The sequence below is a fragment of the Chrysemys picta genome, chromosome 2 (genome assembly GCF_011386835.1).
Source record: "Chrysemys picta bellii isolate R12L10 chromosome 2, ASM1138683v2, whole genome shotgun sequence".
NCBI classification, from domain to species: domain Eukaryota; kingdom Metazoa; phylum Chordata; order Testudines; family Emydidae; genus Chrysemys; species Chrysemys picta.
In genome coordinates, this window is record NC_088792.1 from 25,284,603 (window position 1) to 25,861,318 (window position 576,716).

General features: G+C 42.4%; 1 protein-coding gene across 3 annotated transcripts; it reads right to left on the reverse strand.

Moving 5' to 3' along the window:
- Nucleotides 1–46,805: 46,805 nt before the first annotated feature.
- ADARB2 (adenosine deaminase RNA specific B2 (inactive)) lies at nt 46,806–465,952 on the reverse strand. Of its 3 annotated transcripts, XM_065582835.1 has the most exons (10): nt 465,432–465,948; nt 199,972–200,058; nt 190,778–191,685; nt 137,069–137,183; nt 111,252–111,420; nt 103,897–104,048; nt 80,020–80,188; nt 62,910–63,091; nt 54,080–54,258; nt 46,806–50,707 (listed from the first exon to the last, which is right to left on the reverse strand). In XM_065582835.1, the coding sequence occupies exons 1-10, from the start codon at nt 465,529–465,531 to the stop codon at nt 50,531–50,533; spliced, it is 2,238 nt and encodes a 745-aa protein (XP_065438907.1). In that variant the 5' UTR covers nt 465,532–465,948; the 3' UTR covers nt 46,806–50,530. The 3 variants fall into 3 exon arrangements, with proteins under 3 accessions (XP_065438907.1, XP_065438909.1, XP_065438908.1); XM_065582837.1 differs by lacking the exon at nt 54,080–54,258 and having other exon boundaries at nt 465,432–465,952; XM_065582836.1 differs by lacking the exon at nt 199,972–200,058 and having other exon boundaries at nt 465,432–465,950.
- Nucleotides 465,953–576,716: the final 110,764 nt, after the last annotated feature.

The window sequence follows — 576,716 nt, forward strand, 5'->3', positions numbered from 1 at the left end:
GGATCAGGGCCTGGGTGAATATGTTGAGATTTACATGCAATTCCTAACGTGGTCCTGCTTCCTGGCACATGGATGCCACACAGATAATACATTGGATGCCTAGCACAATGCTATCAAGATACTGGCTCAACATTTCCTTTCATCAGTGAAATGCTCTAAATACTTGAGTCTCCTCCTATCCCACCAGTTTTACTCTGGAGTAACTCCATCATCTTTTGAGAGTAAAGTTAGATTCTTTTCCTATTTTATTGGGGAAGTGGACGAAGTTTTCTTCGTCAGGAATTTTCCTTCAGGAAAACAATCTCAGTTCTTGTCCATATACTCTCCAGTCCTTAAAAAGGGGATGGGGGGAGGAATTCACTTCCCCCCCCCCCTTAAGGAATAGAATCTGTTTATGTTTAAAAAAAATTAAATGTGCAAATCCTGATGACACAGCGCTAAGGAGTTGCACCATTCAATAAATGATACTAACTACTTAATTTTGAATTTTTTCTAGACATTATTCCTAGCTAACCAATGTCTGAGAGATTAATCAGCAGCAGGCTTCAGGGAAGCTTCAAGGAGCCTTAAGGAAGAGTGAATTAAGCATTTTGACTTTGTGGGACCCAGGTTTAAGTGTGACTTGTATCAGAATGTGGTGGTCTCAGTCTGCTGCTACTGGGTGCTTATCTCATGACACCAGTGGAGGATTTGGCACAACTAAAAGTCTCCTCTCTGGAATAGCAAGATTGCTGGCAGGCCTGTACTGTGAAGTTTACACAACATCTGCTGCCTGTGCTGTGCTTGTCTGTATAGCCAGTGAACCATCAGGCCCTCACATCTGGGTGTGCTTCTATTAATCTAATTTGCCCCAACCCCCTAAAGAGTTAGATTACAGATTCATTAGAAAATACTAGAGTTGGCCCAAATTGGAACTCCAATTCAGAACACCCTTAAGTCCTGGGGCATTTCATAGATGGACCCTAACTTCATGTCTAGAAAATTCTTTTATCAGCTGTGTGTCATACATGCCTCCATCCCGCAGCTGTGTCATAATAACTGCATTCCACTGCTTGGCTTTTCTGTTTATATTTCATCCTCCTTCTGTTTCTGGAAGGGGCTTGAAAATAGCTGTCACATTGATCAACATGACAATCTCCTTAGTTTTGCTATAGACAGACGTGTTGGTCTCTGCTGTTTTGTGGTATGCTTCCTCAGATCTCGGAGTTCATATGGGTTTTTTCTGGTCTCCAAAAAACCTCTTGTGTCGAATGATAGTGCATTTTGAGGGGAATTTGACTACACAGCAATGTGTTGTTAGTTATAAATACCACTAGAGGGCAGGCCAAGATACATGGAAAAGTGTTTTTATAAAACGATGTACATTTGGTTTATTTGAAGCGCAATCTAAAATATGTTGATCTATAATTTATGTGCCCGGAAGGCATTGTAAGGTAATATAATTGGTCTGCCAAGGCAATGGTGGTGTTTGCTTTGAAATATGCCTACCAACAAACTATCTTAAAATAAGAATGAATGTGCCATATTTTTTGATGCACTGTTTTTTTTTTTTTTTTTTTTAATAATTCTGTGGGCTCACCTGATCCTCTTTCATTAACCTTTTCCATGCAATATTTAGGAAAAAAACAGACTCTAAAAATAACAGTCACTTCTTGTTTTAAAGACATGGTAAGAACTTTTCACTTTGCAAAACGGTCTCATAGAATTAATACCCTTTAAGAAAGTGCCTCAACATTGGAAGAAAAAACATTAGATGTCATTTCTGCTAGAGTCAAAATCTGTAGGTTTCCGTTGTGAGCAGTTTTCTTTTTTAGCATGCTTGTTTAGTCAGGATTGTACACAGCAAATGTGTTCCTGAATGAATGCCCATATGTGAATCCTTCTGGAGAATAAAATGTCTCCTAGATATCCTTTCAGCAGTCAATATCTGCAGTTAAGTGAACAGCAACAATAAATTAGTGCATTTAGTAAGAAGCAGTGGGTTTTAAGTTGCTACAATAAATATTGGATACCCAGACACGCACAGAACTGATCCAAAGTCCATTTAAGTCAATAGACTCCTAGTGACTTCAATGAGCTTTGGCTGAGCCACCATAGAGCAGTGTTTTTAGGGTCATTGTTTCTTGTTGCTGCTTCTGAGTATTAATATGGGTCCTTGTGACTAGACACAAGATCTAAACTTCCTTTTTAAATTATATAAATTATTAGAGAGACAAGGTGGGTGAGGTAATATCTTTTATTGGACCAACTTCTGTGGGTGGAAGGGACAAGCTTTCGAGCTTCACAGGGCTCTCCTTCAGGTCTAGCTAAACAAGGTGGGACAGATTGTTAAGCATAAGGGGTTGTAGGAGACAACTTAACACGAAGTGGGCTGTTAACACCTCTACAGTTGTAGGACAAATGGTAGGCAGCAGGGCATAGGCACTGACTTTTATTTTTCCACGTACGTGTGTGTGTGTGTGTGTGTGTGTGTGTGCGCGCGCTCCATCCATGCTCCACCCTGAGACCCCTGCCCTCACTCCACCTCTTCCTGTCCCTGCTCCGCCCCCTCCTGAGGCCCTGGCCTCACTCCGCCTCTTCCTGACCCCACTCCAACCCCTCCGCCAAGGCCCCTGCCTACCACTCTCCGCCCTCCCCCAAGCACCTCCCCCAGCTGCCGAACAGTTGTGGCTGGTGGATGCAGAGCAGCCACTATATTTTTTCTGTGGGTATTTGAGCACCTGTGGAGTTGGCGCCTAAGCAGCAGGGTGTTACAAGTTGTTGCAGTGGGCCATAAAAGCGGTCTCTCTGCTGGACACTAAAAACCATGGATTTAACAGAATTCTGAATTTAAGTTCTCAGGATCATCTTTTGAAGATGTTGTGCAGGTTTCCTTTGACAACAAGGATTAAGAGGTCAGATATGGAGTGATTGCTTTAAGAAAAGTGTTTGCCCATAGGTGATAAGGTGTTTGCCGTTTATCATTTTTCTGTATGAGCTCATTCAAGAGTGTGGTGATTGTCTGGTTTTACCCCGTTGTTGTGGGGACATTTGCTAACCAGATGAGATATTGTGATGGGCATGGGTAGGACTCATGGATCTTGAAAGGTGTGTTGTGGGGCTACAACAGCACTGCAAACAATTTTTAAATCATTTTAAATTATTGAGACAAGGTAGGTCGGGTAATATCTTTCATTGGATCAGCTTCTGTGGGGGAGAAAGGCAAGCTTTCGAGTTCCTCCACATAGGTCATCTTCAGGTCTGGGAAAGGTAATCAGAGTTTCACAGCTAAAGTCAAGATGGAACAGGTTGTTAAGCATAAGGAGTTAACACATGTTGCAAGAGACCCTTCAAAATAAAGTGGGCAGTTAACACCTCTGCAGTCATAGGACAAAGGAGGGTGAGTGGGTCGTATCCATGGATACAATTCTGCAACCAATATTTTGCAATGCCAACACTGCAAACAATATTTTCAATTACTGTAAGTCAATACTATATTTCCACCCAGCTAGATGTGGTGTTTAATCAAAATTCCACTCCTACTTTATTTGGCCACAGATGAATTGGGGATAATTTTTTTCTCAGGACTGTTAGAAGGTTGTTTTCTGGGAGCTAGTTCCATCATACTTTGTTCCCATTTGACAAAGATGACGACTTTGGCACAGACAGAGGTCAATGACTTGCTCAAGGTCACACAACGAAACAAAGGAAGAGCCTGACTCAGAACTCCTGACTCAATCTCATGCTTAGTCATAGAAGGCTTTGTCAATTTATTAGTTTTTCACCCAGTTAAATATAAAGTACTGTACTTTAAGAAGCCGATACTTTATTTTCCAGTTTAGTTTGGTGTGAAAATGTAACAATGAAATGTGTGTCAATGCAGTTTGAGGTGCTGAAAAGTAGGCAGTGTCATTCCATGAATACAGTGGATTTAGGCTAAATTCTGCCTCCTGATCTGTGAGGTGAATCTTTGATAACCAGCTACTATGAAGTACATGTAGGGCTGAAATATGCAACTGGTGGTCAGTGGAACTCTCCCATTCCAAACCATATTTAATAAGTTAATCTGTCACTTTTCTGCTGTCGGAGTAATTCATCTCCAAAAAAAATTGTGTGGGGTTTGCCAACTGGGTCATGTTTAGCACTACTAACCTTGATTTTTCTGTCTAGACAGAAGACAGGGCTCTCCTAATTCAAATTAATTTTAAATCACTTCTTCCAGGAGGCTCCAGAACAGGTATGATCTTTTATTAAATAAAAACCACAATAGTGTGTTCTCTACCCCTGTATTTCCCAGTGCATCCTGTCTTCTGGCGACCTGATGAAAACCAACTGGACAAAAATGTCCTGACCTGCATAGAGGGGCCTTGCATAAAGCGAGAGGACAGGCTCAGCATGAAGTTCCACAGATGAGTTCCCTGGACCAAGAAGGCCCTAGTCCTGGTCCCATACAGATGGACAGCAAGGACTCACCTGTCAACTGCTTTGAGGAAAACAGTGGCTCAGCTAACTCAGATCTAGATTGTATACTATTAGCAAGCCCATACATGGAGTCTGTTTAATCAGAGACATGGGTTTGAACCAAAATGCCAGATCAAACACGCTTAATCTCTGGGGAAGTGTGGATCCAAATGTGAACTTTGTGTATCAGCCCCAGAAGCTGGCTGGTCCCTCTGTGCAGATGATGCACACAATTCACAGGGCTATGGCTAGAATTGCCAGGATACCCTGGGTCAGAGCAGTTCCAAGGCTATGCCCCTTCCCCTTCTGTAGCAAGAATGAGTTATGTTACCCAAGAGCAAAATTCACCCTGTGCAGCTGGCCCATCCAATGCCTATGCACTGCTGGTATCCCATGTAAACCCTCAAGACAGGGAGCACTTTAACAATGCCTCATCCTTGTATGGGCCCTCTGCAGAGGGTGAATTCACCCTATGAGTACACATTCAGAGTTCCAGTTTTCTCTTACCCTGTTTTGGCAGCTCTCTTGTTCTGTTCGTCTACAGTGAGATTCGCTTCACTGCAGCAGAAGGCCCTTTAAACCAGCGTGGACCTTGCCCGGCGTTGTCTCTTTTTGAAACATGGAGATACTCACAAAAGTGATTGTCAGTCTGATTTCTAAAACTGCACTTGTAAAAGCCATGGGTAGGTGGGGAAACATCACACACTATGTGATGAGAACATATCTTTTAACAGACAATATTACATTTCTTAGCTGATCAGTGTCCCAATAAGGCACCTCCTTCTGAATTAGGAGAAAAGTGTGGCACCTCAAAACCTTGTTTTGGTTAGCTAAAGACTACACACTGTAACTAAAAGAAAGCTGCTGGAACAATACACAAACATGTTTGATACCTAAGGCACTGGTATCCTCAGCTGACTCTAAGAGTTCATTAAACCTTGCCCTGTAAACCTATGGACCAATTTTGTCTCATGCTGTCTACTCTGCCAAGTTTTTACTCTATAATTCCCCAAACAGGATAAGTTCCTAAACATTCAGCCAGAAGCAGTAGCAGCAGCTGAGCATAACCAACAGAGTTTCCACTACTTAACTCATTGCCATGCCCCTAGCATACTCCAAATCCTGATTTTTAAAACCGATCCATTATAATCAATGCAGCAGCATGATGGATGGCGTGTGTCCCTACAAGTGCCTTTTCATTGGACATTTACTCTATGCCGGAGGGCATTCCGGAGGTTAAGCATTCAGATACCCTCAGGTTAGTAGGTCGGTTTTAACAGGCTCATTGCTTGACTAGAGTTTAATCTTGCTTGTTCAGCACTGTCTGTGCATGAAACCCTACATTCTTATCTATACTTATCAGTAATAACTCTATATGCATGAACACCCACGTACACACAGGCACAGATGTGGTTTTATATAAACATACTGTAACTTTAGCGCCCTTGTGGCCAAGATGGAGTCTGCTCTGCAGGCAGCTCTGGCCAAGAGAAGGCACATGCAGGAACGCAGCAAGGAAAGTCCCTTCCACCCCAGGTGCACCTGTTCCAAACCCCCCAGAGTGGACACACACCGGCAGAGTACAACGAATATTTATTCACAGAAATATTTATTCAGAGGAATGAGAGGGGAAAAACAACAGGGGGAAATATAAGGGGTAAAACAGGGTTACATTCAATACAAGGCCCCACAGGCCCAGTGGTACCAGAGTCTAAAAGGGCGGACGCCAAGCAATGTGTCTGTGCTCAGAGTTCAGGAGTCCTGGGCAGAGTTCCAGTCCAGTAGTGAGTCTTGGGTGCTCCTGGTCGTTTTCGGTGCCAGTAAACTTTCCCCAACAAACCCCTCTGGTGCCCTCTTCTGCCGCTCTCTGCAAAGCCACACAGAGTGACCACCTCCCCACTTAACTAGTTGACAGCCTCCCTCCTTATTCCCAACGCAGTCACAAGCCCCAGTACTCGTGGCCCCATGAGCTCTGGTTTGTCCTTCTCTGGTGATTCCTTCCTGGCACAGTGCTCTTCCTGACTCCAGTCCTGGGGTGTCCCCGATTAGTCGCTCTATCCTTCCCAGGCTTCAGGCACGTAGGCCTTGGATCCCTAGCGGGAGACCCAGGGCTCCCATTGGTCAGGAGCATCCCCATCATCCAGCCCACAGGACCCCATGGGGTGGAACAAGTTTCCCATGAGACAACTTGCCCCCCATGGCACCCCAGAGATCTGTAGGTCACTGGGTTCTCCCAAATGATCATACGTCAGCACACACCTGGGCTCCTCTTCCCTGGAGGAACATCTAGGCTGGCTGTCGGGCATTGGCTGAGGTGACACCACAGAACATGGAGGGCGTCTGGGTGTAAAGTGGCTATATTGCAGTACAGGGTTCTCTGCCTGCACTGTATCTTCCTCATCAGTCTCTTGGGGCATCCTCGCAGCTTCAGACAGTGGGGCCTCTGGAATGCTCAGTGTGGGTTCTTCCCCTCCACCATCTCTTTGTGCCATGACAAGAGGATCCATTATGGTCAGAGCCTCCCAAACAGGATGTTTGCCAAACCCCACTTCATCCTCACTGTTCGAGGAGCTGGGCGTTCGCAGAGACTGGGTATATCTCTGTCATTGGGACCATGTCCGACTCGCAGGGCTGGGAGGCTTAGAATCTGTGGAAACATCCTCACAGGGAAACAATACTTGTCCCACAGGCAACAGATAATTCCAGTGAAGAGTTTTGGTGGGGCTGTGACTGCCTTCCAATGTATGCGATATACTGGTAGATCCCCCAGTTCTTTCTCTGTAATGTTGGGGTGTGACTCCCACTGATCGGCAATTCTTTGTTTTCCCTGTAATCCGAGAGTTCAGGCCAAAACTCGATCACCAATCTGAAGGTCCTGTTGCCTCACTCGCCGACCATATCAGTTTTATTCTTTTGATTCTGGTGACCAGCTGCTTGCATCACTATCCGATATGCCTCCTTCAGTTGATCTCTTAGCCGGGTCACATACCCCAAATACGTTTCCGGGAGTGCCCCATCTGAAGACACTATGAAACAGAGATCGATTGGCAACCATGCTTCTTGACCAAACATTAGCATGTATGGTGTATACCCAGTTGCATCATGTTGAGTGTAGTTATAGGCATATACCAAATGCTCCATATGCTGGCTCCAGTATTTCTTCTGCTGAGGCTCCAGGGTTCCCAGCATGGTGAGGAGTTTATGGTTGACTTGCTCTGGCAGTGGATCCCCTTGTGGATAAGGGGTGGTGTGTGATTTTTTTGATCCCCATGATCTTGCAACATTCTTTTATTAACCAACTTTCAAAATCCCGGCCCTGGTCTGAGTGTAGTGTCTCCACCAACCCATAGTGAATGAAGGATCTTGGCAACTGTGGAAGCTTTCTGATCTTTGGTGGGATAAGCCTGGGTGTAACGAGTATGATCAGTGACCACCAAGATATTTGCAGTACCCCGGCAATCAGGCACTAATGACAGAAAGTCCATAAAGACAAGCTCCATGGGTGCCGACTTGTGATGCTGACAAGAGGAGCTGCCTACTTAGGCACAGTCTTTCGTCAGATACATCTGGTGCAGGTGTGAATATGGTGGGCGATGTCACCCCCCATCCAGGGCCAATAGAATCTTGCCTTAATTAGGGCCTTCAATCGCTCTACTTTCAGATGCCCCATTTGATCGCGTCAGGCCTCTAACACACCTTGCCAGTACTTCTGTGGTAGTACCAATTGCTTTGGGTGAGGCCTCTGGGGATGCTTCTGCCCTCGTTAAAGTTGCCCATCCCGAACCAATAGATGGTCCCATTTCTTTAGCAAAAGGGCCTCCTCTGGGTAATTCAGTCAGATAGCCTTGGCGTCCTTTCCCCTTTCCAATGCATAAGGGATGTCTTTCATCTGTGGATCACCTTGTTGGGCATGCTCCACTTCTCAATCTTTTAGTCTGGGTAGCTGAGTGTCCTGTACTCTAGTAAAATTTGAATAGACTATGGGTATTGCTTCTGGTGGTGCCCCCAGACAGTCAATCGCTCGTTCTCCATTGGCTGTCGATTTTTCCTCTACAATGGATACCTGTTAGCATAAAGCTCTCAATTCAGGGGTCCCCATGTTCCGCATGGATGTCTGATAGAAGATGCACTTGTCTAAGGAGAACTTGAGGCCAGCCTCTTCTAAACAATCCAGGACTTTGCACAGCCGAGTATCATGTTCTTCTAAAGTGCGCCCGAACACCACAATGTCATCCAAGTACATCAGACACACTAGCAGGTGCATGTCCCCTACCATCCGCTCTGTGAGTCACTGAAACGTGGCCGGAGCCCAAGACACTCCCTGGGGCATGCGATTAAATTGGTAAAACCCCAAGATGAACGCTGTCTTCTCCCGGTCCTCTGATGCTATAGGTACTTGATAGTATCCACTGCGGAGATCAAGGACAGAGAACCAGGGGCTGCCATTCAGGCTATCCAAGGCATCATCCACCAGGGACATTGTGTATTGGTCAGGGATTGTCCGCCGGTTCAGAGTGCGATAGTTGACACACATGTGCACCTTTCCACTTCTCTTTCGTACTACAATGATTGGTGATGCGTAGGGGCTCCTGGATTCCTCAATGATACCTACTTGATCCGGTTCCTGTAGGTGCTGCCTGACATCTTCGATATCAATGGGTGCTAATCATCTTGACCGCTCTCGAAAAGGCCGACCATCCTGCATTCAGATATGGTGCTCCATATTATGCGTGCACCCAACATCCCACTCGTGCATAGAGAAAACAGCCTTCCTCTTGACTAACTTTTCACACAGGCGGTCCTTCCACTCTGCAGGAAGGGGGGAATCCCCAAACTGGAAACTATCCCTCCCAAAAGGTCTAGCCTTGGTCTCCTCTTGGGATGGGAGGGCCCCTCACTCACTGGTATGCGACTTTACATAAAGTGTGCATTGGCAGCTTCTGCAAATAGTTGTTCCCTGCCATCTCACAGCACTTCTGCACCAATCTCTGGAACAGGTTTGCATTTGTCCCTAGGATTAAAGGTGTATACTTTCTACCCTTTGGATCTGGGCAGACCAGCGCCAATGTTTCTATTTCCTGGGTTACCCCTGAAATGTCTTTTGGAAACTGGACATTCAACAGGATATATCCCCGATAAGGACAGGAGTCACAGCCAATTCCCCAGATTGTCAGGCCGGATAAGGGACGCAAGGGTAAATGCTGCAGGTGTTCTCGGTAGTAAGATTAATAAAGTATGGTGACCTGTGATCTGATGTCCAGCAATGCCTCACACAATCATCCTTCTATACAAATGGGTACTACATGCTGGGGTCCTACCAGCCCATCTGGGTAACCCCGGTTTGTGGTTTTTGCTGAGGAGCCTTGGAACTTCAGGGTCTTGGGTTGCTCCTTCCCCAAGCCCCCTTGGCATTTTTCTGAAGCTCCCTAATGGTTTGCTGCAATCTCTGAGATTCCCTTGCATGGTCTGTCTTGTTTTGGCAGTCCAAGGCATAGTGCCCATCTTTCCCACAGTTGTAACAGAAACCTTCTCACAGGTTATCACCCCTCCTGTTACTCTCCCCTCTTAAGGATGGCACAGTATGTCCCTGAGCCTTCATCATGGCCACTTCTCAAGTCAAATCTCTCAGCGCCGCTGCCACTGATGGGGCCTCTTCCATCTCTCTGAGTACTGTGCTGGTGTGACTTCCTGCCATCTTTGGCTGCACCACTGTATCCACTTGCAACAATCGCTCCTCTTCTTCATGTATTTCTAGAATGAGATTGTGGAATAGGGGTGGGTTTTGGGCCCACTCCCTGAGCTGCAGTCGCCACAACATCAACCCATTTTGTCGGGTGCCCCAAAGGACCTGGTCCAACCTAGCAGAATCAGTATGCTTGGTGGAGATTCCTTCCTTCTGCACTACCTGCTGTTGCAAATCCTCTAGTCTCCTGATGAAATCTGACAACTATTCATGGGGCTCCTGATAGGTATGGCGGAAACGATATTACAGGTCTTCACCACTATCAGTAGCACGATAGACACTCTCAAGAGCGGCTAAATAGTCTTGCACCGTTACAGTTGGTTGTGAGTCTTTCAGGGCTCAGACAATTCGCATGGCAGGTCCCCTCAGACTCTCAAGCTCACATTTCTGCTTTTCAGCATCAGAGCATTCCCACTCTTGGACAAGGGGCACTGCAAAATCCCTCCAGGTCTCATAATCATCCTCCCCTGAGGGTACGGGTGTCACCCCCGAGAAAGAACACAGCTGCTTGTATGGTGCACTTTCATATGCCGGCTTCAATGCATCTTTGAGGGTGTTCCCCAGCTCTTTGGCCCACTCCACCAGGCTGGGTGCTGCAGGTGTTGGAGCTCCTCCTAATGCCAAAATTAATTCTTTTTGTGTCCACTTCTCATCCACAATCAGAGCTTGCAGTTTCTGTGCTAGTGAATCCACCTCCAGTGACGTGGGAACACTAGTAGGGGACTGCTCTGGCCCCAGAATTGTCCAGGGGTACCTCCTACTTGCACCTCTTTGGGCACTTTATCAAGATCTGCTTCCTTGGAGTGAGTACATAGTGCTACCATGCCCTTCACTTCGCAGTTGTAAATATGGGTGTGGACCTTCGCTTTCCCCAGTATTTCCACTGCATCTAGGCTCTCCTCAATTTCATTGGTTCCCTCTCTGCTGGGAACCCCACCACCAGTACAGCTTTGGTTATTGAGATTCTTGCCCCTTGGCACAGGTCTTCTACTTATCACCTCTCCTTTTTTTTTTTTTTTTTTTACTGAGAAGAAAGTCACTCAGGTGTTCCTTTGCTCTGTGAAGGAGCATGCAGGGTGTGTGATGTAGGTGTGTGTGTGTGTGTGTACTGCAAGTCCCTGTATGGGCCACCAAGTGTAACTTTACCACCCTCCTGGCCAAGATGGAGTCTGCTCTGTAGGCAGCTCTGGCCAAGAGAAGGCACATGCAGGAATGCAGCAGGGAAAGTCCCTTCCACCCCCCTGGGGCGAACACACACACCCCGGAAGAGTACAATGACCATAGAAAAGGGAAATATTTATTCACAGAAGGATGAGAGGGGAAAAACAACCGGGGGAACTATAGGAGGAGCAGGGGGAAATATAGGAGGAGCAGTGAAATATTCAACACAAGGCCCCACAGGCCCAATAGTACCACAGTCTGAAAGGGCAGGCACCAAGCAATGTGTCTGCACACAGAGTTCAAGAGTCCTGGGTAAAGTTCCAGTCCAGGGGTGAGTCTTGGGCATAGGCGCTGGAGCACCCATGGAGAAAAATTAGTATGTGCTTAGCACCCACAGCAGCCAAGCTCTTCCCTCTCCCCTCTGCCTTTCAGTGCCTTTCCCCTGCCAGCGGCCCCACTGATCACTCCTCCCCCTCCCTCCCAGCACCTCCCGCCCACCGCAAACAGCTGTTTTGCGGCATGCAGGTTGGCACCGGGAGGGTGGAGGAGGAACAGGGATGCAGCGTGCTCAGGGGCAGTGCAGGGGCGGGGGTTTGGGGGAAGGGTGGAGTGGGGGCGGGGCCTGGGTGGAGGGGTAGGACAAGCACTCCTGGGTAGAGGGGAAGTTGGCGCCTATGGTCTTGGGTGCTCCTGGTTGTCTTTAGCGCCAGTAAACTTTCCCCAACAAACCCCTCCGGTGCCCTCTTCTGCTGCTCTCTGCAAACCACACACACTGACCACCTCCCCACTTAACTAGCTACAGCCTCCCTCCTTATTCCCAATGGAAAGTCACAAATCCCAGTACTCATGACCCCATACAGCGCTGGGCAGCTGTGATACTGGGTTCAGCTCCGGTTTGTGCTTCTCGGGCGATTCCTCCCTGGCACAGTGCTCCTCCTGGCTCCTGTCTTGAGGCGTCCCCCATTGGCTGCTCTGTCTTTCCCAGGCTTCGGGCAGGTTCTTGGCTGCTTCACTCTGGGAGAGCCTGATTGCTGCAGCCCTTCTGGCTGGAGCTCTAGACAAACACCCTGTACCTCTCCCCTCTCTCTTTGCTCCCTCTCCCTCCAACAGCATTTCTTCCTTCTTGAACAATTCACACTTCCCCCTTCAGAAAAAAGATTTAAAGGGCCATGTTCTCTGAACCCCAAGGGGATTACAATACACAGTGTACTTATGTATAAAGTTCTGAGTGGCTTATGCAAGTTAACTCCAATGACTGAGGGGTAACCGGGAAATGCTGATATTTATGAAACTACAAAGCTAAATATAGAGATACCCTTGCTATGTGTTTGAATGAATGTGTGTGTGTGTGAGGGGGGCATGTGCAGGGGTGGATCTATGTATTTTGCCGCCCCAAGCACGGCAGTCAGGCAGCCTTCGGCGGCATGCCTGCGGGAGGTCCGCTGGTAATGCGGATTCAGTGGCATGCCTGCGGGTGGTCTGCCGGTCCTGCGCCTTCGGCGTACCTGCCGCCAAAACCGCGGGACCAGTGGACCTCCCACAGGCATACCGCTGAAGGCAGCCTGACTGCCGCCCTCACGGTGATCGGCACGCCGCCCCAGGCACGTGCTTGCTGCACTGGTGCCTGGAGCCGCCCCTGGGCATGTGCACCCCATATATATATATTAAAATATACACAGATATAAAAATGGTGGCATGGAAACCAATAAAGTAACACGGGTGTTCCCAGCACCTAAGAAAGTAGAGAATCAGGCTCTGAATATATGTTATTTCCCTTTTCCCACCCTTCAGAACCTGCTGTTCTTTTTAGACTGGGAGCTCTTTGGAAACAGGGATTACATCTCCCTCTGTGTTTATGCAGCATTTACCACAGCTGAGCCCCAGTCTGGATGGCAGCCTCTGTACACGACCAGCAATAAATATTCATTAACAGTGTCCCACCCCTTGCCAGCATGTAGTCTAGGTGTGCCTTGACAGAACACTGTTTTCAGAATGTTTGAGAAAGTTTTAAATACATTAATTGAGGCTATGTTTTGTATCCCACCTCCCCCGGCAAGCCAGGGTCCAACTGTGCAAAGCTCCAAGGGCGAGAAAAATTAAAACTAATAAGTGAGAAACAAATGATTGTAAATTGCCCTTCTGTACCTAAAAATGTCACAACTGTAATGTCTGATTGCTTGGGCCCTTGCTGGTCCCCACTGGGAGGCTGTGAATCTTCCTTGCCCACTGGGTTGAAGCTTCTGTTTCTGGCTCTGCTGGGTGCCAAGATGATGGATTTTAAGCTGTGACATGACATGTTTATGTACAGAAAAGCTGTTACTGGAACAGGATGGGATCTTGCTCTTTCTGGGTCTCAGGCAAGGATAATATAGGGTATGGGGGGGGAGCTGTCGCAAGGTGGGTAGCCCTTTAAAGGGAGAAGAGTGCCAGCCCCACCTGTGACAGAGCCACCCCTTTGAGGCTGCAGAGTCACCCCAGGCCATGAGGGGGTGCTCTGATGGGGTGGCCCTTTTACTTTTCTGCCTCGGGTCTCCTTAAAAACTCCACACAGTCCAAAGTATTCAAAAACAAGATTCCCTTCTGGGACCCAATTTATATAGTCCTTATACTGGTCCCAGTGACTCTCCAATTGCCCTCATCTAGTTCCACCTGGGCTGACAACACAGTCTTTCAAAACAAATGGAATTTACAACAACATTTTCTTACTAATCCTTCCTCCAGAGCTTGGAGGCCACGTCACATCATGAGGCAGCTTCCTTCCCCTGCGAGAGTCTCCCGGGCTATCTCAGGGTCTCCTGCAGGGGCCTTCTTGATCTGCACAGCCATCTGCCACCACCTCCTGTTTCTCCCCAGGTCTCTTTCTTATCTACCCCAGAGGCCTGACCAGGTCACATGACCCATCGGGCATAGGACTTTCCTCATTTTCCCCAACCTTAGGAGTAAAGCTGTCACAGGTGTAGCTGAGCCCCATCTCCCTATAAAGGGCCAGCCACGGAATGATAAAGGCAAATTCACATTGAGGGGCAGGAGGAAACATTTCTCTGTCAGGCTGATTTTAAAGATGGGTGGCTGTTTGCAGCTGCCCAAGTTTTGCAATATGTGAGAATCAGTCAAGGGCAGTAGCGTAGCTATGGAGGGAGCGGGGGGAGCAGCCGCTCCCCCACTGAGCACAAGTGGCGCCTTGTCAATTTCCTGGCGCCTTTGTTCTCACCCGTGGGAGCAATTAAAAAAAGTGCTGCGGTGCTTTTATTTTACTCACCCGGCGGCGCTCCAGGTCTTCGGCGGCAATTCAGCGGCGGGACCTTCACTCGCTCCAGGTCTTCGGTGGCATTTCGACGGCCCGCCGCCAAAGACCCAGAGCGCCGCCGCCGGGTGAGTAAAAGCACCACAGCAGGTGGCGCCCTTTTTTTTTTTTTTATTGCTCCCCCTGTTCTCTCCACCTGGCTACGCTACTGGTCAAGGGGCTGTGGTCATGTGGGTGTGATAAATTTCATTATTGCATACATGCCTCATAGCTCTAGAGGTTGTGGCAGATTCTCCATCACTGGCAATTTTAAAATCAAGATTGGATGTGTTTCCAACAGAGATGCTATAATTCAAACAGGAATTAATTTGCAGAAGTCCTATGTCCTGTGTTTATAATGGAAGTCAGACTAGATTATGACAATGGCTTAAGCACACAATTAAGTCTCATTGACTTCAATGGGACTTAAGCACATGCTTACAGTTAAACGTGTTCAAGGTTTTTGAATATGGATGCCTTCCTGAACTGGGAACAAAATGATCACTTGATTCAACTAAGATGACTAGGACAAACACAGATAATTATGGGTTTGATGCTGCTCCCATTCAAGTCAACGCCAAACTCCCACTGATTCAATGGTGCCTTTCTAAATATGCACACAACTTCATATGAATCACTAGACGTGTATGAAACGTCTGCCTGCACCTTCAGTATTGTGTATTCTTCAGTATTTCACAATAGTTACACTCATACTGGTGCATATTTTCAGTGTATTTCAAATAACTGGAATAATTACACACATAATTCTAGTAACTGGTTAATACAGATTAGATGTTTCTAAAAAGTAACAATGATAAGACTTTCAGTAATTATGGGGAATGGAAGTAAAACTTGAAGAAATGTATAGGCATAGTACGTTTATACTGATGATTTTTACTTTTGATTGATAGCAAGAACATGCAGTTATTGCAGATGAGTAATAATATTGAAATATGCAGTGTTCCAGGTAGTATTTTAACCTTTCTATTTTTTTGGTGACAGATCAGACTAAGTTTAATGCAAAGTCTTGATATACATTATAAAAATATTAAAGATGATCTGTAAAGGTTTAGTGTGAATTTCTAGTATTTTTTTCAATATATTTTATTTATTTCAAACTGAATTGCTGCAAAACAGCTCAACTAATGGGACTTGTCACTACAATTATCTGAAAACATTCTTTTTTCACTGTTTAGCTCTCAACCATATAGCTCTGTCTCTGGTATGACGTCCCAGGGAGAGACATGATAAGTATAATGGTACTCTGTAGAGCAGGGGTCCCGAAACTGTGTGGCGTGTCCCCCTACGGGGATGCGAAGGAACGTTCGGTGGAGGGGAGGACTTGCAGCGGGGCCTGGGCCAGTCTCCATGGTGGGGCGGGGAGGGAGAGCCACACAGCCACGCTCTGCCCCCAGCTCTTCTCCGGCCGTGGCCCCGGCTCCCAGTCCAGCTGCGACTCTGCATCCAGCTGCAGCCCTGACTGCCGGCTCTGACTGCAGCCTGTTTATGGTTCCGCTCCTGGCCCCAGCCCCCACACCCTCCAGCCCTCTTGCAAATATTTTCTTTTACAGTAGAACCTCAGAGTTGCGAACACCAGAGTCACTAATCAACCGCACACACTATTTGGAACTGGAAGTATGCAATCAGGCAACAGCAGAGCCCCCCCCCCCAATAAAAAAATAAAGGCAAATACACTATAATACTGTGTTAAACATAAACTACTAAAAAATAAAGGGAAAGTTTAAAAAAAAAGATTTGACAAGGTAAGGAAACTGTTTCTGTGCTTGTTTAATTTAAATTAACCTGCATTTAATAGCAGCATTTTTCTTCTGCATAGTAAAGTTTCAAAGCTGTATTAAGTATCAGGAGGTAGCCGTGTTAGTCTGTATCCACTAAAACAACAAGGAGTCCGGTGGCACCTTAAAGACTAACAGATTTATTTGGGCATAAGCTTTCGTGGATAAAAACCTCACTTCTTCAGATGCTGTATTAAGTCAATGTTTAGTTGTAAACTTTTGAAAGAACAACCATAATGTTTTGTTCAGAGTTATGAACATTTCAGAGTTGCGAACAACCTCCATTCCTGAGGTGTTTGTAACTCCGAGGTTCTACTGTAACTGCTTGGTCAATTCTACCTGGCAGCCAGCATGACCAGACCGTTGAAAATATACACATTGCAATAAGTGATTCACATTATTATTATTATTATTAATAAACATTATTGTGCTAGTACCTAGACGACTTCCTGGTGGCAACAAATGGTATTGTAGCCTGCCATTAAAGAGCCATGGTTCAGAGACTGAACACTACCCAACAGCTCCAAATGACAAACTGCCCTGGTTCCCAGCCAAGGCGGGCTGGGCATAGATCCATATGGGCGCTATCAAATTCTGCTTCGAAATAGTCCAGAGACTAGCTGCTGCTCCTTTTCTTTCCAGGAGCTGAACATCCATTCCTGCATCTTCAGCCCTTCTAGGCCCCATGGGCTTGAGAGGGGGCAAGCAAATAGGTTATTTTACTGAAGTGTCAATAAGAGCTTGCATTAAGGGCTCAAGAACGCAATGCTAGAACATTGGTAAGATCTCCCTGCTGCAGGCATGACTGCTGTCACCTCCTGCACTCTATGCCAAAGTACTGGACAAATGATATTCCAGTTTGTGGTTGTTCTCCTGGTTTTACAGGGGTTTTGTGTTTTTTGGCTTTCTAGGCCCTTTGTTTGTTTCAGTCATCGGTATTTGGATGTTTTAAAATCCTTTTGTGGGCTCATTAGCTTTGCTTTCAGGCGCTGAATTGCTTAAGCAAGCAAAAAACAAAATAAGACTTAAACAGTTTCGGGGAATAGAATTTTACTGTGGCTCATTGGGGCTAGATATATTCTGTGCTTATACTTCCTCCTAAAACCGTTTCCCCTTGTTGTAATTGTCTTTTCCACTGTGAATCCTTCAGGTCACTTGTATGATGCTGGCGAATTCCAAAAGACAATTGCCATTTTCTTGCGTCTGGTGGCTTTTCTGCATTTGAGAGTTTTTGAGAAGGGGGGGGGGATGGGAAATTAGAGGTACGCCCAGGTCTTGAGAAGTGCTCTGATGAAATCATGCTTCTCTCTCATCCCAAGGAATCTCTTTAGTCGTCTTCTTATGGACTGTAATACTGCCATAGCTTTTAGCACTCATTACTCGGCTTCAGAGTCTCAAAACCAGCTGCCTGGGGTACAGCTGTAATTTCACCGCTTATCCCCTCGCTTGGCTGTCTGGAGTGATCTTGCACTGTCATTGCTGCTGGTTTTAATCAGGCTGGAAATCCAAGACATTTAATGGTGAGCCGTGTAAGCGTCTCTAGAGACTCTTTTCTTTTATTAAATACAGCTTTTCTGCACATATAGGGCTGCTGAAAGGAGCTGGCTGAAAGCCCTGGCAAGTCAAGTCCTCTCTTTGCGTTCAGTACAGGCAGTGACAGTGTGGGCTTCACCCTTGATCTATAGGCGTTGCCCTTCCCACACTTGCCTCTTCACCTTCTTCTACACAGTCCCCTAGACCCAGGAAGCCCCTTCCTAGCCCCATCTGTCATAATTAAGTCCCTCTGGAAACTCAGTATTGCAAGGAGGCTTTATAATCTATGGCCATGTGTGATGGTTCTCAGGTCTGAGAGTCACCTTGTTACGGCCTTCAGCAGGAGGGAGTCTTGCTTGTCCTTTCAGCTACTCAAGCACTCTCCTCCAGGCTATGCCTGCCCTGTCTTTGCCTTACAGATTAACAAGAGGTTCTTCCCAGTCCCCAAGTCCTCTTGAAGCATTCCCCTGTAACACCCAGCCCCTGACACTCTCTACTCTCAGAAATCCCACATCCTAGGCTCTGCCCCCGATGGAGCAGTGTGCCTCCATTTTACCTCAAACCACTGCTTCTATATAACATGCAGCACTTGTAATGAAGCAAAAGAAGGTTTATTTAAGAAAGAATGGGGATTCCACTAGAGACAAGAGAGCGCGATGGAAACAAAATACAAGACAAAATCATTAAATGCCCACTTGGGCCTACACTTTATTAATGTTATGTTTTCTAGCTAATAAAGTAGGTTTCCTTCCCAAAGTTCAGTGTTGCAGAGTTGGTTGGCTTCACAGGAACTACTGTTACATGAAAAACACCCCCACGCAACAAGCTGTCTTCTCAGTGACTCTCCCCACTCTGTGTTACATTGAATCTGTCTTTTGTCTTTATTCATAGACTGAGAGTGATCCCCTGTCTGTTAAAATGGTCTTTTATACCTCCAAGTGGTTTTGATTGTTTGTGCTTGTCTGTGATGATTTTCCTTCGACTGCTTTGTGAAGGGCAATGGTAGCCAGTTGAGCCTTGCACCACATCACCGGCTGACCAGGGAGGAGTGGTAACTCCCTCCTGCATGAACAGGTTCTCACCAAGTAATATTAGGGCTTGTCTACATGTACAGTGCTGCAGTGGCACAGCTGCACCACTGCAGCACATCTGGTGAAGACGCTCTGTACTGATGGAAGAAAGCTTTCCCATCGGCATAATAAAACCACCTCCATGAGCAACATAAGCTATGTTGGTAGGCGAAGCTCTCTGGCTGACGTAGCACTGTCTACACCAGCACTCACGTCAGTGTAATTTATGTCGCTCAGGGTGGTGGTTTATTCACAATGGTGAATGACATAAGTTATGTCGACATAAGCTGTAGTGTAGACAGAGCCTTACTCTCTTGTGAATCCTTTTAATCTTAAAACTGTAAGGGCATAAACTTCAATATAATTACATTATTCCTTAAATATCACCCATACACGAATCACGCCGTATTTATGAACATTGATAAGTTGCAAGTTTTCGATCGTGACCTTACATGTTACCCTTTATGGACAAATACCACTAAGCAATGGATTTGATGCAGTGAGTTTGTCAGATGAAAGTTGTTTGTAAAGAACAGGGGACCATTAGCTAAGGGGCCTAAGTGTCACTCCATGTATTAAACACTCTCCACCCATCTGACCCAGCTTAGCCCTCAAAACACATGTATCATGCACCCAAACAATTGTAGCTTCTTGCCTCCACTTCTCCCCCTTTCTGAGCTGTTGCTTCCTCCTTTGTCATCTTGTCTTAACTGAAACAGCATTGCCAACCACAAAAGTCCCAAAATCACAAATCAGCCCACCAAAAAATCAGGAGATTGCCCCCAAAATCATGGAATATATATATATACACTTTTATTTTTTTCTTATTTAAGCTCCCTCTGCCCCTCCCCACAAGGTATGTTTGTGAAGCAATAACAGTCCTGCTACCTCTCCCAAATTTGTAGCAATAAGGTGATTTATCTCTCAGCGGAGGTCCCAATTTAGATCAAATTATAAAGATTTGAATAAAATGTTGCCCTCATGGTGTGGCGCTTCCAGCTTCTTTCCAAACCCCAACATGCCAATTAATTAATTTTGTGTGTCTCCCCTCTCCCAGCTCCACATCTGCCCATCCCCCAGTTCAGGAATTAATTATTGCCCTCCATCAATTCTACTCCCCATGCTCCACATCTGCCCCTTCCCCTCAGTGCACTTCTGCTTCTCCTGCAGCTCCAGGGGCTCTTCACCCCTCCCTCATCCCAGGACTCCTGCTGTAGGGATGGAGGAGTGAGGAGCAGACTGGACTCACTTTTCACATGCCGGGGGGTGGGGGAGAGGTAGCAGAGCTCTGGGCTCTTTCTGCTCCCTTAGGTGAAAATGGTAGTAGCTACTCCCTTTCTCTCCCCTCCCCCATACCCAAAAATTCCTCTGGCTCCTGAGGGGAGGGGAAGAGTTCTGCCTGCTTCCTGCAGAAGTCCTGATTGGCTGCTTTTCCTCATGAGGTGGGAAAGTGGGGGAAGGAAGCCAATCAGAGGGGGATTTCCCATCCAGCCATCCAGATACACCATGGCTGCAGGAGTAAGCACTGGGAGGGGGAGTTCTATATAGGTTCTTATATCTGGCTCATTGCTGTAGTATCTGAGCACCTTCCAATAGTGCCTTAAGCAACTTCACTAACATCTGTCACATGTTTGTTCTCTCATCCTCTCCCCGAGGGAGAAGTGTGTGCCATGGAACGTCTTGTTATGTTTTTTGGTATTTTTATATATATACATTACATTTGTTGCTGAGTATTTACGTTAGAGAAGCCAAGGTCAAAGAAATGCACTTTGCACTTGGAGCTGATAGTTGTTACCAGATTTGCCCAATACTTTGGGGTACACTCATTTATGAGGGTTACTCTTCTGGTGGGGGCAGTTCTGAAATTCTATCAATGTACTGCTTGTGTCACTTGTGTTCTCATGTGGAGCTCTACTTCTCCTTTCTGCAAGTTCCCTCCCAATGGAGCTATGCTGCAGAAGCAGATGAACACACACATTAACAGAGCGCGTCTGAGAGGACAGGGTTAATCAGCACTCCCAAGCTGACCCCAAATATGTCCCTGGACTCAGTAGGCTGGGTCGAGCAGCACTTCCAAGCTGTCACCCTCATATGCCCTAGGTTCAGCATGTCCCTATCCCCACTTTCATGTTACAATTGTTCTGATAGTAACCCACTTGATGAGCAAACCCCACTGGATTTTTGGGCGCTTCAGGGATCTTTAGCTTATGTATGAGGAACGTTGCTGCAGAGTGAATAGGGAAGCCAAAAAACCACCCACGAGGTGCGGTGGGGGGAGGAGAGAGAGAGAAAGAAAAGGAACCAGCTTAACCATGAAAGTTATTTATTGCCAGGTAATAATCATACAAGGGGAGACAAACAAACAAAACAGTCATAATATTAAATCTAACTTAAATTTGATTATAAAAGTCAGGTTTAGAAAACTCTAACTGATCACACAAGTCAGGGCCAGAAGGCTATACCTAGAGAGAGAGAGAGCTGGGTTCTCACCACTCTGTGAAGCTTGAATTGATTGGGGTTCCCAGGTGGTAGTGGTAGCTGAGGGTCCAGAGTGCTGGAGAGAGGCAGAGCCCCCAGCATGATCAGCCAGGAGAAGATGAAGTCCCAATGGAACTGGTGCATATTTTGGATCCAGGAATCAGAGCACTTACTTGAGCATGGGTAGGGTTTTTTGTAGGAAAAGAACAATAGTTCAAGGAAGAACACTAGATTTGTTTATGGGTAAACTGGTGTCTCAAGGAAGTATACCAAAGTTGTTTTGTTCAGGCTAGACAATAGGAACGGATTATTCCTGGCTACGGGTGGTGTTCCTTCGAGGGAGCTCACAATACAATTAGGCAGCTTCAGTATTTTACAAACCAATAAGGATTTATTACTAGAATTGGTCTGATAACTACTGAGCTGGGTGTGTGCAGGCATGGGTTCATTAACATCTGGAGTAGAGATTCCCCATCATGCAGTGCTTCCCTGCTTTTCTGGTCCCAGAATTCAGTGCGGTTCTTGCCTTGGAATCTCTGTTCTCCATTCTGTATGCTAATAGAGATGCCTCCCTGTCCCATCTTTGATGGAAATGAGGCTAGGGGAGTTTCCTTAATCCTGTCACACTTGTCCAGAGGGGTTTAGGTGCATCTCCCACCGCCTTTTCATGGCTTTTTGTAAGTCTTTCTTCTGATCGGCTTTGGTTCAAGCAGAGGTGGGGGTTGGGGAAAGGTCTTTTGTGAGGCAGACAGGCTGGGTACTGCGCCCTGGTTCCCCAAGAACACAGAGCTGATAGGTAACATAGTGGGGAAGTATGTGATGGTCCTTCATCTTGGGACCAGCCCCTGAGAAAGTTCCATCTTCTGCACAGATGAGCATAGGCGCCGACTCCGATGGTGCACCGGGGCTGGAGCACCCATGGGGAAAAATTGCTGGGTGCTTAGCACCCACCGGCAGCTCCCCGCCCCAGCTCACCTCCGCCTCCACTTCCTCTCTATCTCCGCCTCCTCCCCTGGGCAAACCGCGTGCCCGCTTTTCCCCCCTGGCTCCCAGCGCTTGTGCTGCGAAACAGCTGATTTGTGCGGCAAGTGCTGGGAGGGAGGGGGGAGGAGGGGGAACATGGCGTGCTCGGGGAAGAGCTTGGGCTGGGGTGGGGATTTTGGGGAAGGGGTCCAATAGGGGCAGGGAGGGGCGGAGTTGGGGCGGGGACTTTGGGGAAGGGGTTGGAATGAGGGCAGGGCAGGGGCAGGAAAAGGGTGGAGTCGGGGTGGGGCCAGGGGCGCCGGGGAAAGTTGGCGCCTATGCAGATGAGTTCTACTCTTAGGGTAGAGAGTTCCATTGTGTCACAGTGATGTTGTCAGCCACAGTCTTTCCTTGGTGGTGTAGGAAGCCTTTGGATATCCTGAGTTCAAGCCATGCAGTACCATGGAGCATCACTGCCTCCATGAAGCCTTCAGATGGTAACCCACTGAAGCAAATATGGTGCCCCTAAGCATTTAAAATATAAAATAAAACTGAGGCTCTCAGACAGGGCCTTCATCTGGGTCTCCCAGTGCATGCTGGATCTAATTTGTGCTCTCAAGTCTATTTAGTTTATAATTTCCTTGCCCCATAGCTTCTTTTTCCTGTACAGGATCGAATATGCTTTTGTGCTTCATAAACAGTGCATTTGGTACCTGCACTGGTGAGTGTTGGTCACTCCTGCCTAAAGGGGTAACCTGGGCTTGAATTGCTAATGATTTGGGGCAGTCATTCATCCCTTTTGTGCATCACCACTGCTTCATCATAGAATCATAGAATGATTGTGTCTGTTTAGCGGTAGCCTACTCTCTGCAGGCTCAGCCTGGAGAAGCAACAAGAGCTACTCTCTCTGGAGAAAATGCAGACGATCTTTCAGCCATAACCACATGTAGCAATAGTGCTGGTGTTTTAAATTGGGGCGATGATATCTTGACAAGTGGTTTGGAGAAACACAACACAAGCACTAATGGAGGCTTTAATAACATGACAGGATTTCTAGGGAATATCTTTATTTCTTCTGGTTTTATTCTTTCTGAGAATAATCAGACCATGACATAAGACTCAGTTTAAGAACCAAAAAGCTGAGTTGAAGATAAAAAATGGTTTATAGAAAGTGTTTTGAAAGATTGGAGAGCTGCCAGTTCATCTTGATTGGAAATGAGTTATGTACTGTGACGCTGATGTGCCTTAAGTCTTTATTAGCCATGCTACTTTGCACTTAAAGTACTATTTCAATCTGGGATTTCAAAGCACTTTGAGGATAACAGGAAGGGTAAATATTGTTGCCCTTCTGCTGAATGATAGTAGATGTCAGAGGCTTGCAGGTCAGCTTCCCAGTGGAAAAGATATCAGTGATGTGGAGTCTGCGTAGAGTCCAGACGTAACTTGTTTTATTCATCTGTATACAACAGTTCTGGAACAGCAGTGGTCAAACTGAATGCAGGCAATCTGTTTTTTTCTGTATCAGAGGGGTAGCTGTGTTAGTCTGTATCCACAAAAACGAGGAGTCTGGTGCCACCTTAAAGACTAACAGATTTATTTGGGCCTAAGCTTTCGTGGGTAAAAAACCCACTTCTTCACTATAGGTGCCACCGGACTCCTCATTGTTTTTGTTTTTTTCTGGAATCTCAGCCCAGTTCCCAGGGAACAACTCTGCCTCAAAGACTGAACCTAGTCTGAGACCAATACAGAGAACAAATTCTCCTGCTGCTTGCACTGCTCACTGTACTAGAACCTTGCTTAACCAAACTAATGACACCCCACAGCAAATGTCCCCAAGGCTGAACATTTGCTTGTATTCTAAGAAAAAGAACCTAAATGACTATGTGTAGCAGGCTGTCATAACAAAATTATTCTCTTCACTTACAGATGGAGAAATTAAGAGACAAAGAAAGTTAAAGACTTGCCCAAGGTCATACAGCAAGTTAGTGGCAGAGGCGGGTAGTGAATCCAGGACTCTTGGTTCTCAGCCTGGTGACCTGGCCACACTGCCAGTCTCCTTTATATTGCTGAGACCTTGTCTGATGTTGTTAGTTAGGCAAAGCTCCCACTCCTACTAACCTAGGGCAGATCTACACTACTGCTTAAGCCAATCTAATTTACGTGGCTTGGGGTGTGAAAAAGACACCCCTCTGAGCGACACAAATTACAGTGACCTAAACGCTGTCCAAACCACGCTATGTTGGCGGGAGATGCTCTCCCGCTGACATAGCTTCCGCCTCTCACAGAGATGGAGTGATTATGCTGATGGGAGAGCGCTCTCCCGTCAGCATAGAGCGTCTTCACCAGATGATGTAGTGCAGGGATCGGCAACCTTTGGCCCACGGCCTGCCAGGGTAAGCCCCCAGGCGGGCTGGGCCAGTTTGTTTACCTGCCGTGTCCACAGGGTTCGATCGATTGCAGCTCCCACTGGCTGCGATTCACTGTCCCAGGCCAATGGGGGCTGCGGGGAAGTGGCACCAGCACATCCCTTGGCCCGCGTCGCTTCCCGCAGCCCCCATTGGCCTGGAGTGGCGAACCACGGCCAGTGAGAGCTGCGATCGGCCGAACCTGCGGACACGACAGGTAAACAAACCGTCCCAGCCCGCCACGTGCCAAAGGTTGCCAATCCCTGATGTAGCGCTTCTAGTGTAGACCTGCCCTTAATAAAAGCTGCAGTACCGAACCTTAGTGTCCATGTTTTTCTTGTGTTTGGAGTAAAGGCAATAAAGAGCCAGAGGTGAGCTAGGAAAATATCTGCTTTATTAAGATGCTTAATTTTAACTGAGTTTCAATTCAAACTACATGAGTAGCCTGAGGCTGTATTTCACACTGGCTCTGAGAAACGCCAATTCTTCCCCCACAGCACATTCAATAACAAAACGCTTAACAAATGTAACGTCACCAGAACCACTCTCATGGTCTAATCACTGATCCTGAGAATGAGACACTATCACCTAGTAACTTAGGGCTGGTCTACACTGGGGGGGGGGGGGGGGATCGATCTAAGATACACAACTTCAGCTACGTGAATAGCGTAGCTGAAGTCAAAGTATCTTAGTTCGATTTACCTGGGGTCCACACGGCGCGGGATCGATGGCCACGGCTCCCCCATCGACTCCGCTACCGCCGCTCGCTCCGGTGGAGTTTCAGAATCGATGGGCAGTGCGTTCGGGGATCGATATATCGCGTCTTAACGAGACGCCATATATTGATCCCCGATAAATTGATCGCTACCTGCCGATACGGCGGGTAGTCTGGACGTACCCTAAGTTTAGACTAACCCTTTTGTGGTTGCCATAATACTATGTGTATGTGTACCACAGCCCCTCTACATGGTATGATCGGAACTGCTCATGTGTGTGTCATAAGCCCTATACTACTAACAACTAGCAGAGATTCTCCTTTAGCTAAAGTCATAGTGGCCTGTGCTATTGAAGCAGGAGGACCTGGGTTCTTTCAGCTGTTGATGTGACGTGCTGAGTGTCTGTGGTGTGTAGTATAGTAACAATTAAGTTCTAACAAAAACAACGAGGAGTCCTTGTGGCAGCTTAGGGACTAACAAATTTATTTGGGCATAAGCTTTCATGGGCTAAAACCCACTTCATCAGATGCATGGAGTGAAAAATATAGTAGGCAGGTATATATATTACAGCACATGAAAAGATGGGAGTTACCTTACCAAGTGGGGGGTCAGTGCTAACGAGGCCAATTCAAATAGGGTGGATGTAGCCTATTCCCAACAGTTGACAACAAGGGGTGAATATCAACAGAGGGAAAATTACTTTTTGTAGTGACCAAGTTCTCCCAGTCTTTATTCAGGCCCAATTTGATGGTGTCAAGTTTGCAGATTAATTCCAGTTCTGCAGTTTCTCTTTGAAGTCTGTTTTTGAATCTGCCTACTGTATTTTCCACTTTATGCATCGGATGAAGTGGGTTTTAGCCCACGAAAGCTTATGCCCAAATAAATTTGTTAGTCTCTAAGGCCTTGGCTACACTTACCAGCTAGTTCGACGGCTGGAAATCGAAGTTCTGGGTTCGACTTATCGCGTCTAGTCTGGACGCGATAAGTCGAACCCGGAAGTGCTTGCCGTCGACTGCGGTACTCCAGCTCGGCGAGAGGAGTACCGCGGAGTCGACGGGGGAGCCTGCCTGCCGAGTGTGGACCAAGGTAAGTTCGAACTAAGGTACTTCGACTTCAGCTACGTTATTCACGTAGCTGAAGTTGCGTACCTTAGTTCGAATTAGGGGGGTAGTGTAGACCAAGCCTAAGGTGCCACAAGGACTCCTCGTTGTTTTTGCTGATACAGACTAACATGGCTACCCTTCTAAATTAAGTTCTAGGTGATCTTGGACTGGTGCCAGTATACAGTGCACTTTTACACAGTAAAGAATTAAGGTCCCAGACTATATGACACCTCAGTTCCCACCATTAGCGCTAACAACATGCCAGTAGTGCTGTTGATATGGTCAGGCTAAGCCGGGCCACACTGAGGGATTCTTCATTTTGAGACAAGATGAGGCCCTTTGTTGGAGTTCACTGTATCATGTAGTTGCCTTGGATGCGTAGCATTTAGAGACAAAAAGAAGAACAGGAGGACTTGTGGCACCTTAGAGACTAACAAATTTATTAGAGCATAAGCTTTCGTGGACTACAGCCCACTTCTTCGGATGCATATAGAATGGAACATATATTGAGGAGATATATATACACACATACAGAGAGCATAAACAGGTGGGAGTTGTCTTACCACCTCTGAGAGGCCAATTAATTAAGAGAAAAAAAAAAAAAACTTTTGAAGTGATAATCAAGCTAGCCTAGTACAGACAGACAGTTAGATAACAAGTGTGAGAATACTAACAAGGGGAGACAGATTCAATGTCTGTAATGGCTCAGCCATTCCCAGTCCTTATTCAAACCGGAGTTGATTGTGTCTAGTTTGCATATCAATTCTAGCTCAGCAGTTTCTCGTTGGAGTCTGTTTTTGAAGTTTTTCTGTTGTAATATAGCCACCCGCAGGTCTGTCACTGAATGACCAGACAGGTTAAAGTGTTCTCCCACTGGTTTTTGAGTATTTTGATTCCTGATGTCAGATTTGTGTCCATTAATTCTTTTGCGTAGAGACTGTCCGGTTTGGCCAATGTACATGGCAGAGGGGCATTGCTGGCACATGATGGCATATATCACATTGGTAGATGTGCAGGTGAACGAGCCCCTGATGGTATGGCTGATGTGATTAGGTCCTATGATGATGTCACTGGAATAGATATGTGGACAGAGTTGACATCGGGGTTTGTTACAAGGATAGGTTCCTGGGTTAGTGGTTTTGTTCAGTGATGTGTGGTTGCTGGTGAGTATTTGCTTTAGGTTGGGGGGTTGTCTGTAAGCGAGGACAGGTCTGTCTCCCAAGATCTGTGAGAGTAAAGGATCATCTTTCAGGATAGGTTGTAGATCTCTGATGATGCGCTGGAGAGGTTTTAGTTGGGGGCTGAAGGTGACAGCTAGTGGTGTTCTGTTATTTTCTTTGTTGGGCCTGTCTTGTAGGAGGTGACTTCTGGGTAGAGGCTTAACAAAAGTCTGCCTGAGGACAATGAGATTGTGTGCTTCATTACTGTCTTTTGTATTTAAATGGCCAGTGGGGCAATTAACATAGGGCTCATTACACAAGAATTTCAATAGTTTTCTCCGCTTATTCATCATAATATTTCCTCTGAGAATACCAGAAGCTGTGATTAAATACGGGAGTAATTCATGTAGTTTTTCTATTGATGTTTTCATCACCTTTTTTTTGTAGGGGGGTCTAATTGTTTTTGACACTCCCTTTCTGTTGTATTTGTGGCAAATATGCACAGCCCTTTGCATGTGAATGCCTGCTCATTGACTTCTCCTGGCGGTTATTCCCTGCTGGCTCCACAAACAAGCCCCAATCAGAATGATCAGTGCAATAGCATTAATGATCTAGGTGAGCAGAACTGTGTTATAAGATCCACGGTAGGCTCAATGAACTATATGCTACAGTCACCCTGATCCTGCATTGTGTAGTGCGAGGGTAGAGTAAGCCACTGGGCTGCAGCCTGCAGATAGGTGCAGCAGTCTGCCTGTGCACAGTGAGCTGCAGGATTGAGGTCTAAGAAGTCTGTTCATCAGTGAGACCAAGTGGCGGAAGGGCTGGTGAATAATGCAGGAGATCTAGGGTATATCCTCACCTCTGGCACTGATCTGGAAGATTTTGGGTAACTCACTTCGTGTCTCTGTGCCTCATTACCCCCATTTTATAAGTGGGGAAAAATAATACTGACTTCCTTTGCCCTTAAAATCTGTGGATGAAACCTATGCAAACTAGGCATCATTAGTATCCCGCCAGTTTGCAGGAATGTGTGCATATCTTCTGAGTACCACTGTTTGAGTAGACCAGGTAGGGGGAGAAATGTGGTGGTCAAAAAAAGAAAAAGGGGGAAAAAAAAAAGGAAATTTCCACACATTTAAAAAGGCTTTTTGAAAATGCGAGCAGCTTGATGGTCATAAACAGGGGGGGAAGGTAAACAAATGTGTCAAAAATTTTCTTAATATTTTATTTTGAATAATAATTTTAACCTTTTGTTAAAATTTCAAAATTTGACCAGTGCTATGTTTAAGGGACAGGATGAACACGCTGTCCTTTGACCATTCACCCTTGATTTTTAAGAGTCACAATGAGCGTTAGGGTAAAATTTTCAAAAGCTTTGACTTTTAATGGGAGTTAGGAGCCTAACTCAGTTAGAGACTTTTGAAAATGTTAGTCTTTGCTTCCAAGTGCTGAATTCCTGCTTTGAAACTGTACAGGTCACTTGTGCTAAAATTCGGGAAATTATAGGGGTTTACAAACATACCACCCCCCCTCCCAAAACGTCATCTGAGCATTCACAAATGGAACATAGGTGGACTATAAGAATGCCATAAATACCACAGGAGTAAAGTTTGCCCATTTACTGATGAGTACGTTAGCAAATCTGTTTTCTCATGATTTGAGTAGCTCTATTGCTGGTACTTGCTGCTTATTCAAAGAGTAGATGAAGAGAAGGTCTGGACATCCACAGTTCAGACCTGGAGGAGGAACCATTTGAGAAGATAATTTCATCTGTGTTCATTCTATCATATTGCTAGCAGAGGAAGCTAATTCACCTAATTGTGCTAAATGCCTGGTGATTTGGAGATGGGAACCTAATTATCTTCATCAGATTGATTTCATTTTGGTTACTGCACAGCTATTAGTGGAATGACAATAAATTTTGGTCTCTTTGATCAGGACTGAAGTTTAACCAACATTCCTAAAGTCGTTAATGTTTTATGCCTCCCCCAGGCTAATGATTTGATTACAGTGCAAATGTACTGTAGCCAAACACTTCATCTATACATTATAGGTGATGGATAGTGGATGACAAAAAACTGGTTGCAACTAGAGACACTGGTCTGCAATCCTGTGAAATCACAATAGTCCTTGGAATTCAGGGAGAGGACATATATTTAGAGGCTTTATTTTGACTGCACACTGGCCATGTAAGATTAGCAGCATCCAGGCGAGTGAAGTCCAGAAGCTCTATCAGCTTGGTCATTCCTTTCCTTGGCTCACCTGGGAGAGCAGTAGCTTATGGGTGGGGGGTCATGGTTCATGCCATGGATATGATGCACAGTGAGTCTGACTACATGATAGGTTTGGTTTAACCCTGTCCTATCTGATAGCCATGATTTCACAAAGGCACCAACAATCTGTTCAGTGAGTTCTATCATAATGTGACGAGAAGTAACAAAGCATAAAAATTTGTAATGACCAGCATTACAAATGGCTACCGTTGAAATGTTCCTCCATACAATGTCCCATCATTGCCATCCATCTCTGTTAATCAACTTGTTTTTTTTAGTCTCTTGGGTGTTACCTTGGTGGATGATGTTATCAGTGTTTGCCATTTCTTTTCTCCCCAACACTGCACTTCTGGGCAGACCTGCGGTGCTGGAAGACAAGTTCTTGATATCCTGTGGAGTTGTTCTCACAAATTCCATCCTGTAAAAGGAGTAGACGCAGTCTAATGCACCAGAAGAAAATAAGTAGGACCAAGGTCCACAAGTGTGAGCCACCTTTCTTCATAGGTGACTGAAATGTAGGATATTTGTAGCTGATCCCTTTTATTGCTCTGGTACAGTGGTTGTCAACTGCTTTCATACTGTGATCCTGTGTTACAACAGAAACAAGTTTCAAGTCCCTCCCCGCACCTAGCCATAAAGAGAGGGAGTGCTGAAACTTGCTTGTAAGCCCAGGTTGAAAACTGATGCTCTAGAAGAAAGATTAATTCCCCTCCTCCACCCACAAGGCCCCCGCCACTATGGGGAAAATACTTTCCGAACTCCAATGCAATGATCAGTTCAACCGTGTGCATGTGAGCAAGACACATCAACCCTAGTTAGGCATCTAATGCTATTTATTACTTGCAATGCCGGTGATGTCCATGTAATCATGGCTTTTAAAAAAACATAATATGATTGATACGTTTCAGCCTGTACCTCTGGGGAGGAAGAATTCTACATAACGATTACACTCTATAGGGAAGAAAGAGGGTCTAGGTGAATAACAAATGGATATTCTTCAATATTTTTTTGCCCATCACAGTTGTTGGTTGCTGTTACTTGTAATGTTCTTGCTTGCTTGTGTGTCATCTCTTCACCTAAGACATAAACGAGTGAGAGAGGAAGTTTGGTCCAGTTGTTGGCACACACAGAGTTGGGAGACTTGGGATCAATGAACTGCTCTGACGCATACCTCCTGTCTGACTTTTGGTAAGTCACTAAGTGTGAGGGAGCACAGGTCTCAAACCTGGGTCAGCCTGGGTGGTGAGTATATTAGGCCAGGGGAGGCTAAGCCTCCCTAGTCATAGAATCATAGAAGATTAGGTTTGAAGAGATCTCAGGAGGTCATCTAGTCCAACCCCCTGCTCAAAGCAGCACCAACCCCAATTAAGCCAAGCCCTGGAATTGCCCATGCTCTGCCCTCTCCCCCAAGCCAGTGGGAGCTCAGTTCCAGCTGGAGGCCAGCGGTCTGGCACAGGGGCTGATGTAGGGGCCGGTGGCCCATCGGTGAGGCCGGCGCTGGGGGTGGCTGGCGGCCTGGTGCTGGTGCTGGTGCTGAGGGCAGCTGGTGGCCCGGGATGGTTTGGCTGGGGCTCCTCCAGCCATGGGAGGGGGGGCGCTAAGGGTTCCAGTGGATGGGGGCTGGTAGGGGTGGGGCCTTGGGCAGAAGGGGCAGGGCTGCATGGTTAGCCTCCCCATAGGGGGGGCTCACGCATGCCCATTTGCATCAGGAAGTCTCTTGACAGTCCTCTGACCACAGCCACCACTGGGCAAGTTGCTGGTGGACCCTAACCCACCATAGGCACTGCCCACAAATCTCCCAATTGGAGTAGACATCTTGCCTCTTCATTTGGCTCAGACTCACTATTTAAGCCAGAAGAAGGCACAGGACATTGTCTGAGCAAATTAGGGGATTTCTTGGCTGGTTGCTATATCAGACCCCACCTTCTCACCTGACTCTTGAGCCCTGCCTTGCTCCTGATTCCTACCATGGGCAGCGGGGATAATGGGCCTGGGGAGGCTGGACCCCCAGTTGTGGGGTTTTGGGGGGAAGTTTTTGATTTATTATGTCCATGCAGGTTCCGGCATGGCTGAGGAGGCAGTATGTACTATTCAGCTTCCTGGGTTCATCAGTTATCTGCCTGGAGTTCAGGGAGATTACTGAGGAACCCAGGAACCTGAGTAGCAAGTAGCGCCTCCTCAGCCACCCTAGAACCTGCATGGGGCATAGCAAAAGCTTCATCTGGACCAGAGAGATGCTTTTCCATGGGCAACTTTGGGTCCGGGGAGGGGAGGCATGGAGTGGCTGCAGCTGGCCCAGGACTCCTCCGGACAAGTATGTGGGAGGGTGCTCAGGACTGACTATGGGCAGGGGGGGTGGGTCTCAGGGCTCTGGCCATGGGAAGTCATGGGACAGGACTCCGGCTGTGGGAGGTACAGGGGTCTCGGGGCTCTGGCCGTTGGGGGGGGGAGGGGCACAGGCAGAAGGGGCGGAGCCAGAGCTAGCCTCCCCCAAGGGGAGTCCACCCGCCACCCATGATTCCTACTCTCCTGTTCTATTCCTGCCTTGTTCTAGATCCCTGCTGCCATGCCCCACCCCTGGCTACTACTCTGACTCCAACCCATTGGCTTGATCCCTGGCTTTGACTCCAACTCTGACCCCCAACTCTGGTTCCTGTCTCCTGACCATCACTGCTCTGACCACTTGGTCTGACCACCTATGTCCTGGTCTACAACACTAAAGTACAAAGATATTTAAGTGCCTAACTCCCATGGATTTCATAAAATCTAAGTGCCTAAATGCCTTTGAGGAACTGGGCTTAGTCTTTCAGTGCCTCAGTTCAGTGCCATCATGGGGGATGTTATGATGATAAATACATTAGAGACTGTGAAGTGCTCAGATATGATAGTAATGGGGTGATATATTTACTTTTGAGATTAGGACAGGGAGACAGTATTACTGGAGTTAGGACCAGTAACTAAAAAAATTGCATCACAGCTGACAATCAGCATTTTTCAAGAGCTAACTGTTTATACAGTACGCCACATTATTTGTGATAGCACCATCTAGTGACTGAAGGTCCAATACTTTTATTTTATTTTATAGAAGGAGAGGAAGACTGAGAAATGTATGCCCCACCTCTAACATGTTCATCCCTCCCCAGTACAAATATAGTCAGAATATCTGATTTGCAGGAGCTGACACACATCATGGCCCCCAAACTGCCAGTCATTGTGCATGCAGCCAGTGGGGAACTGCATGAGCATAACTTACTGAAGGATCAGGGCCCTTGTGCATGCTTCCCCAAAGGAATACGGATATTTAGAGAACTCTTAGTGTCAGAAAGAAAGACTGAGCAGAATCTGGATCAACTGCTTGAAGTCAAAGGTATGGTAGGCTTCTTGCCACTATAAAAATCCACTTGCTCAGAGGGCTACTTTCTTGACTCTGTCCAGGAAAATTTTTACAGAGCACAAGACATAGCACTGTAGTGAGCAAAAGGTGAGGACCGTGAAGGTGAAGGAGATGATGATGAACTTCCAGGAACAGCTGGCAATTAATTTCAGCAATCAAGATTTTCACATGCTGGCATGTATACACAGATCACATCATCTTGAAGTCTGGGCTCGTCTCTGCACACTGATTGGAATTCCCAGCATTGATGCTTTTAAGTGTGTTAAATTCCATCTGACATTTTCCCTTATTTTGAGACATGATGATGTGGTGCTTTAAAAATAATAATATAAAAAGGGCAGTGTAACTGTTTGCAGCTCAAGCATTTATAACAAATTATGGTTTTCTTAAAATGCTAAAGTGTTCCACGCTCTTCTATGAAAAATGACTATTTAGAGACTAATACAGAAGGATGATCTTAGGAAAGAAGTGTGTAGTCCTAGAAGATAGAAGCAGATAAGCTATCAATTTCAGAGTGAACTTCAGTGATGTAAAACAAATTCACAGAATCATGCAAATAGAGCTGGAAAAAAACGGCTAGATTTTTCTAGAACATAAGATCAGTCTTACTGGGTCAGACCAATGGTCCATCTGGCCCAGTATCCTCTCTTCGGACAATGACCAATGCCAGATACTTCAGAGGGAATGAACAGAACAGGGCAATTATTGAGTGATCTGTCCTCTGTCCATACCCAGCTTCAGGCAGTTAGAGGTTTAGGACTCCCAGAGCATAGGGTTGCATCCCTGACCAGCTTGGCTAATAGCCATTGATGGACCTATCCTCCATGAATTCATCTAATTCTTGTTTGAACCCAGTTATACTTTTGGCCTTCACAACATCCCCTGACAACAAGTTCCACAGCTTCTTGATTGTGTGATGAAGTACTTCCTTTTGTTTTTTTAAACCTGCTGCTTATTTATATCATTGGGTGACCCCTGGTTTTTGTGTTATGTGAAGGGGTAAATAACGCTTCCTTATTTACTTTCTCCACACCAGTCATGGTTGTATAGACCTCTATCATATCCCTCTTTAGTCGTCTCTTTTCCAAGCTGCGTAGTCCCAGTCTTATTAATCTCTCCTCATATGGAAGCAGTTCCATCCGCTAATTGTATTTGTTGAACTTCTCTATACCGTTTACAATTCTGATATATCTTTTTTGTAATGGGGTGACCAGAACTCCATGCAGTATTCAAAGGGTGGGCATACTATGGATTTATATAGCGGCATTATGAGTCTGTTAGCCTTTTTGACTGCCGCTGCACATTGATCGGATGTTTTCAGAGCACTGTCCACAATGACTCCAAGATCTCTTTTATGAGTGATAACAGCTAATTTAAACCCCATCATTTTGTATGCATACTTGGGATTTCGTTTTCCAGTGTGCATTACTTTGCACTTACCAACACTGAATTTCATCTGCCATTTTGTTGCCCACTCACCCAATTTTGTGAGATCCCTTTGTAACTCTTCGCAGGCAGCTTTAGACTTAACTATCTTGAGTAATTTTATATCTTCTGCCAATTTTGCCACCTCACTATTTACCCCTTTTCTATATCATTTATGAATATGTTGAACAGCACTGATCCCAGTACAGAGGCCTGGGAGGAGGATCCCTATTTACCTCTCTTCATTCTGAAAACTGACCATTTATTCCTACCCTTTGTTTTCTGTCTTTTGACTAGTTACTGATCCATAAAAGGACCTTCCCTCTTATCCCATGGCCGCTTACTTTGCTTCAGAGTCTTTGGTGAAGGCCCTTGTCAAAGGCTTTCTGAAAGTCCAAGTACACAGTACCCAGTAGATCACCCTTGTCCACATGTTTGTTGACTCCCCTCAAAGAATTCTAATAGATTATTGAGGCAAAAGCCTTTACAAAAGCCATGTTGACTCTTTCCCAACAAATCATATTCATCTATGTGTCTGATAATTCTGTACTTTACTATAGTTTCAACCAATTTGCCTGGTGCTCGAGTTAGGCTCACTGTCTTGTAATTGCCAGGATGGCTTCTAGAGCCTTTTTAAAAATTTGGTGTCACATTAGCTGTTCTCCAGTCACCTTGCACAGAAACTGATTTAAGCGATAGGTTACATATCACAACTAGTCCTGCAATTTCATATTTGAGTTCCTTCAGAACTCTTGGGTGAATACCAGCTGGAACTGGTGACTTATTACTGTTTAATTTATCAATTTGTTCCAATACCTACTCTATTGAAACCACAATCTGGAACAGTTCCTCAGTTTTGTCACCTAAAAAGAATGGCTCAGGTTTGGGACTCTCCCTCACATCCTACCAATCAAAGAATTCATTTAGCTTTTCCATAATGGCGTTATCTTCTTCGAGTGCTCCTTTAACACCTTGATCATTCAGTGACCCCACTGATTGGTAGGCTTCCTGCTTCTGATGTACTTACATTTTTCTCTACTGTTAGTTTTTGTGCCTTTTGCTAGTTGCTCTTCAAAGTCTTTTTTGGCCTACCTAATTATACTTCTACACTTGACTTGTCAGAGTTTATGATCCTTTCTATTTTCCTCAGTAGGATTTGACTTCCAATTTTTAAAGAGTGCCTTTTTGCCTCCAACTGTTTCTTTTACTCTATTTAGCTATGGGGGCACTTTCTTGGTCCTCTTACTATGTTTTTTTAATTTGGGGTATACATTTAATTTGAGCCTCTTATGATGTTTTTAAAAAGTTTCCATGTAACTTGAAGGCATTTCACTCTTGTGACTGTACCTTTTAATTTCCTTTTAACTAGCTTCCTCATTTTTGTGTAGTTCCTCTTTCTGAAATTAAACGCTGCGGTGGTGGGCTTCTTTGGAATTTTCCCTCCCACAAGGATGTTATATTCACCACTTGGATCAGATCCTGTGCTCCACTTAGGCCTAAATCAAGAATTGTCTCTCCTGTTGTGGGTTCCAGGACTAGCTGCTCCAAGAAGCAGTCATTAATGATGTCTATTTACAGTTAATGGTGTCCATTAACAGATAATACCTAACACATTTAAAAGTTTTCTATCTGTAATTAATCTGGCACTCACAGTACACAGTGTTTGTATCCATTGATGTCAAAGATGGTAAACTTTAGATGGAGGAAAAAAGAGGCTCATACGAATTGCCTGCGGTCATATAAGAAGTGTGTGGAAGTGTCGGATTAGAACACAGGACTCCTGATTCCCTTTCTTTAGTTACAAGACTATCCATCCTTCCTCTCAATTTATATTTAGTTCAGCATAATGAAAAATGGCATGTAGGAAGTAGGCAGCAAACTATGCCAAGAGATCAAAGCCTCATACCAAGCAGAGATATTTCAAACAACCATATTCACAAATAAACCCAATTCTCCTATTGACAGGAACATATTAGATGCAACTGCTTATATCTCAGCACGGATCAGAAGACATCACTGAGCTATAATTCTGCTAAAATAGCCAGATTGAAATCCCATTCTGATACATGAATAAAGGAAACAATTTCTCTCTCTGTTAATGTGCCTGAGATGAATACTTTACAGGCTGCTGATGGGCTGTGACGTGTCGATTTCCAGCTCCTCCTGAGGTGTTAGCATCTCTCATTCTGCAAATGGTCCTCGCTCTCATCACAGGAGGTATTTAGACTTATGAAGAAGATTTTTCAAGTAAGGGAGATCATGCAACAGGGAATAGTGCCGTTATTGAGAGCTATCTGTATGCCTCAGACACATAGTGAGGCGTGAGAAATAAGGAAAGCTCACAATTGCAGGCCCTGTCATGCATTTCCCCAGTTTTATAGGTAGTTTCTTTTCTTATTAATTTGGAGGGTTGAGAGAGCAACATAGTCTGAACACAGACGTCAGTCTCAGGAAGTCTTGGGTTATTATCCTATCTCGGACAATGGTGGCCTTGAACACATCACTGCGCTGCTGTAAAATGGGGGCAGTGAAGCACATGGTTGTTGGTCGTATTAATTAGTTAATGTCCTGGTAAAGTGCTAAGTCCCAGATTCAGTTAAGCATGTTCTTAAGTTCTTTGCTGAAGAGGGATGGGCTGCTCACTGCCTAAAGATACCCACAAATCTATAGTGTAAACCAACTTCCATTTAAAATATTAGTTCATTTAAATCAATTTAAAATAAACAAAACATTGGCTAGCTATGGCTGCAAGGCCTTTGATGTCTTTACTGCTCCAGGGTAAAATTCTGTTCTCAGAGCTGCACACAGAGCTTGACTCTGCTAGTTTGCATCCCCTTCAGGTGCAGAGGACCCAGTGGGCATGTAGGAAGAGCAGGAAATCAGAGTTGTGCTCTGCCCTCCAGATCTCCAGACAGAAATTTGCCCTGAAACCTGCAGCTTTAACACAGCCCCAGCCATTCATTGTCTCCTGAATGCAAAGCCTTTAGAAGTAGCCGCAGCTCAGACTGAACAGCCCAAAGAGAAAGAGGCAGCAATTTGCAACCATCCATTTGTATTCTAGTCACAGATCAGGAGTGTTGCTTGTCAGCTGTATTGGGTTTTAAAAAACCACAACCTTCAGCCTATAATTTCTTTCTGCGGTTCAGGGCAGCTTCAGCTACAGCCATGGCTGTTTTACTGGCTCAGGCCGAGGCTGCCAATTTTAGGGAAGATGTTAAAGGTGGCTGAGGTGGCTAAGGCATGCAGATTTTAAAGACCAATAGGTCTGACCTGCTTTATCCCTTGTAGGAATAATAGCCATACGTTGCCCTGACAGAGTGCCTTTCATCTGAGGCTCTCTAAGAGCTCTACATATATTAACCAAAGACTGACCACATCTCTGTAGGGTATTTATTATGGCAATTTTAAGATAGGTACAATTATACATGAAGGGCCAGCTTAAGGCAGCAGCTATGTAGGCCCATGCTTAGGGCCCTAATTCCTTGAGTCATGTGAATACATCAAACTATTTTTAATTAAAAAACAAACAACATTTGTAGTTCTCATGATCATGAAGAAAAGTTTGAAAGCGCACCTGGAATGTAGCCCGTGCAGTGATAGTAATATGGAGATATACCTATCTCATAGAACTGGAAGGGACCCTGAAAGGTCATTGAGTCCAGCCCCTTGCCTTCACTAGCAGGACCAAGTACTGATTTTGCCCCAGATCCCTAAGTGGCCCCCTCAAGGATTGAACTCACAACCCCTGGGTTTAGCAGGCCAATGCTCAAACTACTGAGCTATCCCTCCCTCAATTCTCTACCTGAATGTGCAGAGAGCCTGAAGCAATAGACCCGAGGGAGAAGAACTGTTCCATGTATCCTGGTGGGGTGTTACTTGTTGTGTCCTAACTGATTAGGAGCTTCTGGAATGAATCATTGTGACACTCTCTTCCTCAGAATAGCACCCTGGAACCCCCATATTCACCACTGTGCTATGATTATGATATGTGTTTGTACAGTGCATGCCTTGTGAGGTATCATTTTAAAAGTCTTGATCTGTTGAACATGAATATCCTATTGCATTGTATGTACCCCTTGCTGCTGCCCCTCTTGACAGGGAGAGGGTGCCACTGCCCCAGCTGGCCTTTCTGGGACAGAATGGGACCTCCTCTGTCACATGTCCTGGTGGGGCCAGGAATATGAGGGTAGGGATCAGGGGGCATGTCATGGCATGCCTAGGGCCCCATATTGTCTTACTCAGGCTTTGGGGACATGATAGTCACATAGTGAGCAAATAACAGCCAAATCAGTCATAGTATCCAAGGGTCTGACTGATCATTGTCCTGGACCTTGTGCACTCACTGGTTCCTGGCAATGTGTGTGCAAAGAGCTGCCATTCTGATTTGGTAGCATTTTACACCCAATGGCTTTGCACTGATGCAAATGACTATGCAACACACAGGGCCATGGTGGATTGAACGCAAGGATTTCTGAGGCCTACTCCCCTGCTCTTGCTACAAGCCAGCACTACCTCTCTGACTGACAGTTGCATAGACTAGAACCTATGTTAGCCATTTCCAGGCAAGTCTAGTTTACAGATTCCCATAACGCCTCATATTCAGTAGGGGTTGAAAGGCAGCTTAATGTGATAGTATTTTATGAGGGTACTGTCTGCTTCACAAGCTAGTGAAGTAATATGTTGTGCCTGGAGTCCAGTCTTGGGGAATGGGTCTGTTTTGGAGCAGAACAAGAACTGGAGATTTTCACTGCAAAGATGTTTCACTACAGTATTTTCATGTTACACCTTCGAACCTAAAGTGATTGTGCAGTGAAGGCTGTACAACCCTATGAGCCTGGTGGTGTCTAAACTGGAACAGCACCCTGGCAGGGTTTAGATGCCTCATTGATAGAAGAAACAGGGAAAGCTTTAGGAACCAGGACTGCTGCCGAACTGCTGAGCTTTACAAGACCAGGGAGCCACCAGGACAAGGGATCCTGGAGTTTTTTATAAGCAGCCCAGGTGTCCCCTCTTCCGTGTCTGAAGCTAAGTCTCCCTCCGGGGAATGACAGCCAACAATGAGTATTGAGAAAAAAATCACTAATACCAAACTAAACGGTGCTGCAGGAGTTCAGGAGCTATTGTAAATCTCCTTGGTAGGAGGTGAGGGGAACTGCTGCATTTTAGCTGTTTTCTGTTTTGGTTTATTGTTCCTCGAGCAATTGTTTTACATTTGTCTATGTTAAGCTGCAGCTATATGCCAATTCCAGCAGAGGATCCTAAAAAGAACCTAATGCTCCAGAGTGTGTGATCAAGCACTATGTCAGCGCTTCTCATTGTGACACTGAAGAGCTCTTGCTGTTGGCCTTAATCTTACAGCTCTCTGCTAGGGAAATTTGGGACAATTTATTGTAAGGGCTGATGTTGGGACGAATGTTTGGATACAGTAGAGATCTTTTAAAATGAGAGGGTGTAGCTCAAACAGAAGGGATGGGTCTGTTGCAGGAATTATGGGGTGAGGTTCATTGGAGTCAGAATAGATTATCATAGGGGTCCCTTCGGGCCCTGACGTGTATGAATCTCTTGCACTGGTAACTGAACAACTCTTATTGCACTAATTTAAAATGGCCAGACGCTAGGACAACAAAAAGTGACTTGAAGTTTGAAGCATGTGTAAATTCTGGCACCGCTGGCCAAATCCCATAAACACCGAAAAGCGTCACCATCCTCATGTTATTTCACAGATTAATCTTTACCCTAGAGATGATATGAGGCTGCTCTGATGCTCAATGGTACAGTTTGAAATCGTGAGACATTCTGTGAAAATGCAAGTATGATGAAGTAAACAATCTTTTTCATGTAGCCTAAACAAACATCATGAGCTGGATTCTGCTTTGTTACAGTTGGGTGACAGCTTTGGAGGGGGTACCCACATAAGGTCAAACTCTGCTCTGTTACCTCGGAGGTTGCACGAGGTAACAGAACAGAGTTTGACCGTATGTGGTTAGTCCCCTTCAGAGCAGTGCGCTGGAACTCTTCTATTTTGCTGCCACACTGGAATATGCAGAGACCTGTTACTATCCCGGAGTAAAGTAGGGGGTGAAAATTTCAGTGTCAGCAATAAGTAGACTATTTAGAAACCCGAAAATAGTTAAATAAATACCTTACTAAAAAGTGTCTGAATTTTTGCAGCATATCCCCAAAGTAACAGTAAAGGGCTCTAATATATTCACTGTTAATAGAGAGTTAAAGAGTTGTTGGTTCAGCTAAGGAAAAAATAGTGCTGACCCACAGTAATCAAATTCAAATGCCAAGGCTAATGTGGTAGATAGTTGTTTTGCCTCTGGCAACACGGACTCCACCTCTATTTTCCTGAGTCAGTGCAGCTGCATCAGGGCCGAGAATTGCTTGTTGTGCAAGAGCTATGGGTTCAACGTGAAATGATGTGTCTCAGTTATAAAGGTGAAAGTGCATCTGTTGAAAGCAGATCAGCTGTGCAGGGTAGAGTCACTAAGGCTGTTGTTATTGTAAGAAAAAAAAAATCCTTGCAGCCATTAGCACTTGAAGCCCTCCTGTCGACGTAGCTTTGTCTACCCCGGGGCCTAGGTAGGTACAACTGCGTCACTCAGGGGTATGGATTTTTCGAATGCCTGAGCGATGTAGTTATACTGGTGTAAGTTTGTAGTGTAGACCTGGCACCCGTTACAGCAGGTAGCACTGGCTGAGTCTCAGGGTACATCTACACTACAGCGGGGAGTCGATTTAAGATACGCAAATTCAGCTACGTGAATAGCGTAGCTGAATTCGACGTATTACAGCCGACTTACCCCGTTGTGAGGACGGCGGCAAAATCGACTTCTGCGGCTTTTTGTCGGCGGCGCTTACTACCACCTCCGCTGGTGGAGTTAGAGCGCCGATTCGGGGATCGATTGTCGCGTCCCGACGGGACGCGATAAATCGATCCCCGAGAGGTCGATCTCTATCCGCCGATTCAGGCGGGTAGTATAGACCAGACCTTAGCTCCAGACATAGGTGCCGACTCTGTGGGTGCTCTCGGGCTGGAGCACCTATGGAAAAAGCCCAGTCACTTACCAATGAGCTGGTCAGCAGAGAGTGGGAGGCACTGGGGAAGGGGGCGGAGCAGGGGCAGGAAGAGGCGGAGCCAGGGTTGGGCACTGGGGAAGGGGGCGGAGCAGGGGCAGGAAGAGGCAGAGTGAGGGGCGGGACCTCGAGGCAGAGCACCCACCCAGAAAAATGAGAGTTGGCACTTGTGGCTCCAGCCCTTCAGTTTTGACCACTATTCATATGATTTATAAGCTTGTATCTCTGTCTGTTTTGGCCACCCTGGGTATAATAAATGTATCTGTCTACTTACGTGGGGCTCCTCACCATAGCGTCCAAGCACCCTTTCTGGGCCAGGGGAGGGGGCAGGGAGGGGTGCTAGATTATTACAGATGCAAAGTACATTTGTTCTGGTGAAAAGGCAAAACTCTAAAGAATGTGACCATTTTCTCATCGGGGATAGGCCAGTTTTAAATGGCCTAATTGAAGTAATTCAGTCTTGAGTTGATAAAATAGAACATAAACTACACCAGCGAGGGATGAAATTACCAGGAAAGCCAGACTGAACAGAGCATTTGAGCAGAATGATTTCACTGACAAAAAGTCAGCGATTATTAATCCTCTTTCTCCAAGGCCACATTATTTAGCTCATAACCCTTGGAGTTGTGTGTGTGCATGTGTGGATTGCAGGTGTTTTGTGGGGTTTCAGCAGAAACACTATTGGCCCTTTAGAGAGCTGACTTTTCCGTAGCTTCAGCTGGCTTTCCAGCCAAACTAGTGTAGCCATGCTCAAGTTGAAACCAACCAAAGTAATCAGGGTTAAGGGCTCCAAAGTAGATACAGAAATAATGAATCAAAAGGTTTAAAAAGCTCTTATGCTGCCATTTTATTCTTCAATGCCCAATCATGCCTATCAAGACTTAACTGCAGCAGAAAGACTTATTTATTTTATTTGAGAAACAGGCACTTCACTGAAGCCCTCTATTAAGACAATATATCAAATTACTCATGTTTTATGTTGTTGTTTTCCCCCAAGATACAGTTGGAAAAAACTTCAGCTGTGCTTGATAACGCTGTGGTGCATGCCTGTAATGTTTTAGCTGCCATTCTACTCTTTCTCCTTTAAACTTAATGAGATTAACCCCAGACTCAGTGATTGCTTTGCAGTTGTTTTCAGCAGCCAAATGCAGGGCCTGAACAGCTACTTTAGCATGGAACCTGCCTAAAATGAACATGGTTGGAGCAAAACTGCTTACGGTGGAATAATGGACCCTGTAGAGTGTTACAATGAGTTGCTGTATGCAGCTTGCAGTTCTGGTTAGAGTGGAGCTATTGTTTAGAAGGCCTGGTCTACACATAGATTTTTGCATCCATTTAACTATTTTGCTTAGGGTGTGTGTGAGGTGTTTTTTTTTTTTTTTAATTGTGACCTAAAAAGCCCTTCAGTGCCAACTGCCAAAGGGGTCACTGTTCTATAACAGCAACTCTCATCAGGCCTGACATATTCACTACACCGCACACATTGCTGTTATACTATTTATTTATAAAGACTGTTGTGTAATATAGCAAATAAAAGCTTACATCATACTGTGCACTGTAAGCAGTGTGAGATGTATGTAGCGGTGTCATGCGAGAAGTAGTGTGTATGTATGAAAGTATGATTAAACTTGGTAACGAGGCAGGACTGATAACCAAGTTTATGTCAGACAAAGGAATGTTGATTTACCTATTTGCCTAGGCCTCTGAGGTAAGTGAAGCAGGGTAAGCCTAAAACAATGGAAATCATAGTTGCCAACTCCGTAGGTGCTCGGGGGCTGGAGCACCCATGGTGAAAAAAATGGTGGATGCTGAACACCCCCGGCAGCCCTCCTATCAGCTCCTCCCCCAATCCTCCCCAGTGCCTCCTGCCCACCCACCAGCGGGCCCCATGGATCAGTACCTCCCCCTCCCTCCCAGCATCTCCTGCCCGCTGCTAACAGCTGTTTCGCAGCGTGCAGAGGGAGGAGTGAGGATGTGGTGTGCTTGGGTAGGGGGGGCCGAACTGGGTGGGAAGAGGCGGGGGTGGGCCTTAAGGGAAGGGGTGGAGTGAGGGTGGGGCCTGGGACAGAGCCAGGGGTTGAACACCCCCTGGTGCTTTGGAAAGTCGGCACCTGGGATGGGAATTACAGTTGCATCTGAGGTAAGCAGGACAAACAAGTTAACAGGAAGATAAGAAAGCAGCTTACTGGAGAACAAGCAGCAGGGGAGAAGACCTTTATCTGGGGGTACATAAGAACGGCCATACTGGGTCAGATTAATGGTCCATCTAGCCAAGTATCCTGTCTTCCAACAGTGGCCAATGCCAGGTGCTTCAGAGGGAATGAACAGAACAGGTAATCATCAAGTGATCCATCCCTTGTCATCCACTCCCAGCTTCTGGCAAACAGAGGATAGGAACACTTCAGAGCATGGTTTTGCATCCCTGCCTATCCTGGCTAATAGGTTCTTAGAGGCCAGGTCCATCAATGGCTATCTAGTTCTTTTAAGAACTCTGTTATAGTCTTGGCTTCACAACATCCTCTGGCAAAGAGTTCCAAAGGTTGACTTAGTGTTGTGTGAAGAAATACTTCCTTTTGTTTGTTTTAAAACTGCTACCCATTAATTTAATTTGGTGACCCCTAGTTCTTGTGTTATGAGGAGTAAATAACACTTCCTTATTTACTTCCTCCACACCAGCCATGATTTTAATAGACCTCTATCCTATCCCCCCTTAGCTGTCTCTTTTCCAAGATGAAAAGCCCCAGTCTTACTAATCTCTTCTCATATAGAACCAGTTCCCTACCACTAATAATTTTTATTGCCCTTTTCTGTACCTTTTCCAATTCCAGTATATCTTTTTTGAGATTGGGATGACCAGACGGATACATTTCAAAGGTTTACTGGACTGTAAGAAGGGGGGAAAAGAACCCTTTGATGGTCCATTAATGAAGGAGCAGAAAGGTCAGCACTTTCATAGAATCATAGTATATCAGGGTTGGAAGGGACCTCAGGAGGTCAGCTAGTCCAACCCCCTACTCAAAGCAGGACCAATCCTTAACTAAATCATCCCAACCAGGACTTTGTCAAGCCTGACCTTAAAAACCTCTAAGGAAGGAGATTCCACCACCACCCTAGGTAACCCATTCCAGTGCTTCACCACCCTCCTAGTGAAAAAGTTTTTCCTAATATCCAACCTAAACCTCCCCCACTGCAACTTGAGACCATTACTCCTTGTTCTGTCTTGTTGCATCAATGAAAGCTGGATCCTGGCCCTGGGAGCTGGTGACACTGAGAGGTTGCTGCAGGAAAGACAAAGATTTTAGCCTGCTAAAGTTATGTTTAGTCTCTTAGCAGCATGTTATATTTTTGTTTTGTTTCCATTGTCCTAGTTTAATATCTTTGTTAATAAATGCCTTTTTCTTTTATCATAAGTAGAGCTCAATACTGTAATATTGAGCAAAGTGTGAATTCTTAGTTAAATCAAACAAGCAGGTGTGTGCACTGTCTCTTTGGAGATAGCAAACTTGGTAATTTCTGTGAGTGACTGGTGACAGTCGCTGGCTGTTCCAGGCAAATGCTCTTCCAGAGTTCACTAGAACTGGGGTACACCAAGTGTTACCTTCCAGGCAAAGTAAAGACTGGCAAAGTACTGAGAAGTTTGTCGGGGTGGCTAACAGACTGGTGTGACAGGGAACTGTCAGCCAATTAGCCCCAGCAAATCTCTCTCTTGCTGAGGCAGCGGAGCTTAGATAGTGACCTATGGTTTTGGACACCCTGAGAAAGTGTCACAACCAACACAACACCTAGTGTGGATGCAGTTATAACTTTATGAAAGGCCGTTTTACCAGCATAGCTTATTCCACTTCCTATATGGGAATAAGCTTTTATCGGTACAAGCACTTTGATACCGGTATAACTGCATGCACAATATGGGTGTGGTAAGCCTTTAACTATACCGGTACAGTTAAAACAGTGCAACTTTTCTATGTAGACAAGACCTGCTAACTACTGAGAAGCTGGACTCTTTCATTACTCAGGTAAAACTCTGACTCCAGTGGGAGTTTTGCCTGAGTTAGGAGTTTGGACTTGACCCTCAGTGACTTGGTACTGTGGAGAAAACCTGACTCTGAAAGTGTTCCACTGTAGCCGTCATTTCTACCTACATGCCCCAAAGCACAGTTATACCACCAGCAAAATCCTGGCTTAAAAAGAAAGATGCTTTTGTGGGAAAGGATGCAAAAGTGTCTGAAATCACTAGCCTCTGGGGAATTTTGTCTTTCTGTGAATCAAAAAATGACCCTCTACCTCCTCCAAGTTTTGCATGAGGGGAAATCACTCCTTGCACTTCTTTATATGTTAGATTTCACGCTTGTACTAAAAGAACAGGATGAAGAACGTCTCTCTGGACAATTTTCACTGTTTCTTACAATCCCATTCAGACCTAGCTACTCTGGCAACGGACAATTTAAACATCTTTATAGGTGAACAAGATAGTTAAGTCTGTGGACAAAGTAAAAATTTTATAATGCAGATACTTAAAACAATAGCCCCAGTTGTAATCTGGAATGGTCAAAATTAGAGATTGGTCCAGTTCATCCTTCTCCCAGTGCAAGACCATTCCCATCACTTTTAGAACAGAATCCAAATACATCCACGATGGATAATCTTCTCTCAATACAACCATTTAGCTCCCATGAAGCACTGTAATTGGGCATGTCAAAGGGAGAATATATTGACTATTGAATAAATAAAGAGAATACGATTTCTAGTCCATAGTGAAAAATAACAAACAAACAATGAAGAAACAATTTTACTCGGTATTTTATTCACTTAACAGAAACATTCACTTATCAGGTATCACTGAAGTGCAATTTACAGAACTTAGCAGCAAATTCACATATGTAAATTCAGATTTATTTTCTTTTGTTGTCTTTTTTTTACAAATATTACAAATTTACATCCATTAGTACAGTATTGCCATTCACTCATGCGTGTTATGTACATAATCGTCACTTAAGAATTACTATTGAGAAAGTTTTCCTTTGCTTCAGGAAATGCTGCATGTTGGTAATTTGTGCTGCTGGGATGTGGTACACACTGTATTGATGCATATAATGAGGAACGGTAGACAGCTTGGGCCAGATTCAACCCTGGCGTAAGCAGCTGCGACTCCACTACCTTCAATGGACCTATCATATGCCTACCTATAACAGGGTTCAAGCTCGGCCCTCACTGCCTCGATTAGGTCTGGCAATCGAATCCAGGATTTTTAAAATTTATTTGTTGAAACAAAGGCTAGATCAGTCCACCCCACCTGTCTTATCATCCTTAAAATAACTAGATCCTTCAGTTTGTGGTCATGTTAGCTCTGACACCAGACCCTGCAGCCCTTATGCATCCATAAGGTTGGAAATGTGCTGGGGCTGAACCCAGGTGGTTTAAGAAGGAGCCTTGATGTCTCTCATGTGGCTAGGTTGGGTTAAGGTAGAGAGACCCAGTAGTTTAAGAAGGAGTTCCCAGTACCCTTCATGAGGAGGGGGTCAGTTTAAATGACAGAGCCCCAGTATTCTTCATGCTGGGGAGGTCAGACTCAACAGAACTGGGCCCTTTCAAATGTTGGTGGCCGGATTTCAACCCTGCTAGTGCACTGACTCCATTGTGCAAATGTGCTAAGCTCAGAGTAAGGATGGGGGGAGCTTGGAGGGCAATTCTGTCTCAGGATGCTAGAATTCTTCCCTGAGCTCCCTGGGCCACCGGGGGCTATATACCTTCAAGGGGTGCTGCATGCTCCCATCTACACACTAGCCCCATGCCATGCTGAGGTAGGGCCATGGCCCCACCCCCATTGGAGTGGATTGGGCCCTTGGGACTAAAGGAGGGAACAGACCCGATGTTTCATCAAGTGCACCCTTTGTTGTCGGGGCGTAGCCCTGGAGGAGCCCATGTATGGGGGCAAGGGGACACCCTTTGCCCACCCTCCCCTCATTCATACCTGCTTACGGAGCAGCCACAAGCTGTGTGTGTAACTCAATACACAGACCTGTACCCTGCTACCTTCACAAAGCGGCTTCCCTCTGCACCAACACAAAGCTGGCAGGCTGTGGGCCTGATCCTGCTCTCCTTGATGTCAATGGGGACATCTTCCATCAACAGCAGCGGGAGCTAGGGCCAAAGCCAGATGGGAAGGTAACACAGGGGAATGTTTGACATTTGGAAGTGCAGATGGAATCTCCAGAAGGAGCTTAACGTTATTTTGAAACGTTAAGGGTAACCCTGGAAGGGGTCATATTAACAAAGTGGTTACCACAAAATATCTTCTTGCCCCTAACTTATCGAAACAACTTCAGGTTATTAAATATATCTACTCTAAGGACTTTTTTGGTAGTTAATATGGAATGTATTATTTTATTGGAAAGGTTTCCATAAGGGGAGAGCTCTGCTTTATCTAATTTAAAAATTCTAATTTATCACAATAATTTTTATACAAGACACTATAGCTACATCTCGTAGTTTATAATGTAAAAATAAGATCTCATCAAAATACTGTAGCTAGTCTATTGTGGGCATCAATAAACAATGTATTTACGGTATATGGCTCTCCAAACATGATAAACGCTATACAAAGAGCATCTACCTTTATTGATAGGAACAGTTTCCTGTGTAAAGGAAATTACATGGAAAAAATATGAGCTATGTGTTTGTTTGAAAAGTAACTCATCTTGACTCTTCTGAGGAAATATCTAGACAATTATCACAAATCAGTAGCAGCATGTTATATACAGATTTAAAGAGAATCAGTGGAATAAAAAGAAACGTTGTTATATACCCGCAAATCCTGTCATTTAAAAAAACAAACAAAAAAAAATACAGTGTGTCTGACAGTTAGTTCTGTCGTTGGACTATGGAAGTTTAGATCTCCTATCCCTTACATTCTGATGAAGTGAAATGATTCATAGATCAATAATAACAGACTCAGTCCTTCCGTTTGAAGATATGATTTAGCAGATAAAAGCTAGTCTTCTTATAATTGAAAACAATCTGCATTTCAGACTGCAAATGAATGTGTGGTCAATTTCATAAGACTATTTAGTACTTACATAGGACCAGAATCTGAAAACCCTTTAGGAGTCTCTAGGAATTAAAGATTAAACTTTAATTAAAGATTATGTCATATGATGAAACCTCCAGGAATACATCAAACCAAAACTGGCAAGCCTATCTTTCTCACATTGCGTAGAGCCTTACTCTGGGAGTAGTCATGTCCGTTGTATGGTTTCAGTGGGACTATCTACAGAGTGAAGTACCACTCAGCATAAGTGTGACAGAGTCTGGCTTATACAGTGATTTACAACCAACCATTAATTAAATAATTTACTATCACAAGCTCCCCATGGGGCAGATAAATATTATTATCCCCATTTGACAGATGGAAAAATTGAGGCAGTGAACGACCAAATTTCAAAAGTGGTCTCTAATTTTGGGTATCTGAGGCTTTTGTGGGTATCCAACATCAGATACTCAATAGTTGATTTTTCAGCGGTACAGAGGACCCTCAGCTCCCATTGACTTCATCTGGAATTGTGGGACTCAGCACCTCTGAAAAATCAGGCCCTAATTCTGTTTAGTTTGTGGCTTCCAAAAGATGAGACACCAAAAACTTAGGACCATGGGTGAAAATTTGGCCCTAAGTGATTTGCCGCAGGACACAAAAGGAGTCAGATTTAGAAATCAGGAAATCCTGGCTCCCAGTCCTATGCTCAGATCTGAAAACAGGAAACACAGTTTAAAAGAATCCGTGTAGTCAAAATTAAGCAGCTGACAGAACAATTTTTGCATAGAGGATACGCAACTCCTTGTGAATGAATATGCTTGTCCTGTGACTCCCTGTCACACTGTGGGTATGAAGGTATTTTCATGTATTCACTAACTAAAGTATCTTCCATCATTCAGCAACATTATTGCTCTGATGGTGTGGGGGGAAGATAAACTCAGTGTTTAATTTGTGCCAGGACTGAGTCCCAGCATCTCTAGGCTTGGCAGTTCATAGCCCCGGCATCGCAGGACTTGCTGGGTCAGTTATGAATGTAAAAATAATTGCTTGAGCCGTGGCACCTAATTGCTTGAGCCCTGGCACCTCTTTCATTACAAATTGAGCCCTGGATAAACTGTATTTTATATCAGACGCATGGCCTGCTCAAGTCTGAAATGCAGCTGCTTCTTGGATAAATAATAATCCTGTGTACTACAAACAATGAACAGCAGCGTCTTTGTGAGAAACATTTTATCATCTGGGCGTGTAGATCCATGTAAGGGGATCAGTATGAAAAAGCAGTTTCCTAAAGTCAAGTTCAGTGTATTAATCAAACACATCTTATGATTATGTATTTCCAATACAGAATTAAAAGAAAATATTCTCATGGAGGTTGTTATTAAATATTGAACTGCATCCATTTTATCAGCCCACACATCCTGCCTATCCTTCTCTCCAGTTGATTTGATCCGGTCATGTAGCAAAGGTGTCGAATGATTTATACAGTTAGTAAAAACTGATCTTGCTCTGGGGGTTTCTTGACCCAGGTGCCCAGACCTGCTTTCTGAAATGCTTTAAACAGCTGCTGCTTGACAGCCTGGTACGTCTGAGCCACCAGTTTAGCTTCACTGTACACTGATGGCATGTCTCCATGGCTTGGCATTCGTGTGCTCAGCTGCAGAACAAAATCAGAGGAGAGGGAAAAAAATAAAGCAAATCAACAAGGTAGCAGAAACAGGCGACTTCAACAGCCATATAATCTTCCCGTCTACATTTCCTAAGCAACAAACTATCTCTGGGCTTTCTCTGTTTGCCTTTGATTTGCAACAACAAAATACTGAAGGTATAAGGCACAAGACATTGTTCCTATCTTGAAAACGTGGAACAAATGCCAAAAAAGGAAAACAGTTTTTGCCTTCCTGAAGTGGGTACAACCAGCAGCAAATATAAACCTGCAAATCACTTGGTGTTTTTGCAAAGAAAAATCTGCTTGTCAGTTAGGGTGCTTAGAAGAGGGTGGAAAAATAACTTTTATGAGACTTCGAAAAGAAGAGGACGTGGTTGATTTCAATAAAGGAAGCAGAGCAGTTCAGAGCTTGAGCCAGTCAAACTAATGCTAAGAGACAATATGAGAAGGCTTCTCCTCCCGTCTTCCTTTAAATGTGTTATAATAAAAGATGTTGTGAAACATGCATAGGATAGGACAGTAATCAAGCTTCGGGGATTTATGCCAGAATGTATAGCTGAGAAGCTGTCTTGTTGAGAGGGAACATGGCTAGTTCAACAAAAGTGAACATTCTGAAGTAAAACCTGAAGCATCTGCCAGAAACTGTCTTAAGAGACAAAGACGCATGTCTGCAGTCCAACAATCACCCCGAGCACACACACAAGAAGAAAGCACCTTTTGTATTTCAGAAGGACTAAATCAATGACCGTCTCTGACCTTCCAAAGTCTTAACACAGTCAAGCCAGTGAGTCTTTGACATTATATGGAAACAATCAAGGTCTGGAAAATGCCTTAGAGCAGGCATACAGGTGAATGTCTAGTGCTTTCTACCAGCGAAATTACATCCTGTAGGAAAAACTCCCCATCAAAGCACAACCTCCAGGAGCAAACATCCCAGAGAGAGACTAAAATGCAGGCTGAAGTGAGTAGGTCGAACTCCTATGGAAATCTCTGGGCCAATGTTACTCATTCAGTTTAGGGGGAGGTTAATGCTTTTATTGGTATATTCAGCCAAATACAGCAAAGGGTCTAAATGCTGGTGCAAGTTACAGGTCAGGTGTGTGTTGGCCAGAAAACAGGCGGAAGTGGCAAAGTAGTGTGCCAAATGGGGGCTCCCTTTGCTATCAGTGGGTTCCAGACTCCTGCTCCTTGCCTTAGTGTGTGGGGCTCCTCCTGCTGCCTTTGGGGAGGTAGGGACTCACCCAGGGGCCGCTGCAGTGCCATTATCAGCACACACACTCAGCTTTATCCACAACAGGCATCTTGCTCATCAACAAACCAATTAAAAGTGCAAACTGCCTGAAAGCTCAGAGTGCTGAGTCTGGGCCCCTGCCACGTATGGCACCTGCTGCTGTAGTCCCGGTGCTGGTCTGGACTTCTCTGCTGGGTCTCAGCTGCCCCCAGATCAGATCCACTGGTCAACCCCTCACCCAGGGGTTCTGGCAGTACTGCTCCCTGCTCACTCTCTCTATTGGCCAGAGCAACATACAGCCTGGGCTGCCCACCTGTGGGAACACAAAGGACACCATGCATCCACCCCACACAGTCCCTCAGTCACTGATCCAGGGCCTCCTTCCCTTTCGGCTTTGGCTGATTCTCATGTGTATCTCAGTGCAGACTCACCAGGAGTCAGGCCGCATACCCAGGCTGCTCTCCGGACCTGTGCCCCAGAGCCTGCTGTGTCCCTGTAGCAGCAGCCATGACAGCCACTGTTCCCGCACTACTGATGCCCCAGCTACCCCTTCATCTTCTTAAGAGCCCTTGCCACAGGAACTTGGTCCAGGATTTCCTTCCATCTCCCTACCCAGCTTCTGTTTGCAATCAGGGCTCCAGAGACCTACACCATTCACAGTACGTCTGCTGTTTTGTGGAGTGGGAATTCACACCCACACAGGGAGGCTTTACACCTTCATATAGTGGGGTGGTTGTGGGGAATTGCATGCAAAATGAGGGTAATTTACAAACCAAAGGGATATAAAGGAAAAGCAACTAAGAAGAGGATATAAGAAAAAGGAACACCACCTCCCCTTCACCACATTTCTTCCAAGTGGGTGTGGCTGGATTAAGTCCTCTCAGAATGCCAATTGACACAAGTAATGCTTTGTCTGCTCAGGAAATGCCCAACTGGTACAAATCAAAATACTTTGCAGATTGTCCCCATCTTCTCCCATCCTGTAGAGAACGTCAGGATGATTCTTGGCAATCAGTGCTATAACGACCAGGAAGCAAGGAGGCAAAGGCTATATAAAGGTAGCATCCCCCTTAAGCCTTTCAGTTTCCTTTGTCTTCTCTCCTGGAAGTGTGGAGCCTAGCTCTCAGCTCTTTGAACCCAGCTCTTCCTCTTCCTCTAGCAACTCCTTAGAAGAGAAGAGCAAGGCTGACTCCAAGAAGAGGGTCAAGATGAGGAAGGAACAAGCAGAAATAACCACAGCTTAGTGCCTATCTGGTGATCCTACACAGATTGTGCAGTTTCCAAGGTACACAAAGTTTCTTGGTGAGCACCCTCCAAGGAAAGGGATAATGCCAGAGAGAGTCATTCAGGGGATCCTTTACCGATTGCGGGCAACCAGGGTATGGCGGCATGGTGGCCATTTTAACTGTGGCTTTAATTCCATTAAATATAACTGCTGTGGAGTTTAGTGGGAGTTCTGGGTGCTCCGAATCTTGCAGGATCAGGTACTTCACTTGTAAGAAGTTGAAATGGCATTAGAGGTATTTACCAATATTAAATAACCGTCATAATCAGAGCCCAATTTTCAAATGTGGGCACTCAGGATGGAACATAGGAAACCAAACAGCCAATTTATGTGCACCCAAATCAGGAATACAGTGTCCTATTTCTGTATTACCAGTTTGAAAATGGAGCGTTCCACTGTCCAGCATGACCAATGTGGGCACTTCCCTTTGAAAACTGCCTGGATTATTGCACTACAACTTGGGGTGCTATTTCAGCTGTTAGGTCTCTCTGTGCTCCTGTCCATTCCAGCTAATGCCATCTCAACTGTCCATGACTCCTGAGGATCTCCATCAGCTTTCAGTCTCTACTAATGAGGAATTCTGGGGCTCCTTTGGAGGCTGTCATCATTACATGTGGACTGTCAAAGAGATTGGCCATAAAGTAGGGGTCAGCCTGTGCTAGGGACAAAGGCACAGTCTCTGTTCACAGACTTTACAGCCCTGGGGACCAAGAAAGCAGAGCTCTTAGTTTTCCCTCACAACAAGGCTGAAATGCTAATATCAGGTCAGATCCACAGTTGGGAAGCTTCCAGCAGTCCCATGGCTGACTGTGAGGCTGTATCCCCGGTAGTTTACAAGGCCTACCTTTCCATAAAGCTTTGCCCACTGAACATAAAACGTGTGCTTGCAGAGCCGCGAAGAGCCCCCACAGGTCCTCTTTCCCGTTGTGGCGTTAATCACTTCGGGGTCCGTGTTACCCACTATCCAGTTCACACTGAAACTGGGAGATTTTCCTGGTTGCCGTACCTCAGCATTACTCACTCCTGTCAAGGGACAAACAGAAGGGCAGAAGAGCATTAATATCAATGGCCCCAAACTTTCACAGCCAGCAAACCTGGGCCTTTGTTGGTTAAAATATGAAATATCTCTGTGCAAACACATACCTACTGTGCACTCTGATATTGTTATTATTCTCTCTTAACTGGCACCTCTTTAGGGCATACGAGGATGGAATAATTCAGCCATTCCTGTAGATACTTTTTCTTAGCAGACAAACCTTATGTTTAGGATGGGGAATGCAATTAAATGGTAATGCATGGCAGCGAGCAGCGTTATAACAGCTGAATGAACGGGGCTTCCTCTAACTGTCTTCAGTGTAAAACCCAATTTTTAAAAAGAACTAACAGGCAGCCCCAATAAACACATCTCTTCCTAAGGTCTCCTCTGGGTGCGGACTGAGTTTGGTCAGTAAGTAGCACATTGAGATCCCAACTGGGGCCTCTGGATGGCAGGCAAAAAAGATGTGACATAGTAACAACAAGATATGTATCTCTCAACTTGGCATTTACCATGGAAAGGAAGAGATCTTCCTTTTGGTACTTAGACCCCAAGTTGATGGGGCCTTCTAAATACCATAGATCATACATAATATGTACAAACACCTTAATAAGAGGCCGTCTAAGGGACAGTCATCACAACCCTTTGCTAGGCTCACAGCACTAACTTTGAATTCACAGGCCTTTGCCCCCCACACATAATGTAGGCAGGGTAACAAAGATCAACACTCCTGTCACTCCACTGACTACTGTTATACCCCCGGCACGGGGAATGGTCACTACTGCAGATACAAGATTTTGCCCTATCCTTGAATGTGTCTCAGGCATTCCAAGTTCTCAGTGGACGCCACATGGCTATTCTGTGGTGAGTGTGCAAGTCATATGGGTTACCATTGTACTTGTCTAGAAGCTACTGCTTCTGTCCTAGACAACTCATCCTTGCCCCACCATGTATGACTACAGGTTTCCTACCAGCATCAGTGCACAGACTCTTGTGGCCACAACATGTCTGGGTGTTTGCTTTATACTGGAGATCTTTGTGACAAAACAACATTAGAGGTGACAAAGTAGGTTAGCTCCCTCCTCAAGGTAACTCCTGCATCTTGTTCTCTTGTGCCTGGAGGCACGAGGAGCTAGGAATAGATCAGCAGCAGAGTCAGCCCAAGGAGATAAGAGGAGTAAGGAAGGTGCTGGGTTTATTTTCCAGCACAAAATAAATGGCATGAAGAGAGCTTTGGACCAGGACGCTCAATAGTGACTTTTAGGTGCAGCGCTCCAACTTCTGGGTCTGATAGTAATACCCCACCTGGAAAAGAGATGGTGGCCTGAAGGATATGTGGAAAATGCAGGGACTTGGCAGTATGTTTGGATTCACTTGTTCTCTTTTTCATTGATCTGCCATAGATACAACTAACCCCACAAACCTGGATAGAGGAGGCCAGCCTGGTGGTTGGGCAGCAGTGGATTGTCCTACTGGGGAGCGGTTACCTTGGCAATAGGCATGGATTGGAGTCCAGGAGTGACTCGCTGTTACCAAACTGAAGCCTGGACTATCAGCCCAACTAACAGACAATCTGCCCTTCCTACATGAGTGTCAGGCTAAAGTAGTGGGTGCACACAATGATGCATTGTTTTTACAGCATTTTGGAAAACTCCATTTATTATTCTTTGATAGATTACAACAATGAATGTCACTGTGATGCATAGCCAGAAAGGGTTAATCATCTTGCAAAATAAATAACCCTCAAAAGACAAGTGGGGACATTATGTTTGTGTTTTTGTGTATTTACATATGTATGAGTAGGGTCGACAATGTAATCAACAGTCCCTGTCTATGCTGTATTCTCATAATTCAGAGATCAAAAGAACATCCTAGCATTTAAATGAATTGTAAACAGGAGATATCTCTGTATTCATCTCTTTTTGAAATGTATAACAAATAATCTGTGAATGGTGGAGGAATAAGCGAATTGCCTTATGTTAATTCTATAGTTAAGTACCAGTGATGGACCTCCTTCAAAGTCATCCCAATTACCGTTTGTTCCCCGAGGAACTCCCAACTTGTCAAAGAGGACATGAAATTGTATAAAAGGTCCTTGGGTCCTGATTCTGTCATCTCAGATCTGCTTAAGCTTCATCGGGGGAAGTTTGAGTCACAAGACTGAGGTCCCAGCTATGCTGGTATGCCCTGAATATGATATTTGGACATTGGACTATAACCTATGAACTATTTCTGAAAGAACACTTTGCAACTACAAAGCTCACCATCTCTGCTATGAATCTGAACTTCAATGAACTGAACTCATGTCTGTATGTATAATGATCTTTTAACCATACTCTCTCTCTCTTGTTTTTGAATAAACATTAGTTTAGTCAATAAGAATTGGCTGTGGCATGCATTTGGGAAAGATCTGAAATTGTCAATAACCTGGTCGGTAATGTGTCCTATTCTTTGGGATTGGTACCTTTTGATGAAATAAGATTTTCAGGAATCTTCATCATATTTGACTTAGGTACCTGGATGGAGTCCTGAGTCTGGATCACTTTAAGTCATAAGGATATGAATCAACAGTGTGCCCTTGTTGCCAAGAAGGCTAACGGCATTTTGGGCTGTATAAGTAGGGGCACTGCCAGCAAATTGAGGGATGTGATCATTCCTCTCTATTTAGCACTGGTGAGGCCTCATCTGGAGTACTGTGTCCAGTTTTGGGCCCCACACTAGAAGAAGGATTTATATCTTAGCACTTGTCAGCCATTGCTCTCAGGGTGCTCTACAAGGGAGGAAAGGAATCACTATCCTCATTTTACAGATGCGGAAGCTGAGGCAGAGAATGATTAAAGCCAATACTTTCAAAACTGTCCACTAATTTCTGGGTTCAGAGCTTAAGACACTGAGGGCCTGCTTTTCAGATATGCTGCACTCCAGGAGCTCCCACTGACTGCAGCTGAGATTGTGGGTGGGCAGTACTTCTAAACAATCAATCCCAAGGTGTCTCAAGTTGGGCCTCCAAAAATGGGGGCACACCAGATAAATGGCCACTTTTGAAAGGCCTCAGTAATGTGCCAAAGGTCATTCAGCAAGCCCGGTGGGGAACAAAATCCACACTGGGATCCTACTCACTGGACCGCATTGCCATCACAGTAATACTGTTGGAGTCCTCCTGCGTGAAAATGCTTCCAGCACTTGTAACATTAGAAGCAGCGCCAGTTCTGCCACTTAAAACAGTTCCCACCTCTCAGCTGTGTGCCTCTCAGCAGGGCATGAATTAATGTCATAGAGAGCTGCTCACTCTCTGCTCCAAATATTGTCCAGCATGGTTCTCTCTACATGGAAAAAAAGTGTCTGCTAGAGTAAAGGGGGACTGAGCATGTAGAGGGAAAGAAATGAGGCCATTAAAAAACAAAATAATACAATGAAAGTGGTCACACTAGATACAGCTATTGGGTATTTATGGCTTCTCGGCATGGATGGTATCAGAGGAATGACCAAGGTGACTGAACTATCCTAGCTACAGGGCAAAGACGGCTTAAGACAAGACTAAAACTGAGTCATAATCACACACTGGGTTCGCAATCACTTTCATGTCACATTAATACCAATTTCAGGTTTTTTTTGAGATAACTGATGAGTTGGCATCTCAAAATCCAATTCTCCTAAGCAGTAGAATAAAAACGTCCTTTTGCTGAAATCCTGAATGTCAGAGAACTCCAAGGTCCTATTCATATACCTCCATACAGAACAAGATGCAAACTGATCAGAATCTGGCATTTGACACTTATGCACCAGTCTCTGTCAAGATATTACCAAAAAGCTTAAAGGACTGAGTACTAAAAATATGGCAGCAAATGCTCAGCCAGCCCCTGTCTAGCAAAAAGCCACAGGTCATAGAATAAACACAGATGCAGCAAAATCAATGACCAGAGAAAACAAAAATTTGATTTGAATTAACAGGAGCTCTGCATACATACATTACAATTAATCCCTTAAACAATAAAAAAAAATACAGGTCAACCCCAGGCAATCTGTGCCAATAGAGAGCGGTCTACAATAGCGGAAGGGATCATAGAAACCCACAGAAGCCGAAACCAAGCTGACATTAAACAATAGTTGAAGCTCTGCAATAACCAGTGCATAAAACAGCATAATTAAAAACAGAAACTCGGGGGGTGGGGGTGGGGGGGAACTGATATTACTGATGAACAGCCCAAAAACCTAAAGGCTGTATGAAGGTAATAGCACATGACAATGCATGTCTGCCAATCATATGGGTGAAATTTAGCCCCCGTGCCCAGATCTAGATATCATCTCTTCACCTGGTCCTGTTACAGTGTCAGGTGGGTAACATGGTGAGGTGATCAGGTGATCTCCAGATCCATGCACAAAGGAATAAATGGCTTAATTTGCCCCCCCTGCATACCCGAGAACATCTACAGTGATTGAGGGACGCAGAGGCCAGAGTGTTCTTTAGCTAATAACTCACAGTTTTTCACAGTGGATAATTTAATCCCACAGAAATGTTTCCTCTCTGCCTGTGGTATACATTATGGGGGAGTGGGAAAAGTTGGGGATCTTATTTGTAGAGAGGGGGGAAAATGACCTCCAGAGGTATTTTTCTGAGCTCCAGCCAGAAGTCCTCTCTGACAGGATAATTCAGCCATATCCAGAGAGAGGGTGAACTTGACCAGAGACATGGAAATCATTCCAATCCTTTTTTTAGGGTTAGATTGAACCATTGCTCAATGCCCAAATGTGGAGGAGCCCCAAGGAGGAATCGTGACTCAGAGAATCACAATTTCTTTCCTGCTCCTCACTTGCTCCTGGGAGGGGATCATTTACTTCAGCCATTTACTGGGTGTAGAATATTCCTTCCTTTGCACCAGCTAGTGTGGGTGAAGCCAAGACTCTCCCTACTCCCTATTCCTCCTGACCTACCTGCTCAGGGGATGAGAGGAATACCAAGCGCACAGCAGGCTTCTGTTCTTTTCCCCCTGCACCTGGGCCCAAGTTCAGGAGAAGGGATGGGGTTGGAGTCTTACTACCCCTTACTCCTCTGTATTACCTTGTTAGAGTCAGGTCCAGGTTGGCCCTTTGATTGATAGTGGCATTTTAACAAGGGGCTCCTGTGGATCCAGGCAGTTCCCTCGAGCTCATTAATATTAAAGTCTTTGAAACAAACTAGGCGAAATTGTGAACCTGAATCACACCCGGTTCTGCCCCACTGGAGTCATAGGAGTTGCAGAAGTGTAGCTGATGGCACAGTGTGGGCCTACACTGTTTTACTTAATGGGATACACAGCATTGCCAACCCCAAGCATTTAAATATCATGAGTTAGGATTCTCCCTCCTCTCCCCTCCCCCAAATCAGTAAGAGAACCTTTTATAACAGGTTAGATTTTAAAAAGAAATAGAAACAAAAAAACCCTTAATGCTAGGCCTAATTCTGTTTTCAGTCACGTGGTGTAAATCAAAAGTAATGCCATTGAAGTCAATGGAATTTCACTTGAGTGGAATTGGTGTGTGAGAAAAATCAAACGGGTGTTTTCTACTGTGGTAGCAAGGAATGATCTCAGCTGTCCTCATCAGGGCCTTAACTCTTTTCTTCACTAACATGGCCTACCTTAAGGTATAAATGAGATAACAAAAATGCTAGGTATCCTCATAAACAAAGGGGACCAATAATTTTTAATCTCTATTAGTTTGAGTTCTAATTGGAATCCAGAGGTAGAAGCTGCCCGGTTTGAGATAGTTATGGGTTCCAATGCATTCCACGTGCCTTTTTCTAGTCACCCATTTCATTAGCCATTAGTTTCACTGAATACTTTGTCCTCGAAACCTCTCATTTGAGGAACTTCTGTGCACCACAGTTTTACAGCTGTGAAGCACATAACATAAATCACAACAACCTACATTTAATATGGATTGACACTGGCTCCGTAGGAGTCATGAGCATGTATGAAACAATGTTTTTCTTAACTAAAGCAATACAGATCAAATCATCTGGAGAGACAGATTCCACCCACTACTGCTCCCAGTCTAAAGGAAATTCACAGACAGCATAAAGGCAAAGAGAAAGCTTTCCCAAACAAAGACAACTCTCAGTGAAAGAAGAAACCAAGTTCTATGAGACAAATACATTGCAAGTGACATCGGTACCCCTTTGATGCAGCTTTACCATCCTGAAAATACGTGACATTGGCTCGCAAACATAAATGTACAGTATAAAGCCAAACCCTTGCCAGTATCATCTGGGCTGGCTGTGGTCATTTCCCTTGTTAGCATCTTATCATTTTTAATCACTTTTCAACCTGCGTGGGGTTTCTTTGTACACAGGAAACTTCCAGTGAGACTTATTAGAAAATGGGCTTGATTCTTATCTCATGTACACTGATGTACTATTATGTAAAACTGATGTAATAACATATGAAATAAGTTCATTATGGTCACAATGTGTGAAATTCACCCCTGTGCAGAGGTCCAGCACAAGACCTATGAACTACATAAGTCCCACTTAAATCCTATTTTGAGGACTTAATTGGCTAAAGTGTGTGATGGCCTTCTGCACAGGGATAAATTTTCCCCACTAAAGGGAGAATGTACTGGTACTTTATATGGAAATCACTTTAGAGGCCAAGTCTCATTCTAGTGTAGTCATTGATAAACAGGATTTATATAGTTATTAATGTAATCTCATACAAAATGATGAAATATGTATGGGGATTCCTTATACATTCGTATTAGACAATCTTCTATAGTTGTCTAACTATACTGAAGATTTATAAAGCAAATGTTCGACAACAGGCTAAGCAGCTACCTCTGACATACTCACCCTGACAACAAACATGTAAGTGGTACCAATCTAATGTGCTAAGCCCACAGTGAAACAGCCAATTTCCCCCTTAGCTAAACTATTACTTCTTCAAGCTTAGCAAAGCTAATTTTTATCTCAAAGACGCATGTGAAACATAAAAACTCAGCAAGAGGAATAAGAAATAGATAAAGGATAAACTATCCAACAGCACTGAAGTGACTTAGGTGCTTTAAGTCACTCCATTGAGGTCAGTGCTGCAATGTCAGCAGAGGCTCCTGGCAAGTCATTTATACATACCACAGTCATCCCCTTGGTATCTCAGTGCACCCTTGTCAACAATCACAGTTCTCCAGTGTTCCAGGAGCCTGACTGAAGGGCCTGATCCTGTGAGGTGCTGAGAACCTTCGACTCTCAGTTACCTCAAACGGACTGGAAGGCACTCAGCAGTCTGCAGGATGTTGTCCACACTTCTCAGGATCAGGCCCTAAGGTAGCTTCAGAATGGTTGGGAATCCTGGCTGCTGGTTAAGGCCAATTAAATCAATGAGAGTTTTTCCATTGACATCACTGGATTTGGATCAGGCCGTGGCTAATAAGATTTATTAGGCTATGGGGGCTGATAGGATTACATCCTACGAATACTATTACTACTGTGTAGTGTGGATGATGTACTGCGGGGTGTTGTACCACCTGCTGCCACAAGGGGACTCCTTATGGTGCCAGAGCTGGACTACACAGACTGCAGGCAGGGGAGGGAACAGGGAATAAAGGCTTGTGTGGGGTTGATTGACAGTACAGGGATCCCTGCATTAAACTCCCTGCAGTCCTTCCCTGATGCTTCTGTTCAGACCCAGCAACAAGGAATGGAGTAGGGGGTCTGGGCGAGGGGGCTCGCAGATGGGAGGAGGCGGGCTACTTCTCCTGGGGTGCGGATGGGGGGCAGCAGGTAGGTGAGGGAAGGGTCCTGAGCCTGAGGATGGGTGTTTTGACTCTGTAGGGCTCTGTGTGTGTGTGTGTGTGTGTGTGTGTGTCCCTGAGCCTGGGAGTGTCAAACAAGAAAGGGCTCTGAGCTGCGGGGACTGGTTCTGAGCTGTGGCGATGTTAGCTAGGAAGTGGAAGGATTTTCAGTCTGGGGAAGATGTTTCTGAGCAAGTGGTAGTTGGGCTGGAGGGAGCTTGAGGAGGCCCTGGGTCAGGAGTGGGCTGTGTTGGGCAGGCAGGGTTGAGTACAAGGGGAATGAAGTCCATTGGGCTGTAAGAGCTAAAGTACTGATGCTACTTTAAGCATTTAAAGCTGTGTAGCATTCATGGCCACCAATGGGCCACAGTAAGAGTTTAGGGCCTGATCCTTCAAGGTGCTGAGCAACTCCTGTGAGGTGCTAAGTGCACTCAACTCCCACTGATTTCAGTGGGAACTGTGGGCATGCTGCACCCTGCTGGATTGGGCCCATTGCAGTCAATTAGAACTTTACTATTGGTTTCAATGGGTGCCAGATCAGACTCTTATGCACATATTCAGGTAACCCACATGGTCACCCCAGCTATGCATCATGGCGGTCCCTATTGACCAGCAGTCCTTCCTACTGATTATCATTAGGAATAAATTGCTTCCCTGGGAGCCTGCTGCGTTAGTTGGATCATTCCTCTCCCAATGTAGCCTGGAGCAGTGTATTGCTATTGCTCAAAGGAGAATGAGAGGAAAACATGCAGCTTGGATGCATGGAGGACACATGGTGTAAACAAATGCTAAGAAGTTAACTTTCCTCTTGACGTCCAGTGCAATTAGTAATGGGAAAGGTGATCATTTGTCTTTCAAGCAGGTGTTTGCTTACCACTGAGGAGCAACTGATTATGCCGGTATGAAGCTGGCAGCTGACCAATGTCTTCTATTCTATGGCTCATTACCCTGGAAAGGTGACCAGTGTGACAGAGGCTTCCCACAATAATGCTGTGCAAGTATGTGGGTTCGATGAAGTAACTGAGGAGAGCACCTTGTAACCCAAGAACGTTCCATCTGGAAAAGAAATACAGCAGTGATAAAACATACTGGTACAGAAACGAACCTGTGAGAGACTGTGAGGGAAAAAAAAATGTCAACACATGGGTGAGGGAGACTTTTCCCATCTTTGGAATTTTGATTCCAGAGATCAACATTTAGGGTCAGACGCTCTACTTGGCTAAGTCACCTTAAACTACCCTAAATATATAGCTGAGGATTCCCTCGGTGTGGAGTGATCTTTGGCTGGCATAAAGCTCCTCCTGCTGTAGCATCAGAGTGTGCCGTCATGTCGGGGCAGAAAGGGGTGGAGCTGGTGGCCCCTGGATTGGAAGCAGAAATGTGGTTTAGAGTTATCCCTCACACCCCGGATCAGTTGTGCCAAGCATAGTGTAGCTGAGGATTTAGCTCATTAGGCCTGAGCCAGCACTGCATTACTTCGGCTTTATGCTAGTACAACCGGACCTATTTCAATGGAGTTGTTCCTGCATAAAGCTGAGCTAGTTAGGAGTGAATCAGGCCCACAGATTTTCTCACACTGGGCAACTAGTGGAAAACACTAGGACTGATTCTCCTCTCACACTGGTATTAGCCTGGTGTAACTCTGCTGATTTAGTGGAGTTACATCTGACTTATAGGCCTCATGTTGGACACAATCCTTGGAATGGCTATTTGATTTGAAGCCCCTTTTGCATTTATTCTTAACACACATTTTTATGGATTTTTAAAATTGTCCTGCATAAAAATATCCATGTTCTTACGTTAGAAATGGGGTTAGAGTGGAAACAAAAGCACTTGTATTCCTTATTCGCTATTGGTCATATGTTATTTGCTATTCTCTTCTTTAAGAAAGTTTTGGTCATCCACTCATGGGGCAGACACGATGCCATGTTTCGTAGGTGACCAATTGCCACACCACATAGTTGTCATGACCAGTTTGCTGCAAACACCTCACAGGCTGACATTTGTTTGCACAGACTGCTTGTCATGCAATTATGAAGAGCAAATACCTTAAAAAAAATCAAAGTCTATTCCTGAACCGAAAAAAGGTCTACATTTGTTAGGTAATTTATTCATAACAAATAATTCGATGAGCTCTGATATAGTCAGACTGAGTGTGCCTTGCCTTGGTGCTCTCAATACAGATATAAAAGAATGACGATGAAAACCTTAGGGCCTTGCAACTGCTAATGATTTTGAGCTCCTTATAACTGCTATTGGATTAGTTGAAAGAGCTGCTCTGCATTTTAATACGTACAATTCTTTTATATAAAGCTAGTTACAAATAAGACTGAATCCAAATTCTAAATTCTCTAGAGGATATATAATTAGATAAAAAGCAGAAAGGAGAAAAAGGGGAAAAAGAGATTTCAAGATACAGTTATCTTCACTTGCAAACCTCAGGTTCTGTCTCGCTCAGTGCCAGTTAAATGAGAAATATTTTTCCTTCCTAAATTAACACAAACATGTTTTCCTGAACTTAAGTGACACTGATAATATAGTTCAAGCTTTTCACCTCGTTTTGGGTAGTACTGAGCTCAAATTAGAAACTCTTTTGAAAAATGTGCTTTTGGGGAGTGCATTTGGGCTTATAAAAGCTGACAACATTTGGACACCCAGAACCGAATGAAAAAGAGTTTCGAGGTGTCTGTTATTTGAGGCAACATCCAGTGGTTACAATGCTAAATAATGTGTTTAAAGCACAATCTCCATCAGCAGCAAGCATTATGTAGCTAATTTCTTACATCATTGTTCTTTTCATTAATTAACATTTCTCAACCGTTAGTGCAATTATTGCGGTGCCTCTGTGCTGTATGTCTCTTTTCATGATTAATAAGGAGTCATTATATTTCCCTTTCCTGAAGCAGTCAATTAACACGGAATACTTTCCATTAATTACGGAATGTTTAAAACCAGCATGCTGTACCTGGAGAGCAATCTGCTCAAGAAACCTGTGACACCAATTGCTTTAAAAAGTTCTCTTTAAATTTTATTCCAAAAACACAAGCAATTTAGCTGGCTATATTAATTTGCCTCAGAAGCAGGGCTGTGAATGAGAAACATCTTTTAATCTCATGCAAGAAAAGGCAGCCATCTGGCTGCTGAGGATTTCAGAGTGAGACTTTCCCTCTCTCCCTCCATAAATGCAGGTCATTAAAGTAATGTGTTCATCTACATAAAACTCAAATGGAATATAAAAGGTAATATTTATATACAAACAATTTAGTCCCACAATTTAAACAGTCATTGGTTTTATGAAACATTTACTTTAGTCTATCAGATTTGCATAACTTCATTTGGGGAAAAAAAGTGTGGTCATTTCTGCAAATAATGTCACTTTTAAAGGAAGGGACTATCTGACTCTTTGAATGCATATCTTATTGCAATGCAAAATTAATAATGCAAGCTTAGGAAATAGAGAGTTCAGTTAACAGCACTGAATTCAGAATTGGCTTCGAAGCAGAGTAAAATATATTAGACAGCAACTCTTCCTTCCAGACTGAAACACTTGCAAGATCCTTTTCCTTCCAGACTGAAACACTTGCAAGATCTCAGTGTTGTTCTCAATATATGACATTTTCTTTTATACCCTCCCTCCAAACCGCCCCTCCCCCCGTATGTTTGTTTGAAAAGGAAAGAGAAAACAGAAAAACAACATATGTTCTGCAAGACTGAAATATCACCAATATGCATATCATAAGTAGATTACCTGGGTCTTATTTACAAAAATAGGTTAGTGAGTTCACATAATAAATAATGAGATAGTAATGATTATTATTTGCATTAAATACCAACCTGTAGCATCTTTATATGGCTAATTCTGATTTCGCTGACACCCTTGTTAGGGATGATTAAGTCTATGAAGTGAGTGGAATTTCATCAATGGAAAACATGGTATAATAATGATCAGATCAGCCCTTTGTGTTCAAAGCATTGTATAAACATTCACTAATTCTCACAATGATCCTGAGAGGTAGATCAATATAATTATCTGCACTGGGAGACTGAGGCAGAAAAGTGAAGTTACTTGATCAAGACCACAGAGTTATTTAAAGGAAGAGCTGGGATTAGAACTCAGGGCTTCCTAAATTCCATTGCTGTGCTTATTCTGCCTGACAAGACTGTCCCTCCGAGCCAGCCAAGGACAGCCCAGCAATAGCATTAGAAAGGCAATAAGATTTGTGGATCACCCAAGGTGGACCTTGACTTTAAGATATTTATATATAACTAAATACACAGAAAGAGAGGAGAAAGCAACTAAAAGAATGAGGGAAAAAATTCAGAGAAGCACCTGTGCCTGAAATGTGAAGACAGAGTATAAATTTATTATCCCAGAACTAAGGTCCTTTCAGAATATCACCTATATCCTGTGCCATGGAGGAGAGAGAGACCAGATAACAGACCTACTCACCTAGCAGGCAAGTTTCAATGGGGAAGGCAGCTCTTGACTGATTTCCAGTGCCAGCCCCCTATGAGAACTATCAAGCTAGTTAGTCCACTCAGTCTTAAAAATGGCTCCCAGACTATCTCATGTTTTGCAGGCTTAGTGTCTCTATGCCAGTCAAACTTGTGGCCTGATTTAGCTTCCATTAGCTTTCCATTCCATTTTATAAGGAGTGGATTGTGTCCTTAAATTGTTCTGACACCTCCCAGTACACATTTGCCTGTCCATGAAAAAAGATGCTTTGCTATTTTCATGTCCTTGAGATAACGGTTCTCCTTGCTAACAAAAGAACGGAAAGCTTGGTGTTTCCTTTTCAAAATACTTGGGAATGGGAACTGGATCGTCATGGGGCTGTAATGTAATCATAATGAGGTAAAGAGCTTTTCTGCTATTGGTCATGGATTCAGATCAATACCTTGATAGCAGCGACCAAATTACCACCTGATGGCTGTTCAGTGACTGATGCTCCTGACCTACTCACAAGTCCACATCACAAAAATCAGCACTAATTTGCACCCTGACTGGCAGTCTCAGCACAGATCCCACAGATGGAAAAAGCAAAGATTGAACTATGCTCTCAAGTCTGGCCCCAGTTCAGCAAAGCATTTAACCGTGTGCTTAAGTCTATTCCTATTCAGCAGAGCACCATTACTATAAGCACCTGCTTAAGTCCCACTGAAGTCAATAGGTACCTAAAGTTGAGTGTTGTTCTGATTAGGGATGGACTTCTGCACTAGGGCCCTGAGCACTCCCATCTCTGTCACAGATCAGAGCAGAGGCACATTGGTTGGAAGTTTGCATTGCTATAACTTGTGCTGCACTCTTCTGTGGCTAAGGAGAGGACCTCATGCTTGAGGGCAGCCAGTCAATTAATTTTCATGAGGACTATATTCAAATGACAAATATTTGGGAGAAGCCTCTTGCTTGTATAATCCCTATTCTGGCTATCACATATTTATAGTACACTTGGTTTTAGTAACCAGCTCAGTTCTCTGGTAATTAAACACCTACAGGATTACTTAAGGCTATGTTTTCACTACCCGCCTGAATCGGCGGGTAGAAATCGATCTCTCGGAGATCGAATTATTGCGTCTCGTCGGGACGTGACAATCGATCCCCGAATTGACGCTTGTACTTCACCAGCGCAGGTAGGAGTAAGCGCCGTCGACGGGGAAGCCACGGAGGTCGATTTGCCGCCGTCCTCACAGTGGGGTAAATTGGCTCGGATACGTCGAATTCAGCTAAGCTATTCGTGTAGTTGAATTTGCGTATCTTAAATTGACACCGCCCCCCCCCCCCCATAGTGAGGACGGGTAGGAAAATTGTGGGAAGTGATTCTGGTCTGAGCGGCAGTAAAAATATCAATAGCAATGTTCATTTCTGAAGGAGCTTTTTCTACGTAATCTACTGTAGGTGCATGAAAGTAGCTGTGTTCCCATCTGTAACAAAGTGCTTGCTTCAAATACAGCTTTTCCAAATAAAATTATTATTCAGCGGAAATGCAGTGTTACATTTCAGGCCCTCCAAATATCAAAGTGACTTTCCTCACTAAGAAGAAATATAGTGGATCATTTTGAGTATTTCTAATTGTGCAAGATTTGTAAAGGCTGTTTTCACGGGCACACTTCTCAGATAATTTATACTCTGTGTGCTTTTTAATAACCTTTCCAATAAGAAAATCATCCCACTTCTCACACAGTCACAGATTTTTAAAAAAATCTTCAGCAAAGAGGATCAATAAAACCAAATGTCCCCTCCCCAAAGCTTAAACTGGGGATTTTTTCTGGTTTAGGACTTTTGCTCAAGTCCTTTTGTTCAAGCCGCTGATATTACTGCAGTGTTCGCAGAGACAAAATTCCATGCCCAGTTTTCAATAATCCCTAAACAAATATATTTTTGCCTGTATGTCAGTCACTGAAATGCCAAAGATGAATTGGAAGGGATCTTGGAGCAGGCAGCTTTTCTTTAATTAGATGACACACTCTCCTTGCTCAGAACAAATCATAACTACATGGCGACTCCGACTACAATCGCAACGGAACTGTTTGCATGTGCTTATGCCAGTCAGTCACTAACAGAGAGATTCTTGAAAATATACTTATAAATAATAATTACATCAGAATCCTCATCACTGTTGTGTTATAACTGACAGCCTGGGACTGGAGTTGGCTGCAGCACCTTCCTGCTGCTGTATATGTGAAGCTGACCCAACTGCGGTAGGTGTAGCTTTACATCCGTTATCTTTCAGTGTACATAATGACAGTGTTTTACATTTATATAGCACCTTTTCTCCCAAAGGATCCCAGTGCACTTCAGGTACACTAGGTATACAGCTTTACCAATGAAATATGGCCAACTTTGGGGTGGTGGGCAGACAACCAGGATATGCTGCACACCAGGAGGGTGACAGTAATTGGTCGAGGAAACGCTCCTGTTCCCCCCTCTCCTTATTGACTGATTGCTTCCCCTACCTAAGTGGTTTTTATTTCATCCTCTGTGATGCTCTGTTCTCTTGGCCCACCCTCCCCATCTACACTCCTCCCTCCACAACTCTGTCCCTTTCTCTTGCTGGTGAAATGAAAAGAAACACATTCTAAGCATGGAACTAATGTTGCTTCAGTTGGTTAATTTACCTTCCTCCCTCTTCTCCCCCTACACTGCTTCAAGCAAATCAGCAGAATGGAGCTGTGTGATGGAGAAAAGAAGCCAAGAAGGTGTGATTGGGTGAATCTGAAGCTATGAAGTAAGAGCATGGTGAAGACTTTGCTACTTTCATAGACCTTCTCTGTTCAACTGGGGGAGCAGAACAGCAGGGGGCACATTTCAGCTGAGAAAAATGTGTTGTCATGTTCTAACTTCTGCTGGTGAGAGAGACAAGATTTCAAGCTTACACAGAGCTCTTCTTCAAGTCTGGGAAAGGTACTCAGAGTGTCACAGCTAAGTATCTTTCCCAGATCTGAAGGAGAGGTGTGTGTAGATGGACCTTTGGTCTGACCCAGTATGACCATTCTTATGTTCTTAAAAGCTTGTCTCTTTCACCAACAGAAGTTGGTCCAATAAAAGATATAACCTCACCCACCTTGTCTCTCTAATAACCTAGGACCAACGCAGCTATAACAACAATACAAACAATTGTCATGTTCTGAAATTGATTGAGCCTGCGTAAACTAACCAAAACCTAATGGGCTTTGAAGGCACTGGTCTGCATTGGGTGGTGGAGTAGCCCCAGAGTGAGTGCTGCTGGATTGCATCTCAGTGCAAGGGTTGCTGTTGTGCCTGGTCTTTGTGTGAAGGTGTGTGTAGGAGGGGAAGGCAGACAGAGGGGTAAGGCTCTTCGTGCCCTACTTCTGCACTCATTCAAGGGCCACGCATGATCCAGTTCTCAACATAGGTTATAAAAATAGAGCATGCTGATGAAGAAGGGACAATAGGCCAAATCCTCAGTGGTGTAAATGGATATAGTTCCCCTGAAGTCAATATTTACTTACCTCTGATGTGCTGTGAAGGCCGAGGGCCAATTCTTATCTCACACTGATGTTACTCCAATGACTTCAATGGAGCTACTCCTGATTCACAGCACGAGGGCAGACTCAAATCCTAAATTTTTCCTAACAACATTATTGTTATTATTGTTAAAGGAAACAGCTAACTCCCCACTCCCCACTGCTCCCAGTGAAATATTAAGAGAAATGTAGATTGAAATTTTCAAAGACACATAAGGGAATTAAGTGCCCAACTCCCATTGAAAGTCAATGGATACTAAGCACCTAATTCCCTTAGGCACCTTTGAAAACCACAACTATAAATAATATCGCTTGTGAATTTGAAAGCTTTCTTTGTTTATTGCTTTTATGGGAGATGCATTTTTTTTGTTCTTATCAACTGTTTTAAGTCTTGTCTGCTTAGTGTACCACTAACCTACTGTACCACAGACATTACTATCAAAGTTTCCTGTTATACTTTTGCACCATATAAATTGTTACTCATGGTGGTCTATATTCAGCAGAGTACTGACCATGTTCCTATTAATATGACTGTTTAGCTACTAGTGGTTTAGGAACTGGAACTAGCGCATTAGTTTTTGATCAGTTTCTTAGCAATGTGTGTGTGTGTGTGTGTGTGTGTATATATAGATATTTTTCTGGAATATCCCTTGTCATGAAAGACTGAAGTTGAATTCTCAGTCACACAGAAAGGGATTAAGAGAGAGAATTACAAATTGACTTTGTTGTGTGCACAAATTGTCTCTAACTGAAGAGCTAGCTGTGTTAATTGATTTTCATTTACATTAATATGCAGCTTTTGAAGTAGCTTTTTTTAAGAGTTACCTTGCCAGGCTCAGTCTTCTGATAATAATGTCTCTGGTCGACCCTAAAATAGATCTAAAAAAGTGAATATCTATCACTGACTAGCAGTTTAGCATTTTTCTATGATACATTTAAACACATCTTAATTTTCCAAATCACTTTGTAAAGTTCTATTTTGGATTCCTATTGCTCGGGTGACCAGACAGCAAATGTGAAAAATCGGGACAGGGAGTGGAGGAAAATAGGATCCTATATAACAAAAAAGACCCCAAAATCAGGACTGTCCCTATAAAATTGGGACATCTGGACACCCTATCTATTGCTAAATCCTTACGCCATTCTTTAACACCACTCTTATCTTACGCTATTATGAATACTTCCCTCAATAGATATTCAGATCTATTCACTAGCGATGGGCGAGAAGGACCTTTGAATCTTAGCCAGGGAACAAGAATAGACTGTTTGACAATGGCGAACATGAAGTTTGGAGGCACTCTGCTGCTATTCATGTCATTGTACGGGTGAGGTATAATTCAGATGTTATAAATCTCACTTAGTCCCTGGGTTTAACTTCGGAGTCTTTTTGAAATAGTAGGTAACTGCTCAGTGCATAATGTGGTGGCACAAAAATGCAGCCTTTTAAAGCTGACCTTTTGAGGAAGCTTTTTAAAATAAAACAATTTTAAAATGGTTTATGATCTAAAGTCAAGAGTGAGTGCAACGTGGGCTGAATTCTGACTGGTGTTTACTCCTAAGCATGTGCCAGGAACACTGTAGCTCAATAGGGAATGTCCCCACAACGTGTGTGGTGAGTATACTTCGCAGACCTTCCACAAGTGCTCTGCCAGGGGATCCTCAAAAGGGTGGTTCTGAATGGGGCCCAGGAGTCAGGGACCATGCATTTAAACATGATTATGTCCTGGCCTGGCCATTGCTCAACATGCCCTCAACCAGGTTATCTCTGCCAGAACTAGAGCCAATCTAATCTGCACTGGGGACGGACTTTGGGCAGCTAGAAGAGGGGTGCACAATTAGTGCTGCTCTGAAATATGATGGTGGAGCTGTTCGGCGTGAAACACAGTATGTTGCAGAATTTGGTCTTGTATGTGTATAGTCAGATTTTCAGAAGATCTCAGCACCCATAGTTGGGGCCAGATGTTCATAAGAGCTTAGCATTAAGCACTAGGGCCAGATTTTTAAAGGTGTGTAGGTGCTTGATGAGATTTTCAAAGGCACGTCGGTGCCAAACACCCATGGAGATGAATGGGAGTTAAGTGTCTAGGTGCTTTTGAAAATCGCATTAGGGGGCCAGTTTTTTAAAAGTATTTAGACACCTGAAGAGCCAGAGAAATATGTGCAAAAAATGTATGACAATGTATCCAAGCCAGACAAAAAAATTGAACGGATCCCTCTACATTGAAGTTATGCAGAAAGGGAGGACTGTGGCATTCAGCTACAGCCCTGCACTGGGGATGGTGCCAAAGTGCACTCCTGAGGCCGCTCTGGCAAGGGCTGCGCCCGAAGCAGGCACAATTCTCCCTGAAGCTCCCAGGAAACTCAGGTCATAATCTGCTCTTCCCTGCACAGCAGGGCCAGAATGGAAGAAGGGTGTTACCACAGCGATACTTCCTCCCCAGCCCCCTAACATCTGCAGCAGCCTTAATCCCGTAGTCACCTTGCATTGGATTTCCTCTGTACTTGGCCTCTGCATGGGAGCAGCAAGGTAAAGAGAGGCTTAATCTGACCCATAATATTAAGTAAGTTTGGAGTTTTCTGTTTTGATGATGAGCCTGAGAAATTACAGTTCTCCCAGAGCCGCAGTGCTGCCCCAAGGTGTCTATACCGAGCCAAAGTCCGTGTTTTGGAGGCTGAGCTTAGCACCAAGTAGAATTGGGTGAAGACTGCAAAAACAGTTTCTTTAAACAACTGCCTGAATTTTTAAATTAATTTGCTTCTGCAATGCCTATGCTCCTTTCATATTCTTTTTTCACAAATCTCTGTGTGTGTGTCTTAGTGACATCAGTGCTGTGGAGAACGAATTTCAGAATCTCGTGTATGTGGGTAAGCAAGGGTGCTTGGGCCAACGGGATGTTTGATTCTACAGCCTACAGATTCAAAAATCTCGAACCTCTAACACTTCAGCATGCATTATGAGACTCATAAAACCTTTAGGTGGCCTGGCCACCTGAGGACAACCAAGGCCAACACAATATTAGTGTGGGTTACGTGAGGAGTCACAGAAACCAAATTTTAAATATACACATATAAGTTAATAGATTTTAAATCCAGAAGGGGCCATTAAACTGCAGCTATTAAAGTCAGACATTTTAAAATGAAAGGTTTGGATAACTTGCAGCCAAGTGTTTTAAAAGAACTGGCTGAGAAGCTTGCTGGACAGTTAATGCTGATTTTCAATACGTCTTGGAACGCTAGGGAAGTTCCATAAGACTGGAAGAAAACACTTATTGTACCAATACTTTAAAGGGTAAACGGGATGACCCAGGTAAATATAGGCCTGTCAGTCTCACCTCAATTATGGGCAAGATAAAGGAGTGGCTGCTATGGGACTTGATTAATAAAGAATTAAAGGAAGGTAATATAATTAATGCCAAGCAAGATGGGTTTATGGAAAACAGACCTTTTTTAGGAGATTACAAGTTTGGTTGATAAACACAATAGTGTCAATGTAATATACTTAGACTTCCCTGAGGTATTTGACTTGGTACCAAATGACATTTTGAAAAATAAAATAAAATAGAATGATCCAAAATTAACGTGGCATGCATTAAAATGGATTAAAAGCTAGCTAACTGATAGGTCACAAAATGTAATTGTAAACAGGGAATCTTCATTGAATAAGTGTGTTTCTAGTGGGGTCCTGCAGGGATGGGTTCTTGGCTCTATACTATTTAACATTTTTATTAATGACCTGGAAGAAAACATAAAATCATCACTCAGAAAGTTTGCAGATAACACAAAAATTGGGGGAGGGGTATTATGAGGAGGACAGGTCACTTGGATCATTTGGTAGGCTCGGCTCAAGCAAACAATATGCATTTTAATACGGCTAAATGTAAATGTATACATTTAAGAAAAAGAATGTAGGCTATGCTTACATGATGGGGGTGGGGTGGGGGTGTCTATCCTGAGAAGCAGTGACTCTGAAAAAGATTCGGGGGTTGTGGTGGATAATCAGCTGAACATGAATAATCACACATTTCCTGGGTGACACTGTGGGCAAAAGGGCTAATGCAATTGTTGTATGAATAAACTGAGGAATCTTGTGTAGGAGTAGAGAGGTCATTTTACCTCTGCATTGTCACTGGTGTGACTGCTGCTGGAATACTATGACCAGTTCTGGTGCCCACAATTCAAGAAAGATGCTGATAAATTGGAGAGGGTTCAGAGAAGAGTCACGAGAATGATTAAAGGATTAGAAAACCTGTCTTATAGTGATAAGCTAAATAAGTTGTGCTACTTGGGTCTAACAAAGAGAAGGTGAAGGGGTGACTTGAAGTACTTACTTGAGGGACAAATATTTAATAATGGGCTTTTCAGTCTAGCAGAGGAAGGTATAACATGGCTGGAAGTTGAAGCTAGACAAATTCAGACTGGAAAGAAGGTATAAATTTTTAACAGTTAGAGTAATTAAGCATTGAAACAGCTTACCAATGGTTGTGGAGGATTCTTTACCATTCACAAATTTTAATCAAGATTGTATGTTTTTCTAAATGATATACTCTAGGACAGGGGTCGGCAACCTTTGGCACATGATCCATCAGGGTAATCCATTGGCAGGCTGCAAGACATTTTGTTTACATTGACCGTCTGCAGGCATGTCCCCCCCCCGCAGCTCCAAGTGGCCACAGTTTGCTGTTCCCAGAACCTCATTCCCAGCCAGCACATCTCTGCGGCCCGCCGCTTCCTGCAGCTCCCATTGGCCAGGAACCGTGAACTGCAGCCACTGGGAGCTGCGGAGGGGATGTGCCTGTGGACAGTTCTGCAGAAAAGGACCTAGGGGTTACAGTGGATGAGAACCTGGATATGAGTCAACAGTGTGCTCTTGTTGCCAAGAAGGCTAACGGCATTTTGGGCTGTATAAGTAGGGGCATTACCAGCAGATCGAGGGACGCGATCATTCCCCTCTATTCGACATTGGTGAGGCCTCATCTGGAGTACTGTGTCCAGTTTTGGGCCCCACACTAGAAGAAGGGTGTGGAAAAATTGGAAAGAGTCCAGCGGAGGGCAACAAAAATGATTAGGGGGCTGGAGCACATGACTTATGAGGAGAGGCTGAGGGAACTGGGATTGTTTAGTCTCCAGAAGAGAGGAATGAGGGGGGATTTGATAGCTGCTTTCAACTACCTGAAAGGGGGTTCCAAAGAGGATGGATCTAAACTGTTCTCAGTGGTACCAGATGACATAACAAGGAGTAATGGTCTCAAGTTGCAGTGGGGGAGGTTTAGATTGGATATCAGGAAAAACGTTTTCACTAGGACGGTGGTGAAGCACTGGAATGGGTTACCTAGGGAAGTGGTGGAATCTCTTTCCTATGAGGTTTTTAAGGTCAGGCTTGACAAAGCCCTGGATGGGATGATTTAGTTGGGAATTGGTCCTGCTTTGAGCAGGGGGTTGGACTAGATCACCTCCTGAGGTCCCTTCCAACCCTGATGTTCTATGATTCTATGACAGTCAACGTAAACAAAATGTTTTGCGGCCTGCCAGCAGATTACCCTGATGGGCTGCATGCCAAAGGTTGCTGACCCCTGCTCTAGGAATTATTTTGGGGAAGTTCTAGGGCTGTGTTATACAGGAGGTTACACTAGCTTATCACAACAGTCTCTTCTGGCCTTGGAATCTATGAATTATTATGATAATATAGCCTGACCTCCTGCATCACACGGGTCAGAGAATTTCGTTCAGTAATTTCCTACATGAACCAAATAACACATGAGGATTCACACCAGAAGTGTTTGTGCATTTACCCAATCAGGGCATAAACATAATACCATACAACTTATTTACCAATCACAGCTAAGCAACAAAGCCCAAATAGCAAATACTAGGTATCTAGCTCTTGCAGAAAATGTTGTGCTTGAACAATAGAATTTTTTAAAATGGTAAAAAAATTTGCTAAATTTTTTGATTAATAAATAAATCGGATTAAACCACGTTCTGCTTGTGGATATCCTGTGAGGAGGAAAGAACATAATTTGTTTCTCAGTAACGCTTTCCATTGCTGGGATCTTTGCTATTCTGGTTGTAAGTTCCTTTGCAGCCAGTGCAAAATGACACATATTTTAGCAGCTACTAGTAAGGTTCTCAATGGGGAACATTCTCTAATAGCCTAATGCTCCTGAGGGCCTTTTCCAAGCAACATAATCAAAGGAGTATAAGGAAGATTTTTGTCAAAAATCTTATTTATACAAACGGGTTCATTTTTGGAAGTTTTTTTTTACTGTAGGGCAAGTCCAGATAATGTGCGAATAGGCCCCTGTGTCACCACAGCCCCTGCAGTCATTGGGGGATTGAGCTGTTTACATTTTATGGTGAATATTTGGAGTCCAAAAGTATTGAATAATAACCTTCTACTGAGCTTCCCTCTAGGAGGGGGACTATAAAGAAGGCATTAAACCAATGTTCTTCTCATTCACTGGATTCCTTTCCCATCTGTAGTTCTTGTATCCTATGTGAAGAATGTAGAAAGCAGCCCTGGGGACTGGAGGAATGCAAAGGTGGGGTAAAGCTATATTTGCCCTGCCCGATCTCAGGTCCTGCACAGGGTGAACAAAACTGATCATGGGTTTGTGTACGCTGTGAACGGAAAGTTGGTATTTAGTTCACGAAGGGTTCACATCCCCCGCCCACCCCTCACTGCTTTCTGCCCAACTCTAGATAAAACTGTCCCAAGGAGCACCCAATACTCAATTGTAACTTGTTCAGTATGGGGGTTGTTGAAGAAAAATCCATTTTGCTGGGGTACTGATGAGGGAACAGTACACTGTCTAAAATGAAAAAGAGCTTTTCTGAGATTATGAGACTTTTCTTGGTACTTGGTGCTTTGTTCTTTCCTTTACCACCATCCCCTCTTCCTTCAAATGTGCCACTGTAATGTCCCACAGCATTATTTTGACTCCTCTTGCCTTTCTTACTAGCATCTCTTTCCCCTCCTTCCATTCACCTCCGTGCTCTCTACTTCATTAACCTCAACGTTCTCTCCACCATGTCTCACTTTGAACCCCTCCGTCTGGCTCCTACCCTCTCTACCCCACTGACGTTACCTTCTCCAAAGCCATCACAGTAAAGCTTCAAAGCCTCTTTTCCATCCCCATCCTTCTTGCCCTGTTCTTTTTCTTTGCTATGGTTGATCACACCCTCCCTTTAGAGGCTCTGACTTTCAGTTGCTCTCTTGATCCTCTTCTCTCTCTATTACCACCACATTGCTCCTCTCAATCCTCCTTGCTTCTTACTTTGGTCATACCCCTGTTTTTATGAGCCATCCAAATTCTGGAAAAATCATACCCTGACTCACCACACCGACATAGCTTCTTTTCATACCCATTGTCACCTCTCTGACACAGCTTCTCTTCATATCCTTTGTCACCACTTTCCCCTTTTTCCGGCTTCTCCTTACCTTCCACATCAAATTCAGTTTTCATGTCCTCATCTTCAAGATCCTTCACAACAGAGCACTAACCTACCTCTGTGCCGTACCCTCTTTTCACTCAGCCCTTGTTCCCTTTGCTTCACCCAAGCCTCATGACTGACTCCCCCCAATGTTTCCTTCTCCCACTCTTGCTCCAGGACTTTCTTCCAAGCAGCCCCCTATGCATTGAAATTCCTTTCCTCACCCCATCTGCCATGCCTCCACCCTTTCCTTTGTCGAGTGCCTCCTTAAAACTCACATGTTCCATGAAACCTGTCCTTCAAAGGTATGGTATCACATGTAAGTCTCACAATTTCCAAAACACTTGCTGTACAGATCACAACAAGTACACAATATTATTGATGTTACCTTTGTTTTCCCTTACCCCTACCTACAGTGTTTGTACTTGTCACTCATCAAGCTATAGTTTCGTTTAGCTCATCAGAGCAGGGAATACTGTATTTTGTCTAAGTGCCATCACATTTATGTGCTGTATAAATAAATAATAATTACAGCAACAATTAGAGCACAGCAAAGGGGGAGGCTGTAAGTTTTCTTTTGATAATGTAAGAATATTACATGGCAATCTGTAGTATTCCTTTACAGGTTTAATGCCATTTAGTTACATGGTAACAATCAGTTTCATGGAGGTATACAAGGATTCAGTGAAAACTCTAAGCAGATATAATACTGGATGAAAGAACACGTATCTGGAGAAAACTCAGCTTCCGAGAGTCTATATTAAAATTGACATTCCCATCAATAACAAATATAATACTGCTTGCAGAGTTGATATTTAATTTACTGTCTATTGACTTTCAAAACCACAGAGACTGCAAAATTTCAATTCAGAAACTTTAACTTGTTTAGTTTTTGTAGTCTGTCTGAGTCTAGATTTAGAAAGCCCAGTTGTATCTGAAAGCAGAGAGAGAGTTCTGCTGAAACTCTGTTTTAAGTTTTCTATTATCTCTGTATGAATACATGAAAATATTATAGAAGAGGATGCCTTTTCTCTGTCATGCAAACAGAAGTTATTTTGTGACTAATCTACCTATTACAGAGCAAGTATTTTGATGCATTGTCATTTGTTCTGTTAGCACTCCCATTTTATGATTGGATGAAACACACACATTCTTGGCCAAATTCTGTTCTCAATTATGCCTGTACAACCCTATTGACTTCAGATGGGTTGCATAGGAAAAGCTCAGAGCAGAATTTGGGCAAGTGCATTAAGCAGTAGTATTTTTCTAGTATTGTGTTCACATTGGCCCTTGATATTTATGGCCAAATTCTCTTCTGATGTAACTCCATTGAAGTTATATACATAAAATGGAAGCAGAGAATTTGACCCATAATATCTACATTTCTTATAGCTGCGATGGAATGTATTTTACAAGTAGAGATGTATGTACATTTAATATACATAACATACATATGTATATGAAATGTACATACATATATATAATTATATATAATTAAAAATGTTTATGTGTATTAAATATATACGCACACAGAGTGGTTGTCATTTAAAATAATCAACATTTGCTAATAGTTAGTACCCTAAACTTAGAATGGGAAATAGCTGTGGTATCGCATGCCACTGTGGAATAATTGTTGGTAAACGTTGACTTTTTAATGGCAACTCTTCTGTATTAATATACATATATATAAGGCCCCACTTGAATTGTGGGATGATTGTCAAAAAATTACAGCTGAGTTGTGACAAGCCATGGAAAATTGCAGAAAAGTAATAATGGACATTATTGTTTGCAGTAATTAAGTCCATTATTTCTTTTCTGTGATTATTACGCTGTTGACCACCCAGCGTTGAGAGTTGGGGCTTATGCTGTTGGCTGCCCGGGGCTCCCACTGTCAGCCCCATGCACAGTGGGGCACCTGTCAAAACTGCAGCAGAAGCCTAATATCGTGGAATCCACCATTTCCGCAATATCACAAGTTAAGTGGGGCCTTAGTAAATATACATTCTATTTACTGAGTATATCTAGCAAACAAACAAAAAACCCATCACAGTCACCTGGGCAAAGAAATCACATTTCATGATTATTTCTTCATCAGAAGGCTTCATATTACGGTGGTGACATCAGAGTTTTGAAATTGCATTTTAGAAACTATAAACATTCTTATCATTTACAGCACTTTATGCAATAGGATGCAAATGAAATAAGTTTATCTGAATCATAATTGGTTTGCCACTTCAGAGGTAAATCATCCAATAAGCACAGAGTTGATTTTGTTTAATTTGCATATAGAAATTTGATTGGTGAAAATGCTGCAAGAGATGTTTTATATTTTTGTCACACTTTAAAGAGCAGCTAATGACCCACAGAGAATTTGGAAAAAAACATTCTATTTACATTTCACCCTATTTATATGCCTTACATTTACATGCAAAGCGGGTCATTGTTTCCTTAGGGGTTATCAGCACCTGGTATTTATTCCCCACCAGTAGTCACAGTCCTCTGTGACATCAACCTCATTTCCACACAGCAACCAGTTTTATAATGTATAAATTAGGTGCTTACATTACCTGGCAATTTTGTCAGTGCAAGACATTGTGACTAGCTGCTCTCCCAACAACACACCGTCCCATGTTTGAACTGCATTATGGCATCGGACAGGGATGGTTCCTTCTCCAGACTCAATCTTCGTTCGTAGATGCCCCCGGTACTTTCTTACTATGTTCTTGGTACTGTTCACTGGGTCAGAAAAAAGTGATGATAGAAAAACAGTAATTAAATGTTTGTACAATTGTCTCCTGAGACGAATAAAAATGCCTGTGACACCTCAGCTTGCATCATGGAACCACACATGGGGTCCTTTAAATCAAAGAGGAAATTGGATAAGGTTGCAGCCCATGAGAGCAGCATAATGGATATTTTCAGTGGTTTGCTCTGTCAGCTTTTCACATAAATCTGTGGTTTTAACACAGCATGAACTGAGATAATTTTCACAGTCACCACCGTATTCGAAAAAATGCAGAGGCTTTTAAAGCAATACTCTGATTTCTTATTCCCTCCAGTATGTTGTGCAGTGCCAGTCTCAGCTCTTGTAAGCTAAGCATGGTCAGGCCAGTTTGATACTTGGCTGGGAAAACTCAGGTGCTTTGAGGAGCAAGTGTGGGTGATGCTTTTCCTCTCTGACTCAGTTCTGAAGCAATGCCCAAGCATAATGTTAGGTACCATGCTAGTGGAAGAAACATCCCGGAAGGAGATGTAAAATTAAAGTCCAGGTTTGAGGTCCCTAAAAATTTCCAACCTGGTGTCTTGACAAAGTAAAGCTTGGGTAATTATATTCTGTTTGCCTAAGATTCACCCTATAATTTCCCTTGGATGAGGCATACTACACTCTTGTGTGGTGTTGATAGGTTCTGTTAAACAGTTGCCATGCTCCACCCCAGCGCTAGCTGCATTTCAGTAATGTGCAAAATGAGACCTGTAGGTGTGTTGTTTGTACAAAAGAGAGTCAAATGTGTAAAACACTTTGGATCAATTAGGATGTAAGGCACTGTATGCATGCAAATTCATTAGCAAAATTACCATTATCACACAGAGGTGGCTGGTTTATCCCTAAGTGGGGGAGGAAGGAAATCAACTTTAATGCATCCTTGGCCTATAGAACTAACATTCCCACCTGTGTGAAAGAGGGTTCACATGCTGCTTATCTCCACAGTGCTGCTCTGGCCATCTCTGGGTCTATAGAGGGGGCTCTGTATATAGATGGAACAAAATGAGGCAGGCCAGGAGGCGGGGGATGTGGGGTGGACTAACATCTCCTCAGCAACCAGAGGTAAATCTGCCCAAATGTTCATGCGTCTTATGGCTGTATTAATTTTTGTGTGGTGCCCATTTCATAAGAACGGCCATACTGGGTCAGACCAAAGGTCCATCTAGCCCAGTATCCTGTCTATTTCACACTGGGAACGTCCCTCAAAAGGATGGAGTGGTTCCTGGTGCATCAAATGTCAGAGGGAGGAGCCAGAGGGGACCCAAAGCTGGTGTGCAGGCATAGGGTCTCTGCACGCATACCTCTGCAACCATGGTCCCATGCCTCTGCCCAGATGTCAGGGGATCTGTGGAATTTGAGTGCTGAACTGATGTTTGCTCCGCAGAGGGTGGGGGAATCCCAACTTCTCCCCACCTCTCTCAGTCAGACCATTCTGAGGAACATTTGTGAGGAGCCCCTCACTCCCCTCAGAAACTCGTCTCACAGTTTTCCTGTGGGAGTGGGGTGACTCCCTCCCAGCTTTGTTATTTTCATGCAGCCCCATTTTTATTCTCTTAGCAGATTTCATGCTACAGGAACAAGACACTATCTCCTCCTGGCATGTTGCTTCTGTGTTCCAGAAGGTTTCTCTAGATGGCACCTTGCCGCCCAGTTGTGGTACATTTGATCTTAATAATGGATGTGAAACCTTGTGCTAAATGTGTTGCTAATGTCAAGATCTGTAAAAATGTACAATGTGCATAGTCTTTTGGAAAAACCCTTGAACAAGTTAGGAGTGGTACATGAGAACACACTCTGTGCTAGAAACCCTTATGGTTATGCTGTTGTATTACATGAGAACACACTTTGTGTTAGAAAGCCTGAGAAGACTGATATTTCACACCTGGCGCCTGTAAACAAACGTAAAACTTTTCACAGCACAAAAGCCATTACAAACCTCATTTGCTGTATGAACAGGGAAACTGAGGCACGCCCCGCACTGCTTTCAGAGCTAAATGCCAAGATACCTACACTATGAAGAACATTAATAACTACATTGAGTTGATGTTAAATGGGTTCCAAACATTTGCCAGAGTTTAGATGGATAAATTAGCTATTTTCATCAGCTCCTGGCGAGTTCACATGAAACATGCAGGGATTATTCTGCAACTCCTGCAAGAGCATGTCCAATCCACTAAAGATCTAACCAAATATTACTGTGGGTTTGTAAAGGGATTCTGTAATATTGTTACTTCCATAATGGACCTTGCAGAGAGAAACCCTCTTTAGTCAGACATAGGGTGACCAGATGTCCTGATTTTATAGGGACAGTCCCAATATTTGGGGCTTTTTTTTATATGGGCTCCTATTACCCCCCACCCCGTTCTGATTTTTCACACTTGCTATCTGGTCACCCTAGCCAGACATGATTTTGATGAACCATTTCTGTTATACACTGATACTTCTAATATTGGGTTAGAAGCTGTAATAATCCAAGACCAAGAATGGCAAGTTTCTAAGATGCATTCTAGACACCCCTTCCTGCATCAGTTTTGCACTGGGGTGTGATGCTGTAAGATTGAATATGACCATTTATATCATTGATGTTACCACCATTATAGAATTGCAACAAATCTTGTACCAAGTATGTCATGTAAGGTGTCAATGGAAAAGTTAGGATTTGCTAAGTAAGATTATCCTGGTTATATGCATGTATATAGCAGGTTTCAGGTCTGTGTGGACCTTGTTCATCACACACAATACAATCAAGGTGTGACAAGTCACTGGGCTGATCATGCCACTGGCAGAGAGCAGCTGGCTTTCTGTTCATTCCCTAGCTGCACCCGGGTCCCTCCTGTCATTTTTCAATGTGCTTGCTTTGTTACAGTGTATCCTGGGCTGCTAGTGCTAGTTGAAGCAATTGATTGACTTTGGCTGGTGCCAATGGATTGTTTACAAAAAAAGCAATGGAAAAATAAATTGCTTCAGAACACTGGGATTAGCAAATGCAGCAAACACATGTAGAACAGCAATGTCAGCTGTGACCTGCCAGCAGCTACATCGGCCAATCCTCCTGTGATCATTCGCTCTTCATTTTCTTGTGTTTTAAAAATATTGTTGTTAATTCAAGAACAGGCTCTGATACATCTCAGCTCTTTAAGGGTCTGTCTATGTTATTTCCACAACTATGTCTGGGAATAGCCAGTAGCAGCATGATTTCTTCCCTGCTCCCCACCAAAAAGCTAACATCTTGTCTTTAGTGTCGTGGGATGCAGTTGTGGATGTTTTTTATGATTTGTGTCTATGGTGCTCATCACAGCACTAACTGAGCACCTCACAAATATTCACCGCCCCATCTTCTGATCCCACCACTTCTCTTTGTTCAAGTTTCTTCCTCCAATAGGGCCCAGTGGGTGTTCCCGTTATAGGGAGCGTAGTCTCAGAACCAGTCCACATGTCTCTTGAGACGGTGAGTGAACTGTCTTTTCTCAACCCCCCTCCCCCCAAAGGGTGAGCATTGGCATTTTTGTCATTAAACAACTGGATCATGGGGCGTATACGATGGGATTTGGGCCAGGCAGGACAAACAATCAGCACCATTGCTCCACAGCAAACACAACCAGAAATAGGACCAAATGATCACAGAGAATTTAGACACAACACTATATGGGGGACTGCACACCCAGAACAGCAAGAAGAGTAGAGTTGTGTCTGGCATGGTCTAGTCATATAAAAATCTATATTGACTCCTGCATTCCCTGTTTACTGGTTCTCTCCTCCTTTCAGAAGTGTTCTCTTTCTTCCCAACCTTTCCCTCCCCATCATCCCCACTGTGCTCCGGATCCTCTTACCCTCACCAATTCCCACAGCACAGCCTCTCTCCCTTGCAGCTATAGTTCTCCTTTCTCACTCTGATAGTCAAGCAGTTGAAAACAGCCACCAAATTGCTATCCCCTTTTTACTCACTCTTGTATGTCAAAGCTGCAAGGTTAGCAACGGTGGATTGAGGGGGGCGGGATGCAGCTGCCTGAAGATTTTAGTGCCTGCATGACAAGGGGAATATCCCCTCATTTACATAATTTTGATTATGCTAAGTAAATGTTACCTAGCCAGGGACAAAGCACCGTAGAAGGAGCTGACAGAGATAATTAAAGAGGAGCGATCCAGTTCAGGGAAAATAAGAACCAGCCCCTCCAATAACCGCTGGTCATTTTTTTAAATTGAAATAAAAACCAACGGTTCTGTGGGTTCCAAAACATTTGGAAAATGTTTTTTTTCCCCATTAAACTTGATGTTTATGCACACTTGTCCCTTCTAGTTCTCTTCAGGACTGGAGCTGGAAGGGCCAAAATACTATGAGAATGGCTGTTTTTATGGCATTTCTGTCCTGGATTGGAAGTACCAGTAATTTAGCAACAGATTTTCACAGATCTCCATAGTTTAGTAAATGTAAGAGATCACACAAAACATCTCACCCTTCAAATGCTTACATGGCCTGGCCCAATCTTCAAACTTTGTTACTTTCTTATACAAATTCTACCTAGGGAGAGGGAGAGCAGACAGAATTAGCTGATAGGATTCATGCAGCCATGGCCTGTGCACACTCACCCTGGGATACATTTCCAAAGAATTGATAAGGGATTTTAGCTGCTCAACGGCTATTAAATTCAGTGGCTGCTGTGTGACTAAACCCTTGTGCACTGCTGCATGTCCCAAGATGTTTGCCTCACCAGAATAAACAAACACACGTTCCAATATGCTGCTCTTTAACATGTATTAAGAAAACAATGTTTTATTAAAAGCCACACCCTGATCTTTGTTAAAGGTTGTATACAGATCTGATCTTTGGAACGCGAGCCCATTTTTAGTTCTTACCATGTCATTAAGCAATGTATGCAAATATAAATATTGAACAAAGACTCCCTTTATTTTACATTAAAGTTTGGGACTGATTTTGGAGTGCACACCGCTTGCTAGACATTAATGTGATGCCACTTGCTGGAACACTCTTTGCCACAGATCACATAAAAAATCTCCGAGATATATTTATTTATGTACCTTGAAGTTACAAACTACTGTCTACTGCTGCTCTCCTGTTCAGTGTGATCAAAGCATCAGTGACTCTGAACATTTCTGAGCTTTGCCATGCTGGTTTTCCAATGGGTTAATCTCAACTAATTGCAGAGGGAGAAGGAAGCTGAGGATGTCACTTCAACCAGAACAAAATGTCAATTCAAACCAGAATTAAAGAGTACAAATTTTAAAATAATTTGGAGTGGATTTATAAGGTATGCTAGACGTAAAATTAGACATAAAAAACAGCCCCTGAGAATTTTGGAAATAAAAAGGTGCTGGAGTATTACTTACAGTATTATAAATTTACAGAGACAACGTACATTTAAAATAGTGCCCTAACTTCCATTTGATTTGGTGTGCACTCCTTGCTCCGGAGCTGTTTTCCAGGGGCATGTGAAAAAATGAGTTGTATACAAAACAAAAAATCCATGTTTATGTATAGCTGAAGTGTACAAAGGAAATGGATGGTGATTAAACAGAATCACACAAGTAAGGCTCTGTCTGAAATTCACATGTGGCTGCCTCCGAGGTGCATTTTCTATTTCCGTGCTTCAGTGGAGGCTGTTCTTTCCTCCAGAAGGGTGGGGGAAAAAGCCTATCTTGCATTTTTGGACGCTGGACTCTCAATTCATCAATATGGTTTATAAAGCTTCATAAAGGCTGTTAGGAACAAAGAGATGGAAAAAGGAGTACTAGCATACGAACCACTTCATAGTTCAATAGTAATTAGAAATGCATACAAGTTCTGCCACCTCTTCTCATTTTGGGTAGCACTTTTCTATGCAACTAGAGCTCAGGATTTCAATGTAAGGATGGCAGAATATGACTTTTCGTGTATGGTAGTAATTTCATCTCTAATTAACACTAATTCATTTTTTGAAAATGCTTTGAACTCTTCAGGTTAAAGATAATGCTGAATATAGATATTATTATATACATGTACAATAGTATTCTGTGCACTTGTATTGGGGTTGGGGTGGGGGTCATAACACATACTGATTGCTATGGATGAATACCTCTGGCTCTTCATTGGCTAGAATGTCAGACATGGTCAGTGTCCTTGGTCATGCCTTGCTTTAGAGACAGGCACATAAGGAGGAAAAAGGCCTACAGTTTCAAAACCAAACAGTGATTTTGGGTGTCCCAATTTTTGGCTGCCCACTTGAGAGACTATTAAGGGCCCTGATTTGCAGATGGTGGGTGCTCAGCATTTCCTGAAAATCAGGCCCCTTTTTGATGTCTCAAGTTGGGCACCCAGGAATTGTGGCACCCAATATCATTAGTCACGTCTGAAATGTAGTCCGAGAGCTTTATCACAACATTATTACAGGTCATGGAGATTTACTAGGAAAAAGAGGCCCATGACTTGATCAGCTAAAGATAAAACCCTTTACCCTCTTCCCACCTCTCTGTCTTTCTTGGCTGAAATCCTGTTTTTGGATGATAATTAGGCATCCCTTGACTTCATTCAGGCTGTTACCTGAGGTATTTTATCTTTCTCTCGCTCTGCACTAATTTTAAAGAGAGCATTCTTGAATTCTTCCATAATCTCTAATCTATCAGTAATTTCAGGCAGGGGCATTGGAACAAGAGGGGAAGCGGGAGCCATGGCCCCATCACTGTAAGGGTGAGCGACAGTGAGGAGGCGGCAAAGAGGAACAAGCAGTGAGGGTCTTGGGGGGGGGGAAGAGGTGGTAGGAGCAGGGCCTCAGGGGAAGAGGTGGTGCAGGGGTGGGAGGTAAGGGGGGACCTCAGGGTGGCAAGGCATGGGGAGCAGGGCCACGGTTTGGGCACCGGTGGCCCCCCACTTTTAGGGAGCTTCCACTGCTCCTGGTTTCAGGTGTGAAATCCTGGTTCCATTGAAGTTCCTGGGAGTTTGCTTATCTGTGAATCCTGGACAAATGGCATTCAATCTACCACATATATAGAAAATCAGTGATGGGAAAGGTTCACGGGAGAGGATCAGCATGAATAAACATCCGAAAGTTTAGAAAAGGAAACTGCTGCGTTATTTCTCCTCATCTGTTTTAAATGGGTTGCTACTGAACTGTGGTTTTTGTCTTATCTTGATAGGGTTACCATATCTAACAAATAAAAAAAGAGGACCACCCACGGGCCCTGGCCCCGCCCATTTCCCCACCCCCAGCCCCGCCCCAGCCCCGCCCATTCCCCGCCCTAACTCTGCCCCCTCCTCCCTCCCACTCCCAGCCACGCAGAAAGGGCTGCCCGAGCGCTACCGGCTTCACGGTTTGCCGGGCAGCCCCCAGACCCTGCGCCCCCGGCCGGCGCTTCCCCAGCGCAGCTGGAGCCCGGGAGGGGAAGCGCCCAGCCGGGAGTGCAGGGTCTGGAGGCTGCCTGGCAAACCGTGAAGCCGGTAGCGCTTGGGCTTCGGGCAGCCCCCTTGCCTCCGGACCCTGCGCCCCCAGCCGGGCACTTCCCCTCCCGGGCTCCGGCGGCACAGGGTCCAGAGGTATGAGGGCTGCCCAAAGCCCGTAGCGCTCGGATCTTAAACAGAGCCGAAGAGTCAGGGGAGGAGCAGAGCCGCCATTTTCCCGGACATGTTCGGCTTTTTGGCAATTCCCCCCGGACGGGGGTTTGAGTGCCGAAAAGCCAGACATGTCCGGGAAAAAGAGGACGTATGGTAACCCTATATCTTGACATGTGTGGTCTGTAAGCGATGTTTAGGACTAATAGCCAGGAATGGCTATTAGTGGTCTGTGGTCTGTTGAAAGGTCTTAATTTAGTTACATCAAACAATGCCTTCACACATAACTATTAGAAGGGTGGGACCTCTGTTCTGTTCCAATGTCTTTTCTCTTCCTTACATTAGTAAAAGCATAGAAACATGTGTGAAATGCTCATCCTAGCTGGAGTTATGTTACAGTGAAGCTAACTGCTAAAGACAGAGCACTTTATACTAACTATTGGGGCCTTTTGTGTCTTTGGAACAACTTCTAAACAAGCTGCTGTCTCACATAGGGCTTTATCCTTATGAGACCAAACGTAATACAGTGGGAAATATCTATCCTAAGAAATGTGTGTCATGTCACATACTCTCCCTCAGGTGCCTCTTAGCTGGTAAATACATGCTACTACTTAATGATCCCTTAAAACAAATTATTGCCATCAAAGCCACAAACAGTTGGCTATTGTGCTTGTAAATTATTTCTGAGGGCTCAGAGGAATGAAAATTATTGTGGTCAGGGTAGGGTTCGTCTCACCTACAATTATTATTTTCCGTGCTGAGAACCCAGCCCGGCTCTGGATGAGAATTGTATTAGCACATCTAAGAAGAAATCGCAAGATTTGTCAGAGGAATTAAGATTCCGTGCATGTGGCTTGGAGATACCAATCAAGGAGAGTGCAACTTGAATGCTTCAAGATTATTATTTTTAATTACTAATTGCTCTTCTCATCTAAAATTAGATGTGCCGCACCATCGCTTTGAAAGCGCAGCAGCCCCCGTGGGGCAAAGTGTGGAGACCCATCAAAATTCTAGCTGCCATTTAGTATTTGTGCCTCAGAAGGAGCGAACTCTCTGTGAGATTAGTTGCTAGTCACAAAGACACATTAGATGGTCGCCACCGATGATCAACTAATCCTTTTACAGCTTTGGCACAGGCAGAGCACACCCAGAATGGGGGGATTTTGTGATGCCAACAAGGCAAAAGTCAACAGGAGCTAGAGGCCCACTAGACTCCTAATCCCAGTACCACAGGATCAGGATGCTGTCTAAAAGTTTTTTCCATCTAAGACACACCTTTTTATAAACAAATGAAACTTTACTGATAAAACTGTCAACATTATGGAAATTTTTTGTGAAAATTTCCACACTATTTTTCATCAGTATTTTTACTAAAATCATGAGAGACATTTTTCATTTACCAAAACCCTAGTTTTTAAACAAGAAAACATGATTTTTTCAATATCTGAAAGCTTTCTGTAGCAAGTCTGGTAAACATATTAATAAAAATATTCTGCAAAATTTCATGAGAAACTTAATTGAGGACTTAAAAACCTCTAATTATGGAGATTCCACCTCCTCCCTAGGTAACCCATTCCAGTGCTTCACCGCCCTCCTAGTGAAAAAGTTTTTCCTAATATCCAACCTAAACCTCCCCCACTGCAACTTGAGACCATTACTCCTTATTCTGTCATCTGGTACCACTGAGAACAGTCTAGATCCATCCTCTTTGGAACCCCCTTTCAGGTAGTTGAAAGCAGCTATCAAATCCCCCCTCATTCTTCTCTTCTGCAGACTAAACAATCTCAGTTCCCTCAGCCTCGCTCATAAGTCACGTACTCCAGCCCCATAATCATTTTTGTTGCCCTTCGCTGGACTCTTTCCAATTTTTCCACATCCTTCTTGTAGTGTGGGGCCCAAAACTGGACATAGTACTCCAGATGAGGCCTCACCAATGTCGAATAGAGGGGAATGATCACGTCCCTCGATCTGCTGGCAATGCCCTTACTTATACAGCACAAAATGCCGTTAGCTTTCTTGGCAACAAGGGCACACTGTTGATTCATATCCAGCTTCTCGTCCACTGTAACCCCTAGGTCCTTTTCTGCAGAATTGCTGCCTAGCCATTCAGTCCCTAGTCTGTAGCAGTGCATGGAATTCTTCCGTCCGAAGTGCAGGACTCTGCACTTACCCTTGTTAACCTCATCAAATTTCTTTTGGCCCAATCCTCTAATTTGCCTACGTCCCTCTGTATCCTATCCCTACCCTCCAGCGTATCTACCCAGTTTAGTGTCATCTGCAAACTTGCTGAGGGTGCAGTCCACGCTATCCTCCAGATCATTAATGAAGATATTGAACAAAACTGGCCCCAGGACTGACCCTTGGGGCACTCCGCTTGATACGGGCTGCCAACTAGACATGAAGCCATTGATCACTACCCGTTGAGCCCGATGATTTAGCCAGCTTTCTATCCACCTTATAGTCCATTCATCCAGCCCATACTTCTTTAACTTGCTGGCAAGAATACTGTGGGAGACCGTATCAAAAGCTTTGCTAAAGTCAAGGAATGACACGTCCACTGCTTTCCCCTCATCCACAGAGCCAGTTATCTCGCCAAGAAGGCAATTAGGTTAGTCAGGCATGACTTGCCCTTGGTGAATCCATGCTGACTGTTCCTGATAACTTTCTTCTCCTCTAAGTGCTTCAGAATTGATTCCTTGAGGACCTGCTCCATGATTTTTCCAGGGACTGAGGTGAGGCTGACTGGCCTGTAGTTCCCCGGATCCTCCTTCTTCCCTTTTTTATTGATCTGTGAGGTAGGTAACTTTCATCACCATTTTACAGATGTGGAAACTGAGGTAACCAGAGCCTAAGTGATTTGCTCAAGACTACAGAGGGAGTCAATATCAGAACTGGGGTTAGACCCCATCAGTTTCTTACTCCCACTCGAAAGCATTAACAATCAGATCAGGTCTGTCTTTTTTTTATAGGACTTAGGTCTCCTTTAGGTGCGCCTAGGCACTTTTGAAAATCCCATCAGGCACCAATCTGCATCTGGCCTCAGCTGCTGAGCTTTAGCTGACTCCCATTGTGACTGCCACCGACTCAGGCCTAGGACTTCCTTTTTTCATCTATGGAATGGGGCTATTTGTGTGATCACATCATTAAGACTACACTGGGTTTTAACCAGTGTGCTAGAAATGTCTTTCTAAACTGGACGAAATGTTGTCCTGGATGATTGACAACAAGCCTCTTACTGCTTACTCCCTGTGGCAAATGACTGGCAAATCCTGAAAGAAGAAACTAACCCCCATATATATATTTTTTAAAGATTGAAATAGAAAGGGATTTTTGAGTTCAGGATGTCCTGGGTTAGACAGTAGCAGACACCCCGATGCCAGGGTGCAGACTAGATGCATTAGAATCGAAGCAAAAAGAATAATGTTTGTCAAGGGACCTTTTGCCCATGAGGAGCTAGCTCTATAAAGGGGACTTCAGCTCAGCATTGCAACAACTAATGTTTAGGCTCCCTGCCGGCTAGTGGAATCCACAGCCCTGTGTTAGGCTCCCAGGCTCCCTACACAATGCATGGGGTGAGATAGGCACCTAAATCCCTTTGTGGATCTAGCAAAGGGCCTGCATTCCACTTTTGTGACTCTAGTAGTATTCCCAAGTCCTGAGGGGATGGGACTGAGCATTCTTTGTCATGAGCTGTTTTGCATATTGTTGATCCACTCTGCAGGAAGCCCCAGATGAGTTCACAAACAACTGTTTCAGGGCCAGCCAAATACTTGGACAAATAGCTTGTCTGTGTGAAAATTCCTCCCACTATTCTGCAGACTCCTCAGCCGTGGCCTTTTTCTGATTAATGTAGCCATTATATTGCATCTGAACATTGCTTCTGAATGTAATGTTTTACAAACCAGCAATACCTAGAAACAAAACAGAATCAATAAATACAGTGCAATTCCCCTTGGTGATTCAAGCATTCTATTAAAATTAGGCTCTGATTATAGCTGTGGAATCCATTTGCCTGGACCCAAACAAATAGATTTTGCTTTACATGAAAGCTTTTCAAGGCTCTGGCCAAATCCTAGGCCATGTCTACATTACAGACTTAAGTCGACTTAAGTTATGTGGATGATCATAAGCCACTTTAATTATATCGGTTGTGCATGTCCACAGAATGCTAGTTTACTGTCTTTAACTAAAGTTTGGGGCTACCCAGAGTTCTCAGGATAGTTGGCAGAATCCCCTACCTTCCCTATCCTCCTCCATACACACACAGACACTCTCTCTCCTAAAAGAAATCTTACTTAACAATATTATTTATAATATTGACAAAAAACCCGCAAACCAAACAGTAGCCAAGAAAGTCACAAGCCAATAAAAAGTAAAATACTAGCTACAGTGACTGGGCTAAGCAAAGATGAGGTAATAGAATAACAGCTAAACTGGCTATCTGATACTGAATGCTTTATACCCATTAGCTCCTTTTGTCAGGAAACACAGGTCTTAAACCCTGGTCCCACAGAACTCTTAGGGGCAAGTAAACTCTAACCTGTCACCCAGAGACCTACTAACAGTTGCTAGGCAGAAGCTGAACCCTGACAGAGGACACCAGTCCTGGACTCTGACTGGCAGAGTGATGGTTTGACACTCTGTACCTCAAAGTCACACCCTGGAACCTCTATACTCACCATGGTGAGATGATTATGGTATGTTCTGTACAAAGTATACCTTGTGAGGTATCATTTTAAAAGTCTTGATCTGTTGAACGTTAATTTCCTGTTGGATTGTATGTACTATCATTGTGAAGTTATGAGGCATTGCTATATGTGTTACTGAAATATGTTGTGAGGTTGGGAACACCCACAACCAGCCTTTCAGATACAACAAAGGAGTATCCATCAATAACCAGACAGCGTTAATGGCTCATCAACACCCATCAAGAAAAGAATCCACTATCCCAGAGACTCTTTAGAGAAGACAGGTAGGCAATGGAGGCTGCTTGACCAATAGGAACTGCCTGATCCCTAAATCACAGCAAAGATCTTTCCAGCAAGCTGGAAGAAAGTATAAAAGAGGGGAAGTGGCTTGGCCTCTCCCCCCAACCCCCATCTCACAGGCGACGACTTTTCAATTTGCTGGGGCACGGTTGACCCCTGGCTCTGCCCCAGGCCCCGCCCCCACTCCACCCCTTCCCCCAAGGCCCCAGCCCACCCTGCCTCTTCCTGCCCCTGCTCCACCCCTGCCCTGCCTCTTCCAGCCCAGTTCCACCCCCTCCCCTAAGTGCTCCACATCCTAGCTTCTCCCCCCTCCCTCCCAGCCTCCTGCACATCATGAAACAGCTGATTGCAGTGGGCGGGAGGCATGGGGAGGGATGGGAGGCATTGATTTGTGGGGCCTGGCAGCAGGCGGGAGGTGCTGGGGGGAGGAGGAGAGAGGAGGGCTGCCGGTAGGTGCTCAGCACCACCATTTTTTCCCCATGGGTGCTGCAGCCCCAGAGCACCCATGGAGTCAGCGCCTATGCCCCATCTCAACACCTGGAAGAATGTCTGAACTGGGGAAAGACTTTGAACTGAGGAACAATGGTCCCAGGCAGGAAGGTAGTCCCAGCTGACGTATTGAATAACCTGCTTGTACCACCTGTCAGGGTGAGATACTGTTTTATTCAACTCTTGCTTATACTACAAGTTTAAGATTTAGAATGCCTGTTTACTTTTCATTTTCTTAATGTAACTATCTCTGACCTTTATGCCTACCACTTAGAATCACTTAAAATCTATCTTTCTGTAGCTCATAAATCTGTTTTATATTTGACCTAAAACAGTGCTGGGAAATATCAGCTCATGTTAAAAACGGTTGTTGCACGTCCACTGCCCTTTTGACGGAGTGGTGAACTAGGTAATGAGCTTACCCTGGCCATGCTTCTGATCAGTGCAAGATGGTCCAGTTCTGGGGTGCAAGGCTGGGGCGCTGGGACAAACTGGCTGGAGCCTCTCTATTGATGATTCATGGGTGATTGAGAAATCATTGGTTTCAGAGTAATTAGCCTCTTAGAGTTGGTAGGACAACTCCCACCTTTTCATGTTCTCTGTATGTGTATATATATCTCCTCACTATATGTTCCATTCTATGCATCCGAAGAAGTGGGCTGTAGCCCACGAAAGCTTATGCTCTAATAAATTTGTTAGTCTCTAAGGTGCCACAAGTACTCCTGTTCTTTTTGAGAAATCATTGATATAACTCAGTTAGATGAGTCCCTCCCTGTGGATGTTAGTGTAAGTGCAGTGCCTGTCAGAGGTTTGTAGCTTGACATCAGCATCACAATGTGAGAGGCAACCCAGGTTGGTAGGTTCGGAAGGCTCAGGGGTCCCACAGTCCAAGTTGCATCCGGGGGACCCTGTCACAGCTGGGGGTCCTTCTATATATACCCAGCACAGGAACAGGGAGTTCCTTGAGCAACTGAGATCCATCCTGCTCCTGCAGACTCTGGCTGTGACCATTAGCTCTGTCTGATCATGACTCTTTGCCAGCTCACAACATGCAATGACAGCAGTCTTCCTCTTTCAGAGCTACCTTGGTTACTCATACAATATCAGGGTTGGAAGGGACCTCAGGAGATCATTTAGTCCAACCCCCTGCTCAAAGCAGGACAAATCCCCAGACGTTTTTTGTTTGTTTGTTTGTTTGAACCCCAGTTCCCTAAATGGCCCCCTCAAGGATTGAACCCACAACCCTTGGTTTAGCAGGCCAATGCTCAAACCACTGAGCTCTCTATGCCAATAATAAAGCCAGCAGGTATTTTACAGTATTGCTTCCCGGTTCTTACTTTTCCTCTGGTAGGCCCAAAGAATTCTGTTAGGACTGGGACTTGCCTGAAGAGTCTCTGCTGTGTACAGAGCTGCTATGCTATGATAGGACTGAAGGCAGGCCTGTACAGAGCTGTTAACTTGCTGCCACGCTCTGCAATGCTGCCATGTCAGCTGTTCTGAGCCAGAAACTAAAGTCATTTCTGCTGCCAGCTGAGAACGACCGGCACAATTTATAGGGAGAGCTAACGACAGGGAATACTACGCTGGCTACATCTTCACTGCAGAGTTAACTCAAGTTACCTACACTTGAAGTGAGGGGGGCTCCAAAGCAGCAGCACCAGTTAACTGAACAGCCCAGCAATCACAGCAAATCACGGAGAAGTGAGAAGTGCCCGTCGCTATTGAGCAGGTGTATAGCTCAGACTAACTAGTGCCCCACCTAAAATGACTGTGTCCCATCTATACATTGATTGCCCTGAGGGTAATCCACAAAGAACCTCTTTTTTTTTTTTTTTACCACTGAACAGTACCTAATCAGTAATCAGAGAGGTGAGCTGCTATTTAGATGTTCTGTCTTGAAATGGGAACCTTTTCCTCCTCACCTCTCAAAGAAATAAACATTTGCTAGCAGAAAATAGCACTACAAATGTGAAAGGTGCCTATTCCGGAGCAGACCATTCAAACGGCAGCTGTGATCAGTAGAGGAGAGGCTGACAATTTTTCTCTTGCATTTCTGAAAACACTGACCAAACTCCAAAAAGTTTGGACACAGGTTGTGGCTCATGTAGCATCGTGTGCTGATGATATTTGCATTTTGATGTCAGCTTAGAAGAGATGGTGTTTGGGGAACTTTTCCCTGGAGAGTAGGTGAACATCTACATGGAGAAGTGATGGGTCATGGAGATCACTGCCTTTTGAGTCCAGTTCACTGGAAGATGGATTGGCTTATATGGCCTCCTGGTAAGGCTGGCCCTTTCCCGCTGCTTTTGTGCTGAGGTTGGGTTCCTGATCTGAGGATCATACTGTGATGCAATGTCTGTTCCTCAGGTGACCAAACCTGAACCCAGAAAAGTTTGGCTTAGTTCTACTAACTGTAGCAGGGCTGGTTTGGTCAGGCTGCCTCCTGCAGAACAGCTCAGTCAATGGGAGGAAACAGAGCTCGGAGCTTGCATTTTCATTGAAGATGGGGTAAAAAGATCAGTAGCTGGAGCCTTGAGTTGTTAAAATCACAACTCCATCTGTGGAGTACATGAATTCAAGGTTCCATGTGAATTGTATCTTTCCATGTGCTCTTCTCTTCCCTTTCCCCATTCCAATTGAAAAATCCAATTCACATCATACCTCTAAATTACCCACAAATTCAATGACCCAGCTCATATGGTTGCATGTGGCTCCAGTTCAGATGGGAGCTCTATTGAATGTGTGTGCATCAGAGTTCCAGCACAGCTGTAGGTTAATAGACAAGCAGGAGGAAGACCCCATGGAGCACATGCAATGGTGTGTTTCAGACCTAAAGGGAGTGTGGGAGAAAACACGAGCTGGGCTATCAAGGAGTCAATGGCACAAGGCATGTTAGCAAGAGATAGCAAAGCAGCCCAGGGGAGGAGAGTGGAGGCAGCCCTCGGGCAGATTCTATCTATCTGTGTCAATCCCTGGAGAGAGAGAGTGCACACTTTGGAAGAAAGATGGCCGGTGAGGCAAAAACTTGCCAGAGGTAGAGAGTTTGGGAAGTTAAGGATTCACTGACTCAGGGTTTTTTTTTTTGAGTGATTCCTTTTACTTCAAAGGAGGCTCATGAAAACAATTAACAAATCAAAGAAGCTGCAAGACACATCAATGACCTGATTATTCTATAGTTTCCCAGGTGGTGAAAGGTGTAATGTATGCACTGTATTCTGTATAAACCAGTGGAGTATGTTGCAAAACATAGTGCTGGGATACTGCCCCTAAGCACAGTCACTAGGTCCAGGGATGATAGCAGCTGTCTGTACAATAGGCACAACTAAAACAAAGTGAGAGGGGGCACTGGAAAAGGAGAGGTGGTCACAAGGTCCTCTGTGTATGTAGAAGGGTCAACATGAGAGTGTGTGAAAAAGTAGTTGGAGGAGGTTGGAAAGATTGCCCACCGGTTAGGGCACAAGCATAGGATTTGGAGACCTACATTCAAGTGCCTGCTCTTGTAGGCCCAAAGAGGAAGCTAGTTGAATAGAAATTAAAAGGTACAGTCACAAAAGTGAAGTGCCTGCATGCAACTTTTAAAAAACACCACAACAGAGGCTCAAATTAAATGTATATCCCCAAATAATAATAATAATAAAAAAAAACATAGTAAGAGAACCAAAAAAAGTGCCACTGTGGCTTAACAACAAAGTAAAAGAAGCAATTAGAGGCAAAAAGGCATCCTTTAAAAAACTGAAAGTTAAATCCTACTGAGGACAATAGAAAGGAGCATAAACTCTGGCAAGCCAGGCGTAAAAGTATAATTAGGCAGACCAAAAAAGAATTGAAAAGCAACTAGCCAAAGATTCAAAAACCAACAGCAATTTTTTTAAAGTATATCAGAAGCAGGAAGCCTGCCAAACAGTCAGTGGGGCCACCTACCTCACAGGGGTGTCACGAGATAAACACATTAAAGGCAGTGGGGCACTCTGATACAATGATAATCAAGGGCCATATAAATAGGTTACATAAATAAGCAACTTTACAATCACACAGCAAGGGTACATTATATAGGAAGCTTTAGCTACTGCAAGCTGCACTGCACTGCTTTCTATCAACCCATATAAAGAAGAACAGGAGTACTTGTGGCACCTTAGAGACTAACAAATTTATTAGAGCATAAGCTTTCGTGGACTACAGCCCACTTCTTCGGATGCATCCGAAGAAGTGGGCTGTAGTCCACGAAAGCTTATGCTCTAATAAATTTGTTAGTCTCTAAGGTGCCACAAGTACTCCTGTTCTTCTTTTTGCGGATACAGACTAACACGGCTGCTACTCTGAAACCTATCAACCCATATGTGTCCTTTTGACAGAGAGATGCTTTGTGCCTATCTGTATTGGGTCAGTTTTCCCTATAGACCTAGTCATCTCTTCTTTATAGCTGAGTGATATGAAGGTTGGAGCCTGGTATCCAAAATATGAAGTACTTGTTTCAAACTGTTTGTGTTTGGGTACTTAGCTAGACAGTATACCTGGTCATCTACCGTCAGATTGCCCCACTGGCTTTTCACAATGTCAAAACCTTTCCTATTGCAAATTCTGAGTCCACCATGGGGATGTGTAGCATACGTATGTTGTGCAGCATTTGGATTTCATTGAATGGTCCACAATGCTATCCAGGACTTTTCCTGGGTGGTTATCATTAATTAGTCAACACTTCCTATGCATCCGAAGAAGTGAGGTTTTAACTCACGAAAGCTTATGCCCAAATAAATCTGTTAGTCTTTAAGGTGCCACCAGACTCCTTGTTGTTTTAGTCAACACTGAATTTCATGTGCCATCGACTTTGTTGGGGCTTTCTGGAGTCCCTCCTAGTCTTCTCTAGTCCTGACTAACCTAAATAATTTTGTGTCACTTGCAAATTATGTCACTGACAGACACAAAAATAGACACTCCTCTTTTTTGGATCACTGACAAATATTGTAAACAACACCAGTTCCAATATGGAACCTAAGGGCACCAACTGCTGCTAACCATTTGTCATGTTGAAAATTGACTACTTATGCTTTGTTTTCTCTTTTAACCAATTTCTAATTCATGACAATTCTTTATTACTAAGTAGTCATGTAGTAATCTGACCAGAAGTAATATCTGGTGATGGACTGTGTCAAAGGCTTTTGGAAAGTCCAAATAAATTAAGTCAACTAATTCTCCTTTGGGACCAGTCCCCACCCGCCCCGCCACACACACTGAAGTCAATGGTCATCTCTCCTTTGACTGCCATTGGCTTTGGATTAGGCTATTGATCACCATTTTGTGTACACACCAAGATTTTTCTTGACGGAAGACATGCTGGTTTGTTCCTATTAAAACATGTTTTTCATAACAGATTTTTATAATATTTTTAAAATTGTTTCAGCAAATTTATCTGGCCCTGAAGTATGACTGGTCTTTAAATACCCAGATCACCCCAGTCCTTTATTTAAATGTAGTGTGGTGCTGGCAGCTGGCTTGCTCAGGTCAAGATTTCAGAGAAGTGTTAAGTGTACCACTTCACTGGTGGGTGAACTTCAAAGGAATGTTAAAATGTCCTATTGTATATCTAGGCACTTCACTTATTAGAATAGATGTTAATTGTATTTGTCTTCATCTACCTACATCCTGTTGAACGTATATTAGTGTAACTCAATTAACCTGTTGTTGCTATATCCTTTTTTATGTCCTGTAACTCTGTAATTACTTTTATACAACTCTACTTAATTAACATTAGGTCAAAAGGCCTGTATTTACATGTTTAGATGTGAAGTTACTTGATGTATAAAATCTAATGAAGAATTGTTCCTGGCTATCACATTATGCTTACATTATCTCTAAATGGCCCATCGACCGGAACTGAAGCCTTAAAACTTTGTATGAGAAGGTTGTTGATTTCTAAGCATGGGTCATTATATGAAGAACAGTGGAAGATCCATAGACTTTGTCTACTTTTAGTCAACAAAGCGATGCCCAGGTGGTGACAAAAACGTTTGCTAAACTATTTTCAGCTATAAAAAGGCACACTGGGAGCGATTCCATCTCTCTGACCCATCTGAACGCTGACAGGGGGGTTCCAGATGCAAGACAGAGGTCCCCAAAAGCCATTTTGGGAAACCCTGAGGAACTTATGGAAAACTAGCAGACATTACATCTCTGCATCATTTGGACTACAAACTCTAATTCACCTGTAATGTATTTTATCTGCTTGAATCTCTCAATGACTCTCATTTCCTTTTCTTACCTAATAAATCTTTAATTTACTAAAGAAATTAGCTGTCAGCGTTGTCTTTGGTGAGAGCTGAAGTACACCTTAACCTGGGGTACGTGATTGGCCCTTTGGGGCTGGATGAACCTAATGTGTGATGAATATTGTTGTTAATAACCTTTCATCATTAAGTCCAGCTTGTCTTAGTGGTAAATCATCTGTAGTGCCTAAAGGGATTGCCTGTGGCTCCATGGTGAGACAGTATTCCAGCGGCGCACATTTGTTACTGGCTTGGTGAAATCTAATTATAGAATATACCACCAGTTTGGGTGTCTGCCCTGTTTTCTGACAGTCTGACCAGAGATTGGCCGCTCAGTTGTGAGCCACATACCAGGCACTGTGACAGATAGGTTAACTTTTATTACCCTCCTAGTCTCTTTTTCTATAGCCCTTGGTATTGCTGCTTATAGCAGCTTTACCTGCCTTTTCATTTGTTCTCTCCAGAGCTGCTTACTCTCCTCAAGTGTCAATACTGGCAGATTGTGGGTATCTTGAGGGAAAGGAAAGTTACTTACTTTATCTGTAACTGGTGACTAAATTAACTGCTTCTCTGAAGATATTATCCTGACAGGATTATCATTCACCCTCAGACTTTGGGGTTTATCTTTATGTACAGCGAATCAGCATTTACACCTTGTATCTTATTTTTGTTGAGGCTCGTTTTTTGGCCATGATTACACTGGTTTATCATTTGGGAGCTTCACCTCCAGAACTGACAGGAATGTCTGGGAGCCAGTATTAACACACATGGCAGGCGGTGGAACATGGTGACTGAGGGGAGAATGGCCTGCACTTTATCCTACCACTGCTGTCCTCAAAGGATCAAAGTTCTGTAAGAGCTGAGAGAGTTCTGCTGGTCTCATGCTAAAGAATCAGGAGTCAGAATCCTGATGGAGTTATATCTTCAGAATTACAAGTAAGTGATTGTCCCTTCTTGGTAGAAGATACATCAACAATCAGAACAATTCAACCCTGATCTAGGAAAAATACTGATGCCATTCTACAGATTTACTCTCTTCTGCTCTGATCACTCATTGTCTTATTTCAGTCATGCTCAAGAGGGATTCGCTTGATCTTTCCTCCTTCAGCTACAGCCTGCATTACAGCCATTAGTTACAAACACCTGGGCTATGTCTCCACTAGAGAGCTTATGCCAACGGGAGAGAGCTGTCCCGTTGACATAATTAATCAACCTTCAATGGGCGGCGCTAGTTATGTTGGTGGTAGTAGTACTGTGCACACTACCAATTATGCTGATGTAACTTATGTTGAGCAGGGGATGGAATATTCACATCCCTGAGCGACATGAATTTTGCAGACATAAGTGGTAGTATAGACATAGCCCCAGCGTCAAACTTTTACATATGTCTTTAATTCTTACCTAGTGCCATCCATTTTAAGAATATGGTTGAGTACATGCAAACTTATCTTTTCTCTTACCATAACAAGGCACATAAGAAGGGGATTTGAGGGTGCTGTGGAAGTCATGGTGGATAATGCAGGAAATTTTTAGGAGATCTGAGGAATGGATTTCACGCACTCCACATATTGATAAAGGCTTATCATATTCCTACTCAAACCATAAAGCGCATGGCGAGACACTGTTTTTAAACATTAATGTATCTTTAGAGAATAATCACTGGTGTTTGAGGGCTTGTGCTAGCTCTTTGTTGTATAAAAAAGAAACAAAATTCATCTTGGTTTTCTTGTCATTACTGGATAAAAGAGGCTATTTCTTTAGTAAAAAAACAGAGGGATCTAAATGATAAACACTATAAAACGCTTGTCTTCCCAGATGTCTTTAGGATAGTGTGAGCTAAGAGGAAATGCTTGTCTAACGTAAGGACAGCTTCTGGCAATCTTTGAGCAATTACATCTCTTCTGTGATGTCAGAAGCTTTTAGAACAGGGAAGAGAGGTAAGTGATCTAGTGCTTAGAGCAGTGGACTGGAAATCAGGACTTGGTTCTATTTTTAACTCTGCTACTGAACCACTCTGTGAACCTCTTTGTGTCTCAGTTTTCCTACCTGGAAAATAATGGGTGCAATAATCTTGCCAAACTAATAGTTGTTTTTGAGTTTTTTTTAAAGGGCACCATCCAAGTGCCAAATATTATACTATCAATACCCCAATTTTTGTAAAGTGAAGCTTCTTGGAAGCACAATTGTTGAAAAGAAAGAGTTTTTATCAGCTGTTGAAGCAATGTGTTTATTGAAGTGATCTATGCACCAAATGGACTTGCACTTCCAAGCCTGAATTTGGCAGCATTTCTATAATCAGTGTTGGAATTCAGCTGTCAAACAATCCTCCTCTCATGTGAGGATGGGGGGAGGTGTTTCTTCTTGATTTACTAGCAGACCCCCCAGAATTCCAACACTGCCTGCATGTCTTCAAGTGGAAACAATGGGGACAAATCAATAGAAAGAGAGGTCATAAAGGGAGAATGTCATTATGGATAACATTGTACAATTTTATTATTGTGCTTTTATCCAAACTTCACCTGCCCATTTGTTGGGGGGTTTGTTTGAGCTGCATTAATGGATGCACCAATGCAAAATTGTATAGTGGAATTTGCAAATGCTTCTGCAAAGATGAAGAGGTCAAAATTTGCCTGAATCTGAATATGTTACCCCAAATTTGACTTGGCTCTGCAAGCAAAGCAATGCTAAGATGGACAAATTAGACTCAAAGCCAAATCCTGTCCTTAGATCTTCATGCCTCATTTTGACAGAAGTCAGGGGAATCCCAACATTCTCAGACATCAGAGGGCAGAATTCAGACCTTCTAATTCTTTTGGTAATTCTTGAGAGCAACCTACATTTTAAAAATCGACTAGTCATTTTTGTGCCTAAATTCTTGGGTGCCCAATTTGAGGCAGCTTTAAGAGGCCTGATTTTCAGAAGACGCTTTCTGAAAATAAGGTCTATTTAAGGGGCTCATGTTGAGCAGCAAAAATGTGAGGCACCAAAATCAATGGTCACTTTTGAAATCATAGGCACTTTCTATTCTTAAATATCTATTTTCTAAGCAAATATTATTCCTCCTGACTTTAGTTACCATGCGCCTCATTACCAGAGACTTGAAATTAGTTTTTTGTTTGACTTTTTGACATTTTCTTTCTCTTCTTTATATTTTCATGACACCACAACAGAATATAGAAATAAATAATAAATTAATACATAGCCCTTTATAGCACTTTTCATCAGTAGGTCTGAAAGTGCTGTACAAAGGAGGCCAGGATCATTATCCCCATTTTACAGATGAGGAAGCTGAGATACAGGGAGTTGAAGTATCTTGCCTAAGGTCCCCAGCAGGCCAGAGCAGAACCAAGAATAGAACTCAGGTCTTCTGAGTCCTAGTCCAGGACATCTTTCCACCTTCTACAAAGTAGGACCAATATTACTACCAATAGGAATGTTTGTTTGTTTTATTTCAGCTCGGTAGGCTTGATGTTCCACACATCATTACAGATGTGAAACTTTCCATTCCCAGGAAAATAATATTTAAAAATGAATACATATGTTTGTAAAGTGGGGTTTGGGAGAAGCACCACTCTCCAGCTATACCACTGACTGGCTGTGTGAGGTTGATCAAGTCTCTCCTCTCTGTGCCTCAGTTTTTTTGCCTGCAACATGGAGATCAAGATACTTTGAACAAGGGTGTCGTGTGACCCAAGGCAGGTCACATCACCTTTCTGTGTTCCTGTTTGCCCTTCCATTCATTTCTGTCTTGTCTGTTCCATAAGCTCTTTCAGGCAGGGACTGTTTGTCACTATGTATATGTGCAGCATTTAGCACAATGGGATGCTGGTCTCAGTTGGGGCCTCTAGAAACTACTGTGCTTTTGAGATCTCTGGAAGAAAATCATCATATAAGAACTAGGTAATAATAATAATAATAATAATAATAATAATACAATTAATAATAACAACAACAAGCTGTTTGCAAAGTGCTTTGGGATCGCTGGATGACAGACGATTTTTGATAATCACGGGGAACTATTATGATTGTACAATCTAAACCCTGAGAAGGAAACGGCCAAACCCAGTCACAGTTGCTGGTGATGCTCCGCTCCACCAGAGGACAACAGCTGGGATGATCTCCCAGATCTTTACATGAAAGATGTTTATTTACTAGGGCCTGTGGGATTTTCTTCCAGCACAGCCACTGAGCTGCAGGCAGGCACGGAAGTCTCATGACGCCTCAACCAGCGTTCATTTCCATCCATACAGTTTCCATCCCAACACATACATACAGAGATCCAGACAGACTCACACCCCTATCATCTGTGCTTTCTAGTCAAATATGTTATCCACAAACAAAGGAACAAAGATCTGTCTTAAAAAAAAGGGGAGGGGTAGGGTTGGGGGAGTAATGGCTCTTACAGTCAGTTGTGATTTCGTAGGGGGAGTTGAGGCGTGCATCTCCGCAGGGTGAAGTGCTCACATACAGATGGAACAGAATGTTTTCTTTCAGCCTGTAGCCTCCCTCTTTTAATCGCACGAAGACTGATCGCTCCCAGTCCTCTCGCCGTTTGCTATGATCACAAAAGAAGTTCCGGGTCATTTGTTACATTCCAAATCAGAAACATTTCTGCTCTCTCAGTGGTGGCTTTGTTTCTCTTTGTTTCCTTTGGGGTTTTTGTTTGTTTGTTTTATTAGCACCTTTCATCATATTTTGGCTAGTGTCAATGGTGGAAAAATAATTAGCTGCTCTAAGTAAATGAGGTGCTCAAAAGGTCCTGGAACTGTCGATGTGTTTCTTGGCTTGCTTAGTTGGAATTTATTCTAATGATAGAGGGTATCTGGACATGCAAATATAGTACATAAATCTCACTGTTACTGATGGGACTAATGTGCACATATCAAAGGAGAACAGCTCCCTTAGGTTTAACAAATTATCCCTATTCATCACACCCCTAAGCATGTGCTCAGATCCCACTGAAAGTCAAGGTGACTTAAGCACATGCTTAAATGCTTTGCAGAATTGAGGTCATACAGCAGTGCCCTGAATTTATGAGCAGAAATCTTGAAAAGAAAATAACAGATTTCAGACATCCAGAAACGGTCTTCTGTTTTCTTCCCTATTCATCCATAGCCAACTGTGAATGCTAAAGGAACCCCCTCTGTAACTGACCTCTGATTCTTGACTGACAGTGGCTCTCTTATCTGTTTTGAAATCTTTGGAAATCACAAGTTACCTGGAGTAATGAAGAAAGAACCTGGGCCCTCTGCACCAAAACCACAGACCTCTACTACTTGAGCTAAAATACTAATTCTTGTTTGAAGTGCTGTTGTAGCTGTGTTGGTCCCAGGGTATGAGAGGGACAAAGTAGGTGAGGTGATATCTTTTATTGGACAAATTTCTGGTGGTGGAAGGTACAAGCTTTTTGAGCTACAGAGCACTTCAGACACTCTGCTTCCTTTCCCAGACCTACCTAAGAGCTCTGTGTAGCTCGAAAGCTTATATCTTCCAGCAACAGAAGTTTTCCAATAAAAGATATCACCTCACCTACTTTGTCTTGCTAACAAAACTAATTCAGTTAGGTAGTAGCAGTAGTAAGCTCTTATCTTCTAAGTGGCTTTGCAGCTAGAAGGGGACACATTACACTTAGCCTACCTGTCGCCAGGGCCGGCTTTAAGCCGATTCGGCCGATTCCCCGGAATGGGGCCCCGTGCCTAAGAGGGCCCTGTAATGTCCAGGGCTGCCAGCAGAGTGGAAAAAAAAAAAAAGCCGTGTCCTGCTTCTCCCCCCTCCCTCCAGTGCTTGCGCCACCATACAGCTGATGGAGGAAGAATGTGGCGTGCTTGGGGAAGAGGCGGGGCCAGGGCGGGGATTTGGGGAGGGATCCAATGGGGCAGTGAGGGGGTGGGGCTGGGGGCGGGGCCAGGGCAGGGATTTGGGGAGGGATCCAATGGGGACAGAGAAGGAGTGGGTTGGGGGCGGGGCCAGTGCAGGGATTTGGGGAGGGATCCAATGGGGCAGGGAGGGGGCGGAGTCGGGGCGGGGTTAGGGTGGGGGGGGCGTGAGACAATTCGCGTTCCGGTGTGGGGCCCCGCACCTGCTAAAGCCGGCTCTGCCTGTCACCCTAGCAAAGGTTGCCAGGGAAGGCAAGTTCCTCTCACTAATGTGGTTTAAAATGAGCAGGTTTTATGGCTGTTTTCCTGTGCAGCATCCCAGGTGATTTCCCTTTGGATTGTCTGAAGGCAGTGATGATTTTTTTGACAGACAGTCGGATCACACACCGTATAGTGATGAGGATTATAATTTTTAGGGTGATAATGTGATTAGTGTAGCTGAGAAATGACAAGCTTCTCACACTGTGATCACACCTCTGCCCTCAAATACACCCAGTGAAGTCAATGGGTAGTATGTATGCATACCCTGAGACCAGAACCGGGTCTGTATGTGGAAGATTCTCCTACATGGAACAAAAAGAAGAACAGGTTAAAGTGTTCTCCCACTGGTTTTTGAGTATTTTGATTCCTGATGTCAGATTTGTGTCCATTAATTCTTTTGCGTAGAGACTGTCCGGTTTGGCCAATGTACATGGCAGAGGGGCATTGCTGGCACATGATGGCATATATCACATTGGTAGATGTGCAGGTGAACGAGCACACATCACTGAACAAAACCACTAACCCAGGAACCTATCCTTGTAACAAACCCCGATGCCAACTCTGTCCACATATCTATTCAAGTGACATCATCATAGGACCTAATCACATCAGCCATACCATCAGGGGCTCGTTCACCTGCACATCAACACTTTAACCTGTCTGGTCATTCAGTGACAGACCTGCGGGTGGCTATATTACAACAGAAAAACTTCAAAAACAGACTCCAACGAGAGACTGCTGAGCTAGAATTGATATGCAAACTAGACACAATCAACTCCGGTTTGAATAAGGACTGGGAATGGCTGAGCCATTACAAACATTGATTCTATCTCCCCTTGTAAGTATGCTCACACTTCTTATCAAACTGTCTGTACTGGGCTATCTTGATTATCACTTCAAAAGTTTTTTTTCTCTTAATTAATTGGCCTCTCAGAGTTGGTAAGACAACTCCCACCTGTTTATGCTCTCTGTATGTGTGTATATATATCTCCTCAATATATGTTCCATTCTATATGCATCCGAAGAAGTGGGCTGTAGTCCACGAAAGCTTATGCTCTAATAAATTTGTTAGTCTCTAAGGTGCCACAAGTACTCCTGTTCTTCTTTTTGCGGATACAGACTAACACGGCTGCTACTCTGAAACCTACATGGAACAGGATTTCTGCCCATCTAATCTGAAATGTGGGCAATCCTTTTGTGCAGGGTAGTTCTGATGCTCTGCCTACGCTTGGTGTAACTGGGATGCCTTTTTTTCCAAGATGGGAACAGGATTGTTCCTTGCTGGGCCTGCTTGTTTTTTCCCAGTGCTCTCTGTGCGCCATTAGAGCTGTTTGGCTGTCACTCTTCCATGGTTTGGTTGTTTTGTCAGTTTTTGAGGCTATGATGCGTTTTCTGTCAGGTGAAATTTACAGGCACATTACCCTGCCTGTAGGAAAAGTGAACCACAAGGTTTCCTGAGGAGAGACCGCCACATGCAGCTCTCTCATTTTTCTTCCTGCTTTGATGGAATTTCCCAACCACACTAATTACATTATTGCCCTGATAGAAACCTCTGAAATAATAAAATACCTATAAGGCCTGCTGCTTGGACTTCAGAGAAATCACTGTTGCCTTTAAATAATTCACTACAAAATCAGCTGAGAGACTGCAGAGCAGCGCAGTCTTAATGCGTGCTATTATTATGTAAAACTCGGGGGGGGGGGGCGGAAGGGGGGGAGAAGAAAGCTTGTGCTACTTAGAAACAGTTGCTAGGTTGCTAGGTAGAGTAGTAGGTATTTTGGAATCGTCCTTTACTGGGCTGGATTAAGTGAGTTCATCATCACCCAGCCTGTTCTATTATTTTTCACTGATTAACCCTATTCCTCTTCCATTCCCTGAGTATCAAAAAGTGTCTATGGCTAATGGGAGATATATAGCTGCTTTAAAAATAGTCAGCAGAGCTGGAGGGCAGTGCAGCCTGGGTCTTGCGCCAGGATTCTGAAAGCATTATTATCTCCAGGCTCCTAACCAGCCCGTGGGGCCGTATTTCTAGGGTTGATCTTGAACTCAGATCTTTCCCTGCATGGTAGGTGAGCATCTCTAATACTGAAACAACTATAATTCTCTTTTTAATGAAAACTGGGAGCAGAATGACTGGGGTGGATTCCCTGGGCACCATGCATACTTGTGCTGGGTCCAGGTGCAGGTTTATCCTTGTGCTCTCAGTGTGCTAGGACTAGGGGATTCCAGAGCCAAAAGTGATGCTCATAAGAATGGGACAGTGGGAGAACACTATACCTTATCAAATGCACTTCTTCTCCCAGAGACATTGGGCCAGATTCCCTATTACCTAGCCCCTGGCATAGTCATTTACACCTGTGTAGTGTGAGTGCACAGAGGGTTTAAAATATTAGAAAGTCAGCATGTGGTTTACAGCTACTTTGCACAGGCACAGATAACTACCCAGTGAAGAATGAAGTCCATTGTATTGGCACAAGCATCATGACTTCAGGATCTGCTATCAGTATAACAGTTCCAGTGCAGGTAGTGGCTAAAAGGTAGACTCTATTCCTATGCATTTCACTGTTATGCACTCTCTTTCATATATGGTATCTGGGATGTGAAGGAAGGCCTGCAGGTGAGCAGAATTGGTAACAGCAAAATAGCAGAAGTTGGGAATTTTGACACACACTTCCTATTTTCATTGTTTAGGCCCTGATTCAAAAGAATGTTCTTAACTTTAAACATGTGCTTAAGCCTGTCCTTATTCAGCAGGACACTTAAGCATGTGCTTAAAGCTGACTTCAAAGGGATTTAAGCATGTGCTTCAGGTTAAGCACATGTTAAGTACTTTGCTGAATCAGGTTCTTACTCTCTGAAAAAATTATAGGAGTTATTTTGGGCAAATAATGCTTGTAAAATGTAGGTAAGGGAAGTCTGTAGACCAATTACAGCACTATAAATGTGTATGGTCTCCCACAGGTACCTTAATAGCAAGCTTAACAGAAAAGCAGTCAAGTCGTTAAGAGACCACTGGGATGAAAACAAGGTATGAGTTAAATTTATGGCTAAGTGGCTGGTTTTATTGCAGCTAATTTCATTTGATTGGATGAAAATTACTACATGCTTCATCATGTATAGCTAAAGTGTAGTTTGGAAGAGGCTGCAATCTGATTGGCTGAAAATGCATTAGCTCCAATGCAGCTTATCTCCCGGGGAACTGCAAAGCCTTTTTACTAGCAAGATCACTATGCCATACCAATATTTTCAACAGGCAGATCATAGTTTTATTAAGGGTGATCTGTAAAGAATGAAAATATAGAGCCTGATTCTCCTTCTCACAAACCAGTGTAAATCAGAAGTAACTTCACTGAAGTCAATGCAGTTCACGGGTATAAAACAGTTTTTGTAGCCTTTCTTCATTCTTTATGATGTATAAAGAAGGCCTCCAAAAAGGTTTTTTTTTGTTGCTTTTTATTTTTACATTGGAAAAGTCTGGTCTTGGTGGGATTGTGACTGTCACAAATACAATAAAATAAATCTGAGCAGCCAAGAATTTTTGTAACATCTATTTAATTCAAACTTCTGACAAACTTTGAGAGAAAAGTTCTGTTTGTGAAAAATTCAACATGCCTAACTCTTCACTTGAGAAATGAGAAAGCTCCCATTCCAGGCCTCTAATCATCAAAAACCTCAACAACAACAAAAGACAACAAACGGAACTGGCATTTCTAATGTCAAAAACAAGAGGAATTAAAAATATGTATTTGTAATTTAAATCATTTTTATAATTTTGTAGTTGTATCAAATATAGAAGATAGTATGGTGTCCTTGTTCACTTATCAATTCCTCTTCCATCCCTATTGTTGCTTCTTCATGCATCCCTGTTCCCGCTTTTTTGAAGCCCATCTATAGACTATTAGACAAAAATCTGAGTCTGCAAAGCACTTAAGCATGTGTTAAAGTCTCATTGAAGTCAATGGAGTTATGTCAATTTACTTCTACTAAGGATCAGGTCCCACTATTAAGAAAACAGAGTACTGTTAAAAACTCATAAAATAAATTCACCAGGGGTGAAGTCCAGCCCTCATAGACAAAATTGAGTAGCTGAGCTGGGTGGTGGACAGACGGGTGATGAAGACTAGGGTAACCACCAAAGCACTAACGTGTCCTTTCCATAGGGAAGGATGGGAGCATTTATGTAGCAGAGAATCATCTGTCTTGTCCCTAGTCTGCCCATGGATGGGGTGCAGGGAATCATTCTTGAGCTGAGCTCTGCAAATGGCATATGTCTTCACTGCGGTGAGTCGACTGCTGCCATTCCCCCGTCGACTCTGCCTGCGCCTCTCGTGGCGGTGGAGTACAGGAGTTGATGGGAGAGCGCTTGGGAGTTGATTTATCGCATCTAGACTAGACGCGATAAATCAACCCCTGCTGGATGGATCGCTGCCCGCCGATCCGGCAGGTAGTGTAGACATACCCTCAGAAATGCTTTAGTCTTCGGGGCCTAATCCAAAGACCTATGAAGTCAATGGGAGTTTTTCCATTGACTTTAATAGGCTTTGGATAAGACCCTGTGAAGACAAAAAATGGAGGGTACAACTTACAACTGAGGGTTTTTGTTGTTGTTTCTTTGGATCTTTCTGATAAAAATAAACGCTACCCACCCACAGCTTCAGCTCCTTATTTGTTAGTTTCTTGTAGGCATCTTGCTAGATACACCCGTGGATAACACTTAGCACAATGGGGCCATGAGCCCTCATTGAGGCTTTTAGGGATTACCAAAATGCAAAAGAGTCTGTCCAGAGCAGAGATCTGCAGAAAGTAGGGTCTTACAGATCAGCTCAGAAAGGGTGATCCAGGCACCCAGGGCAGTGTAGAAGAGATAGACAAGGATGCCATCAAGGCTGAGGCTGGTATTGTTGTGGCAGCAGAAGGGGAACTTGTTAAGAGACAGGAATGGATAATTAATGACTATAAAAATGAATAATCTAAAAACCAACTGCAAGGGCAAGGCTGAAGACACTAGCAACAAAGAGGCACCCACATTAGAATCATTTCCAGTAACTTTGCCTGCTATGACATTTTAAACAAAATAAAGAAGGAGCAATAATATCTACCGGTAGTTCTTTCATAGCAGGTCTGCTATATTGTTAACAGGCAGTGGTTCTCTAGCAAGCCAATGAATGTGTTAATGATCAATGTAGTTCAAGTGTGTGTGTGTGTGTTTGTGTGTGTGTGTGTGTGTGTGAGAGAGAGAGAGAGAGAGAGAGAGAGATGTAAATAACTTTCCTGAGGTAACTCAGTTTCAGCAAGGAAGGAAAATGCCTGTAATAAGAATCTCTGACCAGCGAGGGTTATTATTAGGCCTGTGGTTAAAGAATTTGCAGAAAATCATCAGACTTCATAAAACTTGACTTTATGATTCATATCTAATAGCTGCTGAAGGAAAATCAGCTGGAATGAAAAAGCTCATAACCCAAAACAATAGACTATCTAACTCTGCTTTCCTGGTAGAGTATATTGGCCACTCATCAGCCAAAGACTCATAAACAATGATGTATAGTCAGGCATCTAGAGGACAGATCTGTTCCACAGAAGACCATATAATATTTCCCAGGCATCAACAAAATTCAGTTTACCTTAGGTGTAGCTCCAGCTGAGAATAAAGGAAATGAACAAATGCTCTCCTTGCCAGAATTTCTGCATGGCAGTCGTTGACCACACGCCCTTGATCGTTAATGTATTCTCCGTTTATACATTTGGTACCCGATGACAGCACAATAACCTGAGCCTGCCTGATGTCCAAGCCTGCAGAAAGGAAAACAAAAGAGTTGTAACTTGCCTGAGGGTTAGCGAGACATCGTAATTGTTAAAGTTCCTGCAGCCCCCATTTTGATGTGGCAGCTGAGACAGCCCTAATGGGATACTGATGAAAATGATTATATGGCTTTTGGAATATGCAGTACCCTCACATCTCAGCGCTATTAGAATAATACAGGCTCTATTTCAGTCTGCACTGCTAATTCCTGGATAAAAGCTTGCCACAAAGTTTACTTGTTAAATCAATAACTACATCATAGAAAAGCACATGCTGTAAGTAGGTAATAAAGATCTCCCGCAGTGCTGATAAATGGCTGGGGTTTTATGAGCTGCTGAAGACATTTTCTGATGGGAACACACACTCCCTATAATGTTAGCTTTCATCACTAGTGTACTGGAAGTGCTAAATAAAATGCAAGTAACACTTCTGGAGCTTCTCTTCTTTAAAAATCTCAGAGAACAAAGAGATCCTACTTTTTGTCTGGTTTCCTTCCCTACCCGCCCATGCACCTCTACATCAGTGCTTCCTATATTGAGACCCAGAGGGTTCTGAAATGGACTCTCTGCTCAGACTTAGATGGAACGTTGCTGGCTGGGACCTACTACAGTCTCCCTGGGCTCCTCTCAATATTAAAGGGAAGGAAGCTGTGGTCGCTTCTTTTTTATTCAAAATAGCCACAACCTGTAGATCTATGAGGTGAAATCCTGGCCCCATGGAAGTTGAAGGCAAAACTCCTGTTGACTTCAATGGAGCCAGGTTTCACTCCTAAAATGTTGTTCTCCAGGACAGGAGTGTTATTTTCCAGTACAGCCCTGGGAGAACAGTTTAAAAATGCATTGAACCAAAGCCCACTTAAGTGATTGCAGAGCACTTTACAGAACATGCCCCTTTTTGATTGACAGAGAAAACAAACCAACAAACAAATCTACCCCTAAAGAATGTGTTCTGGTCAAATGAGATACCACCAAGGCTTGATCAAGTATCCCAAGAACTTTAATCCATGTTTGACAGCTGCAAACAGTTATTATATATACACGCAGGGCACAGCAATCCAAAACATTAAGATTTAACAGAGTTGTGATTAAGACAGGGAGCCTCCGGTCAGATATATCCATGCTGTGAATGGAAACAGTCTTACCGCAGGCCAAGTGCTTCTGTCTTTGAAACACTTTGCTGGAGAATGCATACTGTTCTATAGGCACATTTGCTTTGTTCTCCTTTTTGTGACCTTCTTTAGGTGTGATAAGCTTTGAGATTCATCTTATATAGTCAGCTACTTAGTTGTATGCTGAAATCTATTGAGCAGTGAAACAAACAAGAAAATGCAATGATTTTCTGGATTAGAAGCATGCTGCTGAGGGACATGTTCTCCCATAAGATCCCTGGGTTGGATATGAGATAAGCAGCAGTAAGTTGCAGATAAGGTAAAAGAGGAAGGATTGTTTTGTGGTTAAAGCACAGGACTGGGACTCAGGAGATGACCTGGGTTGTAGTTTTGGCTCTGCCACAGACTTCCTGTATAAACTTTACTTCTTTGTTGCTCAGTTTCCCAGTTTGTAAAATGGCAAAACTACTTCCCAAGCTCCAAAGGGTGTTGGGAAGCTTAACTCACTGTGGTTTCTAAAGCACTCTGTGATCCTCAGATGGAAGGTGCTATAGACAATAACTGCAAAGTGCACATCATTGTGGAAGTTGATTTATCTGTATAGTGATTATTAATTAATATTATTATTGTAGTTTCGAGTCTAATGACAACGTGTTTGGAAATATAAGAGACAATTTTTTCACAAGCTAAAAGAGGGAGACACAAGGGAGATGTTGGAAAATGCAGTGAAGAGAAAGAACTAACAAATGTTTGAGTTTGTTTTTATTGTTATTGATAAAAAATTGATATGGAGATGTGGCTTCCATGCTACAAAAAGGGATATTTGCAGTCTGTACATTACAACTTCTTTGACCTCAACTCTCCAAATGGGGGCACTAATGTCACAGTTAAGGAATATAGGAATTGCCCTATTGTTTCAGACCCATGGTCCATCTAGTCCATTGTTCTGTCTCTGACTGTAGCCAGGCAATTTCCTTGAAATTCAAGTCTGCTCCTAACCACTCCCATGGAGCTCTATCTCTGCTCCCTTTTAGGGCAATGCTATCAGTTGCTTTTCTCGCTTTCTCCTGGCTTTCTGCTTCCTTTTACCTTCAGACACAAACAGCTCTACCAAACAATGCCCCAGTCCCTGTGTTTGCAATCAGTCTCAGGGAAACCTTTCTATTCTTCCTTTTTCTTGCTCAGGCCTTCGCATGCGATCCAGTCAAGGCTGGTGCAACCTGTTAGGCGACCTAGGCGGTTGCCTAGGGTACTAGCATTTGGGGGGGGGGCATTTTCTGCGGCGGCGACCGCGGCGGCCGGATCTTCGGCCGCCCGGTTGTCGTCGGCATTTAGGCGGAGGGAGCTGGGGCAGGGCTGCCTGCAGCAAGTAAGGGGGGGGGGGGGTGGCACGCAGGGGAACTCCCCCGCCCCAGCTCACCTCTGCTCCGCCTCCTCCCCTGAGCACCCCGCCCTGCTCTGCTTTTCTCCCTCCCAGGCTTGCAGTGCCAAACAGCTGATTGTGGGAGAAGTGGAGCAGCGACGCGTGCTCGGGGAGGAGGTGGAGCAGAGGTGAACTGGGGTGGGGAGCTGCCGCACGGCTCCCCGGGTGGTGGGGAGAGGGGGAGTGCCACGGGGGCGCACCTCAGGGCTGGGGGGGGAGGGCGCAAGGTGGAAGTTTCGCCTAAGGCACGAAACATCTGTGCACTGGCCCTGGATCCAGTGCCTTAGGCAGGGGCTTCTGTTCTTTTAGCTACCCTACTCCATAAAGGAGTTTAACTGCTTCTTCCATTTAGTCTGAATGAAAAGTGACTGGCGTGTCCATCAGCTTCTATGAGCTCTCTGATGAACATAGATCAGAGACACGCTCACTGGCCACCACCAACACCCTCCCACATAACAATACCTATCTCATAGAACTGGAAGGGACCCCAGAAGGTCATCAAGTCCAGCCCCCTGCCTTCACTAGCAGGACCAAGTACTGATTTTTGCCCCAGATCCTTAAGTGACCCCCTCAAGGATCAAACTCACAACCCTGGGTTTAGCAGACCAATGCTCAAACCACTGCGCTATCCCTCCCCCAGGCCACTATTGATATTAAGGAACCTTTCCCTTCTTGGGTGAATTAGATACTGCTCCCAAGTCTCCACAGATATGGACACACTTGTCCACTCGGTGTGGTGATATGCCTTCACAGACCCACACATATGCCCATGTTGCTGTCAGAAAGTAAACAAATATCAAGTATCACAAGTATCAAGGACATCAAGATGACTGTGGACCCCTCCTAGAGAAGCTGGCTTCCAAGATCCCACAAAATTGGCCTTGTGCATTGTTAGACATGTAGTGATCTTCCAACATGTCTTATTCCCAATGAGTGGAAATAGTACCCATGCTCCTCACTTATGTTGCAGCACTAAGACACCCAGAAAGACAGATGTACATGACTTATGCATTAGCACTGAAATAGCCACACGTCAGTGAGGAGCCAAATGGGGATAGAGCTCTGTGACCAATGTACCACTGCTGAACACCACGTGTGAGGGAATCCGGCATAATGAAAAATACTTTTGACAATCTGACAGGTGCCTGATGCATTCAGGAGCATGTATGCAAATGAATCCTTCTCTTGCATGCTTTATTATGTATATGTATAGAATCAGAAAGTCATTCTCTTTATATAGCCATGAACACAAGGTGAATTTGTTTACAAATACAATATGGGTTGCCCCTTGGTGAAGTCACACTTACATTCTAATGGAGGAAAGACTTGTCACATTATTATTCTGTGTAGTATTTTCAGCTGCTGAACCTAAATTTTTGGTGCCAATGATTGAGACGGGAGAGACACTTCTGTATAGTTTAACCAATATTTGTTGATTTTGCAGAATAGTTAGCTTGAGCCTTGTAGCTAAAATTTTTAGTAAGCAATCAACATTAATTATTAATTGTTATTTACCACCTCTGCATTTGTTCTCGCTTAAATAATACTTGGCATTTCTATAGCGCCTTCTACCTTATAATCTCAAAGTGCTTTCTAAATGTTCATTAATCTAACCCCCAAACATGCAGCAGAACAAAGGGATGTTATTATCCCCATTTTACATATAGGAAAACAGAGGCACTGAGTGTGGTGGAATCCTCAGCTAGCACATCACTGGCTATTTGCCACCACCCCCTGACAGTAGCAGCACAGAGAATGGGTGGGGATTGAAAAGTGGCGGAGCTGATGTGTGGCACAATCTGACGATCCCATGCTGGTGTAATAGCTCTGTAAGGTTCCCTTAGAGCAGGGGTTCTCAAATTTCATTGCACCGGGACTCCTTTCTGACAACAAAAATTACTACATGATCCCAGCGTGGGGATCCACTTGAGCCCCACCACCCTGGACAGGGGGGCCAAAGGAAACCCAAGGGCTTCAGCCCCAGGCAGGGAGCCTATAACCTGGGCCCCATCACCCAGGGCTGAAGCACTGAGGCTTTGGCTTTGGCCCCGGGTGGTGAGGCTCGGGCTTCGGTCCTGAGCCCCTGCAAGTCTAAGCCAGCCCTGGAGACCCTATTAAAATGGAGTCATGAATCACTTTGGGGTCCCAACCCACAGTTTGATAACCGCTGCCTTAGAGGGTAGCCTCAGGCTCTATCCTGCCCCCCCCCGCCAATCACTCCTATGAATGTTTGTGGGAAACCAACCAAAAAGGGTATCAAATATTTTCATAATGAATCTGTGATATTTATTCAAATGACTGTTCCACAAACATTTTCATTAGCATTATTTCTTCAGCTCTGCTTTATTTCTACTTCTCTCAGCTCTGAGAGATGCACACACAGAGCTCTCTGGACAGGAAGATATAGCTCTTGAAAAGAATACACATCTTTGCTGATGGGAACCAAGCTAAGAGAACATCCTCAATTAAAAAACAAGCATGTACACTTTTAGCGGTTGTACACCTAGACCAGGTCCAGATTAAAGATGCCAACCATTGCTAACCCTACAGTCAGATCATTTGAAAAATAAGATGAAATGAACTCCTATGTTATGACCTTGACTCCTGACCCATCAACTGTCAGAGTTCTTCAAGCATTTCTTCCCTTCACAGCCTGGCATGAAATAATGTTTGAGAAGACATTAGGGCAAAAGTAACTAGTGAGCAATTTATAAGAGGCGCCGACACTTAGGTTTCTATTATTTGCCTAAACGCTCCTAATAGTTTTCAATTTAAAAAGGAAATGGAGCAGGGGAAAGGAAATAGGGGAGCTGTGTCAGCATGTGGACTGAAAAATGGATTCAACTCTTTTCACAACGGCTGCTGGGTGAAGAGAGAAAGAATTTGCCAAATGTTTGAGTCAAAATATTATGTGCAAAAATTAGTGGGTAAATTATTGGTCAAATATATTTGCAAATGACTCCCCCAGCTCGAGCACAGGCCCAGCCTAGTAAGGCGATGAGTGGTGCCAGAAACCCACAACTTCAATGGACGCTGTGGTCAGAACTTGGGAGGATCAGGCCATGAGTAAGATCCTGGCCTTGATGGTGTCAATGGGAATTTTGTCTTTGACTTCAGTGAGGCCAGGATTCCACCCCTTATGTGAGTACAATGAACTTCTAACCAGAAAGGGCTCCCTTCTTTTCAGTCACTGTGAAAATTCCTGTTGGATGCCCTAGGCGCGGGATCAGGCCCAGTTTCTCTGAAAGACCCAACCCAGACAGAAGGCCAGCCGACCAACCCAGAGCCCAGGGGGTTTGAGTCTGACATGGAATCATAGGGTAGAAGAGACATCAGGAGATCATCTAGTCCAATCCCCTGCTCAAAGCAGGACCAACACCAACTAAATCATCCCAGTGACAGCTTTGTCAAGCTGGACCTTAAAAACCTCTATGGATGGAGATTCCACCACCTCCCAAGGTAACCCATTCCAGGGCTTCACCACCCTCCTAGTGAAATAGTGTTTCCAACCTTGACTTCCCCCACTGCAACTTGAGACCATTGCTTCTTGTTCTGTCATCTGCCACCAGAGAGAACAGTCTAGTTTAATCCTCTTTGGAACCCCCCCTTTCAGGTATTTTTTTTTCTTTAATATGGAGATATACCTATCTCATAGAACTGGAAGGGACCCCGAAAGGTCATCGAGTCCAGCCCCCTGCCTTCACTAGCAGAACCAAGTACTGATTTTGCCCCAGATCCCTAAGTGGTCCCCTCAAGGACTGAACTCACAATCCTGGGTTTAGCAGGCCAATGCTCAAACCACTGAGCTATCCCTCCTCCCCCCCACAATTGAATGCTGCTGTCAAATCCCCCCTCACTCTTCTCTTCTGCAGACTAAATAACCCCAGTTCCCTCAGCCTCTCCTCGTAAGTCATGTGCCCTGGCCCCCTAATCATTTTAGTTGCCCTCCGCTGGACTCTTTCCAATTTGTCCACATCCTTTCTGTAGTGGGGGGACCAAAACTGGATGCAATACTCCAGGTGTGGCCTCACGGGTGCCAAATAGAGGGGAATAATCACTTCCCTTGATCTGCTGGCAATGCTCCTACTAATGCAGCCCAATATGCCATTGGCCTTCTTGGCAACAAGGGCACACTGCTGACTCCAACTCTTCCCCCTGAACATGAGCTGCTCCCTCCTGCCCCTGGGGCCATCTCTCTCCTCCTGCCTGGGGTTGGTGCAGTGGCAGCTGCATGTGCCAGTGGCTGCAGGTCTTGCTCCTGCCGTCCACCTCTCCATGCTGCATGTGCTGTGGAGTTAGAGGCTCTGCTACTCTGCTCCTCAGCAGGTACGCACACTCCGGACCACAGCATACAGCGCATATGCTGATCCCACAGGCAGGTGGAGAGATGGCCTCCTCACCTAAGCCCAAGAGGGTCTGTTTGTTTTCCCACCTGACCTGACCTGGACCCAACACTTCTAGTTGGGTCCCGTCAGGTTCGACTCGGGTCGCAGGGCTCTGGGTTCTGACACATACATTCTTTGGACTTCACACAGCATGCATTGAAGTCAATGGGAAAACTCCCCCTGATTCCAATAGAGCTGGATTAAGTCCTTATTTACAGATTCTTTATGTGATGGCTGCTTTTTTGGCCAACACAGCAGGGACTGAAGTGGGGACCTCCAGAGCTACAAACATGAGCTACAATAGCTTGTGCTAAAGGACCAATTCTCTGTAACAGACTTCCATGTCAGCAGATCAGGCACAGAAGGTGAACTATAACAGATACTCACCAGTGGGTTATACTTATACGCTGTACCAGGGTGGCAGGATCAGGTGCCTGAATTACTTGGGTTAGTCAGGGCAGTTTTCCTTTTCAATTGTACCTTAAAAGCAATCTTTTCTGTGTGGTTTATGACTAATTTTCTCTGTAAAGCATTTTGCTATTTTGTGCATCAAGTACAGTATAAAAGACTAGGCATTTTTATGTTATATTGTATGCTAAGAGGCCAGGAGTCTATTGACTAATTTATACCTTGTCAAGTGAGATCTTACCTTGCAAGGAATTTCTTCCAAGCAGAGTGTGTGTGTGCTATATCATTTATAGATACACTAAATGCCAGCTCCATTCTTTTAATCTTCCCTCATGCTGTAAATCAATTCGTCCAGTCCCTAAATCATGTCTTTCCCTTCTCTGAATTCTCTCCAATTTGTCGATAAATTATGTTAATTTGAGGATTTTATTCAACCTGTTCTGATTTTCCCATCTTTCCCCAGTGCTCTGCTCACCAGCTTGGGCCTGCACGGCAGCATTATAAAAGTTTCTCCACCCTTTTCTTCCCACTTTGATAAACAGGTTCCATGCTGGAAGTATTACTATGTATGAGAAAATCAGAAACAAGCACCTCAGAGAAAAACACTGAGGTAGGGCATGGGCTTTTTACTAAAGCCTGATATCAATCAATGAAATCTTACAAGTTATAATAAACCAGGTTGTATCCATGGAGAGAAAATAGATTTCCCCACAGGATCTTTATTGTGTATACATATGCAAAATATACATGCTATAAGTGTAATGGGTCGATTTTCTCACACAAAAATACTCCATTAAATAATACAACTTTCTGCTTATATAGTGCCTTCCATCTGAAGATCTCAGTGGCTTTTATGAACATAAATTAAGCCCCATAGCACCCCTGTGAGATTGGTGAGGGATATACCAGGGTCTCTTTAACCATCATTGAAATGCAGCTACCTCTTTGAAGTTGAGCTCAGCAATCCTTTAACAGTGTAAGGAAACACTGTACAAAAGTTTAGGAAGTGAAGAAGAATAATTGTATCCTATTGAAACTACAGAGGGGTTTAGAAGCCAGAAAATAATTACCTCAGGTGGAATAGGGCAATTACACTGCAGTTAGTAAACCTATTCTTAAATCAAAGGGTGTAGGACCTCAGTTTTCTCTGTCCTTCAATAGACAGAGGGCGTCAACAGGAGGGCTTTGGCTTCTTCAACCATGGGAAGCTGCACTGGAAAGAAAGTCTTTTGGGAAGAAATGGGGTCCACCTGACCAAGAAGGGGCAAAGCATCTTCATTCACCAATTTGCCAACCTAGTGAGGAGGGCTTTAAACTAGGTTCGCTGGGGGCAGATGACAAAAACCCACAGGTAAGTATAAAAATAGTGACTTTAACATTGGGAATCTGATCAACATTTTAAATGTCTATACACAAATGCAAGGAGAACTGGAAGTATTGGTACATAAGCTAAACTGTGATTTAATTGGCATCACAGAGACTTGTGGGATAAGGCTCATGACTGGAATAATGGTATAGAGGTGTATATAGCTTGTTCAGAAAGGACAGGCAGGGAAAAAGGGAAGAGGGGTTGCGTTATACATAAAAGATATATACACTTATTCGGAGGTCCAGAAGGAGGTGGGAGGCAGACCTGTTGAGAGTCTCTGTGTTATGTCATGGTGGGAGGTCTACTATAGACCACCAAATCACGAAGAGAAGGTGGATGAGGCATTTCTAAAACAAACAATAGAAATATCCAAAACACAGGACCTGGGAGTAATTGGGGAACTTTCGAAACCCAGGCATCTGTTGGGAAAGTAATATGTCAAAACACAAAATTTCCAGTAAGTTCTTGGAGTGTATTGGTGACAACTTTTTGTTCCGGAAAGTGGAGGAAGTAACCAGGGAGTCAGCCATTTTACACTTGATTCTGACCAACAGAGAGGAATTGGTAGCGAAACTGAAGGTGAAAGGCAATCTGGGTGACAGTGATCATGAAATGAGAGATTTCATGATTCTAAGGAAAGGAAGGAATGAGAGCAGCAGAATAAGGATAATGGATTTCAAAAAAATACACTTTAACAAACTCAGAGAACTGGCAGGTAAGGTTCCAGGGTAAGAAAAATCTAAGGGAAAAAGGAGTTCAGGAGAGCTGGCAGTTCCTCAAGGAGACAATATTAAAGGCACAACTGCAAACTATTCCGGTTCAAAGGAAGGGAAGAATAGCAAGAGGTCAATATGGCTCCATCAGGAGCTCCTTAATGACCTGAAAATCAAAAGGAATCCTACAAGAAAAAGGAAACATGGTCAAATTGATAAGGTGGAGTACAAAAGAACAGCATAAGTATTTAGGAACAAAATCAGAAAGGCTAAGACACAAAATGAGTTACACCTGGTAAGGGACACAAAAGGCAATAAAAAGAGATTCTTTAAATACATTAGGAGCAAGAGAAAGCCAAAGAAAAGTGTGGGTCCTCTACTTAGCGGGGAAGGAGCGCTAATCATTGATAACATCAAAAAAGCTGAGGTGCTTAATGCTTATTTTGCTTCAGTCTTCACTAAAAAGGTTAATGATAACCAGATACTTGACACAATTAGTATTAACAACCAGAGGGAAGGAATGCAAGCCAAAATAGGGAAAGAACAAGTTAAAGAATATTTAGATAAGTTAGACGTATTGAAGTTGGCAGGGCCTGATGAAATTCATCATAAGGCACTTAGAAACTAGCTGAAGCAATCTCAGAGCCATTAGCAATTTCTTTGAGAACTCTTGGAGGACAGGAGAGGTCCCAGAAGACTGGAGAAGAGCAAACATACTACCTATCTTTGAAAAGAGGAACAAGGGGGACCCAGGGAATTATAGACCATTCAGCCTAACTTCAATACCTGGAAAAATACTGGAGCAAATTATTAAACAATCAGTTTGTAAGCACCTGGAGGATAATAGGGTTATAACGAATAGTTGGCATGGATTTGTCAAGAACAAATCATGCCAAACAAACTTCTTTTCCTTATGTGATAGGGTTACTGACCCAGTGGATGAGGGAAGCAGTAAATATGACATACCTTAATTTTAGTAAGGTTTTTGACACCGTTCCACATGATGTTCTCATAAGCAAACTAGGAAAATATGGTCTAGATTAAACTATGATAAGGTGGGTGCACAACAGATTTAAAGACCATACTCAAAGAGTAGTTATCATTGGTTTGCTGTCAAATTGGAAGGATGTATCTCGTGGGGTCCTGCAGAGGCCAGTATTATTCAATATTTTCATTAAAGACTTGGATAATGGAATAGAGAGTATGCCCATAAAATTTGCAGATGACATCAAGCTGGGAGGGGTTGCAAGCACTTTGGAGGACAGGTTTAAAATTCTAAAGGACCTTGACAAATTGGATAGTTGGTCTGAATTCAACAAGATGAAATGTAATAAAGACAAGTGTAAAGTACTTCATTTAGGAAAGAAAAATCAAATGTACAACTACAAAATGGGCAAGAATTGTCTAGATGGTAGTACTGCTGAAAAGGATCTGGAGATTACAGTTAGGGGTCTACTTAAATCACAGAGAAATCACACAGAAATCACTGTGGGTTAGTCACAGCGTAAATAGAAATTTTAATGGATGTGTTCATACCATGCCACCCTTACTTCTGCGCTGCTGCTGCTGCTGGTGCTGCCTGGCCAGCAGATGCCACTCCCCAGCCACCTAACTCTGAATGCAGAATGGAGAGTGGCGGCTGCTGGTCAAGCACCCAGATTTGAAGGCAGCGCCACCGCCAGCAGCAGCAGAAAAGTAAGGCTGACATGGTATGGTATTGCCATGCTTACTTCTGCGTTGCTGCTGGAGGTGGGGCTGCCTTCAGAGCCGGGTGCCTGGTCAGTAGCCACTGCTGTCTGGCCACCCAGTACTGAAGGCAGAGCATAAGTAAGAGTGGCAATACCACGACTCCCCTACAATAGGCTTACCATGCCTTTTTGGGTCAGGAGCCCCAGTCTGAGAAACGCTGTGTAATGTAATGTAAAAGTACACAAAAGACCAGATCATAGTGAATAATCCCAACTCTACATATAAAATGTGGGGTCTAATTTAGCTGTTACCACTCAAGAAAGAGATCTTGGAGTCACTGTGGATAGTTCTCTGAAAACATCCACTCAATGTGCAGTGGCAGTCAAAAAAGTGAACAGAATGTTGGGAATCATTAAGAAAGGGGGTGTTGGATGTCAGACACAGGAGGTAATTGTCCCACTCTACTTGGCAGTGTTGAGGCCCCAACTGGAGAGCTGTGTCCAATTCTGGGCACCAAAAATTTGGAAAGATGTGGACAAACTCGAAAGAGTCCAGAGGAGATCAACAAAAATGATCAAGATTTAGTGAACCTGACCTATGAGGAAAGGTTAAAAAAATGGGCATCGTTTAGTCTTGAGAAAAAAAGACTGAGGGGGAACCTGATAAGTCTTCCACTATGTTAAGGGCTGTTATAAAGAGGACTGTAACAATTGTTCTCCATGTCCACTGAAGGTAAGACAAAAAGTAATAGGCTTAATCTGCAGCAAGGAAGATTTAGGTTAGATATTAGGAAAAACTTTCTAACTATAAAGGAAGTGACGCTCTGGAAAAGGCGCTTAAGAGAGGTTGTGGAGTCCCCATCATTGGAAGCTTTTAAAAACAAGTTGGACAAACACCTGTCAGGAATGGTCTAGGTTTACTTGGTTCTGCCACAGTGCCAGGGGCTGGACTTGATGACTTCTTGAGGTCCCTTCCAGCTCTACATTTCTATGATTCCATGACAGTGCAGTACTACCATTAATCCAACATCAATATCCAATATGCCACTCCCTGAATTACTAACATAACTTCTTACAGCACCTTGGTGTTCTTTAGAGCTCTCCCACCCAAATACTGACCTGGCCTTCTTCTGTTCAGCTTGGGAGAAGGGATGGAATGTCATTCTAAAGGAGAATGTCTGCAGGTTTTATAATGTGCTGTGCTCTGTACTGTCAACCCCAAGTGTTCAAAAATCATGAGCCAGAACCTAAACATCATGAGACTGGCTTAAAAATCATGAGATTTTTTAAAATAATAATAAACGTGGGATCTTTTTATTTGCCTTCTGGTGTTCGAGCCTTTAGGCTTCATGATTTCCAGCCTTTTTCCACAACCATTATGGCGAGAAACTTACTTTAAAAAAAATGAAGGCGGAGACCCTAGGACTTCAGGAACTGGGCCAATATGTAAAACATCAAATACCATGAGACGTGCGATAAAATCGTGAGAGTTGGCCACACTGCCTCCTTACACATATCTCACAACACACAGCAGTTACAACAACAGAAATGTTACAGTAGGATGTCGACAGAGCAGGTGGAGACAGTAAACAAGGAGAGATGCAAGGATTTGGTCAGAGTATGAGTCAGATGTGGGGAACTGATTGACAACTTAGAGTCTACAGGCAGCATAGTTTATGAGTTATGCTTTAAAAAAATTACTACAATAAATGTAAGGTATGTCTATACACAGCTGCCAGGGACAACTCCACCAGTAAAAGCAATGAGCCAGGTCCTCGGCTAGTCTAAATCAGCATAGCTCGAATGACTTCAGTAGCACTACACTGATTTACGCCTGCTGAAGGTCTGGTGCACTGTTGTCACGTAGGGGGTAGCTACCTTCCACAATGAAGAATTTGGGGCCCAGAAAACAACAGCTAAAAAGAAAACTCAAAGTCACAAGGTGTAATTGGGTGCAACAGTCAACAGATCTTGCAATCAAGGTAGTTGCAGCCTATCAAATCTGCACTATTCCAGATCTGAGTTAGATCCCCTGTGTGTATTAGGGAAAGGCAGTGCCTGCTTGTCAGTGATCTGTGTAATATTCAATTGACTAAATTCAGACTGAGGTCAACTGAGTTGCATCTACTCACACTAATTCTGAATTGAGCTCTCTATCTGGATGCCTAATATTTTGCACCCATAATAAAGAAAAGTTACTGTGTAAGCATGCACTTCACTGCACATTTTAGGACCTACTAGCAAGAAAGAAATCTATCTTCCTTTTCAACATGACACTGTAAAGACTGTATTAGGAACTTGTTCGTCTTGAATTTAAAAAAAATCAGACAAATCAGGCTTGATTAATTAAGAAAAAAATCCACCTCTTTTATTAGGTTGGAGACAACTGACACAAACTACTATTCACTAAAACGCAAAGCCAGGAATAATGATAGTGTAAAGTCAGCCCTCGTGAATAATTCATAGGGTACAATTTCATGTTATTTTAAATGGTGCTGCTTCTCTTGCTGATAAGCAATAATTTTGTGTTCTTTCTTTGCTTTTTTTCACAAATCAATCAAAAGGATTCTTTATTGTTTAATGTATTTGGAATCATTTCTGAAACAGCTTAATAGAGCTGTGATCACACACTGATTTATTTTTCATTCTCTATCCACTGTGGAATAGGATGAGGGTTCCATTTCTGGCTTGTTTTTAGGAAATGAATTTTTTTTGAAGCTACTGACGTAGCATCCGACAAATCCTGCATTCCTTTGCGTTATGTTGTTCCTTAGCAACCATATATTATCAGTCAGAATGACCTTAACTTTATAATAAGAGAACATCTAGACAAGAAAGGACAAAATGCTGTATGTCCTCCATGGGACAGCACACCAGGGTCTGATCCTGCAATCTGAACCACACCAGCAAGCCATGTGCCTACTCAGAGTTCCACTGAAGTCATGGAGGCTTTGCACAGACAGAGGGATCTACCCACACAGGGCAGATTGAAAGACTGGGGGTCTGTCTGTGTATCTCCTGTGTAGCAGGTGACATCTGAACACAAAATGGCAGCTGCTTCTGCAGCAGAGAAGGGGAACTTTTCTCTGTCTAAAGAGAAAAACAAATCGTAACAGACACAAACTACATAGACCACACTTTGCCAACCCCATACTCTCATTGCATATTATTGTTTATTATTTATTATTATTATTTTATTTGTATTGTGGTAGCATCTAGGAGCTACACAGAACAAAAAGACCTCCCTCCCCCGCCCAAGAGCTTACAATCTATGCGTAAGACAAGCGACAACAGGTGGATACAGTCAGTCAGATAGGAAAGCATAACTTTTTGCAGCTATCTGGAAGGGGTACACCCAAAGGCTGTGTCTATGCTACCCTTTTTCTCTTTATCCCCACCTTTGCTATCACTATTTCAACTCTACCATTGGAAGTAACAGTGAGACCAGCTGCTGAGGTTCTAATGATCGTGTGATCTAATCCTAGAGCCCTCACGAGGTGTTTAGGTTAACGCTCCTGCGATTGCTGCCACTGGTGGAATTGAACCACTGGCAGCAACGGTGGGATGTTTTAGAAGTAATCCTTAGTGCAGACAAGGCCAAAGGAGGAAAAGGAATGTTAAGAGTGGCTCAAGGAGTTATTGCTAGGTGTGACGGGATGAATCTGAACAAAGGGTGGCTGAACGTCAGGGAAAAAAAGGTCAACAATGAGTTCAATGGCATTTTTGGGTGCACAAAGTAATGGAGACTTGGCCCCACAATGGCTAGTGAACATCAATGATATTTGAAATGCTGTGGCTGCATAGTGATTTCTTCTCCTGATCTCTTCCTGATGTGAGTTATCTGAAAGTGAATATTACATCATATTTCTACTGCGGGTGGGAGCAGGAAGGATCCGCTGGGATCCTCACATGTTCTCCCTGGCTTATTTTCCCTTCTTTCCATGCTCAGGTCATGTGCTCGAGTAGCCCCTCCTTTGCTGTGCAGAGCTGGACTTTATCAGCTCGCTGGAGAGGGCCATCTCGAAGACACGCTCAACCCCCGTCAGAGATGGAACAGGGATTCACTCCTCTCTGTCCTGAACTCAAATCCCAGCATGGCGGTAACAACAGCCGGCTTCTCAGTGTACGAGAACTGATATTGCTAAGACATGTTAAACAGCCCTTGCTACCAAGACATTTCTTTGTGAAATGAGCTCTTCAAATCCAATTCATTTTAAAGCAAAATCCTTTTACGAACTAAGCCCATTCTGACTTGCTGGCTCAGATCCGTGGCTGTCTGAAAAAGAACAGACCTACGGGTACATTTTCTACCTCACTCTATGCATTTCATTTCAGCAAGTGTCATTCTTAATGAGACGCAGCTAGGTCTGGGTCAGGGGTCGGCAACCTTTCAGAAGTGGTGTGCCGAGTCTTCATTTATTCACTCTAATTTAAGGTTTTGCGTGTCAGTAATACATTTTAACATTTTTAGAATGTCACTTTCTATAAGTCTCTAATATGTAACTAAACTATTGTTGTATATAAAGTAAATAAGTTTTTTTAAATGTTTAAGAAGCTTCATTTAAAATTAAATTAAAATGCAGAGCCCCCCAGACCAGTGGCCAGGACCCGGGCAGCATGAGTGCCACTGAAAATCAGCTCGTGTGCTGCCTTCGGCACATGTGCCATAGGTTGCCTACCCCTGGTCTGGGTCATAGAGCACTATAAGACAGAGAATTGGCCAGACAGGGATGTTGACAAACTTGAGGTAGATCAGAAAACAGGAACAAAACTGATTAAAAGACTGTGGAGGAGACTAAATCAGAACAGGTTAAAATAATTAAATATGTATAGCACTGCTAATTGACAACTAAGGGAATAGGATAAATGTCTGCATGTATTTGAAGGGTGCAAACTGAATGGGGGGGTATTATTAGGGTGGTACAAGGAGTGATAACTAAGAGCAATGGGATCAAATCATGGAAAGTAAATGGCAGGCTGAATAACAGGAGAGAATTATTAACAATGAGCTCTATTACATGGGAATGGTCTCCCAGGGATAGTATTGAAAGTAGACTGCTAATTGAGTCATTTCGATCTAGACTGGAAAAAGCATTCAGGAATGTACTACAGGAAACAGTCTTGCACTTGCAGGGGAATAGACTGGATGACTTAGCAGTCTTTTCCAGTTCTAATTTCTATGGTCCATTTCATTCCTCCCTTCTGTGGATGGAAAGGATGAAATCCCAGTGGATTTGCTCCTGGGGAGCGAGGAAAGGGACAATACTACCTCTGTAGCACCATTCTCCCTTTTCCTGCCCCTCTATGGTGTTGAAAATCTACAGGGGGTCAGGCAGACCAGAGCAGGAATAGGTGGTCTGCATACTTGGTCCCCTCACCAAATTCACAGGATTCTTTGCCTAAGTTAATATTGAGAGAGTCAATATTAACATAGGTTTCAGAGTAGCAGCCGTGTTAGTCTGTATCCGCAAAAAGAACAGGAGTACTTGTGGCACCTTATCTCTTCCCCGTCCCTGTCCCCAAACCTTTTGAGACTCGGAACACAATTTTTCTCCTCAGGGATAAAACCAAGCCCCCATTTTACTTTAAAGGTGAACTGAAACATTTTTGCCTGCCGATACCTGAGTTCAGAAATCTGTGTTTCTCCTACAGGAGGAAGCATCACTAACACCTAAGCAGTAAACAAAGCTACATTCTTAGACTTCTTTATGTGATGGTAAGATCATCATCCTTAACCGCAGTAGGGAAAACAGAATCCTTAACTCAAGCTCGCTGTTGAGCACAGGTGGAACGGCTTTTCAAATATTTTTTTTCAAATGTATTTATCATTTTCTTAAGCTTTTGAATATTAAAAGCAACCTTTGTCCTTTATTTGTTTCTATTTGCCCCTGAACATCACTGTTTTCAGAGATGGACCTGAGGTGCAGTGTACGGATGGGGACCTAAACTTTCCCAAGTGTGACCAGTTTGATTACAGTTTGAAGTTTAGATCTGGCCATTAGCTTACACATTTAGGCCCAGCACCAGAGAGTTTATTTATACATTTTTTTTACTATGCCTGTTCTGAAAAATGTTCAACAATATTAGCTAACTAGCGTGGGTCAAAACTGTGGCCGGATCTGCACACAGTTTTTGTAGTGATATAATTATTTTGGTAAGGGGTATGATTTTTAAAATTATATAGTTATACCAGTACACCCCCTATTATGGACACCATTTTACTGAAGTAAATGTGCCTTTTACCAGTACAGTTTATTTCTCTTTATGTATAAGAATAAACTATACTGCCATTAACACCATTATACTGCTATAACTGCATATGCACTGGGGACTTTTGTGTGTAGACAAGGTCTTATTTTTTTCTAGCTTTTTAAATCTTGAGTTTGTGTGGCTTCAGGTTCAAATAAACTCAAAATGCAACTTGGTCAAGCCTGCCACGTTTCCCCTTCTTCCACATTGAAACCCTGGGCCATGGTTGCTGAAAATAGGGCCCAGGTTAACAAACCTGAATGAATTTTTCAATGAGTTTTGGAGTTCAGAAAATCTGAATTCAAGTAAGTTTTGCATGGGCTGGAGTTTCATCACAAAGGTTTCCTTCCGCTTAGGTGCTGATCTTCTGTCTAGCTGGAGGCTTTTCTTATACTTCTGAAAATAAAGCTCTGGTATATGCTGGTTTACATTTCTTAAGCAAGATCATAAAGCTAAAATGTTACTTGATGTCAGGGCCGGCTCCAGGGTTTTGGCCGCCCCAAGCAGCCAAACAACAACAACAAAAAAGCCGCGATCGCGATCTGTGGCGGCAATTCGGCAGGAAGTCCTTCGCTCCGAGCAGGAGTGAGGGACCGTCCGCCGAATTGCGGCCGAACAGCTGGACGTGCCGCCCCTCTCCAAAGTGGCTGCCCCAAGCACCTGCTTGGTAAGCTGGTGCCTGGAGCCAGCCCTGCTTGATGTACATCTTCTTTTTCACACTATTATTGACTGTATCAACTGCCAAATTCTGATCTTAGTTTGAGCCCAGATTTAAAAACTCAATCTAGCGTTTAGGTCTGGGGTTCCTTTTCAGCCCACTATATACTGGAATTGTGAAATTCAGATCTGTGGGATTCAGCCATTCAGTTACAGAGTTTGGAGTACTTACCACTAAGCTGCAGATGAACAGGATAAGGCTCATATCCAAAGGAAAATAGATTTTTTTAAAAACAACGCTAGGCACATGGTTTCTAATCTAATCTATTCCTAGCTGTCTATCTCTAAGTATATCCAGAGAGCCCCATCAGCATAGAGTTTAAGCACTTCTGAAGAGTTGGTAAAATTTTCAAAAGCACCTAACTGACATAGGGCCAGATTTTTTAAAAGATATTTAGGCACCTAAAGATGTAGATAGGAGCCTAGTGGGATTTTCAAAGCACCTAAACAGGTTTGATGCCTAATTCCCCATTCTCATCGAAAGTCAATGGTATGCAGGTTCTTAAGAGCCTAAGTCAGTTCTTGAAAATGGGATGGAGAAGCCTAAGTAACTTGGGGCTTTTGAAAAATTTACCCGGAATCTAATACTTTTCTGGAACATTGTTCATGGGACAGGTTTGTAAAACGTGTGCAGATGGCCTACCCAGTTTTGATGATGCCAGTTTTTGACACGAATCAGCTTTGGGATCCTGCATATTTATAATGTAAATGTTACAAATCTGTCTTCCCTGTTTAAAGTATAGATCAGAAATTAATTGCCCATCAATATTCTTGATTGTAGTTAGAGGGCAGGTTTTTTTTAATCTTAATATGACTGGAAAGATCCATGGAGACATATTGCAAACTTTCCCTTTTTTTCTGTTATTCTGCTTAGCAATTATTAAGATCAATTCCATGAGATAACAGATGATAATGTCCCATCTTTCATCGAAGCATGAAATTGCTGTTTGGGGCGCTTTTGTCCAGTTCATCTTTATTTCATATAGATAACTGAAAAGACCTCCCTATTTGCTTTTAAGATCAAAGTGATTGTCAGCCTCTCTCTCTCTCTCTCTCTCTCTCTCACACACACAAAATTGAATTGAGAAATCAACTTATAGCATTTTCCCATGAATGTCCCCCACTGTGAAGAGCACTGAACTTTCTTAATGCTTCATTTTTAGCAGGAAAGATGACAAAAAGGTTTCTACATGTATTTAAACTGTCAAGGTTTATCAAACACAATGGGAGAATAGTATTTAAATGCCAGTTTCATCTTGTTTGTATTGATTCTAAGGGCTTGTCTACACTTACCAGAGGATCGACATGCGGCGATCGATGCATCGGCAGTCAATTTAGTGGGGCTAATGAAGACCTGTTAAATCGACCGCAGATCGCTCTCCCGGTGACTCCTGTACTCCACCAGATTGAGAAGAGTAAGGGGAGTCAACAGGAGAGCGTCTCCCATCGACATTGTGTAGTGTGGACCATGCGGTAAGTAGATCTAAGCTATGTCGATTTGAGTTACACTATTCACGTAACTCAAATTGCATAGCTTAGATTGACTTTTCCCTGTAGTGTAGACAAGGCCTAAGTTTTTTTTTTCATGAAAGAGGGACTTTGGCAATAACAGATCATCCATGGAGCAAGTGACAGGTATTCTTTATCATGTCCAGTAATTTTAGGTACTGAGCAAGTGTATGTGTAACCCTCTGGAGAGTGTGTGGTTCAGGTTCTGCTCTGTGCTAATCCACACAGGATATGAGTTGTAGCAGCTCACAACTATAAAGCCTTGTCTCTTTAACTCAAGCTGTAGCAGCCTATGCTTTTAGCTCTGAACATTCCTGGTTCACTCCCTAGTGTATAAGCCAAGTGGGTGGCCATCACATGCACGTGTATTTATTAATGTCCACAAAAGAAAACTATCAATGGTTGAATAACAGTGTGGATGTTCTCTGATGCTGTCAGAAGTATTGGGAGCATAAGCTTTCGTGGGTAAGAACCTCACGTCTTCAGATGCAAGAAGTATTGGGAGCATAAGCTTTCGTGGGTAAGAACCTCACGTCTTCAGATGCAAGAAGTGAGGTTCTTACCCACGAAAGCTTATGCTCCCAATACTTCTGTTAGTCTTAAAGGTGCCACAGGACCCTCTGTTGCTTTTTACAGATTCAGACTAACATGGCTACCCCTCTGATACTCTGATGCTGTGTGTCTCATAGCAAATGTTACAAAACTACAAGGCTCTCTTCTCTTGTCCCTTCTGCAGGACACAAAAATATAACAATAGTTTGGTCTTCATAATTGGCAAATTATGCCTAAGAAGCAGAATTGTACAGACCGCACGAAAAGAGGCACACCACCCTTATGGTGCAAAAGGAGGCACTCTGCCTGTGGTATGCCCTAAATGGAAAGGAGGAATATAAATGCACAGAAGCACGCCCATGAGAAGCCAATCAAATCTTGATTGCAGTAAGCCAGAAAGCATCACTTAACAGTAACTTCCTTTTCCCCCTTAATTAAACCACCAACTTCTCAAAAGAAATGGATCTTCTTTTTTCCAAATCTTGATTTGCCATGAACCCCCTTTGGACTGATGTTCTCTGACTGTTGAGAAGTTTGCCCAACAAAGTGGAAAAGTTCCTCCTGTTGGAGTGCTCATTCATCTCCTCCAGGGGATGCTCTATCTATAGGCAAATGAGGCAGCTGGATAGGTTCTGTCTAGGGCAGCAGAGGTGGCTGAGCCAAACCTCATTGGTGCTGCAGTCCCATGCACCAGGCTGCTTTTACCATAAGCACTGAACTATCAGAAGGTTCACAGAACCCCTTTCCCTGCCCCAAGCCTGACACACCCAGAGGGAGAGTTCCCCTGTTATGGGGGGTGGGGGGTGGTGGTGGCACGCTGAAGTGTTGCTTAGGGCTGCAGATTGTCTTGAGTCTCCTTCTCTCTTTTTTTCTTCCTGGGTTGCTTTCCTGCCTCCCTTGCTCTCATACTTCCCAGAGTGGTGCTTCTGGCTTGACAGAGGAGAGACCCAATGAACAGTTACTCCACTGGTCCAGTTTGGCATTATCCTCCCATTTTAACTCTCCACTTGAACAAAACATTCAATTTAGCATTGTTTTACACTTGCCTTTAGAATACGAATATCACTTTATACTCCAAATAAACTAACACTAGTGTTGAAAATGTGGCCTCATTCTTCCTCTACAATAGTGAAAACGTGGAGGTACAGGGGGAAGGGTGGAGAGGAACAAGTCCTGTTGCTCTTTGGCAAAGGTGCCATCTATATTCCCCTTTGCCCTTCCCTCCTAGCACAGTGCAATGTGCAGGTGGTGGATTGCACAGCTCTAGCACAGAGATATAGGACAAGACCAAAACAAATGTCAAAATACCGAAGGGATAAGGATGACATTTTATTGCCATCACAGCTATTTTTATGTGGCCCAGATATGTAGTAAGGGTTGGACAGTAAGGGCTAAAGTGCCAGGAGATTAATCCATCCCCACTCCAGAAGAACTCAACAAGACTGGGGGATGTTGGGCCGGATAGCATGTGCATATGGTTTGTCGAAAGATGAAGCCCAGGGTCGCAGAAAGATTAGTGAACCTGGCCCAAGCTTTCAGTGAGCTTGGGCTCAATTTCAAATTAGTTCTCAACATTAGGGATGTTTCTGAGATGCAAAGCTCACTCTAGATCCAGATCCCAACATTCGCGAAGTGCAAAATGGTTCACATCATCTTATGTCGATGAGCCTGACATGCTGCATTTGGATCAGAGTCTGAACCTCCTGAAAGATGGAGGGCTTTGGGATCTGTTCCAGTTCAGATCCATCTAGATAATGTTTGCACAATGCTAATCTACAGCATAATGTGAATTTGTTCCAGATAATTTAGCCACCCTTTCTTGAATATGCACTTGATACCACCAGCCTCCTCTGAAAAATTGCTCAGCAAGTACTAAACATGTATATTCTGAGTTGACAGTCTGTATTTGATACAGTTCTGTCTTGGTTGTCTTTCTAGTTTTCTGAGTTGAAGTAAAAGTGAGTTGGACAAACCATTTTGTTAAACCAGTGTAAAACTGGTGAGAATAAGGCCCTCACATTAATATTGTGCTACACTAATGAATAAACCTAACAATTTATTTCAGAAGATCCTGGATGGAAAAGGGGTAGATCTTTATTTTCTGTGATTCTCTGAGGATTATATTATCACTAGAGATGACTGATTTTTTTTTCACAAAACAGTTTTCCATTGGAAAATGTGATTTTGTCAAAATCAAAATATTTCATGGGAATGTGCTGATTTCAACAAATTTGACAGTTTCAAAATGATTTCTTTCAATTTTCTTGTTTCATACCAATAATGTTGCCATATTTCACTCCGATAATGTCAAAACATTTTGTTCTAATAGTGTTGAAACATTTTGCTTTGAGTTTATTGTTTCATGTACATTACATTGCAATATTTCAGCATTATGGAAATAAAACCTTTCACAAGGTTATTTTGATGTTTTTGAATCAAAATATTTTGGAATTTCCATTTTGCTAAATATTTCAAGATTTCAACTTTTCATCAAGATTCGAGATGAAAACAAATTTTGAAATGTCAGAATTTCCTGTGGGATGGAAATTTTGTTTTCCTACGAGCAATTTATCACTACTGAAAACTCACAGCCACTCAGTAACATCATTTTCTAATTTTTTTTCCTCTTTCTTCTTCCTTCTAGCTAGGAATTTGCCCTTGGTGCTAAAACATAACTCAGACACAGCACTCAACTGCAATTCTCTTTGGTTTCCCCTGTAATCTGAAAAAGCAGAAAAAAATGCCAGAGTTCAGGAAAAGAGAACCAATTTGCTGCACTTTTGTTTTGTTTGTAGAGCTGCTGTATTATCTCAAGGGCAGTTATCCCACAATCACATTGTGGTTTTTTACAAGTTTTGCCTGAAAACAGCACAAGCATGGAAAATTCTATTTATAAGCCATATGACTTTAAATTGAAATGAGGGGAAAAACAGAATGAGTTTTGGATGCAGGGAGCTATGTAGCTCACCAAATTCAATAAGACATTACTAGAGTTATTTTTATTGCTGTTATTATTATTTATTATTTGCTTAGCTTTTACAATTCTCCACGGTAGCAGCCAGATTCCATGTTAATAACACAAGAGATTTGCACTTATTCATAGGTCTGCTGATAGAGTGAAACCTACCCCTACCACCTTTGAAACCTTATACCTTCATGATCCTTGCTACCTCTGGGAATGATGGCTGGGAAAAGAGCACAACCTTGCAAGTACAGAACAGAATGTAGTTTCACAAATGGCAAATAATCCTCCCTATCCACGGGTTTGCAGATATGCTCATGCAAGAAGGGATTCAAATCTTCATGGGGAATGTGTCCAGATAAGGTTGCTTTTGGCTTGGTATCTTCTCTTGAGCACACCTAAAGCAGTGAGTTCAGTCTGGGGGGCTCCTTAGGACCAGTAAAATCTAATGACAAATTGGAGACAATTTAAACTGAGAGAATTCAGAGGGAAAACAATTAAAATAATGAGGAGTCTGGAGGAATGGACCTATGAGGATAAATTAAATATATTTGTTTCTTGGATTTGTGTTGACTATGGAGAAATGTGAAGTGCAAGAGAATAAAATCCCAGTTAAAGGATTTTACTCGTATGAAATTCAAAAGGAGCTGGAGGAAGGACTCTTCAAACTCCCCACCCTCCCCACACAAGGAAGCAAAGCCACCAATACAACCTGACCATGTCCAGCAACTGTTGGGCCGGAGGGGGCAGTGGATATGTTCCACTACACTACTCCTATGTTTATTTTGGCTATGCATGGACCTAATGGCTTTGTTTACGGTACTTTTGGCTCTACTGTGACTGTTTAAGTGGAGCCAGGATTGGGTCCCAAGGAAGCAGAAGGGTTATTTAGAGTGGCACCATAGGTATGAATGAGATGAAGTTATAAATGGGAAAATGTATGCTGAATATTAGGAAAAGCTTCTTGATGATGAGATTGATTCATTTGTGGACCAGTCTCTCAAAGGAAGTGATTGAAGCCACATTACTCAGGACACCAACAACTAGACATTTTTCAAAGAAACAACTTCATGTTTCTCCTTTGAGGCCCCGCATGCTCAGGAAGAGCTCCCCTAAACACGTGCAAAGCTCCCTCACTATCCTGCTTCAAGGCCCTTACATTTTTTCCTATGCTATGATGCCGACAAAAAAACCTGATATTGGTTAGACAGTTGGTACAGTGAGACCATTGCCTAACGGGCTAACCAGTATTATCTTATTGTTTCCTAGTGATCTCTCATCTGACTGTTGTATCCCCCCTCATCTCTTTTACTTTGACTGTAAGCTCTTTGAGGCAGGGATCATCTTTTTGTTCTATGTTTGTACAGCGCCTAGCACTATGGGGGTCCTGGTCCATGACTGGAGCTCTTAGGTGCTATCACAATACAAACAACAATAATGATAGTAGGTTGGTCAAAGTAGTAGGAAATATAGATGGGGAGCAATGCTACATTGACAAAAGGTGGAAAAGACTATTAGGCCAACTCTGTCTCTAATTTCTGTGATTCTAATGCTGATTTCTCATGCTTTCCCTTTCAATAGGAGGCAACAAGTACGTGAAATTATGTGTTAGTCTATAGGATGTAGAATTTGTAGTTTGAAAGGACCTGGTAGGTAATCTTATCTCCAGCCTGCTGTTCTGCAATACGCACAATTGTGCCTGTTGAATCCGGCTAATGTAATTGCTGAAAGGAACAAGACAGAAAAGCCTGGATTAATTATACATTTCTCTCACCTCCAAGTTTTCCCTCTTATATCTAAAGTCTATCTACTGCTCCACACTTCTGAGTGAGAATGATGTTTAATGCAGTATCTGGGATAGTGACATTCTCATAAATATCATAAGGCGCCCAGAAACGAGGTAATCACTCCTATGCAAACAAACAAAGTAAGACCATTTATGCAATGCTTTTATCCACCTGCTGAACGTGTCTTTGTAGTATATGCTCTCAGGTTGAGTACATCCCCTGTTTAGAGGCTAACAGAACTGAACATCCAAGCGTCTCCTCACTGAATATTTCCTGTGTTTAGATGGGAGCAGAACAGAAAGCCTTAGGTTTCTGGGCTTACTTAGAGTGGAAGAGAAATGGACTGAGATTTGTTTTCACCTGCCAGTCTGAAATTAGACCTACGAGTAAATGGCTCCAGCTCTAAAAATAATAAATAAACAAATAAATAAATAAATAAAAGAGCTAATATTTTTCTTATTGATAATTAAAAAGGAACCCCTATTAGAAGAAATCAAATTAGTCAGATCTGCATTTCCTTCCATGAATAAAGAGAAAATGGTATATTTATAAATTTAGCTGTATTTCTACTGTCAATAAATTTTTTGTGCACCTGCTCGAAGTTTAAATATTTGACGCTTGTTTTCTCTCATTACTGTATATTTTTCTGTGTTGGAGTAAAAGGATTCTTTAATACTGTGGACTGGGTAAATAATACATTCCTTATTCATGAAGAATGCTTCAGGAAAATAAAATAAAATAAAATAATGAAATTAAAGGGCATCTTACCTCTGGTCATCACAATTCCTGCAAGGGTTTTGTGGCGTGCGTGCATGGAGGTGAAATTGTCTGTCAACTCTTGAAACTTCTGTGTAACCATTTGATATATGGAATCAGCAAACTCCTGAAAGACACAATCAGAAGGAATCTTTCACTTTCTTTGATTGAAGCACTTGGGTGTGTCTGGAGATTAATAACCAGCCTTCTGCCTTTGAGATCGCCCTTTTAGAATTAAGCTCCACCTACGTCAGCAAAAAGGTAAAAAGAATGGTCCCCTAGGACAGTGGTTCTCAACCAGGGTCCGGAGCCCTCAAAAAGGCTTCAGGGTGTCCACCAAATAGGGCCAGCATTAGACGTACTGGGGCCCAGGGCAGAAAGCCCAAGCCCCGCCGCCCCACACCCTGCCCCCTGGGGCTGAAGCCCAGCACCCTGAACCTCACAACTTGGGGTTCAAGCCAAAGTCTGACCAATGTAGCTTTGTGGGGGCCCCCTGTGGTGTGGGGCCCCAGGCAACTGCCCTGTTTGCTACCCCCTAATGCTGGCCCTGGCTTTTATATGCAGAAAACCAGTTGTTGTGGCACAGGTGGGCCGTGGAGTTTTTATAACATGTTGAGGGGGCCTCAGAAAGAAAAAGATTGAGAACCCTGCCCTAGGAGACTATCAATATCATAAATTACTACTACTAGCTGCCTCTAAGGCACTGCACTGCAACAAAAGACATATGACATGGCCAAGGCTGGCCCAGGTCAGCTGACTTGGGCTCACAGGGGTCTGGCTAAGGGGTTAAAAATTGCAGTCAGGGCTGGCTCTGTTTTTTTTGCTGCCCCAGGCAAAAAAGCCTCCCGCCGCCCCCGCCCCCCAGCGCGGCAGGGGAGGGTGCCGAGCCCGGCCGCGGGCCACTCTCCCTGACCGGCCGGAGCGCGGGGGGAGGGCTGCGAGCCCGCCGCGGCTACGCTGGCGGCCGGAGCCCTGGGAGGAGGGCGGAGTGCCCGGCCGGGGCTCTGCTCTCCCTGGCGGCCAGAGCCCCTGGGAGGAGGTCGGCGAGCCGGCCGGGGCTCCGCTCTCCCGGTGGCCAGCGTGCTGGGGGGAGGGCGGCGAGCCCAGCTGGGGCTCTGCTCTCCCTGGCGGCCAGAGCGCCAGGGGAGGGCAGCGAGCCCGCTGCGGCTCCGCTCTCCCTGGCTTGGTGGGCTGGTGCCTGGAGCCAGCCCTGATTGCAGTGTAGACGTTTGGGCTCAGGCTGGAGCCTGGACTCTGAAACCCCATGAGGGGAGTGGGCTTTAGAACCTGGGCTTGGGGATGTCTACACTGCTATTTTTAGCTCTGCAGCCTGAGCCGTATGAGCCGAAGTCAATTGACCTGAGCGCAGAGTCTTGGTGCCATGGGTGTTTTTATTGCAGTGTTGACATATCCTGAGAAGGTCAATGTTTGGAGCTGACCCAAAGCCCACTGAATCAATAGGAAGTCTCACTTTGACTAGGCTTTGAATTAAATCCTTAGTGCTCAAGAAAAAGACCTAGAATTTGACATTTTTTTTTCTGGACATTGGCCCAGGGCAAGTTCAAAGAAAAATTTAAATGAAAGCATTTTACTTGTCTGAAAAAGTGTTTCTTTTTCCCGGCAAGTCATTTAATACTGGGCTGAACAGTGGGGGAGTCACCTAATTTTCTAAGTGTTTTTTTTTCAGTATTTTTGTTGTTCATGAATGTTAATTTAGCAAAGCTTTCAAGCGCTTCACGAAACGTAAAGAAAAGTTACTTTGTTCCTTGGCTGGGTCCTAGCCAAGCAAAGTCTGAGACACCCTTTGAGTCCTGCGTTGCATCTGAGATGCCACAAGAAGTTCCTTTTTCCACATTTAAGAAGAGAATTTAATGGCCCAGTGAAACTAAGAGAACAGAAATGATGGACTATCGCCAACTCTTTTAGAAACATATCATAAGATTTCCAATTTCCACATAGACAGCCACCAGAAACAGCCGGAGGGACCTCTTCTTATGTTTCACACAAAGGATGGTACCTGCAAAAGAGCAGTAACCCCTGTCCTGCAGCACTATGTTGGTATGGGCTACACTGGGCAGCAATGGGGCTTGTCCCTGAGATGTGCTAAGCACCACAGCCACATTGAAATCAATAGGAGGTGAGAGGAGGGTGTTCAGCCTTTCTCAGGATCGGGCTCTACTCTGTCCAATGGTCTGAGCCACATTAAGAGTTCCAGTCTGAATAATCTGAGAGAGTTTCGCCCACAACCACAGAGAGGGGTCTATTGAAAATAGATCAGAACCAGTGGTGGGCAACCCGTAGCTGGGAACTGTGAATGACGGCCACTGGGAGTGGCTGGCGGCCGTGCCTGCAGATGGTCAATGGACACAAACTGTCTCATAGCCCGCCAGCAGATTACCCTGATCTTCTTATCTGAAGCACCGTACAGGACAGCCCTATTAATTGGCTGCTCTGATTAAGTGCCTAAGTTTTTCTCAGCAACAAACAACAACAAAAACTCTTTCAATCGACAACTTCTGTGTTACAAGACTCAAGCTTAGAATTGCGCCCTGGCTTCAGATCTCTTGGGGTCTCACTGGCATCGTGCAATCGCTGAGCAATCTGGTCGATTTAGAAGAGTCTTCATTAACACCATCCTGATTAAGCAGCAGTTATTGCCGTTCACTGTTATTGGGCTAAACTGGATCTCTGTGAAAAGTCCAAATAAAACAGACTTTCCGGTCAAAAACCGGGCATCTGGCAACCCTAGTCCCTGATGTGGTTGGCCTCTAGGCGCTACCAAAATATAAATGTTAAACAGTAATAAAAACTATAGATATCATTAATGCAGCTGTGGGTGCTCAGCACATTCAAAGATTTAGTCATGTACCCATATACCTTAGTTAACTAACTAGGGACCTATGTGCCTAATTCACTTGGAATGTGGTCAGCATGTCAGGGTTAACATTCTACACTGCAATAACATAGTGTGATTGCAGTTTGTGTAGACATATCTGAACTCGCTTTATTCGAGCTAGCTTGGGTACTGGAGCAATGAAGCTGTGGTAACACAGGCTTCAGTGCAGCCTGTCCAAGCCCACCTGGAACCTTGTAATTATACACTGGCCTGGCTTGCATTGAAGTCCTTGCTGCTGCAGCTTCACTCCTCTGGTATCCGAGCTAGCAAGTTCAAAGCTAGTTTGGGAATGTCTACACAAACTGCAATCGCAGTGTAGGGATATCTTCAATGGCCCTCATTCTAGTGGGGCATGGGATTGCAAACAGGGGCACTGGAATGGGGGGCCATATGCCCCACCACTTTTTACCGGCTGTAAGGGTGAGCGACTGGGTGGAGGTGGCAGGGTCTTGGGGGGAAGAGGTGGTGTGGGAGCAGGGCCTCAGGGAAGGGGTGGTACAAGGGAGAGGCCACGGGGGGAAGGGGTGGTGTGGGGGCAGGGCTTCAGGGAGAAGGGGTTGTGAGGGTGGGGGCTTGGGAGAAGGGATAATGCCAGGGAGAGGTCTTGGGGGAATGGGTAGCGTGAGGGTGGGGGCTCAGGGAGAAAGGGCAGAGCGGGGACAGAGGCTTGGGGGGCAGGGGTAGCACCTCAGGGGGAAGGGGTGGCATGGGGGGGTGGGGCCACCATTCGGGAGCCGGTGGCCCCCCCCACTTTTTGGGACCTTTCGCCACTCCTGATTGCAGGTGTTCCTGATTTCTACATCCTACTTGCTGTGTAACTCTCATTTGGTTTCTTCTCTTGTCCATCTCTTAATATCCCTGTCTATAAAATGGTTGATAATAATGCTTAATTACCTCAGATGACTGTTGCGAGCGTCAAACGGGTAATATTTGAGAAGTATTTTAAAGGTGATATAAGTGCTAAGAATTGTCTGCAAACATGCCATGGAATGTTTGCAGAGTAATAGGGTCTTGTCACATCCTCAGCTTAATGTTATCCAAAAGATCATCAGTATTTATATATATAAACACACATATATTTAGGCAACTGACACTTCAAACTAGTGACAGGAAATCTGAACCCTGAGCTATTTTAGTTGTGTGAAGAAGTGCTCTATCCATTTAGCAGTGCTACGTGAATGCGTGTTAATAATAAAATAACTCATATTGCTAGTAATAATTCTGGTGCATATGAACACCCTTAAAGTCTGCAAATCTAAGTAGCATCTGCTGAGTAAACTCTTTGGGATGGAACCCAGTGTCACTTGAACAAAAACTAAAAGGCGGTTAGACACTTGACTTCCTTTGAAAGTCAATGGGAGCAGTGAGCCTAACTCACTTTTGTGCTTTGGAAAATCTCTACCATAATAATAATCAGCCTGTCTAGCTTAAAAAAGGAGATTGAGAGCTGACTTGATTACAGTGTATAAGTACCTTCACGAGGAGAAAATAGGGACTAGCAAAGGGCTCTTTAATCGAACAGAGAAAAGCATAACAAGAACCAATGACTGGAAGCTCAAACTAGACCAATTCAAATGAGAAATTAGGTATGAATTTTTAACAGTGAGGGTGATTAACCACTGAACAAACTACCAGGGAAACTGGTGGATTCTCCATCTCATTCTGTATTGAAATCAAGATTGGATGCCTTTCTGGAAGATGTGCTTTAGTCAGACCTGAGTTATTAGGCTCAATACTGGAGTAACTGAGTGAAATGTAACGGCTTGTGATATATAGGAGGTCAGAATAGATGATCTAATGATTTCTTCTGGCCGTAAACACTATAAATCTATGAATTATAATAATACTTGGCACTTATGAATATTAACAACAATAATACATTTATCAAAGTACCCCCGAACACTAAATATCCATAAATGTATTAAGCTTCATTGGAAACCTGTAATATAAATACAATTATAACCATTTTACAGATGGGTGAACTAAGGCACAGAAAGAGTAAATGATAGGCTCAAGACCGTCAGTCGAAGAGCTTGGAAGAGCATCCAGTTGCCCTGAACTCCAGTTCTCTATGGTGACCACTATAACATTGCCCGGCTTTCATGATATAAAACTCTGTTTCTAATCTTGTTTTCCATATTTAAAAAAATAATAAGCCATACAGGAAAATAAAAATATGCACCCAAGATTGCTATGGTTGGGTTCACATAATGTGGACTGCAAATCTGATCAGCTTCATTTATAATTTTTTAAAAAGGGAATGTCTCAATGAAACAATCTGCACCATCATCTTAAAAAGACTCAAATCATCCATTTAATTTCCCACAGTATTACAGACCAATCCTTGCCTGCATTTCCACAGTGGCCTCCATATAAGCATCCCAAGGCATTTTGTGCTCATTAAGAGTTAATTAGCTTAGAGGCACATGCAATTCCTAAAAGACTCATTTTAAAAATGCTAAAAAGAACAAATAACTTTTAACTTTGGATTTAGAAATCCCAGAACTCGGAACGTTCTTTACCTCATTTGGCAGTGGATTCTAAAGCCGGAGAGCAAAGAGATTCAGTAAAGGCAAAAGAATGACATGACTTCATAGAACGTTTAGGGACAATAAGGAATTTAGCATTCACTGATCTCAAAAAGTGACCAGGGACTTTAAAGAATAGGAAATCCATTAAATATGAAGTCTCTTAGCTAAGATAAGTCAGGAGAGTATTTTTGTTTGGGAATAAATTGCTGAACAGGATGCCAGTAAAATTAATGCAATGTAGAAGTGATGGAGTGACATACGCTGGTCCTTGTAAAATACAGAGTCAGAAGCATCAACCAGTAGTGCAAGACCTAATCTAAAAGGCAATCGAAGAGCTACAATATAATGCTAATACTTGTCACTTATATAGAAATTTTCATCTGCAGATCTCAAAAAACTTCACATGGGTGGATAAGCAACATGATCTCTATTTGTGCAGATGGTGAAAATGAGGTATACAGAGATTAAGGGTTCAGTCCTGCGGTGCTGAATGCCCTCCTATTCCTATTTACTCCAATGCGAACTGAGTATGTGTAGTACATTACAAGAGTACTCAGTACCTTGCAGGATTGAACCCAGGTCCACACAGTGACTTGGTAGCAGAGCTGGGAATAGCATACAGTCCTGATTCCCAGTCCTGTCTTATAACTACTAGAATGTGTGGTCTCCCGCTCTTACAAGCTACTGAAACATAAACTACCATAACAGCATCATTGGCCTGATCTATCAAGTCAACAGGAGCCTTTACATTGACTTCAGTGACGTTAGATCAGGCCCCACATTAGGTTTGAATCTTTCCATTAAAACAAAACAAAACAAACAAAAACCAAACCCAAATTGTGGATTTAATAAACAGTGGATGAACATTGTGGAAGTAAGTGCTCTACAGACTTATCCCATCCAGCTCACAGGCATCCGTGGTATTCCAGCCAATAAACTTTCTTGGTCATAGCTTTACAATTAAACAACAGTCCTAAATTACTAAAAGGTATATAGCTAGGTAACTTGCTAATGGGGTAAAAGCCAGGAAATTCTAAGTATCAAAGGATAACATGAGCCTGGCGACAATTCCGTCACCAGGATTCTTAGGAATATTGGCAAGGAAAAGTTGGCTGCCATCAAAAGAGTTTTAAAATCACGCACACCGGGAGGTGGGGACCGGGGGGCAGTCTTTGACATTTCTGCTTTATGAAACGCATCTGTGAGAAACTCTATATTTGGTGACACCCATGGTTACAGTTGCCACGTATCAGGACTGAAAACAAGAGTCCCCTTCTTGATTAAATGAAAGAGCAGAATAGATCTTGGCAATCTCCGTATGACAATCACACAGCTGGTGAATAAGGCAGACCATAAGGAAGCTGCAGAAACTTAAGAAAATAGAAATATTCATTGTGAACTATACAGCCAGCAGGACAGCATATAGTTGAATTAAAAGTGTAACGGCATAAACGGACTGCAAATTTTGGGGGGAATAGGGGACTATTGACATTCAGTGCTTTGAAAATCCACAAGAATGCACAGTTACTGATACAGGGTCCAATTCCTGAAGGGCACTATGTATAGATGCACTTATAGCTAGGAGGTGAGCTTTCCTACAGACTTTGGGCTTGATCCAAAATCCATTGAAGTCAATGGAGATTACACACTTCAGCAGGCTTTACTTTAGGTCCTGTGTGCTAGGATGCAGATTTAGCCAAGTACTTAAGCATGTGCTCAACTTTCAACCTTTGAAGTCAGTGGGATTTAAGCCCAGGCTTTGCTGAATCAGGACTCAGATTCTGCCACATGTACACTGCATAATACCTTACTCACTGAGTAGTCCCACTGAAATCAACAGAGTAAGGTATTACTCCCACTGACTAAGGGTGGCAGAATCTGGCTCTCTAGCAGAATGAACCTTTAATTCGCCAAATTCTTTAAACTCCCATACTAAGTTTCAGAACACGTTTTTTTTTTGGTCTGTCTGCTTTTTAAATCACAGCTTCCATATGTTCCATAGTTTGATTTTTCTACATGAACAGAAAATTTAAGCCAGAAACAAGCTTCAGCATCAAAACCTTGCTTGCATTAGTCAATGAGGTGAGTGATGTGTGTAAGGCAAACCAGATCTGCCAAACTCTGCTGTCAGTTACACTTACCCACCCCCACTGAAATCAATGGAGGTTGCATATGTGTAACTGATGGCAGAAATAAGCCTTCAGTTAGGTGCCTCGTTAAAAAAATAAAGAATACAGATAATTCTGAAGCTGTAGCTGCAAAAGTATACTCTAAAATGGAACACTGGATTTAAAGAGCTCTTTGTTACTGTACATAAATAAGGTGGAAAATAAATGTCACTCCCTTTCAAGCTGCATTGTGTCATCTGTACCCTTCTGCAACTCCTGATTGCAATATCAAATTACCAGCATTCTTCGCAGAGGAAAATCAAACTTTAGATCATAACATTACAAAACCGAAAACTTTTATTCATTTCTCAGCACTAATATTCCAAATGGTATAAATAATTAAATGTGTTCAAGTTTGCAGGGGCAGTCTTCAGGGTAAAACTGACATTCAACAGGAGTGGTAAGGATATTAAAATCAATAGATTATAAAGGAGAAAGCCTTTCGTAAATATTTTCTATTGAAATCCTGTCTTTGGGTTTATAGGGCTGAAATATCAGAAAGGTTAGATTTGCATATGGGTGGGATGAAATATTCTACTAAACAGATATCACAAAGAGCTCTGTTACTCCTGTCTCCCAAGTACTCTATTTTGCAGTAAATTACTGACATTTGGGGGTAAATGTTGAGCATGGGGAATGGGGAATTAGGTTCACAACCTCCTTCACTGATAACAGAAGCTGCAGAAAATGTACCCTCTTTGAAGGTAGGAATCAGTATTTTTTTTCGTGAATCCAAATAGAAGAAAAAACTGGCACAGAGGATTTGAATGATAAAGAGATACCTTTCTAAAGTATCTGACATTAAATCATACGTCTCATCAGCCCTTTGTAGAATAGGGGTAAATGGCAGACAAAGTGGTCAGGGTATGTATCAAATAGCTACCCCCCACACTTTGGTCTGAGCTTGGAAATAACTTTTCCATAGCTGGTTGGAAATTTATCTCCCAACACTGGTATCCTTGAGCCAATTAATTAGTCAGCTTCTTTCCATGGACTATATCATCTGGAAGACACAGGTCTGAGAAGAAAAGATGGTAAAGGGTCATAGGCTGCTTTCCATCCTTGTCTTCTGGCATGAGTGGAAGTTCTATGTGCAGGTGGAAGGGCACTCAGATATTTTGGCGATAGAAACCAAAGAAATAGATAGATAAAAAGACAGCCAGACTAATTAGGAAGGTGGTTTGAGTGGCAGGGCAGTAGACTGAGGACTCAAGAGACTGGGGCTCAATACTGAGCCCAATCACATGTTTCCTTTGTGACACTGATTTAATTTACTGTGTGTCTCAGTTCCCCCTATGTAAAATAGGGATATTTCCCTTGCTTCCCTTCATAACTCAGCCGTTCTTTAACATGCAGAGGCATTTATACAGTACTACTGAAGGGAGAGGACACTGCCAGGGAGCTCACTGTGATTCTTTCCTGGAGATGTGCAATGACTATTTCTGTCTGATCATAACTGCTATACGGTATCAATCATTATGTCTGGCTTTGGCTTATCCCTCAGGGACCAGAGGAGAGGGACTTTGTTTTATCTCACATGGACATTATTTTATTTTGTCTGACTATATATTTTCATTTCAGCTGAACACATCAGTGTATTCCTTGTACATCCCAACTTCAGGAGAGTCTACTTAATCACATTTATTAGAGTGAGCTGTGCACATATGTAACCTGTTACACATCCCTGCATTATACTTCTAACCAAAGCTTTAATAAAAAATAATGTATTTTTAAATTGAGCACCCTCAAGTTTCTCAGACCAAAATTGATAAAAAAGATGAGATGCTCTCATTGATTCGCCCAGAAGAATCCCTACAGCAAGAAAAACTGTTCAGTAGACCTATTATGAATGTTTTAACTATATATGTGTGCAGCTCTCATGGTAAATTCCATATTTCTGCAATCATCAAACAAACTGAACTTGTTCTGCACATGTGGGGGGGCGTCAAGCTATTCATCTGACCTCTGCTGTCTCAGCTAACTGTGCTGGGACTAGGCAAAAAATTCTTGCTTGCAAAGCAGTTCTTATTTCGACAGCCTTTCCTCTCCTGCTAGGGAGCTATTACCCTGCTTGTTCCTCAGTCCCTTCCAGGGCAGAGATATTTCCACATAAGCTAGTCTAGTCTATTTATTTTTATACCATTAGTGATTATTTGTTAAGCATCAACAATGTGTCTGGTGCTGGATGAAACTCTAGGATCAAGAGAGTCCCTGCACTGCAGAGTTTACAGTTAAATACAAGACTGACAAACATTAAACGACCCAGAGGAAGGAGTCACTTCAGTAAATTCCTACTCTGACTATTTTAATTTGGGGGCTTCACAGGAAAAATAGGGCTTTATGGGGGAAGAAGATGGGAAGCTGACTCCCTGCGGTTGGGAGGTCATTCCACACAGGAAGAGATGGATGGAAAAGATACAAAGATGGGAATGGGAGAAGGAAATGAGAGGGGTGTTGAGGACTCTTTTCCTGTGAACCTTTGGAACCTGACTCTTCACCTGGTCCAAACCCCCCTGAAGTCAATGGGAGGCTTTCCACTGAATTCACTGACTCTTGGATGAGGCCCTTTGAATGGGCATATGGCTGGAAACTGTACCTGAAAAAGCAATCTGTCTAACTTCCAACACTTGTTCATATCCACAGTGTGCTTCCTAAAGATCATTAGCGGCCACAGTGAACCTTAAGAATGTGCTGATTCCTGACAAGCCATTCGGTGGTTACTTGTTTGTCCATTTCAAGCTTGGTTCTGTGCACCACGGCTCACTAAAATCCTTTAAAAAACCTCCTTTAAAATCTTGTCTACAAACCTTTTGTTTGCAACTGGTAGAATGTGGCAAAAAGGCACTAGAGAATGTTTGCAGACCCTGTCTTAAAAATGGTTTTCATGAACTTCAAACTGTAGGGAAAATTATCTGCTTGGCAGAGACCACTCATGTCAAATTTGAAGTAGAAATAATTTTTATTGGGGTATCTGGAGTAGGAGGGGAAATTTGGAAACTGAGATTCAGCTGTAACTATGATGAGATTGCTGCTGTAATACATTAGTTTTTAAATTTTATATAAACACACACATATCAGGTGAGTAGAGATATACTTCAGTATATGTGGTTATCCAAACACGCTGTTGATGAACATCTAAAAGGAGACATATACAGCAAGAATGGGAAGTACAAAGATCAAACAGGAATTTAGTTTAAGAGTTCAGTAAATAAACTATGCTATTTCTGAAAAACATTTCCCTGACTACACTACATCAATCAAACTTAATATGTTTCTTTTATTTGTTTCATATACCTCTGGACTGGCTGAAAAAAATGGAACCCATACAAATGAGAATATTAACAAAAAACATTGTCAAATCCAAGGTTCCCACCTCTTCCAAAAACTATGGTTTGCTATTTACTTGTAAAACATTTTGCATCTAGGTTTAATTAGAATCTTTAAATTCACATTAAAGTGTTAATGCTAGGATGCTAACGCGGATGAGCCCCTCCATTTGAGATTGATTCATTACTGTTTGTATTCGGCTTGCTTTCAAAATGAGTACCATTTCAATGAATTTAGAGAAACAAGCTTCTCCACTGAAATAAGCAGTTGTTCTCTAAAGGAGACCATGTTTTGTTTTCCAGCTTCTGCTAGTTCTGAGTACAGTTTTGCATTTATTGCTTAGGTAATGAAGAATGTCCATGCCAAGTTTGCAGAATCATTCTTAAAGTCAATACTGCACCTGCTAACAAATGCCAGAAAGGAAGGGTTGTGGGCTTTTTTTTTTTAACTGAGCCTTAACCCCAAAGCCTTTTTCTACAGGGACATATATAAGATTGGCCGTAAATGCTGAATAATTCAAAACAATGAAGCAGTGTTCACTTCGCAACATTGTGACTGCTTTAGGACAAGCCTCAGGTGTCAAGCTGTTGTATCACTACTGATATTAAATTAGCTCGAATGAGTTTCCTTTAACTAGATAAAAGCTTTATAAAGCTACCAGCATTTGGGAATGGCTAACTCTGTAAAAAGCCTTTTATACTCTATAAAAATTAGATTTTAAATTCATATTACAAGCCCTATCTCTTTAATAAAATCAATGCTTCATCCGAGAAATGTCCTTTCAGTTTTCCATTTCTTTGCTTTGTCTTTCTCACATGCATGAAGGTGAACATCCTTCGGAAATTAATAGTAGCATTATACCCTTGTCACAAACAATACTGTTGACTGTTCAAGGTCCGCTCCAACACTAAAATCAGACTAGTTAGTGGCTCTTGGGTAAATTTCGAAGCAGTGCAAGAACAGTGTATTCTCAAATCCCATGAGGACTACTTTGAAAATCAACCCCAGTGTGTTCATGGTTCTCATTAAAGAGCCGTACTATTAACAGCATTGCACATCACACATATGCTTTGTTACATACGGAAGGATGGCAGTCAGTGTCTAAAACAAATCTCATCTATTCTAAACTGCTGAACCCAGCAAGAGATCACACAATGCACCCTTCATAACTGCTACATAGTGAGACACACAGTCTACTGAAAGGCAGTCATTATAAAGACACTGGATTTCTACGTTTTCTTGTTATTAAGGTGCCTGCTCTCATTTTGCGTAATGATCCTAGAAATCCTGCTCTAGTCTTCTTAATGACCTCTTGCTTGATCTGGAGGGATATTAAGGCAATTTACATTTCATATTACCTCAGCTGCGGGCTTTTCTCCTCACAAACAAGATTATTTGAGGTGGTTTTGTGTTGTGAGCTATGCTAAAATTATACCGTTAGAGTCAGGCCCATTATTTCAACTGGGTCTATACTTGTTTGGCAGAGGAGAAATTCCCAAACACATGGTACCACAATCCTATGGCAACTCATGGAGTGTGAAAGGTGTTTGTTTAAGTCACTAAGGGCTAAGTCCAGGCCTTCATTGATTTTGGGGCACATTAAGGTTCAAATCCTCAGCTAGTATAAATCCACATAGCTCTACTGAAGTTGATGGAACTAAGTCTATTCACCCCAGTGGAAGATCTGGCCCTAAAGCTGAAAAGGCAGCATTAATATGAGTCCATATTCTGATCTGCCTGCCCTCCCATATGGAACTCTCTGCTCAGTTAATTTTGTCAGAAGCAGTCGTAATCTCTTTATGGCAGATAAGGCCAAATCTGGGAGTACCTGCACTAAAATTTGATGATGCCTTCCCCGGCACTAACCCTTGTCTCAGAAAACTGCTTCTGAGCACCAGCTCTGGGAGGTGATTGAGTATGAATTCTGTTGATCCTGGGATAACTCATAATGGGGCATAAAAACTATACCCCACTTGATGACCTTTTCTCATCTGCATACATATATGTGGAAGTGGTGGACTGAATTTGGCTGTTAATAGTGCAATATATACTATAATATCTATCACAGGATTCCTAGTGAAAGTCGGACCAGTTGGATCTACATTAAGAATAGGAGATTGCCATTCTAGCTACTGCAGATACTTGTCATAAGTGATTTAGGTCTGGATCCACAAAGGAACGCAGGTGTTGTGACCAGGTGAGTGCTTGCCCCATGGGACTAAAAGTTACAAGGGAGGCACTACCACCTCTTCTTCTGCCGGTGATTAGATTTTGAATGGACCCAATCCAGGAGGTGACTTCTGAACTCATCTACCAGATCAGGCCCTGCAGGTGAGACAGGTGGACGAACAACTATTTTCCTCTGGTTTATGGATTGCTTTGGAGCGAGGCAGCAGTGCAGATGCCCAGAGGCAAAAACCTAGGCAGCTAGGAAACTTTTACTGCAAAAATGTAAGCACTGGGTGAGTTTAGGCACCTACAACTGAGTGGGAGTTTTGTGGATCACAGTGGAGTCTAAGACTGGGACTTACATGCTTAAGTATGTTATGAGATATGGGCCTTACCCACCGTAGCCACATTTTTGTAGTACAGAATTGAGGAATATAACTTCTTGGGAAGACGAAGACAAATAATAAATGAATGAATAAATAAAGCAATAGTAAACCATAATGCTTTGTATTTATAATGCACCTTTTAACTAAGGCTCTCCAAGTAAATTAATTAAGCCTCAGAAGAGCCCTGTGAGGTGGGTAAATACAATTACAGTATTTCCACATTACCGATGGGTAAACTGAGGCACAGTGTGGTTAAGTAACTTGCCCAAGGTGCAGTAAGTCAGTGACAGAGCTGAAAATAGAACCCAGGAGTCCTGTCTGCTAGTTTTGTGCTCTGATCACTAGATCCTAAGAGTTGATCAAAAAAAATTGGAGGAAGATTTTTTTTTCTTTAGATATTAGTATATAAACTTGGCACCTTTCACCTGAGGATCTCTAATGTCACACTTCTAGGTTCCAATGTGCAGCCATTGTCCCATCAACGTAACAGTCTTGCAAGATTTCAAATGGCAATAGTACGGAGGAAATTGAATTACCAGCAGATGCAGGGCTTAACATCTGGCATTTGGAATACATAAGTTGTGTCATCAGTATGTGTTTTTAAGGCAATTGCTGGATGTTAGCACACTTGCCAACTTGCACATAACCTAAAGGGCATGCCAATAAATTACATCCTGTAACTTGCCATCTCCTGTTCTGCTCACAAGACACCTTGTTAAGGGATTACTTCTGACATACAGCCTTGCTCTACCTTTTCTTCAAACTACAAAACTACCCTGCAAAAAAGCATTTTTACTTTCTTTCTTTCTTTCTTTCTTTTTTTGTAGCAGACGTTGCTAAGCTACGTAACACTTTTGGACTCAAGAGCTGAACTCTCTGGAAAAAGTAGGTAAAATGTGTCATGCTGATCAACCGGGGAAAAAAAAGGCACAGAATTTCAAAGCTCCTGTAGTTTTCTTTCATTGCATATGTGTCTTCTTGTCTCCCCAGCCCCGCTTTTCCTTCCTGAGAGTATACTTTTTTAACCCTCAGTAGCTTTTAGAAAGAAAAAACTCTGTGCTTGTGTTGAATGAATCTGTGTTTAGCTTTTTGGAAATGCTGTCTAGGCAGGTTCTAGAATCTCAGAAAAACTATTATACGAATAGAAGTCTGTCCAGTTTCTGATAAAATCAAAACTAATTTATTTTTTGTTTATACTCCACTACCTTTGACAAAGCTTCCTCTAGAGATTTATATCTCCATCCTTATTGCCTTCCCACTGTTTGTCATTTTTTTGTTGTTTTGCTACTGACAAAATAAAAAAAAATAAAAAATCCGACAGCAACCTTGGAAGATGTACGGTCTGCAGATTTTTTTTCAGATGTGATAAAATCTTGCCTAAATCCATGTCCAACCTTTTCAGCAGAAAGTCCAGATGGCTTTGCAGCCTGTACAGCAGACTTTACTCACTGATGCTTCTCTAAGTGTCAGCAGGACGTTGTCTTTCAGCACGAGTAAATGCACAACAAAAGACTTGGAGGGGAAGAAAAAAATACAAATCAAACCCCCACACCCAAAACAAAGTTAATTTGAAGCTGTCTGTGAAGGAAAATAAATCCTACTGGGTAGAGAGAAATTTTACAATTGTGGAGGTGTAATGGGTGGAGTAACAGTTGCTACAGGAATGGACATGGCTTTTCAGCATTTTGTGGGCAGAGGGTGGTTCTGAGGGCTTAAAATGGACTGAAAAAAGTATGTGTGTGTGTGTGTGGGGGGGTCTATCATATCTGGGAGCAGCGGGTGTGGTAAAACAGTGCTTAAAGTGGACCCCTCAGCAACACAGTTTGATTTTAAATAAATTAAATTAATTTTTTTTGGCCACATCTGCAGCCCCTTGTGAGCCTCCGAAACCCTCACATTAAGCACTGTTGGCACTGAAAAGGTTTCATTTTTTACACCTATGAATAGTACCGTTTCAGCTATTAGTGCAACAGCACTGGTGCAGACATCTTACCAAAGAAAAGGATGTGTGGGATTTGCACATCTGGGTGAACTGATCTGGGAGCAAACGCTGTTCTGTTCAATCAGTGCAAACCCTTGTCTACACTCTTGTTGCACAGACTGTGGAATCAGGCCTATTTCTGAGCATACACAAGGTTTAGGCTAGCCTGCAGTAGTCATAAAAATAATAAATAATATGAGATCAGATGCATGAAAGAGTTAGAATATCTATGGGTCCAGGATTCAGTCCTGCCATTCCTTACTTGTGCGAATCATCCTTATTAGTGAAAGGAGTCCCATGTGAAACAGTGACTTTTGCAGGATCAGGCCCAAGGTGCAGCCTGCTAGAAAGTTTATGAAAAGGAGCGAGAGAGAGAAGGCACAGTACATGTGAGTGTAAGGAGGATGTAAGGTGGGAGGGTTGGAACTTGCTGAAGTATAGTTTTCCAGGTAACTTTCCATTATAGGCTGATCATTTCTATACTTTTAGGAAGGCATTTCCTCCAGATTAGAAGTATGGCCTATATTTCCCCCACCCAGCCTTTTCCCTCTCCTGTCCTAACTAGCTTTTAACTGTCTGTGCTTTTATATGGGACACCAGCTCATCTGATGAGCAAATTGACTCCTGTCTGATTTGAAGTTAGGATGACAGATAGGGACAGAACAGGCAGCACTTACTGTGAATGGCTTGAGAAATGTGTGAAATGCTTGGAATGGAATGTGAAATTAATCAGTTTTTTCTTCATTATGAACTCAAAAATATGTCAGGCTTTTTTTTTTTTAAAGCAAATGTAGGCTAATTTTTCAGTATCAGTTTTTGGTAACAAGGGGTGCTTTCTTGAGCAGAAATGAGTACCAATAGGCCTATCCTTTATCAGCTATGGCCATACCAGTCAAAACATGCCAACATTTGTAGCTCTGCAGGTTTTTTATTCAAGAATAACCATTTCATCTAAATTGTGAATAAAGCCAAATTTGGCAGAGAAGGTGCAAAATTACATCAAATAACAGGATGAAATTTTTTGTGCTGACTTCTAAATGGTGAATTTTGCAGAGTTCCACAGGGCTCCCTCTTATCGTGGGCCTTGAATCTCATTTTCATTCCTTGAGGTGCTGTCTACGTCTCTCCAAGGCCTTACCCACCTTGGGGAATCGCACCTTGTTAGGACACATGTTGATGAACCAATATGATGCTATACATGCAGTGAAGACAAGGACAAGTCATGTTGAATATCGTGTCAGCTGGTCATAGCTAAACTTAGGGTGGACACACAGGAAATCCATGGAGCAACAATAGTTTACCATGGCTAGCTAGCATGATGTTAAACATGACATAGCCTTGTCTCCACTGCATGTTCAACATCATGTCAATTAACATGTGTCCTAATATGATAAGAATTTCTAATGTAGACAAGCCCCCAAACCCAATGTCTCTCTAGGTCCACGTTACGTATGTGCAGGTCCTATTTATTTATTTATTTGAGTTTTTAAAATCTTGTTCATTTAGTCCAGGGATCGGCAACCTTCGGAACGCGGCTCGCCAGGGTAAGCCTCCTGGTGGGCCGAGCCGGTTTGTTTACCTGCCACGTCCATAGGTTTGGCCAATTGCGACTCCCACTGGCCACGGTTCACCATTCCAGGCCAATAGGGGCAGTGGGAAGCGGCAGCCAGCACATCCCTTGGACCGCAACGCTTCCTGCAGCCCCCATTGGCCTGGAACGGCGAACCGTGGCCAGTGGGAGCCGCGATCAGCCAAACCAGCAGACGCGGCAGGTAAACAAACTGGCCCGGCCCGCCAGGGGACTTACCTTGGCGAGCCACATGCCGAAGGTTGCCAGTCCCTGATTTAGTATTTCTGCAAGATGATGTATTGACATCCCTGGTGGGTAATGTCCTCTATTATTGACAGAAAAGGTTCAATACATGAGTGATACTGCACACTCCCATACTCTACTCTGCCCAACCTGGGTGAGACCACCTTTAGGGTTGAGAAAGTTAGATCTGTCTCCATTCCCTTCAATTTTTAGCTTCTCCAATGAGGTTACCAACGTATGAAATAATTTCTATCAATTGTGGAACTGGTTTGTGTGTTGTGGATTGAGACCACCAAACCGATTTTGTGTATTTTTATACAATTTCCAGTGATATTTTTTACTGGAACTGAATGAGCATTAAAAATCTTTCTATCTAACCTTACAGCAGTGGAGAACACTTAGGACTTCTGGATTCAGTTCCTGGGTTTTACCAAAGATGCCCTTTGTGACCTTGGGCAAGTCTCATAATTATTCTGTACCTCAGTTCTCCATCTGTAAAATGGGGATTAAAATAATGAGATGCATTCAAATTGATTAATATATATGAGGGGCTCAAATACTCTGGAGATCCAAGCCACAGAAAATCTTTTAATGAAAATACTATCTGTCCATCATTCTTGGTTCTTATATGATACCCCTCACAATGGTATATGAGTGCATCCCAAAACTATGAACTCATGTACTTATACTATGGGAATACTATGGGAATACTATTCACTTTACATCACTGTTTTTTCAGAGTGTACTGTATACTGTCTGCTCTGTTGTATTTATCTCCATAAAGTTATTTGGGGGGTGGGGGGCGAAAGTGAACACTCTGTTAAAAAATAAACATGCATTTTATTGAGAAACTGACCAGTATGCTTTGTTTGGTTTGCAATATGCTATATTTAAATTTCCTGGAATATCTAATGGAAGAACTGGGCATAAGACTCGAATTTCAGATGCCCTGCACAGAGCAAATTCTGCTCTCAGCTACATCCAGTAACAAGATTGAGGCAAGAAGAGGAGTTCTCATTACACCAACCAATGAGGAAGAGGAGCTGTGAGGGAGGGCTCATCCCCCCAAACCAGGGATGGGAGTGGGAATTGTGCTACACCTGTTCTCTTTTACTTTAACTCCTCTGTGTAACCCCAATGAACCCAATAAGGCTTAACTGGATTTATATAGATGTAACTCGGTGCAGAATTTGATGCTGCAGTGTTTTTATTTTTGGCTGTTCAGCACTTCTATATTTATTAGGGCGTTGCTATTGTTTATGTTATTTCTTCTGTTTCATAACTAAATATCACCATCAGCATTATCATTTGAATTCACTGCAGGAACATAAATGTCAAAACCATATAGTCTCTCCAATAGAGCACACATAACCCAATCAAATTCTTTCTTGTTCTCACCTGTTCACTTCCTAAGCCTCCAGAGACCATTAGCCCAACTGTTTAAATAACAGGAATGCTAATTAGAAGTGCAGAGGAGTATTAGGCCAGTCTGGCTGTGTGTACACTTGCTGGGAAAATGGCCCAATGTTGCTAACACTGATGAGGCTTCACTAGTGATACGAATGGTAGAAGCCCTAGTCATGATGAGGCTCACACTGTTAGTGGCATTTTAACCGTCATCTTAGATAAAGCGTATAGAATAGGTCTGACACAGTGGTTAAAACACTGGCAAGTATGCTTGCCCTCCCGACACTGCTATTATTGGCGGAGTTCCACTCTTGGCAGCAATGTTGTTCTGTGGCTTGTGCCGTGCCTAACACAGCAGGGTCCTTATCCATGACTGGAGCTCCTAGGTGCTACTGCAATACAAATAAATAATAAACAATGGCAAGAGGGGTGATTTTTTTCCCCCAGAAAAAAGCCTGGTGCAGGCAAGGTACTTGAGCAAATCCCTTTTAGAATATTTTCTGTGTTGCTTCTTATTCACACAGCACGCCTCTGGTTCGTGCTGACATCTCAGGTCTAGTCTTTGTCAGATAATTAATCTGGGTAGCACATTTTCACTGGTGAGTAGCAAGTTGGCAAAGGGCCACCAGCAGTGGGTTGTAGTTGGGTTTGGTTTTTTATGCTGTTAGAACAGCTTGGGAAGATGTGTGTATAAAATGTGCTGCTTAGCTTCCTCACGAGCAATTTGTTTGTCTCCTCACTGCAATAGAATGATAGTAGTAGTTACATGCTACAAATGAATGCTGTTCGGTTCTGTAGAGGGGATAGTAAATATAAGGAAAGCTCAGACAAGCATCTAAAACCATCAGACTTACTCTCATAGATTACAGTTGACAAAACATTAAACCTGCTGAGTTCCCTTGCCAAGGTTGAGCATTGCTGGCCTGACTTGCACAATTACTTTTGTGTCTATTCAGAAATGAAACACTATTATAACCTCTGACAGAGAAATGCTGGGTAATCTACTGCATTTAATAAATATTAATAATCATAATTGATAATAATAATACTGTGCCCATACAGCAGTGACAACTAAAAAGAGCACATTTTGTGTTTTGCAATGCAGGCAGCATTCTGTGAGGTCACAGAGCTGGAATATCTGATTCTAGGGTCTTTGTGTGTAAGGACAGAAAGGCTTTTCAAAAAAGCTGTGCTCATTTTAGTTTTCTCTGCCATCCACAGCTGCACTTTCTATTAGATGGTCTCAAAATGCTTCCCAGTTGAGCCTCACAGCCAGGGCTGGCCCAAGGCCAAATGGCACCCCAAGCAAAGAGCATCGTCGGCGCCTCCTTCTCCCAGGTTTTAAACTTTTAAATACCTTATTATTCATTTGTAGCCCATTTCATAACTTCAATACATGAGTTGCATGCATGATTTATCCCTGTCACATAAAATGACAAATTTGCACACTAGGATCGGTAAATCTGTATTTATTCATGTCATATATAAGCAAATAAAATATTTGTTTCCTCTAAGCTTATAGGAAATTTTTAATTTTAAGAATTACTGAAATGTACTAACATCAAGAAATTTAATTGTGCATCAACATTGGGTGGACCAGTATGTTACAGTAGGTGACAGCTTTGGAATGTCAACCCTAGTCCTTTAGTTCAAAAGGTCGCTTTTCTCGCCTTCGCCCTCTCAAACTGAAGCACAGCATCAGAGAGATCCAAAGACTGACCAATGGCATTTTCAAGTGATAAAATAGCAAGTGATGTCAGTCTCTCATCAGTCATCGTCAATCAAAGATATGTTTTAATGAACCTGAGAAAGCAGCGCTCACCACACGCGACTGTGACTGGCAGCATGAGTAGAATCCTCAAAGCGATCCACACATTAGGAAAAGTATCCTTCAGCGCTGCATCACGAATGAATTGGAGAACTTGGAGTAGAGAGTGCTTCCTGTGTTGCAAAATGTGATGGATGTTGTTGAGTTTGACATAGAGGTCCTTATTATTGACTGACCACTCCTCACGTGTCAGCATCTGGTGAAGGGCTGTACAATTGTTCAAGAGTGTTTTCCCATCCACTGGCAGCTTACCCCCCGGCCCAGGTCTTTTTGTGGTGCTTCATTTGTCCGAACAGGGCCAGCTCCAGGCACCAGCGAAGAAAGCAGGTGCTTGGAGCGGCCAATGGAAAGGGGCGGCACGTCCAGGTCTTCGGCGGCAATTCGGCAGCGGGTCCCTCTGTCCCTCTCGGAGGGAAGGACCTGCGGCTGAATTGTCACTGAAGAATGAAATTGCATGGTAGAGCTGCCGCCAAAGTGCCGCCGATCGCGGCTTTATCTTTTTTTTTTTTTTTCCGCTTTGCCGCTTGGGGCGACAAAAAATCTGGAGCCGTCCCTGTGTCCGAACCAGTGTGAACAAGCAAGCAAAAAAACTTCCTCTTGAATTTTTCTTCTGAGCTTCCACCTCTTCTCTATCCTCATAACCAAACTGTCTCTTCTTCCAATGAATATGAGTTTTCTGATGCATCATTGTCTCTACAGTACACACAGGGCTTGCTATTACAACCTCAACTTTTACCTACATTTAACATGCAGTAGTGCAATAGGGTGCTGGGCCTAAAGGCTCTTCTTCCCTTTGTGTATCCAAACGTTGGCCAAGGGATTTCTGTTCTATTCTGTTCTACCTTGCCTTTAAAGTACTTCAGCAGAGAGAACAAGGAAAGCAGAGTAAAGCTCTCACTGAGAAAGTGTAAGGACCTCTTTAAGGGCAGAGCATGATGGGAACCCTCTCCAGGGTATTAAAAAAGGAGATATCAGAAGGAGTTCAGATTGCTGGAGGCCTTCCTTGAGGACAGTACTATGTGAGGTACAATAAAGGGACACAGGGCTGAGTTAAAGGTCCCAGATATGGATGTATGATTTGTGCCTGATTTTTCTTTTCTTTTGTCTTTATATTATTTTTGTGTTGTTATTAATAAACGGGGACTTTTTAATGCCTTAAAAATGGATGCTGATGACCACACCACACCAGTGGTATTTGAGATTATGTTTGTGGCACTGGGGTCTAGAGAAACACACATGAAATTTGAAGAATATGAATAAGTGGGGTTTTTACCCACGAAAGCTTATCTCCAAATAAATCTGTTAGTCTTGAAGGTGCCATTGGATTCCTTGTTGTTTTTGTGGATACAGACTAATATGGCTACCCCTCGGATACATGAAATTTGAAGTCATGAGTGCTAATCACTTGCTTGGAGAAACCATTTAATCTCTCTGCCTCATGTTCCCTAACTATAAAATAGATATGATAATACTTACCTACCTACCTCACAGGAATGTTGTGAGGATCAGCTAGTTAATGCTCATACCACGCCCTCAACACAGAAATCACAGCCTCACTGCAAATTATTACTATTAGCATGTTAGAATATCAATACTACAGGGACAGCATTAGCACCGGGCATCCTCCCCATAGGCTTTGCCAAAGAAACAAAATGAAAACATATTTCTTTTGTAGGATAAATGCAGCTAGAGATAACAATAATCATTTAACAATGAGGGAAGATGAGATCTCAAAACAATATCCCTGTTTGTTTGCTCCTGGATTCAAAATGAGCAGGCTGATGCACTAATCTCAGCTTCCTAGATTGCCCTAACAGTCTGGAAAGAAGTGCTGTGTGTGTCCCGTCCTTTGTCACAGCGGAGATGAAAGCAGCTTTTAACAGTGCTGATCAGAAAGCAGGTGTCTATATTCTTTTACTCCCCAGAAACAAAACAGCAGCTTGAGAAAGCCAAGTAAAGGGACACATCTTTCCCAGCAGAACACCATGATGGACACACGTTTGTATGTCAGCTGCCAAAGGGCAGCTTGTAGATGTGACGAGCAATGTGTCTATGCACAACCTTTGATCATATAGTATCAATGACTTGTTATTCCTGTGGAACGCTGAGGAGACCTAGGGCCTGAGTTATCATTTAATATCAGTGCAAAGAAGGAATAGAATACTTCCTAAATTTACACTGGTATAGATATATAGATTACTCCCCCAACGTACAAATTAATGGAGACTGAGGCCCACACAGCATACCTGATTGACATTATTTTCTCTTTCTAGAAAGATACAATAACATATATAGAAAAATAAAATATCCTAAGAACCTCTTCAGAGATTAGCAAGCACCACAAAACCTTTGGGGAAAGACACGGCAACATGCTATTAGGAGTTAGTTAAAAATAAACAAAAACCAAAAACAAAATAATCACTTAAAAACTGCCATATTTTTCAATGTTATGTCAAACAATGAACTGTCATGAGATAATTAATAATAACATTCATACTACATGTTTTAAGGAAAGAACATTCCATTCATTACTGGACTGTAAATTTCACGATCATTTTGAAAGCTGTAATATATATAGTGGGCTACAGCTGCAGGTGACATAAACTGGCCAAGTTCCATTAACTAAGATACCTTTACATGAGCTGAGGATCTAACCTACTGTATGAGTATTTTTTTTTAATATTCCAAAACACTTTGGAGAAATTAATTTTTAATTCCAGCAAGAATAATAATTGTGGAGAATTTTTCTTCCTCCATTTTTTATCCCCTCCTTTCTGCCAGACTGTAGTAATGTGACATATATATATATATAAAAAATCTAGTATCTGATCAAAAGCCTATTGAAGTCAGTGGAAAGACCCCTCTTGAATTCAGTGGGCTTTGCATCAGGCCCTTAGTGCAATTTAAATGTGAAGCTTCCTTTATTTCACGAGTGAAACTTTTAATGCAAAGCTTTTATATAGATGTGCTTCTGCATTTAATTTCAATATGCGTCTGTGAATATTCAGAATAACTAATGGCTATCAATGATGCCTACCAACACTTTTTTTTCTGGCCAACTGGCATTGATGTACATCCATAACATATCTTTTGCTAACTAGTACGATTTCTAAAACTCTCAATGACTAAAAATCAGTCATTCAGAACATACTGCAGGGCGAATGCAAACATCAACTCTCGATTAAGGGAGGAAGACAGACTGTGAAAAACCACATTAAACAAAGAATGGGATAAATTTAAATAGATTCAATTCAAAAGACGTGAACACTTTACAAATATTTCTGCACAATCCTGCATGAGAAAGGAAGAAAATAAAGTCAGGGACTAGTCCCCCTCTCTCTCCTTCCAGAACATTTCCTATTCTTTCTTTCTCTCTATCTCCCTCTAGTGCTCTACTTTGTTACCTGGGCTGTCTCTCCTTGCTCTCACCTTTATTTTTCCTTGATTAGGCTCCCATTCTTAATCTCCACCCCTAGTCCACTCTCTTTCCCAAGGTTTACTTCTCCATCTTGTTATTTTTTTATTACTCATTTCCCCTTGTACCATTCAGGCCTTTTTTCTTCCTTTCATTGTGGTTCTAGGCTCCTAAGGGCCAAAGTGTCCTCTCTGTTAGCAGAGGGAGACAGAAACCTGAGGGATACATATGCCAGGACACACAGTGGTGGGGAGTGATTCTTCCATGACTTTGTTTTCTGTTCCCCTGTGTGGCAGTGCTGGACCTATGAACAGAGTGAATGTGGGCTGTAGGGCAGGGGTGCTAGGACCCATCTCATTCAGATATTCACAAAATATTCTGTAGCATTTGGCTAATTCACAATAATGGCCAGATTTGTTTCGAATAGCTGAATTTTGGAAAATAGTAAGTGAGGACTTGACCCAAAGCCCATTTTTTCATTGATGTCAATGAACAGAGGATCAGGTCTGAATGGAAAATTAAAAAGGAAGGATAGGTCTATATGCTCCACTTTCCCTCCCCCCTCTCGCACAACTTTAGAGGATATAATATAATCACATGCAATATTGTATATGCTGACACAACTTCACGTCCTCCCCCCTTCTACACACACAATAATTTTTCTGACATGACAGCCTTGAAGTGAGGAGAGATTTTTGATCTTCTGGGTAGACTATAAAGGGTGTGGAGTGATGAAGTACAGATTATACTAGATATGTACTAGATAGAGGGATAGATTGCAGACCTTTGTCACTATGAATGCTGCAGAATGAGCAGGCACACAAGATCTTAGATACTCACACAACATTACTGATTGCACAGTAAATGTCTACAGCTTGCTATGCCCTGTCTCTACCTTGCTCAGAAAAGTGCTAACTTGAATAGGAAGGATCGCAGTATGAACTTCAGGGTGAATAAAGGCACAGCTAATCCACTTTTGAACATGTTAATTGCACAGGCAACAGTGTGTGCATGCAAAGAATATAACATGCTTGTTACTTGATTGTGCTACAGATTCTCTCTCTCTCTTTCTCTGTATGTGTCCAGGGCTTAAATTCAGCCGGAGCTGTTCAGAGTGAAGCTTTGGTAAATAATTTCAACCCCTCTGGAGTTTTTATAGCATGTTGGAAGGGAGGGGAGGTGTGGGGGGCTCTTGGAAATATTCGATAAGAATTTAAGCCCTGTGTATATGTAACCATTCTGCCAGGTGGTGTTGCCAGCAACAAGGGCCAGGTTCAATATCTTAATATTACAAAACAGAACCGACTTGGAACTCCCACCCAGAAATCTGGGAAAACTAAACACCAACTTCAGGTGCTTCTAATAGGAAATACTTCCCCACTCACAAGCACTGAGTCTGTGTAGAACAAAAGAAAACTTTTGATAAAAGAGAAAGGAAATCCAGCATTAATTTGGGAAAGCACCACAATGATTGAAAGGTACGCAAAGTATAAGTACAGGTTTCAGAGTAGCAGCTGTGTTAGTCTGTATCCGCAAAAAGAAGAACAGGAGTACTTGTGGCACCTTAGAGACTAACAAATTTATTAGAGCATAAGCTTTCGTGGACTGCATCCGAAGAAGTGGGCTGTAGTCCATGAAAGCTTATGCTCTAATAAATTTGTTAGTCTCTAAGGTGCCACAAGTACTCCTGTTCTTCTTTTTAAAGTATAAGTAAACACCTCCGCCATGGTATCTTGGGCAGAGTCCTTTACCTCAGTTTCCCACCTTGTGGTGTGAAAGTCTGACAGATGAATGGCCCCTTAACACACCACTCCCCTTTCCCTCCACTGCACTCCCCTCACAGTCAGTTTTCCAAAGTCAGTGAAATCCCAGAATTCAGTGGTGCATTCACATTGGCTCACCTCCCATCCCTGAACGGGGTGGTGAGCAAGACTGCTGCTGCTTTCTCTGCCAACCAATGCCTACCATCTTTGCAGCTGCTCACCACTATCTCTGCCATTACACGCTGCTGCCTCTGTCTCTAGCTGCAATGCCGTGTTCTGAGGTTCCATCACTGAGTCCAGTTCTTACTGATTTCAGCTCTAAGTGATTTCATTGGGTAGTGGGGAACCTCACTGCTGCTTATCCTCTGCATTGTCATTCTCATAGACTCACAGACTTTAAGGTCAGAAGGGACCATTATGATCATCTAGTCTGACCTCCCGCATGATGCAGGCCACAAAAGCTGACCCACCCACTCCTGGAATAATTCTCTCCCTTGACTCAGCTGTTGAAGTCCCCAAATCATGATTTAAAGACTTCAAGTCGCAGAGAATCCTCCAGCAAGCGACCCCTGCCCCATGCTGCGGAGGAAGGCGAAAAACCTCCAGGGCCTCTGCCAATCTACCCTGGAGGAAAATTCCTTCCCGACCCCAAATATGGCGATCAGCTAAACCCCGAGCATGCGGGCAAGATTCTCCAGCCAGACCCTCCGGAAAAAGTTCTCTGTAGTAACTTTTAATATCCCATCATTGACCATTGTTACTAATTACCAGCAATGGCACGTTATTGACCTATTGACTAAAATCACTTTATCCCATCAAACCATCCCCTCCATAAACTTATCAAGCTTAATCTGAAAGCCAGAGAGGTCTTTCGCCCCCACTGTTTCCCTCAGAAGGCTGTTCCAGAACTTCACCCCTCTGATGGTTAAAAACTTTCGTCTAATTTCAAGCCTAAACTTCCCGATGGCCAGTTTATATCCATTTGTTCTCGTGTCCACATTAGTACGGAGCTGAAATAATTCCTCTTCCTCCCTGGTATTTATCCCTCTGATATATTTAAAGAGAGCAATCATATCCCTCCTCAGCCTTCTTTTGGTTAAGGTAAACAAACCGAGCTCCTCGAGTCTCCTTTCATACGACAGATTTTCCATTCCTCGGATCATCCTAGTGGCCCTTCTCTGTACCCGTTACAGTTTGAATTCATCCTTTTTAAACATGGGAGACCAGAACTGCACACAGTACTCCAAATGAGGTCTCACCAGTGCCTTGTATAACAGAACCAGCACCTCCTTATCCCTACTAGAAATACCTCGCCTAATGCATCCCAAGACCGCATTCGCTTTTTTCACGGCCACGTCACATTGCCAACTCATAGTCATCCTGCGATCAATCAGGACTCCGAGGTCCTTCTCCTCTTCCGTTACTTCCAACTGATGCGTCCCCAGCTTATAACTAAAATTCTTGTTAGTCATCACTAAATGCATAACCTTACACTTCTCACTATTAAATTTCATCCTATTACTATTACTCCAGTTTACAAGGTCATCCAAATCTCCCTGCAGGATATCCCGATCCTTCTCCGAATTGGCAATACCTCTCAACTTTGTGTCATCCACAAACTTTATCAGTCCACTTCTACATTTGGTTCCGAGGTCAGTAATAAATAGATTAAATAAAATCGGACCCAAAACCGAACCTTGAGGAACTCCACTAGTAACCTCCCTCCAACCTGACAGTTCATTCACTGCAATGCTGTCCTTATACTAGGTCTAAGGTTTAACCTCCTAGACCTGCTCATCAGTGATTCCAGCTCTTATAATCACTGAGCACAAACAGGGACTCAATTTAGATCAGTTCTGTCTTTAACCACTGAAAAGGGAACACCAACTGATATCTGATCCTCTTTTAATTTAAAAAGCACCTACATCACCACCCCCTCTGACTTTCACTTAGATTTAGAATCACTACCCCCTGCTTAGCAAGTGAGATTCAAGTTAGGATGACCCCTCTCAATGAGGATTTACTAAGTACAGTTCTGCTGCCCTTCAGTTATATAATAAGTATAATAACATTTCATCACCCCTGCATTCAAGACTAAAAGTGAATTTTAACCCCAAATAGCCAAAATTGATCACTCTGGCAAAGCAGGTCTGCTAGCTGATCACCTAGGCAAAGTAGGTGTGTCTATGCAAATACTATGGTCTGGCTCCTGAGGTTTTTTCCCTCCAGTTCATCAATAGATGGCAGGGAGACCTCATTCAGACCCTGACTTACATTATATATAATGGTGTAAGTCTCACCAAATATTCATGATTCACTGACTGCAGCTCCGGGCAGACATCATGGCTGAGTGAGCGCAAAGCATATTGGGTGTCATTTTTGGCATGGTCAATGCTTGTAAAGCCTCCCAGCAAGCCATATAATATGAAATATTGATATGGTTCCACTAGGCTGCCACATCTGACATTTGATTTATAGCTTTAGGTGCTCTTTTTAATTCTAAACAGTCAATAAGGGATCAAAGGAAATGTCACGTTTGCAGCGTGCAGAATGGAGAGTGACACATCCTGAGCCAGTGAGGGAGGAACCACAGGTTGCTGGATTCCAATTGGTTCTTCCCTGGCCTTGGCTGGTTGAGGTTGAAGAGGTCAGATTTTTTGTCATCATATTGTGACTATTTCCATCCCCCTAAAATATTTCAAATATTTTTCATGTAAATATCCAGTTGGATAATATTGCATTTGTTTAAGCCGTTCATATTCCAATGATTTGTTTTATTATTTTCATCGACCAAAATAAATGAAGAAAACGTTTCAGACTACACATGAAAGCATGTACAAATCAATAACAGGATTTTAAAAGATTTAGAATGTCTTGAATACATTCATTTTCACGCATTTTCCCTCTGATCTTTAAATAGCTTTTCTTGGAGCATAACATTTTTTGAAAAGTCAAATACAGAGCATTAAGGGTATAATTATCATTTTAATTATAACTCAATCATCCTATCTACTTTGCATAGAAATTAAAGCTTTTATGTCAGGATTTTGGGTACTCACAAACATTCAGGAGAAATTAATGCTAAAGGTTTTACTTTATTGCCTTTAACTTTCAGCCTTCAGGCTTCATTTAAAAAAAACAAAGAAACCAAAGACAGCCCCTATCACCCCCCCAAAATAAAAAACTCAACAACAAATTTTCCTACTTTAAATTTTGAAGCAAAAATTCCTCCCCCACAAATTATTTGTAAATAGGGTGACCAGACGTCCCGATTTTATCGGGACTGTCCCGATATTTCCTTGTTTGTCCCGCGTCCCGACCGACGTGCGGTCGGGACACTGGACAAACAAGGAAATGCGCTGGAGCCTGGAAGTGCTCGCGCCCCCCCTCCCCGCCCCCACCCCCTCCTCCCCCGATTGGCTCCCTCCCCGAATCCCCGCCTCTTCCCCGGGCTCACCATTCCTCCCCCCTCCGCAAGCGCTGGAGGGAGGCCCGGGAGACTCAGAGGAAGCGCGGGGCCGGGGTGAGTAAGAGTCCGGCCTGGTCCCCAGCAGGCAGGACCCAGTTGGGTGGTTGGGAGAGGAGGGGGGCAGCCCGCGGGGCCAGGCGGCGGCTGTTCTCACCTCCAGGCAGTGGGACTCGGGAGCAGCCGCTGCTGCAGCTCCCACTGCTGCGGGGGGAGGAAGCGGCCATGGCGCTCGGCGGCTGCGGCTCTGGCGCCCCCGAACCGCCAGGGCCTGCTGCAGGGACCCAGCAGCGCGCACGCTGGGCCCAGCCCCTGGCCAGCGTCTGGGCTGCTGCCCAGCTGGTGCTATTGCGCGGCGGCCCCGGGGTGGAGGCATCGGTCGCCCAGCCCCGTTCGTTCCCCTGCGGGAACTCTTTATAGTATAAACTTGTCAGAGTATAACCTGTCTTAGAATATGATACATATAAGGCCTGATCCAAAATCCACTGAAGTCAATGGAAAAACTCCCATCAATAGGTTTTGAGTCAGACCTATAGACCATTTGATAATATTTCATAAGGGGATTTTTGATTCTAATGAAAACAATCAGCAATAAGTTAGTGCTATAAAAGTTTTCACCAACTGCAACATTATTGTCAAAGAAATCTTTCAAATTCTTCGCTTTCCATTCCCCTTCTTAGGTCTGAACTCAATAAAATGACATCTGGCTTCATCCTGATTGAGTTTTCACTCATCTGAGTTTTCAGCAAAATAATTATTTTAAAAGATGGGTTGTCCAAAAACAATAGGGTAGCTGAGGGTAACCCTGGGTAAACAAGTTTACCCACTTCTCATTTGGAGCTTAGCTTAGGTTAAATTTACCCACTTCTGTTTTTACCACTACAACAGTTGCCAAAAGGAATGCCTTGCCTGTTCCTCCTGCCATTGCAAAGGGGGCAGTGTGTGTGTATGTGTATATGTATATATATATATATATATATATATATATATGTGTGTGTGTGTGTGTGTGTGTGTGTGTGTGTAAAAATACAGCAAAGATATTTTTCTCCTTGTTAACACCACAATATAAGATTTATACCATTTCCTCCTATTCTGTCAGTGCTGAAACTGGAAAGAAAATCATTCTTATGAGTATAGCTACCATAGGGAAATAAAATGGTTCTCCATTTAGAACTGGGCACTGTTTCTTATTTTACTGACTTTTTGCCTGTTATAGACTTCACGAAATACCCGACTATTAATTTCTATTGCTCTTCATGTATTTTTGGTTTGCAGCATAATTTGGCTGTGCTTACCTTATTTCCTTCCTCTAACAGCCTGTTAAATCTACGAGCAGATTTTTCAGATAAGACCTTAACAACCAAACCTCTGTTATTGTGTGGATATTAATGATCGTATGGCTATTTTTACATGTTCGTCTTTTTGATTCCAGTATTTTGGCAAAAAAAATTTTCTTTCTACAGTGCTAGAACCTAGTTATTTTGTTACCTTCCACATTCCCACCCCAGAAATGGCTGCATCTCAGTGGTGCTGTAGCATCTGATTCTGCAATCTTTCTATGCATGAAACTCCCATTGACTTCACTGAGCGTCTTGCAATCAAAGCCCATACTGAATCAGGCCCATCGTTTGGGAAGTGCTTTGGGATCCTTGGGGAAAACAGAAAAAACATGACAGTGTGGTGTGGTATAAAGGTTTGATTGGCATGCATTAGGATGGACATATTGTATTAATTAGTTGTAAAGCAATGAATAAGTTATATCCAAAATGTGCCCCAATAAAATATTTATGCCACACCACATTATGTATTCTGTATATATGTATGCATGTAAATACAAATATCTTTTCTCAATTGATGGATGGACAATATTGTTTCATTATACTCATCATCATTGTAAAGGCAGTGCGTGTCCTCAACAAAAGCGCTTGCACCAATTTAACTGTCAGTGTGGGGCATTGTGGGACAGCTTCTGAAAGGCAGCAACAGTCGATATATGTAATGCAGTGTCCACACTGACACTGCGTCGACCTAACTACATTGACCTCAATGCTACGTCTCTCATGGAGATGGAGTTATTAAGTTAGTGTAGTGGGCAAGTTACATTGGTGGGAGTTACATTTTAGTGTAGATACTTAAAGAGTTAGGTCAATGTAAGCTGTCGTATGTTGACCTAACTCTTGAGACCCTAAGACCAGGGCTTAGGGTTGCAAGTCACTTAGGCAGAATGTTACCCCACATATTAAAGCAAATTGTAACAACTGTTTTTTTAAAAAATGGTTGTACGTTTGGGGCAGAGCGGGGGAGGGGAACGTGAATGCATGACTCACAGAGGCAGAAAAAAATACTATTGCCTTCTTCTGTGGGTGCTACTACTGATGATAGCTCTGAGGAACGTTGCTCAGCCGACACACGGGGCACTAAAAAATAGACAAAGTGCTGCAAAATCACCAGAGGGGTAAAACTACTGAATTCCCTCCATTCTACAGCCAGAACATGTAAATCTGTTAGAAACTCCAAATACGCCTGAGCGCCAGGTTATTCGGTTGTATGTCACTCCCCTTTGTTGAACAGTAAGTGAGGACCTGGGTCTAAGCTCTCTTAGGGTATGTCTACTTTGCAGCTGGGAGCACAAGCTAGCCATCCGAGTACAGATCCAAGGGGTCAGGCAGGTTTTTATTTGGGTGGCTATTCCAAGCTGCCCCCGGTGCGACAACTCCACTGCGGTTTTTAGTGCGATAGCTTGAGCCAAACCATGCTCCCAGCCACAGTGTACACACCTCCTTAGAGATTGCTTCCTCTCTCTTCACACCCCAACAGCTGAGAAGTGCCTGGCTCACAGTCCCTAGTGGTGTTTGTGCAGGGTGTGTGGTCAGAGAGCACGCCATGAAGGACTCTTCAGGTTGCTTTGGACAGACCTTATTGTCTTTGAGAATTCAGGGCACACAGCAAAGCCGATCTGTTTAGCTTGGCTGGTCCTTTTCCGATTGGGGATGTGGACTATGTGATGAGATTCTTTATTTCTTTTTAGAGAAGAAAGGGTGTTATCATAGACTACAGGTTAGCTAGTTTTATTGTATGTATTTCTTGTAAATGTAAATTACTGATGCACAACTGGATAGGCACAGGTGTATAAACTGATATATGTGGATTTAAAGAAGCAATCACTAAACCCTTGTGCTAACAAGGCTGTCTTTACACTGGTCCAGAGCTAGTCATATCTGTACTACAGTGATTTTTTTTTGAATGGTCATTATTTTCTTGACCATCAGTAACTATTACTGCATGGATCTCACTTATAAGCAGTTAAAGAAAAAGCAGTTAATAATACATAACCATTCTATACGTTAGAGCATTCATGAGACTCTTTTAGGGATGGATTATTGATGTGAGAAGAATGCAAAGGCTCCAACATATTCATTAAAGACTATGGGGCTCAGCAGACCACTAGGCGTTGGCACTAAGTCTGTGCAGTCAAATTATTACATTTGTTGACCATACGCTGTAGGTGCTTTTCTAAATAAAACAAACCTGTCATTTTAATGTATTGTTTCCAATACATCTAGAGGCATTATTATTTCATATTAGACACCTGCAAAAACTGAGCTTCAAACTCAGACCTGGATTCTGAGTTATAGCACTGACAAAAAAAGCAGCAACAAAAATCACCTGAAATTGCTAATTTTTTAGCTCACCCTAGTGTAAACTTTAAAATGAAGATGCTTGATCCCAAAATTGAAAAAAAAAAAAAAAGATCATTTCTCCCCAGAATAAGAGTGAACTGTATGCCGAGCCCTGACCTTGAGGAATTTTCATGGCCCACCTGGAAAACAGAGCTTATAATGCAAACGCTGAGTGACCATAAATTACAATGACACTAGCGGGCTTGGTTGTGATGTCTAAACCTGGTCTGCTCCCCTTTTACATTTGCTACTTGCAGAAGGCAAAAGAGAGGTGGATATCCTTAACCAAAGAAAAATGACCATGGAGTAGAAGATAATTCTTATATTCCATTTTTGTGATACCTCCAATTTAACAACTGTCTGTGAAAAGGAGTTTTTCACAATGAATTATTTAGTCACTATGCCTTATAGGGCATAACTGTCTGAAGGGAAAATCCATGCTATGATTTGCTGTCAATCTGTTATATATTATAAGTCCATTCATTTTTCCGCCAACAGGTGAAGATAATGCAGTGATACAAAGTAAAAGATAGATGATAACAATTCTTGAAGGGGGGGGAGGGGGAAGGATGAAAGAGGGTTGGCAGGAAAATATGATAAAATGTTCCATTCCCCTTTTTAAAGTACCATAATAAAACATGTTTGAAGTGAAATACAGATGATATAACTAGCAGAATGTGGATCTGCAATCAGAGTGTGATATTGTATATACTGACCAATCAGAACTTGTAACTATGAAGCATTCCATCAACACTTGCACTATCAAGATTGCTTCATTACTAATATGAACGTTTCCAACTGTTAAACATCACAACTAAAGAGACACCATCAAGTTAAAAATCATGTTTCTGTACAAAAATTTATTTTACCTGATACTGAGTAAAGCAACTCACAAGACAGAGATTCAGAGGTTTTAAGGTCAGACGAGACCATTCTGATAATCCCATATGACCTTCTGCATAACACAGGCCCGTACAATTTCACCCAATAATTCCTGCATCTAGCCCATTAACTTGTGCTATAACCAACACAGAATAGAGAAAAAGTATTCTATTTGCGCGCTTTCTGCATTTGACATCAATTTGTGTATGGTCAGTTTCACTCTTTCCCCTCATTAGTTATTCATCTTTCCTTTTTGTTGATCTGGGTCTTTTACACAGCAACAAAGGAGAGAGAAACATTTTTTGAAAAATAGGACAATGTTATGAAATCACAAAATTTGGCAGGGAGATTTGGGGCAGGTGCAGTGCCTGACACTACTTTAAAACTCATTGACTAGATTTCAAGTTGACAATGTCCCTTTAAAAAACAAAAGCAAAATTGTAGCCTGCTACACAGTCAGTTACATTTTTGCCATCGTCTTTTTTGGCCACTCAGAGATATCTGCATTGAGGTTAAAAAACCATTACAAACAATTTAAACCCTGAATTGATCCTGACACATATGTCTATGTCCTCTTCATATGGTCTTTCTATCCACAGAACAAGTATCACCTTATAAATGGAGGAGATGATTATGCTTTATTGATTAGACCCGCAAGCCATGAATGGAAACCAGGCAGCTAATGATGAATAACCATTGATGTTGTTTTTAAATTGCAGTATCTCAATCTTTTAGTTTTTAAGTGTTCACTAAATGCACTCTCGTAAAACTGTCAGGGGAGATAGTGGCTCCATTGAAATCGATGAGAGTTTTGCCATTGACTTCAGATATCAGAGGGCCAAGATTTCACCCGAGGTCTTCTTGAGTACTGTGATTTTATCCTCTTCCTATAACCTTGTTTTGAATGTCACCTTCTTATTCAATTCCCTCATCACACTGCCTCAAAGACACCTACTGAAATATTACACACATGACCCTCAGACATATTGCAATCTGACCTCCCTTTCTAACACATTGAAACACTGTTCTCAGCAGCTCAGTACAAACGTCACCATTTAATTCAGCACCTACATTGATTGGCGTCAGTGGGAATTTTGCCCGAGTAAGAACTTCAGCATTTGCCCCATCACAATCCAACAGATTACAGTTTATAGCAACACCTCGACACCACCAATCAATTGCTCATATTATTTCCCTTAGATTTCCAGCTTCCAGTCTTTATACAGATTGGCCCAGAGGTGCACTCTCTGCATCCACAGGGAAATTTTTAGAATGCACTTCCTGTAATTCAATCATGCTGTGTCCCACTATTTTAATGCCATTTTTTAGCCACATAGTCTGCTCGTTATCATGCTGCACAAGACAAGGGACTACTAGTGGCAATCTCATTAAAAGGAAAACGTTTCAATATTTATAATCAGTACAGTGAAACCCACATACATGCCAGATAGGAGAAGAAATCTATTCCCCTCCTCACCCTGCTAATTCCTATATTCATGGCACACTGGTTCCATAATGCCGATTTACCTGTTATAGTAAAGTACCTTTCTGAGGCCACAAACACAACACTGAGCAAATTGTGAAATGTCAAAATTACCCAGCTTACCCCAAATGAATGCCTAGGGACTGATTCTGGTATCACTCCCACTGCTTTCAGACTTTGGTGCAACTCTGTTGACTTCAATGAAGCTATTCCTGATTGACACTGATGTGAGATCAAAGTCAGGCCTTAGGAGTTCCCTATATATCTGTGTTTTTACATAGCAAAGAATCCCATTTTAAGTGAAAAACAGAGACAAAGCTGCCTCATACACCAAGAGGTATCTCATTGTATTTGCATTGCTTCAGACACATCAAACCAAACCCTATGCCAGTTTAAACCAATGGGGATTACACAGAATTAGGCCAATTGCACAGACTTTTAAATAAGAACTATTTTCATAAATTGTAGCTATATTAAAAAAAATCTTAAAGGTAAAGACACAAATGAAAGTGTTGCTTACTTTGTGCTGAGTTAGATACAAACTGACTGGGCCCGATTCTCCTCCTACTTGCACCAGTCTTACACTGCTGAGAGGGGGAATCAGGCCCAGGCCCACTGTACACAAAAGCAAAACAAGCCTGGAGGCCCTTACAGTTTATGCTCAGCCCTTACTTAGGGAAAACTCCCACTGATGACAACTAAGGACTGAGTGAAAACTGAGCAGAGAGTTCCAGATGTGGCCCCACTACAAATAAAAACAATTGCTGGGGGAAGCGGTGTTTCCACTACACCGTGATACATAGAGATCTGAATGGGTGTGGGGTGGGAAATGGTGTGCTCTTAGATTTAGGATTGGAGAATTAATGTGAGAAAGTAGATACAAAAATCTCTCTCGCAGGAATATTGAGACTGCACGGCAGACTGGACACTTGAGAGAAGACAGACGGATTGGCAAACTCTTCTGATTACTGTATTGGCCCTTCCAGTCTCTGCACTGCGGCTGAAAAAAAGCCTTTCCAAAGAGGACAAAAATGCAAAAACAAACAAACAAAAAAACCCACCGAATGCTCAATACTCAACAATAAAAATAGCCCCCGCCCTACGTTTTATACAATGTATGTGCCTCTGTAAAAAGGAGCTGTGCTTTGGTATCAGAGGCAAATGTTCTGTATATGTACACTCATCAAAAAAAACCCATCAGAAAATAAAAGCCTCCTAATAAAAATGGCAACAATTTGTTACAATAAGAGTTAGCTCTATAACCAAATGCGTGAAAGGTATATGTGATAGACAGGGCATAATTCCGCCTGTGATAAAATAAGAATGACCTTTGTGACTCCGTTTAGGTTCCACCTCTCCTGAGTTATGAGCCATTCTTCACTTGTAAGATATAGCCCATATCTCACTCAAACTCTCAGTGGACCACAAAACTCCCTTCCAGAAAAAATTATACTTCCTCAGTCTACTGAGGATTACCCATGTCAGGTGAAGTTATATTATTGTCTTTAGCGCTGCAAGGAATTACTTTCCGGATGTTTCAGCTCATTACCTCCAGTCTTCATCAGCTATTTTCCAACTGCAGTAACCTTTGTAATACACGTACAGTATATTTCAATACTATTGATTCTGCTTCTGCTGCCACCTGCTATTCATGTAAACAGAGTGAGAGTTATATTGCACTAGATAGAAAGCTCTAAAATAGCAACTGATCTGGCAACTAGAAAAATACAGATAAAACCTTGAAGTAATCAACTGAAATGTCTTAGAACTAATTCCAAGACACAGTGAAGGCAATTGTATGTATTTATATATCTTGTTGTAAAATATGTCAGGTGCCAGATTTAACCCATCAACATTGCTAGGGATAAGTATGACCCCCAAACACCCCTGAGCTAGGCTTTTAAAAATTATTTTATTTTTAATCACTAATATGTTATGTACAGTGAACAGGGATGTACTGCATACTTCCATGTATTTATTTCTATATGCATTTTTGTATCCATAGACATATAAATAAAAACAACAAGGAGTCCTAGTGGCACCTTAGAGACTAACAAATGTATTTGGGCATAAGCGTTCGTGGGCTAAAACCCACTTTATCAGATGCATGGAGTGGAAAATAGAGTAGGAAGGTATATATACACAGTACATGAAAAGATGGGAGTTGCCTTACCAAGTAGGGGGTCAGTTCTAACGAGACAATTCAATTCAAGTGGGCTATTATCAACACGAGGAAAAATCACTTTTGTAGTGGAAATCAGGATGGCCCATTTCAAACAGTTGACAAGAAGGTGTGAGTAACAGTAGGGGGAAATTAGTTTTTAGTTCTTGTAGTGACCCATCCACTCCCAGTCTGTATTCAGGCCTAATTTGATGGTGTCCAATTTGCAAATTAATTCTAATTCTGCAGTTTCTCATGGGAGTCTGTTTTTGAAGATTTTTGTTGACGATTGCCACTTTTAAGTCTGTTATTGAGTATCCAGGGAGATTGAAATGTTCTCCGACTGACCCCCCCACTTAGTAAGGCAACTCCCATCTTCTCATGTACTGTGTATATATATCTTCCTACTATATTTTCCACTCCATGCATCTGATGAAGTGGGTTTTAGCCCACGAAAGCTTATGACGAAATAAATTTGTTAGTCTCTAAGGTGCCACACGTACTCCTCATTGTTTTTGCTGATACAGACTAACACGGCTACCACTCTGAAATCAGACATATAAATGTAACTTTACTCTGCATATACACTATTGTGTTAACACACTACATTGTTTATTACAAGGATGCCAAGCGAACTCCAATTGGATGAGACAGGATTGCGAGATCTAAATAGTTTTGCACAAATGTTCTCACAGCTGCTCTGTAGTTTCTAGAAGCACTTAGTTATTTGCTGTCTAGTCATTGGTTGGGAAAGGAACCAGCAATCTAAAACTATGGTCAGCCTTATGTTGTATAAGGTATCATGGCAAAGCATTCCATCAAAAGCCCTCCCCATCTATAATTTTATCCATGATACATGCGTCCTGCATGTTTCTCTCCCCTGTGTGAGTTTCTGGAACTTCAGTGAAGCCAGCATGCACAGGGACTGGGGAGGCCAGGAGATAGCACCAATTCCTGTTTCAACTTTCTAAGCAGGGACCAAAGGAGGAGAGTAGTGGAAATATATTGGAGTCAAACAGGGCCACAGAAAAGGAATCACGGATGGAGCTCTTTGCAGGATGAAGCTGAGCTTGTGCTGCTGGGCCCTGGAGAGTGAAGCCCTGCTTGGATCTGTGTGGAAGTTGTGTAAGCCTACGGCTGTGTCTACATAGAACAGGGAGGCTCCAGAACAGAGTTACTCTGAAGCCAAAAAAGAAGACAGCTTTTAAAGAGGGGGTAGTTACATAAACAGAGTGTGTAGTTACTTGAAGAGATCTACAATCAAGAGTGGGTGTCCTATCACTCACGCCTGACTGCGCTACCACTGGTGAGTGATGTAGCCTCCTCATCTTGGCCTTGATCCTGCACTCAATTAAATTCAATGGGAAAACTCAGGATTCTCAGTAGAGTTAATGGGAGTCAGAAGTGCATTAAGAGAAGAAGTAATCTGCTCTCCTTCCAGTCTTAATGTTGTTTAGCATTTCGTCACTAAAGCATATACTTTTTTCCAACAGACTTTTATTCTAGTCCAAAACAGAACCTTTTAACATGAGTGGAAGCAAGGTGTGAAGAACTAGTAGAATACAAACGGACCTTATCTGAACTGTATTTAATAGGAACCAGAAGCAATGAACTAGGGATATTCAACTGAAATAGTTCAGTTGGAGATAGCTAGACTTCTTGCTGTGCACATTTAAATATAGAGGGCTGACCTGGAGATTAGGTATTTATCAGCTGCATGACGGAATGAAAAATGGCTGCAACACATTTCAGGGTAAGTTTCATATTTTATTCACTATAAATCCACAGAGCCAAATTCTGCTCTCATTTGCACCCAGGTGAATCTGGAGTAATGGTATTAACTTTAGTGGGGTTTTGTGGATTTATATCAGTGGAGCTGACAGCGGATTTGGCCATGGAATATAGAATTGTTTTAAAATTTGTCCAGTTAATATTCTTAGTTTCATGATAGGAAAACCCCCCCAGATATTTTAAACAAATGCAAAGACAATGTCTATACTTCTAAAGAAATAAAAGCACAGGTTAGGATACTCAGCATGGGAGATAAAATACAGCTGAGTTACGATCATAGCACACCCTCCACCGTATACCCGGCAGAATCCTTTCAAACAAAGCTTAGATTTTGTCCCTGTGCTTCAGTACTCTACTGAACAACTCCCACATTTTCCCCAGTGGGACTCAAGGTTTTTGTAGATGCAGAAGGTGCTGGATTTTCACCTAATATGTCTGATTATCCCCCCATCCCCTCCAAAGTGCTTCCATCTTTTTCAATTCGTTGCATTTTTTTCACCAGAACCCACAGGTTTGCATTCGTATTTGCAGCTGAGAAGGCTGCACTTTCCCATGTGAACTTTAGCCTTTCAGTAAGGGATAAAGCAGCACTGATCTCTCCACACCACCACCATCTTACTTTTCTTTTTTTTTACTGCTGCTAACCACTGTGGTACAAGTGTTTAATTTACTCAGATCAATTTCTGTCAAAGGCAGACCGGAAGCCTCTTCCGTCTTGTCTTTGCAATGCTCCTTTTTTTTCTGCTGATCAAACTGACTTCATTGCTGTTTATCTTGTGACCTGTTGTTACTGCATGCTTGACTAATTGATCCCTTTCATTTGTGCAGGTTAGGGTGACCAGATGTCCTGATTTTATAGGGACAGTCCTGATATTTGGGGATTTTTCTTATATAGGCTCCTATTACCCCCCACCCTCTGTCCCAATTTTTCTCACTTGCTAGCTGGTCACTCTAGTGCAGGTCACTCCTGATAGGCAATATGGCAACTTTGCCTAGATTTATGCTCCTTTTAATAATGAGGCTGTCCAGTAGTTATATGACCCTCTCTTTAAGAACCTCAAGTTTCCACTTTAAAAGAGCTTGTTTTCTTGATTTCTGATACATAGAAGATAGACGTTGGACTTAGTATTTGTTTTTTGGGTCTCTGTTCCTTGTAATTGCATAGAAATATCCAAGAGAAACTCAGGGTTACTATGTATTTTTGTGTGAATGTACATTCTTCTTGGCTCTAGTCTATTCATAGAAGGAAAGATTGCAAAAATATCCACATCAAAGACCAGTAAATCTCAAAGTCATTTTACTGAGCCTCCCTTTTTTTTTTTTTTATGAATACAGAATTTAAAGAGGCAAATTTATACACTCTCGCTTGTCAGGTTTTTGGGGGAACGCAATTCATTTATTCTCTGTCAGTGTTCTACAGCATCTGGTGACAGTAGCATCCACATCCCTGTCCTATTTTAATTTCCCTCAACATCGAGATTTAAAACACAGACCTGAAGGTTTTATCCTGTAAAAGCAGCGGGCACCTCCTATCACAACAATTTCTATCATTATGACCAAAACCACCAAAGCAACTGTATTCCAAAAGTAAAAAACCCATGTCCTTTCTGTTTGGTGTTTCTATGGCAACCTGGAGGCTTGCTGGCTTTGGTGTTCAGAACTTTGGTAAATTTGCAATTCGACTGAGTGTGTTAATTTAGACAAATACATTTTCTAAGGGCTCTAAGTTGTCCTCTGCATTTAAAAACCTGTACATGGGGGAACAAGGGCAATTTGCCACCAGCACAGAGAATAGTAGCACAGAGTGCTAGGATGCTTGCCCTGGGCAATATCTTGCAGACCTTATTCTGGCAAAGCTCCTATAAAAATCAGTGAGAGGGTTGCCTAAGTATTGCTGAATTTGGCACTCCCGAACACAGAGATGTGTGGATAATAGGATGTAAATGAAGTTCAGAGGGTATAGCAGTAAAGAACAACTCATTTTTTGGAAAAGACAGGCACAGTCTGGGCAAAAAACTCTTTTAGCAATTCATGTCACGTTGCTGGTAGCTTGAGAATGACGAACTCTACAGACACAACCCAACCTCATCAACAAGTGCAGCTAAACAGTGTTCCAGAGTGAAGGCAAACTAGTAAAGGTACAGGGGAGACTTTCTCCAAGACAGTGAGATATGGGACTGTTATCAGAAAGCTACAGCAATTCTCTTGTACCAGCTTATAGCAGTGGTTCCCACACTTGTTCCGCCGCTTGTGCAGGGAAAGCCCCTGGAAGGCTGAGCTGGTTTGTTTACCTGCCGTGTCCGCAGGTTCAGTCGATCGTGGCTCCCAGTGGCCGTGGTTCGCTGCTTCAGGCCAATGGGAGCTGCTGGAAGCGGCGCGGGCTGAGGGACGTACTGGCCACCACTTCCAGCAGCTCCTATTGGCCTGGAGCAGCAAACCGCGGTCACTGGAAGCCGTGATCGGCCAAACCTGCGGACACGGCAGGTAAACAAACCAGCCTGGCCTGCCGGGGGCTTTCCCCACACAAGCGACGGAACAAGTTTGGGAACCACTGCCTATAGTAATAAGACAACATTAGTGCCCATTCTAGGAGTAGGGTAAGGACTGTGGTTTGCATGATGACTGGGCAGCAGTTGAACACAGCACATAGAACAACCTTTGCCACTCATGTCAGCAAAATACAGCTGTGTTTTTATGTGCTTCCAACCCTGGTTGGGGATAACAAAAACTTGGGTTTCGGGCTCTGAGGCTACTGACATATGGTACACAAGTCACTACCCGCATGCACCAGATGCATAGCTTTGTCTTGGGTAATAATGGCCCTGGAGATAAGGGTGGCTAGGTATCACCATACGGTGACCTCTCAGGCATGAGTCACACATAGTTCATCTTGCTATAATATTATCACCACCATCATTATTATAACTATCCTTTGTTAGAAGTTGTCATGGGCATTATCTTGCTCTTTGGGTAGTGCATGCTTCATCTGTCAATTTAGCATGGGTTTGATGACATGTACAATGGATGTAGATGGCTTTTGTCTGGGAATTTAAGCCTGCCTGGGAGCTTAAATTCATAACTCTGCTAGACAAAAATCATGGACTGAACAGAGACACTGGATTTATGGCTTATTATAGTGGTGCCCAACCTTATTACATAGAAGGGCCACATACACCTAAGCACAACCTTGTGTGGGCCAAACATATTCTACATATTTTAATAAGATTTAAAGTCACCTGTACTGATTTATATTTTAAGTTCAGCTTGTTTTGTATGTATTTAGATAGGTTGTTTCTATAGACAGCATTATCTATTTAAAAACATATAAAGAAATTAGTGCATAAAACATGTATTAGAGTTATAGAAAACAGGAAAAAAAAGTAAAGAACACAAAATGCTAATCAATTGACCATTAGGATATTGTGTTGAAGCAGGCAGCAGGCCTTATGAAATGCTCTGGTGGGCCATGTACAGCCCCCGGGCAGTAGGTTGGGCACCCCTGCTTTATTACAACAATCTGCAACCCACTAACCCCCTCTTTCTATCCCATGACTGTAGAAGTGTTAATAGGCCACTCTACCTTGAATGGCCCCATAGAGTCTGTGCTAACTACTTATGCTAAACAATCTATTCCACCTTGCATTTAGCTGTGATGCTGGGAGTACCTTTCCCAGACCTGAAGAAGAGGTCTGTGTGGCTCAAAAGCGTGTCTCTCTCACCAACCAAAGTTGATTCAATAAGCTCTCTATGAGCAGTTGATTCGGATAAAAACTAACAAACATGAAATGAGGCCAATGTTGCCGGCTGTAGTCTCCCCACAAGGCCTTTGAGATGCACATTATTCATCATATTTAATCTAATAAAGCAGTGACCAGCGTAGGAAGGGAAGGAGTTGATTATAATTGTTTTCATGAGTAACAGTGCACAGTTCATAAAAGAGCTTCTAATAATAGCAGCTGAACAATGAAGAGCCACATGCACAGAAACTAGAAATTCTGATAATTCTTTGACTGATCTTGTGAACAAACAGGAACTGGCGAGAAACAACAACATCTCACGATTCATTTAACTTAAACATATATATTCCAGCTATACACTCCTTCCACCCTCTTCTCTCTTTTATAAGTCAGGCAGGTGAAAACAATCCTTAGTTTCAAAATGAGAAAAAAAAGAAAAGGATATGGTGAATTTATACCAAGGGATGTATTCTGCTTTCCCCTGGAAGAACTGTAGTTGTGGGTGGCATCTTTGGTTCCTACTTGGCTTTAAGGCAGAATCCCCATATAACAAATAATGACAATGGCTTCTTTTGCTTTCAGCAGAACTGATTACTTGGCTACAGTCTGCAGGGGATCTGATGGGATAAGAGTAATCACCGCAGGCTGCATTCTTACCAGACCCTCTACATGGAATGAGGAGACAGTTGTCTAGGCTCAGCACTTTTTTGCTTTAAGCAAAAACCTAACAAAAGGAAAAAAAACCCCACACTAATTTGGCTCAGAATAATGAGGAGGTGTTTAAGGTGAAGGAAGCAACAGAGGGTCCTGTGGCACCTTTAAGACTAACAGAACTTCTGTTGTCTTAAAGGTGCCACAGGACCCTCTGTTGCTTTTTACAGATTCAGACTAACACGGCTACCCCTCTGACACTTGACATAAGGTGAAGGAGATAACATTGCAGAAGGAACAAAGGTTGATGTATACATTAACGTGTTTCTTTGGCAGAGTTCAAAGAAGTTGACTTGTATCATGTGATAGTGGGGGGTAGCACTGAGAATATTCCTTCTTTTAACTGAATGGTGTAGCATACAAAAAGCATACATATAATCCAACTAAATTCCAATCCCAGTAACAGAATTCTTGCTACACCTGAAAATTAAAGATCATACAAAATTATTTCCCATCTAGCTTTTTCAATAGTTTTGAAAAATATTTTATTTTAATGAATGTTCTCATAAATGAGAAAGAAAAATAACTAGTTATATCTAATTGTGTGTCTCTTGAAACTGTGTGCCCACTCCTAGGTTATCCAAATAAAGAAAGCATTTACTGAACAACAAAAGACTTCACTACCTGACAATACGTCTGTACTTTTGGTTAGCTGGAACAAATGTATCTGCATCTGTGCATATGTACATGCACTGATCACACTGGATACAATATATTTATACACCCCAGGTTCACTTTTAGAGGCCTGAGCACTCTCACCTCCAAAGTTAATTGGGTTTGTTGGCGATCAATCCCTGTAAAAATAAGGAATATAAATATATGCTATAGATGTATAATTTATGGGCTGTATAAACCCAAACGGTGCATCTCTTGATATATCTACAGTATATATTCCTAATTACAGCCCTTTTTATACTGTAATGTTGCATGAATAGTTTGGTTGAGGCCAAAGGTTCGGGGAGCTGTCCAAAATGATGATAGACTGACACCCTAATATCTAAACTATACTGTAAAAGACTGTAAAAGAAAACAATTAAGAAAGTTCCCTAACAGGCTGTAACAATGAACCGGATCCACGATTACTGTTGTGTATGACAACATGTCATCTTAAAAAGTTACTTCAACATTCAGGTGACGGAATGATCTTAGGGGGTGAACATTCCTAGGTGCTTTGTAATTTTGTTTGATCAGTCAGTCTCATTACAAAGCAGCAGAATGCATCGCATACAGTTGGCAGGAGTACCACAAGAGGGAGTCAGTCATCATAAAACAAGAGGTCGCCTGATTCAAATTGCTACTCTGCATTCTGGAAGGAAGAAGCTGTTGGAACAATTAAGGCTTCCGAGAGGTGACTATCAGTGATAAACAGATAAAGAATGTCATTTTGGAATGACTGTAACAGTCCATCTCAAACAGAGAAGGGTCTGTATAGAACCAAGCCAGAGAAAGGCTCACAACAGGCGCTAGTATTACATCTCCCATTTAGGGGAGCAGAATGATCATAGCTTGTGCTAAGTAGATAATAATGAAGGATCATAAACAATGTAAAGGACACAAGTCCAGGAGGAAGCTGGAGTGTTAATGAGGTCCAACTTGCCAGGAGCTTTTTGACGTGTCCCTAGCTTACTTACAGAGCCAGAAAAGCAACTACTTAGATGCTGACAGCTGTAAGAGTGGCTGCTTTTAAAGGAAGTTTTATGCGATGATGATACTGGACTGGGATTCAAGCTTTCATGTAATAACTAGCCCAGCTCATTGCCTGAATCATTCTCAACAAACTCTCTCACCGCAATGCTTCATACAAAGAATAAATCAGGTAATCTCTATCATCAGCTTCCCGGGTAGGAGAGTTTGGTTCGGACTAGTAAATAGTGAAAGTTAGCAGGGTCCATACTGTGTCTTACTATCTTCACTTAATAAATCATCTACATTCTGAGGAGAAGAAAGCAAATGCTGGCTGCTGGGATGGATGGATGGAATAATGATTTAAAAATTACACTACAAAAGCAGCCAGCACCCGGCATTCACTGGCAGACGAGTCATTGGCCAATAATTCTACATATGCTTCCATCACAAAGAGCTTGTCAGTTTAATTATCAAAGAAAAACTGAGCATCCATCATTTTCCCAGTGTATTTTAGAAAGCTCTGGATCTTTTCTGCTAGTTAGTAAGGTAAGATCTTTATAGCTGAGAAAAAAATATTGCTTTAGTTCCTGTACATTTTCCTCTGGAAGATATAAATATGATTTATAAAGAGCCACAAATGCCCATGAACAATTAAATATTTATTATTATTAATTATTATTATTATTACTACAAATCACTAACCCTCTGGCATTAGTTAGGCAAGTGGTACACTTATGCTTCTCTGCTAAATTGTTTGGTTTTGCTATCTCACCCTTCCAAACTAGTCTGTCCCCGTTTGTCGGTTTAATTGCCCTGTGGCATTCTGTCTGACACCTAGATGGTGCTACAGTTGACACAGATGCTTTACTTTAAGCACACTAGCAGCCCAATTAGAATCTTCTCCTGTAGAGGGCACTATGAGCAGGGGAGAGTTTACAGCAACTCTGCTCTACAGAGAGGTAGCCGTGTTAGTCGGGATCTGTGAAAAGCAACAAAGAGTCCTGTGGCACCTTATAGACTAACAGACGTATTGGAGCATAAGCTTTCGTGGGTGAATACGTCTGACCAAGTGGGTATTCACCCACCAAAGCTTATGCTCCAATACGTCTGTTAGTCTATCAGGTGCCACAAGACTCTTTGTTGCTTTCTGCTCTACAGGTTACTGCTGCAGTTCTTCCCTCTCTGTGCAAATAGTGGCAGCAGAGGGCTGGGGGAGAGAACCGTGGCACAGAACATCTGGGGAAGGAGACTGGGGAGATAGGTGGTAGGAAGGAAACATACACCCAGTGGGAGGAAAATGGGAGATGACAGAGTGCCCAAAGCATGAACAGAATGGGCAGTGAGGCAGCTATCCATCAGGGGTGCAGCAAATGGATTCCTGGATCCATAAAACCACGTTGTCTGGGTGATACCTATGGAATGCTATTTTAGATGTCACAAACGGCATGGGCAGGTTCCTTTGACAACCAGACCTCCACGGCCATATTTACCTCTGTTTATGTAGAGTTTTGACATGCTGCTTTGGCTGGACATTCTTGGCCTGGGCGCTTTGTGCACCAGGCTTCTTTAATTCATTCAACAGCTGATGGTTACCTTTTTGCCACTTACAATATAAAACATATGCCCTCCCCCCTAAAATTGACACTGCTACCTGAGCAAGATAATGTGCCATGCCCAGAGATGTCCTCCTTCCCTAGATACCCTTCAGCATTCACTCTTCATCTAATTCTCCTACATTGTTCTCATGTTCCCCCCATCTGTCTGTCTGTATTCACCTGTTGTCTCTTGTCTTTCACTTATAGTGTTTGCAGTGGTGTTTTAGCTGTGTTGGTTCAGGATATTAGAAAGGCAAGGTGGGTGAGGTGATATCTTTTATTGGACCAAAGAAGTTGAGATTACCTAACCCACCTTGCCTCTCACTTAGATTGTAAACTGTTTGGGGCGGGGGCCATCTTTTTGCTTTGTACAGCCCCTAACACAATGGAGTCCTGGTCTATAAGGAGACTCTGAGGGCTGGTCCACGCTAACCCCCCAGTTCGAACTAAGATACGCAACTTCAGCTACGTGAATAACGTAGCTGAAGTCGAAGTACCTTAGTTTGAAATACAAGGTACTTACCGCAGGTCCACACGCGGCAGGCAGGCTCCCCCGTCGATTGCACGTACTCCTCTCGCAGAACAGGAGAACCGGCGTCGACGGCGAGCACTTCCGGGATCGATTTATCGCGTCTAGACAAGACGCGATAAAACGATCTCAGAAGATCGATTGCTTACCCCCGAACCCGGAGGTATCACTGCAATACAAATATACTACTACTAATACCAAGTGCACTACTGCTCTGTCACCAAGTTGACTCCATTTCAGTTGCTTTACATTAAGAAATATAATCCTATAAATATCTCAACTGGCCACGGTTGTGCTTATATAAAAAGCAACTTTCCCCACACAGAGTGTGTGTGCTGATGACAGGCGGAGATGGAAGCTTGAAACTCAAGCAGCATTCTTCCAGTCCTCCCTACCCACTTTGCCTCTCTGTTAGGAGCATCTAAGTCCTTATCTGCTGCCTTTGTTTGTGTAGAACGGGGGTGGAGAAGCTTAAAAAAATCTGCCTGGTCATTTGACTAGACAAAGCTGTTCACCTAAGGCACATTGGAACAGCTTCGGAGAACACATTGCCAGCTACATGCCGTCTCACTTTGCACGAGCATCAAACCTATCCCTGACAACCTGAGCCCTGGTTTAATTGCACCACTGGTGTGAGGGCATGACTGCAAGAAAGCTGGCAGCAAGGATGGTTAGAGAAATAAAGGAGAGGAATAGGGAACAAGTGAGCCAATGTGAAAAAATGAAGTCGGTTTTGCAACTTAGAGAGAAACAGGCCTTTGTCGGGAAATGGCTCAGAGGGAATGAGCAATTGGTCTTTTCCATACACAGTGATTATTCTCCACATGACACTGTGTGCTAAGATGTTACTTAAGTTGACTAATGGGAATCCCTGACCTGCACAGTGTAAAGGATCAGTACAAAGGGGATACTCAGATTGCTCTGGACTGTAAATGAGGCTTTAGCAAGCATGGGATTTAACTGGATTCAAACTGTTAGTCTCATTTGCAGAATGAAAACCAGTCTTCTCTGCTTCTTTGTAATGACACACAGACAATGTACAATCACAGGAGGTTAGGTTTGCACACAAACTAGCAGCTCATCCTTTGGAGTCCACTTGATATAAACCAGCATGAGCAGAGTTAAGCAATTTCAAAGCAGAGTGAATGCGATTTTCACACCTATTCATTTTTAATTTATGTCCATTTGAAATCTGAGCACCTTCTATTACTAATTTGTTATGGCAATATTAATTAATGGTTTTGCTTCTCAGCAGTTGAATGCTGTTTACACTGAGTGAGATAGATTAGGAGGAGTATAAGATTAGAAAAACAATCTGGAAACTGGTCAGGTGCAGTTGGGGGTCACCTTGATGTTTCTGAAAAGAGCACACTGCACTACAAAAGCCTACAAGTATCCCACAGTTTCTCGACGGAATATACTGGGTTCTCACTAGTGCTGACTTGGTAAGGCTGTGTCAGCATTTTTCACTATTTTGGAGTAGGAATAACAGTTTTTAAGGAAAAAAAAAAAAACTCAGGCTCCCATAAAAGTTGATAGTCCAAGGTGTGATCTTCATTTATGGGCCAAATAGACCAAGCGCAATAGTAAACAAGGGGCAACATTCAATGATTGAGAGAAAGGAAATAATTTTTTCATGAAATGTTTCCATTCTCATCCTACTTTGACTCTGCTGGGTGATTCAGTGGATCCTCTCTGGTTGCTTGGACACCATAACCAACATATTCCATAAAAGTAGCAAAAAGTCCTGTGGCACCTTATAGATTAACAGACGTATTGGAGCATGAGCTTTCGTGGGTGAATACCCACTTCGTTGGATGCATCCGACGAAGTGGGTATTCACCCACGAAAGCTCATGCTCCAATACGTCTGTTAATCTATAAGGTGCCACAGGACTCTTTGCTACTTTTACGGATCCAGACTAACACAGCTACCCCTCTGATACTTAACGTATTCCATGTAGATTCAGACCACTGATTGCTTTTATGTCCTACCCTTAGGTGGAGTGGCAACATATTTAGCTTTGGCCCAGGTTAACAGATAAGATTTAAGCCATCGCTGAGAACAGAGGCACATTTCAGTCTCTGTAGATACTTAGTAGGACAGGCAGCTGCTGAGGCAAGTCAGGTCATGACTGCTCCTGAGGATTTCTGCTGCCCTAATTTCTTTATTCTAGCACTTAATTGTTTTGCCTGAGAACGGGCTGATCAAGAACAGCAGAACTAGACTTCAGTGCTGTGACTAGGGAATTTGATCCTGACAGAGCATAAATCCCCACAACTCTGGTGGCGTCAATAGGCATCCGGTACATGCAGCACCTATCAGGATCAGGCCTTGAGGAAGGAGGATAGTACAGATTGAAGAATGTGGCTCCAGGAGCTGTCCCCTAAGAGACCCCTTTTACATTGAAGTGCCTTTGCTCATTTGTTCAGTGAGTTGCCAGAGAATGGCACAAACCTCAAAAGATTCTGAGATTCCATTCACCTAAGCGCCTGGAAAGCTCTGATGCTTCTCTCCAAACACTGATAAAATATTGCAAACACTAGGGAGGTGGTGCCCAAACTTCTCCTGTTGCACCCTCCCCGTTACCAGTAATGGAAACGTCTGTGCTCCCCCTCAATTACGGCACAGTTGGCTCAGCAGAGGAGCTTGGGCTTAAAGGCACAGTTGAGGACAGAACTGGGGATGGAGGACGAGCTGGGGCTAGAGGCAGAGCTGGCCTGGGGGTGAAGAAGGAATGAGGACAGAGCTGCATCTGGGGCTGGAGCTGGTCTGGGGGTGGAGCAGAGCAGAGTGGTGCTCTCTCCCCACCCCCGGTGCGGGCTGTCCAGAACCTGCTGTGCAACCCCCAAAACCTTCCTCTGCACCCCTCTAGGGCTGTATGCGCCACAGTTTGGGGACCACTGCACTAGGTGCGGCAGAATTGGGCTAGAAATAGCACAAGTACAGACTCACATGATGTCCGGCACTTCCTGCTTCCAGACAGGCTGCAGACACGAAGGGCTCAAAAATCAAGGTCGCAGAGAAGTCAACAGCAGAATTTTGCTTGTAGTGCAAAGACATGCAAAAACGGAATGCAGTGGGGAGCCATTTATATTTGAATTTCACAAAATATATGATTTTTTTGGTGACTGCTGTAGCTGATTCTCATTATATCTGATCTGGTTTGCCCATCCCAAGGATCAAGGAGTCAGTTTTCTGATCTCCATACAAAAAAAGATAAAGCACAGAAAAAGAGAGATTGGTGAGTTAGGGGAATAGCTGGCGCTGGGAGTTGCCTTACCAAGTGGGGGGTCAGTGCTAACGAGGGCAATTCAATTAGGGTGGATGTGGCCCATTTCCAACAGTTGACAAGAAGGGGTGAATATCAACAGAGGGAAAATTACCTTTTGTAGGGCTAATGAGGCCAATCTACCATGATTGAATTGGCCTCATTAGCACTGACCCTCCCCACTTGGTAAGGCAACTCCCATCTTTTCATGTGCTGTATATTTATACCTGCCTACTGTATTTTCCACTCCATGCATCTGATGAAGTAGGTTATAGCCCATGAAAGCTTATGCCCAAATAAAGTTGTTAGTTTCTAAGGTGCCACAAGGACTCCTTGTTGTTTTTGTTTCTATTAACTTCAGTGGGATTTGGATCAGGCCCTTAGTGAACAGTATGAGTCACTGCTGGTAGACATGATTAGTGGGATGTCAGAAAAATTCACAGTGTACTAATGGTACCTTGAGCTGACATGTTGAATGCTGGCATTAAAAGTGCCAGACTAGTCTATTGGTGGCACAATATATAACAATCCAAAAGAAAGTTGGACAGAGAGTTCACGGACATCTTTTCATTACCATGGTCCCTTCCAGAAGCACAGGAAGATTAAGCTGGGGGGTGGAGTGGGTCTAAGGAAAGAAGAAAAGACAGAAGAGGAAGATATACAATTCCTGAGCCATGCAAGATGTACAATCCAGGTGGAAGCAGTGGCGACATATTCGTCCTAAAAGTGTGTGTGTGGGGGGGACAGGAGGCCCTGCCCCCTCTGTGGTCCCACCCTGCCCCTCCTCTTCCCCTTGAGGCCCCACCCCCTGGCCAAGCCAGAGGTTGGAGATCCTGGGCCCCTCCACTTGCCCAGGGTGGGGGGAGGGCTGGAGAGCAGCCCCTGGCCACTGTTCCTGCCCCCTCCCTGCCCAAATCCTCCACCCAGAGCAGGTGGAGGGTCCGTGGCTCCCCACAGGGCTCTTACACTGACCTGGCTCTGACTTCCAGCCTGGCCAGACGGTAGGCCTCAGGGTCCGAAGGGCTACAGCCAGGCAATGGGCTCCCCAGGCTGCTTTTACCTGGGCTGGCCGGGGGTGGGGTCTTGGGGGAAAGAGGAGAGGCAGGGGGCAGGCCCATGGCAAAAAGTCCACTTTCAAAAGTGAGAGGGCCATGGCCCCTTGGCCTACACCCATTCTGGCGCCCATGGCTGGAAGATGCTCATGGGACCAGCTACTTAGGGAATGGTACACCCTGTCGTATAGGCAGGTAATGATGTAGGCTGGTGTCATTTCTGAACATGACAAATCAACTTCCTACCGCCAACGGAGTTGTTAGTACACAGCAGATATCTGATAGTCCAGCAAAATTCTCTATGGATTGCAAAGTAATCTATCACCAGAAGCACAAAGGCATCTGGGATTATTCTTCACATTCTATTGACGAGAAGGAAACATCCTTGAAAAAGTATGGATGGGCCCTGGGTTGATGCCTCAGAAAAGTAAACATTACTATACACGTGATCAAAGATGGTTAGTGTAGGAAACTGTGTAGGGGAGATTTGCTATGCATGTGAAGAATTGTAATCCTCCCAGTGACTTCAAATGGACGCAGAGTTAGACCAACACTGAGTGAGTCTGAAAACATACCCTAGGAGTCCATGCTGATGCTAGTCTTATCACTGGCTGCACCTGTGTGCAGAAGAGCCCCATGCCACTAGCCTGAGCACTGGAATCTGAGCAGCACAAAAGTATAGACTCTTCCTAATAAGAAGAGTGCTGTGAGGAAGATCCCATAGCAAATGTGTGCCAGGCATTTTGAAAAGGACATAAAGCACTGTGTAAGCCCAATTATTTATAATGCTTGTGATGGTGGTGTTGTTTTTTGTATTTATATTGCTGAAATAAAGTGATTCTTTCACAAGGAGTGCAGTGTGCTGGTATAAATTAGAAGGTATACTGGCCTGGAAATCATGGTCTATTTTGGAAAGCCCTTCTCATTTACTAATGCTAATGATAACAACTACTACTAATTTTCATTTACGTAGCTCTTGAGATTCTTAAAGAATTCTGCAAAGTAACATCCCCATTTGACAGATGGGGAAACTGGCATTAAGTGGTAAACCAGCAGGAGATTGGGGAATGAAACTCGGGTCTCCTGATTCCCAAGCGTCTGTTTTAACCTCTGGGGTTAAACAACTCCCTTTATAATGCAGACAGTTTCATGTAGCACAACACAGCATTCTCCAAAGCATTAGTGAATGCAGGCAGCGGAATCTAGCCCTGGTACAGTAAAACTATTGGTACAATTCTAAGCAATCACTCGGACCTCTGTAGGGCTCCTCCATGTGCAGAAAACATCAGTTTCTTTGAATCCAGCAAAATCATACAAGTATGAGAATATAGCACCATGGTGGTCTTCAGCATGTGACAAACCATCACAGTTTGATTCACAAGACATAGGCCTCTGATCTATATATTGCCCATCTATCTCTATACTACCTCCAAAAAAAAAAACCACCTTATGAATCTTTGCAATCCTCTCTCTGTTAGAAGCTTGACAAACACAGCTGCTATCTATCTCTATATCGATATATATGCACATTATCTATCTATCAGCTTTGCAAGTGGCAGAACTGTCTAAAGATCAGGCTTGAGAAAAGGCACATTCCTCGTCACCAGCAACTCTGCAGAATGGTATTCCTCTCCGGAAAGTGTAACTTTATAGAAAAGAAACAAGATATCCCATTAGCTTTTACTTATGGTTTCCTTTCTTACAAGAATGTTGCATCATTACAAAAAGTACCTTCATTACGTGTATCAATACAATAATTATCTCTGGTAAGCTGAAATGTTGACATGCCCTCTATCTGCTGTATGTTCGTCCATCCATTCTATGGAAAAGCCTGTAAATTTCTCCTAATGATTTTCAGGTAAGCACATATAAAGGCCTTTGTGCGTGGCCTAAGGCTGTTTCTGTGAAGAAAGGGGTTTGCTGTAATATGGTACTTTCTATAACTGGGAAGAATGGTACATACGATCATTCATGAACTACAGCGAGAACATTAACAATCACATTAATCTTAAGAATTCCTCCCATTTAGTAGCAGCTACCTGAGAACTCTCACCTGTGGCAAATGGTTACATTTACTCCTGCTGGGAATGTGACTGGGCAGCCGAATGTTAAAGAGGGCCTGCAGCGCAGCTTGTGCTGCTTGGCCTTTTGCCAGCTTCTTGCTACGTCCTGAGCCTTCAAATGTTCTCCCATCCACTCTCACTGCCATCACAAAACTCTTGATATGCTGCTTCTCCACAGTCTCCGAAAGGCAGACGTACCTCAGCCCCGATCGCAGCTCATTTAGCAACACCACTGGGTTCTTTTCGCTCTCAGCTGTGGATGCCATCTTGTGCTTGTTTTGCTTAGCGTGGCCCATTAAATCCAATGTGTGGCAGAGTAACCTCCCATGCCGATAAGCAGTAGAAAGCAATTCATTATTAACCGGGTTATAGACCGAAAAGTCCTCGCTGTGTGCAGACGGTTCAAACTCCTTGAACAGAGTATCTGGAAAGTCTGCCTGGTCAGATGTAAAGTCAGTGGATGGGTTAAAACAGTTCCCCATGGCAAAGTGAGCTTGACATGCATTTGGGAACTGAACAAAAGATTTCAGCGCTAGTTCTGCAGCTCGCATTTTGGCCTTCTTTTTCGTGGGTCCTGTACCTTCAAATGTAAGCCCATTTACTTCTACAGCAACAGCAAAGACTGGAGCATGCACTGGGCCCGTCTGGGAAACCATTTTGTATTGTAAACCTGGTTTAAGTTCATGTAGCTGGACCAGGGCATTCTTTGGTGTCACTGACCACGAGACTTTCTTCCAGATGAGTTGGAGTTTGCAGAAATGGCCATTATTGCCTTCCTCTAAAGGTCTTTTCCTTTTAATGCTAGGTGTGCCCACTCTTGACCTGTCACTAGGGGATATCGGATGATCCTCCAGGTTGCCAACATTTCGGTTTTCCTTTACTTCTGCACTGCTGGTACCTGTCAGTAAACAAACAGAAAACCCCACATTACTGTTGCCATCAAGAAATCTAATGTCAAGCTAGAGCTGGCATAATAGCATGAAAAGAGATTCACAGATATTTTCATGAATAAGCATGGCCCATTCACTGGGCTGATATTTGTAGGGTCACATTAATAGTTCTTCGTGAGTATTTGGATAGTGACTGGTTTATCTATTACAATACTGATGAATTCCTAGAATGTCATGAGTGATTATTGGTCCAATAACTCCTTCCTGACATGTATTAATCATAGCCACCTGTTTAAAAAGTTTCTGTTATCCAATGAGGGAGCACAAATGCTGCCATGTTACTTAAATGAACACTCAAAATGGATAATTAATAGTAAAAGTGAATAGCTTGTAAAGAGCCCCTGTGCTGAAATCTGTTCAAATTAGCCACGTACGCCAATGCTTACGAACAGCAAACATGTTGCTACAAATCAGAATTGATTCACACATGATTCACAAACAGAAAAACGGGCAAATTCATTGAATAATTTATTTTCAGTGAATAAACTGACCAGCTCTAGCCACAACACAGACCTTTGTATTACTTACATCACAAACCCAGCCTAAGAGATGATCAAACGTCCTTTTCCAGTACTTGAGACTATAATTTGTTCTAGTCTATTCTCCAGGGCTAAGATCCTTGTTTGAATAAGTGAGATTTTTCCTGTCAAGTTCAATCGCAGGTACTCTGCTACTGCAATAGCAATAACTAATAATGCAAAAATATTAGATCAGTGCAAATCAGGCTTGGAGAAACCAGAGCTGCACGATGGCAGTAATTACTGATGTAAAGGATGAGCTATGTCAAAGAAAATCAATAGGAAAGAGCACCTACAATGAGGCAATGTTGGTGGTGGGGCAGGGGGAAGATAAGAGGGAGCATTTTCTAAGTGCAGAGCTAACGAACCACATTCAGCTCTCAGTTATGCTCATGCATCGCCGCTGACCTCAATGCAGTAGTACAGTAACTGAGAACCAAGTTTGACCCAATCAAGTTTAAGCATCCTTGGGGCTTGGTCAGTAGCAAACAGAAAAAACGAGCAACAATGAAAAACATATTGCTCTGTCACAAAGTGATTCACTGTACTGCTGCCATCTCTGACTAGTACATTTAAATTTATTTCCTTCTTATTCCTCTAGGAGTCAAAACATAGTGGGCCATATTCCCTGGTCCAATCGAAGTTTGCTTGGTGTGGGACCAGATTGAGGGGCTGTCCAGCTGCCAGTCTGATCCCTGACACAAAACAGAGCATGTCTATTCCTGGCTGCCCATATTTCATCAGCTGTGCCTCATGGGAAATCTGCATAAGGACCAGGCTCAGTTACAGTCCCTGTGTTCAGGGGAGCGCAGAGACTGCTCCCTCCTGATTCCCCTAGGACAACCCCAAAGGGGTGTGGCTACGATGCTGCCTCCCCTAAACTCTGGACGACAGAGCTGTGAGGCTGTGCAGGGGCGCGGGAAGCTAGCTGTTTGCTAAGGATGGGAGGAGCTTCTGCTGGAGCATTGCAACTTTGCACCGCTCCCAGCTCTGGCTGTGCCTTACAGACACATATGAGCCCTCAGAGTCTGCTTCGTATTCCAAACAGCAATGGGTCAAATCCTGGTGTTTTGATTAAACACTAAACAACAACTTCCATCAAAACAATAAGGTCCCGATCCTGCAGGTTGTTCTGTGAGGGTGGATGCCTGTGTGGAACCCCACTGGGTATGCCTACAGCGCAGTTACACACCCACGACCGTCCTGTGTCAGCTGACTCAGGCTTGCGGGGCTCGGGCTCATCGGGCTGTTTATTTGCGTTGTAGGCATTTGGGCTCAGGCTGGAGCCTGGGCTCTGGGACCCTTCCCCCTTGTGGGGTCCCTGAGCCCATATGTCTACACCACAATTAAACAGCCACTTAGCCCAAGCCCTGAAAGCCTGAGTCAGCTGACATGGGCCAGCCATGGGTTTTTAAATTGCAGTATAGACATACCCACTGAGGCCAACGGGACTTACTCTGCGTGCAGGGGTCCTTATGTGCACAACGTCTTGCAACGCCGCGATTGCAACTCAGCAAAGCACTTCAGCACGTGCTAAACTCAAGCCTATGTTTAAGTGTCATCACGGTGCTTAAGTGCATTGCTTAGTAGGGATGGGCATGGGCTGCTAAATCAGGGCCTTAGTGATTAGCTCCTTTTTACTTTCTAAAGTGAAAAAAAAAAAGTCAAATTAGAAAAAGAAAAATCTTGCCATATAAAGTTCAGCCATATAAAATATGATGGCTATAAAAACAGCCTCACTGGAAACGAGCCACTGAAAAGGTCATGTTAATAAGAGGTGATCTGAGATAACTTGGTCTCTTCTCCTAGGGTTCAAACCCATTTATGGAAGCTCTGAATTGGGGAGGGGGAACAAGTCAGCCTTAACTGTGTCTTATTTTCCTGGGCCATTGAAATAGCTAACCATTTTCCACCATGGTTGGTTTTCCGTAGATAGCATCACCTTCCTAAGGCTGAGCTATCCTTCTTTGAAGATCCCTTTTTATTTAAAAGCTGTGAAACATTTTGCCTCAGATACGCTTTTCTAAGGGAAGTAGGGTTGGTTCTGTATTTAACACCTCTTCTCTCTCTTTTCCTAATAGGGTTTTGACAGACCCAATTATTGTACATAATGATATTGAAACCAGGAGGCATGAAAAGAAAGATAGCGTTTGTTTCACACTATATACAGATTTGAAAGGACTCTGTATTGATTATGCACCACTGAATAGGAAAATTCAGAGGGTTATTTATATTTATAATTCATATTATCTTTTTCCTTTTTTTTTAATTTTATAATCCTTGTTCCATGGGTTTGTGAACAGACACAGTTTGTCCTTCACTTTCACAAACACAATGAACCAAAAATAAACATTCTCTGCTTGCCCTAAAAGTTTTGTCTCTGGCCCTATCTATCCTGGGTTGTGGGTTGGTTGTGGAGTAGTGGGCTATGATTTTTTTCCCCACCAATGCAACTAGACAAATGCAACGATGCCAGTGCAAACCCTCAGTGTAGTTGGGTGACAGCAGTGTGACATAGCGCTGGCAACAAAAATTACTGGAGTGATTTATATTAGCACAGTCCACAGACCTTGTTTAGCACTGGTGCAGTATGTCTACCTTATGGGCTAACACTGAGGTAGCTGGTGATGCAAATTATTTTAGGCCAGACAAAGCTTAAATCATATAGAGGGCCTGATCCTGAAATTCCAGTTAATAGCTAAATTCCCCATTGCTTTCAAAGAGAGCAGAATCAGGCCAGTTGTCATTCATGTCATATAAATTAGTGGCCACCTAAATTCAATCAGAAAGTTCCTTTATTTCTCAAAGGAGTAAAGCTTCTAAGAAAGACCATATGCCTGATGGACTTGCATGACATCCAACAATAGTTGGATAAAGCTAAATTACTTTATACTTTCAGGTACCTTTGAAATAGGAGATCTTTGAAATGTGGCTTTCATGAGACCTCTGTGCAGCAGACACAAGATTACATCTCTAATGGTGGCACATGTACGTCTCTCGTGAAAATCAGACAAAGCAGGCAAATGACACCAAACTACATTAGATAAATACTGCAAGCAGCCATAATAGAACAATCACAAGCAATTTTGGATACGAAGAGCTCTAAAAGGAAAGGGGCAAGTCAGAGGTTACACATGGGGAAAAATGCAAAACGGTGGATCATTTTCATCCTTGTTATCTCTCAGAATGACTTGGCTCTTGAGTCTCCAAAATACATTATCTATATTTGATAAAAAAATTTAAAATCAAATATAGTGCTCCTAAGTTGAAAGGTTTGCAGCATAATGAAATTATAGGCTTTTGTAAAAGGAGAAACAAAAAAATACAGATTTATAGTAATAATTTTTACTTTATTCTGAAAGATAAAAAAAAATCTGTTTGCCTTGTAAGATCCCCTCAGATAACTTTACTCATCCTTCTTTTTCAGACTGCACAAGCAAGTGAAGGCCTTTATCCTTTATATTGCAATCTTATTTTTGCTTCAACAATTGAATGGGAGAAAAGAGGGCACTTATCAAATGTATTTATTTGTGCATTTTCCCCTCACTCTTCTGTATCTGGTTTAATTTCTCTCTCCTTTCTGGTCATTATGCACAGCAGAGTTAACCTGGAGAGCCTGCATCATCAAGAGCTTTTCAGAACTATAATGCATCACTAATAATGACACTGCCTATGTCTCTGGGTCATAAGGGCTCTGAAGAACTAGCCATCCGATACTCCACGCTACATTTGAAGAGATAATATTGTTCCTGTTGAAGGTTATTCTGCTGCCAAACTTTTTGGGTGGGGGGGGCGCAGAGGGAGAGGAAATGTGGCAGCTTCACTATGGCAAACATCTTTTAAAAACAAATCACAATAAGTAAACATCTGAGATAATTGCAAGGTATCTATTATATCAAGATCTAAGGAATAAGGAATGTTTGCGTAGGTACAAGAGGGTCATAAGGCAATATGATCTTTAGAAATGTTTAGAAATCCCAAGATTGCTACTGTTGCATTTTGAACAGTGAAGGTTAGGTGTATTTTAATTTTCTGTTGTCTGCATTTTAATATCTGCCCCCCATTTGACCTCCTCACACAGCGCATGTAATTTGCTGTCCATCTCCATTGTATTGACCACAGACAGAGCTTAAAGGGATTCACCTCCATCATTTCTGACATACTTGAAAATGAGGCATTTCACAGCAAAACAATAGGTACGATCTGGAGGTCAAACTCTGGAGACCTGTGTTCCAGTCAACTAGTATATCAGCAACACTATACGGCAATCTACCCCAGCCAACCAAACAACCTTTTCATAAACTACCAAATCTCAAAAAAAGAAACAGGAATTCTTTTTCTGGAGATTTGCAGAAATCAATTATATTCAGATCCATATTCTTGAAGTTGGTATAATAAACTTGTAGCTAACTGTAGAAATCAAAACTACACACACTTTTAGCTACCAGTGTAGATGTATATATGATGAATTATGCTTAAGAGGAAAAAAACATTTCATATTCTCTTTGTTGATGATGAAATCCTTTCTGTTAACTTGCAAGGTGTAGGTGGTTTAAAACCATATTATAATTCACCCCAAAGGATATTATAACAATATGCTGTAGAATGGCTGCATTTACAGTTTTTAAAAATCCTTTTAAAAGGTCCCCTATTGTTTCCTGGACAACTATGCCAGTTTTTGCTTAAAATTAAAGCTGAGAATTTATTGAGGAACTTGTGAAAGGTGAATGTTGTTTCCTCCATACTGAAAATTTTCCTACCACTGAGTCATCTATTGTCTGTAATAACTACAACATGCCTAAGCACTAGTACAGTGCTTACCAATTGGGGAATTTATTTACATAAGTTTTGGCCCTGATCCAGTGCAGCATTTAGGCTGTGACTCAGGAAAGCATCCCTGTTCAGAATAGCACATAAGCACATGCATGAAGTTAAAAATGCTGTTCTGAATAGAGCTTGGCATAGGTCACTGCTTAAGTGCTTTCATGAATCAGGGCCTAAATACATACTCAGCTTTAAGCTCATGAGAAAGGCTATTGAAGTCAATGGCTAAAATTTTCAAAAGTGACCACTTGATTCTTCCACATGGTTCCTCCATGTTGGGCTGCTTGAGATGCTTTAAAGGGGCCTGATTTTCAAAGGGTGGTGCTCAGCATTTTCTGGAGATCAGATTCCCTTAAGGTGTCTCAAATTGGGCATCCAAAAAATGGAGAGACCCCAAATCACTAGACACTTGAGAATCTTGGCCAATATTCTCATAGTTAAATATGTGCTTCAGTGTCCTTCGGAACTCTAGTGCCAGCACAATCACCAAAAATATATGTGTATCATGGTCTGATAGGGCCTGATCCAACGGGAAATGTATCCATTGCTGCTTGCACAGAGAAGGTCTGTGCATCTCTATGACAAAAACCAAAAAGCTAGCTCCCTGATCCAGGGTAATGGCATTATGTTGGCATAGCCATTGAAGGCTTCCCTTTTCCCAGAGGCAGGATCACACTGTGTGGAGCCTGGATACCACAGATGACATTGGCATCTGGCTTATGGGAATGATGTTGTAGGATGGACTTTTGCCATAAGGTTTCAGATGAATTCTTCCTTTGGGACTGACATTCAGTCCAGCAGAGATGGCATTTTAAAGGAGCCAAGTGGCCTGAAGATGTTTTTCTGTCTATCAGGTTATTTCACCACTTGAACCTAAATATGAGTATTTATACACAGACTTGCACCAGTTTAAAGACATCTTTAGTTAAACTGGTGCAAGTTTGTGTGTAAACAAGGCCCACATGGATGTGGAATATTCTTTTTAGATCTGATGCAATTCCTGTTGAAGCCAATGGGAATCTTTCCACTGACTGCAACAGTAGCTGGATTGGATTGAGCAGTTTGATACGGCCCATGGATATTAGGGTTGAAAGAGCCATAATGGGCAAGCCAGACCACCACCGTACATCATTGCAAGATAGATTTATTTCTTCCTAAAGCATCTTCCCCTCTCCCCCCAGCCATTTAGTGAAAGTACTGGCACAATATAAAACCTCCTATTCAGAACTAAAGTCACTAAATTCATTTGGTGGCTCTTTGATTGGGGTAGGTGGCATTTTTTCCCTAGCAGTAAATGGTGTGTAATTCATATGAATACACAAAATTGTTGTCATTGCCAATGTCATTATCGGATATTGGAACCAGGAGAGGACTAGTGTGTGTTGCCCACTAACAAGATGAAATTTGCTATTTCTCTGTGAGGAAGCAAAGCTTATGTTGTCCATAATATTAGCTTTAAAGCCAGTGCAACTGCAAGCAGGCCTGGGTACTGCTCCAGGAATAAGAAAATGGGGTTTCAGTGTTTGGCTTGTACAAATTTACTACGTTATTCAAAAATAACTGAGTAGCACATTTAGGAAACGTTCCACAGGAGATCCCTGCAGCAGCTCATCGTGTGCATAGTATGTTTTCTGTGTGCACTCCTCATACAGCGTTGCAGAAATGTAGCCTCCTTGGGACCAGGATTTAAAGGCTTTTCTAGACTTTTTGGCCTTTGCTAGTTTATGTTATACCTGCCAGTCAAGGTGCTAACAACAGTCAGCAAGCACAATATGATGTACACGTGTTACTCAGCAGTGCGCAATAAAGGGTCATATTCCTTCAGTAAATATGCCAGCCTATGCCGCCTCATGTCCAAAGCAAGGCAGATTAGCTACAATACAGAGAATCATCCATTTTTTCCACCCACTGGTTATAATAGGGCAACTCTTCATTGTTTCTGGCTGGAAGAGGTACCCATCTGGTAGGGGATTCTAAAAGGCCAAGAGGTGTTCATTTGGTTTGGAAAGCTTCTCTCTCTGTTTTATGTGCCTCGAACAACGAGACGGCTGAAGGATGTGTGGTAATCCCCGCTAGGTGTTAAATGCAAAGAGCGGGTTAAGGTTGTTCAGTTCTAACCACACACATTCCCCCCCGCCTCATTCACATTTTAATTACTTCACTTCCCCTTCAGTACATAGTGGCTGCTGACATTCTTATATCCAAACAGTCCTTGGTACAGCATATACACCACCAAGCAGGAGCAAGAGTAGCTCTTGGAGAACCACGTAACCAGCACTTCAGCCACGTAACCAGCACTTCAGCCACGTAACCAGCACTTTAACCCGAATCTAGCGAATGATCCCCATTCAATTAGACTTGGATTGTTTTCTTTTTCAGGTAATACTAACAAAGAGAAAAGGAGAGGGCAAGGTTTCAAACAAAGGCCCTGATCCTGAAGACCTTACTCATGCACAACTCCCATTGAAATTCCTGAGAGTGCAAGGCAGTGAGAGGAAACAGAGTCAGTCAATGAAGTTTTTTCCCTTTGGGGATAATGCATATAAGAATAAAGCAAAGTAAATTAATATAAATAGAAAAAACAAAGGAACTCCCCAGTCCTATGACCCAGCACTTCCTTCCCATAGGAATTTTCTCCCATCTCTACACACCCAATATATATCCCTTCCCTCAGCATCTGTGCAAGAAGTGGGAAGCTGAGCTGAGGTTAACCCCATGTTCATTGGGGACCACGTCATGCCCTATGCACCAGGGAAGTTTGCACTGAACTGAGGATTGGTCTCAGCAGTTGCATATTTGCTAAATCACCTCACTCCCAAAATTACCCGCAATCTAATGTTCTTTCAATTCACTTTATCATTCATCTCTATATGAAGAATAGAGGCTGCTTACTTAAATTGTCTTCATCTTCCATATTGGCCGCACCAGGACTTAAATACTTGAAGGGCGTGATGAAGGTTGACAATATGCTTACTTTTTCTGGAACAAAAGAAAAAAAAAGGAAATATACTTATAAAATCAGGGTTTCACCAAAGCCCATAACATTCAGATTTTCATCATACTCTTTTCCTCATATTAGGCAGTTCGGCAAGTCTATTTTCATAGAATTATAGAGCTGTAGGACTGGAAGGGACCTCGAGAAGTTTTCTAGTCCAGTCCCCTGCACTCAAGACAGGACTAAGTATTATCTAGATCATTCCTGACAGGTGTTTGTCTAATCTGCTCTTAAAAATCTCCAGTGGTAGAGATTCCACAACTTTCTTAGGTAATTTATTCCAGTGCTTAACTACCCTGACAGTTAGGAAGTTCTTCCCAATGTCCAACCTAAACCCCCCTTGCTGCAGTTTAAGCTCATTGCTTCTTGTCCTATCCTCAGAAGTTGAAGCCCAGTAAAGTCAGTGTTGTTTTGTGAGCAGAGTCAGTGAGTTTGCTCTTCCTCTGGGAGTATTTGACTGAGGTTCTACTATAATCGGATCTTTATTCAAATTTGTCAGCAGTGTAACTCTCCAAAAAGGATTGTCTGAGGTAGCGCTTGCCTCATGTGTCGTTATAATGCTGCTAGAGAGTATTGTGAAACAGTTTTCATTGTAAAAAGCAACAGAGAGTCCTGTGGCACCTTTAAGACTAACAGAAAGTCTTAAAGGTGCCACAGGACTCTGTTGCTTTTTACAGATCCAGACTAACAGGGCTACCCCTCTGATAGTTTTCATTATGACTTTCACCATTCTATGCTGATTAAAGGAGATTGGGAATTGGGACAGAGGGCTGCTATTATTTCTCCCTGGAGAAAACAAAACAGTTAATGGGAGTCAATTGCAGGAATAGGATTATAGGAATTGCCATAATTGGATCAGACCATTCGTTCATCTAGTCTAGTTTCCCATTTCTGACACTGGCTAATAGCAGCTGCTTCAGAGGAGGTAGGTTTCACGAGTCTGCTAAAGGAAGTTATAGAATGCCCTACCTACAGGGAAATTTTCTTACTGAGAGGTTGACTCATGCATGAGGGTTTATATTTCTTCCCTAAATCATGTTTTTATTTTTGTAATCCTTCCTGTTGTGATTCTGGATGTTCTTGTTATCCAAACAAACATCCAGTCCTTGTCTGAATCCTGCTAATCCCCATAGTCTCATTTATACTGACTGCTATCACTGGCAACCTCGTCATATAATCCCATTCATAAATGTATCAAGCTCCATCTTAAAACTATGACTACCGGGCACTTTCAATAAAAACAGCATTGCTATGCTGAGAATCTCTCTCTAGATCTGTATATTGGAAAAGAACTTTTAGTAATAGAGACACATTAAGCTTGATTAGATTGCAGATGTGTATGCTAGTTAGTCAAACATGTATCAAAGCTCATTATTCACTGAAGCATCTACAGTATTATAATCAATGTTGCTGTATACCATATTGGGCTGTTTTACTTATATCTTGTACCATATTATTTTGAAATTCACCAAAAACTGAATAATGAATTACTTGGTCTAAGTAGGCCTGAAAAATAGTTTTGAATGTGAACTTCTCTTTTGAGAGGAAACATTTCCTAAACTTTTATTTTTCTTAGTATAAGTTTCCTTGAAAATATGGCTAATAATTTTAGATATGATTCCTTGTTTAGCTACCATTCTATAGTGTATTCTGACATACAAGTCTGTTTAAACTCGTTCTGTTTCAATAGTGTATCTGTTGGCTTGTCAGCCTTGTTTTGCCTGGGTTTGCAAACAAACTTGTCTCATATTAAAGGGTGTGATCAGACTCCAAAATAGACATTTGTAACCAGCAAAGCTGCTCAACTCAGCTACAAGTACAAGATGACTGTTCTTTCTTGCATTAAGTGCACTAAACGGTCTCTCCACGTAAGAATTTTTAGTCCATGAACCTTTTAGCCTATTTATAATGAAACATCCAGCTTGAATTGTAATTTCATTAAGGGATTGCAGTGATGTGATGAAGTGAGAGAGTAAAGTTCACATGCTTTAGCCAAGAAACTTCCCCCAATGAAATAACGTGTGCTGAGGTGTTACTCTGCTTTGTGATATCAGGGAGAAATGTGATATTTCTGAAACACACTCGCTTACTGTGTGTGATCCTGTCCCTCTTTCTGCTCCCTGGCCCTGGTGAAGCTAAAACCTGCTGGCATTCAACCCTAAGTCGAGTGAGTAACTTCTTTAGCTCAAGAGGTGCTTTCTACAGCTGATCCAAAGCACATTTGCGTTGAATTCTCTGATTTGATCTCCATCAATGAGTGTGGTGCTGTATATATGAAGATACGGTTCATTGTAAAACGCATCCCTGCTGGGACTTAACTCTAGTGGACTTCAGACATTCAGGACAAGCTTGCCTAATAGAAAGGATGGCACACACTAAATCAAAGTGACCTCACTGAGAATAAAGGCTGCTTCTTACTCACAGCTAATGGAGTTATTCCTTTAGCTCAGGTAGTAAGGGAATGTGACATTGGGGGAGGGATAGCTCAGTGGTTTGAGCATTGGCCTGCTAAACCCAGGGTTATGAGTTCAATCCTTGAGGGGGCCACTTGGGGATCTGGGACAAAATCAGTACTTGGTCCTGCTAGTGAAGGCAGGGGGCTGGACTTGATGACCTTTCAAGGTCCCTTCCAGTTCTAGGAGATGGGATATCTCCATTCTAGGTTTTATCCTTACTGGTGACAATCATGCCAAATTATATGTCCCATGTCCATTCTAGAATGCTATCTTTCTGTGATGCTGCATTCCTGAAGCTGCAGCCCCTTTAGCCTATAACTTTGAATCTCTGCTTCATTATTATTTGTATTGCAATAGCACTTAGGGGCTCCAGTCATAGAGCAGGACCCCACTGTCCTAGGCCCCATCCAATTGCACTGACTAATTAATTCATTGCATTTATGTAAGGGCTAAGTATAGTTTTCTAATGCATTATTATTACATGAGACAGCATTCTGCGACACCTCTTTTGCCCAAGCATTTGTTTGGCTGATAGGCCTGATTTGTAATATGACTTGAAATTCCACATTTTATTTTAATGGACCCCTAGGCCATCTCGGGTTTCTAATATTTTTTCCCCCAAAGATCTTCCTTGTTTCTTCACTTTTGCATGGCTGAGAACAGAGCCTTACTGCAGTGGTTTGTGACAATCCCACCAATCTTAGAACTGCAGATCAGAATGGAAGAATTAATTATATCACAGATACAACTTGGCCCCAATTTACACAAGAATATGACTCAATCAATAAAGATGATAAAGATTAGAATGTAGGATTTAAACCCATTGGCTGAGGAATGGAAGATTTACTATGTGTCTGAAAAGGCAGAAGGGGAGGTTTCTTGAATGAAAGATGTAAGAAGGGAAGGGTTGCTATGTGCAGCTAATGCAGACAAATTACTCAGTCTGTGGAGGAGGAGAAGACGGATGTCAGGATAATTAAATTGAGGTGCTTACAGGGAAATAATCTGTTTGGAGATATATCTAAAGGTATGATCATGCACTTCCATCTCTTGTAAGTTATTGTCTATTACCTTATATGTGCCAACTAACACTAATTTAGGTTTATCGTCAATGGCTAAATTCAGTATTATTCTTGTTTACTGTTTCTAAACAAGATTAGGGGAATTGGGCATTCACACTTTAAAGTCCTCATATTTTAATGTCCATCACAATTAGTCTTATCTCTGGCAGTTTGAAGAAATCTCATGAATAAGAATAAAGGAGGCTGCTGGATCTGAAAAAGTATCTTGGCTCCCCAGAGAAATACCATTAAAGCTTCCTATCTTTCTTTCTGCTCTTACACATCCTTTCAAAGGGAGACTCAAGATCTGCAAGCACAAAATTTGAGCTACTATTTTTACTTTAAGTTTGTCTGTAAAGCTGATGTAATTCTTTAGTTTTGAAAGAAAAAAAAAGAAAACTGTAACTTTCCTTTCCTCAAAGAACAAAAACAGAATGCAGCACCAGCAACTGAACGTTCATGAGAGTCCATAAAATAAGCTATTATTTACTTACATTAGAATAAGGCCTAGAAGAACCTTGTTATGAGTTGGGTGAAACCTTGTTATGGGTTGAGTCAAAACCTTATTGAGATTGATAGGTGTGACCTCACCCTTCAATTAACTAACATAACTTTAAGGATAAATAGCCATGTAGACATATCCAATGTGACCTTGGGGAAAGCTAGGGAGAGAACTTTTGGGTCTGTTGGCTAAAGAGGCTTGGGGCTTTAAGCTTTTGTTCTTGATTCCTCCTGCATTTGAAAAAGCAGGACTCTGTACATGGCATGCCTTATAAATAAACAAGGTTCCATCAAAGAGATTACTAGACTCCATCAATTTTTACTTCCAAATGGAACATCCCTACGGCCCCAGGCTTTGACTGGCTGCTCGGGTCAAACAGGGGCAACCCCAGAAATGAAATCAGGGTCCCATTGTACTAGGGACTGGGCAGACACAGTAAGATACAGTCCCTGCCCCAAAGCATTTACAATGGAAATAGACAAGAGACACAAAAGGTGGGAGGAGAAATGCAGACACAGAGGTAATAGGACTTGCCTCATGTCACACAGGAAGTCTGTGGCAGAGCCAGGAACAGAACTGCATCTGCCAAGACCCAGTCTGCTGCCTGACCCAGAAACCATCCTTCCACACAAAGCCAAATGACTTAAGCTCTTGTCCAGTACCTTAACCACACAACCATCTGTCCTCTCAATATAAATCCCATGTGCATGGCAAGATGGAAGAAAAACCAAAAAACTAACAAACCAAACCAAAAAAACTATTTGGGAAAGGAAGCAGATTTCAATTTCTTCAGATTTCTTGAGAGATATTTCCCAACAGCAGCAATTATTAAAAAAAAAAAAAAAAAAAAATCACGCAAACTGTTTTGACAATATCCTTTTAAATTACAAAAACAAACCAAAAACTATGAGCCAACATTTTTTTTTGCTTGTTTGAAAAAGAACAGCATTTAATCCAAACATTTAATCAGATCTTAATGTATCACAAAGGGCTGCCAAACTTCTGCTAGATTCTGCCCTTTTGCAATGTGGCTTTTGCCCTCTGGTTTGTCGATCCACACTTCATAAATACAGGCTTAGTGCTGAGCCATTAAGATGGGGGTTAGAGTTATATACAGCTGCAAAGAATGTTATCATTTAAAGGGACATTGTCAACCTGAATGGTTTCACAGTTAGCTAATTTAAAATAATTCAATGTGTTGACAACTCTGCCTTTAAACAGAGTGATCTGATATTTTTTAAAGTCATATCTTTAAAAAAATGTATACGGATTTTGGTGTTTCCCTGATCATCTTTAGAAGTATCTTGCTGGGGGGCCTAGGACTGAACAAATCAAACATGCCCCAAAGACATCAGTCCTTATTGACCCTTCCTTCCTTTCCTCTATGCACATGCCTGTCTGCGATCACTTCAGTTTCAGCCCTGTTGTTGCCATTGTCTAGACCTATTCTAAGAAAGGTTGGATAACACAAAGGATAAGGCACAGTTGGCTGGTCTGCACTAGAGCTTCCATCTTTGCTAGCACTGGTTGGAAGTTTTAGGGAAATATTGTAGTGTAGATACAGCCAGAGATGTATAATAGGTTGTGCTTTAGTGACTCAACCCACATTTGGTCAGATTCCATTCAAACTATATGCAATGATGTGTGGACCTCAAGATCTTTTTTTTCCTGTATGATGTCATTGTTCCAGTTGAGCAAAATGTTGGTTTCAGGGCAGCATTCACACTCTTAACACAGCCCCACTTTTAGAGGGCATCACACAATATGGCATGTGTGATGCTGGCAGACCAAGTGCCAGCTCTTGCCAAGGTTGTAGGCACCAGCTGAGCACTGAGAAATTCATAGCTGGAAGCCAGACCAGCTCGCCTGTTCAAGACAGGTGTTGGACTTGTAAAGATATGTTAAAGCATTTTGTAGAGTCTAAATGCTAAAGTTGCTGCATGCATTAAGCTTATTTGTAATGTCTGTAATCCCGCTATAAGGTACTATGAAAGTTTTGCTTTACTGTAATTGTAAAAATGCCTGCTCTGAACTTGTGAACCTCGGCAGGAAGAGTGGTTCCCCTGCCCATCAATAAGGACTATCAAGACTAAATGGGCCATTGTAGGACAAAATCTGTTGATTGTCCCATCCCCTCCAGGGCCGCCCAGAGGATTTAGGGGGCCTGGGGCAAAGCGGGGGAGCGGACATACTCACCAGGCAGCTCTGAGTCGGCGGCGGGTCCTTCAGTCACTCCGCATCTTTGGCAGCACTGAAGGACCCACCGCTGAAATGCCGCCGAAGACCTGGAACGACTGAAGGGCGCCCCACCGCCGAAATGCTGCTGAAAACCCAGACCACCGCCGGGTAAGTAAAAAGGTGCCTCTAGCTAGGAAAGGGATTCTTGGCCAGGGCTTGTGGGGCCCGGGGCAAATTGCCCTACTTGCCCCCCTGTCTGGGCGGCCCTGATCCCCTCATGAAGAAGTTATGTGCAAGACTCCCATCGGTTAGGGCTCAGAAGAAGAAATGGTTCTCTTTGCTGTTTGGACTCTCACAATGCCTGGAGCCAAGAAACAAAAGAAGAGATCCCCAGGGTCAACCAAAGTTAGCCCTAAAAGACATTCAGTGAACAGATTAGTACATCTCTGTCACCTTTTGGAACCATAGACTGTAACTCATCTGTGCTTATATGTTGCCTGATTTAATCTGTAAATAATTCTCTCATTTCTTTTTCCAAGTTAATAAATCCTTAGTTTACTATAGGGTTGGCGTTGGCTTTGGTGTGAAATCTATACATTGATGTGGGATAGGTAACTGGTCTCTTGGGACTGGGAGTAACCTGAATAAGTTGTGATTTTTGGTGTAAGTGACCATTTATCACTACAGCCAGCCTGCCTGGGTGGCAAGACAGCCTGCAGTGTGCAAGGGGACCGTCTGTGACTCCATGGTAAGACTGTTACAGTGATCCAGGAGTTCACTGGGCTGGTGAAATCTAATTATAGAACATATCACTTGTTTGGGGTGTCTGCTCTCTCTTTTGAGAGTCTGCCCTGAGGTTGGCACTGATCATTGTGAACCACACCAAGACAGTGTGATCTTCAGAACTACTGTGACCCCCTCACAGGGGTGCAAGTAAGCCAGTACGGGCCGGTATGGGGTACTGATAAGAAGTGGCCGCCAGTACCAGCCTGTATGCAGCCAACTTTAACGTCGCTGCCCCTTTTGTCCTCCCCCCGCCCACTGGCAGGGCCGCCGATGAGGGGTGTGGGGGCAGCTGCCCCAGCGCTGGTGATTTAAAAGGGCCTGGGGCTCCCAGTCGCTGCTGCTGCTACTGCGGCAGCGGCTGGAACCCCGGGCCCTTTAAATCACCGCTGGAGCCCTGGGCAGTGCGGTCCGGGCAGTGCAGATGGGCTGGCTGGGGGATGCTGACCCCCAGCCCCACCCTTTCTGCCCGAGGCCCTGCCCCTTCCGGGGGCCCGGAGGCGGGCCCCCATATCGGTAAGTGCTTAATGTTACTTTCACCCCTGCCCCCTCAGGCAGTAGAATGAAGGTCATGGGAGCTGTGTGTGTGGCGGGGGGGAGGGCTTCTAAAAAAATCAGGCCTTATTTACCTAAGCAGAGAGAGACCTGCTCTTGCCTTGAGGCAATAAGGGAGGAGTGGAAACACACTGCAAGTTTTACTCCAAATCTCCTTAAGTATTTGGGAGCTAATCTCCAAATGGAAATTTGCAGTGTGCTCTTTTGCTTGGCAGTTAATGACCACTATTAATAATTGTGTTTTAAAAAGCGACTTTTGAATACACAACAAGGATTAGACAGATGGCTACCAGTAGTTTGCTAGTTCAGCATGCTTTACAGAATTAGTTCCATTTTCATATTCTAATTGATTATCATAAGCTACTTTGAATGTTGGAGATTTCTTAAATGGGATTCTTTTAAAAAACACAATTTGGACATTAAAAACCATGCCTTAATGCATTCGATTCACACTGAGTATAAGATTAGTGGGGATGGGTCAACTTTGATACAATAAAGTGAACTCAGCTGTAAAACCCCCTGAAGACAGCTGATACTTTTTGCTCTTAACTTGCACATGTAGCAATGTGAATATTTGATTTGCTGCATTCATGTTAATCTAGACTTATTTCTGAAAATAAAATAAAATAAAATAAAATAAAATAAAATAAACCCACACACCAGGAGATGATTTTGTTCCTCTTTTCTGATGTGTTCAGTCAGTTCAGACTTGGATGAGCTAACAGTGATTGACAGAAAGAGGTGAGTCCTTACCCAAAAGGATAAAAACCAAGAGGAAACTTTGCAGGAGAAATAGCAATCCCTTTAAACTTACACTGCTTACTACAGGAGGCTCACAGCTTTCTAAATTGCAACTTGCACAACCACCAGAATGCATCTCTTATTACAACGGGAACTTCACTCTGTTTTCTAGGTAGGGACTGGCATCACTTGGCATCGATCTCAACCTTTACATTTGAATTCAGAACCCCACTGTTGAGCTGCGAGTTGTTCTGTATGCATTGCCAGACGGTGCCCGCGGATTGCTGCAGTAGAATCACCCAGGTACCATTGTCTCACAGACACTACATGTAGGAACTCACCACGTTATCCTCTTTTAAATACATCTTTAGAACTCCCCTTTACTACACTGCCTCCAAATCACTGCCCTCTAGTACCAGTCAGACTGCTGACTATCTGTTACCACTGAGACTACTACTGTATGCACACCTCTCTTCACTGTTGCCTGGTCCTTCCCTCTGCTTGTCTGCTTATTCACCGGTTGCACATTGTCTAAATCCTAGATTGGGATCTCTCCGAGACAAGGACTGTTATTTGTTTGTACAATTCCTAGCACAGTGAGTCCCTAAATCCCTCTTTGCAGTCCCTAAGTGCTAGTGTAATACACATCATTAATGACCATAATCATATGACCAACAGGTTCACAGTGAAGCTCATAGAAGCTGAGAGAGAGACAAGTAGTTTACTCTGCTGTTCCATACACCAAGTGGGCAGAGAGACATCGTGGAATTTAGCAGCAGCTGAGAAAGAAACGGATTAACCCTTTGAGCGCTACATCTGGCACACGTACAGGAAATGGGGACACAAAAATTTGGGTTCCGTACAAAAATTTCACAGACTTTAGAGATACCAATTAAATTAATGACCATGACATTCAGAACAAATAGAAGGAAAAACCTCCCCTCACAAAGCTAGATTCTGAGATGCCTCATACCACTGTGCAAGGCCAAAATACGCATACTGTGCCTGGACCACCGGGGGAGATTGGTCACAGCATGTGACAACAATAAGAGCCACAAGCCAGTTTTGTGTCTGTTGCTTGGCTCTGGCCTCACAAGGGATTGTGGGTCAAAGCCAGGGCAACATCAGGAGTGTTCTGCCCAGAGATCATGTGTGCATGTGATGCAGCCAGATAACATTTGGGCTACAAGCTGAAATAATGCACCCTTCACCGTACGAGGATTGTCTGTGTCTCTGCTGCCCTAATGTACCAGCCAGTGAAGATGGGAAACATCATCATCATTGGGCCAGTCATGACTGAAGACCAACAGCAAAGGAGTGTGTGTGGGGGGGACAGAGGTACACAGCTGGATTTTACAGGGGCTCATACAGCTGCTGGACCCTATGCCTCTGAAACACGTGCACACCTCTGAAACTGGCAAATATGGTTCGTGGCTAATCCTGTCCTATGACTGACTTATGTTTTCTGGCACTTATGTGCTGGAATGAGAGCACATTAATATAGGAGCAACTGAATAATTTCCAGGGATTCTGCCAGTATTCAATTATATGCACTTTTTGGTATACAAAAGTGGGGTTGGCCCATAATGTATAGATAACCTGTTGAATTCACTGCTGCAGGAAATCTCTGAATTAGGTATTGAGTCTAGATCCTTGTAGCAGCTCCTTCTCAGCCAGTACACAGGGTATGACTGGGGAAAGATGGCATGCCTAGGACATCCATGCTCCCCTGGTAATCCCTGACTGACATGATGCCTTGGGGATACTGGCAGCCAACGCTTATTCTGCTCTAACTGGGGCTGATGGACCAACCCAATGAAAAATAGCCTCTGAACTGGATGGGTACAAAGGTGGCTAGAAGCCAGTTTGCTATCCCTACCCTCAGATACACTGAAAGCTAATTGGCAACAGCTGAGACGTTGGCCCTCTGTGCATAAATTTGCTCGAGATCTGCTTTTAATCATTAGTTTTGAAATCTAGTGCATTTGCACTGATTTCTCACATTTGCTGGAGAGATGTGAGAACTGGTGGGAAATCTTTTCCAGGAGGTGGTAAAAGAATACAAAGCATGTTAACACTGGATCTGGAAGGGAAATTTCCAGCTCAAATAGATATACCCAGGCTAGCGCCGATTGAGCCAGTGAGCTAAAAAGAGCCATGCAGCCATGGTTCTTACCCACGAAAGCTTATGCTCCCAATACTTCTGTCAGTCTTAAAGGTGCCACAGGACCCTCTGTTGCTTTTTACAGATTCAGACTAACACGGCTACCCCTCTGATACTTGACACCCTGAGCATGTACCTAGGGTTTCAGATTGGACTGTTCTGTCTTGCCACCTATCCAACAGCAACACTGCTATTTTTAGCATGCTAGCTTGATCAGAAAGAGAGTGGCTATGTTGACCCAAGCTGGAAATTACACCTCCAGGTCCAATGTAGACAAACCCTCAGTGACATATACTCTGCTGCCCTTTGCCTGGGACATTTTTCTCTGGAAGGAAACCAAGGAATTTTATGAATTAGGAACGGAACTTTGTAAGAGATAAAATTCATCAGCTGTGATGTGTTTCCCCCTCCGCTTCAGCAGTGATATGAAATTAAGACATAAAACAGCAGAACACATTTTTGTCTCATCTGGTAATCAAAGAGAAGACAAACCTGTGGCACATTTTGATATTCAGCATTTCAGGGAAGGTTTTTGACTGCACTAGGAGGGCTCCCTTTCAAGTCAGAAGTTAGAGGAGCGAATGCCAAAGCTGTGAAGGTTTCCTATGAAGTAGGGCTAGAAGCTGTTCAATATGCATCACAGTGCATAAAAGGGTCTATCCCACTGCCTCAGCTGGAATTCCACTTTGGTCTATTGCATACAGCAGTTTGGTGTAAATAAAAGAAACTGTTGCTTTTTTATTGATGTATTTGGTTCTTTGGGGAAGGGCCTATCTTTTTGTTCTGTGTTTGTACAGTGCTTAGCACCGTGGGGTCCTGGCCCATGACTGGGGCAGGTAGGAGTTACTGCAGTACAGATAAGCAACAATTTGTTGTATGACAGTACTGTTAAGAACATTAAATGTGTAACTTCAGGTGGCTCAGGGAACAGGTAAAGGAACAAAGCTTTTTACCTCTGGGCTTCCAGTCCTATCCAATTAATGATGCTGCGCTTGGCTGCTGATAATCATGCGGCCAATGTCTTCAAATGGGGTTTCTCTAATGACCCATGATGTAGATGTGGTCAACTTCGGACTATGTCGCATATCCTTGATGAGTGCCGGCTGAGTTACTTTGATGGCAGGCTACTGGCTCTTCACCTGGCTGATAACGATGCTATCAAATGGCTGGGCACACTGTGTATACGCAGAGAAAGAGCCAGATTTTTAAAAGTATTTAGGCACCTAAAGAAGCAGTCAAGCACCTAGTGGGATTTTCAAAAGCACCTAGACACCTAAAGCCCATGGGAGCTTTGGAAAATCCAGTTAGGTGCCTATCTACATCTTTAGGCACTTAAACACCTTTAATAATCTGGCCCTACAAGGCCAAAAGTTGTTACCATCTGAATAAGCTGTTGGGTAATCTATGGGAAAATCCAGCTCGTAGTAGACAAGAGCTGGCTCCTGCCCTATACTCTGGCTGGTCTTCAGCTGGCTCAGATGGTCACTGGAGGGTTCCTTTTCACTTAGAGGAATCCTCAAGTGGCAGAGACATGCCAAACCCTCCTGAGGCAGGGAGTGGGGCTGGGGAACAAGCGGAGCGGCTAGAGTGTTGCGGCACATCCCGGTGCCAGAACAGTCAGCGGCACCTAGATTAGCTGCCAGACAGTCTCAGGAGTGAGGGGCACAAAAGGAAACCTTTGCATCCCTCGACTTTCTTTCACTGACTGCTACTTGCCTGCAATTGAGGCTCTGGCCCCGGTGTCTGCATGACAGGAAACCCACTACTGACACCTTGGCCTCAGCTTCGGGCCATGGACCAATGCTCATTCACTGTGTGTTCACGAAAGCAACCAAAGAGGATGGAGCTAGGCTGTTTTCAGTGGTGGCAGATGACAGAACAAGAAGGAATGGTCTCAAGTGGCAGAGGTTTAGGTTGGATATTAGGAAACACTATTTTACTAGGAGGGTGGTGAAGCACTGGAATGGGTTACCTAGGGAGGTGGTGGAATCTCCATCCTTAGAGGTTTTTAAGGTCCAGCTTGACAAAGCCCTGGCTGGGATGATTTAGTTAGTGTTGGTCCTGCTTTGTGCAGGGGGTTGGACTAGATGACCTCCTGAGGTCCCTTCCAACCCTGATATTCTATGATTTTATGCTTCTAATTAGGAGTTAGATATTCAGGAAGTGGAGACGCACCACAACCAAACCCTGCAAATGATCCGTGAGGATCTGGAAAATGGAATGTACAAATATGATTCAAAGTGTAGAATAACTTCAACTGGGATATGATTTACCGATTAAACCCCTTCACAGAATGGGCCCCTAGCCAGTGATTCGAGAAGACTAGCCAAACCAAATACCAACCACAATAAGAAAACCATTAACTATTCAGCATTTGGAATAGTATTTCTTTTTATGATGGCCTGTCCTGCAGTTCTTATCATTTCACAGAATGACAAAGGTAGTTTTTAGCAGCAGTTTCACCATATGAATATTAATAGGCATTTGAGTAGACAAATCTCAGTGGCTATACTTCAGCCTTCCATAACAGCCATTCCAAACTCCTTTAAAATGAAAGCCATTTACAGAATGAAACACATTGCATTGTGAAATATTAGTTTCTTATACTTCCAGTAAACAGCAAAATAAGTAAAAAGCACAATGTGGTAGATGGATTTTCTATCAGAGTGTGCTGTTCTCTATTAAATTCTACAGAAATCAATCTGAAATCTAGTTCAGTCTAGTAAAATTAGATCTAAAACTATTTAATTTTGTTTCCAGAGTGTTTTTCTCTTCTGATGCCTAGCCTGGGGACACACAGAGATAAAATACCTTGCATTACTATCAGTGTATGTGTACCTCTGTCTGCATGAGGATTACACAGTATTAGGTATTTTCTAAGCGATCTGACTCTGGCTAGAAAGTGGCAGTTTACAAATAACATGTTTTTTGCACACTTCTTACCTTATTTGAGCATTCTTTTTAAAATATTTTCATTTTGCATTCTGTGCAGTTTGGGAATAACATATGACAAGTGAGAATTTTTTTCCTTTTCTTTTTGGGGGGCAGACCCTTTCTAAAGCAGACAGAGCACATGAGCAAACAATTGTTAAAAAGCCATTGCTGCTCCAACCTCCGCAAGTAACAGCTGTGCCATAAACAGCAAAAAAGGGACAGTAGCTTTATTAAGCACATAACAAAGGGGCCTAATTAACACTACTTAATATCATTTGATTGTGAGCCAGTTGAATATGAATCAGTGTTAGGGAAGGGCATCTGTATATAGAGAGCAGGCAAATAACTACATAATTATCCTACCTGCGGTAACTACTTTGATCAATGTTAGGGTTGACCAGGCTAATCTTGGAATCTCTTATCCACATGGTTGTGTTGTCATACGAATTTGCACTGTCTGCATTAAACTGCTTTAGTTAAACTGGTTCAACCTCCTGTGTGGACAATCTTAATTTGGTTTAAGGCTCCAGCGAAGGAAGCAGGTGGCTGGGGCGGCCAATAGAAAGGGGCGGCACGTCCGGATCGGCGGCGGCACTTCGATGGCAGCTCAGTCGGGCTGCTCTAGATCGGTGGCAGCAGGTCTTTCACTCACTGTCTTCCACTTCGGCAGCAGCTCGATTGGGTTTGTCTTTTTTTTTTTTTCGCCGCTTGGGGCGGCAAAAAAGCTGGAGCCGGCACTGAGTGTGGCTTATTTCAGGTTAGTTTAAACCTGTTCCTAATCAAATTAAACGAATGTGAAATAAGGCTGCCTTAAACTGAAATGAGTGTCCACACAAGCTTTTAATATCAATTTAACTAAATTGGTTTAAAAACACATCTTAAGCTCAACCAATGCAACTCTGTGTTTAAACAAAGGCCATGTCTACACTATGGGGACTAGATCATCAGAGCTATGGTGCTGTCGCTATGCTGGCAAAACCCCCCAGTGTAGCAACAGAAGGGGTTTTTCCATTGCTGTAGGAACACCATCTCTCCATGTGATGGTAGCTAGGTCAATGGAAGCAGTCTTCTGCCTATATAGCTATGTCTATGCTAGGGGTTAGGTTGCATAGCTCTACTCCCAAACCTGCCTTCCTGGAACAATAGGACAGTTAAACAACAAATTGATTCCACAGGCAATGAAACCCATTCAGAAGGCATTGCTCCAATTTGCAAGGGCCACCACCACTCAGTCGTTCCCCCAGGATAGCCATACTAGTTCAATTCTAGACTTCCTGTCAGTCTGTGTGAATGACATTGTCTATGTCTCATTGTAAACTTTTTGAAGTAGGGACCACTTCTCTCTTTATGTGTATAAAGCCTACACTAATAACACTCAAATAATGATACACGTAAAGAATAATAATAAATGGGGAAACAAGAAAACACTCCTAGATAAATGGTGAGGGATCAGATGGGATGCATTTGGAGGGAGAAGAGGCACCAATTACTCCATGTGATGGGGTTTACGGATCCCTCACTAAGTTTAAAGGAATTATGGAGCAGCACTGGGCCAAGAAGGCCTCACCCCTCAGCAACTGTACAGCATGCTCCAAATGGAGGACCTGCTTAAAATGTAACTCTGGCAATCAAGTGGGAGAGAGTGAAAGAGAGATTGTCTACAGGAAGGAAGCCAGTTAGTACCTTCTGGGAATTCACAGAGGAAGGACCTGGACTATGGGTAAGGTTCAACCAAGCATCCAGGGCCTGATCCCAGTTTTTTCTTTCCCCTTCTCCCTGACAAGGGGGAAATCATTGAACACCCCCAAAAGGAGCTGGGAAGCCCCAACTGACTATCTGAATCACTGAGACTTCTTGAACAACAAATAGAAGTTTGGAGCATGGTCACAACCCAAGAGAGCACTAATGGGTGAGAGGGGAGGGTAGAAAGTGGTCATGGGGAAGCTGGTCTGAGGTATCAACTAGAGGGGACAGAAACACCCCCCACCCCTTCTCTCTTGGGCCATGGGCCAGAACCTGATGGAGAGGTAGGGCCCAGGGCCCCCTACCCTTCCCTATCTCTCTAGTCCAACTGGGGGGGAAGGAGGGGGAGGGATCTGGAAAAGAACAGACTGGCCACCAGGGCCTCAGATTGCAAACAAGGCCCCCTAGGACTTTGGAAACTGTTGAACCATGGCCTGACGGCCCCTAAGTGAACCCCACTACACTCCTAATGAATGGACAAGTATTTGTTTCACTCTTTAAAAGGCCACTGTTCTCATTGTTTAGAATGTAACTTGACTGACACAGGCATTATGCTGTAAGAGACTGGAGGGTATCAGCTGGATAAAAGTCGCCTTTGCTTGTCTAGTTTCCCAAAGGTATTATTTACTAACTTGTAAAATAGACTTTTAGCATTGTATTTTCCAAGCTACCTAAGGGACTTGGATGTCCAATTCATACTGTTAAATGATTAGGCTACCCGTGAGAAATGGCACCTTTCCACTACTTGCCAATAGACCCAGTTGTGGGCAGATGACTCCCTGCCATTGCATTTGCAGATCATTTCCACTCTGATTGGTATAGTTTTCATGCAAGAAATTGCTAGTTACTATTTGTGTGCTATGTAATGATTGTATTGCTTCAGAAAGGAACAGTAAGCGATTAGTGATTAAAGGCTCTCAGTTTAATCCCCTATCTACTACAAACCAGGAAGGTATGACCTCTCTCTCTCGTGTATTTTTGCAATAATGCATATTTAACCCTAATCCAGTCTTGTCATGACCTTTTCTTTAAGATGAGAGAATCTTCTGCTGCTCGTTCTTTTAAGGGACGGAATGTTAATGGTTTTACTGCTAAATTCTAGACATATTTTTAACATAGAATGTAAAACTGTTAAGAGCAAACAATTACTTTACAGGTGTCGGAAGAACATGAAGCTATAACTTTGTTGGACTATTCTAGGCTAGATGATTGGCCAGATCCTCAGATAGCGTAAACCTGACTTCAAAAGAGCTGTGCTGATTTATTCCAGCTGAAGATCTGGTTCTTAATAGTTATCAATGCTCTTGTCCCAGGTTGCATAGTCTATGGAAGTTTTAGGTTCTTTACCTTTTGATTATGAGAGTCTACTAACTGGTTGGATTTATTTTTGCAAATCACACTGCTTCTATCTTTACTCATCATATCATCAGATGGCTGCAAATCTGTTAATGAACAGAAGCAACAAGAGAAAGGTTTGCAAAGCTTTACAAAGAGAGTTAAATTTTCAGAGCGATGCATAGGAAGTTTGACACCTTACTCCCATTAACAATAATAATGGAGGCTGTACATCTAACTCCTTCTGCACAGTGCTGACAACATACCCTTGAAAGTTAGAACCGTCTAATAATTCTCCAAAGATCAGGTAGTTTAATTTCTGTGCCACTGCTTCTATGCTGGCATTTTTATGGGGTTCCCAGAAGTACTGCATGTCAGAGTTCGCACCTTCAAGGATGGCAGTGCTTTGGAGTGATTTGAGATTGACGTAAATAAAGAGGAGGAACTCCACTGCTTGCCCATATGTATTTTACATAAAGTTTTTCAGTGCAAGGCTACAGTTTAAATGACAACGTTGGGTTGGGCTGGTAGCTACAGTTAGTTGACAGTGTCATGTGCATCAGTGCATTGCTCCTGAGTGTGAATTGCAGGGATCCCAGGTTCTTACTTCCTAAGCTGGTGGAGGGCTGAGAAGGCTGAAAAAGTGAGGTGTGCAGTGAAAAAGAAGTGTGACGAATAGCAACCACCTAATATGTAATCTGAAAACATCACCGATAAACTCCCTGGGGGAGTCCTCCTTCCTGGAGGACTGTCATAACGATGGATAACAGAAAATTTAGGGATAGGAGAGACTAAGTTATCTTGTCCAACCCCTTGTGAATGTAGGACTGTAACACTGATGGACCCTAGTGGACAGGATTGGACATTACTCTTTCTCTGGTCTTGGAACCACTAGATGGGACAGGAGGTGTGTGGGTTACATGCTTCCCCTATCTGAGGAAGTGCATCCCGAGCTTCAGAGACTTCCCAGTTTAAACCCCAGATGAGCCCCCACTTGTAACACTGACAGACCTTGGTCATTGGTGGGCAGGATCGAACCTGGGACCTCTGGAACTAAAGGCATAAGCCTCTACTGCATGAGCTAAAACCCTGTTAGCTAAGGGGGCAGAGCAAACACATTTCTCTCTCTCTCTCTAAGTGGTCTCGATGCTACTAGATGGGAAGAACACCACATCCAGTTGGTGTGTGGGTTACATGTGCTCTCAGTATGAGCATGATTAGTCATATTGCTCAAGAATAAATATACTAGAAGGAATATAGAGGGGAAAAATCTAATGAACATCTTAGATATGTATATATTGTGGCAGAGCCTTGTATACCTTGTCCCCATGGGTCCTGCGCTTCTAGGCGGTTTATGCTAGCCTCAGTGGCTCACTGCGACCCTCCACATAGCCCTTCTCTCTCTAGGGCCAGGGTTACAGTCTACTGAGCCCTTTTCATCATAAGTCAGCAAGGAGGTTGGTGAGAGAATTCCCACCGTCTCTGTTGTCTCTAGGGCTTATTTCAGAACAGTTTAGCCTCCTGTCCTGACAGGGGCCTGTCTTCCCTTCCCAGGAGGTGTTTCTGTAGTGGCAGGTTGGGGGGAACCCAGGCCTGCCCTCTACTCTGGGTTCTGGCCCAGGGACCCTAATGGTAGCAGCTGTTGGCAGCCAACCTTTCACTGCCAGAGTTGCTACATTTCCCTGGCCCAATTCCCCACTGCTCTCCTGCTTCTCCCTTACCTTAGGGCTCCCTTACTGATGGTTTGAGGGTATCTTCATTAACCAGCCCTTCAGCCACACTTTCTCTACTCTGGCTCTCCCCAGCCTGACTGGAGTGAGCCCTTTTATAGTATCAAAAGGGCCTTAACTAGAGTCAGGTGTTCACATTACCTTAATGGCCTCACCTGACTCTTTGCAGGTTAATTGGAGTCAGGTGTTCTCATTAGTCTAGAGCAGCCCCTGCTCTGGTCAGGCAGGGAACAGAAAACTGCTAATCCACTGGCCAGTATATCTGCCTTCTACTACTTTGTTGTACCCAACTGGCCTGGGTCTATCACAATACTAATGCAAGAAGTGTGGGGACTAAATAAGGAGGACTGGAAATATTAGTGCATAACCACAATTATGACATAATTGGCATCCCAGAGACTCGGTGGGATAATTCACATGGCTGGAATATTGGTATGGAAGGGTGCAGCTCATTCAGGAAGGACAGGCAGGGAAAAAGGCATTGCCTGGTATATCAAAGATGTATACATTTGCACTGGAGTTGAGACAGAAGTGGAAGGCAGACCTGCTGAAAGTTTCTAGGTAAGGATAAAAGAGGTAAAAAAACATGGGTGATGTCATGGTAGGGGGTCTACTACAGACCACCTAACCAGGAAGACAAGGTGGATGAGGCATTTTACAAATAACTAAAAAAATCATCCAAAGAACAGTGATGGGAGACTTCAACTACCCAGATACCTGTTGGGAAATAATAGGGCAGAGCACAGATTATCCAGCAAGCTCTTGGAAGGCACTGGAGACAACTTTTTTATTGCAGAAGATGGAGCAAGTGACTAGGGAAGAGGCTCAGTTGTATCTTTTCAGTGCTAGTTACACTCCTTTGGGCAACTCTGAACAATTCCTCTCCTTTGATGTTTATACACTTCAGACATAGTATATGTAGATAATTACTGCCTTCAAGGAGGGGGAAATTTCATAGGCCAGGTACTATCTGACTTCATGGAGCCCAAAGTCCTGTCCATTGTTTTCCAGATTAGTGCATTCAAGAAGGACCCCTCAGAAGGAGTAGCCACAAATAAAAGGCAATAGAACTAGGAAGATATCATGTTTGATAGTACTGGAGATGAGCAAAATCCCAAATTAACCCCTGAACAGCCACTTTTTAAGTTTGTCTCCTTTAAGAGAGTAATTTCCTGACATCACCCAGTGGGAAAATATGAGCCTGAGCCACAACACTAGAATTTAATTATTTTTGGACTGAGTCCTGTTTTTCATGGTTTTGCTGTACAGTGTATGTTAAAAGGAGGAATGTAAAACAGAGGGAAGTCCCTAGTTATCATAATGGTTCTGCCACTGATTCCCTATAGGGCCTTGAGCAAGTCACTTTGCTTCTCTAGCCCAGATGCAAAATAGGGATAGTACTAACTAATTATTTAACTCACAATGGAATGTGAATTAGTACGGTACCATGATCTGAACAAGTTCAAAACTATATAATATGCCATGCATTTAATTATTATTCTTATAATTCTTATAATTCTTATTCTTGAGAACATGACCTATGAAGGAAGGTTGAAGGAATTGGATTTGTTTAGTTTGGAAAAGAGAAGACCGAGAGGGGACATGATAGCAGTTTTCAGGTATCTAAAAGGGTGTCATAAGGGGGAGGGAGAAAACTTGTTCACCTTAGCCTCTAAGGATAGAACAAGAAGCAATGGGCTTAAACTGCATCAAGGGAGGTTTAGGTTGGACATTAGGAAAAAGTTCCTAACTGTCAGGGTGGTTAAACACTGGAATAAATTGCCTAGGGAGGTTGTGGAATCTCCATCTCTGGAGATATTTAAGAGTAGGTTAGATAAATGTCTATCAGGGATGGTCTAGACAGTATTTGGTCCTGCCATGCGGGCAGGGGACTGGACTCGATGACCTCTCGAGGTCCCTTCCAGTCCTAGAATCTATGGATCTATTAATCTATAAATGAGTACAATGTTTGCTCCTTCTCAAACAGGCTGTGGTACAGTTCAGGGAAAAGTGGCCACAACAAATGAATTACAAACGGAAAATCCCCCCCAAAGTTCTTTAATGTTGCAGTTTGATAAGGACATTCTAAGATTCGACAAGAGTTGAATAGCTCTTTGAGCTGACAAAGGGGATAGCCCATTCTTGGCTTCCCTGCTGCAATGTCCATAAAGCTCAATTATATTTATAACTTCACATTAAATTAAATGTTATTTTACACAAGCACTTAAAAGTCTACTAAATATCCAATAACAGTTTTCTTTATTCCCTCGTTAGCAGCTGTCACTGTAACAGTACTCACACGAGCACCAAGTTGATTTAGTGCATTGATTTGCAGCTGGCATAGCCCTCCCTTCTTGAAAAGAACTGATTAGCTTAGCAGGAAAGCACCACTTACTTTTTATTGTTTTCTTTTCATCTCCCTACAAGAACAGCATAACAGTGACCTCCGGATTGGGTTGCCTATTTTGTTCAAACCCAGATTCTGCATTTTAGAGGACTAAGAGCATGTGATGAGAATCCCAACTAAAATAGATTTTTTTCCCCCACCACTTACAGTAGCAGCTGATAGGAAACTAGGACCTCATGGCTAGCTCGAAAGCTCCCTCCAGAGCATGTCACTGCTGCTTCATGCATTGACTCATGGGCAAACCTACAGTTACGGAGCGCTTGCCATACAGTGTATTGAATAAATTTCTCCTGCACCTCGAATATTCTGTGTACAGAGGCTGCTTGGAAACTCTTGATTCAGCAGTTAAACCAATGATTAGTTGGAGCACAGTATTGCTAGCATCTGAAGTAAAAGCAGTGGGAGCTATTGAATTAGTAATTATTTTTCCTAGAAGTCTGGTTCACAGTAGGAGAACTTAAAATGATTTGGAGTTCAATTTGGCTTGGATAAGCCTCTGGAATTTCATGGGCCAGACCCTCAGCTGGTGTGAAACTGTGTAAATCCACTGAAGTCAATGGGCCTATGTAGATTCATACCAGCTGAGATCAGTGGCAATATATTGATTTACATGAGTTAATCCTATGATCCTATAAACTTAGACTATTCACACTTCTTAGTTCTTCAAGATTATGATGAGAACTGGTCAAGAATGCCATAAGAACAAACCTTTTAGTGGGATTTTGACATTTCCAATCCCATTTCCACCTAGAAACAAGAAGTGAAAACAAATTGGGGGTAGATGAAGGAGGAAGAAGCTCAGAAATACAGATCAGGGCCATTTCTGGAAAGGGGGAGGAGGAAGGGGATAATTATTTCCTGCCCACCTCCATCCTCCCCAAAACCATTTCATCCACTGCTAATTATATGAGTCTTTTGGACTCCTCATACATAACAGAGATGAAGAACCTCAACCCAGACTTTGCTTCATTAGAGGCTCCATTAGTTCAACTAATAGCTGGGGCAGCACCAGTACATATTTATCACTTCTCTTTTGAACTTAGCTAGAGATTGAAAGACAGCTCCCAAGTTCTGTTCTTTCATTTGAAAGCACCAAAAATATCTCAAGCATCTTTCCCTCAGGCACAGAAAATACCCCTGAGTACGGAAAATGTATAATTTATAGTCTTCAAACATATTTAGTTGTATGAATCATATACTGAATATATATGTCTTCTCTTACTAGCCAACTTAACTCCTGCCATGACAACAAAGCAAATCTTCTTTTCCAGTGAGGCAGAAGAGACTTCACTATGATCTACACAGACACAAAACTGGATTATTGGTAGCAAATGCAACCCTAGTCAGTGAGGAGTCTACATCTGACATGTGGACTGGATGTACTGTACGACAGCTCTCTCCTGAGCCAGAATAAACATGTTTCACATCACACAAGCACCTCCTTGTGAAAAATGGACTTGTTGCGGCTCCATCAAATTCAGGCTTCTAATGCTCTCACCTTCAAGACCTTTCACAACTCTGCCCCCCACCCTATTGTCATATCTCGTTTACTTTGCCAATGGTGGCAACCTTTCATACCCATTGTCTGCTCCTCCCACAAGCCTCTCCATACTTTCGTCCATGAAATGCCCGCCCTGAATTAATCTGGAAGGCCACTACCCCTTCCTCCTTCATGTCTATCTGTTTTAGGGTTTTCTACAGTACTTGTTACCATAGAATCAAAGTGCTTAGCCCTCCTATATATGGAGCTATAAGGGTATAGGAATCACCCCTCCCCTAGCACTGAAATGCAGCCACCTCTGGAAAGCAGCAGATAGTTACCAGTTCACTATAACAATACAAGCAGTTTAGAACAGTAAGTGAGAATACTGAATCTGTCTTAAACACAAGGGGAAATACAGGGAGGCGGACTGTAATTAGACAGGTTGGAATTTATCTGAGTGGGTAACATGAAGGGTAGCAACCCTACTCTTGCTAAATATACCATGGGCTTTTAAAATGATCACAAGTGGTCAGAACCTCAGCTTTGCATTGACTTCAAAAGATGGAACCTTCTATGCATTTAATGTCCACAGGCTAATGGCAACACAGCAGATTTTGTAATACTTGGGATGCAGTTTAGCCACTTGAAGATCCAGTTGCTTTTCTATCTAAATTCTAGCCTCTAAATTATAACTGCGAACCATCCGTGTAAGTGAAACAGTAACAAACAACAGCAACGCTGGTCCTCCAGGCTGCGACCAATAAAAGCCTGTACTAATCCACTTAAAGTGCCAATCATTACTTTATATTTTGTACTATCCTGGGCTATATATCTAGTCATCGTATTCACAAAGGCATAGTTTGGCCTCCAAGTGTATTGATTAAAATACGTCAGATCCTTATACTTGGTAAAGATATTGTAAACTGACACTAAACTAAACGTCTTTCTTGAACCATCTCTCCTGACTAAAGAATGTCAGTCTTCACGGGGAACACCCTACCAGTGCCAATGAGTACATCTGAGCTCATGTAGAGTTGTATCTCAGTCACAGGGCTAGCTCCTCAGCTGCTGTACATCGGTATAGGTCCATGAACATCAGTAGTGCTAGACTGACTTACACCAGCTGCTGAATATCTTGTTCATACAATCTATAAGCTGAGATGGTCCCAAATGCTTCCCACTGTCAGAATGGTGTAAAGGGACCATAAGCTGTACATAGAGGTGATTTTTTTGATTCAGTGGCAGTTCTGTAAAATCACGATAAATAAATAAATAAATACATTCTGTTTGGGTTGAACCAAACCTGAACTTTTAATTTTTTTTTGGCAAATTGAAAAAAAAAGTCCATTGTGGTTCTGTTCTAGAGTGGGGATTTGAATCTGGGTCATTGGGTCCTAAATCACCAGGCTAACGCTTAGAGATGTGTGTAGAGGGGGAGCAACACCACCACTGCTGCCAACTCCTCCGCCGCATTTGGTGAATGGCCACAACAATTTGTGTCAAATCCATGAACAGTTTTTGGTTGCTCAAAACTGCATTTTTTTGTTGAATAAAATATTTATCTGGAAAATGTCACCCAGTTCTAGGCATAAGCTTTCTGGGGCCGGGACCGTTATTTACTATACGTTTGAACAGTACTTAGCACAATGAGGCCTCAGTCTGATTGATGCCTCTGGCCACTGCCACAATGTAAATGTTAAATAACTGACGATTACTATCATTTTTATTACTTAGAACAGGGAATAGGAGCTATGTTTGTTTTATAGCATGCTAGTTTGAATTTAGAATCCCAGGCACTGCAATCTACTTAGAGTTATGGGATCATAGCTATAGTGCCATGGGAAGCACTATGTTTATTGACCTTTCCATGGCATTTGATACTTCAGAACATTCAAAACCCCAAGGAAACTGAAACCCTTTTGCCTTGGCTGACACTTAATGGATAGATTTGCTTTTTATTTATTAATTTAAATAAATGAAACATAAAAAGATGGCAATTTGTCTCCAGAAGTAGATGTACAGTAAATCTCAAGTGAGCAAAGGTTGAGGGGAAGGGTTCTTTCAGGGATCTCTTTCAGGCTCTAGTGTGTTTTCAGTCTCTATAAATGGTTTACAAGCTATATGCAGTTGTGTCTAGCACTGATGATTTATATGCAAACAGTCTCATTGCTTGTTCCTAATGCAGTAGGTGACAAAATTTACAAGCTGCAATCTGATTTCAGCAACATCTCTAAGTGACTTATTAGCAAGAATATATTTCTTTAATAAAACCCTCCTCAACTCCTCTAGTAGAAGCAATAAACTCAAAGCCCTACTCTCTGTGGCCCCAATCCTGCAAACCGATGCACATGGCTGGACTTGTATACGTTTTTAAAATGTCTAGAGCTATGGAACTGCATGTCTTGTGGCTGGAACTGGGAGAATTACTTGTTGCTAAAGATTTGTTCAGTGGCATACTTTTTTTTTCTGTTTGCAATTTTTCTGCAAACAGACTTTCATTTTTCCAAATGTATTTGTCATATGAAATTGTTCAAATGTGCTAGGCAAACATATTTTACCATATGCAAACTAATTGCTTTAACTGTTCACTACCTATGCTGTGTAACTGGTCACCTAAGTCATACAGTATTTTTTTTCATCCCTGGCTAGATGACTGATACATTGAAATAAACAAGAAGAGGAAAGCTTCCATGATATTCTTCACAAAAACACACATTCACATAACTGAATATTCTTTCAAACAAAAACAAACAAAAAATAAAATAAAAAGCTCACGTGAATATATACTTACAGAGTTTTTTGTTATTGGTTGCAAGAATATTCTTGGAAAGTGAGTTTTACAATTATGTGAATATGTGTTTGTGTTAGCTAACAACACACTCTTTTTTTCCTGAGTGAAGACAAGGCCAGAGAGTTGAAGGAGCAAATGAGCACTGAAACAGAACTATCCTCTGATCCTGAAAAGTGTTCCCTCCAAATCAAATTTGAGGCACCTCTGAGGAACAATGTGTCATGACCCACAGGTCTCAAACTGAGGTCTTCAGGGGGATCATGATGCTCTAATCCTCCACTCAACAGCTTGTTGGCTTTAGTTAGAACTGGGACTCCTTGAAGCCCAGCTCAGATAGGCAGCTCTACCTCTGGTCCTCAATTGGTGGAACACTGGAGCTCCTAATTAGCCTCTTCCCCCTATGTAAGCCAGAAGGAGGAACAAGATGTTGTTTGTATAGCTGGGCTCTGCCCTGCTTCAAACTACTCACCCAGCGCTACCTATACTTATCTGGTAGCATAAAGCACAATTAACTGTGGCTACATCATGAAATATGGGGATGTATTTGTCAGTATAGCTTCTGAGAATGACCTTCCAGGAGTAATGTCACAGTATCAATGAATTAACTGGCCAAAGCCACAAGAGCCTTTGAAGAAATAGTGATCCTGAACAGTGGTGTAGTCGAACCAAAATGCTGTTCCAGTGCTACTGCAGCAGCCCTTCTCAGTCTCTGACTCCCCACCCGGCTGCACGCCCTGATGCTGCTCCTCTCAGTCTTTCTGCTGCCTGGCTGCAGCTTGGACACTCCCAGGGGTGGGGGGCTGCTGTGCACGGAAGCCCTAGGCAGCAGAATCCCTGGGCATGGTGCTTCTTCAAGCCTATGGCTAGGATGCTTGGTGGCAGCCCCATCTCCCAGCTGCTCCTCCTGGCTCCAGCTGTGAAGATATAGATGGAGGAGCCACCATGCTGACTGGGCTGCTCTGGGCCCTGAAGCCACTGCTGACATCCAGGGATCTCCCCATTTCAGGACTGGGTCGTGGATGGCCTGTGGGCATGGAATGAGGAACCTAGTTTCGGGGTCAAACGTCAGAGATCAGTGTGGGACCAGGGCAGGTCAAAACTGCAAAGTCAGAGTCCACTATCAAATTAAGAGTGTGAGGTGAGACTCGGGGGTGGGCTGGTGTCTTTTACCGGGGGTCAGCAAAAGTCTTAAGCCAGAGAGAGTGGATCAGGCTCAGAAGTCAAGCCTAGGTTGAGAGCATGGAGTCTGGGATCAAGGCAAGTCACAGCAAGAAGCGGCAAGCAGTGTTTAAGGCAGAAGCACTCCAGAGATCTTCATTGCTCAGACAACTCTCAGAAATGGCTTCTTGGTTTATATGGAGAGTGCCAGCCAATCAGGGAATCACAGAGGGCTGTCGCTCATGCCCCTTAGGGTGGGACTTCCTGCAGGGCTTAGCTTCTCAGTTCTCCTTGGTGGTTCCCCTGCATGGGCCCCTGGTGGTGAAGATGAAGCAGCACCTATCTCGAACCCCACAGACCCCAGTTCTAGGTCCATGGTTTCTTACCCCTCCTGGCCAGGGCAGGGACCCTAGACATGTGGCATCTACAGTATGCGTCTGAGTGGTGGCAAAGCCAACACAAGCTGTTGCATTGGTGAGTGAGCACCCCACTGAGCCCCAACCCTTCAGTGACAGGTAAAGGGAAGGTAGCTGAGGTGTCTTTGAAATTTAAGCCAGGAGCTGGAGGCATCACTTTGCAGGAGTAAATGGGAGAAACATTCCTGGGACTCCAGGTCCTGCTGGATTAATTGTCTGGGGAAATGTGACCTGGACAATAGTTGTACTCCCCTGGCCCTTACACCCTCCATCACCCTCTGCACTGGACACTGCTAGTCTGAGCCCCTAAGCAGCCTCCATGATTTGCCCTAAAACCCCCTCTGCCATCCCCCAGCCTCATTCCGCTGCTCTCTGCCCTTTTTAGTCAGTGGCTTTCCAGTACCTTCAGATTTAGGACTACACCACTGTTCCTGAACTAACCCGGGTTGACACATTTGTAACACTGACATCCTTGTAAGCAACATTGTGTTATTTATTATTAAAGATTTATACTGTGATAGTGGAACCACGCTGTCCTCGGCACTGTATGAACATATAGTAAATGGCAATTTTGACTCAAAAAGCATATGCCTTAAAATATTCTATTATGATACAGTAGCTGTAATAAAATCATCATCATTATTAGATAGATTATAACAAATAAGATAGTTTTTATATGCTAATATGAAGCAGCACTCCTTTTTAAGTGCAGAGGGAGGTCATTTTGCAACTTTTCCATTGAGGACTATGCTGACAGCAGCTTTTCTGTAACATTTTAATCTGAATGATACTATCTATAACCCTTTGTGTAGATGTGTCCTTTCAATGTACACCATTGTCAACAGCAAGATGCAGTAGGCTGGTTCCTCTAATAAAAGAGTGACTCACAGAAGAGCTAGCCTGAGTTGAAGTTTTCAAAGCCAACCAAGGGGTTTAGCCACAGATCTTCTATTCATTTTAGTGGAATAAATATGTCTGAAATCCCTTGCACTGTTTTAAAACATCTCAACCATAATCTGGTTCCAGTCACCCCATAAGAATAAAGCTGACAAGGTTACCAAAAGTTATTTCTCTGTCACATGAAAGGGCTGCTATCTGCTGACCTTAGTGGATATGTTTACAGTTCTGATTCAAATGAGGACTATGACAGAGGTATGTGTATTTTGTATAATTAATATTTTTACAGCTGTAGGTGCAGATTTCAAACACTAACACCCAAATCGTGCATCTGGCTTCTGGAATGGCCCTTATTGATATTTGGGTTTATAACAGGTCCCCATACACGATACAGGCCGTTCACAATTGTTTTCAATAAGTAAAATGTCAGAGCAAAAGCATTTTACCTTAGCTTTCGATCTTACAATAAACTTAAAACACTCCTTAGGTTAACATCAGGACCTAACTCCTGCCAAATTAGCTAATAGTAACAGTACTGTGAATTGACAACCTAAATATTATTGGTTTCATTGTCTTGTACACTCCATTAGCCAGTGCTGGGTCTGCTGTGAAGGCAGTATGTTCACCCCCTAGAGTATAGGATGCAGAAGTGCTTTGTGTCACCCTTGAATGGCTAAGTAGTAAAAGCCACTGACGGTGTATCAATCAGTCCTCCTCATCCAGAAGGATGGTAGGTGTAGAATTGTGCCTAGAAGGGCAGGAGGCATAAATGGTACATGAGTAGGGGGAATTCACAGATTTCTAACGCAAGGAGGTACCACTATGATCCTCTCATCTGACCTCCTGTATAACAAAGGCCACAGAATTTTACCCAATAATTCCTTCATCCAGCTCAGTAATTTATGGATGAACTAGAACATCTCTTTCAGAATGACAACTCATTTTGATCGTATAGACTTAAAATGATGGAACCTCCACCATCAGGAGGATTTAGTCAGTGGCATTCCACTGATTAAATTGGATTTAGTACATCTTCTTTTCTTGGTTGCTCTCAAGGTAAAGTAACAATCTTACCGCTTTCCCATCGAACTATTTAGAAGCTTGAAACTGAAAGGTTTCTTTATCTACACTTGCTTTCCCTTTATTGTGCTTACACACAGACTAGTTATTTTAGGGTGCTCATGAGGGCTGCTGGAATTTATTGTTCTGTTTTGTAGCAAAGAAGAAGGGAAAGAAAAAGCAGCGATGCATTAAAAGTACCTCACATAAATAATTACATGGGTCTTGCAATCAGCAGCATAAAAAGGTAGGTCAAACATTGAATCTATTCACCTTGCCTGTGTCCCTTTAAGAATAAAGCAACTTCACCTCAAATCTGGGGTGTCCGACAAGATAGAACACTCACAGGTCTCAGCATTTAACATGCATTTATGGAAGTACCTAAATACAGTGGTTTGGTGTGGGGTTTTTTCCCGTCATGTTGTCATTTAACTGAATGTTTGTCATTTATATGCACTGCATTCATTGTGTTATTACTCGATGCCTCTTTCTGTTCCTGCACCTGCATGCCTTGGGAAATGCGATGATTCATCTCAATCGCATGATTCTTGGCAAAATTATTGAGACAAGCAAACATATTTTAGAAATCCAATGGTTTAAGCAAAAACAAAATTAATGTTTATTTTCAATGTAAACAAACTGCAAGATTTGTTGTTGTTGTTGTTCCATGAACAGCTATAGACCAAGATTTTCAAAAGTGACTGTTGATTTTGGTTGCTGGAATTTTGGGGTTCCAAACTTGACACACCTTAGAAAGGCTTGATTTTAAGAGGGTGGTTCACAGCTTTCTGAAAATCAGGCTACTTCATGGTGCAGCAAATTGGATACCCCAGAATAGAGGCACTCAAACGTTACCTGGGAAAATTTTGGCTATATATCAGCGGTCGGCAACCTTTCAGAAGTGGTGTGCCGAGACTTCATTTATTCACTCTAATTTAAGGTTTTGAGTGCCAGTAATACATTTTAATGTTTTTAGAAGCTCTCTTTCTCTAAGTCTATAATATATAACTAAACTATTGTTGTATGTAAAGTAAATAAGGTTTTTAAAATGTTTAAGAAGCTTCATTTAAAATTAAATTAAAATGCAGAGCTCCCCAGACCGGTGGCCAGGACCCGGGCAGTGTGAGTGCCACTGAAAATCAGCTCGCATGCCGCCTTCGGCATGCATGCCATAGGTTGCCTACCCCTGCTATATATTTTTAAAAACTTAAATCTGGATCCAAACACCCCAAATTCTAGTGAAGTGATCAAAATTTTGGCCCCATTTATGACACTGAATGGTCTTATCCATTTAATGGCCAATCCAAGCACTCCAGATATGACCATCCTCAAAGTATGGGTCTTGATCTGGATTCAAAATTTGTAGCTTGGGCCCATCTTTAATTTAAACACGTGAGATTTATTTAACTGACTGTACATTTTAAAATGTATGCAACTCCAACAGGTGTCAGTTAAGAAGACTCCAATCCATAGTTGAAATGCATATGTATTTGGCATTGGTACTGTTAAATTAATAGTGATGTATATGTGTTTGTAGGCACAGTGACCTTTATTAGCTTCTCATTATGTTCCAAAATAGTTCTTGTTATCTGCCTTGATGAATTATGTTTTGCAGCATTATGGCTTGGTTAACCTATTGAAACTAGTTTTTTTTATTTTTTATCATATGCTTCTAAATGTTAAAACTAACAAGCAGTTAGTTAAGCATTACACTGGAGATTATCATTATGTCCTACATCTTTGGAACACACACTTTAAAAAGTCCTTAGATTAAAGATGAATCAAAGTGCTTCAGCTCCAGGTTTAGGACTGGAGGTGCACGTCCCTACAGACCTAGCTGGAGTGTAAAATCCAACACAAATTGCTTTTAAAATTTAATAATTCACAAAATCTACAGGTTAAGCACAGTCTGGCTGGGGTAGATAAGTAAAATAAATACTGCAAAGTCAATTTTTAATAATCTCTGGCATGAAATTTAAGCACAAGAGAAAACATTTCACAATCAAGTCAGAAGCTTTTTGTCAATGATCAAATGAGAATTAAAAAAACCCCTTACCTCCTTCTGGAAAATACTTTTAATTTATCCCTTAGTCCATACAGCATCATTCTAGATTTTCTTTGTTTAAGTAGTTTTTACTTCTAATGGAGCTGTTGTTATAAATCATTTTACATCTACAGTTATCTACAACAATGGGAGAATGACATAGATACTGACGCATGTTATTTGATGAGGGATGTTCATACCACATGGAAAATATAATTAGTTCCTATGTTATTCTGGTAACACAAGTGGTCTGGTGTATTGATCTAATTACTGAGACGGTACACTTACAACTGAGGGGATTTCAATATAAGAGGTTTATAAAATTCTATTTTAGGCTGCTCTTCAGTCTCTTAATGCCAAGTAGAAACTGGCCTTCAAGCAACATTTTTACATGATGAAGAATAAAATCCCAGATGGATTATGACAAGTCCTTGTTCTCCTAAAAGGGGAATCAAAATGAAAAGCAGGGAAAATTAAATGGCAAGGATAATATTACACACACACACACGCCCAAACCCACACTCATGTATAAAGAGAGAGAGAATGCAAAGATGTCTATATATTTTATGCATCTGGAATCAGCATGCTAACATACTGTCTGTGCTAAGAGGTGCACCATCTGCAAGGAATAAAGAAAAGGGAGTGATTATACTATATTATAGGAGAATTACAATTTGACTTTATTACTACAGTTGTGGTTATTTCATGAACTGGAGGTGGATTCGCAATTGTTTAATCGATGCCCTTCAAAAAGGGATAAGAAAAAAAAATCTTGTAGACAAATGGGTTATTGTCTCTCAGAAGATCTGTGGAAACAGAAGGGAGATGGAGAAGAGCAGTGCGGACAAAAAGAACCATGAAGGGAAAGAGGTCTCTCTTGGTGCTGAGGGACTGCAAGTGGCGATGGGTGGAATGAAGTGAGAGCAACAGCCAATGGCAATACAGCCAATGATAAATGATATTTAGGGCTAAATTCTTCAGTGCTCTGTGGTTGATGCAAAGAAATTGCAACTCATCCAAAAGTCTTCTCCTTTCTCCCTCAAGGAGTCCCCAGTGCTGAAGGCACATTGAGGTAGGCAGGGTAAGCCAGGGCATTCCTGTGTCCCAGCTATTTCCCAACTGTCACAATGCCCAAAAGAGATATTGCAATCAAGGAAAAGGTTAGTGCAATCCAAGGAATCAGGCAGGCACATTGCTTCCTCATGCTCCCTGTGCTAGGCTTAACTCCAGCACAGAGATGAACCAGGACCTAAGAGTCCAAGCGCCAGAGCTGAGTGAACGATGATGTCAGGATGCTGGAAAAGCTCTTCCAACAATTACAATGTGTCTTCTTAATTTTAAATATTTTAAAAATAAGAAACTATTTTTGGGGGTGGGGTGAGGATATGTAATATTTTTATTTCAGCATAAATAGTGGGTGAAATTCACCCCGTACAGAACACAAGACCTAGGCACCTCCATCATATACATATATACTGTTTTATTGTGGATATTTGGAGCCAATCCTGCCCTATATTACACATCTCCAATCCCAATGCATGTGACCCTTTATGGCATGATGCCCAACAGAAAGTGCATTTTTACGAGAGGATATTGGTTTCATTTACAGTAGAGATAGCAATGTATATGCTATTGTGCCCAGTGTCCTTTAAACACCAAGACCCCTCGCTCCCATCATGTCTATTATAATGCTGTTAATACGGCTTCAGTTGTAGCCCTTCTCAATTAAATCTAGGTTAATAGTCTGAGGAGAGAAGTCTGGGAGACTAAATGATGTAAATCTAAATAGCAGTTCTTTAAGTTAGAGCTTTTTAAGCATGTTGTTCAGATACAAAACACAATTTTGTAGTCTTTAACTGATTTACATAAACCTTTGTTTGTTATTGGTATAATTTTTCAACTAATTGCAGCCAATGGACAGTTCCCTAACTACTGAATAGAACTCCTGGGCATGTAAGGTATTCTTGCAAATACAAAAGTTTTAAACATTGATGATGAGGCCAAGACCTGCATTTGTCCCTTTATTTCATGTGTAAAACACAGACAAACTGTTTACGGTGCCTTATATTCCACAACTAGTGCATCGGTGATTACTAAAAAAAGCACAGATGGGACATAGACAGTTTTTCACTGCTTGTTCCATATGATAGAACTCAACACATCTGGTATGCTATGAAAAGCATCTTTGCACTAATTTGTTTGTCAGTATCTATTGAGAGGACTATCTGTCATCCTGTCACATTTTGGTTGCCCTGAGATGTTTGAAGACAAGGCTAGTCACAAATTGTGACTGCTGGCCACTTGGGAGTAACTGGTGGAAACCACCAGCTGTTCTCAAGTATCATCAACAGTGGATTGATTGATTTTTTTTTTACAAGCTGAAATTTCAGTGTAATCTCCCCTCAGACATTTTGTGTTTGCAAGAAGAAACCAAATCACCTGAGCAGGAGGCACTCTGTTTATCTTCACTCTGCATGCATGTGTACCCAACTGTCATTACATTCAGGTGACTATTCTTTGAAATGGTAGACCATAGAGCTAGGAGTCAAAAGACAGGAAATGAACTTGTTCTGCTTCTTTGTATTTTAAAATTGACACAAGTATGTTTGGTCTGTTATAACAGGAGCCATAACATAACTAGATGAGCTTGTCAGAAAAAAGTAATAAGCTTAAAGGAAGCACAAAGTTTAATAGTATTTGATCAATACATTAAAAATGTTAAACTGCTAGATGTGTTTTTCTATAGTTCCTTGTGCCAGTGTTCTGTTTAAAAGTCAAGTTTGTAACTTATGCTTTGTTAAGTTCATTTTACCTTGACTTCCTTTTCAATGAATCAAAATGTTTGATGTCATGTTTTCCCACTCTGATTTTATTTATTTTTTATCATACAGGATTTACAGTGTTAGCTCTCAATTTTGCATCTTGTCTCTCCGCAATCTATCCTATTTTTTCTGACTACTTTGAATGTTATTTTACATTCTGAATCAGATCTTGATTGGAGTCATCATTTTTTCTTTATCTCTTAAAAAAATGGGACAGACTTCTCAAACATATTCTGTTCGGGGTATTTTAAAGCCTTTAATCTATTACAGTTGAATACTTCTAATGTGATTTATTGAACTAGTTACTATAGCAAATGTGTATTCAAAAGGCAATAAAGCAGACAGTTCAGAAAAGCTTTTTAAAGAGTTGAGCTGGGTCATCACGACTTGATCTTCTGAAATAATCCAATACAGTGGGGAAGCTGAGTTTAAGCTATTCTAAATAAGCAGGTACATACTAAACAGTTCCTAGTTTGCAGTAATTTAATCATGTTAACTAGGTTTACATTAATGTGAACTGGGAACCTTTTTGTTCATGCCTGCAGCGTCCACACGGGGAAGTTACAGCCCATCAGTTTGGTGTGCACTGCTATTCACACCCCCATATTCCGAACTGCGGGACAGTGTAGAGAAGCCCTCTGTATTCACTCTAGCTTATCACCTTAATAACTGAAAAAAGACTTTGAAAAAGCCTACCAGGTTTTTGGGTCTCTGGAAAGAAAACTGATTGCCATTCTGGGGAAGATTCTCAGCTAGTGTAAATCAATATATGCTGATTTACACCAGGTAGGGATTTGGCCCTCTGAGTTCCTCTGGGAATTTCCCCATTCTCAGTCCTCTGTTCTATCCAATAGATGACAGCAAACTATAGTATTTGAAATAAGAGTTATTTAAAGTTGAGATTTTCAAAGCTACCTCATCAATGTGGAGTCACCCAGTTACCACAGTGGCTTTGAAAACCTCAGTTTAAAGAATCCAGAGGCAAGTTAGAAAAGTAACGACTGATTTTTATTAAGAATTAAATTAAGCTCAACTTAATCGAAACTACACAAGGAAGCGAGTGAGGAAAAGAGCAAAATCTAGTTCGGACTGATTTCCGAGACCCACTCTCACACAGCTTTGTCAACAAGATATTGAGCAACAGCCAACAGAATTCTAGGCGGCAGCATGACATCAGATGATACTACTTGCAAGAATCAGTGCAGTTTTCTGTGAATAAGGGTTGCAGAATCAAGCCAATAATTTGCAATCAAAAGGTAGCTATGGAAAAACATTTTCTTCAGTACTGCCAATACATAAATTAGAACATACATGCATGTTACCAATGTGCCGTCCATTCCTATACCCATTTCTTGTCTACTGTCTACATTGATGTTGCATATTGTAGACAAGTCTATTATTCTGTTTACAAAAAAAAAATCAAGCTGCATAATAAGCCGACAGCAGATCTGCTGAAAGAAGCGTTAAGAATGAGGACACCCTTCTACAACTGCAAAGCACATTTTGCGCTGAATGGTTTGGGGATTAGACAGGCCGTAATGTGGCTCATTTCACAGAAGGCCTAATTTGATAATGAGCTGTTCTCACACAATTCAGACTTTTCAGACTGCTGCTAAACACATAGCCTTGATGTGTGCTAAATGATATCATGTTCCAGAAAACAGTTTTAGTGGACACTCATAGCTGTTGCAGGGAACAGAAGTGTTGTGCAGGACACTGGTTTCCTACAAAAATGCTACTATTCCAACTTTTTAAAAAAGACACCTTCCCTCCTCCCCCCGCAAAAGATTAACACTGAATCTTTGACTTCTTGACCTTGGTTTGAAAATTATTATAAGTGTATAAAAGGAGCCCATCCCCATAGTTTTGGGGCACAATCCAGGTCAGGACTGACAGATTGACATTACTGTCTGATAGTTTAACAGTGACCCACATGCAATAAGCTGGTACTTCATCAATGTCCAGGGGACATATAGTCATACAACAGAAATCAAGGCACCAATTGTTACCCTTGATAACTGGGCAGAATGACAGGGATTCTGTTGGCAAAGAGACTGGACTATGCTCTCTAAATCCTCATCCTGATAGTCATCTTGAATAATCAATAATTTTTGCAAAAACAAAACTTGTCAGGAACCTAATGAGAATAGACTTGGCCATGAGATTTCCTGTCAGTTAGACAGAAAATCAGACTCAATTGGGCAGAATTTTATCAGTTCTGCTTCCAGACCTAGAAAGTTTGATCAAGGTATTTGAGAAGCCAACCAAGTTTAGCATCATTTGATTTAAACTTTATAGACCATCACAACCCTGGACACATTTTTTTTCATGTCATACAGAAACTTCATCAGGGTCAACCAAATAAAACTTCATCTGAAAATTCCTTACTTGTCCACTGGTGTTTGCATTAGTGCAAAATTGATGTGACAGATTTTTTTTTTTGCAAACCTTTTATTTCTTCAGGGATTACTTCTGGTGGCAATCAGTATGTTAAGGGTTTTTTTATAAATCTCTGCTTGCTGCAAAAAATAAGACCACAGCATGTATGGAAATTATCTATTTTGCTTCTGTAGTTGCCATTAGAGCTCCATAAAAAACGAAAGAAAGATAAAAGTACAGCAAGCTGAAGTTGGTGCATGATGGGAGAACTGAGTTATGTGTGGGTTTTTGTTTTTTTTTTGAGTTTCTGAGCTTTCTTCTTCTGTGCCATCTTAATTCTTTAAAATCTAGCCAAAGTCTGAAGGACAAATGGAAAGCACACAATGAAGAGAGTCAATCTGTGACTTTTGAGTCTGACCTATGAAGGGTTATATTTTCAATGTCATTTTCAGCTGCACTCTGAAGCAAAATTTGAATTTATGTACACACAGACACAGACACACAGACACACACGAAACAGTTTGCTCTGCCTGATAGAATGGGTAACTTTCACAGTAGCTTAGAAATGCTCTCTATGTTATTTTGTTAAATTTTGATTGCTGAGTTCACTTTTTTGCTTGGTTATATATGTCCTATTAACCAAGTAAATGTTAGCTGAATTGGCTAGAATGATTTATCAACTAGGAAAAAGGCAGGAAGATATTTTAGGTTCATTGCACCAATCATAAGCCTTTGTAATGTAACATCTTTTTATGATGGAAATAAATCTTTAAAAATTCTCAGCATTTTTTATGAACAGAATGAATACTTTTATGCAAATACAAGCAGCTCTTCAGAAGCCACTTACATTTATGAACTGTCCATAAATTTACTGAATATTTGCAACACTAGGGAACAATAGTAAGCAACCTGCAATTTTCCAGTAGCACTCTTCATTATTTTTTGAGATTAGTCTAAAACCAATTTTTTGAAGGAACTTTACTACTGATTGTAGGTGAAGGTATTTATTTCTGCTTCAAAATCACACAAGAGGTGGGTAAAATCAGTCGCTGAAATGGCAGTTGTCATTCAGCAAGGATAACATTCGGCTGCGTGCTATTCTAAGATTTGGCTGGTTTTAATCAGCAGTCTAACATTGATCCCAATCTTGGGCTAAGGGCATTTGGTATTTACTGACTGACCACTTGGTTCTGTTAACAGGGCAGCCTCAGATTTTGTGAAGCCCTAAGTGAAATAAAACACGTGGGCACCTATCCAGCTCCTTCTCTACTTATGACTAGCCTTCCGCTTTGGCATGCCCAGCAGATGTCCACTCTTTCAGGTCAGGAGGACAGCCATAGGGCCATTAAGTGCCAGAGCCATTATGAAAGTTCATAGGCCCAAGGCTGCTATTGAGCGAGATGCTGGCCTCATTGAAGTCAATGGGAGTTTTGCCATTCACATCAATGGAATCAGGATTTCACTCCAACTCTTTAGGATAAATATGGTAATAGGACCTCATGCTTAATTTTGGCTTCCCAAAGAATATCTTAAATTGGAACAGCTTTGAGGGGTAAAAAATCAGTATTAGTTCTCTTCATGCAGCCAGGTACATCTAAATTTCCCCAGGGGATGGGATGTGCCTTAACTGTCATTTCAAGTTTTACATTCTTCCTTTAAATCAGCAATTTCATCTAAGTGAAAAGATCTTATTTTCTGTGATGAAAATACAGCTGCTTCATGTAACCCTGCAGCACATTGATTTATTATTGACTATATACTGGAGAAGGATCTCTTAGAAGATGTTCTACACCAAGCCTTATATTTCTTGCTGCATGACACTTTGTAGTAATCTCACCATATCTGTGTTGGTGCAGTTTGGAAAATGTGGTCATTACATATTTGGATAAATACATCAGCAGGATTGACTGGTCTTGGTTTATTCGAATAAACAACTGTATTGTCTGCTATTAGAGATGTTAAGGGAAAAGTTATCAAAAGAGCATCTCGCTTCCCATAAATTGAGAAATAAAGGAATTTTCAAGCTTCATTTTATATTTTTCCTAAGCTATAACTCACTGCCAATGCAACTAAGTTTAGAAGGCGCCTTTTAAAAAAAGGCACCAGTCTTTAGAAAGAAGGAAAAAAACAACCTCTTTTGCTAAGAGCCTTGACATTTGCTTCTTAGGAAAGTAAAAGCTTTCTATCCACAGTTTTTATATTAGATTTAAAAATGAATACTGTAATATTCTATGCCCTCTTATGAATGTGGTTTAAAAAGATTACTGTGCAGTAAAGCTGGATGAACCCTCCCAATAGTGCTTTGCACAGCATTTTGCCAAATGTAACGTCAGTTCGGTTCATATGTGACTTGCACATCGTAAATTCATACAGTGTTCACACACATGGGAAAGCCCATCTTTGTATCTATGCAAGCATGGTCGCCATGGTTGTGTCTCATTTTAAACATGCAGATATCAACTACTCTATTGCTAATGTACAGCCAAAGCATTTCTGCACTGACCTGTGTGCTAGGGATGAAATTCACTCTCATTGTGGCCAGCTGACATGAGGCCCACCACACCAGTTAAGGGGCCTGCTAGGGACTGTGCAAGAATATCAGCTGGTTTAATGGTCACAGAGTGTGCTTGGCAATTGGTTTCTGTTCCAACCTTTATAGGAAGGCTACTTAGGGGGGTGGGCCAGAGGAAGAGCAGCAGATCCACTTGGAAAACAAATGTACAGTATGTAATCTCGTGCCTCTTGGTGAGTTGTCGTTAGGGATGGAGTCTGGGACCTCTGGATTTCAGACCATGAGTCCCCAGTGCCTCAGCTAAAAGATTGAGATCTGTCAAAAAGGCTGTACAGACTCATAAACCTCCATGTGGGCCAGCCACTAAAGGTAGACAGACAACCACACTGTGTAAGCATGAGTTAGATTCTATTAGGGCGCTTTGTTGGAAATGTTTATACTTTAAAGGTAGGGTGAACCTTGTTATGAGCAGGAAAATCACCTCAGCCCTCCCTTCAGGTCAGTAGTAAAATTTCAACAAGGGGCACTTGGGGAACCCCAGCCAGCCACCTCCAGAGTAGGACAGGTGTCTTGGAATAACACACTGACCCTTAGTTTGCTGGAGATTCGGATATCTGGGACACAGAAGAAATGCCAGGCTGTGTGATATTACTCAACAAAACTGGCTTGGAATTGGTACCTCGCAGCAGCCGCAAAGAGCGTAGATAAGGTGAAATTTCAGAACAGTCAGGCTCGTGCAACTGATGTGCACAAAGCAAATGGGGAGAGACCTCCAGAATAGGGATCATGTCCTCATCTGTGTTTGCACAATGCTTAGGAATGACGGTGTCTGGTTCTGAAATGGTTCTACTGTACCAATTACCACCCAGGGCCAAGGGGCTGCAACACTGTCCCTCTGTGCCTGCTACTACATCTTAGAGGCTGGAATAGTGGCTGTAAGACTCCCTGCACCACTTACACCTAATGTTAGGGACACTGGATCTGCCCAGACTGCTGATCCATTAGCCCCTTCTCAAACAGCACCCTCTTTACCAGCCTCTTTGGGTGGAAGCAGAGCCCATCCCACTCTGTGCACAAGGAATGCAGAGAAATGGACCCTGAGTGGGCTGCCTGAGGTCTCTCCCCCAGAGCAAATGTAGGACTTGGGTGCTGGGGAGGGCCTTATATAGACCCTTGTGAGAGGGAAAATTTGAACTGTTAAACAAAAGGGTTCATTGGAAACTTGACAAGCACATTTTCAATTTCCAACAAAGCTAACTGTGAGTGTAACAGGGCTAGGCAACCAGCAAGCCCAACCGTAACTTAGCAGCTTCAGAGCACAAGGACATCAAACCGTATGCTCCCTAACTGGACAATGGGCTTACTCTTGCACCTGCAGAGACCCATCTCTGCCCCCTATGTGTTTGTACAGCACCTAGCACAACAGGGTCCAGTCAAGACTGGTACCTTTGGGAGCAACCATAACACAAATAGACAACAAGATTTCTTTATGCTATATGAGTAGGTAGGCCCCAATTTTGCATGGATCTGTATAAATTATAGTGGTCAGGGATTTACTATTTATTATTGCAGGATCAGAACCAACCTTTCAAAAATATTTTCTGTTTATATTAACATGTAGGGTGTTTTTTTCTTCTGCCCTATAAAGGCCTGATTTTTTAAAAACTAAAATCAAATCAAATCAAAACAAACAAAAAAACCTCTCAGAAAGCATATCTTTAAATTATAGGCAGTTCCTTAAATAATAAATTGCAGCAACCTTTTAAAAATAACAACATCACTAAATTAGTAATGGAACATTTTTGGTGTTTGCATGTGAAGGCTAGCATCTAAATATATCAGGAAAGTTTCCCTGAGAATGCATGTAATTTAAACACAGACCATTTTGAGGCAAAGCACTGTTGTATCAATGGATTTAAGTCATTGCACCAATTTCCATTTCTTCTTATTTTTATAACATTTGAGTTATTACCACAGAAACGTGTATCTAATCTAGCATCACCATAATATAATATGTCCTACCTCAGCATATATTGAATCATGGTGTTTAAGGATAAATGCAAACATTTTGTAATATTGTGTTAATAAAATGATGCAATACTATAAAAAGGTATTTTACTACTGTGACCACAAGCCAAATGCTGTCAGTCAGGCAATGCTGAAGAGGGCAGACTGGTTACAAATGCTCCTTCTGTACAGATCTTTAATGATTAAAACTTCTCCCTACATTGTGTGACAGCCTAGTTTCTAAGCTCACTTGGTAGTGTCAGTGGAAGCACTCTGCTAAGTACAAACTGTCAAGTCTATCAGACAATCATTTGAATCTGTGCAGTTGTTACCTGGTTTCATTTGGTATAGACTAGTTAGTAATCTCAGCCCCATATATCACTTTCCAGTTAAGGGAATCCATATATTTGTGGAAATTCCAAAGAAGAGTGAAAAACCACATACATTTCTCTTCCCCCTCCCCACCATGCAGCTTATTTTATTTCCTCTACAAAAAATGGATCATCTTGTTTTTCTTACAATGAACTACTTAATGTATTTTTTCCAGTTACTTAAAAGAGTGTCTGCAAAGATAGTTAGAGCTTTTGTGCCATTGGATGGGTGATTTTAGAGGCTGCTTTTTGTAATTTATTGTTATACAATTCTTATTTTTAGGAGACTCCTCAGATAATAAATCCTCATTTAAATTCATGTCCTGTTTTGAAGAAGCCTCTCAATCTCAATAGTAGTTTAGCTGATGACTAGTATGCACCCTGGAATTCTAAGCTGTCCCCTCTCCTCCTCAAGTCTGATGATTCTAATTTTGCTGTAGTTGAGAGAGGTGCTTTGACATGATCTCTCCCATTACTAAATAGGTTGGGTGGCAGGAGACATTCATCGGGTTACATGTCACAGGTCAGCTATGTCACTAATAGGACTGCTTAACGTACTCCTGCACAACCCACATAACCAGAAATACGCTTCAAAATGCACTGAATTTCTGATGCTTGCACATTGTGTATAAAAGCAAGTTATTATGATTAAATCTAGAAATGTAAATTACAAATTATGTGGTAGCTTAGACACAGAGGGCCAGATTCAGTAAAGAATTCATTTGACTTCCAGATCAGACAAAGAGAGTTTCTGTTGACCCGTGTGGTTTGGAAGCTGGATTGGCTATTAATTAATTGGGTACTTATATTGGGCCAGAGTCAACAAGGCCTCATCATGCAGATCCCTCACTGACTTCCATAGGACTTCTACATACAGAGATCATGCAGGCCTATTTGATTTCTCTTAGTTCTGTTCTTCAAAAACAAAATTCTAATAACTTAAGAGCCTGACTTAAATATGCTAACACCAGTTATTTCTACACACCAAACTGTTCCACATACTTGCCCTTTGGAGCAAATTTCAGTCATATCCTTATGATCCATATGAGTCACTCCCATTCATAACAACTCACTATTACAGGGTGTTGTGTTTGGATCACAGAGATGGACCCGATGACTTTTCCCATGTTACTATGATCCCACATGGCCCTTGAAATTTTTGCAGTTATTTGTGGGCATAATTTCACCTGTCTCAATAGCTACATACCTGATTAAAGGTGCACAGTTAGATAAGTGGGCATCTACCTTCCACTTGCAATTATTTTCACCCATTCACTTTTGTTTTTACAACAATCAAGCTGCAGCACATTGACACCAACAATTTATAGACCTCTGTAAACAGGTTTTTATCATGAAAGCTCTCAAACACCCTTACCTACAGCACTGCTCACTGGTAGACCCACAATAAGATTATGTGTAGTAAGTAGGGCTAGTTCTGAATAGCCTCAACTGAATCTAGAATCAGACCTAAAGGTGAAAGGATATAACAGCTACTAAGCTACAAGCAACAATTATATTAGCATATTGTCAAGTTAGGTGGCTGATTATTACCAAAATTGGCATACAAGTGACTTGTAGTGAACAAGAGCTTGAAAAGGGTTATGAATTCTTTTGAAAGAGTTGAAATTACATGCACTGATCCCATTATCTGTGTGAACACCGGAGGCATAAAAATAAGAATACAAGGATACCAGACCTATAAATCATAAATAGGACAATCCTGCTTAAAAGAAGCTCCACAATCTTCCCTTGAGGTAAATGCCTGCTAATCATAAAGAGTTGTGAAATATTTTGTTCGTCTCTTCATCTCTATTTCCATACTTTCTAAAGTGGACAGTCTTAAAACGAAGAATATTTATCAGGCTAATCAAAGAACAGATTGATATTCTATTTTAAAGGTAAAATAATATCAAGACCATGATATCGTATAAGAAAATAGTGCTAGAATAACTGTCTAAGATGTTGACATATTATCGGAGGTGAGTTAAGAATAGAAGAATGGGTCTGACCAATGGTCCATCCAGTATACTGCTTTCTGACAGTGGCTGAACAGAGAAACGTATCAAGTGATCCAACCCCCTTCATCCAGTCCCAGCTTCTAGCAGTCAGAGGGTTAAGGATGCCCAGAGCACAGGGTTACATCCCTGACCATCTTGGCTAATAACCTCCATGATCTTATCTAATTCTTTTTTGGACCCAGTTATACTTTTGGCCTTCATAACATCCTCTGGCAATGAGTTCCACAGATTGACTGTGCTTTGTGTGAAGAAGTACTTCCGTACGTTTATTTTAAACCTACTGCCTGTTAATTTTGTTGGCTGACCTCTGTTTCTTGTGATATGTGAAGGAGTAAATAACACTTCCTTATTCACTTTCTCCACACCATTCAAGATTGTATAGACCTCTATCACATCTCCCCTTAGTTGTCTCCTCTCAAAGCTGAACAATCTCAATCTTTTTAATCTCTCCTCATATAAAACCTGTTCTAAACCTCTAATACTCTGTACTTTTTCCAATGCTAACATATATTTTTGACATGGGGTGACCAGGACTGCATGAAGTATTCAAGGTGTGGACATACCATGGATTTACATGGTGGTATTATGATATTTTCTGTCTTATTATCCATCCTTTTCCTAATGGGTCCTAACATTCTCTTAGCTTTTTTTTGACTGCTGCTGCATACTAAGCATATGTTTTCAGAGAACTCTCTCTTTGGTGAGTGGTAACAGCTAATTTAGACCCCATCATTTTGTATGTATACTTGGGATTATGTTTTCCAATGTGCATTACTTTGCATTTATCAACAATGAATTTCATCTGCCATTTTGTTGCCCACTCACCCAGTTTTGTGAGATCCCTTTGTAACTCTTTACAGTCAGCTTTGGACTTAACTAGCTTGAGTAATTTTGTATCACCTGAAAACTTTGCCACCTCAGTGTTTACCCCTTTTTCCAGATCATTTCTGAATATGTTGAACAGCACTGGTGCCAGTACAGATCCTTGGGGCACTCTGCTATTTACCTCTTTCCACTGTGAAAACCGACCATTTATTCCTATGCTTTGTTTCCTTCTTTTAACTAGTTACTGATCCATGAGAGGACTTCCCCTTTTATCTCATGACTGCTTATTTTGGTTCAGAGCCTTCGGTGAGGGACCCTTGTCAAAGGATTTCTGAAAGTCCAAGTACACAATATTCACAGGATCACCCTTGTCCACATGTTTGTTGACCCCTCCAAAAATTATAATAGACTTTAAAAAAGCTGCATTGACTCTTCCCCAACATATTGTGTTTACCTAAGTGTCTGATTATTCTGCTCTTTACTAAAATTTCAACCAATTTGCCTGGTACTGAAGTTAGACTTACTGGCCAGTAATTGCCAGGTTTACCTCTGGAGCTTTTTTAAATTTCAGCATCACATTAGCTATCCTCCAGACATCAAGTACAAGAACTGATTTAAGTGATAGGTTACATATCACAGTCAGGGCCGGCTCTAGGCACCAGCAAAACAAGCTGGTGCTTGGGGCGGCACATTTTTAGGGGCGGCATGGCCGGCGCCAGAATGCCGCCCCTAAAAATGTGCCCCGGCTGCCCTAGCTCACCTCCGCTGCTGCTGCCACGGTGCGCAAAACAGCTGATTCGCGCGCTGCTGCTCGCCCTCCCTCCCAGGCTCTCAAGCCTGGGAGGGAGGGGGAGCAGCAGTGCGCGAATCAGCTGTTTTGTGCGCCGCGGTGGCTCGGGGTCTCCCCCTCCCTCCCAGGCTCTCAAACCTGGGAGGGAGGGGGAGATCCCAAGCGGCCGTTTCGTGCGCCGCTGCTCCCCCTCCCTCCCAGACTTGAGAACCTGGGAGGGAGCGGGAGAAGCGGCGCCCGCGCCGCGGCCACTCGGAGTCTCCCCCTCCTCCCAGGCTCTCAAACCTGGGAGGGGGGGGAGACTCCGAGTGGCCGCGGCACGGGCGCTGCTTCTCCCCCTCCCTCTCTCCTTCCTAGGCTTGAGAGCCTGGGGGGAGGAGGCAGGGCTGGGGATTTGGGGAAGGGGCGGAGTTGAGGCGGGGCTGGGGGTGGGGTAATTAAAGAACGGGGGGGGGGGGGGAGAGGCGGCCAAAATTGTTTTTGCTTTGGGCAGCAAAAATCCTAGAGCCGGCCCTGATCACAGTAAGTAGTTCTGCAATTTCATGTTCCTTCAAAACTCTTGGGTGAATACCAGCTAGTCCTGTTGACTAATTACTATTTAATTTACAAATTCGTTCCAAAACCTCCTCTATTTACACCTCAACCTGGGACAGTTCCTCAGATTTGTCACCTAAACTCCCTCACATCTTGTGCAGTGAAGACTGATTCAAAGAATTCATTTAGCTTCTCCATAACGGCCTTATCTTCCTTGACTGCTCCTTTAGCACCTTGATCGCCAAGTGGCCCCAGTGATTTTTTGGCAGGCTTCTTGCTTCTGATGTAGTAACATTTTTTTGCCAATAGTTTTTGTGTCCTTTGCTAGTTGCTTTTCAAATTTTTTTTGGCCTGCCTAATTATACTTTTACATTTGACTTGCCAGAATCTATGCTCTTTTTTATTTTGCTCAGTAAAATTTAACTTCCAATTTTTCAAAGATGTCTTTTTGTCTCTGACCACCTCTTTTACTCTATTGTTTAGCCATGGTGGCATTTTTTGTGTGTGGCCCTCTTACTGTTTTTTTCATTTGGGGCAAACATTTAGTTTGAGCGTCTGTTATGGTGTTTTTTAAAAAATTTCCACACAGCGTGCAGGCATGATATTCTTGTGACTGTTCCTTTTAATTTCCATTTGACTATCTTCCTCATTTTTGTGTCGTTCCATTTTTTGAAGTTAAATGCTACGGTGGTGGGTTTCTTTGGTATTTTATCCCCTACAATGATGTTAAATTTAATTACACTATAGTCACTATTACTGAGCCATATTCTGCTATATTTACCAGATCCTGTGCACCACTTGGGATTAAATCAAGAATTGCATCTCCCTTTGTGGTTTCCAGGACTAGCTGCTCCAAGAAACAGTCATTAATGGTATCTAGAAATTTTATCTCTCCATCCCATCCTAAAATGACATATTCCCAGTCAATATAGGGATCATTGAAACCCCCCCATTATTATTGAATTTTCTATTTTTGTAGCCTCTCTAATCTCTTTAAGCATTTCACAGTCACTGTCACTATCCTGGTCAGATGGTTGGTAGTATATTCCTACCGGTGTATTCTTATTATTCAAGCATGGAATTTCTATCCGTAGAGATTCTATAGTACTGTTTGATTCATTTAAGATTTTTACTTGATGTAAAATGGTATAACATGTTTGAAATCAACAGAGCCATGCTAGATTACTTTAGCTGAGAATTTGACTCATGACCATCTAAGTTACCATGAACAAGTGGATATAGTTCAGATGAGGTAGAAATGTTATCTCCTCAGGCTGGCACTGTGGAAAGTGAGATCATGTTTCTAACTGAGATGTAAAACTCTAAATCTGAACAGAAAGCCTAAGATGGCTTCAGCAATTTGCTTCTCACAAACTGAAAGCACTGGGACAAGAAAATGAGAACTAGAGCTGTCACCTGCCTCTGAGGATTCCTACTGATAAGAGATGAGATCCAGCAACTTGCTCACTCACTCTCATTTAAATCTCTACGGGAAAACCACAGCAATGATGACCAAAACTTGTAATGCCACCTTTACCCCATGCTACTTTGAACTGAAGTTCCTACTTGTCTCGAGAGACCAGCCATTTCAAAGGGTCAAACTGAGCTGGCAAATTTTATCTATACCAGTTCCAGCTGATGAGTAACAAAGACTCTCATATTCGTATTTCCTTTCATACATGGAATGACTTGGTTACTCTAAGTCAGTGATTTTCAACCTTTTTTCATGTGCAGACCCTAAAAATTTCAAGTGGAGGTGTGAACCCCTTTGGAAATCTTAGATGTAGTCTGCAGACCTCAGGTTGAAAATTACACCCCGAGAGTTAAAATACCTCCCAGAAAATTAAAAAGCCTGTAAAGGTTTTAATTGTATAACCATGTACTTATGTTTCACACAGAAGCCTGGAAAACCTTTGAGTCAATACGTGGTTAAGAATGATGAGAGTGGAAATTTCATTGCCCTAGATCAGCAAAGCACTCCTTCTAACAAAAGATAAAATCAAAGTTGTCTGAAAGAAAGCATGCGTGCCCAAATTGATTACAGCCTAGAGATTTAGCACAAAACAGTGCATCAGAAGAAAGAGATAATTAACATCTATAAATAGACTATTACTACTACTTTATGCTTTCATAATACCTTTAATCCAAAGGTGTCAAAAGTATGATGTGTGAAATCTTGGCCCCACTGAAGTTAATGGCAAAACTCCCTTTGACTTCAATGTCTTAGAATGCCCCTATGAAGTAGGTCATAATATATCCATACTACTGATGAGGAAACCAACTCCCAGAGAGGTTAAGTGACTTGTCAAAGGTCACTCACTGAATCAGTGGCTAAGTTAAGAATTAGATCCAGGGAGCCCTCACTCCTAGTTCTCTGTTGTAACTTGCAGACACATTCACCCAGTCAGGTAACAACATCCCCAAATCCTCAACCACACCTTTTAGTATTCACTCTGCATTCCCCCACACAGGTTGAGACTTTATTTTGCAAACTAAAAATACCATTCCCAGCAACTCAAACTCAAATTATTTCATCACTGATGTGCAAGCTCAATTAGTTTTTAGGCAGTCATTGGTTCAATTTTAGACGGATCAAATCTATGGGATTTAAAGCAGCCTAAATAGACCCTGAATCACATTTTGAAATGTTGGTGACCTTGGTATGTGCCTTGAGACAGTGTTGAGGAAAAGACAGCCCATCCTGGAGATATGTGCTCTTTTCAACAAAACAAAAAGCAAATGCTAACAAACAGGAGCGGCTAACGGGAGTTTTGCGAGGGAGTTTACGGGGGGATTGTGACGGGGGGCTACATACACTTAACATTCCTTAAACTTCTTTAAACTTAAGCCAAAAAACACCCCCTGATAAAAACAAAACAACAACAAAGGAACAAGCTTCAGGAATAAAAAGAATGCAAGCAGAAGTCCAGAACATAGTGGGGTCTACCCAGTTTATTGCACCAAATGCAGCATGTATGATTACCTGCCCTATGGGCAGGTGGCGTATGTGTGCATTTGGTGCAAGAAGCTCCTGGCCTTCAGAGACCATTTATGGGCTTTGGAGACCAGGGTGGCTGAACTGGAGGAGCTAAGGGAGACAGAGAGGTACATAGTTGTGATTTTCTGGGACACAGTAGAACAGTCCCACACCCAGTCAGACAACCTCTATGCTGTTGAGGAGGATGAAAGTCTCAGGGAAGGAGAACATCTAACTGGAGCGGAGGGAAATCACCCCATACTTGGGACTCTCCTTCAAGATGATGTCATGGTATCCTCTCTCACTGAGGATACCTCTCTGGGGGAGGGATCTCCAGTTATTAAGAAGAGACAGGTAATAGTAATGGGCGATTCGATGATTAGAAACATAGATAGCTGGGTTTCTGATGACCAGGAGAACCGCATGGTGACTTGCCTGCCTGGTGCGAAGGTTGCAGATCTCTCGAGACATCTAGATAGACTTATGTGTAGTGCTAGGGAGGAGCCGATGGTCGTGACACATGTAGGTACCAATGACATAAGGAGGGATAGCAGAGAGGTCCTGGAAGCCAAATTTAGGCTGCTAGGTAAGAGATTGAAGTCCAGGACCTCCATGGTAGCATTCTCTGACCTCCATGGTTAGCTTCCAGTTCCACACGCAGCACCAGTTGGACAGGCAGAACTGCAGGGTCTCAATGCGTGGATGAGATGACGGTGTAGGGAGAAGGGGTTTAGATTTATTAGGAACTGGGGAAACTTTTGGGACAGGTTGAGCCTATACAGGAAGGATGGGCTCCACCTAAACCAAAATGGAACCAGATTGCTGGCACTTAAAATTAAAAAGGTCCTAGAGCAATTTTTAAGCTAAGGGCTGGAAAGCCGACAGGTGCAGAGGAGCACGTGGTTTGGACAGAGACATCCCTTAGGGGAGGATCTACTAATGGAGATTCTCTATGTCCTAGTAAGGAGGAAAGTATGGAAGATGATAAAATACAGATAGGATCTGATGAGAAACAGTCACATGAAAAAAGTTTCATTCAATTACATCATGTAATGGGAGACAGATAAAAAATGACAAGTTTTTAAAGTGCTTATATACCAATACTAGAAGTCTAAATAATAAGATGGGTGAACTAGAGTGCCTCGTATTAAATGATATAATAGGCATCACAGAAACTTGATGAAATAAGGATAATCAATGGAAAACAGTAATACCAAGGTACAAAATATATTGGAAGGACAGAACAGGTCGTGCGGGGGTGGGGAGAGGAGTGGCACTATATGTGAAAGAAAGCATAGAATCAAATGAAATAAAAATCTGAAATGAACCAAACTGTACCATAGAATCTCTATGGATAGCAATTCCATGCTCGAATAATAAGAATATAGCAATAGAGATAAAGAATATAGCAATAGGAATATATTACCAACCACCTGACCAAGATGGTGATAATGACTGTGAAACGCTCAGGGAGATTAGAGAGGCTATTGAAATAAAAAACTCAATAATAATGGGGGATTTCAACTATCCCCATATTGACTGGGTACATGTCACCTCAGGACAGGATGCAGAGATTAAGTTTCTTGACACCTAAAATGACTGCTTCTTGGAGCAGCTATTCCTGGAACCCACAAGAGGAGGCAATTCTTGATTTAGTCCTAAGTGGAGCACAGGATCAGATCCAAGAAGTGAATATAGCTGGACTGCTTGGTAACAGTGACCATAATATAATTAAATTTAACATCCCAGTGGTGGGGAAAACACCACAGTGGTCCAACACTGTAGGATTTAATTTCAGAAAGGGGAACTACACAAAAATGAGGAGGTTAGTGAAACAGAAATTAAAAGGTACAGCACCAAAAGTAAAATCCCTGAAAGCTGCGTGGAAACTTTTTAAAGACGCCATAATAGAGACTCAACTTAAATGTATACCCCAAATTAAAAAACATAGTAAGAGAACCCAAAAAGAGCCACAGTGGCTAAACAACAAAGTAAGAAAAGCAATGAGAAGCAAAAAGGCATCCTTTAAAAAGTGGAAGTTAAATCCTAGCGAGGAAAATAGAAAAGAGCATACACTCTGGCAAATCAAGTACAAAAATATAATTAGCCAAAAAAGTATTTGAAGAACAGCTAGACTCAAAAAGTAATATCAATTTTTTTAAGTACATCAGAAGCAGGAAGCCTGCTAAACAACCAGTGGGGCCAGTGGACGATCGAGATGCTAAAGGAACACTCAAGGATGATAAGGCCATTTTGGAGAAACTAAATGAATTCTTTGCATCGGTCTTCATGTTTGAGGATATGGGGGAGATTCCCAAACCTGAGCCATTCTTTTTAGGTGACGAATCTGAGGAACTGTCCCAGATTGATGTGTCATTAGAGGAGGTTTTGGAACAAATTGATAAAATAAACAGTAATAAGTCACCAGTACCAGATGGTATTCACCCACGAGTTCTGAAGGAACTCAACTGTGAAACTGCAGGACTACCAAATGACTGGATGATAGCTAATGTGACGCCAATTTTAAAAAAGGGCTCCAGAGATGACCCCAGCAATTACAGGCCAGTAAGCCTGACTTCAGTAACAGGCAAATTAGTTGAAACTATAGTAAAGAATACAATTATCAGACATATAGATGAACATAATTTGTGGGGGAATAGTTAACTTGGTTTTTGTAAAGGGAAATCATGCCTCACCAATCTACTAGAATTCTTTGAGGAGGTCAACAAGCATGTGGTCAAGGGGGATCCAGTGGAAATAGTGTATTTAGATTTTCAGAAAGGTCCCTCTCCAAAGGCTCGTAAGCAAAGTAAACAGTCATAGGATAAGAGGGACGGTCATCTCATGGATTAGTTACTGGTTAAAAGATAGGAAACAAAAGGTAGGAATAAATGGTCGGTTTTCACAATGGAGAGAGGTAAATAGTGGTGTCCCCCAGGGGTCTGTACTGGGACCAGTCATATTCATAAATGATCTGGAAAAAAGGGTAAACAGTGAGGTGGCAAAATTTGCAGATGATACAAAACTACTCAAGATAGTTAAGTCGCAGGCAGACTCTGAAGAGCTACAAAAGGATCTCTCAAAACTGTGTGACTGGGCAACAGAATGGCAGATGAAATTCAATGTTGATAAATGAAAAGTAATGCACATTGGAAAACATAATCCCAACTATACATATAAAATGATGGGGTCTAAATGAGCTGTTACCACTCAAGAAAGAGATCTTGGAGTCATTGTAGATAGTTCTTGAAAACATCCACTCAGTGTGCAGCAGCAAAAAGCGAACAGAATTTTGGGAATCATTAAGAAAGGGATAGATAATAAGACAGAAAATATCATATTACCTCTCTATAAATCCATGGTACGCCCACATCTTGAATACTGTGTGCAGATATGGTCGCCCCATCTCAAAAAAGATATATTGGAACTGGAAAAGTTCCAGAAAAGGGCAACAGAAATGATTAGGAGTATGGAACGGCTACCATATGAGCAGAGATTAATAAGACTGGGACTTTACAGTTTGGAAAAAGGACGACTAAGGGGGAATATGATAAAGGTCTAATAAAATAATGACTGGTGTGGAGAAAGTAAATAAGGAAGTGTTATTTACTCCTTCTCATAACACAAGAACTAGGGGTCACAAATAAAATTAATAGGCAGCAGGTTTAAAACAAACAAAAGGAAGTATTTTTTCATACAACGCACAGTCAACCTGTGGAACTCCTTGCAGAGGATGTTGTGAAGGCCAAGACTATAACAGGCTTCAAAAAAGAACTAGATAAATTCATGGAGTGTAGGTCTGTCAATGGCTATCAGCCAGGATGGGTAGGGATGGAGTCCCTAGCCTCCATTTGCCAGAAGCTGGGAATAGGCAGCAGGGGATGGATCACTTGATGATTACCTGTTCTGTTCATTCTCTCTGGGGCACCTGGCATTGGCCATTGTTGGAAGACAGCATACTGGACTAGATGGACCTTTGGCCTGACCCACTACTGCCATTCTTATGTCCTTATGTTCTTAAACAAAAAAGAAGTTACTTTTGCATTTAAAATAATCTATTTATTTAAAGTAACCTTAAAGGCTTAGTATGTACTTTTGTTTTAATATAATTTAGCATGGGGAAGAAAGTTTTGCTGGTAATGAGAATGGTTAGATTTTTATCTGTTTTGTTTCTATTTATTCGTTTAAATATTTGTAGTATTGTATGTTTTGTAGACCAGCAGCCTGAGTTCAACTTTTACATGCCATGAAGACAAGAGCACGCTGGCCATATCATCAAGGAAAAAGACAGGAAAGGATATACCGCATTTCTGAACCCAAATATATCTTTTGTCAATTTCATTGACAGAGTTTATCTGTGCTGAGCCGAACTGATAACACAAATCTACCCCCCACAAACTGCTTTAATAAAACAATGACTGAATGAAACGGTTTCCCATTCAGCTGACTATAAGCAGCTTAATCTGATGCTAGACATTAGTGATGATGCCATGTTATAGAAGCCCACATGGGACTGTTCTGGTTATTTTTGCTGGGTTTGTGTTTACTTAAGTACAAATGGAAGTGTCATGCACTGAAGATGAAAGCTCCCACTGGAGCAGCACATGGCCTCATATTAGAAGCCTGCTGCCCTGGTTTCTAAGCACTGCTCTGTTTCCAGGGCGTCTAGAATAAAAATGCAGCAATGAGGAGAGTTCAGGGGAAGTGGGTTGAATGAGATGGATGGTCAACTCTGGGACACTGGAGTCACATGCACTGGTGTTAGGGATTGCAAGAGGCATTTTCTTCACTCCCTTGTTCCTTGGGGGTATGTGGTGTGTGCTAAGCATTCTGTCAAGTCTTCTCTATTCTATTCAGGGTAGTAGCTGAGTACCTAGCTCCTCCGCACCCGTGACACAAAGTTGACAAGGACCCAATTCCTTCCCTCTGCAAGGAAAATAAAACATGGGGGCAACTGGAAATGTTTCAATCTTTAGGGTGAAAACGTGGCCCCATTGAGGTCCAGGGCAAAATTCCCATTGACTTCCGTGAGGTTAGGATATCATCCCGGTGTTCCCAAGTTGTCATACTGATTGGGGGAGGGACTGCATAAGGATGGCTTCCAAAGGCCATCGGAGAGATGGGGGAGCACCTCACTCCTTAGGCTCCAGGGAATGGAGGAACGGACGAAGCACAGGGGTACTCCCCGAACTCCTTGATTAAATAACTCCCTTTGGGAGGTGTGATGTCCTGGGACCTTGGCCTGCAGCCATAGCTGGACCCTCCGCTTCTAATACCTTCCAGCCGGGGAAGATAGTGCTGACCGCATCAGACTAGGCACTCAGGTACCATGGTGAAGGATTTAGTATAAATACCCTGGGCAAAGATGGGGAAAACCACAGATGGATGACCGCCCACTGGACCTGCCTCTCACCCCAGGCTCTGACTGAACTCAAGGATCTGTAAATGTGCCGTGGGAGCATCCACAGATTTCAAGCGGGGGAAAAAGGGGGAAGGAATGGATAGTACTTCATTACATTTCCTCCCCTTTGCTTTTGCCTATTGCATGTGGGGTTTCGGGCCCCTCCACATGCAGACATTATCCCCCAGGGGTTGCAAGTTCACATGTGTGAGTGCAGGCTCAGGAGTAAGACCAAACAAACCTATTCATAGACGTGCTGGATCTCTATGCAGGGCTGAATTTCACCTGTTTGCGTATAACTTTAATTACACTTATGAACACGTTGAAAGCAACCCCCCTGCTCCCGTTGTTTCCCCTACTCGCAGTCATGCTTTGCATGCATTTTCTGATGCTCACTACTGCCAAAACATTTTTAAAACAAAAGGTGTTGTTAGTTTAACCCAGAAACGGTAGCAGAAGTTTTAAATGAGGGCTGTCATTTGCTGCTTGTAAAAGAGAGGCTTGAAGAAACGCCGTAAAGGTTTTTTTTCCCCGGGCTCTCTGTGGAGAGGATCCCTACACTGTCGATTTTCACAGGTACAATTTATTTATAAGCAAAATCCAAATCCTGGTTACACATGCAGCCAGCCGACAGATGCTTGTTAGTAAGGACGTGCAGGTGAAAAGGCGGCTACTTGTTAAGGAGCAGATGCTTCCATACTCTTTTGCCAGATGCATATCAAGCACCACCTGGAAGGAATTTAATCTTTAGATATTCCTTTAAAAATAGTAATGCTTTGTATTTAAAATGTTAATTTATAATGTTTTAAAGAGCAGGTAATAGATTAGAAAATACAATGGCTAATTTACTGTGACCGGTATTGCCAGCGGTTACAATATTTGACTAGTTTTATACATTTGTAAAGTAAACAGCTACTGTCATCCTGAGCTGATAAAAACAAATCCAATTCATATTTGCTGGTAAATAAAAGACATGGTAACAGAGATGGAGCTGAATTTTGGCTCTATATGGAAAGTTAAGCTCTGGTTAATAGCTTCAGAAAGCACTGGGCTTCTTTGTGCTAAAATTTTATCTCACCATAATGTGACATTTTAAATATCTCTGATGGGAATTATTCATAATGCCTGCATTTTACCTTACTGGGTGCTCTTTTTAATGAGGCTATTTGTCCTTTCCCCAGTTTATTATAACTACAGAAGAAGGTTATTGTGATAGGGAATTTGTAAATCTCTAGGCATGGCACAACAATTCCGAACCATACAACCCATCTTGGAGATTTATACAACATAGAACATTTGATTTTAAATGGAATATACTGTGTATATAAAGAAAAGGATGCCCATTTTAGTACTGAAGGCAATTAAAACTGCTCTTTTTATTAAGGCATTTGAATTGCAATAAAATAACGCACTTTACTTATGGTGAAATTTTCTTGTCCTCTTAAAAAATATGACAGTCACATCTTCCTAGACGAGTGTTGTGAATCCATGTATCGATAACAGTAAAACACTAGAATGTCCAGGAACAGAATACATTTATAATACGGAAATTCAGTTCCCAGAGAGCATAATTCAGTTCTGATTATTATATTAATGTGCCTCTTCTTGGATAATTAATAGATGGGATAACCTCAAATATATAATTACAAGTAGACCAAGAGAGTTTCATTCTAATTTATTGACTTAGTACTTTATGAACGGAAAGTTCATTCTAATAAAGAGAGATTTTTGTTTTTGAGCCTCTCTCTCATTGTCTAATTGACACTCTGTAGACATTGTCATGCCCGTTTATTATCTAGCTATGTCATATGTGCCCTGTGGAAGTGTTTAAAGTCACACAGCTTTTTTTTTATTTTATTTTCACTTCTTTAACAAGACATGGTAGCAGGGATGGCAGCTTGGGTGACCTCAGGCTCCCAACTCACAACAAATTTAAATGTAAAGGTCCTCTCTCCTTCCTCTTTGCCTTGGCCCTTCTAGATGACTGCCACTTCTGAAACAACACCTCCTGTTTATTGCTTAAGAGATGTAGCTTTGGAAGTGCCCTTGCACTGTGCTACGGGGACACTCAGACCTTCAGGATGTAAAATCAGAGTGAGGATGGAGGAAAAGGAAAAAGAAAAAAGGTCAGTCATGGGTTTTATTTCTAGGCTCAGCTTTTCTATATTGAGCTTTCCTAAATGCAAAGGAGAAATTGCTGCTCCACACTAAAGAAGATAGGGCCGTGTCTCTTATAAGTCCTGGGATTCTGGGACTCAGTAAAGGGCTAGATACTTTTCATGGAAACTATCATCCTTAAGGGTTTTCCTGGAATTGCATCTCTGGACATGACTGATTGAAAGATTCTTGTGATCCTACAAAGAAAGTAAGTAAAAGTCTTAGCAGGAGCCTGAGAACACTAACAGGGGCATCAACCAGTGATGAAAGGTGAGGATGTGAAAAGCTAAAGTTGCAATGCTGAAGTGCTCATAAAGCTGCTCCTACAGTGTTTCTGAGTTAGCTATGAAGAGCAGACATAGCTTCAGGCCCATTTTTTAGGTCAGTTTTTTTTTTAATGCCACTATAAGAAACCTCAACTGGCTGCAGAATAGAAGGCACACTTCATTAACGTACATACACAAAAACATATAACTGCCTTGCAAGATTCTCTGTTACGTCCCTGATAGATATATATGCATCTTTGCAAGTCTCCATAGCAAGAACAGAATGTGCCTATACTCAGATTTCTCCCAAATAAATCCAATGTACAAATTGCAATGTACAATAGAACTTTGTACTAACCTCCTGCTCAATATAAATCTGCTAGCAACAATGAACTGTAAGCATATTAGTTAAAGTCCCACAGAAGTGCCAAATTTATACAAGTTCAAATAGTTTTACCTAGCTCCTGATTTACAGTTTCACAGATAACCAAGCTTTGTTGTGTTTGCAGGTGTTTTCTCTAAACTGGGACAAAAATAGATTTGAAACATGTAAGCAGACATGATTAATAGAGAGAATAATTAACATTTTCTTCTTAAAGTTTGACAGTCTGATAAAATTTTGGGTGTGTTAAGATTTAGAAACATGTATCTTTTAGATAGATAGATAGATTAGATTATGGAGAGTCCTCCATAATCACCATCTCTTAGGTGTAAAATACTTTTATGGGGTCAATCCCTTTCTTATTGAAGTCACTTACAAAATTCTCATTGACCTTAGTGGGAGAAGGCTCTAATCGTTATAGGAAATAATAGATGGGATGGACGATACATTAAGCTAATACAAGGAAGTTATTTCATTAAACTTTTTAGACACATCACAAACGACAAGACATTTTTGTGTGGTTTGTGATGTCTTCAAAATGTTGAAATGAAGTGTACCTGGATATTTCCTGATGTTCATTTTTTGTGACTTTTAAATATAGATATCCAATTAGATAAAATGAAAGTCAAATCTGAACAATGATAATAAGAGATCAAGTTACTTTCTCTAAAATGAAAGGAGTCAGATTAAGAGGAGTGCTATTTTTCCAACATTTACATCATAAAGCTTAAAAAATTACTAGACACCTGCTTAGCTAGAGGTCAATCCAAAATAATGGGTTGTGGAAGGGCCACTGGTAAACCTTATGGGCAGCAGCTTCAGTGCCAAGGCCAATGACACTGCCAACTTTCATGCTGCCCACAGGGTTTTGAATATCAATAGTGAAACTGACCAGTGTCTAGTCAGTTTCATGCTATTATTGCCTGTGAAAGCTATTCAGTAGCAGCAGATACAGGCACTGCTTATCTGCAAGCTTAGGAAGGCACCATAACATCACCACTTTCCACCCCATACATGCTTGGAAGGCTATCTTGAATAGGTCCTTTCACTCACCAGGGAAAGCTTCCCATTCACTGTCAGGGAGACTGAAACCTATGAAAATGTTCCTGACATATGAAACCAGTGGTGGGCTGTAAAAATAATCTAGAAATTCCTTTTTCCAAACACAGTGCATAGAAGAGATGGATCCTAAGCAACACGCTTTATCCAAATATCCAGACCTGTGGGGAGAGTCAAAATATGAAACCAGACGTGGACACAAATTTTTCAAATAGCCCACATAGTGCAGGAAAACAGCAACCCAGATCTGAACAGCTTCAAATTTTGGTTTGTTCACATTTTGTGACTTGGGCTTATCTTGGTTACAGGAATTTGTGTATGAGAATTCCTTAATGCGCAAGAGATGCAAAAGTCCGAATGGACTCATAAAGATAAAGAACTTTCAAGCATTTGGGAGCTCTACTGTTTTTCAACAAGAATTCAACCTTAGAGCTGTGTGACACTATTCATTTTTGCTTCTTAGCAGCAAAACTGGCAACTTTTTCACCAGGTGAAAAGCCATTCATTTCATTGTCAGATTTTGTCCTTTTCATCCCCTTCACTAATCCTATAAAAATTGCAGACAAATGGATTTTATGCCAGTAATAAAAAAAAGAAAAGAAAAGAAAAGAAAAAGAAAAAAGAGAAACAAACAACAACAGAAAAATAAACTGGAAACCAAAAGGTTGGGTGGGAAAGAGTTTTGACCTTGAAAAATTTGATTATTCAATTGTTTTAGAGTGTGTGTGTGTGTATGTATGTATGTGCGATGTTCTCCTCACAGCTTTATTCAAAATATCAGTGAAAAGAAAAATGCCAGTATGAAGCTTAAGCAAATTCCACTTGTGATTTCGAAGTTTCATTAAATCACTACAAATTGCTCAGCAGTATCCTAAGCTCTCATTTAAATGGGCACAAATGCATGCCTGTTTCACTTTACATGTGCACTACCAGATGTGTATGTACAAATGCCTAATTTAGGTACAAAACCAGCGAGATGAATGTGTAGTGAAGTGTGGGCAAATAGAGACGCACCTGCAAAGCAAACGCACATTTGCATACACATCGGACTGGTGAATATCAGGCTTCTGTGATTTCTATCACTTGATTTCATAAAAGCAGATTTTATGCTCCAGAAAGGAAGCATCAACACAACATTAGTTGAAGGAATAATTCAAGACTAATTTTTCCCTTAGCTCCAGGTACTTCTGGTTTTCTGGAAATTCTAAGAAGTTTTTCTCTGAATTCTTAAATGCCCAGGTTGCTGAGTTACTGAACATTTAGACACCTTCTTTTAGAAAACAGATTTTCAGCTGTGATGATCTTGGAAAACGTGAAGGGCCATTAAAATGTTACTGGTGGAGGAGAGGATTAGTTTACATTTTAAAACTCCGAGCATTTTAAAATATAAAATGTTAAATGTAAATAAAAAAGCCTCTCAGGTGCTTTTTAAATATGTACCAGCTGCTTTCCAATATATTAATACAGGCTTTGGGGCTTATCTCTTGTTGTTAGATTGGGCTCATATATGCAGTGTGTGCTTCCCTTTGTCTTTTAAATCTGGCTCTCCTGGTAGCACACATTTTTATAGCAAAAGAGAAAAATGCTGCCACATTAAATAGCCAAAGTAAAATGTTTACAAAAGAAGACATTGCTTCTTTTTAGGTCAGCCTGACATGTGTTTGGGCCTTATACCTCACACACACATCAGGTAGTGCACATGTAAAGTAAAGCAGGCATGCACTTGTGCATATCTAAATAGGTGCCTAGAATACTGCTGAAAATCAGGTCTCAAATGTGAGTGTGGCTAGTTGTAGTGGGTAGTGAGGAATGTATGCCAAGTTATTCCATATAGGAGTTATGCTTCTAGGATCAGAATCCATGCATGGGATCTTTGTGCGACAATTTGGCGACAATTTGGCCATCACAATCCTATAAACTTTCTGTGAAAAAGAGGGGTGTTTCCCTATGGAAAAAGGCTGCATCCAACTATTTATAGTGTTGCCTTCAAAATCTAGAAGATTTCAAAAGTAAGGGGTTTTCTCCCATTCCCCATATTTGTGTCCTGCATCATTTTTGTGTGCATATATATATTTAAAAAAAAAACCCCCGAAACACACTGATAAAAGATCCAGGTTAATAAGTAATTTGGCACTGTGACTCTTAGATATTCTACATAAGATTCGTATTAACACAGATTATTGGGAAAATCTTAAAGGCATCCTGGAAAGTGTGTGCTTATTTATTTATATTATTTTTTATATATTTGTGTGTCCTCAGCGAAGCTTTTGTTTAAATCTAATTAAGTGCTGCTCATTCACAAAGTAGAAGTCTCACCATTGGGATGACAAGGTAAGATTTTCAAATGTGCCTAAATTACAGAGAAGCCGAAGTCCTATTTCTGAATGTGATTTAGGGCCAGATTTCAAACATGTATTTAGGTGCCTAATCTCCATTGAAATCAGGGGGAGTTAAGTACATAAATGTCTTTAAAAATCTGCACCTTAGTCTTATTGAAAAAAATCAATAGGACTGGCTCCTAAGTCACTTCTGAAAATAATATGCAGACTCCTAATTCAGTTAGGCCTTGCAACACAGAGTGGAGCAGTGCCTAAACACCTGTAAAAATCTGGGCCTTAGGCACTTTTGAAAATGCTTCCCACAATCTGAAGGGCTAGAATGAAGTCACTGTTTTTTTATTTTATACATTTGAAGCAAATGTAATAAAAAGCTGTACTGTGTCAGCCCCTCTTTATACACGTGATAAATACAACATAGTCAGGGATAGTGGAATTTTCCCCATGGAGCTGTGCCAATGTGTCACAGCCTTGACCTAGATGTTTGAGAAAGTAATTTGGTCTCCGTTCTCATTTAATCCTTGGCCTCTCTGCTGAAACTGAACAACAATAGTGACAAGGTGTGACTAACTTTTTCACAAACATACCCTGAGTGCTGTTGCCTTCCACATTCATTTCAAAACTGCTTGTTCTCTAAGGGTCCAATAATAGATTTATTCCTGGCTGACACAAGTGCAGTTGATCACCTATCTAAACACACTCCAAAAGAATTTTCAAACCTACTCAGGTTCCTATATCCAAATTTAGGCACCTACATTTTTCTGGCTGGATTTTAAAAGTGCTGAAGACCTGCAGCTCCCAGTGGGCTGTGTGGCTGTTCAGCATTTCTTAAAATCAAACCACTTTTATGGCACTTCTCTAGCACCCACTTGAAAGATTCCCATTGACTTCACCGGGCCTTGGATCGGGTCCTTATTTAGATGCTTATCTATGAATTTAGCACAGCTTGAGGCATCCAGGTTTGAAAATGTTGGCCTATGAGCCAAATTCTGTCATGGTAAAAATGGGTGCAATTCCTTTGAAGTCACTTGCTTATATAGTTCTTAAGTTTGGCCCTACAAGAAAAAAATAAATCAGTATTTTATTCAGAAATCTATTGCTTTGAAATTGTGATTCTGACACATAAGACTGATATCTGTTTATATGGTGTTGTCAACCTTTAAGGGACAATCATTTGTTGTTAGATGAAAACTGACATCCATTCTTGCTCCATTGCTCAGATTACAGCTAGAAAGAATTAGAAACGATTGTTGCAATTTTCTGTTTGGTAGTCCCCAACAACATAACCACTGGTAGGAGGAGCTTTCGAGACTAGTCTCTATCGACAGGTACAAAAGGCATCATACTACCTTTATGTGAGACTTAAACCCATTACTGAAACAGCGTCCAGTGAAACTAATGAAACCTGGCTATTAGCTGATAGGCTTTGTTCCTAAGGAAGTGTGAAGCAAAAAGCCATATAAATAGTGTAAGCATTGTTGAGGCAACACGAGCACTGCATGTTTATGAAAATAAAAATAAGTGTTTATGCTGGCAAACTGTAAGATTTTCTACTACTTCCTTTACTTCATCTGATACTTTTAAATAGAACACATTAAGCTCACCGGGGGAATCTGGCTCTGACACAGCGCTGAGTTCCTCTTCATGAACTGAAAGCAATCTGTCTGACTGGGACATTGAGGACCAGTAATTTACTATCTCAGCTGTAATTTTAAATGCTCACCCACTGCAGGGATTGAAGCTTTCATTCTATAATTATAGAGGAATCAAAAGACTAGCACACTAATGTATTGTGCTACAATGCCAGCTATTTATAATAGTCACTTCTCAGCCAATATGTTTTTAATATGTCAGCATAGTATGGCTGTCAGAAACAATTCCCCCCCCCCCCCCCACCGCCCCCACAGTCTCCCTATAATGGTTTGTGACTGGAAAATGTAAATATTTTTTAAAGCTTAGAGTTTTACAGTAAAAAAAAAGATGCTGTGAAATGGACTAACTGCTCACTAAGCATTAGTGTTGGTCCCTGTTTTACTGTAAGGGTATGGGGTAACATCAGGATAGCCAACGTACATCAGCAACAATGGACAATCGTGTAGTGTGGTAAGGCTAAGTATCAGGTTTTCTTGATGTACTGTGGGCCCATTGAAGACACTAGGCCAAAGGAGAAGCTCTTTAGATCACTTAAGCAGCACAGCTACCTAATTCTGAGCCACGGTTTGACATGTGCTGTTTCTCTAATAAAATGATTTTGTTAGTTTTACAATAATAATTGAATGACTAATCTTGACCCATACAGCTAGGTTTATTCCACCATTTGGCCTTCTGCTAGCGCCAATCAGATTAGTCCATGCTATAGCTAATCAAAATATTCACTGCACATATTTGTTTTGCAGTTAGGTCCTTTGCTGATTACTGAATCACTCCTGAAAATACTACTTCCTTTCACCCCATTCTATATAGACTGCAAGCTTTGTGGGGCACACAGTGTCTCTTACTACATATTTGTACAGTGCATAGCACAATGGGGCCTTGCTCTCATTTGGGGCTTTTAGTTGCTACCACAATACAAATAAACAGTAATAACAATGGAAAACAGCTTGAAAATCCCCACAATTAACCCCTTGAGAAGCTGGAGTGTCTGACTTGGAGAAATCCTGTCAATGAATGAAGTAGATCAAAATTCAGTTGATACAGTTTTCGCTAAAAGCTCTCTGCAATGCTTCCAAGGCCCGGTTCCTACTGAGCTCAATCCTAATTCAACAGACAAAAGGTTTTACTGCAGTGCTGTGGTTCAGTGATCTGATGGCACCCCATTAACTAGTTCCCTTGTATCGAAGATTGACTCAGCGGAGCATTTTCAGAGAGAACACCAACACAAAGAGAAGGTTCTCTCAGGCAGACTGACAACATATCCTCACAATCCATCATTCTTAAAGGGAAACACATACGGTTGCTGCTTGTCCACAGTCTGCCAACAGACATTTATAGACTGAGCCACGGTTGTTGTCTGTGACTGTGTCCATATATTCCTGCCCTTGTTAGTGTACTGAGCTTGGACAAGGCACAAAGAAAGTCTCAACCCTTCAATTTAGCATAACTGGACTGATTTTCCTGTCAGAATAGACATGCCAATGAACAATGCTTCATTGTTTAGCACTGACTATGCGTTTGGTGCTGTATGGTAAACACTAGCACAGTCCCTACCCTAAAGAATTTACAATCAGGAAGACACACAGATAGATGGTACCAGCCTGTTGTTGGCTGCTTGTTGTTATGCTCCACGGTTCCCTAGGCTGGTTGCAAAGTTAAGGAAATTATAGGGCTGAGACTTGAGCACTGTTATATTCATTCCTTTTGCCCTGTTCGCTCATTTTGAGCTCTACTGCTATTGACTGCCATGGAATTGTCTCCACATTGAGTGCTAACAGCCTGGCTACTTTTTGACACTCTAGGTCAACTTAATTGGTTTCTCATACACTAACTGTAGTAGAGGTCACATTGGTTCAGACTAATGGTCCATATAGCCCAGTATCCTGTCTTCCAACAGTGGCCGGTGCCAGCTGCTTCAGAGAAAATGAACAGAACGTGGAAATTATCAAGTGATCCATCCCCTGTCATCCAGTCACAGCTTCTGGCAGTCAGAGGCTTAGGGACACCCAGAGCATGGGGTTGCATCCCTAACCATCTTGGCTAATAGCCATTGATGGACCTATCCTCCATGAACATAGGTTTGTTGAACCCAGTTATACTTTTGGCCTTCACAACATCCCCTGGCAATGAGTTCCACAGGTTGGCTCTGCTGTGTGTGAAGAAGTACACCCTTATATTTGTTTTAAAACTACTACCTATTAATTTCATCTGGTGACCCCTGGTTTTTGTGTTATGTGAAGGAGTAAATAACACTTCCTTATTCACTTTCTCCACACCATTCATGATTTTATAGATCTCTATCATATCCCCCCATAGTCATCTCTTTTCTAATATGAACAGTATCAGTTATATTAATCTCTCCTCATATGGAAGCTTTTCCATACCTGTAATAATTTTTGTTACCTCCTCTGCACTTTTCTCATTTCGAATATATCTTTTTCTTGGGGAGGAGGGAAGGAGAGAGGGGATGACCAGAACTGCATGCAGTATTAAAGGTGTGGGCCTACCATAGATTTACATAGTGGTATTATGATATTTTCTGGTTTATTATCTATCCCTTTTCTAATGGTTTGTAACATTTTGTTAGCTTTTTGACTGCTGCTGCACACGAAGCAGATGTTTTCAGTGAATTATCCACAATGATTGCAAGATCTCTTTCTTGAGTGGTAACAGCTAATTTAGACCTCAGCCATGATTACTATGTTAATGAGGCCAACCAACAACTCTCCGACACCACCTACTATAAAGAACTCAAAGAAGACCCTACATCACAATTTTCCCAGGAATTTAAGGCTATCATCAGATCCTTCCTCATACAACTCCAAGAGAAACTCTACACACTCATCCCCCACAAACCCACACAGACCTTCGACATGCTTCCCAAGATACACTAACAAGGGAACCCAGGCATACCCATCATATGTGGCCAGGCACTCTTATTTAAAGAATATTGGAATTCACAGAAACCATCCTCAAACCGCTCAACACAGAAAGGGCCATATTCCTCCAGGACACAAATGACTTCTCCCAAAAACGCCACAACATTAATAATCTCCCTTAGACCACCATCCTTGCCACCATGGCATGGTATCCTCCCTATTTACCAACATCCCTCACAATGACGGCATTGCTGCCTGCCTCAAATATTTACAAAACTATGGACAACTCTCAGAAATACACCCCAAACACATCACCAGACTCATCCATTTCATCCTCACCCATAACAATTTTACATTAAAAAACAAACACTTTGTCCAAACCATGGGAATAGCTATGGGTACTAGCATAGCTCTTCAATATGTCAATCTCTTCATGGGCCACCATGAAGAAGTAGTTTTGGACAAATGTACCACGTGAGATATCTAAATGCTATTTTCATCCTCTGGACAGATGACTTAATTTCCCTCATAGATTTCCACCACAACTTCATCAACCATTACTTTTCCATTAAACTCTCTCTGGAACAGTCCCACACCAGCATCAAGTTTCTGGACACTACAATCAGCTTCAATAATGGAACCATACAGACAACTATATACAAGAAACCCATGGATAACCACACCTACCTTCATAGATCCAGTAAGTACCCCAAGCACAGCAAGAAATCTGTCATCTATAGCCAAACACTCAGATACCATAGAATATGTTCCAAGGAGAAAGTCCACGATACATTCCATAACACATTCAAAACCGCCTTCAGCAAGCAAGGTCAGTCCACCAGATAATAGACTGCATCATGAAACAGGCCACCCAGATACACTTTACAGAAAAATAAAACCCCCTCCAACTGCACACCCCTAGCTGTCACCTACCACCACACTAGATCCCCTATGGGGTATCATCAAACAACTACAATCCATACTCATTGGGGACCCCATCCTGGAAGAAATCTTTCCTGAACCTCCTCTTCTGGCCTTCAGACAACCCCCCACAACTTCTCCAAGCTCATCATCAGAAAAAAGCACGCCACAGACCAGGACAAAACAACTCGAAGTGGCACCAGACCCTGCCAAAACAACAAATGCAAAACCTGCAGACATATCTCCACTGCTACAATGATCAACGCCCCCATAAAATATGGGTTTTACACATGCCTATCACGACATGTTGTGCATCTCATTCAATGGATTAAATGCCCAGAGAGCAACTATATAGGTGAAACCAGATAATCACTTATCATAGGGGTAGCCGTGTTAGTCTGAATCTGTAAAAAGCAACAGAGGGTCCTGTGGCACCTTTAAGACTAACAGAAGTATTGGGAGCATAAGCTTTCATGGGTAAGAACCTCACTTCTTCAGATGCATGAAAGCTTATGCTTCCAATACTTCTGTTAGGCTTAAAGGTGCCACAGGACCCTCTGTTGCTTTTTACAGATAATCACTACACTCTTGAATGAACTCACATAGGAAAATGATAAAAGACAAAAACACCACTTCACCTGTGGGTGAACACTTTTAACAAAGCGATTACTCTATATCTGATTTATCAGTCCTCATCATCAAAGGAAACCTGCATAACACTTTCAAAAGATGAGCCTGGGAGCTTAAATTCATAACTTTGCTAGACATTAAAAATCATGGACTGCATAGAGATAAGCCATAAATCCAACCTATAATCCACTTACAACCCTCCCCTTAGCTGCTCCTCCCACCTTCTTTCCTCCCTGTAACTGGAGAGGTGTTAATGGACCACTTCTCCTTAAATGGTCCCTTGAAATATATGTTAACTACTTATGCTAGAAGATAATAAGGTGATATATAACAGTCAGCATGGATTTGTCAAAATCTGTTAGTTTTCTTTGACAGGGTAACAAGCCTTGTTGATAGTGGGGAAGCGGTAGACGTGGTATATCTTGATTTTAGTAAAGCTTTTGATACTGTCCCGCATGACCGTCTCATAAATAAACGAGGGAAATGCAACCTAGATGGAGCTACTATAAGGTGGGTGTAAAACTGGTTGGAAAACCATTCCCAGAGAATAGTTATGAATGGCTCAGGGTCATGCTGGATGGGCATAATGAGTGGGGTCCCGCAGGGATCAGTTCTGGGTCTGGTTCTGTTCATCAGTGATTTAGATAATGGCATACAGAGTCCATTTATAAAGTTTGCAGATGATACCAAGCTGGGAGGGGTTTCAATTGCTTGTAGGATTAAAATTCAAAATGATCTGGACAAACTGGAGAAATGGTCTGAAGCAAATAGGGTGAAATTCAATAAGGACAAATGCAAAGTACTCCACTTAGGAAGGCACAATCAGTTGCATACATACAAAATGGGAAATGACTGCCAAGGAAGGAGTACTGCGGAAAGGGATCTGGGGATCACAGTGGACCATAAGCTAAATATGAGTCAACAGTGTAACGCCGTTGAATAAAAAGCAAACATCATTGTGGGATATATTAGCAGGAGTGTTGTAAGCAAGACACAAGAAGTAATTCTTCCGCTCTACTCCGCTCTGATTAGGCCTCAACTGGAGTATTGTGTCCAGTTCTGGGTGCCACATTTCAGGAAAGATGTGGACAAATTGGAGAGAATCCAGAAAACAGTAACAAAAATGATTAAAGGTCTAGACAACATGACCTATAAGGGAAGATTGAAAACATTAGGTTTGTTTAGTCTGGAAAAGAGAAGACTCAGAGGGGACATGATAACAATTTTCAAGTATGTAAAAGGTTGTTACAAGGAGGAGGAAGAAATTTTGTTTTTCTTAAACTCTGAGGATAGGACAAGAAGCAATGGGTTAAAATTGCAGCAAGGGAGGTTTAGGTTGGACATTAGGAAAAACTTCTTAACTGTCAGGGTAGTTAAGCCCTGGAATAAATTGCCGAGGGAGGTTGTGGAATCTCCATCATTGGAGATTTTTAAGAGCAGGTTAGACAAACACCTGTCAGGGATGATCTAGATAATACTTAGTCCTGCCTTGAGTGCAGGGAGCTGGACTAGAAGACCCCTCGAGGTCCCTTCCAGTTCTACAGCTCTATAATTCTATGAAAATAGACTTGCCAAACTGCCTAATATGAGGAAAAGAGTATGATTAAAACTCCCAATCTCCTTTAATCAGCATAGAATGGTGAAAGTCAGAATGAAAACTGTTTCACAATACTCTCTAGCAGCATTATATCGACACATGAGGCAAGCACTACCTCAGCCAATACTGTGTGGACAGTTACATTGCTGACAAATTTGAATAAAGATCCTATTACAATAGAATCTCAATCAAATACTCCCAGAGGAAGAGCAAACTCACTGACTTTGCCCACAAAACAACACTGACTTTACTGGGCTTCAAATTCTGAGGATAGGACAAGAAGCAATGAGCTTAAGCTGCAGCAAGGGAGGTTTAGGTTGGACATTAGGAAAAACTTCCTAACTGTCAGGGTAGTTAAGCACTGGAATAAATTGCCTAAGGAAGTTGTGAAATCTCCACCATTGGAAATTTTTAAGAGCAGGTTAGACAAAAACCTAGATAATTAGTCCTGCCTTGAGTGCAGGGGACTGGACTAGATGACCTCTTGAGGTCCCTTCCAATTCTATGATTCTATGCTAAACAATCTGTTCCACTTTTTATTAGCAGAGACACTGAGGGTATGTCTACACTATGAAATTAGGTCGAATTTATAGAAGCCGGTTTTATAGAAATCGGTTGTATACAGCCGATTGTGTGTGTCCCCACATAAAATGCTCTAAGTGCATTAAGTCAGCGGACCGCGTCCACGGTACCGAGGCTAGCGTCGACTTCCGGAGCATTGCACTGTGGGTAGCTATCCCACAGTTCCCGCAGTCTCCGCCGGCCATTGGAATTCTGGGTTGAGATCCCAATGCCTGAATGATGCAAAACAGTGTCGCGGAGGGTTCTGGGTACATGTCGTCAGGCACCTCCCCCTCCGTCAGAGCAACGGCAGACAATCGATTCACGTCTTTTTACCTGGGTTACCTGTGCAGACAACATACTACTCCAAGCATGGAGCCCACTCAGCTCAGCTCAGCTCACCGTCACCATATGTCATCTGGTTGCCAGCAGACGTGGTACTGCATTGCTACACAGCAGCAGCTAATTGCCTTTTGGCAGTAGACGGTGCAGTATGACTGGTAGCCTTCATCGGTGATCTGGGTGCTGGCAGACGTGGGGCTGCATTGCACACAGCAGCAGCCCCTTGCCTTTTGGTAGAAGATGGTATATTACGACTGATATCCGTCATCGTCGTACTGCAGTGGCTGTCAATCATGGGCACCTGGGCAGTCTCGACGATGATGGCTATCAGTCGTAGTATGCTATTTTCTGCCAAATGCCCAGTATTTTCTGCTAAGCACCCAGAAGATGCCGAGGGCTATCAGTCATGCTGCACTGTCGTCTGCCAGCTTAAGATGTAAAAAATAGATTTGTTCTGTATTCATTTGCTTCCTCCTCCCTCCGTGAAATCAATGACCTGCTAAACCCAGGGTTTTGAGTTCAATCTTTGGGGGGGGCATTCTGTGTGACAGTTGTTTGTGTTTCTCCCTGATGCACAGCTACCTTTGTTGATTTTAATTCCCTGTACCTGTATGCCATGTCGTCACTCGCCCCTCCCTCTCTCCCTCCGTCCGTCAGATACTAGTTTCGCGCCTTTTTTCAGACCAGACGCCATAGCACTGGGATCATGGAGCCCGCTCAGATCACCGCGGCAATTATGAGCACTATGAACACCACGCACATTGTCCTGGAGTATATGCAGAGCCAGGACATGCCAAAGCAAAACGAGGACCAGCCGAGGAGGCGATTGCAGCGCAGCGACGAGAGTGATGAGGAAATTGACATGGACATAGACCTCTCACAAGGCACAGGCCCCAGCAATGTGCAAATCATGGTGTTACTGGGGCAGGTTCATGCCGTGGAACGCCGATTCTGGGCCCGGGAAACAAGCACAGACTGGTGGGACCGCATCGTGCTGCAGGTGTGGGACGATTCCCAGTGGCTGCGAAACTTTCGCATGCGTAAGGGCACTTTCATGGAACTTTGTGACTTGCTTTCCCCTGCCCTGAAGCACCAGAATACCAGGATGAGAGCAGCCCTCACAGTTGAGAAGCGAGTGGCGATAGCCCTGTGGAAGCTTGCAACGCTAGACAGCTACCGGTCAGTCGGGAATCAATTTGGAGTGGTCAAATCTACTGTGGGGGCTGCTGTGATCCAAGTTGCCAGGGCAATCAAAGACCTGGTGATATCAAGGGTAGTGACTCTCGGAAACGAGCAGGCCATAGTGGATGGCTTTGCTGCAATGGGATTCCCAAACTGTGGTGTGGCGATAGACGGAACCCATATCCCTATCTTGGCACCGGAGCACCAAGCCACCGAGTACATAAACCGCAAGGGGTACTTTTCAATGCTGCTGCAAGCCCTGGTGGATCACAAGGGACGTTTTACCAACATCAACGTGGGATGGCCAGGAAAGCTCGCGTCTTCAGGCACTCTGGTCTGTTTCGAAAGTTGGAGGAAGGGACTTTCTTCCCGGACCAGAAAGTAACTGTTGGGGATGTTGAAATGCCTATCATGATCCTTGGGGACCCAGCCTACCCCTTAATGCCATGGCTCATGAAGCCGTACACAGGCAGCCTGGACTGTAGTCAGGACCTGTTCAACTACAGGCTGAGCAAGTGCCGAATGGTGGTGGAATGTGCATTTGGACCTTTAAAAGCACACTGGCGCAGCTTACTGACTCACTCAGCGAAAAGAATATCCCCATTGTTATTGCTGCTTGCTGTGCGCTCCACAATATCTGTGAGAGCAAGGGGGAGACATTTATGGCGGGGTGGGAGGTTGAGGCACATTGCCTGGCCGCTGATTACGCGCAGCCAGACACCAGGGCGGTTAGAAGAGCACAGCAGGGCGCGGTGCGCATCAGAGAAGCTTTGAAAACGAGTTTTGTGACTGGCCAGGCTACGGTGTGAAACTTCTGTTTGTTTCTCATTGATGAACCATCCGCCCCACCCCCCCACCCGGTTCACTCTACTTCCCTGTAAATCAACCACCCCACCCTCCCCTCCCCCTTCGAGCACTGCTTGCAGAGGCAATAAAGTCATTTTTCAGAGTAGCAGCCGTGTTAGTCTGTATCCGCAATAAATTTGTTAGTCTCTAAGGTGCCACAAGTACTCCTGTTCTTTTAATAAAGTCATTGTTACTTCACATTCATGCATTCTTTATTAATTCAATCACACAACTAGGGGGATAATTGCCAAGGTAGCCCGGGATGGGTGGGGGAGGAGGGAAGGAAAAGGACCCACTGCAGTTTAAAACTTTAATTCTTATTGAAGGCCAGCCTTCTGATGCTCGGGCAATCATCTGGGGTGGAGTGACTGGGTGGCCATTTAATATGGGTTTGCAATGTAAAAGGAGGGGCTGCGGTTTCTGGGTTAACATGCAGCACAAACGCAACTAACCCCCCTCTCCTCCCCCCCAATTATCGGGGATGATCACTTCACCCCTCCCCCGCACCGCATGGCTAACAGCGGGGAACATTTCTGTTCAGCAGAGCAGGAAGGGGCACCTCTGAATGTCCCCTTAATAAAATCGCCCCATTTCAACCAGGTGACCGTGAATGATATCACTCTTCTGAGGATAACAAAGAGCGATAAGGAATGGATATTGTCTGCATGCCAGCAAACACCGGGACCATACGCTGCCATGCTTTGTTATGCAATGATTCCAGACTAAGTGCTACTGGCCTGATGTGGTAAAGTGTCCTACCATGGTGGACGGGATAAGGCAGCCCTCCCCAGAAACCTTTTGCAAAGGCTTTGGGAGTACATGAAGGAGAGCTTTCTGGAGATGTCCCTGGAGGATTTCCGCTCCATCCCCATACACGTTAACAGACTTTTCCAGTAGCTGTACTGGCCATGATTGCCAGGGCAAATTAATCATTAATCATTAAACACGCTTGCTTTTAAACCATGTGTAATATTTACAAAGGTACACTCACCAGAGGTCCCCTGTGTGCCCTCAGGGTCTGGGAGCACGCCTTGGGTGAGTTCGGGGGTTACTGGCTCCAGGTCCAGGGTGATAAACATATCCTGGCTGTTGGAGAAACCGGTTTCTCCGCTTCCTTGCTGCTGTGAGCTATCTACATTATCTTCATCCTCATCTTCCTCGTACCCCGAACCCGCTTCCCTGTGTGTTTCTCCAGTGACGGATTCATAGCACACGGTTGGGGTAGTGGTGGCTGCACCCCCTACCATGGCATGCAGCTCCGCGTAGAAGCGGCATGTTTGAGGCTCTGCCCCGGACCTTCTGTTTGCCTCTCTGGCTTTGTGGTAGGCTTGCCTTAGCTCCTTAATTTTCACGCGGCACTACTGTGCGTCCCTGTTATGGCCTCTGTCCTTCATGGCGTTGGAGACCTTTTCTAATATTTTGCTATTTTGTTTACTGCTACGGAGTTCAGCTAGCACTGATTCATCTCCCCATATGGCGAGCAGATCCCGTACCTCCTGTTCGGTCCATGCTGGAGCTCTTTTGCGATCCTGGGACTCCATCATGGTTACCTGTGCTGATGAGCTCTGCGTGGTCACCTGTGCTCTCCACGCTGGGCAAACAGGAAATGAAATTCAAACATTCGCAGGGCTTTTCCTGTCTACCTGGTCAGTGCATCTGAGTTGAGAGTGCTGTCCAGAGCGGTCACAATGAAGCACTGTGGGATAGCTCCCAGAGGCCAATAACATCGAATTCCGTCCACACTACCCCAATTCCGACCCGCTAAGGCCGATTTTATCGCTAATCCCCTCGTCGGAGGTGGAGTAAAGAAACCGGTTTAAAGGGCCCTTTAAGTCGAAAGAAAGGGCTTCGTCATGTGAACGTGTCCAGGCTTAATTCGATTTAACACTGCTAAAGTCGACCTAAACTCGTAGTGTAGACCAGGCCTGAGACAGTTTCTCAACGCAAGGCAGCTTATGTTCACCTAACTCTGTAAGCATCTAAACTAAAATGTTGCTCCACTGATGTAACTTGTGTGCTATGCTGACTTAACTCCACCTCTGTGAGAGCCGTATTGCTTAGGATGACACAGTTGTGTTGATGCAGTGTCAATGTAGACACTGAATTTCATACATCAACTGTTGCTGGCTTTCAGAAAAAGAATGGCTCATGTGTGAGAATTTCCTTCACATCCTGTGCAGTGAAGACCGATGCAAAGAATTCATTTAGCTTCTCTGCAAGGCCTTTTCTTCCTTGACCTGCCTAATTATCCTTTTACACTTGACTTGCAGAATTGATGATCCTTTCTATTTTCCTCAATAGGATTTGACTTCAAATTTTAAAGGATGTCTTCTTGTCTCTAATAGCCTCATTTACTCTGTTGTTTAGCCATGGTGGAAATTTTTGGTTGTCTTACTGTTTTGTTTTGTTTTTATTTGGGGGAATACATTTAGTTTGAGCCTCTATTATGGTGATTCAAAATTTTTCATGTAGCTTGCAGGCATTTCACTATTGTGACTGTTCCTTTTAATTTCAATTTAACTAGCTTCCTCATTTGTGTGTCATTCCATTTTTTGAAGTTAATTGCTACTGTGGTGGGATTCTTTGGCATTTTCCTGCCTACAAGGCTGTTAAGTGGCATCATATCAGGGGAGATAAAGATTTTTAAAAACACTGTGTTTGTAATAACTCTCCCTGACCTTATCTCCTGTTATCTGACCTCCGTTTTGAAGGAATAAGGATGAGAAAAGCCTCCAGCAGTTAGAAGTCTCACTCAAGGGTTACACCTATAGAGTGAAGCAGTGAGAACTTTAGTCCTTTCCTAGTCCACACACCCCAAGAGGCTTTAAGTACCATTTTATATTATGCTGTACATGTTCTCGAACTAAGGGGACGGCACATTCTTAATGCACAGCAGCTGAAATAACTCATACTAGTTTACAACAGACAATACAAACAGGCCTCACCTTTCAATGGTGTCTTGGGATTAGGGGCCTGTTTCTCAGAGGAAGAGTGTTCCACTACTTTCTGTAAATCAGGCTCCTTTAAGGTGGTTCATGCTCGACACTCAAATATGCAGGCCCCAAAAAACCCTAGTCATTTTTGAGAATCTTGGCCTAATTCTACACTACAATATAGTTTAGGCCCCAGTCCTGCAAGCTGTTGTGTGTGGGCAGAGCTTTGTTTCTAGGCGTAGCAGTTTGTCTTTAATTAGGAGCCACACTGCTCACTCTGCTGCTGGACAAGCTGACAAAATCCCTGGATTGCTGGTGCTCATAGGGTACGTGATATAGGAGGTGGCGGTGGAAGTCTCTCACTGTGCTATGGCAGTAATGACTAAGTTTAATGCCCTATCAATAGTGTGTATCACACCCAGCGAGTGAACACTAACGTGGCGCCATCAAAATTGACAAAAAATGACCTCATTGCCCATCAAAATCCAAGCCGCTGCTGTATAAATGGCACATACAAGTGGCTGACTCTGGATATATCATTTACTCCCACTGGTTATTGATGACCCTTCACAGCTCACTTTTGGCTCTGCTTCACTGCGATCATCCATTTATTGTGCAATGATGTCGCAGAGTCAGACCTATCTGTAGTCTCTCTCTTCCATGCGCCGAGGTTTCCTGTGTCTAAAGGTAGACATTGTTTTAAGTTTAATTGCATCGTATCATATAGACATTACCACTTAACCACGCTTTACAGCTATTTACCTATAATTATGTCATCAAAAGGGTGTTTACAAATTAACACCGCTGGAATAATGTATATAGGCAGCATGAGATACTGAACATAAATAACTTGGAGACTACAATAGGTTTTTGTTTCGTTATGAAATAGGGGGCTATTCACCAGAATGAAGGGAGTCAGCAATGTGGCATCTGGACTATTAACAATGCAGATACACATCAAGCCTATTATAGAATCTGACTTTCCCAGTTTATTTTGCCTTCCTATTTTTTAACACCCTATATTTCTTGTTTAACAAATTGTTCTCAATATGACGTATTCACAATAAGCCCATAAGCACAAACTGAAACACAATTTCCTGCTAGCTTCAGTAGAAATACATTAATCCACTGGATATTTCCCAGGACAATATTATCTCTCATGTGCAGGCTATATTTCTCTCATTTGGCTGTAAAGGGAGGGGGAAAAATAAAACCCTAGAAAATTTGTTTGAAAAGTGACACAAGAAAGTCATAGGTAAACTGCCTCCTGCTCATGTGAAGACTTTATATGTTTCTGTTTTTTGCAATACATCATTATAGTTAAAAAATATCCTGAACACATCACAGTGGAATAAAAATAAAGAAAGAAAAGCAGGCAAGTTAGCCTGGTGCACTCCTGATTGCTTTGAAATGCCACCATCGTCTGTTACTGTCATGTAACATAGGGAAGGGGAAGGATACCTTCCTTATAGGGAGTGGAAGGATACCTCGAAACACAGACCAGAAGGCATGTATATTTTAAAGGCCCACTGCCATTTTTCACTCATGGACTTGCAAGGCCATATATGCTGTCACGCTATATAAAAGCATGATATTAAATGATACCGAGTCTCTTATTAGTGGCAGTTGATTACTGGCCTCCGATGAGCCACAAGGCTAAAACACTAACTTGTTCTTTGCTGTACTGTCAGCTTGTAATGAAAAATGCTTTGGTCTCAAATAAAATACAAAAATAAAACCTCTTCACAATCAGCAGTAGATTTTTTTTTAAAAAAGAACTAGTTAATGTAAAAATGAGGTGGATTTTTTTTTGGTGGAAGGCAGTATCCCTATCAAATGTATGTGTTCGGCAGCTGGGCAAGCACTGATCTTTGAGATTAAGGCAATGGACAGTGATCTGGTTGTGGAGAGCAGCAGTCAGACTTCATTTGGATAGAAATATGGACCTTCCCTTCCTGTACACCCTCAGCGCTACCACTATGTTGCAGCAATATGAAATGTTTTAGGAGCCCTGTAACAATTTTCTCTTTTTTTGAACCTCTAGAGTGCAATGCTCCTGGCATGCCCAAGGCCACAGCGAATAGGGTGGGATCCATGATTTTCACAGGAGTGATGGAAGCAGTAAGATTCAGCTGTACAGCCAACCACCAAATGGATATACCTTGTATAGATTTCTAGGGATATTCTGAGGAAGTGCAGCATGATTTGTCTTGTAGCAGCCGCCTCTCTATATTTATGGATATTGTGGTGGAAAGACAGAGAAAAAACCATTGCAGTGGGATGGTGACAGGAAAAAGGGTGCAAGAGGCTGAAAACATTGGGATGGGAGTCTCATGACTGAACAGACTCTTGGGGATAGGTTCTGCTTCTAGTTAGGGAGGAAATGCAGCAAGAAGAGGCTCTCTCCCTCAATCCTTCAGCACGCCTGCTTTGGCCCCAGCTGTGCTGAGGTGGCAAATGAAATAAGAGATGGGGAGGGCGGAACAGATAACTGAACCCTTCGTGCCTACAAGAAGGTTTGGTTTCTTTTCATTGGGCCAGACGGGAGATAATTCATACACAGGCCCAAGTTGGGTGCAGTGTGGGGAGTCACATCACTCCAGAACAAGCATGTGGTAGCACGAAGCCTCCTGGAGCTACTCAGTATTCACACTCAGGAGGATACCACCATGCTCCCTTCTTTGTGCCCCAGGCCATGTGTGGGATGGGTGGGGACGGGGTCTTGACTCTGAGACTGATTGTGCCTGGCCCACGAGTGGCTACATCTGCACTTGGAGCTAGGAGTGCAATTCCAACACACTTGTACTAGTGCGCATTGACCTACCATGCTAAACCCAGTAGTATTGCAGCAGTAGCATGAGCATAGGCGAACAGTGGTATAGGGTGGCTGCCCAGAGTACACACCTGCCTGAACCCCATGGGTACGTATATCTGTGTGAGCTGGGAATCATGCCCCTAGCTCTAAGAGCAGATGTAGCCATACATGGGGCAGTGTCAATGTAGCCTGAGGATGCGGGGAGGGAGGAAGAGGAAGGCGAGGGGGCACAGAAAATGTAGAAGAAGGAAAGCACCCTTTTGTCCCCTATGCACCTGGCTCAATGGCCAAGTGCAAGCTAACCCTTTGGTTTTCAGGTGGAAGGCGTAGTCCATATGTTACTCAAATGCACAGACCCATCCTCATTAATATGCACCCCCCTTCTGCTTCTATTTTAGCATGATTAAAATTTCTCAAGCAAAAAGCATGATCCCTGGCTACTGATAAGTGCACTAATATTTTCAAACTTATCCTCCCAGGTATGTTATCTGAGTAGTAAATCCCTTATCCACTAGATATTGAAATATCCCAAGTAAGTTCTCTTGCCATTGCTACCATGAAAAGTAAAAACCTCTAATTTCACAGAAGATCCACAGCTAGAAATATCTCAGCTGAGATATTCTTTTTTTTTAAAAGAAGAGGTCAGAGCAGTCACTAAATATGGCCCTGATCCGGCAATGACTTCTGTGTGGATGGATCCCTGCACCAGTGTGGATCCCCACTGACTTCGGTGGGGCTCTGCGTCGGCACAGAGGTCTGCCCACTCGCGGGCACTCGCAGGATCAGGGCCTAAAGCAGGTGGAGACAAACACCTACAAACTAATGGTCTGATTTTCAGAGGTGCTGAGCCCTCCGCCATCAGTAGGAGTTAGGGATGCTCAGCACCTCTGAAAATCAGGCTCCAAATTTGTAAGTCCTGATTTGGAATCACATCAGTCACGAATGCCCAGGGCTGGCAGGTAAAGAGGATCTGTCCTTGGACTAGGAAGAGCAGACCTTGGCGGTCCAGAGGGAAGGAAGAGTAAAACAGATGGAAGGAAAGTAATTAAATAAAAACAGATTAGACCTTTTAAACAGTATTGTTTTTAATATTTATGATGAAAAAAAGCCTTGCTGTCCCCAGCCAGCTATACATACACGTCTACGTTTGACCTTCCCTGCATAAACTGAGCAATGTATTTGGCCTGAAATAAAGATTCTTCTGTCTTTTCATAGACGTTTTAAGAAAACTAAGACACTGCATTTTTAATCGCATTGTAAAATGATCCTCAACTATATGAAAATGGTAATATTTGTTCATAGCACATGACTGGATCAGGGTAGCCAATGATCTGTATCTGGGTTGCTACAGCATGATATATTATAGTTCCCATAATTTGCTGCAGGCAGAAATCTTAATTAAGGCCTTTCCTAAAGAGTGACCTTCAGGGATTGCATTACAGAATTGGTGTAAAAATAGACAAATGCCTAACAGCATTAGTAGAGCTGTGGAACGGTGTGAATTATATGTTTTCTCCCAAAGATTATTATTTGCTGCTAATATCCAGTGAGTTGCAGGGTACCTTCAGAGCATATAGAGGTAGATTTTCAGCACAATGCACAGGACTTAGACACCCAGCTCCCATTAAAATTTTAATGCAAGATGCGCGTCCAATTTGAAGCATTGAAAATATACTCCCTGCTGCTCTATTCATCAGTTTTATCCATGCCCACGTATCTTCATTGTTTTGGGCTCTCTCTAATTATCCAGCCACATGTGGTGTCTGCCCCGCATTCATCAATAATCCTCATACACAGAGCACAGTGGCATCTGGGCGTGTTTGGCTAGGCAAAAAAGGAATTTGTGAGTGAATTTAAAAATAATGAAAGTAAAGGGCTAATAGCCCTGGCTAGAACCAGGCATAGTGTTGGCAGATGGTATACAAGCATCTCCATTCAGCTTTGCCAATGCACCTCACTCCTCAGCTGCAACACCCCATGATGTCAGACTTGGGCCTTTTTTCTCCCCCACCAGAAACTGCCAGTATGTTTGATGGATCTGTGCTGTGAGTACACAGGGAGGGCTTAAGTTGAGGCCAAAAACCTCATTTTTCCCTGGTGATCTGCCATGATGTCTACAGAAAGCAGAAAAGGGCACAGAGTCATTGCATCGCCTTGCCCCAAAGTGGCTCCTCTTTGGTGCTTCACAGCACATTTCCAACATAGGCCTCAGAGCTGTCTGATGAGGTTGACACTTCTGATGCTCTAAAACTGCTAGCTCATCATCCTCAGCGAAGCACTCTTTCGTACCAGGCCAAGGGGCACTTACATACCCAGATAAGGAAAGCCCATTTCAGTTACCACTAATTAGATAAGCCACTTACATTTTGAAGATGAAAAATACTTTAAAAATAACTTTTTAAAAGCTTTAGACACGAGTTCTCCCCACCCAGCTCCACACTATTGTTTTTCTTCATGGACAGAGACAAACTGAAATAGCTGCCAGAGCTCAGAGAGAGCTCTGCTTATAGACAGTGCTTTTGTCTGCTTTTCTGACAGGCAGAAAAGCCTGGGCTTTTAAAAAGCTGAACCCTACTGTGAGAGCTACAAACCAGATCCTCAGCTGGACTAAAGTGGCATGTTTTCATTGAAGTCAACAGCACGCGGCCCATTTACACCAGCGAAGGATCTGACCTGTATCTGTAGAGCAATATGGCATCAATTCAGCAGGGTACTTAAACACTAACTTTAAGCATGTAAGTGCACATATGGTATTGGGCCCATAACACTCAATGGGTGTTTTGGACATAGTATTTTGAATGCCCCTCTGTTCATAGCTCTAAACATAGTACTTCTTAGTATAGAAATTGCTTGTTGGAGTATACTGCCCTAATCCTCAGCATTCAGGGTGTCTGAAGTGGTTGGGGCTATCTCTGTGTTAACATCACATGGCATGTAATGTAACTCAGTCATGGAGGCAGCTGGTTAGTGGTTAGAGCAGGGTGACAAGCTGATTCCTGGTTTCTATTCCCAGCTTTTTCAGTGACCTACTGTGCGACCTTAGAAAAGTTACCTCATCTCTCTGCAGCCCAGTTTCCCAATCTATAAAACAAGGTTAATATTGCTCCTCTCCACCAAAGTGGTGGTGCAAGGCTTGGTTCTTAAGGGTTGCCAAGAGCTTTAAGATGCTCAGATGAAAGATGCTATAGAATTGCAAAGCACTGAGTCATCAGACCACTACATATACACTTCTACCCCGATATAACAAGACCCGATATAACATGGTAAAGCAGTGCTCCGGGGGGAGGGAGAGGGGGCAGGGCTGCGCACTCTGGCAGATCAAAGCAAGTTTGATATAACGCGGTTTCACCTATAATGCAGTAAGATTTTTTGGCTCCTGGGGACAGCGTTATATCGGGGTAGAGGTGTAGTTCAGTAAATGGCATGAGGGAAAACCAAGCTCCAGGCATACCAGTTCACAACCCAGTTCATTTACCCCTGAATCCATTTCTCCCTCTTTGCAGAGCTGCTGTTTTCATGTTAAGTGGAGAACACAAGTATGACCACGTCATGTTACCAGATCAGCCACTCTCACCTGACCCAGAACTACATCTGAGCCTCCCTATCTTTAGCATTCGATCAGTTAAATCCTCTTGGGAAAAACAGCAACAACAAACAGGGGAGCCAGCTCACACATAGCCTTACACTTATCTGGTGTGAGCAGCATCCAGTATATGTAATGATCTGTATTGAATCATTTGCCATGCTAGCATCAGAATTACTCAGCTTCACTCAGTGGTTGTCTCACCAGTGGTTCTCTCACCAGAGCTATGACCCTGTTAATACAGTGGCACCAGCAGAAGCTGCTACAATTCAGAGTCTGGCAGAGATGCCTTTGTACCAACCAGTAGCTTTTCAAGGATTTGTAGTTCGGATTCGATTTCTTTATTAGTGCTAGGACATCTCTCATTGCACAAACAATAGGTTATGGGACCTGAGTTCCTCAGCCACAGAAATCAGCTTGGGACACAAGGCTGAAGGCTGGCATTGAATTTTATTGTTGAGAAAAAAAATATTTGGATGGTTAGTCCACTCAGAACCACTCTCAAAGGCTCACAATATTTAAAAACCCCACCTAAGCAAAAAAATCCAGCCCTTTCTGTCTGAGTGACAAGAAACTTGGGGATTCAAAGGCTCCTTAGAAAGGAAGGATGGTCTGTGGTTAAACCAGTGGACTGAGATTCAGAAGTGAGTTCTGGCTCTGCCACAAACTCCCAAGGACCTTCAGCACGTCCCTTAGGGTAACATTTTCAAAAACGCCAAAGTGATTTAAAAGCATAAATCTCATTTTCAGAAGTGCCTAAGTCATTCTGGAGCCTAGGCCCTATTGACTTTCAATGACACGTAGGCTAATAATTGCCTATGACAGTTCTGAAAATGAGTCTAGGCATTTTGAAATTGTTACCCCTTATTTCTCTGAGCCTCAGTTCCCCATGTGTAAAAGGGGGATAATAGTACTACTGCCCTTCTCCCAACCTTTTAATGTCTTGTCCATTTAGATTGTAAACTCTATGGCAGGGACTATCACTTACTATATGTTTGTACAGTGCCTAACACAACAGCCCCCAATCCCAAGGCCTCAAGGTGCTTTCAGATACAAGTGAGAATGAGGACAACTAACCAGCATTACCTGCATCACCTCAGGAGCAGAAATCACCTCACGGTTGAAGGCAGAAATGACTCCTGGGGACAGTCTAATTTTAGAAGTTTCTCTCTCCATATCTGCATATCTTGTGCCTATGAAGCATAATAGAGACACTGGAGGCTCCCCATTGCTAACACCAGAGGACATTGTTCTGGAGTCAAAACTTTAAGTGTCCTATTGGACCATCTGTCTGTCTATCACAGTGTGAAAGGAATTGCTCATCCATCCATCCATCCTGCATGGAGCCAGTGAGCAGAAAAATAAAATTTCTCTCTTCTGGATGCCATTGTGCACTCCATTAATTAGAGCGAGACAAGTGGAGGTGAGTAGCAGGTTATTTTTTGTAGCTGCCTATCTCTAAGGTATGAAACAGTATATTTAGTATTATAGACCATCTTCAGATTAGGCTTCAAAAGGGAAACAGGATGAGATTTAATTTTGATTTTAATTATTGTTTTACTTCAAACATGTATTTTCCCCCCAGTACAAGCAGACCTGAGAAATCTTGCAGAGATCAACAGAACCATATACAAATGGCAAGCATGTGTCTCTTGGTTGGGCTCAGCTTTGTGGGTATTGAATCTGCTACCTTTGATGGAAATAGCATTCTAATCCCTATAGTCCGTTTATTTTTAAATTAACAAATATTTACTGCACACTGCATGTTTAAAGGATACAATTATTAGTGCACCTTTGTTTGTTTACCAATGACATAGTAATAATACTATGAGCTGCTGAATTGTAAGTGAAAATAACCCTTTGTTCTCATTTTTTCTTATCAGCAGACTCTAACAGCACTCATGGGGACAATAACCTATGAAATGGATTAAAAGCCTGTTAAATGCTCTTTTCAGTTTGGCAGATCACCAAACCCTATCTTACCCTTAAGCTCTGTTTCCTTTTAAATATAGCAAATTTACTGTAACCATGTGACAACAGTAGTGTGCAATTTTAGAGTGATTAAATAATGACACAAACACTATGTTATTAGCTTTATAAACTTATCTGTGTTCTCCCCTAGGTGAGAAATATTGCGCACTATCGAAGATGCCAAGAGGTATGGGTCTAGTTTATAGAGATTGTCCCTTTCTTGCTGGTATAGACTTTAAAGAAACAAAATATGTGCTAGCATTTTTCTGCCTGGGTAGATGTGTTCACCCATCATTTTATCATCAGTGGATTCTGATTAGCAGTAAAATAATTGTTTCATTTAAGCCATCTTATATCTTATGGCTGGTCTGGACAATTGCTCTTTTGCACAAGTGTTAGAAATGGACAATCTGAATTCAGTGGAACCTGTCCACAGGACTGCATTGTGAAATTGCATTTGCACAGTTATGAGCTGCAATGTATGTTTGAATACCAGCCGGACAGTGACCAGTTGGAAGGATGAAGCCTGTGGTCAAGCCTTAATACACTAACCTGTCATTCTTGGATGTGACATGACGAAGGGCCAACTCATACCCTCTAACAGAAAAATCCATGGACAGAGGGGGCAGAGGAGTCAGCAGACTCAACCTACAGGAGTTTCCTAACTATTGTGATTTCAGGATGGGGGCTTTTGTTGGAAGAATGGGATAGGAGGCAGAGATAGAACACAGCTTCTCAACCCCACAGCCTAGGAAACTATGAGAAAAGGAAGCCCGAGTTCCATGGAGACAGAGTCAGTGATGTGGGAAGGGGCAGAGAGGTGGGGGACTCTCCATGCTGCTCTGCTGGCTCCACTCCCAACTGGCCCCAGAGGGAGATACAATACCAATGGCTGTGTCCTCCCAAAGTTGATAGCAGCAGCTGCCTGGGTAACCCAGCAGGAATTAATGGTGCCTGACGTACTGTTAAATCCCAATGCGGTTTCCAAAGGGAAATATGGGGAGCAGCAGGGGACAGTGCTATGCACAGCAGCTGGTCCCCTGCTCCAGATCCTGCAATCACCAGCCTCGCTCCCAAAATTCATAAGTCCAGACTCGGTCAGGCTCTAGTGGAGGTTTATTTATGTATTTTTTAAATTAGAAAAACAATTGGTCCACATCTTTTGACAAACCAAAAAAAAATGCAGACCAGCTTTAGAACTGATTGACGATACTAAAAGAAGCCAATTTATTTTCAAGACTTTTCTTATTGAAAATAAAAATTTCACAGAAAAACCAGAAGTGGAAAATTGCAACCAGTTCTAGTTTGGAGGAACAGTTGCCATAGAATCAGCACTCCCCTGCTTGGCACAGGTAAGGCCCATTGCCCATCCACTCATGGTAGCAGAAAGGATAGCTGGGGCCCAACAAGACACACTAAGAAATAATGTCCCCTCCCCCCACATGTTAGAAGGCTGTGTGTGGTGGAAACTCCCGCCTTTTTGCTAGCTTATTCCAAACTCCTACAAATTTTGGAGTCAGCACAGTCAGAACCCCAGTGTCACTGAAAAGAATAATTATATAAACCCAAGGGGCTTAAAGGAACTCTCTCCTCATCAGTAATAGTCTCTTCTTCCCCACCAGCCTTGGCCCCTTAGTCCCAGGCACCTTTTTCAAGTGCTTTGACCATGACAGTTGAACTCTTATATTAGAATCCTTGACTTATTTTAATAATTTGGTGTTATGCTATTTAACAAAATAGTTTAAAAAGATCCAAAAAGCTCAACTTTGTATTCCTCCTGGCATCCCACTGAGCTGTGAAACTCCCCCCGCCACACACACACTTTTGGTTCTCCTCTCCCTTTATCTCCACATTTATATTCAAAGTATGTGCTATGATTTTTGTATCATGCACATTGACGATTCTCTGATACACCTTTCCAGTGTTAACTCTTAACATGATGTACTAAAGAAATAAACACAAGGCTTTAAAATCTGTACATTATTTATACTGTTACTTCAAGCCACCTTTTGAGGAGACTGCATATATTGTTATATTGTATTGCCTGCTGCAACTAGTTCTATTGCACATAGGCTTTAAAATGTAACAGAAATTGAGAAGGAAGGAGAGAGAGTTCCACATCCACGCCACTGCCCTCTACAGGATGGGAGTGGATGTGAAACTACCCACATCAGTGATGCGAAGCTAAATTAATGGATGATTGTAAAGCATACTGCAAAGCTCAGCTAGGGGCAGTATACAAACGCAAAAACGTTTATCAGAAGCAACTAAGTCCTGGCCTCTGAAAGGAGGAAAGTGATTTTTGTTTGTAACACTCATCAGCTTTCTTCATTCACCACTGGAGGGAGGACTTGGAGTCAATTCTATGGGGAAGGTGCCTTAGACCTGCTTTGGAGCCATGTTTTTTCTGGTTTTGTTCACCATCCCACAAGAAGCGATTTTGGTCAAACTTATTTTTGAGGGGTGGCCCCTCATAATTAGCGTTTCTTGCCAATACAAATGAAGGATTTGGTCTGCACCAGCACAATGAATGAATGAGTTTTAACCAGCTACCAAAATCTACCTATTAATCCATCCAAGCAACTGAATGTACTTCATCTTCCTCAAAACTAACTTTGGGCAAAATGTATTAGTAGTGCCAGTGTGTTTACGTTCAAAGAATAACCATATTTTCCCTACATTCGTCATTTGGAAAATATATTTATTCTTTTAATATAAACACATTGGCAGGAATAAGACTGAATTATTTTAAGTGGCGTTCATTTACATTTAAATAGTTAGAAAATTAGCACAGAAAAACTGGCTTTTATTCCTTGCGGCCATTTATTGCTCTTCAAAAGAAAAAGAAAGTTGTAGCCTGAAAAATATGACTGCACTGCAACCCATGCAAACAAACAGACAAGTATAATAGAAGAATAAAATACAATACAAATTATCTAAGAAAAGCAGCCCAGTGAGTTCTCTGAGAAGAAAAAGCACTCCTGTTTTATAAGCACTTCTCAAAACTACATTTCCCATCCATTTTGAAATCATTGTCAGAGAATGGTCCTGGTTCTTAACTTTTTTGAAAAGCACAGGTATGGTAGCATCAATGTAGATTGTCACTAGAATGGAAACAGGATGACAGTAATTTTAAGCTTCCATTAAAGGTCAACAGACCTGATCTAAAGCCTTTTGGAGTCAACAAAGGGACCCCCTTCTTCAGTTGAGTGCCCTCACCAGTCAGCTAGATCGCATGATCAAACCCCACAGAAAAGATGGGGGAAGTAAGGTACTCCCCTGAAGGTATCAACTGTTTTATCAGATGTTTAGAAATTGGCTTAATGGATGGGTTACCCAAAGAACAGTTATTTAATAGAAAATCCCAATAGCGACAAGTTCACAACTTCAATTCCTGTGGAAAGCCAAGATTTTCTTGTTTATGAGACAGATGGCAACACTATAATGTTGACAATGTAAGTTGCCTCAGAGCAGATCTCTCTGTACTGTAACCATTGTTACAGCGGCATATGTTGGGTTGATGCAAGCTGGTTATCCTGAACTCAGCACTTTGATACTCCAGTGATGGGTACCTTAGAATCCATACCTCTGATATTTTCCCTCTTTACAGGGGACACTTTGCTTCAACGGAACTCTCCATACAATAAATAGTGTGTATATTTTTATTAATATTTATTCACTTCTGGCCATCAGCATTTTTAGAAGGAAACTTGATCTATGTCTAACAACAAAGGAAATAAAATGCCAAACTGGAAGGGGAGCTTTTATAAAACTGTGTTTTTCCCTGAGCCCCCATGAGCTGAAATCAAACTGAGCAACACTAATTTAGCCTTAATATCAGTACCAATCTACAGATGCTAAAAAAAGTCATTTGTTGTTAGAAATCTATGACCACTTAGAGGCTTCAGAGTTATCACAGCATTGTAGGCCATGGCATTGTAGGTCCATGTAGGCATCCAAAAGCCTAGGACCTTACTACATGAGCTAAGGCAAGCCTCTAGCAGTAGAAGGTCTATGACACACAGCTGAGCAGTTCTAACTACAAAGGTGAGCACTCCAAATAGAACAACTAGCCTCTAGCAACTATTATTCAATCTTGGAGAATGACAGAAGGAATCCTCAGCAAACTGCAACTGTTGCACTGGGTATTGGTCATGCAACAGCTATTCCGTGCTTCATAGCTAGTGCACTGGGGTAATGTGCTTGTGTTGGCCTACTCTGCCTAAAAAAGATAACTTGCATTGTGCATTCCAAGTGGCCATCAAGGGCAAATGCTTGACAGAATGCATTGCTGTAATCTAGCTTGGAGGTGACAAAAGCTACCCTAACTGTGGGAACGTCCAAATCTTGAAAGGAAATTCTGCAACCTCTCAGCCAGCCTTTGAGGAAAATAGTCCCTAATATTGTGCATCCTTTCAATGACCTACCTTGTGGATGCTAATTTCTCTCCCCATGACAGGAAAGTAAAGGCCCAGCACCTCTAGCTGACAGATGACCTTTAGCTGACAAAAGCTATGGTAGGTTTATTTCTGAGCTGAAGAAAACAAAACTAGGCTTATGATTTGTAAAGGCCACAAACATACTGTCCTGGGGACTTTCAGTGAGGGGTTGGTTTACTCACATACTGTAGCAAAAGCCAGACTTGTAATACTCTTGGAAAAACAGAGAAATAAATTGGTGTCATTTCAGTGGATTAGCACTGCCACATCAGTTATGGCAGCTTTCCACTGTCTCATCAACTTTGCTGCTGCCATTCCCATTCCCCATTGCATTGCAACTGTTACAGGCATTCTACTTAACAACAAACAACAAAATCAAAGACAATGCAAGATTGTTTCTAATGGATCTTGAAAAATGAGGGGGGAAATGTTGATTCAAAAACACACAAGAGGAAGGACGATCTGTCAGTGAACATTGCTGACAGCATCTCAGCTTCTTTGTGTAGCATCAACACCATATGGTGCAGCAATAGTTTCCCTTAAACACATTATCCCACTGATGTTTTTATTTGCACTGAAGCAGATTACAGGTGGATCCCAACTATTATGTTTTCTGAAATACAATGATGTAGCTTAACTGAAATCAAAGCAGTTCTGCCAAGTAACCCCTGATGAGGATCTAGCCCATGGTTTTTTATGTGAGACACATGATCTAGTGACTAATGCCTATGACTGGCATATTTTAGCCCTGATTCTCCCATGGGTTACCTAGGGAGGTGGCGGAATCTCCTTCCTTAGAGGTTTTTAAGGTGAGGCTTGACAAAGCTCTGGCTGGGATGATTTACTTGGGAATTGGTCTTGCTTTGAGCACGGGGTTGGACTAGATGACCTCCTGAGGTCCCTTCCAACCCTGATATTCTATGATTCTATGACTCATTTGATAAGTTACTTAAGGCTTGATTTTCAGAAGGTGCTATTGACTTAAGTAGGCGCTCCAGGTGCTCAGGAACGCTAACAATCAGATACCAAAGCTCTCGATATTGGAAATAAGGAGTCTGGTGGCACCTTAAAGACTAACAGATTGTTTTTGTAGATACAGACTAACACGGCTACCCCTTGATACTTGATATTGGAAATAGTAATTATAGAATCATAGAATATCGGGGTTGGAAGGGACCTCAGGAGGTCATCTAGTCCAACCCCCTGCTCAAAGCAGGACCAATCCCCAACTAAATCATTCTAGCCAGGGCTTCGTCAAGCCTGACCTTAAAAACCTCCAAGGAAGAAGATTTCACCACCTTCCTAAGTAACCCATTCCAGTGCTTCATCGCCCTCCTGTGAAAAAGTTTTTCCTAATATCCAACCTAAACCTCCCCCACTGCAACTTGAGACCATTACTCCTTATTCTGTCATCTAGTACCACTGAGAACAGTCTAGATCCATCCTCTTTGGAATCCCCCTTCAGGTAGATGAAAGCAGCTATCAAATCCTTCCTCAGTCTTCTCTTCTGCAGACTAAACAATCCCAGTTCCCCCAGCTTCTCCGCATAAGTCATGTGCTCCAGCCCCCTAATCATTTTTGTTGCCCTCCACTGGACTCTTTCCAATTTTTCTACATCCTTCTTGTAGTGTGGGGCCCAAAACTGGACACAGTACTCCAGATGAGGCACCACCAATGTTGAATAGAGGGGAATGATCATGTCCCTTGATCTGCTGGCAATTCCCCTACTTATACAGCCCAAAATGCCATTAGCCTTCTTGGCAACAAGGGCACACTGTTGACTCATATCCAGCTTCTCGTCCACTGTAACCCCTAGGTCCTTTTCTGCAGAACTGCTGCCTAGCCACTCGGTCCCTAGTCTGTAGCAGTGCATGGGATTCTTCCGTCCTAAGTGCAGGACTCTGCATTTGTCCTTGCTGAACCTCATCAGATTTCTTTTGGCCCAAACCTCTAATTTGTGTAGGTCCCTCTGTATCCTATCCCTACCCTCCAGCATATCTACCACTCCTCCCAGTTTAGTATCATCTGCAAACTTGCGGAGGGTGCATTCCAGGACATCCTCCAGATTATTAATGAAGATATTGAACAAAAGCGGCCCCAGGACTGACTCTTGGGGCACTCCGCTTGATACCGGCTGCCAAGTAGACATGGAACCATTGATCACTACACGCTGAGCCCGACGATCTAGCCAGCTTTCTATCCAACTTATAGTCCATTCATCCAGCCCATACTTCTTTAACTTGCCAGCAAGAATACTGTGGGAGACCGTATCAAAAGCTTTGCTAAAGTCAAGGAATAACACTTATACTTATCCACCTTTTAAAAAACACTTAAGATCCTTGAATAAGAGGCACTAAAGATATGCACAGTATTATTATTACTGCACAATGTCAGATGGTGAGAGAGAGATTGAAACATGAGATATGACTATATATTTTTTTAAATTCCATTTCAGCAAATATACAACCCAGAACTGTAAAGAGGCAAGAAAAGTCTTTTGATCTAGAGGCAAAAAATAAGCTCAGTGGGGACAGAATCCCAGGCCCTTGCATTCTGAAATGAGCTAAAATATGCAAGAGTCTATTATGTGATCTTATCCTTAAGTATAGAAGAAAGAGTTCAATAGATTCATGGATTCCAAAGACAGAAGGGACCATTGTGATCATCTACTCTGACCTCCTGTATAACACAGGCCAAAAAAAACCTCCCGCAAAATAATTCCTAGACCATCTCTCTTTTAGAAAAACATCCACTCTTGATTAAAAATGTCAATGATGGCAAGTCCACCACAATTCTTGGTAAGTTGTTCCAATGGTTAATTATTCTCACTGTTAAAAATGTATGCCTTATTTCCAGTCTGAATTTGTCCAGCTTCAACTTCCAGCCATTGAATCGTGTTACTCCTTTCTGTGATAGACTGAAGAGTCCATTATTACATTGTTTTTTCTCCATGTAGGTGCTTATAGAATGCAATGCAGTGGTGGCCTGCCACTTCTCGTAGCTCCCATTGGCTGGGAACGGTGAACAGGGGTCATTGGGAGCTGCGGGGGGCCGTGCCTGTGGACAGTCAATATCCGCAAAATGGCTCGCGGCCTGCAATCAGCTTACCCTGATGGGCTGCATGCAGCCTGCGGGCCACAGGTTGCCCACCACTGCTGTAATCTAAATAAGGCCTGACCCAACAAAATGTCAGGGCTTCTTAAAGACAATCATGCTTCCCTCTTGACCTTCCTCCTCAGATGTCCAAATTTATCTCTCCATTCCAGTTCCTCTCCCTTCAGAGTCTTCATCTCTATCCCCTGATTCTCACTGGTTTTCTTTATCTCCCCTTTCTTGTCCCTAGAGGACACACCCTTGTTTTTTCATTCACTGAAAAGTCAGGTCCACACATTTCCCAAGGAACCTGTTCCTGCTTGGACTGTCAGAGACATAAGGATGTTAAGTGACTTTTCCAAGGGCAAACACAAAACATATGTAGTGGTTCATCCTGAATTACAACCAGGACTGGGATTTTCAGAGAGTCCTGAAGTGCCCGGGCATCCAAATCCACTGAGATTAATTTGGAGTTGGGCATCTAACTCCTTTAGGTTATTTTGAAAACTCCAGTTTAGACATTTTCTAGCTTTGCATTGTGTCAGCTATTAGATCTGAGCGTCAGTTTGGATTAAAGAGAGAACTGTAGAATCTTACTGAGTTCTCTCTCTAATTTCTGGTCACCTTCTTCTGGGAAATGGGAGGAGTGAGGAATTTAATGCCTGATTTGTTGACTTGGAGTCTTAAATAGAGTTCCTGATTTGCCTTTATCCATCCCTTGCTGCCTTCTTTGGGCTGAACAAGTTCCAGCTAAATGATTCATTTATTTTCTGATTCCAATACTGCTTAAAAAAATAATCTGAAAATCATTCCGCATTGGGAAAGCCAGTGTTTTCTGCCACTTAGATCAGTTATAAATCTAATGTGTAAGCCACATTGACCCTTCTCTGCAAAGCAATAAGAAGTGTATAAATAGGTAGGGTGGTTAAAAAGGGATCTTTGCAGTAGAAACCTAAAACCACAGACAGGAAAGGATCTGAATTCCAGCACCTGAATAAAGTAGGACCAATATTATTGTCAGGCAGACACTAAATGAAGCTTTTGCATTCATTGTGAAAAATTGTCTCTGATCGTGACACTTGTCTGATCTAGCAAACCTCTCCTCCCCCTTATAAGGGTGAAATGCTTTTACAAAGTGCCACACTTTTCTACAGCAGTGGAAGTGTTAAAGCAGAAGCCTTATAGAAGCATGGTGGAAATTTATATTTAGAAACACGTCTCTTTCTCTACCTTTGTTCTTTAGTAGGATGTCTGAGCCAAATTCTCCCCTACTCCAGATATTGTTACTAAGGTGGAGTTTCCTTTAATTTTTCCCAGTATGGATTGAATTTGCACCTTGCTCCCACAGTATCTCTCTGGATATTTATTATGCACCAATTATAGGGGTAACTGATCACAACCAGTGTATCAAAACATTTAAGCAGCCAGAAGTAATGCTTTCTCCTCCTAAAGATCCTTTTGATGGCTACTTGAATTTTGTTTGTTTTCCTCTACCCTCCTTCACTCATGTCTTCTTCTTTCCTCCTCCCCACACAGAGTTATTCTTGGAAGTGTTATTACAGGAAAGGTGGTTGAAAAACATGGCCTTTACCTCTCCCTGTGGGACACTGAACTCTTTGGTCAAAAGCACCCATACTTGGGCCAACCATTGATAAGGCCCTGTCTCCATCTACTTGAATCTTGGTCTTGCAACTGCTAACTCTGTTATCTCTGGTGACTGCAATTAATTTGACAGATTGATGGCTATTAGCCAGGATGGGTAAGGAATGGTGTCCCTAGCCTCTGTTTGTCAGAGGGTGGAGATGGATGGCAGGAGAGAGATCACTTGATCATTGCCTGGTAGGTTCACTCCTTCTGGGGCACCTGAGATTGGCCACTGTCGGCAGACAGCATGCTGGGCTGGATGGACCCTTGGTATGACCCAGTATGGCCTTCTTATGTTCTTATGTTCAGATAACTTTCCGGGACAGAGATGGGAGTCTCTGCAATAGCCAAGACCCAATATATTGAGAGTCCTAAAGATCAGGATGTTAACCCATAGGATGTAAACCTAGACATAGTAGCAAACAGGGAGTTAAGGATGGCATGTGATGCACTGGGTTGATATGGTCTTATCATTCTCTGTGCCTGAGGTGATAACCCACCATGTATTAAACCATTGGGAGCTTTTTCCCCCCCATCATGTTTTCTGTAATATCCAGGTTTGGTGTTGTGCCATAATTGAGCCTAGAGGTAACAAATATATGACTTGCTGACCCTCAGATGACAGGAAGAAATAGTATCACCTCCTGGTTGGTTAGCCAAAGATGGCAGCAGGCATTTTTGGCTACTGACACCATTTTGGTGTCCAGGAGCAGCAAAGCATCCAGGAACCCTTTGAATCCCAAACCATCTTAATGTTCAGACAGCAGATACCTCACCTTGAGGGAGATGTTTTGGTCTTGATAGTTTCTTCAGAGCATTTTTTCCCTCCATCAGCATCACCACTGTCTGGTTTGGGATTACTTTCTTCCAGGAGCTTATTATAGTCTGGCGCTGAGATTGCTGGACAATGATTTTGAGATGAGCATGATGTAGAGCTAAGTGCCATTTACATACTACTAACAATGAGGATGGGAGTTCCATGTTCTAAACAATGCATCCTGAGTTGCATTTGGATCTCAGGAAGACCTGCTGGAGGCAAGGGGCTTCCAAGCAGGGAGCAAGAAGAAAGGGAATTTTGTCTCTCTGTTTATGCCACTGTGGATTGTGACTTCAGGTCGGGTATCAGTGGCATGAGAGGATGAAATCAAAAACATCCCAAGATTTTGTTTTGACTTCAGCAATCCTGAAGAAAACAAGTCGTGATATGGTCTCATGGATACAGTGCAGGACTGAGCATCAGGAAACTTTGGTTCTGCTCTTGGCTTTGCCTCTGCTCTATTATATGACCTTGGACCAGTCACTTCTCCTCTTTGTGGCTCTGTTTCCCTTCCGACCCTTTGTGTGTCTTGTCTCTTTAGAGTGGAAGCTCTTTGGGGGAAAAGACTGTGTCTGGATGGTGCCTAGCACAATGGTGCCCTGAATCTTGGTTGTGGCCTTTCAGCCCTACTATAATACAAATAGAATACTATTAATAAATGTGAGAAATATAGGTGACTGTGTGATCTAGTCCAGTCTGCAAGCAGAATGGGTTCAAGTCTCCTGGAAGGAGTGAGTAGGACTTGATAATTCTATCCTGTTTCACACATTTATTTTTCACCATACATTAGCAGACCAATGTGCTTTTGTGACTAACAGTAACGGTACGTAGAACTAAAATGCCACTTCACAGATAGAATGATCAATCTCTTTGACTTCACCGGTAAACATGTTTCATCAGGGGGTCACTAATATGCTTTTATTGCCTCGCTGTCAGAGATGATGCCATTACCAAGCCTGATAACGTATTCTATAGAGGATTCCTTTTAATTTTATTTTTTATGCGATCATGAGAGACCGTAACCGATAAATTTAGTTCAATGCTTTCTCACTATTAACTAATTCTGAGTAAATCCACTGAGGCTGCCTGGGTACAAACACTTCAAAGAAATTTAACAGGATATTGAAAGTGATATTCACCCTGGGACAGAGGTTTAAGTACTGAGCTGCTACTGTTTTCTTTGCCATTAGAGCTACAACACTGCTAAATGTCATTTAGTCAAAACACTGTACTCTGAAGGATTTCTAGCACTTGATGACTATTTGCCTTTAATAAATTTGTTGCATCACGGTGGATATGTTAGATTATTTCTGGGGAGTTTGGGGAAAAGTGAATCATACCAAGCTATTGTTACTCAGTCTCATATCAGGGGACTGCTCCTTTTCCCACTGAAGTCAATGCAAGTTTCTCTATTGACGTCTGTGGGGGCAGGATCAGGCCCTAGATCTCTGCAGTCTTTGAAGTGCTCAAATCCAAATTAAACTCAAGAGGTTTTCAGCTGTAGCAGCTGAAAAAGGGAAAAGAGAAGTGAAATAAAGGCCTTTTGGTGGAGGGGTTTTTTCTGGACTGCTTTCACACATGATACGGCGCCCTAAAAATTCATGCACATGATGTGAAACCATGGAAACAACTGGATGCCACAGGGTTTATGAACTACTTTTGTCAAGGTTTGGAATTTGTTTTTTCCCCCCTTCCCAGTTTAAATGATTTTTCCCCCCTACTGAAACCTGTAATAAGTTGAACTTGTTAAAACTGATGTTAGAGGCCACAGACTAAATTTAATTTGTAGTGTTTCTTTTCATCCTAAATGTACGACTGGCTTTGTTTTAGAAGCAGATCGTCAGCTGTGTTGTAGATCAGCTCAGCTTCAGTGGAGCTATGTCAGTTTGCACCAACTGCAGTTTCAGGCCTCTGAGATTAAAGTCAAATGTAAAATCTTGGCAAGCAAAGAAAAAAAAGGGTGAACTTCCTGGGGTGTTATTTTAATGAGGCTGGCCGTGGCCAAATGAAGTTAAGCATCATTGCAAAAAGACAATACTTTTTGCATTTCTATACTCCTTCTCTCTGCCCCCCCACCTCCTGAAGGAGATCAAAACATTTCATGAATAGCAGTTAAGCCTCATAATGGTCCTGTGAGGTAGGTATTAATATTTACCCATTTTAAAAAAGAGGCAAACTGATGCTCTGAGAGGTCATAGCCCTTGATCCTACAGAGACTTATGTACCTGTTTAACTTGACATACTGTAGTGTAGACATTGATTTTAAAGGGATAGTGGATAGAGTGAAGCATGTGCATAAATCCTTACGGAATGAAGGGACTAAGTAACACGCTAAAGCTCACAAAGACTTCATATCTGTGCCAAGAGCACCAGCACAAGGCTAATGGAATGTAAGGGGAGCATAGAACCTTTCTACATAAGGTTAAATTTCACTCACAGCAAATGCAGTAACAGTAACTGTTATGAGGTTCATTTCTTGTCTCAGTTGAGGATGCAGGGAAGCAGGTACATAAGAACGGCTATACTGGGTCAGACCAATGGTCCATCTAGCCCAGTATCCTTTCTTGCGACAGTGGCCAGTGCCAGGTGCTTCAGAGGGAATGAACAGAACAGGTAATTGTCAAGTGATCCATCCCATGTTGGCTAGTCCCAGCTCCTGGCAAACAGAGGCTAGGGATACTTCGGAGCATGGTTTTGCATCACTGTCCATCTTAGCTAATAGCCATTGGTGGACCTATCCTTCAAGAACTTATCTAGTTCTTTTTTGAACCCTGTTCTTGGCCTTCACAGCATCCTCTGGCAAAGAGTTCCACCGGCTGATTGTGCATTGTGTGAAAAAAATACTTCCTTTTGTTTATTTTAAACCTGCGACCTATTAATTTAATTTGGTGACTCCTAGTTCTTGGATTATGAGAAGGAGCAAGTGACATTTGCTTATTTACTTTCTCCACACCAATCATATTTTATAGATCTCCATCATATCCCCCTTAGTCATCTCTGTTCCAAGCTGAAAAGTACCAGTCTTATTAATCTCTCCTCATGTGGAAACTGCTCCATACACCTAATCATTTTTGTTGCCCTTTTCTGTACATTTTCCAATTCCAAGATATCTTTTTTTGAGATGGGCCAAACAGAACTACATGCAGTATTCAAGGTGAACCAATTTCAATAAAGGAAACCCAAGAAAAACATGTGCATGACACTCAGTTTGGTCAAAACATTTTTAGATTGGGATTTGGTAAAATTAGTTGCATAACACTGTACTTCCTGAATCCAGATGGGAGGGAATGAACTGCCAAAAATGCCAAGCAAAATGCTATTCTCCCAGTATTTCCAGTTCCATCTGAACCTGTTATTTATGGCAATCTCACAGGGAAGCCTGGTCTCATGAGAATTCTAGAGCAATTTAGCAGACACAAAAGGTACAGAGAAGCATTTTAACCAAAAGTAAAATGAGCCTGCTAACCTTTTGGGATTCACCCATCACTAGTGAATGCTCAAGTTAGTGGAAATGTTCAGCAAATGAATGACTACGACATTCATTAACATTCAGTAATGAGAAATCTGTGGCTGCAGGAAGGTGGACTAAATAGCCTACTGGGTCTTTTCCACCTCTGAGATCTATGATCTGAACATATCAGCATCCAATCATCAATTCACCCTATTCTTACTATAGACCTTAAACAAAAGTATAATAATTTTTTTACTGACAGTGTGGCACTGTATCCATTATTCCCTTATGTCTATTAACTGAAAAATCTTTTAAGCTAAGCACCAGCTTCAGTGGATCACCTCTTGCCAGCAGAGACAGTAATGGGTAATAATGATCACCTGGAACTTAGAAATCCATGGGTTTGGCATTTCTTCTCTGTACTCTGTCTCTTGGCACATTTCATGCTGTGAGGACAGGTCTTTGATGATGCAAGCCGAGCTACGGTGGTGCCACAGAAAACCAATTTGTCATGTCAACGGTGCCATTAACTACTCAAGAGCAATGGGGATATTGGAAGTGTATTGCGAATCAGCTTTCATGCTGAAAGGAAACATGAGTGGGAATAAGACTGGCTGTGATTCAGCTGTAGAACAGGATAAATGAAGATAGGGGAGTAAGTAATGAAGGGAAACCAGAAGAGATGATAAATGAATATGGGGGAGATTCTGTGGCCTGCAAATGTGCCGGGAGTCAGTTTAGAAGACAATGATGGTCCCTTCTGGCCTTAAAGTCTATGAGTCTATCAAATCCAGAAAGTATGCACATTAACTAGTTCATCAAAAGTTTGTCAGTCAGCTTCTCTTTCACCCTTATGTTGATCCTGATCCAACATCTGTTTAAACCAAGAGGAGTTTTTTTCCATTGACTTAAATGGGCTTTGGCTCAGGCCCCCAACAAAGAAGATGGCAACCACAAGAACGTTTGAAAGATGAGGTTTCGTCTTTGCTACAAAATGGCAGCACTGTAACTGGGATCTCTTTCAGTCATCGTTATAGAGTGGACAGAGCCGTAAAAAGGCAAACACAAACTGGAGCTAAAAGGAGTTGGGGAAGAATCTGGGTCTGATAACTCTCACATTGAAGTCAAAAGGAGTTTTGCCCTGTGTGTCTGACACCTTCCCCAAGCAGAGTGTGAGAAATATTTTCCTTATAATAAAAATATTCTCACAGCCTTTTGTAGTGTGAACAGTCAAAACATTTGATGGTTGAAACTTGGCCTGGAAAATAGCCTTCTTTGTGATGAAACACTATTAAGTATTTAGCAAATGCTGGTTTGCATTTGACAGATTTTCAACCTGTTGAAAATTGCTGTTCAACACAAGCACAGTACATGTTGTACAGCTTATAAAATTCACAGCTAAGGCAGCCTGCTCTACAGAGATCTGACCTTCAAAGTCAGAAGGGTTGGAATCAATGATTATAGTTTAAAACCATCTCCAGTAACATTAACATCTCTGGAGTTCAGCAGCAAAAAATTCCTTCCATAGACATTCCACTTTCTCAATTGTGATATAACAAATACATGTTAAATGGTGTGAATTTTAATAAAAGAGATGATAGAAGAACTTATATTAAATTCAAATTCATAGGAGTTTGTATTAAAATCTCATTATATGGTACCTAAATACTGCATCTGAGAATGCTTCTGTAAAACGTTTGTCCAGCTGACCTGTTTATATTGGCTGAGTTTTTGGACAGTCAGTATTAATTTACAATGGTAAGTAAAACCAGCAATTGGAGGTTTATACTTCTCTCCCCTTTACATCTCAAGGCCCACTCTGTGCAAGAGTGAAAAGTTGAATCTGATGATTCAAGCTGTCAGCTCCCTATCTCACTCGAGGAAGATTTTCTATCTCCAAATTTTAAATTCAAAGTTTGAATCATCCACACAGAGTGCACGAGAAATCCTGTCACTCACAGCTATGGCCTGAAAAAATGTGTGAGATAAGAAGCAACAGGCTAACTTTAAAAATAGAAACAGAATCACTTCAGAAATTAAATAATTTCACTTAAAAATTGATCTGTTTCAGAAGGATAAAATTGTGCCATTTTTCTGCCACTTATATAGCTCCTTATTTTCATTACCAAAAAAACCCTACATTTTTCCTTCTACAGATTTTATTTAAGCAAAATCTTCGTGAAGCCCTGTAGAGAGCATCAAAACTCTTATTTTTAAAGGACAAATGTAATACAGAATAGCCTGATAGTCTCTAAAGAACTAAATTTTAGTTATGCCAAAGTCAGCAACAATTTAAACATTTATTTGGCTACTTAGTTACTATTTCTGATCAGACTTGAAAAGTCTTCTTCAAGCCTTGAGCCTGCTGTCATTGCAGTCAGTCAGTAGAAACACTCCCGTTGATTCCAATGACAGTTGGATAAGGCCTTTACTTTATACAAGTAGGTGCAATTCCGTAGTCCCACTGAATTGCAGTGGAGATGTAGTCTGATTTCATGAAGCATTAGCAGCCATCCCAAACCATCATAAAACTCTGGGTTCAGATAATCTGAGGTTTCAGTTCTGTGGTGCTCCTACATCCCATAGAACTGACACTAAGATCTGAAGGACTAAAGTCTGGGCTCCATTTCTGCACAACTTAGGGCCGCTGAATTATTATTATTATTGACTGGGGCTAGACCTAAAAGACCACTTGAACTAGTTCAAAATGTGATGACCTATTGTGTTTCATGGGGCACATCACTCCTGTGCCTCAGTCCATGTTGGTTTCCAGGTCGTGTCCAGTTGCAATTCTGTGACAGTTTTTTTTTTTTAAACTTATTAAGTCATATCTAGTTTGGGGTCAAATCATGCCCCAGCCTACGTGACTATGTATAGGAGAGTAAGAGCCCTCCATGCCTCTGTGTGGCCTCTTTTCCAATTCTACTGCATGTGTTGAGCCATTAAATAGGAGCTAGGTGCCTGATACTCCTACAGGGAGGGGCGAGGAACAGCCGGAACCTTGTGTCCTGCTCCCGCACCAATGTGCCAGTTAGTGCAGCTGAGCAAGTGCAGGGGGATAATAATTTCCTACCAATATGGGTTAATTACAGACTACCATACTCAGAAAGAAGGGTGGGAAGCAGAGCGGGATTCATGCTCTGATTTCTTCCCTGGGAGCCCCAGTGGTGGTCCCCATTACATAGGGACGCTGCAAAACACAATCCAGTCAGAGGCTGCCATTCTTCTCCTCTTTTATCCCAACAGTTGTAACCAGTTGGAACATTTAAAACTGAAGTGTCAGAGTTTAAACATAGTGGCTGGAAGCAGGGTGTTAGCAGTGAAGGATCCTTGACTCTGGAAGCCACTTCACTCATTGGCTGGACAGACATCAGTTTTAGTGACTTTGGGACCACTTGCCAAGGACCTGTGTGTTCTTGCAAGCTTGGTTTAGAGGGGTTTGAGGTTCTCTGTTTTGGTAGGGTAGGGAACAGTGGTGGAAGTTCTTTATACTGACACCAATTCAAATTGTTTAATGTACTTCTCATTTCAGACAACTATTTAGTGTGCATGATAGGCTTATGTTAGACAATACAATATAAATAATGCTTTTACATTGTTCACCCATGAGAAAATTGCCAAGAAAGTGCATGGGAGAGAGAGGGGAGAATTCTCTTTTATTGCTCTAATTTTTTAACCTAACTCTCAGCCACATCTCTCAGAAAAAGGCTTTTTTAAAAAAACCTTTTCTTGAGAGTACCTGCTATTTTCATTACTTTTATATCTCTCAAAGGCATTTCTTTCAGACAGAACAGACACGATCAGACCTGGTAAGAATCTGGTCTGTCCCCCACCCCCAGAAAAGCAGACATCACATTTCTAACCTTTATGCTTCATATTGAGATTTTTTTGGGCTGGGGGTGGGGAATATAGGGAGGCCTCTGTAATCTAAATACCTCTTTATTTCCTAAAGGATGGCTGTTTCCTAGGGGATGACACACTGTCTAGCCATGACAAAAGCTGTTCCACAAAAGGAAACCCTCTGAAATGTTCAACACTTGGATGTACTTTCCATTTAGTCTTTGGTGCAGTAGATTTGCCAGCATATGCTCTCACCTGCATTATATCCTCAGTTCTGGCATTTCTAGGTCCTTGCTCACCTGACAGCAGGTATTAATTTGTTAGGTAGAGTCCTTAGCACGCAGATTTATTAATGATGTAATAAATGCTTAATGAAGTTAAGCCTGCCCTCCATTGCACCAGCACAATGCCCTTGACTTCTTGGAGCACACCACTCTAAGCTAAAGCAGATTTTTGGCTCTGATAGAACCCTGCATCCTTAAGGATCCTAAAGCACTTCACAAAGTACTGTAAAGACAGACCACAGCACTGAACTGCAACCAATCCCAGAGTGCAAGGAAGCTGCTAAGTGGACAACGTCTGCACAAAAGAAAGGAAGGACACAGCAATATTATCTGTCAATAGTTCAGAGTTGATCCAGTAGGAGACAGTTAAGAAGGAATTATAAGAAAATGTCAGTCCAGCCTTTGTAATGGCATATAGTCAGCTGGGTATAGGTTCGCACCTCCACTCCGGACTATTAACCGGCAAACACATTGTCACTAGGCCAGAACAAAGAGCAGGACTCGGGGTAGGGTGGGGTGAACACTTGAATAAGATGTGAAGGTGGGGCTTGGAAACAGCTTGTGTGTGTATTACCACTTAAAAAAATGTAAGGTCTATAGCTTATTCCCTTGTACTGCCATGAATGGCATCTACCTATTTAAATAGAGTTTTGCGGAGTGAAAGAGTAGAGAGGTTATGCAGAACTCACCTCTCTCTTTAATTTCAGTGAGCTCATGTGAGGCTAGAGATGGTTGAAATGTTCAGATGACATTGTTCAACATTTTTGAAAAAAACTGACATGATTTCCCCCCACAATCTCCTGTTTTTCAACCATTAGATCAGGGGAGGGCAAACTACAGCCCGCGGGCTGGATCTGGCCCATCAGGGCTTTCAATCCAGCCCGCAGGATTGCCAGCCCCAAGGCGCAGTGGGGCTAAGGCAGACTCCCTGCTTACCCTGGCCCTGCGCCGCTCCCGGAAGTGGCCAGCACCACGTCCCTGCAGTTCCTTGAGAGGGATGCGGGGGGGGGGGGGGGAGTGAGGGGCAGAGGGCTCCATGAGTTGCCCTTGCCTGCAGGCACCGCCCCCCACAGCTCCCATTGGCCGGGAATGGGGAACCGTGGCCAATGGGAACTTCACGGGTGGTACCCACAGGCGAGGACAGCATGTGGCAAAGCTGCCTGCCTCACCCCACCCCACCCCCAGGAACCACTGCCGGACATGCTGGCCACTTCTGGGAGCAGCGCGGGCCAGGGCAGGCAGGAAGCCTGACTTAGCCCCGCTGCACGCTGTCACCCCGGAGCCGATCGAGGTAAGCAGCTCCGGGCCGGAGCCCACACCCTGAATCCCTCCTGCACCCTGCACTTCAATCCCCTTCCCTGAGCCCGCTAACCCCCTGCCTTGAGCCCCTTGGTGCACCCCTCCTGCACCCCAAACCCCTGAGCCCCCTTCACACCCCCTCCTGATCCCAACCCCCTACCCTGAGCCCCCAATCCCCTATGCTGAGCCCCCTGCTACACCCAGCACCCCTCCTGAACCCCAACCACCTGCCATGAGCCCCCTCCTGCACTGCATCCCCTTGCCCTGAGCCTCTTCCTGCACACCACACCCCCTCCCACACCCCGCACTCCCTTCTGCACCCCAACCCCCTGCCCCAGACCTACATTCATGACCCTAAATACAATTTCCCCACCCAGATGTGGCCCTCGGGCCAAAAAGTTTGCCCACCCCTGCATTAGATATTAGAATGCACTGCTGTATTTTCTGGAAGAGAACACAACATTCTGATGCTGATCTTCCTACTGAGTTGGAGTAGCTCCTCATTTCTAGAGCAGGTCAGTGGAAACAGTGGGGCTGCCTGTGGATTAGGGTGCTATTCAACAAGTTATCAGATTTTGGTCCTTAGTAAGATGGATAGACAAAAATGATACCTACCTTACAGCACACAATCCAGGGTCAATAAGTACACAAGTAAAACCAAACCACACACAAGTAGCAAGAACAGGGAAAGCTTAGGTCATGAGAAGACATTTTTTGGCAACAAGAATAAACCAGGATTGTTGGGTTTCTTGTATTTTAAAATACCATGGACTTAAGTTTCTACACAGATCAGCCAAGATCTCTGTTATTTTCAAGGTATCATCTGTAAGAGATCCTCACACTAAACTGCCCAGTACTCAATTTATTTCCTTCAAAAGAAATGCTTTTGAGTTGACCCCAGCTGGGATTTAAACCTGTGGTTCCAGGAATTCTTGGTATTTCAGATCAGATGCTTAAACCACCAAGACATCCCATAGAATCAAATACTTGAGTTTTGCCTTGTTAGTGTCTGTTGGCTGAAACTTGTGAGCTTGGTGGGGTTCTGTGGCTATATCCAAGTTGATTAGCACAGCAAATAACCCAGTAAAAAATGCACAGCCTGTCATGTTCTCTCTCTCTCTGTGCAGTGGGCAAGGATTTCTCATTTCATACATCAGTTACAATGTGCTTCAGTGATTCCACAAAGTTAATACAAATCCCTAACACACAAAGGGGAAAAAAAGGCCTCTCTCCCCCTGCCACTACCTCACTCCTCTTCCCCCTTCTTTCTAGGCAGATAAGCCGCCATGTGACATATATCCATGGTACATATATACACATATTTTTCTGAAAGCTAGACTCAGCCCATTTCTGATTGCACCGCTGATGCTAAAGGAAATTGCATCTTGGTGGATCCTGTATAAATGAAGTTCTCACTAGAGCTGGCAAAGTGCTTTCAGTGCAAGGGTGACTTTGCCTAAATTCGAGATGGCATAACTGACTCAAGCTCCTATTCAGGAAAACTCTTAAACATGGGCTTAACTTTAAGCGATGGGCTTAACTCCAGCTCTGCATACACCAGTGCAGAGGGAGATGGGGGCAGGATCATAGAGGTGAAGTAGTCACTACATCCAAATTAATGCAGTCCCAGAGACCCCAATCCTGCCCCCACAGTGGTGCACAGAGACTTGGGGCCTTATTCCAGCCGAGGAGGTGCCTGTCCTCTTGCCTGGGATTTTGGGGAATGGATTCACAATCCCATTCCCCTGAAACTTCTATGTAGTTACTTTACACAAAGATATTTACTTGGGAGCTGGGGTGGGGGACGGGAGTTTTATCTCCTGTACAGGTTTTATGAATGTGAAAGACAGCTGTGAGCATGAGCTGAAAGTACAGCTTGCTGTAGCTAGAAATTCTTTATTTTCCTTTGGATTACAAAAAGAATGAATCAACATCAATATTTAGAAATGTTTTAAATCGAGGTTCTTTTTAAAACCCAAATCTGGAAAACGTTTCGCTTGGCAACTTTTTCAAAGCAGGTTTCATCTACTACAATTACATTTTTCAGTATTTATTGATCATAGTCATAATAAAGACATCTGGGTTGTGTAATTAGCAAGACTCAAGATCATATTGACATTCCTGAAAGACAGCACTGTTTGATCAACAATAATATGTGTTGTGTCACCACAGAATTATAGCAAAACAGAACTACTCTGTGAGGGTCTTAACTGAGATGTGATAAAAGTCACTGGATTAAAAGATATAAAAGAGCACAAAAGAACATAAAAACATAGCAAATCCTACATGGAATCAGATCACTGATCCATCTAGTCCAGGATCCTATCTCAGCAAAGATGCTTCAGAGCAAGGTGCTGGAAGCCCGGAAAGTAGAAAGATATGGTATATTTCTGACCAGGGAAGATTTCTTCCTAACCTCCACTAGAGGTTGAATTATGCTGTAAAGTATGAGGGTTTGTATTACTTGCAAAACTCTTCTTTTTTTAAAATAAAATCATAGCTAGAATAACTCTGGTTACTCTGATTATCCACAGAAATATCAAATCCTATATATTGGCCTTAATTATATCTTGTGGCAATGAACTTCATGGGCTAACATTGCATTGTGTGGAAGTGGTATTTCCTTTAATCCATTTTGAACTTGCTGCCTTAGCACCTATATGTATTATGAGACAGCATGAACAGAAGTGATCTACACACAGAAATAAGGTCAAAGGGAGGGATATTCAAACATGCTCCTAAGTCACTTAGGTGGTTTTGAAAATCCAAACCTAAAACTTTACTTATTTGCAAACACTTTTTCAGCCAGTTACAAGCAGTTACTGTGGCTACATATGTAAATTATACCCATATTTCTAATTTTCTAAGAATTCCTCTCACTAAAGAACCACACACAAACATGCGAAATCTACTCAAAATGCTTCACTTCCTTCTAACCTCTTTGCATAAGCTTTTAACTATCTAGTGATTGGGTCAAGGGCTCAATCTTGCACCCACAGAAGTGTTGCCATCCAAGTCAATGGGCAAAAGGTTAGATTTCTAATCCTCAAGAGGTTCTGAAATCCACCAAAGGTGGGATCAGATCTCTCTTCTTATGCCTATCTATGGTACTTACATGGCCTCATTCTGCATAGTATCTGAGCACCTCAGAGTCTTTAATGCATTTTTCCTCATAACACCCCCGTGCAGTAGGGAAGTGCAATTGCTCATATTTTACAGCTGGAGAACTGAAGCACAAAGAGACTGATCCCAAGGTCACACAGGGAATCTGCAGTGGAGCATCTTAAGTCCTTGAGTAGCACCCTAGCCACTGGAGCACCCTGCCTCTTGAACAGAATCTCTGGCCTGTTCTTCCGCCAATCTGAATTTATACATTTTAATCCAAAATACCTTTTTTGGAAGTTTTTTTTTCAAATCTACTCATTACTGTCTCATGACTCACAATCTATTTTTTCCCTTCTGTAGTCCTTGTCAAATCAGCAATTCTTTTTCTGCAGTTGGGTCCACTCATTTTTTATGCTCTGGATTACCTGAGAATGTTGCTTTATGATTAAACCACAAGGGATTCAGATTCTCCAAATAGTTCCCCCTCCGTCAGAAATGGAGAAATTATTCTTGAGCAGCCTCTTGTATCTTTAGAGTTTAGCCAGAATGGATTAAGCAGGAAATCACATGGTATAAAATGCATCTGTCCTACTGCAGTTTTACATTACTAGAGTGAAATGCTTTTGGGATCTCTCTTCAGTCACCTTTGCCGGCTGGGTGCCATCCTCGGAAAAACCTTCACCTCTGTCATAATAATGGGATCTTATTCTGCAGTCCCAAGGTACCATTTGCCAGTCTTCAGCTGCTGTCAGTTTCAGGGCTGGACTGAAAGAGTAATCTGTAGCAGCCTCTTATGTTAACTCATCCAGTGCAATAACATCATCTAAATGGCCATCTAAAACGTGACAGATATGTGCAATGGAGATGTAGACCATTCAAATATTTCCTTTTTACTGCAACATACTGAGATACAATTCCCACGATAAGGCAATATATTGCAAAGTAGATTATATTGTTTAGCTGTCAGGTGGCTGCGAGGAAATGAGAAACTTCTGAATGGTCTCCAGTGTATTGTACCTCATCCTCTGTTACACTGAAGAACAAGGTAGCTGACGTGTTTACATTATTTGTGGGTAAAGTGTCATTGTCTGCACTGTTTGACTGTTAAGTTGATCTTTGGCTGTAACAGATTGTGTGTTATATGATACACCCATTGGGCTATTTATACTGATTTCTAATCCAACCCAAAAGAATGAAAAAGAGCTCCTCAACAGCTCCCATATACAGACTCCCACTGGGCTCAGACTGGTCACCACTTCCATGCAATGTCTATGTAGCACCATTGGGGAATGTTGTGAAATTACACTGTCCCTTCTGGCCTCAAGTTCTATGAACTTAGACTTTGCTTTCTAGTTTTGATATAGAAAAGCCTGTCATATCACACACAGCCTTGTTCTGTGTGTCTTTTCCCATTCATGTACCAGTCTTGGGAGGATTTGTATTTACCAATTTCTTCGGCTTGCTCAGCTGCAACTGCGAGCCCTGTATCCTTTCCAAAGTATTTTCTGCTTTCATCATTGTTCTTGAGATGTTGGCTCTTGTAATTAATTGTTCCAAAATCATTTGTTCTCAATACAGTCATATGTACAGCAGCCTTAATCTTCTAGAGCTCAGAAATGTGGGCTGTAATTATTTATCCTTCTCCATTATTCCCCTTGAGAAAAATTGCTTCTCTCTTTGGCTTTTTCCCCCCTTATACTGGAATTGTAAATTTAATCCATACATAACCTCAGCAATGCATCCATTTCCGCATAGAAGGCAGGACAAAATATATGCAGTAAATCTTTTTGGCCAAACAGGATAGTGACTGAGGCGTGCAAGTTCTGAAATTCTACCTGTCCTAGGGTTTTGTAATGTCCATCACCATTGTGCCCAAGTGCCTTCCATGTAAAACTGACAGCAATAGTGAAGTCCCTACAGGTGTTCTTAAAACCTGTTTTACTGCCTCAGGGTTAAATAGACATTTAGGCCCAGATCCTCGAAGTTATTTAGGCTCCTAAATTCTGCTACAATAGGAGCCTAAATAACGTTGAGAATTTGGGCCTCTCTTACTTTTTAGGGAACATCTGGTCTCTTAGAATTAGATTGGTACAATGCGAGAAAAAAAGCACAAGTGGGGCAGGGCAGAACCAAGACTTTTACACCAGGAGTAATCATTGTTGACGGTGTTATTCAGGACTCCCAAACACAACATGAATTAATAAGGTTAACATAATCCTACCTGGGTTTTATGTGCTTTACAAAATACCTTTGCGTCAGCAGATATGGGAATAAAGGAAGCAGTCCTTTCTACTGCTAGTCAGAGGAATTCCTAGGCTCATCCTCCCCAAACATTTTACACCACATCAGCTAGTTACTATATCTGTTCATGCCCTGAAGGGAATACAAGCAAGGTGAAAACTCACTTTTGCTATTATGCCTACCAAAAATGTGACAACAGTTTGGCCACTGGTGGGCTGTCTTTCATGCTGACCAATATTATTTCACTGTTTCCTTGTACTTCCCTGTTGGTCTGTCTGGCTTTTTCCATTGGTTATCTCTTGTCTTATTCATAGATAGTAACTTTTGGGCGGAAGGGACCATCTTTTTGTTCTGTGTTTGTACAGCACCTAGCACCTACTTAAACACATGTCAGACATCTGTAGACACATAGAAGTTAGAGAAGGGGAAGACGTACGACATCATCCAGTCCATCTCTTTACAGTGTGTGTCTCACAGATTCACCATCTCAGAATGCTTCCCCATGGTAAGACCTCGCATCGTAGCCCTCTGCCTCGCCTTCCTACTCAGAGATCTGTGCATTGACTTGGCTCTTCAGTGCTGGCACATTGACGGTCCCACCCCTTCAGGGGAACAATGCCCCAACTCAAAACTTAAAGGAATATAACCATGCTCTGAAGTGTCCCTAGCCTGTTTGCCAGAAGCAGGGAATGGGCAACAGGGGATGGATCATTTGATTATTACCTGTTCTGTTCATTCCCTCTGGGGCACCTGGCATTGGCCATTGTCGGAAGACAGGATACTGGGCTAGATGGACCATTAATCTGACCCAGTATGGCCGTTCTTATGTTCTTCCTCCCTTTCTGGGCTCAAACCTCCACAGACTCTTTATCCATCTCCTGGACTCCACAGAGTTCTTCCCCACTCTATTACAGAGCACTGTCTTCCAGCGCTTTACCCCTGGAGACCCAGCTCCTCTTAGGCTACTCAATCCTCAGGGATTCTTCCCTGGAGTCTCTCTTCTTACAGGCCTACTTTAGAAATCTACATCTCCCCAGCTGCCCTCTCCCATTAGGGACATTCCCAGGGTACTAACTACTTCCTGCAGGCCCCTCTGTGGTTCCTTTCCCAGAGAGCAGAAACTCCCAACTATCTCTCTCCTGGTTCTCCTCTCCCTCTTGCCCTGCAAGCCTTCCTTTAGACCCCAACTGGGTCTAATCCTTAATTACCTGTCTCCCCTTCAGATGCCGTATAACGGGCTAATTCGGCTCTCTGGCTCCCCTTAACCCGGTCATAGCCAGAGTGTAGTTTATATACCCCAACACAATGTGGAATTTGCATTGCAGCTGCCCATGCTGTACGTGTTCTGTGGACAGATAGAGGACTTTCAATCTGGCACCTTTCAAGAGCACTACATTCACTTTAAAAATACAGACAGTAGATTATGTTCCTTTCCCTTAAATGTTCCTCTTGAATACATACCACCCTTATTTATTAGAGGGCTCTGCCACTGTTGATGATATATGCCTTTGCCTCACCTCCCAAATACATAAAAGCCCAATTTTTATTACCCATGTTATATATCAATGTCTCTGCAATGCCCAGTTCTCAAGGATGGTACTATATTAAGTATAACATGGATCTATTTTTCCCCTTCATGCAGTGCTGTTATGAGTTTTAAATATTGCAATGCAAACAACTCTGTTGCTTAAGATGCTTTGCAATTTAGATTTATTGTTAAAAAACATATAAAGTGTGTGAAGAAGGAATAAATGAATTATTCTGAGATGCAATATTTTGTTACTAAGAGAGTCCTGGCAAACAAATTGAAAGTGAAGGAGTAATGATCCATGGTACCGCAGGCTGAGTATAATGAACACTTGCTAATGGGGAGATCTATTGGACTGTGGAATGATCTCCCAAGGGAAATGGTGGAAGCTTCACCTTTTGAGACACTGAAAACTGGAGAAGAATTTGTAAGAAACAGCCCTACAGGGGTGGAGGAGGAGGTTGGAATGGACATGCTGACCTAAGAGGTCTTTTCTGTATATAAGCTATCTGATTCTATGAGATACATGCTACACAAATGAAAATAACTGAATATCCAAGGATACAATTAAACTGTCCCCTTCTGAAATTCTAAAACTATTGTGTTATATATTCACAGTATACTCACCTTTTCTATTATGCCTACAAAAAATGTGACAACAGCTTGGCCACTGGTGGGCTGTCTTTTGTGCTGACCAAGGATACAATTAAACTGTCCTCTTCTGAAATTCTAAAACCATTGTTTTAATTCTAAAACTAAGTTACTGTCATTTCAGCATGCTTAAAACACCTACTATGATATGATCTGCTGTCTGTAGTCTGGCTCCTGCATACTCTATTCTAATAAACTGTTCTTTCAACTAACTGCTAAACTAGGGCGTGAGGTGGCGGGGGGGGGGGGGGGGAAGGGGAGGGATATTCCCCAAAGAAAATACACACTAACTTAGCTCACATTGTACAGCAGACTACATCCTTTAATACTGAGTTGATCAGTGTGAGCTGGCCGACATTCAGAATGACTACACAACTTCTAGGTCTCGAATTAACAGCATACAGACAGATTGAGTCAGTGAGAGAAAGGAGGACTTTTTGCCACTTGCTTGCCCTCCACAGCAGCCTAACATGATGGAAATCCTTGTGCTCAAGTAAGTATCTGGAGTTTGATTGCCAGTTCCAAGCACTACACTAGATTGCCTGCTCTTACTCCCCACTTACCAGCTCTTTCAGACTAAGTCTTTCCTGTTCTCATTGTTTTCCTCCTTGCTACTGCTGTCCCCATTGTTTTAAAGGCTATGCAGCATGCACACTTCGGGGTGCTTTGTCGTGGATAAGGGTGTAATCGGTTTAGAGAGAATCACAAAGTTAAACATCTTTGTCTCTGAACCTAAAAAAGGCAGCCAAAGGGCCAGGCTCTTTGATCTGCACCATCCATTTTGCACACCAAGGACAGATTCTGGCTTGAAAAGGTCAGAGGATAATTTCCATAGAGTATTGGCCTAAGGCTGGAGGACGGGCTGGAGCAGCCTCTTTCACCCTCAGTGTAGGAGGCATGTCAGGGGGCAAAAAGGCTGTACTTTGTGTGGGTGGAGGCTACACTGTTCTCCACTAGGAACTTACATCACTGGTTTAAGTTACAGCAGGTCCCCGGCAACTTTAACTTTCACTGGCTCCAGTTGTTGCTGGATAAGGGATCTGTAACTAGCTCCTTGGAAGCCTCTCTTCTCCTCTGCACCCAAGCAGAGCTTGGGTGGAGTTGGGAACCCAACCCAATGTATACTAATTAGAAGAGAGGCGTCAACAATCATACTACTGAAACCACATAAACTGCACACATTTTGGCTTTCTTCAGGGTGCATGGCCATCTCTAAGGACTCAGGTACAGGGCAGCTTAGGTTGTATCAAATCTGCCCTGAGTGGATATTGAGTTGGGATAATGCTTTTCTCCATTGGATTCCATTTCTCCGTCATCACCAGCAGCAAAGTGCCCAAGGACAAGTGGAATACTGCTGCTGAGGTCACTAGCTCTTCTATCACCACCCAGACAAAAAGAGTTCAGGCACATGGTGCACTGAGCTTAGAGGGGGGTTCCCTCTCCATAGTACTCTACGTTTATTTCACGGAGATCATGGAAGTCATGGAATCTGTGACTTCCAGAGACCTCCATGACATTCTCTGCTTCAACCCCAGGGGCCCAGGGACTGAACTGGCAGCCAGCAGGGTCCCGGCAGGGTTCCAGCAATGGGCAACAGCCTCGTCATGGGGCCCAGCAAGGTTCCAGTGACAGGTGACAGACTCCTGAGGGGGCCCTCCTCAGAGTTCCAATGACTGGTGACAGCCTCGTGTGGGGGGTTAGTGGGGGCACCTCGGGTGAACGGCTGGGGGTGTCCCATTTTCTCTTGGGAAATATGGTCACCCTGCAGCTCCCAGCCAAAGGGGGGCCCACTGCTGCAGTTTCCAGCTGCCGCGGGCAAAGGGGAAACCACACAGCTCCCAGCCATTACAGTGGTAGGGGAAATCATGGAGCTGCAGAAGCAAAAGTCACAGACAGATCATGGCTTCCGTGAATTTTTGTTTATTGCCCGTGACCTGTCCGTGACTTTTATTAAAAATAACCACGACAAAATCTTAGCCTTACTTTTCACCCATCGAAATCAAAGTGTTTTGCATATGTCGGTAAGCATTACTATCTCCATTTTAAGCACAGAATGGTTAAATAGCTACTCAAGGGCATACAATGACCCTGGTCTCTTGACTCCCAGCCCTTTGCTCAATCCACTTGACTACACCCACCCAAAAAAGAATTACAGTGTTACAGGTTTCAGTATTACAATGTTACTAATTGTGCCACAAGTACTCCTGTTCTTTTTGCTGATACAGACTAACATGGCTGCTACTCTGAAACTAATTTTTAAGAAATTATACACTGTCTATCCTCTTGGTCTCATTAACCCTGGGATGTTTTCAAGCTTTGGGGGGGAGGGGGAAATCAAGACTGAGTAGAGCAGATAATTATGAGCTGTGTGACTGAAAATATTGCACAGATTTAGAAATAAGAATTCTATAGATTTCTAGGTCGGATACTGAGCAGGTAAACTGATTCAGCCGCCAGTGGATCTAGCCCACTTTTGGAAACATGTGCTCGCCTACTAGCAACACATCACACACATTTCTCATCCTGACTGACTGGAGAGGAAAGAGCTTGCAGCAGCTCCTGTACTTTTCCCAGGTCTCTCTCAGAGCTCCCTCTTGTTGACATTGCCCGCAAACCATTTCCACACTGAACGCAGCTTTACACTGCGTGGCAACAGCCTGTGAAGGGTGATAGAATTGCAAGTACTTCTGTCTCTCTCTTTCTGTTGAAATACTGAAGACTTAACAAAATAACCCAAACAAACATCGAGTTAAAGGTTGTTTGAGTCTTGAGGGGGTAGAGAGGTGGGCTTGGCAGTAGAGCAGTTTGCACAGCAGTGTACGGGCCAGGTGACACTTATAGAGTTCCATTTGTGTTGGAAAAAGCCACCTGCGCCCTTACCTCCTGCCATTAAAACCTCTGCTGCACCTCAGGGTGATTACTTCTCTCTCCTGTTGTGTGTGGAGCACTCTGAGAGAGAAGATGGTGCGTCAGAGCAAAAGGGATTGAAAACCCTTTAGGAGAGGCGACATGACTTATAGGTCAGCATTGGGAAGGAAAATGAAGGGATTTAAAGGAAAGTTACAAACAAATATCAACACACTCTGGTAACATTTTACTTCCAAACTTTTCCACCCTTTCTTTCTGTGTTCTCATTCCTTTGCTCATTCTTGGTTTCAGGTTCCAAATGCTGGGGCCACAGAGAACACTGCATGCTCTGTAGGGTGCAGGGCAAAAGGCACTAAACCCTTTCTTGTTAGCATTTACTAAAGCTACTGTCATTTCAGCATGCTTTAAATACCTAATAGTTTCCTCTGGAGCAAGAGGCTAACATATTGAAAGCTCCAGCAAAAGAATATTTTAAGATGGGTGAGTTCACTTAACACTTATTTTTCACACCATGGGATTTTCATAGTATTACATTTCATTATTGGGATTTTATGTATGCTGTACAGAATGCAACTGTGAAACACATTTCGCCTCTCTCTTGGTAACACCCAAATGTGGAATAGAGGAACACATCATCAGCTATTCACTGACATACCAACATCAGAATTTATGGAAGTAAACATCAGGGGCTCAGATAGGGCTTATCTGAAAGTGCCAAATCAGCATTTGAGAATCCTTCTCTTTCTGCCTCTTTTTTTTTAAAAAATCATTTTATAACATGGGCCAGAGCTCTCTCATGTGGGACATGTAAGGAAACATTGGTACTAAAAAGAAATTTCATTTAAATAGGACATTGTACTTTTTAGAGCACTTTCCATTTAAGGTAATCAAAGTGCTTTACAGGAATTCATTTCTTAACCTTCAAGATACCCCTGTGAGGAAGGTAAACATCATCTTCATTTTACAGGTGAGGCACAGGAAGTTAAGCAACTTCACCAGCAGTAAGGACCAAAGTTGGGAATAGAAGTTTTTGGCTCCAGGTACTGAAGTCTAAACACAAGGTGAATAACACCTCAAAAGTTTCTTAAACAGGTTTCAATTTGAAAACAACCCCAAAGACCCATCTCTCACTATCCCTCAAATTTTGAAGGGGCAAAATTTGGAAGGACCATTTATAGTATTTCTCGGGGTTCATTAACAATGGTGTAAATAAAGCCAGTTTCAAACTATGGCTATGGGGAGGATGGTAAGTGCTTCAGAGGCACTTTTAAACACAAGAATATATAACTGAGGGTCTATTTTTGTAAGAGCCACTAAATCAGGATAGCTGTGAGGAGACATTCCTCATTTTATGAAAATATGAACACCTGCCTTCTCTGGATCCTGCTTATAACCGGTGAAACTATTTGTTTTGTCAAAACTGATCATCAGACATTTTTCTCAGGTGACATAAAAACCATAATTTTTTCCCCTCTCAACAGAGCAAATTTAAAAATATATAGAGGAATCCTTTATAGTCATTGGAATGTTTATACAAGAGTCAGCTTGATTCGAAGGGTAAAATGAAATGAACAACCTGCAATACCATAGCATCAGTGCAGCTAAGCTCTTGGTAAACACAATATACTGAGGTGATATTGTGCTCTGTTTCCTCAGATTAAATATATCTCATCCTTAGATTTATACTGGCACTTTATGGCTTCTGCAAATGACTGTCTCAGCACCGCAAAGTAATTCCACCCTGTCATATTTGTCTTTGGAAATTGTAACAAATTATGGTGATTTATAACATCAAACTCAACTCTTCCATTTTTCCCCAGATGGGAATGTCGCTGATGGCAAGATTCTAGGCCATCCATTTATTCTGTGTGGAGGGTGACAGTGAAACATGTTTCATCTCTTCTGCCTGACACTCTCTTCCCCTTTGAGGGGAGGCTGTCAACATAACTCAAGCTGTCAAGGCACCTTTGCAAGGGGCCTGAAACAAATCTAAAGCTCCACTACCTGCATGCCTACTAATGAGGTGTGACTTGCCTCTCTTGGATGGCTGGCCTCACTGAATCTCTTTGCCTCTGACCCCTTGTGGTCCCTTCTCAGTCAATAGAAGCCAAGCCATAATTTGTCACTGAGTAAGGACAGGCGATTATTAGAGCTGGGAGAACTTTGGGAAACTCACAAGGTGAGTACCTTGCCTTTGTCGGCTTTTGTTGAGTAGGAAAAGAATGAACGACACATGCCATCATAAGGAGAGCTTAATTGAAGTCAACAGTCAGGTTAGAGCAGCTTTGTAAAATCCTACTCACTCACTTACCTAGGGCAAATATATTTTCTGATGGGCAAATAAAGCATCAAGGTCTTTTTTGCACGTGCAAACATTTAGTTCCATGGGCTAGTAAATTTTCATCGTAATTTTCCAAGTTTGGGTTAAAAGAGAATTCCAGATTAGGTCAAATATATTTAAAATCATTATATAATTGTTACAAAGAACAGCTAGTCCCGATCCTGCATGTGTGTAATTTTCCTTCTGCATCAGGGGTCTGCCTTCACTCCACTGCTGTTTAGTATATGATGGACTTTGTCAGCAGGACAGTCCCACTGGGAAAAGGTTAGTAGATGCTATATGCAGATGACATGGCAAAATAAGACCTAGAGGAAATAGTAAAACAGTGGTATGTCTAGGTAAGCAGTCATGGGATGAAAATGAGCATGGCATGTGTCATAATAGTTCAAAAATAGCCACAGATATTTGCTGTAGATTGTACTGACCAACTGGCCTGCAAAAGACTGTTTATTTCAAGGATCATGTAGTTCTTGCATACAGGAAGGAGTCAGAGGGGAAGAGAGGAAAAAAACCTGAATTTTAATAGTCACTGGAGGGAATCTTTCCCTCTGCTCCCATTGCTTTGGTAGACTAGGTTTCACATGATGCTATGATGATATCTCTTCCAAAATGGAAAGCAAAGGAACTGTAACCTCAAAAATACAACAGTTGCGTCTGATTAAATGTATTAAGTATTAAATGTATTCCCCAGTTTTAGCATGGGAGGAATGGTGCTTCAGTCGTTCTAGCTATAACACATAACCATAATGATACCTGTACTAGCATTCCAGGGTGTGGGCTCTGATACTGATAACATGCTGCCAGATGGTAACTGACATAACGAGGATAAAGGCTCTCCTGAACCTTTATCCACGGAGATTAAATAAAAAAAAATTGTCAAATATAGTCAATCTCGAAATTACCCTCTTTGGAAAGAGGTTTCTATTTCTCATCTCACAATGGTATCAGAGCACTAACCACCGTTTGACAACTTTTGCTTTTATTTACAGTGCCTTGATAAAATGCATTTTTTACATGATAGTTTGGATATGTCAAACTGAGCCACATATAAAGTGTCGACAAAGGAAATCGTTTAAATAAAATTACATAATGTAAAACAAATAATTGGAATACCTACATTAACTACAATTCACATGCAACATAGCATTATATAATTTCTGACACTCTGCAGAGAGGTATTAGGTCTAAAGTAACTACGTTTAGAAAGCAATTTACAGAATTTCTGTTCTTTTGGCTGGTTTGAAATGCCATGATAATATGTTTTTTGCAGCTGACAAGCGAACAAAAAACAATCATTGAACAGTACCATTTTACCCACAAGGCAAGCTGATAATTAGAGGTTGAACAGGCACTTTGGATTTAATCTGAGCAGTGGCAGCTACTACTTTTTGTTGTTGTTGTTGTTGTGTAGGGACCAAATAAAAGTCGACGCCCCCCCCCCCCCCGCCAAACACATTTTCAATAACAAGGAAGAAATGTTATTTTTTATCCTGGGCTCTCGCGCCTCACTCACAACCCAGTGTCACAATGAGACCAGTCTGGTGCTGGAGATGTGCATATGTGCGAGGGGAAAGTAAGGAAGGAACCCTCTTACTCTCCCCATGCTGAGTCCACCTACACCACATTTAACCTGAGCCAGTTCAACTTGTACTGGAGAAGCAGTGAGCAGGACGCAGGGCACTCTGAGTGGAGAGGAAGCATCGCACTGCTCTTTCAACCTAATAGGACAGGAGTATTGATGGGGAGTGACATCACTTAGGCTCCTCAGGCCATTACCTATGGTTCCCATTGGTACAGGGTATGTCTGATTCAGCACCCTTCCCAAGCATCTTCCATTAGTGGGCTCCTACTGAATCAAACCCTGGGCAGAGTTTAAAGCTGCCCTGGTCTGAGGAAGGTGGCAGCACCATCCTTCCTAGGTGGGTATTTTTTTGGCGGTGGCTCAGGAACAGCTGGCCCCAGGAGGGGTATGTGATAAATGCATCTTTCACTCATATGGGTGATTCAATCCCCTATGTCAGCACCTTTGTTAATTTTTCAGGGTCAAAATCCTGCTGATAGAACATTTAAATACAATTGGCACAGAAAGTTATTAAATATTAATTACTAAATGAACTAATGCTACAAAACCACACCGCTTCCGTACTGGGTTGGTTGGACTAAGATTTAAGCAGCCCACTTCCTTTTAATGTTTTTTTTCTATTTTTAAGTGTAACCCCCAAGGAGATTACCTAGATTCCTGGGGCTCTGTCTGCTGGCAGCTCAGGGAGGGGCACACTGTCCCTGGTAGGGAGGGGGAGCCAAGGCAGACTCAGAGTCTGCCCGGCAACCAATAGGGAGTGAGATCCCCTTCCCAGGGAGCTCACAGAAGGGGAGAAGCCATTTTTGAGTCGGTCTGGAGCTGGCCAGGGCAAGGGCAGGACTGGCTGCGTGGGGAGCTGGTGCATCCCAGGCCTGCATGCAGGGTTCCCCCTGAGAACTGGCCTTTAGGGACCTGAAAGCAAGATCCTTCAGCTGGGCTTTTCCCTCTCCACTGATGACTCCCAGTTTGTACAGTTTTGCTGGGAAACTTCCCCAGCCAGGTTGAGTTAGCCCTCCAGATCCCTCGGTGAGACCAGTCACCACCTGGTCAGCTCTGCTCTGGCTGCTAGTCCAGGGCTGCTGCCTGCTGTGAGTGTGTCTGGACACTGGGGTAGGAGACTACAGTTTGGATTTTAGTACAGTTGTGTAACCTGCACCTTGAGCCCTGCACGCCTTTGTGATGAGGGGAAATCCTGGGACCAGAAGCAGTCTGACTCCTGCCTGAAGAGGATCCCTGCCAGCAGAGATCAGCCCCTCTGCAGTGACTGAGGAGTCGAGTCATCTCTGAACCTGAGGATCATTCATGGAGTTTGTGAGTGCACCCTCTTTTAGTTAGTCAGGGAATTTGTTTTGGGGACCCCCTACTCCCTGAATTGTGCCTCAAGCCAGGGAGTAAGGGTTTGGGGATTTTATAACCTGCTGTGTATTAAACCTGTGGAGGGACTTACCACCTTCTCCCACTTGTGAGTCCTTTGGGCTGTACTGAACCCAGTCAGCCACACTGCTAAACCACTGCAGAGAAGATATTGTGGTCATAAGTCGTCAAGAGCCCCAACAAAGCACAGGTACCAATAGGACACTGATCTTACATTTGCTACATCAGGTCACGTGACTAGGGAAAGTCACGGGTATTATCAACGTGGGCACCGGTGACCCGAAGAATAGTGTTTTACCCTGTTATGTTATATTTGTCTCCTGTTTAATATAATTATTGTGTTGAATATATTGTATGTGGTTGTGTTATTTCTTGAAAGTCTCCAACTATGTGGCAAGTAAGTGGGGATTACCCTGTGGTTAGACTTTTCCTCCCAAGCTGCCCTGGTGACCCTGCCAGAAAGGAGTGAGGGGGTGGAGGCACCGCCAAATAAATTCATAGGAAAAAATAAAGAAGATACATCCTGATGAGTGGGTGGCGGGATCCAGAAGAACCCAGACCTGTCCATCAAAACCTGTAAGCAGACTGCCATTAAAGAAGGTAACCAGTTAGAGAGGGGGCGCTACATAAGTAGTGTCCACAAGCAGAACTCTGGTTTTGCTTTCAGCTTTTAGTAATACACTGTATCTAAAACAGAGATCAGGTAAAGCTTCTGTAATGTTCTCCATCTTAACTGAGGGACAATTGAGCACTGCAGTGTTCCACAGATGATATTACCCCTTGTTAAATATATTTAATCTCCCAAACCAGGTACATCACACACAAAAAGCTTTGCATATATACATTTCATATGGAAGTGTGTTGGGGGGGGGCAGAGAGAGAAACATTAACTTCTTAGGAGAAAGATACATTTCAACACAAAATCTTATTTTCTAACAAATAAAGACAAACATTTGAAATTTGGAATACAACCAGAAAGTCATAGATCCAACCAAAAATTAATCAGGAGACAGAAACGTTCATGCTTATACTCTGCGGAGTAACTGAACATAAGAGCGGCCATCCTGGGTCAGACCAATGGTCCATCTAGCCCCATATCCTGTCTTCCGACAGTGGCCAATGCCAGGTGCCCCAGAGGGAATGAACAGAACGGGTAATCATCCAGTGATCCATCCACTGTTGCCCATTCCCAGTTTCTGGCAACTGAGAACTTGTATTCATTATCAGCATGCTTAGGGAAGAGGTTCCAGTTTAACTTGCTGGCTCAAACAGCAGAGCAATGTTAAAATGTATGGTTTCCATTATGATGGAAGGTAGCACCGGATGAAACTCCAAAACCACACCAAGCCAAAAGAGTCAGCCTTTATTTTAAAACTTCTTTGCTGCAAATACATGTGACACCATATATTGCAATAAAATTGGCCATCACTTAGGAAAATAATACTGCTCATGAAAAGGACTGGATTGACAGCAATGGAAACTGAAATCCTTTACTCACATAAAAGACACATTCTTGGTAGTAACAATGCAAGCTTCTCAATCTTGTGCCCTCCACTCAGAGTGTATCAACCCTGACATGCAGTGCCTATCTTAACAGACCGGAAGTAAGTTCTATTACCATGCTGCATTTTATTCTTCAACCCTCTGCTGCAACTGCCAGCAAGGATGCCAAGTATTGTTAAGGCAGTTTTGTGACATGAACACCTGCTTGCCAGCAGCTGGACTGAGACCACTAAATTATTTCACAGAGTCATTAGACTATTATCACTTTTGCCGTGGCCTACATTCAATGTGTAACCTAGGGAATAAAAAGCTCCATGTGCCATTGCCAACCACCTGAGTGATCCATTTTCCCCTGGCCATCACTTCTAAAAGACTGAGGAACAAGGGAGAATAGGTCAAGTCTTAAGCAGCCAATTATTTTTCTTGAAATAAAATTAGAAGCAAACCAGATTTTCAGTGGAAGTTTATATTATTACCCAATACATTAATCATGATTAATGGTACTATAACGAGCACCAAATGAATTAATGATGACTGGCCACATATTTTAAAATTGTTCATTTTTTTTATTTTTCATCTCAATCCAGTTGATAGGCTATATTCTTAAAGAAAAGTTCAGTTCAACTTTTAATAGGAGTAAAAGAAAAAAAAACAATATATCAAGGTACAGATGGAACAATTAGTTTGAAATATTCCCTCCTACTTTACACCTCATCTTTAAGACTCGGTGTCATGGCCACTCCTTCCTTGCTTGTAAGGTCTCCTACAGAATCAACCACCAGTGTCCATTAACTAACTAGTCAGTTTGTTCATGTAGAACAATGAGAAGAACAGTCTTCCAGAGATGTGAAGTACACAATTTAGCCCTTTGTAGTAGCAGGCAGCTTGGAGGAATTACTGTTCTAATTATTAATTACACAATAAGTGTCAGTTTGATAATAAAATACATGCAGTGATTTCTGTCAATTTGGCATGTGTAAGTTATAAGTTGTTCAGCTTTAATGCTTTGTAATTGCTAAATTTCCTCAAGTTGCATGGTGCAAAAGTTGTTGGATTCTATTCAAAATACATTGGCATGTGTGCAATTACTGAAAACCGGAATAACACTGAAGCAAATATTGAATTTGGGGTTTGCAGAATTGCAAGTGTTATCAGTCTGCACAAATGCTATAATCATTATCATGTGTAAAAGGCTCCTTAAATGAAGCAAACCAAAGTAAAGTGCTTTGGAATAAACCCAATGCAGAGGCCTGATCCAACAAACTTTACCCACATGAGTAACCCTTACTCATTGGAGTAGAACAACTGAAGTTAATTGTGCCACTTATGAGAGTAAGGATGCCACGATTGAAATGTGAATGATAAAAAACAAAATAAAAGAGTTTTAAATGATAAATTGCTGCCCCAGGGCCTGCTTCTGTTAACACTTTCTACTGAGCATAGAGGTTAATACCATGAGCAGTCTCCTTGACTTCAGTATTGTTATGCCCAGTCTTAAGTGTTAGCAACACTGATCCCTGCATAGAAAAAGGAAATGTGACAAAACAGAAAAGAGTGCCCCTAGTAGACCTGCCAATCACATACCTGCCATAGAGGTCTTGTGCAGTTCTCTGCTGCTCAGAAACAGAGCATAGCAGAGCATGTTTGCTTTCTTACCAATTATCCTCAGGAGAAACACAAGGACGTTTCTATCTGGAGGCCTAGAAATCTACCGTATGTTTTCAAAAGGACCTCTGTGCCAGGTGAGGAATGGAAAGTCTCAGAAAAGTTATATGCTATCTAAACCTTTTTTATAGCACCGTCATATCTGAACAGGGTATTTAGAGCCAGCTGGAAGATTTGTTTTCAAATAATTTGCTCTTCATATAATTAATAGCAAATCTTCCAGAGGATCTAAGTGTTCTGTCAGCACCCAGCTACTACTGTGTTAAAGTAGATGCCATCACGTCAGATTGTTAGATACAGTGCTTTGTAGCATAATTCACTGCTGAAAGTCAAACACTGTTTATTTATAACTGTTTTTGCTGTTAAAACGGCTGATTAAGGATATCCTCTGTTCCTTACAGGGTTCGGTTAGGGAGGTAGCATGTGGCAGCTAGCGCTGGTTTAAAATTTTCTAGCTGAGCACCTCACATTTTTAAACATATCTGTCCTCACAATGTTCCTCTGAGATAGGGAAGTGCTATTAACTACATTTCATAGGTGAGGTAACTGAGGCAGAGAGACTTTCCCAAGGTCACGCAGGAAGTTTGTGGGGGAGTAGAGACTTGAATCCAGGTTGCCCAAGTCATAGGCTATTGTCCTAACCACAAGACAATTCTCTCGCCCCCTCTGCAATCTTTTTTCCTCTCCCCCATCCCCAACAGAAATTGGCTTTTCAACTAAATGGATATTTTTTAGTGAAAATGTTTTGGTTTTGTTGACAATGTTGGAGTTTTCACTGAAAAATTAAATAGGTTTGCTTTTTGAGGAAAAGCTGAAAAAAAAGTTGAAGTTTTTCACAGGGAAAATATCATTTCCCAACTAGCATTAAATATCCATACAAATAGTTGTTAAAAACCACCAAATAAGTTATTTACATGAATATGCTATAAACATACACTCAAACACACCTATATACTGCAGTGATGAGGGCTTTAGAACACACAGCTTTTATATATTTCATAAGGTAGCCTATTATTGATCACTATAGTTAAGTTTAAGTGATGATTTCCTCATACATAGGGCCATCTGCTTCTCAGGTTGAATTTTTGGTTAAATTTGGGGTTATATTACCTCAATGGATTATTTTAAAATGATTTCACAGATGTCTTGGTTAAAATATTTTCATTTGTAGAATTAAAATGATCTCTTTATGGGAGGATTATGTCAATAAATCTAATTTTTAAAGCAGTTCTAATTTACCTTGAGGTCTTGGCCTGGCACCAGGATAAGGGTATCATAAAGGCAGCACAAAGTCACCTTTCCTGCTTCCTATGTTGGTGGTAAAAGTAAAAAACTAAACAAGCTAAAAAGTGGATCCTTGAAAGACTTATGCACATTTCTAAATTAATGCACTGAGAATAGTCCCATTAAGTCGATGGTACTAATAACAGTGTGTAAAGTTACACACGTATGTAAATCTTTGCCAGATCAGGGCCTAGATACATATTTCTAATTCAAATGAGCAGACATCTCCAATGCATGTTGCTTCATGCAGGATCTGCAATAATCTACAAGAGCCAGAAGCTCCAAATGGATTCTTTGCTATTGGGGGAGAGAGAAGGTGAGAGATGCTAAAAGGCCATTTGAAAGCTTTTTATTAGGAAGCTGGCTGAAAGCATCATTGAATATATGAGTCAATTGTCTTCTGATTGTCCAGGGTGTAACATCAGCAGCAATCAGTCAAGGTAAGATGGTGGCCAGCCACATGGGGAAATTTTTTAAAATCATGATTTATTCAAGTTTAAAAACTGTTGACATTTGGATTTAGTTGCAGAAATCAGACTTTTAACAGGTTTAACCCTTAAAGAGTCTAATTAATTACACAAGGGCATGGCCTTTCCTCTCTACCATTTATGAACCAAAGAAGCAGTAGAGTAAACAAATCAAGGGGCTGAAACCATATGTGTCATTAAAATTATTGGAGCCGGTTTGCCTGGGGGTTACAAGTACATATGTGCAGGCAGTCTCCTCCTATTGCAGCAAGAGGATAGCAGAAGATCCATCTAACCTTTGCCCCTCAGCATTGAAACACAAATAGAAGCAAAACTGGAATTAGATGGCATATTAACACATAAATAAGGACCCATTCTTCTGACTCTTGAGCTCCCTTAATGCCTACTGACATTTGAAGACAAAATTAACTTCTCATGGGAGTAGCGAGTACATGGCTCTTTTTAGGATCTGACCCAAAGTAAATAATGCTTTAATCACAGGCACAGTACACTCATTTCTAGAAAGCCATTTGGCATCTGACTAAATGTTGTTTATTACTTGATGTCAGAAGGTTGGAAAATTACTGTTCTAATCAATAATTAAAAATAAATGTCAGTTTACTAGGTACAGTGATTTATATAATGAACTGACAGATGAAAAATCACACATGGTTTACTTTTAACTCTTAATTGCTAACACTCTTATGTTATAATAAAGACAGAAGACATTCTTACAGAACTCACTTACAGAGAAAACACATGGAAGCTTCTTTCTTTTTTAAATGAAAAATGTGCATACATAGCTGCTGAATACAAAATTTGAAAATATCTCATCTGTGTATTGGCATGAGTTAGAAAGAGAGAGACACAGACTGGAACAACTCAACAGAAAAGGAAAAAGCAAAGGAAAAAAAACTGGAACAGCTCTTTTTAAAATAAGTTTTATTCCTTCCTCCTTTAAGGCAAGAATTACACCCCAGGACAGCCCTAAGGTAAGTAATACTCATTTGTTTCTCCTTCATTTATTTACCATTTTACATCACGTTTCATAGATCCATTTAACTGACATTATTCCCATACGGGATCACTTTTGGTGGGAAGGGGACTCCATCACAAATCATTAATAGTGGTGCTCATTCAATTCCAACAGGAAAGGCAACATGAAAAGCACGGCTGGCAGATTTATTGATTACATTTCACCAATGACCAGCAAGAAGCAAGCACTCTGAAAATCCCCAAAGGTGATCATTAGTACTGAGTAACTGTCACTAAACATTAGTACCATCAGCAGACTGTAGCTAAAAGAAAGCATGATACTTTAAATGTGAGACACGAGGAAGGATTGCCTCTAATACAGAGGAAAAGTGGAAACATCTCATAGCATAGTACACTTCTATTTGAGACAACTGAAACACCCACGTATTCCACATATATAAAATTGGTCTAGCAGGGTTAGGCAAATTGGGCATTGCTGCAAAAATGCAAAATTAACATGTCAAGTTAATTTTGCGTTCCCCTCGCCTCGAGCTGATTAGCACAACTTAAATTTTGTGCTAATCAGCTTGAGCAGTTTGCTGGTACTATGGGAAACCCACGGTGTGTGCTGATTACTGTAAAAGTATATGCACGTTTTCTGCACTAGCATAAGAATAGGTTCCCCATAAATCATTAGTGGTTTTACAGTCTATTTCTATGTTATTATAGACAATTTTGGTGTATTTTTGTTAGTAGGCACTCTGTTTTCATGGCACAGACAGATTAGGCATTGGAACATGGATTTTTCTTTTACATGTTGGAGTCTGGTAAATTGGCCCTTAGAATTGGGCCAAAGGGACCCTTCACATCACAGACAGTGATTCTGGATATTATAGGTAGTCAGGGAGTATATGAAGAATTTTGCCTCTTCCCCTTAATTCCTTTGTCCTTCCCCCCAACCCCCAAACACATACTATGATTCTCCAATGGCTTTCTTTGTTCCATGAGTAGCAGCAGTAACAATATCCATTTCCTAGCTGACAGACAGCTTCTTCTAAGAGAGCTACAGTTCTGTCTTTTGGGCACCTGAGGCACTGCTTCAGCCAAAACATTAAAAGGTATTTTAATTTTATCTTCCTTCTTATTATAGATCCCACATAGCACTTCAGTTCTCTACCTGGCTCCTGTAGGTAAGGTCATTTGCTCTTGTGACTCAGCATGCAGCCCATTTCAACAGCGGTGGCGCTGGGTTGAAAAGCCATTACTTCCCTGACAACCCCCACCTCTGATAATGACCTGGCAGCCCCCGCAGAGGACAACGTGGTAAATTAAGAAGTGCCTTGAATGAGCAAGTCAGGCTGACATGGTGGTGCCTTTGGTAGATTGCTGCAGTTAGAGTAAGTTTCTAAGCTACTGGACCTGTGCTCAGTGGCAGTAGCAATGGAATCTTTAGGTCACTTGGAAGGGTGGTGGGCAGTAAGGAAGGAAAATGAGAATCTTAGTGCTATTGATGCTTTGAGTAACAGAGACACGGGTGATGGAGAGGATCATCAACTCATCAGCTATCTGACCAATAGAGCAGTGGGAAGTAATAGAACCATCTCAACATGCATGGGTTTGGATGAACTTCCTCAGTTTCAGGGTTATGCACGTTGACTTGTTTGGCATACCAAATGGCAAGTTTCATGACAAACCAAAATGAAAGAACCCGAGCTAGTCTCGTACCTATGCCCGTCCAGAGACAACATTTTGCTTGGAGTATGGATGAAAGATTTGCAGTCCAAAACACTGTCCTATGAAACATACAAATATAACCTGCTATATTAAAACCTGAAGTTGGACAAGTATCCTAGGAGTAGATGTTCACAGAGAATGAGTGTTTATGTAGCTTTAGGAAGAAGCTTTAGCTTGAGGAAGCACTATGAACCTATAGCATGTCCTTCCCTGGCTCCCCTTGGGAACCTATGATGTCAGAGTACAATCAGAGACTAAGGCTAATCTTGGGTTAAGACCCTGGAAGGGGACTCAGGAGATATGGGTTCAAATCCTAGCTCTACCATAGACTTCCTAGACAAAGTAGAGGATTGGGCCAAAAGAAACCTGATAAGGTTCAACAAGGACAAGTGCAGAGTCCTGCACTTAGGACGGAAGAATCTCATTCACTGTTATAGACTACGGACCAAATGGCTAGGCAGCAGTTCTGCAGAAAAGGACCTAGGGGTTACAGTGGACGAGAAGCTGGATATGAGTCAACAGTGTGCTCTTGTTGCCAAGACGGCTAATGGCATTTTGGGCTGTATAAGTAGGGGCATTGCCATCAGATCGAGGGATGTGATCATTCCCCTCTATTCGACATTGGTGAGGCCTTATCTGGAGTACTGTGTCCAGTTTTGGGCCCCACACTACAAGAAGGATGTGGAAAAATTTGAAAGAGTCCAGCGGAGGGCAACAAAAATGATTAGGGGGCTGGAGCACATGACTTATGAGGAGAGGCTGAGGGAATTGGGATTGTTTAGTCTGCAGAAGAGAAGAATGAGGGGGGATTTGATAGCTGCTTTCAACTATCTGAAAGGGAGTTCCAAAGAGGATGGATCTAGACTGTTCTCAGTGATACCTGATGACAGAATAAGGAGTAATGGTCTCAAGTTGCAGTGGGGGAGGTTTAGGTTGGATATTAGGAACCACTTTTTCACTAGGAGGGTGGTGAAGCACTGGAATGGGTTACCTAGGGAGGTGGTGGAATCTCCTTCCTTAGAGGTTTTTAAGGTCAGGCTTGACAAAGCCCTGGCTGGGAAGATTTAGTTGGGAATTGGTCCTGCTTTGAGCAGGGGGTTGGACTAGATGACCTCCTGAGGTCCCTTCCAACCCTGATATTCTATGATTCTATGAACCTGGGCACATCACTTAATCCCTCAGTGCCTCACTCTCCTATCTATAAAATGGGGATTAACAATGCTTCTTTCCTCCCATCTTTTGTCTGTCTTGTCTATTTAGATTGTAAACTCTTTGGAGCAGGGAATCTTATTGTATATGCGTACAGTGACTGACATCATGGGATCACTGCTGGAACCTTGAAGTGCTATTGTTATTATTTGTACATCATACAACATGGTGCTTGGAAATGGTTCCTTAGAAATAAGATAAATACATGTCATTTGTAGTATGTAATGGGACAAATTCATCATTGGTGTAACCGCTGCAGACAGCTGGTTTATACCCAGGATGAACTAGGGTGCAGTAAGATACAGAGTGGTTGTCTCTTTGTTGTTTTATATTCTATTTTCCAGTTCTTAATTTTATTCCTAAACCTCCCTCCCTAGTGAACTGCAGAAAAGATAGCCTTAGGAAACATGGTTTTATTCCAAAACTTGTATTTTCAAAATCAAACCCACCAATTTTGAATTTCTTGCAATGAACTAAAGGTTGAAATAGGACCACTGGAGTCTAAATTTGATCATCTTTTATTTTAATGTGCATTTGATATCATTCCCCACCATAACGTACAGATTTAACATATTGGGGGCAAATAATTTTCTTAAACTAACATTTTCACTCTTTCAGGAGGAGATCCTTGCTCAATAGTGAGCTTTTCTTTCCCAGCTGCCATCTCCTTAACCGCCCCACACCCACAATTTACAACACTATGCAGAATATTGTCTTATCCGTATAGTTCCATACTGCCCTGAGATATTGGCAATTATTATTTAAGTCAAAAGGGAAAAACAGAATAATTTACATCATCCATCATAGTTTCCTTGCATGAATAAATTACAAGACACCATTTCAAATCAATCATGGGGAAAGAAACAGTCCATGCCAAACAGAGTGTTGGTGTGTATAATTTCTTTAATGTTTTCTGTCCTCATACATCAAAACTGCAGTCTGAATTCTTCCACCCTTATTCGGTAGAATGCTGATTATCCCAAGGACTTGTGAGGCACCTGAAACCTAATCAGATAATTTGGGGAGCCATCCCAGGTAATAGGTAAAACAGGTCTCTAACTCTTAGCACCAGAAGCACCAACTCCGGGGTTCTCTGGGGCTGGAGTACCCATGGGGAAAAAATAGTGGGTGCTCAGCACCCACTGGCAGCCCCTAGATCAGCTCCTCCCCCAGCACCTCCCAGCGGACCCGGACAATCAGATCCTCCTCAGCGCCTCCCACCCTCCAGTGATGAGCTGTTCAGCGGCATGCAGGCGGAACTGGGGAAGAGGGGGAGGAGTGAGGGTGGGGCGTGCTTTGGGGAGCGGGCGGAACGGGGTGGGAAGTGGCAAGGCAGGGGTGGGAGTTTGGGGGAAGGGATGGAGTGGGGGTCAAGCACCTGCCCCCAGCAACTCAAAGATGGTGCCTGTGCTCAGCACATACTTCAAAATCTGCTACTGTCTCTCCTGCCCTTTTCACTAGCTAGCTCTCAAGCTACAAAGGAGCTCTGATATTGCACTGGACTGGCACTCAGAGGACCTGAGTTCAGGTCCATGGTTCTGCCACAAACTTCCTGTGTAACCCTGGGCAAGGCGCACTCTCTCTGTGCCTCAGGTCCCCATGTATAAAATGGGGACAATACTTCCTTTCTCCCAGTCTTTGTCTGCCTTGTCTATTTAGACAGTAAATTGGGGCTGGGACTGTCTCCTACTATGTGTTTGTACAACACCTAGCAGAACGGGGCCTTGCTCTCAATTGGGGCCTCTAAGTACTACCAAAATAGTTATTTTTAAGGATTTGTAAGTTTTGGCTAGAACAGGAGCATGCTTCACAGTCCACATGTAGGTGGGGGAAAATCACTATACTGGTATTAACTTCCTTCCTTGTTGGCAGTTTCAGCAGAGAGGGCGAAGAGAGAGTGGTCAGGAAGACTGACCTAGATTCTCATTGTTGGAGGTGATCTCCGCATGAGAGAACTAAGCCAATTGATTGGGGAGAGGCAGGGGATCCTTGACTGCTGCTGGCTGCATTCTCTCTGTTGTCTGGGTGAAGACAAGACTCCAGTGTGAAGAGCTACCAGTCCGGCATTTTGAACCTGTACTAAATTCACAAGGTGAAATTTTCACCCAGGCCGAGACCCAGCATAGAGCTTATGCACTTAAGTCCCATATGCATGCACCGTTTCCCTTGAGGGTATAAGAGGAGTTAAATAATGCATAGACCTCTGCACTGGTGCTGAATTCCACCATGGAGATGATCTCCCATGCAAGTGCTCAGTTCCACTGCTCCCAAAGGCGTGGTAGAGTGCCAGTCTTTGGAGTACAGAGCTTGGAAGGCAGAACTTCCTTAAGACCCTTCTATCTTTCCTACACTAGACCACTATCACTAATCACTTATGGGGGAGGGATAGCTCAGTGGTTTGAGCATTGGCCTGCTAAACCCAGGGTTGTGAGTTCAATCCTTGAGGGGGCCACTTATGGATCTGGGGCAAAATCAGTACTTGGTCCTGCTAGTGAAGGCAGGGGGCTGGACTTGATGACCTTTCAAGGTCCCTTCCACTTCTAGGAGAGCGGATGGGATATATCTGGTTATCTAAAGGTGAAAAGCCATAACTGCTCCCCTGCGGCATTGTCGATCTTCCCTTATTTAAACACATAGCCTTCTGTTTCCTCTGTTAAATGACTAATGCAATCCTCTCCTGGGGTGTCTGAAGTCTGAAGGACCTATTCTTCCCTCCTCTGTATATGTGCCTATTTTACTCAGTGTTAATGGTGATCATGCAAGCAGACTAAGAGGAAAATAGACCTCACAGTTGAGTTATTTGAATTACAGCAGCATGTGGAGACTCCAAGAAGCTAGATATTGCACTTACAGGTCCTTACTCCAAAGAGCTTACAATTGAAATAGAGAAGACTGAGAAAGGGATAAATAATGCCTCCTTTTCCTCCATTCTATTTTACAGAAGGAAAGCTGGGACATGAATTAAATGATTTGCTCTAGGTCAGGGATCAGCAACCTTTGGCACGTGGCCAGCCAGGGTAAGCACCCTGGCAGGCCTGGCTGTTTACCTGCCGCGTCCACAGGTTTGGCCGATTGCGGCTCCTACTGGCCGCGATTCGCCATCCCAGGCCAATGGGGGAAGTGGCGTGGGCTGAGGGATGTGCTAGCCGCTGCTTCCAGCAGCCCCCATTGGCCTGGGATGGCAAACCGCAGCCAGTAGGAGCCATGATCGTCTGAACCTGCGGACGTGGCAGGAAAACAAACTGGTCCGGCCCGCCAGGGTGCTTACCCTGGCAGGCCACGTGCCAAAGGTTGCCGATCCCTGCTCTAGGTCAAGAAACTCTGAGGCAAAGCCAGGAATCAAACCCAGATCCCCCGTGTTCCAGTCTGAAAATTCTCACCTTGTGTTTTTCACATTTAAAACTTTGGCCAAGTAAGGGGAGACGAGAGAACCTGAATTTTTCCAGCAAAAGAAAATGCTAAAGCCCAGTAAACCTTAACTGTTAACTCGGTGTTATCCAGTGTTGGAAAATTATTAATTGCTTTTAATCGACAATATCTTTAGTGCTTCTGCTAGAGTACATGCACACACACACAGAAGGTGAATTACGACCTGCTTTACGCTGTATATACTGACATTTCTATGTCAGATCCTTGCCTCTCCGCCCTCATTTTGCTTTCAGTCATACAAACTAAGTGTCCTAAATTTAATGTCCCCCCTTACAAATTGACTGCCCTTTCATGTCAGAAGAAAACACGCCTACTCAGCATCGCTTGAAAGGAACCTGTCTGCAATTGGGAGGGAAAAGTCGAGGTGCTTTTTTTTTTTTTTTTACTAACTAAATTAAATACAACTAAAGCTCTAAGCAACTGGCAGGTTTGATTTGGATGTAGGATGCTGTGAGATAGTGATAAGTGAACGCTCACAACCAAAGGGAATTAAAAGGCTGTACTTCAGTTTAATGGAGTCAATTTCTTTCAGTTTGTATCCATTAAAGGACACTGAGCTGGCACATTACAGTGCAGTATCACTTAAAACTGCAAAATACTAGGTTCAAATAATGCTAATCTCGATTATCACGTCAAAGGTTTTTTTCTCTCTCCTGCTGATGATAGCTCATCTCAATTGATTGGCCTCTTACAGTTGGTATGAAGAAGAACAGGAGTACTTGTGGCACCTTAGAGACTAACAAAATTTATTAGAGCATAAGCTTTCGTGGACTACAGCCCACTTCTTCGGATGCATATAGAATGGAACATATATAAGGTGCCACAAGTACTCCTGCTCTTCTTTTTGCGGATACAGACTAACACGGCTGTTACTCTGAAACAGTTGGTATGGCTACTCCCACCTTTTCATGTTCTCTGTATGTATAAATATCTTGTATGTTTCATTCTATGCATACGATGAAGTGGGCTGTAGCCCACGAAAGCTTATGCTTAAATAAATTTGTTAGTCTCTAAGATGCCACAAGTACTCCTGTTCTTTTTGTTGTCTACTATTGTTACAAGTGACTCCTGATACATTATAACTGAACGATTAGAGAAAATTTACTTTCTCTAATCCAGCGGTTCTCAACCTGTGGGTTGGGACCCCAAAGTGGGTTGTGACCAATGTTCCCTCTAATTTTTTCCATCCATGTGCGGAATGAATTTTATTATGTGCACCAATATCGAGGTAATGTGCAGATGTGCACCACCAGTAGAAACAAAGTATGTGTTGGGAGGTGAGTGTGTCAGACACAGAGTGTGTATGTATGTATGTGTGTGTGTGTGCGCGTGCGCGCATGCTGCCTGCTGGGGAAGTCCATGAGAGACCATTCACTGTCTCTTTAAGGCACTCACACCAGAAGGCTCAGACTGCAGCAGCTGAGCTCTCCTGCTCCTGAGCCCTGTCCCCTCCCCCCACTCTGTGGAGATGGGGCACATGGGCAGGGGGAGTCATGGGGGACACCCTGCCATTAACCCCCTCCCCCTGCTCTGCACAGCAAGCAGGAGGGTCCCAGGAGCAGCGGGCCGGGCCTCCAAGGCAGAGGGCAGGAGCAACCCGGCTGCAGAGCAGTGGGGAGAGGGGCACCTGAACACATGCCACCATGCGCGTCTTTGCTAATCAAGTGCACAGCACTTGATTCACTCCTGGGCAGCCAAGCGACTGTGCAGGTTAGAGGGAACACAGGTTGTGACCCTGTTTTAATGGGGTCACTAGGGCTGGCATTAAACTGGCTGGGGCCCAGGGCCAAGGCCAAAGCCCGGGCCCCGCTGCCCGGGGCTCAGGATACAGGCCTGGGGGCTGAAGTTATTGGGCTTTGGCCCCCAGCATGGGGCAGCGGGGCTAAGCTGTGCTCAGGCTTCGGTCCCCCTGGGGGGGTCGTGTAGTAATTTTTGTTGTCAGAAGGGGGTCGAGGTGCAATGAGGTTTGAGAATCTTTGAAAGCTTTTCAATGTGTTCAATACGGTATTTGACAGCAGTTTATGTACAGTCTCGATGCAATTGTTAAAACTACAAAATTTGTTAGGGTCACCAAGGGGCAGGCGTAGTACCCAAAAGTAACTTTTACACTTCTTAAAGGAACTTTTAAAAAGATGAAAATTGTTAATAAGTTAATGTGGCCCTTTAAGCTCTCTACATCAGTTTCATCATTTGTTAAAACAGAGATAGCCCTTCCCCTAAAGAGTCTTATTAATTGATGAGACCACGTGACTGGAAGTCAAATGAGGAGGTTTATTGTTCATCTGTTGTAGGAATATAATGGGAAGAGGAGTCCTAATGCAGTCAAAACTACCACAGAGTTCACCTGGATTTGTGCTTGCTTTGAACTTCAGGATTTATGCACATTATTTCTAGTAGCATTAGCAAGGATGAAAATGAAATCTCATGGGAGTGTGAGATGCTGGATATCATGGTTGGAATTACTGCAGTCTATCATATAGACAGTTTGTTGTGTATTATCACAGCTTATTGTGTAGTCAGAGGCATTTTAAAGTGTGTATTGGCAGGACTAAGCAGAACAGATTTGTGTGAAAGCCTTAACGGAATTTCCTAGGTACACAAATTGACAAAAAAGTGTTGAGAATTTTGTTTCCATTGTTTCAAAGTCTAAAGATTTTTCTTGCTAGGTTATGTTCAAGGAGCCAATATGCTATAGCATGTGCTACCAATGGAATGATAAAGTGTGGGAACTGAGTATTCTTCTGTAGGTCTGCATTAATAGACCTGTAAACTGAATTATTGTTTAGGATTTTTTTAAGATGGTCTTTACTGAATTTTACATTTTCAGCTGTACTTGTATTTTGTGTCAAGACCTCCTAAGACAGCAAACGTCCAACTTTACAGTGGGGAGAAGGGTGGGGGGACAGTCTGCTTTTGGGTGAAAGCTTATCGTTCCTCAGACAGATGTTAATGTGGGAAAGTTATTAGGGTATGATTATCTAAAAAGGGGTGGGAGCGGGTGAGCTCCGAAATTCTTTTATTTAGACTTCAAGAAAAATGACTTGATTTTCAAAGGTGCCGACTTCAGTGGGAGCTACCAACTACTTAGAACATTGGTTTGGACCTACCATTTGGGAAACAGACAGTGGGTGGCCACATCCAGGGCCAAATTAATCCACCACTGGGTCTTGGCCTAGGCAAACATACATTTTCACAGACCCAGTTTGGGGGGAGGCCCTGGATGTGGGGGGCTGGAGAGTGAGCCCAACCTGCACTTGCTCCACAGCAGTAGCTCCCGTCCCATGAGGCTTAGCCCAGCGCCCCACTCCAGCTGTTGTGACCTGGTACGCAGGATCACAGCACCACTCAGGTTTGGCCCAGTGTGGGAGCTGGACTAAACCTAAATAGTGCTGCAACCCTGTGTGCCAGGTCGCAACACCCAGGATGGGGAGCTGGGCTCAGCGCCTCAGGATAGCAGCCACAACTGTGAATGTGGGACAGGCTCTTTCTCCAGTCCCTGCCTCGGGGGATCTCCTCTTGGCACTGGACTGGGATTGCAGTGCTAGTGCTGGGGGGAGGGTCCTGGGTCACAGAGACAAAAAGCAGTTGGTGGATTGTCCTAGTAAAAGGTCTGGGAACTACTGACTTAGAATATTTGAAAATAAGGTCAATTTATTTTAAAGCCTAAATTTAGAAGGCTAACTTTAGGCACCCTTTTTTTAAAAAAAATCTTGCCCTTAAGGTATATGTTAAAGAACAAGTTATAGAGTTGACATAGTGGGGGAAATTTTAAGATTACCTAAGTAACTTAGAAGCCTAAATCTGTAGCCTATGTTAAATAGAAATTAGGAGTTGGGCCTAAGTGTAGAGGAGTATCAGAAACAGAGCTTGCGAGTGTGAGAAACTGATACATTGGATAGAGAAAGATGTAAGAATAAGGATAGAGAAAGAAAATTGAAGTTAGTAAGGATGTGACCCAAGGTTAGGTTATGGCTGTAACTGGTTGTTAATGAGTGTTTTTAAGAACTGTGAATGTTATTAAAATGCTATCTATATTGATAGTATGGGAAGGATATTGGTTTAGGTGTTTATTTAAATAATGTGTAATGAACAGAATCAATGAGGAGGTGGAAATATATTTATGGTAAGGGCAGTTTAATGTTAATTAGTACTATAATAAATTATAAAAGGAACAGTTTTCGTAAATTGCAGGGGAGCTCCAATTAACATGAAAAGGGAGCCATTAAGTTCCAGGATTATAAAACTGTTGGCAGGGGACTGATGACCCATTGATATACTATTTCATCTTTGAGTGTAAGAATAATTGTAGTGTTGTATACATGGTAACTGCATGCCTGTTTGCTTAACTAATCATTTTCCTTATTAAAAAATGTTTGGTTTTATCATTCGAAGTGTCACCTAGTGGTCCTCTACTAAGTAATTTTTCTGTAACCAACCTAGAGGCTCAAACCTGAAAATGAAGTTGTGTTTTATTGCACTAATATCGTTAACAACTTGATATTAATTGGGAAAATTTCAGCATAAAGGTTACAAGAGCCATTTTCAAAAAAGTGACTAAGGGCCAGTTTCTCAAAGGTATTTAGGTGCCTAATGAGGCAGCTAGGTGTTTAGTCGGCTTTCCAAAAAGCTTGTAATGCCTATTGATTTCAAAAAGAGTTAAGGGGATTTTCAAAAGCACCTAGGCACCTTCCTGCATCAATCAGGTGCCTAAATACTTTTGGAAGTCTGGCCCTGCATGACTGAGGTTCCTTAGTCTACATGGTACTTTTGAAAATGGGACTTAGCCACTTTTAAAAATTGTATCCAGTGGCCCCACCCCACCTATAAAAACATTGGCAGGTAACACTCCAATTAAAGGCTCAAGTTAAAAAAAATTATGACTGTATGAATGCTAATCAACAGTTTTATAATTAACAGGCAATGTTAATTCATTCACACATATGCTTATGATTATTCTCTATCCGTACAGTAATTCTGGTGTTTTTGTATTGCCTTTATTAAAAATAAAAGTTAATGTATTTTGATTGTCACATGGGAAGTTACCATAAATTAGTGGTTATGCTGCTTAACTCATTAAAAAGGTAGCAGCTTGATATTGCATAGTTACTGCTGATTATTTCTACAGTGGGGAAATGCAAGACCAATTTCCTGCAGGCAATAATGATGGAGAATAATTGGTCTTAAAGATGCCACTCGAAAGGAACATTGGGGGTGGGGAGAGGAGAGACCCAGTACCTGCATAATCAAGTAATATAAAATGCACAAAATATTTCTATATATTACAGAACTACTTTTGGCAGTTGCATGTTTGCGCAATACCATAAAAACGGCTTACAGGGATTTTCAACACTTAGCCAAAAGTCTGAATATTTTTTCTCCTTATGCATAATTAATTATGACATTGAATATCCGAATGTGTACCAGCGTGTGGGATCTGTCAATTTGCACAGAAACAATATATGGACAAGCAGAAAAAGCATATTATCTTCTTGCAAACAGAACTAGTTTAAAAACCCTCACAAATTGGACATATGCACACCACCCAATAGGAACTGGATAGTTAAACAGGAAGGGGTTCAACTATGGCTTCAGTGAGAGTTGAAGACCATCAGGACCTTGCAGGAGATGATCAGCACATTAATTTAGGGTCAGATCCTGAAAGCTCTTCCTCACGCTCACAAATTGTTCCATCTCAGCTTAGTCTTCACAAAAATAACGACAAGCTCCCCCATCAGTAAAGTTCCCTAGAACTGAGCCTTAACGTTTATCCTTTAGCCTGCTAAGTTGAAAGTACTGTTTAACTGTTTGTTATTTTTTTTTTTGCCTGAGATAATTAAAAAAAAATATTGGAAATTACAAAAATCTATTTAAACTGAAACCAACACTTAACAAATTTCACACAAAACCTTGCCTACCAGGTGTCAGCTCAGAGGAATTTTTTTTATCAGAGATTTATAAGCCCCTGAAAATAAAAGTAAATCGAAATATTGACACAGCAGCATTACTATACCACGTTAGTGCCCTTATTATGTCAGGCCTAGTGAAAATGCTGCGTAATATTTTTAAGGGGCTTCTGTTCATCACTGATGATGGTCCATCAGGTTTCTCTACTTTCAAGTTAAAAGTAAAGTGAAGAGTACATTTGTAATCTGAGGTCCATGTATACATACTTAATCTAATCAAGTCTGAAATACTTGCTTTAGCAGTCTAATAGCCTCCTGAAGAAACATGGGGCTGTTCCACATTTCATTTACATGATAGATGAGATGTGGAAATAGATTACATAGTAGATTAGCACCTTGGGACAAAAGGAAAGTGATGGAGCCTGTTTACATTCTGGATCCTTCAGTTACTGCAGGGAATTAACTGAATTCCATTATTGTGAGTATAGGAGCATGAAAGATTCTGGCATTTTCCAACTAGGGAGCACACTGTGGAGGCACACAGGAGTGTCATAGGACATGGGAGAGAGAATGAGCAAACAAAGGCTCCTGCCGTTCTCCCTATGCATGTATATAGCACACCTCCTTGGATGCTCACCCCACCTTTTATTCATGAACAAGCTTGGTTAGTCATAGTAAGGCTCCCTCATCTCATCGGTTCTCTTTCACATGCATATTCTTCTAGCCACAGCATACCGATTTGCATAGTATTCCCTTACACGCCAGTGCAACGCACACCTAAATGTATAGTGCAAGTACAACTGCTCCTTCATCCATTGTTTTGAATAAAATTAGTCATTCTTTAACCCTTTTATTATTGGGTTCTGTTCCAGCCTCCGTTCTGTAGCAGAACACAGGCATTCCTTTGAAGTGCTGACATCCCACTGGAACATGGTATATCAGGTACACGGTACATCAACTGATGGAGCATATATGTTGCTTTATTGTGGCTTACTAATCTGTTATCTGAAAATCGCCAGTGTGATACCATGGCTGGTAAGTATTTATGTATTTTCATGTGGGGGGAGAGCATTGTGAATATTCCCTCAGTGTGAGAGCTGGAGTGACCTGGTCGCAGAGAGCTGAATGCTCGTAAGCCAAGCTCTGCAGGCTGGCTCCTTAGGCTCCCACTTCATCATCACTAGCCTGAAAGTGCTCATTAGGCTTGCCATGAAGAATGAGTCCCCTAAGAAATGGCAAAAAATTCTGCCACTAAGCCTGTGGGCAGTGTAAACTGATCCATGCGTGAGAAGCTACAAAGTGGTTGATGCATTAGGTGACATTCAGGGCAAGATCACTGCATCATTGCCTGTTCAGAAAGTAATTTCTCTCCTCCTTTGGTGTGTAAGAGAAGCCTGAGGCCAGACTAGCGACTGTGGCAGAGAAACAGAAGTGGCATAGGGAATCACATAAAAGGGTTTTCTAGCTTTAAGCCCTGATTCTACAAGGTGATGAGCATCTCCTTTGAGGTCCTGAGCATCCTTCAATTCCCGAGTAAGTCAGGCTTAGCACCTTTCAGGTTTGGGCCCTTACTTAGTTTCATTAGGAAGAGAATAGAAGTTTTCCCAAGACATATTGAAGCAATACAGCCTGTTAAAAATACAGATCATTTCCATTGGGCGATTCTCTAGCTTTAACTATGCTCAGCCCAACCTTGAAACCCGATCAGCTCAGGCTCCCAAAAAGAGACCACATTTCCTTACGGGAGATGTTTTCCCAGGTACATCCAGCTGTACTCAAAATAAAAACAATAGGGGAGGTTGTCAAAGGCATAAAAGGCAATTAGGTGAATAACTGTCATTGAAATTCAATGCAAGTCAGGTGCCTAACTCCCATCTGTGTCGTTGAATATGTCCCCCATTATGGATAAAAACCTCTATCCACCACTCCTTAATCTCATTTTTAAAAGCTTTGAGGAACAGTTTGTCCAAACCAATTCATCCCAAAGGACAAAACATATTTTGAACCTTCTCTGCTGTCCCAGGGCCTAACAACCACAAAAACCCAAACACCAGCAATAAACTGTAGACTTAAAATTACTTCTTGGATCAAATTTATACCTTCTGTAACTCTGTGGAAGTCACTGGAGTTACACCAGGGACAATGGACTCAATGTTTGTACAGTGTTTCAACAGCTAATGCATTATGTAAATGCTAATTATTATTATTGGAATTAAATTTGTGCCCCATGCAGGATCATATTCTAGAAAGAGAAAGACACAACTATTTATTGGAGTCAGCCATTCAGATTTTGTTTCTCTGATGTTAAGGTAGGTAAGCTTTTTTCTTCACTAATATTAAGTAAGCTTTTGTTTCACCTGATTGCTTTAGACTCCACTGCAGCATTGCACCAGGATGGGACGCCGAACTCTCTCCAAATGAACCAGTTTCTCAGCACTTACCTTCCCATCACTAAGAGCAGAATGTTCTAGGATTACTCAAGAAGTGCAAGCAAAACAAAGTATTATGCTCTACTTCCTGCATGCTATTATAGAACAATTCTCTTTGCATCACCAATGCAATCGCCTTGACTCTCTCATACATGCCTTCATCTCTTTCTACCTTGACTAGTACAATTTCTTTCTCTATGACTTGCTTAATTACTAGCTGTTCTGCATGTGTAGACTGCTGTTCTCTGCCTTTCCACATGTTCAAAAGCACACAACCACATCACTCCTCATCTTGGGAAATTCTACTAGCGCTTTTCATTTCAGGATCCAATTAAAAATTACATCTTCCTCCAGTCTATGTCATGGAATTTGTCTCTCTATACTCCCTAGTCGTTCCACTCATCTTGCAATATAGATTCTTCTGTCCTTCTGCAAAATCTCACCATTGCTGGTGACAAGTTTCTCCACTGCAGCTCCTGCTGTCGGAAAAAATCTCTGCTTTATTTATCTGTCTCACTGACTCTCCCTCAACTCGCACCTCAGCTGAAAATCCCAATGACTATCCCCCTCATTTTCTCTTTCCTGCTACAATTTCATGGTTCAATATCTGTCAGAGATAGCCAAGTTATGAAAAAGTATTTTATGATTTTTAAAAATATCAATATTCACAGCAAGTGTTATTCTAAGAATATACATCAAGTATTTATACAGGTGACCAAGCAATGAAAAAAATCATTATCCATGAGCAACTATTCCATAAAATATTGCTCAAATTCACAGAGAAAAACATTTGTATATAATTATTGTACCAACTCTACTCTGTAATTGAATCTACAATGTGTAAAGCATTTGGAGAAAAGTATGTATGAAAGATGTGATGCAAAATAACTCCACTGTAGTTTAATTTAATTATTGATTGTGAATAGATGGTAATTAATCTCTCAGAGATACAGAAAATAGAGACAGCAACTTCAAGCACCTGGATTTCCAAATAGTTGAAGTGTCCTCTGCAAGGGATTGTGGGCCATGAATTGTTTTGTAATTCGCCATGTGGATGTACTCATGTAGCTTGTTACAAGTCTTCAATGTAAGTGATAACCTCATTTTTGAGACTACAGTTGTGGGGCAGGAGAGAAGCCCCAGGGAGTGGATGTGTGAGTGAAGAGTAGTCTGTGATCATGCATCTGCCTCTCAGCTGCAGTTAAGGCATTGGACTGTATCTCTGTGACCTTGGGCAAGTTTATTAATTTTTGTGCCTCAGTTTTCCCATCTACAAAATGGGAATAATGTCCTTCTCTTTCTACCGCCCATTGTCTGTTTAGACTGTAGACGCTTCAGGGCAGGGCCTGGCTCTTACTATGTGTATGAAAAGAATTTAAATGCAACCGTGATCTCAATTGAGATCCGTAGGCATTCCTGTAATACAAATTAGTATGTATTTGGTATTGTCCAATACAACTTTTAGAAATCCAATAAGTTAAAGTGAGAATGTGAAAAATGCAGTGACAATGTTTCAGTGGTGACGGGGTCAGCTTGCCACGGAGGGCTGGGTTTTCTATGAGGCATTCCTCATTGTTATTTAAGGATTCTCTTTCCCACTCAGAGTGGGTAGCTGCTCTTATCACCCACCAAATGCTACTTCTAGACAGAAACAGGCCTTGGCCTTACTTGCATATCCCAACTATTTGGCTAAAGTTAGGAATGCGTCTAAATAATTTTAGCAGGAAAAGAAAAGGTTCCAGTAGATGCGAGGTGTCCAACCAGTTTTTCTTGCTGCATTTTTACTGCAAACCTATCACATCAGGGCAGGAGAAAGAAGATGAGCAGATAGTGTCTGTTGTGTGCAAGACGTTAAATTGCTAGCATTTCAACAAAAGCAGGGCAGATTTTGAGAGGAGGGGCCAGACTGATGGTGCATTTAAATGTGGATTTCCAGGAGCATTTACATATTTTAATTTTAATTTATTTATTCTAAAAGGGAGTGAAGTTTGTACTCATTACCATACACAACAGCAACAGCCATCCCTAAATGAAAAAGGGATGATGAGTTTCAAGTTCAGTTCATCAGCTGGTATCAGCACTATTCCACTGACTTCAATGTGTCTACACCAGCTGCGGAGCCGCCCCTCACTTTGCTGCTCATTGGGTCACGCTCTCTTGGTCACCAAGGGTCCAAAACAGTGTGAAATCCTGGCTCTATTGAAGCAATGGCAACACACTTTAATAGAGTCAGAGCTTCCACACAAGCTGCAGTGTGCAACAAAGCTCACACCACATGAATTTGTATTTCTCATAGAGCAACAGATACAGTTGGTGGCTTGTCTTTCCTGCAGTAGCTCAGTTTAAGATAAGGTACTGACCCAGGAAATCAAAAGTGTGTCCTTGCACATTTTCCTTAAAAACAGACATTGGCACCCAGGGCCGGCGCAACCCATTAGGCGACCTAGGCAGTCGCCTAGGTCACTACAATTTGGGGGGGCGGCGACTGCTGCGGTATTTTGGTGGCGGGACCTTCCGCCGCCTCTGTGGGGGGCGGCATTTCGGGGTGGGACCTTCCGCCACCTAGGGCGGCAGAAAAGCTGGCGGCGCTCCTGTTGGCACCAGCCACAGAGGATTCTGAACAAGAAGCTATCTTGACACCAACAACAATGCCATAAAATAGACACCATAAACAAACTGCTGTGAGACAGTTCTACCAACTGTTTCTAATAATTTCAAACAGTTCCTGTGCATTGCTCTTTGTTAGGACAGCTGCTGTTTGCTGACTTGGTTAAGGGAGGCAATTACTTTTCCTGTTGTAGGTTGGAAATCCACATTTAAATACACCATCAGCCAAGGTCTCTCTCTGAAGCTGGTGTTCAAGTGTACATTTTGAAAGGCCATTAGATTATGGATGGGCCTGATCAAAATACTGGATCCACATACCATCAAGTTTTGGTGAGGGCCAAACACAAAGCCCTACTTTGTAGCATGGGCCCACCTAGCTAAAAATCTGTTGGATTAATTTCATTGTAAGATATACCAGTAGAAAGAAGGATTCAATCCATTGTAATCCCTGGAGCTGGTCACTCTTGCATTGCTATCCATGGAGTAGAATTTAGTCCAATATATTCAAAGTACAATTTGGTACTGTCCATCTTGTAGAGGACTAAAGTACTATTCATAACCACAGAGTGGGAATGAAGAGAAATAAGAGTTCATAAAAATACAATACACCTGCAACCTAGTTCACTCATCACTGGACGGGGGTACCTTGTGGCTGGTCTGGGGATCAGCATTCCTCTGATCTAGCCCCCCTCCCTATCCTCCTTTCGTTGCTCACTCTCCCCTCTCACTCTCCAGGACTTGGGATGCTCTCTGTTCAGGACTCAGCCTTCCAGCCAAGTCACTATGTAATTTTCACCTTCTATGTCCCACCACACCAACTGTCCAGATTCTACCTTCAGCAGTCCTGTGCCACTTCCCAGTGACTGGTAGGTGCTCCAGGTTCCAGCTCAGTGACCCTATAATCAGCAGCCAGTGCCTACAGTCTCAAATCTCATTGCTCTTTGCCTGTGCTTCTTCCTACTCTGCCTTTCACAGGTTTTCTTCCTGACAAACTCCTTCCATCAAGGACAAGATCCCAGGGCTTTTGCTCCCCACTGGGCTTCCTTCTACTCTCTTTTCTGTGCCCAGAGAGCAACTGAATGCACGCACACACTTTACCACCCCCCCAGAATCCCCTTCTGCTTTCAACTTCCTTTCTTTATAATCCTTCTCCCAGCTGGGCTTCATCTGCAATTAGTGTTTATCAATCAAGCATGACTTTTCCCCATGTATACAGTTAATTAGCCCCTTCCGAGCCACCTTAACTCCTTCAAGGCTGGTGTGGGGTGAACACCCCATCACAACAACTTTCAATCTGAAATCATTATGAATGTTCTTGACCATATGTGCTCTGAGTTTTATGACTTTAATTAGTATCTACAGAAACAGGCAACATACAGCGTTAAGGGATTTGACATAAATAGGTTCTTGAGTCTGAAGGTGGCTTTTGTTATCAGTGCTTAGGACTGTAGCTTGGAGTACATTGTTGCTGAAACTTCTTAAAAAGAACCAAAATACATTGTTTCTTAAAGTTTCAATTTCATGTCATCTTTTCTTTAAAGCTGTCAGCTCAAAAAATATAGCAGTGTTTCAAGTTAGCTGTGATATATGGAAAGAAGGAGGAACTATGGGCACAATTTTAATGTATTTTTCAAGGTCTACTGATATTTGCTATATTTGTTTTTAGCTGGTAAACAAAATGAGATAGAAACAGAAAGTAGAGCTGGGTGAACAGTTCATAAAATTAGTTTGAACTTGCCTAAACAGAGATGTTTTATGCATCCCAAACCTCATTTTTCTACTAAATACTCTATTCTACTTCATATCTTCCTAATTCATGCATTAAAAATATTACCCTTCCAGGATTTGAGATGTATAAAATCTGACCCCTTAATCAGCTATATAATCAGATTCTTCTCTCATGCTAATGTCGACCCAGAGTAACCTCTTTGAAGTCAGATTCCATGAAGCTGGAATTATCAAGAGCATGTCAGGCCCGTAATTTTTGTTCCATCCGTCCTGGTATCTTTTCACATCAAGAAAATATTTGTTCTAACTAAACTTAAATGAGTTGCTGATGATCTCAGCAGGGTTCCTAGAGGAGAGAGGTCCACTACTAGGATTTTCAAAAGCACCTAAGTGGTCGAAGACCCCAAGTCTCATTGAAAGTTCAAGGGACTTGTGTTCTTAACTCACCTAGGTGTTTTTGAAAATCCAACCCAACATCAATAAACCACCACCAAAACCAGCACTACTTGACAGTGCAACTAGAAGCCAAATTAAAAAAAAATGGATATAGATACTAGACTACACTCACTCACTCATTCACAGAGGTAGTTCCTCAGACCAGAATGGAGACACTTCAATGGTCTATAGTGTACCTGATCTGTGGATAAAAGACTTAATTCTCCAGGACTGAAATGGCACCTTTCATTAGCTCTAATATTCATTCATTTATTTTAAGAAGTTTAATAAACAAATACGATTCCCAGAGCATTTCCATCTGAAGAACTGCAATTACTTTGCCATGCTCCATCAGGAGGGTGACAGCTGTGTGAAAATGAAGAAGCCAATAATGAAAATATTTGCAATGCACTTTTTAAACATTCTGCCCCAGAAAATGCAGAGCAAAATGCCAGTGAATTGTTCTTTAAAAGAGAAAAATGAGAAAATTGCTAATAAAAGAGTAGTAACAAAAATAGGCATTGGATTCTAATTTTGATTACTCTGGCCTAAGTTAGAAGTAACTTGTGATCTCAGTGCACTTATGCCAGCATAAAACCTACATAAGTGGAAGGAGAAGCAGGCCCATGAGTCTTTTATTTTATAGAAGTCGATCTTTAGAAAGTGATTTTATACAGTCAATTGTGTATGTCCACACTAAGCGCATTAAGTCGGTGGAGTGCGTCCTCACTACCGTGGCTAGTATCGATTCCCGGAGCGGTGCACTGTGGGTAGCTGTCCCCCAGTCCCTGCAGTATCTGCTGCCCATTGGAATTCTGGGTTGAGCTCCCAATGCCTGATGGGGCAAAAACATTGTCGCAGGTGGTTTCGGGTACATGTCGTTAGTCTCCCCCACACACACACACACACCCTCTCTCCCTCCATGAAATCAATGGCAGACAATCGTTTCACGCCTTTTTGCCTGTGTTACCCATGCAGACGCCATAGCACGGCTAGCATGGAGCCCGCTCAGCTCACCGCTGCTGTTGCGAGCATTGTAAACACCTCACGCACTATACTGCAGTATGTGCAGAGCCTGGCTAGGAGCCGCCAGCAGGACGACAATTGTGAGGAGGACATGGACACAGACGTACCTGAAAGCATGGGATGTGGCAATTGGGACATCATGGCGGCACTGGGGCAGGTTGATACAGTGGAACGCCAATTCTGGCCCTGGCAAACAAGCACAGCCTGGTGGGACCGCATAGTGGTGTGGGTATGGGATGATTCCCAGTGTCTGCGAAACTTTCGCATGCCACTTTCCTGGAACTTTGTGAGTTGCTTTCCCCAGCCCTGAAGCGCAGGAATACCAAGACGAGAGCTACCCCCACAATTGAGAAGCGAGTGGCGATAGCCCTGTGGAATCTTGCAACTCTTGACTGCTACCAGTCAGTCGGGAATCAATTTGGAGTGAGCAAATCTACTGTGGGGGTTTCTGTGATCCAAGTAGCCAGTGCAGTCACTGACCTTCTGCTAACAAGGGTAGTGACTCTGGGAAATGTGCAGGTCATAGTGGATGGCTTTGCTGCAATGGGTTTCCCTAACTGTGGTGGGACGATAGATGGAACGCATATCCCTCTCTTAGCACCAGACCACCTTGCCAACCAGTACATAAACTGCAAGGGGTACTTCCAATGGTGCTGCAAGCCCTGGTGGATCACAAGGGATGTTTCACTGACATCAACATGGGATGGCCAGGAAAGGTGCATGCCGCTCGCATCTTTAGGAACTCTGGGCTGTTCGAGCAGTTGCAAGAAGGGACTTACTTCCCAGACCAGAAAATTACTGTTGGGGATGTTGAAACGCCAATAGTTATCCTTGGGGAACCAGCCTACCCCTTCTTCCCATGACTCATGAAGCCGTACAAAGGCAGCCCGGACAGTAGTAAGGAGCAGTTCAACTATAGGCTGAGCAAGTGCAGAATGGTGATAGAATGTGCTTTGGACATTTAAAAGCTCACTGGTGCTGTTTGCTGACTAGGTTAGACCTCAGTGCAACCAATATTCCCATTGTTATTGCTGCTTGCTGTGTGCTCCATAATATCTGTGAGAGTAAGGGGAAGACATTTATGGCAGGGTGGGAGGTTGAGGCAAATTGCCTGGTGGCCAGACACCAGGGCGATTAGAAGAGCACAGCTAGGCATTCTGCACATCAGCAGGGCCGGCTCTAGGTTTTTTGCTGCCCCAAGCAAAAAAATTTTTGGCTGCCCCCCCACCCCAGCCCTGGGCTCTCCCCCTTCCCCCAATTGCCCCAGCCCTAGGTCACTGGTAACTCGTTCCCAGGGCGGGTCATTCAGCAGGAATTTTGGATGTGCACAGAATACAGACAGGATTGGTTCCCACATGGTTACAGAACTGCAGTAAAGTGGAACAATTTTCAGCTGGTGTCATTGAAGGATATCTGGATGCATATTATAAGACTGTCCTACATAAATGAGGAAAAGTTGAGGTGCCTTTATTTTTCTTTTGTTCCATTCTCTGTGCACTATCACGGTCTTCCTTTTAAACAAATAAAACTAAAACGTAAAAAAAAAAAAAAAAAAGCAATGGCTATTGAAAATAGCAATTCCAGTCCTAATAATCACTGGGAAGCATTTCTTGCTCAATTCATTCTACTTTTTCTACAGCAAGTTACAGTGGATCAGTATATTTGATTTGGGGGAAATGAAGTAACAGCTGCCCAAATTGAGCTTGAGCACTCCTGAATTTTGAGGGTGTTCAAATCTGGAAGGCAGGTGCTAGATTCCCTTTCTGAATATTAGCTGTATCTGGAGAGGAAAAGTCAATTTCTGCTTCCATGGCTCAGAAGTGGAAATCCTCCTAAGTTCCTGGTACTGTATCTAAAGCTGCCCAGGTCCAGAGCCTCCCCTCCCTTACTTTTCATTTTAAATTCTAGTGGGATCCACATACCTCCCTTGCTAGGCTTCAGACACAGAGGTGCACTGTCCATTTAGTCCCCCCAATTCCTTCTTTGGGGGAGAGCCCAGGGCTGGGGCGGCAGGAGGTGCGGGGGGGGGGGTGGAAGAGCCAAGGGCTGGGGTGGCAGGAGGTGCAGGTGGGGGCCAGAGCTGGGGCAGCAGGGGGTGCGGGGAGGGGAAGGGGAAGAGCCCAGGACTGGGGCAGCAGGAGGTACGGTTGGGGGCCAGAGCTGGGGCGGCCGGGGATGCGGTGGGCGGGGGGAAGAGCCCAGGGCTGGGGCAGCAGGGGGATGTGGGTGGGGGCGAGAGCTGGGGTGGCAGGGAGTGCGGGGGGGATGAGCCCAGGGCTGCGGCAGCAGGAGAGTGCAGGTGGGGGGCAGAGCTGGGGCAGCAGGGAGTGCGGGGGGGGAGGGGGAGAGGAGCCCAGGGCTGGGGCAGCAGGGGAGTGCAGGTGGGGGCCAGAGCTGGGGCAGCAGGGGGTGGGGGTGGCAAAAAACCTAGAGCTGGCTCTGTTCCTACCATTCAAGCAAACGGCAGATTTCAGTTCCATACTCCTTCCCCCACCCTTTCCTGTTGCTAGTGGCCAAGGGAATGCTGGGAAATGTAGTTCTTTCCCTGCTCCAGGGCTGGCTCTATAGGCAGGGAGCTAACCAAGGAACTACAGCTCCCAGGGCCCCCTGTTGGTTCTCAGCTCCCATGCTGGATTCTTGCGCCCCTTGCAAATCTGCCGCCCCAAGCAACTGCTTGCTTTGCTGGAGCCTAGAGCCGGCCCTGCGCATCAGAGAAGCTTTGAAAACCAGTTTCATGACTGGCCAGGCTACGGTGTGACAGTTGTGTGTGTTTCTCCTTGATGCAAACCCGTCCCCTTTGTTGATTTTAATTCCCTGTAAGCTAACCCCCCTCCCCCCTTCAATCACAGCTGGCAAAGGAAATAAAGTCACTATTATTTTGAAACCATGCATTCTTTATTTATTAATTTTTTAAAAAGTTAGATAACTGATAAGGTAGCCCGGGTGGGGTGGGGGAGGAGGGAAGGACAAGGCCACATTGCTTATTGTAGCCACATTACAAATCAAAACTGTTTGAATGACAGCCTTTTGTTGCTTGGGCCATCCTCTGGAGTGGAGTGGCTGTGTGCCTGGAGCCTCCCCCTCCCACCACGTTCTTAGGCATCTGGATGAGGAGGATATCGAAGTTGGGGAGAAGGGCAGGCGGTTATACAGCGGACGCAGCAGCGGTCTGTGCTCTTGTTGCCTTTCCTGCAGCTCCACCAGATGCCTGATCATGTCCGTTTGCTCCCCTATAGCATCAGCATCGCCTCCTGCATCTGCGTTTTTCTCACCTTCTAATCTGCGTCTCGGGGACGGAGATGATAGGGGGAGCATAGAAACATTTGCACCTGCGGGGGGATAAAAAGGGAGAGTAAAATTTAAGATGATACATTTCTGAGAACAAAAGGGAGACTCTTTCACAGTGAATCAAGCAATTCACAGCAGACAGCACATGTGCTTTAGGTACAAGGTCGCATTTTGCCTTTAATATTGAACGCCTGCCAGTATGGTGACACATCACACACGGCTGGACAACAGAATTCGGTTTCCAGGCAGCCATGGCAAGCCAAAGGGTATGCGGGGTTGGCTTCTTCCGCCTTCATAACATGTGGGAATGGTTTCAAACTGCAGCACCCTCCTTTCCCATAGCAAGCAATGCTGGTTGGGTTTGCCATGTAAAAGGAGGGGCTGCGGTTTTGGGGTGGATGTGCAGCACACCCCTTCCCACACCCCATTGTGTGGCTATTCTCTGGGATGATCCCTTCACCCCTCCGCCCACCGCGTGGCTATTCTCAGGGATGAGCCCTTTTAGCCAAGTGCAAACAGCCCAGCCTGAATGGGGTCCTTTTACTGTTCCCTTACAAAAATTCCCCTATTTCAACCAGGTGACCATGAATGGTATCACTCTCCTGAGGCTAACATAGAAAGATAAAGACCGAATATTGCTTGAATATGACCAAAACCCAGGACCATTCGCTGCCATGCTTTGTGCTGCAATGATTCCAGACTACTTGCTACTGGCTTGGCGTGGTAAAGTATCCTACCATGGAGGACAAAATAAGGGGGCCCTCCCCAGAAACCTTCTGCAAAGGCTTTCAGAGTACCTCCAGGAGAGCTTCATGGAGATGTCCCTGGAGGATTCCCTCTCCATCCCCAGACACATTAACAGACTTTTCCAGTATCTGTACTGGCCGCGAATGCATCCCAATTCTTCAGGGCAAATCAAACATTAAAAACACAATTGCTTCTAAACCCTGTAGAGTAGTTACAAATGTGCACTCACCAGAGGTGCCTTCTCTGGCTTCAGGGTCTGGGAACCCGCCTTGGGAGTGTATTGGCTCCAGGTCCTGGCTGCTGGGGAGAACGGATTCTCCGCTTGCCTGCTGCGGATTCTCCTCCTCCTCATCATCCACAAAATCCTCCTCCCTGTTCTGTGAGACTCCCCCTTGCAGGTGTCCACAGACAGTGGTGGGGTAATGGTAGGGTCCCCCCCTAGAATGCCATGCAGCTGATCATAGAAGTGGCATGTATGGGGCTCTGACCCAGAGTGACCGTTTGCCTCCTTTGTCTTTTGGTAGGTTTGCCTGAGCTCCTTAACTTTCACGCGGCACTGCTGTGTGTCCCTGTTGTAGCCTCTGTCCATCATGCCCTGTGCGATTTTGGCATATATATTAGCATTTCTTCTTTTTGACTGGAGTTCAGCCTGCACAGATTCTTCTTCCCATACAGCAATCAGATCCAGTGTCTCCCATTCGGTCCATGCTGGAGCTCGTTTGCAATTCTGGCACTGCATGATCACCTGTGCTGCTGAACTCACCATGCTGACCAAACAGGAAATGAAATTCAAAATTTCCTGGGGATGTTCCTGTGTACCTGGCTAGTGCATCGGAGTTGAAAGTGCTGTCCAGAGCAGTCACATTGGAGCACTCTGGGATCGCTCCTGCAGGCCAATTCTGTTGAATTGCGTCTGCACTACCCCAAATTCGACCCAGTAAGGTTGATTTTAGCACTACTCCCCTCGCCAGGGAGGAGTACAGTAGTCAATTTTAAGAGCCCTTTAGGTCGATGGAACGGTGTTGGTTGTGTAGACACATTGCTTATAAGATCGACCTAACGCAGCTAAATTCTACCTAACCTCGTAGCTAGACCAGGGCTAAGACAGCACCTTGCAGTATGGTGTCATGAGCACTAGGGTGACCAGATAGCAAGTGTGAAAAATCGGGACAGGGATGGGGAGTAATAGGAGCCCATATAAAAAAAAAAGCCCCAAATATCGAGACTGTCCCTATAAAATTGAGACATCTGGTCACCCTAATGAGCACCCATGTCCCCATAGAGTCAGTGGGAGTTGAGGTCATAGAGTCATAGACTTTAAGGTCAGAAGGGACCCTCATGATCGTTGATAGTCTGACCTCCTGCACAACGCAGGCCACAGAATCTCACCCATCCACTCCTGTAATAAACCTCTAACCTATGTCTGAGCTATTGAAGTCCTCAAATCATGGTTTAAAGACTTCAAGGTGCAGAGAATCCTCCAGCAAGTGACCCGTGCTCCACGCTGCAGAGGAAGGTGAAAAACCCCCAGGGCCTCTGCCAGTCTGCCCTGGAGGAAAATTCCTTCCCGACCCCAAATATGGTGATCAGCTAAACCCTGAGCATGTGGGCAAGAGTCACCAGCCAGACACCCAGGAAAGAATTCTCTGTAGTAACTCAGATCCCACCCCATCTAACATCCCATCACAGGCCATTGGGCATATTTACCTCTAATAATCAAAGATCAATTAATTGCCATCTCATTGGATCAAACTCTCAGTTGAATACCTGGCAGCCGCCAACTTTACATTCCATAGTTACTATAAACACCTTGCAGAATTACCTCATTAAAGAGCACCATGCTAATTTCTTCACATTCTGCGACTCCTCACATGTACCTCCATCCATAGGCACGTGGAGTGGGTAAAGCATTCCAGCACAGGACTAGATTGTGCAGTCCTTAGGCTGAGTATTGACCGAAATGGGACTGCTCATCTAAGTGCACATCGACATAAGAAGTTTACAATCCAGCCCCAAATCATCAAAACATCAAGGTAGCATATCTTGGATATTTGACTCTTAAAAGGCTATTCAAAGTGGGTGGGTGGGTGGAGGGGAATATGCCATGATTTCTACTCAAGTTTGTTGAAGCCCAAAGAATCTTTATTTGGACTGAATCCTAATCTCATCAAGGAACATCTGATAAGGAGAGCACAGAAGCAGCCATGGCATAATCAGAAGAGTATGACTAGCTCACTGGTTATTTATCACTGGCAGAGCAACAAAAGATCAAATTGTACCATCTAATCACAGTTCCAAGAGGAAGCAGGTGGACATAAGATAGCAAAGGGACCAAAATAGAACCCTGGGAAATCGCACCATGGACTAATTCCCCAGCTCTCTGTATACAAAGTTACCCAAGATGATAACCTGGCAATAGTAGGATTTTAAACAATGGATTAGCCCACCTGCTGCAATCTCCCAGGCAATCCATGCATGTGGAAGCTGCCAGAAGATTCAATAAACTAGAACCAAAACTGATTAATGGTCTGCAGGATCATTTAAAACATTCAGTCAATCTATTCCTCTGCTGTAATGAGCACGCAATAAGAACTCAAAGTGGAAATTGTATATAACTTCTCAGCCCTTGTAGATTATAACTCCATTATCACCACTGTCCCAAAAGTCTTAGAAGAAAACATGCAAGTTGGATGAAGCTACTTGTATGTCTAATACTTCACAAACTAGTTATCTGCAAATAGTTTTAGTGGAAGGTGTTTCTTGCCCTCCTGGCTAATGATAAAATACCAAGGACATGGCTGCTGCTAAAAAGTGATGGAGAATAGAAATAAAGAGAGAAAAATGTGAAGAAAACAACAGTGTTCACTTTCTAGAGCACACTCGTTAGCCATCATCATCCTCCCAGGGGTGGAAAGGAGGGATATTACAAATGCAATTATTCCCACTCAGCTGTTGGTCTTCCTTGCTGTTTCTGAGATTAAATTTTTCTAGTGAAGAATGTTGGACACTTTTACAAATAGCCACATTCCATTTTAGGGATAACCTGGCTCTCAGATAGCCCACACAAACCAAACTGAAGTGAATGGGAGTGACATGTACATACCCAAGGAATTTTGCCCTGTCTCTTATGTCAAGGATTCCAGGAGTGCTTCATTCAGATGTGGAAGAAAACATCTCCCCTGGCTTACTTTGACTGCACTTGTTCTCTGTGAGCTTCTGCCACCAAAAATATTGGATGAACACCTGGTCCCATTGAAGTCAATTGTAAAACTCCCTTTGATGGGTGAAATCCTGACCCCATTGAAGTCAAGTCCAGCTGCTGAATTAAATGATGGTGACAACTGCTGAAGGATACTGAATAGATGATATAAACCCAGGTGAAAGCAGATGTGATTCCCATTGACTCTAGTGGGATTTGCATCAGCTCCTGCCAGGTTTCCATGTGTCCCTTTAGGAGTAAGTATATTCAAATATGGACATCATGAGCATTCATTTCTGTTGTGTTGCTTTAAAAAACGCATAGGTGCTTTCTTATAACGAAGTTATGCTGATAATTTAGTAATCAAGAAGTCTACTGCAAGGGGAAGAATCTTTTTAAATGAATAAGAAGTGATAACTTTGATTGGTTAGCAGAGCTTATAAAAATACATTTGCTTGTCATCAAGTTCTAACCTTTCAGTGCAAGAAGTGAAACCTTCCTGCTGATGATTTAGTTAGGGTTACCATATCTAATAAATAAAAAAAGAGGACCCTCCACGGGCCCTGGCCCCACCCATTTCCCCACCCCTAGCCCTGCCCAAACTCCGCCCCTTCCCCGCCATAACTCCACCCCCTCCTCCCTCCCACTCCCAGCCACGGGGAAAGGGCTGCCCCAGCGTTACCGGCTTCACGGTTTGCCGGGCAGCCCCCAGACCCTGCGCCCCCGGCCGGCGCTTCCCCAGCGCAGCTGGAGCCCGGGAGGGGAAGCGCCCAGCCGGGGGCGCAGGGTCTGGAGGCTGCCCGGCAAACCGTGAAGCCGGTAGCGCTCAGGCTTTGGGCAGCCCCTATGCCTCCGGACCCTGAATTAAATGAATTGAAATGAAGCTGTGTGTGCATCATGGACTCACAGGACTGCAGTTGAAACATGGGAAATGTAGTCTGACTACGATGATGCCCCATGCAGGGAACAGGTGCCTCTTGCCCCCAAACTACAACTCCCTGGAGGCATTGAGCACTGAACGCAGATGCAGTGTAAAGTTGAATGGACTCAAACCAAAATGTTTCAATTTAGTTCAATAACCCCCAAACAAAAACAAAACCCCACCCATAAAAAAATTTTGATTAAGGATTGTCAAAACACTGTTTTAATCTGAAGTGTTGATATTTCCAAACTGAAATTTTTAGAACTTTTGTTCCACAACACCTTTTTCATATTTGAATTTCCTTGTGCAAAATGCTTTCAAGAAACCCTGAAATTGTGCAAAATTCTCTTTCAAAGCTCATAGTAACTGCTTTGTGAGCAACCCAAGGGCTGAAATTTTGAACACGTTGAAACATTCTACATATGTCACACTTAGATGCAATCCTAGCATTTTTTTCCTTTTTATTTTGGCTCATGCATCTTAAACTAATATTAACAGGCAATAAAGAAACTATATTTGGGAAGAGAAATATCAAATATGATTGTACTAAAATTAAGCCAGTCACCTCAAACCTCAAAGAAGGTTAAAGGGATAAATTGTAGTTTTAAGCCACAGCAGTTGCTGAGACATACTAGCAGGAGCGCTTGCAAAGCGAGAGCACATCTTTCAGCAACAATCTTTCAAGGGTACAGTGTGCCCTGTCCCATTCAGGGTGAGAGCCAGTGGGCTGGTGTGATGATCAGGAAAGACTTCTTGTGTCCTCTCTCAAACACTTTTGCAGAACTGGTCACAGTCTGACCCTTTACAATAAAGGGAAGAGAGCATTTAAAATGGCTTAGCTGGTAAATCAGACTGAATGCAAACAACAAACAACAACAAAAACCCTAAATTGCTAAACTGATCCTGTTACATAAGCAATGGACTGAGAGACTCAGAGAAGCACCAAGGACATGCTGAAATAGTGAGACTCCAACCCCCATAGGAAGTCAAGCTTCTAAACTACAGGAGCCCAAGAGATACAATTCCCAAAGCACTGTGCACTGGGCTGGGAGATGGGGGAAATCAGGAAAGCCTAAGTGACTGGTGGCTAGGATGATGATGAAGGAAAAAACCTTTCAGTCTCTGCTGACTAGGGAGCACTGCAGGAGAGAAGGGAGCCAAATGCCAGCTACATCAGTGAGCAACGTATAATCCAATTCATGGAGCAGAACTGGGGTAGGTTCCAGTGGGATCTGCCTGCTAGCTCTTGCAGCTGGAGTAAGGATGTAAAAATAGTAGTTCCAGCAAAGAGCAGAAACTGAGATAAAACAATACAGCAAGATGGAGGCAAAATAAATAATTTAGTGCAGTGGCAAAAGGATTTTTTAATGTTACATTTCCAGGCTTTGAACTATTTTGCCAATGCCTTCTTTGGCTTCTTTGTCACTTGTCAGATACAGAAGAACTTATCTCCATAGCAACACATTATATTAAATGTAGGAGGTAGTATCTACCTACCACAGCTCCTAAGCCTGTTAGAGCTCATTAGATAGTAACCTACAATAAGGAAGACATCGGAATACAAACACGCATATGTTCAATTACAATAAAATAGTCAAGTCAGTCACTACTAAAAATCCCCATGAAGTTATGTATGGTAAAGGGACTGAAAACAGTATCCAAACATATTTTTAAATAGGAACAGTTCTCTAGGTATTGCCAGATCTGCTGCTCTGAGAATGTGTGTGAAGTAGAGTAGATGAGATTCTGGAAGACTGATGCTGAGTGCCATCCAAGAATTGAGAAGATTCAGAGTACTCAGTAGATACTACTTGTAACTACTACACAGCTGACAGAATGACTCCATGACAAAACAAAAACGTGATGGAGACTGGGATTAGTAAGAAAAGTGGGACCCGATCAAACAAGGTGGTAAGTGACTCCAGAAATGTGCTGAACATCTTCAATACAAAGTAAGTGTGGAGGTTATTTAACAACACATAAGAATAGGCAGAAGTTCTGAAAAAAATGCACCAAGGGAACTCTGATAAGAATAGTCCATAAAAGATAAATTCGTAAGAGCTTTGAATTCAGTAGGGGCTGTGGGTACTTAGCATCTCTGACAATCAAGACATTGTCACTATGTTTGCTATTTTATTACCCATTAATCAAGCACTTTAGGCAATACCATTTTGTTCCTATTGTGATCCAATACTCTGACCATGCCACAGTTTTGAATTTTCTTTTCTTCACAAATACACCACATGGATTTTCCTTCACTTTAATTTGCTCCCTCTTTTGGCTCTTTTTTTTAGAAGGGAACATGCCAAGTAACAGACTCTCAACATGGTATTTTAGGACTTCTAAAGTACAGGCCACGTCACACAGTGATGTTGCGGTAGTGTATATTTGTACCGGTACACTCTACTGTATGGAATGTCATACTCGCCTCACATGATTTGACTGTCACTCTCTAGTGGATGGCACGCACCAATAAACCCTATTTCTACTATAGCAAATGAGGATTTTCCTTTGGTGTAAATGGTAGTGGATGATGTTTTAAGAGCTAAAAGTCAAGCACTAATGCTGCTGCCAACCTTCAAGTTTGGAGCCACTTTATGTGAAACAGCTGACACCTGTCAATATTATGTGTTTATGGAACTGCTAAATACTTCTGCTTCCAGTTCTAATTCAGTTTGAATTTTGGGGGATGGTTGAGGTTAGTTCATATTCTATTCAAGCTGATTAGTACATTCCTGAGAAACCACCAGAAAACCAAAAAAATAAAATAAAAAATAAAATCAATTATTAGCCATATTCTCCACCCCATTTCTTTCTTGTGCCTGGTTAATGACACATCCCACATTATTTTCAGTCTTGTTATTCATAGCAAACTTCATAGGCTAAATGCAGTTAATAAATGGCATGAGCAAAGATGAAATTCTTTAACAGATTTCAAACCTCTGATTAAAAGTTCACTGAAAAGACAAAAAATAAAAAAAATGGAGCAAAATTCCAGTACAAAAGGAATCACACTGTAATGAATCTCACATTATAAAAATTGCTAATAAGCATCCTCTCAGAGGTGCATTTTTACATATATTATATCTGATACTGCAACTCAGAGGTAATCCTCGCAGCCTACATACAATTCCACAATATGGAATATTGTTACCCTCATCTTTATTGTGGAAGGCAACAGGACACAGAAAATGCAAAATAAATAAATAAATAAATTGTATTTACAGCTTGAAATGGTGTGGGAGGGAGCGGGGAGGAGTTACACAGCTCATTTAGGCCAGCTCTCAGTTACTCATTAGCATCACAGTCTCACTTTGCCATAAACAGTTCAGCATTAGAGTCCAATTCAGGATGGCACTTAATTAGGTGTTCATTTTCACTGAGGCCTGGGACCTCCAACCCCCGCTCCCCCCCCGCCCCCCGCTCAATTTTAAGGCCCCGTGAAAGGGTCAACTGACTTGCAGGTAGCCAATCAGAGAGTAGCTCTCTTATAACCCTGCAGCAGGGTCATCTTGCCTGCAGGCAGCCAATTAGAAGGATGTCTGAGGGAAAGGTGCTCCCATTGCTGATTTTTATCCACAAAAAAGGTTGCAGAGATCTGGCTCAGGTAAAGCCTGGGTAATTTACTATCGGATACATACAAGCTTTAAAGTTTGCTTTTGTGTTTATCCATGTTCTTTGGGTGCCGCAATAAATGTTTGTGAACTAAACATCTTGCCTTTCAGTCTGTTATCCAACATATACAAGCTGTTATTAAAAAAAAAAAACACATAGGATGAAATCAGAGTGAACCAATTATGCCAAAATCATTTGCAGGAACGAGGAGAACATTCAGTAACACAGTGACCAATCCAATTAATAAAAGACTAACAGGGAACACACTCAACAGATTGAAGCAATACAACCTTAAGACTGTCCTGATCCTTAGGTGCAGCAAACAACGTCTAAATATATCCTTCATTGGACAAAAGTCTTTATAGGAAAATCATGCTCTCTCTCTCTCTTTCTGTAAATCAAAATCATCCTGCACTGACTTCTACAAAGCTCCATTTCATTAGCTAGTAGCAGCTCAAGATTCACAGCTACTATATTTACTGTGCCTATCTATGGTAGTTTTATGAAATTCATCTATCTGAATAAGGAGATTGTGACACTAGGCAGGCTAAGAAATAAGTCACTATCAGATGCTGCTGTCATCTGGTTAGTATCATAGCAAGATATTTAGGATTCTATACATGGCCATATTAATACTTACAGTGAGTAATTTGCAGATTGGTAGAATAATATTGCCTTCAGCTTCTCCTAACTCCTTCTCCACAGTACAAGGGATAACAACCAGGGGACAGTATATCACTGAAAGATCTTGCCTAAAAGGCAGCATGTTCATGGAACAGGGAGGGAGAGACTCAACATTTTTTCCTTTCCCCCTCTAAGCTTCTAATTTGTTGAAGAATGCTAGTGTTTTCCTTTCAGATTTCTAGGATCATTCTATCCCATTTTAAAGAACAACTATACTGGCGATTAAGGAGAATGTACACACACCCACTGCCCCACCTCAATCTAAAATAGTAAGAGACTGCCAAGCTTGCAGGAAGTGACACGGATTAGACCTAATGAGACATTTCATAGTCATAGTACTGTGTGAATTTTACCACCATTTGCGAACTTCTACCATGGCACTGTAACACTTAACCTGCTGGTTAAAATATCATAAAGTTAAGGCAAAATAAACTCATGCACAATGGCCTAGATTCACCTATGTTTCTGCCTTTGGAAATATTCACCTGCTGCTTCAGTCTAGGTGCCCAACTGCCCAAGCCCCTGAGTGATGCCAGAACCAGGCATTGCTCTGACTTACTCACATGTGGGGCTCTAAGCAAACTTAATAGATCAGTCCCTGCATGTGAATTCACACAAAGTGAGGAGGAGGAGGAGGAGGAGGACGGGCTCTTTCATGACTTTTAGCTTGGTGTGAGAGATTTCCTGATTTACATTCCCCTCTGCTTGAGGGGCAGGAGCCACTTGAACAAGGCACTGCCACTTCTCAGGGGAGTGCCCTAATCCCTGAGCTATGGGATATTCTGATTTGGGGTCCTTCAGTCTCTCCTGATGAAGCTGTTCCACTGTGGATAACTAATGGAAGAGTCATGGCGGGGGGGGGGGGGTGAAGGAGGGGAGAGAGAGAGACAGACAAGCAAGCAAGCAAGCAAGCAAATGACTGTATAGCTTGGTGGTGAGAGTATTTACCCAGGATGTAGAAGAACCAGAATCCAGTCCCCCTACTCCCACATCATAGGTGAGTACCCTAGCTACTGGGAGCCTCCCTACAGCTGGGACTCAAGCACTGAACTACCTTGGAAGGTTAGGGCTTAGGACACATCTCTCCTACTAGCTAGCTTTGGTAGCTCCCCACTCAGCATGGTATATTTTGTGAATCCCATTCTGAGGTGCCTAGCTCCCTTCGTTCATTATACTGGAAGCCTGATTTACCTTTGTGAATCCTAGTGATTTTCTAGGCACCTAGAAGTTAGATATTGCAATGCTAAGCATTGCCATACCTAAGTCCCTCATGAATCCAGCGCAATGTGTAAGAGTAATACTTTTCCTTAAATATGGACACTATGTTACATACTTGGACTGTTCACTGGTACTCACTGGTTAGTCAATATTTGAGAAATGTATTTGAAGTCCAGCCTATTGTTATCTGGAATTACTAAAAATAAAACAATTAAAAAAGAAACAAAACTGACATTAGGTTAACTAAACAAACACTTGAAGGCTGAACCCTAAGCCTGCCCCCTCATGCATATGCGTTACAAAACACTCTTTAATGATATGATCACATATTGTTTCTTAAATATAATATCTAGGGTTACCATATTTTGTGCCTCCTAATGGAGGACACTCCCGGGGGCCCCGGCCCCAGCCCCGCCCCCGCCCCAACTCCGCCCCCTCCCAAAGTCTCCGCCCCCTCCCCTGCTTCCCGCGAACATTTAATTCGCGGGAAGCCTGAAGCAGGTAAGGGGGGGGGGTGTGGGGGGGAGGAGGCGCGACCCCGGCCGACCACCCCCGGCTCCCGGCTCCCAGCCCCGCGGGCCCGGCTCCCCGACCCCGGCCCGGCTCCCAGCCCCGCGGGCCCGGCCCGGCTCCCCGACCCCGGCCCGGCTCCCCGAGCCCGGCTCCCCGACCCCGAGCCCGGCTCCCCGACCCCGGCCCGGCTCCCCGAGCCCAGCTCCCCGACCCCGGCCCAGCTCCCGGCCCGGCTCCCAGCCCCGCGGGCCCGGCTCCCCGACCCCGGCCCGGCTCCCCGGCCCCGCGGGCCCGGCCTGGCCCCGCGCCCCCAGCCCCGCGGGACCGGCCCGGCACTGCGACCCTGGCCCGGCCTGGCCCCCGGCCCGGCACCGCGCACCCGGCCCGGCTCCCGGCCCGGCACCATGCCCCCGGCCCCGCGACCCCGGCCCCGCACAAAGAGGCCCCGGCCGAGCCTCCCGATTTTCCCGGACATGCCCGGCTTTTGGGGATTTCCCCCCGGACGGGGATTTGAGCCCCCAAAAGCCGGACATGTCCGGGAAAATCCGGACGTATGGTAACCCTAATAATATCATACTTTTCATTCTCCAACCTTGACAAGTGTAGCATCTTGTAGCACTCTGTCTTTGAAAGACATTCACATCAAAAATACACAGTAAATGGTTCTTGCATGACATACTAGATGTTTTGTAAACTTAATATGTAGTAACCGTGAACATTTGGTGGCATATACAGCTAACTAACTTCAGAGATAGATGTCTTCCTGCATTGCACCTAAGGGAGGATGTGGTGCAGATTGAAAATGTCTAGCTTAGGGTTGCATACATAATTATTTGAATAATTATGTTAGATAGAAGAGATCTGATATAAAAGTCCAAATCAAAAGATATGCAAGGCCCTATGACCATAAAATCAGTATAAGTATTACAAGATGCTACACATGGGTATCTAAGGTTATAGAGAAGTATATGATTTGACGTATCCGGGGGTAGCCGTGTTAGTCTGTATCCACAAAAATAACAAGGAGTCTGGTGTCACCTTAAAGACTAGCAGATTTATTTGGGCATAAGCTTTCGTGGGTAAAAAACCTCACTTCTTCAGATGCATATGATTTGAGCAATAGTTCTTTTGTAATCATTTTTATGGAGTACATATAAGATTTAGAAAATTACTTTCTTCACCTGTGCACTTTTTCATTGGTGTAATCTCTTCATCTCAACACGGTTCACCTCACTTCTAATGGCTGTATATGCAAGTGTAATAGCTACAGTTCCTGCAGCCATTTCTCTACTAATCCCTTTTCTTTGCTGTTTTAATATATGCAATGTAACAGTTTAGCACTTTTAAATAGAAGTAATGTAAGCAAAGAAGAAAAAAGGAGGCATTTTTTTAACAAAAAAATTAAAAAGTGATTTTGGCTATTCATTTTTCCAGACATTTTTAGGGTCAAATCCTGCAGTTCTTGTTCAAGCAAAGTTCCTCATGAAGTCCAAATCAGTAAGGACTTCAGAATTTGACCTTAAGTATTTCACTTGGTTTAAAAGAAGCTAAAAATATTGCAAAGAGAAGCAGGTTTCCCTTACACAGCATCAAAAAACAAACTGATCTTTCAAAAGATTTATATAGTATTGAAAATGTATCAAGATGCCCAGATAAGATCTGCGATTGAAACATTAGCCACTGGCTAATTATTACTATTTATTACTATTTATTGACATTTCCAACAAGCTGATACACCGTAATGCGTAATGAGCATCGTCACATACAAGCAGGGTTGCAATTTTTCTTGAAGAAATTGGAAACAAAATAAAAATCACATATGAATTTAAGATTATTACAGTAATTTCTATGGATATATATTTAAAGCACCCATATGTCTGACACCGTTCTAAACCATCTTTACAAGACAGAAAAATACAAGCCTTCAGTTCAAACTTAAGGAGTTCACTAATAGAACACCCCGCATGCTAAGGAAATAAGATGCATTCACGATCACTTTGCATAATTTTGAACACTACTCTCTGTCTATATGGGCTGCTAAGAAGTGGTTAAAATGTTAATTTACATATGTGCTAAGCATCTCTCATTTTCTAGTTTAAACAGGACTAAAGGGTGAAGGTCTGTAGAGTTACAACTGGAATTGTGGAGATGAGGAAAATTAAATCCATCCTGCAACTTGGAGATGGTTGAGGTAGAGGCTCTCCATAGCTGCTATTTTGGCATGTGCAGCCTTCCCATGCTGGGACTGAATGGCTCCTGTCATCTGCCTTGCTTGTAAGAGAGGCACCCAGGACTGGCATGGCTGCCCAGCCCTTGATTGGTTGACTGGCTCCGGTCTCTCCCCTTTGCAAGCAAGGAGAAAATTGCAGACTCCTATTTGCAGCTCGAGGAATATACAATACTTTATGTACGATTATGCTAACTTGGACTGAGACCCAATCAGATTGTGAATAGCACCTGAGAGGGCTCAAGTAGTCATTTTTATTCATGCACATGAGCAATAGCTGTCCAAGCTGCTTTCCCCTCAACACAAATGAGACTGAGGGATCTGGGAAGATTTTACCAGCAGACCCCCTGAATGGGCCAAGAGAAGCAGCACGACCTCCTCCTTCTCTTAATAAAAAGATGTTTTACATTTCTAGAAAAAGCTACAGTCAAACTAGATTAATTTTGCTTTAAAGCTGTTTTAGTTTGCTTAAGGCAGCTTAAGTACTCTGTAGAAATGAATTAGGAATGACAGTTTCTCTAGTGAGGGGATAGGTGACCATGTTCTTTCCTTGTACAGTACATACTGTGTGAGAACAACGGAACAAACGACAGCATGTTATCAGTATGCATGCTATTTTAATGCCTCTTTCCCCTTTGCTTTGTGAAAGTTAAACATTCCCAGTGATGTGTGGAGAAAGACTTTGAAATATAAAAATAGGACTTCAGATAACATAACATTACTTCACAGCAACAAATACATTCAGTGCAGTTACTGGTCTGGAGATGTGCTATACAAAGCACAGTGGAATTTTACATACAAATTTACAGTGCATAAAAAATAGATTGAATGATGCTCTATTGTGAGTGTATACGGGTAACAATGCTTCACAATAGCTTGCACTGCAGATGCTGGTGCAATGAGATACAAAGTTTAGCAGCTTAAATTAGGCAGTGCCTTATGTATACTATGGGAAAAATCTCATTGTAATCAATGGCTATATTTTTATCACTTGAGGGCTCACCTTTAGTGGACACATGTGAAGGCAGAAGTACTTTTTAAGAGCCAAAAAGATGGATTCTCTATTCTAGGCAGAGGTAACACCAGTTTAGTTAAAAAGAAATCCTAAACCCAAACACTTATACATTTAGGTCAGCTTGGACAAGTAAATGACTGCAAGTCCCTTTGCTGATATACCATAAATAAAATCTACAATAGGCCTTTAGCAACTCTACACTGTCTACCATGCTAGCTAATAATGTCACCAGATCTCCTGGATTCTTGGATATCTCCTAGGTGAGTGGCATGCAAGACAATGGAAGAGAATCATTAGTATGTGTCACTGGGTCCAGAGCAAGCAGACAGTGGAGGGAGGGGCTGGGGAGCTTTTCAATGGCATTGCAAGAAGAAAAAAATGGGGAGAAATTAGAACAGATAAGGAAAGTATTCCACATACAGTTAATCTAAGAACTGAACATACAGATTTTTAGGGGATACATTCAAACACATTCTGAGTCCACCTATCACTCGACTAATCAAGGGAATCAGATTGCACCTTGTTTATGGTTTTGTTATACAGTTACTCATTATAGCAAAACTTTTGTCTTAGTCGCTAGGTGATATGGAGGGTTAAGATAGTAACTTTTCACTCCCAGAGAGCTGCAATTCATGCCTGGCTTAACAAACAAGAGTAAATTAGTTTGGTGGTCTCAAAATAGTTCACAGATTCATTGCAAAACCACAGCATACTCTGGAAGGAATTCACCATGGCTGGGATTTTCAATTCATGGGAGAGCAAAAGACTGGAATAATAGGGTTATGTTGCAGGGCAGGACTGAGAGGCCATTAAGTAATCCAAGTTCATTAAGTTCTAGAAGTTTAAATACATGTGAATAAAGTGTCTGGATTTAAATTTTAAAAATAATTCAATTCCATTATGAATTTAACTTTTGACCAAACAATTGTAAGGAAAAAGGGAAAGAGCCTATTCTAGGCACAGTTAAATAATGCTGTCTCCAAGACTATGGATGAAGTGATATTATATAGATATGTATAAACTAGAACACAGTTGTGGAGGTACTACACGTAAGAAATATTTTAAGGGGAGATACATATTCACTAGTCTCATACACAAGTATTGTATGTAAACTTTCTATTAAGACCTGTGTCTAAACCCTTCTCTGTGGGAAGTATTAATGTCTCAAAACTCAGTGTGGACAGCTCCTAAATGAAAGATGTGAGACAGCAATTCCTGTCAGCTGTACCTTATTCCAAGGGATGTCTCATTTCAGACCCAAAGCTCCCTGTGTCCCACACTAATAAGGGGTGCCCACCACTTTTATGTTTGAAAATTGATTAAATCAGAAATAAAGAATCACAAAACTGAAGTTTTCTAGAAAGAATTGTTTACACTAAAGAAATGAATCCCAGAGCATGTTAAGCTTCCCCTGTAACCTGTCCCTCTCATTGTCTTTGTCAGAGTGTTCCACAATTGGGTATTAGTAGCTTGAAAGGTGTGGAGGCAGGAATAATGCAATATACATGGGTGTGCATCACATGCCACCAATCTCAATGTGGTTGGTTCTGATCAGTGAACTTCCTTCCTTAAACATACCAAAACATGCCTTGACCAGCATCACTATGGACTCCCATGGAGCTACCCCCATTTTCCATAGCTGAGGATCTGGCCTTTTCTGTTAAGCCCTGGTCACTAAGAAGTAATGTGCAATGCAGATTTACTAGAGGGATTTTTTATGCCGGTATATCAGAAATCCAACAGACTGAACTGCATTTTCTCCTCACTAAGTGTAAACAGCCTGCATAATTATGGATGATGGTTTGGTGGTGGAGTCGGATGGGGGGGAGGGGAAAGCAACAGACTGTAAATTAAAATTAACTGCATCAGAAACCTGAAGGAAAGAGACAAGTTTGGTGCTGTGTGTAGAAAATATCTTATTGCAGTCAAGCCTGACCCTGTTCCTTGAAAAGCATTTCTCTGATTTGTTCAGGTCACAAGTGGGATGGAAATGAGCCTCTGTACTGCTTCTTCACACATCCAGATTTAATAGACTTTTTTCCACTGATAAAAGACCACTAATGAGTTCATTTTCAAGCTATTAAATTGGCTAGAATAGCTAGTTCTACTGATGATTGCACAGAGACCGGCCGGTCACAGTGGGTTTTGTCTTTGACTGTTAACCATTTTTGGTCTCTCTGTTGCAATATAAATATCCAACTGGAACAGGAAAAAGAAAATCCAAGCATGGGAGGCCAGGACTCATCCCTCCTACTATCCCCCCACTTTCCTCCCCGATATTTGTTTTAGCCTCTCCATTTTGTGAATCTGTATCTCTCTCAGAAGCACGTAAGCTGGGATATGTGCTTCCCAGATTGTCCTTATGCTAGTAATACCTGCATGATCCCAAGGATTAGAAGCACATATAATATGACATTTGAGTGAGTTTCTGGATGAGCAGGAATTTGTCTTTTCATTCCTCCAATGAAATGTTTTACTTCAGCGTGTGACACTTTCTTCCTAGGCCTACACAATGGTTATTTTAATGTTCACTCTTTGCTGTGGTAGGAGCCTGTGCCCTTCTGAAAGGGGTAAATTGACTGCTGAGTTTTATACAATGCTGTCTGCAATCTTGAGAACAACTTTTTCAGTCATACAAATGAATGCAATTAGGGAATAACCAGGTGATTTCATGTCTGGTTTAAATACACATCACTTGCATTATTCCTTCCATCCATCAGTCTTTTTAAAGGCAAGCAATTAGCAGCAGAGCCACTTGATGGTGTGAGCGCTTCCCTTCTCCTTACTTTGTAGGGGAGTTGTTCCATTTCATGCTAACAGCATTGGCTGTTCATCTTTGAGCTGGTAAATGCTGTTGTGAGAAACATTACAAAGTGGACTTGACTTCAGTCTTTTATAGACAGAGCTAAAGTCTTTGCTTCACGTGAAGTTAGACATATGGGGCCCTAAGTTTCTACACCCTCATCTGTGACCATCCTGGCTCCACACTATCCTCTAACTGGGTGTCCAAGTGCAGGGCCCCCTGTAATAGCACAGGCTTAAAGACCACTGCTTTCAATGCGTGCAGCAAGATGGATACAAAGAGCTACACAGATCATGTGTCAAAAGCTAGGGAGTCACATAGGAAGAGATTTAATGCTATGTGCAGGATATTTAAAACTAGTGTAAAGTTCTGAATATATGACTGAGGTGGGCTGCATGTTCATGCAGAGTAAGGGATACCTGACATCCCCAGGCCCCTTATGCTAGCTGGACCTTGGTGTTGTCAGGAAGGGCTAACAGGTGCTGTATCCCTGCTTACTTTCACTCCCAGCCACTGCAAATAGGTGGACAGGGAAAGGTGAGGAATTGGCAGGGCCTTGGCTCAGGACCTTCACCATGCTGGCCAGCACAGCTCAGTGAGCGTGCCAGGTGGTAGTTTCAGGTAAGTTACTATACCCCCAGGAACAAGAGGGGAGAGTCATGCTGACAGAATAAAAGGTTGTGTCACAATGTGAGAAGCACCTTGAAGTTTTTCATTTCCTCTAGTAACTCTGGAAATTTCACATTCCCAGGTTCTTCGGATTTATTTTGGCATCTCCTGCTGCTTTCTGAATTTTCAGATTTTGGGGTGAATATTTGGAATGAGGAAAAGTCTCCTTATTTCTCTCTCGGAGAAGCATTCGTAGGCATGGTAGGTCCCTGTGATTATTTTCCCAAGAACATTCCAACTTTTATACTCCTAGCACCTGCTTTTTAGTTTTTCCCAGGACTGTTCACAGATCTTTCCTTAGTTAGATCCAGGGCTAGGAATAATCATCAGCTTCTACTTTACACAGAGTTATAGATTTATGCCCTTATGAATTTCATGCTCATTGAGTATGTTCTTTCAAGCTTAACCGATGTTTACCCAGACAATCAATCTGACTTTCTAATGACACAGCCCTTGTTAAACTATAAGAATACATTTTTTAAAATTGATCTTTTGAGTCTCAATATACTTTAGGATCCATATAGTCTTACTTTGTGATTCACCATCTTGAGTGGGTTATTATACTCTTCCCCTTAGGAACTTCCAGACAAACTTTGCCCATGGTTGGAGTGTTGAGAATACACTGCAGGAGTTATGGCTCATTCATCAATGACACCCAAAGTTTTGCCAAGTTCTCAGCTGGGAGACCTTTCCAGACACCAGAACTAAAGCATGGGATTCCAGCTCTTCTCCACTGCTACATGGGGATCGTGTGAATAGTACAAGAGCTTCTTGATGATTCTTACAAAAAAGAGGCTCGTGCAATGTAACAGCAAATAGTTTGATTCTTTTGGAAGAATCACAAATTATGACTGTAACAGCAGGCTGCAATAGGTCTGCTGCTCATGACCACTGAGCAATGAGATCTAAAGTGAAGACAGCAAGATATATGGAATAGAGTACATCTTACCTTTGAGGGGGCCAAGATCCTAACATTCTCTTTGCAGGGAGACCCCAGCAGAATGCCATGATTGGCCACCAGGGTATAGTTACAATCCACTTAATCAAGTATCCTCCTTAGGTGGACTATGTGTCTGCTTCACTGTACTGGGCATGCAAAAGAGATATAAAGAGCGAGGGGTGTCACATGGTGTTCCAACTATGACAAAGTGTGGGATAACCAGGAAAGAATTCATGGGTAACTGCAGTTGTGATGAACACAAGAACATCTGAAATGAGAAGGTATTTGAACGTTTGTCATCATTACAAAGATGCTTTGTTCCCGAAAGCCAGAATATCACACGACCTCAGTAATGTATGGAGTGAAAGATTCTAGCAGTGAATGAAGAATAGGAGCCTAGGCAGCCCAACAGACTAAACTGGGCAGAGGATCCTCACTTTTATTATTCCCCATCCCACCCCAATGTCTCTGTCGCAGCCATCATTAAACTGATCCATACTATTGCACACAAGCAGAGATACAGAATCTTGCACCACTCAGAGTGCAATTAACAGTCATGATAGTACATTAACGGCATACACCGGATTGGTCAATCAATCACATCTGGTTTGGCTCAAGGTCTACAGAGAGTTAACCAAGACTTCCACAGTCCCCTTCCCACCACGCAGAACCTGTTATAGATTATTTGTATAACGTGGGATGGATTATCTGGAGACAGGCTTTACTTTGGTTGCGCCACAGTTTATCTCAAAAACAGAGGGATTTCTTTCAAAAAAGACCTAGAAAGTCACTTTTCCCCTTGTTTACAGGAAGAAGGACTGCCTCCTTCACACACCTTTTTTTCAGTCAACCATTAAATTCTTCCTCCCACTTTGCAGGTCACACAATCTCATCACAATAAGCCTTTAAACAAGAAAAGAGATTCTGGTAAACGTGGACATCTGGTTCTTAATGGGATGTTTTTCCACTTTTCAGCACTCATGTGCTACTGACATGGTTGTGACGTTACCACAGATATGAATTTGAAGTCATGCCACTTTAGGTATAATTATGCTCATGATGACACCCTCCTTTTAAAATGTGCACCAATTTTGTGCTGCATGACTACAACAGTTAAAGGTCTGTCAATGTTTGTAGCTCAGTTAAATCATTTTCTTCAAGGGATGACACAAGTTGGCTGTTACTATTTGCTCCAGGCTGACATTTAGCCTACAAGTTGGCATTGGAACAACTGCCTTTACTTAAAACAAAAGCAATACTTGGTTTGCTTGTTTTTAAGATATTGCAGGTAAAAGGAAAAAGCCTATGAAGAATGGAAAGTTTACAAGTTTGGGATTTAAAAAATAAATGGATTTAATATTCAAATTGCTTTTATTTCTTCATGTACAGCCAAAGAGGTAGGGACATTTTTAAGATTCCCTGCCCCTCGTACATTTTGAAGTTATTATGTTGGGCAAATAGACAATACATGACTTGGACTCTAATCGTGCGGTTTCTTGCTGGTGAGCTACTGGAGTACGCAGAGCCTGACTTAGATAGGACTCAGTGCAAGCTCAGTTTGCTGCACCAAGGGGGCCTAGATGTTTCCACCATAAGACAGAAATCAATATGGATATTTTAAAGATGTTTTTATACTTTGGGTCAGATTCTGACTCATTCATGCTGAGAGTACTGTATTACTCCAGAATTTGTCCTGTTTGTTTCAGTGATGCTGTTCACCATAAGTAAAAAGTGTTCCTTTTCTAGTGAGTGTGAAATGTACCAGTTTGACACTCCAAGAGATCAAAGTCCTTTAATTCACAGAGTGATGCAAGATGGAGAGTAGCAGTGTGGGACTGCAGTCCCACAACTTTAACCTGGAGGAACTTCTTTAACAGGTGAAAAGGTATTCAGGTTCCATAACAATTAAATCCTTGACCTTTCTGATAAGATGAAATACATAACAGAGTTGTGTTTAGAGTGGAGGTAAGGATCTCATCTGGTTGTGCCTTAGTATTGTAGAAGTCAGGAACAGTGGATAAGTGTTACAGGGCCAGATCCGGAAGTTAGAAAGGGAGGTTTTTCCTAGCAGGGACTGAGCAAGGATTTGGCTCATAGGTTGTACGTGTGGAAAGTGCAAGCAAAACAAATTGGAAGGACTTTCACCTTTGGGTCTCATTTGACCTAGGCATAGGGTTACCATATTTCGAGCCTCCAAAAGGAGGACACTCCACCGGCCCCCGGCCCCACCCCCAGCCCCGCCCACGCCCACGCCCCAACTCCGTCCCTTCCCCAAAGTCCCCGCCCCAACTCCGCCCCCTCCCCTGCTTCCCGCGAACATTTGATTCGCGGGAAGCCTGAAGCAGGTAAGGGGGGGGTGGGGGGAGGAGGAGCGGCCCAGGCTGCCCCCCCCGGGCGTTTCCAGCCTGGGCCGGCCCCCGGCCGAGCACCCCCTGGCCCCGCCGGCCCCCGGACCCCCGGCCGAACATCCCCCGGCCCGCTCAGCACCCGCCGGCCCCCCGGCCCAGAACCCGGCCGAGCACCCCCTGGCCCCCCCTGGCCCGCTCAGCACCCCCCAGCCCCGCCGGCCCCCCGGCCCGCTCAGCACCCCCCGGATTCCCAGCCGAGCACCCCCTGGCCCCGCCGGCTCTCGGTGCCCCCGGCCCCCCGGCAGCGCCGGTGCTCGGCCCTGCTGGCGCTCGGTGCCCCCGGCAGCGCCGGCACTCTGCCCCGCCGGCCGCCGGTCCCCCGGCAGCGCCGGCCGGCGCTCTGCCCCGCCGGCCCCCGGCAGCGCCGGCGCTCGGTGCCCCCGGCAGCGCCGGCACTCTGCCCCGCCGGCCCCCGGTCCCCCGGCAGCGCCGGCCGGCACTCTACCCCGCCGGCCCCCCGGCAGCGCTGGCGCTCGGTGCCCCCGGCAGCGCCGGCACTCTGCCCCGCCGGCTCCCGGTCCCCCGGCAGTGCCGGCGCTCGGCCCCGCCGGCGCTGGGCGCCCCTGGCCCAGCGCCGCCGCCCGCATGTCCTGATCTTCCCGGACATGTCCGGCTTTTGGGGATTTCCCCCCGGACGGGGATTTGGAGCCCAAAAAGCCGGACATGTCCGGGAAAATCCGGACGTATGGTAACCCTACCTAGGCAACCAGTGACCTATGACCAAAGAGGTGTTGTTTCCAGACTAGGTACCTATAGTTGCTGTCTCAGTCCATTGTGTAGTAGACAAGTGTTCTCAACCTAGCAGCCCTCAGAACAATTAACACTAGCTGGCCTTCTTAGCACTCTCAACTCCCGACCATTGTGTTATTGTTTGATAACTTATATTCTAGCCAATATATAAGTGCTATAATAAAAATGCAAAAATAAAAGCTAATCTTAAATTCAAAAATGCAGACAAGATTTTCTTCTCAAGTAAAGACTAATAAGGATTAGCATTTCTTCTACATAGGGATTTTCCAAGATTGTGCTGATCTTTGACATCACACCTTGCTGAACAGCAACTGTGCTGGACCATCATGTCACCCCGGGGACATAGGGGAATTTTTATCAATAGTGTTTCATTTTGAGACAAGAGCCCCTTATAGCTTTCACTCAGGAGTAATCTTCATACTCTTTTTTTGTGGAATACAATGCCTTATCATCCAGAACAATAACTTTTAAAAGCAGGTGTTCCTTCTAATTATTTTGATTCTAGTAAAATATTAACATGTATGTGCATTAGGTTTACAGTAATGTAATCTTGTTTGACCAGAAGCAGCTGTTTTATTGGGAAAACTATCTTTTGGTTTAGTCTTCCAAAGCAATCAGAAAACACGACCTACTAGCTGTTGTTTTATGATTAGCATGTTACACCTTCATGTACAAAGCTAATAACTGAGATAAGAGTAAAACATAGCTTGCCACTCCTACTGCAATACTGGAAAAATGTACTTTGAGAACAGCACAGAAGTGGTTAAGCATGCACAGGGAACACTGTATATTCAAGTAGTTATTTCTCCAGGCTTACAAATTTGATTACTATGGAGTACAAAGCCATTAAAAATGTGACCTTTCTATACTGTACATCTTGGCAAAAAGCCAAATAATAACTTTGTTTGACTTGGTTAGTATGATAGAGTGCTTATTCAGCTGGAAATAAAATGACTTTTCTTTACTGGAAATTATACCTGGAAGACTAAATGTCCATCATGCATGTAACACATACCGAGTGATTTATTCAGACCTGCAGCAGCCATCACTCCAGAAGTTAAGGGGCAACATTTCTACGTATTTTAGAAAATGATGTAAATTCTGTTGCTCTCGTTATTCAATCTACAGTGGTAGAGGTGAAAAATAATATCATAAAAGACATAGCAAAGCACACAATGATTAAATTACATGACTACAGTATATTACTGATACTTCTCTTGAACCTCCAGATTCTGAAGGAACAAAGTTTCCTTTCTGATAATAGACTAGGGGGTGTATACAAGCAAGAAAACTACACTTATCTTACATTTGATTAGATGCATATATTAATTTTAGGTTAATTTAAAATAAAAAACAAAACAGGTGTAAAAATCTGCAATGCTGGCAAAAAATGGATATTTTTAACTGTTTTGTAAAAAAATGAAAGTTTGACTTTTCTTTGAAATTTTCACAGGTCTTCAAAACTAAAAAGCTCATTTCTCACAGAATGTGTGTGGGGAATTGCCAAATTTTTAGTGGTAGAAGAGTAGCATTTGATGGCAGAAGGGTTAAATAGGGTCTTGTGTAAATGGTCAGGAACACTCAGGAAAGCCACAGTTTGGAAAGGAGATGCAAATTGAGCAAGTGGCATAAGTCTAAACGGAGATCATTTATGGGCCTGATCTTTCTCCCATTAAAACCTATGGCACAACTCACAGGGTCTTGAATTCTGGTATGACTGGGCCTCAAATTAACAAGCTGAGCAACAGACATAAAATCTATACACCACTAATATGTCTGACATAGCTGCACTGTTAAAAATGGCTGTTGGAAACCTGCAGTTGTACTACTGTGTAAGCTCGTTTTCACATCTTACAATTGTTTATTATGTGCATGGATGTCAGTTATCTAAAATTAGATATATTTAGTGCTATGAACTAGCAGGTTTTAGTTATTTTAGAACTGTGAAAACACTGATTCATAGTTTTCAGTGAATAAAAGGCAAAGCATAGCATTTTCAGAGGTAAGTAGTGTGGAGGTCTGTGTTTAGTTTCTTATTGCTATTTATTTGTAGCTTAACTATGGAGCAGGTTGCTTGACATGTACAAAAATTAATCTTGTACAGAGCTTTGAGGAGAGTCATTTTAAAAGTACTGTTTTTTTCTTCTTCTGCTGAATCCTTATTTGTAGTGATGTATTAATCAATGGGCCAAAGCATAGGGTAAAAGTAAAGGAGGGGAACATCAAATGATTGACAGAAAGAGAAGCGATAGTGATAACTTAAGTTTCCAGTTTGTTTTGACTTACAGACAAGTTTAACTATGACCCCCGGAATGATCCCTAGCTTTATTAAAGGCTGACACCAAGAGAGGCACGACATCCACCTCTACAAGTCCCACAAGAACTTCCTTCAGACCTAGTCCAAAATAGAGAAGTCAGATCAGACCTTTCTTCTTGGAGTGCGGGGATCCACATCAACATGGATACAGTACCCTGGCCATTAGCTCAGCTCTCCTTGTCCTGGCCGTACTAATCTATTCAAACCTAATAAAAAGAAGCAGTGAACAGAACCCAGGAGGTTCAGAGAGTCCCAAGAACAAGTACTGCACCCATAAGACCCACTGTGTGGAGGGGTTTAAGTGCAGTGGAGGCCCTCTGATTTTGGATTCATTTTCGTGCACCGAGCAGTAAGAGTGTACATTTATGTTACTCAGAATTATGAATTTAGAGTCTTTAGGACTTATGAGATCTCCAAGTCTATCCACCTCATTCTGTCTTACAGTATAGCACATTTCATCTGTAGATCTGGAAAAAAAAGGCAGCTATGTTCAATGATGAAAGCACATTAATGATCTCACAATACAACACAAGCAAGCACAACGTCAAAGTTGTTAGTGTAGTTGAGCCCAGCAAGGAGACAGATTTAAACACCCCCACCCCACCAAACCCAACTTTTACAGTTTGGAATGTGGATCCTTTGACTGCCCTTAAAAATGGCTTTTTATTTTCACAATGGTTCCACTCCAAATAGCTAGCAGTTTAATTGGCTGCTACTACAAATGACCAAAAAATAAGGTATTTAACTAGTGCTTTGAGATTAATTTGCTTCACGGCCAAAAACTCATACTATCCACCAGTGAAATACAGCCACCGCTAGCATTTTCACAACATATAGCCACACTCTCCAACAGTAATAACATAGCTAATCCAATTAAAAATGCCAGGGGAATTAGGTAGCCAGAATGTAATATTCAAGCATGAAAGCTGACCAGGACAAGGGAACAAGCACCTTCTACCCTTCTGAATATGTCTATGGACTTTTTAATTATTACAAGCTCTCAGAAGCTCAGTTTTACATCTCATCTGAAGACTGGATTTACTGTGGGTTGCATTTTTCTATTTAGCTGTGGAAATCAGTCACTAGGGAATCGCACCTCTCTAAAAGCACTGCATTAGTATAACAATATCCATCTATCATTCTCTAAAGAGTGATAGAAGAACCCTAAGATGATGTTACAATGAATATGTATTGTACATTTTAGAGCTACTGTAGGAATTTTGTCAGCCACCTTTGTCCTTTTGGGGGGTTGATTTACTTAGGAAATACATTTGGAACAGAGGAGTTACTATACTAGATCAGACTAGTGGTCTATCTAACATAGTACCCTGCCTATGGATAGTGTTAGATATGTCAAAGGTAGGTGCAAGAAAACTCAGGCATACAATTATGAATAACAGACCATATTGGAAGTTTGTTCCTAGAACCCTCAGTTGGAGGTTGGCTTAGTCCTACAAGAAAAAGTATGTATATTCCTTTCAATTAAAAGAATCCCAACCATTGTTGTGGCAATGAGTTCCACAGGCCAATTGTACATGGTAAAAAAAATAAATAAATCCTTTTTCAGTTGGTAGTTTGGTAATGTGTTAAGAGTGTCTGATTCTGCAGCCATGTGTGGAACTCCCATTAATGTCAATGGAGTTTCAACATCCCCAGGCCTTCAGAATCAGTCCTAGAGAATCCATTAACAACTATCAAAAGAAAATTAATTCTTTCTAGCCCCATTATCTTCTACTAATCCTCTCTTCGCTGGACTTGTAGGTTATTGCTTTCATCATAGGAGCTTCATTACTGAATTTTTTTGCAGTTTGGTGGACTGAATGATACCTGTGCCATAGCTCAGTGGTTCTCAACCTTTCCAGATTACTGTACCCCTTTCAGGAGTCTGATTTGTCTTGCGTACCCCAAGCTTCACCTCACTTAAAAACTACTTGCTTACAAAATCAGACATAAAAATACAAAAGTGTCACAGCACACTATTACCAAAAACTTGCTTGCTTATCATTTTTACCATATAATTATAAAATAAATCAACTGGAATATAAATATTGTACTTACATTTCAGTGTATAGTATATAGAGCTGTATACATTTGTCATTGTATGTATGACATTTTAGTTTGTACTGACTTCGCTAGTGCTTTTTAAAAAATAGACAAATTTAAAACTAGGCAAATATCTAGATGAGTTGATGTACCCCCTGGAAGACTTTTGCCTTCCCCCCAGGGTATGCATACCCCTGTGTGAGAACCACTGCTATAGCTGATGTGTTTCAAGCAGTGGAACTTCTGTGAGTTTTATTAGACATATGCAGAATACAGTAGTCAAATGGTTAAATAGTTTACATCAACAACCCCTAAGATCTTTGCTGTACCAAAGCCCACATCTTCCCATTCAACTCTGCTCTCTGCACACTCCGACTAGTAAGGGAGTCTGGGCTGCTCCAAATCCCAGCCTTATAATTAAGTGGAAAATAGACAGGAGAGGATTTGGATACCATTTCCATTACAAAAACCTTACAGTACGAGGACTGGTGGGAAAACATACCCAGTTTGGGAGCCACTGCTCTATGCTATTTTCTTTTTTGAATGCAAAAGTAATTTGCAAACAAACAATCTGAGATTAGGTGGGGCAATACATCAGAAACTAGCTATGAACGGGGTTTGGACACAATTTTAAAATTGTGGCAAATCTTCTTTACCCAGCCATACAGTATTTTGAGTCTTACTGAGAGTGCTTTGCAAAATGATGGCTCCAGTCTCCTTCTCCTTGCTATGAACTCACTTTGGGGTTAAGATTCTAGTCAAGTGCCAAATAGCTATGATTAGGGCTCTCCCAAGTTCATTGTCCATTTTGGTCAATTTCATGGTCATAGGGTTTTAAAAATCGTAAATTTTGTGATTTCAGATATTTAAATCTGAAATTTCATGGTGTTGTAACTGTAGGGGTCCTAACCCAAAAATGGGAGGTGGGGAGGCACAAGGTTATTGTAGGAGGATCGCAGTACTGCCACCCTTACTTCCGCACTGCTGTTTGCAGCAGCGCTGCGGCTGCCTTCAGAGCTGGGCAGCCAGAGAGTGGTGGCTGCTGGTCAAGAGCCCAGCACTGAAGACAGCGCCACCACCAGCAGCAGCGTAGAAGTAAGGATGGCATGGTATGGTATTGCCACCCTTATTTCTGCACTGCTGCCTTCAAAGCTGGGCCCTTGGCCAGCAACTTCTAATCTCCAGCCACCCAGCTCTGAAGGCAGCAGCGCAGAAGTAAGGGTGGCAATACCATACCATGCCATCCGCTGCTGGCAGCGGCTCTGCCTTCAGAGCTGGGCTCTCAGCCTGCCACGGCTACTCTTGAGCTGTCCAGCTCTGAAGGCAGTGCAGAAGTAAGGATGGCAATACTATCACCCCTTTCCCTCCACAATAACCTCGCACCTGCCTTGCCTCCCATTTTTGGGTTAGGACCCCCAGTTTGGGAAACACTGGTCTCCATGAAATATGTATAGAATAGGGTAAAAGTACACAAAATATCAGATTTCACAGGGAGAGACCAGATTTCACGATCCAGGACGCGTTTTTTATGGCCGTGAATTTGATAGGGCTCTAGCTATGATGCTGCACTGTACTAGTGGAATATGATTGTAACAGAGGAAGAGAACTCATGCAGTTTCTATACAAATTATGAAGCCACTCATACATGCATTGTAGAATATTTGATCACCACTTCTTAACCTCAGCAAAGATGAACATGCACTGGGGGTAAGCTGTTTTGCCTCAGTTTCTAGGTTGGGTAAAGCCTCCTAATCAAAATGCTGGTGCTTATTAGTCACATTGGGATTGCGCTATATATTGCCTGTTGTCATGTCTGCTGGAAAGATTAGAAGGATGAGTTGCTGCTGCCTCTCCATGATACCACCATCCTATGAGAATACCAGTGACTAACTGCATAATGGAGAGATAGTAAACATTAAGAAATACAAGTCTCAAAGCGTTCCTTCTGCTTTCTTCTGCTTATAGAGAAAAGCTACTCTTAATACATACATTGTGAAGGATCGAGACGGGACCTCATCAGTGCTTCATAATAAGTGAGTATAAATCCTAAGCTCTATGGGTAGTATCCATGATTAATTGCGTTCAGTCGACATTAGACTCTGTCATTATCAGCTGCTTACTGCTCAGCACTTGCTATGCTGTTAATTATTGTTGTGTGGCTCTAAGGGATGTTTTCAAAACATTTTCAAATTCTGCTCCTGTAATGGCATAGAGAAGAACTTAATAAGCTACTGCTCCACACAGGAAAGACAAACAGAGACTTTGATTAAGATGTTTAGAATAAGTTAGCTTTATCCAAGATTTGAAAAGCCATCACCGACAATAAAAGTGCTTCCAAGATGGTGATAGACTTCAACATCCTACCCAGCCTTCACCAAAAGTCATTTTTTAAGCCACCTAAACCCAGAGCAGAACCCTGGGGTGCACCAGGCAAGGGAGCCAGATGAAAGGGGCTGCAGTCATACTCCAAGGTTTTTGGTATGGCACTCAGTCAAAATTTGTTAGAGCATCCCTCCTGAGGTTTTATTATTAATTATTATTGTTATGATTATATCAGTACATTTTAACAAAAGTTAAGAAACCAGGATATTTTCCATAAAACAGAGAACATTGGGTTATCAAAACTAGGAAGAAAGGGGCCAATTTGCTAGTAAGGTCTGCCAGTCATTCTATTTTGTAACTGGCTAAATACTTCAAACACTAACTCTACCATGACACAGATAACTTTTGTGCCAATGTAGCTTTATTTACAGTGGCCACCCTTAATGAGCTTTTCAATTACCTTCAAAAATTAACTGACAATTTAGCCCTTAACAAGTTGCCCCAGGTGGGGTAGGACACAGTTGTGCTGCCCAGAAGCAGCCAATGGGCCACATTGTAAATCAGAGGAGCTAAGATATAGTCCTCCATTTACCTGTTGCTCCTGGGGACATGGCAGAAGTAATCTGCTACTAGTATAGACAGTCTATGCCAACAGCAAATTAGCACAGCTGAGTCAATGCAGCAGGAGAGGTAGTCAAGCATATTAGGAAGTGGAATCAATCCTCCTCTCTCCCCCCGACCTACTTCCAGTCCACATGCAGGAAGCTTCTCTTCCTCCCCTCATCACATGCTGTCATGTGCAGTGTGGGTAGCCCATGCAAGATGAGTGACAATCTTTTCCTAAATAACAGTCCTCAGTCTATCTTCTTAATAAGTACCGTAGTGAAGTAAAATATTGGGAATACTGAAACATTGAGGCATGAGTGAAACTCAGAGATTCACTTTAGCTGAATAAACACCCCAAAATTCAGATGCTAGTCTCACACTTATCATATACTACCCTGGGCCTGATCAAAAGCCTATTGAAGTCAATGGGAGTCTTTGCATCAACTACAGTGGGCTTTTGACCAAGCCTTGTGTGAACTTCAAAAGTCAGCAAATTGGGCTGGAAATGTGGTGAGAAAAGATTTTTGGGGTAATATTTTCATTACTTGCTGCTTCCAGTCAAGCTAGAAATATCGTGACAGACCTCTCTTCTAATTCAGCAGTTCCAATCTCAGAACTAAGAAGTGCGTGTGGAGGAAAACCCCCAGAATCCATATTTATTCAAATCGCTAAAGAGGGTCACATTGCGTTATCATTCTGAACAAAAGTTTGGGTCAGTACTTATGCTATCCAGACTGGTTGGCCTGGCTTGAGTGATTTATTTCCTATGTACCCAACAAGTTAAACATCTCCCATCATGTTGTTGGTGGGAAAGTGCAGCATCCATTTAGTTTTTAATAGCAGATTGTTGAGTTATAGTATCTTCATTTCAGTAATAAATATACATTTTAGGGGGTTACTTCTTGTCTTTGGCTCTATGCAACGGCATGGAAAAATTCTAAATTGGTACTTAATACATTCCACTAACTCCTCAATTTTAAAAAAGTCAGTTTGAATATTTTGGGGAGGGAAAAGATGTGTTTTCACATCAGGCCCCAAGTCAAAGTATGCTACTGCTTTGTTAAGTAACATTGAAGGAGAAAGAATCTGGAAGTGGAAGGTTTTCATTCCTTCTTTTTGGTCCAACAAATTCTAGTCAGTTCCAAATTGGAAGAGCTACCAGAGCAATACAGAAAATATTTAAAGAGAAGTAAAATATGCAAATGAAGATGTACAGCCAGAGAGAATTTGCATATACATACATATACTGATACTATGAGATTACATGAACATGGCAGCTGTAGCTGCACATACGCCATGCCTACCGCAACAGAAACACCAGGTTTACAGGTACATCTTTATGGAGCAGAGACAGTGAGATTATGTGTGATTACATGTCTATTACCACCCTGTAGAGAAAAAGGAAAGCGTGCTAGAGAGAATGAATGCTGAGTGTGCCACAGGCCAAACGATTAATACATTTTCTCACTATTAGCATCACCAGTGTGCTGCCTCAGAGAAAAGTCACAGTTAACTGTATCCACTAGCCTGATGCAGAGATCAGTAAGAAATAATAGAATAAACAGAAGGATAAAAAATTACCTTCTTATCTTCAGGAGCGCTTCCTGCTCCTGCACGTTTCTCCAATTCTTAGCTGGGCTAATTTACAACTTTATTACTTTGCTCTGTTCATGAAAATCAGTTATAACACAGTTGGATTGCAAGACCTACAAGACATTTGTCCCTGAGTCCACCACACCAGTGGCTGGAAGATGAAGCCAGATAAATTCAAATTAGAAGTAAGTGACATTTTTAACAGTGAGGGTAATAAACCTGTGGAACAAACTACCAAAGGAAATGGTAGATTTTCCATCTCTTGTCATCTTTAAATCAATCAACACTGGATGTTTTAGTGGCGATATGTTTTAGCCAAACAAGTTATTCTCTAGTCAAAGAAGGTATTTGGCTCACTACAGGGGTAACTGGATGAAAATTAGTGGCCTGCAATATACAGGAGATCAGGTCCTTTCTGGCTTAAACTTTACGAATCTGTGAACACCAGGGTGTGATGTTGTTTATAAAAAAAAGATGATAATTTGTATCATTGTTGATACCATTGTTATACAAACGTAACAAATCTTGTACAAAGTATGTCATATATGGTGTCAATGGAAAAGTTGATTTGCTAAATATGATTATCCTGTTCATATGATTGGATATAGAGAGGACACAAAGTTATGAATATTGGCTATGTATTTGTATCTTACACATCAGTTGTATTCCTGGCTGACACCCCCCAAATAGATTTACATCAAGGTGTGACGTGGTGAACTCACCCCGCACTTGACGGGGAAGGATTGACCCTTCACTGTGGGCAGAGGAAGCCCCTCCCCCATGTCCCTACTGGGCATCCTCCGGGTGTAGCAGCCATATAAGAGGGAGCAGCCCAGCTCAGTCTGGGCTGACTGCCAGAGAGGAAGGACACCGCTTGCCAGTTCCTTCCCAGGAACCACTGGCGCCCCGGATCACGGAAACCAGAGACACTGAGACCCACACAGACGCCTAGCTACTTGTGGATACCCCAGTGAGGTCAGAGCTACAGGGGGTTGCACTGGCCAAAGAACCCAGAGACCCTGAAGATGCACAGATCGCTGATGAGAGTGAAAAGATAGGAAGTAGCCTGGAGGGGGGGACAAGCCATTTCCCGAGGCCAGTCAGCATGTTGAGGATGGATCCCCGGTGACCCAGTGATGGACACACTCGCCAGGGAGGGCCCAGGTCCCCCTACCTGGCCGCCACACCCCCACAAGTGGCCACTAGGCCATACAGCTGCACCCGGAGGGACATCTCCATTGACTTTGGCTGCTAAGCCATACAGCCGCGCCTGGAGGGACATCTCCATTGACTCTGGCCGCTAGGCCATACAGCCGCACCAATAGAAAGTGGCCCTATTGGCTCCAGCTGCAAGGCCATACAGCCCCACCCAGAGGACGACTTTATGGACTCTGGCCACTAGACTTGGCTGCTGGCGAATCTAGAATATCATTAATGACTCTGGCTGCTAAGTCTTACTGCCCTGTAGACCGAGGGTATCTCTATTGACTTTGGCCATCAGGCCTTACTGTCTTGCAAGCCCCGGGTTACCCCTTTGGACTCTGGTTGCTAGGATTTACTGCCCAGCAGAGAAGGGTTACCCCTGGATGTGGGTCAAGTGACCCTGTTGTCCTGTGGAGCAAGGCGATTCCATACACTCCAGCTATTGGGTCTCAAAGCCTGGAAGATCAAGGCATCTCTGTGGACTCTTGCCCTTAGGTCTCATGGTCTGGAGACTGAGGGCAGCTTTAAGGATAGGGTGAACTCACCCCGCACTGGACAGAGTCTCCCCACCCCGTCACACAAGGCTAGACAGCAATGTGTTAATGGCCCATTAAGAACACTTCACTCTAACAATAGGCCATTGAAGAAACTCCTCCTGCCCAGTAGGTCTTTCTCCAGATGCCTCAGATTCCAAGTGGCCAATGTTCACTCCCTGTGATTCAGTAAGGACATGTGATATGATCATGTGACCCTGGACTCCATCTTGGGCCAGTCATTTCCACAAACAGGGGCTGTGGACTTTGTTTGGGACAGTACATTTCCATACACATGGCAGAGGATATAAAAAGGCACCTGAGACATCTTCATTTTGTCTTCATTTCTCTGGACAGGATTTCTAACAAGGAAGCGCTAACCAAGGCCTGATGATCCTCAATCTGTTTGGGTAATTCCAGAGAGACTTTTGCAAGCTAGCAGTTTATTCCCTATTGCTATGATCCTGATCTATAAACACTGAAAAATCACTTGTATCTGTATGATCTATTAGCAATTTATAACTTTTCTTTTCTTATTAAACCTTTAGTTTTTAGTTTTAAAGGATTGGCATCACGTGGGAAAGATCTATAATTCATATTGACCTAGGGATGTGTGTCTAATCCTCTGGGATCAATAAGAACCTCACATATGGTGAAATAGGTTTTCAATAACGCCTCACCATATTAAGCCCATTTAGCTGGATGGGAGCCAAGGGCTGGAATGCCTAAGTGGGACTGTGTTTGGCTTCTGGTTAACAAGTGTGGTACTGCAGAAGCTATTCAGTTGTTGGCTTAGTGAATCTGACTATAGATTATAGAGTAAACCACTTGGGATTGTCTGCCCTATTTTTTGCAGTCTGCCCTGACTGTGGCATTCTCAATGAGGCCCATTCCAGGCACCTGGTAATACAGGGATTATGCTAACTTCTCTAGGAAAAAAGGAATGACATTCTCTGAGTTTAAGAGTTCCAGCTGTACAATACTGGCTGGTAGATTTATCTTCAAACCAAACTCTCATCCATGAACAAGAATAAAATGTTAGCATAGGCCTCCTCCTTGGTATATTTCAGGGGTGAAATCCTGTCTCTATTGATGTCAATAGGAGTTTTGCCATTTGATTTTAATAGGGCCTGAATTTTACCCTATGTGTGGATTTCTAGTTTTAGACACCTGATAAATATTTTAGCGGATATAGAATAAAACCGAGTAACATGAAATGAGATTCTGTGCAGCTACAGTTTTACTATCTGTATCTTAGTCTTTATATAGCTGATATAATATTACTAAGCATAATCAGCTTTTATGGACTAATCCACCTATGGGACTATACAAGGTAAGTCAGTCTATTGAAAAGTATTAAAAATACAAAGTATTGTGGAGTACTTATGGCAAACCAGGGTTACCAATCATGCAGCTGAATAAAATTCAACAAGAGTCCTGTCTTGAATAGTTTGGGATTTCAAATTTACTTACAGATTTGTTTGGTGCAACCAAATCAAAATAAACTTGGATAGTCTTTGGCCATTTCCTCTTTAAATAGGTGAACAGTCTTTAAAAGACACCGGAAGCAAACAAAACAACACAACACATGACAACTGTTGTGTTTCTGGAGCTTATTTACCAAGCTTCCAAGCAAACCTACTTTCTTCCTCCTCTCTTAGGGTCTGAGAGTCTAATTAAGCTTATCTGCAATTGATTAATACAAGTATGACTCCTAGGGCTTCCTCTAGTTACCTTCTGATCAGCACCTTAAAGACTAACAGATTTATTTGGGCATAAGCTTTTGTGGGTAAAAACCTCACTTCTTCAGATGCATAGAGTGAAAGTTACAGATGCAGGCATTATATACTGACACATGGAGAGCAGGGAGTTACTTCGCAAGTGGAGAACCAGTGTTGACAGGGCCAATTCAATCAGGGTGGATGTAGTCCACTCCCAATAATAGATGAGGAGGTGTCAATTCCAGGAGAGGAAAAGCTGCTTCTGTAATGAGCCAGCCACTCCCAGTCCCTATTCAAGCCCAGATTAATGGTGTTAAATTTGCAAATGAATTTTAGTTCTGCTGTTTCTCTTTGAAGTCTGTTTCTGAAGTTTTTTTGTTCAATGATAGTGACTTTTAAATCTGTAATAGAATGACCAGGGAGATTGAAGTGTTCACTTACTGGCTTATGTATGTTACCATTCCTGATGTCTGATTTGTGTCCATTTATTCTTTTGCGGAGGGACTGTCCGGTTTGGCCAATGTACATGGCAGAGGGGCATTGCTGGCACATGATGGCATATATAACATTAGTGGATGTGCAGGTGAATGAGCCCTTGATGGTGTGGCTGATGTGGTTGGGTCCTCTGATGGTGTCGCCAGAGTAGATATGGGGACAGAGTAGGCAACGAGGTTTACTGCAGGGATTGGTTCCTGGGTTGGTGTTTCTGTGGTGTGGTGTGTAGTTGCTGGTGAGTGTTTGCTTCAGGTTAGGGGGTTGTCTGTAAGCAAGGACTGGCCTGCCTCCCAAGGTCTGTGAGAGTGAGGGATCATTTTCCAGGATAGGTTGTAGATCGTGGATAATGTGCTGATCAGATGGCACTATTCAATTTTTTTTAATTTGAATAATTTACACCTAAAAGGGTGATGTAGGCACCCTTGATATAGAACCCTTTATATACATACACCACCACTGAAATACTGACTTGGCAGATGGGAGGAACAACCAATCAGTCCACAGCACATTATACAAGAGGGAGGAGGAGGAAAATTTTTTGCTAAGGATGCTAGGATAAATTCCTGCTTTATAGGAAGTGCTGTGTTATCTGTGATGTCCACTCAGCATATCGCATATCCAACCTCAACAGATCAGAAGAGCTGTCCAGACATCTCACTTTCTCAACCATGTCAATGCAATCACATGGATCCCGTTGCATGACCACCCGTAGAACCCACCAAAGACAAGATTAAAATCCTTCAACTCTTTATGGAACTGCATCAAGACCCTTACACTCAACTTCGATGCTGAGGCTCAATGGAGAGCAACATGGAGTGTTTTGATCACTCAAAACAAACAGCTCGTCATTGACCGTGCCGAGGAACCACCAGGTTTTGATTTATGTGAGAAAGACTGGTGCAGATTGAATTGCATCAGGACATCTCATGGGAGATGTGGACAGACCCTTTTTAAATGGAAAATGAGGCAAACACCTGTATGCAACTGCATTCACCAGTCACAAATGATGGAGCACATCATACCTGAGTCCCCTTCATTCTTTTTCTGGGGGCCTGAAGGACATTCACCAGCTCACTGCTGCGGCAACGTTCTGGCTATCAAATCTAAATATAAATTTGTAATCGTTGCTAACTACCCAAGCCACATGAAAGCAGCAGCAGAGAAAGTAACTCAAATCAGGGTTTTAGGCATTAATCTATATACAGTGCAAGTGTATGAAAAATAACTGCATTGAACCATTGCTGATTTTTAGAATAAAGTATTATAGTCAGAATGAGAAGTTGATGCACGTATATGTAGGAAAAATGCAGTAATGATGATAATTTTGAGGACATTATTTTCTGTATTAAGATAGCTAATGGTTTGGTTTAGCAACAGTGTAGCCAATGGTTAAAAATAGAGAGGGAAAACGGGCACAGAGCCAAACCAGGTATTTTTTGAAAAAAGATCTCAAATGTATAAAATGCAGCCCTGAATTCTCTGGAGAGCTGTAGAGACCCCCTCAGTCTGAAATAAAAGTGCTCCGATTCTGACAGCTCTAGACCACTGGGTCCATTTCAATTACATGGTGTATAGGTAGGAAAGGTGGGGCAGGAAAGTCCCAAAGTGAGAGGAAGAGGCATCTTTGCAGTAGGCTTCCCCTGCCCTGCTGCTCTCCGGAGACAGCAGAAGCGCCTTCAGACAACCACCACACAACAGGGCTTGGAGTTGGAGACATTCAGAGTGTGAGGGGAGTGAGCTATAGAGCTACTGAGCTAGACGTGTTCAATGCTAACCTAATTGCCTAAACTGGTTTACCTCTTCACCACAGCTGAGGTGCTTTGAAAATCTCAGCCCTCAGATTTAAGCTTCTGACATTCTGTAGGTAACATTCTGGCTTTATTCAAGTCAATGGCAAAGACCCTATTGATTTCAGTAGGGACAGGATTCCACCCCTTGTCGCTTCTTGTGTCAGAAAGGAAAAGCCAAAGCAGCTCCATGTTGAGGTAGCAACAGGATTATGGCTATTCAGGTTCAATACTCGCAGAGCTTGTCTCATGTGTGTCCAGAAGAACTGTCTTTAGTTTTACAAATCCAGAGAAGGGCAAACAGCAAGAATGGAGGGGTCACACCCTAAAAGAGCATCAAGCCATATACCCAGATAGACTTTTGCTACATGCCTATCAAATCATTCCAAAGTAACACACCAGATCCCTCTCTAAGCAGAGAGTAAGTTGTTTGGGATAAGAGCTAGGGCAAGTGAATAAAAACTGAGAAGAGAACTCAGAATGTGGCCCAGAATTTGTAGATTGTAAACCTACCTTAAAAAAATGAAACAGAACATCACATGAACACATCTCACTGCATAACTGTCCTTCGCCAACTATCATTTGTTTCCCTCTTGTTTTATCTTCCTCCTCTCCTTAATGCCTTTCTGAACCCAAACTCCAGTGCAGAGGGTTGGCTGCATCTCCCACTCGGATTCAACAATGCACTTAAGCACGTATGTTCTCGCATCTTTAAAGTTATGCACATGCTTAAGTACCACACACTGAATCAATGCCTAGGATTAGATACCATCCAGTATAAACACACACTATGTGCACAAAGCATATCCCTTCAATTAATTTATATTTTATCCAATACTTTGGATTTATAGTGTGTTTATTTTATCATTTTCAATGGGATTACTCTTTTTGCATCATGGACCTAAGGTGTTACACAACTGATGTCAGTTTAATTTTTCTAATGGAGATGGTTTTGCTGAATCCCTTTAAATGAATTCATTTCATTAACCAGTGGAACCAATACGGATACATGGAAACAATATAGTTTAAATAAATGAGCAAAGATTCATTAAAAACACTGTTTTCACTAACCCCAATAAAGCTTTTCACTGAAGCCAGTAGTCACTTCTCAAAACAAATGCATTTTAATTCCTTCTGATTTATTTGTGCTCCCACCAGTTCTTTGTCACAGCTGGATGCATTTAAGTAAACCAAATGGTATTTATAGAAGCCAATTTCATTTAAACCCTTGAAGGATACTTTAAACATTTCTCTAGGACCCAATACATATGAACTGAAACAGGTTTGTTACTGAAACCAATACAGTACAGGGCCAGTTTTATGGCATTTTTTTACATACCCAATCCCAATATATTTAGGTCGATCGATACATATTACCTGTAAACACTATATTTTGGTTTCTTTAGTTTTTACTAAAACCTACATGTGTGTGAAAATGTGATGGAATTTTTCAGCAAAGCAGGATCATTTCTCCTCTGCAGAGCCATTTACTCTTCATGATAGGGTGAATCCTTGGAGATTATGTGAGTCGAAACCCAGGGCTTGGGAGCCAAGCATTCAGGGACAAGCGAGTGTATCCGACACAAGCTGGAGTTGGGAGGAGTGCTTGGAGATTTTGTTTGGTTTTAAATGTAAAACATTTTGTTATGAGTGTCAATTCCCCCCAGGCTACATTTTGGCAAGGGAAATATCAGTGTACTTTGTAACTGTGTGTACATCCTGATCAGGGTTCTGCAGAAATACAGAACAGTGTTTATGTATGAGAACTGGGTGTGGCTTCTGAAAATCCCAGTGTTTTGGGTGTTTGGCTTTGAGGTTTTGGTTTTGACCAGTGCCTCGCGCTCATACATAACACTCATCTGTGTTTTGCAAATTGGTGTGTTTTTTTATATATATAGTGGCCTAGACTATGACCTTAAGACCCAGCTCTGCACTCAGGGTGGGATGGAGCCATCTTGTCCCATGAAGAACTTGGGGAGAGACTGTGTTTTTCTGGTGGTTCTGAATGGTTCAGCCTGCTCGCCCAGTCCCATTCCAGGATGGTAAAGTGGAACTAGGTCACGACCCCTCTGCTCTCACTCTGTTCCCCCCAGGCACAAGGCATGGAACAGTCACTGCAGTGGGGGATTAATGTATGGGTCCAATTTGGGGGGCCCCCCATAGGAAAGCCGGAACCTGGGTAGAAGTGGGGGGGCCACCGGCACTGGAGCTGTGGCCCTGCTCCTCCTCTTCCCCCCCAGGGCTCTGCCCTTGGCCAGGCCAGAAGCTGTAGTCGGGCAGTGGTAAGAGCCACCCAGGACACTGTGGGGAACCCTGGATCCCCATCTGCCATGGGTTGGGGGCCAGCAGGCCTGAGAGCAGCCCCCAGCCCATGTCCCTGCCCCCAGGCACACTCCTGCCAGTGGAACCCAGGGGTGAGGGCTCCAGTTCAGTCTCCTGCCCCCTCCCTGGGGGTCTGCGGATGCCCTCTGTGGGAAGAGGAGGCTCTGCCCCAGCCTTGGAGATGGCTGGGAGCCCTGGGAAGGTCACAGACAGCAAGGAGCCAGACAGGGAGGGCTCCTCTGGCACAGCTCCCACTGCTACTTGCCCAGCCTCAGTGACTGCAACACTCCACGTGGGTTCGCTCTAGGGTGACCAGATATCCTGATTTTATAGGGACAGTCCCAATTTTGGGGTGTCTTCCTTACATAGGCTCCTATTACCCCCCCACCCTGTCCTGATTTTTCACCCTTGCTGTCTGGTCATCCTAGTTCACTCAGTGCCTGCTGCCAGGCTGCCCCCACCAGGTCCCTCCTGCTCCTGGTGATGGGCTGCCCCCCTCTGCTGCCTGGGCTTTATGCCCAAGGCAGTAACCACATGTGGCACTGCTACGCCTGTCACCTCTGGCCTGAGATTTGCAGTTTGGGGGGGGGGGGTGTGATGGCAACACGCTCCCCTCCCCCCAAATAACCCTATGCCACTGCCGCTCCGCACCTGTCCGAGGCTACTATGCCCATGTTAAAAAATGAATGGGCATGACCATCCCACTTTTAAAAGTGGGAGGGGGCATGTCCCCCCCCCCAGCTTTCCTAGTTCTGGTGCCCCTGGGCCCTCAGGGTGTGGGGGGCCCAAATGTTCTTTGTGCCCAGGGTCCTGATAAATCTTAATCCGCCTCTGAGTCACTGTGCTGACCATGGCACATGGTCTGCAGTTGTGGCTGGCCCTTACAGAGCACATAAGCAGGAAACTACAAATACTCGTGTAAGGGCCAGTGACAGTCAACTCCAATATGTACACAGGCCTGATCCTACTTCCATTGAAGTTATTGAAGACTTCCTAGTGAACTCAATAGTGTAGTTGTAGCTGAAGGAATATTCTAAGATGAGTTGTTTCATATTAATAACGAGCCTGATCTTTCAAGATTTTAAACAGCTCGTGAAGTGTTGAGCACCCTGGCCAACTACTAGTTGCTGGAGGCACTCAGCAACTCACAGGCTCAGAACCAATGATTGGTTCTTCATGGGTCTGCAGGGAAGTAAGAGGGGTTCTTTTTCCTCTAATTTCTATTTTTCAATTCATGTCTAAGAAGGGTTGCCACATTCCTTGTATTTGTCCTCTGGGTACATACCTCTTACAGGCAGGTTTTCCATTCATGCCTTTTTCAATTCCATTTGGGTCATAGGGTTGTCATCATCTGGGGCAAAAATCTGTCTGGGGATTGGTCCTGCTTTGAGCAGGGGGTTGGACTAGATGACTTCCTGAGGTCCCTTCCAACCCTAATATTCTGTGATCTTCCCACTATTTGCAGATAATTGGTTCTGGCCTGAACCCTAGCACTCATGCGAGCCTCATTTTTTTTTAATGGGCTGTTGAAATTTGGAAGCCCTGGATTATTGCACTACAGTCCTAGGACTGGGTATATTGGGACTTCCCAATGTAGTTTTGATTACTAGAAAACTAGGGACAGCTCAGAAAAGTCTGATGTCTAACCAGGCAAGAACAAATACTTTTATACTTCTTTTCTCAGATCTTGTATGCTGGTTAGCCTACATCCTACTTGGTTTCTAAGGAGTTTAAGTATGTTCTCTTTTAGGCCTGGTTTACACGGGGGGGGGGGAGAAATCGATCTAAGATACGCAACTTCAGCTTCGAGAATAGCATAGCTGAAGTCAACGTATCTTAGGTCGACTTACCTCACGTCCTCACAGCACGGAGTCGACTGCCACTGCTCCCCCATCGACTCCACCATGGCGAGAGGCAGAAGTGGACTACAGGAGTTGATGGCAGAGTGATCGGGGATCGATTTATCGTGTCTACACTAGACATGATAAATTGATCCCTGATAGATCGATCACTACCCACCGATCCAGTGGGTAGTGTAGATGTACCTAAAAGAATTCAGTACTGTGGTTTTAGGTTGGCATCTCTAGTGACTTTTTAACATCCATCTATTGGTGATTTGCCTATCAATTTTTTCCCTCCAAATACCCCATTTCCATACAGTTTCTCCAGAAACTTGTCTCCCTGTCTTTCTGCAAATCAGAAATTTCTGTATAAATAATATGTGTTGCCCAGGGTTTGAAAGTGATTATGAAGGAATCTGGAGTTTGCCTTGTTTTCATTGCCTAGGATCAATTATAATCTTTTACTGCTTGTAACTTTGGGGACAGATTAGAATTGTTCATCATGTATAATAGATAACCTCCTCCTTTCCCACTAGCCCCAGTAATTAGGAAGTCAGATCTGGGATCTGATATGAGGAAACATCCTCCCTTTGTAGTGTAAGTGTAACTCATATTAATATTAGACCTACCTGTGCATGTAAAATCTGCAAGGCGTGACTTCCAGTTAAGAGAGAGCTCCTCTGGGCTCAGCCAAAAGAAGATTCCTTTTTAGCTAACCTGGTGGAGTTGCTGCCTACAGGCTACAGCAGTGTTGTGTGTGCATCTCACTGGGGGGGTAATGTTCACGGTGAGTTAGAAATAGACAATCAAGTGCAGTGAGGTACCAAACCCTTGCAGCTCTCATTGTTACTATGTCTCCTCATTGAAGTCCCTCCCCATGCCCTACTTCTCTGAAGCTAACAAGAAATTAACCCAATACATTATTTATTTTATTCCATTAATTAGAAAAAGGTCTACTTTGCCAATCTGTGTGTTCTAGTCCCTGTTGAATTACCATATAATGGGAAGACTGAGCCTTCATTTATTACCACTAAAAAGCAGCATAGGGAAGGAACTATGATGCTGAGAGACTCGTTTCTGTCCTCAGTTTCCCCATTGCCCCTGGGAGGGGATGGAGGGAGTTAGTTTGCGTCTGGCCCATGCCACCAGCTGATTACTTGCACCAGCTCCTCTCTGCTGTCCAGCATGTTGGGGTACAGCATGTGTGTGGTCAAGACTCCATCCATTTCATGCCCCTTTGCACCCACTCTCCTCCAATGTGTGTAGGCAGGGAGCAGAAACTCCATAGACAGCTCCCCCTGAACACAGCCTGGCAATGTGGGGCCTTCGCACATGGAATGTAAGGGGCACCTTAATTCCCTCTATGGGCCCATAAGTCACCACCTTTCCCCACATTTCTGATATTAGCTCTGTCCTATCTCCCCCAACTTCCTCCCTACTGCAAACTCTGTGCACAGGAATAATATTTTAGGAGGCGCCTACCAAAGTTTATGCAGGGGAGGGGAGATGATAAATAGCAAACAAATGGGAGCAGGCCAAGCAGGAGATGAGGATGGTCAGCACCTTGCAGGATCAGGTGGTAAGTGAACACAAATACCTGGCCATCAGCTGGGCTAGACAATAAAGAGAGAAAAACATATCCATTCTGGTAGCTTAGAAGCAGGGAGGACTGATCTAACTCACATTAAAACTCAGAGGGTTAAAAAGTAAGGGATTCCTCAAAAGTTCCCTAACCCTCTTCCACAAAGAAGTTGTTTCAAATACCAAATTCCCAGAGCCTGCAAAACCCTTACAAGTACTTCAGTCCTCCGTAGTCAAGTATGGAGAGAGGGATTCTAGGCATGCCTGTGCATCAGGTTTCAACATTAGCAGCTGAAAGACTGGGGTTGGAGGACACGTGTAGATCGTGTCATCAACCCCAGGGCACAGCATTTATATTTCTGATTGAGGGACAGAAATAGCCAAGTCGTGCTATTTCACAAAATAGATCAGCAGTGTTTTGTTTCTATACAGATCAGAGATTTAGGTTTTAGCATCTTAACTGGATACTTCAAAAATGTGCTGTTAATGATTTATTAATAATTAGTGTAAATAATTTACTTTACAACTGAATTAACATGCCAACAGAGATGCACACTCTACAAGGGAAGCAAATCCCTTTAAAGTGCATAAGTAATTTAATTAGCATATTCCTTCTCTCTACACCATGTTCTTAACATCCACTGTCTCTATCTGGGCCTGAAAGCATTTTTTGTGCATGCTAGATGAGGGGGAAAAGAAGTAGTTTGCTTGGTGCAAGAGAAGGAAGGTGTTGGAAAGCAGGTCTGGGTCATGCTTTGATAAAAAGCTCAGCAAAGGTTTCAAATGAAGATACACGACTGGAGTTGATTTTGAAGCTGACAGCTTCAAAGGAGGCTCGGGCTTGTTTGATAATAATGGCCATTAAACTACCATCTCTCAAGCAGAGTGTATCATTTGGAGTCAGGTCATAAACAGGATAAAGGAATCTCAGCTTTCCACTCCTTGCTATACTGGCACTTTGCAACAGTAAAAGACTTTCTTCACAAGTCTCATTAGTTGCCATTACGATTCTGAAAGCACTATGTTAAACTTGAAACTAAATTTTAAAAAAAGAACAGATTTCTAATCATTCATAAAGGTAAGACTGGTGCAGAAAGTACTCTGAAACATAGGAAAATAACTTCAAACATATAGTATTTTTTGTGTTAATTGTTATTGAGACTTGATTGTCTGAAAAAGATGACCAGTTTCCTAGGTAGGCTGTTAGGGCAGAAAACTAATTTAGAAGCAAAAAAATCTCTCCCCTCCTGTCCCCCCAAAACAATGCATGTTCATATATTTGACATTGAGTTAACTCAAATTGTACAACAGCTATAGCAAGTGTAGCTGAAGGTCCCATATTCACCCTCAAACCAGCCTCTGTACTTGAGACCTGAATTTGGACAGATGCCATCTATTTCCCAGGCTGCCTTGTTTCTCTATAAAACCCATTTTATTAGACTCTCTGTGTCAGCAGAAGTGACGCACTAACATTTGTGTGACATTCTAAGCATAAATTCAAAACCTTGTCTAAGCAACTGACAAATGTACAAACCATGTTAAGGAGCTCTTTAGCTACTGCCACAGAAAATACTGAGTCACTGAATTTGTATTATATACTTGTATTTTAGTGATACCTCACGGCCTATATGAGATCATGGGCCCATTGTGCTAGGCACTGTACATACATACGGTTAATGCAGTCTCTGCCCCACAAAGCTTACAATCTTAGTAGAAGAGACATACAAAGGACGGGAGAAAGGAATTGGTATTGCCCCTGCTTTATGTCTAGGCCAGGGAAAGGAGATCAGTGAGGCGTATGACTTGGCAAAAGGTGAAATGGGAAAGTTTTGGCAGAGCCACAAATGGAACTAAATTCTCCTGAGTCCCAACCAGCTAGTGGGATTTCTAGGGCAGAGGGGGAAGCAGGTAGAAGGTGCTCAGACTCATGGTGAGAACAGGGACTCCTGGAGATGGAGATCCTGGCATAGCTAGCTGAAGTGGGGAAGGAGGGAACTTGGGAGTGGTATTAGACCCTCACCTGGTACAACTGCACCTACTACATTCTCTCAGCCTAAGCCACCACCTCTGCCTCCCAGCTGTTTATTCTGGACTCTCATCTAACGGGGGAGCAGGGAGAGGAGTTGCCTGGCTGCCTAATCATCAACCATTACAGATGTCTGTAGCAGCCAAAAGGCAAATGCCTACAGTCTTTCAACAGCTCAGCTGGTTGCATGAAAATCAAGCTGAGATGTGAGAACACATAGCAAGGCTGCCAAACGCATGACACTTGGCACTACCGTTGGAAGAGTCTTTAGGAGGGATTTGAAAAAAAGCAAAGTGGTGGTGACGGCTGCTCGGTGAATCACAGCATAACACATGCTAACTTTTCATTCCTGCTGTATGCAGACAGGGTAAGGATTATGGCTTCTGTGACTGAGTTGAACTCCACTCTATATAACTAAAAATAGAATGCACATAGAAGAATTGGATTCACCACTAGAGTGCCTCTTCGTGGTCAGGACATGGCATAGTTGCTTTGACCCTCATTACAGTATCTCCTGCTGATGGCTGTTTCAGTTCTCAGTGGTCTGCCTCTTCCTGTGACTCAGTTCTTTGACCAGATCACACTTTAACTCCACCTGTTCTGGGGTTGGAAAGAGTCCAACAAACCAGAGTCTAAGACCTTCTATCAGCATTTCAGCCCTGACTTTGTGCCCTGGGGTCACTACTCCTTTTTCTCAGGGCTCTCTGTCCTTCTCATCCAACTCAACACCACCTCACTACTGGCTGATAGTAGTAGGGCTTTGGTTCCCCTACACAGAGTTCCAGCCCAGGGATCCTATAAAACATCAACTAAGGACTGCTCCATCTCCTTGCTCCTGCCTCCATGGACTTCTTCCTACCCAGCATTCAGTGGCCTTCTCCCCCACAACCTCTCTAGGTTCATCCTTTTTTCAGGGACCCTCAAGGGTCCCTGGAATCCCACTAACCAAAATCCTAAACTTAAAGTATAAACTTCAACACCCTTCTGCTGTCCTCGGGCTCTTTCCATTCTCTGATTAGAGAGTGACTGCACAGTTCCTAGCTCTTTTCTGTTACCAACTTCCTTCCTTTGTACTAACTCTCCTAGGATTCATCAGTAATTGGGGCTGGCCTACCTTCCATGTGCAGTCAGGCATCTTAATTGAGCTCTCTAGTTCTACTTAACCCCTTTCATGCTAGTGTGGGGTACAAACCCCATCACAGTGCTCTGTTAGGAAAGGGATGGGCCAGACCTTTATAATGATATTAATCAAAGTGACAGGACAACACTATTTATAGCCTGGATTTTCAGAAAAAGAATCGCACAAGATTGCAGGTACTGCGAGGGATATGAGATGTGAATTTATACTGGGAATAATGGTGGACAAAGCTTAAATTTTAAAGTGGAGAGTGCAAGCTATGGAAAAGGCGGCTTCTAGCTCACACAAGTAAAGCACAGCTCATGCTAGCCAGGGTAGGACATGGCTCCAGTTTGGATCAATTGATGGAGCTGTTGCCAAGAGACTACAGGGCTCTTGGTTTGAGTTCTAAGTGTGCACAGCAAATCCAGCAACTGGATGAAGGACTCTGCTAATTGGTGATCTCTGCTTTAATATCTGGTTGCCATTTGTCAGACATAACAGAAAGAAGCACTAAGATTAGCTAATTTCAAGGGATCATGCCAAGTGATGAATGCTTATCAAAAGAACAACCCAAAGTTTGGCATCCTATTTCAAAGGTGCAGGTTTAAGCACTAATAACATGGAATAGGAATCTGACCTAAACGCCCAGCAAAGAGTAATGTTTAATTAATGAAATCTAAATTCATCCTTTACAGGCAGCAAGGTGTCTTTAAATCATCTGGAAATGCAGACAAATAGCCTTAAAAAAGATGTTAAGTTTGGCAAAGGCAATGACAAGGTTTGAATGGAGTGCAATTGAATGCAGATGGTATAATCGCAATCTCATTTAAACTAATGATGTGAACAATCTAATACCAGTCCTGCAACTGCACTGGGTCTTTGTTCACAACAGTGTATTTAAATAGGAGTGGGAGCGGGAAAGAGGGAACATTTGTCCTACCTATTTACATAATGAAGGAGTGTGTGGCTACAGACTGCAAATCATCATCCAGATGAAAAGATTTAAGCAACCCCCAAATCTGGTTTTCTCCCTGGCGTGAGGGAAACAACCTATTGGGGTATAACTGTAGCCTCTTAGGAGATCTAATTAACAGTCAATGGATGAACTTAACTTCAGAATTTAAACTTCATTGATTGTATTGTTAATATCATTTTGCATCTCAGAGTCCAGTCTCCCTTGATTGCTCCCCTCTCTTTGCACTGCATGAGCAGCATCACACCAGCAGCAGAGATTGCCTTGAGTCCTTTGCACAGCACCCTTGCTCCCTCAGGCTATGTCTACACTACCACGGTAAGTCGACCTACGCTACCAAACTCCAGCTATATGAATAATGTAGCTGGAGTCAACTACCTTAGATCGAGTTACTGTGAGGTCTATGCGGTGGGCGGGGGGTCGACGGGAGTAAGGTAAGTAACTCTCCCATCGACTTACCTTACTCTTCTTGTCGGGGATAAAGTACAGGTGTCGACTGGAGAGTGATCTGCTGTCGATTTGGCGGGTCTTCACTAGACCTGCTAAATCGACTGCTGGTGGATCGATCTCAGAGCATCTATCCCGGCTGTAGTGTAGACGCAGCCTTAGTCACAACACAACCGTGTGCTGTAAGACAAAGTGATTCCATAACAGAGCAATTCTGGAGTTCAGGGGTGAAAGCCTGGCAGCAAAGTAAATGGCAAAACTCCCATTGATGTCAGTGGGACCAGGATTTCAACCACTCTCCTCGCAGTGTGGGGCTTCATCCACTAGACTACACGTTAGTTATCTGTGTCTTCCAGTCCACCCCCGCCCCCCATGAGTGGCTGCTGCCCACAATCAAACAAGATTTCATGCCTTCCACGGAAGAGATTCTGTTTCTAGCACTCATTACCTATTGTGAAACTCCACCCAACAAGTACTGCACCTTCCCTCTTTCCAGTTCCAACCACTGTCCTCCGATCCCAAGAGCAGCATTTCTGAGGTCAGCATGTAAAACAGGGTCACTTGGCGAGCAAGGCACACAGTCAAGGGACCTGGCTAGCTAGTGATTTATTATCTTGCAAAGATCCAGGGCTGTAATCTGAATTTTCCAATTGACTTAAATGGAGCCAGGATTTCATTCCGGATATTGAAATAGCTGCTGGTAACAGTCACTGTGTCATAAGGACAATAAAAATAACAAAGCTTACATTGCTCTAAAAGTAAAACAGGAAACTCTGCAATGGCTTGACTACTTCCACAGAAGTCAAAGCTCTATCCTGGAGAGAGCGGACATATTTGCCATGCTCTCACAAACTCTTTCCAAAGAGGAATGGCTGTTACATTAATGCTGTCACTAGTAAAACCTGAACTAGATGAGATGCTTTCTAGTTCTGCACTTAATCACTGGTTCTTTAATTGTTTAACTGCCCACACCCCAAGCAGAGTGCAGAAGTGTGGTGATATATGGTATAATCCTGACTAGAGCGAACAAATCTGACGAATCCAGGAGACAGAAATAGAGGCAGCTAATATAACAAGGCCATCATTTATTACTGCACTGTTTTCATGCTGCGGGGATAAATTATCAAATTCCCTGTATGAAACACATATATCCAAAGTATAATTTTTAAATGCAGGGACTATTTCTCTAGGGTTTTTCTGATGTGCAGCAGCATTTGCAAGCATGCCAAGCTGCTCTGCCAATGATTTAGTGTGTTGGGAGCAGCACTCCATCACTGTACCTTAGCTGCTACTACCATCAGGTTTTTGCTGTCCCTTGGCATCTTGCTTACGGAAGAAAATTATTCACTTGCTTGTATGTTACACACAAAACACACTATTTTTAGCCACCTGCATCTATCATGGCAAGTTTCTATCAAAGCTTTGCGGGTCAGTGGGGGGAGGGGAAGGAGGGAGAGGGACAGAGGGAAGAAACACACAAGCCCTTTCCTTAAAAACACACACAACATGCGTGTGGTGCCATAGGTTATCACAAGCAGTGACACAGAAATGTGTAGGCTGCTCCTAGAGCTGTCAGTGTAGCTTTGTCTTTTCCTGCAGAGTATCAGTGCTGAATGGACAGATAATGTTCAAATACAAATGTAATTTTTCTTGTCTTCAGTGGCTCAGCTCAATGGAGTTTTGAGACACACTCCTGGCCCATATTTTTCACAATGTCTGTGAAGCATTTTAAAATTATTTTCCTGATGAAAGTGACGATTTTGTAGACCAGTGGAAATCTCCACCACAAGCATTTTACATTTTTAAGATCTAAATTTGTGACAGGAGATCTCACTCTCCAAATGAACGGTGCATTCCAGGTACTCTCTACCAGCGCGTAACTGATACCATCTTAAGATAAGTATTTTGTAAAATATGTTAGCCAGCGTAATTTTCCCCATATGCTACAGAGAAAGCAATTATACGGTGGGAACATAATACTGCTGACTTAGAAAGTCATGATGTCCCAGTTCAACCAGGGGCTGAATATATCAGACGTAAAGGTGAAGAGCCTTTGACATCAGAGGACTGTTGTCTAGACTCAGATACCCAGTGTTAAGGTCATCAGTGTGTTAAAGTCACCTGCTGAGTTATGAAGATGATTCACAGATTTGAAGGCCAGAAGGGATCATTAGATCATCTAGATTGACCTCCTGTACAACACAGGCCATGGAAGGTGACTTTTCAGGCTACTGGGTTTCATTGTTTTGTTTTTTTAAAAGAAAAAATGTGCATATTCCACACGCCATCCATCCCCTCCCCTCCACAGCTTTGACAGGATCTTGCCATGATAATGTGGCATCAATACTCTGGAAACTGAAATCCGCTCTTTAACCACAGAACAGGCACATAACAGGTGATGACGTTGGAAGCTTCTGCAGCCTGACCTGCTACTTGGTGCCTCAACTTGGAGGGACCTTTTGTGGGTTAGTTTCTCTCTCTGAGCATTCAATCTTACATTCCTCTCCAAAGATGGCTACAAGGGCACTCTACCCAACCACGAGCAGTGGTGCTTTGGTAATGCACATACCAATCCAGAGAGAAATGGGCGGAGATATCACCAGCTAGATAGGAGTCTAATCCAACTCCCACTGAAGGTGGACCAGATAACAAAACAGCTAATAGATGATAGCATATTCCTATCCCATTACAAAACTCCTGGGCCATTTAATTCCTGTTGTCCTTGGGCAATTGCCTGAAAGGAGATTGGAAACAGGAAGAAAAGTTTCAGATTAACCTAGTTTGTTCTGCCAGTGTAATGCTATTTGTTTTTCCTCTTTTTTAAGAATTCGTACAGGTCTTGGTCCTGAACCCGTGTCCTCTTAAGTGGATGGTAAAACTCCCATTGACTGTTTTGATGGTACTATTAGTCCTTGAAAAGGTGATTTTTTTCTGGCTTGTGGTTACTACTGCAGTAAAGATAATAATAATCTTGGAGAGAATGTTGGATTGTCAAGGCAACAAAACTAGGGATGGTAGGCAAATATCTATTGCCAGTATTTAACTCCAAAACATATGTCATTTTCATGACTCCGGGGACTGTAGCTCACTTTAAGTAGTTCCCCTCATTTTTGATGCCAAAAGCATTTCCAAGTATGATGCTCCGGTGTTTTCTGATTCTGCCTCACTTTTTGGAGCCAATACTTTTGGGAAGGTAAAATCCCAATAGACTGTGTTTGTATGGTGCCTAACACAATGCCATTCTGGTCCATGGCTAGGGCTCCCAGGTGCTGCAATGATACAAATAATAAATAGCTATATCATAGTTGGTTATCTCCATGTTTAAAGGTGTTTGTTATGCACTAAACCCACTCAAATAATCTCAGTTCCTAATAAAATAAGACCTGAGGCATAAACTAAAAACAATGATGTGCTTTTTTTTTTACAATAATTTTACTACATTAGTCTTTGTTTTGGATCATTATACAAATTATAGCAACTGCTACTTTATGCTATTATTTCATGTAGTTATATTTTGCAAAAGTTCCTCAACTTTAATTTTCTGATCGCTTTGCTATTTTTTTTCCCCATGGGGACTTTCAATGAAAGCTACAAAAATATCAATTGAGATTAGAATTTTCATTCTGCAAGGAAAACTGGAGAGAGTGAAAATTGGCGTTTTTTGGCCTCAAATTTTCTTTATTATTATTTTTCTCAAAGAATTGAGAATTTATTTCAGAGGCCTGATGTTACACTTAGTAAAACAAAATATGACTGACTACTACAGGGACTGGAAAGTGTGGAAGTAAATCAAAGTTCAGCCTTATCTTTCCAGTAGCTACATCAAATCTGTTAACGATTGAGAGGCCATTAAAATGCTAATGAATGTGCAGGATGATCTATGTTCCATATTCCTACTTCTATTTCTGCAAAGGCAAAACACACATGAAAATCCCAACAGTTCTTCACTGCTGAACTAAATATGAAGGAATGCTAAGCTTTTGAAATTATGATATAGTTGTGAGACTTGTCTGCATGATAAATTGTCATATTACTGTCAGCATGATTATTGAAAGGCTTTAAGGCCAAATTCTGCTATTGGTTACTTCACTGCAAATATTAACTAACTCTGTTTAAGTCAGTGGAGTTGGGCTGTATTTTCACAGGCTTATCTGATGGTATAATTTTGCCCCTGCACTCCCAAACACCGGAGGCAAGATTTTCAAGAGTGACTAGTGTTTTGAAATGCTCAGTTTGTGACACCTGGACTTTCAGAAAGTGTTAAGCACTCAACCATCTGAAAATCAGCTCCTGTGAGGCGCCCCCCCAAAACGAGCACCCAAAAATTGGAGCACACAAAATGACACACTACTTTTGGAAAGCTTGGCGAGATTTTCTGCAAACTGCCACTCGCTAAAGCAAAGATACTGCAACTTGAAATGTTCTTCGTGCTTGGCAGCCTCCAAAATTTAAAGTTATAGGGATTTATTTATTTATTTTTAAGAAGCATCAACTCCACAAAACTAAAACAAAGAATATTCACAAATGCGAATAAACGCATCACAGGCTCTGGTGGAGGCGCTACATTTTTAGATGTGCTCAGGTGTGACCATATGTGTGTATCTGGCACTAAATTTGAGAACTAGCTGGTCCCTGAGTAACAGCACATGCATCATACTAATGTAATCCTGCCATATCCTGCATACCCTTTACCAGCAAGCAGCTGTGTTTCACTTGATTCCAAAAATATAGCATCTTGAATATATCAAATGGTACCAGCAACCGCACCCCCTCCCCAGCACACACACTTTTATGGAGGTTAACATAAAAAGGGAAGGGTGAGCAAGTTACAGTCAGCTCTCCAGGCTGTTCCCTTTGTTGCCTAATGTTATTTATTGCCACTTCATGTTCCTTTGGAGGCATAATTAAAAAAGATAAATAACCATATAGTCCGTCAAAAAGATAAATTGATAGTTTGAGGCTTTTTCCTTTTGTATTACTTTTTTTTTTTTGAATGAACACCACATTTTAGGTTTTCCTTTCTCATATTCTTATGAGGAAAAACACTCAAAGTTAGATTACTTAGGGTTTCCCTCCCTACTTTGGAGCAGTTGCTGCTACGGGACAGACTACTGTAATCCATTATCCATCTACAACTCTTATATTGAGGTGCAAAGTCTTAACTAGCTGCTACAGACGACTCTGAAAAGAGATACGTCCAGGTGGACTCTGTGAAACTGCAATGACTTCAGGGGGTCTGCTTATATGCATCTCTTATAGGTGTTGCAAGTACAGAAAATACTCCCATGCAGCCTAACTCCTGTGCCACAAGAAGCAGGCTGGTGTGGCTAGCACAGTCCACATAGGGTGTGTCTACACTGCAATTAAATACCAGTGGCTAGCCCATGTGAGCTGACTTGGGTTTGGGTTAGTGCTAAGGGGCTGCTTAATTGTAAAGTAGACCAGTGGTTCTCAACCAGGGGTCTGCAGTCCCCTGGGGGATCTGCAAGCCCTTTCAGGCAGGCCCCGCAGTGGAAACAGAGAGCCCGAGTCCCAGTGCCCACCACAGGGCTGAAACCCCGATCCTCGGTGTGCCCTGTGGGGCTTGCCCCCTGCATAGAGGAAGCTGGGAGCCATGGGGTTGAAACCCTGACACCTGGTGCCCCTCACAGGGTTGAAGCCCCAAATCCCAGCACCCCATAAGGGGCTGAAGCCGTGAGGCTGAATTCTAGAGGCCTGAGCCCCGGTGCTCTCTGTGGGGCAGAAGCCCTAAGCCCATGGGTAGAGTTGGGTGGTATGGGGGGTACTGCTCCCCCCAAACCGCAGTACAAGAACAGGGCAGTTTTGAGGGCAGCTCCACCCCAACCCCACCTCCTTCTCTCCCTGCCCCCTGGCCAGGTCGGAGACAGGAAGCTGGAGCAAGGCAGTTTCTGCTCTTGCTGACGCCGTGGAACAGGCAGCCATGGCGGTCCTTCGTCTCCTGCTGCTGCTGGTGCCCGGGGTTGAAGCTGCTCCTTAGCTCCTAGCCCCCTTTGCTCATGCAGCCGGTAAGAGTCCCCCGGGTAGGGGGACCCAGTTCTGTGGCTGGCCGAGCCCTCTGGGAACAGGGACCGTAGGGAAGCCCTCCTGGCACACAGCCCCTAGATACCCTCTCCCATACCCTGATCTACCCCTGTGCCTGCCCACAGCCCCTAGCTCCTCCCTGCCTGTACCTTGATCTACTCCCGTGCCTGCCGACAGCCCCTAGCTCCCCCCTGCCTGCACCCTAAGCTTTTCGAACTTTTTGAGCTGAGCCCCCCACCTTTGAGTTATAATATTTGGTTGCCCCCTCACAACCCAGACAGGCTGGGGGGCCTGCTGAGGTGAGTCACGGGATGGAGGTGGTGTTCCCTCCCCAGACCCTGCTGTGCAGAGCTGGCTCGAGCCCAGCTGGCTCCTGCCCCCCCAAATAGAAGTCAAACTATCCCTATGCTCGAGGTACTCCCTCCCTCCCCACTGGCCCAGAGCCCCGAGACTCCCTCTCCCCTGCTGGGCCCTGGAGTTTTTATAGCATGTGGGGGGAGGGCGTCCAAAAGAAAAAGGTTGAGAACCCCTGGCTTAGGCATTTGGGCTTGGGCACTGCAAGAACCTGTGAGGTTGGAGGGTCCAAGAGCTCGAGCCTACATATCTACACAACAATGAAATAGCCCAGGGATCGGCAACCTTTGGCCCGCGGCCCACCAGAGTTCAGCTGATCGCAGCTCCCACTGGCCGCAGTTCGCCGTTCCAGGTCAATGGGGGCTGCGGGAAGAGCAGCCAGCACATCCCTTGGCCCGCCCCGCTTTCCGCAGCCCCCATTGGCCGGGGATGGCGAACCGCGGCCAGTGGGAGATGCGATCGGCCAAACCTGCAGACGTGGCAGGTAAACAAACTGGCCTGGACCACCAAGGAGCTTACCCTGGTGGGCCACATGCCAAAGGTTGCTGATCCCTGAAATAGTCCCTTAGCTCAACCTTTGAGAGCCTGAGTCAGCTGGCGTGGGTCAGCCTTAGCTTTTTAACTGCAGTGCAAACATACCCATATTTCTACCATGTAGCTTCTGGCTACCCTCATTATCTTTAGTTAAGATACTGGGATCTATCATCTCCGAGTCACCACATTTGTAATAAAGATGATGACAGATGGAATCTGCTCCCATTTTTGCAAGTCAGATGTGGTACTTATGCGCTTTATACTCCTAAGGGAATTCTGCGCCAAAAAAATAAAAAATTTTGTGCACAATATTTTAAAATTCTGCAAGTTTAATTGTCAATAAATAAATGTGGAGGCTTCAGCATGGCTGCGGAGAGCACAGGCCACTGGCTGGACAGAGGTGGGAGATCACCCTGCAGCCCTCCTCCCCTCCCTGATAGGGACTCGGCCGTAAGGCTGTACCCGACCCTGACACAGTGCAAGGGCTGGGCGTGCCCCAGAAACACCCTGGGGCCCTGCCCCTCCACACCAGGGGTGCCAAGTGTGGAGAGGTAGGCTCAACCACCCAGGATCTAGGTGTGGAGGGGCGCCGTGTGTGGGGGAGGATCCAGGTGTGGGGCTGAGAGGGTTCTGCGTGGGCCAACCTGGGTGTGGGCATCTCAGTGGGGGGTCCAGGTGTGGGGGGGATCTGGATGCAAAAAATGGCTCATTGAGGGGGCTTCCAGGTGCAGGGGCAATGGGACTCTGCAGGGGGTTTGTGGTGAAGGTGGTTGGGCTAAGCAGGAGGGACTGGGTGTGTGGGGCTCAATGAGGGGGTATGGGTGCTGGGGGAGTGGGGCTTGATAGCTGTACCCAGGCCCCCACCCTATTTGGGCTCAGTGGGGTGGGGGGGTCTGGGTGTGTGGAGCTCATCAGGGTGATCCAGGTGCAGAGGGGTGTGACTCATCATTGGGGGTTGGGTGCAGGCAGCTCAGTGGTGAGTGGTCTGGTGCAGGAGTGGGTGTCTGGATGCAGGGGGGCTCCAGATGCAGGGGTTGAGGTTTAGCAGGGTGGGGTTTAGGTATGGATGGCTGGGTGGGTTCTGGATGTACAGGGTGAGACTTGGTGGTGGGGCCAGGGTAGAGAGGGTCCGACTGCACAAGGGTTGGGTGGATGGGGGAGCAGCAATGGGGACAGGAAGCAGGGTAGGATGCTGAGCTTTCTGCAGATGGGGGAGGTTTCTGGGCTGGGTCTGACTCAGCCCCGTCCAATCCTTGCAGGGGAAGAGGAAATTTCGTCCTTCCCCACCTCCAGCCCAGCTGGGACTAGTAGCGATCCTGGTGCAAGTATGAGCCACCAGCTCAGGTGACCTCAGCCCCGTGATGATTTACCTCTCGGCTGCTGCGGGGGCCCAAAACAATGCACTTGTGCTGCTAGGGAGGGTGTGTGTGTGACTGCCCTTGCAGCTTCCCTTTGCTTCACTGTCAGAAAATCATTTTTCTGTGGGGAAGCAAAGAAATCTGCAGGGGACATGAATTCTGCACACACGCAGTGGCGCAGAATTCCCCAGGAGTATCTTTTCAAGTAGCAAACTGGGAAAGTTTGGTTGTATTCATTTATAGTTATTATTATTAAGAATTTCTATTTCAGTTGCACTTGAGACCCCCAAATCAAAAATCAGACAAGTAGCAGAAAGACAATCCCTATCCCAGAGGGCTCTCAATCTAGGATTTTGACAATATGCAAAGAGTAAATAAACAGACAAATGAACGGGAGGAGAAGAAGATAACAGTAAAGACAAAAGAATTTGCATAAATTAGTAGTCAGAATGCTTCTATTAGACATCCTGTAAATCAGCTGAGAATGTTTTTGTAAGCAATGCAGCAGGACACAGAAGAGTGAACTTCCAAGAGAAGATTGGTTAGGGGTTACAGTGAATTGTATGGCTCCTGCATTTCAAAGCATTTTTGTTACTATGCTTTTAGCTTACTCAACATACACATTCAGAATAGATTAGTCAGATTTGTTTTAAGACTAAATAATCTTTTGGTAAATATTTGCACTGGGTGAGTTTGTTCAGCATTGCAAAATTGTCCTAACACTTTATTAGACCAAGCACAAAATTTACTTGCTGATTCTTATCAGGATGTTGTTAATAAGAATGCTAAAAATGACTGATGTTTACTTGCCCAGGCAATTGGGCTAATGGATTTTTGCAAAACTGTGTTGATTGTATATTTACACATAAAGTGCACAGTTGTTTGCACATGCAAACCCACTGGGAATCACTGGGTACGTGGGTGCCAATTTTTATGCTTGCACACAGAGCCATCCCTTGGGTACGGTGAATCGAGGCAACTACCCCGGACCCCACGCTCTGGGGGGCCCCACACTTCTATAGAATAGTGAGAAGGTGGGTGGAGAGGTGAGGTGGGAGGCGAGTGGGGTGAGGAGGTGAACGGCTAGCAGCAGGCAGGAGGGGCAAGGAGCCCCCCCACCAGAATCTCCCCCACGCCCTGTGCCTCCTGCCTGCCGGTGGGCCCTGTCGATCAGCACTACTGCTGGGTGGGGAAGAGGTGGGGCAGGGACAGGGCCTTGGATGAAGGGGTGGAGTGGGGTCATGGCCTGGGCGGAGCTGGCAGGAAGCACCCCCCGACAGATTAGAAACTCAACACCTATGTCCCAGGTCCTGCAACCCCCTACAGATGACTCTGCTTGCACATATAGATGACAGGTGATTTTTAAAATAAACACATAGGTGTTTGCACCTGTGAAGTGTGTACCAACAATTCCATGCATGTCCAAGCCAAGACAGAGTAGAGGACCAATTAATAACATTAATTAGAACAGTTGTTTCTGGACCGTCAAGTTCATGCGTCTATATAATCAAAAGACTGTAATTGTAAAGGAGGAACACAGGGCAAATGTTAATAAGAACAAAAATATTCCACTATGAATTCTAGGGTGTTTAGAAAAAATAATACCAGGTTATGACTTAAAACAATCTTCTAAAAAGAAAATCACAATGTATTGTTTGATCCAGAAGAGGAGATACAGCATCAGCAGAATACATGTAAAGCTCGTAAGCATGAGTTTCTTTTACTCTGAGTACTCGCCTTCTTTTCTTTTATAATGCTTAGAGAATTGACATCTCTTAAAGGGGGTGATTTATTGACTTGCTGCTATTTTTTTTAAACTTATGATGTCTCCTCTGAGGCTACTCAGCTTCTCTAAGTGTCATTTATAGTGGAAATTGCTAAGTTTGCACTGAGCAGGCTTTGTGCTGGATTTTAGTTTAGTCAGCATCCACATTATGAGACTGTAAAAAAAGTTAATAAAATATTTGACAAATTAACTGCTTTTTAGAGGTTTCAGTAAAGGGAGAGGGTCATATTAGAGTGAACTGAAGAATAAGGAATGGTTTCTCATAAATAATGTTGGATAAACGGGCATGTAATACAACTTTTTTATGCACTAAACCATGTTTTCTCAAGTACACCCACTGAATAGAAAATGGTGGCCATAACGCCACCTTACCGCCTCTGACAGTAATGTTTACCGTAACACCAGGCTAAAAAGGAAACCTTGATTTCAGTCTTTAAAACAGTAGCTGTTACTTACTACTCTAAAGTGCTTTCCACTTTTAATTCAATGAACCCACACATTTCCCCACCAACTCAGCTAAAGACAGTGGTCACATTGGCGTGAAGCCATTGTATCACCTTACTCTATTTGCAGCCCTACTAGCAGTCTACCTAGAAACAGAATTCTTTTTAAATAGCAAGTAAGTTTTCAGAAGTAAGGATGCTCCCTACCAAACACGGATAGAGAACACTGTTACCCTTTACATGCATTTTTGGGAGGTGGGGGAGCAGGGAGAGAGATTTTCATTATATTAAGTTTGCTGATGAAGGCAAGATTTACTTGACTTTCAGAAACTCCCCCCCCCCCCAATTTCTTTGTTGAGGTTATCTCAAGGATATTGTGGAACAGTGTCATTTCTCCTTGGTGTGCCAAGGTGAACCACACAAATGCCTCCAATAGCTCTCAGCTATTCTCATGTGAGACAGATTGCTGAGCTTCTGTTTGGCTTTAGAGATGTTAGCGTGCCAGTCACTGGGCCACAGAATGACTAATTACCTCTCTGCCAATATCAGAGCTGGGACAGTTCTCTCCACAGCCTCCACCAGATGGGCCTAATTAAACTATTAGCCAATGAGTGGGGTCTGATGGCTCCATTAGGAATCCTCCTGTGCTTAAATAAACAGCTCAAAATAAATAGTTTTCTCAATTAGAGTGTTGTTCACGTCCTTTTTTTGGTATATTCATTAGCAGACAGAGTCTACTCCATCTCCTCTTTACCAGTGGGACAGGACCCTCTCTGACATTACTCAGGAACTTGAGAAGGATGTGATGACGTTAATCAGTTTGTTCTGTGCAGTAGGTCCAAACATTCCCCCTCCCCATCAATATCCCCCATATTTGTTGGCACTTATTGGGAAAATATTTTTTTCTCTCACTGTGTACAATTGCATTCAGGCTGTAGAGTTTGCTCCCACTAGGGGTTAAGCTCTTCCAGTGACAGATGTAATATTACTGTATCCTCTTTCTTTAGCTCCTTGACCTAGCTGCTGCCTTTAGCACTATTGATCCATCTCTACTTGTTAGGCCATCAACGCAATGTGCTCTTTTGATTCTCTTCTTTCATTTACCTCCAAGACCTACCTCCCCCTCCCTCAGTCAGTGCTCTCAGACTCTGTCCTCAGTGCTCTTTTCTCACTCTCTATTCTCTCCCTAGGTGACTTATTCCCACAGACTCAGTTATGGTCTAAGCTCCCATTTCTCTGTTTGTCCACCCCAACAGTGTTCATTTGTGTTTCTGATAATGCTTCTTAGATGGAGACACCATTTTAAATTCAGCAGGCACAAAAATAATCCGATTTTCCCTCCTAAGACTTCTTCCCTTCCCTTAATTCCTGCCACTATACTTCCAGTAGTGAAACCTTGCATCCTTAGAGTTATCTTTGACTCCTCCGCTTCCTTCTCATCTCACATCTGGAACTTTCCAAATCCTGCCATTACTCTCTTTTCAACATTTCCAAAATTTAGAACTTCATTTCCATCCTGTCTATAAAAACAAGCCAGATTAGACTCAAAGTGTCTAGTCATTACAGTTTGAATGTTTCATGGAAGAGTTAGATTATTAAAAGTTTCTTGAAGAAAATGAAGAAGCTTGGTGGATATTGATAAAGAGGCTACTCCGGGTAGATGTGGCAGCAGAGATGCAGGAAGGAATGGACTTGTGGAAATACTCAAAGATACAAAGAAGATGCTTCAGTTTGATATGGAAAAAGGGTGGGACCTGGTGAGACTTAAGTAGAGATGGAAACATCATCAGAACGGTAGGAAAGGAAAAGGATTTTGACTGTTGTGTTTTGGAACAATTAGAGGGGAGAGTAAGAAAAAACCACACCAACTGAAGCTGAGATCAGAAGACTCCTTGACTCACCTTGAGGCTGGTTTTCCTGTACAATGTAAGCCTATACACACACACACACACACACACACACACACACTCACTAGGTTTTCAAAGAAGAGACAGTTAAAAAAAAAGTGCTCCATAAATTACCCGGAATCCAAAATGTTCTAAGTATGGAAGTCAGTGGAGCAGTTTGAGTTAGTCTCAGTCTCTGCTTTCTTTAGTGTGTTAAGAGAGTTCTGAAGTCAGACAGATATGAATAAGAGGAGGGTGCACTCAGAACCAAAATGTTGTACAAAACAAAAACGTTAAGGGAATAAAGAGAAAGAAAAAGAGAGGCCCCAAATAACATTCTATTGATTTCAACAGAAGAATGATTTAAAAGAAAAAGTATAGGGGGAAAAGTCAAATTCTGCTCTCTCTCACTGCTAATCCAAAGTAACTCCACTGATCTCAATGGTATTAGGATTGTCTTTACTGTAAAGAGGAACAGAACTTGACTCAGAAAATACACAGCAACAGAGACAAAAGATGGCACTTGAATTATATAAAAATAACTGAAAAAACAAAAAAGGAAATATGGCATCAACTAACTGAATATATCCCGTATTTGAGCATATTAAATTCTTTTGAGCTCCCAAAGAAAACTGCTTTAATTCTATTTGTCATTAACTTTAAATGAAGCTTGCTAGCCTGGAGAACAATAGCAAACCTATTGGTTTTCTCACCAATAGGTTCTTCGTATTTGCCTAGCCTTAGATATTTTTTTCTGAGTCACTGTCTCAAGGGAGATCATTTGTCTTGTTCATTAAAAGGGTATTTAGTTGCGGTTCTTGAGACCTTATTTGTCCAGAGAGAAGAAACTCAAGTATTTGAGACAGTAAGGGCGCCTCTTTGGCCCCAATGCTTGACTCACTGTGTGAACTGAACAAGAAATATTTCACATAAAATGAATTCTTCAGTGTACAGCATGTCAAACACAGGATTCTCCACATTACTAATTAAGTCCATTTGTGTTGAAAAATGGTAAGCAGCAAGATGCTAATACTATCACTGCACATACTTAATTACAACTCATTTGCTATTGATTCTCCATTTACTCCAATAGAACCATAAGACATACTATTTGTTTAATTACTCCAGAGAGAATGCAGCATTGACATTTTCTGTGTTATAAAATGCACTGGGCTATGAACCCAAAACTCTATCCGTTTAGTCACTGACCAGAAATATAAATGGTTAAGAAAGTCATTATTGGCAGGTGAGAAAATATGATAATTATTCTAGGGGCAGATCCTCAGCTGGTGCCAATTATTAAAGATTTTAGTAAATCATTTAAAACCTACCGGAGGGCGGGGGCGGGGGTGGGGGTGGGGGGAGAGGGCAATCAGACTAAAAAGTCACACCATGCCATAAGGGGGAGTGCTTGCGGGTGTTGCCCTATGGAAATGCATCTATTGTTCCAATAAGATAACTCAAAATTACAACAGACATTAGTAATGACCATAGAAACTCATAACATGCTGTGCATGATTTCTTCTTCGTCTGCTTTTTGTTTTTTTGTTTTCCTCTGTTTTAATCACAGAGAGGCCAGGTTCATCTTCACTTTTGTTTGTTTGTTTCTTTGTTTTGTTTTGTTTAAATGTTTTGAAGCACACTGGTATTAAAAACAAATGAGCGTGCGCCTGTGCTTGGTGTGTTGCGCTTAATAGCAGCTTTGAGTTAACAAGGTCACATTGTTTAAACTTCAGTTGTTGGGATTGTCATCTTATAAAATTTCATTGAGTCCCACTTCTCTGCCTGAAGTGCCATAATGCTAGCCAAGTGGGAAAAAGGGTTCTTCTGAGATTGATTTTTCAGACACTATGGTTCTGTTCAATTGAATTCACTCAAGTAGTGGTTAACATAAACACTGTGGAGAGTATGACATGTCAAATTAGCAGCTTTGCAAATCTCCTGTTAATTGTCAACCTAATTAAAAAATTGCTAATTATAATGTTTATAACTTCAAATAACTGCTCAGCTATAAAGAACTGGCTGTCAGGTGTAAACAGGGGGACTGAAGGGAAAAAATCAATCGACATCTGTTAATTTATCAGAGGCAGTACACTAAATTGAAAAATGGATTGCCTAATGCACTGTAAATCTGCATTACGATAAAAGACCAATTCATCTCAACACCTGCTTAATAAATGATAATGGCCATCTTCAGTGGCTAGCCCCAGGGTTTCCTCTGCCAATCAGACTTAAACCCTGTCTTTACCAACAGAAGACGACAACTTGTTTTGCATGTGTGTGTGTGTGTATATATATGTAACATCCCCCTCTTCTTTTAGGGTGACAAACATGCATTTAGTAATTAGGGTGATTGTTTCCCCCCCATAGTGTTATAACTCGATGTGGTCATGCCAATGGAAAACAAAACTTACATACCACCCCAATGGGCAACCATTTTTAAATTGAAAGTTCATTTTATTCAGACACATTTGAAATCTACGGGGGTTTTAATTTACATCACTTGTTTTGTATGTACTAAAATACAATAAATGAGGTAAAGAATAAGAAACTAAATAGTAATATCCAAGAAGTGCAAGTATTATACAGGCTATTATATAAAAAAAGCCATAATTATCTTTCTGGAAGAAATAATATGCAAGTGCCAAATGCCAACTCCTTTCTTAAGTGCCTATGTATGTTCATGTTTCTAAGATTATTGCTAAGGACAAGTGACAAACTTCTACATTTCTTTCAAAATGATATGCTATTGGGATTGGTCTTCTAAAGCGCTCCCTCCCATGCACACACTCTTAAGTAATCAAAAGTTGTAAGGGACACCCAGCACTTACTGTGTAATCAAAGCCCCAAATTCTTTTTGGAGTAAGAAGCGGAGTTATTTTCTGTAATTAGCTGAAACAAGAGCCCATGTATCGCTTCTCTTCCATTTCCAAACACCTTTACATTTCTTTTATCACCATGAGTTCTCCTCCCTACTCCTTTCTTCTGTTTTCCCAGAAACCAATGATGCCAAGTTGTATCTCAACTGTGATGGCTTTGCATGCAGTACTGATGGTTAATTTTACTAATTACTCCTTAGAACCATTAAGAGCGATTGGTGAAAATGACGAATGCTAATGCATTCAGCCACACAAAGCTGGTTCAGTATATCTGCACAGTATTTACTATGGAACACAAAATATCATTCTTCTCTCACACTAATATAAGCTGTTTGCCGTTTTGTTGTAGGCATGTCGGTCCCAGGGTATTTGAGAAACAAGGTGGGTAAGGTAACATTTTATTGGACCAGCTTCTGTTTTCAAGCTTACACAGAAGTGACATGAACAAGATTTTTGTGTATGCTCGAAAGCTTTTCTTTCTCACCAGCAGAAGTTGGTCCAATACAAGATATTACCTCACTCACCTTGTCTCTGTAATTACACTGATATAAGTCAGATTAGTTAAAAAAAATGCGAGAAGAGAATCAGGCTCATAATATTCCCTTTATAGGGAGAAATCAGCTTAGATGTATCCTTTCCCCAAATTCTGTTGGGACACTCCTACTTTATCTAGGCTCTAAATAGCTCTTTTAGTCCCTGCTTTTTTGGGGGACTTCTTTTCCTTCTCCTGATTTTTTTGCCAGTTTTCTAATATGGCTCTTCTTATCCTCCCATGACACTGGGATCCCATTATTTTATATAAACATAAGAGTGCCAAAATAATAATAAAAAGAAAAAAAAACCCAAACCATAACTGGCAGATATGTTACTTACCCCTACAGAAATAGAGAACCGTTGTGCCTTGAATACCAGTCCTGTTGTTGAAAAATAAATTGGATTTTTGTACCGGTTTCCTCAAATAATTTACTTTGACCAGATCATTTAATATATTTTGATACTTTTCAGTATGACTGGGGTAATCAATATTATTTAGAGGAGGATGACATTTCTTCATAATCCGAAGCAATCCTGTGACTGGTTCTTGTCAAGCCAACACCGAAATATCTGCTCTTCGTTTTCATGTGCAATTTTTTTTAAACATGTGCATATTTCTTGAATTGCAACATTATCCTTCATAATGATGTCCTTGCTGCTATAGCAGCAACACCGTAGCAGTCACTACATCTCTCCAAGATGTGTCTCACGACATTCTCTTAATGGAACTCATTTCAATGTGACATTTCCCGCATGCAACACTGCTTCCTCTTTCCATTTTAAGCATATTTTGAGAGATTGGGCAACTTCTGTGTAATATGATAAAATTCATCAATTGTTCTCTTATACGTTTTTTTGAGACTGCAAAGGTTTCAGAGCCCATTACTGAGTCATGGATAAGTTGCATATTTAATATTTTGTTTTATAAGCTTTAGGATGTGATGAAAGTAAAATTTAGGTAAAATTTGTCATTTGGATCTTGGTTTGAGCTTTTTTTCAACATGATTCAACATAATTAAATTACTGAGTGTTATTTCCAGCAAAAAGAAGAACAGGAGGACTTGTGGCACCTTAGAGACTAACAAATTTATTAGAGCATAAGCTTTCGTGGACTACAGCCCACTTTAGAAAGGTGGTAACCCTACCACTACGGCCATAGTGGTAGGGTTACCACCTTTCTAAAGTGGGCTGTAGTCCACGAAAGCTTATGCTCTAATAAATTTGTTAGTCTCTAAGGTGCCACAAGTCCTCCTGTTCTTCTTTTTGCGGATACAGACTAACACGGCTGCTACTCTGAAACATTTCCAGCAAAGTTATCATTTGCATTACAGTAGCGCCTAAAGCCTTCATCCAATATCAGGGCTTCATTCTGCGAGGCACTGGGCTGACAGACATAAGAGCCAATTGCTGCCCCAAAGAGTTTACCATCTGAATGGACAAGACAGACTTAAGGTGGAAGGAAAAAGAGCAGCAAAGTGACCAAATTCAGTGGAAGAGTTAGGAACAACACCCAAGTGTCTTGACTCCCATGCCAGTAACCGGTACACAAGATCATGTTACCTCTTTCAGAAATTAATTGTGGGACATGGCAGCAATCTTATGGCACCTGCCTTATGGGGTATGATCTATTTATTTTATGGGTCCAAACCTTCTCACATTGAAGACAAAGGCAAAACTTGATTTTAATGGGATTGGGATTAGTGATTTGCAATAGTGCATAGGTTCTGACATGAACATTCTCTTGGGTCATATTTTTTCATTTACTTTTCAGGACAGTGAATGTACCAGAAACTTAAAATCACTTTTCTTTTTAAACACTCAGGAGAAGGCAGCTGGTTTCTTACCTAAGAACCCTAAGAAAGAATTACAAGGTACATTTCCAACTATTACCCAGTTACTGGCTCAGTTTACAAATCTCTATGGAAATGTAGTTTTGGAATATTGTGTTCACAATGTGTTTAAAGATAAAATAGTCTTACTAATAAATTATTATTTTTTTACAGCCCCGTCACCCTTCTAAATATCCTTTTGCGTCTAACAGCTTTCTGTCACCATTACCCTCTTTCCCCCTGAATCCTTCAAATAAAGCACTAATGTTTTTCTAAGGCATATTAACACTATGCCTTTGGCACACCTAGGCACATGTCTTTTAAGGCAGACCCATTAAAATTAATGTAACAGCATGTACATCCATCTGGCATACACAAGTCAGCCAGGAGAGTCCTTTGATAGATTTACTGTGCTTTGTACGTCCTGTGAACTCAAATAGTTAACACTGTTAGGACTTTTATACCCACTGTTATATATCATTTTCAAGATGTCAGAAATGCAATAAACTTTTTTTTTTTGGTACTTCCAGGAGTTTTTAAACACGTTCTGGGACAAGCAAATTTTACAGAAAAAGTATTTGCATAAATTCCCATAAAGGAAAATTTAATTTGATACCACAGATTACATGAACCATCTGATTTGAAGATCCACATTGATGAGTCAAACATTAAATTAAATGCCACATAATTACTGAAGTACAGGTAGCTCAGACCTAACCCCCCCAAAGCTGCCTTTTTTTTTTGGTTTGGCTTAGATAAGCCAAGTATATGCACCTGCTTTATAGCCACTATAACATTTTTTTCATTTAGGTGTAACCCTTCTGCCCCTCTGAGTTGGCAGCAACAAGGGTCGGGTTCAGTATCTAGGGGTTCCGTTTCAATAACGCAATGCAAAACCGGCTAGAGTTCCCACCCAGTGACCTGGGACAATTACATATCACCCCCCGGGCGCCTCTAGGAGGCAATACTTCCCCTCTTGCAAGCACAGCGTCTGAGTGTAGCCAAAAGCCTTTTAACAAAGGAGGGAAAGAATGCGGCATTATGTTGGGGAAACGCCACAAACAGGATTCATAACACAAGCCATGAGCAAAAGACTCACCTCCGAGTAAGTTTGGCAGTGTCCTTTTCCCCTCAGGGTCTTAAAACCAATCACCCCAAAGTCCAACAACCCCAAAGTCTCTGTCCCTGGTCAGTGCTGGCCCAGAGTTCAAAAGTTTAGCTGCAGAGTTTTACCCCCCCAGCCTGGGCGGAAATGGGGGGGGGCACACGGGATGTTAAGGGGCACCTTACGTGGTCCGAGACCGACTGCCCCATCTCTCCATGGAGTTCTGCTGCAGCCTTTACCACGAATGGCTCCGCTCTACCAGCCACGCCGCTCCGCTCCTCCAGCCATCCCAGCAAACTGCTCCATTCTGCTCCCCGTTCCATGTGCCGCTCCAACCGTCCCACAAACTGCTCAGCTCTGCCAGCCGCTCCAGTCCACCAGCCGTCCCATGAACCTCTCCAGCTACCCCCGCAAATGGCTCAGCTCCACTCTGCACCGCTCCGCTCGCTGTTCCATGGGCCGCTCCAACCATCCCACAAACTGCTCGGCTCTGCCACTGCTTAGCAATATATCTTCAGGCTCCCCCATTGGTTAACACAGCACTCAGTGATCTCAGCTCAGCAATTTTAGCTCTTTTAGTGATTTCAGCTCTTAGTGATTTCAGCTTGTAGTAGGGGAGCCCCAGTGCTGGTGCACCATTGGCCCAAAGTGAATTCAGTTCAGCAACTTCTAGCTAGACTCCTAATGGAAGCAAACTTAGCTCTGCTATTCAACAGTGGAGAGAGGGGGTAGTGCAATTGGTGTTCCAGGTCCTCAAAAGGGGCCATCAGGTACACATACCTGTCCCCAACCTCTCTCAATTCACTGGGTTTTTTAACTCATGCCCCTTGTCTAGCGAGTGCTACTTAGTTATTGGCGAGTCCCTCTGTCATACAACAGTTCCACTGGCCTTGATTCAGAGAACCAGGGTAACAACACTTTATTCTTCCTGCCCCAATAACAGAGAAACTGGGGATCCCACACGAGCCAAAGTAACCACTTTCAGTTGTTGTTGTCCCAGGCTAGGCAGGTGGGTGTGTCTGTGCAAACAAGATCAGCCCCTGAAGTTCCTTTCCACCCTCGCCATAATTCACCACCAGATGTCAGGGTAGAGCTTATCCTGACTCTGCTTACATCGGGAAAAATGTATCTAAAGTTTTACCCAGACTTCCTACTGACTATAAGTAAAACAGCTCACATGATCACAAGTAAAGCACTTAAGAGACATCTTTACCAGTGTAAACATCCTAATTCTGCTGATAATAATGGTGACAGGAAAATATATTCTATATTTAGACGCAGTGATGTGCAAACTAAGCAGTTTGTATATCTCTGATGACAAAAAACAACTAGTTTTCACAGCTGAAGATTTAAAGTAATATTTACAGCAATTGTAGAATCTTTGACAAAAATATACCCAGAATTATTTGTTAATATGCATTATAGACAAATAAGAAACAGGATTATTGGTCAAACCATATGAAGTCAATACTACTTTTTCTTTTGCCTGTGTTTGCAGTCATAATTTTGGCAACTGCTGCAAATTTGGGCGGGGGGGGGGGAGGGAAAGTATGTCTTGCTACTCAGGATGAAGAAAACAATGGAAGCTAAGTGTCTAAACTCAATGAGGGGGCTATTGAAAATCCTACCCTTTGTTATAAATCTGGCATTAACATGGAAGAAGTTACAGAAACATCTTCTGTACTGACTATAGTAGATAATAAGGTTTTACTGATCAAAATACCTGTGAGAAGGTCCCTTTACCATAATGCATATGTACATGAAACAAGGGATAAATGGGATGGGGGAAGGGAGGCCCAAACCAAGAGTGTGCAGAAAGACACCAAAAGGGGATAGCACAAGTGAAGGGAAGATATTGTGTCAATCTTTGTCCAGATCCTCGGTTCGTGGAGATTGATAAGGCTTCCCCCAACTGCAGAAGAGGTAGGTCAATTTATACTGGCTAAGGATCTCATTTCAGAGAGCTGAATCGGATTTTCATTAACTTGATTTTTTTTTTAAATCTTATCTCAGTACCAGCAAAACTCTTCCAGGAAAAATTTCATTTTATTCTGTAATTGGGACAGTACCCCTTTGTTAATGTTCCATTGGTACAGTTTGCTATTTTATTATATAACATGCATCCATTATAAGTATGTAAATATAGTCTGTGTGTGTGCATATACTTATATGTACATATTTAGTGACTACTTAATAATTTAGTCAGCTATTGATCATGTAAATCACAATTCAAGGGAACACTTCTTAAAACCACTTTTTCCCTTCCCCTTTTCTGCTTAGAGATAGAAGAGTAGAGAATGTATCAACTAGGGACATTATCTCATTAGTCACTGCATTTGGATAATTCATTTGTAATATCCAATTATCCACTATGTTAATGCCCCACATCTGTGTGCAAATCTTGGCAAAGAAGAGACAGCATTCGCCTTAAAACCCCCCAACATATTTAAACACATACTACTGCAAAACAAAATCACATGCTTTCCATCCTGTATATTCAAACACTTGTTCTTTTTACAGGAATGACAGTATGAACATCCCAACATTTGGTAACAAACACTGTAAGGATAAAAACGAACCCTCCCACAATGATTTTTGCCATTTTTCTGAATCTTAACTGTCTGCACACGAGTAGCTCCACTGAACTCAATGAGACTACCGATGTGTATAACGTTAAGCAATGAGTGCATCCATTTACCATCTCACAGCCTAGAGATTACTCTGAATACTGGACTTATTGTAAGAATCTAGGGCCTGATCCAAAATAGGTGGCATGATTCCCACTGGCTTAGTGGGCTTTGGATGAGGCAATTGGCACACAACTTTAAACTGGAAATGCACAGAGAAAGATGGTAAGAGACTGGGAAAGTGAAACAGGGAGGATGTGATGCTACCTAGGGGTACCCAGGATTGGGAGGTACCTCAAAACCAACTGTCCTTAGTGTGAGGAAGTCTTGTCTGTGCCTGCTGTAGGTCAGTTCCCCAATTACACCAGCCTCTGCAACACAAGCACTGCCTCCCAGGCCTCCGCTCTCTCTGTACAGGTTAGTAATAGCCACACACAACCCCTGAGTCCTCTGAGCACCGTGGACTGCCCAGCCCCTGATCCATTAGACTCTCACAGAATTCCCAGATCCTTTGTTCCCAAAGGAACAGTACATGCACCCCAGCTTACCAGTTACACCTTCTCTTAGATATGTTTATAGGAAAACAGGAAGAAGTTTATTTAACAATGAACAGAGATTCGCGAAGAAGCAAGTAGAATTAAGGAAAACAAATGGTTACATATAAAATAAAATCATAACATGCTTTCTAGAGCTTAAGCATAACTAAACAAGACATTCTCCTGTCTCATAAAAGTTAGCTCACCCAAAGTTTCTCTCCCAGCATCTCCCGGCTGTGATCCTCCATTCCTAAGGCTACGTCTTCTCTACCCGCCTGAATCGGCGGGTAGAAATCGATCTCTCGGGGATCGAATTATCGCGTCTCGTCAGGACGCGACAATCGATCCCCGAATCGACGCTTGTACTCCACCAGCGCAGGTAGGAGTAAGCACTGTCGACAGGGGAGCCGCGGAGGTCGATTTGCCGCCGTCCTCACAGCGGGGTAAGTCGGCTTGGATACGTCGAATTCAGCTACGCTATTCGCGTAGCTGAATTTGCATATCTTAAATCAACCCCCCCCCATAGTGAGGACGTAGCCTATGACAAACCAGCTGAGAGCTTGTCCCCTCAGTGAAGAGTAACTGGTTGTACCTCTGTACCCTCGGCTATAATTCCAACACTCCACTGTCTTCAGTTGTAAAAGGGCAACAGCTGCTGCTTGCTTTCCCTATGAGAATCTCTCCTGGAGGCTTTGCAATAACTTGTTGGCCTTTTGCTCAGATGTAAATACACATTCATTGTGAAATATACAATACTCAATTTACACATAGACGGACAAGTACATAAGCACCTACCGCCTGAAATAAACTTGTTTTATCACCTTCTGGTGACCAGCCCCAAGTCACAGACCTTAAGAACACAATTTTCAGTATAGATACATATCTCCTGACATATGATCTGTACATACAGTTCACAATGATTATGAGGACCTGTGTGACACAGGCATCAGCGGAGACCTTACATGACACTTTTTGGCAAAATGGTTTGTAGATACCAGTCCCAGGAGATCCCTGTACGCCCTGACCACTGCCAATTGGCACCAAGAGGTCCCTAGATCACAGAGGACATACAATTAATGAATCTTAGCTGATGCACATTTGGTGTGGGAAGGAACTGTAACCAATATGACCTGTCCTAGATCACAATATGAGCTTTTATAGAACCTGCTGAGTCACATACAGATCCAGATTAGAGATGATCTCGATTTAGTCAAATGTTTTAGTATTTGCAATTAAAAATTAGATTCATATTAAATACTATTACTGCATTTCTCCAGCTTCATGCCAGCATAAATCAAAGGATAGTGCAGTGCTGAATCCAGGCCCCAGACATTTTTACTAGTGTTAAGTTTCTGAATGGTGCAATACCTTTCCATCTATTTGATGGAGCTCACAACTTCTTTGTTATGAAGGAAAACATGGATTTTTAGCACAAGAAAAAGCAACTTTTACTTGTTAAGAGATTCTCACCCTCAACTCATGTTTGGGAGCTCTTTGCATCCTGGAAGTGTAACCCATTGGTAAGTGTATGTTACAGGCCCTGTGCTGATCTGCAGATTTGAATTGTTACAGCACCCAGTTGCAGACCTTTAGCTCAAGCTGTAGCAGCTTGTGCTTTTAGCTTTGGAGGTTCCCAGTTCCATCCCTAGTGTGTTGGCTAACAGGCCGGCCATCACATATGCACACAATTTTCCCCATCACTGATCACACTTGCTTCCACCCCAGGACAGAAGGGGACTCTCTTTGGTGTCTATTCAGATCATTTATAAGACAGCCAGAGCTGATGAGAGACAGGCAGGGCCGGTGCTATCATTAAGGCAAACTAGGCAGTTGCCTAGGGCGCCAAGATTTGGGGGCAGCAAAAAGCGGTGCCCCCAGTTTTTTTTTTTTTTTTTTTTACAGTGTTCCTGGGCTGGGCTGCTGGCGGCGCGCTGACACATGCAGCTCAGACTCCTCTCCCAACGCAGTGGCCGCTCCACTTCTCTCGCCTCCCAGGCTTGCGGTGCCAATCAGCTGTTTGGCGCCGCAAGCCTGGGAGGGGAGGAGAATTAGAGCGGGTGCAGTGTGCTTGGGGAGGAGGCGGAGCAGAGGTGAGCTGGGGTGGGGAGCTGCCACACGGCTCCCGGGGGGGGGGGGGGGGGAGTTGCCACGGGGGGGGGCACCTCAGGGCGGAGGGGGTGGGGCGCAAGGTGGAAGTTTTGCCTAGGGCGTGAAACTTCCTTGCACCGGCCCTGGAGACAGGCCACTGCTTAACAACACAAGATGTTCTCTCTCACCAAGGGGTGAGTGCAGAATATGCTGCTGGCCTCCTCAGGTGGTGTAAATTGATGTCAGTGGAGGTATCCCAATTTACATCAGCTGAGGAGCTGCCTCTCAGCATTAAGACAAACAGAGCTAGTTTGTATAAATAGCTCTATTGACATCAAATTAAACCAGCTGAGGAACTGGACCAGAGAGCACTGGATTGCTATGTACGTGTTGTACACAAAATATTCACCTACATTAAAACATTGTTTGGTTCATTATACTAAGATATGAGCAATAGAATACCTGGGGGGGGGGGGGGAGTAAAAACTTGCAACCTGTCCATAGGAAATCAGAACAGGTTCTCACATTTTGGCCTTTATCAAGGTGAGATGGGGGTGTATAGGTCCCAGACCAGGGAACTAAGGGTTAATAAGCAAATCTGGGTCCAGAAGCCCCGCCCAACAGCACCTACTGGCAGTGCTCACAATGGAATCAGAGCTCAAAAGGGAGTAGCACAAGTCAGTCGGAGGAAGGAAGCAGTCCTCCACTGTTAGCTCCTGCAGGAGCTTCACGCCGCTGGAACCAGGCACCACTGCCGAAGGCCCCATGGAAACCGGGGACAGTTGACTGAAACTGAAGTAGAAAAGCCTCCGGATCACTGCCTGGGCGAACCCTGCCCCCTTGCAAGTGCATAAGCAGATACTGTTGTGACTTTGGAGGGGAGAGGGCGTGGGAGGAAGTGGCCCAGGGAGCAGGGTTGGTGGTGTCCACCCCTAGGCTACATACCCAACCTGACAGTTACAGCACCCTGGGTTAGAACCTGGTGGAGAAGGGAGGGTCCAGGTTCCCCTGCTGCCAGCCCCACCGACTCTCGCTACATAGATGACACTACTGGGCTCAGACATTGAATCCCAATACAAGAAAAAATTCAGATGTGAGGGGCGTGAGAGGGGATAATTCACAAATAGCAGTGACATATCTCATCTCTCCTCAGAAGTGAAGATAAGTGTCAGAAGAGCTCAGCCCTCATGCATTTGACTGAAAATACTTTGAATGGCAGCTGTGGAGAACTGAAATTGTTTGTCATGAGTTTGTGGAAAACAGAAAGTTATGAATACTGTTACACCTTAAATAATGTGTAAGCTGACATGTCATCAATGAAATAATATTATTCCCCAAATTAGGTAAAGACACATGGTTCTTAACAGATGTACTTGGTGAAATAGCAACAGCTCTGTGCAATTTGTTGCAATCTGCTTTAACAAGACCGAGAAGGTGGCCTTTTTTGAGTTGTGGATAAATGATTCGACAGATTGTACAGGCCACCGAGTAAAAGTGCAATTAGGAAGTTTATAAAAGACATTATTGTTGCACTCTATATGATTTTATGAAAATATGCTTATGAGTGTGAATATAATGTTACTGGAATATGCTTCATGCAAAAGGTGTTTTGTAAGGTATCATTACAAAGCTTATAATCTACTGAGGCTAGGTCTACACTACCCACCTGAATCGGCGGGTAGAAATCGACCTCTTGGGGACGATTTATCGCATCCCGTTGGGACACGGCAATCGATCCCCGAATCGATGCTCTTACTCCACCAGCGAAGGTAGGAGTAAGGGCCGTCGACGGGAAGCCGCAGAGGTCGATTTTGCCGCCGTCCCTACAGTGGGGTAAGTCGGCTGGGATACGTCGAATTCAGCTACGCTATTCGCGTAGCTGAATTTGCATATCTTAAATCGACTCCCCCCCCTCCCCGTATTGAAGACCTGCCCTGAGTGTGGTCATCCTATTTGTATGTATGTATCATTCTTGTATCTGAAACTAGACATATAAAATATAAGTCTGAAGGCCTATTGTAATTCTGCAAAGTGTGGGCCATTAATGGTGGTTTGGAATCTTGATGGAACCCATCAACCAGGACAATTGACTGTGGATGGTTCTGTTTGCCAGGCAGGCCTTCCTGTGAGTCAGGCTGGGAGGAATGAAGGTTTTGGGTCTCACAGGACATGTGACCATGTCACCTGGTACTGAAATCCATCTTAAACCTGGTGCTTTTCCATTTAGAACAGGGTGGAGGGGTGGGGACCCAGAGAGACAAAAGATTCCCACCTTGTGCCAAAGCTATATAAGGGGCTGGAACAGAACAAAGGGGGCTGCAATCATGAGAAATCCCCTAGCTATCACCTGAGCTGGAACAAGGGCTGTACCAGGGGAAAGGATTGTGCACAGACTAGGAAGGCCTCCAGTCTGTGATAGAAGCTTATTGAAACTTTTGAGGGTGAGGTTTTATCTGTATTCAGTTTTCCTACTGTACTAGGCTTAGACTTGCGTGTTTTATTTTATTTTGCTTGGTAATTTACTTTGTTCTGTCTGTTACTACTTGGAACCACTTAAATCCTACTTTCTGTATTTAATAAAATCACTTTTTACTTATTATTTAACCCAGAGTATACCTGGGGGGGGGGGGGAGAACAGCTGTACATCTTTCTCTATCAGTGTTATAGAGGGCGAACAATTTATGAGTTTACCCTGCATAAGCTTTATACAGGGTAAAACAGATTTATTTGGGGTTTGGACCCCATTGGGAGTTGGGCATCTGAGTGTTAGAGACAGGAACACTTCTTAAACTGCTTTCAGTTAAGCTTGCAGTTTGTGGGATGTGGTTCAGACCTGGGTCTTTGTTTGTGGCTGGCAAGCATGTCTGACACGGAAAGCAGGGGCAGAGGTAGTCTTGGCACATCAGTTGACAGCCCCAATCACAATCATATTCCCTGGATTGCGTAAATTATATAATTACAGAGTTACTAAAATACAAGTTCTAGCCTGAAACTGGCTGGTTTTGGGGGTTTGGGTTTTTTTTGCTGATGCATATAGAAAGCCTTCAGAGTGAGCAGAGCACTGACCCACTGGGCTATAAGACTTATTACCCATGAGATCAGGGTTTCCTTAGTTGAGTTCTAGTCTGCAAGTCATTGACTTTTATATACTGAGGTGTTTGGAAAAAAAAATCATTAAAATTTGATAGCATAATGTTCTAGCTATGCTCTGTAACCTTGTTTAAAAAGAAAATACAGCTCATTAGGCATAACATTAAGAACATATAATTTATTATTTATCATTTAAATAGCACCATAAATATGTATTGGCTTTACAGACTGGTAAGACAGACTTTATGCTGGGTGCAAAGGTTGTAGATCTCGAGACATTTAGAGCAACTTATGTGCAGTGCTGGGAGGAGCTAGTGGTCATGGTACATGTTGGTACCATGACATAGGGAAAGGTAGGAGAGAAATCCTGGAGGCCAAATTTAGGCTGTTAGGTAAGAGATCAGAGTCCAGGACTCTCTGAAATGCTTCCAGTTTTATGCGTAGGGCCAGTTAGACAGGTGAAACTTCAGTGCCTCAATGCATGGATGAGGCAAGGATATAGGGAGGAGGGATTTAGATGTTTTAAGAACTGGGGAACCTTTTCGGAAAGGAGAAGCCTATACAGGAAGGACGGGCTCCACCAAAACTCACAACCAGACTGCTGGCATGTAAAATTGAAAAGGTCATAGAGCAATTTTTAAACTAAGGGCTGGGGGAAAGCCAACAGGTGCGGAGGAGTATGGTTCAGAGAGAGGCATCCGAAAGTTGCAGATCTCTTTGAGACATTTAGACAGACTTATGTGCAGTGCTGGAGAGGATCTATTAACAGGGATTCTCTATATCCTAGGAAAAAGGAGAGGACAGAAGTTGATAAAGTACAGGTAGGAACTGAAGAGAAGCCATCAAATGAAAAAAAGAGTCCTCTTCAATTACATCACATGAAGGCAGACAACTGAAAACTGACAAAGTTTATAAGTGCTTGTATACAAATGCTAGAAGTCTAAATACTAAGATGGGTGAACTTGAGTGCCTGGTATTTTGTACCCTAGTATTTACTGTGACCCATTGATAGCAGGTTCAGGTGGGCTCTGTTCATGCATAGCATGATGGGTGGTAGGCCATATGTCGCAACTCTTTATTTAAGTGTTTAGCGGATGTTCAATGCAGCTATTCCATAAATTAAGGCACAAAAGAACGAAAAAATGGCTTGGAAAAGGAATTAAGGAGAGATGCTTGGTAACTGAGCAAGCCGGGGGCAGTTGGAGACTCCTATGACTGGTACAGCAGGGAGCCAACCCCCACATCATTATAGTCCACCTTAACCCCTCCTATGAGGGGGCATGGTCGGTAAGGTCCTGGCAGGGGAATTGCTGGAGGGACCTGGATAAATAGCAGGGGAGCTGTGGAAGTCCCTCCCTCCCCCCCAGAATTGGCAAGGTACTGGCAGTGAATCTGATGGAGGGACATACATTTTGCACCTGCACTGCACACATTTTATCTGCCGGTTAGAGGCTTAAATTAAATGTATACCCCAAATTAAAAAAAAGGAGCAAGAGGACCAAAAAATGCCACCATGGCTAAAACAACAGAGTTAAAGAGACTACTAGAGGTAAAAAGGCATCCTTTAAAAATTGGAAGTCAAATCCTACTGAAGAAAATAGAAAGGAGCATAAAATCTGGCAATCAAGAGCAAACGTATAATTAGGCAGGCCAAAAAGAATTTGAAGAGCAACTAGCAAAAGACTTAAAAACTATCAGCAAAAAAAATGTTTTAAGTATATCAGAAGCAGAAAGCCTGCAAAACAATCAGTGGGCCACTGGACGATCAAGATGATAGAGGAATACTGATGGAACCAAGGCCATTGCAGAGAAGCTAAATGAATTCTTCATGGCAAAAGATGCGAGGGAGATTTCCACACCTGAGCCATTCCGTTTAGATGACAAATCTGAGGAAATATCCCAGAGTGAGGTGTCAGTAGAGGAGGTTTTGGAACAAATTGATAAATTAAACCCTAATAAGAGTTCTGAAGGAACTCAAATCTGAAATTGCAGAACTACTAACAGTGGTATGTAACTTATTGTTTAAATTGGTTTCTGTACCAGATTACTGGAGGACAGCTAATGTGATGCCAATTTTTAAAAAAGGCTCCAGAGGTGATCCTGGCATTACAGGCCAGTAAGACTAACTTCAGTACCGGGTAAACTGGTTGAAACTATAGTAAAGAACAGAATTGTCAGACACATAGATGAACTTTATTTGTTGGGGAAGAGTCAACATGGTTTTTGTAAAGGGAAATCATTCCTCACCAATCTATAAGAATTCTTTGAGGGGGTCAATAAGCATGTGGACAAGGGTCATCCAGTGGATACAGTTAACTTGGACTTTCTTTTCAAGGGCTTTCTGGTCTCTCAAGCAAACTAAATAGTCATGAAATAAGAGGGAAGGTCCTCTCATGGATCATTAATTGATTAAAAGACAGGAAACAAAATAATAAGGAATAAATGGTCAGTTTTCAAAACGGAGAGAGGTAAATAGTGGTGTACCCCATGGATCTGTAGTGGGACCAGTGCTGTCCAACATAATCATAAATGAGCTGGAAAAAGAGCTAAACAGTTAGGTGACAAAGTTTTCAGATGATACAAAATGACTCAAGATAGTTAAGACCAAAACAGACTGCAAAGAGTTACAAAGGACTCTCACAAAACAGGGTGACTGGGCCCCAAAATGTCAGATGAAATTCATTGTTGATAAATGCAAAGCAATGCACACTGACAAACACAATCCCAAGTATGCATACAGTATGGTAGGGTTTAAATTAGTTATCTTCGAGTTATTGTGGATAGTTCTCTGAAAACTTCCACTCAATGTGCAGCGGCAGTCAAAAAAGCTAACAGAACATTGGGAACCATTAGGAAAGGGATAGATAATAAGACAGTATATCAGTTCTGGTCGCCTCATCTTTAAAAAGATATATTAAAAATGGAAAAGGTACAAAGGGTAACAAAATGAGTAGGGGTATGGAACAGCTTCTATATGAAGAGAGATTAAAGCGACTGGGACTGTTCAGCTTAGAAAAGAGATGACTAAGGGGAGCTATGATAAAGGTCTATAAAATCATGAATGGTATGGAGAAAGTGAATAAGGAAGTGTTATTTACCTTTTAACATAATACAAGAACTAAGGGTCACCCAATGAAATTAATTAGCAGCAGATATAAAACAAACATAAGGAAGTACTTCTTCACACAACACACAGTCAACCTGTGGAACTCATTGCCAGTGGATGTTGTGAAGGCTAAAACTATAGTGGGGTTCAAAAATGAATTAGATAAGTTAAGATGGTCAGGTATGCAAATCCGTGTTCTGGGAGTCCCTAACCTTCTGACTGCCAGGTGCTGAGACTGGATGACAGGGGTTGGATCACTTGATAATGCCAGATGTTTCAATGGGAATGAAAAGAATAGGGCACTTAACCACTGTCAGAAGACAGCATACTGGGCTTGATGGAAGGCCTGGTCCATCTTTAGGGCCTGGTCCTGACAACAGTTACTCCAGTACGTCCCTCGGCCCAGGCCGCTTCCTGCAACCCCCATTGGCCTGGAGTGGTGAACTGCGGCCAGTGGGAGCCGCAATTGGCCGAACCTGCGGATGCAGCAGGTAAACAAACCCGCCCGGCCCGCTAGGGGCTTTCCCTGAACAAGCGGCAGCCCTAGTTTGAGAACCACTGCTCTAAAATATCTATATAAACAGTGCTTTGAAGTTGTGGCTCTGGCTGGAACTCAAGCTGTGAAGCCTAAGGACAGGGGTAAGCCTAAGGACAGAGTCATACTCCAGTCCAAGCCTTAATTTCAAAGTGTTGTCTATACAGCTATTTTTAGAGTGCTAGCACAAGCCCCACTAACCCAACCCCGTCAACCTGAGATGGGAGGCTCTCTCCAAAATGCTGTGTAGACATAACTTGTGCCTCTCGGACATCTCCGACCTGTATCTCTCTCAATGAACTTAAACTTAACAAGCTCAGACATATACATTATGGATGCTATCATCATCTATACAATAAATATCATTAACAACAATAAATAGATTGCAGATGATATTTTTCCTCTAAATAAAACATTTTGGAGTTACCCCCAGATGAAAAAGTGTCTTCGGACCTGATCATGCAAATGCTCATTTCCAAATGTAGTGCTCACTACAGTGTGTATTCCCATTGCTTCAATGGGACAACTCACAGTAGCAAGCACTACAGTCAACAGTAAATGTTTGCAGAATTTGGCATGTGACAGAATAACTTATTTTTTTATGTCAAGTCAAAAGCAGTCAGTTAAAAAAAAAGGAAAAGGAAATGAATGTCCAGTGGCTAAGACCTGCCATGCTAATCTTCATCACTGAGTGGATTTTTAATGGCTAAGTATTGTATGCAACATTGGAGAGTTTAAAGGGAAATGCCAGCAGACCCCCTTAAATGGCGCTGCTGGAATTTCCACAACTAATTTTCTTGGTATTAAAATGCTAAACTGGGTTAAGGAGATTTGTTCAAATGAGGCTTGGCAATTTTTCTGAATAATTTAATGTACTGAAGTTAAATGATTCTGAATTTTGTGCCGTTGCAGTTACAGTTATAAGCGTGACTCATTTTCCCCTCCCTTTTAAGAAGTAAAGTTGTCAGAAACATATTGCATGAGTATGTATCATGGGCAAATGGAGAGACGTGAAGCTGAATTAAGCTCATTTGGAAGAAAAAAGTAAAAAACAGATTCCATAAGTTAGGAAGCTCTCCTGACTGTAGTGCTACGACACCTAAAAATCCACCACTAAGGATTTTTCTTCCTATTCATTAAATGCACGATTGACTTCAAAGAGTTAGAACCTCATTTTACACATTTTTGTTCATTTTTACTTTAAAAGCTCAACTGCATAATTCAATTACAGTTTTAAAAAAATGCCTGCTTGGCAAGACAGTCACCTGCCCCTTAACGCTGAAACATTATGTGCCAACCGTCTCCAATCTTCACTGATTAACAACAGCTTATTCCAAATTTATAGGGTCTATTACAAGCCATCTGAAGAGCAGCCACTGTGCCAAATCTCCCTTACTCCCTCCCCAGGGAATCCCTTCTCAGATGCTCTTTTCATATCCGGTAAACAACACTTTATGTCTTTTGCACAGATAGCAGATAATTACCATATGGTTAAAAACATGCTTGCTTCATTCACTTTCCCACTGTAAACTTCCTTCATTATGACAGCTAAGGAGCATCTAGGGAACTAAACGCTATAATTTACACACACACACCCATAGGCGTAGTGGTTTAAAAGGTCAGTGTCTATTACAATAGAGTTAGAAGCCAGAGTAAGAAATTATTTTTAAGGTCCAGCAGGAATGGAGAGAGATACCGATGCGCGTTAATGAGTGAGAATCCACAACACAATACTCTGAGCACCAAAATATTTTATCATTGCATCCAATACAGAAACAAACACATGCTCAGGCATAATGCGATAGGAGAGCAGCTATAAAGATTTGGGGAGATAAATAACTAAAGGTGTCCCCTCTTGCTCTCTCATGCTCTTCCACAGGTATGAAAGCCTTGCTGTTGCATACATTTTATTACCATACCTGGGAATAAGAGACCAAAACCAATCTTTAAACAACAAACGTGTGAGAATGCTACCCTATCATTTCAATGAAAACTCAGCCCTGTTGATACCCTAGGGAGGAAGAGAATTACTTGCACATCTCATTCACATAATGCATGAGACATGATCTGTATCCCATATAGATAAGGAGCCTAGAGTTTCAGAGATCTGTCATACACTCAGATGTCCTCTGGGGCTACATTTTACATTTACACAAAACTGATTATGATTTCTTCTAACTTAAATTATTGATTTCCTCCCCGCCCCCATTTCCTATTATTGTTGCTTCATCTGAGCTCTGAATTGCATGGTTGGTTAAAATAGAGGTGAAATAGGAAATACACAGTGGAACTCTTGACCTCTTCAAGATTAATTATATGATAATTATTTTGGAGGACAGATGGTGGCCATCCCCACACGGGTAGAAGGAGCCCCCTCTAATTTGCTCCCCATCTGCAGGACATAATTGTAGCCCTCTGAGCTGCACAAAGGACTGTTTCAAGGACAGGGAAAGTTGAGGAAGAAGTGGGGCTCTAGCCCCACCACCTCTGCAACCCTGTCCCTTGCATCCACCAATGGAGCTGGCTGATGATGGAGGGAACTACATAGTATACCACCTTTGGGGCTGTACCTTTGGACCCAAGTGTCTGAGAGGCATTGCTTCTCTTTCCCACAACCTCACTGTGCAACTCCTCACCATCTGCAATTTTCTTAAACCCAGTGCATTACAAGTACCATCGAGTCCTACATTTCCATGCTAATCCTTTCCTTATTATTGGAAGAACTGGAAAAAACTTTTTACATTGCTTTCTACTGGTACCATATGGACAATAACATGTAATGAAATTACTTAACTGATTATTAAAAAGACCAATCCTGTTCACATTGAGGTCTATATACAAATTTCCATTGCATAAGATACTGGGGATTAGAACCTGGCTCTGCAGAGCCTAGAGCTGCTGATGTTCCCACCGTGCCACTAGAAGGCCCTGCAGAAATGCAGCCAGGGAGCACTGTGGACAGTAGGTGCCGCAGGATGTACTGCCCATGCAGAGACAACCCGTACCTGCCAATAATGGGGGAGGGGGCAGAGTGAGGGCAGAGGTTTCAGCAGATGTTACTAAGCATGCTCAGTCCGTGTGAGCATACTCATTACAAGCCAAGCAGCAAATCTAGAGGTGGAGTGGCCCTCCTGTATGTCCCCCCATTGCCTCTGCGCCTACAAGACCCAGAGCGACAGTACCTTACAGCCAAGTGCTTCCCAGGGGTTGGCCTAGGGGAAGCACAGCATCCTACGTAGTAAGCAACTAGCATGACAGACAAGCACAAACAGTAGGTGCTCATTGTAAGGGTCAACATTTGGGCTTGGTTCAGAAAAATATCAAAAAATTTGGCTGCATCTCAGATGTAGAATGAGTTAATGCTACCTAAAGGGGATGAGATCTCTCATACTCCAGCGTCAATCAGGACTAGCTCCAATGAAGTCAGCATATAAGTGGTGTAAGTGAGAGCAGAAGGCACCTCATGGGATCAACACAGTGGAACTTTTACTTCTAAGGGGGAGGAAATTGAAGGTCAATATCCATACTGCAAAGGGGCACAGACAGTGACAAAATAGAGCAATCAGAGCAGGGCAGCTGGGGCAACAGGGAATCCACTGATGGTACTGACTAATAATTCTATTGCAAATTTTCATTTTCATTTCTGTCTCTGAAATACATCATCCAACAGTGGATATTATCCTGTGCAATGGACATACTGTCACCATTTCAGCTGGTTTAGATTCGTTCAATTTGGAACAGGTGGAGGAGTTCATTCAGTTGTTGAATACGAAAGAGAAATGTTTTGGTTAATTAAAAAAAAAACCAGACAAATACCTCCACCACTCTGGAACACAATGGTGTGTTGTGTTTGTGTGGGTATTTTTTATAGATCCACACTTTAACATAGTCAGGGAATGCGGTGGTTTTTTTTGGTCTGCTATGTTATCCCCCTATGCCATTCACTGTCTAATATCTGAATGCTGCTAACAAAGTTCTTGGGCTGTAACTCTGTGTTTAACCCATTAATTGTAGAAGGAGAGTCTGCTTTTGTCTTGATAGATAGATTGTATGGAAAGAATAAAACTGTCTGTACTGGGCTATCTTGATTATCACTTCAAAAGTTTTTTTTCTCTTACTTAATTGGCCTCTCAGAGTTGGTAAGACAACTCCCACCTGTTTATGCTCTCTGTATGTGTGTATATATATCTCCTCAATATATGTTCCATTCTATATGCCTCCGAAGATGTGGGCTGTAGTCCACGAAAGCTTATGCTCTAATAAATCTGTTAGTCTCTAAGGTGCCACAAGTACTCCTGTTCTTTTTACTGCTTTATAGGTACTTATAGGGTGTGTGAAGTTGATGAGCAAACATCCAAGAGCAGAGTTTACAGGAGCAATAGTTGATGGTGTTGGAGAACAAACAAAAAACAAAAGAAATAATTGGTCTCTAACTTGAGCAAAGCCTACTTTTTTTGGCTAGTGCAGAATTTACTGTACTAGTGAACTTCTATGGCCATTTCAAGAACTACAAAGGAAGAGATTTTCTTCTGGAAACACCACCACTCACAGTTCCAATTGCATTTAGAGGACACCTCTGTAATTTGGACAGCTGGATCCCACCTTATTTGTTTTACAGACAAGTCACCTTTCATGAGAAAAAAAACCCATCACCTGTGGTTTTATCTACACAGGAAGATTAAAATAAATAGCACAACAGTATCGGAACTGACCGCAGGGTTATTTAGAAGGTGACCTTCATTTATTATATTAATTATTATTATTTGTATTGCAGTTGCATGTAGGAGCCCCAGTCACGGACAAGGATTCCATTGTGCTACACAGAACAAAAAACCAGCCCCTGCCAAAAAGAGCTTACACAGGCTCCTGTGAGAGGTGGTGCAGAGATGTATTGCCCAAAGGGACTTCTGGCCATCCACAGCTCTTGGGGAGTGCAGCTGAGGCACTATCCACTAGGAAGGTGCCACATACATTCATCTGTGTAGCCATGTGTTGTAAGCACCTTCGTGCTGATTGTGGAGCTCTATGGGGTTAATCACATGAGTACCCTGGAGAATCTGGATGTCTCCCACTATCTGAACTATAGCTGGATCTCACTGCTGCTTTCCCCCTACAGAGACAACTCACAACACACTTGCACTTCAGCTAGCTTTGTTGTTGTTGACTGGCTTTTCAACAGCCTGCTTCACTGCATCTGAGCAGTTCACAAGAATTAATAGATTTATTCCCATTTTACTTATAGGAAGCCAGACAAGCAAAGTGACTGGATCAAACTTATACAGGAATGCAGCAGAGCCAGCCAATAATAGAATCCAGCTGTCCTGGATCCCAATTCAGTTCCTCACCCAGTTTGGGGCAGGAGAGTGGGAAAGATCTGTCCTGGAATATACAATTATTTTGGTAAGATTTTTCTTCTCAAATGCCAATATTTTCAGGTCACTACAAAAAACCCCACACAACCCAAAATCATATACCTGAACAGATTTTTAAGTGAAACTTTGTTTACCTAAGAAATAGCGATCTCTTTGTGTTCTCATTTTTCCTCCATATTGTTATGCATTGCATAAAAGCTTGGATTATTCTTCCTGCAGCTAGTTTAAGGGGTCTCGTGTCCAGTAGGTAATTTCACTAGAGAGGTTTATTGTCTCAAACGATATGGCAACAAATCTCTTTAATACCTTTATATTATGCAATGTTTACTATTACTTGCAAAAATGAGTCAATAAGTATAAATGTGGCCTCCTTTGTGTTCTTTTAATTTGCATGTAGCCAGCAAACAGAAGTGTGTAAGGGGTGCATAAGGGATTCAGTTCTCTATATTCCACCCCAAAGTCATGGACTGGGATGGTGCTATGATTATTCTTGACAGCCATGTTTCCCCTCTTGGTCTGGGGGAGAGGCAAGGGACCCCAGGCCCACCCTCTCCTCTGGATTCCAGACCAGGGATCCTGCTTAGGTGGCTAAGAACTGATCCTTCAATCCCTCTGCCATTTTCCTTATGCTGCTCCTACCTTTACCTCACACACTGGCATCTTCACAAGATCTTCAGGCTTTGTTTTCCCTACCTTGAGATTGGTGGTTCCTCCCAGCTTTTCCAGTGGCCAGCTACCGAGCCATTTCTCCAAATGGAGTCTCAGATCTTCCCTGCAGCAGTGGGATTGTACTGCTAGCAGTTTTCTGTGTCCTTTGCCTTCAGACAGTCAATCTCTCTCTCTCTTTTGAACAGGAGTTCCCCCTCGGCCCTTTCTTGGGCCAGGGGTTTGTCTCTCAAGCCTCTTGCATTAGGTTAGTCAGCTGTAAGGCTTTTGCCAGCTCCCTTCAGCTGAACACCTTTCCCAATTAGTCTTCCAATCTGGAAGGCTCTGTAGGCCAGCCTTCTACTGTCAGTGTCTGTCTACTTTGAGGGAAAAGGCAGCCTTTATGCTGTTCCCCTTCTTCCAACTCTTTCCCAATTGGTTGGGTGAGGGGAGCCTTGCCATGCCTGCTTTGCAAGGTTTCAGGCCCTTTAAAGTACAGTTTCCAAATTTCTTCCCCAATCATCATTCATTCCCAGGACCCTGGGGTCTCTATATGTATCTACTGCACCCTTCTGAAGCCTTAAAGGGCAAAGCCAGGTGGTAGGGTGGAGGGACCACGAGGAGTTCTGCCCTTAATGGCGCACTACCCCATCACTGGGGGACAAAACCAACACCTTAAATGTCATGCAGCGAACCAGCTGAGCGGTGAACAGCAGAGGCTAACAGCAGGAGTTTGCCTGGGAGTTCGCGTGGGGAGAGCGCACTGAGGCTTTCATCTGCAGGTTTCTTCGAGTAGTTCCTGCAACAGTTGAGGAAGCTCCTAAGAGGACGGTGATATGGAAGGTGAGCGATCAGCTGTTGTAACCTGCACAGGTTGTGCCATGTTTGTCTTTCTTCCGCAGGACAGAAGTGACTTTGTCTGTACAAAGTGCAAGCTGGTCTCCATATTGGAGGAGAAGGTTCGAGGGCTGGAGAAACAAGTATCGACTCTGCGTTGCATAAGGGAAAATGAAGATTTCCTGGACAGACGTCAGGAGATGCTTCTACGGCCACAATGTTGTGAAGATTCAGAGCAGGCGCAGCAGGGACAGAAGGATTGTGAGGAGGTTTGGCAGCATGTGACCTCCAGAAGAAGAAAGAGGAGCGTCCATGCACCAGCAATGGAGATACAGGTGAGCAATCGTTTCCATGTTCTCTCTACAGGTGCTAATGCGGAGAGTGGACTAGATGGCCCATCTGAGGGAAGGGAGCAGAAGGAGACTCCACCGATTGGAAGGCAAAAGATGCACTGTCCTAGGGATGGGGGTTCCACGACCACCACTCCCAAGAGGAGGAGGAGGGTGGTGGTGGTCGGGGACTCCCTCCTCAGGGGGACTGAGTCATCTATCTGCCGCCCTGACCGGGAAAACCGAGAGGTCTGCTGCTTGCCAGGAGCTAGGATACACGATGTGACGGAGAGACTGCCGAGACTCATCAAGCCCTCGGATCGCTACCCCTTCCTGCTTCTCCACGTGGGCACCAATGATACTGCCAAGAATGACCTTGAGCGGATCACTGCAGACTACGTGGCTCTGGGAAGAAGGATAAAGGAGTTTGAGGCGCAAGTGGTGTTCTCGTCCATCCTCCCTGTGCAAGGAAAAGGCCGGGGTAGAGACCGTCGAATCGTGGAAGTCAACGAATGGCTACGCAGGTGGTGTCGGAGAGAAGGCTTTGGATTCTTCGACCATGGGATGGTGTTCCAAAAAGAAGGAGTGCTAGGCAGAGACGGGCTCCACCTAACGAAGAGAGGGAAGAGCATCTTCGCCAGCAGGCTGGCTAACCTAGTGAGGAGGGCTTTAAACTAGGTTCACCGAGGGAAGGAGACCAAAGCCCTGAGGTAAGTGGGGAAATGGGATCCTGGGAGGAAGCACAAGCAGGAGAGCGCAAGAGGGGAGGACTCCTGTCTCATGCTGAGAAAGAGGGACGATCATTGAGTTATCTTAAGTGCCTATACACAAATGCAAGAAGCCTGGGAAACAAGCAGGGAGAACTGGAAGTCCTGGCACAGTCAGGGAACTATGATGTGATTGGAATAACAGAGACTTGGTGGGATAACTCACATGACTGGAGTACTGTCATGGATGGATATAAACTGTTCAGGAAGGACAGGCAGGGCAGAAAAGGTGGGGGAGTTGCATTGTATGTAAGAGAGGAGTATGACTGCTCAGAGCTCCGGTATGATACTGCAGAAAAACCTGAGAGTCTCTGGATAAAGTTGAGAAGTGGGAGCAACAAGGGTGATGTCATGGTTGGAGTCTGCTATAGACCACCAGACCAGGGGGATGAGGTGGACGAGGCTTTCTTCTGGCAACTAGCAGAAGTTGCTAGATCGCAGGCCCTGGTTCTCATGGGAGACTTTAATCACCCTGATATCTGCTGGGAGAGCAATACAGCGGTGCACAGGCAATCCAGGAAATTTTTGGAAAGCGTAGGGGACAATTTCCTGGTGCAAGTGCTGGAGGAACCAACTAGGGGCAAAGCTTTTCTTGACCTGCTGCTCACAAACAGGGAGGAACTAGTAGGGGAAGCAAAAGTGGATGGGAACCTGGGAGGCAGTGACCATGAGATGGTCGAGTTCAGGATCCTGACACAAGGAAGAAAGGAGAGCAGCAGAATATGGACCCTGGACTTCAGAAAAGCAGACTTTGACTCCCTCAGGGAACAGATGGGCAGGATCCCCTGGGAGAATAACATGAAGGGCAAAGGGGTCCAGGAGAGCTGGCTGTATTTTAAAGAATCCTTATTGAGGTTGCAGGAACAAACCATCCCGATGTGTAGAAAGAATAGTAAATATGGCAGGCGACCAGCTTGGCTAAACAGTGAAATCCTTGCTGATCTTAAACGCAAAAAAGAGGCTTATAAGAAGTGGAAGATTGGACAAATGACCAGGGAGGAGTATAAAAATATTGCTCAGGCGTGCAGGAGTGAAATCAGGAAGGCCAAATCACACTTGGAGTTGCAGTTAGCAAGAGATGTTAAGAGTAACAAGAAGGGTTTCTTCAGGTATGTTAGCAACAAGAAGAAAATCAAGGAAAGCGTGGGCCCCTTACTGAATGAGGGAGGCAACCTAGTGACCGAGGATGTGGAAAAAGCTAATGTACTCAATGATTTTTTTGCCTCTGTCTTCACGCACAAGGTCAGCTCCCAGATTGCTGCACTGGGCAGTACAGCATGGGGAGAAGGTGACCAGCCCTCTGTGGAGAAAGAAGTGGTTCGGGACTATTTAGAAAAACTGGACGTGCACAAGTCCATGGGGCCGGATGCGCTGCATCCGAGGGTGCTAAAGGAGTTGGCGGGTGAGATTGCAGAGCCATTAGCCATTATTTTTGAAAACTCATGGCGATCGGGGGAGGTCCCAGATGACTGGAAAAAGGCTAATGTAGTGCCCATCTTTAAAAAAGGGAAGAAGGAGGATCTGGGGAACTACAGGCCAGTCAGCCTCACCTCAGTCCCTGGAAAAATTATGGAGCAGGTCCTCAAGGAATCAATTATGAAACATTTAGAGGAAAGGAAAGTGATCAGGAACAGTCAGCATGGATTCACGAAGGGGAAGTCATGCCTGACTAACCTAATTGCCTTCTATGATGAGATAACTGGCTCTGTGGATGAGGGGAAAGCAGTGGATGTGTTATTTCTTGACTTTAGCAAAGCTTTTGATACTGTCTCCCACAGTATTCTTGCCACCAAGTTAAAGAAGTATGGGCTGGATGAATGGACTGTAAGGTGGATAGAAAGCTGGCTAGATCGTCGGGCTCAACGGGTAGTGATCAATGGCTCCATGTCTAGTTGGCAGCCGGTTTCAAGTGGAGTGCCCCAAGGGTCGGTCCTGGGGCCGGTTTTGTTTAATATCTTTATTAATGATCTGGAGGATGGTGTGGACTGCACTCTCAGCAAGTTTGCAGATGACACTAAACTAGGAGGCGTGGTAGATACACTAGAGGGTAGGGATCGGATACAGAGGGACCTAGACAAATTAGAGGATTGGGCAGAAAAAAACCTGATGAGGTTCAACAAGGACAAGTGCAGAGTCCTGCACTTAGGACGGAAGAATCCCATGCACTGCTACAGACTATGGACCGAATGGCTAGGTAGCAGTTCTGCTGAAAAGGACCTAGGGGTCACAGTGGACGAGAAGCTGGATATGAGTCAACAGTGTGCTCTTGTTGCCAAGAAGGCTAACGGCATTTTGGGCTGTATAACTAGGGGCATTGCCAGCAGATCGAGGAACGTGATCGTTCCCCTTTATTCAACATTGGTGAGGCCTCATCTGGAATACTGTGTCCAGTTTTGGGCCCCACACTACAAGAAGGATGTGGAAAAATTGGAAAGAGTCCAGCGGAGGGCAACAAAAATGATTAGGGGTCTGGAGCACATGACTTATGAGGAGAGGCTGAGAGAACTGGGATTGTTTAGTCTCCAGAAGAGAAGAATGAGGGGGGATTTGATAGCAGCCTTCAACTACCTGAAGGGGGGTTCCAAAGAGGATGGAGCTCGGCTGTTCTCAGTGGTGGCAGATGACAGAACAAGGAGCAATGGTCTCAAGTTGCGGTGGGGGAGGTCCAGGTTGGATATCAGGAAAAGCTATTTCACTAGGAGGGTGGTGAAACACTGGAATGCGTTACCTAGGGAGGTGGTGGAGTCTCCTTCCTTGGAGGTTTTTAAGGCCCGGCTTGACAAAGCCCTGGCTGGGATGATTTAGCTGGGAATTGGTCCTGCTTTGAGCAGGGGGTTGGACTAGATGACCTCTTGAGGTCCCTTCCAACTCTGATATTCTATGATTCTATGATTTGGAAATCAAAGAGACTGTGTAAATCAGAGTTGGGGAGTTACACACTCACCATTGGAAATACTTCTTAATAAGAGGCAGTCACAGTCTGCTCTATATACAATTTCTGAATAGTTTGACTGTGTAGCTCCTAGCAGAACCCATTAGTAAATTAGCCTCAGGTGGCCAAGGAATGAATATCCATGGTGAAGTCTGCATCAGAAATAAAAAGCGCCTCAACCTTCTTGCCAGAAGCACTGGCTGTAAAATGTATTCTTCGCAGTCATTGCTACCTAGATATCCATGAACAGCTGAGGGATTAATCAAGACTCCCAGCTTGTGACCCCTAACTGCTAATAGTGGGCACGTCCTTTTAATCAAGGAGGTGCTGAAATAATCTCATCCATTTCTTTCAGTGGCTTCCTCAGACCCACAAACATTAACCCCATGTTGTCTGGCTCTCAGCCAGCCAGCCCTCCAGCTACGCTCCAGTCTCTGCTGATTGTGGGTATGTTGTTCCACTGCAACGGCCGGGTTGGAAGAGATGGAATTAGGGCCAAATTTCCACACAGGTCTTGATTGAGCCTCCATTTGTCTGCATGCAGAGTTGTGTACTCCGACTCTAGAGTACTAACACCATGTATTCATTTCCAGTACACCATTGCCTGCTGCAGAGATTCTATTCCTCCCCCATTTAGACCACCACCAGACACCATCTCCATTTCACACACTAGCTAACTAGGGTAACCAGAGGGCAAGTGTGAAAAATCGGGACAGCGGGTGGGGGGATAATAGGTGCTTATATAAGAAAAAGCCCCCAAAATCTGGTCACCCTATAGCTAACAATCCCACCAATATGCACACCCTTTCCCCACTGCAGACTGCCATTTCTGGTTTAGTTTCAGAAATACCTGTACTGGAACAATTCATGCCATTCTGCCTACAACTCTATGTGCCGATTTCACCTGACTCAGTCTGAGCTGAGTGGTTCAGTTCACGCCCCTGCCACTTGGGTGTATTCTGAATCTCATGGCCTAGAAGGCTTGAGCTGAATTTAGCATTGAAAGGAAAAAGCAAGCACAGCCCTTCCACTTGCTAATAATGCATTAAATTACTTAGAAGGGGGGGCCCTCAGCTTAGTATGTAATACAGAATTTGTGTGACTATGAAAGAATAAACAGGAACTAAGGACAAATTTTTCCCTTTGGTGTATGAAGAACTATTTATGCACAGATTTAGGCATGTCATACAATTATCCTCTTCATATAGGGTCCAAATGAATCTGGGGATCACCTTGGTACATATTCTGGGCATTCTTAGAGGTCAAGACTTTCCACTAGCCGAGAAGATTCTTCCTTGACTCAGTAACAGTTGTCTCTTTTTGTCATCAGCCAAGAAGACTCTATGTCCTTGAAATACACCCATAGCCACTCTAGAGTACTGAAAAGGATGAGCTATTACATATCTAGTTTGTCTTGCCCAGCAGTGGGAAGGTACCAGCTCACCAGCAAGAGGAAAGAGTCAAATATTGGCACAGTAAATTATAATGGCCCCCCAGGAGTCACAGCAATCTATTTAGTAAAGAAAGTGCATTTTAACAATTGGACAACTAGATGTATGTATTTTATTGCACTATTATTTTCTATTGAGAAAACAACATGTATTTTAAATAAACCTGCTGGCTTTTGTCATATACATAGTACTATAAAACAGTAATTATGATAAATGGGTGTGATAAGAAGGATGGTTTTCATGGTTAAGACATAAGGCTGGGTATCGGGAAATATGGGTCCCAGTCCTGGCTTTTCTGTATAGTCCCTGTGTGACTTTGGGCAGCTCATTTAAGTTAATATTTCCAGCCAATATTAAAAAGAACAACTGAAAATTAGACACAGAAATAAGAGGTCTGATTTTCCAAAGATCCGAGTATTCAGCAGCTTCAATGCAGGAGCTGCAGGGTACTCAACACTTTGGAAAACCAGGCCATTTATTTAGGTGTCTTAATATGGATTTAGGAGTCTAACTTAAGGCTCCTATTTGTTAGTCTTTGCCTCCATGCCTCATTTTCCTAATCTACAAACTGGAAGTAACCATTTTGCCAGCTCTCATGATTTGATCGCAAGTTCCACAATACTTGATTCTTTGTTTAAAGCCTCAGCTCCTGGAGTCTTGTGAGACAGCAAGATCTCAGCTGCTTCTTCTCTTAAAAAAAGTAAATTTCTAGACCTCATGGTGGCAGAAAAATATGACCCAAGCATATCCTAAAGGCTCAAAAGCTAAGTAAAAAGAACCCAAAGCTTTTTTCTTTTAAATATCATGATTTTTGAGGCCTGACTCATGATTTTCAAATATTTGGAATTAGCAATACTGGTGTAATACTTGTCTGACTTCAGGAAGAAGCCCAATGTCATTATATATAAAAAAACGAAACATACTAACAGTACATTTTCCTTTGACTTTCTCTTACACTCAAGTTTATGTTCATCAACTTCAGGTATGCAGAACCCTTACTATACATTTCACAATTACCATCCAACATTTTAAAACTTTCATGGTGCTATTCTTCCCCTGATACAAGTGTAACCCACGCACCTTCTGGGTATGGTGTTCTGTCCCATCTAGTGGCACTAAGACCACTTAAAGAGAGAGATAAAATTAGTTTGCTCTACAGCCTTACCTGACAGGTAGTTGGCTTTTAACTCATGTGGCAGAGACTCATGCACTAAGATCTAGAGGTCCCAGGTTCAATCCCAACGGCCAGGGGTCTGTTGGTGTTACGCAAGCACTTGGCTACCATTAATGCAAAGAGGAGCCATAAGAAGAATTACTCTATGGCAAGAACAGAACCATAGAAATGATGGGCAGATCCATACAGCTGACAAACTCGGCATGAATTTAATGGAAGTTATGTGTAAGGACTGCAAGATACAGCTGCTGTTTAGCATCTGCTGAGTGTTTGATGGTTGACCTGAAGCTGAAGACATATACAAGATTTTTTACCATGTTCCAGTTCATTTGCACTTTCATTATGGTGCATATGGGAATTTCTAAACCAGGGTGTTAGAAGGTGTAATTTAAGTTATTGTATAGGAACATTCCAATGATTTAGTGCTTTTTTTAAAAAAATTGCCATTCAGTTTTTTTTATTATTATAATTTCTTATCTGATATTCTGCTATCCACTAATGCTTACCCAGCCATTAGCTTTTATTAGTAGAACTAAAATGAATGACACTAATGTGAACAGTATAAAACATTGACCTACTTTCATTAGACAAAGGAGAGTAGGCCTTATAGGGCCTGTTCGATTTCCTAATTTACTTTCTCAGTTAAAATACTGATATTTTCTTAGTGAGTTCAAAAAATATAGGTTGTACTTAACTCTGTTTGAAAGCAGACCCAAAGTAATATACAGTATATTCTTATTGACACTTCTTGAATTACGAGCAATTCAAAATAAGCCAGAATTGATAGTTCTGAGTTGGAGAAAGAAGCAGGAGAAGGGAACTGGAATGAGGAGACTGGCAGCATCATCTTCATGCAATTAAATACTTCCTGCAAAGCCAGTATGACCCAATGGCATTTTTTTTAAAAGAACAAATTATCCTCAGGCATTTTTCTGCTCATGTAATTTTGTGTGTTTCTCCTCTTCTTGGTTCTGTCCTCAAATCCATCCTACAGACCAATTTTAAAGGCCCAATCCTGTACAAGCTGCTGAGTGCCCTCAAGTCCCACTGATTCCAGTAGGAGGTGAGCGCATCTCACTTGAAGATGCTTAGCACTTTGCAGAATGGTGCTATATATAACCAATTCTTGCCATTCAGGGCCAGATGTCAAAGTAGTCTCTGAAACTACACTTGCAAAATAACATATACATCTTCCTGAATGCTCAGAAGCCAGATGTCATGTGCTAATTATTATTTTTTATCATTTACAATAGCACCTTCTGCTCCTAAATGACACCGGGACCCAGCTATACTAGGTGTTGTTCATACACATAATGGGACACTCCCTAAACAGCTTACAGTCTAAGGCCTTGTCTACACTACAGAGTTTTGTCAACAAAAGTCAGCTTTCGTCAACAAAACAGTGGAGGTGTAAACTACAATGCTCCTTCCGCCGACAAAACTCTCCTGCTTTGCCGACAAAATAAAACCACCTTGATGAGAGGTGTAGAGCTTTTTGCAGCAAAGTTATATCAACAAAATGTCAGTGTAGACACTGTGCTTGGTTGTGTTGCTGTAAATGGCCTCCAGGAGGTATCCCACAATGACCTTGCTGACCGCTCTGGTCAGCAGTTTGAACTCTGCTACTCTGCACCCAAGTACACTGGCTTCTGCCTTGGCGTAATTTGTGAGGGTGCGGGGGGCATTGCCCCCCCCAAAACAGAGGCGAGGTGTGTGTGGGGGGGTTACATGGGGTCATGTGCCACTTTCTCCCTCCCCCCCCCCATTTCTGCAAGCTCTGAATTGCCCTGCAGGGCTTGCTCGTCTCGGCCTGCCGGGTGGGAGGAGGGGGCCTCTGTTCTTCCAACACTGCTGCACCTGCTCCCACCCCAGCTCGCGGAGCGTGGAGGGGCGGGACAGAGCAGCTGTTCTCCTGTGCTGCGGCTTCCTGTCTCAGCAGCTGGATGCTGTCTCCTGGGTCCTAGTGCCTGCCTGTTTCCTACATTGCTGCCGCAGCTGGTGCTGGAGTGGCTGCCAGCAGCAGCTGGGGCTCCCCTGTTAAGCCAGCCCATCCCCCTTTCCTCCCTCCCCCCCCCCCCCCCCCGCAGCACCAACAGCCCAGGTACCACTGCAGGCAGCAGGAGAGAGCCAGTGCACCACAGGAACTGGCTTCAGTGTGCATCTGTGTGTGTGCATGGGCATGCCTGTGGTTAACCCCTCCTCCCCCAAAATATAGCAAACTATGCCTATGGCTTCTTCCCGTCCCCCTTTAAAGTCCTGGGAATTTTTGAAATTCCACTTCCTGTTTGCTTGTTGTGGACAGTTCACATTACATCTTCCCAACTGACCATGGCAGCTCCGCACAGCAAATGCTGTCCTGCTTGGACCGCTCCTGAGTTGTTGGATCTGCTGGCACTGTGGGGAGAGGAGGCTGTGCAGTCCCAGCTCTGCTCCAGCCATAGGAACTTCGATACCTATAGGCAGATTTCTGGTGGTATGTTGGATAAGGGCTATGAACGGGACACATATCAGTGCCGTTCGAAGATCAAGGAGCTGAGGCAGGCATACAATAATGCAAGGGAGTTAAACCGTTGCTCTGGTGCTGTGCCGAAAACCTACTGCTTCTATAAGGAGCTGGACACCACCCTCAGCAGCGACCCCACCTTCACCACCCAGAACCCCGTGGATTCTTTGGCAGGACTGGAGACAGCAGATACAGGACTCGACCTTGAGGATGAAGTCATGGACAAGGAGGTCGAGTTGGAGGATGATGTGGAGCACATGACAGGGTCATCCAGTGGTGTGATGAGTCAGGACCTGTTTTCTACTCCAGAGGGGTCTAGCCAGTCCCAGAAGTGAGTCTCCGGTGCTCATGATGCAAGAGAGGAGAGCTCTAATAAGTGATCTTTTTGAATTGATGCTGCTTGGTTATATGAGGTATAGGTGTCCTTTTTTCTGTATATTCTAGAAGTGGGTGAAGGGATAGAAATGTACAAGACTAGATGTGTTTGCCTGTGCTTCACATTCCCCTGTGCAGCTAAGCAGCGTGCTGGAACAGTGTGTTAATGCACACCGAGATTTCATGGGAATCCTCCAGAGAGATCTCTAGGAAACTTTCCTGGAGGTACTCGCCAATCCTCTGCCAAAGGTTCCTCGGCAGAGCTGCTTTGTTCCTTCCCCCCTTGTAGGAAACTTTTCCATGCCAATCAGCAATCACTTACTTAGGGACCAAAGTGGCACAGAGGGACCCGGTCTGAAGCTGCACACATGCAGGAGATGCACCCTTGCATCTTTGCCTACCCTCAGGCGTGAGATATCGGCTTCATTGACCTCCCCCCGCCTGTGGAAAATGGTGGCAGAATTTACATTATTGTCCCTAGTTGCCTGCAGTGATCCCCTTGAAAAAACACCAAGATCTTTTGCCTCATCTTGAGTGGCCTCCCTGCCCCCTGGCCGAGCTGTGTGCTTTCCAAGGGACAGTGAGAAACTGATTCATATTTTTAAAAAGGTGCATTTTACTACAATGATTCGATGCTGGGAATGCACTAACAAGCATGCTTCTGTTTATTATTTCTTGTGCTTTTGCAGATGTGCCTTCAGGGGAACCCCCTACACACCGGCGAAGTGCCTCCACCAGATAAGAAAACAAAGAGAAAGGAGGACATGTTTTGAGAGGGGCTCCAATCATCAGACACTGAAAAACAAGAATGCAGGGCATGGAGAGAGACTTTAAAATAAAGTTATAAATAGACTGGCAGGACAGAAAGGAGAGCCAGGAGCAAATTTTAAGAGGGCCAAGAGCAGATGATAAAAGTGATGCAGGAGCAAATGGAGATGTTAAGTTCCTTATACTGCAGGCTGAATTCATACATACTCGGTCCCCCCTGCAGCCAATACAGAACTGCTTTCCATGCCCTTCCCAAACTCTGCCCACACGTTCCTTGCAACTTCCCGACCTGTTTCGGTACTCCATTCACTCCACCCCTTCAGACAGCTTCCAAACTGATAGCTGGACTTACAGCTATGAGAGCCTACATTGCCCTGCATTATCTTCCTTCCCATCAAGCCTTTTGTGTATGTTTGTTGCTAACTGGTATTTAATAAAAACATACTCTCTGAAAGATAGCCAATCTTTATTTGTCTCCTACACATGGCGGTTGCTGCTGTAATTAATACACAGTGGCAATTTGATCATTTGTGGAGTACAAACCATGGTCAGGAATCATGAAAATTGTATTCAAGTTGGCAAGTTAACAAGGCATGGCAGAGTGCTGTATAGAAAGACATTACTGGAGCTCATTGTCAAAATGGCGCCTCAAAGCCTCCCTGATTCGAATAGCCCCCCAATGTACCCCTCTAATTGCCCTGGTATCTGGCTGCTCAAAATCAGCCGCCAGGTAATTCACCTCTGCGCTCCACCCTGGGGGAAACTTTTCACCTTTAGCTTCACAAATATTATGGAGCACATAGCAGGCTGCTATGACCCTGGGAATATTTTCCTCATTTAGGTCTAACTTGCCATAAAGGGAGTGCCAGCATGCTTTTAATCTGCCAAAGGCACATTCTATGGTCTTTGTGCACCTGCTCAGCCTACTGTTGAAGCACTCCTTGCTGCTGTCCAGGTTCCCTCTGTAAGGGTTCATGAGTCATGGGAGTAAGGGGTACGCTACTCCCAGGATCATTATGGGCATTTCAACATCCCCCACTGGAATCTTCTCGTCTAGAACAAAAGTCCCTGCTTGGGGCTTTCTGTACAGGTCAGTGTTCCTGAAGATACATGCGTCATTCACCTTTCTGGATCACCCTACATTGATGTCGGTGAAACAGCCATGGTGATCCACAAGGGCCTGCAATACCATAGTACCCCTTTCTATTGAGGTACTCTATAGCAAGATGGGCTGGAGCCAAAATTGGAGCACCTTCCCTCCGTAGTTAGGAAATCCCATTTCCACAAAGCCATTCACTATTTCATGTACATTGCTAATAGTCACCGTCCTTCATAGTAGGATGCGCTTAATGGCCCTGCACACTTGCATTAATGCAGCCCCAGTGGTGGACTTCCCAACTCCAAACTGATTCATGATCAACTGGTAGCAGTCTGGAGTCACCAGCTTCCACACAGCAATCACCATGTGCTTCTCCACTGAGAGGGCAGCTCTCATTTTGGTGTTTTTGTGCCACAGTGTTGGGGCAAGCTCCACACACAATTCCAGGAAGATGATGTCTTCAAAAACCAGTGGGAGAACACTTTAACCTGTCTGGTCATTCAGTGACAGACCTGCGGGTGGCTATATTACAACAGAAAAACTTCAAAAACAGACTCCAACGAGAGACTGCTGAGCTGGAATTGATATGCAAACTAGACACAATCAACTCCGGTTTGAATAAGGACTGGGAATGGCTGAGCCATTACAAACATTGAATCTATCTCCCCTTGTAAGTATGCTCACACTTCTTATCAAACTGTCTGTACTGGGCTATCTTGATTATCACTTCAAAAGTTTTTTTTCTCTTAATTAATTGGCCTCTCAGAGTTGGTAAGACAACTCCCACCTGTTTATGCTCTCTGTATGTGTGTATATATATCTCCTCAATATTTATTCCACTCTGTATGCATCCGAAGAAGTGGGCTGTAGTCCATGAAAGCTTATGCTCTAATAAATTTGTTAGTCTCTAAGGTGCCACAAGTACTCCTGTTCTTCTAATTCCAGGAAGGTGGCTTTCCATATCTGAAAGTTCTGCAGCCACTGCTCATCATCCCAGACCTGCATAATGATGTGAAACAGTGCTTGTTTCCCGAGTCCAAAAGCGATAGTCCACCATGTGCAGCTGCTCCATGAATGCCAAAAGTAATCTGGTGTTGTTTCTTTCCATGACACACAGCAGGTCAGGCACCTCTGATTCATGTTCAGATTGGGTGCTCATGATCTACTGCATGACCATCCATGATGTGTTCATAACAGTGACCACAACAGTGGAGAGCAGAGCAGTATTCATCCTTTCAGTCAGAGATGGCAGGTGCACAGGAAACAGAGGCCATTGAAAACTGCTGCAAAATGCAGTGAGAAGCCAGTGGAATGATGAGACGGAAAGAACTGCATCATGGGACGTTGAGCCCACACCAATGATGCACCATGATCCATTCCGCCATAACTGCAGAAGGCGGCGAATAGCACAGTGGGATAGTAGCACAGTACATTGCTCTCTCTGTCAATGCTAGAGCACCTACTGCGGACGCACTCTGCCGACAGAAGAAGCGTTGGGAACATGCACAAGCAACGTAATTATACCAGTTTTTGATTGTCAGTGTAGTTTGTGTTGACAAAACTCTGTAGCGTAGACAAGGCCTTGACAGGTAGCCAACAAGGGGTGGGAGAAAGGAAATATTATCTCTAGGGCCCTACCAAATTCACAGACCATGAAATCTGGTCTCCTCCCCGTGAAATTTGGTCTTTTATGTGCTTTTACCTTATACTATATAGATTTCACAAGGGAGACCAGTGTTTCTCAAATTGGGGGTCCTGACCCAAAATGGAATTTCAGAGGCGTTAAAGGTTATTTTAGGGGGGGTCGCGGTATTGCCACTTTCATTTCTACACTGTCTTCAGAGCTGGGTGGCTGGAGAGCAGTGGCTGTAGGCCAGGCATCCAGCTCTGAAGGCAGTGCCCCACCGGCAGTAGTGCAGAAGTGAGGGTGGCAATACCGTACCATGCCATTCTTACATCTGTGCTGCTGCTGGCGGCGACTTTGCCTTCAGAGCTGGGCTCCTGGCCAATAGCCGCCGCTCTCCAGTTGCCCAGTTCTGAAGGCAGCGCCACCGCCAACAGCAGCGCAGAAGCAGGATAGCAGTACTGCGACCTCCTCCCCCACTCACAACCTTTTTTTGGGTCAGGACTGCTACAATTATACCACCATGACATTTCAGATTTAAATAGCTGAAATCATTACATTTACGATTTTTAAAATCCTATGACCGTGAAATTGACCAAAATGGACATGAATTTGGTAGGGCCCTAATTATCTCCTTGTTGCAGACAGGGAACAAAAGCAGAAAGAGATTAAGTGGCTCACCCAAGATCAAACAAGAAGTGTGTAGCAGAGCCAAGAATTAAACCCAGATTTTGTGGCTCCCAGTCCAGTACCCTAACCACAAGCCCAGCCTTCGAATGAGTATTTACATACTACCAAGATGTGCAGACCATTACCCACTTTGAGCATGGAGGGTTCTTCAAGTGAAATTGTGGGCACCATGAAATAGGCCTATTTTGAAAACTGGGCACACAAAATCCACTTTTGGGGACCAAAGAGAATCATGTCAAACTGGATTAACAGATTATATATATATATTTTTTAATTCTTAATAGCTCTGGTCCTGAAACAACACCTCTGGTTCCTGATACTATAAAGAAGATGGAAAGCAGAAACATATCAATCATTCAACAAAGAGGCTTGTCAAGGAGTGGGCATTTTCCTTTTGTAGGATTTTCTTCTCAGCTGCCGCCCACACGCAGCATATCAGAAGATATTTCTGCAAAATCTCAGATATCCATCAGATTTTTTGTCTGTGCTCTCTCCATAGTTAGGGCCTAAGCTTAATTTATTTGTCGAGTACTCATTCGGGGAATGGATGTGAGTGGGGGAGGAAGGGAATGTACTTGTCTCCTTACGACATTGTCTATATTCTCCTGCTTTTCTTCAGACTGCAAATATTTCCATCTGACTTTGCCAGATTTCTGCCTTTTTTTATTTCTTTATGCTGTTAATTCAAACTCAACACGCTCCTCATTTCCATACTTTTAAAATGTCATTTCATCTCTTTTGATCCAGTTCCATTTATTTTTTTCTCTCGCCTTTCATACACTTTCTGAATTTTGAAATGAATTTTATTGGTTGATAAAGGATTTGAAACACTTTCAGAGACTGGTCCTCTGAAACACAGGACTAGCAGATTGCTTAATCACATTTCTCACCTAGCACCCTGTATAATAAGGGTGATCCATTGGGTGTGAGGCTGAGAAGCTACAAGTGAAGATGAGCTAATGGACCTTGGCCAGGCTTAATTAGCGTTCCAAGCCAAGCCTTTTTTCCTTGTCTGGTCACAAGAGTGTCAGCCTATCAGTTTTATAACAGCTGTCAGCCTTTTCTGACTAGTTTATCTTCATATTTTCTAGTTTTCTGTCGATTTGGTGGTAAGGGAGAGTTATTTCTGAGCAATGGAGGAGGCTTCTGTTCTACAGGCATTGCAGAGTTCAGGCTTTTTCTCAAAGGCATATCCAGCCTCACCTGGAGGAGTCTGAGCTGCTGAGAAATGAGAGTGCAATTCACCTTCCATACTTGTTCAGATCCAGGCAATTTAAACTCAGCAAAATCTGACACTTTTTTTATAAAAGCAACCCAGATAGGTCCATTATCAGCATGATGGCTCCTAACATGGATTGTCCATCTGTCAAAGAGGCTAAAGTGAGGAAACTTATTTTCCTATTCAGAACTAGTTTACAGCACCATATCGATCGCGTACATGTTGTTCTCGTTAGGGGCTTCAAACCAGCTGTGCAGCATGTAAATCAAACACATATTAATAATAACAAAGGATTGCTCAGATCAGGATCAGCTGATAAATTACTCCTTGCCTGGGGATAAAGAGGGCTAGCTTTTAGCTATATAAAAATTGTAAATATTTTTCTTCAGCATTTGTTTTCTTTCAGCCAAAAGCATCTTAAGAGAGACATCTGTTTCCTTGCCACAAAAAGAAAAATGTTAGGGTTACTATTGCTCCTTGCATTTATTCATTTGCTTTTGTCCTGGGTAAAATGTTCAAGAACACTGCCCTTTGGGAAGGGGTTAGTTCTGCCACTGGCTACAATAAAGTCTGCTGGTTCCTTCCACCATTTAGTTTGTTTGTCTTAGCTTATTATCTTTTCCAGTTAACTCTGAAAAATGCCGAAGGGATGAGGCTACTTCATTTTACTTTGTTATTACCCTAATCTTTTTTTCCTCTTAAAAGAGAAATATGGAAAAGTTAAGTCACCCCTGCTCCCTCCCTAAAAGAGAAGGACGCAACTCTACAATCAAATCTTGAGTGCTTTACATATGCAAACACAAACACAGTACTTACAGGAAAGATCTTAGCTATCCATATGTTCATCTTCTTCCCTTTACCTAAACCAGACGATTACCTCAGCAGCTCAGCTGTGTTATTGAGACATTTCAGCGTGAAATTTGTTTTTCCTCACTGAACTTTAAGCGGAATTTCAAGTGCCAAGTCTCCAAAGCCAAGTGGGGCTATTAAGAGATAATTACTAATTATGCTAATTTGAGAAGTTGTGCTATTTCTTTCCCTGGTCATTTTAGCTGCAGCTCTCCTGAGAGAACAGTCCCCATTCAATGTTAATAACCTTTCCCAGCTAAGCATTCTGTGGAGGACAGTGTGTCCTAAATCTGGGAATATTTTACAGTTAATCGGGATATGTGACTGTGAATTATAAAAAGAAGCTAGTTGTACCAATGCTAATGACTCACTATATTTTTTTTGCATCACCAGAAACGTTTAATTCCTATTCATTCATATATTGATGCATTCTTTTGTTAATAATTTTATTTTAAATGAAACATTCCTTTGTGATTTGAAATATACAGTATACCAATAATGCTTCTTAGTAATCATTTTCCAATCCTAGCCATTTCTATCGAATACAACAACAAATTAAAACAAACAGCAGATTTGATTTCCATGTTCTAAATGTTCTGTTTATTTTTGCATTACTAATTTACAGGTATCAAGTACAACTTTCTCCAATTCCCTATTTTTCTTCTTCAGTAGTTATTGGGCAGATCACACTAAATTGCAGAGTATGCACAGACAGTAAAGGACTTTATTATTATTTTAAATAAAAATAATCATTGAAGGTTTCATTAGCTGGATAATTGCCTATCTCTTATGTGGCACAATATAACTATTTCATTAGTAGTAGTAATTAATTATATTGAAGTACACCAAGAACCCCCATTGTTCTAGGTCATGTATATACACATGGCCATAAAATGGCCCTTTCCCCAAAGAGTTTATAATCTACGTCTCATTTCACTACTCCTCAAAACAGATCATTCCAATCAAGAGTGTGGAGGTGTCACCCCAGGCTTAATAGTAGAGATCTCATATTTTACTTTCACAAAATAGGTTATGGTAAGGGGCTAGTTGTTGCAATGCTTGTTCATCCAATTATCCCACTCAATGGGACTCCCTACATGTGTAAAACCTACTACTGGGATTAAGGGTTGCAAGGTCAGGCTCTACTTTTACAAGAATACCATGAACACTACAATTAATTAATAGAGGATGGTGACATCTGAAACCACGGGAACTAAACAGACACGTAAACATGTGCTTGCAGCCAATTTATGGCAAAACATGGCATACACATCCAGCCTTCCACCACATGGTGCGGTCAACAGTATAAAGAACTATATCGACACTTTTTAAAGTAAATAAAATAAACTTGTGACGCTGTATCCTTGTTGGGTTTTTAATAACGTTTATTTGCTAATTCATAAAATTTGGCATGTAGCATGCATGAGTGAGGTTCTACTGTGCTACTTCACTTCAAAGTTATAAACAGTGATCACATTATTTATATATGTCAGTGGTTTCAATTAAAATGTCACATTTCCCTACAGCTACCTTACAGTTGTATTTGAGATACCACAGTTACAGTCATGAGGGAAACTGGTATCTCAGATTCCAGTGGGTGATACTTGTTGGGGAATGCCAACTTTGTAAAGAACCCCTGCATTATGTCAGCAAAAAAAGAAATACAGGAAAAGAACAAAGTACTATCTCCTCCTTCCTTCCCTCCCGAGATGGTTTTTGCTATGTTCATGGCCTGTATGCAGTTTGATTTATTTCTTTAACATAAATAGCAGTTACCACCCATCATTTTCTTGATTCAGCATTTCTGTGGGAAACAACAAACGGTAATAATAACAACAGTGGGAACACCATAGGATTGTGCGGTTGGGAGATAAATTAGGTCCTAACATTAGAGATGACCCTTGTAAGGAGGGAAGTATAACTTTAAGTCCAAACTTCACCAGCTTCAGAGTGTGGGTACTCTGCAATCTTCCTTGCCTACATAAGTTCCTTTCCTGACACACCTGGATCCTTTCCGCTGGTGTGTTTTCTTTAGCCTACTACAGCAAAGCACTAGGTGAAAAACTGAAGAAGACATGTTCCAGGCTGAAGGGGTTTGTAATCTAAAAGGACAATGAAGCAGAACTGATATTATATTCTGCTCCCTTTACACCACTAGGTGGCGTAAAAGGTGCATTGACCGCATAACTCTCCAGCTGGCGATAACCCCAGGATAATGGTTTTCAACCTTTTTTTCATTTGTGGACCCCTAAAAATTTTTGAATGGAAATCTTAGACTTAGTCTGCGGAACCTCAGAGGTCTGCAAAACACAGGTTAAAAACCACTGTTCTATGGTAATGACAACCTTTCACAGACCCCTTGGCATAGTCTGCAGACCCCCCAAGGGTTGAAATCCACTGTCCTGGTACATGTGGGAATAGAGCCAGGAGAGCTAGCTATTACACCTCCCTCCCCATGGTCCCACCTTTTAGGGGCCACTGCCAGCTGGCACAAGTTAGAGCAACTGCTAGACTGCTCTAATCATCTGTGTAGAAATTCATGGAGCTGTAACTGGCTTCCAGTTATAATTGGCGTTCGTGCTGTTCTTGGTGGAAATTGAGAGATGTAGAATCTACCACAATATTTGTTTTCTTTTCATAGACGACTGTGTAGCCTTTTCTCTCCCCTTTTATACCCACAATCTTTACAGAGGGAGCCTGGCTGCCTTGCTTTAGCCAACTTCTACACAGTAGTGCACGGAGAGCAGGCCCTTGCATATTATGGGAGGGAGGGAAAGAGGAAGGGAGGGGATGACGTGGCCAGTGTTTGGGACAATATTGTAAAAGAGGGTAGTTATGAACCTTTGTATTATGTAAAGTATCAGAGGGTAGCCATGTTAGTCTGTATCCACAAAAACAACAAGGAGTCCGGTGGCACCTTAAAGACTAACAGATTTATTTGGGCATAAGCTTTCATGGGTAAGAAGTGAGGTTTTTTACCCACAAAAGCTTATGCCCAAATAAATCTGTTAGTCTTTAAGGTGCCACCGGACTCCCCGTTGTTTTTGTATTATGTAAATACACCTGTATCTCTAAACTGAAAAGGAAAGAATTCAGCTAGGATGTTGGAATTGTTTTAATTGATTTTAAAACGCCTCTGTCTCAGTTCACAATAATTATCCATGTTTTTTGCAAGTATAATGTTAAAACAGAGCTTTCACCTGTGCATAGGAAATACAGGCGCTGAGAACTGTCTCTGTTGGCTGGAATTAAGAACACAGAAGTGTCGTTGTGAGGCTATGCTGCCGTTGTCATTTTTGCTTAAAGTGAAGAGGACATGTGTATGTACATGATGAACATGGATTGTGGGGGGAGAGGGAGGGGATTTCCTGATTCTCTTCATCATTCATTTGAGGAGGAGGGTGTTCCACTCACAGTGTCATAAACTCAGCTTCAGGACACAGCCACATATCTCACCCACCTCTAGGCATCCAGCGTCTTTGGGGGATGGCTGGTTGGTCCCCTCTTTCCCACAACCAGTATTCCTGAAACTTCTCAGGAAACTACGTCATTCTTCGTGTAGTAAGACCCAGTAACCTTTCCGTGAGGTGCCCCCTGACCTGCCCCTTTAAAATTCACAGTGATCTCCAGAGTTTATGTGCAAGAGTTCATCAGAGCAGTGTGCAGTCCGGGCACATGGAGGGCCTGCTCTCCCCTCCCTTGCTGTGTAGAACTCAGTTGAAACCCAGGAACCAGGCTGCCGCTATGAACACTACTGCAAACAGTAGCACAGAATATAGCAAGAGATTTTTATAGGCTCAGACTGTATGAATAACAAAACAGGAATCATTTCAAAATGATTCAGTGGATTGCTGTCTGGCAGTATCACAACTGCTATCAATGGCTTTTCTATTTGTACTTAAGAATTATGTATGAAAAAGTCTGACTGTTATGCATTTGACCCAGATCATGTTGAAATGAAGGACTGGGTCCCTTGGCCTGGCAAGTCCACGAGGGTATTCGCTTCAGTGGTGAGTAAACAATAATTGCTACATAAATTATGGGATGCTTGATGACGGCTGGTCCCTTTCGGAGGAATACATCCTTTCTTTGCTACTAGGTGCAGATTGAAACAGTGACTAGTTCAGAATAAGGGACAGGCAAATAAATATTTTTTCCATCATTATTCCATTTGTACAGGAATGTACCGCATGTTGCCAGAATTTACCTCGCACGCTTCCCTTTGTGCAGTGAGCTGGAAAAGATCAGAAGGAAGAGTTTCCAGTCCCACAGTTTTCAACTGAAAACACACAATGGCAACCAGCTCTTTGAAACACCCAGCCTTTAGATCACGATTGTTTCAAAGAAGTTATATAACAAGTTTAATGGAGGAGAGTTCTGTAGGGGTGAATGAGGGGAAGCACTGGGCGGGGCATGGAGGGTCATGTGTCCCCCCCAATTTGCTGCTTGGCTTGTACTGAGCATGCTCACATGGACTGAGCATGCTCAGTAACACTGCTGAAGCCGGCTGCCCTCACTCTGCCCCCCACACTATTGGCAGGCATGGGTCATCTAGCTGCAGGAAAGTCCTTCTGTGGTTACAGTTGCCGTCCGTGGGATGGAATAGTGGTTGCTGTGCTCCCCTCCATGCATCCTGATATTCATGGTCATGGTGGAGCTCTCTCTTCCAGGGTGCAGTGGTGCAGAAACTCCCTTCCCCCGCTGCCCTACATCTGTCTTGCCTTTTCCCACCATCTCATAGCACTGGGAGACAATGTAGGCTCCAAACTCAGTGTTGCCAACTCTCCTGATAGTGTTGGGAGTCTCACTGAAATTTTGGTGATTTCCTTAAAGCTCCACCTACTGGAAGCACGTGATTAGGTGAGAATCACAGCTTTCCTTTTTCTAGCCCTCGTGTTTGCAGAGAAAATCTTGAAACTGTGAATATGCCCTAAAGCCTCAAAAGCCTGAAGGCACAAAACCAACCCCAAATCTATTACTTATTTACAATCTCACAATTTTTAAGCCAATTACATCATTTTTTGAGGCCTCACTCATGGGTTTTGAACACTGAAACAATGAAATTCACTCTGATGTGGAGTCCTCTGCATCATGATGAATTTCATTGTAAGAGAATATAACCAGCATAATAAAGCACAAACAATATTCATGAAGTATATGACGAGATTAACTACAAGGCTGACTTTCAATCTCGACTTGTCGGCTAAGGTTATAAATGGCTTGAGAAGGATAGGAAAATTCTGAACTGAAGGTTTGTTAATTAATCTATCAATTATCATAGCTACATAAAGAAATAAATGCAAGATTTTATAAACAAAATAGGAGACACAGCAAAGCAGCTGGAGGTGAGCTCATACAATGTAGGAGTGTGAGAGTAGTAACACCGGAGGGGGAAGATCATCACATGTGCTTAATGGTAAATATTTAAAACCTGATGAGCCAAATTCTGCCCTTGGAATTTGGCCCAATGTAAGTTAAAAAGTAGGTGCTTGATCCGGCTCCTAGTGAAGCCAATCTCAAAACTCTCATTGAGTTCAGCCCCTGTAAATGAATATGCATGTAGGTTAATATAAACATTGCTGGGGCACATGCTGTTGTGTATATTAATATGCATATTACTACCTTGTCTCTGTATAAGAGTTTAAATAGAAATTAATTATAAACATGCATTCATAGCTCTGAAGTTTCATTGGTAACAAAACAGTGTAAAGAAATTAATAGCATTTTAACATGTCTACTTCTGTTAAGTCAGATACCATGCTGCTACTGATATTTAGCAACAAGGCAATTAACAGATGTGGAGTCTAGTGTGATAACTTCTTGTGTGTTATCCAAGTGTATTTTTAAACCCCCTGGAATTTTACATTCTAACCGAATACTTTAGAGATGGAATAAAGGGCTTTTCTTGCGTGTGCAATTCTAACTTCCATTTTCTGTTGGAAACTCTAATTTGGCAGCGACCCATTATTTATAATGCCAGTTTATTTGACACTGATTATATAAGTATTGCCATTGAAGTCAATTTGCATTGAAAACAATGCGACTACCCATGTGAGCGTGATCTATGGGACAGGATTCCTAATCGGAATAGAGCCTGATCCTGTTCCAATGGCAAAACTCCCTCTAATTTCAATGGGAAAAGGATCAGACTTCAGGTCTCTTTGGCTCATTTTTGCTACCAATCTTCTTTTTCTTTTCTTTTCTGTTCAATTTTTAAAAAAGTGAAGTTGTGCTTTGATTTCTATTTGCATTTTCCCATAGACTATGATGTGTATGTTGTCAATTGTATTAGCGACGTCTTATGAACCAAAATATGTATTGTAATATGCATACCGCACAAACACATATATATAACACAACATGTAACTTTTGCAAAAATATAAAATAACATTTTCTTTGGGGTCTTCCTACTATTTAATAAAATAAATGCAATAAAATCAATTACTTTAGAAACATTATTGCATATGATTAACGTTATTTTATAATATATTGCTTAGGCAGCATTTATTTGTGTGGTTCATTGCTTGCCTTAAAAGGCATTTGTTCAAAGCATGAACTTATTCTAGGTTTAAAATGATAAAAGGAAACAAATGTAAAAACATAATGAAATCACCTTAAAATCTGCTTACGTTCTCACTTTTTATGCTAACCCCCATCATAAAAATAATCCACAAAATTTCACTGAGATTACTCCACCAAATCCCATGTCCATCAAATCCTAAAACATACTCCACCTGCTAGAGAAACTATCATAATAATTGTCTGGGCTTTTATCTGATGAATATGCATTAAAGCAGCAGAAACAATTTAATTTAATCTACATTATTAGAGAAAGTTTCTGAAACAAGCTGTTGTGGAGAAATTTATGTAATATTCAGCACAGAGAAGCTGTCTCGGAATTGATTGAAGCCCGCTTCCTATATGCAGTCAGGGCACCATAATAGTGTTAACTTCACAGTATGTTTTTGTGTACAGATTGGGTGACTGTGTGCATGCTTGACTGCATGCACAACAGTATATGGTGTAATATGTCTGTCTACTTGTATGTGTATGAACATACAAAACATACACTGAAGGTTATTGAAAAGCCTTTTTTTTAACCTCATGCAGTGAATCAGCATCATCTGAATCACAATGCACTGCAGTATACTAGAGTAAAAGGATATTGTTTGTATGTCGGTCTGTGTCTGACTGCACAGGTGAAAAGGCGTACATTTATGTAAAACCATACAAAACCAGCACAGGCAATATTAATGTAATGCTGCAAACCACCAACAGCGAGATGGCTTAAAGTCAAACTTGATGAGCCATCCTTCACCCTGTTGTGTCTCACTATTGCTGCATATACGCAAATATGAGGCTATATAACAGACATGGGGGGGAGGTTGGAGGAAGGAATGTCAGCCCCTTGACTTGCAATACGTTTGCTTTTATTGGGGACTGTTTCAACCTTAGTATTGCAGAAACATACTTCACAGGTCAGTCTCTTTTGTTATTGTAAAGAGAAGGTTTTCAGGGGAAAATGAATTCTTCATGTTCTATAAGTGCATGAATGGGAAAATGTGTGTGAAGGAGCCTTTTAAAACATACACTATTAAATATATATATTGAGGACTTTTAAAAATATGAATTATTTACCAGAAGGACAATTACTATTATTTATTACCTATACAGGTCCTGAGTCAGCAATGCTTTTAAGTACATGCTTAACTTTAAACTTGCGCTAAGTCCCATTGACTTCAAAGGGGTTTTGGCATGTATTTAAGTACTTTGCTAAATAAGGATGGGATTTTTGAGAAAATGCTAAAGTGTTTTTCTCAATCGGGGTCATGATGCCTTGGAACATCATGGCACTGGGAAAAAAACAGATAACAGGATCCCTGCCCTGAAGACATTGCACAATCTAAGGGTCACTCATAAGTACTCCCAATATTTGCTTGAATAAGTTTTCTCCATGAGTAATGATTTGTATGGCTGGACTTTGGTATGTCTACATGGTACACTAAGTCTGGGCTCTGATTCAGGTTTGAGCCCAAGCCCCCCTTCCATCCGCATCCACAATTCAGTCTGACTCAGGTCAGCAAGCACCCCAGGTCCTCACACTCTTTGGGGAGTGAGGGGGCTAGCTCTGTCACTTTGCAGTATGGACACAGCTCAAGCCGCAGACCCAAGTCAAAAGGTCTGCATAGCGCAGTTTGGACACTTTGATGTGGCTCGGAGACCTGGGTCCAGCAATTGTAAACCCAGGTTTACAGTGCAGTGTGGATCCTCAAGAACAGCTTTGGAAATATTGAGTCCACAAGCCCTGGTCCCACAGACCTGAGCTTACATTTCAGTATAGACATGTAAGACAAGAACAACAGGTGGGGATGACAGAGAAAGATGTTTTGGTGGAGGCTGATTGAAGAGAAAGACAATAAAATCATGCAATTCATGTGTCTGGAGAGTTACATAGGCTTTGCTTAATAACTATATATTGTGACAATAATGGTTTCTTTGGAGCCTTTACAGTTATCCTTCGACATTTTTTTCAGTCATTACTGCGAAAGACTGAGACAGTTTCTATTTTGCCAATTCACATACAGCTCAAGTCAGCATACTACAAATTCTTGGGAATGTCTAAATAAATGAAGGAAAGGAATTTGTTGGTGACTTTTATTTTTGTGGCTTTTTTTGTTCCTAAATAAAGTCACTAATACACATTATCAACTAAGGAACCACAACTTCTCTGTTCGTTTAAAAAAAAAAAGACTTTTTTTTAGTTTTCAGAATGAAAAATAACAGCAGATACCAGTAATTTTTTAATCCTGTAACCTACAAAATCAGCATGCTTATTCTTTTCAAATTTGTTCTTGATCACTGAATTACCTGCCATGTTTTAGCTCATAGCAATTATTTATGACTAAGAAGTATACACAGTTTATAATGGAAACTGCTCTAAACAATACAGCAACCTAGTGATCTTTCAGGAAATGGGCACACATACACAGAGTGAGTTGCTGGCAAAGAAGAAATGTAGGGATAGTGAAGATTTCTGATAAATGTTGCACAAAATTAGATAAACTTGAGAGTCATTACACCTTTTAAATTAAGCATTTCATTTCAATGTGTTTTAGAAAAATCTCTAACCATTTCAATCAGTCCTGTATACAAATTCCCCTTTAACATCAGAAAAGGGAAAACATGTATTACACAAATATACTAGTCTTACAAAAAGCCTGTGATATGCCGCTAATATTTGAAGAAGTGGTTCCCAACAATATCTTCTCACTCAGCTTCCCATAAACCTTCTACCATATGTGCAGCACTAGTGATTGTGGGAAAAATTTAGCTCCATCCTAATTAAAAGAGTTACACTAACATAACACAAGCTGAGGATCTGGCCCTACCCAATGTTTTCCCATTTAAAAATAACAAAACACTTGTGTAAGCACTACCAAAGACAAAGGCAACACTGTTTCAAAAAGAAATATAATAGGTTTATTTGCTGACCTTGTCTACACTCTGTTCCTGTATTGTGAATATTGATACTGCAGTATGGCACATTGGTCAACTTCATTAATTTGAAATGGCCAGGGATACCAGGGGCTGTCCTCTCCTAGAAAAACATTCCACGGAGAAAATTTCGTGCAATTTGATTAATTCCAAAGGCAAAAATTTGCTTCTGAAATGTGAATAAGGGTTTAGTGCACAGAACTGGGTGTTATAAACTCCTAAATTCTAAACCTGATCCGGACCCTGAGGTCCGTGGACCACTCCTGCTCAGTTTCCTCACTTGTGAATTTTAGGTAGTCTGCCTCTCTAATTGTGAGACTTAATATGATAATTTCTGCATAAGTGCTTTGAATATTAAAAGCACAGGTACCAAGTATGATGATGATGATGATGTATTTTTATTAACCCTGGCAGTAAGAGTCCTTTTTGGCTTGGATGAGTTAGAATTACCTGAAGAAAGAGGATAATCTCGGTGTCAGGCAGAGAAAACACCCCAACCCTCCTTCCAATCTGAGGGTGCAATTTTAACAAGGCAGTCCCAGGAGTCCTCACACGAGCCCTCAAGCATATTACTGACTACAATTATTTTTTGGAGTCTGATGCCATTTATTCAGAAGATAACATCTGGCTAACAAAATGTGCACTGTCTAACTCATCTGTAAAAGTGTGTTCTGTAAAAGCCACTATTAGTCCTATTACACTTGCAAACCGCACTATAAAAAAAAGCAAAGACTCCTAATTTCTATTTCACTGCTCACTAATCAAAGTAGGTGAAGACCTTAACAAACGCATCTGGTTTGAGAACAAATTGTCATCCACTGGGAGCGGGATACTCATGACAAGTTGGTGTCTGCATTTCATCCTCACTGTTTACAGTTTGTCCCAGACATGCTTAGATCTACAAATTCTCCATTCTCCTAGCAACTGAATACAGAGGAAAGGTATGGTTTTACTATACACTATTGCTAGGACACAAGTTCATGTAAGCAGTCTTGCTCTTGGCTTGTGCTAGGAGAATTGAAGTAGTGTTTATACTTGAATACTAGGTACCCCCCTTTTCAGTATGTGTTGGAATACTGGAGAATTTGTAATATGAGGATTTTTTGCTTTTTTATCATCAAGTGACTAAGTCCATGGCTTTCAGCTGAATGCACATAAGGTATATTTTGTGACTACTGCAGTCAATAAAATAAATCTTTGTGGAGTATGGCAGATGCCTGTAAAATTGGTCATTTTAAAGTGATCTGTGATGAAAATGAGCCAAATATCATGATTTTTAAAATAACAGATTTTACAGACAAATATATCAGATGCTTTAGCATAAATAAATGCTGCACCACAGATCGATTAATACATTGCGTAGCAGTTAGCAGCTCGAGGAAATCTTCTGTCAATGACATTAGGGAACATTTTCTGCTCACACTGTTCTTTTTAAACTTTTAAAGATATAAACAGCAAGAGCTGAGCTGCAATTTAATTACTGTCTCTGCTGCTTAACAATAGATAGAGACAATACAGACAGCTGTGATCCCTCCAACCCCTAACTTACCATTTGTATAAATTTCAACATCCGAATAGAAGTGATTGACAAGGGGAAAGGAAGGTACAACCTGGATATCAGCTAAAGGAAAGTTTATTTTACTTATAAACTACTCAGGAATCTATATGTATTCTGTGGCAGGTATGATAGGTGTAATAGGAACATGATGATGATGATGATGATGATGATGATGATGATGATGATAGGATGAATGTAATGCAAAACACAAGCTTAGGGTCTGCTTCTGTTCCCACTGAAGCATGAGTTTTGCCATAGATGCAGCTGAAACAAGATCAACACATGAAGGGGCTTAAACCAAATCCTCTCATTTTTAACGTTAAATGTTTTCATTTAACTTCTGGGTCTGCCATATTTGAGTTCATTAGAAGAAAACCTGTTTAAATTAGCTATCGTGTCTAGTAACCAAGTATAAAAAATATGTAGCAAATGTACTCATGTCATATACTGTAGATATAATTTGGAAACTGCGATTAGAAAGAGTTCCTTCCATTTATTTATTTCTCCATTTTTTTTCTATTTGCTATTTTCTTTGGATGGTTTCACATATTTCTTTTAACTACAATATATTTGGGATTATTATATATATGCATGTCGTGTATATCTATACACACACTATGTCAGTGTGGGTGCATTTATATTTTTCATCTATATCTACAGGTATACATAAAATTCTTAAACATAATATTATAAAAACCAATAATAACCCACATTGAAGTAAGAACTGTTTGGATTCCGCTGTGTTTAAGAGCTATTTCCTAATACAACCTGGGGTTTATGATACCCATCAATTTAGCATGTCTAGAGGTCTAGAACAGCTGGAGTCCATTTTATATATATAGATATATATACACAGTAGGCACAATTCTACTACCCTGGCTCGTGCTGAGCAGGACCTTACTATGAGATTACAATGCAAGTAGACTGGCCGCTTATGGCCTGGTATGAGGGTGATATGTCATTAGTGTGGGCGTCAGAGCTATTGTTTGATATTTATTTCTGGTTCACATTTCCCATGGCATCTAACTGCCTTCCCCCCTTTCCCCTCCAATCACCATTTAAAGAATAAACAGCCATTTTTCAGCTTCTAAGAAGAGGTAAGAACCAGGCAATTATATTAAATTATTTGGTGTAAATCTCTTTCTACAAGGATGGAGATATAAAGTCTGCCACATTCAACCTTTTTTTTCTCCTACACCTTTGACTCTTCATGCTGGTGTTTCATTAACAGTGAGAGCGATGACTCCACCAATAATTTTGAACAAAGCTTCTCTTAGAGAGAGCAAAGATTATCTAAAGATGGTAAAGTCACTTTGTTCTGCAGATTTCAGACTGAAATCTAGTTGTGAACCACTGTTGAACCCCAGAAAAGAAAAAGAAAAAGAAAAGAAAAAGAACCAACAACCTCCTTTACTATCAGGACAACCTAACAATATTAGCAGGTGTCATATATCCAAAATCAGATGCATTTAAAACTACTTTGGGACCCAATCCCCAGTTCAATGGGACCACTTGCATAAATAAGACTATTTAAGGGTTGCAGGACTAATCCACTGATGTAAATATACAGATTATAAAACACTTACTGTATTTGGGTACTATGATAATACAAAGAAATAATAATAATATCTGGCTGTCATTTCATATCACTGGTTTTCTTTTGCTTAAAAAGAAATCATTATCTGCCCACACATGTCATGTTAACCGTATGTTTTTTCTAGCTATTTTACTGTAGGCATTTTAAATCTTGCACAACAGCAAAATCTGAAGTACTGTATTGCTGACAATGGCTAGGAGACCAGAGTAAGGTGAAAGAGGTGTGGATTAGCTTTCCTGTAGGGCAACTTTTCTCCTACCCATCCAGCCCCTTTAGTTAGTGGCTGGATTATGCTTTGAAGAACAAGGATTTATATCTCCTATTTAAAAACAAAATCCTATTAATTCATCAATGGGTGCTCTCATTCTGGCCTGATTCTGCATTCACTTAAATCAATGGCAAACTTTTCACTGATCTCAATTGTGCAGGATCAAGCCCAGTATCCATATATACAAGATTAAAAAAATCTTATTAAGATCTTGAAGTAAAAAATATCTGGAGGCAGTGAGTTCCGCAGGTTCATAAGAACATAAGAATGGCCGTACGGGGTCAAACCAAAGATCCATCTAGCCCAGTATCCTGTCTACCGACAGTGGCCAATGCCAGGTGCCCCAGAGGGAGTGAACCTAACAAGTAATGATCAAGTGATCTCTCTCCTGCTGTCCATCTTCACCCTCTGACAAACAGAGGCTAGGGCCTCCATTCCTTACCCATCCTGGCTAATAGCCATTAATGGACTTAACCTCCATGAATTTACACAAAAATATATTTCCTTTTATCAATTTTAAATGTTTTGTCTTTCAGTTTCAGTGTTGTATTATAAGAATAGGCAAAGAGGACCACCTGATTTACCTTCCCTACTACCATTCATTAATTGTATACCTTTGCCATCTCCCCTCTCATGTTTCCTCTCTTCAGATGAAAGACTTTCCACATCACTAATTCTTTGTGTTACACATCTCTAGATCCTGCTACTTCTGTGATATCTTTTTGAGACCAGATGACCAGAATTAAACACAGCATTCCAGCCGAGGGCGTTCCATTCATATACATAATGGCGCTGTAATATTTTAAGTGTTATTTTCCATCCTGTTAGTTTTTCTCCCTAACCTTCTGTTTGCCTTTCTCACCACTACTGCACACTCAGCACAAGTTTTCATTAAGTGGCTTCAGTGGTTAATTCAGAGTCCTTGAGTGGCTTTATGGTTAATTCAGAGTCCAGAAATAAATCTTCATACTTCAAATAAATAGTAAATGCTTTCTCTCGTTGCATGTAAAAAAAAATACACCTTTTAAAGAAGGGATATTAAGAAAACTTAACAACAAGCCACCAGATCACTTGTACACTAAAGGTATCACATTTGGTTACTTTATGAATTACAAGGGCTTAGTCACTATTATGAGTTGATAAGCTGCTTCCATGAGTTAACAAAGTGCTCTTTTGTTACATTCACAATTACAACATGCTTTTGCAAACTCTGCTAGGTTGTCTGAATTTTAAACAATGCAGCCAACAGGGAACGAAGATTAGATAGGGAAGAAATGTAAGCACTTTATTTACTATTGGCGCTTATGTAATTTACAGGGAAATCAGGCTGTGATGCATAAAAAATGTCAAGTCTATCATGGACCCTTTTAGATTGATGTATCTGCTGATGCATATCAGCTTTATTGTCTGGATAACTAATAGTTTACAAAGGAAAAACTGTAAACTGCCTGGAAGGTTGTAGAGATAGTTGGCTCTAAATGTAGGAATCAATTTAGGTTCATTACTCCTCACAAAACCTATAGCATATTGGCCAGAAGGGTTTCCAAGTAGTTCAATTACTGGATATTAGATATTCTAATGTTTCACTTTTTCTTTTACTATCACGTACAGACATAAATGGAAGTAAAGCTAATAAAACTGTTTGTACAGACCTTTAGTGGCTTTGATATTTCATTAGGCAATTTCAACTGACCTTTAATTTTTAGTGCAGTGTTTCCCATTTGTATCAGTAGAACTTCAGAAAGGGCTGTCGTAAATGTTTTAAAAACTGCATTAATCTCGCTTAATAAACTGGAGTTTGTGAGCCTGGGTGTGTAGAACCGTGTGGGAAAATTCACCTGCTCAACTCACAAAGAGAAATGACAGATGTTAAGTGACATACAGTCATTTTCTGCATTGTGATGCTTTGCGGGTGTCTTTAAGAGATTTTGAATAGCCATAATAGAAAGCAAAAAAACCTGAATTAATTTCTAATTGTTTGAAAAAATGAAGACAGCTATTTACAAGGAGTGCACAGGTACAGTGTGGATATATTATTGATTTATATGCTAGTACTTTTTCTCCTTTACATAAACATTTTACGGTTAATCCAAAATATTTTGCTCTCTCTGGTAAGGTAAAATGCTCAATTTTATTGTCCCCTCACATACATGCTGTTGCTAGGACGAGGCAATTCTGCTATAACCAAATCCTCCACTATTTAGATATTGATGCATGAATCCCATATTTTTATTCTAAATTTAAGTTCAGCCATCGTAGCTAATGCCCTTGATGCAATCTCAAATTGCTGTCATTACACGGATCACTAGAAATTGGAGGTAATGGTTAAAAAAAAAGGTTGAAAATTAGATGGATAAAGGCTTAATCAATTTAATTTTATCACCAAATCCAGTCCCTTCCTCTTGAGCTGTCAGGGTACGAGATAAGCAGAGCACATCTTGAAGCACGCCAAAATCCTGTCGTGGAGAAGGAGTTGTGTCCCTGAACCAAGATGAAACATGCTCATTTATTACTTTGTCATTGCTGGGTGATGAAGAATCAAGCTGACTTCCTCTTTCCATCCTTAGCACAATCTTGTTATTTCATTAATTTTTTCTGGAATTTCATTGCATCATAATCCTGGCTCTCTTACCATCCGCTGCACTTACTGGGTATATTTTGACAACTTTTATTTCTTGCCCCTCAGTATCAATAGCGAGCTCAGCTCTCTCTCTCTATTGCAGTATTTCACTTTGTGTTTATATGTGATTCACTCCATTTTTCTAAGTGATTAAGTTTAACCAATGGATTTGAAGAAATCACACTCAAACAATGAGTAAATGTAATTGCTGTCGTGTATTGGAAAATAATGAAGCAGTGGTACATTCCAACCCACCAACTTCACGTTAAGATTCCAAATGTTGATTTCCACCAAGATGAGGAAGGCTCATGGAAGCTTGGCCTTTTACAGCATGATCAGCATGTTACAACTCTGTTTTATTTTAGTCCCTTTTTGAGCATTTTCATCTGAAAACAAACTTTCTTTTTAAAGTTCTTGCCCTTCCCTTCCTATTGCTGCACAGAATTTGTTCAGGGCTCTGGAGTGAATTTTACCAATAATCTGTTTATAATATATTATGTTTCAAACTCAGACACATATGAATTTGCAAGATGTTTTTTGTTGTTTTGCAACGGGACACAAGCCACTAAATGTTAACGTGGATTTATCCAAATTGTTAAGCATATTTCTCTTAAGAGATAAAGATTAAAAGAATGAAATTAATACTGCTACAGACCTGCCATTAGTAATTTACAGAAAATTAGCATGCTGATATTCTGGCAAATATCTGTCTTTATTTTACATCTGCCCTTTGAGAAATTATGATATTTATATACGATTAAGAGTTAAAATAGTTATTTTCTGAATGATAGTGCAACTATTCCTAACCATAATTGCTTACAAAATAGCTAGGAATATCAGAATATTTTAGCCTTCCAATACACTTTCTGCAAGTAGTGTAAAACTAAATTAAATTTCTATGTAAATATGCTTGTAATGTGATACACACTGCATGGACATTTGATTATACCACTAATACTAGGGTCTTAACTAAGCCCTGAGACTCATTCACTATAAACATAATACAGGGAATATTAAATAATAACTGAACAATATCTTTGAACATTGAACCATACAGTACATGGTAGTTACATTCCCCACTGCCTGATTTACATATACAGAAATAGTGCCTGTCCCTGTGACAGTACGTCCCTTTCACTATATTTATCCTAAATAAATGCAGAAATTTAACTTTTGTAGAATGTAATTTGTTTCCCTCAGATGTAACTGCCTCTGAGGTAACGTAACTCCTAAAGCATAGTGCCAGGATCAATGAAAAACACAGCAAAGGATTATACATCGATACACAGAGGCATTGCATTAAAATGCACATCAATCAGTGTAAGAAAATGAACAAAAACCTGGAAAGTAAAATCAGAAAGAGATGAAGAATGGTGTCAAATAGAGAGTAATACTTGCTTTTACTCCAAAGCATGCCTAAGTATTTTATAAAGTAGTACAACTTACTAACCTGGTATATAAACACATCACATATGTAATATATATAGCTGGCATAATGAATTTATTTCTATAAATGATCTGTTTGTAATGTCCCTTGAAGAGTGTGTGTCTTCAGATATATTTCATTTTCTCACACTGATTTCTACTAAATTAAAATTTATCACTGAGGTGAGTGTCTCTGTGTGCACACATACACACACACACACATATATACACATACATGCGCACACACACACGCACACAGTCACCCGACCCCCTGTTTATTTTCTTCAATAACACCTGCCAAAAGTGTACCTGCTGTAGATAGTAAAACACACACTGTAAAATAGTTAAATGCATAAACCTTTGGTATAATCCTTTTTAAAAGGTTTTCTCAATTGATTAAAATAGATTACATTGTGCGCAGTATCTGAAAAACAGTGGGACCCATATTTATTCATGTAAAAGATGTGTTCTTTTTTTCTTGTTGAGTGCTCAATGTATCTGATGCATTGAACAACACCTTTGTATCAGCAATTAACTGGTCTTAGTAAAAAAAAAACATACAATCAGTATGGAAACTGGTGTGACCTAAAAAACAGATCCAACAGGTTTAATATTGGGTTTTCCTTAAGTTGTCATCATATATTCATGTGCATATGAATTTTTGTGAGTGTGCACTATGAGCCTATGGGCAGGGAAATAAGAATAATAACACAATTCACATGCTAACCAGTTAAAATATTCAGAAACTGGTTACAAATGTACATATTCCAAGGAATCAAAAATTAGATCCTGAAAGTTGTCTATCTACTATTGGACAAATGTATCAATTCCTTTCAGGAATTCTACCAAATTCCAGTTGTGCATTCTGCAAATAGTTATCATATAGCAACTTTGCTATCTGAAGAAGATGCCTAACTTCCACATTATTTCAGCAAAACACAGAGTTTATAGGAAACGGCACTTTATTAAAGATCTTCACTTTTTCCTGTTGTCTTAGAAACAAAACTAACAAGTGTAATTAGCCTTTGAATCTTTCTTCTATAGTTAAACAAATTATTGATTCATTTCTGTACCCAAGTTTAGGATAACAGTCTGTGGCCAAATTTTAACGTCCGGATAAGTAGATTTGCTAAAGCACATATAACTTATTACAAAGTCAGTAGAGCTAGGTTTAGGTAAAAACAGAGAGCCTTACAAACTAACAGATTTAATCCACATTAATTGTGGGGTGGACTTTTCCCTTGCTTGGTACTTTAGATAATATTTATTTTGTGACACAGCATAAAGCACAATTGTAGAAGCCCCTTTGGAATGAGCTATTAGAAAATATTAAAGATTTGTTGAAATAAGTCATGGTTACATGCAGGTTGCTGCTTTTCTATTTCAAGTATCCAGTCACATACACTTACTTTTACTTATTGGTACTTTTAGGGCACTATTTGTTACTAAAATTTTGAACAAAAAGATGGAGTTTCTGGTAAACATATAATAGTGACAATCCAATTATGCAGAGTTCCCCTTTTAGCATTTGGCTAGTTATTGCAAGTCGCCACAGAAAGCCTGTTTTGAAGCCTTCCTAGAAAGTTATCAGGATGCGCGCCCAATGGCTTTCATATGAGGCAATAATAAAGACACATAAATAATTGACATTTAGGGCTTCCAAACTGTCTGGTTAATTTCCAGAATCTGAAAAAGAAATAATGTACTCAAAGGCTTTAAAAGAACAGCTTGAGCTGATGAGCTAGCTGACAGAAACTTATCTTAGGCCTCGGAAGCAATGACAATTACAGACTAGGTGGAATTTACAGCTCTGGTAAACCCTTTTGTATTAGCATCTTTATAGCCTAACAAATTGCAGTTGGGCATTTCTGACATTCTGCTTATTAAATCAATTTTATTTTACTTTCAAGTACTTGCAATATCTTAACTTTAACTGTTCAGGCATAGCACCAGGAATGTGGCAGTAGTGTCTTATTCCCGCCTTATGAGAAAGCAAGACTGTCTTGGGAAAAGCTTTTATCTAAGGCATACTCACAGTCTGCAATGACATTCTGTAGCTTCACTTTTTTTTGGATTAGAGTAATTACAAATCTAGCATTTCTATAATGCAGGTTTGGCTAGAGAAGTGGATCAGAATTAATGCATTTATTAACTTTACTACAGCAAGCTTAGGCAAATATTAATAACAAGGCAAAAATAACAGTTCGTAAGTAGCAACCTGTCAGAAAACTGCTTTTCTCCCCACACTGATTTCCAGCTTGTTTCATTACCAACAAGATGGTGTATCCTCTATCCTCTTTTACATACTAAATTTCTGCTACATAAGACATGTGCAAGTGAGACTTATTAGGCAGTTCATAATTGTCATAGGAGAAATACTCAGATAAATAAAAACTGGTCCAATGTTATTGGAAAGCCAGTGTCAGTTGTATGAGCAACTCTGAACCTGAAGGTGATTTGTATTTGAAAAAAAAAAAAAAAAACTGGCAAAAGCCTCGCTTCCTTTTATTCCCTTTTTTAATTCCTAGGACTGCTTGATGTATTATTTCATTAGGAATCATGTGATAACATTACCTCTGACAGGGTCAAAGGAAGCCGTGGATCGTTGAGTTGCGCTGCAGAACCTGGATAATTAAACTGATTCAATCCAGTATAAAGAAAGCCGGAAAGAAAACACTTCCCTTTTCCTTTAACAAAATAACAATCCCTATCCTTTTACAGGCATCCCCTTATTTCCAGCAATTGCAAGGCTCTCTTTGTTACCGCCTACATGAAATTGTGGGGTATTTCACAACCCCTGTACCCAGCGTTCTGTGTAGACAGTATCCTGGAGGCTACAAAAAGTGCATATGTCCAAAATAAATAGACAACAAAAGCAGCAGCAGCCCAGAGAGCGTGTGAGAGAGAGAACAAGGAAGAGAGAGAATGAAAGAAAAGAAAGGCAGAGGGAAAGCAAACCTTACCTTTCCTCTTTGATCTTCTTCTCCTCCTCCTTTTGGACTTGCATTTTAGTTGACTACTTGGACCTCCAGAAGCTCTGTTGTTCCCCAGAACTGATGTCATAACTGTAGTTCAGTAAACAAGAATGTAGAGTCTTTTCTTTCTTGTATATTTTCACCTCTGGTTCTTGCTGCTTTATAGATCTGTGGATAAGGTTCACTTTTTAGTACTGCGTGATGTTTACTTCTAATTATTCTCTGTCACTTGGCATCAGCTGGGTTAAGTGTCTCTGATCTTCTGAGCTGACATGCTTAACTGCTTGTAGTGAGAACTGTGGAAAGGTAGAGACTGGAGCTGCTCAAGAGCCCGGTAGCTCTCACTCCGGCTGCCTTCCTTTATCAGGGCTGTAAATGCACTGCTTCTACTTTTTGCACCTCTGCTAGTTGTTTGGCACCAGCCACTTTGAAGCCAATCATGCAGGGAGCTTGTCTATTTGCTGCTGCAAAGTCTAATTAGATCCAATCACAACTGTCTCTTGGCTCTGACATCAGCACCACCAGCCCTCTCCATCCCCTGTCAGCTTGCAAACTCAGCTCCCATTTGGGCTGACGGATATGCCTAGGACCTGATAGAAAGGAAGGGAGAACTGCACTGTAGGGAATAAAAACATACTGCCAGTTTATCTGGGAAAAGCCTAAGGGGCAGCTTACAAGAAGGGATGCTACAAAAGGGATTGTAAGGCTTTTTTTTTTTCCTGTAGACCATATGGACACAGAATATTATGCTTCCCGACACACTGAAATGCTGGGACTACTTCCCCTAACCAAATAGTTATTAACTAGTTCATTTATTGCAGATTATTGCTTCCAGGGGAAGAATCTGGGTTACTGTTGAAGAAACACTGTACCCCCAAATCTTATGCAAGATTCCCATTGCGTGTTTAATTATTTAAAGGCATATTTGTTTGCTAAATTCATAATGAAGGGCAAATAGCTCTTTTGCCCTTCCTTGTGAGTGTAGCAAACAAATGAGTGTGTTGGGACTCAGTCTGATTTCAAAACGGACATATTACACTCTGCGGCACTTCATTTAGGAAACCAGGCAATGAAGATAACTGGTACAGTGGGGCTTATATGGAGGAGAAAGATGGCAACAGCGTTCCATAGAAAAGCATGACCACAAAACATTACATATTTCCTAAGAAAATAAAAGGTTACACAGCAAGTAGATTGCCCATTTAAGTGACAAGGAACCTTTCTCTTCAGGGCATTTTCCTTCTTAGTTGTCATGTGATTAAAGACTATGATTCTGGAACCCTAGATTGCTAACACAGAAGAAAATAATATTAAAGAAAAAGTTCTGCTAAATAATTAATGTCCTCAGTGTCTGCTCCATTTGCAGTAAGCCATAGGAGTACAGTAAAGCCCTGTTTATTGGAACCTCTTTAATCTCAAACTCCCTGTTGTCTGCATCTAGGTTACACCCTGGGCTGTGCAGCACTTAGGCTGTCGCACTCCTTGTTATTCAGACCCCTGTATATTCAAATGTTTTGTGCCCCTGAAACTTTTTGGTTAGACAGGGTTGAACTCTACATACTTTTTTTGTAATTAAATATATAAAAAGAACATAAAATGATACTAACGTTTTGATTTAAACCTTTAATAAAATCAAGTAAATTCTGTGTAAAGGTCTTAATTTGACTCACATGTGCCTAGGCAATGTGACAAGCCCTCTATCTAATTCTCTAAAAGCAGGTCTTGTAAAGCTGGGCTTTGCATTCTGCATAAAACTTATTGATTATCCACAGACAGTGTAATCTACATTGTACAAGACACAAAATAAACAGTCTCTGCCCTGATGGCCTTACAACCTAAAGCCCTGGTCCTCTGAAAGGGTCTGCAAGTTTGGACCAATACTACCTTGAAGTGAAAGAAAGGGTCTCTTTGTGGAAGTATGGGTCCACACATATAGAGCCTTTTGCAGGATATTGTACAAGTGATGCAGAAAACACACATACACAAGTCTACCACCATGCAAGGGCAGTGAATTGTTTGGCCTGTTGGAGAGCTCAACTAAACAAGTCCCTAAACAACTTACTTCCATGTTCTGGATCTGGAGGCATATGGAAAATACGTGGGAGTATCCAGTAACTTTTTTGGTCTTTTTGGCTTTGACTCTAGACCTTCTCTAATCTCTCTTCTAGTTATTCTAGTCATGACCAGTGCTGTCCTCTTCTGTTAATGTGGTGAAAATAAGTACTTTATCATGATACAATAATGTGCTGTGTGACAGCGTACCCCATAAGGCTTTATGGGGGGGTGTTTATAAATGTATGTATGATATAACTGGAATATGTTTTGTGCTGCCTGTGCCATGTAACATATCTCCGTAAAGGTTATGGTCTACTATCTCTATTCATCCTATTTGTACATATATATCATTTTCTACTTGAGGTTAAGAATATGGGCTGTATACTTGCTTGGTTTCTAAGTAAGCTTTGTGAGGCATTTGGTCAGCTTAGGAAGGAATTCACCAGGTTAAGTACCTGATCAGGAAACACTTGGGGAACAATGCATCTCGGAATGCTCCAATCCACATAAGTCTTCCTGGAGACATGCAAGATACCATGTGGACAATGGCTTCGGCCTGTAAAGACTGACTCATGCAGGGGCATGTGACTTGCCCAGGTGACTCCAGAACTCCATCTTGGAGCTGGACTTTGCATAGGAGGGAGGAGGGGGGTCTCCACCCACAAGAGAGAGTCTATTTAAACCCGTGGGAGACCCATCCATTTTGGTCTTCAGCTGGCTAAGGAAGGAGCCTCTCCACCGCCCCAGGATACTTGAAGGGAACTGGAAAAAACAACAGTAACTACAGGGGGTATGAGTGATTGCTGGACCCAGGCTAAAAGGAGATTAGCCTGTAAAAGGGAGCATTCTGGAACTGGTGAGGAACTTATCTGTATTTAGTTTGATTAGACATAGATTTGCGCATTTTATTTTATTTTACTTGGTGACTTACTTTGTTCTGCCTGTTACCACTTGGAACCACTTAAATCCTATTTTCTGTATTTAATAAAATCACTTTTTATTTAGTAATTTACTCAGAGTATGTATTAATACCTGGGGGAGCAAACAACTGTGCATATCTCTCTATCAGTGTTATAGAGGGCGAACAATTTATGAGTTTACTCTGCAGAAGGTTTATGCAGGGTAAAACGGATTTATCTGGGTTTAGACCCCATTGGGAGTTGGGCATCTGAGTGCTAAGGACAAGCACACTTCTGTGAGCTGTTTTCGGGTAAACTTGCAGCTCTGGGACAAGTGATTCAGACCCTGGGTCTGTGTTGGAGCAGACGAGAGTGTCTGGTTCAGCAAGACAGGGTGCTGGAGTCCTGAGCTGGCAGGGAAAACAGGAGCAGAGGTAGTCTTTGCACATCGGGTGGCAGCTCCCAAGGGGGTTTCTGTGATCCAACCCATCACATGCTGTATGGGGATGTGATTTCTAAAGCGCATTAACATGTTGGACGTTAATAGGTCCATGTAGACCCTGCTGGTGCACACTATTTGAAAGTGCACTATCTCAAAGAACACTAGACAGAGAACATGTAGTGCACACCAGAAGGGTTTGTGTGGATCAATTAACGCACAGCACTTTAGAGCACTGTAGAAATCAGATCCCTGCGTAGACAAATAGAAATTAGCATTCAATTGCCTTCCATATTTAAATGCTGTACATGCACAATATTGGTTATGAACTTTAAAAGAAAAGCACATCTTAATTAAAAATAAAAAGAGTACTCTTGGACAGTAATCTATTTCTAAGATTTAATTCAAATTTAAATAATTTTTTTAAGGTTCTAAAGTGTTTTACACAATTTTATTCTACTTCTAACTGGAGTGTTGCCAGGCTATGGGAATGGTTGTCTTTGTGGTTTTGCCAGTCCCCAGGGAGGGCATGCTACCAGCCCAACCCAAAAAAGGTGACAGTCTGGCCCATTCTCAGAAAGCTGTCACTTGGTGCTAACAGCCTGTGAACTGCTACCCAGTATCTCATCTTTCAGTCCTGGGCAAAGTTATCAAGAAAGCACCAGCAAGCCAACTTGAGCAACATCTGAGCTCTGCTAATGACATAGTTCCCTCCCAGGCAACTCCAGGAATGATCATAGAACAAAGACAGCTCTGGTTATACTGATGGACGACCTCCTTGTGGCCATGGATGGAAGTGAAGATTAATCAGTTAACCATCTGCCTTTGACACCATCATTACAGGGTGTTGAACAACTTGCTGGAATTGACAGAATTCCTTAAAAGCGTACGCTCATTTCTCTCATGTTATCATGGATGGCGTCAGCTCCATATCCAGCTAAACTCAGTCTTGTCTCCACACTTCTATTTAACTTCTATGTGAAACTGTGAGGTGACATGGACCAGGGCAATTACACACACAGCTCTCTCTCTCTTTCTCTCTCTCTCATCCCAGACAGACAATATCCCACTGGATGAAACTTGGGCTCAACCCAGGAAAAACGCAGGCAATATCAGTACAAAAAAGAGAATGTAGTAAATACAATCTCTCTCAATTGCGGTCTCATGCCCATGAATGGTCAATGGAGTATGCAGCCTTGGGGCTCTGCTGAAATCATTCCTGTTCCTGGACACCCAAATAATGGCAATTACCAGTAACACCAGATTCCATTGTCTAACAAGGAGACTTTGTCTTTTCTTCTCAGATGAGGGCCCAACTACAGTGATCCTTTTGTTCATTGTAGGTTGGACTCTTTCAGACTGCATTATCTGGAGCTAAAGGCAAAGCTCTCAAGAAGCTGCAGTTCATCTACCACACCTCTGCGTGTCTCATGTGGAAAACAAAACCTACACACAACACAGAGGCACTGCAACCTGCACAAGCTGAAGTAGATTGAAGGATATGTTTCAAAGTGCCAGTCCTCATATATAATGCTCTTTCACGGTCAGCTCCATGTTATCTGAAGGACAGCCGCTCCTTTTGTGACCCATCTCTATAGCTGACTGCGGCCAGTACAACACATGATTGACAGAGCTTAGCCTCAAATTCTTATAAGACATTCCCTCAGCACAGGGAATGACCCACCAACAGTGACCGCAACAAACCGAAGCCTCAATACAGTCTAGATGTGATGCAACTCACCTCTTCACACAGGGTCTCTCAAACTAAAAGAACTGAAGAAAAGACCAAGTAGTTTATACACCAGTAGGCAGCAACTAATAGCTAAAATATGAGAGAGATCTTGACTGCATCTTAGCAGAACTCTGTGTGCATCTGAATTGTGTGACCACCATTCCTTACAACTGCTGGGGACGGGGCCAAGCGAGCTGGAGCCCCTGTTTACAGCACTCCCCACCCAGACCCTGCTCCTGGGGACAGAGCCAGAGCACCCCCCCCCGGCATGCTCAGGCCTGTCCCCGGCAGCAGGGTGGCAAATTCTGCAGTGACTCCACTGGGCGTTCCCCTCCATGAAGAAGAGTCTGAATGAATGGCAGAGGAAGCAGGGGCATGACCTCTAAAACCTGCAGATGCTGGAATCTGCACAGGAATGAAGTCCTACTTCCATACTAGGGCTGGTTCTCTATGGTTCACCTCAGCTTCCCCTCCCTTTCTTACGAGATGTGTGGAGTGGATATTGATATTTGGTTGCTGAGTGTAGCGTGCAAATGTTGGTGGCTTGTGATATACAGGAGAGCAGACTAGATGACCTGGTGAGAGCAGACTAGATGATCCCTCCTGTCCTTACACTTCATGACTGACTATGACTCCTCTGTCCAAACTCCAGCTCCAATGTGGGGGTGCAGATGTAATGCCAACAAGACCCAGGTCGTCGGTGGGATCAAACCTGGGACCTCTGGAGCTTAGTGCATGAAGCTCTACTGCAGGAGCTAAAAGCCAACTGCCTGTTAGCTAAAGCTGTAGAGCAGACTCATTTTCTCTCTCTCTCTCTCTCTGTAGGTGGTCTCAGTGCCACTAGATGGGGCAGAACACCACACCCAGAAGGCGTGTGGATTACACAGACACAAAGTGAGAGTTAATGAATGCTACTTCCTTAATTCCTTCAGAGATGTCTGTGTGGTTCCGAGGGCAACAGGCTGCAGAGAGTGACAGCTTCTCAATGTGTCCCCTTCAGAGGCAGAGAAGGGCTTCTGAGGACTCCTGGGGAGGGGGAAAAGTATGCATCAGAGCTGCTGTTTCCTCTCTTCCATGCTCCCCATCCCCTCCTATTTCTGCCTGCTTTTGCTCCCTTGTGCCTATGAAGGTGAAAAGAAGAATCAGGACCTTAGAAACTGGAAGATAAAAGATGCTCGAGGTCATTGAAACAGGACAAAATGCAGTCCTATGGCTGTGCAGGTGAGACTCCAGAGCCTTCTGCTGCAAAATGCCTGCTGTAATCCACTCTTGCCCTACTTACAAGCATCTGAAAAGCCTGTCAGCGTGACTATTTGCAGTGAAAGCCACTGTAGCTTTGGGGCCAGACATCAAGGAGTGGGAGGGAAGAAAGAGGGATGAGGATCCACATTTAATGTATACAGGTTGTCAAGTCACTCTGTAGGTAACTGTTTCAATGCAAACAAGTCCCCATGTTATGCTGATTTGCACATTAAAATATCATTAGGAAATCTGAGCTATGCTGGATTCGGATGGGTGGAGGTTGCATTCAAAGGATTTTGACCCTTCACTAACCTAAGGGAATAGAACTCAGGGTATAGCAACAGCTGCTGCTGGCTTGGGGAGCAAGGACACACTAGTTTGAATTCCCACAGTAAGCTCCCCCTTCCTTCTTAGGCTTGTGACTGTCTTCTTTGCTGGGTTTTCCTAAAGGCCCCATGGCTTATACAAAAACAGGTTCCTAACAGTATATAGCATGCAAGGAAGCAAGATGAGTCAGATCTGCCTGATGAGAGATCCAATTTTCAAGACCATAGTCTCTTTAATGGGGAAAGTACCTAGCTCCCAAAGCTTACAAATCATCATGAATAGTAACCGCAGTTATGGTTTACACAAATGCCAATCTGAACAGTAAAAGAGACCACGAAACAACAGCCACAGCTAGGGATAGGCCCAACTCTTCCTAAGCATTTATACAGAGATCTACCCCTAGCACCCCAACAGCTCTGAATCTGGGGGCTGTGCAGTGGCATATTATCACCTAGGCCGACAAGGCCTAGGCCTAAGGCGGCAAATTTGCAGTGGCAGCAAATTTATAATAGCAGCATTTTTAAAACCGTGGCATCAGTGATGCCGCGATTCTACCAATCATAGCACGTATTGAAACCAACAAAGATGGCGTGACGCCATTTAGTAAACATACTTGCAAGAATCCTAAACGTTCATAATATGACTGGAAGGAAGAAATTAAGCGGTTCTCAGTTAAAAAAAAATGCTATACAAAAGAAAGTAAGGGAAAATGAAATGATAGTAAAAATGCGCAAAATCGATTCCTTTGTTGTATCAGTTAGTGCCAACAGTGAGACAGAAAAAATAGTTGAAAGTAGTAGTGAAGTAAAAAGTGAAAATATTGGTGTCGATATTGAAATTATTGATGTTTAATAAGTTCATATGGGGCTAGGAGCAGCAATTATTTCAGGGCCTAGGGGCAGCAAAATCATTAATCCACCACTGGGTCTGTGGGTAACTAAATTGCTACTAGAGATCAGTTTCAACTGTGCTAATACTTCTTATCTTTATAACATGCAAAACTAAAGCCCTGTTCTCAAACACTCCTGAATTGTGGGACATTTGAAATCTCGTTCTGGATCCAAATTTTACTATCTTAGCCAGTCTCTAGCCTGAGCAGCTTAATCTGTGTAAAGGCCTATTTTAATAGTCACTATCATCACTCTGGCTAATAAGGAGGCACTATAGTTCAGTGGTAAAATGGTGAACTAGGAAATATGGGATCCATTCTCAGCTCTGCCACAGACCTGCTATGTGACCTTCCAAATCACGTTACTTCTGTGCCTCAGTTTCCCCATATGCAAAAGGGGGATAGCACTACTTATATTAATTTGTAACGGGATTTGAGAGTGACCAATGCAAAGTAATATGTAACAGCTACGAATCTTGAAATACATAAAATCATTTTTGTCTTCCTAAATCCTCCAACTTCATCATGTGCTGGAAATGTTCACCTGGTGCAAGGTATCTATATTGCACAGTATGGGCATTCAGAAATTTCATAAAAAGAGAGAGCTCCCTACCAGTGGAACTAAAGTATAATGAATCTCTGTTAGCCTATGACATGCAGCCAGGTATTTATAATTGTATCCAGCAGAGGGCAGTGGAACATATAAATGCTATTTGCAGTGGTGTTATAGTCGAGTTGGTCCCAGGATATTAGAGAGACAAGTTTGGTGAGGTAATATATTTTATTGGACCAACTTCTGTTGGTAACAGAGACAAGTTTTCAAGCTACACAGAGACCTGCAGAGCTCTGTGTAACTTGAAAGCTTGTCTCTTTCACCAGCAGAAGTTGGTCAAATAAAATACATTACTTCACCCACCTTGTTTCGCTAATGTAAATACTAGCCAATTTATTGAAATAGTTAATAGTGAGATGAAGGATGGTCTTGTGGTTTATGTCTAAAACTGGTGGGGTCAGGTGCCCTGGGCTGTGATCCCATCTCCGCCATAGACAATTTGTGGGCAACTCTCTTAGGCTCAATTTTGGAAAAGATGAAGTGTCTACTCATGTTAGCTGTCTCAACTTTTAGATGTTCATTTTGAGACAACTGGGGCATCCAAAATTACTAGAAAACATTTGAACATCTGAGCCTTAATTTCTCTAATTTTCAGCTTCCTTATCAGTGGAATAGGGATGTTAATACTAACCTACCACATGGGGATAATGAAAGTGCCATTTAAGTGTAAAATATTTTATTTTTCCTAATATCTTTGCTTTGGAAATCTTGTAAACATTAGACTAGGAATTCCCCCCTCCCCCTCAAAAAGCAGTTTTGCTAATATATGAATGAAAACCAGTCTTGAAAAGTTGGTAGAAAAGTATTTTACCATCTACAAAACCAAATGCTGTTAGCACAGATTACAATAGCAAACCATTTCTTTTGAACCACTGAAATATTTTATATAAAAATCATGCAATAAATTATCTATTTTGCAGAGATAATGTAGTGTTGTACGATAGTAGTAACAGAAATGTAGTACCAAATTGTAGTCATGTGATGTTTTAGGTTTGCAGTATTTATTATAGTAAGGATATCCCTCTCCAAAGTTTGTCTGCAGACATGAGTAAGGCATATGTTCAGTATCACAAATGGTTCGTTCAGACCTCCTGCACCTGTCACTATTCTTCAATCCTTATTTGTTTTAACGTTGTTGGTGACTGATATTTAAGTAGAATATGATTGAAGTATATTAAACTGCAATACCATCATCTGAGACACCCTAGCAGATTCATGCTATTGTAGTGATGTGCTATTACTTAATGAAAACGAACCATTACGATCTGCCAACTTATTTTAAAAATTATTTAAAACCAAGAATTTTGGAAACACGCTGTAATAATAAAACATTCAGATAGAGCTAGTATATGAGCCACCACAAAATCATGAGCAGAAACGTGTATGCAAGAGAGTGCACACCTCCAAAGTATACATGCAAATAATATGATGTGTCTGTATGCAGGTGCTATTCACCATATGATATAATGGCAATTTTATAAAGCGATTCAGGCCCTGATCTTGCAATGAGTTCCCCATGAGCAGAATCCATTTTCAGTGAGGCTCCACGCGGCACAAGTGTTGGTCTATGTCAAGTTCACCGCAGGATAAGCCTAGAATCAGGAGCAAAGGACTGTAAAGGAGACCTCGTACTACTTAGTAAACAATTTCAGAGTATTATATTTCCCCATGTGATGATCTGGAAAAATTATCCTGTAATTGTTAAATGGCTATGTCATTCTGGTGTAAATTTCCTATAAGAAAGTTTGTCTCTTGATTGCCATGCTGGACTATTGTGTCTGGTTTCTGTTCACACTTGGATTGTTTAGAATCAGACATTGTGGGTTAATTTGGATTGGTTTCATTTGACTGACAGCATCTCATGTAAATATCTCTACTGTGTTTTAATAATGAACTATTGTAGACTTGTCCTAAAGTTAAAGGCAAAACTGGATGACACACATATTTGCCCACAGATTATTTGATTAAACACCACCACCATCACCATCTGCCTTGTTTTTTCTTATATTTTAATTTATAAAAATGACCACAGTAGAATTTATTCAACCCACATAATCATCCCAGCTAAGACAAAATTAATAATAATGATAGTTAATAATGAATGACATGAGCCTCGCGTTGTGCCCTGAACGCCAAAGACTCTCTGACAGATCTGAGAAGGAATCGTGTTCCAGAACCAAGATCCCACCAATGAAAATGCCTTCCCACCAGCTCTTAGATGTTCATTTTGAAAACTGTCAGGGTCCCAGCTGATCACAGGTGCTCTCTGTGGTAACTCAAAAGAGAGAGGCAATGTCTCAGGCAAAAAGAGCACAAAACATGTCAAGTTTTATAGATCAGAGCCAACAACTTGCACTGATTCTAGAAGTAAATAGAGAACCAATGCCATCTTCGGGTCCTCCTGCCCACACCAACAAGCAGATGCATTCTGCAACTCCTGTAGCTTCTGAGGGGTCTTCAGTGGTAGGCCCATGTAAAGTAGATAACAGAAATCCTTATCTGGTGGTCACAAAGACTCGGATAACTAAAGGAAGGCCTTCAGCCTGGGTTCAATCCCCAGTTCTGCCACAGACTTCCTGTATGGCTTTGGGCAAGTAGTTAAAACCTCTGTGTTCCAGTTCCCCATCTATACAATGGTGATAATAATATTTCCTTTCTCCCAACCTTTGGGTATGTCTACACTTGCAGAGTTTTTGCACTGTAAGTTTCACCAGTGATAGGGAACCAGGGAAAGAAAAGTGCTGGTTTGTGTACTCACTTAATTCCTCAGGTGTCAGAGAGTGTTTACACTACCAGCACTTCCATCCCCGATGAGAGCAGCGTTGTAGGGCAGCTATCCCACAGTGCAGCTCTCTCAATAGGTCTTGTGGGAAGGGGTCGGGGGGGGGGGGGGGTGAGTGAAAGGCATTCTGGATCCTTGCTCAGTGCCCCGTGATAAACTGCTTCATGTCCCAGCAGCCACATTACTTCCTTGTTTCTTTCGTGGCATTTTTTTAAAAACCTCCTGCTGTCTGGCTGCTTTCCCTGACACATCTACAAGCAAGGGAAAGGGAGTTTCAAACTTCTCAGGGCTTACGGGGAGAGGGGTGGACATCCGTTTATCTGGCGTCAGAGCAGGGGAGATGCTGGCCAGAGTGGTCACTTTTGGAACTGTGGGATATCATTTGGAGGCCAAAAGGTGTTTTCACTGGTAGAACATGTCTTCACTTTCACAACAGCGCAAAAAGAACAGTGATAAGAGCTGTATGCCTCTCGTGAAGGCGGTTTTCTTTTTGTGGTGAAACTTCTGAGTTTCACCGCAAAAAGCCATTAACAAGTTTAGACGCTCCCACAGTTTTAGCACAAAAAAGGGACATTTTGCGCTTTAAATGGCAAGTGTAGACATAGCCATGACCTCAAGAGTGTATAGTCTAAATAGACAAGAGACAAAGGCTGTCTCTTTCGGTGTATGCATGCAGCACCTACCACAATGAAGCCTTAATCTTGCTTGGGGTTTCTGGGTACTACTGTAATACAAATAAATAAATGTTAGAGATAAGTGACTGCAGTCACCTCACCAGATGCAGATTTCAGCCACCAACACCACTGAGAATGCAGGAGAAACTGGGGATCAAAAGAAGATTTCCTAAACAGTTAACCTCTTGAAGAGCACGCAGATAATACCCCCTCAAAAATGTGGGCAAACACAACTCATTCAACACTCTCTAGATATTTCTTTTACTCCCTACCACATCAGTGTCACCTGAATTTTCTTTGGCCTGAACTTCATCTAATTTGCTCTCATCCAAATCTGATCTCAGCGAGGCATCAGGAAACCAAATACACTGCACCATCTGTGTCTGTAGAAAAAGAGACCTAGAGCTGCTTGTCATATGTATACTTATGCCGTTGCATCACAAATCACCATGCTATCTCCCCCAGAGGCATGTTGAACAGGAGGGATAACAGAATTCCTGCATAAGAGAACACTCAGGGCAGATGACCTATTGCTCAGTAACACCCTTTGGGAGCTTTCAAGAGCTAAACCCTTCCAGAGCAATTCCATTCACCCCAACCAGAATCCTCACGCAGGTCAACAAAATCCCAGCAGTATCAAAGGCTGACGATGGGTCTAAAATAATGAAACAGGACACTTATCTTCTGTGCATGGATAAAAGCAGATCATCAAGTAACAAGACTAATCTAGCTGCATGTCATACCTGCTCCAAAAGCCAGAGTGAGAGGGAACAAATCATCTGAAAATTCCAGGTGACTTCAAAGACACTTCCCCGAAATCTGATCAATCACCTTAGCAAAAACTCAATAATTGGACTGAAGCCTTACATTTTATTTTAAAGCCACATAAATAACATTATTCAATGGAGAATCCTGATCTCTATTTCCAGAGGAGGGCCCCAGACATGGCTAGTGAATGTGCTACAATGGCTTGCTGGTTGCATAGTGGCCTGTGTCCATCTCCTAGGCTAAAGTAGGAGGCTGCAGGTTACCTTGGGCTGAGGATTCTTTCCCCAGCACCTTTATCCAAACTTCTTTTACTTGAGCTTTGTTCTCTGAATCAGCATTCAACCCGTAACAAAGTCTGTGATAAATCACAGTTTTACACTGAGATAATGACAACCAGCTACCAAAGCACAAGTATCAGAAAGAACCTTAGTGAAGCTGACACCATTTATTTTAAAAGAATTAACTTTTCTTTACATGCTGCATACTTTCAATGGAGACGGGCCTGATCCAAATCTCCGGGAATGAACTCTTCCCAGGTTGGCAGCAAGGGAGGATTTGAATCTGAATCTGAATTTTGTCTCAGGCCTCTCTCTAATTTTTCAGAGTTTCTTAAACTCAGTTATATTTACTCTCATCACAAAGTACTCTGACATCAGGTACCACTAAATGCTTCCATCAGCAAAATAAATTGTCCTTCTGAGTTTCTCTCTCTCTCTCTTTTTTGTTGTTGTTGAGGTTGTTAGAACTCCAAACTCAAAGCAAGACAAAAAGGGGTGTGAACCTAAATTAATGGAAACAATAAAAGCTTCCCACAAACCCCTAAAACCAAAAATCTTTCAGTTCAGCATGACTCTAGTCATTTTACCCTTGTACTGAATCAATTTAATTAGTATCATCTTTCTTAAATGCCTAGGATTCCAAGCTAAACACTTTCAAGACAAATAAATTCTACATCAACGCTTGACTTAATTTTCTTCAATTTTTCAGCAAGGAGATGTATTAGGATCATACCTAAAGGCGCCTTATTTAGAATCTGAAAATTTATTTTATGTTTTCCTGTTGACAACCAGAGGCACTGGGTGGAAAAAAAATAGCAGAACAAAGGGCTCCCTAGAAATATTTCATGTTTGCTGACTCACTACATCATCACTTATGACACTGAATTATTAGTTTCAGCAAACAATGAAATAGCACAGAAAAGCTCTTCTGCTCTTTTATCTTCACCGTTGTTCTTGGATTTAAATAACTCACCTAAAAACTTTCAGGTAAAACCTACAAATATTGAAAAAACATAATTTTGGACAACATTTACGGTATGGATGCATCCTTAATCACACTCTGATAGAAAGGTTATGAAAATCCCTTGGCTTCCTCGAGACCAGAAGGGAATTTGGATGGAAAATACGTCTCTTACTGAGGGCTTGATACAAAGCCCAGCCAGGCCCTCAGTAGTTCCTAGCAATATTTTTCCCTGTATTTTTTTTATCTGCCTGTGTTGCTCTGTTCATATACACAAGGTGAAGTTCTAGCTCCACTGAAGTCAACGGGAGCTTTGCCATTGACCAGCGGGGCTAAGATTTCACCCCCAGCACATGCACATTCATCAAATATTACTGATTACCAAGGTGGCTTTTTTGAACATTTTTATTTTTAAAACTTTGCCTGCCACAGTTCAGGAACTGATGTTTAATATAGGCTACATGGGACCTCTAATGTACAGGGCAACCAGCTAGCCCATGTTTAGCCTGCTGGCATTATACAGTACAACTGTCATAACTGACCCCTCATCATAAACCTTTATACTCTACTACTTGCATGGGCTTATTTGATTCCTTTTGGCCTTGACCTCAGCTGTAAGTTGTTAAAGCAGCACAGTGCTGTTGTATAATGTAGGAACAGTGAAAGGCAAGTGTCCAGGTTCAGTATTTTATGACTTACATGACCTTCTGAATGGGAATAGAAGTATAATATTTTACCAATATATTTGTGCAGGAATTCAGTAGGAATGGCTTACTATAATCTGCAATGATCCACTATATAATTTATCACTATCATTCACATTTAACATCGACCTTTTTTTTGCTAATTTTTGAAATGTGAGTCCTTAATATACTACTTTTAAAAAAAGTATAATGAGTTAAAGCTACACTGGAGTATGTTTGTTCCCATTGCCCTTTTTGAGAATTAAACTAATCCTGTTCTAAGGGTTAATATTTTTAGGTCTTTGTACCTGATCCTGTTCCCATTAAATATGATGGCAAGACTCTCACTGATCTCAATTTTAGCAGGATTGGGCCTTTTTTCCCTGCAAGCACTGACGTTCTCAACCACTGATGTCAGATCCCCAGAGCTATGTGTGACAGCATGAAGAAAAAGCAGAAAACAAAACACAGATGGAATTAATGGTTCAGTGTGTTAATCAATGTAATAAATTGAAAGGAAGGGATGGCGACATGTCAGGAATATTTCTGTGCTGTTCAAAACAGGCCAGACTATTAGGATGAATTTATTTGATTGTAATCTCATATGTTAAAATTTACCAGGCTCACCGTAATCTTCCTCCCTTGCTTTCTGTTCTTACTATAACCACTGCAAGATTTTAACATTTTACCGGTTAGTAATAAGCATTGATTCGATGTCCTTTGCAAAACGGTGCATGATTTTACTCCATCACAGATAATTTCAGGAACATTTCACTGCAAGCTTTTATCAGCACTCCATCCTTGTAGAGATGATTTGAAAAGGTTTGTGTAGTTGCCTACACTGTCTAGTGCCTGCCTGGCAGTTTGGTGAGGATTCTGTTATCCAGCTGGATCAGACATTAGATTCCTCCTAGTCCTTCTGGAATCTAAATCTCACAATACGCTCATTGAAATAGATGGTGCAAGAGGGAGAAGGCAAGTGAATCACTAGCCTTTAAAACAGCTTTCAGCCTCCTACCTCCTAATACACTTGTAATTCATGTGTCATAGTGGTTTGTTAATGCAATCTTTTAAATAATGCTTTTGGCATATATCTTCATTTTCTTACCATTATAGACTCAATCCTCTTTCCAGTTGAAGACAACAGGAGTTTTGACACTGTTTTTAATATGAGCAGCTTCAGAAATTATGTCTCTTGGTGAAATACCTGCAACTCTACCAGTGTGGACACTCATTATGCACAGTGTATTACAGATTCAGAACAAGCATCATACCTGAGACATGCAATAGTATCTTAATCACGTGTGCACCTAGGGATAGTCAGTCAGCACTTTACCTGGCTGTAGTGTGGGAGACTCTCCAATTCAAAATCAAATTTGTGTCCTTGTTCTGTTGTACTTGCACTTTGATTACGGTAGGGAAATACACAAGATAACGCAATACTGACTGAGATTTGCCAAAGATTGTTTTTCCTTTACATTCCCCGTGCCTCTGTCTCTCCTGAAACCCCTAAGTTATTGCACACAATAGTGGTGTATATGAACACCAAGTAAATGATACACACATTTGAATAGTGAATTCCTTGGAGATACATTGGTGGCAATCACAACTGCCTGAATGCACCCAGTACTTCAGGTGTAAGATTTTTAGGGCAGGAATTGACTTTTTGTTCTGTGTATGTACAATGCTTAGCACAATGGGGACCTGATATTTGATGGGATTCTTTAGGTGCTACTGAAATACAAACAACTAATAACAGCAGTTCAACACCTGGGCATCTTTTCTCTTTGTAACTATATAATATGCATTTAATTCTTTACCCAGACTATTTGAATAAGTTAGTCATGTTATTGCTGATGGCAGATAGGAAGTTTACAAACCACATGCTTGATAACCTTGCTGACCTTTCATGGCCTTAAGCAACTTCACAATTAATATACCACATAGCAAGAAGAGAATGACACCTTGACATTTAGCGGGAGCAAGGAGCAGACTGGATTTTGACAAATGTTGGCATACTTGCTGCTGGTGCTGCTTAAAGTCACATTGGTTTCTACAGGACATTTTGTTGTGCCTTAGAGGTACCTGGTAGAAAGCTGCAGACTCATTTGAAGGGATATCAGTTTTTCTGAAGACAGTCCCAAGTGATCCATGTAAATTGCAGTTTGAGTGCAATCAATAGATGTGACAAGCAGCTGATGTTGGCAACTGGGGACATAATGAAGGTGTGACTGTGTAAACGGCTAACAGATAACAATGCTATAGGAAATTATAGGGCAGTGCTGTATTGAATAAGTGCAGTGCAAAATGAGCTGCAGCTCTCAGGTCATGCTTTCCCGCTGCTGAAGTGTCTCTTGCTCTTGTCCTTTGTAATTGTAAGTGGCAGCGGTGCCTTGCTGAATACCAGGAGGGCATGTATTCAACCCTCATTTGTTCTGCATTACAATGCAATTCTCACTGTTAACAGCTGATCTATAGTGTCAGTGACCACCTCCCAAATGGACCAGATACCAAGGAAAATACCAACACTCTGTTTTGTTAGGAATTGAGTGGGGTATCATTTAAACAACAGCAAACATTTGGACCAGTCCTGTAAAGATAAAAAAAACCCTCAATGTTTTGTTAAAACCTTTTGTGTTTCCTACCCAAATATGTAGGTTGTAGGGAACTTAACATGTTTTTTCTTTCAGAAAGCAAAAGGATCAAAGATAATAGGCCCCCACAAGCTCACAGGAGATATATTAGCATTATGTAGTATTGATAATTTATGGTTATCCAACAAATATGAATATATGTGGCTGTTTGCTACATACAGTTTTTATACAGAATATTATCCCCTTAAAATTCCTGGGGAGAAAGTATCCATTGATTTTTAATTTCATTTTGGAATACAGTGGTCTGAGGCACCTTTCTGTAATTTTGTTCTGACATTTGAATCAAGCATCAGCAGTTATTTTCAAAAACCTCAGGTCTTTGAGTCTTTTTGGTCTGAGTTCCACTTATAGCTTTACAGATTAAATTTAACATTTGAACCTGATCAAAGTGGAGGAGGTAACTTAAAGCATTCTGTGAACTTAGTTGATATTTCATTATCGGTGATCAATACTTTCTGCCATTTATATTTTTTCCCAGCCTTCAAAATGTCAGGTGTTCCTTTTTATAGTTTTCTTCACCCATCTTAGCCATAAGAATGTATATTTGTGTAACTTATTTAAAACATACATTAAATGGGCCACTTTCTCAATTTCTTTACCAGGGAGCTGTAGGTGTAGATCAGTATTTATTTTGTGACTTAGTTTTCAATCAGTTACAGCAGTTGTATATTCTTACCATTAAAAAAAAATCCAAATGCAATTAGTTTTCTTACTGATAGTTCTAGCTACAAATTTAAATTAATTCAAGAAAAGTAAATCCAGGCTGTTCATTCCTTTCTTTTATAAAAAGCATGACCTCTTTTCTTCTTTGGCCTGGTTGATAGATTCAGCAGAACCAGGATAGATGCATTGCACAAGGATATAGGATTTGAGAAGCTTGCCCAGTGATATGGCACAGAGCTTCCTTTGGACAAGTTCACAGGATTGTTTTTGTTTAAGTCAGGACTGGATCTCTTTCTAAAAGATATGTTATAGTTCTAACAGAAATGATGGGCTTGATGCAGAAATTATTGAGTAAGGTTCTTTGGCCTGTGTGATGCAGGAGGTCAAACTAGTTGATCATTATGGTGCCTTCTGCCCTTAAAATCTAGGCATCTATTTTTTGGAGATGTGTCATGGGAGAAATGGATCAAGGCTGCGGAATCAACAAACACAGAAATCCACTAGTCATTCCTCCTACAGAGGACTGCAGCAATGTGGGAGAATGACAACCATAAGACTGCAGTAAAGGCTGTAGAGCAGCTTTCTTATTGCTCCATAGCTGAGTGGGGGAAAGGATTTTAGAGCACAGCCTGGTTACCCGGAATACATAATGGGTATAGGATCCGGCCCTATGAAAACAAGATAGTGCTCTGGTTACAATAAAATAGAATGCTCCCCAAAATTAACCCCAGGCTTCCATTATCATTTCTGTGCATTGCTGCACTTCCCAGTTTCAGTCAGGACTGCTAACTGAAGTGCCAAAATAGCATAAAGAAAGATGGTATCACGGTTTAGCTGTCTAAATCAGAAACAGGAAAGACTAGACATCTCTCAGAAAAGCCTGTCTTGTCCAATTTCCAGTTCAGCTTTGCAGGCTCAAGAAGTGCAGATAGTCTGGACATGCTTTAGATAAATGGCTGAATATCTGAGGGCTTTCCTGAATAAAACCCAAACTCTAAGCCTTTTTATAGTTCATCTATCATTAAATTGTGTACACTTACCTCTTAATACCTTTTCTGTTTCAGGCTTTTCAAAAGGGTATCCTTTTATGTGTGTGCAAATTTGCATGTGACAAATCTTTGTAAACACTTTTCTAGCATAAATACTAGCACACGTATTCATTATGTATACATGGATGATCAAAATTTACATGTGTTAGACCAAAAGCGCACATGCAGGAGTTCCTGTGCTTGTGAAGTTTTGTGCACACAATGGGAGGTTGCGTTTTGGTACCAAGCACAGGCCATGGAAAAAAGGTTTCTCTTTCATAGATTCATATATTCCAAGGCTAAAAATGACCATTGTCATCATTTAGTCTGACCTCCGGCATAATACAAGCCATAGTACCACCACAAAATAGTTCCTATTTCTAGGAGTATCTTCTCTATTTGTAGAAGAAAATAAGTGTACCTAAATCAGGGATCGGCAACCTTTGGCATGCAGCCTGCCAGGGTAAGTCCCCTGGCGGGCTGGGCCGGTTTGTTTACCTGCTGCGTCTGCAAGTTCAGTTGATCACAGCTCCCACTGGCAGCAGTTCACCGTTCCAGGCCAATGGGGGCTGCGGGAAGCGGTGGCCAGCACATCCCTTGGCCCGCGCAACTTCCCACAGCCCCCATTAGCCTGGAGCGGTGAACTGCGGCCAGTGGGAGCTGTGATCAGCCGAACCTGCTGACGTGGCAGGTAAACAAACCGACCTGGCCCATCAGGCGGGCCACGTGCCAAAGGTTGCCAATCCCTGACCTAAATTGTATAAATGTCTTCAACACACCAATGCAGCAAAAATGAAAAATTATGGGGGTTCACATATAACAAATAAAAGAAATGAAATAAATATTCAAAATTATAATTTCCAGTTGCCCATTTAATTGAAAATGAAAATAATTATTTTGGTTTTTGCATAATTTTCTTGAAATTTATTGCGAAAAAGGACAGGTTATATCTTTTGTTGACTACCAACCCCTCTCCCATGCCTTAAGTGGCACCAAATGTTCATTAATAATGCTACCCCTTTTCAGTCTGAGCGCTTAGCCAATATTTGTGGTCTTGTGGTTATTTCCTTTAGGAGGAGAAACTGAGGATGGAGTCAGGAATTTCTGTGTGTACATTCTATGTAAATAAATAGGATTACATCAAAGTCCTGTTTCACCGAAGGTAGCAGGATTCAAACAACAGGACATCGTTTCTGTGCTCACAGTTCCAAATCTCTTTCCAGCCAGCTCTCTACCCCAAAATCCCTCTCTCTCGGTTTTTTCTCATGGTCACTCTGCAGGTGCTTCTCTTGATGTCTCCTGGCTTTCTTTCCGCTTGTTCTCTAGCTGCTTCTGCTCACAGACAAACACCTTTCAACAAACAATATCCAGCCTCCTATGTTTGCATTCAGTCCCCAGGGAAACCCCTCTGTGCACATAGCTCAGCTTCTGACTGGCCTGGCATGTGGTCCATGTTTGAGTGGTGGCTCCTATCGTTTCATTTATCTTGCTCTAAAAAGGAGCTGACCACTTCTTACATTTGTCTTGAATGAAGAAGGGTGGCTGTGACACCAACCAACTTCAACAAGATTTCACGCAACCTTCAGTGTAACAGTTTGTGCATTCACATTCCCCAGATCTTCAACAGGGCAAGGTCCAAGAAACAAAATAAAAACATATGATGAAAAAAGAATAGACAAAAAGGCTGGTTTCTATGATACTGAAGTTGTAATATCCCAGACATGTTATTACTTTTAAGACCCAATCCTGCAAGGTGAAATGTTCCTCTTGCCTGACGCTAAATGCTCTCAAGTCCCACTACTCATGATATGAGCTGACGGTGCTTGTCATGTGGTAGGACTGAGCCTGCGTATACAAGTAAATACAGTGCATAGATCATGTATTACAGTTTATTATATTACTAAGGATCTGCTGTCAATAGGCATTAAACACATGAATATAAGACCAGAATCATTCAGTAAGAAACTTGAATAGTTGCCATAACAACTGATACTTCACATCTGGCCTGATCCAAAGCTCTTTTAAGGAAAAGTACCCATAATAGATATTCTTCTTCTTAGGCTGGTTTCTATATTAGGCATGTTTACCATTTAATGAAGACTTGATCCAAACCCCATTGAAATCTGAGTCTTTCCACTGACTTCAATGGGTGTTAGAAGCACAGAAAAATAGATGGACCAGGCGCCAAACAGCTTACAATCTAAGTGTAAGACAAGAGATAACAGGTGGATACAACAGACAGGGGAGCACAAGGAAACAATGAGACACTACTGGTCAGCGTGACAGACAGTGGTCTCAGCACACAAGGGCCAAGCTGTTGTGAAGTTTTGTGTAGGCATCACAGTACAGGAGAGTTTTATGGGGGATAATGAGGTAGTTTTGTGGATGTTTACAGGGAGTTCCTAAGCATGAAGGGTAGCAAGAACAAAGCACAAAGATACTCATTTGAAAGTTTAACAAGTAGGTCTTGGAGATGGGCATCAACCTAAAATTGGAAATATGTTTATGAAGACTTGAAATAAAAATAGTTTAAAGAGAAGCATTTTGTTTCAGTGATCGAGTTAAAAAAATATTTACTTGAGGTGTCTCCCCAGAAAATTAATAAATAAAAGCAAGCAAGATAATAGACTCTACCTCAACTAATTATTTCCAGCCAAAAGTTTTTGATAGCAAGCACTATTTTAAAATATATATTCACCAGAGCTTCTTTTTCTTAGGTAATGTGGCTGACGATACTTCTCATTATGAAGCCCCTGGAGATTTGAAAAGACAACTTTCTGAAACAGTGGAAATACTGTGATCTTTAGAAAACTCTGAATCCCTTCAATCAATACTATTACCCAATACAGTTCCCACTGCCTACAAAAAAATCATCTTACATTTTTCTTTACCCAGATGTTGGTATGGGCTTCTAATAGTACTGCACCACTTGCCCATGAGATTCGGGGCTATTTTGTGCCCTTTTACCTACGATTAGAAGCTAGTTCTGTATATAATCCACAGAATTGCCATCCCCAGTATTAAATTAATCATGAATCAGTCCCTGATCCCTATAACATTAGATTGGCTTAAAAATAATGAGATTTAAAACAAACCCACATATTTTGCATTCTTTTTACTTACGTTCTGATTTTTGAACCTTTATGGTACCCCTAGATCATGTTTCCCAGCTTTTCTCTACAACCATGTACTTTTATACATGTATTATTATTGGTGAGGCTGGAGCACTGCCTGTTTTTCAGGTTATCGGATACTTCCCGTTATAAACTTTGCCAAACTGTAATCATTTGGGTTGAGGTTTCCGTGCCTCAAGCTGAATTATTTTGGTAAATTCCTTCCCTCCCCCCGCCCCCGCCACCTGCACTTGCTATTGCCCAAGCCGCATGGAGGAGGAAGTCATCTGATCTGAACAAAAAGGGGACAAAAGGTAGACAAGGGAGGAGAGAAGAGGAGTACATTGGAACAAGGAGTCTGGTGTGACTTGAGAGTGGGAGGCATGACAGGGACTGATTGGGCAGGAAGGCTGGAACTGGGAGCAGATGAGAGAAAAGGGAAGGGGAACTTGCAGCCATGTGGCTGGGGAAGCACTGACATTGGATGAGATGGGCGGGGGGAGATTGGGACTGGCTGCACAAGGAGACTGGGACTAGGAGCAAATAGGGGGAATGGAGGAGGAGGAGAGACAAATCTGAAAAGGAGCCATTGAGCAGGCAAAAAGACTGGGACAAGTGGCCTGAGAGGATGTGTATGTAGGGGAGACTGAGACTGAATGAGGAGCCTGGGGAGAAAGACTGTGAGCCAGTGGAGGTAGAGGAGAGACAGATCAGATGAGGAGCTGGGTGAGAGTGAAAGGGACTTGCTGGGCAATAAGACTGGGACCTGGTGTGGGGAAGAGAGAGAGAATGGAAGTCTGGAGTGATTGGTACTTGGTCAACAAGCTTGGAGGGGGAGACAAGGACTGGCGGGGCAAGGAGACTGGGATGAGAAGCCTGAGAAGTGGAGACTGGGACTGGGTAGGCAAGGAGAATGGGACCGAGGAAGAGATAGAAGTGGGACAGAGACAGGTTGGAGGGGAAGGAGCAGAAGGGTGTCAAACTTGGGAGGAGAGGGGATAGATGGAAAAGTGCACACACTACAACACACTACCCTTCAGAACCTGGAATGGAAACGGCAAACTCTGACCTTGCCAATAGCCCTTGCATAGTCCAAAAAAAGGTGCGTCCCCCCATGCTTATGTATTTTCTTTCCCTGTCTGATTACGTTCTTGCTTTATCCTGATCACAAGCTGACAGTGAATCTATACGAGTCAGTCTTCCTTTTTTTCTTTATGCATTACTCATATAAGACCTGTAACAAACTCCTTTATTGCCTGTATACTTCAAAGTTTTGTTAAATTAATCATACAACAAATTGGAAAGAAGAATTATGTCACTTTTCTTTAGAAAAATTAAACTTCTGACATTTAAATAGTGTCTTTACCAATGTAGTTTGAGAAATACTGACATCTATTTTCAGTCTGTTAAAAGCATGCTTTAGTGTAAAAATTGGTTTTGTCTCTATCTCCAAAAAAGCGTGGCCAACATTGATTCTATTTAACATTTTATCACTTGAACTGGAGAAGAGATATTACCTCTTTGAGTACCAGCCAAAGGTCATGTAGCTAATGCTAACCTCTGTCAAATGTAACACATTGTATAGGAAGGATTGACAATTATTGTTCTACTGTATTTTGCAAGACACCAGGGGTCATAGCAATGGAATTGTTATGTTGCAGGAGAGCAATAATTCAAGGCTTGTTTGCTTGTGCTGGGTAAAGCTGCTAAGGTCAAATGTAGTTATTGTGTTAGGATATGGCCCAAAATTATAAGGATTTTGTGAATTGGTTTACAGTTTGCTTGGTTTTTTTGGTGGGCATGTATTCCAAACAAAACAAGACTAATCTGAGAATTTCCTATGATGTCCCGATTCTACTTGTTGGAGGATAACAAATCAGCCTTTTATCTCAGAGATTCAGATTCTATTCAAGCTCTAACTAGTCTACTGGAAAGGGGTAAAAACTGCTTGTCCACTCTCTCTCACACACAAGCAAGGGTGAAATGAATGGAGCAAACACAGACATGCCATCTCTGTTTCTGTTGGCTTTCTAATGTTGTTTTAAAAAATTTTTAATAAAGGAAATAAAAATATTCATGCCTGATACACTGGCTTTGTGATGCAGGATCATGTCTCCCTCAAATGGCTGCCCTCCTATAGCCTGCTAATTGTCAATTCTGAGCCCACTGAAGTAAACAGGAGTTATGGCAAGCCTTCAGTAAGAGCAGGATGGGAACCCAGCAGGCCTAGCTATTAGCTCAGTCATTCAATCTCTCTGCCAGCACAGTATTGTTTCCTACTGTATAATACCAGAATTTTTGTCAGTCTAGTTTTAATGTCCCAAATAATTGGCTTTTCACCATTTTCCTTATTCCATAGCCTCATGCATTTCACCGTGAAGAAATTTTTTCCTTACATTCAACATAAATATCCCATGTTATATTTCATTCGCCCTCACTTCTAGTAATACCTATGTGTATCATTCCCCACCCCCACCACAAAGGCCCTGAGTGACTTGCTCAAAGTCACTCAGGAATTATGTGTCAGAACGGTAACTAAAACCCTGAACTTTTGACACCCAGGCCTGTGATGTAAGCTTCCTCTTTTGATGCCTCTTCATATGCTACCCAAAATAGCACTAGCCTTTTTTTACTGCCACATCAGACTGTAAGCCCACGACTACACCATCACCTCTAGTTTCCATCACTTGTGCACCATCACCTCTAGTTTCTTTGAGCATTGCTTGTTTTCCAAGCGTATTTCTCCCTTTTAGTATATGGTGGTTTTAGTGCTAAATAAAGCATATTGCAATTATGTATTGGGATAATTTGAAATACACAGTAGGAGAGTAATAGAATTTTCCATCATTTAAAGTCTGTAAGTCAAGACTAAATATCTTTTTAAAGGATATGCTGTAACTCAAATAGAAGTTATGGGCTTGATGCAGAAATTGCTGTGTGAGGGTCCTGTGTTATGGAGGAGGCCACACTACATTATCATAGTGGTCCCATCTCATCTTAACATTTATAAGTCAATCAATAAGGATTAAAATTTAGATTGCAAATTTATGGGTCAGAGACTGTCTCTTCTGCTAAATTTATACAACAACTAGCACAGTTGAGTCCCAATCTTTTTGGGATCTCTAGGTGCTATGCAGGGCCGGCTCCAGGCACCAGCCGAGCAAGCTGGTGCTTGGGGCGGCAGCTTGTAGGAGGCGGCATTCCGCCCAATCCTAGGGCGGCACAGCCGCTTTTTGTTGTTGTTGTTGTTCCGCTCTGGCCGCCCTGTAGGGGGCAGCGGCGTGGAGGACGGGAGCGCCCTGCAGCAAGCCCGGCAGGGCAGCCTGCATCCTTCCCTCCCAGCCTACCGGAGTGGTGTGGAGCCCTCCCGGCAGGGGGCATGGCGGGAGGGGCCATGTGGTAGCGCCCCGCTAAAGCCCTGGCTGCCCCCTTTCTCTCTCTCCCCTCACTCCCTCCCCTCTCCCCCCGCTAGCCGGGGCACATCTGCGGGGCACGGAGTCCCCCTGCACCCTGGGTCCGGCTGTGCCGCAGGTTTTTTTTTTTTTTGCTTTGTTGTTCTGGCCGCTGCGGTTTTTTTTTTTTTTTTTTGCTTGGGGCGGCCAGAAAGCCAGAGCCATCCCTGGTGCTATGGTAATAGAAAAAATAATAAAGCCCTGCTGCCTGCATCTATTCAATAATTCAGATAACATGAGCTGGTTTGGGTTGATAGCCCAAGACAAAAAATCACTGCCTTCCTCTGCCTACTATGAAAATAAACAAAAGAAGAATAAGGGCACCACGTAAGGGCATCCTCTTGACACCTGCTCTGAACTGTGTCAGGAGGAGAATATTCTGGAAGAGGAGGCATAGACAGCTTGCAGGAGTAGGCCATCTGTAGTGAATCTGAATGCTTAAGAAGAAAAGCTTCTTGTGTAACTGGGTGAAAGACAGGAGGAATCTTCACACACACAAAAACAAAGATTTCAGGGCAACTCTGCCTTTCACTAAGATTTGAAGGTGCTGAAATTAAAGTACACATGCCTGGGTCAGCTCTTTTGAGTGTGGCTCTTGCTGTTGTTCAATTATCCTATTTCTAGATAGTAGAGGAGTGTTGTAAAGCGTCAAAGGCTGCACCTCAACACAAAAGCAGCCTTATTCCCCAACAGCTTCAAAATTAAGTCTCACTAAGTGGGAGACTGGCAGCATCAGCAAAGAAGTGAGGATCAAATGGAGATAGAGATTGGATATAGAAGTAGTCCCTCGAGGTTTGGATTGGGGCCTTGTGACGATGCTGTCTGCTATCTGGGATCAACCTATTCTATGCACTTTGACTGTACTGTTGACCATAAAAACGTTAGTAAACAAAAGCAAAACATGATAGCATGACCGTGCACCTGCCTACATTCCATACAAAATATACATAAGATCCAATTCCTATTGGAAATGCCTTTTAATTACAATATGCCAAGAGTATCTACTGGAGATGGTCACAAGTTTGAACCTGGATATAGACTCAGATCTTAAATGCCCTAAAGTTCATGATGTCTTAAATCCAGTTTAAGTCTATTTCTAGTATGTACTAAGGATGGGAGGACTAGCTTGAGAAGGACAAGAACCGATCAAAATTTAAATAAGATGTGTATAGAACAAAGATTAAGGTTTAAAAAGATCCATTGTTTTTCAGTGCTGATCAGACTAGAGTGGAAAAAGAAGGATCAAAATACCAGAAGAGAGACATTTCTTGAGCCCCATTCAGATGTACCTGAATTCTTGTAACAATTCCAGTCCAGTTTTACCTTAAGCAGTTGGGATAGTAGAGAGAAGCATTTGAACTTGATTTCACTTATCTGAACGGAACCTTTCCCAGTTTGCCCTGTACTAATGTGGTATGTACAGACACAGGTCTCAATCCGCCGAACACTCAAGACCATATTTAACTTGCTCATATAAGTAGACTCCTGGAGTACAAAGAGGATTCAAATGAGAGCAAAATTACGCACATGCTACGGTGTCTGTAGAGAAAAGAAAAGAACAGAACAGAAAAGAAAATCTAAACCTAAAAGACATCTGCTCAGAACAATAACCACCAAAACAGTTGATGAAAGAGTGCAGAGTTACCCATGACAATGAGCTTCTCTGCTATTTTTAAAACAATTTAATTACTGCATTTGAGGGAGTATAAAAAGAAAATAATAAAACTTCTGCAGCAAAACACATTTTCTTTTGTATTCATGTCCAAAATAATGGGTTGCTCTGTGATACCAATACATTTTAATTAATGTTAATTTTATTCTGCATCAGTTGCAAGCTAATAAAGTTGGGGAGTGTTTTTGTTGTTATTTCCCCCCCCAATTGATAATTTAGAAGATATAGCATGACTGTTTATGAATAAGCTAACAGCATGCATAATAAAACATTATGCTGTTAAACACTGACCAACAAATTAATGTTATTAAATATGTACAAATTACACAGTGACACATGTTTTTTTAACCATATATGTCCTTCTCAGGTAAGCTGTCAGTAAATATTTTATCAGATACACTTATTTAAATGGATACAATCAAAACAAAAAAGAAACAACAATAACAACAAAAAACCAGTTCATCAAAGCATTGTTAGAGCTGTCTAGATAACAAAAATAACAGTAATTACTATTATTAGATATATTGTACAGTATATGACATAATACTAAATGAAACTGGTGTCAGAAAATCAAAATGCTCTGTGGCTGTTCCTTACCCAAATGAAAATAAAATAAAAACTTCACCAATTGGAACCAGTTTCTATATTAGAGTCTAGAACCATTGTGTATAAGACGAAAATCTTTTCAAAACTATTGTTTGGAAAATTATCACTCTGATTACTCTGCTTATATGTTATGCCCTCTTTCCCCTTATTCTAGGTCTACACTACGGGGGGGTGGGGGGGAGGAAGGGTGTCGACCTAAGATACGCAACTTCAGCTATGCGAATAGCGTATTTTAGGTCAACTTACCTGGCTGTGAGGACGGCGGCGAGTCGACCGCTGCCGCTCCCCCGTCGACTCCGCTTCCACCTCTCGCTGCGGTGGAGTTCCAGAGTCGACAGCAGAGCGATCGGGGATCGATTTGTCGCGTCTACACTAGACCCGATAAATCGATCCCCGATAGATCAATCGCTACCCGCCGATCCGGCGGGTAGTGAAGACATGCCCTAAGGGACTGTCATATCTACTTAGGCTGTAAGCCCTTTGGGGGCAGGGACCACCTATTACTTTATGATTGCTCAGTGTCTGCCATAATGGGCGCTTGTTCTTGTTTGACCCCAATTTATAATAAAATAATAACAACAATAGTGCTTAAGGTCAGACACCAAATTCCATATTTAGGTATCTAAATTAATGATACTAAGTACCTGTAGCTCCTTACTGAAGGACCAGTGGCTTCACCCATATCCAGAATTTCTCCCTGCATCAGTATCAGAATTAACTACTCTCTGACTTTATAGATGGGTCCTGTAGTGAAAAAGCTGTGTGGGGAAAACAGAGACAGCCCAGCATAAGCTGCAAAAGTGTGTGTTCTGTGGATAAACAGTTTCCAGGCTTGTCAATCTGGAACTTAAAATTTTAAAAATCAAGAAGGAAACTTACTTTAAAAGCTGGTATGAAACCCATATTAAATATGGTCACCAATGATTTTATAGTTGTGTTTGTACAGCACCTAGCACAATGAGGTCCTGGGTAAAACTAGTTCCCAGTAAAACTAGTCAAAACCAAAATAGATCAAAATGCCTCTTATTCCCTGTGACTACCAAATATAAACTCAGAATTCTGACCTGCTAAAAACAGTGCAGTCACCAATCTCAAAGTAGTAAGAATTTCATATAGACATGACGTAGTTGCAACATCCAGATTTCAAAACTCTCCTTCCTGTAGTATCTACAAAACGTCCCCTCACCATAAAAAAATCACCCACTTCCGTAAGTCTCTGACTCCCATAATAGAAGGACAGTCCCTTCCTCCTCTCTCCCATATACATCAGTTCCTAAAACATTTCCTCACCTCTCCAGAATGATCAATATCCTTTCCACCTCCCTACAAAGGCCAGGGATTCTATCGCCTTCCCTGCCACCTACCACTCTCCAAATCACCCAAGGTGATCTCGCATACTTTGGATAGACTAGCCAAGTGCCCTAAAGCAACCCTCCCATAAAGGAGAGAGGTGGTAAAGCCTTTTCCTTCCATAACTCCCATCCACCTCAGGAGCTCTCACCTCTTTGGGCTGAAGAGAACATTATCTCTCTGACCCCCTATCACAAAACCATAGGAAGTGACGTTAAACTATTTCCCCCTCCCTGCTCCCTGGCAGTTCCCCAAATCTCCTTGGAAGCTCTCACATTAGGTTGACCTACTCTATATCCATCCTGCCCCCTTTCATAAGGGCTAGAGATTGTGAAATTTCGGAATATCCGAAGGGATCCTCCAGAGATGTTTCTAAAAGAATTATCAGCGCCTTGCCGTTAACACGGTCAAAGTAACAACAAAGGTCTTGGCCCAGGAAGGTCCAGAGGAATCTCCAAGAAAAAATATTTACTAAAAACACAGGGCACAGAGTCAGGACAGAACTGAGCACAAAACTATTATTATTATATGTAAATAAAAATTATCCTAATGTCTGAAGAGATCAGCCATGGATTTTGCTGTAACAGAAAAAGAAGAATGAATATATTCAACTAGTCTAAGGTCTCGATCCTGCAAACACTTACACATGCGCTTAAGTTTACTGCTGTGAATAGAAATCCCACAGAAGTCAATAGGAGTATTCACGGTACTAAAGTTAAGCCTATGTGTAAGTAGCTAGGTAGGGCCAACATAGCTCAAGTGGTGGCCAGAGACAGCTCCTGGAGTCATGTGGAGTGCATCTGAATAAGAGCAGAATTGTCTGATCTATTTAAAATTGTTTGAATTGTCGTGAATTATTTCCAGATTATTCCAGATTTGGTATTTTAGATGACTGATTCACAAGAATTGAATTGTTTTAATGGCCCATATTCTGATACCTGTATTAATGTTAAGTAGCAGCATCCAATAGCCACAAAGAAGTAAGGATTATGACTTAATTAATGTGACTAGATGTGGAACAATCTGACCATACGTTATTATTGTATCTTGCTTTTAATTCTAAAATACTGTATCCCAAAATGAAAAAAAAAATTGTACTTTAACAACTGTAAATTTATTTGAAAAATACATCTAACCAGTGATGATGCTAAAATCTGGGCTCTCTTCTTCAGCTACCCTAACTTGGAGGGCATGTGTGAACAAAAGCAAACAAAACATTTTTAAGACTATTGCAGGAATACTATTTAGGCCTCCCTTTCATTGAGTTTAAAGAGATATTTAAAGTTAATACTTCACTTTCTTTATGGCATATTTTGTTTTATGCTAAGCAGAATCCAAAAAGACCCTATTAATGAAGATGGTTTAATGCCTATGCATTATTATAATGGACTCCTTTGTTCTACACTTTCTCTCTGTGTCATAGACTAAGTCATTAATCAATGGGTGCTGAAAAATAATTGTCTAGTTCTTAACAATCTTCTATTGTTGAAACATTTGGAATTTTAAGATAAAGATGTACTGGCTGTTCTGTAAAAAAATGTGGTTTAAGATTACCCTTCATGGAAGTGTGGGCTTATTGTTAGAAATGCAAAGCAGATGACCTGGTTTTAATGTGTTTTAGTGCACTGTTGTTCAATTGCCTATTCAAATTGTGCTGGAAAAGTAGACTTCATTAATGTCATGAAATAATGATTTTGTGTGTTATTTTATTGTACTGGCACGTTAATTAAATGGCAAAGCATCACAGAATTACACAGAGTTTAAAAATAGAAGTATAAAATCTTTTTTTGTAGTAATGATAATAATAATGATAACTCTTAGTCCATTTAATACTTATTTAAGAATTCTATGCATTTCATATGCCTATAAATAAAAGGTGTACGTCTCAAAGTGATTACAGGTCAGCTGGGAATACATGGCTACATAAAGCTATTTTAGTATCTAAACTGGGATGCCTGTCTGTCAGTCTTAATGTATAGAGATCAAAATTTGCTGAAAACCTGTCTGACAAGGCTACAGATTTCCAGCCAATAGAAAATACCCTTTTTTCATCTGGAATGACTGCTATAGAACTGGGAGATAGAATCATAGAACTGTAGGACTGGAAGGGACCACCAGGGTTCATCCAGTCCATCCTCCTGTGCTGAGGCAGGACATTACCCAATTTTTATCGTGGTTTTAGCTCTTTCAACTCACTGACCTGAAGGCAACAGAACATTATGAACAGCAGACCACCTTATTTCCCTTTTTAGGTGGTTTCTGGCTATTCTGAATAAACCAAAACAAGAGAGTATCAGGAGTTTTTAGGTCACAGATTTCCCCAGAAAATCACAGCACAATACAAGCACGGTTATTCACTATGGTGGATGATAACATGCAAACGTGGTGCTTAGGCACAATTGTGAGATGTGGGGGAAATCTCCTGCAGCATGAGGTGCTCTGAACTACTTAGTGCAATGATCCACCCAGTGCAGATCATCACTGACGCTAGAACTTGGGACTTACCTCACCAGAACCTCTACTTTTGAGTTAAATTCCTTCACTTCCAGTCTGAGCCAAAGTCCAATGAAGTCAGTGGAAAGACTCTTATTGACTTCATTGGGAAATGGAATTGGTTTCTGGTTCTGATTGTCACAGCTTCAATCCCCAGCGATGATCCTTGGTGTTATGAGTACAGTGCACCTCAGATACGTGGGACAAGCCTCCACTGAAAAACAGTGGTTAAATCCGTTGTCTCTCTCTCTTGTGGCTAGTCTGCATATGGGTTGAATACATACTACTGTTATCAACCAACAGAGTACCCTTTTCAACTCAAAGTAATAAATGTCTGTGTTCAGAGCCTAAGATGCTAGGGTTCTATCACCATGCAGAACACTACATGCTCTTAATAGGGAACAAACTGAGGACTTTCAGAAGCAATGCACAGACCTCTACTACTTAGAGCTAAAGTGTGATTTCATCAGGTGATAGTTCCTTATCCTGGGCCAGACACTAGAGTCAAATACTTAGTTAACAAGGGCATGGGACAAGGAAAGAGGAGGAGATATTTAGTGGTGTGGGGAAAAGAAGGCTCCAAAGTATTAGCACTTAATTTTTTTTTTAAGTTATCTCCTCCGATGGTTGACAGGCAATTTGGTTTTTTGGTAAATTTTTCTATTTTCATTTACCAATTTGAAGTGGAATCCTGGCCCCATTTAAGGCAAAATGGATTCATTGAGGACCTGCTCCATTATTTTTCCGGGGACTGAGGTGAGGTTTTAGTTCCCCGGATTCTCCTCATTCCCTTTTTTAAAGATGGGCACTATATTTGCCTTTTTCTAATCATCCGGGACCTCCCCTGATCATCATGAGTTTTCAAAGATAAAGGCCAATGGCTCTCCAATCACATCAGCCAACTCCCTTAGCACCCTTAGCGTTGCATCTGGACCCATGGACTTGTGCATATCCAATTTTTCTAAATAGACCTTAACCTGTTCTGAGGGCAGCTCACCTCTTCCCCATACTATGCTGCCCAGTGGAACAGTCTGGGAGCTGACATTGTCTGTGAAGACTGAGACAAAAAAAAGCGTTAAGTACTTCAGCTTTTTCCACATCATCTGTCACTAGGTTGCCTCCCCCATTCAGTAAGACTTTCGGTGCTGCATTCCTGCATGTACCTTTTCTTGGCCAGAGCTGCCTGCAGAGCAGACTCCATCTTGGCTACGAGGGTGCTAAAGTTACACACTATAATAGCAACAACTTGAAGGTACTTCATGTTAAATCAGTATTAGCTACAGCCTTAAATAAAACCCCAAAGCCAAAGGCAGTATAATTTTTAGCAAATAAACTCAAAGGCCAAAGACCAAGGAGTTGTTCTTTCACATGTGTGTAATTTCAAGTATTTGTTAACACTACTGTATATTTGCTCCTTCCTTCTTCCTAGGGCCGTTTACTTACCCATGGTTAAAGAGTGTGGTTCTTGGAACAAGGAGTGTGTTTTCTTCTTTTTTTGGGAAGTATCTAGCACATTTTGGGTGCTACTAAAAATAATCATATGAACTATGGAAATCCTAGTCTTCCATTCCTTTTATTTCTCTATTTTAACAACTCCAACAATATAAGTTTTATTTTATATTATACCTATGTATACACGTGCAATATACAGAAAGGTGTATGCCTGTGTGTGTGTGTGTGTGTGTGTGTGTGTGTGTTGAATACACACAGCCAAAAGTCCAACCATGAAACTTCAACCTTTTCTAACATGATGGCCTTGCTGAGTAAATAAAGAGAAAGGGGAGACGCTACCCTCTTAAAACACTTCCCCCTCACGCTCACAGTCTCTCAAGGAAAGGTCTTTCTTTGTGTCATAAATCACTGAGAGATGAAGAATTATTGTCTAATTCTTAACCATCTTCTACTGTTGTAACATTTGGAAATTTAAGATAAAGATGTTCTGGTGGTTCTGAAATAAGTATGGTTTAAGATTACCCTTTACAAAAATGTGGGCTTATTGTTAGAAATGCAAAGCAGATGACCTGGTGTTAATGTATTTTAGTGCATGGTTGTTCAACTGCCTATTCAAATTGTGCTAGAAAAATTGAATTCATTAAAGTCACAAAATAATGAGTGTGTATATTTTATTGTACCTAAACATTAATTAAAGTTAAAAATATCTTAGCTCTACATGGCATTTAAACCAGGGATATATTATAATAATATAATCAAATAGCTCTTAGTCTATTGAAAACTTTTAAGAAATTATATCAATTTTTGTACTCTTAGCCTAAATAAGTGACATAAATAAAAGGTGTGTATTCCAAATGATTACAAGCTAGCTAGGAGTACCCAGCTATGTAAGTCATTTTAGTATCTCTTATGGGACAAAGAGCATACTTAAGAGCATTTCAGTGTATTTTCCCTTCTACTTGACTGGCATGACTAACAGGCACTAAACTTCAAACACTTGAGAAATAGAATTGGGATGTAGATCATGAGGCAGAAACAACAATGCGCCTCTTAAATAGTCAAGCATATGCATGAGAAAATAATTTATTTTTCCAAAATAAACTCCTGCTTTCCAAGAAAGACTCTGATGGATTATTGCAAACGAGCTGAGAAGTGTCAATCCGACAGGCTACACAAACGACATAAATAGAGAAGCCAATATAAGTAGCCTTTCATATTGAAGTGAAACATAGGTATGTGAATTACAAGTTTATTTCAGAACAATATTAATGGAGATATCCCATCTCCTAGAACTGGAAGGGACCTTTAAAGGTCATCGAGTCCAGCCCCCTGCCTTCACTAGCAGGACCAAGTACTGATTTTGCCCCAGATCCCCAAGTGGCCCCCTCAAGGATTGAACTCACAACCCTGGGTTTAGCAGGCCAATGCTCAAACCACTGAGCTATCCCTCCCCCCCAATCCAAATATTGGATTTATATATAGAAAACTATTGGTCTGGGATTCAAACATCATTCAGATCACAATTATGCATGTCTTGGAGATGAGATTCAATTGAGTAAGGTGCACGCATGGAAATGCTCTCATCCAGCTACCCCTCTGGATAAAAGGCACTGAGATAAGAAACTAGTTGGCTAATACTAAACGTGTGCATGATGGAGGTGATGCTGGTAGGAAGAAAGCAATGTCTGCCAAACCTAAAATGAACCATACATATACTGAAACTTACATAACAGTTGGCCTGCTCCTAGTATTACAGTGGAAATAAAAGCACTCAGCATTAATAGAATAAAACTTCAAAAATAAAAGCACATAGTACATTAGTCAACCTATATACATACAATATGGACCAAACTCTTGGCAAGTAGAAGGATGGCCATCAGGGAGCAGGTTATGGCTCCCTGATTCTCAATCTGCTCCATACCCAATATAAATTAGAACAGTTTGGGGTTGGAGAGATTAATAGATTCACTGATTTTAAGGTCAGAAGGGACCACTATGACCATATAGTCTGACAGGCCATACAACTTCCCTGAATTAATTCCTGTTTGAACTAGAACATAACTTTTACATATAATCTTGATTTAAAATTTGACAGTGATGGAGAACCTGCCATGGATCTTGGTAAGTTGCTCCAATGACTAATTACCCTCTCTGTTAAAAAGATATGCCTTATTTCCAGTCTGAATTTGTCTAGCTTCAACTTCCAGTCATGGGATCATGTTGCACCTTTGACTGCTAGATTGAAGAGCCCATTATCAAAGTTTTGCTGCCCATGTAAATACATATAAACTGTGATCAAGTCAGCACTTAATCTGCTCTTTGTTAAACTAAATAGATTGAGCTCCTTGAATCTCTCCCTATAAGATATGTTTTCCAATCCTTTAATCATCCTTGTGGCTTTTCTCTGAACCATCTCAACATCCTCCTTGAATCGTGGACATCAGAACTGGGTACTCCCAAAAGAACTCCCAAATAAAGAGATAATATAACTTCCTTACTCCTACTTGATATTTCCATGTTTATACATCCAAGGATTATGTTAACCCTTGTGGCCACAGCAGCACACTGTGAGCTCATATTCAGCTGATTATCCACCATAACTCCCACGTCTTTTTCAGAGTCACTGCTTCCCAGGACAGAGTCCCCTCTCCCATAAGTATGGTCTACATTAATTGGTCCTAGATGTGTACATTAACACATATTACGTTTAGCTATATTAAAATGCATATTGGTTGCTTGTGCCAAGTTTCCCAAGCAATCCAGATTGCTCTATATCAGTGACTTATCTGATTCATTATTTACCACACCTCCAGTCTTTGTGTCATCTGCAAACTTTTATCAGCAATGATTTTATGTTTTCTTCTAGGTTCACTGATAAACATGTTAAATAGTGTATGGTCAGGGACAAATCTCTATGGCATCCCGCAGGAACCACGCTACTCTATTATGAGTCTCCGTTTACAATGACATTTTGAGACCTGTCAATTAGCCAGATTTTAATCCACTTAATGAGTGCCATGCTGATTTTGTATCATTTTAGTTTCTTAATCAAAATGTTGTGTGGTACGAAGTCCAACAATTTACAGAAATTGAAGTATTTCACTTCTATACGCCTTCCTTTCCATCCTTCCCCTATGATGAGATATTATCAGACAAGTCAAGTCAGATTGTGACTTTGGACCCCCAGTGTCCTTATTCCAATAATGCTCAGCACCTTTCATCTTTAGATCTTGGAAGCACTTTGCCCAGCTTTGGAAATCATTGTGTCCATTTCCACGTATGGAACTTGAGGCACAGGGAGACAAAGTAACATGCCCCAAATCACTGTGCAAGTCTGCGGCAGATACAGAATTAAAACACTGATCTCTTACCTCCCAATCTCATGGCTTATTCTCTGAACTATGCCAGGCAAAGTATTGCAGGATTTCAGCCCTCTTGTAAGGTCTAAGGCTTTGTGTGAGTAAGGTCATCCTTTAGCTGCTAGCGCCATCAGCTAAGGGACAGTTCTGTTAGGCAAAGTGTTAGAGACCTGCATTTTGAGAGCTAGCAGAAAAGGGATTTTTGTTTTGGCTCGTCTCTGATTTATCTGTGTTTTCCCCCCCACCTGTTTTCTGCAGCACAAGGGTTTATTAAATGAGGGTGTGTATCTTGCTCCTAAACCTTTACTTAAATTACACACACACAAATATGAAAGCAATATTAATCAAACCTCATTTTTGTTTCATTTGTCAAAAAGGAAGGGGAAAAAAAGTCATAATCAGGGAATTATGAGAGCCTAGGATAGACAATGTGACAGTTTTGTTCTCTATGCTACCAGGGATGCCAATAGTGGCACTAGTATAATGTCTCTCTAAATCCTGTAAAACTTCATCGTGGCCAGAGTAAGATTGTTTCAGTCCTAGACTTTCATACAAAATGGACTTGTCTCTCAAGTTGCCTAATAAGAAACCCAGTGAAATAGGACTTCCCTCCTCCACTTTGGGGTTTGCACGTACATTCCACTGTCAAAGCCAAATGAGCAGAAGCATCGGAAGAACTTGACCTGCTCCCAGGAAGTTGTTTTTCATGAGTTGAACGTAAAATACTTTCTAAATTTCTTCTCAAAATCCTCAGAGAAACACTAAGAAAAAGCAAAACATTTTACTTATATAATAAAGAAAATTGACATCTTTTTTGAAATTTTCTCCAACGTGGCACACTGCATGAATAAAAATTTAAAATAAGTCAAAACATAAGACAATAATTTGAAAACAACTTACTATATTTAACCAGGATTACATTTCTCCAGTACTTCATTAACAACAAAGTAACATATTGTGGTAGAAGAACTTATTACCATATTTATAATTTTATCCTTTGTGACTAGCCAATAACACTGGGTCTCTCTAATTTGAACAATCTTTTATTTAAATTTAACTACCTTCCCCATTGCAAACAACACTACTGACCTTAATGTCAGACAACATTATCTGCTCAGTAATTTGCACCAATAGTCTCATTGTACTCCTTTTAGCACACAGGCTTATCAGGGAAAGTCAGGGAGAGTGAAATCCACAGCTCTTTGTAAAAGAAATTGAAGTAATAAAACACAGATAGTATTATTAACAAGTCTATGCAAGAACACTGCTTCAGCAGTAGCAAGAACCAGAGCTGTTTGCTAGCCATTTAAACAGCATCATACTAAAGAATACTAGTTAACCAGTTGAGCCTCTGTTGGCTTCTTTTTTGTCCTCTTTCTCATTGCTCTCTCATATTTCTACTGCTGTCCCAGCTTCCAAAACCTGCTATTTGAGGCTCTGCACAGATTTGGCAGGTTGGCACTATCTGGCACCATCAACACCACCCACCAGAGGCAACTAACCCATCGGCTACACAACTAAGGGCACCATAACAGTTAATTAATATATTAATAAAATAGTGACCACCTAGCAGCATAAAAATAATCAAATGCAGGAACAAATTAACCCAGCAGAAAACTCCCTTTTCTACACAGGTGCCAACTTCCTTTTTCTGTGTGGATACTCCACCCCAAGGCCCCGCCCCTACTACACCCCTTCCCCCAAGGTCCCACGCTTCACCCTGACTCTTTCTGCCCCTGCTCCACCCCCTCCCCAGAGGCCCCACCCTCACTCCACCTCTTCATGCCCCCTCGCCGCCCCCTCCCCCCTGTACCGCCCATCTGCTGCAGAATAGCTGATTGGTGGGGCACGCCAACCAGCTGTTCAGTGTGTGGTTGATGCATGCTGAGCACCCATGGAGTCAGCACCTAGGTTTTTCTACTTTCTCAGGGATACATACCCTCAACACTAGCCCCAAACCCTATCAAATGGATGGCTTTTGCAGTATGATTGGAAGTTTGACAGGTTAGGTGCTATTTCAGATCCAGGGGGTGGTAGGTTGCAGAGTCCTGGAGCCATCACGGAGAATGCCCTGCTGGCATCTCTGCTTTTTTATACCAAAGAGATCCAACTCCAATTTCCCTGTTAGTGCCTATGCAGCAGTATGACAGCGGAAGAGAGGAGGTTTCTCCTGTACACACGTCTCATGGTAGTAAGGAACACATTCTGGCTTGCAAAATATAAAAGAAGAGGAGCTAATGAACTAATACACATAACCAAACTCTAGATTCAAGGGGAAAAAATGGAAAATTGTGGCCATGCTATATCCTTATGGGAGGTCTGATTCTGTTTGTTTATAGAGTCTTAGAATTTTAGAAGGTTTTGTCAGACTATCCTTAACCATTGCTGATATTTCTGGTGATCTACTTTCCCCAGGCGCATCCAAGTGAACAAAAGAAACATCTTCCACAAGTTAGTCACCTCAGTTGCAGTGATTTCAGTGTTCTAATTGCATGTAGGGGAATAAGATAACTTGGTAACATTTTGCAATGTCGATGGATTTAGAAAGATTGGTTATATAACTAACTGAAAAGGGGTGGGAGGTAATGGGCAGTGGAAGGGTACAGAGTGAGACTTGCTCTTTAAATAAAGAAGCCTCTTAAAGACATTGACAATTTAGCTCCACTAGAGAAGCAGTCATTTTGTGAAAGCAATTTCAAACAGTGAATGTAGTATATGCAAATCAGAGTAAGGGAGACTGTAATAATGAAGTTCACAACTCCAGGCCTTCAAGGTGCAATGTAAAGAAAATGACAGTATCCGCTTTGTGTACATTAAATGCCCCTTCAACCAGAGCACTTGACAAAAACTTAACATTATAAGAATTCTTTTGAGAGCCCCAGGTCTGAGAAACTCTGGTATGATTGTGTTAGCCTCCAGAATGCATCACTGTGAAATCAAGAGATTTTGGAAAGCTTTGCTGGCAGAAGGAACTGACCCACAGGGTACAGGCAAGTCCTCTTTCTTTTGTATACAGTGTGTTTTTTTGAAGTTGTTTTCTTTTGTTATTTTATACATTCCAGATGTAAGTAGCATTCAGCATCAGTAAGGTGGCTTGTCAGGGAATAATTTTATAGCGTTACAGTACTGTGGTGGTAACAGTATTTATTTCCTTGAGAAGCACAATCCAATAAAAGGACAAAAGGGAACTAGGGGTCAGGGAGATAGAAACTTCAGGAGAATGTCAGACTGTGTGAATGCACACATGGACATAAGCAAAATAATGTTGCTGAATCTGTTTAATTACATACTTCACCATACTCCCTTGTTAAGATACTTTTTACAATCTGGAAGGCAGATTTTGCAGTGGTAAAGTATGTAATGATTTGTCCTATGCCTCCTCCTTAATCTTAACTATGGAAAAAGATTATTAGATTAGCAAATCCATCATCACTATGCAGAATATAATACTGCTTGCCATTAAAGAGTCAGTATTTGCCAACAATTTCCTTTCCATGGTATGTGAAATATATGTGGTCACTATGCATAGAATGGGGCATAACTGACTTTTTAATGATGACCACTATAATCCCACAGAGAGGATGTATTGGACATTAAACTGATACGACACCTGATTTTAGCCAGATTGAACAGATTTACTCTATTTTCTATTTATTTCAGGTTTTCACGGTTTGTTTGTACAATGCTGGAAGGCCATTCAAGACATTCTTCAAGCTACAGTTTTTGCTTTGTTATTCATGGAAAATTTCTTTTCCAAACAAACAACAAAAAACCTAATCTGCCATTTGCCCCTTCAGGGTGTCCAAAGGAAGAACTGTAAAAAGAAACATTTGCAAGTCAGAAAAGCACACCATCTTTACAACAACATAAATAAAGCAAATCAAAAGTTTTAAAAGAGGAACAAGAATATGCTTGATCAATTCAGGAGCAGATCTACTTTATAATCTGGCCATTTACATAGACTAGGATTATACTTTTAGTGCTAAACAAGTGATAAAGTAACACTTGGTAAAGTATATATTATCTTCTTAAATTTAAGCTTATAATCAGATGTAGCAGTGTCTTAAAAATGCATTCCCCAATAGGGTTTATACCATGCAAAATAGAGAACTAATTTCACAGGAATTTGACACTGTTTTTAGCTTGTTTTTAAGAAGTACTATTTGTGAGTATTAAAGAACTATAAAGTTTAAAATTGTCGAGACAATTTCTAGGATGTTGCAGTGCTGTTTGTTATGTTTCCATATACACATACTTTAAGGTTTAAAATCCTGTGTGTCAGATTAAGGGCACATCTTCACTGGCAATGTTAAAGCGCTGCCGTGGCAGCGCTTTAACGTAGCTTGTGTAGTCACGACACAGCATTGGGAGAGAGCTCTCCCCGCGCTCTAAAAAACCCTCCTCCGTGAGGGGCATAGCTCCCAGTGCTGGTGCACTGTCTTTATTGGCACGTTACAGTGCTGAAACTTGCAGCGCTCAGGGGTATGTTTTTTCACACCTCTGAGTGAGAAAGTTGCAGCGATGTAAAGTGCCTGTGTAGACAAGCCCTAAGGAAAACACGAATGAAGAAAAGTCTCAACGAGAGAGCACAGTGTGTTTCTCTCCTTGGTAGCAGACTACACAGCTGCTTCTGCTACAGGAAGTAGGTCTTTCCTAGATTTAAAAAGAACAGGAGTACTTGTGGCACCTTAGAGACTAACAAATTTATTTGAGCATAAGCTTTCGTGGGCTACAGCCCACTTCATCAGATGCATAGAATGGAACATATAGTAAGGAGATATAGATACACATACAGAGAACTTGAAAAGGTGGGAGTTGCCCAACCAACTCTAAGAGGCTAATTAAGATGAGCTATTGTCAGCAGGAGAAAAAAAACACTTTTGTAGTGATAATCAAGATAGCTCATTTAAGACAGTTTGACAAGAAGGTGTGAGGATACTTAACATGGGGAAATAGATTCAATGTGTGTAATGGCTCAGCCATTCCCAGTCTCTATTTAAGCCTAAATTGATTGTATCTAGTTTGCATATTAATTCAAGTTCAGCAGTTTCTCGCTGGAATCTGTTTTTGAAGCTTTTCTGTTGCAAAATTGCCACCTTTAAATCTGTTTCTGAATGGCCAGAGAGGTTGAAGTGTTCTCCTACTGGTTTTTGAATGTTATGATTCCTGATGTCAGATTTGTGTCCATTAATTCTTTTGCGTAGAGACTGTCCGGTTTGGCCAATGTACATGGCAGGGGGTCATTGCTGGCACATGATGGCATATATCACATTGGTAGATATGTTCTCTGTATGTATATATAGCTCCTCACTGTATGTTCCATTCTCTGCATCCGAAGAAGTGGGCTGTAGCCCACGAAAGCTTATGCTCAAATAAATTTGTTTGTCTCTAAGTTGCCACAAGTACGCCTGTTCTTTTTGCGGATACAGACTAACGCGGCTGCTACTCTGAAACCTAGATTTAAAGATGCAATACACAGAAAACAAATCATAACAGATACTAGATACATTCATCATTCTAAGGTGTCAATATTTTCAGAATAAAAAATCCAGGGGAACTTTTGAGGCAATATGTCTTAGGGTTATGAAATACTCATATCATACAAAAGACAAAAATGTGGTTCTTAAAATTGGTGTCTCTACTGTTAGCTTCTGAATCAATACCAACATGTGCATATTTCTCAGAAAAAAGGATTCCCCCCACCCAGTAACTTAAGAGTTTGATTAATATTATAATAAAGGTCTGCCCCATCCCTTTCCTAACAGAGCACTGTGATGGGGTTTGTACCCCACACTAGCATGAAAGGGGTTAACTAGAACTAGAGAGCTCAATTAAGATGCCTGAATGGAGTTTCTTATGAACCATATTGTTCACTTTGAGCAAAAGAACAGCTTTGATAGTATCTATTTCATTTGCCTTTTCTCTTCACCCCCCACACTATTCATTGTACTGAATGCTTGTTGCACTGAATTGTGTCTTGCTGGTAAACATAGAGCAAGTTCTACTCAGCACAGTAATAGCTCATGTATCACAGTTTTAGGGTAACGGTACCTTTACCACCCACCCACGGCCGGCTCAAGGAATGCCCTCTCTGGTCTCGGGCCACTAGCCATCACATCTCTCAGGCCAGAAAGCGACCCACATTCCATTGCCATCTGACTGGGGTTTAGGCTGCAATTCCTTGGATCTCACTGTGATTCTCCCCAAGCTGGTCTAACAAACGTTAAGGAAAATGCCACATGCAGGATTCATAAACATAAAACTGTGAGGAGGACACCCACCCCAGAGTGCATGCAGCAGTGTATTCTGCCTCATGTTCTTGAGTTCCACAACCAAGTGTTCCTTTACAATGCCCCTCTCTTCTCCCTCACCTCACCCCACTCACAGGAATTGTCCTCGGTCAGTGAGGACCCAGAGTTCAAAGGTGCATCTTGTAAATTCACCTCCCAATGGGGGAGAGAAAAGTGGGAAGAAGGCAACTTGCTCGCTCCACCATATGAGCACTTGTTCTGGCTGGCTGCCCCGCCAGTCACTCCCAGCTCCACCGTTCCGCTCTGCCAGCCGCCATTCCGCTCTGCCGAGTAGCTTCACCAGCCACTCGCCGCTCCACTGGCTGCCCTGCCAGCTGCTGTTCCACTCTGCCAGCCGCCTTGCTGGCTGCTGCACTGCACACAGTCAGTCACTTTCTGCTGCCACCTGCTTCTCTATTGTGACTTCTGCAGGTCAGTTTCTTGAGGTTCCCCCCAGTTCTCAGTGATTTTCAGCTTCTAGTGGGTGAACTTCATTGCTGAAGCAGCCATGGCAGAACGCTGCCCTATCACAAGTGATTTCAGCTCTAGTGAGCACTTAACAAAACAAAAGACTCCTAATGGAGCCTTACTTAGCTCTGGGCTTGTCTACACCACGGAGCTTTTAGCGACAAAACTGTGTCGACACAACCTTGTCACTAAAAGTCAGTGTGTGTAAATGCTCTTTTTCGGTACTTTGTCGGCACTTTTGCCGATAAAATACTTACAGCCCCGCGAGTGGCATTAGCTTTGTTGGCAGGAGAGTGCTCCTGCCAACAAAGCCATGTTCACACTGCCACTTGCGTCGGCTAACTTTTGTCTTTCGCAGGGGTGCTTTTTTAAGTTCCTTTTGAAAGACAAAAGTTTTGTAGACAACTTTGCAGTGTAGACAAGCCCTCTGTCTTTGAGCAGAGGGAGGGGCAGGTTAAACTGTGCGTGGGACTCTGAGATAGGGTCCATACCTCCTGGCAGGGACACTTGTCCCTACCCCTCTTACTTTCAGAGGGGCATGGCATTTGAGCCCCTGGCTTAGCAAGTTTATTTCAGTTGAGGGTGACCCCCTCAATCAGGACAGGTAAAGCACAGTTCTGCTCCCCTTTACTCAGACAATAAAGAAAACCATGTTGATAACATTTCACTATCTCTGCAATCAGTACTGAAGTGATTTGTAACCCAGCACCAGCCAAAGTTGATCACTTCAGACAACACTGCTCTTTCTGCTGGATACCCAGGCAGCATAGTGTGTTCATGTAACTACAGTGTGCTCCTGAAGTCTTTTCCCTTCCCCAGATAGCTGTAAGGGGAGAGCTCATTCAGACCCTGCTTAGATCTAAAAGACAAAAAATACAGAGAACACATAAAATCAATAAAAGAATTTAAACACACCCTAAACATACCAGAAATAGTCCATCTTTCACATAGGGGAACCTAAGTCCTTCAGCAGAGCTGCCACCCCCCCACCTTCCCTTTAGACAAAAGGTCCTATCCATTCGCTGGATTCAAATGAAGGCCCCAACTCTGTTTAAACCAGCTTTTTATACCAAAAGCCCTTTTTTTGACTCCGTGGGCTTCTGGTGCCGGTTTGGCCCAGTATTTGCCAACAGCCCCAGGAATGGTATTTTTCTGGAAATGTTTGTGTCTCATGGACTGCAGAAATAACCGATGCACACACTGTCTTTAGTTCCTCAATGAGCTGTGGTAACCTTCCTCTCATGGAGCTGAATACAATGCCTGGCCCACAGTGATATACAGGATGTTTATAAATTTCATACAACATGGTCCCAAAGATACTGCATCTTGTTGTAATATCTATGATATGATATGTAATATAATGTCATATAACATTTTGTAGTTATAAGAAAGCAAAATCTTCAGGTGTTTCAAAGGAAGTTCCTATGACATCATATGGAAAAGCAAACCTGTCCCTATAACACTAGGATGTATGGTCACTTTATATACACCACACTGTTTCATGGTCAGAATTCATATTTTAGGAAACTTTGACACAACCTGAAAATGGTGAAGTTCTGCATCAAAACTTTGTCTCTGTTTGCCTCTCTCTTTAAATCTGTAATACTCCTTTTATCTTCAGATTTCTCTTTTCCCTCCAGTTCTTCTTTATCAATTTCTCCCCCACTCACTTCATTTTCTGGGACACTTTGGAAAACCACAAAGAGAGATTGGTCTTTCCCTAAAACATCATCATGGCACTAAGAAATTGGCTCTTAACACAGAAGTTAATTTTCTTTCCTTCTGAATGAACTTTCCACTGTTTGTCTAATTCTGTTCTCAATAGCAGAGTCATTCTGGTAGAGCCACCTTTCTTGTCACCACTCTTAAGTTTGAAACTTACACAGCCTCATTAAAGAATGCATCAACAGTAAGATATTGCTTTGCTATCATGGTGATTAGCATCTTTAGGTTTGTTCTGCAGAAAGGCTTAACTTGGCTAATACCACACCTTCCATTGAAGTCAATGGAGCTACACTAGTTTACTCCAGTTTAGGATATGACTTTCTAATTATTATGTGCGGTGACAAAGTTCTGTCCTTGACTCCGTGGGTCCTGCATTTCCTGGCAGATTTTGCTAGCCTCAGAGGCTCACTGCGACCCTCCACATAGCCCTTCTCTCTCTAGAGGCAAGGGTCACAGCTTACTGAGCCATTTTCATCATAAGCAACAAGGGAGGTGAGAAGAAGCAACCCTCCCTCATACAGTCTCTGTTGTCTCCCAGTCTCAGTGATTAATCAGGGAGGGGAGGAGGGAGCCCAGGCCCACCCTCTACTCCAGGCTCCAGCCCAGGGACCCTAAAATTAGCAGCTATGGAAGCTGACTTTCAAAATAGGACATGTACAATTCCCTGGGCCACTTCCCCACAGCAGTCCCCACTCAATATCTCCTTCACCATTACCTCAGAGCCTCCTTCCTTGCACCTGATATGGCTTTGTACTGCTTCATTCCTCCAGCACAGCTCCCTCTTATAGCTCCTGGCACCCACACCACACTGACTAACTGGGAGGCTTTTAACTAGTTCAAGCCAGCCCTTGATTGGCTTCAGGTGTCCCAATCAATCTAGCTGTCTCCACTGCCTTCTAGAAGGATCTTAATTGGCCCCAGGTGTCCTGATTAACCTGGAGCAACTGCCATTTGGTTACCATGGTACCAGGGATTTGTTTAGCCTGGGGCTAACATACCTGTTCCTCACTACTTTACTGTAGCCATCTGGCCTTGCCCCATCACAGTGCTTAGTATATGCTAAAATTTGGTAGGTGACTACTGATATAATATCTTCAACTACTTCAGTATGTAATATTGACCCTTCTTTTTCCAAGGTACTTGTTTGTCTCTCTTACTCTGTACTCTGTAAATACATAGCAAATTCTTCCCCAATTGCATGACATGAGAGATGGGTCAGTGTTTGTCCTAGTGTATTAACTTAAAACCTATATTTCTCTCTCTCCTAACTACTCTTCCTCCCCTTTATTTCTTTTCACCAGCTTTCTTTGTATTCTCTTCCAAGAGGTATAAATCTCTGCCATGCATATGGAAACCACTCAGCTTTTCTTCTGGTCCTCAATAAAAATGCCTTTGTGCCATGAAAACATGAATGCATGTCTGATAAGAGCTCACCATGGGACCGCTAGTCAAGTTTAGCCACAAACCTCAAAGATGGTAATATTGGAAAAGTCAAATTAATCAACTGTTGTAAACTCTTTCAAATGAACTCTCAAATACGGTACTTAGCTACTATTTCTTATGAACAGCACTGGAGAATTTTCTAAGGAAACCAGTACAATTTAGATTTGACACTGGATTGTAAAATAAAGTACTAGAAGGCATTCAAAAGTACTATGTCCAGCACTTATCAACAAGAAACTAAATCCCTTTTGGGGTCCCTACAGTAGTTCCATAACATTAGTCTTTCTTTCAGTTGACATCTCTGTATTTCCAACCAAATATCATTCAAGCTCCATAAAATGAGATTGTATTTTTTTTTAATCTCATGATTTCTAATCTGTAGGATCTTTATATTTGCCCTCTGGAGTTTGAGCCTTTAGGGTTCACATTTTCAAGCTTTGGTCCACAACAATGAGGGCTAGACACTTTTTTTTTTTAAGTAAAAGAAAGCTGAATTTTTCGTGTAATTAAATGACTTCAATAGCTGAGAAAAATACCAAAAAATCATGATCGTTATCAACACTGCCCTCTTTGAGACTGAATATTCATCTTCCAAAAAGCCAGTCAGGCAACTCACAGCTTTAAAGATGTGCTCTGCAGACCTGATTCTTCTGTCACTAACCGATGAGAATCAGGCAAACTAAACTAAGGTCAGAGTGACAATAGTGAAAAACTGGTGTGTGATAAGAAATAAGTTGACTAATCCCTGGTCTACTCTACAAATTTATGTTGATATAATTGTGTCACTCAGGAGTGTGGATTTTCCACACCCCTAAGCAACATAGTTATACTGACCTAACTTCCCGTGTTGACAGGGCTATGTCAATGGGAGGGCTTCTCCTGTCGACATAGCTACTGCCTCTCAGGAAGGTGGAGTACCTACGCTGACAGCAGAGCTTCTTCACTAAGCACTGCTACAGTGAAGCGCTGTAAGTATAGACGAGTCCAAGGGCCATACTATGCTGTCAGCTCAGTAGAACACGTTTTTATAACTTTATAAATTCATTGCTATTTAACACGGAGCCCTAGAGGCCCTCTCTTCCCATATTCCTTGTGAATACAATGGAATATAATTTTGACTTTAAATATAGTACTGCATTAATCTGTTAATGTCTTTAAGGTACCACCGGACTCCTCATTGTGTAATGGATTATTGTGCATAGATTCATAAATTTTAAGCTTAGAAAGGACCTTATGACCATTACAATCATCTAATTTGACCTTCTGTATACACAGGCCATAGAACCTCAGAGATCAATTTCAATTCCTGTTTGAGAAATAACATGCCTTGATTTGCAAACTTCAAGTGATGGAGAATCAACCAAGTCCTTAGGTAACTTGTTCCAATGGTTAATTACCCTCACTGTTAAACACTTGTGCTTTATTTCTAGTCTGAATTTGTCTAGCTTCAGCTTCCAATGACTGAATCTTATGCCTTTTCCTGATATATTAAAGAGCCCACATCTATCAGAAATCTCGTCATCCATGTACATACTTGTAGATTGTAAGCAAATCACCTCTTAACCTTCTCTTGGAGAAACTAAGGCCTTGTCTACCCTGGCACTTTACAGCCCTGCAACTTTCTCGCTCAGGGATGTGAAAAAACACCCCCGCTGAGCACTGCAAGTTTCAGCGCTGTAACATGCCAGTGTAGACAATGCACCAGGTAGCTATTCCCCTAGTGGAGGTGTTTTTTTTATAGCACTGGGAGACCTCTCTCCCAGCTCTGGTGCCACGACTACACAGCCACGTTAAAGCATTACTGCGGCAGTTGCTAGTGAAGACATGCCCTAAATAGACTGAGCTTCTTCCATCTCTCATTTTAAATCATGTTTTCCAGTCATCAAATCCTTCTTGTAGACTTTTTAGACCCTTTCCAATTTGTAAACATTCTTTTTAAAATGTAGATACAAGAAGTGGACACAGTACTCCAGTAATGGTCTCAGTAATGCTGTATACAGAGCTCCCCATTTCTGTTTTTATAATATTTTGCTTATATGTCCCAGGATCCCATTTGCTCTCTTAGCTACAGCAGTGCACTGGGAGTTTATGTTCAGTTGGTTAGCCATCAGGATCCCTCTGTTCTTTTCAGTGTCACTGCATTTCAAGATATAGGCCTGGTCTACACTGGGGGGAGGGGGGGAATCGATCTAAGATACGCAACTTCAGCTACGAGAATAGCGTAGCTGAAGTCGACGTATCTTAGATCGACTTAGAATCACTTACTTTGCGTCCTTGCGGCATGGGATCAATGGCCGCTGCTCCCCCGTCGACTCCGCTTCCGCCTCTCGCTGTGGTGGAGTTCCAGAGTCGACGGCAGAGCGATCGGGGATCAATTTATCGTATCTACACTAGACGCGATAAATCGATCCCCGATAGATTGATCGCTATCTGCCGATCCAGCGGGTAGTGTAGACGTACCCATAGTCTCCCATCTTTTAAGTGTAACCTGACCTACATTCTCTGTTCCTAGATGTATGACTCTGTATTTTGCTGTACTAAAAACTCTTGCTAAAATGAGCCTACCTTGCCAACTGATACAGATTGCTTTAAATAGCTGACCTGATGCTATCATTATTTATCACTCCACCATTTTTTAGTGTCATCAGCAAATTTCACCAGCAATGATTGTGTGTTTTCTTCCAGATCATTGATAAATATATGATTAGCATTGGGTCAAGTAAATCCTTTTAAGACCCCACTGGATCTGTGCCCCTCTTTCCCACAATTGGTGTTGATTCACCATTTACAATTATTTATTTAAATCTATTAACCAGTTTTTAAGCCATTTAATCTGTGTTACATTGCTTTTGTATCATGCTCGTTTTTCTTTTTTTTATTCAGAATGTCATATCATATGTCAAAAGCCTTACAGAAGTATAAGTACAGAAGGTACTGTGTACCTTAAGATCTATACGGGTTACAGTAAATAGAGATTTTCTTTCAGCTCAAGTGGTACTTTTTGAGCAGGAAAATCTAAGTTCCTGCTGTCACCATAAAGTTATGAATGTCCATTTTGTGACGAATAGAGACAAGCATGATATTCCTAGACAGCTATGGTTTTGTTACAGTATATTTGCAATATGAACATCATAAGCTGCTCTTATTTTTTCATTGACTGCATGTCATTATAGCTCTAACTCAGGAAAGTAGTCAATGGGAGTTTAGCATGTGCTTAAATGCTGAACGTGGTTGGTTCCTCTAGTGGAGATTTTGAGGTGCTGATTGGGAGTTCCCCTTTGCTTTATTTTGTTTTTGTTTGCAGGGCAATACAGGGATAATTAGTGGGGGGAAAAAGCACCATACAAATAATATGTGCTCTGGTGCAAACAAAGGCCAGAAATGAAGCCATTAATGGATCCTACGGTGGTGCTACTTCATAGAAATGCTGCCTGTTGTGATTTTTCAGATAATCTGGAGTAGATTAAAAATATGCAACTACTGAAGAATGTTGAGGTTTCTGAATTGGATATTCAAAGTCAAGGCTGGCACTACATTTAACTCAATGTGAGAAGAAAAAAAAGTACACATGAGAAGAAAAAAAAGCACATTGGAGTAGTCCTCAGATTATGGCAAATTTAAGTGTGAAGGTCAGTGTTTATTCTAACAACACAAAGAATGATGTAAAAAGATATAAAGATAGTTTTCTTAATGTAGCCTAATCTATAGATTATGTATTAATTATGTTGATTACTTAAGAATTCCTAGTTATCACTTCAAGGGTTGACAAGATCTGGCCCAGTATTATTCAAATTATTATTATATTTGGGAACCCTGATGTGCACAGCTGCAATACTCACACTATAGGCACTCTCCTATATTTATAAATAGTTTATTAATATATTTAGCACAGTCACAAACACTTGAACTCAGTAAGGTGCACAGAGGTACTACAGAATGTACATCTGCACAGCCATATACTCACACTGTCCACTGCAGAACAACCTGAAATGTTAGTCATTATCTTCCTCATCACCATCATCTTCCCTCCATCACCAGTGGTCATCATTCTGGTACCTCCCACGGACTACATCTCCCTCTCCTGTTGCTCCTGGGCTGGTATGCAACTTTTATAATATGTTACGCTGACGCTACTATGTTTGATACATATTCAGTAGGGGATCTGCCCCTTTTCCTTATTTGTATTTCCTCCCCTTACTAATGTTAGAGCGTCTTTCTCCTATAGGTTAGTATATCAGTGATCTCAACTTATTATCCTATATGTCAGTTCATTGCCACAGCCCTCTTGTGGTTAGGTATCTGCAGATGTAGCTTATATATCTGTTATTATTGTAAAGTATCAGAGGGGTAGCTGTGTTAGTCTGGATCTGTAAAAAGCGACAAAGAGTCCTGTGGCACCTTATAGACTAACAGAAGTATTGGAGCGTCTGACGAAGTGGGTATTCACCCACGAAAGCTTATGCTCCAATACTTCTGTTAGTCTATAAGGTGCCACAGGACTCTTTGTCACTTGCTATTGTTGTGTACGTCCATTTGTTGCCATAACACTCTTGTGATTGGACTCATGTTCCCATGGTTGGAAATTCCCCTTAAACACTCTTTTTTTCAGCTCCCCAGTACTTGGGGTTTTCCACTGGGCCATTTGTCTGTGCCAAAATTCATAGGACTCAATCCTTATGCTAAAACTGCTGAAGCTAATGTCTTACAGGATAAAGGCTGTAGGTTCCTTGCATTACGGCTGAATATAATGAAGGCAAGCTAGCCCTATGGGCTACAGTAAGACCTATTTTAATTTTACTTGAATCTTTGTCCAAGTAGAATGGATAATGTAAGGCTCTTAGATCCATACCCTCAAAGGTATTTGGGCCCGCTGAAATCTTGGCTTTGGAGGCTGGATAGTTCAGGGAATTGCAACAGGATATGCAGCTTTTTATCACTACATCACCTGTATGAATCTGACCTTGGTCAGTTGTTACATCTAATGGCTGACAGAGGCCCATAAAATGAGTTGCTGGTATCAATCTGTTTTCGACATATCCAAATGCATAACACAGCCCTAATCACAATGGGTACTAACAGGCACCTCAGTTGGTAGCTTCACCCAAGAGGCAGATACCTACAAGCTTGCTTAGCCTTAAACATGCAAATAGAATGCTTAAAGATAAACACATGCTTAAGTGTTTGCAGAACTGGAACTTTAAATAGGAATTAATTGTTTTCACCAACTAATTAAGAAAGATACCAAGACTCCATTCCCCATTTTAAAATCTATTTAACTATATTAACAAAATATAAAAGGGATGCATCCTGTCATATGATTATCTTATGGGCATTGAGGACTTGATTGTCTGCTCATTGAAGTCAGGGACAGAATTCTCATTGACTTCAGGTGACGAGAATCCAATGCTGTTACATATCTAATGGTCTCTCCCTCTCTCTCTATTTTTCTTTTTTGAAACATAAGTAATTTTAGTATCATCAAAGCTGGAGATAGAAGGATCTGTATGTACTGAAGAACTAGGATTAAATCTTGCATTTTTTTCAGTCTAGAAATGATTATCTGTTTTACCTCAAAGAAAAGCCAAATATATAAAACAGGGATCAGGGAACTGATTTGGTGGGATTAACAAAACCCAGGCAAACCGGGAGCTTGCTGTGTAAAGATTAATATAGGCTTCAGGTTTTGGCTCAGTCTTACAAGCTCTCCACAAACATACCTCCCACTGAGTTCTGTGCTCAGAGAGTTTGCAGACTTGAGCTGAAGAGTCTGAGTCTTTTGAATCTTAATAAACTATTTCCTTCAATATCATCTGGCTGTGAATTCTACAGATAATACATTGCATATATAACTCCTCATCTGTTTTAAATTTATTGCCTATTAATTTAATTGACTGTTTCATATGATATAGGAAAGAATAAAGAACAGTGCCTAGTTGCCCAATAATGATTGCAATAGAAAACACACACACACACACCCCACATATGTATATTCATCCTGTTAAGAGGAGCTTTATGCATTAACAATTTTGGTCATATGGCATTTCATTTCCCTCTGTCATTTCACATTAGTTTGCCCTACTTGTATTTTCCAATCCAGAAAGAGCGTATTACTTACTGATAATATGTTCCAAACTGTATTACGTAGAAATGGTAAGCAGCATCTGTTCTTGTGCTTTGAAGGTGCACAAGGAGGTTGATGTTGTTTGCTGAGTAAAGTTCTGATTTGCAGATGTTCACATCTCAGAATAGGAGAGCTAATTATTTAAAAATTGGAAGATGCTTTTGTTGGATTGTCAGAAGCTTAAGAAGTGTAATGTTTCTGAAATATGTTCATTTGTGTCGCCTACACAAGCGTTAAAGCTTTTTTTTTTTTTTTGCTTTTTTTTTAAAAGCCTGATGTTTGTAATGATTGCGTATTGCTCTTCCAATTACTTTCCTTCAGTTTGAAAATGGCTCAAAGGTTCAAAAGAGAAGTTTAAAACAAACAAAAACTATAAAGGGCTAACATAATACTTTTATGTAAAGATACACAATATGTTCTATGATTTTTGAAACCACCATACATTTCAAATGATTTTTTTATTTAAAATTTTATCTGCCAAAAGTAATAATTTTGTACATTTTGTTAGAATTAATTCTGAAAATGTAGTTCCAGAAAAGAAGGTACAATATACATATACTTACCACAGTATCAGAGGGGTGGCCGTGTTAGTCTGAATCTGTAAAAAGCGACAGAGGGTCCTGTGGCACCTTTGAGACTAACAGAAGTATTGGGAGCATAAGCTTTCGTGGGTAAGAACCGCACTTCTTCAGATACTTACCACAGGATTTCACAATTTTTACATTCAATTGACAAAATACAATCTCTTGTTTTCTTTGTATCCTACTTTTTGTGCTGTCTTTGGATACCTTTGTGTTACTTCTAGGCTATTTTTTGAAAGCCCTGAGAATGCTCAGTTCTTTTACGCAGCTGTCTGAAAACACTGATCCATTGCCCATGTGGGAATCCTGTTGGGCTTTGTAATGGAGGTAAAAACAGGAATTAGGAAGAGAAAAATCAATTTAGCTACAAAGCATAAGGGCCACTGAAGAATTAGTTTCAGTAATGATGGCATGGTGCTATGATTAAGAAAGGGGAGCCCTATAAAAAGTACAAAGGGGTAATAGTCAACCATGTTTTAAGTCACTCCAAATTGATTTAAAGAGCTCTGTGTAAACACGAAAGCTTGTCTCTTTCAACAACTGAATTTGATCCAATAAAAGATATTACCTCACCACCTTGTCTTTCTAATATCCTTGGACCAACATGGCTCTAACAACACTGCAAACAAAAGTAATTTTGGCGGTGACAAAGCACCATTACATTCTATGGACACTATAGATATTCTATTTCTATTGGGGCTTGAAGCTTCTTTCAGAAAATAGGTAGACTAATGTTTAAAGACCTGATTGAAAGGGAAATATGTCACAGTGGGACACATCTGCCACAGGCATCATGTTGCATAGAATCATTGGAATATAGGACATGACACAACATATACTGGAACGAGAGACCAGGCATAACATGGGCAAAGTGATGTGACATAATTTATTCCTATTTGCCGTCAGAAGTAAATAAAGTCACATTTGTAATTACCGTAGTATATGGAACTAGAAGCAAAATTGCAGAAGCTTTATTGGCCAAATAGCAATTGAACGTAGCTAATTTATACATAGACACACTAAAGAAACAGTACCCATGATCACTGCTGTCCACTCTAATACATTGTATCTTCGGACAGATTTAATTTAACAAGAAGAGTCTCAATCTGTCACTGCTGCAGTCTATTCCTTTTGCTCTTCACTGTTTCTTTTATGTGTCTGTTGAGGAGAGGAGCCATATAATTAACTCGTGATATGATAACTGGCTCCTTTTTGCCTTATGACGCTGGAAAGAAATGTTCACATTATTGAGGGAGTTGCTGATGCTTATTATACATTCCTTTAAGAGTTGTTTGAAGTGCCCTATATAGTTTCTATGCCTCTTGCCCAGCATGGGTCAACCTTTAAGCTGCTGTACTGAGATGCTGGGCTGTGAGCCCAGGGTACTGTTTGTTTCATCTTAACAGCATTTTACTATCCAGGGAGATACAGAAACTTGGCATGAGAAGGTGGGAGGAGGTGAAGGTGGGAGGGAGAGATATATACTGATATCCCTTTTAACAACTGGCAGACAGATTACAGTTTGGAACCATTTGAACTTCAGCTGTAAAAGAATCAGATAAAGCCCCTCTGTAAAGCCGTACACAAACTAAAGATTAGAGCTCGGTGAAATTTTTTGGATGAATAGTTTATTTGTCGAAAAATGCAGTTTGGGGTCGACTGAAGCGATTCTCAAATTTGGCAAAATTTGCCAAATAGTTTCAGCCCCAAAAAAATAAATAAAAATTTCTGGCTAGATTCCCAAGGGGTCTCAGGCACCATTCACAAAACTGGAGGAGAAGGCAATGCTGTGCCATTTTACTGAATTGCTCAGCAATTAGGGCACTCACCAGTGTTGTGGGAAACCCAGCTTCAAATCCCCACTCTGGAGCAGGAACTTGAACCCAGCTGTCCACCGTCTCAGATCAAAGGCCTAACTGACAGGTTATCTAGAATCATTCTCACTTACTCTCTCTGGCCCAATGCATATTTAAGTATTTTTACAACATTGAACTGCTTCAATTGAGAGAGAACATAAGCAGTAGCCTAGTGGTTAGCGCACTCACCCAACTTCACGTCTCTATTGTGCCTGAATCAGAGCAGGCACCTAATCTTGGGTCTCCCTCATCCTTGGCTATTGAGTATAAAGGAGGAACCTACCCCTCTGGTTTTGCAGAGCTAACCCATCATTTCCTTTGCTTTTATTAAAAAAGGTTAAAAGTGCCCAGCCTCAAAACCTTTAATTTGACCTTAAACAATTTTTTAAAAATTATTTTTGATTCTCCACATCATGCTGTCTGAAGTGGCCCATAACTGCGAGTGCCAATCTTGGGTCTGACTGTCAGGAAACAGGGCAGACCCCTCACACTGGCGGTATATTCTATACTGAGACTTCACCAAGTCAGTAACAAACGTGCACTCATGGATCAATATTGTAATCTTACCGTGGCATCACAAACAGTCCCTCTGAGGCTCTCCAGCCTACCTTACCACCCATACAAACTAGACTTTATGATAAGGGCAGAGGTGAAAGTAAGCCGGTACGCCCCGGTACGGCGTACCGGCAAGAGCCGGTGCGCCGTACCGGGGCGGCCCCGCTTCCCCAGGCGGCAATTTAAAGGGCCTGGGGCTCCCAGCAGCAGCTGGAGCCCCAGGCCCTTTAAATTGCTGCCAGAGCCCCACTGCTGGAGCCCTGGGGTAGCGGCAGCGTGGCTCCCGGGGTTATTTAAAGGGACGGGGCTCCCACTGCCTCTACTGGCCTGGGCCCTTTAAATAGCCACTGAAACTCTGCCGCCGCTACTCCAGGGCTCCGGGGGCTATTTAAAGGGCCTGGGTGGTAGAAGCAGGGGAGTCCTGGGCCCTTTAAATAGCCCCCAGACCCCTGGAGTAGCTGCGGGGCTCCGGTGGCTATTTAAAGGGCCCAGGGTGGTAGAGGCAGGGGAGCCCCGGGCCCTTTAAATAGCCCCTGGAGCCCTGCTGCCGGAGCCCTGGGGTAGCAGCGGCAGCTGGGGGCTCCAGCAGGGGTAGTGGAGGCCGAGCCCTGTGCCCTTTAAACTGCTGCCGGAGCCCCCAGCTGCCACTGTTACCCCGGCGGGGGAGGGGGAGGGCACTTAACGGTACAGGGCGGGCCAGGGCTGGCTCTGACCCCCCTATCCCCACCCCTTCCATCAAGGCCCCGCCCCTTCCGGGGGCTAGGGCCGGCCCCAACTCAGCCCCGTACCAGTAAGTCCCTATTTCTACTTTCACTCCTGGATAAGGGTCCCTAATATCAAATATCACATACTCTTAGGCCTTGGCTACACTTACGCGCTAGTTCGGCGGCTGGCAATCGAACTTCTGGGTTCGACTTATCGCGTCTAGTCTGGACGCGATAAGTCGAACCCGGAAGTGCTCGCCGTCGACTGCGGTACTCCAGCTCGGCGAGAGGAGTACCGCGGAGTCGACGGGGGAGCCTGCCTGCCGAGTGTGGACCAAGGTAAGTTCGAACTAAGGTACTTCGAACTTCAGCTACGTTATTCACGTAGCTGAAGTTGCGTACCTTAGTTCGAATTAGGGGGGTAGTGTAGACCTGGCCTTAATCTCACACCAAAAACAATGCTGGTAGCCAATTTCTCTAGTAAACTAACTAAAGAGTTATTAGCTAAGAAAAGAAATGAGAGTTATTGAGAGGTAGGGTTGCCAACTTTGTTTGGATGAACTCCTGGAGATTTCATCACATGACATAATCTATAATTAAAGATTAATCTTTAATTCCTGAAGAGTCCAGGACAATCCTGGAGGGTTGGCAACCCTATTGAGAGGTTAAAGCAGGTAAAATGCAGGAGAGTCAAAGTTTGTAAGTCCAAAATGATAGCAGAGATGTACTGATCCGCTAGCCTTGGGGATCTCTCCCTGGGGATCTCACCTGTGAACTTCCACTGTCGAACACAATGACCCATGCATTGAAGTTAGCAATCTTTTACATTTCCAAAGCTCCAATCTCATGTGATGGGTAATCATAATGTAAACACAATGTGATAGCCAGAAACAATCCTTCATTAGTTTTCATGAAGTTTACACATCCAGTACATTTACATCTTAACACTACAACACATTTTAATCTAGGGTTATCTAATTACTGGGTACAAATAATGTAATGTGACATTAAACGATAGGTTATAAGTAAGTGAAGATAATAACATTGCCATTTCTTTGATATCCACACACAAGTGAATTAGTCTGAGGTTTTGTTATGAGCTGGCCTATCAGTGTCACACTCCAAAAATTCAGAAAAAAAATTATTTATTTTACCTAAAAAAAAAAAATCCCTGGAACCACCAGCATGCCAAAAAAAAGTCAGTTATTAGCATAGCTCTAGTGATCATAGTGGGGGTGGGGTGGGTGGGAGATATGTAATAAAAATGACAATCCATTCAAGTATAATTCCAAATTATACTTTTAAAATTCTAAGTATGTTTACAAAGCATTTCCAACATTCTAACACAGGCTCACCAGTTCAGGATAATTATTAACAGAATTTGTTACCCTCTGAAAGACTTTTAGTGGTCTATGCGAAATGAATTTGGAACACAGGAAAGGATACCTGAGTCTCCTAGTCCATCCTCGGTGGCCAAACTACCTTTCAGCAGGTCTATCTAGAAATATCAGAAATTCACCAATAATATGAACATTAAAGTACAGTATTTGATTATTTTAGCTACAGTCTATTCCCACTTTCAGCCTAAATTCCATTCTAAACAGCTCCAAATCCCATGAGGGAAGCTAGAAGGAATCAGCTCTCAGGAGAGGGTGGGGTCTAGAAAATCAGGAAGAGAAAATACTACATATTTTAAATATAGCTGCAGGCTTTTGCAGGCCAAAGCACAGCACTGGTTCCAGGACTAAGGATTTGGACTCTTAGAAAAGAAGCTGTGCTGAAGATAAGTTTTACCTTTCCCAACATAACATTGTACCTTTTTCTGAAGTTTAAAGAAATATTCTCCTCCTCCCTTCTCTGTCAATTGTGATCACATCTCCTTCTTATGATTTTATTTTTCAACTGCTTTACCTGCAGTAAGAGAATTGCACAGGATTAACCTGTTGGAATAACTCTGAGGCAATCTTATTCTATGACATTCAACAGAAAGCAAACCCTTTCATTTAACTCTTGGTTACTTCATTTACTCAATGAATGAATGGAGTTAATGTTTAAGTGGGGACAAAGGAGGAGTAGATGTTAGCACAAATTCTAAAACACACACATTTGCACTAATGTGTGCTTATACAAAATATCTGAGAACGCTCTTTTGAAGATTTGTTGAACAACATACATGGTAACCTTTCAGATTCTCATTCAGTTGGAGCCCTTAGGACAATATTAACTGAGTTAATGGATTCTTGCATTTGCTGTAACATATATGCTTTTTCTAAACCATTCTCACTCTTAAGCAAATTAAATAAGCCTGTCTTTTTAATCTTTAAGTTTCTCTTTCACTTTTGACTTTGGTTATTGAATATTGTTGGTACTATCACCAATTTTAGCTTAGGATAGACCAGTGATTTTGAAACTTTTTTTCATTTGTAGACCCCTAAAAAAATTTGAATGGAGGTGTGGACGCCCTTTGGAAATCTTTGACATAATCTATGGACCCCAGGTTGAAAACCACTATTCTATGGTAATGACAACCTTTCATGGTCCCCTTAGACATAGTCCTCCAAGAGTCCACGGATCACAGGTTTAAAACCACTGGGGTCAACAATGATTTCAAAGAAAAAACTTGCACTGTAACCCATCCTAGTATCTCCAGATACCATGGAGTTCATTTCATATCAGATAAATTAAATTTCTAAATGTTCCTCGTTTGCCCAAGGTTTATGCATGGTGGAGTGGCAGCAAAGGCTTGGGTTCATTACAAGCACAGAATACCACTATCTATAGAGGGTTTTAATAGGCTGAATTGCTGTATATTGTTGCTAGTTCAATAAATGATAGACATCTTCTGAAACTGCAATTTTTGTAAAAATATTTTCCTGCAATACTCCAAGGTGATGATATCAACTGCTTTTTTAAAACATATTATTATCACTAGAATGAAAACTGTGATTAGTTTAAAATTGAAGATCCCTAGTTTACATATTGCATGTAACAGCAGGAAACGTATTTCTATCATTTATTGGAACTTTGTACAGGAATTTGCCCCTAAATTCTAAAGGAAAGTGCATTTTCTCTGTGTAGAAAATATTTGAAGTACTAAACAAGAATAGCTACTGTAACAAGTCTAAGAGACTTTTTACTCATTGGAATCTGTGAACTAAATCTGAAGACTTCTTCAGAACAAAATTATACAAGTGTTTTTCATAAGTGTGACAGTTTATCGCCTGGCTGACAAGACAAGTCTTGGGAACCTGGTTCACTGCTGAAGGCTCTATTCACAACATGTTTATGAATGTACATGCACATCTAACCTCACGGCATGACAAAAAACAGCGTGTGAGCTTTTAAAAATTTTTAAGGAAGCTTCATTTTATAAGTAACCTGCCTTTAGAATTAGCTGCTGAAATTCTGAAAAGAAAAAACAATAAAGGCTTGGAAAAAAGTTGCTGTGATTATCTAGTTGGCAGCACCAACAAGCTTCTAAAATGATGGGGGAAAGCTCAGTCAGGAAGCAGAACAGTATTTTTATTCCAGGTCCAAACTGAAAAGCATGATTTCTTTCTGCTCCAATGTCTTAAAAGGAGTGAGCCTCCAGCAACTCTAGCCTATGGAGTCCTGAAAGAGATTGCTGCAATGCCAATTGAAAAAAAATAAAAATAATTGACTCATAAAGGTTTCAAGACCAGCAAATCCATCTACTCCAGATTCAAGTTAGGAAGCACACACACCCTTTATGGAAAACTCGTATCGAATTTTGAGGCGCGAATGTTAGATTGTGGGTTTATATTGTTAGTCAATTTGCATACATTTTTAAACCAGCTTTTTTTTAAAGTTCCATTTAGAGTTTCTTACACCTTGTTAGTTCAAATAAAGTCCCTAAGGATGGACTGCCCACTCCTGTGCTTTTACTGTCCTTTAGCATTTTATTGACTCTTCAGATCACTCCCACTAGTGTAAATGGGTTACTGAGTTTCCTTGTAAAGTTTCCTTTGGAGATTAAAGCTTGAACTAAGTGATTGGACTGTGTTACAAGGTGTATGCACATCAGATCCTTTAATATATTAGAAGACTTATCTCCTTGGAGAGTCCCCATGAACTTCAGCAACCCACGTCTCCTATATATAGCCTAAAGATTGCTCTCTAGGAGACAGCACCCTTGCCCAAAGGCACATCCTGATGACAAAGACATTACATGTTCATTTTTACAAATGGAAAGACTTGATAGCCCCCGTTTTCTGCATTCTTATAAGAAATGTTCGGAAAGAAGAAACTGCAACCAATAAAACCACCACCCAAGTCCTACTTTATAGCAAGAAATGTATTGTCTTGATGACTGTGCTTGGAAAGCCTCTAGAACATTGGGTGCTACTGTGATCTGATTCTGTACCATTACAGGGGTAGCCCCAGGAGGCACAGAGTCAGACACATGCTCAGTTCCTCCTATACTTCTTCCTTGATCCCAGAGGCAGTAAGAAACTGCAAGACAAACTGTCTGTGCATTTTGGGAAAATCTCTGTAACATTTACTTCTTCTGAGCTACCTGGGCTCAGGTACTTCATTGTTATATCTTTAAAACAGAGTAAAAGAACCAACACTAAAGTATATTCTGTTTCTATCTATCTATCTAGCTAGCTAGCTATAGTATGGTGTGCCATAGCTTCAGAGACAAAATTATTTGGAATTTTTAGGGCACTGAAGACTTCAAATCCAATATATGGGGGGTTGCAATGAATACATATTTTCTATAATATATTAGGTGTTAGAGTTAAGAGCACCCTTTGCTGGGCTAAATCTGTGCACATGAAATGGCAATCTTTCATGTTTGCAATTTTGAGACGTATTCATTGATCTATAGAGTGACATGGAGCTTTATATACAATGCTTTAACATCTTTACCATAGAAAGCCCACAAAACACTAGGGCAGGATTTTCTTTCTTGGGTAATACATTGAGAGGCATAACACCTTCAGTGAGGCGATGGGCAGAGAACTGACGGGCAATGGATTGGCTACAGCATTATTTACCTCTCCATCCATCCCTCCAAGTTCTTATATTCACACCCACCACCACAGTATCTGAGCACCTTATTATCCGACTGCCTGTAAAAGCGATGCCTACCCTCTGACTCAGTGCTGTCCTGCTGGATCCTTCCAGGGTAGGCAGAGCCCTGGCCAAGACATTGCACTGGAACAAGCTTCATTTCATCTATATTAACAGATTGCTCCAATGCAGTCACATTGGTGCAAATTTTCCTAATCTAGTTGCCTTTGGTGTAACCACATTCAATTGGAGGTAGAATTTGGTATTTGAGGCACAATTGTGGTACAACTATGGGCCAGAATCTGATCTCAATTACATTGCTGTGAATGCAGGAATAAATTCAAAGAAATTACTCAGGATTTAGCCTGGTGTAACTGAGATCAGTATGTGGCCTAGAGTGTACTGATATACAACATAAGACGATGAGGCAATATATTTGGCTTTGTATAAAATTCATGCAAGTAGTGGCGAATGTTTCTGATGACCTGTGATATTAAAACCAACTCAAACTGCATTTAAATCACTTTGCCAGCCTTTCATTTAAATACGAGAGTGGTTCATGTTTGCTCTGATATACAGTAGGCCAGATTTTGAGCTGATATCATTCTCATTCCCGCCGGCCATGCAATTTTCCACTAAAGAGAACATTCATTCAGTCGAAAAGAATGAATGAACACATTGGTCAAAGAATATTGTAAACCAGGGGATAATTTCCATTTTCTTTGGTAACAGTCATGAGCAGCTTTTTTGAAAGTCTGAGGTTTTATATACATATATTTTCTCCTGACTTTATTTTTCTATTCAGGGTTGCACAGCTTCAAGTGCCTCATTAAATACTGGAGAACTTGCATGATTTTAAAGATTCTGAAGTTGAGAAAATATTAATTGGAAGTGGAATTACTGCACTCAGATGCTCTGTGTTAGAAAACATACAGACCTTGGTGTGTAATGGTCTTAAGTGATCCAAATGCTGAGGAGTGAACTAGAATAGCACTAGCTAGTCTTTAGGGCTCAATTCTGTGCTGGAATAAAAGAGAATGATCTTTGAATATCCTCAGAAATGTGTCACTTTGGCAGTACTTGTCTTGAACAAGCAAACTACTTGTTGAAACAGTGGCTACCTCATTGATTCTCCTGGGTAGTAGAGTGGTCTCCTTCCGCTGCTCGACTGCATCCTTATATGCCACACATAGCAGGAAAAGGATGTCTACCTGTGATAGGAAATTTCAATTTATACCATTAACACTTTTAAAAAGTTCAATAGAAAACAGTATATTAACTTAGGGTCAGATTGTGGCCTGCCTATGAGAAGCTGGAAGTATGGTTTCTCCTCATCCCTGCTGTGCACCCAGGAGGCAGGAAGGGAGCAGTCTGTGCACCCAGACTGCTGAAATAGAAATTCTGCCTGGCCCCCACAGGGCCTACCTGAGGGAAGAGGAAGGCTCCTTTGTACTTCACCCCTACTGCACACGATAGAAGGGCCAAGTGCAATCTGGTTCTAGGATACATTACACAAACTGATGGATGTTAATAGTACTTATTGCTGTACCCACAAGGTGATACTTTTGTCTCTTCTGTGAAACCCAGTTTTCCATAAGTTTTTGGATGAGACTGAAAATATTTTGCCAGGAAACAGGTAAAATAATTAATTCCATAGGAGCCTAATCCTTCAACTTGCACTCATGTGAGAGAAGCCCCACTGGGCTTCAATGGGACTATCTGTGTGAGTACATGCTGCTCAGCATGAGTAAGTGGAGAATGGAGCTCCAAATTAGCAAAAAACAACTACCGCAAAGAAAATATAGGGCAACTATTTTAAGCTGTTGTTGTGAGCTAAGGAGGAGTCTTGTTGATTGCATGATTACGTATGCATGCATTTCCATGCAGCCTATATGTTTACTTAACTTCTCTCCATTAATGTCAAGAATTGCTTAGCAACACACGGCCGTGCCATGCTGTAGGACAAGTAGCAATATTTATGGCAGTGGTGAATAGAGAGAACGCTGCATAATTAAGTGTCATAACTGCTTTAAAAAAAGAATTCCTAGATTAATTTGTCGGCTATGTTTGCTGTGTAAGCACTGTGCTCCAAAACCAATAAGCACTACATATGTCATGTCCTAGGCTTCTATAATGAAATTTCACCATTGCATTTAGTTGTCCCAGATCTTTATTGATGGCTATTATGGATTATCCTGTTATAACCACAACAGAGAGAAACAATTTAGACTACTGCCTTAGAAAACTACTTGTCCTTTTAAACAAAAATTCATGTTATCCTACTGAGCTTCTATTCACATTTTATACTGAAAACAATAATATTAAACTCTTATTCTGAACTCACTGTGACATTTTGGTTGAACTTGTCTCCATTTTAACACTAAGATTTGAGGTGAACTGGCTTTTCCACATGGTCTTGTTTCTAGTAATGGATTGGATTTTGTTTGAACAAGTTATTATTCATTTTAGTCATCCCTCATGCTCTACCATCTTAATATCACCTAAACTATTCTAACTGGAAAGTCGGTACCTCCAATAGCTTTCATATGCAGTAACAATTGGAATTATTGAACTAAGTTCAATGCCTATTGTATAATAAAGAGCAGATGACAAAATGTGGAATTCTATTGTGGAAAGGTAATGAGCATTCTATTTGGCGGTTTTAAAGAAGGAATATTTCTTTGCCTTCTGCAATCTCTATGCCATGTTATACCACTCTGTTTTGTGATGTTCTTTAAAATAATTCAGGAGGGATTTTCAAAACAATTCAGAAGGGAAGGTTTTCTCTGAAGAGTGCAGTGATGTGAGATACATTATTCAGTCAAAATACTAAGGTGGCAGAAAATCCAGGCTCAGATCTTGCTGTCTGTTACACACATCGCTGTATCGTTGGGTGAAAACAGCTGTTATGCCAATCCAGTTTCATGTGTTACAATATAATTTACTTTTAAGTACAGTTCTGTTATTTTTTTCTGTATTGACCACAGCAGACATGCCTTTTCCCTGGTAGAGATCATCCTCTGGCCTTTCCCTTGTCTAGTAAGTTGATTATGCTTTTGACTGACTTGGCACCAGGCATTTACAAGGTAAGCAGGGATGTTTTCAGCATCCCAAACTCTCTGGGAAATTCTACCCCTAGGAAACAAATCATTGGCTCAGAGAGAGGGAAGGTGAGGAGAGAATAATAAATCAATGGGGCTACAAAAGTGCCAGAGTGAATTCCAAAAGGCCTGATTCTGCTACTTTACACATCCCAAATAGCACAAAAGCACTCAAGTGGTTCTACTGACTTAGTCTCTAAGGTGCCACAAGTATTCCTGTTCTTTTTACGGATACAGACTAACACGGCTGCTACTCTGAAACCTGACTTCAAAGAGACTTTGCAGCATCAGCATCAGCATCAGGACTTTAGGATTTAGCCCATTGGAAACACTTAAAATGGGAAGCTATTAAAGCATTAATCAGGGTATCAAACAGAGGTAAAGGATCAATGGCAGAATAAATTCTGGCAATATTACAAAGAAGGGAAGTTGGAAGAGGGAAAAGTATGCTCAGGAACCTGGGAAATAACACAAGTGTGAGGATGACGTTAATGTATTAATTTAGATGGAATACAGGGGCCCAAAGATGTTAACATAACCCAGTTGCTGTCCAACATCAAACTGTTTTAAACAAGGTTTAGGGTTTGGTATTCACAGACCTCAGCTTGCTTAGCACCATAGCAAACAAACCATTAAAAACCATTTAAAACTTTTATTGAAGATACAGAAAAGGAAAACAGTTAAAACATTTGAAATGTAAAGTATTAAAGAAAGTTTTCATTTTAACAGCATCCCTTGTTCCTTTTGTCTTTAACTAGAGAGAGCTTTTAGCAGGAATAAACTCCTTGTTTGAGAAACTCTTATATGATATTATAGATGGTGGTAACTGTCCTTTTGAGGAAAAGAGAAGAACTTAGTAGAGACAGCCTGGAGCTGTCATTGCTATTGTTGTCAAAGTCTGATTCCGTACCCTAGAAGACAAAACAAGACACACTCAGAAGGAGAGAGAAAAGAACAGCAATGATTGAAAATGCAGCTTCTGTCTGTGATGTTGACTGTCATTTGCAGCCTCACTGCTGGAGAAACACCAGCACAGCACATGGTCTTACCAGCCACACTGAGACTTAGCAAACATGTACCAGCATTGGGATGTGTAGCACAGGTGCCGACTTTCAGCTCTTCCCCTGGGGTGCTCCATCCCCCCTCTGCTCCCCCGCCTCTCCCCCAACTCTGCCCCCTTTCTCCACCTCTTCCCACCCCCTCTCTGCCCCTCCTCTTAGGCCCCGCCCCACCTTTTCCTGCCGCCGCTCCTCCCCGTCTCCCCGAGTGCCTCCTGCCCGCTGCCAAACAGGTGATCGGTGGTGGGCAGAAGGCGCTGGGGGTAGGAGGAAGAGCTGATCAGCAGCGTCCACTGAACAGCTGATTGGTGGGTGGCTGATGGGTGCTGAGCACCTACAATTGTTTTTCCGTGGGTGCTCCAGCCCCAGAGCACCCAGGGAGTCTGCGTCTATGCTGTGTAGGACACTGTTTTTAGTTGCCTCTTCCTGGTCACAGGCTTACATCAGTGTTGCAAAATACACAGTCTTGGCCAGCTAAGCCAGACTTTTACTAAACAACATGGAAAAGGAGAGGGCTAGGAAAAAGAAGAAATAAGGTGACACAGGGGGAGGGAGCCTCACATCCCAGGTGGTATTCCTGATTTAGGAGGAGATGATGTCATCTGGATCCCTCTCCTGGGACTCATATGGTCAGGACATCTCCCAGGATAAGGACAAAGAAGGTCTGGTGTCCCTGGAGATAGTGGTGGTGGCAGTCAAGATAGTGAACCTCGCTCCAGCAGTCAATTTTCCCCAAAGTCTCTTTCTTTAAGGACCTCAAAGGGGAGTGATGGGTGGAATAGCCCATCCCTGCATTATTTTGTTCACCAATTAGTCTTAGTTTCTAACACATCAATTTTAGTTTGCTGCATTCTGGTTCCAAACTTTTTCTTGTTTACACAATCCTTGAGTTATATCAGCATGCCTTTTTGTTTGCACTAATTCAATCTGTTTCCCTTTCATACCTTTTCCCATCAACATTTGTTGTTATAGGTTACTTTGACATTTTATGAACCTGCACTCACTGTTTAGTTGAGCTTACAACTAGGGTAAATGTGTGGGCTCATTTATCACAACTCCTCTCAGAGTAGCAAGTTGCAACCACCAAATGAAATTACATATGTTTAAGTAGGATAAAAAACAAACTATGTAAGTACAATACAGTACAGAAAAATTCAGTATTGAACTGTACAAGCTAGTGAAACTGATCTGCAAAGCGCATAGGCAGAAAAAATTGAGTGAACGAAAGAGCAGAGAAACAAAAAAGGCAGTGCAGTGTCCAGACAAGAATCAAACCACAAATGCCCTCAGAGCACAGGTTGTAAAGGAACTGATGGGTCTTGTAGGGAATGGAGGTGGAAGGCTAGAAGGAAAAAGAGCCACTGGCAGCATGAAACTAGCAGCAGTGAGATGGCCTGGAGATTAGTTGGTGGGTTTGGTCCAGCTATACTGGCCTCTCTGAGGGGTGAATCTTTTTCTGGTGCACTGCCCATCAAGGTGAATTAAATTCCATCAGTTGCAAGAAATGAAGTTCAAAACCCAAACACACCAAATTCCTTGTAAGCATATGCATAGTACAGTAGTTACTTTTCTAATCAGAGAGGCCCTGATCCGTGAAACTGAATAGGGAGATTGTGTCCAAATTAAATCATGCAAGGAAAACCATACCTGCATACATGTCTGTACTTCAGTCTGGGTTACCTCACCATCACCACAGTTGCCATAATATATTTAAATGTTAACATGGAAACAATGGATAAGCTTAATATTGCATACTGCACTGGTTATGTTGGGCAGGGCACAATTAAGATGGTTCAGAGAAACTTAACTTAGAATGTGACTGGTTTTGTGGTTTCATGTCAAAACCGTACTTAGCTTTAATACTCTACTATTTTTTTCCACTCATAATACAAAATGTTCATTCTGAGCTCTTTTCAGCTGAAATTTTAACAGAGCTCTTCACTGCCTAATTCACTGCCTCTATGCAGATCCTATTACGCCTTGAAGCATTTCACATGATTTCTCAGTACTTGTTAGCATACTGCCTTGTTAACTCAAAGTTTTATTTCTAGCAAGTTGTTTGTTCATGCTTTATGCTTACAGTCTAGCTCAGTCCTATCATCAATTGAATTGAAAGTCTCCACTGTTCCTCCTTCAGCTGTGAAACTGCTACTTTATTATCTTCAACAACTTCTTCCATATCATTTCATCTTCCGCCTTGCCTAATGCTTTGTACCAATTTCAGAATCCCCACTGATATTATTACTTTGTGACTTCATCAGCAGACCATTAAATGACGAGCAACTTTTCTCTTTTTGACAACCTTTAGCTTAACCTTCAACTATGCTATTAGGAGTTAGTGATCACTGCCAATATCATTTTTATGGCACATTTTCACATCTTGCATTGACTTCCAATTCCATTTCTTGTGAACCTAAGTTACATTGCAAAATGTGTATTGATTTATGAGGAATGATAACTAAAAATAAGTAATGTTTGTGTGTGTAGTTTGCCTCTATAAAAGAATGCTATGACCTATCTGAGGCTGTCCATTCTGAGATGCTTCTTACTCCAAGAGGTGGAGCTTTAAAGGAAATGTGTGCTGTATATGCCTTCATTATGAGACTTGAAATCTACACTATGATGGAGCAGAACTGTGTCCTTTTTTTGTTCCTGGGATCCAATGGATGTGTGTTCTGTCCTCGAGAACATTTTAATTAAATACAAAATGTGTGTTCAGCAAGACCATTCTTTATTTTCTGCTACAATTTCTCACGATCCCTGCCCCTCCACCAACCACCAAAGGCATTGTGATGCTGGCAGACCAGGTGCCAGCTCTTGCCAAGGCTTTAGGCCTCAGTCGAGCACTAACAAATTCATTGCTGGAAACCAGACCAGCTCACTTAAGTGTTAGCATAGTTAAAATGAGCACTGGACTTCTACAAGTGTGTTTAGACCTCATGAAATGCTTGTAATTTGCTGCATGTATTAATTCTACTTATAATGTCTGTATCCCATGCTATCAGGTAATACTTAAGTTGTTCCATAACTGTAAAATGTCTGTTCTGAACTATGTAACTCACCAAACAGGGAAAACACTTCACCTAATGCAAAACGCTGAATTCTTACAAAAGGCGTTATCTCCAAATGGAGCATCGTGGGACATCACAACACAAAGGCTTTGTCAATTGCCTCATCACACCGAGAAAGAGGCAAAAAGGCTTATCCCATCAGCTTGAATTCTGAAAGAAGGAAATAAAACTAGATGACAAGAAAAAAATTCCTCTCTCTCTCTCTCTCTCTCTCTCTGATGTTTGGACTCTCAGAGGGCTGGAGCTAGGAAACAGGGGCAGAGATCCCCAGGGTCAACCTGGGTTAGCTCTAAAAGACATTCAGTGCTGAGAAATTACTACACCTCTGTCACCTTTGGAACGATAGACTGTAACTCATTTGTGTATATATATTGCCTGCTTTAACCTGTAAATAATTCTCTCATTTCTTTTTCCTAGTTTATAAATCCTTTGTTAATTTACTATAGGATTGTCTACAAATGTCGTCTTTGGTGTGAGTTCTGTGGTACACTGGGATAAGTGACTGGTGTCTTAGGACTGGAAGCAACCTGTATCTTTTGTGATCTTTGATGTAAGGCAACCAACTATCTCTTAGTACAGCTTGCCTGGATGGCAAGATAGACTGGAATGCCAAAGAGGACTGTCTGTGACTCCATGGTAAAACTGGTATAGTGCTTTAGGAGTTCATACTAGTTACTGAGTTGGTAAAAGCTAATTATAGAACACACAACCAGTTTGAGGTCTCTACCCTAAGGTTGGCACTCACTGTCAGAGATTGTGAAAGGCACAGATTTTTGCCAATGGCTGTCATAACAGGTTGCTAAAGTTTACTTCCTCTTTGTCTTGATCATTAGTAGCACTGAATGATTACTACATAGCATTGAATGATAAGCACTTTCTTCAGACATTTGAGCTATCCATTGACCATTCACCAGATGGATTTTCTTTCTAATTTTGTGATCTATCTCCCAGGATGTCAAAAGCCCTGTCTTTGGATACAACAGCAGAAAAATACAGGCTGTTCTTATGTTCTTATACTAGAATCAGTCTGTCAGATCTTGTATATGCTATATATTATGGAGAGGTGATAGAGTTGCATCTCCAGCATTAAAGACTGGACCTATTTTGTCACTCTAGAACCCTTCCAAAAGTCCCTAGAGGAGGTCAATTCTATTTCAAAATTTTGTATGAGTGATCCACAGCCAGAAGACAACGCTTTGAGGTAATTTGGACAACAGACTTTGATTTGGGTGGAACTTCAATAAAATAGAGTGTAATTGTGTTTCAAAACTTCTAATTTGGGGGAAATGGGACAAACCAGGTTATCTTAAAAACTTCACAATGAGGTTTATTTGATGAGGTTGTGGTGAGCTCTAGTACATAGGAAAAGTTCTGAGAAAGTAAAACCTCATTTGAGAAGTTATTAGATGTCAGAACAGCCCAAAGGTACCCAATACACTTTTTAATCTGCCAGATAACTGGTAGAATCCTAAGCTTTCATTAAAAGGCCAAAGTCTCTAGACCTTTTCCTTCTGGAGATTGCCTTCAAAATACAAAGCAACTGCCAGGAAGTTTTGTCAAAGTTTCTGAAAACAAGAATAAAATCACAACCTTCTGCTCTTCCAAGAATCCTTGCCAGCTGCGCCCCTGCCTGCAGTGGGAATTAAGACAGACCCTGTGTGTTTCAGAGTAGAGGTAGAGAATGTCACTGCCCCCAGAACTCCTAACTCAAATTCCAGCTTACAGCATCCCTTCCTTATGACTCTCCAAAGAGGACAGCATGGAGCTGTCATTTCTGATGCACTCCCCTCAGGAATCTGCTCTAGAAGCCAGTAGCTATTCGCAAGTGTCACCAGGAGGATCCATGACTTCATCTTCCCTCACTACATGACTGTGCCAATACACAAGCCCATTCACGTGGATGCCTTCTAAAAGTAGTACAGGTGCCGGAGAGATTCTGAGAAATGGGTTCCCCTGTGATCATTTGAGAGGAAGTGGCTTTCCTGCGCTTCCCCCACCCCCATCTCCAGGTTAGTGAGTGTGACACCGTCTATTTCCTCCTCCTCTTCCCAGCAGCAGCCTTTGTCTTCACCTCAGAGACAGCTGGCTATAGATGATGGTGTATCTCATAGTGACAGAATCTTCAACCCATCCTTTGCATGCTGTGTAGAACCATGCACTGGGTAGCAGCACACAGGCAGCAAGCAGCACAATCAGCATGGATAGCATGTTAATACCATAAAGGTATCTGGGTGAACTACGGTCTTCTCAATAATGGAGTCACATTTGAAAGCCAGGAAAGGTCAGCCTTGCTAATTGGCTACCAAAACTCCCATGGTGGAAAGGAGAAAGAGTGATATTCTCCTGTACAACATTCCCTCCTCAGTGGAAGAGCTCCTACTGTCCCAGGCTAAATGTTTGCTACCTTTAATGACTGCGTAGTAGCTGAGCTGCCACCTTTGCCTCTACAACCACCTTAGTTGCAGTATCTAGTTTATTGCTTTTCAAACTGTTTCAAAATATACTAGACCAAATTCTACTTTCAGTCACAGGCAAGAAATCTCATGATCTTAAGTAGGACTGCACATATGTAATTTGGGGGGGGGGGGAATTCACCCCTTTGAATAAGAGATGCTATTGTAAAATACAGTTCAGATTATTCTGCTTGAAAAGTTGAGCTCAGCAAAGAGAGCACATGGAGTCTGTAGCAGGTTATTCAAGTTTAAAATGAACAGAGATTAGGAAATGTTATATTCTGCATTCACATTTAGATATTTAAAATGTTTCCCCCCAAAAAATTTCACCTCTGGATAATTAGTCCATCAGTATCAGTATTAAGCAGGGGGGTTTTAAATGGAATGATGGTTTTGATGATATTGCAAACAAGCTTTCTACAGCAAACAAGAATCTATTGAGCCCAATCCTGGGATCAAAACCTGAGGTTGTTGCTCAGTTTTTACTCAAGCGATCACTCCTTCTAGCCAATAGGTATTTTGTCTGCGTAAGGATTTCCGGATTTAGCCAACTGACTTCATGCTTGTTATTCATCAAGGGCAGAATCCACAGAATTAAATGGCATGCTAAATTAAGACAGTGCAGAGTTTATGACAAACTTGTAAAAGTGTACCTTTTTATTCTATAGTGAGAAATCTAGAGGAAATTATCCATTCGCAGTGCATCTTACTGATATGCTAAGATTTTGTAGTTATGCATCTTTAAAAATAAAATATTAAATTTCTGGCAAGTAATAGACTCCTTTCATGATTAGGATTAGGTACTGTAATTATAGTGTGCAAACTGAGCACACAAGATAATCACTACCTTCAACAGTTTACAATAAGTGCTGATGTTTACAACAAATGCTGAAATACAGTTTTAAAACTCTATATTTAAACAGTTCATGCTCTGACACAATATACATCAGTATAATACAGGGATATTTTGTGATCATGTGTAATCTCTTTTCCTAAGTTTTTTTCTTGTGCAGTTTCTCCAAAGTTTGGGTAAATACCTCTGAACATTAGGGTACCACTCAGGTCACATTGTATACAGAAATATTTATTCCTCTTTATTCAGGGGGCAAGTAAAGATGATGTCATATCACTGCTTGGACTGCCATTTCCAGAAGTACATAACCTCACATATAGTAGTACTGATGTCCTAGATTTTTGAATTCCCAGCTGTGAATTTTCCTCTCCAGAAGTACTGCTCACCACAATGTGCTTTACTGATTGACTGCTAAAGCTTTCATGTGCATTTGTATGTGTGAGACAGATACACAGCTGCCTGAATCCTAAGGTAAGATGTACTTTTTCTCAACCACTCAGAATAGGGGAAGAGAGGTGCAAGGTTTCTGACAAACTCTCTTTATTGGTTCATTTACAATAGAATGTAAGGATACATCAATCTTCTTCAAAAGTGGTTCCTGGTCCATGTACCTGTTGATTTTTGCCCTAAAGGATTCATAGTGTAGAACAGAATCAACCCCAGCTGACTAGGACAGGTTTCCCCCAAACAGGAAAACCAAGATCACCCAAAGCAGAATCACTGTCTGACAGATGATGGTGAGACAAACTTAGACAATTAATTTTAATACAGTAAACAAACAAGAGGTGGTCCTGAATCTAGCTACTGGACACTCATAGTTCATTGTCACAAACATATATGTAAACAATATGCAGCTAACAAAGTTTCCAAGCCATAGAGTCCTTTTTTGGAGAAACCTTTGTTTTGTATACATACCATTGAGCACACATCAATGCATAAATCATCAATGGAGACAAAACCAAATATCTTATGTTTACATATACTCTATTCTTTGTAAATCTACTTCAAGATTTCATGGTTCTCTCATGAGTTGAGACATGAGTGCCAAATTCACCCCGGTATAACGTCATTCATTTCAGTGGGGCTACTTTCATGAGGAAGGTAAAATGGAATTGGCTCAACATAACAAACCTTGTTTTGAGCAACGAAGAGTCCTGTGGCACCTTAAAGACTAACAGATGTATTGGAGCATAAGCTTTCGTGGGTGAATGCCCACTTTGTCAGACGCATGTCACCCCCGAAAGCTTATGCTCCAATTCATCTGTTAGTCTTTAAGGTGCCACAGGACTCTTTGTTGCTTTTTACAGATCCAGACTAACACGGCTACCCCTCTGATACTTGAAACCTTGTTTTGTTTGTCTGAAATATTTAGGATATGGCACATTTCTGATGTCTTCCAGGCTCTTTTAAGTACACAGCTTGGAGGCTGCAGCCATTTTAGCAGACTTTTTGCGGGGAGACCTTTGCAGATAGCTTTTGGAAATTCAGGCATTTACTGTCATTCTAACAGCAGTGTGAATGCTTTGGGAAATACTTTAAACTAAAGTTCCCACTGGCAAACTGACTATCCCATTTCTTCTCAAACACGTCTCTGATGTAAATGGTCTCTTTCTGAACACAGCAGCGGTTGTGGGCGCAAACCTGATGTTCAACAAACCCAGCTGTATGCATCTCATTATCCCAGCACTGATTACAAGATCCCATTGACCACAAGCTGCCTGTCTGCCTGTCTAGATGGTGTGATTAGAATATAATCAATCTTTAATCCAATCAGAAAACTCACTGCCTGCAACTGATAAAGGTCTCGGCAGGGTACTGATGAGGCCAGAACCCTGCTATCTCTAAGGAGACACCTGCAGCGTGTGAGGGGCAGTAACTAAACAGGCTGATCCAAGAGAAAGCAATTAAGGTGGTTTGTAAAGAATTCTGATAAACAGCATTGAAACAGGACAAGCTAGGTAACTAAAGCATCTAAATCAACAACAACCTGTGAAAATCTGGAACTATTTTCCACTTCCACTTAATCTCAACACAGACAGAATTACTTTTTAGTTCAGGAGGATCATCAAAGGCTTAACATTTAGTTTAAATTAGAAAAAAAGTTGTCACTAAAATAATTTCTCTCAATGTGGCATTTCATCCACAGCTTGAGTTCTCCTATGCTATTTAAGTTTTGTACTTTACTTTAAACACATCTTTACCAGATCCAGAAATGTAATATGATTATGAGTTTTCAAATCACAGTAGTATGTACAAATTGCCTGTGCTTTGTGTTTATTCTTTTTAACTTCTTGACCCAAATTAAATAATTCTATTTTCTTTGTCTTTGTATTCTTCACTAATTCTGCAGAAGGGAAGCTTATAATTAAGCACATATTTAAGCTGTTAAGAAAAAAATGCACATGGGCATTATTATGTGATCAACCCTGTGCTTTATATTAATTCCCAGTATTCTGCTGCAGGGGATAGTTCATAATGATGCCCATTCCTTGATATGTCCTGTTTTTTATTATGCTAATGCTCAAAATTAAAAGAGAAAGAATCTGGACTGATTATTTTATTACAAGTAAAAAGAGCTTTCAAGGTGTCTGGCTCATCACGACACTGGCCTTTGTTTACTGTACTATTTTGACAACTATTTTTACCTCAATTGTAATTATAATTATTTTATATATATTCCTAAGAATTATCTTTATTTCTGAGTACACAACCAGGAGACAATCCTTGTCTCTTCTTGCTTAGCTACACACCTCCTCCCAATTTCTTTAGGGTATCTGACATCCATCTGGGATACCTGCAGCAAAGCTTACATTTATCTATGTTCACAATAAGCTTAAGATCAAAAGAAATAAAATTAATCTGTCTCCCAAGTATTATTTTTCTTCAAATGACCATTTCTGATTTAATCATGTCTCTGGTTTCAAAGCTTCTCTTCTAATCAGCAAACAATGGGCAGCATCACAGTAATATAATCTAATTGTCACAGCTCTGGCATCCAAAAAAAGCTTTCAAAACTACTTTAAACTTGACAATTTCAGTAAAGCCTATTGCTGAAGGCTTAATATACTTCATATACTTTTAAAAATCAGGAACCAAGAACATACAGGCTTTCAAAACCTGCACTTCAAAGTCAATACAGCCTACTGTAAACAATTCTATATCAAGCTCAATGCACATAGTCCTTAAATTTACCATGAACTAAAATAGTTTATACCCAAATGGGACTGATCATACCTTTGCAGAAATATGGAAAATAGCTGCACTTCATAGAATATGACCTTCATGACTCAATTTATGGGTCATTCCTTCACTTGTGGGATATTTTCAATATCATAACTGTAAAAGAGAAAGAAAGAGAGAAAAAATGTTCAGTTATTCATTCTGTGAGGCCCTTTTTTATTAAAAGCAGAAATAACATTAGATGAAAATCATTTCACTGATAATTTTAATGAAATATGGAGTGATTTGAATATATTTTATTGCAGGCAATACACAGAAAAGGCTCTTGCTGCTTAATGTGTCATTTAATGAATGGATTCCACATTGCTTTGCCCTGCTACACTTGGAAATGTGGGCCTCACAAGGATAATAGCTAGTCATTTCAAAAGGGGCTTCTTCCCACATTTTAAAAATCTATTTCAACAAACTAATGGAAACTGGGAAGTATGAAGAAGCACAGACAAACCTATACCAAAATTCTGGATCCAAATACCCTGTAAATCTGGCTGAATTTTATAAAAAGCGACAAAGAGTCCTGTGGCACCTTATAGACTAACAGATGTATTGGAGCATGAACTTTCGTGGGTGAATACCCACTTCGTCAGATGCATGTTTTGGAAAATTTCCACCACTTGCGTCTGACGAAGTGGGTATTCACCCACGAAAGCTTATACTCTAATACGTCTGTTAGTCTATAAGGTGCCACAGGACTCTTTGCCGCTTTTTACAGATCCAGACTAACACGGATACCCCTCTGACGCTGAATTTTATGGCATTAGTCCATCTCTAATGAGAACAGAGAGAAGCAGATTTATCCTACGACTGATTGCAGGCTAGATTACCACTACAAACAGTTCTTTTTCTCTTCTACTGATAATAGCTCACCTTAACTGATCACTCTCATTATAGTGTGTATGGTAACACCCATTGTTTCATGTTCTCTGTGTATATATATATATATCTTCCTACTATATTTTCCAATGCATGCATCCGATGAAGTGGGCTGTAGCCCACGAAAGCTTATGCTCAAATAAATTTGTTAGTCTCTAAGGTGCCACAACTACTTCTGTTCCATTACAATATGTTATGATTACTACTGTAAGAGACCAATGGTCCTTCTAGTCCAGTATCCTGTCTACAAGAGTAGACAATGCCATATTTTTCATAGGAAGGCTCTGCAACCCCTTAACACACAGGTTCTCAACCTTTTTCTTTCTGAGCCCCCCTGCCTCAAAATGCTATAAAAATTTCATGGCCCGTCTTTGCCACAACAACTGTTTTTCTGCATATAAAAGCCAAGGCCAGCATTAGGGCGTAACAAGCAGGGCAGTTGCCCAGGGCCCCACACCATAGGGGACCCTGCAAAGCTAAGTTGCTCAGGCTTTGGCTTCAGCCCCGGGTGGCAGGGCTGGGAGCCCTGGGCTTCAGCCCCAGGTGATGGGGCTTCGGCTTTCTGCCCTCAGCCCCAGCAAGTCTAATGCTGGCCCTGCTTGGTGGGCCCCCCATTGGGCCCCAGGTCCCTGGTTGAGAACCATTGCCTTAACATACTCAGTTGTGAACTACTAATCTATGAAAGTACCTTTCCTAGCCTGAGCCCATGATCACTTTATGTTCTGGAGCATGAGGACTGATATCCGTTGTCATATTTAACTTCATAAATGTAAGTGAAACTTCCCTGGTGACTGCACCTAGACATGGTGGAAGGCTTGTGTGTTCCAATGACTTTGTGTGCTATGCCGGCAGGAGGTTTAACTCCTGGTAGGGTCACCCAAGGACAGGTCAAAGAGCATGGATCAGACAAAAAACAGTCCACTGGTCCTCCAGGTTAGAGGTTGAGCAATAAGTCAACAACCTATTGCTGCAAATATATATATTAATTTCAGAGACACAACAAGGTGGCCATCCTGGCAAGTAGCTCAATAGAGAGAGATGGAGGAGCATGTTCATGTTAATAACACCTGACAAATCAAGAAGGATTCAGATTCAGTGTAAGTGAAAATGCTGCTGTTCATCATTTAAATGTCTAACCCACTCTGCAATGTTACTGTGGTATGTGTTTCAATGGCATCCTGAGGCAATGAGTTCCATGGGTTAATTACATATACATTTGTGTTGAGTTAATCAACTAGCCTTTTTTTTAAGATAGTAAGTTCTCCAATAACTGTAGGTGAGCGAGATTTGTCTGAAATACTAGGTAATTCTTCACTGAACAATTGGAGCTGGCTACTATTCCTGCATGATTCCCTTAACAGTGAGAAGAAAAGGCTAAGAAAAAAAAAGTTACTTTTTTGGTACTATAATATACAATGGTTGTGGGGTTTTGTTTTTTGTTTTCTTTTAATTAATATATTGTAGTACAGCGTAGTTATGTTTTGTGGGATGGGAAGGTGGGAATGAATATAAAGTCCCTCATGTAAGTGAGAGTAAGGAAGTTAAATAGATAAACTATATATCCAAGTTAGATAGATATAAACTATATATCCAAGTTTTTATAGGGTGCCGAATGCCATCTGAGCTGCCCAGTAGAACCTGAATCAAATATGTACCCAGATCTCTCAATGAATAATAGGGATTTGTGTCTAGAGATGGCATATTCAGATGTGATTCAAAAGGGAAATTATGACTCTCCTTTATTAATAAAGTATAATGGCTCTGTAGCGAGGCGGTGGGATACCCCACAGCCCCGCTGAGGGCCGAAACTCCCCTACTACCAATGTGGGCGGAGCCACCGAGTCTGGCGCACGCCCCTCAGAGGTCACGGCGCCGACCCGGAAGTATAAAAGCCCGCCTGCAGAGCTCAGTGGAGGACAAGCCGGCGGAGAGAGCAGACGTCTGTGGCCGAGTTCCCGCTTGGGAGACAGCCGCAGGCCGCAACCGGCCTGCTGACTCACCAGGCCTGCCGAGCCTACCCCTCGCCCGGTACCCTGAGGAGGACTTGCCAAGCCTGCCCTGTTCCTGCTACTCCAAGGAGGAGCCGAGCCTGCCCCTTTCCAGCTATCCCGAGGAGGAGCCGAGCCTGCCCTTTCCCAGCTACCCCGAGGAGGAGCCGAGCTTACCCTTCGCTACCTACCCAGAGGAACCGATGCTGGTGGAGAGTCCCGAGGACACTAGTCCGGCCCAGGTACCCTACGAGGGGGAGTGTGGAAGTAGCCTGGGGGCAGCCGACCCCAGTCTGGCTGCAGCACTACCAGAGCCGATGTCAGTGTGTTGCGGCCAGGATCCCCACTGACAGCAGCGAGTCTCCGCCGCTGCTAGGGCCCCGGGCTGGGACGCAGTGGAGTGGGAGGGCCTGCGTCCCCCCTGCCACCCACTCCTTGGGTGGCAGACTCCCCCTTTTCCCTGGCCTAGAGAGGCTGGGACTGTTGCTCACTGACCCAGCTCCTGCTTAAGGGTCTGGGTTCCTAACTGACTATTTGATTGTTGCCCCGCCCTGACCTAGGGCCTGGGCTGCTACTAACCCTGACCCAGTCCCTGCTTAAGGGCCTAGGTTCCTAACTATTTGATTGCTGCCCGTCCTGACCTAGGGCCTGGGCTACTACAATCCATTGACTCAGCCCCTGCTTAAGGGCCTGGGTTCCCGAACTATTGGCTCAGCCCCTGCTTGAGGGTCTGAGCTCCAGACTGTGTGGTTGCTGCCCCGCCCTGATTGAGGGCCCGGGGCTTTTGGTCTGACCTATTGGCTCAGCCCCTGCCTAAGGGCCTGAGCCCCTAACCATGTGTTTGCTGTCCCACACTACCGGTGGACCAGGACGGACGGCGAACCAGAGCGAGGCGGTGGGATACCCCACAGCCCCGCTGAGGGCCAAACCTCGGCTGAGACTACTACAGGCTCTGATGCATATTTGTAGCCCTGTTGGTCCCAGGATATACAGAGGAAATATAAGAAGAGTCACAGGAAGCCCATATGGCTGCACAAGGCACTTTTTAGCTATCTAAAAACCAAAAGGGATACATACAGGAAATGGAAGAAGGGGCATGCCACCAAGGACAAATAGGGGATAGCGCAAGTGTGTAGGGACAAAATCAGGAAAGCCAAGGCAAAGAATGAGTTACAGGTGGCAAGAAATGTTAGAGATGACAAGATGGGGTTTTACAAATATGTCAGACAAAAAAGAAAGAACAGGGATGGTGTGGGTCTGCTGCTCAATGGAGAAGGTGAGCTGGTAATGGAAAAGAAAAAAAACACCACCACACGACTGGACGACTAGCAAAGTCACCATAGACGATAAAGGGGAAGGGATGCAGATCAGGATAAGTAAAGAACACGTTAGAGATCTTCTGACCAATTTGAATGAATTCAAGTCAGTGGGGCCTGATGCTATTCAAACCCTATTCAGACGCTGGTTAGGCCTCAGCTGGAGTACTGTGTCCAGTTTTGGTCACCAACGTATAGAAAGAATGAAGAGAAACTGGAAAGGAACCAGAAGCAAATGACAAAGATGATCCAAGGGATGGAATGCAAGCAATATGAGCAAAGGCTGAAGGAACTAGGTAAGTTTAGTTAGGAAAAGAGGAGATTAAGGGGGGACATGGTAGCAGCCTTCAAACACGTGAAAGGCTGCCAGAAAAAAGATGGAGAAAAGTTGTTTCTCTCTTGCCACAGAGGGCAGAACAAGAGGCAATGGGTTCAAAATACAGCAATCCGTTTTGTGCCTCTTCTCTGAACACTCTACAAGTTATCAACATGCTTCTTGAAAGCAGGCTGAAGTAGCAGGCACAGGGGACTTCCCAATAGCATTCCATCTTAGCCCTAGATTTGGGGATGTGGCAGACCTTACCCTGCTGATCCCCATACACTCATCCATATAAACATATTGCTTAGTACACGAACATACTATATATATAGGATGAATGAGTATATAAACACTGTATTCGGTAGGTGCCATATATGTTACAGAAAAACAGTACTTCACTACCATGTGCCCAACACAGGGCTCAGAGAAGAGAAAAATAGAACTAATAAATTTTAAAGTACCTCTTTAAATAGCCTAAAATAGCTTTTCTACATATAAAAAAATCGCATCTGTAATGCTATATATATCTTGTAGCCTTTCGGGGCCAGATTCAAGTTCCGGGTTTCATTAGAGGTCATATTATCATAAAATGTATTGCATAGTTCCACAGTTTCTCACACATCTATCACCTCCGCTCATGTCATGCATATGTTATAGATAACAAAAATTAACACACAATAGTGAGGATTTTACAGTTATTGCTGTATTGTCATAGCAAATTGCATCATCAAAATCCAATTGCACAATAAAGCTTTAGGCATCAAGATGGTAAGAGAGACGTGATACATAATTGTAATGATGGTGCTCCATTAAATAAGAAGTAAACCATGCCAGCACCGAGCCAGAAAAACTCATGAGGTGCTAAAGGCAACATAATAGGACCCCATGCTCAACTGTATAAAAGGCTGCTGATAAATCAAGTAAGATGATGAAAGAAAGCATATCTCAGTTAGCTTGAAGCAACACTTCATCATTACAAACCCTCACAAGAGCAGTTCCAGTACTGTGCCAATATCTGAAACAAGACTGAAATTTATTGGAAAGGTTTTATGTGCTGAAGTCAATCTGTAATTATGTCACAACACTGTCCAATAGAATGAAAAAGAAGAACGGAAATAGGGTGAGCTGAAGAATTGCCAACAGTTACATTTTTTAGTCCTCTAATCACAAAAACATGTTTTTAACAGATATTTTACTGTCATTTCGTTCTTCATAAAATAATCCTTTGGTTTCCCATTCAATAGGGCTCCTAGCAGGTTTGCAGGACCAGAGTAAGAATGTTTAAAGATAATTTATCCACTTATTTAGATTAAGTTCCCGTCTTAAACAAGGAGAGCTCTACAAAATTTACCTTCTTATTTCACACAATGAAATAAAGGAAGTAAAAGTACCCACAAACAATACAAAATATTACTCCATAAACAACACTACTCATAAAAAATCCTGCTATCTCATTCCATAAACTCAACTCCTCTCCAGATACCCACAAGGAAAGGTGAGCTTTGAAACATGATCGGAATGTTATCAACTCCTGGATATAGAAGACCACAGGAGAAAGCAAGCAAAAAGCAGAGGACTCCTCCTTGGAAAATGCCCTCCCAGTACACTCTTCCATCTATAATGAAGATGTTCCAGTTTGAGAACCTGTACTGCATTGGGTGAAAGGGAGATCCGATGCCAGCCCATTAAGGGCTTTATAAATTAAAACAATACCTTGAACTCCACCTGGGGTAGCAAATAGAAGCCAGTGGAGTTTACAGTTTGTGGAACTAGAAACACCAAAATGCACTCATCATTAATTGAATGGTTACTGCAAAAATGTCATTAAAAGGGCAGAGTTAAGACTTTTGGATGCCTTGGCTGTGCATTTCCATATGTTTCATTATATTTGGATTTCTTTTCAATTTAACTCTGAATTCCCTGGGCTTGTTTTTGGGATAGTCAGTATGACTGTATTGTTTTCACCAGTAAGTCACTGGTATGTATTCTCAACCTTAAACTCCATCTTGACATCATTTTTTGATAAGGAATTGATAATAGATTTAATTTTTAAAAAGGGTTTTAAAAACATTTAATGTTCACAGTGAAACCTATTTCAAATGTACAGTAAGAATGCAACAAACCCGCAAAGGCAAAGGAATTCTTAGTTAGTAACTGAACCCAAATCTTTCGGCAGCATGACTGACTTTAGAATAATATTAAGCTACAATTCTATTGTGTATAAGTAATGGGAGTTTTAGGGTTCTATCCTGCAAGGTGCCTTGTACTTCTTGCAATTTGCTGAGCATCCCCAGCTGCCATTGTATATAACACAAGGGTGATGGCAATCGTTTGCAATCAGCGGAAGTTGGAGGTGCTCTGTACCTTGCAGGATTGGCACCCTTACACCGTTAACTATGAGTTTCCTTAGTTTTGTGGGCTTTTATGTAGTGAATGTAAACTGCAGAGGATACAGAGATTATAATATGATATATATTCTTTTGAACATCCTTCTCATTCCAAAAAGAGAGAAGTTCAGAACTCGGCAAGCGGCAACACATTAAATCTTATTTCCATTGTATTTGGGAGCAAACGATTGTCATCAACCTCATTTTGATACATCCTGGTATGCTGCATGATTTGGTGGATGAGTATATATATTGAAATGATTCAGAACATTATCAGTTTTTATCAGCTGACATATTTGTATAGAAACACATCTACTTGTGGCATGCTTTATGTATTCTGAAATGTATGCTCTGTATGATTTGTATAAGTAGGGGCATTGCCAGCAGATTGAGGGACGTGATCATTCCTCTCTATTCGGCATTGTTGAGGCCTCATCTGGAGTACTGTGTCCAGTTTTGGGCACCACACTACAAGAAGGATGTGGAAAAATTGGAGAGAGTCCAACAGAGGGCAACAAAAATGATTTTGGGGCTGGAGCACATGACTTATGAGGAGAGGCTGAGGGAACTAGGATTGTTTAGTCTGCAGAAGAGAAGAATGAGGGGGGATTGGATAGCTGCTTTCGACTACCTGAAAGGGGGTTCCAAAGAGGATGGATTTAGACTGTTCTCAGTGGTACCTGATGACAGAACAAGGAGTAATGGTCTCAAGTTGCAGTGGGGGAGATTTAGGTTGGATATTAGAAAAAACTTTTTCACTAGGAGGGTGGTGAAGCACTGGAATGGGTTACCTAGGGTGGTGGTGGAATCTCCTTCCTTAGAGGTTTTTAAGGTCAGGCTTGACGAAGCCCTGGCTGGGATGATTTAGTTGGGGATTAGTCCGGCTTTGAGCAGGAGGTTGGACTAGATGACCTCCTAAGGTCCCTTCCAACCCTGATATTCTATGATTCTATGATTCAGTTTTCTGCATTACTCAAATTTAATGCAGATATTTCAACTTATACAATGTGCTCTCTAAAATGTCACTAGTAATACATAAGTTTAACAAATAGTATTCTAAGTGCTAACAATCCACAAATTAAAATTCCAAGTTGGTTTGGTAGCTAATTAGTTATTCAAAATGGGAGGTCCTTCACCTAAATTCCCTCTAAGCTGTGCAGGAGCTACACAGGAGGAGAGAGGTTCCTCTCCCCCGGCCCTGGCCCAGCCCCAGAGCTGCCACGGTCAGGGAGAGGCACCTCTCCCCCAGCCCAGGGCTGCTGCAGTGAGAGAGGACTGGGGAAAGTCCTCTCTCCCTCACGCAGCCACGGGGCAGCCTGCACCCCAAACCCTCATCCCTGGCCCCACCCCATAGCCCTCACCCACAGCTGGAGCCCTTACCCCCAGCATCCCAACATTATGCCCCAGCCCTGAGCCACCTCCTGCTCCCCAAACCCCTCATCCCTGGCCCCACTCCAGAGCCCTCACCCCCCTTACCGCAACCTTCTGCCCTAGCCCTGAACCCTCTCCCACACCTCAAACCCTTATCCTGAGCTCCACCCCAGAGTCCGCTCCCCCAGCTAGAGCCCTCACCCCCCTGCACCCCAACCCTCTGCCCCAGGCCTGATCCCTCTCCCACACGCCAAACCCCTCGACCCCATCACCTCCATATTGGTGCAAATAACAACATTCATTCCGCACATGGATGTAAAGAATTAGAGGGAACATTGTTCTTCACTTGGATTTTACTCACTTGATACCCATCCAAACTCCTATTTATGTCAACAGGAGTTTGACACAAATAGGAGTTCACCAGAGTAGGCACAGAGTGAAAAATGCATGTACCTCAGGATTTGGCCCATAAATTGAAAAATAAGATTCACAGAGTATTTGACTAAGGGCCAGATATCTGGGTCTGACCAAGTAGTACTTGACACAGACCCCAGATTAGGGGTGTGTGAAAATGGCTGAAGGTACTATTCTGATCCTGATCCCTGGCCCCGCTGGGAACAATGTGGCCCTCGGTGCCCCCAGCTTAACTGAGAGCCTTAGGTTGCTCTAAATTGTGCCAACTAGAGTGGCCCCTAAGAGCCTTTCTATTGGTAGGAAGTCACTGAAGTGCACTCTGTTCCAGCTCACCTCCTCCCATCCAGGAACACACCCCAATTAAGGTTGCCAATCTCCAGGATTGTCCTGGAGTCGCCAGGAATTAAAGATTAATCTTTAAATGAAGATTATGTCATGTGATGAAATCTCCAGGAATACATCCAACCAAAATTGGCAACCCTACCCCCAATGCTAGAGATGGTGAGGTAAGCAGAAGGTATTGAGGCAACTTTCCTGGCTTCACTCACCACCTGGGTATGCCTTCCATCAGAGGGATTCCTAGCTAAACGGTTAGGGCAGCTCTATCCCCTTTGCACCACCAAAGCAGCATAAAGGCAACACTGCCTGGGGCCAGGATGAAATTTTCTGAAATTTCTTCCCTCACAAATTCATAACATATTCTGAAGCTGGGAAAGATTAAACCTGCTGTGGCATCTTAAGTACCTCCATAATCCCAGAAATTCTTTTTCCTCCCAAACTGACACTATGATAGTTATTTAGGCCTACAAAGTTAGGTCAACATAAGCCGCATTAGGTTGAGTTAATAATGCATGTGTCTACACTAGGGCTGTCAAGCGATTAAAAAAAGTAATCACGGTTAATCGTGCTGCTAAACAACAGTAGAATATCATTTATTTTAAATATTTTTCGACGTTTACTACATATATTAATTTCAATTACAACATAGAATATAAAGTGAACAGTGCTCACTTTATATTTATTTTTGATTACAAATATTTGCACTGTAAAAAACAAAAAAAGGAAAAAAATTTAATTCACCTCATACAAGTTCTCTTTTTATCATGAAAGTTGAACTTACAAATGTAGAATTATGTACAAAAAACGCTGTATTCAAAAATAAAACAATGTTAAACTTTAGAGCCTACAAGTCCACTCAGTCCTACTTCTTGGTCAGCCAATCACTCAGACAAACAAGATTGGTTACAATTTGCAGGAGATAATGCTGTCTGCTTCTTGTTTACAATGTCACCTGAAAGTGAGAACATACATTTGCATGGCACTGTTGTAGCTGGCATTGCAAGATATTTACATGCCAGATGGGCTAAAGATTCATGTGAGGCAGGCAAGCGGAGGATCCATTCTCCTTGACAGCCAAGAACTGTTTTTAACCCCGGAGCCCATCACTTCACAAGACCAGTTGGTGGTGGAGCGTGATGCCTGGGAAGGCACCTCTGGTAAGTACACATTTCCAATCAAACTGTAGGGGTTACATGCTATTATTTGTTATGTTTAATCTGAACAAAAAAGTAGGGGTAGTGGGTATCGGTGGCCACTCCAGCTATGCAGAGAGTGCGCTCTGAAAAAGACTGTTAATGTGCACGTGGATGGCTTGGGAATCCTCCATGGAGATCCCTAGGAAGCTTTCATGGAGGTACTCTGCAACCCTTTACAGAAGGTTTCTGGGAAGGGCTGCTGTATTTTGTTCACCACATTAGGACACTTTCCCATGCCACTCCAGTATTAACTTTGCTGGCATTATTGCAGCACACAGCATAGAGACCAGGTCTGTATCCAGATGCTTGCACCATCTGCTCCCTTGCCTCCTCTGTTTCGCTCAGGAGAGTGATATTGCATAGGGGAAATGGGGGAAGTTTTCAATGCTAGCCCTTAAACCGCAAACAATTTAATAAGTAATCCGCCCCTGTTTGAATAAATCTGGGTCACACAACCACGCTTTCCCAAACGTGCCATAGTTGTGGTAGGAAGGGATCACCGTGTATTGCAAACAGCATTGAAAAAAAAGGGTGTGTGTGTGGTGGCTTCCTGTTTGTCTCCTTTCCCCCCAACCTGGTGCCGCTTTTGTAAAAAACAAACTATCCAGGTTGCACCATCCAGGTTGTTAAAAGGAAAGGGGGCTTTTCTCAAGTTCCAACCTGTGATCCCAAGGATGTCTTCACAAAAGCAGCAGCACAAGACCTCTCGCCCATGCCTCGTGGCCTTACTCACCATAGCTGGAGCAGCAAACTGACTCTTGCAACAGCCAGCGGTTGTGATTACATTGCAGGTTGCAGTGAAGTGTATTGAGGATTGTTTATTTTATATATAAAAAAAATTTACCTTGCACCAGAAAGAATGTATGCACTGTCAACTTTGTGCTTTGCATTCCTTGCAGCTGAAACCTTGTCCACCAGTGCATCCTCCACACTGGGACAGCAACTTTCCCAGATTAGAATGCAGAAAAATAAAACTTGAGAGGACATGTTCAGTGAGTTAATGGGTGCCTCTGAGAGTGACAAGATGTAGCTCAGAGCATGGAGGATTACACTGTCCAAAAACCTGGATATGGACAGGGAGGACAGGAGAGCATGCAGGGAACACGAGCGTGCCACGCAGGAAGAGATGATGCGGATTATGAGGGAGCAATCAGACATGTTGAGGCGTCTGGTTGAGGTTCAAGAAAGGCAGCTGGATGCTAGAGTCCCTCTGCAGCCTATGCTGAACCTGCTACCATCATCGCCCAGTTCTACATCCTCCTCCCCCAAATGTCCTATGGTGGGGGGGAGTTCAGTATCTCTTGCACTCAACACCAGGGGAGGGTAAAAGGACCAGAAGGCGCCCATTCTCACACCTTTGATTGTCATTGCAGTGCATGTGTAAGCAAGCTTTCCTTGTTTCTCCCCACACAGTGTTATCAGCCCTTTTGCCCCAGGTTGTCTTACTTTTCTTTGCTGTCTCTGTGTTTATGTGCATAATAAAACTTAACAGATTGAGGAGAAAAGGCTCTTTATTCATTCAACACAGGGTTGTGGGGTGGAGTTTACAGGAGAGAAAATGCAATGGAAGGGACAGTTTGGTAAGGAACAACACAGATAAATGTCAGATTACTTTGACTCATTGCTGAAACTGGTTTTCAAAGCCTCACAGAGATGCAGAGCCCCTCTATGTGCTCTTCTTATTGCCCTGGTGTCTGGCTGCTCAAAATTGGCTGCCAGGCAATCTGCCTCAACCCCCCCACCCCAGTGGAAACTTGTCTCCTTTTGTTTCACAGATAGTATGGAGCACATGGTAGGCAGCAATAACAATGAGGATCTTGCTTTCACTGAGGTCTAACCTAGTAAGCAAACAATGCCAGTGATCTTTTAAATGTCCAAAGGCACATTCCACCACCACTCTGCACTTGCTCAGACTATGGCTGAACTGGTCCTTATTGCTGTCCAGTATGAACCATAGGAGCAAGGGGTAGGCTGGGTCTCCCAGGATCATGATTGGCATTTCAACATCACCAACGGTTATTTTGCAGTCTGGAAAGAAAGTCCCTGCGTGCAGCTTTCTGAACAGACCGGAATTCCTAAAGGTGCGCAAATCATGCACCTTTCCCGACCATCCCGTGTTGATGTCAATGAAATGGCTCCTGTGATCCAACAGTACTTGAAATACCATTGAGAAGTTCCACTTTCAGTTTATGTACTCTTTGGCAAGGTGGTCTGGTGCCAAGATAGGGATATGCATTCCGTCTATCGCCCCACCGCAGTTAGGGATCCCCATAGCGGCAAAACCATCCACTGTGTCCTGCACATTGCCCAGAGTCACTACCCTTTTTAGCGGAAGTCTGTTGATCGCCCTGAAAACTTGGATCACAACAGATCCCATGGTAGATTTACTCACTCCAAATTGATGCCCCACTGACCTGTAGCAGTCTGGCATTGCAAGCTTCCACAGAGCTATTGCCACTTGCGTCTCCACTGTCAGAGCAGCTCTAATTTTAATATATTGCTGTGCTTAAGGGCTGGGGAAAATGGCGCTCAACTGTGTCAAGGTGATGCGTGACTGTCGCCAGCACCTGCAAATTGTTCCGCTCTATGTCTTCCAGCAGGGCTCCTTGCCTGGCATCACATTGTTCTGTGTGATGGCTTTTTTATCGGCTGTGTAAATACTGCAGAATAAGGTGCAAGGTGTTTGTAATGCTCACAACAATGTACAGCTGAGTGGGTACAGGCTTATCATGCTGTGGTGTCTGCGCGGGTAACCCAGGTTTGCAAAAAAGGCTTGGTTTGTTTGCCGTTGATTTCAGGGATGGAGGGAAGTAAGTGCATCATGGGAGGCTAACGCCATGTTCCCATAACCCCCTGCACCAATATTTTGGTCCCATAAGGCATTGCAAGCCCAACCCAAAATTTCACTCAGCTACGTGCACTGTGGGATAGCGACCCACAGAGCAGTGCTCCATGATTCGATGCAAGCCCTGCTAGTAAGGATGCACTCCGCCGACACAATGAGTATAGTGTGAACACGCAAGATCGACTTGCTTAAATCGGAGGCTCGATGTCAACTTACATGAAGTTGACTTAACTTTGTAGTGTAGACATGAGGGTTAGAGAATCTCAGGCAGGGTCAGAACTAATGAGAATGGGAGGAGCCCAAGCCACCCACCTTCCTTGAAACTAAAAGCTTTTTAAACCAACATGTAAATTTAATTATTGTTTTTCAGAGTTTAAAAACAGTTGTATTTACTATGAAAATGGTTTCATATTGGTCCTTCCAGAGTTCATTTAATACATACATTTTAAGAGTTCAAAGGTATCAGTTCTTCACATCTTCCCAACAGCTGCAGTAAACTCTATGCAGACAATTCATTGTTAATATTTGATATTCAGTATTCAAGTTGTTTGTTGATTGTGATTGAACACATGACGCAAATGCTTTTGTTATTGTTCTCTGATTGGAGGAGCCTATTTCATATCCAGGTGGCAGTTTTGAAGAAACTGCTGGGATTCTGAATTTCTCAAGGGAAAGTGGCAGGCAAACAGGATTAAAGAACTGTCCATCTCTCTCTTTCTGGGCCAAACAGACCTCCTGGAGATTTCATTAACTGTCTAGTTATTGTATCTGGTTTACATGCACAAATATAGATTTTGGGTATCCAAAAGTGATTCATAACATAGTGGAAGCAAATTTAGAGGCCATATTTTGAAACATGGCCCTTTCATTTTCTTTAATTGCAAAGAAGTGCAAGTCAATTGACCTAGTGACCAGAATCTCTTTTTGTTATATTGCAAGTTTCCTTTAACTGAACTTTAGAATATTTCAAAGTTGATTTGGCTCGATTTGTGTTTGGATCAACCCCATTTGACAATCCCTTGTTTAAAGCTACCAAGGTAACAGAAAAGCAGACTGTAGGCCAAATGCAGACTTGGTATCTGTAGATGCAGGTCCATTTAAGTCAATGGAGTTCACCTTGATTACGTTAGAGTCTGAATTTAGCTTTGTGAGGAACGAAGGTTTTTCAGTTAATTTTGATAATCTAGGCTGTTTTTTTGCCATATGCTGGCAAATTCTGCTTGTTTGCAGCCAGCAGCATTTTTATACTATATGCAGTTTGAAGATTTTTTTTTTTTTAGCTTGACTTCTTTTGTATTCAAGTGTAAACTTTAGCATGAACCAATTCTGAAAGGCCATTATTTGCTGTATTTTAAAGCCAGAACTGGTAAATAACAGAACACCTTCAAAGGTTTTAGCAGCATAGCTTAATTATCTGTGACTGTAGTCAAAGACATAATACATTTAGTCATATTTTGGGGACTTTTATAACATTATTGTCTATATTTAGGCAGACGAATCAGTACCGTAAAAACTGGCTGCAAGAGTAATAAAGGAACCTTTAGTTCTTTCTGTACTTGTACCTGGGTGAATGCTAAATATTGAGCATCGGCTAACTCGGGACACACACATATGTTATATATGCACCTCATTTTGAAAAATAGTTATTTCGGGGATTTGGATGGAAGACTAAATACAGGGTAACAAAGAGACACTTAGTCTTCCAAGCAAAGGAAGGCCCTACGCTCAACAGCATTCTCTTGCTGCTGAGGGAATTCTGTGCCAAAAAATTAAAAATGCTGCACATAATATTTTAAAGTTCTGTAAAGTTCTGCATATTGTATTTGTCAAATACAATCACACCAGTTTCAATTATTTTGGCAATTTATTTCAAATACCTGTCAGCAAGTATGTCTGGAACAATACAGACAACTAAAAAGATTCAGGAAATGTTTTTTGACAAATAGATTCCTTACTAGGCATATTAATAAAGAACTTTGAGTAATCATTCATTTAAACTGCAGCACACAACTGTATTTCCTGCACCCCTCAGAAACAGTGCAAAGGTTTGGGGTATTAAGGGGTAATAATTGCTGGGATGGAGCCTGGGTATGAACTTGAAGGGTTGTTGGGTGGGAAAAGTATGGAAGAAGGTTTTTTTGGGGGGTGGGGAGGGATTGTTAGAGAGCATCCCCATGCAGATCCTGACTGACCCCTAGCCTCTCCCATTCAGTCAGGCACATCTGTCCCTGTCCCCATGTGTCTCTGTGCCCCCACTCAGCCATCCCTCTTCCCCCTGTAGCTCTGAACCCCCTCCCCCTCTGCCCATGTAGCTCTGCACATCCCTGCCCCCTGTGGCCCTGCGCCTCCACTTCCATTCAGCCCCTGCCCCAGTCTGTCCTCCCCCATTAGCCCTTATGAGCCCTTATCTGTGACCCCCCCAGTATCCCCACACTGTCTGTCTCCTGACCTGGCCTGACAGGTGCTGTGAAGAAGGCAGGTTCTTTCTCTTCCCTATCCTGGCTGGGGCTTGCCAGGAGCAGCTGCTGTGTTCTAGTGTCACAGGGCCCACCTACAGCAACTTTTCAGCAGAAGCTATTTTCTGCCCCCCCAAAAAATTAAAATAGGCATGGCACATGAAATATGTGTGTGTGTAGTGGTGCAGAATTCCCCCAGGAATAATTCTCTGTTTGCCTGTTGTAATGTGATAGCTTGTGGCAACCAATCAATTCTAATAGCTCAGGGAATGTTCTAGGTAATGGGTTCAAGCCTATTGATTTTGGTGCAAATTGGAACACCAAAAGAGCCTGATTCATAGGGAAAATTAAGTCCTCCAGACTGCCTAATTGCTTCAGGCAGAAGAATCTCTCTACTTCCCCTTACTGCCACCTACACATACCAAAGGTAGTTGGGGACCTGGAGAATGCAGGGAGGGAGATGGGGAAAGGGGTATGAAGGGAACACAATGCCCCTGCCTTGGGGGTGAGGGGAAATGGGGGCATACAGAGCCCCTGGTGTGTGTGTGTGTGGGGGGGGGGAGTAGAGTTGCAGTGAGTCCCTGAAATAAAGGGGCATGGGATGGTGGCACCCAGGGGACCTGTGGAGTGGTGGTCATGGACATTAAGGAATGCAAGGAGTCCCTGATATTTGCAATGTGCTCGACCTACAGAAGCTACAAAGTGTGTGCCCCTCTGGTTTATAGAGAAACAGGGAAGCCTTATTTTTGGTCCAAACTACTGTTCTACTGCCTCGCTCTCTGCCATGGAGTATTCATGCCAAGCCTATATTATATCAAGAGCTGCAGATGGCCTTGTGAGTGATCAAGGACCCCCACTGAGAGCATGCTAACTTAAAAATACCCCATTTTTATCCTTTATCTTAAGCAATGTAAGTATTCTTTACTACCTAATCCTGCTTTCATCTGTTACTTAAAGTAATATTGCACTAAAACCCATACAACTGGAGACTATTTGACTGTCAGGTTACATTTAACATGGTTAATGAAAATTTAATGTTCTTACAATTGTTTTTTCTCTCAGTGGTACTGAATTACTTACGAATAACCTCATTGCTACTTAAACAAAACATGCTCTTCTAACGAGGTACAACTAAATGGAGGTCAAAGCGATCTGTAACACAACATCTAAATGGCCAATTTCTGAATCTGTCTCCTTAATGTTTAGAGTACAAGACGACCAAGGAGACAGAGATCGTGGAGGGAAATGATTAATGGCATATCCCACCCCAGAGACTAAGGGAGCTAGGGAGATACACTACCAGGGGACTCATCCATTGGTCTGGAACCAACTTTCACTAGTACTACTTTTTCCCTCTTCGGACTGTATTTTTTCTTTTCTTCTCCTCTTCCTCCTCCTTTTCTCATTTTCCTTCTCCAGTCCTGAGGAGTCAACAGAAGAATCAAAGGGCTGAGGCACAGACTCTGCACTTTCACCAAGTTTAGTGTTACCATCTTTCAGGTTCCCAAAAAGAGGGCACTGCCGGAGGAGGTCTGGGGGTAGCTGAAGGGAGGTACAGTTGGGGGTGTTGGAGGGGTTATTGGGGGGGGGGGATGGAGAGGTGTGTGTACTGTGAGGTGGGGGCTGCTGAAGGGGTGTCTGTACTGGAAGGGGGTATTTGGAGGTGCTGGAAGGATGTGTTTATTGGGAGGAAGTACTTGGGGGACATAGGAAGGGTGTGTGTGTACTGGGAGGGGTATTTGGGGGGTTCATGAGGGGATATTTGGGGAGTGTGGGATGGGTGGGTGTGTATTGGAAGGGTATTTGGGTTCCTTGAGGGAGTATTTGGGGGGTGTAGAGGGGTATGTGTATACTGGAAGGAGCATTTGGGGGTGCTGAAGGAAGTATTTGGAGGGTCTTGGAGGAGTGTGTGTACATACTGTGAGGAGCACCTGGGGCCTCACTCTTGAGATGGTGGCAGTGTCGTTCCCTGTCATGGTGGCAGGATGGCTGATGCAGGCCCGGGACGAAGCGCCAGCCCATCAGTCTGCACCTCTCTACCTCTCTTCCTCCACAGGAGCCAGGGCCTGGATGGGCAGGATCCCGCAGCTGCGGCTGCAGGGAAGGGACTAATTGGGACATGGAGCCAGCTCTTTCTGAGCTGCAGTGTCTGCTCCACAGAAATCCCAGACATTGCCTGAAAAATCCGCCTGGATAGAGAGCGGGAGATTAAAAATGAGGATATGTCTGGGAAAACCTGGACATATGGTAACCCTAACCAAGAGGGGAGCAAAGAAGACTGGAGTACTGGTTGGGCCATAGCCTTGCCCTGTATACCTCTATTGCCTTCTTGTTTCTTACAGATGGAGCTATTACCCTGAAAAAATTAGTTTTGGGGTGCTACTACACTAACCTGCCTTTTGCCCCCATCATCTGTTCTTCCCGAGGTAAAAGTTGCTAAGGAAAACATTCAAAGAACATGGATATAACCTTCCGATAAAGTAACCAACACTGGCAGTAATCTTTCCAAAATAAAGTATTTTTTATTAAAGTAACCTATAATCCCTAATACAGTGTATCCTACAAATCCTAAACAAAGAACAAAATCCCTGAGACACAAATCTTTTATGCAAGTTTAAAGAGCACTTAAACTACCATAGCATACAGTTCAAATGACACCAAGTGAAGCAAATTGTTGCAAGTGGCCAGTTTGCAAGAAATTGCTGATAGCAGCTCTAAAATTGCTTTACAGTAAAGCATAATTAAAACACACAGACACACACACACACTCCAAATATACATATATTAAATACTATGTATTTTCCTAAGCTATATTTAAACGCCAGCAGCAGCGCAAAAGTAAGGGTAGCAGTACCGCAACCCCCCCCACACACAGAATAACCTTGCAACCCTCCCCCACAACTCCTTTTTGGGTGAGGACCCCGACAATTACAACACTATGAAATTTCAGATTTAAATAGCTGAAATCATGAAATTTACAATTTTAAAAATCCTATGACTGTGAAATTGACTAAAATGGATTGTGAATTTGGTAGCCTCCTAACTATTAGATGTCAGGTCTTTGCCTGGGCATGTTTTGTCTTTGCTTTTGACAAAAAGACCACCTTGGCTTAACCACGAGATCTTGCAGGATCTAAAAAATAAAAAGGAGTCATATAAAAAATGGAAACTGGGACAGATTACAAAGGATGAATATAGGCAAACAACACAGGAATGCAGGGGCAAGATTAGAAAGGCAAAGGCACAAAATGAGCTCAAACTAGCTACGGGAATAAAGGGAAACAAGAAGACTTTTTATCAATACATTAGAAGCAAGAGGAAGACCAAAGACAGGGTAGGCCCACTGCTTAGTGAAGAGGGAGAAACAGTAACAGGAAACTTGGAAATGGCGAAGATGCTTAATGACTTCTTTGTTTCGGTCTTCACCGAGAAGTCTGAAGGAATGCCTAACATAGTGAATGCTAATGGGAAGGGGGTAGGTTTAGCAGATAAAATACAAAAAGAACAAGTTAAAAATCACTTAGAAAAGTTAGATGCCTGCAAGTCACCAGGGCCTGATGAAATGCATCCTAGAATACTCAAGGAGCTAATAGAGGAGGTATCTGAGCCTCTAGCTATTATCTTTGGAAAATCATGGGAGACGGGAGAGATTCCAGAAGACTGGAAAAGGGCAAATATAGTGCCCATCTATAAAAAGGGAAATAAAAACAACCCAGGAAACTACAGACCAGTTAGTTTAACTTCTGTGCCAGGGAAGATAATGGAGCAAGTAATTAAGGAAATCATCTGCAAACACTTGGAAGGTGGTAAGGTGATAGGGAACAGCCAGCATGGATTTGTGAAGAACAAATCATGTCAAACCAATCTGATAGCTTTCTTTGATAGGATAACGAGCCTTGTGGATAAGGGTGAAGCTGTGGATGTGGTATACCTAGACTTTAGTAAGGCAGTTGATACAGTCTCGCATGATATTCTTATCGATAAACTAGGCAAATACAATTTAGATGGGGCTACTATAAGGTGGGTGCATAACTGGCTGGATAACCGTACTCAGAGAGTTGTTATTAATGGTTCCCAATCCTGCTGGAAAGGCATAATGAGTGGGGTACCGCAGGGGTCTGTTTTGGGACCGGCGCTGTTCAATATCTTCATCAACGACTTAGATATTGGCATAGAAAGTACGCTTATTAAGTTTGCGGATGATACCAAACTGGGAGGGATTGCAACTGCTTTGGAGGACAGGGTCATAATTCAAAATGATCTGGACAAATTGGAGAAATGGGCTGAGGTAAACAGGATGAAGTTTAACAAAGACAAATGCAAAGTGCTCCACTTAGGAAGGAAAAATCAGTTTCACACATACAGAATGGGAAGAGACTGTCTAGGAAGGAGTACGGCAGAAAGGGATCTAGGGGTTATAGTGGACCACAAGCTAAATATGAGTCAACAGTGTGATGCTGTTGCAAAAAAAGCAAACATGATTCTGGGATGTATTAACAGGTGTGTTGTGAGCAAGACACGAGAAGTCATTCTTCCGCTCTACTCTGCTCTGGTTAGGCCTCAGCTGGAGTATTGTGTCCAGTTCTGGGCACCGCAATTTAAAAAAGATGTGGAGAAATTGGAAAGGGTCCAGAGAAGAGCAACAAGAATGATTAAAGGTCTTGAGAACATGACCTATGAAGGAAGGCTGAAAGAATTGTGTTTGTTTAGTTTGGAAAAGAGAAGACTGAGAGGGGACATGATAGCAGTTTTCAGGTATTTAAAAGGGTGTCATAAGGAGGAGGGAGAAAACTTGTTCACCTTAGCCTCTAAGGATAGAATCAGAAGCAATGGGTTTAAACTGCAGCAAGGGAGGTCTAGGTTGGACATTAGGAAAAAGTTCCTAACTGTCAGGGTGGTTAAACACTGGAATAAATTGCCTAGGGAGGTTGTGGAATCTCCATCTCTGGAGATATTTAAGAATAGGTTAGATAAATGTCTATCAGGGATGGTCTAGACGGTATTTGGTCCTGCCATGCGGGCAGGGGACTGGACTCGATGACCTCTCGAGGTCCCTTCCAGTCCTAGAATCTATGAATCTATGAATGTCTTTTCACGTGCTCAATAGTTGCTAATCTTGCACATGCTCAAGAGCTGCAATTCTGCCGAGCCACACCCACACCCACTTGGCTCTTTGCCAGGACACTTTTTTTTTTAAGAAATCCTAAGTTCTTACTGAGCATGCTCAGGGTCTGCAGTGTCCAGCTCAGGGTGGAGTGACTTTTGCTTATCAGAATGGAGATCAGAAATACAAAGTAAAAACTGGAGAATTTTCTCTGGTAATAGAGCCTTAGGGCTGTGAGACTTTTTCAGGGTGCTCACAACGTGGGTCACTGTGCTACCCTCTTGCCTCCAATGAAAGGCGTTCTTTCTTGTGGTAGCTGGATGTCAGCTCCCTGACACTGCCAGCACTTCAGCTACTCAGGTACTCTCCTTTGGGCTCTGCCAGCCCCCACTTGGCCTTGTAGGTAAACACTTGGTGCATCCCAGTCCCCAAACATCTCAGAAGTGTCCTCCTGCAGTGCTCAGCCCCTGTCACTGGACACGCACCAGGTTTGCTCCTCCCAAGGAAGTAGTATCTACCACCAGCTTGTTTGATTCAACCGAATGTCAGCTCCAATATAACAACACAGCACTGTGAGCTAAGTGAAAGCAAGCATAAGTTTGTTAACAGAGGTTAAGATTTTAAGAGCTTGTGAGCAAGAGTAATAAGAACAAGAGGTTACAAATAAACCAAAAGTATCACGCGCGTCTACTAGCCTAAGACTTAACTATAATAAGCCAACCTTGTCTAAAGCAATTTCTCACCTAAGAAACCTGTCCTTGCAACAAAGCCCGATGCCAACTCTGTCCACATATCTATTCAAGTGACATCATCATAGGACCTAATCACATCAGCCATACCATCAGGGGCTCGTTCACCTGCGCATCTACCAATGTGATATATGCCATCATGTGCCAGCAATGCCCCTCTGCCATGTACATTGGCCAAACCGGACAGTCTCTCCGCAAAAGAATTAATGGACACAAATCTGACATCAGGAATCATAATACTCAAAAACCAGTGGGAGAACACTTTAACCTGTCTGGTCATTCAATGACAGACCTGCGGGTGGCTATTTTACAACAGAAAAACTTCAAAAACAGACTCCAAAGAGAGACTGCTGAGCTGGAATTGATATGCAAACTAGACACAATCAACTCAGGATTGAATAAGGACTGGGAATGGCTGATCCATTACAAACATTGAATCTATCTCCCCTTGTAAGTATTCTCACACTTCTTATCAAACTGTCTGTACTGGGCTAGCTTGATTATCACTTATTTCTCTTACTTAATTGGCCTCTCAGAGTTGGTAAGACAACTCCCACCTGTTTATGCTCTCTGTATGTGTGTATATATATCTCCTCAATATTTATTCCACTCTGTATGCATCCGAAGAAGTGGGCTGTAGTCCCCGAAAACTTATGCTCTAATAAATTTGTTAGTCTCTAAGGTGCCACAAGTACTCCTGTTCTTTTTGCGGATACAGACTAACACGGCTGCTACGCTGAAACTTCTCACCTAAGATCTTTCTTTCAGCTTTTCAACCAAAGTTAGTTGAGATCCTGTTTTCATAGGCATAAGTAATGCACTGTCCGGTTACCCCCTCAAGAGCAGGATAACAAAATGTCTTACCCTAGAGTTCATTGTTTTTGCATCCCAGAGACAGGACAACCCCTGTGGTTTAATGTCCGGTATCTTCCCATCCCCTGTTTAAGCCATATGCAGATTTGCCTTACAATGCTTCATTAACATTTGACAGAAAGTTAGGCATCTGATCTCCTCTCTGGAAAAAACCTGTTTGTCAACTTTGCCTGGTTAGATTTTAAAACATAATTCCAGCATGCATACATAGCTGTTCAAATATCATCAGTACATACATTTCACAATGCTATTAATGACCAGTGTAATGCCAGCTTTCATTTGACACCCCACAAGACACTATTAATGGATAAATGCTATGAAAGCCATATGTTGGGTGTAGTGAGTTTGTCAGGTCTGTCAGGAGTTGCTGATAACGTAGTGATCCCTTTGCCAGTTGGCACCAATGGGCCTCTGTATCACAAAGGTTATCTGTTGTTGCTGGTTCCTTTCACAGAAAGAAAAGAAGAGACGTCCCATAAAACCAGCACATGGAATAAGGTGTTTCAACATGGTTTCTTCCTGATTATTCCACGGGAGACAGGTTTTCCTGACTCCAATTTGTGGGTTCAGTCCTATAAACATACAGTGCAAAGAACCACTGCTCTCTGGGTTCCCCTTCCTGAAGGCAGCACAGCCACCTCAACAGACATGTTGCCAGGAAGTTTCTGCTGGCACTGCTTCCGAAACATCATGGGGTTTGAAGGCACAAAAGGACAAGTTAGTACGGATTCCACTAGTGGTAGCTCCTGACCAGAGTTTCTATTAGAAGTCTGCCTTGAACTAAGAGTGTATGAGGGTGCAGAGAGCAATCGCCTTTTCACTCCTCCTCCATGCTTTTGGCTCTGGCCCGTCAGAGTGCCAACTGTACTACATGCCAGAAGTGGGATCTCTGCATCACTCCGCAAAATACTACCTTCAACAAGCAATAATTCTGGGAATGACAGTTATTCTGCATACTGCACAAATAGTAAGAAGGATTTTAGAATGTATGCAAAAGTGCTCTTGAGTAATAAGTATGAAAGTTGTGGCTAATTTTTTGGGAACATTTAACAAGGCATCATACAACATTCATTTTAATAAATAAAATACACTGGAAATGATGCAGGTACAATAAAAAATATGAAGGTCAGACATAGAGATCAGACAATAAAAGGTGTTGGTGAAAGAGCTCAAAAAGTATGTGCGCACCATTGGAGGCTCTTTGGCTAACTAAGGGCTTGTCTTCACTACCAGGGAGATCAATGCTGCTGCAATTGATTCAGCAGGTATCAATTTACTGCATCTAGTGAAGACCCACTAAATCGACAGCAGAGTGCTCTCCGGTTGACTCCGATACTCCAGCTCCCCAAGAAGAGTAAGGTAAATTGACCGGAGAGCATCTCCTGTCCATGCAGTGCATTGAAGACATCAGGGTAAGTCGACCTAAGCTACGTTATTCACGTAGCTGGAGTAGCGTAACTTAGGGCAACTTACCCTGGTAGTGAAGACAAGCCCTAAGCTAGAACTATTTACTAAAGCATAGGTAATTTCAGAGGATGAAGTATAAGCTTTCATGTCCAAGGTCACGGGAACTGGAGTTCTATTCAATAACAATGCCATACATCTACTGCCTGCTTTAATACAAGAGGAGTACCAGAATACCCTACTGTACCATCATGGAGACTGAACCACCTATCCTCCTTTCGAGTGATTGATAATTCGAGATGCGTAAAGTTTTAGCATGGCTTTGTAAATCCCTTTAAAATGTAGTCAAATAATTCAGAGTTCAGGAAAATACGTGAAACTGTTATATTACTTGATAACCATCAATGAAAGGAGGAAAAAAAGCACAAAGGGGAAAAGAATGAAATTATCCAGAAAAGAAATATAAAAACAACCTATTTAGAGAAATTACTCTTCATTTAAAAAATGTGGAAAATGTATCATTTTTCAAGACCATCAACTTGAAGCCTTGCTACTTGAAGGTAAAATTCTAAACAGTGATTTCTGCACCAGAGAACACCAAACTATTATACAATGACTAATGAGACTTCTTAGCACATACTGCAGGTTCTTGCGACAAGCTTATTAGACAATAATTTGGTGAAGTGTGATGCTTTATGGATTATCAAAGATAAAAATAACTTTTAAAAGACAATTCTTTTAAGTGCTGATTGCAGAAACGGAGGCCAAAGGGATAGGTGTTCCAGGTAGAAAGTCCAGTGTCTTTTTTCAGAGCAGCTATACTTCCTTTTTGAATACGCAGATATAAATTTAAATGAAGTACAACCGTATTATCACACAAAGTAGACAAATTATTAGATATTCTAGAAGACTACATCTATATCCGTTATTGAACCCTAGGGTATATTACCCCAACCCACTAGCTCACAATATTAAACAGAGGACTGACACTGGAAAATGAAAAGAAGTGACAAAGCTGTTTTTTGCAGAATGAAACAAATTTCAGAAAATGATAGTGGTGGGTGGGAGTAAAATAACAGAATAATTGTACTGGAAAATATTTACTGGAAATCATCTTTGATGCCTCCTACGCCCTGCCTCTTACAGTACACAATGAGATCTTCAAAGTATGTAATGTCTGAATTATTTTAGTATAATAAAAATCTTACTCTTTGCTGGATCCACCACTTTTGGCCACGAGAGCCTTGCAAATGCTACTCCAGCAGTATCAAATGCCAAAAAATCGGTTATTAGACTATTTTAAGGATCACCAGCCCCAAACAATCCTGCATAGCCACATTATTCCTGTTACAGTCACTTTAGCCCTATCATGACCCTTGAACCCACATCCACAGGAGCAGGCACGCTTCAACCCTCCACATGGCAGCTTGTTAACAACTGCTGACCTAGGAAGTCCTAACCAGTTTGAGGGTCCACCCTGATGCCCTATTGGCAGAGTCCCAGAGCAGCCAATTGGCCCACTCGACTGACCCTACTTAAGCCAGCAACAGGAAGCTGTCTGAACAACTGGGAACCACCTTGCCCTGGACTGTGTACCTTGTGCCTCCTGTTCCTGCTTGACTTCCTGGCATACTGTGTGGTTCTGATGTCCAGTTTGTCTCCTGCTTCCGATCTCCTGGTACCCTGACCCAGCTGATTCTTGACTCCTGACTCTGGGTCTGGCTGCCCACAACCTGGCCTTGATAAGCCAAAGCATCTTTAGTTAAGAACTATGACAGCATGCATAACTTTTCCTGTAGCCTCCACAATATACACTACCACAGAATCAGACCCCTTCAAAGATTTGGGTCAGGTATTGTTATGAAAATTGTAGTTCAGTTTGGATCTGCTACACAATTCAGTTTAACATGTTCTGGTGGTTTACCCTAATGGAGAGAGGGAGGTTACCGTGATGTTCTACAGATAAAGGTAACATAACCAGCTAAGAAACCATAACCATTTTCCACAGCAATGTCTGGAAAGGGAACTGCTGATGTAAACCATTCCCCTTCTAGTCTGGAATGAGTTTTACATGCATCTCTGAAAAAAATCTTATGAAAAATGCTGGGGGAGATCATGGTCCCATAGTATAATAATAATATCATAATAATATGAATTTAACATTATTCACTATTTATGTGGAACTTTGCAATTTAATGTATATAGAGAAGAAGAAATGGTCCTGAAGAGTTTATAAAAAAGGAAAGAAACGTTTAAAATGGCAATCTCCCCACCCCCAATTGTTACTCTTAAACCGAGTCAGATATTGCCCTACTACTAAACACTAAGTATTAGAAAAATAAACTAAATGGCAATATCTATATTAACATATTGATCTAATTCTCTCAACTGGCCTTTTTCTCTCCTAATATTTTTTCTCCCCCAAATCATTTACTCTTATGCTTGTTGATGCCAGTAAGTGCTGGAATAGACCGACAAAGCCTGCATTGATTTCTAGTTTATTTCTGTAGTGGCTGAGTTCTTTTCTAGAGACAAAGGCCCTTTACCAACAGAAGAAGTACAGCATAGGCATCTTCTGTACATCCCCCCACTGCCCAGCCAATGTGTCTGACTGAAGAGACCACATATAGAAGAGAGCAGCTTAATTCAATCCTATCCTTGGCCCCTCCAATGAGACAAGGGGCCTGACTCCTCACCGGTTTATTTATGGTATTGTATTTCTCAGGTGTGATTTGAACTGATCCTTGGGTCAGAATGTCTTGTATAGATCCTTATGTGTAACCCTTAGGGCAATGAGAAAACAGTGCCACTAGCAAACGGGTAATATCCAAGATCATGGGCAGGCAATTGACATCATGTCTAATAGAAATGTGTTGTTCACAAACTGCTTATGTATTTTTTAATGATGTTGCTATATATGTGTTTAAAAAATAACAGGATGACAGAGAAGCACAAAATTATATTCTTAAACAAGAGGAAGGATGGTGCACTGTTTTGGGTGCTAGCCTGGGATCAGGGACACCTGGGTTCAATTCCCTGCTCTGACACACACTTCCTGTATGACCTTGGGTAAGGTATATAACCTCAGTGCCTCAGTTTCCCACCTGTAAAATGGGGATATCTCATAGGGGTGTTATGAAAATTAATACATTAAAGACTGTGAGGTGCTCACATACTACAGTAATGGAGACCATGTAAGTTCCCTAGAGTGATATGGGCTTAACCCATTCTATACATGTTTTCTCATTCTATTATTTTTACAAGAGGAAAGTCATTTGTTCCACTTTGTGTTCCTACTTAAATTCTGTGTCAGAAGCAGCATGGGATCAGAATTTTAATGCCTCATTGAAGGAAGAGAACTTTATGAAGCTAGACAAATTCAGACTGGCAAAAAGGCATAAATTTTTAACACGAGAGTAATTAACCGCTGGAACAATTTACCAAGGGTCGTGGTGGATTCTCCATCACTGACAGCTTTTAAATCAAGACCTATTGAGATAGAGATATATAGATATAGATATGCTCTAGGAATTATTTGGGGAAGTTCAATGGCCTGTGTTACAGGTCAGACTGGATGATCACAATCATCATTTCTGGCCTTGGCATATATGGATCCATTAATTTTTAGGGTGGTACAAAGAGGTAGAACTAGGAGCAAAAAAATTAAGCAACGGAAAATTTAGGCCAGACAGCCAAAAAAAAAAAAAAATCCTAATGGTGAGATATATTAGACCATGAAGTAGTCTCCCAAGGGAAGTGAAAACTCTACAAGTTGAAATACTTCAAAACTGCACAGGAGAATATGTGGAAAGGAATGATGAGATGATCAAACTACATTTCTAGAATGCTGCCTCCACACAAGGGGCAAGAGCAGAGGTGAGCAAGGAAAGAGGAATTGGAACACTGCATTTTTGCTATGTGATTTTTGTTTTGTAGATACCCAAACACAGCAAAAAGGGAAAGGAGGCACTTTGCAAATTCACCCCAAAACCCATAACCATTCCAGCAATATAATAGCTGTAGATATAGCTGAGTAGTCAAAACCACCATTGAGTGCACCTTTAAGAATGCTACTCCAGGAGGGTCAAATTGGGAGAAATATTTCTCCATAAGTGCGTCAGGTTAAATCAGATTTCTTCCATGATTCAGCTACGCCAACAGAAGCTCTGCATTTATCTTTACTGTAACCTATTCATTTACATCAGTGGCTCTCCCCTGCTTTCCATTACCATAATGCTCCAGTTGAAGCCAATGATGTATCTCCATATTGGGAGGTGTGTGGGGGTATGTGTGTTGGGGGGTTAATTCATGAGTTCTGCTTGCACAAACTACAAAAAAGGCTACATAAGGAGCATTAGCTCCCTCTAACTGCACAGCTCAGAAACACATCACCCATTTCTTGTTTCTTTTCAAGGACTCTGAGAAACATTATTTGTACAATCAACACATGGACACCAACCTTCTCCAATCTCGTACTTTGGGATTTACTTAGTGAAAACTTTTGGCATAAGCAAGAGTTACAGGTAGTACCAGGCTAAAAGTAATTTGTTTCCTTCACTGTGTGTGCTTCATTCTATAGAAAAGTCACTTTCATTTCCTGTGCAAAACGTTTCACCCAGTTCCTAGGATGCCCCCACTACTCCTGCTACACATGAAAATTTGCTAATTCCAGCCACCAGAATAACAAGGCTAGAATGTTAAATCAAGCAAGAATTGGATTTGTAGTTCTAAGGTGGCTGTTCTAATGAAAGACTGTTTCACTGAAAGAAGAACAGGAAGTCCGAGTGATGTTCCAGAAAGTGTCCCAAAAAGCTTACTGTACACATTTCAGTTTATGTGATGGCAACAGTCTGCAGCAGCGTTCTTTGAGCCTTTTCTGTGTGTGCACAACACGGTTCTCCCTGTGGTTGTCATGTGCAAACATCGACAATTTGCTGAACAAAGCTCTTAATTAGAAAATGTGAGAGCATTTGGTATCATAAATGTGACTACAAAATCCTTTTTTCATGATAAAAAAAGAAAGAAAACAGACCATTATCCAATAAATTGTAGTCTGTAAATGCAAAATTAGCATCTGATGAAAATAGTGGTAAAATTGAACTCCTGTTAGTTTATCATTGGGGTCTCCTAGATTATGTACCTTGCTGTTATGTTTTGTTTTGCTTTGCTTTAGAAATGCAATGTAGGGAACAGAGGGATTCCCAGTGTTAAATAGGCCCAGGAGAAATAAAATCTTCTCTTTTGGAAATAATCCATATTGAATTTAATGGAGATTAAACCAATAAGGTTCTATAGAAATTATTCAAAAACCTACAGATTTTAGTATAATACTACTACTAATAGAAAAATGAAAACCTTTCTGTACGTTTCTTAAATCATTCTATAGAAATTGATAAAAAGGCCATAATCCTCTATTCAATTCTATAGTTTCAAAATACCTCCAGAATGGTTTTCATTTTCTATTACATTCTGCAGCATGCTTCCTTGGGGGTCAGGAATCCTCAGAATTATTGCTTCAATGCGCAGATTCTTCATCCCTGTCCCCCATCCCACAAATGACTCCTTATTCTACTCCTTCTAGCACCTATTTCTTAGTCACTGAGTGCTGTGCAAAAGTCTCCTTTACCAAGCCCAGATAGAAGGATGCTGCCTTAATCCACCTCTGACACTAGATGACATATTAACTCTAACTCTAACTTCTGACACAATGATAGTCACCTTCAAATATTAGTTGCATCAGCGGCTTTGAAAAATATGGTCAAAGTCTAATGTTAGTAGCTCAGGTCTGTATATGCTTTTTCAGATATGATTTTTTTTGAGGGCACCTATATCTTTTGAAAATGTACTATGAGAACTGTGGTGACAAAAGTTGAGTGGCCCAGGGGTTTTGCTTCTGCTTGGAGAGCTGGGATTTCCAGCAACCTTTTTGAATACCAACTAACAAAGTTGATCAGTGATTTTTATTGGGGCACACCTTCCCTGAAAGTGAAGGGTGTTAGGATGGGAGTGAGGGAGCTACTGGGTGCTGGGGAATATTGAAGTATCGCTCTAACTCAGGGGTAATCAATAGGCAGACCGTGGGCCATATCTGGTCTGCCAGATGCTTTTGAACACACCTTGAAATCTTTTGGTTCACTTAATATTATTATTGTTATTATTTTTTATTATTATTATTATTTTCTCTGGAGTCTGAACCTTGATTATACCTTGACCAAGAAATTTGGATCATGACAAAAAATAATTGCCTACCCCTACCCTAATTCTTAATGTCGAAATGTTACAAGGTTAGTAATCTTCTTGGAGATAATTTTACCAGGTGGGATTTGCTACTTCAAAATGTTGCTTTTCTGCAGAGAATCTCAGGATTTAGTTCCCCACGCATATGTGTAATTGTCTCATGGATGAGCTGTAACCCAGAACTGGAAAACAGACTCTGTCAGTATTATAGGAAATTTCACTGTACTGCCTGCTTTGTCCGGTATGATATCCTGAGGGGGGGGGGGGGGAGTGTTTGGAAAATGGTGGGGCAGCACAGAGTTAGATATTGTTCAAGTTATCTCTTCCTTCAGACCAACAGATCTGCCAGAGACATCCATGATCTGCAATTGCCTACCAGGACTCTCCTCAATCATGATCAGCTTTTCACAATAGCTAACGGATTCCCCAAGAAGTCAGTCATGGAGCTGCTTGAGCACACATTGAGACAACTGAGTTGTGGAGAAGGGTCATGTAGAGGGTGGGATGGAATTGAAAGGGGCTTTCTGAAAACTTCCTGACTGCTCTAGAGGCCTGGACAAATGAGAAATTCATTACACTCGCCCTGGGTGACTGGAAAATGACAGCTAGAAAAATTGCTCTTCTGTACTGCTCCTTAGAGCAGTGACCCGTTGTCCTTAGACTGTTTCCTTAGACTTTCCACCTATTAACCCACTGTCCAGAAAAATGGTCATACTCTGCAGCGGATACCTGACAGCTCACAGCACAGTCCAGAGAAAATGCACAGGGGAATTTTGACTGAACTATTCAAAAATGAGGATGAAACAGCCCCCAGGAGAGAGTTATTCAGGATTTAATCCAAATAAAATGCGATTTATAGCAACCCTTCACTGAAACTAGTATCAAGCCCCATTAAAATTATAAGGAGAAATCAGCTGCAGAAATTTCTTCCTTCTTCTTGCCTTTATAGGATAACAAAAGGTGTCTCTTACTTGAAGGGAGGATTTTCTCTCTGGATCCAGGAGAAGCCAGCAAGCAGTACTTGCTTGCAGACGCCATATTATCAGTGCTGTTATTTATAACCTGACACAGCACCACCTGCTGCTAGCAAGGGACACTGCAGCTTCCCATTGAAATGAACAGGAACCTGCTCCACACTAGTATCTTGGTTGGTTTATCTTATTAGCCCTTTGAATGTTCGTGGGGGGTCCCATAGTCCCTGAATTCCCTTCCCACTGAATTCAACATCAGGCATTTTATTTCCTCACTCGTCCTTGAGCCTCTTCTCTCTTTTCCTTATCTTTGCATCTCTCTCTCCTTACTGGTGCTATGTAGTAACACCCTTTTTTTTTTGCTGCAGACTCAGCTAGTTTTCTGGTGTTTTGAAAGCAAGCTGTCTGGAGTGCAAATTCATTGTAAAGAGAGAAAGAAGCAAGGGCTTGACACTGTTCTTCCATGCTATAGCCAGATGACAGTGCTTTTTCTCTCCTCACTTTTTTTCCTCTCATGTTTGCGATTTTGTTAAAAACAATTTGCCACCTTGGCGTCCTCTAGTCCCATGGTTCTCAACCAGAGGTACATGTACCCCTGGAGCTACTCAGAGGTGTTCCAGGGGGTACTCAACTCATCTGGATCACTGTTTCTCAATGTAGGGGTTGCAGTCCCCAGGGGGGTCATGGGACTGGTTTAGGGGGGTTGCAAGGGCACAGGGCTGGCAGTAGGGGGCAGCGAGCTGGGCAATTGCTTAGAGCCCCATGCCACAGGGGACCCTGCAAAGCTACGTTACGTGCTTCAGCCCTGGGTAGTGGGTCTTGGGCTTCAGACAAGGCTCACGTGAAAAACAGGCTCAAGAATCGCACTCACTGAAATGTAAGTACTATATTTATATTCCAATCAATTTATTTTCTAATTATATGGTAAAAATTAGAAAGTAAGTAATTTTGCAGTACTAGTGCGTTGTGACACTTTGTATTTTTATTTCTGATTTTGTAAGCAAGTTATTTTTAAGTGAGGTGAAACTTGGGGTACACGCGACAAATCAGACTCCTGAAACAGGTACAGTAGTCTGGAAAGACTGAGAACCCACTGCTCTAGTCAAAGTTAAAGGTTTGTGTGTGGCAGGCAGCAGACTGTACCAATGTTTAAAGAGCAAGTGAGACAGCAAGTTGGCAAATCTGGCTGATTTCTGCTTGTATGACACCCATATATTGGTCATTGCAAAGCTCAGAGAGCACTGGATGGTGCAACAATTAACGCTAAACCATGCTGTGTGGGAGGACACGCAGAGGGGCTGCTATGTGAAACATGATGTGTTCCCAGCTACTAGGGTGATTTTTTGAATGTCTGCACCTGATTGGGTAAATACACATAGCATGTCTCCAGCTTGTCTAATTAACACATGCACATTGTGTTCAGGCTTTTAAAACCCACATTTTAAAGGCTGTATGTTGTGTTGTAGTCATGTTGGTTCCAGGATATTAGAGAGACAAGGTGAGCGAAGTAATACCTTTTATTGGACCAAGTTCTGCTGGTGAGAAAAACAAGCTTTCACGCTTACACTGAACTCTTCTTCAGATCAGGAAAGGAGGCATCAGCTCAAAGCATGGACCAAATGGCAGGTACAGAGAATCAAAATGCAGTGGCTCCCTCTGAGCCTGTAATGAAGGCCTTGAGTAGAATGGCTGACTACACAAGAGAATCCTTAGTGGAGTCACACAGTCAGCTGCTTGCCTAATTCCTAGATCGGCAGGTTCTTCCTACAGTGTCGTCTATGAAAGAGACTTCTGTCAATTGCTGCAGGGTCTGCAGAGAGGAACTGCCCCTCAGTTCAACGCACACAATCCCCCCTCCCTCATCCCTCAGATATGGCCCAGATTTGTGCCCCTGCCCAGTCAGCAGGTTGAAGAACCTGGCTGCCAAATCAACCAAGTCTCTGCCTTATCCTCCTTGAACTCCCAGTTTCTCTCTTCTGTGATGGCTGAAGAGCACTGTCTTCTATCAATGGCTAGATATCTTTGGCGAAATCCTGACTTCTAGAAGTCCACGAGAAAACTCCCGTTACTTCAATAGACTCAGTAGTTCACCTCTGGTGAGCTGGGACCTCTGGTTATTGTATAAAACATGCACGAGATACTGTCACCTCTTCCTACCCTGTGCCTCCCACCCATTTATGTGTGTCACCCAGCTATTGTATCTTGAATGTGAGGTCCTTGTCAGACACTGTCTAGCACAATGAGGTCCTGATCTGTGACTATTGCCCCTCATTTGACTGCAATAATAATAATAAATAATAATAATTAATAATGGATAACAATGAAGACATAGTTTCTGCCAGACTCAGGACCAACTTTCAAACATCTGAGAAAAAAATAAAGCACCTCCCACTCACCTATCATTATGTTCTTCTCCATTACATTTCCACTTTTTTCCTGGGTCCCAATACACTTTTTTAAATAAACTGGATATCTCCATCCCACTCATTTGTCAAGTGTTTCTTTCATTAGTCATTTTCTCTGCATCTATAAAAGCAATGTGGCACCAAAGAGAATCTTGGATGAGTGCCTGTTAGTGAAGATATGCTCTGAACTGACATAACTTCCCTGGTACTCCACCTCAGTCTGAAAATCCCACTTGGATGCCTGTTTCTCTGGCCACACTCAGGACACACAGACATTTGGACTCACAACCCTGAGTGCAGTGTATCCTGACAGAAGAAGCTCTTCCATTGGCGAAGGAGTGTCTACACTAAAGTGCTACACCGGTGCAGGTGCACCAGTGCAGCTTCATTGCTGCAGCACTGTAGGTGAAGAGAAGCCCTTAGTAATAAACCTTTAATGGAAGTGACTTTTTGGTAGAGATCACCCTGGTCAAACCCACCCATAAATTTGGGATGGTTTGGAAATCTCCCTGATCTGAGTCTAAGATTCTATGGCTGGTCCCTATTTCTGTAATGACTGAACTGACAGCTTGGATCTGACTGCCCATTACGTTCAGACATAGGGAGGGGAAATCTGGATCTGGTTTGACCCCTGATTTGTCCCAGGATATTAGAGAGACAAGGTGGGCAAGGTAATATATTTTATTGAACCAACTTCTGTTGCTGAGAGGGACAAGCTTTTGAGCTACACAGAGCTCTTCCTCAGATCTGGGAAATGTACTCAGAGTGTCACAGCTAAAGACAAGATACAGCATAAAAGTTTCTTTAGTATATGTGCCATCTGCTTCAGGTGGCATGTGACCAGGATTCATCATCGAATTTGGTCCACTGGTTGGATCATTAGCTTCCCCAGCTTGGGTCGGGTACTAATGGGGAGTGTGATGTGAATGCTGATCCATGCCCCCTAGCATAAGAGTTAACACATATTTCAAGGGACTGTGCACGATGAAGTGGCCTCTTAACACCTCTGCAGTCATAGGAGGACATAGAAAAAATAAGAAGCTGGGGGATGGGTTAAGTGGGTTATAGATTGTTGTAATGAGCCATAAATCCAGGCTCTCTGTTCAGTCCACGATTTTTAGTATCTAGAAAAGTTATTAATTTAAGCCCCCAAACTCGTTTTTTAAAAGTGTTGTGCAGGTGTCCTTTGAGGATGAGGACTGCGAGGTCAGATAGAGAATGATTGCTTTGTGAAACATGTTCACCCACAGGTGATAGGGTGTTTTTGTCTTTTATCATTTTCTGTGAGAGTTCATTCAAGTTTCACTCACATAGCTGTTATTGGGTCATTCAGTGCACTGGATGAGGTACACCACATTTGTGATAGACATGATCTTGAAAGATGTGTTTTGTGTGTGTGTGGGGGGGGGGGAGGGGTTTGATCATTGTAGCAGTGGAGATATGCCTGCAGGTTTTGCATCTGTTCTGGTAGGGTCTGGTGCTGCTTTGAGTTGGTGTGTCCTGGTCTGTGGGGAGTTTGCTTCTGATGATGAGTTTGGAGAGGTTTGGGGGTTGTTTGATGGCCAGAGGATGGGGTTCAGGAAAGATTTCTTTCAGGATGGGTTGATTATGGATTGTAATTTTTGATGATATTCTGTATGGGTTCCAGTGTGGGGCTGTAGATGACAACTAAAGATGTGCGGTCAGACGAGGGTTTATTTCTGTATTGAAGCACTATATCACCAATGGGTGAACACTTTTCACAAAGCAACCGCTCTATATCTGACCTCACAGTCCTTATCCTCAAAGGAAACATGCACAATACCTTCAAAATATGAGCCTGGGAGCTTAAATTAATAACTTTGCTAGGTACAAAAAATCACGGACTGAACAGAGACACTAGATTTATGGCTCGTTACGACAATATGTAGCCCATTTAACTTCCCCGCCCCAGCCTTTTTTTCCCTTTTCCCCTTATGACTGGAGAGCGCTTAAGGGGCCACTTCACCGGCATGGTGCCTTGAAATATGTATTAACTCTTATGCTGAACAATCTGGTTCCACCTGGTGTTTAGCTGTGACACTCTGAATACATTTCTCAGACCTAAAGAAGAGCTCTGTGGAGCTCAAAAATGTGTCTCTCACTAAGAGAAGTTGATCCAATAAAAGATATTGCCTCAATCACTTTGTCTCTATAAAACATGCAGAAATTTGTGTGACCCAAGGTGCCTAAAGTATCCCTCACTGAAAATGCCAAGGTTGCAAAAATGCAGGCTGCAAAAAGGAGAGCAGATTTTCCTAAAACTGGTTGTTAACACTGAAGTTATATTCACCAACCAGTCAGAAACTGTGCTCCTGATCCCACGCACTGGTTATTAAGAAGCTAAAAAAGAAATTACACAGCCCCCTTTATTACATGCCAGTTCTCTGGCCATCAGCACATAGGTCCAGCAAAGTGAGAAGTTATTTAAAAACTCTGCTCACTATACAAAATGTTCTTTTGACCCCAAAGGGCCAGCCACATTACCAGGTCAATATTAGTTTGGAACTTACCCAAAATACCACACTGCCAGCCAAACCTTTAGCATCTAAAACTAAAGGTTTATTATAAAAGAAGAAAAAAAGAACAAGAAGAGATTTTTAAATGGTAAAGCAATCAGATACATACAGAGACTTCAAAGACCATATATTAGGTTCCTAGAGGGATTGGTGAGTTTGCTGGCTTGAGAGTCCCCCTGGAACACATCCACACCTTGGATGGGTTATTTGGTCCTTTGTTCACAGCTTCTTTTATAGAAAAGTTGCTGCAAAAGTAAGAAGACAAAATAGAGAAAATGCAGCTGCTTTTTTATATCCTTTGCCATGTGCTTTGTACGTCCTTTGCCCAAATACAAGCTTACAGCACATGGCATGGAAAAGCCTTAGAGTTCGCTGTCCACATGCATGCCCCTACATGTCTTTCTTATGAGTCACATAAAGTGTAGCCTCTGGCTCCTTTCAATAGATTCATTGTACAACTAATGATCCTTGATGGGCCATCAAACAGGCTAGGCAGTGCTGATGCTGATCTATCTGGGGATGTCACCCAGAAACACAGCACAAGTTTGGAAATACAGATATACCCTACATATCTATAACTCACAAATATCACATAAACAAGATAAATAAATACAAACATAAACAAGATTATCACATTTGGCAAATCATAACATTTTCACTGACACCTTACTCAGCATATCTGGGACAATTCATTGCAATGTTATAAAATTGGTATCAATAATATTACACATATTCTATACAGCGTCACAGTT

Excerpts from the sequence above, each read along its gene's own strand:
- ADARB2 (XM_065582835.1), bottom strand. The coding sequence starts at position 465,531 with ATGACATCAGTTCTGGGGAACAACAGAGCTTCTGGAGGTCCAAGTAGT. Across the intron at positions 191,686-199,971 it reads GGAAGATGAAGACAATTTAA|GTACCAGCAGTGCAGAAGTA; the intron begins GTAAGCAGCCTC and ends GTTTACTGACAG. Across the intron at positions 111,421-137,068 it reads AGGAATTGTGATGACCAGAG|GCTTGGACATCAGGCAGGCT; the intron begins GTAAGATGCCCT and ends TCCTTTCTGCAG.